The following is a 576,716-nucleotide window of genomic DNA, read 5'->3' on the forward strand; positions in this document are numbered from 1 at the left end:
ATGCAGTAACCTAAAAAAAGAAAATACAAATGCAAACCATAATGAGAACCACTACACACCCATTTGACAGGCAAAACTTAGAGAATCTGTCAAGAGTCAGAGTTCAGGCTGTGGGTGAGAGAGGAGATAGGAAAATCCACTTTCCAAAAAGCAACTATGAAATTGGACTCAATTATAAAAACAATCATGTTGGCACTCTAGAAATCAACCAAAGGCATACAACAATCTGAGAAGGATTTGTGCACAAAAAAACTGTATAAATTTAGATAAATTTTGGGAATCCGTGGCATTCTTCTCTAGGGACCCTCTTATCTGATTTCAGCTCCTGTGGCATGCAGCTTCTACCAGATCTTAATCTGGAAGCTTCTCTGCCAAGGTCAAGGGGCAGAACTTGTTCAATTTTGAGAAAAAGATAATGCCCATGCTTAGTGTCACTGTCAATGGAATTGAATTCTAACAGGCTGGTCAGTGCGAGATGGCCAATGACTTGGCTCTCCTAGTTTAAGTTTGTGGTTGGGGCAAATGTATGTCTAGCTGAGGCTGTTCACATTCAAGTGGAGATTTCAAGAGGACTCAGGCTAATGTCCCACTATTGGCCAATTCTGAGGCTGGTGGAAGTGGCAAAGGGGTTTGGTGGAAGGTATAATCAGAAGCAGATTGGAGAGTAATCTGAATTTTGCATGCAATCCCCTAACAATATACAGATCCACAAAAGATACTGTCTCAAGATGTTTGAGCACCTCTGACCATCTAGCTACACTGGCACAGAGATGACACCTCGCAAGCCAGACTTAAAAATTAAAACAGGAATTTTGAAAAACAAGTGAGCAGTGGCATCAGTGGCACCTCAGACATCACACACTTGCACAATAAAGGGGTGACAGATTAAGCCCAGGCAAGTTATTAAACAAAGACCACATAAAAATAAGTAAAAGAACAATAGCCTTCAGGAGAAAATATGAGAATACAGAGTGGCTACAAAATTCATCTAAAATGTTAAGTTTTCAAGAAAAATGATCACAAAATATGTAAATAAACAGAAAATTGAAACCTATACCCAGGAAAATACACATAAATGGAAACTGGATCCAAGGGTTCCTGTTATGGTTTAGAAGTGAGGTGTCCCCTCAAAAGCCTATGAGGGAAACAATGCAAGAGTTTAGGGATGAAATGATTGGGTTATAGAGTTTTTGTGCACAAATCCTTCTTATGGGGACCTTAATCCAATCAGTGAATTAATCCCCTGATAGAGATTAACTTGGTAGTAACTATAGGCAAGTAGTGTGTGGCTAGAGGTGGGTCATTGCAGGTGTGCATTTGGGGTATATCTTTTGTTCTTGGAAAATACAGTCATTCTGTATTTCTTGGTGGCCATGTCCTGACCTGCTTTGCTCTGCAACACATTTCCACCATGATATTCAGCCTTACCTGGAGCTCTGAGGAATGAAGCTGTCCTTCTATGGACTAACACTGAAACTGTGGGTTCCAAATAAAATTTTCCTCTTTGAAATTTTTCTTGTTGGGTCTTTTGGTAACAGCAATGAAAAAACTGATTAAAATAGTTCCCAATGGTTGGATTGAACAGACAGAAAATTCAAAGCATCTATTATAAATATGTATAACAAACTAGAGGAAGCCATGTTAAAGACATAAATGCAAGTAAGAGAACAATCAACAAATAAGACTCTCCATAAAAAGAGTCAAATAGTAATTCTAAAGTTGAGATGTGTAATAACTGAAGTGAAAATTATTTTACACAGACTCAAGAAAAGATTCTGGAGGGCAGAGGAAATAATCAGTGTAGTTAAAGATAAATAATTTTAGTAGAAATTGTGCAGCACAAACAGCAGAGAAAAAATAAGAAGAAAAATAAATGGAGCTTCAGAGAACTGTGATTAAGTCTATAAACATGTAATGGAAATTGAGACAAAGGAAGAACAAGAATAGCAAGGAAAAGGGGCAAACAAAATTTGAAGAAACATGGCCACAATTTTCCCAGAATTGATGAAAAAATATCAATATATAAATCCAAGAACTTTAAAAAACCTCAAGTAACATAAATCCAAAGAGAGCCACACCTAGATACTTCAGAATCCAACTGTCTAAAAACAAAAAGAAAATTGTAAAGGCAGCATACAAATGCACATTATATTCAGGGGAGCATCAATATAATTATTTATTTTCTTGTAAGACACAAGGGAGGTCAGGAGTCAGGGGAATGATATGTTCAAAATGTTGAAGGAACAAAAAACTATCTAGTAAGAATTTTATTTTTCATAGAAATATCCTCTGAAAATAAAGGTGAAATAAAGACATTTCCAGATAAACAAAGACTAAGATAATTCCATCACTGGAAAAAAAAAGATTAAGATAGTTTGCTAGCAGATCTGACTTATAAGAAATTCTAGGGACTTAAAGAAGTTCTTCAGGTGGTGAGGAAGTGACAAAAGGTAGTAACTTGAATTCATAGGGAACAATGAAGTGTGCCACAAATGTAGGCTATTATAAAAGACTTTATAATTATATTTTTCATATTCCTCTTATTTTTAAAGTGAAATAAGATTGTATAAAATAATAGTTATATTGTATTGCTGGGGTTAAAATATAGAGATCGATTTATAAGACAAAAATAGCACAGAGGAAGGGGGTCAAATGGGACCATACTGGAGCAAAGATCTTGTAGTAAGCCATAATTAAGTTAGTATTAATCAGACATAGATTATGGTAAAATAGGACTCATATTGTAACCCCTAGAGGAACCACTAACAAAACAATAAAGAGTGTAGTAAAAAAAATCAACAGAGAAATTAAAATGGCACGTTAAAAAATATTTAACACAAAAGAAGGCAAGCCAGTGAGGAACAACAAAGATAGGATTCATACAGAAAAATTCATGTCATATGTAATGAAACTATAATAGGAGTTTAATGTGAACAGTATAAATGCTCTAAACAAAACCCACAGATTGTCAGAATGGATTTTTTAAAAAACTGACATACTTTAGATTCAAAGACAAATAGGTTTAAAGTAAAAAGACCAGAAAAAATATACCATGCAAACAATTAAGAGAGCTGGAGTTGTATATTAATATCAGACAAAAAAGAGATTAATATTAGAAATATTATTAAAGAAAAAGATATTTCACAAAGATATATGAGTCAATGCATAAGGAAGATAAACTATACACAGAAATATACCTAAAAAGAGACTCAGAACATAAAATTTAACTACAGTTCTTGTTGATTTCAATACTCTCAATAATTGATTCCACTGCTAAACAGAAAAGGAATTATACAGAAGATTTGAATGACATTATGAACTAACTCAACTTAAATTATATAAATAGAATACTGCAGAATTTGTAGAATTGCAGAATATTCTTTTGAAACACATATGGAACATTTTCCAAGATAGACCATATGTTATGTCACAAACAAGTCTCAGTATATTGGAAAGAATTGAAATCATGCAATATATCTTCATTGATTATAACATAATAAGAAATCAACAAATGAAAGAAAACTTGGAAATGTCCATATTTGGAAATTAAAAACCACACTACAAATTAACCACATGTAACAGGAGAAATCACAAGGAAATTGGAAAATATTCTTTATTGAATAGAAATGAAAACATGGCATAACAAAACTTATGAAATGCAACTGAAGCAGTGCTTTGTAGGAGAATCATGACTTTAAATGCCCATATTAGAAAATATGTCAGCAAATATTAAAAATAGAATCTAGAAAAAAGATGAGTAAATGAATCCAAGCAAGCAAAAGGAAATAATAATGATTAGAGTGGAAATCACTGAAATTTAAAAAAAACAAAAATAATAGAGAAAAATCAATAAATATAAAAGTTGATCTTTGAAAAGACCAACAAAATTGACAAACCGTTAGCTAGGCTGAGTAACAAGAGAAAAGACCCACGTTATCCAAGTCAGAACTGAAAGAGAATACCACTATTGACCCTATAGAAATTAAAAGTGCTATAAGGGTGTGGGTTAGTTTCCTAGGACTGCTGGAACATAGAAAGAAAAAATTGGATGCCATAGAACAACAGAAAGTCACTTTCTCACAATTATGGAGGCTAGAAATCCAAAATCAAGTGGTGTCAGAGCCACACTGTCTCCAGTGGTCCTAAGAGAGAATCTTTTATTGCCTTTTCCAGCTTCTGGTGGTTGCTGGCAATCCTTGGCATTCCTTGGTTTATTGCAGCATAACTCTAAACTCTAATGTCTTCACAGGGCCTTCTCCACTGTGTGTGTGTGTGTGTGTGTGTGTGTGTGTGTATCTTCTCTATGCCTTCATATGTCCTTCTTATAAGACATCAGTTATTGGATTTAGTATGACCTCACCTGAATTAATTATATATGCAAAGCCCCTATTTCTGAATAAGTTCACATTCCAAGATTCTGGGTAGACACAAACATTTTGGAGACACTATTCAATCTAGTACAGGAAGTACTTTGTGTTGACAAATTAGACAACTTAGATGAAATGGACAAATTCTAGAAGGAAAGATTAATGAAACTGAGGAAGGAATAGGAAATCTGAATAGACCTATAACAAGTACAGAACATGAAATAGTAATTTAAATTTTTAAAAAATAAAACCCCGGGCTGGCGATGTGGCTCAAGCGGTAGCGCGCTCACCTGGCATGCGTGCAGCCTGGGTTCGATCCTCAGCACCACATACAAACAAAGATGTTGTGTCTGCCAAAAACTAAAATATAAATATTAAAAAATTCTCTCTCTCCAAAAAATAAAAATAAAAAAAATAAAACCCCACATCCATATAGTTTCACTGAAGTCCACCAAATATTAAAAGAAGAAAAAAAACATCAATCATTTGCAAACACTTTCAGAGATAAAGGTAAAGGGACCAATTCCTAACTTATTCTATGAGGGCAGTATTACTTGATACCAAAGTCAGAGAATATCTCAAAGAAAAGTATAAGCCAATATCTCTCATGAACATAGATGCAAATATCCTTAACAAAATATTGGTGTGGCAGGCATAATTCTAACATGATCCCCCAAGATCCTGGTCCTTGGTATACACACAACTTTAATCAGTTATTTAATTAAACACTAATCTAGGTATTGCTGTGAAGGGATTTTGCAGATGTGATTAGGGTCCTAAATCAGTTGACGGATAGGGAAATTATTCATATGGACTGACTTAATAACAAGGGTCCTTTAAAAGCAGAGTTCTCTGACTGATCTCCAAAGGGGAAGTCAGAGATTTGAAGACAAGGATTTGACATGCTGTTGCACTTGAAAATTGATAGAGCAGGGAATGCTAGCAGTCTCCTGGAGCTATAAGCAGACCCCAGATATTACCTAGCAAGGAAACAAGAGCCTCCATACCACACTGACAAGAAAGTCAATTCTCCCAACAAAAGCTTGTAAATAAACGTTTCTCCAGAGCTTCCAAATAAGATTCAGTCTGGCTGGCTTCATATCTGCCTTGTGACACCCTCAGCAGAGAACCCAGTCATGGCAGGCTTGACTTCTGATTTACAGAACTGTGAGTTAATAAATGGGTGTTGTTTTAAGTGGCTGAGTTTGTGGTAATTTGTTATGCAGCACTAGAAAACTAATACAATTAGCAAACCAAATTCAGCAACATATAAGAAGGATTATACAGCATGACACAAATGAGATTTATTCTAGTAATGCTAGATTGGTTTAACATCTGAAAATCAATTAATGTAATATACTATATTAATAGAATAATGGACAAAAACCACATGATCATGTCAAAAGAAGCAGAAAAAATTAACAAAAGTATGCACTCATTCACGATATGACAAACCAGCAATAGAAGGGAACTTTCTTTATGAAATATCCACAAATTCTCAAGTTTGGGAATGAGGTGCAGTGGCAAATCTGATACACTGCCAATAAGGATGTAAATTGGTAAAAACACTTTGGAAATCTAGTAGCTTGTCACTAATGGATAGAAGATTCTCATACTTCAGGATCCAGCAGTTCAACCACTAGGTATATACCCTTGAATATGTCTTATATATGTTCATAGCTACATTGTAACAGCTCAAAGCTGGAAAAAATGCAAATATTCATCAAGAGTAGAATGATTAAATCAGTAATGGTATCTTTATACAGTGGAATAGCTATAGAAATAGCATATTAAATTTACAAACACCAATTGCCGCAGTCTGGCTGGGCACAAAATCACGAGCCACCACACAGCTTGTAGATTCAAACAGCAACTCTTTATTCCCGAACTCACACCAGCCGTCTACAATCACGTTCTGGGGAAATCCACGTTCTCTTCCCAAATCCACCCCCACTGGGCTTCTGTCTCCCCAAAAAATACTGTCTGAATCCCGTGAGAACTCAAGGGGAACTCAGGCAGCAGGATACGCCCTATTCCCAGCAGGAATAACCTTAAACCTGGAACGCCCTAAACCCGGATCGTCCTAAACCGGGAACACCCTAAACCCGGAACACCCTAAACCCGGATCCGCCCTGGTCCTTGAGCAAGGTCACCTACATGCAATGTCACTGCAAAATGTCCTATTTCCACGAGTCCTTCCACTAAGCAACATGGGGTACGCTGGCAAGGAAATTGTCATACCTACTTGGCTAATGGCTCCCAGCAACCAATATAGATGTGTCTCACAAATACATTGAGTAAAATAAGTGATCAATGAATATATAAAAATGAGTTCATTTCTGTGAACTCTGGAAAGACTAAACCATATGATTTAAGGTTGCCTACAAAGGTAGTAAAATCAGAAGAAAAGCAAAAGATTTATTATACAAAATTTACAATAATGATCATCTCTGAGTAGAGAGGAAGAATATGATAAGGAGGAAACATGGCATGAAGGCACTTATAAATAACTGTTAATGCAATTCTGTGTGGTGGTTAATGGGTGTTCATGCTATCATTAATATTTAAATTGTGAATGTTTATATAATCTTCTCTATGCTTGATATATATCACTATTAAAACTTTAATAAAGAATCAAAAGTACAATTAGATGGTAGAATTAAAGGAACTTGTTGATAATTGCTGTAGTGTGTTAAAAAGAATAAAATAATCCAGGATAACTTTCAAGATCTTGGAGTAAGGTGGTTGCAGTGTAGATGAAGCCAAGTGGTTGGATTTGAGTGGTATTCAGTGGATAAAAATGGCAGGTGTTGGATTTGATATGGAGAGTTAATCCGTAGGAAGGAATCAAGAATTATATCTAGATTTCTGATTTTGAGAATAGGGTGGATAGATATGTCATTCATTGAAGTGGGGAATGATGTAAGAGGACAAGATTAGATGGAAAAGATCATAAATAAAGTGTTGGGCAAATGAAGGTGCCTGGAAGACACACAAATGGCAATGTGAAGTAGGCTGTTGGCTGCATAAGCCTGGAGCTCAGTGGGAAAGCCAAAATTACTTTTTACCAACATTTGAAAAGTATATCTAATATTATAGAATAAGTATCACATACCAGGCATTTCCTGCATGGCATCTCATTAATCTTTGACAATTCTGTGAGGTCAGTATTATCACCTCTCTTTCATCAAAAGGCTAAAGGAGGTTAAATAATCATTTCTGTTATGGTTTGGATATGAGGTGTCCTCCCAAAGCACCTGTTAATGGAGGAATATTCAGAGGTAAAATTATTGGATTGCAAGAGTTGTAATCAACTCACTCTATCCTAATTTGAATGGACTGACTGGGTTGTAACTGTACACAGGTGGGGTATGGCTTTAGGAGGTGGGTCCTGGGAGGTTCCCTGGAATGGTCTTCCCTGTGGCCCCGTCCTCTCTCTCTCACTCTCTGCTTCCTGGCCTCACCATAAGTTTAGCAGCTTTCCTCTGCTGGGCCTTTCTTCCATCATGTGCTGCCTCATCTTGGGCCCAGAGCAATGGAGTTGGCCCTCTATGGACTGAGACCTCTAAAACCATAAGCCCCAAATAAACTTTCCTCCTCTAAATTATTCTTGTCAGGTATTTTGATCATTGCAATGAAAAGCTAACCAAAGCAGTTCTGAAGTCACATAGCTGGAAAATAGTAGGGCTTGGAATAGAATCCCAAGATTCTTACTCTTGATCCCATGGTCTTTTGAAACCCTGGGGCAAAGAAGTTCAGTCACAGAATTCTGATGAGAACACATAGTGGTAATAACACACAGTATTCACATGGAAATGTTCCTTATTGTGTTTTTTTAAAAATTTGATATAAGCTTATCTTACTAGAATTCTAGCCTCTACTCTTCTTTGACATCATCCCAAATGCTGACCTCTCTGGTCATCCTATCGTAAGTCTCGTTTCTGGTCATTTTCAAACCACTATCTGCTTCCTTCACACCAAACTCACCCTAGACTTACTGCCTACCTCCCTTTCCACCAGCCTTTTACACAGTGCTTTCTGTAGTCCTCAAACTGAGTCCTGGATTTCTCCCAAGCCTTTTTGTGACCCTCTGAGTACTGCTCATTTTTTCTATGGCTTTGAACTTCTGGACTCAAATGTCAGGTTACAATGATACTTAATTTCAAGTGTCACTTCCCAGCAACTTTTTCCGTTTAAGATGCATGTCATGCAGATATACTATCTTCTAATCTTTCTTACCACTATTATTTTCTAACCCCCTGAAGAATTTGGTGAAACATTTGTCACCCAGATCACTATATTCTTGTCACCCAGATCACTATATTAATTTCCATACAAGTGCCATTTATTTTGATCATCCATCCAACTTCTGGCCTTTCTCTTTTGTACCCTTCTTTAACTCCCCCTCTGCTCTATCTCAGCCATTCATTCGCTCCTAAGACTATACCTTTGAACTTGTCACTGATATTGAATCCTCTGATGTTATCTATACACATTTTTTTACTCCTTCAAGCCTCTCACTCTCATATCCATTCCTTGATCTAATTGAAACCACTTCATTCTCCTCCTATTTATCATCTCTCTTTACCCACTCTGCAGCACAGACCCCCTAGCTCATAACACCAGCCCTTGTATCTTGTTTATTTTTACTTTGTTCTTTTTAGATATGCATGGCAGTACTGTATATTTTGACATATTATACACACATGGAGTATGACTTCTTCTAATTAGAACCCTCATCTTTTGAATGTACATGATGTGCAGATTCAGTGTAATGTATTCATATGTGAACATAGGAAAGGTATGTACTATCTTTCCTATTCCTATCTCCCTTCTTTCCCTTCATTCCTCTTTGTTTAACTCACTGAACTTCAATTCTTACCCTCCTCCCTTATTGTGTGTTAGCATCCACATATCAGAGAGAACATACAACCTTTGTTTTTTGGGGGGGATTGCTTTATTTAACTTAGCATGATACTCTCTAGATCCATCCATTTACCAGCAAATGTCATGAAGTCATTCTTTTTTATGGCTGAATAATATTCCAATTTTTTCATGTGTATCATATTTTCTTTTTTTTCCTGATGTGTGGATGCTAACCCACAACAAAGGAGGGTAGGAAGGAGAAGAATAGAAATCACATTTTCTTCATCCATTCATTTGTTGAAGGACACTTAGGTTAGTTCCATAGCCTAATTATTGTGAATGCAGCTGCTATGAACATTGATGAGGCTGTGTCACTGTTGTATGCTGATTTCAAGTCCTTTGGGTATAAGCTGAGGAGTGGGATAGCTGGGTCAAATGGTGGCTCCATTCCTAGGTTTTTGAGGAACCTCCATAATGCTTTTCTTTTATTCTTCTGCTTGCCTACCACATGAGATCCAAATATCCAAACAATCCTAACTTTCAACTTTTTTGCTACTTGCTGAGCAGCACTGCTGAAGAAAAATCACATATTTTTTCTGGTTAGGATCATTGCAAATTTATAGTTGCTAAAGTTAATGGGGCCCCAGTATTTATGCTGAGTGCTGCCAAACTATTCTACCTTTTGTCCTTTCTTATTCTGGTCAGGGGTACTCTTCTCAGACCCTTTATGTTGATCCCTCTGACCTTGATCTCAAGATAATCTTGATTTCTATACATAGTAAGTAGAAGCCATAAAGCAGGAATTTCTTCAATTCCTTGCTGCCAAACCTACTAAATCTATATAAGTCTACATGATTCAAACTTGCTTCCCTCGCATTATCAGAGAAGAGTTATCTGCTGTCCCTCACTTTTCTCTGGATCCCATCAGAGCCATCATTTTACCCTTTCCACCAGCAATCTCAGGAACCTTACCCAATCTCTTATCATTTTAACTCCTATGTATTGAATTATTCCCTCTATATTGGATAGTTATTTAATGAGTTCAGAGATAGTTTGTCTTAACTAACAAACAACCCAAACCAAAATCAACCCACTTGGTAACTCTGATTATCTCTTAACTCTTTACTCTGATAACTCTGATTATTTCTTAACTCTTCACTCCCTCCTATCTATATTCTTTGCTTTCCATCCAAGTTTCTCTAGAGAATGGTCTATGTTCACTTTCTCACCTCCCACTTTCTTTTTTAATCCTTCATAACTGGCCTTCTGTTCTCCCCGCCCCCATTCTCCACTACTCCTTTGAGTTTCAGCTCAGTGGGTCCATTGAATCCCTTTTTGTCAAACCCAATGGACTCTCTGCATTCCTACATGACCCCATCTGTTTTGGCAATTGTTAATGAAGATCAACCTTTTCTTGAAATTATGTATGCATTTCATTTCTGTGGTACATTCCCTTTTATTTCTCCTCCTTGCCTTTGATTATTTCTCAATATTGTTTGTAAGCTCTTTTTTTAAAAATAGTTTTTAGTTATTGATGGACCTTTATTTTATTTGCTTATTTATATGTGGTGCTAGGAATTGAACCAAGTGCCTCACAGTATGAGGCAAACACTCTACTGCTGAGCTACAACTCCAGCCCCTGCAATCTCTTTTTTAGTCCACCCCTTAAATATAGTTCTTCCCTAGAATTTCCCTAATTTTTTAATATTCCTGAACTCTCTGAGAGTAAGTTAATTCAACCCCTTAGCTTCAATTGCCATGTGATAGCCAAAGGTATCTAAATCCACATTTCTAACCCTAACCTCTTTGTGAGGGCTAGACCCACATATTCAACTACCTACCAGATTCTTCTCCCCAAACATAACATGTCCAAAATGAAAGTCATCACTTGAAGCCACCACCCCAACATTCTAGCTTTCCTATCTTTGTGAATGACATTTTATTAAGTGAAGTTGCTGAAGCCAAAATCTAGGTCTCATTTTATTGGTTTTTTTTTTCTCTCCTTTACTACCTAAATCTAACATGTAACCAATTTTTGGAAACTCTGCCTATTTGTCATCTGTTCTACCTATTGGACCTTTCCATCTCCACTGTTGCTGTCTTACTTCAGTTTTTGTGACCTCTCACCTTTACCACTACAACATTTCCCTAACTGGACTTCCTGCTTCCACTCTTGCATCCCTGAAATCCATCATGCTCAGAGTAGATAATGTGACTTTGTCCCTCCCCTGCTCACAACCTTTCAGGATGATGTCAATAATTTAATATGACCTGAAAGAACTTCCAAGATCTGGTGTCTGTCTCATTCATTAGATTCACTTCTTTTTAATGTAATTTTTAAATTTATATATGACAGTGGAATGCATTACAATTCTTATTACACATATAAAGCACAATTTTTCACATCTGTGGTTGTATACACAGTATGTTCACACCAATTTGTGTTTTCATACATGTACTTTGGATAATAATGATCATCACATTCCACCATCATTTCTAACCCCCTTCCCCCTCCCTTCCCCTCCCACCCCTCTGCCCTATCTAGAATTCATCTATTCCTCCCATGCTCCCCCTCCCTACCCCACTATGAATCAGCCTCCTTATATCAGAGAACACATTCAGCATATGGTTTTTTGGGATTGGCTAACTTCACTTAGCATTATCTTCTCTAACTCCATCCATTTACCTGCAAATGCCATGATTTTATTCTCTATTATTCCTGAGTAATATTCCATTGTGTATATATGCCACATTTTTATCCATTTATCTACTGAAGGGCATCTAGGTTGCCTCCACAGCTTAGCTATTGTGAATTGTCATTAGCTTCACTTCTTGCCATCTACTTCCCTCTCTAGAACAGTATGCTTCCACCAATGTGATGCCTTCCTCGCTTCCTCCAAGCAATCACAGCCATGCCTTCTCTTTTGCCCTCATTGCATATTACATGGATCTCCCATCTAGAAAGTAGCCTATTTTCTCCTAATTGTATTTTTTTTTCAAATCAGAGGTTTCCAAACTTGCAGCTTTCTGACCATGTCTGCTTTCAGAGATTTGTTTGGCCTGCATAGTGGGGTTTATTAGGTGAAAGACATAAGGTCTAAGCTCATGCTTCCTCTTGGTAACAGTTCTCCAGAGCTGAGGTGTAGTTGCCTCCTTTAGACTCTATTTGCATTCTTTAGCTCATTTAGTTTTGTCCCTCCTTGAAATTCATTTGCAGGTGGTTACCATGGCACACACCTGTAATCCCAGGAACTCAGGAGGCTGAGACAGGAGGATTGAAAGTTTAGGCCAGCCTAAGCAACTTAGTGAGACCCTGTCTCAAAATAATAAAAAAAAATATTAAAAAATGTACTGGGGATGTAGCTCATGATAAAGTGTCCTTGGATTAAATCTGTAGAACCTTCTACCCTCCAAAAAAAACCCTTTAATTTGCCTCACAAATTTGGACCTTCTGAACACTTGATCTTGCAGCTCCTCGTCTATATAGGTCCATCTTTTTAAAAATAAATTTAATTGTAGATGGACATAATAACTTTATTTTATTTATTTATTTTTATGTGATGCTGAAGATTGGATCCAGTGCCTCACATGTGCTAGGCAAGTGCTCAACCACTGAGCTACAACCCCAGCCACTTACAGGTCCATCTTAAACCTGCTGTTTTGGTCCCATTGATGACTATGATCTGCCTGAAGGCAGGGGCATGATTTGCTTTATATTGTATCCTGGTTCCAAGTCACCTCAGAATAGAGCAGACAGTAGATGTTTGTTGGATGAATGAATATTCTATCTGGAATACTGTGTTAAATTGGATTAGTGATCTTAATACTCCATTCATCCCTGTGTCTTTCCTTTTGCTGTGAGACTCTGCAATTCTTCCTACCCTTTGTCTTTGATCTTGATCATTGGACTTTCTTTTACCAATAATATGTTAGAAGATATAAGCAATGGCCTGTGTGATTGGGGTAGCCCTTGTGTACTTCTGCCATTGCATGAGAAGAAACTGCCTGGGTGGCCTGCTGGCCCAAGGAAGATAAGAGAAATGTAGAAAAGATCTGTATCCATACCTATAATTTGGAGGCAAGTGCAGCCAAGGCCAGCTGATCCCCAGATGACACTCAGACATATGAGTGAAAATAAATATTTGTTGTTTAAACCATAAGTTATAGGGTGGTTTGTCATATGGCAGTAGCTAAATAATACATAAGACCTATATTCTCCAGCTTTTAAAATGCTGTCCATTCTCAAGAGCTGCTCCCCTAATATACAGTTCTTTCATCATCCTCCAAATTATCATATTACCTTATTTAAAAATACAGTGTTAACATATAATTCATATACCAGCAATTTTCTCAATGGGTACAGGTCAACAGCTTTTAGTATATTCTTAGAGATGTGCATCCATCATCATGATTGATTTTAGAACATTTTTCACCCCTCAGTAAAAACTCTCACACCTTAAGCCTCACTTCCAAAACACCCCTCCCACCAGCAGTAGGCCCCACCAAATTTGTTGTTGAGGATTTACCTATTCTGGACATTCCATATGAATAGAATCATACATTATCGGCCTTTTGTATTTGTATTCTTTCACAAGGCCCATTCATATTGCACCACAGTCTCAGTTCTTCACTTTTTAAATTGTTAAATAATATCGTAAATATGAGTATTCCTTGTTTTATCTACATATTCATCAGTTTATGGACATTAGGGTTGTTTTCACTTTTGTTTATTATGAATAACATTCATGTACAAGTTTTTGCATGAATATATGTTTCAATTGTCTTGGGTGTATATTTGGGAGTAGAAATACTGAGTTATATGACAACTGTGATTCACTTATTTTTTGTACTAGCGATTGTACTCAGGGACATTTAATCACTGGGTACACCCCCAGTCCTTTTTATTTTTTTATTTATAGACAGGGTCTCACTAAGTTGCTCAGGACCTCACTAAGTTGCTGAGCCTGACTTTGAACTCACTCTCCTCCTGCCTCAGTCTCCTGAATCACTGCAATTGCAGGCGTGTGCCACTGTGCCCAGCTGTGACTTACTTTTTGAGGAAATGCCAGACTCTTCTCCATAGTGGATGTACCATTTTACATTCCCATTAATAGTGTTTGAGACTTTCAATTTCTCCACATTCTCACCAACATTAAAAAACTTTCCATGTTATTTCTATTTATTTATTAATATTATTTTATTTTATTATTATTATTTTTTTGAGATGAGTCTGGATTTGTTGCCCAGGATGGTCACCAACTCCTGAGTTCAAGTAAGCCTCCTACCTCAACCCTCCTGAGTAGCTGGGACTACAGGTATGAACAATGTGCCCAGCCTTCTCTCTCTCTCTCTCTCTCTCTCTCTCTGTATGCGTGTGTGTGTGTGTGTGTGTGTGTGTGTGTGTGTGAGAGAGAGAGAGAGAGAGAGAGAGACAGAGAGAGAGAGACAGAGAGAGATACTGGGGATTGAACTCAGGGAAAATTCTCTATCTATGAGCTACATCTCTACTCCTTTTTCATTTTTTACTTTAAGTCAGGGTCTTGTTAAGTTGCTGAGGCTGGCCTCAAACTGACGATCTTCCTGTCTCAGCAAACCATGTCACTGCGCTTACAAGTGTGCATCATCATTACCTATTTGCTTAGGGCCTTGCTAAATTGCTGAGGCTAGCTTTGAACTTGTGATCCTCCTGCCTCAGCCTCCTGTACCACTGGTATTACAGGCATGAGCTACTGTGCCCAGTGATGCTGAGCATCTTTTGATATGCTTGTTGGTCATTTGTATTCCTTATAGAAAAATGTCTGAGATTATTTCATAATTTTAAAAAAGTGGACTGTCTTTTCTTTTTTGTTTGAGTAGCACTGTATCTTTACCACTCATGTGGCACTTACTGTCTACTTTGGTGATACTTTTTTTCATGTGTGAATAACTTATTTCTCCAGTTACAGGGAACTCTTTGAGAGCAAAGACTGTCTCATGCATATTGTTTTCCCTACTGTGACTAGTAATCGGAACATTGTCACTACTCAAAGATACCATTTATTGAATCCTTGATATATGCCAGATGCAGTGCTAAACACTTTACATATATTGTTTCTTCATTTTATACACATGACTCTATGAAGTTGTTATGATTTCCACTGTATGGATTAGGAGATTGAGTCAGAGAGCAGTTTAGTCAACTACTGAAGTTCACATAGTAAGTGGCAAAGAGGGGATTCAAAGCCTGGTAGGTGTAACTCCTGCACGTATTCTTTTAACTGCTAAAGCTATTACTTAAATATGTAGTGTATGCATGTCTTCTATGCATATCATGGGCTAACAATGAATATTTTTCATTATTCGTCTATAAAATACAGATAGTTTCTGTCTTTATCTGATGATGTAAGTCCCGCTAAAGTGCTTAAAAATCCCCCATGTCCTAGAATATGAGATGTTTTTGTAATATTTGCTGAAGGGTTATGCAAGTGAGTGAACATATTTGGTGGTAAGTAATGCTGTCATCTTCATGTCAAATGACTTGTAATGCTATCTCCAAATATCATACTGGAAAAATTCCAATCTTTCCTGAGAAATATACTTTCCCTGGTACACTAGAATCTGGCTTTGAATTCTGCAAAAGCTAACCTCAATGCAGTTCTTCATGCCACCTTGCTGAAAAGAGCATAAGATTCTTCTAAAACAAATCTCAGTGACTTTTTCTCCTCACATATTAAGCCTCTATCAACAATATCCCTCCCATCTCCATTTCTCTGCCATTCTGCAGATGCAGCTTGGCCTACCTGACATCTAACGATGTTAATAGCCTCTCAGTTGCTAAGGGGGTTCTTTGGAATAAGTCAAGCTGTTGGAAGCTTTGTCTGGGCAAGGTGTATAGCTGACATCTAAAGGAACTATTCCCTGAGGCCGGGCGCTCATCCCAACAGAAAAGGAAGAGCTGCCAAGCCTGGAGGCTGTGTGCAATGACATGTTTTCAAAGCTTGGTGAATTTCGAATAGCAAAATCTGACCATGCATACAAAGAAAGGTGATTTAATATTCTGACTACTTCTCCCCCTCCTCTAATGCCATCTGCAGCAGAGACACAGTAGCCCTCCTCCTTTCTATTGAAACCAAGACTATTGTCTCACGAAAAGATCCTCATGTCTGCTTCCAGAATTCTGTGTGTTCCCTACCCAAGGCAAGCACAGGCAAAGAATGGAAGCAAGGTACAGACCACTTAGCAAGCATGTTTATATTCAGGAAGATGTGCAGAGATGGAAGAAGGCTGTAAGTGAATCTGCTAGGGGTAGATAAGCACTGCAGGTCACCAGCACCACATGTGACCTGCTTGCAATATAAGCCATGTGTTTTGTGCCGTAATTCTTGTTTAACAAGGCAATAAAGCAAGGGGTGGGAGTGGACGAAAAATGCCTCTCAGTGAATTTTGGTCACGTTGTCTGCCCTTTTCTTTTCTCTTCATAAATCCAGCATAACTGGTTAGTTGATTGGGACTTTTTAAAAATATTGTCTGGCTTATGTGCACACAGTGCCTAGGCTCTGTCTCATTATGCTTATGTTGGCACAAATTACTGCAAGTAAAGTGACAGAGTCTCATATGCAATGATTTGTGCTAACAAAGGGACACAGGGAAGGGAAAACGTTACAGGAAAGGGAAAGTGAAGCTAGGTATCTATACCTGCTGTCCATCTCATTAGACTAGTATAAACTTTGATGGCCGATTTTTAATATTACAACAAAATGTTTTCAAAAGATTTTCTTATGTTTAAAAGAAGTTCCTTGAATTGACAATCCTTTTTTTCACTTTTTAATTTTTTTTACACATACATGACATTAGAGTGTATATTGATATATTATACCTACATGGAGTATAACTTAGTCCAATTAGGATCCCATTCTTATGGTTGAACATGATGCAGAATTTCACTGGTTGTATATTCATATATAAACATAGGAAAGTTATGTCCAATTCCTTCTACTGTCCTTCCCATTCCAATCCCCACCCCTTCCCTTCATTCCCCTTTGTCTAATCCAGTGAACTTCTATCCCCTCCAGTGTGTGTTAGCATCCACATATCAGAGAGAATATTTGGCCTTTGATTTTTCGGATTGGTTTATTTCACTTAGCATGATGTTCTCCAGTTCCATCCATTTACCAGAAAATGCCATAATTTCATTCTTTATGACTAAATAATATTGAATAAGACAATCTTAAGTTCCTGTGTCAGGTTTGCTGCCAAATAGTTGTTTGGCCTTGGGTAAGTTACTTAAACTCTCTGTGCGTTCATTTCCTCATCTATAAATTGTAAGTCTGACTCCAAATACTAAACTCTTAACTACTAGCCACATTGCTTTATTGTACACTATGTATTGGGTATTGATTTTGTGGTTAACTAAGATACTATATGAAGAATGTTTGTCACATAGAAGGTATTAAAATATGCTTTTATTATTTGGGGGGAGGAAGTTGCCAATACCTGGTAAGAGTATATGAACTGCACTTAGTAAGTATAGGAGAAAGCAGTCTGAATGGAGGGCAAAACTTGGGGAGAGATGGGGAATCATTATAGTTATAAATTCCATGACCATTGACAAATTCATCTTTTACCACTGTACAACCTTGAGCTGGTGCCAATCTCCATTTTAGACCTATTTCCTCAATAGTAAAAGGGAGAAAATAATATCATCTCCATAGAATTGTCATGACACATAAATGTATAAAACACTGAGCACGGTGCTGATCAGAATAAATGCTTAATAGGTATTAGATACTGTTTTAAAAATTATTTGTCCATTTGAAATTCAATACCCCAAGTCATCAGCTAGGTGGACTCCAAGGTATTGAATGGTAGCACTTGGTGCTTATAAGGGTTCTGCAGAGTTCTATAAGTCTGGAGAGGGAGAGGCCAAACTGAAAGATTCATCTGCCCCAAGCTCATCTGCATCCACATTCTGCATGTTATATGGACATCACGATGCTTTTGATGAATCCTAAACCCAGGGCCCATGGTTGCCATGTTGGATAACATTTGTCAGGTCTGAGTCTATTTAAAGGCACTGTTGATTCATGAATACTGGCCACATGGTAAGCCTCCTGAATCACATGGCACCAAACCCAAGGCTTTGGTACACAGAAGCAGAGGCTTAACCATTTCTCTTGATCCACCAGACCAGCCATTTTGCTAAGAGTTCTAAATACCTTGGAGAATTTGATGAAAGCTAGGGCTGTCTTTCAAAGAGAATGCACATAAGCCCTAATTCCACTCCAACACACTGTTTAGTACACAATTTTGGGGAGTTCAAAGTCTTATGAAGTCTGCTATGGACCCCCTAGAGGATTCATGGACTGCTGGATAAAAATCTCTGGATTAGTGGAAAAGGACTTTTGCTTTGATTATGGGATATTTGACCATAGAGCCATTCACTCTTGGCCTCAGGACACAAGAACAGTACATTCATAGACTCAAATATTTTATTAATCATGCTTTGCCTTTCTTTTCTAGAAGCACATGAGGTTGCCTCAAAAAGGCATGGTTTCAAGAGTCAAAATGAAATGCCTTATTTACACAAAATGAATTTAGTAGATCCTGGTTTTAATTCTTGTATTTTGTTTTTAATCTGTGGTAACCTGGTATGGAACTGCCCAAGAGAGACCTGATCAAATTCTAGGAGACTGACTTACTGGAATATATTTTAATACCAACCTAGATATTGGAAGATAATTACCTGCCCCATTTCAATATGTACACCTCATTCTTCCCTAAAGAAAAACAAAAATCCTAAGGTAATAAAATGTGTTACAGATGTTTTAACATTTCTAGTAGTCTGGAACATAAATGGATCTCTGAAGAATACATTTTTTCTTCTAATTATTCAATCAGAATTTCAATGTGCCCTACTTGATGCAGCTGAATGGTGCAGTTGCCATACAGATGTTGATGCACAATCAAAAAATTCTTTTAAAATGCCAATGTTCCTATAACAGAATCATCATTCATTGAATAGGGAAGGAGGAGGAGCTGGTCCAAGAGAAATTCATCTAGTGATCAGAAGATAAACTGATTCTCAGGGGTCCACAATCCATTGGTCTTCAGAGTTTGGGGAAAACTTGCATCAGGATCACCCCTTATATGTAACATGTTAACATAATATGAACTATAACCAAATGATGTGCTAGTCTCATGTTTTGCTAGCCTCTGTATGTTTCTTCATGTGATCAGCAGTAAAGCCCTGAAAATGAAAAGGGATTAAGTGCAGATGGTTATTTGGAACCCCAAGGAAGGGGAAATCTTGGAAAACTGTGGTTCCTTCCATAATCACAACTATGGGAGAACATGGAGGAAACAGAAACTATGGAGAGGAAATGAGAGGAAGCTGAGGTTTTGTAGCCTACTGTAAAGAAAGGAGCATGGAGAGTGGCCTGGGACTAAGAGGCTCTTTTAGTCTTTCAATCAACCTGAACATAAAAATCATTCATAAAATTGTTCAGGAAAGAAGAACTCAAAATTATTCTGTTAGTATCCTTATCAAATACTGAATAATCCCATCTACAATTAGAAGTGAAGGTGCAATGATTTGGGAGGCTGAGGCAGGAGGGTTGTGAGTTCAAATCCAGCTTCATCAACTTACCAAGGCTCTAAGCATCTTGGTGAGACCATGCCCAAAATTTTTAAAAAAGGGCTGAGGATGTGGCTAAGTGTTTAAGGCTCAGTGTTCAAGCACCCCTGGGTTCAATGCCTAGTACAATAAGAAGAAGGAGGAGGAGGAAGAGGAGCAAGAGGAGGAGGAGAAAGAGGAGGAGGAGGAGGAGATGAAGAAGAAGAAGAAGAAGAAGAAGAAGAAGAAGAAGAAGAAGAAGAAGAAGAAGAAGAAGAAGAAGAAAAGAAGGTGATTTGATAGCTTTAAAATCTTAAAAATTCTCTGATCCCAAAACACTTACTGATGGCCCAAATATTTTAATTTTTAAAAGCACAGTTGAGCATAAAGTTAAGAGAAAGAAATATTCAACAGTCAGGGACCCTAAAGTAGTCTGAAGACTAAATGGAAACCAGCATGTGAGCTAAAGTGAAGATTTGCCTGGTATGGGGGCATATTAGTCTCAGTTCCAAGGGTGTGAGTTTACAGGACTTTATATAAGTATAGTGTATACGTCCATTGACTTACATGAGATGAGTTAGAATGATGAGTAGAATCAATATCCCTACATAAAACTAGAGCCTTCAAAGGGATACATTCTAGTAGCTCCTTGAAGAAATGGCTGAGTCCATGTCTGAGACAGGGCAAAAGAAATCAGATGAGCTTGGAATATTTTATGTTGCCTAGAAGAGATGAAGTGCTGAACGACGAAGGGGATAGGGCAAAAGGACATAAAAGAACTGACTTCTGCTGACCAATCTTAGGACAATTTTAGCTTTATTTATAAAGGGGAGAAGATACTGTTAGTTCCAAGGTCTGAGTGACCCCAACATAACCAACTGGTCAAATAATATTACTGATAATGGAATCCATAGAACAAACTGAAATGTGTCTTTAGATGTGGTGTAATGGGGAAAATACAAAGACTTGGAAGTAACTATTACAAATATGTTCAAAGAACCAACATAAACCTTACCTGTGGGAGTAAAGTACAATGGCAATGTGTTATCAAAGGAGTCTGGGGCTGTGTGGGGAGCATGATCTCAGGAGGGCTCTCTCCTTGGTCGTCTCTTTCCCAGTTTCTTTCTACCAGTTTCCTTATTACTACTAGTCTCTGGAACTACCAGCCTGTCTTAAATACTTGCCATCCAAATCTCTATTGTTTTAAAGAGAACTCCCTTAGGAATGAAATCCTCCCTGTTTTCTTTTAAAGAAAAAGATATTTTTAAAATTCTCTGACTATAAAACACTTATTGCTGGATAAAAAAATTCAGTTTTTAAATGCATTGTTGAGTATATAATTAAGAAAAAGAAATATCCTAGAGTTGGGGATTCAAAAGAGTTTGAGAATTGAACAGAAAGCATGTGAGCTAAACCAAAGGCTTTAAAAAAAAGTCCATTATCTTGGGCAGAGCTGAGGAGCTCTCAGTCCCTATGGCTTGCTGTTCACTCTGCAGAACTCCTGCACCACTGCACTAGAGCTGAGAGTGACATTCCTGTTTTACCAGTGGACACTGGGGAAGAAGGTAACCCCTGGTCTTCTCAGCTTGCTTGTTTCATAATAAAACCTTTATACTATGAGTGAGCTGGGTAGAGTCAATTGTATGCCAGTCTTCTGACCTGGCGTGACTCAAGTAGAGCCTTTGTCCTACCAGTGAGAGCCCAAATCTTCTCAGAATTGCCTGCTGGGAGTAGAGATTTTGCAACAGGGGGCTGGGAAGGATGAGGGACATCAGCAGCCTGCCCCTCCCAGAGTAAAACTGTAGTGCTAGACCAGGAGTCACGGGGAAAGGGAGTACCTGTTTTAATGTCCATTTCAGCCCAAAGTAGAGATTACATTGCACAGACCTATAAGGTCTGTGTGGCATGGGAACAGGTCCTGGCTCAGACACTACAGATTTTCACTATTCTTATTGAGATGTAGTATATTTTGAGGGGTAAATATGTCTTCATTTGTTCTATATACATAGGACAACTTACAGAGATTTTAAATATGTTTTTTAAAATAATTGCCAATAGTTAAATGGTTGTTTCACTGGAGGAAAGAGTTTATTGAATTCCTCATATCGCCATTCCAGAAGTCTTGCCTGTCTATGGGCCATTTCTTATGGACAAGGAAGAATGATTCAGAAGATCTCCAAGGGTGAAGCCAAGGGCTATGAAGAATCATACCCAGCAGGCAGGACTGGGTCCTACCAAATAGGTAGTGATAAATGCCTAGCTGGTTTTCAGAATTGCTATGGACTGCTGTTTCTTATTCCCACCTCTTGTGAATGGGAGTGTCTACTATAATAATCACATTTCTATCTTACCATTGCATATGGGGTATGTAGGAGAATATAACTAATTTATTTATTTCATGGGTCTTCAGATCTATAGGATTTGTATTCAAGAAACTTCCCTTGAGGATCTTCATCCCCACCAAGACCCGATTTAGTTGATAAAACTCTGGTCCTCAAATTTGAATCTTATGTCAACAATAACTAAACTATGGAACCAATGTAAGTGTCCTTCACCAGATAAATGGACAAAGAAAATGTGGTTTATATACACAATGGAATATTACTCAGCCTTAAAGAAGAATGAAATGATGGCATTTGCTGGTAAATGGATGGAGCCAGAGAATATCATGCTAAGTGAAATAAGCCAATCCCCCAAACCTAAAGGCTGAATATTTTCTCTGACATGTGAATGCTAATTCACAATAAATTTGGCGGGGGGGGGGGTGGCTAGGGAAGAATAGAATTACTTTGGATGAGGTAGAGAAAGTGAAAGGAGGGGAGGGATATGGAGGTAGGAAGGATAGCAGAATGAATCTGACATGATTACCCTATGTGCATATGACCAGTGTGATTCTACATCATGTACAATCAGAAGAAGGAGAAGTTATACTCCATTTATGTATGATGTGTCAAAATGCATTCTACTGTCATGTATAACTAATTAGAACAAATAAAATATAGGCTGAGATTTCTGGGAGCCTTGGAAAGGGGAAAATATATTTTGTATGTCTAAGAAATGTAAATAATTCTTGGTTAGAGGGGAAAATTTCATGTCACATCATCCATTGAATCTGGACTGAATTTAGTCACTTACCTGACTAATCGAATGCAGTAAATGTGATGCTTTAAGATTTTAGTCACAAGATAAGAAGAAGCATTGATTTACTCTCTGGGACTTCTTAGAATTCAATTGCTACACTGTGAGAAAGTCCAAGTAACTACATGAAGAGTGACACAGAGAGTAAGCAAGATCCCTAGCTGACAGCCAACACCAATGTTCCAGTAATGAGAATGACCCATTTTGAAAGAGGATACTCTTCTAGGAGACCCATCTAGGTGATGTTGTCTAGAACAGAGATGAGCCATCTCCACTCAAATTGCAGATTCATAAGCAAAGATAAATAATAGCATCTGTTGCAAGTCACTAAGTTTTAGGATGATTTGTCATACAGCATAAGTATCCATAACATTTCTTTTTTTTTAAAGAGAGAGAGAGAGAAAGAGAGAGAGAGAGAATTTTAATATATATATATATATATATATATATATATATATATATATATATATTTTTTTAGATTTCGGCGGACACAACATCTTTATTGTATGTGATGCTGAGGATCGAACCCAGGCTTCACGCATGCCAGGCGAGTGTGCTACCGCTTGAGCCACATCCCTTCCATAACATTTCTTAACCTAGAAATTCCACATCTACATGTGTACTTTAGATAAACTTGTACACATATGAATAAAAAGTGTAAATGAAGATGTTTATTGTATATATAGTATATGAAAGTGGAAAAATTGGAACAATATACTTTCAGGGAGTTACTGAATTAACTATGGCTTATTTGCAAGGTGGCTAAAATGAATGAGCTAGATCCATCTGTATCAATACATATAATCTAAAAAATAATTCTAAATAATAACAACAATTTTCAAGAAGATACATACTGTAGATTCCATTTATATACATTCAAAAATATACAAAACAATGTTATGTATTACTATGGACCTATATTTTTACAGTAAGTGTACAATAAATACCAAGCAGCTGATTAATAAACATAAACTTTAGGAAGATGATTGTCTTGCTGGGTGCAGTGGTGCACATCTGTAATCCCAGCAGCTTGGGAGGCTGAGGCAGGAGGATCACGAGTTCAAAGCCAGCCTTAGCAACAGCAAGGTGCTAAGCAACTCAGTGAGACCCTGTCTCTAAATAAAATACAAAATAGGGCTGGGGATGTGGCTGAGTGGTAGAGTGTCCCTGAGTTCAATCCTCAGTACATCCCTCCAAAATGGTTCTCTCTGGAGAGAGAGGAGGGGAGAAGGGACAGAAGTGGGCTTTATCTGTACTATTAATATTTTATTTCTTTTGTTCTTTCTTTTTTAGAGCTCAATGAGACAAAGTGTTCACATTTGTTTTATCTCAATGGTAGGCACAAATGTATCTGTTGTATTATTTTCTGTTCATACACTTGAATTATTCATATTTTATAATTTTTAATAGAAAAGAAAAAGAAATCTTGGATTTTCACTCATTAACCATGCAATATATTATCTTCACTTTTGGGGATATGTTCAACAATATAGATCTTAAAATCAACTTTACCGAAGTTTTATTTATATAGGATAAAATTCACCCTTTAAAATTGTACAGTTTGATAAGTTTTGCCAAATATATAAACTTATGACCCCCAAACCACAATCAAGGTATAGAATATTCCTATCACTCCAACAATTTCTTCATGTACTTTTTACAGGCAATTCCTCCACCCTTGGCCCCAGGTAATCATGTAACTCCTTTATGTTATTATAGATTATACAGATTGGTATGAATGGAATTCTATGCCAGGTTAACTTTTGTACCTGGCTTCTTTTTTCAGCATAAGGCTTTTGAGATTTACACATTACTAAGAGTATCAGTACTAGGTCCCTTTGTATTACTGCATAGCATTTCATGTATGGACACAATCTGATTTGTTTATTCACAAATCAGAATGCCTTTAGACATTTAGGTTATTTCCTTATTTGACCCACTTTGAATAAGGCTACCATGAACATTCATATGGTAGTCATTTGTGGACATAGATTTCCAATTCACTTGGGTAAATAGAGTAGAATTTCCGGACAGAACTCCAGTGTCAGGTATTTGATTGTGAATATCACTTTGTGTATGGTATGAGGTAAGGGTTAAGTTGATTTTAATATCATATGGATAGCCAATTGTTCTAGAATTTGACAAGACTGTGCTTGAAATATACTCTATTTTTATACTTCTTATTATGTGAAATAATAAGTTATCATTTAGTATCTGCATATAATTTGTCTTATGACCACCTTCCTATTTTCTTTCTAAAATTTCTATTCAAAATAATAGGAGATGTATAGGAAATTATCTAAATATGTAAGACTCTGCAATTTCATTCAGAGGGAGTGGGAGGGAGGGAGAGAGAAAAAGAAAGAAAGGGAGAGATATTTCTCATTTCTGTTTACCAATGAGCAATGGCATACAGTATCATCATAGTTACATAGCAACTAGTGACAAAATTAGTTTATATCCAAATCATCTAACTTTTCTCGCTTCAGTTAGCTCCTGCACATTTTAATGTGCTAGCTCGAGTTCCTTTTCCAGTTCTGTAATCTAAGCCTTCATCATTTCCTGCTGGGTGCACCGTAACCACCTTTCTCTTTTATATCTATCCTATCATATGCATTTTAGGACCTAAATTGGTCCTAAGCTCAGACCTTCACAGTATCCTGTTCCTCAGCCCCATTATGTACAGAATCTTCTGTCTGGCTCTCAAGGCCCTACTTTTTCTAACTAACTTTCTTCCTAATAGGGCAGTGTCCTCTGTTTTCCACACCTATCCTGTATTTGCCTCTGATCCCATGCTTTTCCTGCAAGCAGTCATGTTTATCTTACCCCACATGCTACCTCCTCTGCAAAGCCTTCAGTCAGGTCTCTAGCTTTATCACCATAGCTTTATTGTGAATTCCACTTGTGAGTGTTTTAGTGAACTTTTTCATTGCTGTGACAAAAAGACCTGACAGGAAGAATTTTAGAGGAAGAAAAGTTTATTTGGTCTCACAGTTTCAGAAATCTTATCCATAGATGGTCAATTCCATTACTCTGGGCTGGTAAAGGAGCCAGAACATCATGGTGGAAGAGTGTGGTGGAGGAAAGAAGCTCAGGACATGGCCACCAGGAATCAGAAAGAGTTTCACTCACCAAAGACAAAATATAAATCCCAAATGCATGCCCCAGGTGAAGCAACTACTCCAGCCACACCCTACCTGCTTACAGTTACTACTCAGTTAATCTCTATTATGGGATGAATGCACTGGTTAGGTTAAGACTCTCACAATCCAATCATTTGTCCTCTGAACTGTCTTGCATTGTCTCACACATCACCTCCAAACCATAACAACATGCTTCAGTCAGCCTCTCTATTTTCTTACATTGTTCACTATTATTGAATATGTACATCTTGCCTCCCCTATGTAAGAAAGAACTATACCTCATATTCTGCTATTTCCTACAATGCCAAGCACATACATGCTTTCCTAGCTTATTTTAGATTTTTTTTTACTCACTGATTAGAGTGAATGTTAATTTGAAGTAAAAAAAAAAAAAACAAAAACAAAAACAAACAAACAAAAAAACATGCCTTTTACTTTTCGAGTTGCCTTTCCATTTCAGCTCTTGGTGTTACTGCTTTTGTTCTGGAAGGAGGAAGGGCTTCTATAAAGGACCACTATGGCAACTCCAACCCAACCTCTTGATTCTGTCTGCTGATTTGGAGGTAGATGGCCAGCCAGTATTTTCTAATTGTAATTCCAGGCCAGAAGTGAACTAGGAAGTAAGAGACAGATGGCTAGAGTGAGTATTCTCTCAGATCCCAGAAGAAGGCAGGCTCCTCATTTAACCCTTGGTTGCCCTGGAAAAGACAAACAGCACTCTCTTGAGGGACCTGCAGTCACTGCTGTGTGCCAGCTTTAACAAAGGGGAAACTTAATTAGGGAAACATTGTTTAAAATTATCACTGTTAGTGCTGGGGTTTTGGCTCAGTGGTAGAGCACTTGCCTAGCATGTGTGAAGCACTGGATTCCATTCTCAGCACCACTTAAAGATAAATAAGTAAAAATAAAAAAGATAAATGAGAGAATATCACCACTTAAAAATTATTATCATTTAAGTGCACATAGGAAATACATGAAAAGTAGGCAAAGAAGCAACTGTTACTTCCCTTTTTTCTATCCCTATTTTTTAGTAAAAAATAGGTTGTTACCTGCACTCTCATCTCCCAGTTGAACTCTTGAGAACAATGCAGTCCAAGTGACTCCCAGATCCTCTCTATGGAGCTCAGCAAACAGTGGCATTTAGTTACTCACACCTGACCCTACACACCTTCACATGATCAATCTCCTTGGTCTTGTCTTTCCTTGTCCAGTGTGACTTCATCAGTGATTTAATCTGTTTCTTTCATTTCACGGAAGAACTGACCCTTTGGGCTCCCTCCTTGTTGGTAAGGAATGTGTGCTGTTTGGTGGCACAGCAGGTCTGCCTAGGGGACCATGAATCACATGCAATTTTCAATAATCATGATATCAAACTTTAAATGGCATTAAATTCAGGTTTTTGTGCATGTGGACTCTCACCCTGTGCAGAAAAAAAGACTGTAAATGCAATGCTTTCAAATCAATATAGCGATTAATATTTGACAGTCATCTACTTTGTTTTACTGTGTGGATTACTTCAGAAAAACCAGTTGAGAAAATAACAATACTTTATGAGCAATTTCAGATTTTCTAAACCTTTTGCAATCTTCTGCTTTAATTTGTTTTCCATTAGTACATGCTCAAGTGTACTGAACAGAAAGGGAGTGGGAGACTGAGAACATTCCAGCTCTGTAATTCTCTAATTCTGTGACCACTTGCAGGTGATTTTCTTTCTCTCTGCCTCAGTTTCCTCATTTGTAAAAAAAGAGGGGCTTGGAGTGGATGGTCTTGAAAGACTCGTCCAAATTATTTGATGTTCTGCATTGCAATCAAATATGCTATTTTGATGGATATTTTTTACAAATATTGGAATTTGTACCACTTGCATTAGCTGTTCTCACCTTTCTTTTGTCTCAATAATAAGCCTCAGAGGTGGGATTTCAAAATTAGAATTTTTTACAGGCTTCAGCCAAAATGATAGAGCCATCTCAGGAGTACTATTACAGCTAATATTCTTATCTGTAGATATCTAGAGAAGCAAATAACGTTTGAAGATCTTTTTGCTGTTTCTCTCTGGGTTCTTTATCCCAGGGTGTTTATATAACTAATGTGTCTTAGTGGTAAGGAAAAAGGAAAATGAACAAGTATTGAGTGAAGGAAAATAAAACTCCCTCCTTTTATCTTTGTCCCAGTCTGTAACTGTTTCCCAGCTAACCCACCTGTGTTTTACTGCTTAGGGAATTCGGCAAATATATATATATATATATATATATATATATATATATATATATATATATATATATATATGTAGGCACTTGTTCACTGCTAATAGGGGCTGCTAATAGCATTCCTGTCTCTTGTCAGAGCTGTCACAGTTGATTTCTTTTTTACATATCTGTGAGTTTTATAAAGTTTAACAGCTGAAAAATCAAGCTCATTAAGAAACTCCCTGAGTAGTTCAGAATGAGCTAATTTTCCAGGGTCAGTCTTGGGCACAGAATCCAGTGAACAGAAATATAGATATGGATCAAATCTGTATTTGGGGTAAAAATGGGAGTTCATAACCCACTTGAATCAAATGTATGAAAGATGATATGTCAAGAGCTTTGTAATGTTTTGAACAACCAATAAAAAAATATGAACTAGGAACTTTATTTTCACAACTTAAAGAGGAGGGAGAAAGTTGAGCAATAAATGAGATGCCCTGAATGATGGACTGTGTATTTCATTTGGCAAAGGCACTTGGTGATCTTTTTTATTATTTTTTAGGTGTAGATGGACACAACACAATGCTTTTATTTTTTATGTGGTGCTGAGAATCGAACCCAGGTCCTGCCCATGTTAGGCGAGCTCTCTACTGCTGAGCCACAATCCCAGCCCTTGATGATCTTATATATGTGCATAAAAACAGCTCAAGAATGGTGAGAAGTTTTGTTACTGGAGGTCCCAGGAGTTCTTAAAAAGAGGGACCTCGACTCAGGCAAGTAGGTCTTTGGTGTACTTAATGGAAAAGAGTTTCAGCATGCGCCAGTTAGAGACAGATTTATTTAGTGAAAGCACTCAATGCTCATTGAAGGGATTTTGTGGGTTATTTCAGGTAAGAGGCATTTTAGAGTGGGTAAGAAATATGCATTCAAGGGAGAATGTGGCCATCCTGAGAGTACAACAGAGAATGTTGACCATTGCTTGAGAATGAGACACTTTGGGAGTAAAGCAATAAATACACATTTATGTACACCTGTGGTGGTGTACATCTGTAATCTCAGTGACTTGGGAAGCTGAGGCAGGAGGATTGTAAGTTCAAAATCAGCCTTAACAATTTAGTAAGACCCTGTCTCAAAAAATAAAGAGCTGGGGATGTTGCCCAGTGGTTAAGCACTCCTGCATTCAATCCCTGATACCCTCCACAAAAAATACCTATTCCAAAGAGAATATGGGCTAACTCCAGAGGAAGAAACAGCAACCCCTTGGTATATAGGGTTAATATTTATAGAGGGATGGTTGCTAAGAGCTGAACTAGAGGTGGAGCCAGGGCAGAATTACACCATTTGCTGCCAGGTTTTTTTTTTTTTCCCAGTGGTTGCATATTGCCCTGATGTTACTTTTTGCAGATGAGGACATGAGTCAAGGGTGCACAGGGCACAGACCAAGCGTGCAGGCTAAGGACATGGGCTTGGTTGCTCAGGAGTACTTGTTTTGCATCTCAAAGTTTCATAGGTGTTTCATGCATTTCAATGGTTCATGGACACTTGTGAGACTCAGTCTGTCTTTTCTGTATCCCCAAATTCCTAGCTCAGTTTATATTTTAACTTGTTCATATTTGCAGGTAACTTGGCATTTTTGGCTCAGCTGTTCTTCATGAAGATTGGGCAAAGATTTTGGCAAGACAACCCTTAAAATAATTTTTTCCCCTACATTTCTTTCTGCTTCTTCTTAGTCTCTTTTGGAATTTTCTACTCACCTCTCCCATTTGTTAATCTTGGGATATTAGTCCTAAACATCATTTCTTCTCTAGCTACACCCACTTCTTTTGTGGTTTCATCCAGGATTTTGTCTTGAACTATCACTCTTGGTTCATTTCTGCTGCTATAACAAAATATCACTGTGATAAGCAATAGAAGTTCATTTGGCTCATGGTTCCAGAGACAGGTAAATCTAACAGCACTGGCATTCCATGGTGAGTCAGCACATGCACACATGAGAGAAAGGGAACTGAACTCTAGTTATAACTATCACACTCCTGTGATAATGACATTCATCCATTTATGAGGATGAAACCCTCATGACAATCACCTCTCCAAGGCCCCACCTCTTAAAACTGTCACAATGGCAATTATATTTCACTATGAGATTTGGAGGGGACATTCAAACTATACCAGTCATTTGTATATTAACAACTCTCAAACTTATATTTCTAGCATAGACCTCTCCTCTTAACGCTAGACTATCTAACTGCCTACTTCATGTTCGAATGGATTTATAATACATATCTCAAACTTAATATGTAAAAATCTGAATTCCCTCTGATATATGTTCATCCTATAGCCTTCTTCATCTCAAGCGGTGACATTCCACATTATCCTTTTAGTTGTTTGGGCTGAAAATCTTGAGTTGATCCCTGACTCCTCTCTTCCTTTTGTAATTCCCAATCTCATCAGGAAACACTACTGGTGCCAACTTCAAAATATATCCCGCATTTAACAATTTCATCTTCTGCTACTATTGTCCTGATGCTACCATCATCTTTTCCTTGGATTATTGCAATAGCATCCTCACTGGTGTTCCTGTTTCCTGATCTCCTCCTCAACAGTATTTATACTTAATGTAGCTTTCAGAGTGATTCTTTTAATGGGTAGGCTGGATCATATTACACAACACTCCACATCATCTTACTTTGAGTAATAGTCAAAGGTCTTCAGGTTGTGTAGGATCCAATATGATTTGTTCCCTCCCTCCATTTAACTCTATGACCTCATCTGTTAATATTGTCCCCTCACTACTCTATTCCAGTGACTCTCATTTATGTCCCTCCAACTTTCCCCACACATTCCTGTCCCAGAGCCTCTGTATTTGCTGTTTCTTCTGCAGGAGTGCAACTCCCTTAACAGCAGGTCTTATTCTCTCTTCTTTAGGTGTATTCTTTGCTGTAGTTTTACATAGCACTACCACAGTCTAAGCACACATACACAACTGCCATGATCTGAGTGAATATACTTCCTCCAATTAATATGTTGGAACTTAGTTTGGTTGCAGTGACACAAGAGTTGCTGGGGTAGAATGTTATGATTTAGATATGAGATGTTCCCTAAAGCTCATATATTAATGCAGTAATATTCAGAGGTGAAATGATTGGACTATAATAGCTATAACCTAATCAGTCCATCTTCGTTTGAATGAACTGACTGGGTAGTAACTGTAGATAGGTGGGATGTAGGTCACTGGGGGCATGCCCTGGAAGTGTGCAACTTCCCTGTGGCCCCTTTCCATATCATTCTCTGCCTTCTGGATGTCCTGAGAGGAGTAGCTTCCTTCTGCCATGCTTTTCCCTCATGATGTTCTGCCTCACATGAGGCCCAGAGAAATGAAGTTGGCTGTCTATGGACTAAGACCTTTGAAACTGTGATCCAAACTTTTACTTCTATAACTTGTTCTTGTCTGCTATTTTGGTCACAGTGATGGAAAATGTGACTAAAACAGAACCTAAGACCCAATGTGACAGTATTGAGAGTTGGAGACTTTAGGAGATTATTAAATCATTTAGTTTCCAACCTCATGAGTTGATTACCAACCTTATCAAAGAGCTTGAAAGAAAAAATTAGTCCCTTTTGCCCCTCCTTCTTCCTCCATGTAAGGATCCAGCATTTGAACCCTCTGGAAGATGCAGGGACAGAGTGCCATCTTGGAAGCAGAGATTGGGTCTTCATCAATATCAAACTGGCAGTTGGTCTTAGACTTTCAGTCTCCAGAACTGTGAGAAACAAAGTTCTGTTCTTTATAAATTACAAATCTCAGGTTATTTTGTTATAGGAACAGGAATGGACTAAGACAAATATATTTACATAAGAACATATATGTGTACTTCTACACGCAAATGTGCATTTATTTATTGTCTCCCTCCACTAGAATGCTAAATCCATAAAAAGTAGAAGTAGAAAATTTTTTCCTTTATCTGGCTTGTTCATTGTTGTATTCCCAGTGGCCAGAAGCACAGTAGGCACATAGTAGGTGCTGAATTTGTACACGTGGAATACATGAAGGCATCAGTCAAGTCTTGGTAACCAGTGTCTGGGAGCCAGGTCTCAATGAGACAGTAGAGAGAGGAAAGGTAATTATGACTTGTAGTAATGTAGAATCTGTGATTATGATGCTGAATCTTGGATGTCAACTTGCCTGGATTGAGACATGTCTAGAAAATTAAGAAAACACACTTCTGGGTGTGTTGGTGGGGGTATTTTCAGAGATGATTAACAGGTGGATTTGTGAACTGAGAGGGGAAGACCTGCTCTAAATGTGGGAAGAACCATCTGATGGGTGAGGGGCCCTGATGGGACAAAAAAAAAATGGAAGGAGGAAGCCCAACTAGATGCTCAAGTTCAATTCTTCTTGAGAGGGTACATTTTTGCCACTGCCATCATTCAGAGACATCAAGCTCCAGCTTCTTTAGCCTTTGAACATGGACTCATCACCAACTCTCCAGGGACTTTCAGATCTTTAGCCTCGGACTCGAGTGCATCATTGGTCACTCTTGCTCTGGTTCAAGAAGCTGCACTGAGCAGTTACTGGTTTTTCTAACTCTTCAGCTTGCAAGCAGCTACATGGGACTATCAAAGTCTTGATCATGTAAGCCAATCTAATAATTTTCTGTTTAGCTCGGATAATGGAGTTACAAAAGTAATATTTTTTGTTAGTCAATAAAATAAGTATAAAAAAATCTAAATTTTTTATAATGGAGCAGTTTGAAGTATAAACATTGTTATTCTGGTCAAGTAGCTTTGTACTAATAAGGGTATGGAATGATGGTATGTTGTGATGGTTAATTTTCTATATCAACTTGATTGGTCCATGTGGTGCCCATATATTTGGTTAAATGTGTCTGAATCATCTGTGATGGTGTTTCTAGATGAGATTAGCATTTAAATTGGTAGTCTGAGTGAAGCATATGGCCCTTCCCAATGTAGGTGGGTATGATCCAATCCAGTGAAGACCTAAATGGAACAAAAAGGTGGAGAAAGGGAGAATTAGCTTCTCTCTCTGCCTGACTGATTGAACTGGAACATTGATCTGCTGCATTCAGACTAGAACTTATACTATTGATTCTCTCAGTTTCATGCCTTTAGACTAAATGAGAACTACATTACTGGTTTTCCTGGCTCTCCAGGTTACCAACTGAAGATATTGTGGGACTTCTCAGCCATTATAATCATGTGAAGCAGTTTCTTTTTTATATCTATTTTTACCTGCCTGTGGGTTCTCTGGAGGACCCTGACTAATACACTTTATATTTATTCTTGCAATGGCTATGCAATCCCTAATTTCCCCAATACTCTTTAATATTCTTTCATAACCCAATGGGGAAAGTTATGGAAGAAATTACCAGGTATGGGAAACTAAGTTTAACTCTTGGTAGTTTTTATTATATATTTTCACTCCTGTTTATCTGAGAATAATGACACTTCAACCAGTGGCAAGCAGATTAAATTTATATTGCCTAATATTTCTTCTTTCTTTCAGCTCTACTGCATTTTATATTGGTAATCACCTTATCATGTTTGAAACATTCTCTCCCCCTTTCTTTTAGGACACACCTAGTTATACTTCTAGGGCCACTTCTTCATTTACTAGGAGGAATAAAGAGAGTGGAGGGAATAGCAGTTATTGTTTCAATTGACTGGCATGTTCCTTCTCAATCTTTTCCTGTGTCTCCTCCTCCATACTTGCTCAGCTACCTTGGTTTTTCCTGATCACTGCTCTGTAGTAAATTCACTTATCTGGTTCCTCCAAGAGTGTATATTCTGTTACATAACAATAGCCCCACAGCTATATAATGAGTTCCTCCCTCAGAGTTTCTGTATTTGAGATCAGAGAGTAGTTCAGTTATCCCCTACTCTGTAGATGGTTTTGTTAAAATATGTAGCTCCAGAGATTTTTTGACAGTAGTTAGAGGGAAGAATGAACTCATAATGTGGATAAGAATAGTGACAATTATCCCACTCCTTGGTATATATTCAAAGGACTTAAAATTAGCATACTACAGTGACACAGCCACATCAATGTTCACAGCAGCTCAATCCACAATAGCTAAGCTATGGAACCAACTGAGGTGCCCTTCAACAGATGAATGGATAAAGAAAATGTGGTACATGTATAAAATGGAGTATTACTCAGCCAAAAAGAAGAATGACTTTATGACATTTGCTAGTAAATGGATGGAGCTGGAGACTATCACGCAAAGTGAAATAAGCCAATCCCCCAAAAACAAAAGTCAAATGTCCTCTCTGATATGTGGATGGTAACACATAATAAGGGGGGAAAGGAAGAATAGAAGTTCATTGGATTAGACAAAGGGGAATGAAGGGAAGGGAGGGGTAATGGGAATAGGAAAGACAGAAGAATGAATTGCACCTAACTTTCGTATGTTCATATATGAATATACAACCAGTGAAATTCCACATCATGTTCAATCACAAGAATGGGATCTTAATCACAATAAGTTACACTCTGTGTAGGTATAACATGTCAAAATATATTCTGCTGTCATGTACATCTAAAAATAATAAACAAAATAAAATATTCTTTCTTTCCTGTTCACTTTACTTGGCATCCAGAATGCTATGCTCTCTTGGTTTTCAATGACTGCCTCTTTTCAATGTCATTTTCTGATATCCTTGGCTTTTTAATCTTGGAGTTCTCCTGGGTTGGACTCTTGTCATCCCCTTGGTGATCTCATTTTCTTTTATGACTTTAAATACCATGTAAGAGCTGATGATTCCCAATTGAATATTTGCAGCTTGATCCTCTTTTGTGACATTTAGATTCCTTTATTCAATTGCCTGTTTGATATTTCTACTTTAAAGAGAGACTAGGCATCTTGAACTCAACACATCCAAATCTGATTTTTCTCTGCAAATCTGCTCCTACTGAAGTCTTACCTATTTTAGTAAATCACACTTGTTCAGGCAAAGAAGCTTGATTTTTAATTCTACTCTTTCTCTTACATCCTATCTTCAATTCATTCACATCTTCAAAATACATCTAGAATCTTAGAATTTCTCATTACTTCCAAAGCTACTACCAAAGTCTAAAATCACCTTAATTTCTTACCTGGATTACTACAATAGCTTCCAAATAGTCTTCCTATTTTCTCCCTTACCACTCAAAATCTACTTTCTACTTAGCATCCAGAGTGACCTTTGAAAATGCTGTTATGTCATGTTGTTTCTCTGTCCAAAACCCTGAGATGGCTCTATTTTTGACACAGAATAAAATCCAGTGCTTATGGTGGCCTACATGGTCCTATAGGGTTTGGGCTTCTGTTACCTTTCTGATTTTGTTGTCTTCTACCATACCATTTTCTCCCTGTACTGCAGATATACTGTGTTCTTTGTTATTCCTTAAATATATTAGGTAATCTCTAGTTTCAGGGCTTTTGAACTTGCATTTCCCTCTGCCTAGAATACTTCTCTTCCGGATATCTACATAGCTCATTCCCTTATCTCTAAAAATATTTGCTCAAATGATATTTTCTCAGGTGTTCAGTTATCATCCTATTTAAAACTTGTCACTGCCCACCAATATTCCCTATCATCTTTACCCTCTTTATAATTTCCCTTAGCACTTAGTACTTTCTCATATACCATATAATTTACTTACTTTGTTTATTGTTAGTCTACATATGCTATGCACTGAATTGTGCTACCCATTCATTCATTAAAGTCTTAACCCTGATATCATGACATTTGGAGATGGGGCTTTTTGGAGGAAGTTATGGTGAAATGAGGTTTTAAGGTTATGATGGGATTAGTGCCCTTATAAGAAGAGGTACTAGAGAGCTTGTTTTCCTCTTTCTCCCTCTCTTTTCTTAATATTTATTTTTTAGCTGTAGATGGACACAATACCTTTTATTTATTTATTTTTATGTGGTGTTGAGGATCAAAGCCAGGGCTTTGCACGTGCTAGGCAATGCTCTACTGCTCTACTGCTCTCTCTCTCTCTTTATTCAATGTGTGGACACAATGAAAATGTGACTATCTGCAAGCCAGGAAGAGAACTCTCACCAGAGAACAAAATCATCTAACAACTTGGTCTTGGACTTCCCAGCCTCCAGAATTCTTAAGAAATAAATTTCTGTTGTTTAAACTACTCTGTTCATGGTATTTTGTTATGACAGCTCAAGCTGATTAAAACAATACTCTTCACTATATGATAAACTCAAGGATAAAAAGTTTTGTCCAATTGCTTACTGTTGTGTCATCAATGTTTAGAATACTAGCATGTAGTGATTTATAAATAAATATTTGCTAAGTGAAAGCATGAGTGAATGCATCAGATATGGCACCTGCAGAGAAAATGGCCTGTAAATGAGCATACTACAATGTAGAAAGTGGTTCCAGGGCTCAAAGAAGGGAGAGGTCACTTGGAATTCGGGAAGGAGTAGGGGTATCCAGGAAGGCTTACTGGAGGAGTTATTATTTGGTCTGAGCCTTTTAGAAAAGGCAGGATTTGTGGATGGATGGGAAAGTCAGGTTGTAGTAGGTTATGTGCAGGATAGAAGTGGAAAATAAGACTAGAAGGAAGTCTAGGACTAAATCATGAAGGTTCCTGAATGCCAAGTTCAAAAACTTTGTCCTTAGGTGTGTCTCAAGTGGAGTGGACATGAAGGTCATAGAATTGAAAATAAAAATCTGAGCTATCAGTCAATGATTTTTCTCTGATTTAACATTATTTGATGTTTTTACTAAATAAATTGTCTCAAAAATAAGAACTCTAAGTTCTCTAAGAATTTGATGCTATGATTGCTAATGCACCATAGAAAAGAAGCAAACAGGAAAAAGAGGGAGGGAATTTTGAATATGAAAACAGATACACCTCCAGGGAGAGCAGATAACTCTTTGGCCCAGAGGATGAAGATGAAAACCCCAAACTACAAGTTTAAACCTCTCTTACTGTGCAAAATGCTATTAGTGGGAATATGGAGTGATCATTGAAAGGTTATGACAGGTGTGGATGTCTATTTAAAAACAAGGGAAAGAATGTGAAACATTTTAGAAACATTTTCATTTAAAATGATTAGAATAAAATGATTGGTACTGGAAGTGTCATGTTTCAGTTACCTGGCAAACTCACTTATAAAACCTAGATGTCTTCTGATGAAGAAACAAGGCATAATTGTAATGTAATTACAATTGGCTTTACCAAGTGCTACACACATTGCTTTGTGTTTGCATGTGTATGGTGGTGGTTTAACAACCATTTTTTTATTTTATGAGGATGTAAAGACAATACACATTCAGTAGAAACTATACTTTAAAAAATTTGAATCTTAATCTTTTCCTGGGCTGGCAATATGTACTATGTTTCTTGATGTTGGACAGTGGCAGCCACAGCTCCCAGTGAGTCGTGCCATCAAGAGGGTCAACAACTGATTTCCTACAGTTTGCTGTGTTGCTAAGCTATGTGTTTGGTATATTTAATGGATTAGATGTAATTTGTTTTTGCATTTGTTTCTTGAACTAATTAAATGCATTTTTCATTTACAATACTTTCTATTAATGATGGGTTTTACTGGGAAGTAGAAATGTCTGAATTTATCTATCACCACCTGAAGTATAAACTTTGTCTTCCCAACCAAACAATACCCAATAATTTCACTTATAAACAGGGCCCTGCACTCTGCCAGGGTTTGCAGCCCACACTCTCCTTTGCAAATGAGTCAAAAGTGTGGGGGTGGCTTTGGTGAGCAATGAAAGAGAATCAGATGGGGGTGATCATTATGTAAACACTTTTGCCAGCTCAGAGGACCATGGAAACAAGGTCCATACCATGATGCAAGTTGGGGCGATGGAAGTATCGTTGAGGTAACACCATAATTGTCCACTGTTGGTCTTCCCACATGAAGATGCTCAGGGGCTTTATCTACGATAAATGAGGCATTAACAAGGTCCAACACACAGTGATAAGTTCCCCATTGAGTACTTTGCTCTTCGAGAATACTGGGTAAGTTGGGAACAATTGCATAAATTTAAGGGATTATCTTATTTAATTTTCTGTAATACAGTGTCATACATCAAGTTCTGTCTGGCTTTCTTACTGGCCACACAGAGGGGTTAAGGATTGTAGATTGGATGAATTATGCTTAATTTAGCCAATTCACCTATGGCTGCTGTTACCACTTGATGGCCACTGGGGACCTGATATTATTTGATGACAACAATTTAGCAGGAAGCAGGCAAAACAACAGGGTGTGTTTAGTATTCCCACTTAATATTGGCTTTCCAGCTGACACTTGTTTAATCTCCCAGAAATGCAAATGGAACTCTCCTACTGTAGTTTGTAAGCATTTTCCCACAAAATATCAACATATATTATATATTTAGGAATGGCCATGAGCACTGGGTAGAGGGTGGGTGGCAGGCATCCAAGCTGCAGAGTCAATGTTACAGATCAGGTTTTCAATATATTTGCCCACATATCCATCAATAGCAGTGACCTGCCTGAGAAGTTGTTAGGGTTACTATCTATCAGCGTACATTCAACTTCCATGTCTACCAATGCTGTTATTCTCTGAATAGTTTTTGAAGATTAATGTATTACTATGTCTATATATGGCCTCCCATTCAGAGACATGGCTTGGATCCCCAAACCTTGACCTCTTCCCTAGTTGTCCCACACCCAAGGGATCAAAGCCATGAGCTCTACTTTGATTACATTTCTTATTTATCTCTGTCTCATTTGGAGCAGGAGTCCATTCCTTTCTGATTGCCCCCTTTTTATTGCTTATTGATAGTTAATGGCTAAAACCTCTTGTCCTTTGGCAATTTCTTCGATAACTGTACCAAAGTAGCAACAGGTTGTTTATCTATTTTCCTTTCATCCATTCTTGCTGCTATTAAGTCCATCCACATCTGTTTTTTTTTAAATAACTTTTAAGCTTTTTAAAATTTCTACTTGTAGATGGACACAATACCTTTTTTCTTAAAGTGGTGCTGAGGATTAAATCCAGTGCCTTACACGTGCTAGGCAAGTGTTCTGCCACTGAGCCACAACCCTAGCCCTCCACATTTGTTTTCAGGAGACCTGAAAACCCTTCCAATTTGGGCTGGTTTTACAGGCTCCTGATTTTTTGCTACAATCTTTCTGTCTCCCCTAGATCTGCTGTTTGCTTGAAGGGCTCCCCTATGAATGGGGATAATACTAATACCAGGGCATCACAAACGGACTAAAGGGCTGTGTGTAACACTGCATCCCTCATCCTGGCAGTAAAAATCAGACTGACCTGTCCCAGGGAAGTCTGCACATAAATACTATGTTTCATTCCCAATTCCCACAAATTGCTTTGTAGATCTTCCATAGAGGTCCAGGTGCCTCTAGACATGGGAATATCTCCTGAATTTGGCCATGTATTGTGAGTGGCAAGAAGCAGCCAAGCTAGTAATGACCCTATGCCTTTTTTTTAATCTTTTATTGATTTTATTTTTTTAAAATACACAACAGCAGTGGAATGCATTATAACTACACTTTCATCAGCTGCTGACATAAAACAGGGTGAACAGTTACAAAAGTCATTTTAGGCAATTCTATACCATTCAACATGATCCCATCCGCTCCAGGGACCCACAAAAACTTGCTGGTACAGTTTCTTTTATTTTCTGCCTAAACTTGGATTCCAGTTCCACAAGCTATAGGGGCTCATGGTGGAATGTCAATCTTTCTCTGGAGTAGGGAGCAGATCTGAATCCTCCCCCTCAGGCTGCTTCTGCTGGACCTTTAACTTTTGGACCATTATCAATCTAGCTTCCACTAAATATTCATCTTCCACTTCAACTTCTGAGTCATTGGAACTAGTGGACTCCCTGAGTGGATCCCATGACTGAGGGTCCCAGTTTTCACTCATCACCATTCCCTAATATGGGCTTTGGGCCCAAAATGTCCTCTGAGTTTAGCATAAAGGTATGCCATGACCTGCAGATGTTCATCTTCAAGTTCATCCACAATGACAGCACATCTTTGCTGCAAACCTATGCAAAATGTGCACCTCTTTTTAATTTTAATGCTTCCTGTACTCCATGGAACTGAGCCTGGGTAGCTAAATCTTGGTCTATGGCTAACTTTAAGCACACAGAGGGGGTCATGCCACCACTGCAGGGGCATTCTATGTCTCCTTTAGCTTTCCCACAACAACTTTGGATCCCTTGCAGGTCGTTCCTATACTCACGTGGTGATCCCACCCTCCAATAGGGAAGCCACTTCCAACCACATGGAAGCTGTGGTCAGCCCAGGATTTCCCCTAGACTCCATGCCCTTTCCCAACTGCGGAGTCAACTCAACATGTCCCCCTTTGGGATCCTGTGGACTATGACAATAGTTCAACCCCAGTGCTGCAAAAGCCCCAAGAATACTATTTACAAATCCCAAAGAAAGAATTTAGAGGACTCAACTGAGAGGTTTGGAAATTTGTTACATATTCCTTGGCAACAGCAGGCTGGGACACAAGCAGAGGGAATACACAGGATAGGTCACAGGCCCACTGTGCAGATGCACTTCCTCTGGTGTTTTCTGAGTACATTCCTTTACTTTACAACCAGGGTCACTCTGTTTGGATCCTCTCCTAAAGACTAGAGATAAGTGAAGTGGCCAGATTCCCCTCTCCAATTCCTTTGTTATCACATTCTTTAGAGATCTTATCTCACTGCAAGCTTTCCTAGGCACTGATTAGTGTTTAACCCAATAGGTTCATCAGGATGTAACTCCATTGTAAGTTGAGAAGCATTTGTATTCTGTTAAACACATTGGATTCAGCATTCCATATTTTCCTTTCCTAGACTATATGGTTCTGGTTCAAAAGCATAGAACATGTCTCACTAATGTATTAAAACTCACCCACACCCTTGATTATTGGAGCACCTTTTCAAATTCTTTAAGGAAAAGTACCATGTCAGATCATATTTACAGCCTGGTTGGCTGCCAGAATGTCTTGCACAGAGTAAGCACTCAAACAACATGTGAATTGCAATATTGAATTTCATGTTTTGAGGTGCAATCACATGAAACACACCGTTTCGCAAGTGTGGGTACAAAATTTATTTTTTTTTTAGGAAAGGATAAGATAATGCCTTATGTTTTTTTCCTCTCTTTTACTGTATTTAAAATTTGTTGCCTTTTTATGATTCCGACCACACATTGGACAGATGTCTTCAGGGACTTCTCTCCAACAACTCCCATATCCCTTATCTGTGCCAGAGCTGATGGTGTGGAGACTAACATCTTGTGAATAGCATTTGGCACATTTTCTCTTAAATGCAGTACTTTATACTTGCTCACATTGAAGCTCATCTGTCACTTTTTCACACAGAAATACTTGTGGTAGCCTCCTGCCATTTATGCGTTGACTTAGAATTTCAAAATGTGCACAGAATCAGTATTTTGTTCATTTATAGATTTCATTGTTTAAAATATTTTTAAAAATAAACCTTTATGTAGAGCTTACCATGTGATGGGCACTTTTCTAAGTAATTTATAAATATTAGTGTATTTAATGAAATTAATCCCATTTAAAAATTTTGATAAGTGTGTTATTTCAATATAGTTGATTTCCTTTGTAATTCTTTGTCTTTTACTTAGTGCACTTAAAAATATTCCTGTGATAAGAGGTCCAGGCACCAAATATTGTTAAGAAGCCCTACTCTTTATTCTCTCAGCCATAGTACACAGGGGCTTGTCCTGAAGTGGGCTGGAGATTGGGAGGACTCAGGAATCCTGCATTCTTACCCTAGCTCCACCATCCACTTAGCAATGGAAACTAGGATATGGCTCTTCATCCTTTCGAGACTAGTTTTTCTTAGCTGCAATAATGCTGAGGGATCCATCTGCCCCTTTTGGCTCATAGGAGGTTGTGAAGATTGAATGACATAATGTGGTGTGTGTGCATTGGTTGCTTTGAAAACCCTTAAAGTACCATATAATGTAATTATTGAGGAATATTAATGAGTTAAGGTTTCAGAGGCCTGGTGTGCAGGGGATGATTAATTTTAGGGCACTTTAATATTCAAACACACTTGGAGCAAATGTAGTTGAGCAGAACACTCCTTAATATGTCCTGCATACTACTTTCCACCCAAGGCTGTATAACCTGGAGGGCTCACACCTATGTGTAATCAATTCCTTTTCTTTCCTTCTGTTGCCCCAGTAATTAATTGTTTCAGCATACCTTTGAGATCTTCCTTCCAGATAGGAAATGTAGGCAAGCTGAATACTTCAAAGTTTATTTTCAAATGGAAAGGCTGAGAAGATGTTATGGATCTAGGGATATGAGATGGAAGGTCCCTTTGGCCTCCTTCTTAATGGGGTGTGGTCTGTCCTGTGATGAGAGGGGGAAGAACTAGAAGGATACTGAAATTATATAAGAAGACAGCTGAAGGAAGTTTCTTACCTGTGTCAGGCTTGGGCCAGCATTATCTACCTCTGATAGAGCATTGGTACCCAAGGTTTTTTGAGCTAACTGGTCTCATTCTTCTTCTTCTTTTTTTAACCTTTGTTTAATTTTATGTGATGCTGAGGATTGAACCTAGGGCCTCACATGTGCGAGGTAAGCACTGTACCACTGAGCCACAACCGCAGTCCCTCATTTTTCTTTTATGTTATATATGGCCCCATGGGGGTTTCCCGTACTGTAAAGGGAGCTCTGCAGTCATTGATGCATTGTTGATATGACTATTACTTGAATATAAATTATAACTATTTATTGAGCACTTTTCCAGACATAGTACTGGGCACTGAACAAAATCTCATAAATGACTCTTTGGGCATAATATACATGGATTTCCTTAATATACATGAAGAAAAAAGGCTTGGAGAAGTGAAAGTGTTAGAAAGTGATCTGGGGCATTATGGTATAATAGAAATGACACAAACTAAAGCCAGACCAACTTGGATTCAACTTCTGGTCTTTGGCACATACTTGCTGTGCACCTTGGGAAAGAAATTTAACCTTTCTGAGCTTGTTTTCTCCTCTTATCCATCTCTCAAGCTTCCTAATATTTGTGTCCCTCCAATAGCACCTGGGACATGACTGTTGTTTAGCAGGCTTCCCATCAGCCTGCTATTTTGTTTGCCTTTGAATTTCTAGATCCATGACTTGCACCTATCAGGTATTCTATAATGGCACCTGAATGAACAATGTGGGGTTTACCAATTAGGTTGATATGAAGGTTAAATAAATCACCAGAGCAGTAGAACATTTTGAGCTTGCAATTGCAAGATTCAAATCTCATCCCTGCCTCTTAAAAACCTAAGTAAGTTACTTTACACTTCCAAGTCCCAGATAAAATAGAGGCTAACACTAAACTACTTTTCACATTGCAGTAAAAATGAATGAATAAATATCTATCTTTATGCATCACTCATCTATCATCTATGTCCTGGTTTGTGGTACTTGATACTCATGTTAAGTTTTATTATTAATAGTTTTTTATTATTTAGTACTTTAGTATTAATACTTCTATTATTATATGGAGTTAAGAATGCTATATAAGCACTCATTTACCAACATTTAATGAGCACCCACAATGCACCAGACTGAGAATGTGGCAGTGAATAGGACAAATGTGGACGATGAACTTATGGGACTTAAACTCTGGGGGCAGTGTTAGGGCACAGAGATTAATAGTTCAGGTCTCAAGAACAAGACATCATTACCACTTTATTCACTCAATTCATGGCTGTGCAACACTGAATATTTTTACACTGAGTTTTTGTGACTTTGGTTAAAGGGTAAAGGACTTAGGTTGGATGTGTTAAAAGCTACCCTCCTTTTTTGCAGTATTAGGGATTGAACCTAAGGGTGCTCTATCACTGAGTTACAGCCTGGGTCCTTTATTTAAATTTTCAGGCAGGGTCTTGTTAAGTTGCTGAGGCTGTCCTTGAACGTGCCACACCTTCCTTCCTCAGCCTCCTTAGTCACTGGGGTTGGCTATCCTCCTATCTTCTGGAAGCCAAGGGCCATCCATATTATTTTTGTATTCCCTAGTGCCTGGCAGAGTGTCTGTGACAGAGGAAATATTTGGAATACATTTGAACAGCTGAATTTCCTTTGTTGAGGACTAGTGACATGATGCAGCCCCACACTCCTAGGTGTTTAAAAACTGTGGGTAGAGGTCATGAACTTTGGCTGAATCATAATCATAATTTTGCTTCCTTGTTGAGAACTCACCATGCACCAGGGGAAATTTGCAGACACCATCTTGTTGAATTTTTACTACAACTCTATGAGGTAGGCACTAATTATCCTTAATTTTGTCTATAAGGAAATTGAAGCTCCCATTGTGTCCAAGTAGCTTGTGCAAAGACACATGGACAGGAGGTGACTTTGGACAGCATAACTATATACTAGGTACTCAGCAGATGGTAGCAGTTTGGGTAATAAATGAAGCTGGGTCTATCTGATGGCTCATTCTAGGCAGCTAAAAAATCTCAAGGGCTCACAAAGTTCTATTGAGTGAGTCAAAAGTTCTTGCACATGTATGTGGTCTTTTCAAATAGTACCATTTATTCTGTGTATGTGAAAACAAAACATTTTGGGGACTGAGTTTTTTTTAAAGTCTCTATATAAATTTGAATACACTTATGTGTCTAATTTTCTCTGAAAAATAACTTTTTTCATTCATATTGAAGGTATTTAAAAAGCAACTTGGTAATATTAAAAAATCAGAACTAGAGGTATCATGGGACTAGGAAGAGAGATGAAATAAACATTTTAAAAATAAAAGAAAGCTTCTATTCATTATTATCTGGAAAAACTCAACTACTCTGTCACAAAAATAACAAAAGAGCAATATTTAAAAATTATGGAGGAACAACAGAACAATAAATAGCACTGATAATTTTTAAGAAAAATAACTTCATTAATAGTTCTGTATGGTGAATGGAAAGGATTATGAGTGATGGTACGTGCTGCAATTATGCAATATAATGCAAATACACTTTACTCTTAAATATTGTAACAACTCTAGTATATTAGGGTTCTCCAGAGAAACGGAACTGATGGGATGAATAACACACACACACAAGGAATTGGCTCATGCAATTGTGGGTGCTTGCAAGTTTGAGATTTGTAGGGCTGTCTACCAGGCTATGAATTCTGGCAGGACTTGATGTTGTAGTTTTGAGTCTGATGATAGCCTGGAGGTAGAATTCTTTCCTGAGGGGGATTCAGTCTTTTCTCTTAAGGCCTTTGATTGATTAAAAAGGTGATTTACTCAAAATCTACTGGTTTAAATGTTCATCATCTCTAAAAAACACCTTCACACCACCACATACACTGGTGTGGAGTGGAGCAAATGGCTAAGCTGATGCAGAAAATAAACCATCCCAATTAGCACATTGAATCAGGCTGAAAGGAATACACCTGGCTTAGACTGGCAGGTGTAACAGAAACTACAGTTTGCAATATAAGTGAAGGAGAGTGAGGTATTCAGGCATGACAGCTGTTGCCTTACAGTTTAATAATTTTGCTTGACTTATTTAAATAAGAAAGAACTGATAAGTGGGAATTTTCCTATGATTTCATTGATATCATTAAAATAAGTCATTCTAGATGCCCTGAGCTGATGAATCAAAGCCTTCTGCAGCTTTGATGACAGAGATGCTTCAGTGAAGAAACTAGCATAAAAATAACCCTAGCTGCCTGCTGGGGCCACCGTGGGGTGCTTGAGCTGGAAGCCAACTTTCAGCATGAATGGGCTGCTGGGGGAATGCTATTTCTAGTTGTCAAGCAGGTTTAGCATCTTTTTCCAACATCCTGGCAACTGAACGGGAGAAACTGAGATCTACTAAAGGATCGCTTAGAAAGCAGGTCATTCAAAACAGAACACAGAAGATGTATAAAAACCAGAATATTTATCTTTTAAAAATACAACTTTGAACACTACTGGCAACTCATTTACAAAGGATTTTCGTGAAATACTTGGCATTGGCTTTGCTTATTCAGTGCATTCTCTTACCTTCAGTGGAGCTCAAGGGAGGGCATGCTTGTGTTATCCAAAGCACCAATATCACTATCACCACAAGAGGAAATAAATAAATGACCATGTCTGTCTCAGAACATTAACCCCAAGCCCCTTCCTTTGCTTTCCTTTTCTGCCAAACAAAACTTCCTGAATGGTCCACCTACATTCCACCATTGCAATCTGTTGATGAGCACCACAGACCTGGAGATGTCCCAGGCAATCAGCACTCCATGTGGAGCTGACACATTTGCAGGAAGCCTCATACAGCCTGGCCCATTATTTATTAGTTCATCACTATTAATACTCATATCAACTCTTTACAAACGTTCAGCATGAAGTAAATATAGTATTTACAGCAGTACACAGTTTGTAGTTCAACACACTGACAGCAGAAGAAAAGGGACCAACAGACTGCAAGAAGGCCAGAGGGCAAAGAATATTAAAATAAATCCCTTCTGCTAATGCTTGCGTGTGTGCGCATGCCCACGTGTGAGCACGTCTCAATTTATAGAAAACTAAACATGCCCTCCTTTGAAAGCAGACTATTTACAAGTGATTGTGAATAGCATGAACACATGCTAATCAAACTGGATACTTGCTTTCTGTGAATACATCTAGAATTATTTTTAAATTCTGAAATAAGACCTTTTATCTATTAGAGAAAATAACTTTGGAACATCTGTCAACTTTTGGTTCATAGTAATTCTGCAAAAAGCCACAAAACATGCTTTGTCATTTCAAAGGTGACCCTGGTCAGGCACCCTCTAGAAGACTCTGATGTGTCTACTGGGACTTGGAAAGACAATGGCAGTTACACAGAGTATCTAGTGCTTTTTTCATTCCTTTTACCAGTAGCAACATCAATGTGAAGAGAAGTCTGGAAACACAGATTACATACAAATCATCAAAACATTTCAGTTAATAGTGCTTAAAAAAATGCCAAGGTCTACAATAGTAGTACAGACACGGAAAACACACCAAATACTCTTTAGCCTCAGGACTTTTTCAATACAATTAATAAGAGAAGACAACTAATCGCCAGAAGGGGAAGGAAGTTACAGCACTTGAGGTTTGAGGCAATTTCATTTTAGGGCCTGTAGCTCGAGGTGCTGTTTCTAGGATCCTTATTTTAACTCAAAAGATATTCCAGGAATGAACTGACAAATTTAAATTAACTTCCACTTGAAAACCATCAAAAATACAAATCACTTTCTAAGCTTGTACAACACACATTTATTTTCAGGACCCCAAGTTGTTTGACAGAAATTCAGGTCAGTTTCAAGCCTTCAAAGCCACAGAATTTCCATCTCTTTTCCAGGCTGGCTCCAACTCCTGTCATTTCCTGCTTGAAGGTATGCTGGAGTCTACTCATGAGACATTCCACATCACTGGTGCAGATCTGTGGGACAGAGAGGATATTCTCTAATAAAAACCAATTTCACGCTCCCAGTATGTTTTTCCCCCCACTGTGGCCTACTTTAGAATGTGGGTGTGCATGTGTATATTGGGGTGGGAGGGTTAACTTCCTCTCCCTCCTTGTACATTTGTGCATGTTGGTAGAGAGGCTTTCAGGCAGCAGTGTTCCTCTGCTGTGACCACCAGACACAGTCCACTGAACTTGCTTGAAGAGAGCTGGTGTAGGTTGCGAGGAAAGGTTTGGGTATGTAGTCAGCTGAATGATGGCTGCTCTGTGCTGGTGACACTATGTGCAGCCCAAGTCTTTGGAAGAGAAGGGAAGCAGAAATGGCTGCCACCAGAGCAGAATTCTTCACTCATGCATTAGCTCATTAAGGAAAAGTAACAGGAATGGGGAATGCCTTGTGTTCTTAACTCTTCATATTTTCTCTCTCCCCACTTAACACACATGTGTATGTGTACACACACACACACATACTCATCAACACAAAAACTAACTTTTGACTCCTTCAGGCTTGTTTTAGGTGATCATCTTTGCATTAATAGCCACCTTCTTAGCTGTGAGCCTGGGCACCAGGGCTTGGCTGAAGAGCACCAAGAGATACTTGTAGCATCTACCATAACTGGAGCTGGAGGGAGGGAACCCTCCAATTCTCCTGTCATCACTGTAGGCTCTCATTGGGAGGTCCTTGACACTACACTGGCAGGAAGCTGCTAATGAGGATCTATGTCCGGGCTAGGAGTAAGTCATGCCTTCTTCCCAGTGCCAGGAGTAGATTGGATCTAGTTAAGTGAAAGAAGAACATTGCAGGGTATCATACAGAGTAGAATCCCATTTTGAGAAACATAAATAGATAATATTTATTGATAGATACATGTCATATAGGTATAGCATTTAAAATGGAAAAGGGTCAGAAATATATGCCAGACTATTAACCCTTGAAGGGCTGGGGTTAGCTCAGTGGTACAACACCTGCCTAACATGTACAAAGATTTGGGTTTGTTCCCTAGCATGGCAAAACAAAACAAAACAATCTATTAATCTTTGAGGGGTGGGATTGTAGGTAACTTTCCCTCTGCTCTACTGCTATTCTGCTTCTCCTTTTAAGAAAATGTTATGTATTATTTTGTGAGTTAAAAAAATAACCAGATAATTATTTTACTGATATGCAGTTCTATTTCCTATCATTACAACTGACTACATGGCTTTGGTAATCCCATCCCATGCTCCCCTTCACTACCCAATGGACTATTTAATTGTAGAATAGCATCAAGAGGGAAATGAGAGGAGAGTGCTAGCTAAAACTAAAACAAATGCCATCATGGAATATATATCACCACAGTTACAATATGGTTAGAACAATAAGATTCCCAAATGGGTCCATGTCTTTCTTAAGAGGACATATGCTTAAATGGCTTGACATTTTGGACATCAGAGTGTCAGGAATCTGCATTCAAATGTCACTTCCCAGGAGGCCTGGATCCTATGAAATAGTGAGTAAAATCCAGGAGCAGGTTTAACTGAACGCTGCTTCTGAAAAAAAATGTATCAATAGCTTTTTTAGTTTTAGTAGTTAAGAATCCCCTCTTGCCTCTAAGGGGTATCCCCGACTTCCTAGAAAATTAGCTTTTCCTCTTGCTCCAGAAGCTCTGTGAGCTCCTCAGAAGGATATCATCAAGGGAAGGAAATGGCCCCTAAGACCTGATGTGAACAGATATTCAGCTCATGGTTCCATCTTTTTTTTCTTTTGGTCCCTGCCTTGATTGTTTCACAGTAGGTAAGGACAGTGGTGATGGTGGAGGGGGAATTGGAATAAGACTTCCAAATTTGAAAGTTAACATTTGCTAAAGGCCAAAGGAATGGAACAAAAGTTGGATGGGTAAGAAAGCTAATAATGGCTAATTTTCTGATTAATTTGCAGCTTATATGTAAATTAAGAGAAGGAAGAAAAATTCTTCTAAGATGTATCTTGGAAGTAGTATACCAAACTCATTCAAGTCTGCTTGAGACTTCTGTGGATTTAGAACTGAAAAGTCTCAAGTCCCAGGAACAACCCACTTTAGTCCTAGGCAAACTGGGACAGATAGATGGTCATTCTGCTCTAAGGAGGAAGCTCTATACTGAATTACTGTGAGACAGAAAGTGTTGAAAAAGTTTAGAGCAGTAAGTAATGGCTATTTATGCTTGAGGAAAGTAAGGTCACCTGTTCACAGAGAACCCTACATCCCCTGGCACCTCCCTTTCAGGCCCCCACATACCTTATTATCAAGACGATGCAAGTAGGAACAGATGTATTCAATGCTTGCTCCAAATGGGTGAACATGAAGAAATGTGGAGATAATCCCTATAGAGACAATACCCCAGAGGTTACACCTGAGCACAGTATTCCTTAAGATTCCATGTGACAGAAAACTCTTATACACAATAACATGTACATATATACAACATCAGTATGCTGAGCTCTAATCCTAAATTTACATATATTTCACTCATTTAATATATATATATATATATATATATATATATATATATATTTGGTACCAGAGATTGAACCCAGGAGTATCAAAGCCCTGAGTACATCCCCAGTCCTTTTTATTTTTATTTTGAGACAGGGTCTTGCTAAATTGCTTAGGGCTTCACTAAGTTGCTGAGGCTGGCTTTGAACTTGCAATCCTCCTACCTCAGCCTCCTGAGTCACTGGGATTACAGGTGTGTGCCACTCTACCCAGCCTCATTTAATCTTTATAATAACCCCATGAGGTAGGTGATGCCACCCCCATTTCACAGATGAGGACATTGAGGCCACAGAGTTTACGCAACTTGCTCAAGATAACATGGCTGTTAAGTGACAGAGCTGGCATTTGAATTCAGACAGTCTTTCTTAATTACTACACACACTGCCTGTTACTATACTGAATCACATGTAGAAAATCTAGCATATGAAGAATCACTTCCATCATTTGTGATGGCTAAGGACTATTTGAATTCTAGAATTTTACAAAGATTTAGATAGATTGTGCTATGTTTTTGCAGTTCCTTTACATGGTCTTTAAATTAGACTTTGGCCTCTTAGGTGTAAGTAATGTCTTGCTATTGTGGCAATCATACACATCATCTATTTTGCCTGATTAACCTAGTGCTTCTTACAAGAGAATCTGCTGATTGTATCTGGGTTTTATTTTGCAAGTAGCTCTGTAAATCCAAACATTTCCTTTGTGGATGACTTAAGTGGTCATGAGCATTTTCTGCACAGAGCTCCATATCTCTTCATGCAGCAGAATTCTTTTATTTTTTATTTTTAGACAGGATCATGCTAAGTTGCTTAGGGCCTTGCTAAGCTGCTGGGGCTGGCTTTGAACTTGTGATCCTCCTGCCTCAGCCTCCTGAGTTGCTGGGATTACAGGCCTGTGCCACTGCACCTGGCCATGCAGCAGAATTCTTATAGCAGTTTAAAGGAATGCAAGTGATTTCTACTCTAACTCTAGATTGACTGGCAGCTGTCAAGTGCCTTGATTGTTCTGGCTTTCAGATTAATCATTCTAATCTCTATCTGGCAAAAAGTGGGGAAAAAAAGTTCAAAACCATACTATTTCTTCCTTAAATTATTTTGAATTCGCCTCCTTTCATAAAATCTTTGGCACATAAACAAGACCTAAAATTGGGTTTGCTACAAATTGCCAGGAAATAAAAGTGAAATTTGATTTGGTTTATAAACTACAATTTTCATGTTCTTTTAAGAGACTGATAAGGAATAGCACCAGTTTAAACTGTAGCTTAAAGTTCAGTCAGTTCTTTGTGAAAACTGCCCAAATATTGGATGACAAAGGGGTGGGCTGTGGGACTCTGGGAAAAACTGATGGTGGGGCTCAAAATTTGTTCAAAACAGATGATAATACTAACTAACATTACTTTATTCTTAAATGACTAGGTGAATTGAATTCCCAAACACTGATTTAGCTGAGAAACTTAAATTTTGAAGAAGACAGTTCATGTTCCAGGAAAGTCTAGATGTCATGGCCAGGAAAAACTCTCAAATGTCAAGAAATAATTCTATAGGTTTAAAAACACTAAGCAATTTTTGTGAGTCCATATCCCATGAAATAATTTAAAAAATAGATTCCTCTTTCTCTCTGTCAGCCCAAGACTATGTTCTTGGAAGAAAAAAAGAACAAGAAACACTTACTTTTAAGAATAGTTTTTCTAGGCTTCCTTCTACCCCAGCACTTCTCTGGAGTCTCCCTGTTTCCATGCCAATGTGTTAAAAATTTTGAGTTGGAAAATATTAAAAGTTGTCACTTTTTTGAAGATTCAACACCAGATCCCCCTATGCATCTTTATTAATATCTCAAAGTGCTGAGTCTGAGTATAATATCCATTACCAAAGGAGGTAGATATATCTTAAAAATATGAAGATGCCAATCAGTGTGGAAGATTTTTCGAGACTGGGGTGGGGCTACTGTTTGACCCAGCTTCTTAGAGGACAGCTGGGATTAACTATCCCTTCTTAAATGATTGAATATTTTAGAACCTCAATATGATACTGTTCTCCAAATGAAAAGTAAGTGAGCATTTGTGAATATACTGTAAGTGTAAAATGGTTTCCATTTACTGAGGGCTTACTATGGGCCAAGTCCTGTGCTAAGTGACTCAGGCTAATTATCATATTTAATAATCACAACTTACTTCTTCTTCTTCTTTTTTTTTTTGGTACCAGGCATTAAACCCAGAGGCACTTAACCACTGAGTCACATCCCCAGCACTTTTTGGAATTTCTGGAGAAACAGAGTGTCTTTTTGTATGCTAATGAATGACAGGTGGCTGGGGTCCTTTGAATAGCTTCAAAGTCAGGTTGGTTGCAAGTAAGACCAAAGTATGATTAGAGGGTTGGAACTTTCAGGACCTCCCCTCCCACCAGGCCCCCCATCATGCCTACACAATGAATCCACCATAGACACCTCAATATGGAGTTCAGAAAGCTTCCCAGTTAGTTACCACAAGATGCTGGGAGGGTGGAATGCCTAGAAAAGGTACAGGAGTTCCATATACTCTCTCCTAGTACCTTGCCATATGTATCTCTTAGGTTTGGCTGCTCCTGAGTTGCATCCTTTATGATAAACTGGTAATAGTAAGTAAAGCACTTTCCTAAGTTCAGTGAGTTGTCTTCCTGCCCCAGGGAACAGACTTTGTAGCCAGATCAGATAGAAATGTGGATAACAGTGCTGATTTGGATCTGGAGTGTCCCCCAAAGGCCTCTGTTATGAGCTTAGTTCCCAGCCCATGGCACTACTGGCAGGTAGTAGAAATTTGAAGAGGTGGGGCCTGGTGGGAGGTCTTCCAGTTACTGGGGCATGTCCTTGAAGGGAATATTGGTACCCCAGCCCCTTACTTTCTCTCTTTTTCATATCCTGCCCATGAGGTGAAGAGTTTGCCACATACTGTTGCCATGACGTACAGCCTCATATCAGGTTCAAAATCAATGAAGCCAACTAATCTGAAATTTCCAAAACAGTAAACCAAAATAAACACTTCTTCTTTTTAAGTTGGTTGTCTCAGGCATTTGTAACAGTTAAGAAAATCGAACACTTTCAGGGACCCAGTATTGGAGACTGGTATCTAAAGTCAGGGCTGATTTGTGGGACTGAGTCCTTAAATTGGTGGTAACTTTAGCTAGTTGGTGTCATAATTGAATAGAGTTGAACTGAATTGAATTAGAGGACACCCAGTTGGTGTTGGAGGGTTGGATAAGTACTGTTGGATGAGGTATCACATATTTGCTTTCAGGAAGTATAAAAACACCTTCTCAGTTGGAGTCAGAAGTGTCATAAGTAAAAATGTCCCAGCCTGTGCCTGGAAAACTTGAGAGGCAGACACTTGCTCCAGAGGCTCATCTGGCAAAGCTGTTTGCCCAGCAGCATCTGCACTAGACCCCTGAGTGGATATGAGAGGGCTTAGCTATCCTTGCATAGAGATTTAAAAAATCTACAAAGTGCTTCTCCAGCTGACCCCCCTCTTAGCATAATGCTCATACTGACACATTTGACATGGCTGTGCTACAAAGAGCTTGAAGAGGGTTGGGAGCCGCTATTATAATTTTTATGGAAATCTGTACTAGTTCTTACTCTATTGTCTCCAGGACTCTGGGTTCTTGCACTGTCATAAATGCTTGCCTTATTAATCGTAGGTAAACCCCACCCCACCTCCACTGGATTCTATGGATTGTACGTTGTGTGTTAGCTTCCTTACCCACTAGCAGTGCTTCCCGTTCAGATTTGACAGGACTGCTATTCATGGTCTTTTCAAGAGGGTAGTCACTTTCCTGGCTTGATGCACACAGTCTAGAAGCACAGCTTTCCTGTGGGAATAATGTAATTCCTGGGTAAGTTTACCGTCTTTGGCAATGCAGTTGGTTTCAATTAATTACTCAACACATAAAAATCTTAAGACAGGTCCATAAAAGCAATATTGGCCAATTTGGATGATAGAATGGGAGGGAAAACAGTATGAATTATAAAAGCATCAGAGATAATGCAAAACATCTTCACATGGCTTCAAACACAGAACAAATAGTTATCTTCAGCTTTTTTCTTGCTTTCAATATTCTTGATTCTACATAAGTAATCTGGGGAATGAGATTCAATATTTATTGTGTACTAACTAGATGCCAGGTACTATTAGATATGTATTATCTCCACTCTACAAATGAAGAAAGTAAGTCTGGAATAAATTAGGTAAACTGGCCAAGATCACATTGCTAGGAAGTGATAGAGCTAGCATTTCATTCATTCACAGTCATTCATTGTTAAGAGGAGCATTTTTTAAAAAAAGAAAATGGTACATTCCATCCATGAATGGAGATTTTGTAATGTAGACAATTCATACACAGGAAATCAACTGTTGGCTTTTGAGCTAAAAATGAGAGCCTCTATCTATTGACTAGTGATTCCTTCTCTTCTCTGTGATAAAGACATTATCATCTAGAATATTCCTAACTTGACAGTAAGAAATAGCAATAACCAAAAATACAGTCAGTGATCTTCTTTGTTGAAAAATTGTTCTGTCTCTGAGTATAGTAGGTAGGCTATATGAGATACACTTTAGTTGAAATCCATGGCTTCAGACCGTTCATGGATCTTTCTTTCCTTGGGTACTGAGAACAACTTTTCTGTAGTACGTATGTGAAGGAAAAGACTTGAGAAGAAGGAATAAAAGAAATTGTTTCAGTGTCACTGCTTCAGTCTTTTACTGTTGTAAAAGAAAATGCCGGGGAACTGCTCCTTGGGGGGCAAATGATGGCCGACTCAGATGCTTTGTCACTTCCTCCCTTCCACAAGCCCTCAGCAGGAACAAGATTCCTCTGTTTTCTTTAAAGATGTCTTCAAAGCTTCCTGGATGCTGTCTCTGAATGAAATGAATGGTCTATTGCAAGACATGTTGTTTTGTGGATTTACAGGCTTCCTGGCCACAGTCAGAGGGGAACTCTTTCTTGATGCCCTATTTAATCTTTGGCCTTTAGAATCCAATCCAAGAGGTAACAATTATGCCAAGTTTGATTTACACCCCTGGTTCACTTTTAAGCCACAGGCTTCACATCTATTTCTAACCCCTTTAAAACATTAAATGATCCAGTAAGCCATTTCTTAAGTGTAAGAATTTAATGAATGGAGGTTGATTTAAGATATTGAGATTTCCTGAGAAGTTTTAGCCATTTTGAATAGAACCATGGCCTTACTGAAGCCCAATTTCAATTTATTATAGCTGGTGTTTAAAATAATTAAAGGTATATTGAAGGAAATGCTTATTACCTTGAATTTTATCAGCAGATTCAAAGTGCTAATTCTATAGACATAAGTCTCATTGTTATATCGCAAAACACTGACAATGACTCACATTGTGGCTTACTGTCAAGAAATCCAAACAAAAACAACAAAAAAGATCCCACCTCACCAAAACTTATTGCTTTCCTTTCAACCTGAAATTACTTTTGCAGTCTAATGTGATGGTACTTTGCTTCCTAACCTAATTGTGTCAGGTTGAAATATTTGGCCACAAATCAGCTTCCCAGAGAAGATCAGTTTATAATGAACTGTCATGAATTTATTTAAAAGAAGCTTTTGCTTAAAATAACAGGAAAAACATATTCTGACTCACTGTTTTTTGATTATCACTTGAATCTCTTTCCATGTCCTCTTTAGCTGCCACTTCATGGGTATATTCAGTTTCTGAGGGGGAAACACTTATTCTTGGCACAATCCAGCAAGTTTCTTCTATGCCATCTGACCTATTGTGTTTTAAAATGACATTCTTTGCAAAGCAAAAAGCTGCTTGTACTCAAAATGTCAATCCTCAGGAGTGATTCTAAGCATAATGTCATTAGTTTAAACTTGGTTCTATCTATGGCTTCCTAGATACACACTCCAGTTCAAGCAGAAAGCAAAATCAAGCTATGTAGAAGCTCTGGGACAATTTAGAATCTCTGATAGTATGAGGAAAGTCCTGATAAGTAGAACAGCTTTGGCACTTTTCAATTAAATGCTTGATAAATGAATTTCTCTGGGATTGTGCTCATTTCTTTAATTGCACTCACAAAACTGGAAAGTGAGTTGGTTTTATGATGTGGAAGAATTAAAAGCATATTGCAAATGGCCTCCAGAAGAAAACACTTTCAATCATTTGCTTCAACTATACCAAGGTTGCCAGTTCCTGATGGCACTCTGGGGGACATCACTGTGCTGGTAAGCACACCAGGGGCCTGTACGCATTGCATCTTCCTGAGCTAAGCAGAGAAGATAAATAGCAGGAGCTCTTGAGGAATTATATCATTGTTGGTTTTGGATTCTTGGTCCAGCTCCTAGTCATTCTCTTCATTCTGAGACAATCTATCAGGCAAGTTTGGGTCAATGACCCTTCTTTTTCAGATAATAACTTCAGCTGAATATTCAAGCACAGAGGACATTGGAGAGGTATAACAAGGACACACCTATCAATAGACTTTATATACTTTGAATAGAGTGGGCACCTGACTCATGATAGTGATGCGCTAATCCATCCAGATGTCCTCAGTAGTGATTCTTACCACCGCTTGCAGGCTCTCACTTGATAAAGTCTCATTTTGCCTCCCATGATGCTATTATCCAGCTTTAGGAAACTGTGTCTCTTCATTCTTTTCCAAGGTTTCCTTTCCTTTTCTGTTGGCTATTAATTTAACTTGTAGCTGCTCATGATTATATTGGATGGACTCTATTCAAAGAAATGTCCATGTTCTAGTTGCACATGTGTTTTTTCCTTTACTAAAATGTCCAATTAAAGGTATTTTGTGTCATATGAACTCTCTCCATATTGCTATTTGTTTTACAGGAAGAAGCAGAGAAGAGATGTGCACACTGCTCTTCTCCAAAAGGGAAGACTGAGGAACTTGAGGGAGGGACTAATTTTTAGTCATTGTAAAATATACTATACAGAACCTTTAGAAATGGCAAGGACTCAGATCTAAGAGCAGAACTTTGATATAAGAATTATTCTGGAAAGGTACTTTTAATCCCCAACCAGCCAAATATTCCATATTGATTTCTATTGCAAACACTTACAGGGCATGTTCATTGTCACAGGAAAAGGTGGAAAGGGGCAAGGGAAGAGGTTCATTTAGGATTCTTTTACCTTTTCTTTAAGATTTTCCAACATTTTCTCCACCTGTAGCTTGTCATCTTTGATTTTTTCAAGTTCAGCTTCTTTCCTTTTGTATTCCTCTTGGACTTTGAGGAGATGCTACAACAAAGACCAAAGACAATCAAGTCTCTAATTAAAAAGCCACACTTCACTTAAAATTCCTGGATGAGCTCAGATATCAGATGGGGCTGGCCTCACATTCTTCCAGCAAACAGAACCTTTTTCCATTCAAACATTTGGAAAATGAAGATATATTTTTACTGTAAGTTATTTTATCTGGCTTATATGAATTTTTGTTGAACTTGGCCCTGAGAAACTAATTGATCTAGTCACTTAACTTCTTTTCCATTCTGGCCAGGGGTAAGGGTATGGTACAGTTAATATTGTCTGGGAAATAGCTTGATTGCTGCATAGATGTGGACTTAATGTTGTAAATCATACTTGCAAATAGCCATTTGCCTAAACAATTTCAATTTTTATGAAGAAAGTAGTAAAGAATCAAAATTTCACATATGCTCATTTCTATATTTCTAGGTAAATAGCTGGATTTATCATTATTAATAATTACAACAAATACTATTTATTGAGGTCCTAATATATGCTAAGCATTGGGCTAAGGGTTTCATTTGCATGAACTACTTTAAGCCTCACAATAACCCTATGACACTATTATCTTTGAGGCTTAGAGAAGTTAACTGTCTTCCCTAAGGCCTTTCAGATAGGAAGTGGCAGAACTAGATTTTAAACAGGCCATATCAACCCCAGAGTCCATGTTCTTAACCACAATACTATACTATACATCTTTTGAGACAAGTTGGGAGAAATTTGATAACTGATTAGAAGGCTATTTTCTGTATAAAAAGTAATCAAAGTGAGTGAAATTAATTTTTTTAGGAGATAGAGCCCTAAAATCTCACTGAAGTATTTGAAAGGATGAAATGAAAAAATTCATCACTTTCATTTTGCATTTAAGTGGCAAAACTGTTCTTATGTTCAATGGTTTCAAAATAAATATTAGAAGGAATAAACAACGGCAAAATGTTTCCAAAGTCTTACTTTTCAAAGGCTTGCAAAAGACCACTGGGAGGGTTAAAAATGCGGGGTACAATGTACACTGTCCAAGTTCTTTGAAGTCGAACACAGCAAACACATTTTTTTGTTAGAAAGATCTCTGATATAATTTTGTGTTCCAATTAAACTCCACGATGACATTAAAAGGAAGGTAAGCATTACTTCACTGATTTTGTTAATAGGAAAAGTGAAATATTAATGTGATATTACTTGTCATACAAGAAGATAATAATACAGGGCTGCTAGTGCCAGAAGAGACTCCCAGTTCATCAGTTGTAATTTCCAACTGGCAATTAGCTTTGCACTAGGTAATTCTGAGGCATAGAGTTTAAAAAATTATTGCACAATTTAAGTTGTAAGGAAAATGGTTGGTGGTCTGGCACAACAGAAGGAAAGAGTACCCTTACTCACAAGTGCTACTTCTTTACAACAGTAAATGCAGATGTTGATATCTTTTAAACTGTAGGCTCACTCTGGTCATAGTTACACCAAACTTCTGTATATTGAGCACTTGCTATATAATGTTGAATGTGAATGCAATTGGAGTTGGATGCAATTATTTATTTATGTGCAGGCAAGCTCATTCACATAAAAGACTGAAAACAAAATAAAATCACATAGAATGAATTATTATTATGCACCCATGGCACTGATACTTACAAACTCATAATGGCTCCACTTTCAACCAAATTAAGTATAGGATCCTTGCCATTTCTTCTAAAAGTATGTATTATATATCATTCCATCAACTAGATACAAATTCATTGGCCCTTTTTCATATCTAAATAATTGAGGTTCTTCATAATGATCCTGAGGTCCTCCTATCTAGATCCTGAAGTATTTCTGAAGCATCAAGAACAGATCAGATTCTGTTCAGTGTAGTTTTTTTTTATGTTTTAACTTTTTAAGTGATTTTTAAAAAAATAAATGACAGCAGAATGCACTACAATTCTTATTACACATATAGAGCACAACTTTTCAAATCTCTGGTTGTACATAAAGTATATTCACACCAATTTGTGTCTTCATACATGTAATTTGGATAATAATGTCCATCACATTCCACCATCCTTGGTAACCCCCTACCCTTCCCTTCCCCTCCCACCCCTCTGCCCTATCTAGAGTTCATCTATTTCTCTCATGCTCCCCCTCCCTAATGTAGTTTTAATGTTAAGCATTTCTCACTGAATGCTCTTGTTTTAAAACTGGTGATCCATTGCTATCTCTGTATTAACCAGAATATCTCATTAACACACAGCACATGTACTTCCTTCCTCAGCCATGCCAGAAACTACAACATCAACAAGAGGAAGAGGTTTGATATCCCATTTACTTGCAGGAAACCCTTTTACAAATGAGGAATTAATGCTATTGTTCCCCAAAGCACAGAAAACAAATATGCCTGTACCTGTTGCATTCCTTGTAGGGCTTGTTGCAGGAGTTTCAGTTGTTGCTCCTTGTTTGGATCATCTTCTCTGTGGGTTTTGCCTTGTTCTTGCTTGAGCAGTTCTACCTCATTCCGATAGGCATCAAGCTGCCAACGGAGGCTGTCATTTTCTTCTTTCAGGGCCTCTGCCTGTGATACTAAGGCTAAATGATTAATGGAAAATGTTAAAACATATCCAGATTACTTTCTGTGTTTAGTTGAATACATGAAAGGTTGATATTTTAAATGAATATGTATAAGTTATCTCATAGAAGAAAAAGGTGCCAAAAATGTATATTGGAGAAAAGATAGTTTTTTAACAAATGGTGCTGAGAAAACTGTAAATCCATATGCAGAAGAATGAAATTTAACTCTTATCTCTCACCCTACACAAAAGTCAACTCAATGTGGATCAAAGACCTGGAAATTAGACCTAAAGAACTAAAATCAGCAAACTATAATGATACAGGCATGCCAGTGTTTATAGCAACACAATTCACAAGAGCCAAGTTAGGGAACCAGCCCAGGTACTAATCAACAGGTAAGTAGATAAAAAAAAAATGTGCTATATGTACACCATGGAATTTTATTTAGTCACAAAGAGGAATGAAGTTATGGCATTTGTAAGAAAATGGATGGAAATGGATATTATCATGCTGAATGAGATAAGCCAGATTCAGAACATCAAGGATCAAATGTTGCTTCTCATATGTGGAAGTTAGATCAAAATAAGGTGAAAAGGAGGGGTGGGAATCTTGTGAAAATAGGAGGGAGATCAGTGGAGTAGGGGAAGGAGATAGAGGGAGAAGGAGGACAGATGGGAAAAAGGAGGGATGATAGAATAAAATTGACCAAATTATGCTACATACATATACAAATATACCACAGTGAATTTAACTTTTTTTAAAAATATTTTTTTTAGTTGTTGATGGACTTTTAGTTTATTTATTTGTATGTGGTGCTGAGAATCGAACCCAGTGCCTCATGCATGCTAGGCAAGTGTTCTACCACTGAGCCACAACCACAGCCCCACAGTGAATTTAACTTTCATGCATATCTATAAGAACCATTAAAAAAACTATAAATGAGTAAAAAGAAGACCAGTAGAATAGAGAAAGAAGAACAGGAGGGGGAGGAGGAAAGGGAGTGAAAGAAGAAATATGGACTACAGTGAGCAAATTATATTACATGCATATATGATTATGTCAAAGTGAAGCCCATTATATATAACTATAATGTACTGATAAAAACACTTATTTAAAAAGCCTCTTGAGGAGGAGGAGTTTAGGTCTAAATTGGCCAGGACTACAGAGATGGACACAAAATCCATACAGACCCATTTTTATAAGTGAGCCAGAATTCTAACACACAAGAGTCCTCATCATACTTCATATTCTCCACCCCCAAATATAACTAAAATATATTCCCAAGTAAGATACTTTTATTATCTTACTTGGTACTTTTATTTGAAATGCAAATAAAAGGTACTTTTATTTGAAATACAGCAAGTTATAAGAGCCTAGTAATAAGAAAGTATAGGACTAATTGCCTCAAACTGACAACTGCCTACACAATAATTTTGCTGAAAGATGTTTTTAAAGAATGCAGCATTGACTAGTCTTACAGAAGAAAAGTAAATGTATAAACTAAGACATTAAGATTTCTAGTTTCTGGTCTACCATGTGAGAAGCTTAAAAATTTCCACTTTGTCTTAACAGGAAATAAACAGCTGAATGAACTGAAAAATCAATAGCTCTTCTTATATCCTTCAGGGGAGTGAGGTCAAAGGGCAAACTGCTGGTCCCCAAATTGGAGTTACAGACAGGCGGACCTAGTGAATCATGACTTATAGAACCGGAAACTCATGAGCAGAAACCTCCATGGGAATCATTGTCAACTTAGCAAAACAAACTGTAATTGACAAATTGTTGGCGGCTCAGTGTGGACAGTCTGTGAGTTAAAAACTCTTGAGGGGTTGGGGGATACTTTTTTTGAAAGCTTTACCTTCAGGAACACTACCAGTTTTCACAGTGAGTGTCAGAGAAAAAAAAATCTCCTTTTGCTTCTGGCAAGGGAAAGGAAAAGAACCATTTTGAATTTTGAAATGCCAGAACATTCTGTTCTTATTTACATAACTTGCTCTTACACAAAACTATTTTTACCAGAGCCTAACCTGCTGGGGTTTTAAAAGAGCCTAACAAACCTGGTGGAAGGGAAATACTCAACTCCAGTTCCTTCCAGCCATTCTGCCCACCAACAGATCAGGGAAATAAAACTGATGAAGTCCATAGTCTGGGGATACAGACTCACCAAAAAATGGAGACTTGATCATAGAACTGGAGAATATTTCTCCTCCTCCCACACAAATGAAGGCCTATATGCTGGAGTTCCTTACACTCAGAATATCATGTCTGGATTTAACAAAAGATTAAAAGACATACTAAATGGAAAAAATATATTTGAGGATACAGAGAAATATCAGTACAGACTCAGATATAGAAAAGGAGCTGGTGTTATCAGTCTGGCAATTTAATAATTAAAAAAACCCTATGGTTAAAGGATCAGTAGAGGAAAGGGGCCAGGATATGGAAGATGGAGGGGGTGGGAAGTACTGGGGAGTCATATTGGCCAAATTATATTGTTACACGTATGCATGTATAAATATGCAACAACAAATCCCACCATTATGTACAACTGTAATGTACCAAAATAGAAAAACGTAGAAAGAGGAAAAAACCCTATGGTGAATATGCAAAGGGCTTTATTGGAAAAAGTAGATAGCATGCAAGAAAACGTGAATAGTACAAGCAGAGAGTTGGAAATTCTAAGAAAGAATATAAAAAATATTAGAGATCCAAAACTGTAATAGGAATGAAGAATGCCTTTGTTAGGTCAATAGTAGATTGAATATGGCTGAGGAAAGAATCTCTGAGCTTCAGGATATGATAATTAAAAACTTCTCCAAGACTAAAAACCTGTCTTTGTCCATTTGGGTTCTAGAAAAATATCATAAACTGGGTGGCTTATAAAACAACAAATTTACTTCTTATAGTTCTGTAAACTGGAAAGTACAAGATCAAAGTACTAGTAGTTTTCAGTGTCTGCTGAATGTCCAATTCCTGATTCATAGATGGTGCCATCTAGCAGTATCCTTGCATCATAAAGGGGCAAGGGCAGCTCTCTGGAGTCTCTTCTATAAAGGGGACTAATCCTATTTATGAATGCACCACATTTCCCCAAAGCCTCACTTCCCCCAATATTGTCACAATGGTGATTAGGTGTCAGCATGTGAATTTTGGGGGAACATAAATATGCATACCATAACAAAATCAGAGAGAAAAAAAGACTAAAGGAAAAATAACAGAATATCCAGGAAGTAGGGGACACCCACAGCAGCAGTAATCATGTATAATGGGAAAACCAGGAGAAGAAAGAAAGAAGCAATACTTAAAGCAATAATGGCTGGGAATTTTCTTAAATTAATGTCACATGCCAAACTACATATTGAGGAAGCTCAGTCAACACCAAGTAGGATAAATGCCCCCCCCCCCAAACTACACCTATGCATATCACACTTAGATTTTAGAAAATCAAAATAAAGAAAAAATCTCAAAAGAAGTCAGAGGAAAACAGCACCTTACCTATAGAAAAGTAAATATAAATATTATATCTGGCTTTTCAGCAAACAAGAAAACTGGAGTGAAGTATTTAAAGATTAAGAGAATAAACTCTAGCAAATTAGAATTCTGTACCTTATAAAATTGTTCTCCAAGAGTGAAATAAAAAGAAATGTTTTCTCAGAAAAGTAAAAACTAAAAGCAATTTGTTGCTATTAATCTGCCTTGCAAGAAATGCTAAAAGAAGTTTTCCAGAAAAGAGAAAAATGATATGTCATAAATTTAGATCTGCATAAAGAAAGGAAGAACATATAAATGAGTAAGTGAAGGTAAAATAAAACCTTTTATTTTTCTTATTCAAGTGATTAAGCATATAACTGTTCAGAATAACAGTAGCAAAAAAAATGTGTTCAACTATATACACTTATGTATATGTGAAATGAATGAAAGCAATAATACAAAGGATGGAAGAAAAGTATTAGGAATATTTTGTAATTGTAAGGAACTTGTACTACCCATGAAATGGTGTAGAGTTATTTGAAAGTGGCTTTGGATTACTTGTAAATGTACAGTGCAAAATTTTAGGGAAACTACTAAAAATTACATTAAAAAAGTAAAATTGATATGCTAAGAAAAAGAGAAAATAGAATAATGTAGTATCCTTCAATTAAAACCAGAAAAGGCAGAAAAAGTGTAGAAAACAAAATAGTAACAAAGACCAAGGGTGACCAAAAGAAAACAGCTGCAAACATGGTAGATGTTTATCCAAATATACATACCAGTAATCACTTTAAATGTCATTGCTCTAAACACACCAATAAAAGATAGATTGTCAGAGTGGATCAAAAATAATAACCAAGTATATGACTCATAACAAAACCACTTCGAATATAAGGAAATATGTAGATCCAAAGTAAAGAGAGAAAGGTATATCATTCGAACACTTTTAATTAAAAGAGAATTGAAATATCTATATTAATTTCAGACAGAGAAGACTTCAGAACAAGGAAATTAATGGATAAAGAGAGGCATTACATAATGCTAAAGGGGTCAGTACTCCAAGAAGATGTAACAACTCTTAATGTGTAAGAGGCTAACAAACAGAACATCGAATATGTGAGGCAACCACTGATAGAACTTCTAGGAGAAATAGATTAACCTCCTAACACCCTTCTGTCAAAAATGGACAGTTCTAGGAAGCAGAAAATCAGTAAGAACATTGTTGAACTCAACAATCCCATCAATCAACTAGATATAATTGACATCTATAGATTACTTCATCCAACAGCAGCAAATTACATATTTTCTAGCCCACATGGAAGTTTTTCTGAGAGACTACATATTAAGCCACAAAATATACCTTAACATCTTTTAAAAAAAGGAAATAATGCAATATATGTACTTAGACCATAGTGGAATTAAGCTAGCCATCAATAACAGAAAGATAGCTGGAGAATCCCCAACTATTTAGAGATTAAACACCCTACTTATAACAAATTGGTCAAAGAGAAATATGAAGGGATAGCTCAGTGGTAGAGCCCTTGCCCCTCACGTGTGGAACACTAGGTTTGATTCTCAGCACCACATAAAAATTAATAAAGGTATTGTGTCCATCCATAACTAAAAAAATACTAAAAAATAGAAATATCAAGAGAAATGAAAAAAAAATATTTGGAACTAAATGAAAATGAAAATACAACTTATCCAAATCCATAGAATGCAGCAAAAATGGTGCTTAGAGGGAAATTTGTAGCACTAAATGCATATATTAGAAATGAAGAAAGATCAAAATCAATTATGTGAACTTCTACCTTAGAAAACTAGATAAAAAGAACAAATTAATCAAATCAAATGTACTTCAGTAAGCAGAGAGTTTGGCAGTTTATTACAAAATCATATACATATGATTTTATATTTTTATCTTATAAAATCCAGCAATCATTCTTTTACACCAAATCCAGTATTTATCCAAATTAACTGAAAGAAAATGTCTGCACAAAAGTAAATATACATCTGTAAAAATGTATATTTACAGAATCTTTATTAATTGTCGAAATTTGATGCAACAAAGTTGCCCTCAGCAGATGAATAGATAAATCATGGTATATCCAATGTGATATTAGTCAGTACTAAAAAGAAATGAATCATCAAACCATGAAAATATATGAAGGAAACTTAAATATATAGTATTATTAAATGAATGCTGTCAATCTGCAAAGGCTACATATGATATGATGCCAACCATATGGTGATCTGGAAAAGACAACACTGGGGAGATAGTGAAAAGACAGTGGTTGTTAATGGTTAACATTAAGGGAAGGACGAATAGGCATAGCACAGAGGATTTTTAGAGCCATGAAACTATTCTGTATGACATAAGCATGTAGGATACATCCCATTATATATTGGACAAAACCCAGAGAAGGTACATCATCAAGAGTGAACCCTAATGTAAACTATGGATTTTGTATGCTTAATGATGTGTCAATGGACTTATTGAAACAAATGCACCATTCTGGTGGGAGAGGTTGATAGTGGGGGAAGACTTCCTTTTTTAGGGACAAGGATAACACTCTGCTTTCTACTCAATTTTTCTCTGAATCAAAAACTGCTCTAAAAATAGTTTGTTAATAAAGAAATAAAGACACATGGGGGAAACCTAGGTTAAATTTAATTATTTATGTGTTTGGGTACATTCTCTAAGGTCCAAAATTATAAACCTATTTCAAAATATTTAATTAGGAATTTTCATTAATTCAACAAACATTTATTGAGTGCCTTCTATATTCCAGGCTTATGACTATTTAAAAATTGTGATCCACTAATCTCTATTGTTTACATACTATATTAATGGAAATATTTGTAGTTTCTTTCTTCTCCATCTTTTTTTTATAGAAATGTGGGGTACTGAACCCAGGGCCTTGTTGCATGCTAGGCAAATACTCTTCTACTGAGCTATACCCTCAGCCCACTTTTTTGATTAATATCAGGAAAAAATCCCAGAAAAAGAGATATTATCAAGATGGATCAAAAGTTAAAACTGTATATTAAACTTATAAAGAAGTTAAAAGGCAATTTGACAAAGATGTGGATTTTCTCAGCTACCTATGCACAGGGACTCTGGGTTTAAAACAGGGAAAAAAGTAATAAGAAATCAAACCATTGAAATTTTAAGTTGTAAAAGGTATAAGACATATTTTCTTTTTTGACTTAATTTTAAAAAGTCTTTTTAGATGTATATGACAGTAGAGTGTATTTTGACATGTTATACACACACAGAGTATAACTTTTTCTAAGTAGGATCCCATTCTTGTGGTTGTACATGATGGGGAGTTACATTAGTCATGTATTCATATATGAACATAGGAAAATTATGTCCGCTTCATTCTAGTCTTTCCTATTCCCATCCCCCTTCCCTTCATTTCCCTTTGTCTAATCCAGTGAACCTCAGTTTTTCCCTCTCCACCCTCCCTTTCTGTGTGTTAGCATCCACATATCAGAGAGAACATGATAGTCTCTAGTTCCACCCATTTACCAGCAAATGCCATAATTTCATTCTGTTAGAAGTGTTTTCTAGGGCTGGGGTTGTGGCTCAGTGGTAGAGCACTTGCCTAGCATGTGTGAAGCACTGGGTTCGATCCTCAGCACCACATATAAATAAGTAAATAAATAAAATACAGGTGTTGTGTCCATCTACAACTTAAAAAATTTTTAATAAAAAGTGTTTTCTAGCTGGCCAATGGCTTAGGAGGCTGAGGCAAGAAGATTGTGAGTTCAAAGCCACCCTCAGCAAAAGCAAGGCCCTAAGCAACTCAATGAGACCCTGTCTCTAAATAAAATAAAAAATTGGGCTGGGGATGTGGCTCAGTGGTCGAGTGCCTCTGAGTTCAATCCCTGGTACCCCCCAAAAGTGTTTTCTTTCTTTAACCTTTGTTTCTTTGTTTATGTGGCACTGAGGATCAAATCCCGTGCCTCATACATGCTAGGCAAGTGTTCCACAACTGAGCTGCAACCTCAACCCCAAGAAATGTTTTCTAAAGGGATTTCAAATAAAGATTAATTATTCTCTATATAAGGAGGGGAAAGAAGTTGTGATATACAAAGGTGAAATATATAGAAGAGAACTGAATTCTGAGGGGAAAAACAAAACAAAACAAAACAAAATCCCAAACACCCTATTCCTAAGGGGAAGCTGCCTTTAGGAAGCACTGGGTTTAATTCAATGCCTTGAACCTAAGGGTTTTCCTAAAACTATTAGGTACTTATGTAGGTCTCTGTGATCAGATTGTCTATCCACAGCAGAGAGAGGCAATGTACTTGGAAAGGTTCTGCAGAGAACTATCTTTAAGTAATCTCAGTATCTGTGGGTGGCCATGCAATTATCCTGATATGGCAATTTTAAATCTCTCATTTTAATTTAAAAAAATTACAAAAGACCTTTGGTATGACACTTTCATTTTATGTTTGGGTTTGTTAAAGATTTTAATTCTTGGTGTAATTACACAGATTTTATGTCTTTGAAGAGAAAGCCAACAATACAAAGACTTGGATTCCCAGCACTCCAAATACTATCTATTCTTGCCTTCTCCCAACTTCTGGGATACTTTCCATCAGAAAGGCAGTATTTCTATCATAACACCAAAGGAAGATGCTACGAGTTATGGTGATTGTATATACAAAACTGTGTAGAAAAAAGGGCAACTATCTGCCAAATAAAGGCAGAAATATTTGCTTTGCTTGTTGAGTCAGTACCAAGGACAGCATCTTGATCTGAAGTCTGGCTGAATAGCATAAAGGTTTCTCTGCAAATCAAGTGAATCCTACAGATAGACAATTATTTACTTCTGCTTTGGTTTGCACGTTTGTCCTCTGGCAGTCCATATGGCTTAATACAAAATAGTTACATTTTGTTTTCTTCCTTTTGTTTCTTTTGTACTCCAGGTCAGTGATTATACTCATGTTCTACATGTCACAATAGATACATGGACAAGAAAAGGGCAGAGATTCAGAATGGGTTAGAGGCACTTTCTGTAGTTTAAATGCAAAACATTTTCCCTCTGAGAAAATGAGGAGAGATTGCTTCTGTCCTGCCTGGGGGAAAGGGCATGCAAGTGAGCAGCAATGCATACCTGTAGCCAAGTGGGAACAGATAATAATCTTCTCAGTTTGGACCTGTCACTAAGAAAAAGATTGTTATCACCTATAATGTTACTGAGGGGACCTTCCCTACAAAATGTATTTCCCACTCTCTGAAATGTAGGTTTTTGTCATTTTAATGAGGACACCAAGTCTTTCCTTTCAGATTTAATATTAATTGGGCCCATTTCTGAAGTTGCAGTTCTTTGTACATTGCCAGAACATTGAAAACTTCAATATTCCATTTTAATAACACGTTTGAGTATGTGAATCCATTGGTCCTGGTATTAAAGAGCATAGTACAGTGAATGTATTCATATCCTGCCATCATTAGTTCTCAGCTTCTCCTTTTTGACTATTTACTCTGTGAGAAAAAAACATTTCTCTTTATGCGGTTTGGTGCTTATTAGATCTGAAGGCTGCCAGTTCATCGTGGCAAAATGAAAGTATGAAGGCAGCTGTGAAAACCTCCTTCTAGAGAAGCTGCTAAGAGCAAAAGCCCAGACATGTTTCTGTACAACAAAAGATCAAAAAGGATTTTTTGTTATTAAAAAAAATTAATGCCTAGGTTTCTTCAGTAGTGTAAGAGAAACAACAAATAACAGAAGTAAAATCAGGGAGTCAGTTGATTTTACAAATTTTCATTATAGTAGATGCTAAAGATGTTTAAAAATTATAGAAGGAAAGAATGTGCAACATTCCTCTCAAGGTTCAGAAGAAAGTTTGAGCCTCAGCAATTCACAAACAGAAAAAGCCTAAAAGAACAAAGAGTAGGAAGAAAGAGAAGGATATGATATGAGTGCAATCCATTGGGACAGTTGCAAACTGGCTCAAGTAAAATCTCAAATGGATTCTCTGACCTCATAATGCCTTGCTTTCTTTGCCTCAATATGTCATTATCTCCACTACAATCAAGCTTCTGCCAGCATGGATGCACCTGAGACCTTGTTGTTTCCCCTCAGATCTCTACATTGCCCCCTCAAACACAGAATCTTCATATGTTAGTTATCCCAATCTCCTCAATCACCAGAAGACTCTGTTCTCTTTCCTTGTTGGAATCTTTAATCTCTTGAATTGGGAAACTTCACCCAGTCCACTAATTGCTTGCATATTCACATGATCTCACTCCTTCCTCCCTTCCTCCCCCCATCTCTTTTCCCTCCCCAGTTCTTTCTCATTTGTGTACCAGGGATTTAACCCAGGGGTGCTTAAGCACTGAGCCACATCCCCAGCCCAGTTTTTCTTTTGAAACAGGGCCTCGCTAAGTTGCTGAGGCTGATCCTGCTTTAGGCTTCTGAGCTGCTGGGATTACAGGTGTGTACCACTGTGCCCAGCCATTAATTGTTTTCTGGTTAAACAGATTCAACTTCAGACTCCCCAGAACCCAGCTTTACTTCAGCCTCCTGAAAATATTTTGCCAGGCTTACCATGCCAGTCCACAACATATGGATGCTGATTCAACACTCTCTGCTCCTTATCATAGGCCTCAGAGAACTCCCACAGGAAGTTATAGACTAAGCAAGCTAGATCAATACAGACTTGTTTTGTTCCATGCTGATGGGTCTCAACTCACATTGACTTCTCCCTTCCATACTTTCCACAGTCATTTACTCCAGATCTGTTCTTTTCTCTTCATGATCTAATTTCTGAATTATTTTTTTAATCAATGGATAACCAATCCCTTATGTTGTTCAGTTTCCCTATCTCTTATCTCAAAGAAGAAAGGTTATTCCCTTCATAAGCAAACTCCATCTGGATTTGGATCACTTTGCATTCTTCTCATCCAGGATTTCACTTCCATAATTACCTGTAAGTAGGCTTTCATTCTCCAGCATTTTCAGTTTTGCACTCTTCATGGTCTCCTTTCCATTTATCCAACAATAACACAACTTAACTTTAAATATGTTACCAATAAAGGATACATTGATATATTATAAACAGCAATGTATAATATAATTATGTCAATGTATCTTATATTTTCCAGTTTATTGGAGTATAAATTTTCAAAATAATTTCTAATAATTCTCTGTATTTCAGAAATGGCTATGATGATATCTTTTCTCTAATTTTGTCAATTTGGGTCTTTTTCATTTGGTTAGTTTGGCTAAGGGTCTATCAATCTTGCTTATCTTTTCAAGAACCAACTATATTGCATTGATCCTTTGTGTTGTTTACTTATTTTCAATTTCATCTTTGATCTAAATTATTTCCTGTCTTCTCCTAATTTTGGAATTAGTGTTTTTTTGTTTTTCTAAGGCCTTGATGTATAACATTAGATTATTTATTTGGGTTCTTTCTATTTTTATGTAGGCACTCAATACTATAACTTTCCTCTCAGAACTTCCTTCATGCTGTCCCAGAGATTTTGATATGTTGTATCTCTGTTTTCATTTGTTTCTAATAATTTTTCAATTTCTCTCCTGATTTCTTCTATGACCCATTCCTTATTTGAAAGTGTATTATTTAATCTCCAGGTGTTAAAATGGTTGCTATTTATCTTGTTATTGATTTCGAATTTCATTCCGTTATGATATGAAATAATACATGGAATTCTCTTCTTTTGCATTTGCTAAGACTTGCTTTGTATCCAAAAATATGGTCAATTTTACAGAAGGTTTCACATGTTTCTGAGAAGAAAGGAAATTAGATTCTTGATGGACAAAATATAGATATCTGTTAGGTTAATTTGATTAATGGAAAATTTTAGTTCTGAAGAGTGTTTGCTTAGTTTGTATCTAGACAACTTATCTATTGATGAGGGAGGTGTGTTGGAATCATCCAGTATTATTGTATCAGGATCTATTTGATTCTTTATATTGAGTATAGTTTTTTTTTTTTTTTTTAACCTACTTAGGTGCACTGACATTTGGGGCATAAATATTTACAATCATTTTTTCTTGTTGGATAATTCCCTTAACCAGTATAAAGTGACCTTCTTTGTCTCTTCTAATTAATATTGGCCTTAAGTCTAATTTGTTAGATATGAGAATAGCTATTCCTGCTTGCTTTTGGTGTCTATTTGCATGGAAAATCTTTTTCCATCCATCCTTTCATTTTCAGCCTGTGGATATCTTTGCCTGTAAGGTGAGTCTCTTATCAACAACATATGGTTGGGCCTTGTTTTTCAAAGTAATTTTCCCAATCTTTTTTTTTGATTGGAGAGTTTTAAGACTATTTACATTCAGTGTTATCATAGAGAGATAATAATTTTTAGGATTCATTTTGACATAATTATAAAAGCATAAAATATAATTTGCTCTAATTCAGTTCCCAGTACTTCCTTTTTCTTTTCCCTCCTCACTCTCCCCATTCCCTTCCCTCTATTTTACTAATATTTATATTTACTTATAGTTTTTAAAAATTATTTCCTTGTGGATACACATAAAGTTGAGATGCACTGTGGTATATTCATATATGTACACAGGAAAGTTAGGTCAGATTTATTCCACTGTTCTTCCCTTATTGCATCCCTCCTCCCTCCCTTTCAATTCCCTTCCTCTAGTCTATGATCTTTCTTCTATTTTGAAGAAATCCCCTCTTTTCTTTTCCTTCTTTTTTTCCCTTTTATTTTGTACTAGCATATGTGTATAAGAGAAAATATGAAATCTTTGACTTTCTGGGTCTGGCTTATTTCACTTAGCATGATGGCCACCAGTTTTATCCATTTACTGGCATATGCCATATTTTATTTATTTTTTCTTTACCTATTCATCTGTTGATGGGTAACTAGGTTGGTTCCATAGCTTGGATATTGTGAATTGTGCTGCTATAAACATTGATGCAGCTGCATTCCTCTAGAAAGCTGATTTCAGATCTTTTAGATATATGTTGAGGAGTGGGATAGCTGGGTCATAATGTGGGTGGTTCCATTCCCAGTTTTTTGAGAAATCTCCATACTGCTTTACAGAGTATTTGTACTAATTTGCAGTCCCGACAACAATGTATGAATATTCCTTCCCCCTTATATCCTCACCAACACTTATTATTATTTGTATTCTTGATATTTACTGTTATGACTGGAGTAAGATGAAATATCAATGTAGTTTAGATTTTTCAGTTCTCTGATTGCTAGAGATGTTAAAAATTTTTAAATAAATTTCCTGGACATTTGTATTTCTTCTTTTGAGAAGTGTATGTTCTGTTCTTTTGTCAATTTATTAATTAGGTTATTTGTATTTTGGATGTTAAGTTTTTTGAGTTCTTTATACATTCTGGATATTAATGCTCTATCTGAGGAGCAGGTGGCCAAGATATTCTCTCATTATGCAGGCTTTAGAGACATTCTTTATCTTAATATTTTGATTTTTTTTCTAATGTTTAATTCAGAATTGATACTCATTTAACTGACTTATTATTTTAGTGAGATTCATTCATTAACTGGCTTTGATATATATTTTTCATTTCTTTTTTGTGAAATATTTCATTGAGGATATTGTGTAGTGCTTGATAGTTACGAATTGTTGGTTTCTGCTTATCATGGAAAGTTTTTATTTCATCTTTGATTCTGAAGGATAGTTGTGCTAGATATAGCAATCTTTGTTGGTAGCTGTTATCTATTTTAGTATATATTATTCTAAGCCCTCAGGGTCTGTGCTGAGAAATTAGTAGACATTATAATTGGCTTACCTCTAAATGTGACCTGCCATGTTTCTCTAGCAACTTTTAAGGTTCTCTCCTTCTTCTAAAGGTTCTCTTCTTCTTCTAAAATGACTGATATAAGTCATTTTAATTGTAATGTGTCTTGGAGGGGATTTTTTTTGACCTTGTGTATTTCAGGTTCTAAATGCCTCTTGTATTTGGATTTCCACCTCATTCTTAAGGTTTGGAAAACCTTTCTAATATTATTTCATTGAAAATGCTATGCATTCTGTTAGTTTGTATTTCAGTGCCTTCCTCTACATCCAAGATTCTTGGATTTGGTCTCTTAATATTATTCTGAATTTCCTGGATATTCTGGTTATAATCTCTTAACATCTTTTGTTTATTGTTGACTCTGTTTTCAACATACATACTTTATTTTTGATAATCTGTTTTCTTCATTGTCTAATCTATTGGTGATGCTTTCAACTTGAATTTTTGATTTGATTTATTGTCTTTCACTTTCAGGATTTCTGTTTGGTTCTTTTTCAGATAATAATATTTCTGATATTCTATGCTAAGGTGGGGAGGTTTCTTATTGAGTCTTCATGATTTGGATTTCACTAGGATTTGGGACCTTTAGAAGATACACATCACTCCTTGGCTTTACCTCTAAGTTTCTCTGAGTATGGTGATAGAGATCATACCAGGCCACCTCTGATACAATTCTAAGAGGACCCCCTCTGATCTTTGGTGTGTTCAGGTTCTGACTAGCTTTCCGGTAGTAGGAATGAGATGAGACATTCTCTAATTGTTACTTAGCCACCAGGTTACTCCTTGTTAGGGGGTTCAGTCTTGTGTGCTCGCCTGAAGAAAAGCCCTGTGTGTCCAGTGCTGTCAAATCCAGTGTAGCTTCCTGCTGTATATTTCCAAGCATACAGGGTATGCCGGTCTAAGGTTGAGGTATTGGAGTCTGGTTGGTGTAGCATTGGGTGGCTTGTAGGGGAATGTAGGGCTGCTGTCCACTCTGGAAGCACACAGGTTGAAGACTAGTGAGCTTGAGTCTTGGCCTATTGGCTGGTGGCTGGTGTCTGTGTGGTGCTCCTCTGTAAGATCCTTTGTTTGGTATACTGCTGCTGGGAGCCATTAGGCAAGTAGGTATGACAATTTCCTTGCCAGCGTACCCCATGTTGCTTAGTGGAAGGACTCCTGGAAATAGGACATTTTGCAGTGACATTGCATGTAGGTGACCTTGCTCAAGGACCAAGGCGGATCCGAGTTTAGGGCGTTCCCGGTTTAGGACTATCCGGGTTTAGGGTGGTTCCAGGTTTAAGATTATTCCTGCTGGGAATAGGACGTATCCTGCTGCCTGAGTTCCCCTTGAGTTCTCACGGGATTCAGACAGTATTTTTTGGGAGACAGAAGCCCAGTGGAGGTGGATTTTGGCAGAGAACGTGGATTTCCCCAGAACGTGATTGTAGACGGCTGGTGTGAGTTCGGGAATAAAGAGTTGCTGTTTGAATCTACAAGCTGTGTGGTGGCTCGTGATTTTGTGCCCAGCCAGACTGTGGCATTTGTGCCCAGCCAGACTGCGGCATACTACTATTGTGAATGTACTGAGATTCTTTACTGGATGCTTCAGGCTATCCTCAGAAAATGCCTTCTGTGGGTGTGTGTCTGAATTAATTAATTGGCAACTCTGAGACTCACAGCTCTGGATCTAGAGGTTCTGGGGCATAGGAACTACTCCCCTGATTGCTATTTTTTTTTTTTTTTTTGCCAGCCAGTGTTAGATAGCCCAACGGTCAGAGTCTGCATGCTTGAAGGTTGCTACATATACTGGTTGTTTCTGTTGGTTGTGGGGTGCAGAGTGTAAGGCTCAGAACTGTCATTGACTGTTGTAAATCAGTGAGGCCCTACTCTCCTCCATAGGGACTTCTTTGTAGCTGCACTATCTAAGCATTTGGTGGTTGCATGCAACTGTGGGGCCTGTGGGTGCAGGCTCTCTGTGGGCAGTCTTGGTACAGAAGCCTCCATACTGCCTGCTGAAGATAACTATGGTTTACTCACCACTGTGATGGGGGTAGAGTGTCAAATGGCCTGACTTTTCCTGAGCTCCTGTGGAAATTGTGGGGAGTGCTGGTTAGCATGCCCCAGGAATGATTTCCTTTGGGGTCAGTTCCACCACATTTCCTTTGTCCAGGGTGAGATGGGGATTTTGGTAGCCTTCACCTAGCAGCAATCCCTCTACAAATCCCTTCTAGAGGGATTACTGGGAAAAAACAGTTTCAGAGATATTCTCCTGGCTTTATTTGTTACTATCTGTTGGTGGGGAAAATCTGTGCTGATTTAATTTCTTCTAGAGAAACTGGCTAGTTGTAGACTCCACAAAATGGCTACCGTGCATGGCAGATTTCTGCCTACAATTTCAGCTGAACTGTGTGATCTCCTTCACTGTCTTTGGTGCTACTGTCCTGTTTTAACTTGACATGATTTTCTTTCCAGCTGTTGTTAAGGAAGTAAGCTTGTGGGTTTTTTCTCTCCCTCTTTCTTTCTTACCCCTCCCCTGATACCACTCTAGTCAGGGTTCAGGGTCAAGGAATTCTTTCCTTATTTTCTGCTTCAGTATCTGTTTGCCACTGGGACTAAAATAACTGCCCAGAACAATTGTAGGGGAGGAGAAGTTTATTTGGGGGCTCATGGTTTCAGAGGTATCAGTCCATAGGCATCAGAGTCCATTCCTTGGGGCTTGAAGTGAGCCTGAACATAATGGAGGAAGAGCATAGCAGAGGGAAGCAGCTCACACGTGGTCAGGAAGGAGAGAGAGAGAGAGAGAGAGAGAGAGAGAGAGAGAGAGAGAGAGAGAAGAGAGAGAAGAGAGAAGAGAGAGAAGACAGAGGAGAGAGAGGAGAGAGAGGAGGAGAGAGGAGATATCTCCACTCACCAGATACAAATATATAACCCAAAGCTACACCCCCAATTCTCACCTCCTCCAGCCATACCCCACTTGTCTTCAGTTACCACTCAATTAATCCCATCAGGTGATTAATTCACTTAATGGGTTAAGGCTCTCATAACCCACTAATTTCTTCCCTGAACCTTCTTGCATTTTCTCACATATGAGCTTTTGGGGACACCTCACATCCAAACCATAACAGTAACCAAATTCCAAGTCCCTTCAAGTCTCAAGTTGTCCAACATTGAGTTTTAGGGTATTTACTCTTTCACCCACCTCTCTGGTCAGCTATTCTTTCACTGCTTCATTTCTGGGCTGTGGTAGGGCCAACAGTTGCTGCCTAGATCTGCTCTGCCATCTTCTAAACCCTCTAACTCCTATGATAACTATTCTTCTTCTACTTCCTCTCGCTGCAAAGTTCTATATTCACCTTTTTGATCTTCTTTCTTTCTCTTGCTGTTCATAATCATTTATTCATATTCTCAGAGCTTCAGTCAACATCTCAACACCACATTTTTCTATTCTTTCAACTTTCTTGAATTGTGACTTGAATACAAATCTTTCCCTTTTCCTAACCATTTTCTATCTGAGGCCTATGTCATTATATAGTACAAATCAGTCCCATCCATCAGTCCATTATGTCAGTTATACTGCTATGGATTGAATTGTGTCTCCTTCATAAAAAAGATATGTTGAAGCTCTAAGAATGTGATTTTATTTGGGAACAGGGTATTTACAGAGGTAATGAAGTTACAATAAAGTCATTAGGGTGGGTCCTGATCCAGTATGATTGGTGTTCTTACAGAAAAGAGAAATTTTGGTAGAGAAAGAGATGCACACAGGAAGAATGCCATGTGAACACAAAGGCAGAGATTGGGGTATTACATGTCAAAGAATGCCAAAGATTTCTGCAAATAATCAGAAGCTAGGGGAGAGACACAGAACAGATTCTTCCTCACAGCTCTCAGAAGGAACCAGCTCTGCTGATACCTTGATCTTGAACTTCTCACCTCCCAAACTGTGAGACAATAAATACCTGTTACTTAAATCTCCCAATTTGTGGTACTTATGGGAGATTTAGTGAATTAACATAAATCCCCCACTTTCCCAGACTAGAAAGCCTACTCATTCCAGGATCTTCCTTCTTTTTCATCATTTATATCCTAATCTCATGCCAAAGATTTTAGTACATTCCTATAAAAATGACTCCCAACATCTTTAACCTTATATTCTCCATTGCTTCCTTTAATTCTACCTTTTCCCCCAGTTCCTATTGCCATCATTCTGTCCCAAACTTCATCATTTCACATCTCAAATCCTATAAAACCTTATGGCTGGTCTTGCTTCATGTACAATTGTCTTCTAAAATGCACAATTCATTCACATTACTTTCATTGTGTTAGTGCTATGCTCAAGATGTGCATACAGTCTCATATTGCCTACTTTACTAAATCTAAACCTGTCATTCATGGTCCCCCAGAATTTGGGCCCTTATTGCCCACTCAATGTTTTATCCCTCTATACACATCACACTTATTTCTGCCTTTGAACCCTGCTCTATTACTCATCCCCCATATCAGATGCTTTCTTACTTTTGTTCCTTTTATCCAAACCTGTTTACTTTTAATTCTCTGATGGATTTTCACCGTCTGTGAATACACTGGTCCACAGTGATATTTCTTGCCCTTGTTGCATTGCAATCAGTACTTTTTAGTTTAGAACCAAGTGATTATTTCTATTTTCAGTAGATTTACACACATTTGCATCTATATTTCCACTAGTTTACAGGACATATTGTTTGATGGTCAAACTCTTAAAGAGAGAATAATGGGAGGTGGAGGATTGGGGAGGAAAAATGAGATCAGATACCAAGGGAAAAGAAAACTTTCACTAGAATAATGAAGGAGAATTAGTCCAAGTCAACATTTTCCAAATAAGCTTTCTGGACCATCAGCATTTAAATCATTTAGGATGCCTAATAAGATGCTGATTCCCAGACACCAATAAAGACCTACTGGATCAGACTCTGCAGCCCAGAAATCTAAAATTTCAAGGGTAATTCAAATGATTCTTACACATACCAATTCTGAGAACCATTAGTCTAATTGAAGAAAGCAGACGATACATGCTGAAAGGGAACAGCTGCTTTACTGAGTACATGTATTTTCCATCATAGCTAACAATAGAATAAAATAATTTCACAATATCGTGATTTGCTTTGGTGTGATTGTCCCCCTTTGCTTTGAGCACAACAGTTCTTTTTTCCATGGAAAAAGTATTTCAAGTACTGCATCACAAATATGGGCTAAGACAGTGTCTGGAAGAAGAGAAATGTTTGCAGCACTCCAAGGAAAGGTAACTGGTTTTACTTTTTTGGGAGAAGTAAAATACAATCAGGGATACACTATAGGGTCCCGGAATTCAAATTTGGTAGCATAGAGAGAGAAGACAACAATTCTGAGACATAGTTGCTTAAGCTTTTAATTGGAACCGAGTGATAGCTAAAACATGTACCTGATTTAGATAAAAATGGAGAATACTCTCACTAGCTCACATTGAGCAGGATTTCTGCAGTTGAGTACTATAGAAGTGAGATAACAGAATTAGATACGATCGAGGGGAAGAAAAATGCACAAAAGTCCTTGAATTAAAATGAATTGAAACCTTCTGGGAGAAAAGCTATTTGGTAAGCTCCATTAAGTCTATTGTAGATAGCTTTATTTGACAAAGCAGCATCCTGGCATGTGGAACAGGAAAGAAAATAGCTATAAGATGATCTGTCAGGGAGTTTCCAGTCTCTAAACGAATAAGATTCTGTGCAGTAGCCAATACAGCTTTTAACTCTAAAGAGATACAGAAGCAAAATGCAATTATATAACCCTAGTAAGTGCATTCAATCTGAATCTCCCACACACCCTCCCCTCCCCCAATAACTCCTCAAACACTGCAATTTATCAAGTGGATGTTCAAAATTATGGTTGCATTTATTTCACAGAAACACTGGATAAACACTGTATACAATATTGTAGATACTGAGGTGGAGATGATTCTATAAATTATAGATTAACCAGCTATAAAACATCCAAGTTATACACTTAAATAATTTGAATAGCTCAATTACCATTAAAGTCTTTTGTTTACTTTGACTATAAATTTATAGTATTTATTTGCAGTAATTACTTTGCTATCCTGAAATGCCAACTAACCACTGATTACAAAGAGTTTACTTAATACACATAGTAGTTTGAATGTTCAGGGATCCAGAAGATGGCAAAAACAGAGGAAATTCAGATTTAACATCAAATGAATACCTCTTTAAAATCATGACTTGCTGTTTTCCTTTCCTTAAGAGTTTCTATTCATGGAGTAAAAATTCTAAGACCACTCAAGTGGATATAGTGTTTCTGACTTCAATATACAAGTACTGGAACCAGAAAACTCATATTTGAATTATAATCAACCAATCTCTTTTCACTCTGCTCCCTCACACACATCAGGGGCAGTATAGCACTGTATATCCAATATCTACCAGAGTACTTGGCATTTAACAGTTATTAGATGAATGAACTCACTTAACCATCACAAATCCTGGTTATATCATTTTTATAATGTACAGATTATAATGTGGAAGCTGAGGGTCAGTGGGGGAGAAGTCCCTCTCAGGTCAAGAAGGACAGAACAGGGGCTAGAACTGAGGTTTCTAACTAGTGCATTTTCCGCTGTACCTTCTTATAATGTAACTCCTAAGATTGTCTGGAATGGTTTCCCTGAAAAGGCTGGTCTTCTGGCTGGTATTTTATATCTACCCATGATAATCTTCCATCCAAGATGGTTCATTATGAAATTGAAGAGCAGAGTATTATCCTATTTTTCAAAAAGTTTGCACAATGGATCCTACTGGGGACTCATACCATGGCTTCTGTCTCACAGTGAGGTCCTAACTATATTAGGTTAAAGCAAAAGCCTTTACCCAGACAACTGTGGACTTCTCTTTGCAGAAGATATGTAGATTGTCATAAGTTACAGATATTTCTCTTTAACTTATGGACCTTCTTTTAACTTTGTGGCTTTTTAAATACAAATATTTAATTTTTATGCAGATATACTTATTAAAAATTATTTATTATTTCTTTTTTGTAGCCTTCACCTCAAATTATAAAACCAACTTCTTCTTTTCATGATTTCTTTTGGTGTATGTATTTTGTTAACATTTAAATCTATATCTGTTATTAATTTCAGTGTAAAGTCAAAGTGATGTAGTATTAACACATGGGCTCTCTCATGCTTTCTATTTCAGAACATGTTATTAACAAATTAAAACCAAAATATAGAACACTGCTGCCTAAATACCTGGTTCTTCTTGGAAAAAAACCACTTTTATTTAGGCATTTCAATGGAAGATTGGGATAAATGAAAACCACAGAAAATCCTATAGACACAATGGTGATATTTAACTAAAGGCCCCATAAATTATTTCTATTTGATGTCCAGTCTTGTGGGTTGATGCCCGTATCTTACTTTGTGTTAAAGGTTTAAAAATATTGCCCCAAAAGATGTTTGCTAAATAAAACAAAACAAACATTTTTACCTGATTCTTCAGTTTCTTTGGTTTCTGTTGTTTCTTCTATTTCATCATCAGACATTTCCATTTCTTCTTCTCGCCTGATTCCCATTAATTCATCATTGTGAATGTTGCGGATTTCCTAAGGTTAAAAAGTATGCTTTTAAGGTAGGAAAGCCTTAATAATGTTGAGGAAATGAGTAGAGTTAAAAATAATATAAAGCAGCTTTTTTGGACATATTTTTAAAATCTCAGCATTCTTTAGGCAAAGGCAAAAGAGCATATTGGACAAAACAGTCTTATTAGAGAAAGCACACTTGGGTATACTGTGTCTTGCACTGAGCTTTCTTTGAAGACCCAGAGCTCTGACAGTCTATGATTCTTATTTCCCTCCCACATTAGAAATTGCTTTTGGACATGAAAGGCTCCTCATCTCTTACTCATGCAGATTTCTGGACTTTTTCTTAAGGTTTTGCCATTTTCACCTTCCCATGTTGGACACTTTAATTTTGCTGCTTGCCATCCTTTTCCCTCTCCTCTTACAGTTTTACTCGACAGAATTCTTAATTGAATTCTTGAAGCTTTAGAAGTTATGGTAAAAATGAGCTGTCAGGAGTAAACTCCTCCCAGACCAACCCTCTCATAGATAATAACTATAATCTTTGAACAAAAACACAAAACAAACCAAAACCTGTAACTCCTCGATGTCTTTGGAGAGTCAACAAAAGCAGCCATATTTTGAAGAGGAGCTGACACTTGGAGGAAGAGAATAGCATAGGATGAGTCTCAATTTTTAAAGGGCTTTTTAGTCTGAGAGCAGACCAGAGTTAGCTATTCACAGGGTGGCTATATTTGTAATAAACAACCCAGTATTTGTGGTCTAAATAACTCAAGGAGAGAGGTCATTGCAATGACAGGCACTAGAAAATGAGGAGGGTATTTCAAAAGGAGAAAATGAGAGAGAAAGAGAGGGAGAGAGGGAGGGAGGGAGGGAAGGAGGGGGAGGGAGAGAGAGAGAATGAGAATGAGAATGAATGAGAATATGCAAGATAGTGAGCACTTCAAATTGTGTATATGAGATCTGTTCAAATTTTTGCATGGCCTCTCATCCATGAGAGCACAGGAATTTTCCACACAGCATAGCTAAGATTAAAATCTCTGAAATGACGTTTTAAAAAAATACTTTTTATAATTGTAGATGGATACAATAACTTTATTTTATTTATCTATCTTTAAGTAGTGCTGAGGATCGAACCCAGGGCTTCACATGTGCTAGGCAAGCACACTATCACTGAGCTATAACCCCAGCCTTGAAATGATATTTAAGCTGCCACCCAAAAGACAGGATTTCCAGCTTGAATTGAAAAAAACAAATTCACCATTAAAACAAAACAAGATCAACAGTTTTAGAAGGACCTAACAAAATTTAGAATCTTTAAAACATAATATTCATACTTATTCAGGACAATGTCCAAAATACTTGATATATGAAGAACTATGATGAGATGGTCCATTTCCAAGAGGAAGGATAATCAGCAGAAACCAACTTTAAAATAATGCAGATGTGGTAATTAACAGACAAAGAATTGAATTAAACCAGCTATTATAACTATGTTCAATGATATAAAGGAAATATGCTCACAATGAATAAAAAGATAGGGAATCTTGGTAGAAGGTCAAAAACTTTAAAAATGAGTCAAAAGTTCTGGATCAAAGGTTCTCTTGTATGAAAATAAGAAAGCCAAGAGTGGTTTGTCTGGAAATTTAAAAAGTAAAAAAAAAAATCTTTTTCTGATATGTATTATATTTTCTGTATTTCTTTTATATAATTGAGTATAGATATAATAGCTGTTTTAATTCCTTATCTGCTGATTATCACATCTGGGTAATTCTAAAATTGAAAAAACACAATACCCAAAATAAAAATAATTGGATGAGCCTAAAAGTAGAATAGAGATGGCAGAATAAAGAGAGAACTTAAATATAGAATAATACATATGTGTTCAATTTGAAGAACATGAGAAAATATATACAGCTAAAAAGATAGATGTCCATAAAATATACAATTTTATAATATATACATATATATTAAAAATTTTAAATAACAGAAGCTGAGAGAATTGTCTGCTTGCACTGATTACTCAAAGGTCTAACCTACATGTAAATGAAATTCCAGAGAGAATTATTTGAAAATATGTGAAGAAATAATGGTTGATAGCTTCTCAAATCTGATGAAAGACACCAATCTACATATTCAAACAGATCAGTTAATTCCAAGTGGGATATGTGTGGAGAAAAGGATGTCTAGGAACAAGAGAAAAGAGAAATTCTTGAAAGCAGAGGAAAACACAACATTATATAGAGAGGAATAATTTCAATAATTTTCATTTCTTTCAGAAATGATAAAACCAAGAAGTCAGTGGAATATTATCTTTAAAGTTTAAATAAAAATATTCATTTGTTCAGAATTCTGTATGCAGAGAAAAAGATAAGTATATTTTTCAAACAAAAGTAAATGTAAGAATTCATCACCAAGAGACCTGTACTATAGAAAATGCTGAAGAAAGTTTTTCATGCTTTAGAGACAAGCTACCTGATATATATAAAGCTCTTCAGGAAGACATGAAGAACATTACAAATTATCAAGATCACACTGGAAAAGTCACATTAGAAAAAGTAAACATGGTAACTGTGCATTTTGGAGCAGCTCAAAATCATTTAAAGGCTACTTAATGCCTGTCAGAGGCCCCTTAGTTCTGAGTTGCAAATTCCTTGCCTAGATTGACCCCTACTAGGTTTCATACAGAAAGTATCCAAAGCTGTCTGGTAAAAATTGTCACCATTTGTGGGGATTATATATATCTAAAATGGATTTCCCAATAATTAACGCTGCAATTAGTCACTATTCCAATTAGTCACTATTCCACTATTCCATTATTTCTCCTTTTTTATTCCTCTTATCAAGAAAAAATAATGATTTCTATTTCAAGTTAAGTTTTCATTAAATAAGAGGCCCTTTAAAAGGTGAGCTATTCAGTATCATTGCAAAATTAAGAAGTAATAGATGGGGCTGGGATTGTGGCTCGGCGGTAGAGCTCTCGCCTAGCACAGGTGGGACCCGGGTTCGATCCTCAGCACCACATAAAAATAAAGGCATTGTGTTGTGTTCATCTATACCTAAAAAATAAATATTTTTTAAAAAGAAGTAGTAGAAAAATCAGATGGTAATATAGCATCTTCCGTGTACTGCAGGTGTATTATTTTAAATAGAATAAAATAATGACTAGCTTGAGAAAAATGAACTTTAAACATCTGTGTCATAAGAGAGATTTATTATGTCTTATTCCAACTCACCGCACAGAGAAAAATAAAGGAATTTCTTATTGCTGTGACTCATTGTATCTCAGGAGACTGAATTTCAGTTATCATCAGAGCTGTTACTGGAAAGGTGATTATAATGAGGTTTGACATTGGCAAATTACAGTATTGTACAACTTACTGCATGAGGAAAAGTTGTGGCTTTCTAGATGACTAACAAAAATGTACACCGTCAGAGGGTATAAACAGAGATCAACTCTCAATTCACACGTGTCACACAACCCTGGGAATGTTAGTGTTTCCCAGAAGGATTATGTTCCTTCTAGGGAAATATCCAAGGGCAGGAAAATATGAGAACTAAGACACTTCCTGTAGCTGCTCAGCATCCACAAAACATTTTTGTGCTTCTAGCTGACAAGAAACCATAATCTCTTCTTAGAAATATAAAAAGTTCAGTCACTACGTGATATGGCTTATCTAGATGTCTTTCACAACTTCAAAACTCCCTAGAAATATAACAGACTTAGGGGCAAATTTTACCTAAATGCTTCAAAATACTCTAGAAATAAGAATTACCATTTGATTTAGCAGACAATGAAATGAGGGTAAGAAAAAAAGGAAGTTTGCTCTAAGTTGTTCAGTTAAGTAAATTAGCAGAGCTCAGAGTCCTCTACCCACTAGACAACTGTTGAAAGCTATAAAGAAAGACTCATAACATTATTCTTCTATAAATAACCAATACTAAGTCACACAAATGGTATAAAAGCAAAGAGAACAGCAGAGATTATGGGGTACCATACTAAAGTGAAGTCATAGGAATCACTTAGTAAATGACTATACCTCCAAGAAAAATGAGTGAGATCGTAATTCTTTGAAAACCTTACCATTATAGCATTTTATAGTTGAGATATCCATTTTCTGCATTCTCTGGTTAGATAAGAAAAGCTCTACTTTGGGAAGCACACCCTAACCAATACCTTCAGAGTGAGGGGTTATAAGGTGGCATGTGTCTGGAAAAGGTGCTTTACCTAGATCAGACATAGGTATATAAAAGGAAAGGATTCTAAGCCACTGAAGTACAGACAGAAAAGGAAATTGCTACCTCTCAGTTTTTCTAGAGCTGAAACTAAAAGAGCACCAATGCCATGCAAAACCATTTTTGGGAATTTGCGTATGTAAATCTCTACCAGAAAACAACCAAGTCATGACACTAACAGTACATCAAATAAGGTAAGATGGCCCTTCTAAAGATTTTATGCTACTTTATTGCCCATTGTAGATATTTGCTATCATTCAGTTCAATAGTAAATTGTTAGTGATTTCTGAAATGGCACAATACTGTCTTTACATCTGTTCTAATAGTTACTTTTTCAGAAGCTTAGAAATTCCTACTGCTCCACAATGGACAATGAAATGTACTTTCAGATGGAATTAAATTGAAACCCAAGACAGAGGGAAGTGCCTGAAAAGAACTACTTTTTCACTAGCTGGTGTTTTTGATTTATTATAAAGTAAGCAAATTATAATTAATTACACATTAATTATCTAACAATAGTTTCACAAAAATTTATGTGGAATTAAATTCATCTTATTTATATTTTTTGATAGTAACATGATTACCAGAAAAATCAACATTCCTTATTAAATTTGTAACAAGATTCTACTTACCTGGATTTTCAACATTAACAGGAAACTTGGCAGGGAAAGGGTCATGAGGGAATGAAAAGGAGCAGAGGACAGGGAGATAGCTTTCTATACTTATATTAGCAATTTGATTCTGAGGTATCATTTAATATAATGAAGCAAAGCACAAACACAGGTACTTGATCAATGTCTATTGTATGATATATAATGAAAATACAAATTAGGATGATTCAAATTGGGTTATAATTTTTTTTTTTTTTTTTGTAGCTGAAAGCCAACAGCCAATGTTAGTGCAAATGTGTCCTAAAACGAGGGTATGTGGATGGTTGGAATGTCTGTCTGCAAACAGTTCTTCAGAGTTTGGAATGGTAGGCCTGCAAATCTAGAGAGAAAGTTATTTTATCAATCATAGTATTTCATCAGGCCCCTTTTCCTCTGGCCCAGTGGTATAAAATCTGATATTAGGGAGGATGCAAGGGACTATCTCTTCAGTTTCTCCTGCTGTGGCTCTAGTTTTTATATATCATCCAAGGTCTAGCCTTTGGTGTAGGGCATGCTTCAGAGACACAAAAATTTTTAATGATTCTGTAGAAAAAAAGAGTTTCAATGAAAGAGACAAATGCTAGTAGTCACTGTGGATACTAACTTTCAGTAAGGGGTGGGACTTCAGCCTTCTCTTACTACCCTTTACAACTGTATTTGCAGGAAACCCACACACATATAAATCAGGAAAGTAAAGACATATTAGCAAATTAGTTTGCCTGACATATGCTGCCAAAGTTAGTGCTTGAACTCCCCAAAGGTGGGGCCTTTTCCTTCTTGCTCCATACCCTGTCTCTGAGCAGAGTAAGGCAGTGTTGGCTGCTCGTAGAAGGATGACAATGAAACAAATAACAGATATTTTATGACATGAGGAGGTGACCAACTAACTTTTCCCCAAAGGCAACTGGTGAAAAGGTTAAGCACCAGAAATTTCTACCATGATGAAATGCCTGACACATAAGTTGGTTAATAGGGTGCATAGCTCTCAATTCTCTTCAGGCCCAGAGAAATGTCCATCTCACTGGCACAGCTATCTCTACTGTGAACCTCATTAAACTCAAGTATATTCCTACCACATAGGTAGACTTGATATATAACTAATAGATCCCTAACAAATAATATCCATGGGGAATATTTTATTACAATGCAGTTTACAAAAGGGTCATAGCCTGGAGGCCATTGCTCTAACCAGAGGCTCCCTTCCTTCTATAAAATGGCAACATTGTACTAGCAGGGCTTGCTTTAAAGGGTGCAGCTGGTCATATATCTTCTTCTAACCCTAGGAGGGATACAAATATATGTGTATTGAAGGGAAGGAGGAGACACTATAGATTGATTTAATCCCCAACCTGAAAGCCAAACTATTCTAACATCTAAAACTTTTTGAGGGCTGTTGTGATGCCATAGTAGAAGATTCCACTCCTATCTCATGTGACAGGTTGCAATCAAAATGCAGGTACACTATTGTATAAAATTACCTTTAAGCTATGTGTATAAAGTGCATATAAAGTATAAATGAATTTTCTATTTAGACTTAGGTCCCATCCACAGGAAATCTCATGTATTCAAAAATATCCCCAAATCTGAAAAAAACTCAAAATATGAAACACTTTGGCTCCACACTTTGGATAAGGGATACTTACCTTGTACTACTTTTCTACAATTGTTAAGACACTGAGCATTTTTTGTTCAACCTTTATTCTTCTGAACTAATGAGTTCAGATATTTGAAATTTAGTGTACAAAACTCCACTTCTCCTCTTGACCATTTTCATTCCTCTATTAGCTCCCAGAGGGCAAAGACTATTTCATCCTGTGTTACTTGTTACAATGCCTGAGACAGAGAAAGTACTCAGTAAACCTTTGAAGCCCAATGTTGAGTTTTGTTTGCAGAGGATCAACAACCTGAGTTAGCCCTGAAATTCTAAACTCACTTTTTGCTACAGTAGGACAGCTGTTTCCTTTTTTTGCTCCTAATTGTTTTTAATAAGTAAAGATGCTATTGGCTTTTTATGGCCCTACCCATTCATTGGACAGATGTCTTCAGGGATTTCTCTCTCAAATGACTCCCATATCCCTTTGCTGTGCCAGAACTGATGGCTGAGAGACTGTCATCAATTTATGAATGGAGTTTGGATCATGTTCTTCTAAATGTTCTTCATGGCTTTTGAACTGTTCCTACACAAATTGTCTCATATATTCTCATGAAGGACACAGTGAAGAGATCATTGCCTTCATTTTAAAGGTTAGGAATCAAAGGCTCACCTAGGTTAAATCACTTTGTACCAGAGCTCAGAGTGAGAATTTTTAGTTCACTTGCTTGTTATGTAATTTCATGTGAATCACTTAACATTTCTACATTTCAGTATTACATGTAAAACATGGATTCTATATCTACTCAGTATCCCTTATCAAGTTGTTAATAATTAGGTGAAATGCTATTTACATTTTCAAACTATTTACACATTTCTTAACTCATTTAATTTTGTAAGAGTGGTTTCATTATTTCCAATTTACAAATGGAGAAATAGAGACTGAGAAAGGCTGAATAACATGTTCAATATGCACAGCTACAAACATAGCAGAGCTGAGATTTGAACTCATGATTGACTTTAAGTCTAATACTCTTTCCACTATACCATTTCTAACATGAGCCTACGTAGGTGAAATAATCAATGTGAATGTGCCACATAAATGTAAGTATCAGGGGTAGGGGATGTAGCTCAGTGGTAGAGCACCTGCCTAGCATGAGCAAGGTCCTGAATTTCATTCCCAGCGCCACAAAAAGTAAATGTTTTATAAATGATATGTAATTGTTAAAAAATATGACTACCTGCATTGATAGATACAATGAAATTGTTACCAGACTGATAAAGAGTACCCAGAAATGAAGTTGCTGCATATATAGATTGAAATATATCAGGACTGGGTAAGGAAGCTGCCCACAGGAACAGAAGAATTCATGGCATATATAACACCATTTCCAAAGGTAGATCAGTGAAAACAAACTCCCATTTTTAAAAAATATTTATTTTTTGTAGTTGTAGTTGGACACAATAAATTTATTTTATTTATTTATATGTGGTGCTGAGGATGGAAACAAGGGCCTTGCATGTGTGAGGCAAGCACTCTACTGCTGAGCCATAACCCCAGCCCCTCCCTTCTTGTTTTTTTTTTTTAAGAGAGAGAGAGAGAGAGAGAGAGAGAGAGAGAGAGAGAGAGAGAATTTTTTAATTTTTTTTTTTTTTAGTTTTCGGTGGATACAACATCTTTATTTTATTTTTATGTGGTGCTGAGGATTGAACCCAGTACCCTGCGCATGCCAGGCGAGTGCATTACCACTTGAGCCACATCTCCAGCCCCCCATCTTGGTTTTTAATCTTGGAATTCAGAATAGCAACCTAATGACATCACGTATATTATAGTGTTAAGCTAAAACTGTTAATTGAGCATTAGCAGAGAGGTGTGACAACCTTAATCTGAAATGAAAATCCTCTGTTACCTTTAAATCTGCTACCTCTAAAGATGGCTAAACAGGTTTGATAAGAGAAGCTTAGAAATTTTCTTTTTTTCCAATGTAACACCAGTTAGCTTCTAGTCTCAATTGTCAAGACACTCCAATAAATGTTAAGACAGCCTTAATATTACTAACACTAGAAACACAGGTGTAATTATTGTTGTGCTCAAGAATAGCTAGTTTAGAGAATTAAACTTATAATTATCCCAGATACACTTTCACTACTAAGGTTTCCAGCCAGCAGAATGCATTCAAGACAACACACATACATTTATTCCCCTTTTGACAGCAGGTGTTCTGGACACTGTGACAGGCTATAGGATATGTCTTAGTCTTTCATTAGGGCCTTGTTGTGACCGTGGGAGCTTGGCACTATTTAATTCTGGCTAAATTCCAAATCAATAACTTGTTAAAGAAAGAAAGTATCCCCCTGAGGAGCTACCAGAGTAAAAAGTTACCAACCTCAGCTTGTTTGCACCAAACGCTGATGTTTTTACGCTGGGCTTTTGTGAAGTGGTCCCATGCCTTCTGTTTGGAGGCAGAATGGTAAACAGCCACTATCTGCTCAACTGCAGCATCAAATCAGCATTTGGATCAGGCCAGAGTATCATCCGGGGATGGCAAAAGACAGGAGGAGAGAAATAAAAGAGAAACATTAGGCTTTTTGTGTCTTTTTGTTATAACACTGTACTAGGCCATGGTTGAACTTGGAACAGGTTATGTGTGCTGGCTATGATTTTAAAGGGGACTCAAAGAAAGAGACATCAATATATAGAAAGAAAAAAAAAACAGAACCCCCAGGGTTTGAGATGAAATGATAGCTTAAGTTTTAATATAAACAGTGTGTATTTATTCAGACAAGAGAGGTAAGAGACACGGTAAACGTGCTTTAGTTTAGTACTTGTGTTTAGTTAGTATACTGACCTTACATACTGCAGAAACAAACTGTACCAGCAACTTCTACCACTGAGTTCTTTCATTAACTAGCCCTTTTAAATAATCTGGGATGCTTCACTTCAATAGAATTTTCCTTTCACTATTCTGAGGTATATTTAATCAGAATCATCAAATCAAAACCTAAGATGGACTGCCTATTTTAAGGATACCTAAACAGACTTGTTGACTGGAAAATGTAAGTTTTATGGAAGAAGACTGTGTAAGTGCAGTCCCAGAGAGTATTATTCAGGGTCTCTTAAAATGTTAAATGGAGAAATATGTACAAATATTCTAGGGCTTTATCTTAATCAGTTCAAGAGAGGGGAAGCTTAGATATGATATGAATGACAATTCTGGAGAAAGAAAAGCAGGACAAGAGCCCCTGATAGGCTGGGGTGTTCACTAAGAAAATCTGGAGGTACTGTTTTTTTATAGCCCAGTTTGCACTGTCATCTAGTGAGTTAAGGATTTATATTCCTATAATACTTGCTGCTCTCTTTTTCTACTTATTCTGAAGTCCTGAAGACATACATTTTCACTTCCTGGGTTTTATGCCCATATATACTTCCAAATACAAGTGGAAAATGGAACAATTCCTTAATCCCAATTATATACAAAGAAAGTGTAGCAAGTATAGGAAGAGTGGACCATAACTGTTTAAAACTCAAAGTATAAAACTGCACCCTTATTCTTAAGGTGAGTGTAGTTCCTTACTGAAAATTTATGAGTGTGTAATTTTGTAAGATAGTGAACAAAAAATGACTTGACAATTTATCTATTTTATCTCATTTAGGAAAACTTGAAAAGGTTTAAAGTGGTACTTCTTTTTAGAAAATGCCCATTTCAATGGCTTTTCACCCTGTCACAGTGTCTATCGTATTCAGAAAAGGCAGTGGAAGAGAAGAAACTAAATATAAAACACAGAAGTAGCAAATTTGTTTTTTATTCAATCACATCTTAGGAATTATAATTTTTATCATTAAAAGGCCATAAAAAGCTTATTAAAATAATGACAATGAGGCAAATATGAAGAAAAACAGTTTTAAAATGCTGACACATGACTACTATTCAGGAGACTGAGGGAAGAGGATCACAAGGAACTTAATAATAAAATTAAAATAAAACTTAAAATAAAACTCAAAATACAAATTTTTAAACAGGCTGGAGAGGCAGCTCAGTGGTAAAGGTCCCCTGAGTTCAATTCCCAAACCTCCCCCCAGAAAAACACTAATGCTATATCCTAATGTCAGCAATAAAATACCACCCCCTTCACTGAAGCTTGGTACTATTAAGTACAGAATGTGGTCTAAGTATCAGTATTTCTAAGGATCTGAAGTAGATACACCAGAGGAAATGAAAATAGAAGATGCTCACATGAATCCTGTGAAACTAGAGCTTTGGTGTTTGGCAATACAAAGAGAGCACGAGGTGGTGGAGGAAGATAGCCTTGCTCCTTAACACAGGATGATGGCTCTATAGGCCTGGGCTCCCATGAGAACAAGTGGTGACTAAGGGAAGCACCCTCTCACCCTTCCAGAAGAACTCTTAACTTCTACTCACATTGAATGAGAATTCCAGAAAGGGCCTGCTTGAACTTCTCCTTTGCTTCTTCCATATCTTTCTCATGGGCAGCTTTCTCATTCACCAGGCGGCGGACATGGCTGTTGGCTGACTGGATCATGGAGTAGAAGTTGTTGGCACTGCGGCGGTTCACCTCTCCTCGCTCTATCCAGGTGAGCAAGGTCTGCACAGCTTCTGAGAATTTGGAATCATCTGAAAAAAAGAGTTTATTTTTAGAATTATCAAATGCAACCTAATCTCCATTAAAATATTTTCCCAACATGCTGCCAAGGCGGTCATCATGGCTTTTTGGCAGTCATGGTTTAGTAAATTGCTGAGGATGAGGAGCTACACGCGCACACACATGTGCACTGCACATAAAGGGCAGGCAGGCAGAAAGGCAGAAATAACAAAAGCCTCCAAAAGTACTTAGATTGGCTGTAGGTTATTTCAGAAATATAATTGTTTGTTGTTTCCTTAACAAAATTTTTCTACACTGGGGTGTACCTCAGTAGCAGGGTGCATACATGCTTAAATCCTGGTTTGATTCCCAGCACCAAAAAAAACAAGACATTTTTCTGCACAGATATTATAATTTTCATGTACTGTAAATTGCCTAACTTTTCGGAGTGTGTGTGTGTGTGTGTGTGTGTGTGTGTGTGTGTACACACCTGCATGCTTGCATGAGAGATGAGGGGAATGAGAATGAGCTATGAGTTAGCAGTGAGGCAACTTCAGAATTCTCTAATCCTGTTTTAACAAGGAAAAATAAACATGAGTCCTGAGTTTAACTTCATGTTGACATTAACTTTACCCAGGATCCATGGAATTATAGTGTTGAAAGGGGCCTTAGGAAGGAGGTAAATGGGCAATTCTTTAGGTATAAACATATCTTTGACCTTTTATAACATCACTCCTGCATGTAATCCATAGCTCTAGGCCTTCCTCTCAGTCCCAGTCCCAGTCTATTTTGATGCAGTTCATTTTATTTCTGTATTTCTTCACATTCTTTTTCTCTTGCTGGAAGAATCCTCAAAGTAGATGTCTGCAGCTAGTTAGGAGTTATTCTCTGATGTTAAGACATTAGCTCAGATCTTCCAAAGCTTCTGGTTCAGCTCCCTGAAAGCCATTTATGCACTCTGCTATTACAGACTCCTGAGAGGGAAAGTCCATTAGCATCCCATTGAATCCCCATTCTAGGGCTTCACATCCCTCTCTGGCCAGAAACCCTTCTGTCAAGTGGAAGTATCTCTCACTGCAATTTGAACTTCTTGCCTCTTGCTCTTTTTTCATTGAAGGCATAAAATAGGAGGTCAGCCTTCTCTTTATACCAGCTTTTCATTTCATTACTTGGATACAGTCTTGATGTTGATGCTCAGTTTTTTGTTTCTCTTGAGGGCCACACTACCAGAAAATTCTTTTTTTTGTATGTTTGTTTTTCACTGAAACTGACTTGTTTGGTATCATGTGAATAGGCAAGTCTTGGAGCTGGCATCTTATCAATGCCTTCAGCCATCCCAATTTTTCAAAATGTACGATTATTTCTGTGTCTTTATTCTAGATTCTATATTTTCTGCTTTTTACTTTGCAAGAAGTTTAAATCAACCCAAAGAGAACTGATTTCTTAAAAGTGTGAGTCACTTAGAGTATGTCATGTAAACAAGTTTGGTGAGTGAGACCTATTTAGAGAGTGGAATTAGCAGGATCTTGCTGAGCTGAGAGCACAAGAAGGAAGCAAATTCATACCATTAGAGCTGGGTTGGAGTCACCAATAAGATCAGTGGGACATCAGCATTCATTCAATAAAATCAACTATACTCAGAAAATGAGAGACTGGTTTGACCTACTATGAAGAGAGCAGGCAGGTTGATTAATGTTAAATTAGCAAAATGGCTTTGAGAATCAAGCAAGAGGAACATGAATCAAAACTAAAGGAAAAGCAATCTGACTTAGCAATGTCTGGAAGTTTCCATAGCCTCTGTGTGAAATAAATTGGCCTTTTTAAGAGATTAAAAAAGTCTTCCTTTAGTAATTTGTGGCTAAGTCTTTGAGTAATCTAAGAAAAATGTACACTGTGACTACTTCCGTGCCTTCATTTTCTCATCTTTAAAATGAGGATTTTTACCAGGGTTTATTAGGGTCACATCAAATTATATCATGCTGATTCACTCATTCAATTTAGAATTCAAAGCTTACTTGCATCTACTATGAACGAGGGCATGTACAGGTTCCCAGTGATGAATCACACCTAATAGTCTCTGATGTGGAAAGTGGGAAAACCGTATTTCTTAGTCATCTAATGCCTACAGGGGAAAACACTATCCCTTGAGACAATGAAGAAGCAGAGACATAGGTGGCATGGACAAATTTCCTGGATCTTGAATTACTAGGTATAGCTCTCTATCAGCAAGGCTCCAACACAAGAAATGCTCAGAATCCACGTGTGGGATATTCAAAGGGTAACCACAAATAATACAATGATATTTATTTCAATTTCCTAAAGAAAAGAATTCTTTTAATCATGAAACTTGAATGCCTCTATACCTTTTAGTTTTTCAGCAACAATGCTGCATTCATGATCTGAATAGTGAACCACTGGGGGTGGGGATGGAGGGCGCAGTCTTTCTTCTTCCATCCGTCTCCGGTGGCGCTCCTCTCTAGCTAGCATGCGCTGTTTACACTCCCACTCATACAGGTCATCTCGAGCCTGTGCAAAATCAACGTGCAGCCGGCCTGTATCCTTTTTGTCAGTACTAGAACCCAGGCGAATTCGGTAACCTAAGTTTGAGTGGAAAGGGGAGAGAACAGCAGACTAGTAAGCACAAGTTCAGTGTTTCAGGTGTGGTTACAGCACTTCCAAGTGACCACAAAATCCCCAATTCTCTATTTCATGATTATATATGCTACCAAGGTGAATCACCAAAAGACAAATTGCAATGTCATCTCCAATAACTATTTACTATTCTGTTGGGTTAGTCCTGTTTTTATTTTTTAGTTATACATGGGCACAATATTTTTATTTTGTTTATTTTTAAATTTACTTTTATGTGGTGCTGAGGATCGAACCCATGGTCTCACACACGAGAGGCGAGAAAACTACAGACCAATATCTCTAATGAACCTAGATGCAAAAATCCTCAATAAAATTCTGGCGAATCGGATACAAAAACATATCAAAAAAATTGTGCACCATGACCAAGTAGGATTCATCCCTGGGATGCAAGGCTGGTTCAATATATGGAAATCAATAAATGTTATTCACCACATCAATAGACTTAAAAATAAGAACCAAATGATCATCTCGATAGATGCAGAAAAAGCATTCGACAAAGTACAGCATCCCTTTATGTTCAAAACTCTAGAAAAACTAGGGATAACAGGAATATACCTCAATATTGTAAAAGCAATCTATGCTAAGCCTCAGGCTAGCATCATTCTGAATGGAGAAAAATTGAAGGCATTCCCTCTAAAATCTGGAACAAGACAGGGATGCCCTCTCTCACCACTTCTGTTCAACATAGTTCTCGAAACACTGGCCAAAGCAATTAGACAGATGAAAGAAATTAAAGGCATAAAAATAGGACAAGAAGAACTTAAATTATCACTATTTGCAGATAACATGATTCTATACCTAGCAGACCCAAAAGGGTCTACAAAGAAACTATTAGAGCTAATAAATGAATTCAGCAAAGTGGCAGGATATAAAATCAACACGCATAAATCAAAGGCATTCCTGTATATCAGCGACAAATCCTCTGAAATGGAAATGAGGACAACCACTCCATTCACAATATCCTCAAAAAAAATAAAATACTTGGGAATCAACCTAACAAAAGAGGTGAAAGGCTTATACAATGAAAACTACAGAACCCTAAAGAGAGAAATAGAAGATCTTAGAAGATGGAAAAATATACCCTGTTCATGGATAGGAAGAACTAACATCATCAAAATAGCGATATTACCAAAAGTTCTCTATAGGTTTAATGCAATGCCAATCAAAATCCCAACCGCATTTCTTGTAGAAATAGATAAAGCAATTATGAAATTCATATGGAAAAATAAAAGACCCAGAATAGCAAAAACAACTCTAAGCAGGAAGTGTGAATCAGGCGGTATAGCGATACCAGACCTCAAACTATACTACAGAGCAATAGTAACAAAAACAGCATGGTACTGGTACCAAAACAGGCGGGTGGACCAATGGTACAGAACAGAGGACACAGAAACCAATCCACAAAACTACAACTATCTTATATTTGATAAAGGGGCTAAAAGCATGCAATGGAGGAAGGATAGCATCTTCAACAAATGGTGCTGGGAAAACTGGAAATCCATATGCAACAAAATGAAACTGAATCCCTTTCTCTCGCCATGCACAAAAGTTAATTCAAAATGGATCAAGGAGCTTGATATCAAATCAGAGACACGGCGTCTGATAGAAGAAAGAGTTGGCTACGATCTACATACTGTGGGGTCGGGCTCCAAATTCCTCAATAGGACACCCATAGCACAAGAGTTAATAACTAGAATCAAATGGGACTTACTCAAACTAAAAAGTTTTTTCTCAGCAAAAGAAACAATAAGAGAGGTAAATAGGGAGCCTACATCCTGGGAACAAATATTTACTCCTCACACTTCAGATAGAGCCCTAATATCCAGAGTATACAAAGAACTCAAAAAATTAAACAATAAGAAAACGAATAACCCAATCAACAAATGGGCCAAGGATCTGAACAGACACTTCTCAGAGGAGGACATACAATCAATCAATAAGTACATGAAAAAATGCTCACCATCTCTAGCAGTCAGAGAAATGCAAATCAAAACCACCCTAAGATACCATCTCACTCCAGTAAGATTGGCAGCCATTATGAAGTCAAACAACAACAAGTGCTGGCGAGGATGTGGGGAAAAGGGTACACTTGTACATTGCTGGTGGGACTGCAAATTGGTGCAGCCAATTTGGAAAGCAGTATGGAGATTTCTTGGAAAGCTGGGAATGGAACCACCATTTGACCCAGCTATTCCCCTTCTCGGTCTATTCCCTAAAGACCTAAAAAGAGCATGCTACAGGGACACTGCTACATCGATGTTCATAGCAGCACAATTCACAATAGCAAGACTGTGGAACCAACCTAGATGCCCTTCAATAGACGAATGGATAAAAAAAATGTGGCAGTTATACACAATGGAGTATTACTCTGCATTAAAAAATGACATTGTAGTTTAAATCTCTAGAAGTTTGGCTCTTTTGTGTTTCTACTTAATATTTTCAATATTTTCTCTAGCTGCTTGAACACATGATATCCAACTTTGATACTTGCTTTTACATTCTTAACTATTAGTTACATTATCTGTATCACTTCTGGTTCTGTTTCAGTTGGCTAACTTTTGTGGTTTGGGTCTTGCTTTTTGAGCACTGTTCAGCAGGATCAAAGCAATTTAGTCTACTGTTACTTTTTTCTCTATGATGGGGAGTAGAATATAACCCAGGTGACACATAATTTGGGATACTCAAAAAAAGTGGATACATTTGTAATAGTTGGTACATTTGTAAAAAGTGAGTGGTACAGAATTGGGATTAGAAAACCAGCATTTAGCTCCCTACCTCCAATTTTGTGCCAGCTACACCACCCAAGTCAAGTCTCTTAACAAATAGTGAAGAAAAATGTTAAGTACTTTTTAAGTCGTAGGAGCTGAAGTAGATGCTTTTGTGTGTGTATGTATGTATGTGTATATATATATGTGTGTGTGTATATACATGTGTATATGTATATATATTTACATGTATATATATGTGTGAACATATTAAGTAGAAACTATATATATATATATATATATATATATATATATATATATATATATATATATAATTTCATTTCATTCTCAGCACAAATTTTCAGGATAAACATTTTACCAAAGAGAAAACTGAGCATCAGAGAGGTTAAACAGCTTGCCCTTGACCAAACAACTAGCAAATGGCAGAACAAAAATTTGAATCCAGGACTACATACTACAAATATATTGGGCTTTCCTCTATTCTTCAGAATAATGCACAACATAGATTTTGGTTCCTTGATAAGATAGAGTAGTATGGGTTAAATATGCCCTTCTCTTTAAATAACTAAAATATGGACAAAATGTATGAAACAATGTTTTTTTTAAGAGACTGGACATTAGACAATGAAGGCAATGATTATTGAAAGACAAGAACCATATAAAATGATCCCTATGATTGTCCCAGGGGAACTCAGGACGAAAGAGCATGATGTTCTTCCAAAGGTGAGGGGGTTGAACTGGGATTCCAGGGAGACTATGGCAAATTGAGTTCCAAAGGCACAGTGCCAGAGGAAGAAATCTGTACAAAGCACTTCAGAGATTTGCAGAAGATCCTCCCTCATTATTTAGCTGAGCATTAATGTCTTCTATAAGAATAAGTGAAAATCACCTGAATCTTAGAGGTAACAATCTCTGGAGCTCACACAGGGATAGGATAAACTCCTTTCCCCCAGTTTGAGCAGAAAAACTCATACTTCACAGAGTACCAGGCAATCAGAAGGGTTGTCTCAATAATGGAGAAAAAATTAGCAGTAGACTAAACTGCTTTGATCCTGCTGAACAATGCTTAAAAAGTAAAACTCAAAGGACAAGTGTTCCCAAGTTACGTAAGCTTCATCTCAGAACAAAGCTCATGATTTTTAGAAGAATAAAAAGTATCTGTTGCCAAATAAAGTAAAATCCACAATAGCTGGTATCCAATGAAAATTATCCAGTGTGCAAATAAGCAAGAAACTATTGCCCATAATTAAGATTAAAAAAATCAGCCAACTGAAACAGAACCAGAAGTGATACAGATAATGTAACTAATAGTTAATAACGTAAAAGCAAGTATCAAAGTTGGATATCATATATTCAAGCAGCTAGAGAAAATATTGAACATATTAAGTAGAAACACAAAAGATATGAAAAAGAGCAAACTTCTAGAGATTTAATCTACAATGTCTACGTTGGAAAAAATCACTGAATAGGACTAATGGCAAATTAGATATTGCAAAAGAAAAAAAAAACCTTAAACATATAGCAATAAAAAAACCATCCAAAATGAAATACAAAGTGAAAATTATTTTGAAAAAGTGAATTGAATACCACTGAGCTGTGAGACAGCGTTAAAGGGCCAAATATATGCCTAACTACAGCCCTGATATTGAGGGGAGAGTGGAAGGAACAGAGATAATATTTGAAGAAATAAAGGGAGGAAAATAAATTTGATTACAACTCACAGATTGAACAAGTTTAATGGACTCAAGCACACGAAACATGAAGACAATTACACCAATGTATATCCTAACTGAATTGCTCAACATCACCAATAAAGAGAATATTTTAAAAGCAACCATAGATAAAAGACACATTATGTACAGAGAAAGAAATGTAAGGACAACATCATATTTATTGTTGGAAACAATGCAAGCAAGAAGCTATTGGAACAACATCTAGAGAGGGGTGAAGAAACCTGTCAACCTAGAAATAAATACGCAAAAAAGATCTTTCAAAAAAGGAAAATATTGTTTTTAAACACAAATGCTGAAAGAATTCATCAGGAGCAGACCTGCACTACAAAAAATGTTAAAGGAAATCCATGTGTAGAGAAAAATGATACCAAGGGGGAAATATGGATCTATACAAAGGAAGGAAGAGCATACATAATGTATGATTCCATTTATATGAATTTCTAGAAAATGCATACTAATCTGACAAGGAGCAGATAAGTGGTTGCCTGAGAAGGAAGTGGGGAGGGGTAGGAGGAAGAGATTGCATAAAGGAAGCTTTGGGGATGGCAGGTATATTCATCTTATGATGAATGATGATGGTGATGGTTTCACAGCTGTATATACATATATCAAATATTGTACAACTGTATTTTTGAACTATGTGAAGGTCATTGTATGTCAATTATTATACCTCAATATAGATGTTTTAAAGAATAATGCCCAGGAAAATAGCCATACATACATTGATGAAGAAGAATAAACACATTTCATAGGCAAACTTTTCTAGGTCCCTTTGTAGTTTGTAATGTACCCTTATACCTATGCATCTTACTTGATCATCTGAGTCATCAGAAGAATGGAGCTACAAATGATTACTTTGACAAATCACCTAGGACTGTGGAAAGAATCAAAAAGAGAGGATGAAATGAAAGTTCTATATAAACCATACTAAGATGCTATGATGCTATGGGTGGGTGTTCTCTGTACAGCTCCCAAAGATCCTTAAAATCCAATAATAAAGATCCTTTCTATATTCTTTTCAATGTTTTCTGGTCCATTTTCTATGGAATTTTTGTTTGCTTGTTTTTTTTGGGGGGTGGGGTGGGGAGAGGGGTACTGGGGATTGAACTCAGTGGCACTGACCAGGGAAGCACATTCCCAGTCCTATTTTGTATTTTATTTAGGGCCAGAGTCTCACTGAGTGGCTTAGTACCTCACCCTTGCTGTGGCTGGCTTTGAACTTGGGATCTTCCTGCCTCAGCCTCTAGAGCCACTGGGATTACAGAACAAGTGTGGTAGCCTGGGACAGGCTGACTGCTTGCTTGTTTTAATCACTTTCTTTTATAATGCAAGATATCATCCATCCCTTTTAGGAGATTTCTAGCATTTTTGAACTTCCAGGGAGCAGGTTCAAGTTTAAAGGGAAAAAATTAGTTATTTTCACAAAACTGATTGCTGTTTATTTCCTTTGGCAGCACTGAAAATGTTTTTAGGTGATGGTTTTTAACAGAGCTGATTTCAGTGATGTTTAGATAGGTGCTTTCTGAGCAGTATATTGCCTTTAATGTATAACTACTCAGCGCTTTTTGAGATCTTTACATTCTTATTAAAATACTCTACTGTAGAATACTGTAGAATGCAATAAAAAAGAATAAGATCATGGCATTTGCAGGGAAATAGATGGCATTAGAGAAGATTATACTAAATGAAGTTAGCCAATCCCCCCAAAACAAATGCTAAATGTTTTCTCTGATATAAGGGGGATGAATCAAAGTGGGGTAAGGAGGAAGAGCATGGGAGTAAGATTACCTCTAGATAGAGAATAGGGGTAGGAGAGAAGAGGAGGGAGAAGGGAAATAGCAAGGATGGTGGAAGGAGACAGTCATCATTATACAAAATACATGTATGAAGATGTGAATTTGGTGTCAACATACCTTATATACAGAGATATGATAAATTGTGGTATAATTGTAATGCAAAAAAAATTAAGAGAGCTCATGTAAAATGGCATAATTTTCCATGAACATACTTTATATACAGAATTACGAAAAATTGTGCTGTGAATGGATAATTATGAATGCAATGCATTCCACTATTGTCATGTATGTAAGAAATAAATAAAAAAATACTATGGCACATTCTGGGCTAGAATTTATGTAGTGTTGGTTGGGACACTATGTATGCAGGAAAACTTGGGAGTTGATGCTGAGAGATGGAGCAGATAATCATACTACATCTAAAGAGTCTAGAGTTATCTAATAGACATTTGGGAGCTACCCAAGAGCATTTCACGAGGAAGGTGGGAAGTAACGTGCATTTTCCATCTTTGAAAGCTACAGTGGGTAACATTAAGACTGTATTTTAGCTGCTACAGATGTAAATACTCTGATCTCCAATTTCTGCATTGTGCTCATAGGCACAGTCTTCACATCTGAACACCTACCAGATAGGTAAAGGGCTTTGTCCACCATGTATTCCTCAGCGAAGCGAATGTGACAGAAGTTCTTTTTGCTCTTCCGGATAGCAATGATCTCTCCACACTGTTCAAACACTTCCACAATGATCTGCTCAGTTCCATTTTCAGGCAGACCTCCCACAAATACAGTTTTACATCCTGGTGGTCTTTCTCGGGTTGCAGGAGGTGGGAGATCTAAGTGGAAGAGCAAAGCATTTGAAATTAAAGTGTTTGCCTGGGATATACCTCTTTAAAACTTAACATTTCTCAGAGATAGCTCTACTGTCCCCAACAAACTTTTGCCTAGGATTGCCAGAAGTATGTGGTCTCCACAATGCTCATCTCTCCCCCACAGAAAATTGATTGCATGACCCTGAAAGTAATTTTATTCAATGATTCTGTGACCATTATGTCTAGAGGAGAAATACACAGACCCATCCAGGGATCTGTTCCATCCAGAGCTGTTTAGTTTTGTTCATTACTTTTGCTGTGATAAGCCTGCTATGCCAATTCAGTCATTTTTATTAAGAAAATAGTGGAGGGAAATCCCACTCAGTTTAAATTCTTACTTTCAGGAGTTCTCCGAACCAAGGCCCCTGAGAAAGGGTTTAGATTACAGTTACTATATTCTGTTTATGCTTACTGAAAGAACTGTGTTATGGTTTGAATATAAGGTAAAATGATTGAAATGTGAAAGTTGTAACCTAGTCAGTTCACTGTAGGCAGGTGAGTTATGGCTGGAGGAGGTGGGTCACTGGGGGCATGTCCTAGAAGAGCTCATGTTCCCTGTAGTCCCTTCCCTTCTCTCTCTGCTTCCTGGCTGCCATGAGTGGAACAGCAGTCCTCCACTTTACCCTTTGACCATGATGTTCTGCTTCACCTTGGGCCCAAAGAATGAGCCGACCATAGACTGAACATCTGAAACCCTGACCCAAAATAAATTATTCTTCCTCTAAATTGTTCTTGACAGGTATTTTGGTCACAATGATGAGAAGTTGAATATAAATTGCTTCAGGATTGATTTGACAATGATGGGGTGAATATTCACAAATGTGTTTGTAACTGTTGGAATAATTTAATTACACCAATCAGTCAAGAATACAAACTATATATTCTTAGTGTGTGTGTGTGTGTGTGTGTGTGTATTTTTCTTAGTGTATGTATTCTTAGTGTGTGTGTGTGTGTGTGTGTGTGTGTGTGTGTGTGTATATCCTTCTTCCATTTCTTTGCTGGAGGAGTGAGGTCCAGATCCAATCCTGCAGCATTTAGAGGGAAGTATGAAAGACAGCAGAGAGAATAAGCTCATCTGGGAAATCATTAACTAAAGTGAGATAAATTTGGCCATGGAGAGTCATTAAAAACCTACTTAATGAGATGATTTTCCCTCTGCTTTAAAAAAACATGCTTTCTTCTCACTCATACATAAAGCCTGTGTTTCTGCCAGCTCCTTGTTAGTATTTATATGTATCAAAGCATTTTCTAAGCAAAATCCCATACTCATAGCCCAACAAAACAAAGCATGATGGTCATGGGTTTTCTAATGTTGGTTTTGTATCTTCAAGGATTTATTTTGTGTAATCCATTCTTTCCATTATTCCCTAACAACAATTCTGCCAGCTCAAGATTTGGAGAGCTCAACAACCAGTGATTAGAGTTTACATGCAAAAATAAATGAAGCTGGCTTATAGATTAGGTCAAGGACCCCACCTGACTCTTATCCAAGTAGGTAAGCAGTTGATTTGGGAGCTTTCTTGGGTATCAGCATCTCTAGCTTCCTCACTTTGTTATGGCTCTCTGTTTTACCAGTGTGATTAAGAAATCTTAGTTTCTACTGATGTCCTCTTTCTTTCTATAAAGGTGATAATGAAATTCAGGGAACTTATAAACTGTTAAGTTTTAAACATATATAATTTCAAGAGCTCATTTTGTTGTTGTTGTCTGTTTTCTATCTGCAAAAGTTTAGAGGGAATGAGAAAACAATCTAGTGAGAAAGAATCTGAAATGACTTAGTATGGTCACTATGTGAGGTTGTGTTTTTAGCCAAAAGGGGGACAATGAGGACCAGAATTGCTTGAGAGTTATGCTTTTGAATGTTAAAAGGGTTGGAAAGAATTCTAGCCACCATGGTTCTGGTTATCATTAGCTCTAGCAGCACAATAGAATCTACTTGGGAGTTAAACAATGCCTGTGCCCCACCCCAATGAGTTTGAATTAATTACTCCACGGTACATACTATGCATTAGGTTTTTTTTTTTTTTGTTGGTTTTTAAGCATTGCAGGCAGTTCTTTTATGTAACTAGGGTTGAAAACTCTGACTTAGTCTAAATTTCTAATATTATAGTGAAAAACCTTGGCTGAAGCAAGTTATGGTTCATTTAAGGGCACTACATTAGATAGAAAGGGAAAGAACATGAACTTAGAGCAGGTAAACTCATCATCTATATCTTCAGAAAATTACATAGACTCTGAAAAAAGTCTTTTTTATCTTTAAAATAGGGATACTATTCCCAAGAGTTATTGAAGGATAATTGAGATTACCCTATTTATATTGCATGTAGTATGATGCCTAGTATTTGAAAGATTCCAAATAAATAGTAGTCATTAAAATGTTACTATTTAGAATCATAGAACCCAGGTTTCCTAATTCTCAATCTGGGGCTAAGACCCTACACATGTCTGAAATATAGTGGTAGCTAAGACCTGGACTTCTACTCTCCCAGCCCCCTTGCTTTACTTAGACATTTACACAAGGTTTGGTTTGAACAGGAATCATTCATATGGAATTAATGGAAAGAGGAATCTATAGCTGTGAAGACACACATGGTTTTGACCATGTAATAAAATACAGCCACTGTATACATAGGTAAAGAAATTTCAAGAGCATCTGTGTAGTTAGAGATGTGTTTTCAATCCAAAGGCTTCAGAATAAAGTCCTGTTTTAGAATAAAAAGCCTTTTGATGTTTACTTTTAAAGGACTGGATGGCAAAGAATCCTTTGGTAAAGCAAAAATCATCTTTTTATTTTGTTTGAGTTTACTCCAATCTACCTTTCAATCCATTGAGAGACTCTAACAAAGTGTGGTTAGTGCTGTAGTTGTGTGCAACACTGAAAATGCAAAGGCTCCTTCCCCTGACTACATTTGTGGGTTTAAAACTTCTGTGATGAAGTTATCACCCTATTTAGATACTATGATTCTTCGGTGGTAACTGCTAAGTAAAGGGTCATAAAATCCACTATGAGTAATGTCAAGAATGCCAGGGATTTATTTATTTTCCTTGGCTAAATGTAGAAAGTCTCTTTGATAGCATTTGCTGAGTGTATGCCACCAAACATGGCAATGGCTGTACTATCTTCCTTAATGGATAGTACTTGTTCCTTAATTAACAGCTCAAAGCACTTTGTTGTCTGGGCTTGATTTTTCTAATCCCACTGAAATACCGTGATCTACCTCGGATGATAACCCCATTGGAAAGCAAATTCAGACTCCACTCATTCATCAAGTTAGGTGCTAAGCTTTGTAGCACCTCAATCACCACTCAGGATGGAGACCAAGAAAACGTCCATGTAAAAAGATTCAAGATAACTGAAGAGTATAAAAAACTAATCTCTGATAATGAAAAAACAGAAGCTTCTAGCAATTCTAATTATATCCAAGCAACCTCTCTGTGCAGCTGTGTTGGGGCAATCAGCATTAGGATCAGAGTCACTGCTGATCTCTGAGAAGTGAGCGAGGCACAGTATAGAGGATCTATAAACTATTTGCATCTTGCTTTTCAATGGAGCATCACAGATCACTCAGCTGGTTTGCTAGAATTTATATGATGCAAAGTATCTGAGTTGATTTTATTAGACAGCCCAATATTGAAGGCCCCCAAGATAATCAACAGGGGTCAGATGCATTTTAATGTAATCTAAACTGATTGAAAATAATCTGAAGGATTGTAAATTGTTATTAATGCTCAATTTACCCATTTTTCTCTAATTCTCTTTATAAAACTCAGCCCTGAGAGCCCAAATGGGATCTGCCTATTTTGATATGTTAAAATGAAAAATGAAACAAAATTATTTTTCTGGCTCTTGAGTGTTTTCCAATGTGCCTGGGCTAAGATAACAGATGATATTCCATCATTTATTCCCCATCCACTGTTATTTCTAGTAGACTCAAACTGTAACTTCTCCATAAAAATGTCTAGCAGCTGAAGTGAAAAATCTTGGCAAAATTGAGTTTTCTATAGAGATGGTGCTGTCATCCTGTCATACTGCAAAGAACTGCTAATTGGGAACTATCTCTGATACCCACCCTATGAAAAATAAAGTGTGTTCCAGAGAATTTGTTTTTACCATACCTCCAAATCCTGGGAATCAGAACAATGGGATACTTACTCACCATTTATCTTTTCAAGACTAGGCTGTTCTGCTCCTGTTGAATATGACCCACTGAATTTTTAGACCAGGTCTCATTTTACCTAGTTTGGATCAGAGAGGTCAAGCTACTTACCAAAAATTTTATGGTTATGCATTGGTGGAGAACCACACCTGTGTTACTTTAAAGTTTTAGCACTCGCTATCCTGCCTGTTCCAGTGAAGGTACAAAGCCAACCAAATTGCTCCTGCTTTTCCTAATACACATTGAAGGGGTTTGCCCAGGTACATAGTTATAATAGTGCTCCATTTTTAATGTGCATAATCATAATTTTAGAACTAGGTAAAGCCTTAGAGGTATCTAAGCTAATCTAACCCAATATCCTTGTTTTATCAATGAGGAAAATGAGACACAAGAGATTACATGACTGGTCAAGATACCATAGCTAATTAGGAGTAGAACATAATTCTCTTGATTTATAATCTTGTACTATACTGACATACCATTTTGGTACATTTGATGTAGATTCACCTAAAAAAGTCTAATAGGTAGAGTCTAAAGCTCTGAAGAGAAATGTAGACTGAAAATATAGATTTAGAAGTCATCACATGTAGTAGTAATCACCCCCCTACTTTCTTGGCTTGCTTTCTACTCTTTCTGTCACCATCCATTATCTATCCACTCATCCCTTCTGCTATCATTCACAAATACAGACACATAAAACAATTTAAGGACTAAGATGTGCCTATTGGATTTAGCATCATTTGAATGACAATGCACTAAAGTAATTCACCACAGATTTACTTTCAGTACCATCCATGCAGAAGTGTTCCAGGAGAGCATATACTTGGAGTTGGGCTGGATGGGAGTGTAAGGAGTATGAGGTCAGAAGCATTTGAACCTGACTAAAGGGTTGGTATGTGGCAAGTAGAATGATGGACTGAAGACAGTCACATGAAGCAGAAGAGTGAAAAGTTGTTTTTTTTCTTTTGGGGGTGGGGTACCAGGGATTGAACTCAGGGGCATCTAACCATTGAGCCACATCCCTAGCCCTATTTTGTATTTATTTAGAGACAGGGTCTCACTGAGTTGCTTAGTGCCTCGCTTTTGCTGAGGCTGGCTTTGAACTCGTGATTCTCCTGTCTCAGTCCCCTGAGCTGCTGGGATTACAGGTGTGCACCACTTCACCCAGATCAGTAAAAGGTTTTAAAGGTCAGGAAAGGGGACTATGAATCTGTGGACAATGAGCCCCAAGACAACTTTAAGGTTCTGTATGTGACTAGTATTTGGATGAAGTGTCACGTGGGACAAGGGGAAGGAATTGATGACAATGATACTTTTTAATAAGGCAACAAGACTTAGAAGCAGACTGGATGGTAAATAAAGAGACTGACAAAGTCTCTAAATCATAGGATCTTATTGGTAGGAGGAACTTCAGAGTCGGAAGCCATTGAGTGCAAGATACTATACCAGAGACAGGCAGGAATAAGTAGTTCAGTCATACCAATTCCCTGTTTTTGTCTCACCTTCACAAAGATCAGTTTTGGCACTGTTAACAAAATGGCACTTTTACCATGCATTCAAACAAAGAACTAAGGAAGGGCCTCAGTTTTCCCCTACACAATTAAACAGAGCCCCCTTTAAAAAAATCCAAACTCTAAAAAGCAAATAGAATACCAGTCTACTTTAAGCTTTGTCAGGAATGTTATTTTTGAATTTAGTTCCAAAGCCAGGTTCCTTCCCAGAAGCCACTCTTTTACTGGCACTAATTGCCCTGTCAGCATCCTTAGTATAAAGGATGAAGAACTAAAGAATTGAGTTGTGAGGATATTTCCCTCTCACTCTTCGGTGCTTCCAACTCAGAACTGAGAAGGCATGGCTGGGGATAGAGAAAGATAAAAAGTGTATTTGAGAGATTTCTGCCTATTTCTTTTACTAAAGACTATGAAGTTGTAGCCTCTTTAAGCTATATATTTTGACATTCATTGAAAGACTGCTTAATGATTGATCTGTGTAATATAAAAACAAGGCATGTGTATTATTCTTTGGCATTTTAGAATGAGAACATCCTTAAAGTCATCTATTGCACCCAACCAGGGCATCATAGGTTGTGAGCCCTCCTGTTAGCTTAGACTTGACTGAGGTAATGAAAGCTGAGTGCAAGACAATTATGTGATACATTAATGATTAAATCAGCAGAATTCTACCTTTTCATGAGCATGAGGTTTTAAAACTGGAAATTCCTAAATTCTTGGCTTTTAACATGAAAATGGTACTATTAAGGATGCGAAGCTTCCTCTATGCCAAACACAATACATTGGAAGAAAGAGAAGAAAAATCATTGCACATATATAGAAGAAGACAGTGGAACTAAGATTTTAAAAAGTAGTGCTTATTCACCTAGGTACTAAGCAAAAATCTAATTGAACTGGCAAGTAAGGCCTACAAGGGACATCTCATTCTCCATTCCTTAACTTTCCTTGTGACACACTAACTCTTCTCCTAATACAGTCCTCTGAGATGCAGGTCTCCTATATTTCTTATTGGTCTGGAAGGATGTGCATGTTGACAATCAATTTCCAAAATCAGAAAGCATTAAGATCATTTGTTCACTCACAAAAGTAGCCAGGAAGATCCATGCAACCAACCCTGACTGATTTTAAAACCTTCTCAGTTATAAGCAAATCATTCTAAGTAGAATCTGGGTCCTTATCAGGGCTTGATTTATGATTAACTGATTCCTATTTAAGGTAGGAGATGAAGTATTTGTCTGAGGTCCCACATAAAAGGTTTGTATTTATTTTTATAAGGCAATTTAATTTGATCTGTGGTTTAAACCCCTGAGCGAGTCCCTTGACAAACAGTGCTAGTGTTTGCATTATAGCAGCATCACTACAACTACGGACAAAGCATTAAGAGGCTTCAGTCATGTGCAGAAGAAGCTTCTAATCATTTAAAGTATATAAAACCTCAGTGTATCTGGAAAAATAATTCCAAGTCAATTAATATTGCTGGTACATTTTAACTGAAATATGGCCACCCTACCATTAGAGATATGTTAAGGTGAGTCTAAGGAGAAGCCTATTCTTTGAGGACAAGATAGATTTCTAGATCACTTCTACATGAACTATATTGCCCCAGATGGCAACAAGTAATCTTAGTCCAAACATTGGTCTTAGCCCTTCCAATAAGTTGAACTAGGGAGTGATATTGGACCAATTGTATTGCTATATTCTATGCATGTATGAATATGTAACAACAAATCCCATCATTATGTACAACTATAAAGCACCAATAAAAAAGTGGAAAAAATCAAATAAGTTGAATTGCACCTCACTGTGCATTGTAGCCCAGATGATGAATAGTAGTAGTTGGAGTGATGTGTGACTAGCTAGTAGCAATGGAAGATTCTTAGTGCCAAGTACATATTCTCATGTGCTTTAGGTAGGCTCAGACCACTCTCAATTTCTGCCACCACTGGCACACAGGTTAGTTATGAAACACAGAGACTACAAGTGATAGTGTAGATCAATTTGTGTCATGTGTTTCATTCTCTATGAATACACTTGAATTTCTTACCAAATGGCATTAGAAAAATGTTATATCACTTGTACTGCAACCAGCACACAAAAATATACCAAATAAAATTCAGCCTTGAATAGTCAGAGAAAATTTTCCTGCTTTCTGTTTTCTAGGTGAATCTTCTATATATACATCTATGAAGCCCTTGGGTAATCTTTTGAAAAAGAAGAAAGCTTTCTTATATACACTGATTTAAGTAGGAAAAAACAATAGTACTTGGGTTGGGAGGGAAGAGCGTGCAGCTTTTGCAGTGTATGATTTCTTTTACTACTGGCATATCTGGAGGAATTGGTGGAGGTACTATTCCCAAACCAGGCATCATTGGAGTTATTGGAGGAATTCCAGTCATCATTCCAAGAGCAGGATCAAAATCTAAAATAGGAGAGGAAAGAAAAAACAATAAGTAACACGAGGCAAGGTCAACTAGAGGAACATGGTTACCTCATAAGCTTCAAATCAAAAGTCTTTCTATGACAGAGGCAAAATATTTTTTAAAAAAACATATGCTTAGTATTCTCAATTCTCAAATATTATATTAAATTTGTGCATTTTCCTTTCAGGATAGGGCTGTTGTCTTCTTTAATCAGGGCTTCTTGAATTCTCTACATCTAATTTTGATACCCAACATCTTTTATAATGTGACTGCATCTTGTTTCCTGATCTTGCTTCTACTAGTTTCCAACACACAGCCTTGGCTCCATTATGGAAAGGTTTCTTGCTGTCTATTGTATATACGTTCTTTTTACAGTACAGTATTGTATTAAGAGCACAGTTTGGGGGATCAGACAGACTTGGGTTCTTGTTCTACCATTTTCCTAGCTGCAAAACAGGGTTCATACCTTCTACCTTACAGGGAGTTGTGAGGAGTAAATAAAATGATAAATGCAATGTGCTTAGCACAGTGCATAGCACAAAAGGCTGAATAAGAACTATCCTCTATGCCTTTGTCCATGTTGTTTTTCCTGCCTAGAATCAGTTGAGTCTACCAGAAGCCCTGCCTCCCATGCTTCAACTGCTGGCTTAAGTCTCCTTGAAGAGGCCTTTTCAGATAATTGTAGTTCATTCTTAACCCCAGGTCTAAAATCTGTTCTACAACTATTTCCAGTGTCTTATTTTACTTTACATTGTCTTTTATTTCATTCAGGGATGTCTCTAGCAAGTGTGAGGGTGAGCAGAGAAAAATATTTTTCTGTGGGGCTCATCAATGTATATAATTTGATTCACCTCACATCAGCATTGACAATATTCTGTTGGCACAGTTTCATGTGATACCATGAAAGAAATGCCATTTCATACAGCTGGAGTGATTTACTTGCCAGATATTCTCCTGGAACCAAGACTCTGGGTGGATTCTCTGATCATGAGTCCTGACGCTTCTTAGCATCTAGTTGACTCCATCTGTGCAGAAGAGGAGTGGAAAGTGCCCTAAAGGGGAGCCATGGGTAGAGGGATCCATAGGGGTCTAGATGGAGATTGGAGCTCCTCACTCAGATGACATTGCTATCCCTGGTCAGTACCAGACACTGAAGGGGAATTTAGAAAATTTCAAGAAAGGTGCTTCTTATGGCCAGAACAAAGGCAGGACATGTTCTGGACTTGGGCACCTGCCTTATTGGCATTGCTGCCTGGCCAGTGGCCAGCACTGCAGGGTGTGCTTGTTATATGTTGAGATAATCAAGGTAAGTCTTCCAAAGCATGGGGTCCCTTGAGGTATGGGCCTAGTGTGGGGCCTCACTTGCCTACATCTAAAGGCAGTACTGATTTCATTGTTTAACTTTGTTTCTATACAAAAATGTCATTTTCTTTGAGAGAAGGGAGTGCATTCTACTTCTTTGTTTTCCCACCTCCCACACTTGTCCTCACTATATAACCTTGCATAGTCTATGGCAAACAAATAAAGTATTGCATAAGCAGCTCTGGTAATACAGGGTTAGTTGCAGTAATAGTAGCAGGCTCTGCTCCTAATGATTTTACCATGCTCACAGCACAAGTCACAGGGGCAATACCTGTAAGGATGTCCTCAAGGTGACTCTGGAGACCTTGGGGGATCCTTAAGATACTGGAAGAGGTGAACCTAAAGAGCAGGAAGAACTAGTTCCCACAGAAGCAGCACTTCAGGTCTAACAGTCCTAGTAGAAGGGGTCCTGTGTCTGGGAGGATAGGCAAGTGGGTGGCATATGGGCATTCCTGACTGCAGTCAGTCCAATCAAGCTAAAACATCTCTCATCCTCACATGTCTGCCATCCTGAGAGATCAAGACCTTAGAAAAGTTTAGGAAGAAAAATTTATCTCCCAAAAGAAATTTTTATTTTCATGAAAACATTTACTTTTAGCCCTCATATGTCATCTCACCTAACATGCTTTCATGTGTATACATAACACACACACACACACACACTTCCTCTTCCTCCTTTAGCTCTCATAATTCTACTCCCTCCACAGAGTAGTTATGTGACCTTGAGGAAAATTTCTTAATATTTATGTTCTTCCATTTCTTTTTGGTAAAACTGGGGATAAACAATCACATTTAGCCCAAAAGGTGAAAAGAGAGTACAGATAAAGACCCTCAGCATGATAGTCCTGATTGGTGAGTTTCATTCCTTCCATTCACAATGTACAAAATGTTAGAAATTCACTGATTCAGACACTCATTCTCACATTCCACAAACATCTGTGATAGGCCTCTGTTATGGTTTGGATATGAAGTATCCCCCAAAGGCTCATGCATTGAAAACTTGATCCCCAAAGTAGCAATGTTCAGAGGTAGAGCTTTTGGGAAGTGATTGTATCCTCAGGGCTCTGACCTCATCAGTGGATTATTCCACTGAGGGATTAAAATGTGATGGCATCATGGAGAGTTGATGGTAACTATATGCAGGTAGGGCATGGTTGGAGGAAGAAGGTCCCTTGGGGCATGTCCTTGGGAACTATATCTTATCCCTGGCTCCTTTCTCCCTCCAGCCTGCTTCCCAGCTGCCATGAACTGAACAGCTCTCCTGCACCACACCCTTCCACCAGGCTATTCTGTCTCACCACAGGCCCAAAGCAATAGAGCCAGTCAACCATGAATTGAAACCTTTGAAACCGTGAGCTCAAATAAACTTTTCCTCCCTTAAATTGTTTGTCACAGGGACTAAATTGATCACGGGAACTAAAGCTGACTAACACAGCCTCCTATATGTCAGGCTCTATATTAGGGTTGGGGAAGATATGTAGGTTTTTGGAGAACATAAGACCCTGCTGTGCTATAGAATGCATTGGTTCAGAATGCCATTCACATCTTTGGAAAATCTGATTCCTTGTGCAGAAGATTTTGGAGAAATTGTTAACATTATCTTACCCATTTACAAACTGTTAATTTTCGTTGGGAAAAAGATAATATTAGATTGCGTGCCAACTAAACAATCCCATCTATTTTCCTCTTCCTACTGAAATGTTTGTCTTCCTTTTATTGTTCTGCCTGCCTCCTCATTGTTATTCATATAGTTCTGTCACTCACAACTCTACCTTACCACAGATTACAGAAACATCACTTCATTAAACAAGTTCTGCCACTTCGACTGAGAAGGAAATGCCTGTCTCCATGTACTATCTACTAATAAATGGAGACAAACAAAAAAACCCAAATATATAGGATAAATATAACTCTTCCTTGATGTACTCACCACTCTGCTGTTTGTTATGATTACATTAATATTTTATAAATTCATTTCAAAGAAAATGTATTCATGACATATGGCTAAAGCCAGAGTAGATGAACTCCCTTTCTTCCCTTTGTTCCATATGCCACAAATTCCATAGGCTCCACTACCCAGTAGGGTTTGTTACTGGGTTGTACATAACATTTCAAAGGCTCCTATCACATGGATTGCTTCTTTTGTTTGTATTTAACCACTAGGTACCAAAATGGACATGAATATTCAATGCCAATCAAATAAAAAAAAACTGAAATCATGAGCCTTTTTAAAAAATATTTTTAGTTGTAGATGGACACAATACCTTTATTTTATTAATTTATTTTTTATGTGGTACTGAGGATTGAACCAAGTATCTCACACATGCTGGACAAGTGCTCTACAACTGAGCTACAACCCCAGCTCATCATGGGCATTATATAAGTATTTCATAACCTGAAGAATAAGAGTCCAAATTAAAACACACTGGGTATACAACACAAATGAAATTCTCTCCCTTTTCTTGGCCCCTGGCCTGGCTTGAGGAGTATTGCCCAAAAGTCGGTACTATTGCCACTTATATTAGGAATTCAAACTTCTGAAGGAGATTGGAAAATATATAAAAGAGTTGTACAAAATGCCATGGTCTTCCTCCAAAGTCCTTTTCACAATAAATACCCTGTTCTGTTTTGCTCTTATTGTATCTTCTTTTAAACATTCTTTCCCACTGGCTTCTTGTCTTTTGGCCTGGCCATTGCTGGAGGAGTCATGGATTATTGGTTTGTGTTCCCTCTTCAGATTCATGTATTTCACAAAGTTCCAGCCTATTGGAAATGCTGCAGATGTCCTGTATTAGTTTGGCCAGCTATATCCTCAGAGTTACACTTTTACCTTGTGATTTTAAGTCATGTTTCAGTGTACTCTCAAGCCTACTTGCTACCTAGCAACTCATGCTTACTTAACCTGGCAATATTATCCTCCATTTCTGTACCTATCTGAGCCACAGAGTTGCAGTGGAGAAAAATGCCATTTCTGTGCTGCTATTCAGTCATCCAAATATCCATGTATATAATATTTTGATGCCAAGACCTGTGCAAGTTGTTGGGTTTGAAGAAATGAATAAGACAAAATTCTTGATTTCATATTCCAGTTTGGAAGTATCCAAGCAAAGATTTAAAATGCTTTATCATCAATTATTATCATCATGATAACTATTAGTAAATGTTTACAATGTGCTAGGCACTCTACTAATAATTTTATACAATCTAATTCCATTTGACCTGTGACTATGTACCCTTCACATTATAGATAGAGAAAATTGGGCCTTAGGGAGATTGGTTACTTTATCAAGTTAACACAGTCAGTAAGAGAACTAGGATTCAAATCCAGCTTGGTCTAACTTTAATGCTCTTAACCACTAATGCTGTTTCTCAATACAGTATGTAGTTCTCAGAGGGAATGCTTTCAATTTTCCTCCATTTAGAATGATGTTGGCCTGTGTTTAGCATATGTGGCTTTTACAATGTTGAGGTATGTTCCTATTATCCCTAGTTTATCTAGTGTTTTGAACATGAAGAGGTGTTGTATTTTGTTAAATACTCCACTTTTTTTCATTTTTGACCTGTTGTTTTTCTCCTGTAGCCTTTGAAATTCTATCCTTATTCTGTATGTTAGGCATTTTCATAATAATGTGCCTTGTGTGGGTCTATTGTAATTTTGTATATTTGGCATCCTGTAAGCCTCCTGTATTTGATTTTCTATTTCATTATTAAGGTTTGGGAAATTTTCTGATATTATTTCATTGACGATTGAACATCCCTTTGATTTGTATCTCCAAGCATTCATCTATCCTGATAAACCTTCATTTTGGTCTTTTCATATTAGCTCATATTCTTGGATGTTCTGTTCATTGTCTTTTAACATCTTTTCTCCATGGTCAACTTTATTTTCATGATTATATATTTTGTCTTCTTTGCCTGAAACTCTCTCTTCCAAATAGTTTAGTTTGCTGGTGATGATTTCCATGGAATTTTTAATTTGATTTATTGATTCCTCTATTTTGAATATTTCTGCTTAATTTTTTTTCAGAATCTCACTTTATTGAAGTGATCTTTCACTTCCTGCATTTTTTCTCTTATTTCACTCCTTACATCATAGTTTACCTCACAGATCAGTTTAATTATGAACTTTCTAAATTCCTTCTCTGACATTTCTTCCACTTTGGTATAGATAGATTCTCTTATTAAAGTATTCTGGTTTGTTCGAGGTGGTTTGTTCCCTTTCTTTTTCATGTTGTTTGTGTGTCTACCCATCTAATATGGACCTGAGGCAGTAGAGTTTCTATCCTGTGGACTTATAATGTTCTTGAAGGGTTCCAGTACCTCATAGTTTAGAGGGAGACAAATAATAACAACAACCAATGCAAACAATATACAGCATTAAACCAAACAGTTCCTGTTATGACATCTTCATGTTAATTGTCACAATAAAAAGAAATAATGTGGGCTGGGGTTGTAGCTCAGTTGGTAGAGTATTTGCCTAGCATGTGAGAGGCACTGGGCTCTCTCCTCAGCACCACATAAAAATAAGTAAATAAAATAAAGGTATTGTGTCCATCTACAACTAAAAATAGTTTTAAAAAGAAATAATGTGATCAGTTATTTCCCCCAGTAAAAACAGTAAATTTGCAAAGGGGTTTACAATTTTGAATGGTGAACAAGGAGAGAACAATAGAGATGTAGGATGTTATGATTATAAAAGAGGAGAGAAAAGAGAAGTTAAAAAAATTAAAGGAAGAGTAAAAGAGAGAACAGTAGAGTTCGGCTATTAGCAGAAGAAAAGAGAGAGAATCAAGGGGAACAGATAAGTGACAGAAAAAAATACGTATAAAATAAAAATTAAAAATAAATAAATAAATAAAAATAAAATACAAAACAAACCCCAAATATACTAATCAAACTTCCTAGCTCTCAAAATACTGATCCATGAAAAATAACTGCCCTCAAGAAATGCTAGAAATAAGAAACAAATCTTAATATGCAAACGTGTACATGAATCATTCAGCTCACAATTAAATAAAGAAAAGAAAAAAAAGTTCTCAATGAAAAGTTAAAGAATTATTTCATTGGAGTTCAAAGGAGTCGTGGCTTCCTTTCTTAGCAATGTTAGGTGAGTTTGCTGGAGTGTAAGGGGAAATCCTATAGGTGGAGCTCCTGGAGGTAGGGTTTATGCTTAGGTAGGCTCCAGGTTCTTCACTGAATGGCAATTGGTCTGAAGATTTTAAATCAACACACCTTCAGGGCCCAGCAGTTGCCAGTCCTCACTGGAGGACTGTACCCCACAAATCTCCCCTGGTTTCCACTCATGTAGCAGAGGAGTCAATCCTTTGTTTCCTCCATCACCTGAGGACCCTGCACTTATTGGTCTTTCTGGTTCTGTCTCCAAACTCAATCACTCCCACCCCCATTCTTTTGAATTCCTGGCCAGGTGCATTTCTCCCAGCTGGTCCTGTGAGCAGCCAGACTCAAGGGTGAGAGGGGAAGCCAGGTGGGTTCACTCGCCAAACTCAATCCCTCCTACCACAGACCTTTTGTATTCCCAGCCAGGTTTGTCTCTCCCAGCGGGTCCTGCAAGTAGTTTGGACTCAAGGGGGAGATGGGAGCTGGGTGGGTTTCCATGACCAGTATTCCCCTATGTAAACCCTTCTCTACATCTGATTTTCTCCTGGTCACTTATGTCATGAGGTGTGGGTTTTCAAGGCCTATATTTTGGGCCCAGCTCAGGTTTGTCAGGTTTGCTCCCCCAGCTCCCGCCCCGCACAGCATGGCTACAAAAATGGCTTCTTCCTTTGTCCGTGGGCAGCCAGGAGATATGCCGCTTCTTGCCTGCTTGAGGATATTTGCAGCACACTGTTCAGGTTATAGTCGGGCAGTGCCCAGACACACCAAAAAATCTTCTAAAAATGTGGGTTCCTTTAATTTCCTTATTCCTCCACTTCCCTGCCCTGTGGTGAGGGAACCACTGTTGCTGGTACTGGCACAGCAGCGGTGGAGCTAGGGATTTCTTCCTTATTTTATTATAACCAACTACCTGAGTCTCAGATATGCTTTCAATGTCCAATATTCCCAGTAAAGACCCTTTTTTATTCACCCACCTTGCTGAGAAGCTGCCCACTTTCTCAGTTTTGAGCCACGGAACAGCCAGGAAAGTGACTTCCTCTTTTCCTCCATCTTCCTAGTCTCCTCCCCCAGTCACTTTGAATCTGGATGGATTATAGACTTGCTTCGACTAATATAATATGGCAGAAAGGATGTTGTATCTTTTATCAGGTCCAAGACGTAAGAGAGATGCAATTTCCATTTCTTATCTCTGGGCATATGTGCTAGGAAAGCTTTGAGTTGCCATATAATTCATCTGATTAGCACGATGGACAGAACATGTGGAGAAGGCCTTAAAGGGAGGGATTCAGCTGAACCCAGTTTTCATCAGTCCTTAACAAGGTGCCCTGCATATGTGTGGAATCTTACAACCACTAGATCAACGTGCCACAATTGAGGTATCCCAATCAATACCATATGGAATAGAATAATTGCCCATTTGAATCTTCCCAAATTCCTCATCAAGTAAAGCTTGAAATATAATAAACAAATTGTGTTTTAAAATAGCTTGTTATACAGCAATAGATGAGGAGAAGAATATCCAGTATGGCTAAGGTGGGGTGTCACTGGTTAATATTTATTTATTTATTTATTTTTAGAGAGAGAGAGAATTTTTTTAATATTTATTTTTTAGTTTTCAGTGGACACAACATCTTTATTTTATTTATTTTTTTTATGTGGTGCCGAGGATTGAACCCAGCGTCCTGCACATGCCAGGCAAGCGTGCTACCGCTTGAACCACATCCCCAACCCAATAGTTATTTATTTTAAAGAACAGAAATAGAAAGACACTAAGCACTCAAACTAGATCAAATGTGATTTTTCTGGGATTACTGAAAAGGTACTTTGGGATCCTGTAGGGCCTCTGTATCACTGTCTTGAAAAACTGTCACTGTACTGTTGCTGTATGTAAGGGCTAGTTGGAACAATGTCAGGTAACTGATTCTGTGCTAGACAATGTTAGGTAACAATGTTAGGTAACTGACTCCGTACTAAGATTATAGTTGTCCACAAAACTCTAGAACCCTTAGAGGCTTCTCATCTTTGATGTCTGGCAAAGAGATTACATATGCCCATTTTATCGTTCAATCCTCGATATTTTCTGGCAGGCCAGTTCACACTGGTTTTTGTCCTGTAAAATACAACCTTCATTTTTATGGCAGGAGAGAGGGATGGCATCCATAATATTAGATACCCATTAAGTGACTACTTAAGCATTTCCAGCTTTTATACAAATCATTTACCTTAATCTCTGCAACAATCCTAAGGGATGGGCAATATTATTATTCCTTATTTTACAGATGAGATAATTGAAGCTCAAAGATTTAATATAATAAGGCCACATAGTATGTGGCTCTTAGTAACCATACTCCTAACCATTTGTTCCTCACAGAGTCTATGAGATTATAGGAAAACAAAAGATATTCTTGGTCAGATTAAGCTTAGTATTTACCTACTCATTTCTGGAGTGGGTCCGTAAATATTCCTGTCCAGGAAGCTACCTTAGAGGTGCTTATTTCTATATCTAGAATATTCTATTTAGATGTTTAATATATATATATTGCCACAGTGTGAGGTAATTTAGGGGCATCTTTTTAAAATCCAATGTCTCAAATTTGGGAAACACGAGAAGCTGGAATTGTGGCAAATATGGGATATGACTTCAACTATTTTCAGAACTGAACTCTGGTTCTAGATGTCTGGAAGACCCTTCAAACCCTCAGAAAGACTCTGCCTCTACTTAGCAATTTCTTCCCATCCAAGTCCCCCAGGATCCATAAGGAAGTTCTAACTTGTTAGTGTTCCAGAGACATGTGAGCCCAAGGATGTAGTTTGTACTCACAGCAAAACCACTGAAATTCAACCATAGATTATTCCAAAATAAGTATTCCAAATAGGATCTAATTATATATGCACAATTAAGCTATTTTATAGACAATTATGACTCCAATTCAGCTACACATTTCTGGGACATTATTGTTATTTCTTTAGAGTTCCTACAAAATTCATTGGAAAATTAAGAATCATGCCTGGATATTGAAAAATTTAATACATTACAGTCCTGACTAGCTATACAGATCCTTTTAGCGACTTTTCAGTCGCTAAATTGAGAACTGATCAAGGACAGTCTGGCCAAGCTGAAAAATGATTCTGGACTTACCACTAGCCTTCTTGGAAGCACATGTACCCAAAGTTTTGCACAATGTCTCTCAATTCTAACAACATCTCTCTGTCTTTCCTAGGAGATCATCTGAATACTTGTTTCAGTCCATCTGGAAAATTGAGGCAGGCTCTGGCTTATATATGATGACAAACAATCTATCAAACTGAGCTTGGGTGGATTATGGGCACAGTTTCAATTGACAAAGTATCTCCCCAAGATATCTTAACTTTGATCTCAAATTTCTGCCTATGAAACTTCATTCTTATTGTTATGGTTTAGATGTGAGGTGTCCCCCAAAGAGCTCATGTGTGACACAATACAAGAAGGTTTAGAGATGAAATGATTGCATTATGAAAGTCTTAACTTAATCAGTGATTAATCCCCTGATAGAAATTAATTGGGTGGTAACTATAGGCAGGTAGGTTATAGATGGAGGAGGTGGGTTGCTGAGGGCATAAGCTTTGAGGTTTATGTTTTGTCCCTGGTAAGTGAAGTAGTCTGTTTTGGCTTCCTGGTGGCCATGTCCTGGGCTGCTTTCTTCCAACACAACATGATATTCTCCTTCAGAGGGCCCACATCAATGGAGCCAGTTGTTTATGGACTGAGACCTCTGAAACCATGAGTGCCAAATAAACTTTTCCTCCTCTAAAATTGTTATTGTCAGGTCTTTTGATTACACTAATGAAATACCTACACAAAATATCTATAGTTCAAGGTTTTGCAAATACCTCACCCTTCTATAGCATCTTCCCCCTACTCCTTCCTATTCACATACTGTGTTCTTGCCTCAGAACATTTGATAGGGGATCATGTCCTCAACTCTTATCCAGGGATGTTGCAAACACCTTTTGTGGGGCACTAATTGAGGGTCTTTCCCATTATACATGTGGTTCCTAGATTCATGGATTTTAGAATTGAATAAAATAAAATTATATACATACAAATACTTATGAGTGCTAACCTCTTAATTTGCTAAGAAAAGATGTGTGGAAAAAAATAACAGTGGAACTAACCAATGTTCATTAAAGAACATTTTCAAATCCCAAATACAGGAAGTCTATAATCTCAGAATAAAGGGTAGGCCTTTCAATCACACAAATTTAGTTTCATGAAAAATTTACTATAGTTTTAGTTTTTACATTTTGCATCAGACTATGGAAAGTGATATTGACTAGTCCTGGGCTATTTTTAATGTTTGGACTTTTGAGATTACTCAATTATTTCACTTAGGGTGAATGCCCATATATGAAATTCCCTGTGAAAAATTTCTTTCAAACCTAGAATATCGGGCTGGGGATGTGGCTCAAGCGGTAGTGCGCTCGCCTGGCATGTGTGCGGCCGGGGTTCGATCCTCAGCACCACATACAAAGATGTTGTGTCCGCCGAAAACTAAAAAATAAATATTAAAAAAATTCCAAGGGTGGAGGGGAAATATTAATTAAAAAAAAAAAACCTAGAATATCACACACATCCATGTGATTATTAAGGGCCAAAGTTTCTCTTCCCACAAGGATTCACATTTTTTCTCCTCATGGAAAATGCAAATTTCATAACTTATCAGGTTTCCCCTTTTTATTTTGGCTGCTTGGTCATAGGTGCAGATCAACTTTAGAAACTGAGTGGGATCCTATGACCTACACATCTTAATTTAAATTAACTTCCTTACTTGGTCTTCACCTTCTATTCTTATTTATATTTTCCTAGATGTTGACTTATTTTATTTGTAGTTTTTCTTATAGCATAGCCTTTGTTTTAAACTGCTTCAAAGTCTTTGTGGAATGAGGTGCTATAGTTCAACTCAGTAGGTAACCATTGCTTCCATACTATCTACTCTTCCACACCTTCCAGTCATTGATGCCTAGACTATTCTTAGTTCTTTATCCCCACGATACTCCTATATGTCCCTGGACACTTAGTTCAAATGTTAATTCTTCTGTGAACCTCACTCTGAGCACCACCATTTACTTAACACTCCCTACTCTACCCTGGCTAAAATTATTTTGTGCAAGATTTTACTCTGATACTTGATACACTGAAGTATACTGGTATTTATTTTGTTGCCTCAGCACCTGAACTCTGAGCTTGAAGGCAAGGATTGAACCATACCCATTTTGGATCACCCTGACCTAGTCTGTCTATAATATATGCATATATATATAATATAATATACATATGTATGTACATATATATGTATATATAATATATATGGTAAATTATATATATATATATATGTATACATATATATTTGGTAAATAAAATATTTAAAAATATTTTAATGAGTGCCCCAGTATCTATTTATGTATATATATAAATTGAACCCAGGAGTGCTTAACCCCTGATGCACATCCCCAGCCCTTTTTATTTTGAAATGGGATGGAATCTCACTAAGTTACTTAGAACCTCACCAAGTTGCTGAAGCTGGCTTTGAACTTGTGATCCTCCTTCCTCAGCCTCCTGAGTCACTAGGATTACAGGTACATGCCACCGTGACTGGCTATATATATATATATATATATATATATATATATATATATATATATATATATTAATGAACAGATGCTTGGATGTAAGAACAAATGAACAAAACAGATGGGAGGCTTTAGAGCTATTGTCAGTCAGCAGGCAGCTCATACCTGAGAAAAGTTATTTTTTTTTTAAGGGAGAAAATATGGGTCAGTATGAGGGCAGGAATCATTGACTATTTTGTTCACTGCTTTCTCCCCAGGGGTCACCCAGTATCTTACACACAGCAGGCCTCAGGAAATATTTCTTTTATGAATAAATGAATAGACAGTTTCACTCAGACCTTTCCTAATAGTTTCCATGGGGAGTTTTTTTTTTTTTTAAATGTCTTTTTCTATCATTTAGTTAAGGCCTATCAGGTAGTTAAGGCCATGTAATCCTTATCTCAAAGATCCTCCAGCCATTGAGCTTCATGTATTCTTTTTATTTTAAAGAGAGAGAGAGAGAGAGAGAGAGAGAGAGAGAGAGAGAATTTTTAATATTTATTTTTTTAGTTTTTGGCAGACACAACATCTTTGTTTGTATGTGGTGCTGAGGATCGAACCCGGGCCGCATGCATGCCAGGCGAGCACGCTACCGCTTGAGCCACATCCCCAGCCGCAAGCTTCATGTATTCTTGTAAATGTTTTAAATAATATAAAATATTTCCACATGAAAACAGCTCCACAGCATTTACATGCGCAGACTGATAATGAGTACCACAATATCTATTTTTGTGTAACAGTCTGTTGTGGTTTGGATGTGAGGTGTCCTTCAAAAGCTCAAGGGAGATGATTGGGTTGTGAGAGCCTTAATCCAATCAGTGAATTAATCACCTGGTGGGATTGAGTGGTAATTGAAAGAAGGTGGGTTGTGGCTGGAGGAGGTGGGCCATTGGGAGACATGGCATTAGAGTATATATTTGTATCTGGCAAGTGGAGATCTCTCTCTTTCTCTGTTTCCTGTTCATCATGTGAGCTGCTTCCCTATGGCACACTCTTCTGCCATGTTGTTTAACTTTTCCTCCACCCCTGAGGAATGAAGCCATCTGTCAATGGACTGAGACCTCTAAAACTGTGAGCCTTCAAATAAACTTTTTCTCCTCTACAATTGTTTTGGATAGGTCTTTTTGTCTCGGCAGCAAAAAAAGCTGACTAAAACACAGTCCCTGGGAGAAAGGTGTAGGCATCAGCTTTTATGGGTGCTTGCTACCTGGTTTCCACTATGTTAACCATCTCCTGTTTATCCCCATGGCTCAGTTAATCTTGTGTAAGTATAGGAGTATTCATGGAATCTTGGGGAAGAATTGGATATCTTTGGGTGGGAACCCCTTACATAAGGAGTCCTGAGAGTACTGGTAGGATTCAAGCTTGTTTGGGGGAAATATTAATTTTATGTGGTATAAAGTTTTACATAGTATTGGTTTTTGTAAATTGTTCACCATGACAATGAACAGTACACGTTCTTCATGCCTCATCTTATTTAGCACTGAAAGTATACTTTTATCTGAAAGATAGTAAAGAAAATATAAACCGAAGTCCAGGCCTCCTCGAGGAGCTTGAAGAACTATGGCCTGTCATGAGATACATAACCTCATTCTTTTTCTCTGTTCTCATCAGAGTTGATCAGTTGAGTTCAGTTTTCTCCTTAACAAAGTCAATGCCCACATATGGGCAGGGTCTTGCTTTAGGAATAAGGTCCACGAGTCCATATTTTCTACTATCTCTTATTATAGTGCGATCATTATAGTGAGGACACCATGATGAGGGACTCTTCTCTTTTGAGACTTCACCAGCTCCACACTTGGTTGCTAAGGATATTTTAATTGAGGGGGAAATAAAGGAAGCATCAAGCAGTATCCAACAAATATTCCTTAGTGGGTTCATTTATTCAACAAATATCCCTTTGCGGGTTGGTTTCATCTGGGATGACTTGGGGCTGAAAAATGCTCTTTGACCAGAAGACCTGACTCTTGGGCGCTTTTTTTCATGTGAAAACTATAATTAGTCTTATTTGACCAGTTTGGCAAAACAAATACTCTTGCAGAAAAGATAGTTGCAAGAAGGGATCATTGCATCTATCATCACTGTGGATTAACTTCTTTGGATAACAGCTGTACAAAACACCATGTTAGGTGAAAGACAGCTCCATGCCAAACCCCAGAGTTGGCCTGTCTCTGCTCACTACTCAATGAATACAATAATTATGCCAGACATTGCCTTCATGACAAGCGTGTGTCCATGAGACTCAGCATCCATGACAGTATAGATTTGAGTTCTCTGGGGGGAAGTCAAGAAAGCTTATGCATCATTTGTTTTTCATCAATGCCAAAACCTTTTCTATTGTCACAGACAGGACAGATGAGACAGGAAAAAGAACAGTCTGCTGGCTCAGTAGGAAACTTCCCTAGTGGCAGAAAAGTAGCTTAATTACTAAGCCAATAGGTGACTTCAGAGAACAGCTCCACAAGGGTCATTTTCTGCCTTTTTGATTTTAAGGAATCCTCTGGGTTGAGAAAAGGATGAGGGAGGTTAATACATCATAAAGATGGCAGGAACCCTCTCCCCTAGACCTTGACAAATAGTGTAGGCAGCATTGAAATGTGGTGCCAACCTTCCATTTCTGAGGAAGTCCCCACCAGGTTCATAAGGAGCAGGCATCAGATGTATATGTTGTCTTTAACTGCCACTGTTCAGTGTTTCACCAGGGAAAAATTTCACTCCCAAATTCATTATCCTTCATTGCTATTTACAGTACAAATCTTACATATTTATATGTATTTCTGTGTATATACAGATACAAACACATATGCCCATATATGCATGAAACTTCCCAACATCAAATACTGAAAAAGAAAAAGGCTTGGAAGCCAGGCAGATTGAATCCAGAGTCTAAGATCTTGACCATTCTGTAAAACTTGCTCTTATAATAACACCCACTCATTCCAGATTGGCTCCATTAGTTACTTCAAATCTAAGGAGATCCATTGTCCAATCATTCTAGCCCTCAAAGAATCCCTGGTTGTTCATTTCTCTCATGGCTGGTCTAATGGAAAAGGATGCCGTCTAGCCAACTGCATAGCCCATGATAGGAATTAAAGATTGGTATGATAGTTTTTTTTTTTTTTTTTGCCTCTGCCACATACAGAATTTAGTCTCCTTTTTTTTTTTTTCTCTGCCTATTTATCACTCATATACCTTTTTTTTTTCCCTTCGGGTTTGGGGGTTTTATGCTTGTTTCCTGACATTCAATGTAATAGCATCTCTTAGTTTATTATTTATATTGTTGTTGCCTAGTCTACCTCATCTCCATTATAACCTATAATGATTTAAAATCTGGACTGGAAATGAGAAATTATTTGAGAGGGGGGTGTAGTAACTAACTAGATAGACAAATGGCAGAGAAAAGTGGCATGACTATATTTTTCAACATGAATATGCCTGTGAATCACTTGGAGATCCTGTGAAAATGCAGCTTCTGACCCAGTAGGTCTGGGCTGGGTCCTGACATTCTTGGGTTCTAAATAATTCCCAGATTATGCAGAACATACTATGAGTAACAGGACTCTAGAGTGGCCTGAGTGCTTTTAAATAGGATCACAACTAAATGGTTGTTGGGAGATTAATGTTTAGGCTGTTGAAAAAACTACCCTAGGCTCCCTGAGACGTCAGTTCCCTAATGTCTTCCCAATCTCTTTGTGATGGCTAATTAACTCTGACTGGCCAGGAAGCTTTTTTTGTGTGCCTAAACTAAACCCTTCACATGTTGGGAAATTTTTCTTCAGATTTCATATTCAGTGGAGATGGAGTTACTCCACCATGCCCATTCTCTTATTGGTCACTTTGTTTACATATATAGTTATAAACAAAGTCATTCAATGTTAAAAATAGTTTTTGGGCTGATATCTCTACAGTCTCCATGTGTCCTTTTTGGGAATCTAAGGTTTTGGAGATATTCAAGTTGGTTCTCTTTCCTTGTCTATGTTTTGACTCATCTAAGAAATCTACAAAAGTAGACATGCTTTGTAATTATTTGCCAAAATCATGTTGCTTTTTATTTTGGTGAGCTGTATTTAACATTTAAACATTTAGTCCAGTACCCTAGCCTACATCATATATGCCCCCAGTTTGCCCAAAAGACAATCAGGAGTGCACTAGTAACTACTGGTCACCCAGCCTATAAAGCTCATATTACAATAATGCACACTCTAGGCAGAATCTGGCAAATGTCAACTTCAAAATAAGTTATGTCATACTGTATATTTATTACCACATGGTCAATAAAAAGAAGGAACTTGTGAGATGATTAAAAATAACATACCAGGTAAAATTGGTTGTCCAGCAATTCCCAGTGGTGCCATTCCAAGATTATTCATTGCTGTGGCCCATGCAGTTGGATCAGACATAGGTAGCGTCATTGCAGTGGAATCTACATTCAGAGTTCTACTATTATCAGCTGAAAAGAAATGACATGCCAAATAATTTGTTGTGTTAAGGTTCTAGTATTTAGTTTATTTATCAATGCAAACTCTGACAAACTCTTTACAGAAATAGTCTGATAGGCAAGTGGGGGTTAAGGCCTCAATGCCTGAAAACAATATAGCTTAAACTGGCAGGAAGTCATGGAATTTGAAAGCATTTTACCAGATGGCATTGTAGTGTGTTTCCTTCCTGCTCTCCTTCCCTCCCTTCCTTCTCTCCTTTTATTATTATTTTTTAATCCAAGGGAACACACCACAGGAGTTTGAGAGGATTAAGAAGTTTCCTATTCTTCTCAGTCTACGAGCATATGATTACTGCAGCAACTTCCACCCAAACTACTCCTGTATGCAGAACAAGAAAAAGCATCACAGGGTTTCTGTAGTTGGTGATAAAATATGAATATTATACTACTGATGCAATTTTATATTTTTGAGGAAGTACTATTAAAAGAGCTGAGCAATCATCAGCAGACATCAAATTAGCCAAATGAGTATTTTGGAGGTCAGGGGAATACCAGTTAAAAGCAGACAGGAGATATGGCCCCTGCCCTCAAAGGTTATATAATCTAGTTGAAGAGACTGATGATGATGGTAATGAGGATGAACTATTAGCACTACTATCACCACCTCCACCCACTACTACCACTAATTACTGAACACTTGCTACAGGCCAGGTAAAGCACTTGGCATGCACTATTCTCATTTACCTATCAGGACAATCCTATGAGGTATAAGTATTTATTTCTTAAGTTAATAGAAGTTTTAAAAGATCACATATATTATCCAAGGTCATACAGGATGCAGAAGTTTTAGCCACTTTGCCTTACTATTTCCAATTAAATGATTAGAAAACAATGAAATACTCAAATGGTATAAATCAAATTATTGAAATTGAAGGAATAAATAACTACAATGGCCTGAATAGGTAGGAAATACTTAATGGAGAACAGGATTTGAAAGAATGGGACAGATTTCTAAAGAATATGTCTTTGAGTGATGGATAGTTATTAGATTGGTAAAGAAGAGGTGGGTAATATAAGAAGAGGGTTGACATAAGCATAGACATTGTTTTGCCAGCTCATGTATCTACTGCACAGTTGAGAGTGATATAGCCACAAATCATCTAGGCACAAAAGACATTTAATTTGGGAAATTTCCTTCTGACTACTTATAGTCACAGAAAAAAAAAAGAAACTTTCCATGGCTTTCCCCCAACTCTCAGCATGCACTTACACCAATTATACCCCAGAAGGCAACTCTGTTCTAATAGTAGCTTGCTAATGTCCATCACGTCCTTCCAACTTGGCAAAATCAAGGGATGATCCTTGGTCGGGTTATTTATAAATGTTCTATTTTGGTTACTGATTGGTCAGAACAAGCAAATGAAAATATCCAAAGATTATATTTCTGAAATATTAGTTTTTGACATTCTTCTCTGTTGCCTTTGTCTCCTCCCCAATAAACACCCCCCCACACACACACATCCCCCACAAAGAGTGACTGATGGTTGGGCTGGGGATGTGGCTCAAGCGGTAGCATGCTCGCCTGGCATGCGCGTGGCTCTGGGTTTGATCCTCAGCACCACATACAAATAAAGATATTGTGTCCACTGAAAACTAAAAAATAAATATTAAAAAAAATTCTCTCTCTCTCTCTCTAAAAAAAAAAAAAAGAGTGACTGATGGCCCTAAGCATTCATTACTGCAGTCAGAAGCCATATTTCAGGGCTGCTGATTTCTCCATCTGTAGGAACTGTAGTTTTCACACCCAATTTTCAGAGCTCTCTTAGGAGGGTATATCTTGAGGCTAGAAATAGCCTCCCTGTAAATATTATCAAGAAAATAAACATGGGGCATCAAATATCCTTTGGGTCAAGAGTTTACATAGTAACAATTAGGTTCATCTAGACTTCCAATCTCCAGCTAGAGCAGACAAGATTTTAGGGAATGTTATAACCAGAAGGGACCTTCAGAGATTATCAAGTTCAGACTTTGATTTTCTCTGGTGACTGGAGAATGACTCTGAGTAAGCAGGTAGGGTTAGAAGGACTGGGCCTCAATGCGATTTTTTTTTTTTTTCCTTTTTAGCAGCAGTAGCTTGGCTAATCATTGAATCTGCAGTCCTGGGAAATATGAGAAAATCAGGAATTCTTTTCAACACAGGATTTGAGATCAAAGAATGAGAATTTACAATGTGCCAACCTAGCCAAATTCTGGACTATTTTGCGGGTGGGGAAGGAGGAAGTGAAAATGATCTAGAATGTCAATTTTTAAAAAGAACAATACAGTATTACCATTTTCAAAATGCATATTAATTCCAAATGCCTGCTAAAATTCTAGTAAATACAGTCCCCTGCTTAGGCTTGCTTACATGTACAGATATAGAACATATGTAATTAACAGCATTATTTTGCCACAATGAATAAAGTTTTGAAATTGTTAAGAAGTGCTGCTTTAAAAAGCCCTTCTCACTGGGTGTAATGGTGCATGCCTATAATCCCAGCAGCTCAAGAGGCTGAAGCAGGAGGATCACAAGTTCAAAGCCAGCCCCAGCAATTTAGTGAGGCTCTAAGCAATTTAGTGAGATTCTTCCTTAAAATTAAAAATAAATAAATAAATAAATAAAGTGATGTAACTCAATGGTAAAGTACCTCTGGGATCAATCCCTAGTACACCACAAACAAACAAAACTAATAAAGGCCCTTTTTGTCTTCCTCCCTTCCCCCAACACCCATTTCTATATGTCAAATTATACTCATTTTTTCAAGGGTCATCTCAAATGCCACCTTGTCTATAAAGTCAACTCACTGGAATTATGGACTTAACTACTCTTCCCTATATATTCTCATAAAATTTTATCTATGAGTTGATTTTGATGAGGAGTTCAGAGATGAACAAAAGTCAGTTAGTGCTCTTGAAGAACTTGCAACATAGTGAGAGGCACAGGCATATAATCAACCAAATATAAATTGTTGTAATGAGCTCTATAATAAAACTATGAGTAAAGTGCTATGGGAACACAGAAAAGTAATTAAAGTTATAGGAAAGGGTTTGGGTATATATGTTTGGTGTTGGGGGTAGAGGAGATGAGGAATATCAGAGAAGCCTTTGCTGGGAAAGAATAATTTGAAATGAGTCCTTAAGGAGTGATACAATTTTCTTCAAGATAGTAAATGGAGGATTAGGTTAGAAGAGCATTCCAGGAAGCAAGAAGAACTGAGCATTCACTACTGACTACCTTGAATTATAGCTATTGGGTATACATCTCTCTTTCACTAGCTTATGGCTCCTTTAGGTCAGAACAGGGTTTGAGGCATTTTTGTTTTCCCAATTCCTAATTCAGTGTCAGGTTTAAAATAGATATCCAAGAGCCATTTGAATAAATGACTAACAAAAGTCAAGTTATATTAACTTTGGGCACAATAAGCAATTTTATGCAATGCTATTCGTTGATTATTTGCATGCCTGATCAGAATGATAAATTGTCTTTAAAAAATGGCACTGTTGCTAAGCTGACTCTCAGATGTCTAGGACAATTGAATCCATGCAGGAATTAGCTTAGAGTTACAACCAGGGATAGATACACCCCACTAATAATTTGGTTTGATCTTATTAGCTATAATCTTTTTCCCATATAGGCACACTCATACACATAAGCAAGCATGTAAAATTTTACTCTCAAAGAGAAATCCCATATGATCATCTCTGGGATTACTGGCATGCATCTGTAATCCGGATTTAATGTCCACACTAACAAAACATGCTATGCTAAATGTCTACTTAGAATCATCACTGAGTGGTATAATTGTTAAGTTCCGGCCTGATTCACTTTCCAGACTTGATATGGATATCTAGCAATTTCCTTAGGTGTTTTATCAAACTAGTCCCACATCACTAGAGAAAGAGATTTCTCATTTTCCCATGCACTACTTGTGGCAGCCAAGGATACTCTGAATGCAAGTGCTAGTGAATATCAAGTTGTCTTCAAATTGCCTTTACTAAGTCTGAAGAACACATCCTGCCATACTGGTTCTCCTACTCTGCTAATGTGACAACTCCTTAAGAGGTCAGAGGTTGCTGAGTGGTTGTGAATAAGTGCCTTCTAGCTAATTGGATTAAAGAAATAGCACTCTGGAATAAGAATGCATTAGTAACAAATTAAAAAAAACATTTGGAAATAATCATCTACTTAAACTTGGTATCACTCCATAACTATCAAATCAGTGATATCTGTTTATTTTTGTATTATTTATAAATCACTCATTAGTCAATTACTCTCAGAGTTATTTGAAATTGAAAACTACATACACACACACATTCTATGATACAATCATCTTGTAGTGGAGTTAATTATTACAAATGTTTCCTTTATTTCCTTTGAAACAAGGGGCAGGGTGTCATCTCCCCACCTATGTTCTTTTATTGATGAAAACTGTCCTCTATTTATTCTCCTACAATTCTCTTTCCTATGTCTAGGTTTACTTCTATTGATTTAGATGCTTGCTATAATTTTTTTACAAAAAGTTGAGGAGAGGATTTTGTCAACCTACATCCATTTAAAGTTAGTTATGAGTAGTAGGAAGCAATTCTACCTAGTTATCAAGGGCATCAGTTTAGGAATCAAATGGCCCTGGACCAGAGTTTATTACTTGGTAATTTAAATGTGCTCATTCTCTTCTTTTTTGTCTGCTTTCATTCTAGCCTTCCTTTCATATTTACTGTACATTCATTAGACATTTTCTATGTGTAGCTACTATTCCAGATATTGGGGATATTAAGATGAAGACTTATAGAGCTTACAGTCTAGAGAGGAAGAGAGATTCAAATACAAATGAACAATTTTAAAATAATTGCACATTGTAATGTGTTGTGAATAAGAACTGAGTTGGATCAAAAGAGTAGCAAGTTACGAATTTAGGAGAACAATAGCATTTGTCTTATAGGTCTGATGAAGACTAAATTAGATAGTGTGGATAAAGAATTTAACATGGTCTCTGGCTCATATTGAGCACTCAGTAATTTGTAATAACAACATAGTAATAGGTATAACAATGATAGTGAAGTGGTCCCAGTACTTGAGGAACTCAAAGTGTACTGATAGATGCAAGAATATACACAATTTATTAGAAAGTATTATGTTGATAATAAAACCAAGGCACAGAGTTGAAGTAATCATCTCAATTCCACCTAACAAATGGTAGAACAGAATATAAACCCAGGCAATTCTCATGCCAATTCTTAGAGTCTTATCCATCACACTAAACTCCCTTCCAAAGAGTTCCTTTATATTCTGCATTCTCCTAGCTCACTGGACAAGTTGCTACTAGTCCTTACTATTTTATATTTTTATCACCTCTCTCCATGGCTGTCTTTCCCTCTAGACTCTAGAATACCTTATTCTTTTTTTTTTTTTTTTGAGAGAGAGAGAGAGAGAGAGAGAGAGAATTTTTTTAATATTTATTTTTTAGTTTTTGGCGGACACAACATCTTTGTATGTGGTGCTGAGGATCGAACCCAGGCCGCACACATGCCAGGCAAGTATGCTACTGCTTGAGCCACATCCTCAGGCCTAGAATACCTTATTCTTCCTTGTTATTCCTAGTGCCTAATCACCATGTCTAATATAAATGTTCAATAAACTATTTTAAACAAATGAATGAAGAAATATGAGTGCATATAAGAGAGTGTGGCACATATATTCCTCTTCCCAGAAGCAGGTGTCAAGTTAGTCAAAACAGGATACTGCTCTCTTATTGGAGTAAGATAAAATCTCTTATGGAAGTTTCTTTTGAAGGCTGAATGCTAAATAAAAAATTTAAGTAAATAAAAAGGAAGAGAAAATGGTGAAAATTTGAGTCATTATAATCTGGTTATGCTGACAATATGAAAAATCAGATTTAAAAAAATACAAACTTCAAGAAAGATCAATCTGGGATGGGAAGACAATTTTCCTCACACAGAAATTCTTCATGTGTAAGAAGGGACTGACTGGAATTTCTTTGAAAATTTAAGATAATTAAATTTACTAAAATAAATGTACATATAGTAGCCATAACTGTCAGTTCCTTCAGGGCAAGGAACATAAACCTCATTTACTTTTGTATTTTCCACCATGCCTAGCTCAAAGTAGGTACCAATAAATGTGTTTTTAAATAATAGAACTCTGTAAGAACTCAGAAATTGCAAACAGTGGGGCTTACCTGCAGTGCCTATTTCATAGACCCATAGCCATATAAAACTCTCTGTGGTCCTGAACCATGGATTTAGCTGTCTAGTCATTTATACAGAAGGTAGATAGTATCCAAAGCTGTATGAGACACCAGACATCTGTAACATACCAGGACTTAGAATAAATGGTGAATAATGGTATTAATGATAGTAATCATGATAGACTAATAAGAGTTAACACGTATTGTTATGTGCCAAGAACTATTCTAGGCACTTTATGTACCTAGAATAGTTTAAAACTTACAACAACAATAATTTAAAACTTACAACAACTCTATGAATTAAGTACTCTCATTATCCCAATTTCACTGATGAATAGCAGGAAAAGAGGCCATACAGTGAGTATGCAGTAAAGCCAGGATGCAAACTCAGGCAGTGGGCTTCACATTCCTGTTTTTACCTACTATGCTAAACTAAACCAGACTCATAAAGTTATAGAATATTTGAGCTAGGATGTGTAATATAGCCTACCACTATAAAGATGGATACACTCCATGTCCTCTTTGGCAGTGGGTTTTAACTGGGGCTAAGTTTATGCCACCCACCCTGGGCAATATTGAGACATTTTTGGTTGGGGCAGGGAGTTGCTACTGATGTCTCATGGATAGAGGCAAGGGATGTTGCTAAACATTGTATGAAGGACAGGATGACCCCCTACTACAATTATGTGGCCTTAAATGTCTACAGTGCTGAGGTTAAGAAACCCTGCTCTACTACAGTTCTACTGTGTGTTTTTACCAGAGAGTGCCTCCAACATTTGGTCTCTTCTCAAACCCTTCCTACTCACCACTGATGTCTGTACAGTCAATCCCAATGTCCACAGTTTATGCTTTATTCTCTTACATTACTGTGCTAGTTAAGACTACTTTGATCACTCACCCCACCTGTGCAAAAGATCTATGAACATTTCTAGCATGGTTACTTTTATGCTTCACACCAAAGAAATGGTCCATGGGTGGGGATCCAGGTACTGTAGAAAGCTGATGGGGTGCCATTTACAGAGTGGTCTTAGAAATAGCACCAGGAACAACACCATGACAAAGGAAAGGGAGAGGAAGCTTAAAAAATGCTTGTATAACCCAGGAACTGTGGCATGCACCTGTAATCCTAGCTACTCAGGAGGCCAAGGCTGGAGGATCATTAGTTCAAGGCCAGCCTGGGCAAAACAGGGAGACTCTATCTCAAAAGAAAAAAATGAAAGAAAAAAATATAAAATACTTGCACAGAACACAGAAGAAAACCCTATTTATGGTTATATGACAAAGGACCTTACATATAGTAGACACTCAAAAAGTATTTACTATGAGATTATGGTTTAAGGACAGGATTGAATAGCATTGTGCTTTCTCTGGAGCCTGAGGCAGGAGGATCAAAAGTTCAAATACATAGCAACTTAGTGAGACCCTACCTCAAAAATAAAAAGGGCTGAGGATGTGGCTCAGTAGTTAAGTGTTCCTGGGTTCAAATCTCAGTAACAACAACAACAACAACAAAAAACTAAAACACAGTGTTTTTCTATTCTCTGGTTAAGGGAAAGAAAACAGAAGAATAAATCACATGCTGGGTCTGTATTAAGCCTAGGGCTCAAGGTTTTATCTTCTTGGTATTTATTGCTCATGAAGCAATATATTGTACATTTCAGGTGTTATTTTGAGTCCCTGTTCATTTTAGTTGAAAATTAACAATCCATCATTGTTTGTGAACAATGCACTGAAGCCCCAGGCACCCACTTTCTCTCCTATTGCAGATGTCAGCAGGGATGCCAAGACTAGTATCATGGTTATGTAGGGTAAGAGAACTGATGGGATTTTTGTAAGACAAGGCTCCTAGACAGCTAGAAATGCTGTTAGACAAGCAGGGGTTTTACCTCCTCATGAATGTTACCTAGAATGGATCAAAGAGCCACTCAAGGTGATCAGAATGTCACAAATTATTCTATCCTGAGAAAAGAAAGGGAAAGTAAAAGAAAAAACAGGACAGGGAGGGAAAGCAAAGGAGGACAAGGGAAGGGTTTTAATGCTAGTCTACATAGTAGATAATAATTCTCACATGAGTTGAGTGTGGTGGAATAATGGGTGGAAGACAGTAGCTTGATCCTCATAGGATAGAGGGTGTTTTCACAAATCAAACCCAGTCCTGGAAGAGTGTTCTAGTTTGTAAGCTGGACAGTCTTGCAGATAGCCACCTCCCTGCTGGAGTAGTTACAAGGATGTTCCAGGTTTTTAATTAGATTTGCAAGAATCTAGGGAGACAAGCCAGTCCTCCAGGTGGCAGTTGCATTGGGGGTGGGGTGGTGGTATAATGAGGAAGAGGCCACAGGTTTTGGCACATGCCTCTTCCAGAAATTCATAGCACATACTGTATATTTATGAAGGCAACTAGGTTTAATGGAAGGAATACAGACCGTGGAGCCAGATAGATCTAAAAAACAAATCATGTTTCTGTTACTTACCTGCTATGTAACTTTAGGAGAATTCTACAGACTGTTTATTTGCTTATAGATGATGACAGTGATACTTGTCTTTTAGGTACTAAGATAATGACAATGATGTTGATTCCTAACATTGATTAAATACTTATTATGAACCAAAATGTATTTTGAGACTTTACATGTATTATATAATCTAATTCTCACAATGTCTTAATGTAAGAGGTAATATTTATCATTATATCAATTGTACAGGTAAGTATGAAGAAGTCAGGAATTTGCCCAAATTGCCAAAGATATGAATAATTCCTGAATACAAATTCAGGAAGTATAGCTCTAGAGCCCACACTTTCAACCACAGGACCATATACCATATAGTAAACTATATTCTAAGAATGCTGAGTCCCGGTGTCTGACACAGAACAAGCACCTGATCATGATTTTAACTCCACTTCCTTTATTTCTGGTTAAGAAAGAAACCATTTGCCTGCCCTTTAGGGGTCTCCTCTCACATAAACCTCAGCTAGAGCCACAGGTCTCCCTTGTTATTTCAGGGTGGCTGGAATGGGCTGACAAACCTCAGGGACACTCCTCATCACTTCAAGGTTATTAGGTGAACATGAGCCAAAAAAATAATTTTTGAGCATGGATTCAGGGGTCATGGCACCCCATCAAGCTCCACTGCCAGAACCTTGGAGGGCTTCTTCAGACAGCAAAATTAGAGGCAGGCTCTCCTGGGCTTTTGTGGACTATAGTCCATCATTGCCAACCTCTCAGCTTCTCAGTCTTCTGCTATAACAGTGAACTAATGTCACCTGGTCTAGGGTGAATGGTTGACTGTAGCTCTCTAGGCTTTAGGATGGCATCATCACATTTATTCCATTTTTTTTCACCTAATACTTAGGTCAAGAATATAAAAAAAAAACACAAATGGTCCTCAAAAATGCTATCTACCCCAACTTCTTTATCATCTGCACCCATTGCTTCACAAGCCATTCATTTCTTTTTGCTGGCTTGGAAACACATTAATATTATTGCTGGGATCTCAGACATTGTAGCTATCAGTTTTAAACTAGAAATCTTAATATTGGAGAAATCAACTAATTGCACTTCAGGTACTGAGCACTCAGCAAGTTAATGGTGTGGCTACTGTTGTTGTTGGTGGTGTGGGTTGCTTAGGATGAGAGGGAAAAAAAGGAGCATAAACTCAGTAAGTTCCAGCTCTATGCTTTCTTGAGTTAAGTTGCATAAGTGGTGACTTGGCAATCCTGCTACTACGCTGTTGGAATTCTGGCAAGAACTCTTGGGGAAAAAAAAAACAAACAAACAGTCCTGGGGTTAATCCACAAGCCATTTTGCTTTAGCTCTTGTTACCAAACATTTTCCCAACATGTTTCATTCCACTTCCTTGCCACAGAAGATAGAGAGTGGAACAAAGATAAATATGGCACAAACAAGATCTGGAATTAGGAAGGCTAGTCTGAACTCTGGCTCTACCACTTACTTTCTATGCAGCAATCACTTACACCTATGTTTGTCAAAGTGCATTCCAACCCTGTACATCAGGATTGCCTGGGGTGCCTGTTAAATACACTGATTTCCATGGCCCACTGCTGAGGTTTTCATCTGGTAACATTGGGGAATCTGTCTGTTGAACAAGTACCCTAGATAACTCTCATGCCTGCTGCAAATTTGAGCAATGCAGAGCTTCAATTTCTTCATCTATAAATAAGAACAATATCTTCTTTTCCTAGGGTTGGGGTGAAAACAACATAGGTGGTTGATGTGTGCTAGCTGTTCCTGAATCTTTCAGCAAAGTTACTGCAGTGCTTCAAGGCATGTTCTGAATGTTAATTTAACAAACTTATTAATCCATGTACCATGTGGTGTTTCCAAGGTGGGAAATATACATTTCCTTGTCCTTTGTGGACCTCATAGACTCATGAGGGAGGCAGACATAAAAAAAAAAAAAAACACTACTGTATAGTTTGATAATGGCTAAACAGATATGAAGAAGGGTGAGGCAACTATTCTGTTAGGATAAGAGGTGATGATAAAGGAGAGAGGGGAGCATGGAGGAAGTGATATTAATCTGGAAGAGGTGACTATAGACTGAATTTTGAAAGATAAGCCAATTATCATGGTATTATGAATATTTTAAAAGTTATAAAATAATTTTGTATTTGTGCTAAGTCTTAAAACCTAGAATAGAAGTTGTTCTTGTTTGGGGGATGAGGTGTGACTGGAGAATATTTTCTATATTAGTTTCCTTGTCATATCTTTCTCCTAGAAGTAGAAAGCTGAACCTGGAGTCATTTTGGATTCTCCAGTTGGTTGGGCTCTGAGAGGATGGGTATTAGATTATATTGTTGACTTTCTCTGTAAGCTAGTAGCTACAAGGCCATAGTCTAAGTCAGGGGGTGGGACGCTGGCCATGATGAGTATAAACAAGTTAAGTGTTAAATCCTACTGATAATGGAAACTTGGCTTCAGAACTAGCAGCCTCAGCAGGGTCATCCTCAAATATTAAGGGTGAAGCTATATATACACATCCAGCCACCAGAGGCAGTGACTAATGGCCCTGGCCCCTTTTGTGCTGTTTTAGCTCTACAGGCAGCCTACCTGGAGTTTCTAAACTTTACTCTAATTTGGCAAATAATCAGAAAACATTAGCCTTTGCTATATAGAACTTCATATCCCATGTATTTCTGGTTTCAAAAATGATAAATGTTTTAAAACCACATTATACTCCCACCACTACCAGCATGCATTTGGCTATACTGAGCATAATCCATTCTCAGTACTTAATGTTGTATGACCCTGAATGAAGAAAACTGGGGGATGTAAAGTTGGTTGAGGTCACAGTCTTGGATTAGATTTGAGTTCTAATCTTGGCTTACCCACTCATTAGCTGTGTGAAGCTTGGGAAGTGACTTAATGTCTCTGGGCTTCATTTTCCAAATATGAAAAAATGAAGATAATAGTAGTACTTACGTGATAGGACTGCAATGAGGATTAAAGGAGAAAATACATGGGAAGGGTCTAATGCAGTGCTTAGCTCAGTAAGTGGTTATACAATACTAGTAATTATTATTAATGCATTAAAATTATGGGCATTACCTCTGCTATCTTATGAAAAATAGGTCACTGAGGGTGAGCAGGGAGGGGAGTGTTTTAATTTTTCAGGGGGAAATGACACAAAAATATCAGTATAGGAACCGGTCATTAATAATAGTGAGGAATGTATTTATAACATAAAAAAACAAGATGGCTTCTATTTAACAAGTTCTTTACCAAGAATGCTTCCATAAAGAACAGCAGGACTAATTTGTACCCCTCTCACCTGATGGATGCATTTTCTAAAAGTGGTACTGCTAATAAAATCCTCAAAAGACTTTCTCGTGTTACCTCCTCCTCCCTTGTATACCCCAAACCCACCAGACATACTGCTAAAACCCATTTGCTTTTTTCCTCCAAAAACTAGGGATGATACTTGTATCCATGCTCTTGCTCTCCTGATCTACTCATCTGGAGTGGAAGGAAGCCAGAACTACTAAGTGTCACATCTTGAATATCCACAACAAAGTTGAGAAGCAATGGGGTGGGCAGGAAAAGAAACTGTTCTTCACTGCTAGCTTTCCAACAAAACAAAGGAGATTATGGTGATGGCTGAGACCTCCATAATAGCTGGGCAGACAGAACCCACTGTATCATCCTACTCCAGGAATAATCTATATGCAAGTAAATTTGGTCATTAGTTTGTGATTCTGGAACAGTATTATGAATAGTGCCTTTCCTGGAAACTATCTTACATATGATGTATTTTGCCCATTTAATTTAATAGGTCTTCTGAATATTTTAATGCAGCAATAGTAGTCCAAATAGCAAAGACATGTGAGCTATTGACTTTTCTTTCTTTTATCCATTTCTTCTATAACTTAAATTTTCATCCTGAGTGAATCTCTAGGCCACTAGTGACATCACCTTTAATCCATTCATTAAAGAAAAATGGCATTAACATGGAGAGGCATAAGCTGTTAAAAAATAAAAGGCATCTAGGTTGGCAATGATCTCCAGAACAAACCTTATAGGGATCGGTAGAGCAAATTTGATTAGAAAATTATTACAAAGGGTGAATTCCCTGTAAATAATGAATTGGAAAGAAAATCAGGCTGGGAGTATTTGCTTATCCACTTATTTCCACATGGAAGAAAAGCTGTAATTCCTTACAGCCTGTGCTTACAGTGTGTCTAGATTGGACAAAAAGAAACCAACCAGTGATGAAAATAAATACACAAGCCCACCAGTTAACTGTATTCTCTGTCAGGTCCAACACCAAGGAAGCCATAAAGATAATAAGTCTTTGGATAACAACCCATAAATCCTTGGTTACAGTTCAAGCACTTAACTTCAAATTCCCAAATGACCATGCCATTGTTCTTATTGCTCACAGAAGCTAGAAGTTCACTGTCAAACAGAAGTGAGGTGAGGGGCAAGGCAGCTGAAGTACTCAAAGACTCTAGGAACATTATGATAAAGTGTGCTCTCTGCAAAAATCCCCACCTCTTGAGAAACTACCTGGTATGTCACTGGGAGATGTTGTCAGAACACACTGGCTAAGCTTTTTATCAAAGTGCACCCAGTTTTCAAGAGTGGTTTTCTTTCTTAAACATGAAAAGTGATTTCTGTATATCAAATCCTATTTTCCACTGACTCACACTGTCTTTATCTAATTTTTAAAATTAAATATTGAGTTGGTGCAAAGGGGAATTTAGAAGAGACAAGTGGAAAGTATAAAAGGCAATAATGTAATAAAAATTGTATACCAAACACAGTTTAAGAAACAGAATATAACCATTACCTTTAAAATCCATATGCCCCTCCCTCATCCCTTGAATGTCTGCTCAAGGACAACCACAATTCTGAATTTTTTGTTAATCATTCCTTGTTTATCTTCACACTTCTAGTACACATATTGATACTGTTTCTTCAGAGATGTTTGATCTTAATTTCTGCAGGATTCTTTAGTTGCTAAGAATTTTCAGTGCTGTTCTCCTTCTTTTTCTACCCTCTTGTTTACTTACCAACCTCCCCTTCCTGACTAGAAGAGTAGTTTGATTTAAAACAAACATAAATGCCAAAAATATATCGTGAATCCACATGTGAAAACAGTAATTCTTCTGTAACATGACTACTTTCCTTTTTTGTTGTTGTTGTTTGTTTGATTTTGTTTGGTACCAGGGATTGAACTCAGGGGCACTCGAACACTGAGCCACATCCCCAGCCCTATTTTGTATTTTATTTAGAGACACAGTCTCACTGAGTTGCTTAGGACTTCGCATTTGCTGAGGCTGGCTTTGAACTCTCAATCCTCCTTTCTCAGTCTCCTGAGCCACTGGGATTACAGGCATGCGCTGGGCTCCTTTTGTTTTTACAGTAAATCCCTGCATGGATCTTAATTTGTTTACCTGAAGATTCAGAAGTGATTTGGGGACATAGAGACAGCAGTGGGCTACAGAGCAGAATGACAGGGCTTTGAGTATTGCCAAACATGGCTATCTCAGAGGTTTGAAGTCAGAGACTGTTATTTACTGACTGTTAACCTTGGGCAGGTCACTTAATGTCTCTGAGCCTGGATTTCCTCATCATAAAAACACAGACAATGCTGGGGTTGTGGCTCAGTGGTAGAGTACTTGCCTGGCATGTGTGAGGCACTGAGTTTGATTCTCAGCACTTCATATAAATAAATAAAATAAAGTTCTATCAACAATGAAAAAATATTTTAAAAAAACCCATAGACAACAACAATACTGATATTTCAGGGTCGATGAGATGGTTAAAAGACACAAATTGTAAAAGTTTCGGAAAGCTGTAAAATACTATATAAATGTTAGTTGTTAATAGTGCTGCTGTACTGCTGCTATTGTTGATGACATAACATCAGTTCTATTAAAGTCAAGGTAAAAGGCTAAATGGTTATGAATTTTGTATGTCTGGAGCTAATCTATAGATTTATCCTGGCCAGTTTACTGGCAAAGCTGTCACAGCACAGACAAAATTCAAATTTCTTTTCCAACTCTGTATTTCTGGTTTATGTGAAAAGTCTCAACTTCAAACATCTTTCTCAAATCCCCCTGTAACCTACCCAATCTGCATGTGTGGGAATTGTCTTGGCTCTGGTGTCGTCAAAGCAGAAGACCAGGACAGAAGGTACTCACACATCACAGGCACGTAATATTTTCTTTTTGTAATCATTTCTCATAGGACTGTGCCGGCTGGTAACTCAAATAGAAATGAATGCAGGATGTGCACATCACCTGATCAGTTTGCGCCTGAGGAACCTTCTGAAGGTCCAGATTTTTGCCTGTGTGATATTAACATAATAATTTGCATGCCTTTTTGATTTTGTTTTTATAAAGGGTCTCTCCTTGAAGATCTATGAGAATGAGAGTAAGCAGTGGAAAGTCACATTTTCATTCTGCAAATGATATAATCAAATCTGTAAATGGGCAAAAACACACACAAGAGATGGTCCATAAAACTGCTGGCAATTTTTCCTCACAGCTGCCTCTGGTGTTGAAGGAAGAGTTTCAAACAACAGAGGGAAAATATTGATCATCTTTTTGACTATGGAGGTAGGCAACCCACCTGGGTGTCCCGGGTGAGAGTGATGGTTATATTCCCACACATTTTCCAGCCTTGAGGCTAGACAGCCACATGTCCATCTGCTGCTTTTTAAAAAATAGGGCTTAAGCACACAGCACAGGCTGTTTGACCTCCGAGGTTGTTCGACTCTTGCCCTCCGCCTAACAGCTGACGCCGGGGACAAGCAGGCCAGCCCACATGGCCTCTGCAGAGGCTAGCACAGGGGCTCCAGCCGTGGGGCAGCTGCAGCTATGGCAACAAATGCCCAAGAATGAGTTAACACCAGCCAAAGGGGTTAATGGGAGAGGCAAGGGCTTTTATACAAATGCATTAGGGAAAGAAATGTGATACAGCCAGAATAAGGTCCATTAATAAAGCTGAATGATAAAATCCACCACCATTCTTAAATTGGACTTGGCTTCTTAAACTGCTTTTTCAAATCAGTCTTCTGTGTTCTAGCTGTTCATTGAGAAACTAAGCTTCTTTTTAACAAAGAATAAAAACTAGGGGCTGGGGCTGTAGCTCAGTGGTAGAGTGCTTGCCTTCCACATGTGAGGCACTGGGTTTGATCCTTAGCACCACATAAAAATAAAGATATTGTGTCTATCTACAATTAAAAATTTTAAGAAAAGAATAAAACTATACTATAATATGCAGTATAAAAGGAGAAAATAGGCTAAGCAAAAGGGTCAAAATTAGACTTGCAAATAAAGGAAGGAAGAGAACAAAAGAGATGTGTGCAACTATGTTTGGAATATGTTCAAACAACTCGTTATTACTAACAATCACCACCTGACAATAAAATACCCCCCACATGTGGATTATAAACTGCATTATTATGATGCATTAGAATCAATATGAGTATTAATGATAATGGGTGGTTGGGTGCCTAAACATGGCCCCCAATTACTGCTGAGTGCCCTCTCCTTTTGTGGCCACAAAACAACTGTCATCAATATTCTCTCATAGAGAGTGTTTTCTTATCAGCATTGTGTCCTCAAAACATCCCTGGAAAGTAGATCGATATTGATGGGCTCTTCTGTGGAAAACAGAGAGGCATGGAGAGGTTAAGTGAAAATGAGTAGAGGTGGCATCACCACTGCATAACAAAATTTGGGTTACAAAGGGAGCCAAGGCAGAGGCAAAGGCCTGTGGGCTGCTCTTTCCAGGAGGGCACCATCTATGGAATGCAATGGGTCAGAGATTTCAGTCACCCTCTTAGCTATAGTGAAAAGCATGTATTTCTTAAGCAACTGCATTTGGAAATTCTGACTGTAACTCACAGCCCAGAAACACAGAATATATTTTTAATTCTTCAGAGTGTGGTTTAACCTCAGTGAAATTTTAAACGTTGGAAGAAAAAAAAAAAGTACATCTGTATTCAGAAACCAGTATAATCCATTTGGATAGCACTTCCTAGCCACAAATGAACTAACAGATACTCATTGAGCCTCTATAATTTTCCCCCCTTGTTGTTAGTGTCTGCGAGGAACAGGAGAGTAATAGAAGACTCTCAGAAGATTGAAGTTCACTCAGAGAGTGAATCATCAACTTGGGAGTGGAGGTAAACACATTCTCATACAAAATAAATACCAAACAATACTCCATAGAAGGTCTAAGTATAAAATGACAAGATCTGTTGTCCTTCTGTTTAGAGAAAAAGAATGAGAAAACTTGAATGGTGGAACGTGAACAAATTCCACATGTATATTACTAGTTAAATTTAAATTGACAAGTGCATTAGATATTCCCATCAATGGAAAATACACTCACAATGGGAGGGCCAAAGGACAAGAACAGGACAGAACATGAGGTAAAATTAGTGGGACAAATGGAGTTAAAGAGAACCAGGATGGAAGAGTTGCCATTATCAGGTTATGATCATGTCAGTTTTGAAACAAACTACACAGACAGGGCTTGCTTACCTGGGGACAGTGCTTCTACTTGGTTCTCATGTCCCTAGATACATTAAAGAGAGGAATTCTAATAACAGATTAAGTGCTCTGGAAAGCACATGGAAGTCAGATAGTCTGAGTTGTGTATTGAAGAAGGAGCCACATGTTTTAGCTATTAGACATGCAAAGTGGCCAAGCTGCTGGGTATGGTTGCACATGCCTGTATGGTGGCACATGCCTTCAATCCCCAGTACCACTAAAACAAAAGAAAACAAACCCGAAGTGGCCAACCTCTCCTTTTGTTTCAGAAATTAAGGTGTTTTAATTAATGTTCTTGTCAGATGGAATGGTATCCAACACATAGGGTAACTGAATTTTACTCTCAAAAGCATTTTGGATCAATTTTAGCGCCTTTGCTAGTGTTCACTGGTATCCCAGATGATGCCTTCTTGAGCCATTTAACCCTTCATTCTTTCCTTGACAGCCTCAGGCTGCACCCCTCATCTTTCCTTGTTTTGCAAACACTACTAGATGTAGGAGACTTGGGCAAGGGGTATGGAAAACTCAGCCACTGAACACACACATTGTTCTGCACACAGTGGGTCAGCAGTGTTATTGTCACAGGTCAAAGCTGAACTTTGCAATGAGCAACAGAACCATAGGGCTTCCCTAGATCTACATGTACATTTCTCATTGGGAATAATAAAATTCAGAATTGAAAGTTGATTGCATTTTCCTCTATAGAACATATTCTATGAAACAGAAAATTGACCGCTGTTATCTCTTTTAGGACATTTGGAAGAGACCACAATTATTCTCAAAGGAGCTGTAATGCTACAAAAAGTCTGTTTGTGACCCTGGCTCCTATAGCTTCAAGGTATTATAGCTTTGACAATAGCCTAGATGCTACTTTACAGCCTAAGAGGTCATCTTTGAAATTTTCTAGGATTATAAATGGCAAGTTATTATATAAATGTTAGTTGTAGAACTTGAATTGATGAGTATATTAGAAACATACATCAGGAGTGCATGAACTCACAACAGGGTTGGCCAAAGGAGGTGAGCTGGAAAGAGAGTCTGTGGTAAATTAGGAAGACAGATGAAGGTTAAAAGGAACCAGGATGGAGGTGTCTGCCATTATCTGAATCTGATTATATCTTTTTTGAGCCAAACTCCACTGATAGGTCTTGCTTCCCCAGGGGCAGCACTTCTCAGACAAGCAAGCTTAGAAGTCATTTGGGAAGAAATATTTCTTTACTCTGACAAGAGCAGCTAGGTGGAAAAGATGAGCAGACATTTGCTTTGGGAGCAAGAGGTGATGATCTTAATGTCCATCATCTCCTAGAGACGATGATGTATTATATATACACATGGAATCACTGCAGCTGCCTGCTATTTCTAGGGGGTCAGAGTACACAGCCTTTTATCTCCAAATGTCTAGTTTTCAATCTGACTATATCTTGAAATATGTTTTGAATACAGTTCAGACAGGGAGGTGTTGGTCAAGCATGCAATGACTAACCTTCAAGCACAACAGAATGCCAGGAGAGCAGTCTGACCTTTGCAGTAAAATTAATTTGATGCTTACAGTCTAACCTAGAGTCTATAGCCTTTATTCATGTGACAGACTCACAAGACAATTTAGCAGGGATTATTAAATTCCACTTAAGCTCATCAGAGGAGAGAATTGAGGTTGATGCATTTCAGGACACTGGTGAATTGGCCAAACTACATGGGGAAGGCAAGGGAGGAGACTTCTAGGAATAAAGTGTAAGGGACTAACTTGGTAAATAGTAGGCACTCAGTGAGAAAAGATTCAGTGAATGAGGCAAAAGTGTTAAGACAAATCTGCTGTCTGACAGGGAAGTCATTTGGCATGTACCAGAGATACCAGGATGAAAATGGAAGATGAGTGGATTGGGGATGGTACAAGACATGCCACATTTCTGTATTACCCTTCCTATTTCAGCTATTGGAAGTCTGGGACAGGAGATTACTAATTAGAAACAAAGAAGCCAGCAGGGCATGGTGGCACACACCTGTAATCCTAGCAACTAGGGAGCCTGAGGCAGGAGGATCACAGATTTGAGGTTAGCCTCATAAAACTTAGCAAGACCCTGTCTCAAAAAATAAGACAAGGGCTGGGGATATTTCTCAGTGGTAGAGAATCCCTGGGTTCAACCCCTAGTACTGGAAGAAAGAAAAAAAACAGAAAAGAAAGAGTGGGCAGTGTTCCATTGTGTATATATACACCACATTTTCTTTATCTCCTTTTAAAAAAAGAAAGAAGAGCAGCCAAATGGATACCAGTGGATCAGGAGGGATGCATATTCCCCAAGGTAGCAAAGATAACCTCAAAAGAATACTGCTGAATTTGCAGAAAGCCTCGGTAATAGTAGTACCCACTATAGCACTACCCAGGAGGAATCAGTGTTCCAGTCATCGCACTTCAGCAAGCGTATTATACACAAAGGCCTAAGACTGTTTGCAGTGGGAAATCCTGGTTGGTTTTATTTAGGCAATATAATAATATAGCTTTCTGAATCTGATACTCTTTATTTGAACATTCATTATAATGATTCATCTCGGCTGTTCTTTCTTTACCCATGATATTTGCATTCCATTAGCAAATATAATTCATAGAGGATGATAAGGGAATCAAAATTATCCAATTTGTTTCCATCATAGGAGCAGAAGAATTCCTGCAATGGTTTGCTTTGCATCATTCCACTTATTTCAATAAGTTTTTCTTAAATAGCAGGGTTTGTAATATTATTTATCATTGCAGAATCAGTATGCATTTAACATCACAGGGATAAACTAGTTTTGTCTAAGGAAACAACCCCCATATTTGTTTCCCAAGACATGAATATTTTATAATCTGGGGGTTTTCTCATGCCACACAAAGTATGCTGACTTCGTACCTCTCTAAGCACCAATGTAATTCTCTAAATGGCTATCAGATCTTAACTTGTATAAATATGCACTGGGTGTCTGCAATATTCTCCCTGGTAGACTGTCAAAACTCTGAGGGCAGGGATGGCACCTAACATAATGTTAAATCACTCCCCAGGATGTGGCATATCAAATGAATACACAGCAAGCTCTATCAATTTTTATCTCCTTCAATCTGCTGACATTGTCCTAAATGCCTGACAATAACTATGGATCACACTACCTTTGTTGTTGTTGTTGTTTTTAAGTAGAAATGCCTTCCCCAACTTTTATGAATTTTTTTTCTCAGGTTAATCTTGGTAATATTTTCCATATTAATTTCTTCTTTCACTATCTGAACAATAAACTCTACAAAGGAAGCGTCTGGTAAATTGGTTGATTTGGCCCACACACATAGCCACAAGTCATGTAGATAATATCAGGGGAAACAGAAATGATGTTCAAAATATTAAAACACCAGACTGGCATGGACAACCAAACAGAATTGGACACTGAACCTCAGCAAAGAAGCAGGGTCTGGGAGACCCACTAGCTATACCAGTGGTAAATCCATTATCACATCTGTGGGGCAGCCTGGGGAAAACTGGGGGGATCAGTTTGGCTTATGTGACATGTGATTATTTAGAAGGCTCTAAAAAGTGCCTACTTACCAACCAGTACATTCGTTTTCTCTGTTGATATGGCCACACAGTACATGCTGGATGAATATCAGCCTGGAGACTGGGGACCTACTTTTCACCTGAATATTCACTATAAGTAAGCTGATGCTCCTACCTATAGCTGTAATCTCCTTAAAAAATCTCTCTTAGGATTCAAATAAATCTTTGTGATCAAAGTTATTCCTTATATTAAATTCAAAGGCAAAAACTTTTCCCACAGAAATCCTTCTTATACTGTCTTCCCAAGGGATGAACTGCTAATCACTTCTTATTTGTTAAACATGTTTTTTTCTTTAAAGAAATTATTACTTAAAATTGCCTCCTACTTGGTTTTGAGCCTAAAAAGAAAAAAACAGATGCTGACATCTACAGCCCCTACCCAGTAGGGGTACCGAGGAAGCAAAGACTGAGCAGCTATACTTGTTGACTTCTGCTTGGGTGAAGAAAGCAAAAATTAAAATAAAATGGCAGAGTCAGAATAACAGGGAGCTCTCCCTGCAAACCATTAAAAGCAATGAAAATAAAAATGTCATGTTCCATGTCCTTTAAAAGTCTTTTGTTCACAATGATGCATACCTGTAATCCCAGTGACTCATGAGGCTGAGCAGAAGGATCGTAAGTTCAAAGTCAGCCTTAGCATTAGTGAGGCCCTAAGCATCTTAGCAAGACTTTGTCTAGAAAGAAAGAAAGGGAGGGAGGGAGGGAGAAAAAGAGAAAGGAATGAATGAAGGGTGGGCTGGGGATGTGGCTCTGTGGTTAAGTGCTCCTGGGTTCAATCCTTGGTACCAAAGAAAAAGATCATTTGTTATTCTGGTCTAATATCCAAGTCTCTGGGTGGTAAACCTACTCTGCCTCAAAAAGCAGTGGTTGCTTAGGTACCTTGTCACCTAACCCCAATCTGCACATGACAACTCACTGGGTCTGTGTTGCAATTAATTGTATGTAAATGCTTATCTGCTGGGAGACTGGTTGGCTTCCACCAACTTGATTGGGGTAACCTGTCTTTGCTATTTAGTGTTTATTTTATAGGTATACTAGTGAAATTACTCAGAAAGTTGTGTAGGATACATGGAAAGCTGGCAAGGCCAGTAATTCCTGTTTCTCCAGTGATGGCTGAAGCAAGCTTATTGTAAATAAATGCCACATGCAAAGTTTCTTAGGTATAGTCTGTGTAAAGGGTATATTGGAATGATAATTTCTGCCTGGAGGAAATGTCTAAGTAGCAATATCTGACATGAGGTTTCATCATATCCTAGTGCTGGCAAGTCAGATCTGAGATTCTCATTCAGTAATAACATAAAATGACCAAATAGGAATTCTCACAAGTGTACATTTTTTTTAGATGCTTAGAATCACTATGTACATCTTACTGTAAGCCTCACACAGGTTGCAAACTGGACAGACAAAAGAAGTTGGAGTACACATTAATGAAAAGTTTCAAATGGCAGGTCACATAGTAGCTCAGAGGCAGAGGGCCCACAAAAAGTCTTTGAGTTCCAAGGAAATATCTCAGAAACAATCTTTTTACCCGTTATCAACTGCAATATAAAAAGATCTCTAAAATAGCAATATCCTTTTCCTTCACAAAATTTCCTTGTAAAGCAGGGGATCCTTGGGTAGGGTCAATGTCTGTGGAATGCACTGAAAATAAGACTGGGAATGTCCATGACAGAGCTCTGACATGCATGCCCAGTAGAAAAGCCTGATTGGACAGTATAGGTTTCTCCAGTTCTCATGCCTCTCCTGCCTCCTGCTAAGCTGCATCAGCTTCAAACATGAAGGTTAATATGTCTTACCCAGAGATATCACTTATGCAATAGACGAACCAAATATTTATACATGAATATAAATGACTGTTTATAAAGCACCTGAAAGTATATTTTTTTTGGTGCCTGGGATTGAACTAAGGGGCACTTGACCACTGAGCCACATCCCCAGCCCTATTTTGTATTTTATTTAGAGACAGGGTCTCACTGAATTGCTTAGTGCCTTGCTTTTGCTGATGATGGCTTTAAACCTGAGATCCTCCTGCCTCAGCCTCTCAAGCCACTGGGATTATAGGTGTGTACCACTGTGCCCAGCACACCTGAAGTTTTACCAATAGAGTAGGAATTTGGATATTTTACTTGGTTTGCACCCTGCCAGAGGCATATCATGCTAACACTAGAAAAAAAAAATGCTCTTTTCTAAAAGATTTAGTCTCATTTTCCTTTTTCTCCCAGTCTCTCTCTAAAGACTGGAAGTAGAATAAGACTTTGGTTTTACAATGATTTAGAGGTCTGTGAGTTGGCTTTTTCTTCCCTTGGAATGGGCAAATCCCAATGGAGATTGTAGTCCTAACCAATAATATTAAAGCCCTTTCCCTAAACTCTGATTAGCATAAATTTGAACCAATAATATTGACCCAAATGCTATAAAACCCCCAGACCAGCACACTTAGGTGGCAAACCCTCTCATGTTCCTTCTCACCCTGCATGAGTTCTCTTTCTATTCATACTCAAATAAATCCTATTCTTACACTCACTCATCTCTGGATTTAATTCTTCAAACTCCCAAGACAAGAATCCAGAAAGAAGAAATTTGAAATAACCTGCTGGGCATAGCCCACCATTAAGTGCTACAACATGTCACTCAATGGTAGTAGAAAGAGTTTCCTTGGCTGCAGAGGCCTGCAGCTTACACATAACACCACCCATCAGAAAAAGTGGAGAAACTCCAGTTTCACTATACTGGGAAATAACTGCAGGCATATGGGGCGTGACTGGAGGAGGTGTTTCACTGGGGGTATGCCTCTGGGGGTTATAGTCTGTCTTCCTGGATCCTCCCTCTGGCTGCTTCCTGTATACCATGAGTTGAGAAGCTTTCCTCTTCCACACCCTTCTGCAATGATGTTCCAACTTGTCTCAGGCCCAGAGCAATGGAGTTGGCTGACCATGGACTGAGAACTCTGAAACTGTGAGCCCAAATAAAATTTTCCTCTGCTAAGTTGTTCTTGTCAGCTATTTTGGTCATAGTGATGAAAAATTGACTTAACACATAAGGGGTAACTGATTGCTATCCTCTCACTACCAAATTATAAGAGAATGAGAGATCACTCAGAACATGAGTTAGAGGTAGGAGATAACATTAGCAAGATAATTACTTTTACCTAAGGTCTATTTCCTGAGTTGAGTCAATATGCCAGTTATCAGTTTATTTTCTCTTAGCTCCAAATTCACCCTTTGCTGCCTGCTCTGTGATAAAACATCTGGACCACTTATATAATTTTCTTTTTGTCAGCTGGCATGGTATGAAGCTGTGCCAGTACAGGGTGCTAGAAAGACATTTCAGGACAAAAGGGTTTTTCTTCTTGGTTCCAGTGTGTGGGTATGCTCAGTGTACTTGTTTGGCAGGCTCCTGTAATGCAGGTACCCAGCTTTCCCAGTAGTCAATTCCAATGGCTCACATAGCTTCCCCAGTACCAGGTTCCTACAGTGCATGAAATTTTTCAGATATGCAGTTCTGTAGTACATGAAGATCAGCAATATCAGGCATCCCAAAGTTCCTCCCAGTATCCTCAGATCATTTTATACTAGAAAACCTAGGGTGACATAGCTCCCTGTAATTGGCTTTCCTTGGCACTATAGTGGGTGGATTTTCCAAAAGTTGCACAGGGCAGAATTTAGCAACTTCTGCTGTAATTTCTCTGCTATTAAGTGAGCCCTGACTGTGCCCTGTCCAACAAATCTGGATTTCAACCATGGGGAAGGGTTCTTCCTGGGTATTCTAGCTCAGCTGTAGGTAGAGTGGCTGCATCTTATGTCTGTTAGTCCTACATTCTTTGTAGTTCCCTTTGCTTCTTACTAGTCATACTCCTGAAAAAGTATACTTTTAAAACATTCTCTATTTGAATTACTGTGCAGTTTCTCTACTGATTTTTCCCAGACCAACAGAATTAATCCCTCTTCTCACATCTTGAAGTTCTGTAAGGTATTCCCAGGTAAACGGATGCTTCTCAGATGGGAGTGCCTTTTCCTAGAAACGAGGTGCAAAGAGCAAAGAGGAACTTACTCTTCAGGAGGCATCAGAGGACTTCTTTGTTATGGTTTTTGCAGTGCTAGGGATTGAACCCAGGGCCTTGACCATGCTAGACAAGTAGTCTGCCAGTGAACTTTCTTCCTAGTGTTTTTTTCTTTCTTAAGTTGAGACAGGGTGTCAGTTGCCCACACTGGCTTTGAACTTGTGATCCTTCTGCCTTAGCCTCCAAATAGTTGGAATTGCAGATTGTGTACCATCCTTCCTATATTCTGCCTTTGTTTTTAATATAAGAAAATAAAATTTTCCTCTGCTAAGTTGTTCTTGTCAGCTATTTTGGTCATAGTGATGAAAAACTGACTAACACATAAGGGGTAATTGATTGCTATCCTCTCACCACCAAATTATAAGGGAATGAGAGATTACTCAGAACATGAGTTAGAGGTAGGAGATAACATTAGCAAGATAGTTACTTTTACCTAAGGTCTATTACCTGAGTTGAACATGTGTGAACACTTGGGCACTGGAATTCTTGCAATGAGGAGGAAAGAACTTACTAGATATAAAGGCAATAGAGTTTGAGGATGGTCTGGGCCATCACATTCAAAATGCTCATGATCATTCCTAGTTCAAAAAGTACTTGAAGTTATACAGCCTGGGTATTCCAAGGGAGAAATGATTGTTTGTAGTGAAAAGCTCAGAATGGCCACTATCTTTTTAAAAATGACCAATAATGATTTCAAAATCCCTATGATTGCCAAAATAACTCTTCTTAAATCTCAAGCTCATGTTTCCTCCATTGCAAGAGATCAACTATTTTCCTTTTCCTCCATTTTGTATTACTATGGGCATATATACAGAAATTTTTAGAAAGCTTAAAAATTTCATCAGTTTTTGGGAAAAATATTTCTGAAATCTCAGATTAGAAGTTAGGTGTTTAGGATTTACACATCAGGATGTTTTTCAAGTACCATAAGGAAAATGTTGTGTTTTTTTTTTTTTTACCAGTCACTGAACACCATCATCATTTTATATTACTCACAGATTTGTACAGCTGAATTCTACTTGAATGAAATATTTTCCAAAACATTTGTCATTAATTAACCACTACCTTTCCACTGATCTGTTCTCGCTACATCTCCATCCTTCCACCCCAGACTATCTTTATACTACAATACTGTTCCCTCAAAGCTCAATGAATGCAAAATGGAAGGAAGTAGTTAAATAGCAGAGAATAAGGAAATGTAAATCTCAAGGTCTGATAATCAACTAAAATGCTTCTTATGCATGATACAAATTCATCTTTGGAGTATTTAGGAAGCATTGGCCCAGATCAAATTTAGACACACTAAAAGCTTCATAGCTAATCAGACAGCCTGTTCAATTGCTATGAAGTTTCTTATATACACCTCCCCTGTTTTAGAGGTCTTAGAGCAATAACAGCTGCATTTGGAGCCATAGAAACTCCAGTGAAAGGTGTTTAGACAGAGTGGCCTGTGATACCGATGTTCTTTTAGGGGATTCCAGCTATTCCTCTAGATCATCCAGGGCACCATGTGTTCATGTTTGAGTGAAGGTCCCAATCAACACAGGTGAAGGAGAGAAGTTTGAATGATTTTACATAATATTATTCTCCTGCTAGAGTTGGAGTTGGAGTTTCAGAAAATTAGTTCACTTATCATCTCTGCTTCCCTTCCTATGTTTGTTCCTTCCAATCTTGGCCCTGGCCCAAGTTCCTGGAAATTTTCACTAGCCTTCCCTTTGTTCTTCTGTCCCTCACATATATGTATGCATATACACACAGAGGGATCATATAACCAATAATGGAATGGGAAAGGAAGCATTGCTTTTTCATTGATGTGACCAAAATGTCTGACCAGAATAGCTTAGAGGAGAAAACGATTGTTTTGGTTCACAGTTTAGTGGTTTCAGTCAATGGTCAGCTGACTACATTGCTCTGGGCTTAAGATGAAGCACAACATCATGGTGGTATGGCATGGCAGAGGAATGCTTCTCAGCTCATGGCAGCCAGGAAGGAGAGGTGGTGGGGGAGGAAAGGGCCAAGGACAGATATAACCATGGCCATGCCCCCAGTGACCTACTTCCTCCAGTCATGCTTCTCCTGCCTATTACCGCTCAGTAGTTCAATCAGCTATCAAAAGATTTTTATTTTATTCATTTGCTGCATTAATTCACTGATGAGGTCAGAATGCTTCACTGCTTGAAAGTACTACCTCCTCTGAACCTTGCCGCAGGGAGAACATTCCAGATCCAAACCAAAATAGCTTCAGAGCAGTTTGATGGCTTATACTAGAGTAAGTGGTAGTAGTAGGTAGAATAGGTAATATGTTTAGAATAAGATATACTCCATTTTTGTATAAATATGTCAAAATATACTGTCATGTGTAACTAAAAAAGTACAAATTTTTTAAAATTTTAAATAGAATAGGTGACATGTACAGTAAACATGTACAGTTGCTACAGTAAACACTTCTTGCTAAAAAATCAGATGCTTAAGACTGGGGATTGATAAAAAATAGCGCATACTTGCCTTCGCTTTCAAAACAGGAATCATTTCTTTGTTGCTTCCATTATGATTGCCTATTAGAGTACTACTTTTTTTAAAAATATTTTTTAGTTGTTGATAGACCTTTATTTTTTATTTATTTATATGTGGTGCTAAGAATTGAACCCAGTGCCTCACACATGCCAGGCAAGTGCGCTTCTGCTGAGCCACAGCCTCAGACTTGGAGCACTAGTTTTTATCCAGAGTGGTTGTATGGTCTGGCATGAAGAACTGATGTTTACAGGATGAATAGCCTAGTATTTAAGATGGAATTTAGGATAAAAAAACCCTGGATTTGACATCCAGATTCACCACTATCCATGAACAAGGAACTTAACCTTTCTGAGTTAGTTTTTTTAAATCTTCAAAATGGTGATAATAATATGTGAATTACAGTATATTATGAAGAGAAACTAGAATAATAAATTTTCCAGCACACAGCAGAATCTGTATATGTAGTTATTACTTTTATTTCAAAAGTATTACTTCCTAAAACATACAAATTCATAATATCCTCTATTGTCTTATTCTCTTCTGTCAGTTTTGGAGGTATGAACAAAGGAACTGTTTCCAGGGGAGAAAAGATATGATTCATACAAATATTCCCAACTGATTCTTAACAAAGATGCAAAATCAATTCACTGGTTTTCCACAAGTGCTGCTGAGGCAACTGAACATCTGTCACAGGGTGAAGAGGTAGAAGAATGGGAGTTTCCTGGCCTAAGTTATATAACTTATACAAAAATTAATTCACAATGTAATATGGTATCCCTGATGAATATAGATGCAAAAATCCTCAACAAAATGCTAGGAAACTGAATCCAATGATTTATTTAAAGGGCCACAGACCATGATCTAGTGGGACATATCCCTGGGATGCAAGACTAGTTCAATATATACAAATCACTAACTGTGATACACCAACTTAACAAAGAATAAAAATCACATCTCAATAGATAACAGAAAAAGCATTTGACAAAAATTAACACCCTTTATATAAAAAAACTCAACAAACTAGGATTATAAAGAAAGGACCTCAACATATTAGCCATATACAACAAACCCAGAGCTAACATTGCATTAAATGGTGAAAAACTGAAATCTTTTCCTTTAAGGTCAGGAACAAGGCAAGGATTCCTATTCTCACCACTTCTATTTAACACAGTACTGAAAATCCCAGCCAGAGCAATTAGGAAAAAAAAAAAATCCAAAAAGCAAAGGAAGAATAGAAGTATCCCTGATTGCCAAGGACATGCCTTTGAATAAAGAAAACTCTAAAGACTTGATTATAAAAACTGTTAGAACTAATGAACAAACTTTATAAAGTTGCAAGATACTAAACCAAAATATAAAAATCGTTCATCATTAGCATATTAATTATCTAAAAGGGGAATTAGGAATAGAATTTCACTTACAATAGCACCAAAAGTGTTAAATATTTAAGAATAAACTTAACTAAGGAGGTGGGAAGCTATTATATAATGAAAACCAAAAATGTTGTTGAAAATAATTAAACAAATAAAATATGTTCCATGTTCACAGATTAGAAGACATAATATTGCTGAAGTGAAGTAATCTACAGACTCAGTACAATCCCTATCAAAATAGCAATGACATTTTTTTACAGAAATAGAAAACAATTCTACAATTCACAAGAAACCATAAAAGACCATGAATAGCCAAATAAATCTTTAGAAAAAAGGATAAAACTGTAGGCATTGTACTTCCTGATCTGAAAATGTATTACAAATGTATTAAAACGCTAAAGTAATCAGAGGCTGAGAGTAGTTCAGTGGTAGAACTTGTACATTCAGTGGTTGCCTTGTACATTGAGGCACTGGGTTTGATCCTCAGCACCACATGAAAATAAATGAACAAAATAAAGATATTGTGTCCATCTACAACTAAAAATATTTTTAAAAAGCTAAAGTAATCAAAAAAGTATTGTACTGGCATAAACACAGGTATGTAGACTAATAGAACAGAGTAGAGATCCCCAAAATAAATTCATGTACATACACATGGTCAACTGATTTCCAACAGGGTTAAAAAACTCATAATGAAAAAAAAACATAGTTTCTTAATATCTAGAGTTGTGAAAACTGGATATCCACATGCAAAAGAACAAAACTGGACTCTTACCCTAAATACAAAAATCAACTCAAAATGGATCAAAGTCTTAAATGCAAAACAAGAAACCATAAAACCCCCAGAAGAAAACATAGGGGAAAAGCTTCTTGATGGATTCATGTATATGATACCAAAAATATAAGCAGGAAAAGCAAATATAAATAAACAGTATTAAACTAAAAAAAAGTTCTCTACAGCAAAGGGAATAATCAACAGAATGAAAAATCAACCAATAGAATGGGAGAAAATATATGCAGACTATATAAGGGGTAAGAGATTAATGCCCAAGATATACAAAGAACTATTATAACTTAATAGCAACAGAACTAATGTCCTGGTTTTAAAAATGGACTGAGGAATAGACAAAGAAGGCACAAAAATGGCCAACAGGTGCATAAAAAATGCTTGATGTCTGTAATTATCAGGGAAATTTAAATCAAAATCACAATGAGAAATCACTATACCCCTATCAGAATGGGTAAAGTTTTTTTTAAGTGACAATACCAAAGGCTTATGAGAATACGGAGAAATCAAATCATTCATATATTGCTGGTGCAAATGTGAAATGATACTGTTACTCTGGAAAAGTTTGGCTGTTTTTTTAACAAGTTAAATATGAAAATTACCAAATTACCTGGCAATTGCACTTCTGAGCATTTATCCCAGAAAATTGAAGAAGACCTACCTTCATCCAAAATCCTCTACATAAGTATCTTTCTTCCTAATAACAACAACAAAAAACATACTGGGAAAAGTCCCAATGTTCTAAACAGGTGAATGACTAAACTATATAGCTCAGCCATACAATAAAATAGTACACAATCAACTACTGGTACACACAATTACCCAAATTAATCTCAAGAGAATTATGCTGAATGGAAAAAAATAATCCAGAAAGGGTACATACTGTATGACTCCACTTATATAACATTCTTGAAATGCCATAATTCTAGAAGAAGAGAATAGATTAGTAGTTAGTGGAAGGTGTGGGGGGCAACATGGGATCCTTGTGGAGATGAAACTATTCTTCACCTTGACTGCACTGATGTCAATATTCTAGTTGTGACATGTACTACACTTTTGCAAGATGTTTCTTGGTAAAGGGTGTGTAGGATCTCTCTGTATTATGTCTTCCAACTGCCTATGAATCTTCAAGTATTGCAAAATTAAAAAGTTTAATTAAAAAGAGGGGGAAAGTATGTGGATAGACAGAAGGAGCAAAGTAGAAATAGTTCCTGGTGTTTGCAATACAGTTTAGATATGTGTCTCTGATTATAGCAGGGTTTATGGCTTGGCAGGCTAATCCAGTGTGCTGCAGAGATCCCCTTGGTGTAGGAAAGCTAGGCAAAGTTTTCCTGCAGAGAAAGCACTTGCTCCTCTCACTGGGACATTAGTTATTGCTCTTACAAATTTGGAAACTGTGAGGTATATCACACAATTTTATGAAAGTTAGGAAGCTCTGTGTTAGAGACAGAACTAATAAAGTTCAGGCAAGTCCTCCAAACAGCTCTGTTACTGGAACCTGGGCTGCTACTGCCCTTAGAGATAATTTAAGCAAAGTGTATCGCAGGGGAAATAGGAGTATCCTTTTGCTTGGTCTCCAAAGAATAGAGTCATAGGAGAGCAGGGCATATGACAGCTTTGTGTCTGAATACAGCATGAAGAAGGAAAAGACAGGCTTGAGAATGGTACAGGAGAAAAACATTGAAGATCACAAGCTTCACAAGAAAAAAGCAGAAATTTCTGTGCCTTTCTATGTCTGGGTAATTGGGAATCAATTTACCTATCATGGATGCCATGCAATACTTCAGGCAGCTTGGAAGAAAAGTGTTGGGTAAAGATCAACTGAGTGTTGACATCTCATTTCTAAAGGCTAACCGTTCACACACCAATGATTGTGCAGAATATTAAAGACCAGGCTCCTTTTCCATCTGGATGATGGATCTATGGGGAGAATGCATTCATGCCACTGGCAAAGTATTTTCAAATAGACACAAGTCTTTCTTGTTGCTCTCTCTTATTCAGTGATGTCATTAAACATTGGATTAACACTGATTTTCAGGCTTCTACACACACTAATGCCCTGTTCAGCAGATCCACTGAAAACACTCAGGTGGTCTACTACAATCAGCATAGTTACCTGGAGTCAGGTGAATACCCAATTGTATCTGAATTAAGACAGTCTAATGTAAACTGAAAATCCCACTCAGGTAACGCCTGCTATAACAATCAGGATTTTACAGTTTCACAGGTGCAGTGCAAAGACATCTCCACCTTTGTGCCCATTTCCCATCTTCCCTAAAGCTCTAGGGGCAGACAGGAGAATTTTGGCCTTCCGAGCACATTTTGTGTTTATCCCACTTCCAGAGGGCATGGCACCTTCCTGCCATTCCCACCTTCTCTTCTGGTTGCTAGCTCTATTATCTCCATCAGAAATTTGATCCTGCTAGTAGCACTGTGGGATTTTTTTGTCTATTTTTTAAATAGAGGCTTCCAGTTTCCTTTGGGCCATTATATTCTCCTAAAACAGAGCTTTGCCATCAGTCATTAATATTTAATGTGACTAGAAGCTTTCACAAAAACCTATTGAGATGCACATGCAAAGCTGTTATTTAATGATCTCAGGTGGGTACACTAATTCAACCTACACACAAGGGAAGGTGACCTCCTGGTCCTTCTAGCTCTGTGTCTACATTAATATAACGGAAACCTCTTGCCATTTATGAAAATATTCTTTATCCATAGAAGACAGAGCTGTAGGATTTATTTTGGCATCATAAAAATAAATGATGATTTCTAAAAGACTGGACAAACAGAAGTATGAAAGTTGCATGTATGATGAATATCTATTATAGCATTTCTATAAGAAGAAATTAAACTAGAAATAGCTCATCTTTCCAATAGTATGGATTAATTAAATAATTTAAATTATATATTTATATAATGGAATACTTTGTAGCTAGTAGGAGTGATGATGTAGTTCTATGTTTAATGACATGGAAAGATGCCAAGATACATTAATAAGTGAAAAAAATCAAGCTATAAAATAGTATGTATAATATGACTCAATGGCTTTATAAATAGGTACACTAACAACAGTCAGAAAAAGTATACATTAAAATATTAATTAAGATTCTTTCTGGGTGTTGTGATTATGAATGATTTTTTGCATCTTCACTATCTAAATTTTTAATGAGCATATACAACAAATTTATTTTGTTAAAACATCTATGAGGTTAGCTATACAACTTGAAAATCACTTTTGCATGAAATTTTAATCTTAATCCAATTCTAGATTAATAACTGGAACTTGAATGGAAAAATATTTTTTTCCATTCAAGTTCCAGTTATTAATCTAGAATGGAGGCTGATAAACTTTTATGTAAAGAGCTGACAGAAAAAAAGAAAATGAAAACAAACAAACAAACCCTTTAAAAACACAAAACACAAAAAAAGAAAGAAGAAGAAAACACACATACACATAAGGGGCTTGCAGACTATAAGCATTTTAGGCTTTTTTGCCTATCTAGTCTTTGTCGTAACTATTCCGCTATGCTCTTTTAGTGCTAAAGCAGCCATAGACAATATGAAAACAATTGACATAGTTATGTTTTAATAAAAATTTATTTTTGAAAAAATGGGCAGTGGGCCAGACTTCATTCAGGGCCTGTAGTTTACTGGCCTCTGTTCTAGAGTGTTAAATAAAGGAGGCTGACATCCCAACCTTGAGGATTAAGCTGTTTTCCTTTCCTGTTCTGGCTTAATACAGGCAATATTACTAATTGCTGCTCTATAGAGTTGAGGCCAAGATGGCTTGGAGACATCACCAAATATCCCATCTTTTTGCTACTTGAGAATTTTCTTACTGCATACCGAGCCACACTTTATCTAGGGCTACACTGTCCAGCAATGTAAACCCTATCTCTGCCATAGATGAAGCTATGGTGACAGAAGCCACAGTGACTCAAAAGGGCTGAAGAATTCACAATTTAACCACTGAGTAACCTCAGAACCAGAAAGTCCCAAAGAATCAGTGCCTCCTGCAGCCCAATATATGAACACACTCCTTAAATCAGTTTTCTGAAGAGATGGGTAATTATAGTATGTATCCAGGGAAGCTTTTAAGGAGTCTTAAAACACTCAAAGTCAGCCTACTTTAGGAGGTTTTAAAAGCTTACATAGCTGAGGCAAAGTAGTTGGGAAAACAGTATATTAAATGTTCCTAGTCAAAGATAGCACCCCTGATTTCCAGAACAGCAGTGGAACTAGGTTGACTGGGAATTTACTTCACTCTTTTGCCTTAAGTTACAATCTATGGTGTAGTTTCTTAAAGTAGTTTACTTGATGTGTCCAATCTGTAAAATATATTTTCTACCCCATCTTTTCTCTTCAAAGTAGGGAGGGTTAAACTATGGCATGTGCATGTCAAGTGTGCTCATGTATACACACACACACACACACACACACACACACACACGCAAACTTCTGAAATACTTCCAAATTACATAGCTTCCAAATTACCCCAATCCTGCCATCTAAAATATTAAATCACATTTAATGTTCTGGCCACTCAAATCAGCCACCTATGAATAGAATGTATTAGGCCCAGGTTCCAGGGAACCAGATCCAACTACTCAGCATTCTGGGCTACAGCAGTACCAGATACCCTAAATTCCTAATGTGGGAAATTCTGAAACATAGCACTATATATTGGCTGATAGAATCTCACAATTGCAAGAACTTACAGACATCCCAGGGTATTTATGGAGCACCCTACAACAAGGGGCCATTCAGAAGAAAGAGGCATGGGTAGAAGGTGGGGCTAAGGGGGGCTTTTCTTTTGAAATGGAAGTGGCACAAAATCTTTAAGAGAACATGAAAGTATATTAAATGGTCAAAAGGGCTATGGAATGGAGTCATGGTGCTGGGTGAGGTAAGTATGATTTAAGGGCAAAAGAGAGGACCATACAGGGTACAGACATGCTGCTTACATTGTGTTTCTGTTTGATACAGGCAGGTTAAGTGACTTTGTTCAAAGTCCTAATCGGTTATCTTGAAATGTAAACTCACTTTTTCAACTTCTACTCTGATATTATATCCTACCCCGCCATCCAGCTGCTCATGAAGTTGGTGCTTGTTCATTTTCCCAAAGATTTAAACAACCTAGAAATATTGTATAGTTTGTAGGTGTGAAATGAATGCTTGACTCCTCTGTGAAAATGGCAGAAATTTTAAGGTGTGTGAATTGATTGCTCTAAGACCAAAAGTGCCAGAATCTGAATTAACGGGCTGGGACACTCCAGCTGTTCTCATCTAATGGATTAGAGAAAGTGTTTGAATTTCAGAGAATGACACTAAAATTGCTCTAGCTACTTAAAGCATTTCAAATCTGTAACATAAATGAACTGATGTAGAGGGAACCACAGTGAACAAGAAGTATGGAGACTTGGGGAAACTTGGCTTTGTCAGCTCTGCTACTAAATTTACTGTGTGATCTTGACTAAGTCATTTCCTCTCTCTGGATGTTAGTTTCCTCACCTGTGAGATGAAGAGGGGGACTCTAATCACTAAGGGACCTTTCACCTCTAACATTTTACAATTCTATAACTTCTAGTGGGTTCCCTCTCCTGACATTTATTTGCAAGGGCCCTTCTGCCATCCACACAATTTAAGTTTTTTGGCAAACCACAGATGGTCTTAAATAAAATCTCCCCCTTGAAGAGGGGAAAAGAACAGGATGTTTATGCTGAAATGGCTCATGTCAGGTATGACCTTTTTAATTCAGAACAGCTCTCTAGAGGTTCATTAACTTACCCCATGGGCAGCACAGCAAGCAAATACTACTACAAAAGGCTCCAACTGTGTAGCCAGAGAGTGCTGCCCTATTACCTAGTGAAAACAAAGTGGTTTCCTCTTTGTGCCTACATTGGTCAATTTTTAGATCAGGAACATATGATTCTGTCACTGAAGGAATCCTGGCCAACACATAGAAACCCTGTGCCAAGTCTAACACTTGCTTTGAGAGCTAAGCTGGAATCCCTTCCACAGGGAAGTGATGGAATTACTTTTAAATAATTGATAACAGTGGTTCTCTTTTCTAAATAATTAAAAATGCTTAGAAAATATAATAGTCATTAAAATAGTTCATTTTTGCATAGTACTTTACATTTTATAACACATGGCATTAAATGTATTTTCTCATTTATATTTTTCTAGTTTACTAAGATTAGAACAGATATTATTATCCCCATTTACCAGATAAAAAAACCAGGGCTCAGAAAAGTTAATAACATGTTTCAAATCTTAGGGTCTAAGTGGCTGACCTGAGAGTTGAAACCATCTGGACTGGTTCAGTCAATCACCAACACATTTTTCCAACTGTTCTGTTATATTTAATTATTAGATGTTGTTAGAAGTCCAAGTTAAAGATCAGAGATTTTAGTATTGGGTTTAGATAATACAAAGTAATTTTATAATCATTTGAAGACTTCTGACATGTTTAATTTCTCATAATGGAATTAATAGCTAGGAGGACTCTTTGAGAAAATACTGCACAATGAATCCAACTGATCATTATATAGTTACCAGACTAAAAGTTAATATTTACTGAATATGTATATAACTGTGCAAGTGTTATGAGGATATAAAAATATAAAACATGGTTCTTGACCTCAAAGAGATTCATAAATAATAAATACTGTAAAATGAAGTGCTAAATAGTGTAGTCACAACAATAAATAGTCTAGTGGCAAGAAAAAGAAAGAACTAAATGAGAGATGTATTTATGGAACAAGTGGAATTGAATTAAACATTCAAGGAATGGGTGAAATGAATTGGCAAAGTGGAGGAAGAGGATGATTCCAAATTAAAGGATGAACAAAGTGTGCTGAAAGAGAAGTGTGAGCCAAACCAAAGGATAAGCATAGCTGGATAGAGTGATGTACACATGTAGTCCCAGCAACTTGGGAGGCTGAAACAGGAGGATGACAAGTTCAAAGCCAACTTCAGCAACTTAGCGAGGTCCTAAGTAACTTCTAAGACCATGTCTCTAAATAAAAAATAAAAGGTCTGAATATGTGGCTCAATAGTTAAGCACCCCAGGGTTCAATCCCTGGTACCTCCCTCCCCCCAAATAAACAAACAGAAGGATAGTCATAGGATGAGATCACACATATGTAATGATACCGATGTGAATGGAGAAAAGTGGGAAGAGTGTCTGGTACAGCCACAATTAACCCTAAGTGTTCAGGCAGAAGGCTAACTTTCATGGCATTTCGTTCACTCAGGAATAAAATGGCACTAAAGGAAGGAGTAACAATAGTAAAGAACTTGGGCTCTAAAATCAGACAAATCTGAGTTTGAGTCTCAGGCTTAGCACTATATGATTTGGGTTAATTAACCTCTTGGGGCTTAGTTTCTCTTTAGTAAAATGAGGCTGCAATGAGGAGTCTTATGCTGTAATCCCACTAAATAGTGGGCAAAGTGCTGGCACATTGAAGTTATTAAATGGAACTGTAATAAAGGTGATCCAATGAATTATACATCATTTATATACCTTTGGCAAGTCTTTTAATATAAACACAAAAACTTTAAAAAATGTCCAACCACTTGTTTTACTCTTTTATTCTAAATTTGACTTAAAAAAATCCATGATGATCATAGTCATAGGGTCAGAGTGGAGGACAGTGATATATAGGAAAGAGAAAAGTTAAGGTCAGATCCCGAGGGACCTACCTTCATGGTCGGTCTGAAGAGAATTCCTGTGGGGATTACATGTGGTTTCTGATTACAGAAAAGGAACCACAGGAATCATCTCAAGGGTACTTAGCAAACTGCTGGCAAAAGTGTCTCAAGCCTGCAAATTGTTCATTCTTATCTCCATGTACTTGACACTTTGAGCTTCTCTTTTTCTCCCTCTAGGAGCATTTCTTAAAGGCATGGTACACTGGGCTCAAGTGCTCTCCCTTGTATACTTTCTGATGGATGGTAAATTCAGATTAGCATTTTGCCCTCAAGGCCCTGGGTATATAATCACATTCTATTAAGAGGTCAGTGTCATATAAGCAAAGGGTTAGATACACTAAAAAGAGTTTTCTGAGAAACTCCAGGGAAGTAAATCCCTGGCTTGACTAAAACAGGAGAAAATAACATGCACCAACAATGATAAGCAACAGAATCTCAGGACATAGCAACTGTTACCTGAGTCTAGAAGGTCATGAGTGTAGAGCACATTTTCAAAATAGGAGCTCAGGGACACAGCTGTAATTACTAACCAATGAGCCTCCCCTAAGTACCAGAAAAACAGATGGATACACTAATTAAAGGGGTGGGGTAGAGATAGAGAATAATGTAATATTTAAATGTAAGGAAGGCAAGAGAGACAAACTAGCTGATTTTGAATAAGAAAAGTTTTCTGTTAACTCTGTGCAGTTCTAAATATATCTAGAAACCTATTCCAAATCAAGTGTTATCTAGTAGCCTTCAAATATAATTTAACTTTGTCCAGGGTAGATGCAGTATTGCCTTTGTAGTAAAGAAAGCTTAGGAAGACACTCTTTATGACCACATGTACCATCATTCTGATGTCTTTTTACCTTTCTTTTTCAAAGGGAGGGGGAAACCTAGATTCCAAAAATGACAGCTTGCTGAGCTTGTTGGTTGTCACTATTTAAAGAATGGCTTTTTAAGCAAATGACATACAAGCACTTAGGCCAGTAAGTGCTGACCAGTGAAGCCAGTATAAGAACATGTATGGTTAAGTAAAGATAATTTTCTTTTGTTTCTTTGAAAGAGATACTAGAATGACAGCTTAATAACAAAGTTGTTTAATTACTTTATTAAAAAGAATGCAGATTAGATGATAACTTCATTGCCTAGATTCCTAACTGGTTGAAACACTGCTCAAAGTGTGATAATGAATGGATTGAAAAAAATTTGAAGAAAAGTCTCAAATAATTACTATAGAGTTCTCTACTTTCCCATGTTTTGCTTAATATTTTAATTTCCATGAATTTGGGGTGAAGGCATAACAATCTTGCTTATCCTAATGGTAGATAAAGCTAGAGAGTAAACTTATTAGAAGATAGAACTGAGTTTCAAAAATAAATGTTAACACCATTTATTATTTTCTAGGCACTAGCATACATAATCTGTCTAGTTGAAATCCTAAAGCCACAGGAAAGGGTTAAGAGAGGTTTTAAATAGTGTATCCAAAGCTAGTAAGAGGTATTACCAGGACTTAAACCTGTCTGCTATTAAAAAGTCTGTCTGCTTAAAGTCTGTCTGCTATTAAAGCTCATCCTCTTCCTAATGCATTAGTCATTGCTAGTCATTACATTGCCTTAGACTAAACTATGCTTTTTTCCTTTTATGTTTGTTCTAATTAGTTATACACAACAGGAGAATGCACTTTGACACATCATACATAAATGGAGTATAACTTCTCATTCTTCTGATTGCATATGATGTAGTGTTATATCAGTCATGTAATGATATATGCACATAGGATAATAGTGTCTGATTCATTCTACTATCCTTCCTCACCCCATACCACTCCCCTCCCTTCACTCCTCATTGTCTAATCCAAGGTACCTCTATTATTCCCTAGCCCCCCTCTTATTGTGAATTAGCATCTGCAGATCAGAGAAAACATTCTGCCTTTGGTTCTTTGGGATTGGCTTATTTTGCTTAGCATGATATTACCCAGCTTCATCCATTTACCAGAAAATGCCATAATTTCATTCTTCTTTAAGACTAAGTAATATTACATTGTGTATATATACCACATTTTCTTTGCCCACCAATCTGTTGAAGGGCACCTAAGTTGGTTTCATAGTTTAGCTATTATGAATTGAGCTGCTATGAACATTGATGAATCTCCAGGATATATATAAAGAACTCAAAAAACACCAAAAAAAAGCAAGTAACCCAATCAATAAATGGGCTAAGGACCCGAACAGACACTTCACAGAAGAAGAAATATGATCGATCAACAAATATATGAAAAAAATGTTCAACATCTCTAGCAATTAGAGAAATGCAAACAAAACTACACTGAGATTCCATCTCATTCCAGTCAGAATGGCAATTATGGAAAATACAAGCAACAAGAAATGTTGGTGAGGATGTAAGGGAAAGGTACACTTATACATTCCTGGTGGGACTGCAAATTGGTATAACTCCTCTGGAAAGCAGTATGGAGATTTCTCAGAAAACCTGGAATGGAAACACCATTTGACACAGTTATCCCATTCCTTAGTTTATACCCAAAGAATTTAAAATTAGCATACTACAGTGACACAGCTACATCAATGTTTATAGAATATGCTTTTGTCTGAAGATAGGACAGAACTATACAGAGGCTAGAGGCTCTAAAAAATAAGAAAGGATCAAACCACGTGCAACCAAGAGAATCAACTATGGCTTCCCTGCAGTGATGCTAAGGTGAAAACCAGCATGGACTAATAGACTGTTGAAAATATTCTGATAGAAGACAGTGGATGTTACTACTTTCTGGGTTAATTATAATATCTACCTTTATTTTTTTTATAAGGCTGAGTGGATGGAATCATTTACCCAAATCTATGAAAATGAAAAACAATATGGACAAAAGGGTATGTGACAATACAACAGAATGAAAGAACTATGACTTAACTGTAGCTTATGTTACAAAGACCTACATGGCTCGGTTTGCAACTTTAATATGAGCCAACAACATGAAGTGGCTCCTAGAAAAGCAGATATAACTCAAGCTGTATTAATAAAACCACTAAGTAGACTCTAAAGGTTGAGAACTAGCAGCCTCATTGTCTTCTACTTGGTATACTATATTCTGTTGTGATGGGCAGAAGCTAAAAGTAACATTGAACATCACTAGAGAGAAATGACTGGGGTGAAGTATTTGGAAACCATTTCCTATGAGGAACATTTTGAAGTAACCAAAATATTTAGCTTAGAGAGGGAAAAACTTGGGAGCACGGAAACTATATTTAAATATCTGAAAGACCATCATGTGTAAAAAAGATTATCTGATGTGGTTTTATTGCAAAGCTAGGACTCAGGAGGGCAGGTTAGGGTCCAATATAAGAAATAAATTCCTAATAATTAGAGTAGTCCACTAAGTGATAAGAATAATAGGTTACTATTATTCTTTCAAAGTGCCCAGCACTAGAGTCCACTATTCATATGCCATCTCATGGAATCCCCTTGAGAATTGCATAAGGCCCATGGAAATGGGAGTGGCTACATTATAAAGCAGTGATCTTGATATTACCGAGAGTAGTTAAACACAAGCTAGATGAATACCTATTAGGGATGTGTCACAAGACATTTTTCATTGAAGTGTGATGGAAGAGTTGAATTAGATGAGTCTGCAAGTCCTTGTCTGATACAATGCTCAGTGAATCTTTGGCTTTACTTGTTTTCAACTTTATAACATTAAACATTGTAGTTGATGATCCAAATATAACATTTTGAACTCTTTATGAGACTGTGTCTGTTGTACATATGAGCACAAAGGCATATGCATATTGTTTTGTTAATCATACACTTGCCAGGGTTTAAAAAAGAAAAGGATACCATCTGGCTATGTAAAAGTTTCAAATAATTTGGGATCCTAATAATACTCAATCTACTAATGAAGCTTAAGCAATAAAGTGAGAAAACTGCATATGTTGCATTTATGATGGGTAGGAATTGTAATATATATAACTTTATCAAAAATGCACACCATGAGAAAAATTCAGACAATGTAAATTTCACAAGTTTTTCACCTTATGGCAGAATCACAGGATGATTCCTATGCTCTTTGAGGAGCAGAGATATAATAATAATGTACAGATCCCTAACTAAACTTTGTGTCCATTCCTGTGCTACAAGATTGAAATCTATTTCCATATTTAATTCCTGCAACAACCTTACAAGGTTAGTATAAAGATATTTTTTCCACTTTACAATTGAGAAAACAGTCTCAAAGAGAAGTAACTAATCACACAGTTAAGTCATACGAGTGCTAGGATTCTTCATACTGTCTGCTATGCTAAATCAGGACCCTCTTTCTCTTCTTTCTTCTGTTAACAAAGTATTTTGAAAATGTAAAGTATAACAAAAATGGTAATGATTATCATTAGTAAACAACTATGACATTCAACATCAAGATTCATTTGATCCCTGCCTTGAGAAAAACTTACATTCTGACAGAAAACTTAGTTCTTTAGCATCTTGCGATCACAACAGAATACAGTGTCCACAGAATGAGAAAATGTGGCTGTTACTTCTCAGGTAAGAACATATTTGGAGGCTCCTGGCCTGTTATGTGGGCTTCACTTTAGGACCAGAAGAGTGTGCTTGAAGAAAAAGACCTAAAAACAGCATACTACAGTAACACAGCCACTTCAATGTTTATAGCAGCACAATTCACAATAGCTAAACTGTGGAACCAACCTAGATGCCTTTCAATAGACGAATGGATAAAGAAACTGTCGTATATATACACAATGAAATATTACTCAGCATTAAAAGAGAATAAAATCATGGCATTTGCAGGTAAACCGATGGAGTTGGAGAATGTCATGCTAAGTGAAGTTAGCCAATCCCAAAAAACCAAAGGCCAAATGTTCCCTCTGATAAGTGGATGCTGACCCATAATGGGGAGTGTATGAGGAGAATGGAGGAAATTTAGGCAAGGGGGAGGGAGAGAAGGGGAGGGGATATGGGGGTAGAAAAGATGATGGAATGAGATGCACATCATTACCGTAGGTATATGTATGACTGCACATGTCGTGCAATGTTATATTGTGTACAATGAGAGAAATGAAAAGTTGTGCTCCATTTGTGTACAATGAGTTGAAATGCATTCTGCTGTAATATATAACTAATTAGAATAAAATTTTAAAAAGAAGGTATGGAGAAAGTATCTAAACTGTCAAGATATGGGAGAACAAATAGTTTATGTGAATTCACAGATTGTTGGCTCACTATCTGCGGAAATATGCAATGGTGTTTATGAAGATCCAGAGGAAGAAGACCAAGTTCTCCCCATAGAGGAGTTCCTAGTCAGAGGGTTCCCTTATTGAAGGTTGAAAAGCAATGTGGTGATTTTCCTGACGAGTCTAAGATCTATTACAAAGGCAGTCATCTTTTTGAGGGAGCTTCATGTTCACCCTCCCACCTCCATTAGTATAAATGAGTAAAGTTTAAAGCACACATCTTCCATTTAAGTGGTTTTTAGTTAAGAATTAATGTAATCCCAGTGACTCAGGAGGCTGAGACAGGAGGATCACAAGTTTGAGACCAGCCTTAGCAATTTAGCGAAGCCCTGTCTCAAAGTAATAAAAAAAAAAAGTTAAAAAGGGCTGAGGATGTGTCTCAATAGTGAAGCACCCTTGGGTTAAGTCGAGGAGGAGGAGGAGGGGGAGGGGGAGGGGGGAGGAGGAGGAGGGGGAGGAGGGGGAGGGGGAGGAGGAGGAGGAGGAGGAGGAGGGCCAAAAGATGGCAATGAAGTACTAAATACTTCCAGGAAAGATTTTGTTGGGCAGCTTTGAATTTAAGTACTTGGTTAGACCCTGTTGTTTGTTCTCCATGGCCTGTGATGAATTATATAGCCTCTAAATCAGACCACAAATTCTCACTTTCCAGAAGGCATCCACAGTGCGAAGAGAAATTTCTACTGTGACAATTCAAACAATTGGTGAAAGGCCAGTGCATTTCCCAGCTTACACATTCCTTTTAAACTTCCCGTTAATGAGCGGCAATGGACTTGCCAGAAGACAGTGTACTCACTATTTTTCCCATTCAGATAGAATAGTCCAGGAACAATTACATAATGGTGAACTTGAGCCACATTTAATTCCTGACACAGCTACACTTCCCTAGTGGACTAATATGCAACTGCTCCATCGCCAACACAGGAGTCCTCATAAACTTACTGTCTTGTCTTTCCTTACATTGGGAGCTTAATTTTTGTCTTCTCTTATGCTTTTAGGTAAGTTGTCCTCCTGGTTTGAGTTACCAATGGTAGTAGTGCAACAGTTGGAAACCAATTCTTCCAGAGGCCAGATTTCTTCCTATCTTAATTAGAACTGCTTTTTTTTTTGTAACAGGGATTGAACTCAGGGGCACCTGAACACTGAGCCACATCCCCAGTCCCATTTTATATTTTATTTTTTTTTATTCTTGTTTGTTTCTTATTTTTCTTTATACAAATGAGCTGATTAGAATTTGCACATATCAGCCCTCTTATTCCTGTTCTGACTTCAAGGTCTTTGACGACTGTCCATTTACACTGTCCCCTATCCCTGCTTAATAGCTTCTTCTTATTTTTTCCATTTTTTTATATATGACAATGGAATGCATTACAATTCTTACTACACATATACAGCACAATGTTTCATATCTCTGATTTTATACAAAGTACATTCACACCAATTCGTTTCTTCATACATTTACTTTGGATAATAAAGACCATCACATTCCACCATCATTTCTAATCCCATGCCCCTTCCCTTCCCCTCTAACCCCTCTGCCCTATCTACAGTTCATCTATTCCTCTCATGCTCCCTCTCTCTATCCCACTATGAATCAGCCTCCTTATATCAAAGAAAACATTCGGCATTTGATATTTTGGGAATGGCTAACTTCACTTAGCATTATCTTCTCTAACTCCATCCATTTACCTGCAAATGCCATGATTTTATTCTCTTTTATTGCTGAGTAATATTCCATTGTGTATATATGCCACATTTTTTAATCCATTAATCTATTGAAGGGCATCTAAGTTGGTTCCATAGTTTAGCTATTGTGAATTGTGCTGCTATAAACATTGAAGTGGCTGTGTCCCTGTAGTATGCTGATTTTTAAGTCCTTTGGGCTTAGACCGAGGAGAGAAATAGCTGGATCACATGGTGGTTCCATTCCCAATTTTCCAAGAAATCTCCATACTGCTTTCCATATTGGCAGCACCAATTTGCAGTCCCACCAGCAGCGTATGAGTGTACCTTTTCCCCCACATCCTCGCCAACACTTATTGTTGTTTGTCTTCATAATAGCTGCCATTCTGACTGGAGTGAGATGAAAGCTTAGAATAGTATTGATTTGCATTTCTCTAATTGCTACTGATGATGAACATTTTTCCATATATTTGTTGATTGATTGTATATCCTCTTCTGAGAAGTGTCTGTTCAGGTCCTTGGCCCATTTGTTGATTGGGTTATTTGTTTTTTGTTTGTTTGTTTGTTTGGTGCTTAGCTTTTTGAGTTCTTTATACCCTAGAAATTAGTGCTCTATCTGATGTGTGAGGGGTAAAGATTTGCTCCCAAGATGTAGGCTCTCTATTTACCTCACAGATTTTTTCTTTTGCTGAGAGGAAACTTTTTTAGTTTGATTCCATCCCATTTATTGATTCTTGGTTTTAATTCTTGCGCTAGAGGAGTCTTATTCCAGGAAGTTGGGACCTAATCCCACATGATGAAGATTAGGGCTTGCTTTTTCTTCTACTAGATGCAGGGTCTCTGGTTTTATTCCTAAATCCTTGATCCATTTTGAGTTGAGTTTTGTGAATGATGAGAGAGAGACATTTAATTTCATTTTGTTGCATATGGATTTCCAGTTTCCCCAGCACCATTTGTTGAAGAGGCTATCTTTTTTCCAATGCATGTTTTTGGCACCTTTGTCTAATATAAGGTAATTGTAATTTTGTTTGTTAGTCTCTGTGTCCTCTATTCTGTACCATTGGTCTACCAGTCTTTTTTGGTGCCAATACCATGCTGGTTTTGATACTACTGCTCTGTAGTATAATTTAAGGTCTGGTATAGTGGTACCACCTGCTACATTCTTCCTGTTAAGGATTGCTTTAGCTATTCTGAGTCTCTTATTTTTCCAGATGAATTTCATGATTGCTTTTTCTATTTATATGAAGAACGCCATTGGGATTTTGATCATAATTGCATTAAATCTGTGTAGTGCTTTTGATAATATGGTCATTTTGATAATATTAATTCTGTCTATCCAAGAACAAGGTAGATCTTTCCATCTTCTAAGGTCTTCTTTGACTTCTTCTTTAGGGTTCTTTAATTTTCATTACATAGATTTTTCACCTCTTTCATTAAGTTGATTCCCAAGTATTTTTTTTGAGGCTATTGTAAATGGGGTAGTTTTCTTCATTTCCCTTTCTGAGGATTTACCACTGATATACAGAAATGCCTTTGATTTATAGGTGTTGATTTTAGTTGCTGCTACTTTGCTGAAATAATTTACTAGTTCTAGAAGTTTTCTGGTGGTGTTTTTTTTTTTTTTTTTTTTTTTGGTCTTCTAGGTATAGAATCATATATCATCAGCAAATAGTGCCAATATGAGTTCTTCATTTCCTATGCATATCCCTTTAATTTCTTTTGTCTAATTGCTCTGTCCAGTGTTTCAAGGACTATGTTAAATAGAAGAGGTGAAAGAGGGCATCCCTGTCTTGTTCCAGTTTTTAGAGGGAATGCCTTCAATTTTTCTCTATTTAGAATGATGTTGGCTTGGGGCTTAGCATAGATAGCCTTTATGATGTTGAGATATGTTCCTGTTATTCCTAGTTTTTCTAGTGTTTGGAACATAAAGGGGTGCTGTATTTTGTCAAATGCTTTTTCTGCGTCTATTGAGACAATCCATATGATTCTTTAAGTCTATTGATGTGATGGATTACATTTATCGATTTTCGTATTTTGAAACAACCTTGCATCCCTAGAATGAATCCCACTTGATCGTGGTGTACAATCTTTTTGATATGTTTTTTATATGATTTTCCAGAATTTTATTGAGAATTTTTGTATCTATGTTCATTAGAGATATTGGTCTGAAGTTTTCTTTTTTTGATGTGTCTTTGCCTGGTTTTGGAATCAGAGTGATATTGGCCTCATAGAATGAGTTTGGAAGTGCTCCTTCCTTTTCTATTTCCTGAAATAAATTGAAGAGTATTGGTATTGGTTCTTCTTTAAAGGTCTTGTAGAACTCGTCTGTGTATGCATCCAGTCCTGGGCTTTTCTTGGTTAGTAGACTTTTGATGGCATCTGCTATTTCATAACTTGAAATTGATCTGTTTAAATTGTGTATATCATCTTGATTCAATTTGGGCAAATTATATGACTCTAGAAATCTGTCAGTGTCTTCGATTTTTTCTATTTTATTGGAGTACAAATTTTCAAAGTAATTTCTAATTATCTTCTGTATTTCTGTAGTGTCTATTGTGATATCTCCTTTTTCATCACATAAGTTAGTGATTTGAGTTTTCTCTCTCTGTTAGCTTGGCTAAGGGTCTGTCAGTTTTATTTATTTTTTCAAAGAACCAACTTTTTGTTCTGTCAATTTTTTTTCAATTGTTTCTTTTGTTTCAATTTCATTGATTTCAGCTCTGATTTTAATTATTTCCTGTCTTCTGCTGCTTTTGGTATTGATTTGTTCTTCTTTTTCTAGGGCTTTGAGGTATAATGTTAAGTCATTTATTTGTTGACTTTTTCTTCTTTTAAGGAATGAACTCCATGCAATGAACTTTCCTCTTAGACCTGCTTTCATAGTGTCCCAGATATTTCAGTATGTTGTATCTGTGTTCTCATTCACCTCTAAAATTTTTTTAATCTTCTCCTTGATGTCTTCTGTAACCCATTGTTCATTCAGTACCATACTATTTAGTCTCCAGGTGTTGGAGTTAATTTTCTTTCTTATTTTATCATTGATTTCTAATTTTACTCCATTATGATCTGATAGAATGCAGGATAGTATCTCTATTTTTTAATATTTGCTAAGAGTTGCCTTCTGGCATAGTATATGGTCTATTTTAGAGAAGAATCCATGTGCTGCTGAGAAGAAAGTGTATTCTCTTGTTGAAGGATGAAATATTCTATATATGTCAGTTAAGTCTAAGTTATGGATTGTATTATTGAGTTCTATACTTTCTTTGTTCAACTTTTGTTTGGAAGATCTATCTAGTAATGAAAGAGGTGTGTTAAAGTCACCCAAAATTATTGTGTTGTGGTCTGTTTGACTCTTGAACTTGAGAAGAGTTTGTTTGATGAACACAGCTGCTCTGTTGTTTGGGGCATATATATTTATAATTGTTAAGTCATGTTGGTGTATGGTTCCCTTGAGCATTATGTAGTGTCCTTCTTTATCTTTTTTGGTTGACTTTAGTTTGAAGTCTACTTTATTTGATATGAGGATGGAAACCCTGCTTGCTTCCACGTGAGTGATATGATTTTTCCCAACCTTTCACCTTCAGTCTGTGGATGTCTTTTTCTATGAGATGAGTCTCTTGGAGGCAGCATATTGTTGGGTCTTTTTTTTTTTTTTTAATCCAATCTGCTAGTCTATGTCTTTTAATTGGTGAGTTTAGGCCATTAACATTCAGGGTTATTATTGAGACATGATTTGTATTCCCAGCCATTTTTGTTTATTTTTGGTATTTAACATGACTTGGTTTCTCCTCTGATTAGATTTTTTTTTAGTGTAATCCCTCCCTCTGCTGATTTTGATCATTGTTTTTCATTTCCTCTTGTTGGAATATTTTGCTGCGGATATTCTGTAGTGCAGGCTTTCTAGTTGTAAATTCTTTTAACTTTTGTTTAATCATGGAAGGTTTTTATTTCATCATCAAATCTAAAGCTTAGTTTTGCTGGATATAAGATTCTTGGTTGGCATCCATTTTCTTTCAGAGCTTGGTATATGTTGTTCCACGATCTCCTGGTTTTGAGGATCTGGGTTGAAAAATCTGCTGATACGAATTGGTCTCCCCCTATATATGATCTGATTCCTCTCTCTTGCAGCTTTTAAGATTCTGTCCTTATTCTGTATGCTAGGCATTTTCATTATAATGTGCCTTGGTATAGATATGTTGTAATTTTGTACTTTGGTGTCCTGTAAGCCTCTTGTATTTGATTTTCCAACTTGTTCTTCATGCTTGGGAAATTTTCTGATATTATCTCATTGAAGAGATTTGTGCATTCCTTTGGTTTGAAACTCTATGCCTTCCGCTATCTCAATAACTCTTATATTTGGTCTTTTGATGTTGTCCCATAATTCTTGGATGTTCTGTTCATGGTTTCTAACTTTCTTCACTCTGTGATAAACTTTATTTTCCAGATTGTATACTTTGTCTTCATTATCTGATGTTCTTTCTTCCAAGTGATCTAGTCTGTTGGTTATGCTTTCTATTGAGTTTTTTATTTGATTTATTGTATCCTTCATTTCAAGGAATTCTGACTGTTTTTTTTTTTTTCAGAGTCTCTCTCTCTCTCTTGAAGTAGTCTTTTGCTACCTGTATTTGCTCTCTTATCTCATTGTTGGAGTGATCAATTTTTGCCTGTATTTGCTCATTTAGGTCATTCTTTAATTCACAGATCATTTTAATTATGAACCTTCTAAACTACTTCTCTGACATTTCATCAACTTCACTGTCCATGGGTTCTCTTATTATAGTATCCTGGTTTGTTTGGGACACTTTCCTCCCTTGTTTTTTCATGTTGCCTATGTGTCTTCCTTTCTTGCACTGTGGATCTGAGATATTACAGTTTCTTCCCTATATTCTTGTAGTAACTGTGCAGATTATCTGTATCTCAGCTTGATGTTGGGCTTCCAGAACTTCTGGTGTCCCTCAATGAATGCTACCGCATCCTGGATCTGGGTCCTGCACAAGTTGGAGTGGGTGGATCTGGGCATCTGGTCTTGACCTCCCGCAGTAGTCTGCAAGTTGGAAGGGGTGGTCCTGCACAAGAGGCTAGGCTCTGGCAGGTATTCACCCCGCTTGGGGAGTGGTGGACTGGGGCCCCTGTGATCCTGGCTCCATGCAGGCCAATGTGGGTGGTTCTGGGCCACCAGGCTTGACTTCCTGCAGTAGTCTGCTCCATTTTATATTTTAGTTAGAAACAGGGTTTCACTGAGTTACTTAGCGCCTCACTGTTGCCTTACTGGCTTTGAACTCATGATCCTCCTGTCTCAGCTTCCCGAACCACTAGGATTACAGGTGTGCACCACTAAACACGGCTTGCTTTTAAAATATTCTTTCTGTCATGTCCAACTTGATATGGACCTGGGATCTCTACTTCCTTCCAACAAGTATTTCCCACTTCCAAAACTGCCTACCACAAGAGAAAGCTCAAACACTCAAGCTAGTTTCTAGGCACAAAGCAATACCATTTCCAATTAGCTTATAAAGAATGTGGAAGGAATCAGTATCCTTAAATCAGAGAAAACATTTGGCATTTGTTTTTTTGGGGGGATTGGCTAACTTCACTTAGCATTATATTCTCCAACTCCATCAATTTACCTGCAAATGCCATTATTTTATTCTCTTTTAATGTTGAATAATATTCCATTGTGTATAAATACCACATTTTCTTTATCCATTTATCTATTGAAGAGCATCTAGGTTGCCTCCATACTTTAGTTATTGTGAATTGTGCTGCTATAAACATTGATGTGGCTGTGTCCCTGTAGTATGCTGTTCATAATGTGGTTGGGGGGAGTCATGGGCAGATTAGATGAATTGTAGATAGGGCAAAGGGGAGGGAGGGGAAGGAAGGGGGTATAGGGGTAGGAAAGACAGTGGAATGAGATGGACATCATTACCCTAAGTACATGTAATAAGACATGAATGATATGACTCTACTTTGTGTACAACCAGAGATACGGAAAATTGTGCTCTTTATAAATATGTGTAATAAGAATTGTAATGCATTCTTCTGTCATATTTAACAAATTCAAATTTAAAAAAAAGGAATATGGAAGGTAGAACAGGGTCTGTCTCATCAAAGGAGGATGGGGAAGATGATTACATTTGGGTCCATTATCTATATCCTCAAAGCAAGTTGGATGGTTGTGTCTATGGGGACAGCCACTGACAGCTAGAACCAGGACTCCAATGAGGATCTTCTGCTGTCCTTATCACAATAGGACAGCCATGTGCAAGTCAGGGATGAATAAACATCTGGAGGCCAGGAGGCCAGTTAAGAGGCTATTAGACTATGAAATGGGCTGTGACAGTGAAAATATAAAAGGAAGTTTACTTATGCTTATCTCTCACTCTTAAATATTAACTGAATATGAAGAAGGAGACTGGAATATGAAGTTGATCCAAGTTTTATGATGGCAGCTTTCATCATAAAACCCATTTTTTTAAAGTTTTAGTGAAGGACAATTTGAGGCATTTTTCTTATATAGGGAAGCTAGGGGATTGAGTTATGAAAAATATGTGTGAATCACAACTTAACCAAGTACTCTAAAAGAAGCACTTATAAGTTCCACAAGGTCTAAGAATGTGCTTTCCTAGAAGACAGGAGACAAATCTACCAAGCTTCTATTTTTTATATACTTAAGACAGAAATTAGCACTTAGCAGAAAGTCAGAATTCCTCTAAACCTATTTATATAGGCAATGGCCTTTCAAATGAAAAAGACTGAACTATAAAAGAAATTGGGATCAATTATTCAGCTTAAGACCCTTTCAGTACCAAGAGTTTCAACTTATTTTCAGACTTTAATTCCCCAGTTCAACTTTGTAATAGCTCATGCAGTTAAAAGGAGCCCAAGTGCCTCCTGGTTTTAGCAGAGTATCGATCACTATCTCCCTGAATTGACTTTGGAGTTTCAGCCCTCAGGTGACTCTGGATCCTGTGTACAGATGACCTGTTTTAAGACACAAAGCAGCTCTGAGCTGTAGGCTGTGCCCCCCCCCCCCCCCCCCCCCCCGCTGCAAGCAGGGATTTTCAAAGAGCTTCTTCACTGAGCAAGCTCTTTGTGCATTGCAATTAGGTTCAACCAGCAAACAATTTCCCATCCTATATATCTTCCAATAATAAAGATTTGCAGCAATGTGTACCAGACTTGCAGCATTACTCAGATCTACCAAGTTCCCAATTTGGGGGAAGTGACTCTGATTTTGTTTTCAGTCTTCAGTAACTTTGGACAGATGTATTTATTCAACATGTGGAGGCCTGTGAGCAATTCAGATTCTAGCTCAGACTGTAGCCACCATTTAAGAAGGCCTGCAGACAATAACAAAGATTAGCAGCAAATGTGGAGTGATGTGGTTAGAGGAAAATGCTCATTAGGCTCTTGTTTCTCCCAAAGTTGTGAAATTTCAAAATAATAACAACAAAGGGCACAGAAGGTTGGTGCTGCAGAGGCAGAATACATATTAAGTGGATTGCTACACATTCAGTACATCCTGTTTTCAAAGAGAACTGGACCAGGAATCAAGAGGCCATAACTCTACCAAGGCACATTTTTTGAGCTAATTAGAACTAACACAATGAACATCTATTATGTGCCAGAAACTGTGGGAAGCACATTATTCCTTATTTACATTGTCTGATTTATTTCTTCACAACTATCTATAAGTTCCATGATCTTCACCATTTTACAGGAAACATAAGGAAGTTAGACATCTGCCTAATGTAACACAGGTTACACATAATCCAGGTTAGTTTTGGGGAAGGGTTAGATACTGGGGATTGAACTCAGGGGTGCTCTACCGCTGAGCTGCATTCCCAATGATTTTTATTTTTATTATTTTTTTTATTTTGAGACAGGGTCTCGCCAAGTTGCTGAGGCTAGCCTCTAATTTTTCATCCTCCTGCCTCAGCTTCCCAAGTAGCTGGGATTCTTGGCATGCATCACCACATTTGGCTCTAGGTTAGTTCATTTTTGTGTGTGTGGGGGGTACTGGGGATTGAACTCAGAGGCACTCAACCACTGAGCCACATCCCCAGCCCTATTTTGTATTTTTATTTAGAGACAGGGTCTCACTGAGTTGCTTAGCACCTCGCTTTTGCTGAGGCTGGCTCTGAACTCATGATCCTCCTGCCTCAGCCTCTGGAGCTACTGGGATTACAGGTGTGCACCACCATGCCCAGCCTCTAGGTTAGTTCCTAAGTTGTCTACACTAAACTCCCTACTCATTAGTTTACATAATTTATTCAATGAGTTGTCTTTCTCCCTTAGTCTCTTCACTTATTGGCAGGACTTTGGGACTGGAGAATCTTATAATCCTCTTAATTCTAAAAATCCAGTCATTTCAGAAAGAATGAGTGCATAAAAGCTATCTTTTCTCCAGGCAAGGGTGGATACAATTTCAGTAGACACTCTTCTAATTTGGATCTTATATAATATGTCATCTGAGTTTTTCTTCTGTGACTATTAGGTGTTTGATGCCCTGGAATATGAACTTCCCTATTCATCTGTCTGTAAGCAGAGCTACTTCCACAAAGCAGGTTAGGAAACTATCCAAAAAATCAGGCCACTGTTACTCCCTGCATCTCACTCTAGCAAAGTATAAGCAGTGTAGATTCAGTCTCATTTTTAATTTTTATTTATTTATTTTTGTTGTACTGGGGATTGAACTCAGGGGCACTTTACCACCCAGCTACATCCCCAGTTTTTTTTTCACATTTTGATTCAGGGTCTCACTAAGTTTCTGAGGCTGGCTTCAAACTTGTGATCCTGCTGCCTCAGCCTTGAGTGGCAGTCTCATTCTCCAGTTCCCTGAGGACAAGTAACAAATGTCCCATGCTTCTAGGTGGGAGGTTGAGCCTGGTTCCCAGCATTTAACTAACTTTCCATAGCTTCCTAACTTTTAGTCAGGGCTGGCCTGCCTAAAATCACCTTAGAGTCTGGTGCAACAAAAGGCTGCCTATGGAGTCCACCTTCTTATTTATTTGTGTATTTTTTACTGTTGGTGGCAGCAAATATCAGATGCCAGTAATAATTTTCAAAAAGCCTGAAGTCCCCTGAAGATATTTAAGGTGAAATGCCTTCAGGAATAAGAGAAGTTTCCCCTAGATTTTTAGTTTTTTAAAAAATGAAAATAATGTTAAACTCCTTGGCAAGGCAGCTGAATATTAAATAGAAACATCTTAGAGAAACTTGCCTGAGAGCTATATGAATTCCAAACTATGAAAACAAGATACTCAGTAGAAAACTGTATGAGAGAAAAACGATAAGTTTGCTTTATCAAAGAAACAAAGCATTTTTCTCCAGGGAGGAAGGAAGCATGATGGGAAATCCACAAACAATGGGCTTCTGAAAGATTCCATGTGTTTGCTTAAAAACAAAACAACAACATCCCAAATCCTACAGATTGACATAGGACAAAGGTTCATAGTATTGACATGAGACAAGTACTCTCCTACCTAATAGCACATGGGCCCTGGGATATTTCCAATAGGCTAACTTTCAGACTCAGTACCTTTCCTAATATGATTTACATGATTTGAACCTTTTTTCCCCCCAGATACCACCTTCCCCTAAATCTCTGCCATGATTCAGGCCCAGGGCTAAAATTCTCCCCTACTATCATTCATCTAAGACTCAACAAGGAAAGCACCTCTAGTGGCAGTAGTGAGGAGAAGGGGACTGAGGGATGGGAGAACACTTTTCCATTTATTTTGTTATTTGTTTGTCTGCAATTTTGTCAGTCTGTCTCTACTTCAGCATGTCTGATTCTCTTTTTTTTTCTGGTTTCTCTGTCAGTCTCCTAGTCTGTCCACCACTGTCTCTTTCCCGGTCTCTGTTCTTGTGTTTTGACTTCTCTCTGTCTACCTTCTTACTTCTTGTCTCTGTACCACCCTCCCTGATTTTGTCTTTGTTGATCTGACTTTGCCTGTTATTCTGTCAGTCCCTATAATGTGTACCTATTTTCCTTCCTTTTCCCCTCTCTTTCTCTCCCTCCCTCTGGCTGTCTGCCCCCAATCCCCACTCACTACCACTAGCGGTCTATATCTCTCTTTGTCTCTCTGAGTGCATGTCTCTTTCTAGTTTGTCTGTCTCTGACCAATGGCCTCTGACTGTCTCTATTTATTTTTTTCTGTTTGGATACTCTGTGTTTAATTGTCTGTCTGATTCTCTGTCTGTCTGTCTTTTGGTCAGCCGGCCTGGTGCTCTATGTCTGCCTTTCTCCTAGTTTCTCTGTCTCTCTGTCTCTCTTTCTGTTTGTTTCTCTGTCTTCGATTCTCTGTCAGTACTTTCCCTGTTTTGTTTTTCTGTCATTCTGTCTATGTGTGTCTCTTTTTGTTTCTCTATCTTTGGGCTACCTGTTTATCTGTGCTCTGGATATCAGTTCAATCTGTGTGTCCATCTCTCCTGCAGCCTGTCTCTGTCTGCTTGTTTCTCTGGATGTCTGCCTATTTTTACATCGATCTTTATGTCTGCCTCTTTAATCTAGCTAAACCTCTCTATAAATTTGTTCTTTCCCTCTCTTTTTCCCTCTGTATCTGTTTGATGGTCTCTCTGCCTCTTTCTGTTGTCTTGTTCTCCTTTAGCCTCTATTTGTTGCTCTCCTTGTCTCTGTGTGGTCTCTGTGATTCCCTCAGTTGCAGTTTCTTGTCTTTTAATCTATCACACGGTGTCTCTGCAAGACTGTCAGTCTCCCCTTGGACTATTGTTCTCTTTCCAATAGTCTGCTTGTCTCTCCGCTTCGTGGTCTATTGAATTCTTTTTGTCAGTCGGCCTTCCTGTTCCTCTCTGTTGTAATTTCTTTCTCTCTGTCTGTGTATATATTTGTTTCTGCCATCCCATACTCTGTTTACCTCACCACATTAGTCCCTCTCTGCATTCTTGTTTGTGTCAACCTGTTCTGTCTCCCTGTCTGCCCATTTGCCTGCCTCTCCTCTGTCTTTTTGTGCTTGTGTATCCATCTCTTCCTCCCACCCCCACTTTGGTACTGGGGATTAAATGGGAGCTTTTTAAAAAATATATATATATATATATTCATATTTTAGTTGTGGTTGGACACAATACCTTTATTTATTTATTTATTTTTATCTAGTGTTGAGGATCAAATCCAGAGCCTCACACATACTAGGTGAGCTCTCTACTGCTGAGTCAAAACCCCAGCCCCTTGAATGGGAGCTTTTTATTTTTGATTTTGAGATAGGGTCTCACTAAGTTGTAAAGGCTGGCTTCAAACTTGGGACCCTCTTGCTTTGGCCTCCCAAGTCCCTAGGAATTACAGGTGTGTGCCACCACAATCAGCTATCCATCTCCCTTGGTATGTTTCTATCTTTTTTTTATTCCTCTGTTGATCTTGGCCTTTATCCCTCTGTGCTTTCCTGTTTTTTTTTTTTTCCCATCTGTATGCTTCTGTCTCTCATAGGTCTATCCTTCCCTTTCTGCACATCCATGTCTTTATCTATCCTATTCCTATCTCTATATCTACTTGTCGATATCTCTTTGGCCATCTGTCTGTGTGTCTCTAGTTCCACTTTGAAAATGCTATAAAGACTGATGTGAATAGCACTAGTCTTTTATAAAACCTGAACTATAAATCTCTTCTCAACTTGTGCCTGTTAAACACATGTATCACAAAGAATGGAGTTACAGTTCTTGGCTTGCAAAAATGCATGGATTATACTGATTTCTGAAATATAAATCTAATCTGTCAATTTAAAAGACAGGTATACACTAACTATAATATCTTTCAAAAGCTATTAGTTATTTGTCCATTGGTTAAAAATTAAACAAAACCTAAGCATGTAGTGTAAACCTTCTATTGGGCTTATATCTTAAGGAAGCTTCCAAAAGTAAAGAAGGTTGAAAAACTCTTCTAATGGGGTATGAATTAAGGGACAGAACATATAGAATACAGACCTTGAACAGATTGTCCTTGAAAGTTACATATTCAGTAAAATACAGAGTAATCCAGAATTCTGAAGACTGAATTATATGAGCTCAATCATTTTATTTCAGCCTGACAATCTAGTTTGGTGTCTTATGCTCCAAGCCCTCAATAATAAGCATAGTACCATTATGGATCAATGTCATTAAATCTCTGCATCTCAGTTTCCAGGCTCATAAAATGGGGCTTATCAAAATAAATAAACTTAGAGGGTTGTTATGAGGATTAAATGAGATATCCATGTAAATCTCTTAGAACAGAACTGGTATAGTGGGAGCTTAAAAATGTTAGCTATTATTATAGTTGTATGCTGCAAAATGATGCTTTGGTCAATGATAGACTGCATGTAAAATAGTGGTTTCATAAGAATATATTTCAAGTGACTTGATAGCCATCTTAGTTTGTATAAGAACACTCTATGATATTCACACAATGGAAAAACAGCCAAAGTACACACTATTGCGAATAGTTAAAGTTTACATGACTGTATTTCTTTTGTGGTTATTATTGCAATTGTTATCATTTTTTTATATAAACACCTAAACAGCCCTAGTGTGAGAGTCAGGAGAGAGCTATGTGACTTTGGGCAAGTATGTTCTCTATGCAGTTTTGTTTTGCCTTCCTTCCTTCCTTTCTTCCATCCTTTCTTCCTGTTCTGGGATTGAACCCAGGAGTGTTCTACCACTGAGCTACATCCCAGGCCTATTTTTTCTCTACATTTTTTACTGGTACATTATAATTGTACATAATGGTGGGATTTCTTGTTACATATTAGTACATGCACAAAATATAACAATATAATTTGGCCAATATGATTCCCCAACACTTCCTCCTTCCATCCCTCCTCCCACTCCCTGTTCCCTTTCCTCTACTCTACTGATTTGTCTTTACTTTTCATGAGACTCCACACATATACCTTTCTTTTTCTTTTTCCTTTCTAGCTTCCACTTATGAGAGAAAACATATGAACCATGACTTTCTGGGTTTATCTTATTTTGCTTAACATAATGGTCTCAAGTTCCATCTATTTTCCTGCAAATGACATAATTACATTTTTTCCCAATGACTGAATAAAATTCCACTGTGCATATATACCACATTTTCTTTTCCATTCATCCATTGGTAGATACCTAGGCTGGTTCCATAATTTGGCTATTTTTAATTGTGCCCCAAGCCTTTTTTTATTTCTTATTTTGAGACAGGGTCTCTCTAAATTTCCAAAGCTGGCTTCACACTTGTAATCCTTCTGCCTCACCCTCCTGAATTGCTGCTATTATAGACCTGTGTGCCCGAGCCTGCTCTCTCTGCAGTTTTCTTATTTACAAAATTAAGATATACCTCTAAAATTTTTATAGTTCTATGATTTTAAAATTATGTGTGTATTTGCTGTCTAAAAACATGGCTTAGATCAGAGTCCATGATGTATTTTTCTATCCCCCAAAGTTTGTCAAACTTGAAAGTTACAAAGGAAGGAAAAAAAGTCACAAGGACAAATTTCTGATTTGCAAACATTTCTAATGACAACCTGACATGTGAAAACCACTGTTTTCTCACAGACTTTTATATCTAGATTGCTTATATTTCTCATATCTCTTATAGGAAATGATATACCTCTTATAGGAGATGTATCTCATATTTCTTATAGGAGTTCAACAATAACAACAAATCCCAAAAATTTAGGAACAGCTTTCATTCTAATACTATCTTTCTTCAATGCTGCCCATCTACAACAGTTGGGGTAGGTGATATTTCCACAAAGAGATGTGGACTTGGATCCATGATTAACTGTATACTTTTGTTGTTTTTTTTTTGTTTTGTTTTGTTTTTTTAGAGAGAGAGAGAGAGAATTGAGAATTTTTTAATATTTATTTTTTAGTTTTCGGCGGACACAACATCTTTGTTTGTATGTGGTGCTGAGGATCGAACCTGGGCCGCACGCATGCCAGGCAAGCGCGCTACCACTTGAGCCACATCCCCAGCCCAAACTGTATACTTTTTAAGAAATGTACCTTGCTTCTGAATACTACTGTCTATGAATAGTATATTTTACTTTGAATGCTCTTTGTGGCTAAACCATTTCCCTATGAGGAACTCTTCAATATTGTTTGTTCAACATTGATGTCCTCTTCAAAGCTGCTTCTTTTGTGCTGCTTCTGAGGGAGAACTGAGAATATATTTCTGATAATTCTGGGTTACTAACTGGACTGTTGGCAAGTTTATTAATACTTTCTACAGACTGAATAGATTGCATGCTTAAAGCTGTGTTCAATAAATACAGTCTCTTGGCACATTCTGCCCATTTTCTGGATGGATAAGCTGGAAGTGGGGCTTATGGAGAGAAATGAAAAATATTAATCAGCAAATTGACCTTGGGCATGGGAAAACAACCTATGGCATAAAATTCTAACTTATTAGCTAAGCGAGGCAATTGGCAATAGTTGCCTCTGAAAAAATATGAAAACTGTGCAAGCACAAAGCATATTTATTTGGGCAAAAGCCATTACTTAAAAATGTCTTGGCATAATGTATTCTTCACTGTGGTAAATGAATTTTCACCTTTGGAGGCACAATTCTACATAATTTTTCAGAATATTTTCTATGACAAAAAAGCACACAATTTCCATACATACATTGTACAAAAACTCTCAAATCTTAATTACTTGCTCTCCTATTTTCTTAATCTTCAATATTTTCCTTAGAATAAGGACATCAAATTCCCTGTGGGGATGTGGCAATATTCATCTATCACTAACAGTTTTCTTGTTCCTGTTCCCTTATACATTTATGAACCCCATCCTACAGACATGCAGCATGTATTCTGTTCAAACTGTGTAGGTGACAGAAAAGGTTATACAGCTAAGGAATATTGGCCTTGAGGGGAAGATCCACAGAATTTACACAGTGTAGCTCCAAGAAACATTCTGCTTAGTGCCTGCACTTTTACATTCTCTGCAAAATGTTGTGACAGGCATCAGCAGAAAAAATAACCCTTTCTCACTTGCCGCAGTCTGGCTGGGCACAATTCAGGAGCCACTTGTCAAAAGAAACAAACTTTATTTTTAGAACCACACACCGCACCACACAGCTCCTCAGGAAAAACCCTCAGAGCCCAACTGCCACCACATGCTTCTCACAAGCCTCTCAACCTCCCCTTCTCCTCCTGCTCTTGAGGCCGATTGGCTGGGTCGCATGGGCGGAGCCAAAAAAGTCCCCCAAAGAGCAGCTCCGTAGTCTGAAAGGGAGGGGAAACAGCCCAATGAGCATCACCGCAGAGGAGCCAATCAGCTAGAAGTTGCTGGGGCCGCTGTGAGCCAATCATCAGCTGGCAGCTGGAAGTTTGCTGGCAGCTGGAAGTTTGCTGGGGCCCCTTCAGCTGTGGCTCTCAACTCTCACTGAATTTTTTGTCTTTCACTTGGGATGGCCAGAGAGGAAAGGTGTATGATGGTAAAGATATTGGCAATTCAAAAGTGGCCACGCCCAATTCCTGTTGTTTCAATTCCTTTACTACTGTTTTTCAGAATGGAGATTTGGTTGAACTTTAATGTCCTGAGTTTTGGGGTAATCATTGATCTTATTTTTTTCTTTTTGACAAAATTTTTAATTAGAGATAATTTTGGTTCACTTGCATATATAAGAAATGAAGAGATATTATGTGTCCTTTACCCATTTCCCTGCTGCCTCCATGGTAACATCTTACAAAACTATACTACAAGAAAGTGACATTGATATAGTCAAAACACAGAACATTTCCATCATTACCAGGATCCTTCATATTGCTCTCTTATAGGCATTCCCACTTTCCTCTCCCACTTACTCCCCTCTTAAACCCTGGCAATCACCAGTCTGTGTTCCCTTTTAATTTTGTCATTTCAAGAATATAAATTAAACCATAGAACATATAAACCTTTCATGCATGGCTTTTTAAATTCTCTCAGCATAATTCTCTGGAGATTCATCCAAATTGCTGTAATGTATTAATACTTTGCTCTTCTTTATTGCTAATCAGGATTTCAAGCTACAGATATACCACAATTTAACCATTCAGCTACTTGAAGGACATAAGAGCTGTTTGTAGTTTTGGGCTATAAAATAAAAGTGCTATAAATTTACATACATGTTTTTCCATATGTGTAAGTCTTCAATTCATTGAGTTCAATGCCCATGAGTACAACTGCTGTGTCATATGGTAGTTGCATGTTTAGTTTTCAAACAGTCAAAATTTTCCCCAGTGGCTGTACCATTTTTATTTTTCTTGTTGTATTTTTATCCAGGATAAAGTGGGGCACTAAATTTGAAATATTGGGAGAATATAGGTAAAACACTACATGAGAAGCCATGAACTTCTACTCCCGTGCTTCAAACTTGGTTTCTTTGTAGAAATACAGTTGATAAAACCTCTATTTTTTATGTGAGGAAAAAGGCACACTCATACATTGCTGGTGGGAATGCAAATTGGTGCAGCTAATATGGAAAGCAGTATGGAGATTCCACAGAAAACTGGAAATGGAACCACCATTTGATCCAGCTATTTTCTCCTCAGTCTATACCCAAAAGACTTAAAAACAGCATATTACAGGGACACAGCCACATCAATGTTTATAGCAGCATAATTCACAATAGCTAAACTTGGGAACCAACTTAGATGCCCTTCAGTAGATGAATGGATTAAAAAATGTGGCATATATATACAATGGAATATTACTCAGCAATAAAAGAGAATAAAACCATGGCATTTGCAGGTAAATGGATGGAGTTGCAGAAGATAATGCTAAGTGAAGTTAGCTAATCCCAAAAAAACCAAATGATGAATGTTTTCTTTGATAAAACCTCTATTTATCAACCTGCCTGCTCTTCTTCTTCTGTGCTTGGCTATGCGGCCCTTTAAAATCCCCCGTGGCTCCCCCTGCAGCAGCAGCACAGCCCTGGCAACAACACTCTGCCCAGAGCTGTCCTGGAGCCTCCCTTTAACTAATTCACTGCCTTTGCCTCCATGGCCAGCTATGACAGTTGCCCTACCCCTAGCTAAATCCCAGTTAATTGAGTGTTTGGGACAAGCTGTGGAGGAGGGGGAATCTCATAACTTACCTGCCTGTCTGATTAAGATAAATTCTGCTAACCAACCAAAATATGAACAGTTACCTTTTGCAATATTTCAAGAGTTACAACCTTTAAATGAAAGGGGAAATACAAGGTTTGACTCTACTATCATTGGAGCATATTTATCAGTTACTGTAAGTAGACCTAAAATAACTCTTTGTTTAAATGAGCAGTCGGTTAGAGGGTTATCAGACACAAATACTAATATTATGGTAATAAATACTTTTAAGTATGGCTTTATGCATGGCCTCAAGAGCCCACCCTGGTCTGGGGCAAAGGAAACTAAAATAAACAAGTGTCCAAAAGCTCCCTGTGGCTACCATGCTCTATCCTTTCCAATCCACAACAAATCATTAGTTATATTCAACCATACATGGAAATTGTTACAAGATTTACAAGATTTAAAACAAAAAGAAAAAATAACTCTCTACAAAACATGTAAACTACAACACCACACTTTAAGAGAATTATCTTATAAAAGAAAAGTAAAAATGGTTACAACATTTTTACTTACCTTTTAACTTCTGCTGGATCTCTAGCTTTCCTAGCCTTATATTTAAAATATAAATTACAAGATCTACAAGATTTACTAATGAAAAAACAACTAAGACAAAAGGAAAAAAAAGTGTCTCTTTTAAATTCAAACTGCTTGGCTGACTGTCTTATCTGTGTTCAGATGGCTTTCTTGACCAGTTCCTCCCTAATGTTACAGCACAGAAAGGCAAATTAGAAACATTTTAAATGTACAAGCTTTCTTTTTTGAAAAGTTTTTTTCTTAAAAATTTCACCGGCTTCCAAGTGGCTCTTATCTGAGCTAAAAGTACACTCTGACCTGATTTTTAAAAAGTTAATATTACTGGGATGTAAGTTTTTAAATATTCTATATAAGCTGATGTATTTTTCTGATCAGTCTTGTTTTATCTAACTATAAAGGTTTTTACATTCTGTCTTTATCCAAAGGCCAATTTCTCCAGAGTTAACTCTCAAATACATTCAAAAATTTCTTTTACTAAATCCTTAGGAGGATATAAATATGGTTACATTGGGAATGAGTCTAATAAGTATAAAGGACAAAAATGCTGGCTAACCTGAAACTCTTAATTTCTATACCTGGCATTTCCAATTGTACAGGCCTGCCTTATATTTATATATCATGTATTTGATATCAAAATTGACAAATGAGCACTCATAAATAAAAATTTAAATAAAAATGGATCCAAATAACTTAATCCAAATAAGTAATCAAATAAAAATATAAAAGTCTTTAAGGTTCTAACTTATGGGTCTTTCTAGGTGACCAAACAATAATGTCTTAATTTCTAAAAATTATCTAAAACATAATATCCATTACTTCTAAAATTTTTCTTCAACAAAGCAGGGATGATTAATACTATTAATCAGGTTTTACTTATGTTTTTATGTTACAATTAAAATCAGTAAATTATATTTAACATAAATGGGATTAATCTTCATAAGTATAGTTTCTTAAATATATAAATTAAAAATTATAGCTAATGCCAAACTGATCTCTCATTTTTTCCAGTTGTTAAAGAAATAGGATGCTGTCTCCTTTCTTTATTTAACTCCTTCTTTAAAACATGCTCTACAAAAAATTAAGAAGGATTATCAACAATAATGGTAGATCAACTTCCAATATTTAATATGTCATTGCCATTGATAGTTTTTGTTAAATTGATAGTTTTTGTTATGCTTTTAAAACAGTAGTTACTATTGTAACCAAAAATTATATATATGTTAAAATAATTATATTGTCCTCATTTTTCAGGCTATGATATTTTGCCTTTTACTATTATGTATGCTCAATTAATTACTAATGATCATACTGAAATTTTATCCTTAACAGACATGGACATTCATGTCTTATACCTTTCTTATGGAAAAACTTTATATCTCCAATATTTATAGTTCTTCCTCTAGTATCAAGTTGTATTAACAAATTTTTTAGCACCAATTGATTTTCACATGCCTCATGATAGACAATTCTCTTTGTTTTATCTATACATTTCCCTTTTTCCTTAATTTCTACCATTCCTCTTATATATGGATTAAAGGTGTATACAAATAGAGGTAAACAAAATAAGTAATATCTGTTCTTATTAATGATAAATGAACTATTATACCTACCTCAAATCTCTCCACAGCAAGCTGAGTTAACTACCATTGTCCTGACATTAAAACTATTTTATACTACTTTAAACATTATTATAAATTCTTAATATATAATTAAACTTGTTCCTCATACTTTTATAACTGAGTTATACCCTCATTTGGATTCCAATTTACTATATCATTTTTAACCCTTTAAACTCTCTTAGAGCATCACCCATCTCCTATATTCCTTGCTCATATATGCAGCCATACCAGAATTCCCGGACCTTTGACAGAGGGTAACACACAGATAAAGCTGTGAAATCCCTTTGTCCTTTATTTTCAGATGCTGTGAAATCCCATGGATTTTTTTCATCAAAATACTCGATCGTTAATAAAGATGTTTTCTATCTCTTCACAATAGGCTTGTGCTATAGTTAACAACTGTTCTCACTGTGTACCCTTTCAGGCCCCTATGTAAAAATCTGCAAATTCACAAGGCCTATGTTCTAATGCACTTTGGCAAACATTTCTCTACTTTTCATCCTTACTCCTTTCTTCATGTTTTTATTGATACTCATTCTAAGTTCATTTGGGCTAGTGCCCAAAGGTCTAACAAGGTATCTACTTATATTTCTCCTTTATTACATTGTTTTGCTACCATAGGCAAACCTATACATTTAAAACAGAAATGCCCCTACATATGCATCTCATGCTTTTGCACAATTTTTTAATCAATAAAATATAATTTTAAATTATAAAATTTTTCATAATCCTACTGGACAGGCTTTGGTTAAACGAGCACATTATACTCTTAAAACTTGCCTCAAAAGGGGGGGGGGGATCTAGCCTCTCTCATATTAATAATGCTTTAAATAGTTCAATTTACAGTTTATGCACTCAACATACAATACAAAGCTTATACTCACAATTGGTCATCTGCTTTGGATAGACATTTTATTCCCAAACAGCCTTTACCAAAAATTTATGTAAAATATCGGTTTCCACCAAACCCAGGATGATAAGACTCTATACTTCTGATCACATGGGGAAAAGGATAGACTGCTATGCTTATATCAACAGGTCCAGTTTGGATTCCAGCTTGATGCATGAGACCTATCAATTATGAATGGACATCAGGAATTTCACAACCTGATTCCCAAGTTTTGTTTGATTGTGGATGAGGAGAATCCCACCAAACAAAAGGACAATGATCACTCTCCTCAAAAGAGAAGATACACTGAAAGAGGATCCCAAGCTACTATACTTCCGGTGACTTGGGGAGATACAAAATCATAAACAGCATCAGCTCAACAGCTGTTGACTCAAATGGGGTTAAAATGTACTCCAGAAAACTTAGTTACTGATTTGATTGCTAAACTCACAAAAAATCTGTAAATGCTTTGGTCTTAACAATAATGTTGTTCTGCTGTTGTACTCCAGCTATGATACAGTCAGATTCCTTAACTTCTAAAACCCATTATAATATCTGGGTTTGCTTGGCTAAAATTGTTATATACCTACAAAAATGTCTCATGGTACCCACTGTTGTCTTAACAAGCTAACTGTGTTCTTACCATTCCTACAAGGTTTAATAGGCCACCATCCTGCATTCAAAAAAAGGGCTATTACCCTTGATAAAAACTGTGATGATTCAGTGAGCCTTCTCTTTAAGGCAAAATTTGACGCTTTGACATTTTCCTTAGTGGGTATCCCTGGATTAGCTGTCAGGGCTTATAAAACCATTATAAAACTGAACTGTGTTATGGTCAATAATATTAATCATATTTCTATGACAATTAATATGCTTAATGAAGAGCAAAAACAACATTGTCAAACCATACTTGACAATCAGACTACAATTGATTATTTGTTATTATTACATCATAAAGGATGTCAGGAGTTTAATAATATGTGTTGTTTTAACTTAAGTGATAACAGTAACTCTATTACAAAGGAGTTAGATTACTTTAATGATATCATTGATAAGGTCCGACAAGATGATGGAGGTTTAGACTTATTGGATTGGCTAACTTTGTGGTTACTCAACTTTACTTGGATCAAACAATCATTCATAGGTGGATGTTTACTAATACTGGGATTGTTATGTTATGCTTGCTGTTGTCAATGTCTACCCTATTTTTGCTTCCACCAGCATTAAGAAGGAAACAAATATTATTCATCTGAAAGGCCTTAAAAAACAATAAAGGGGAGCTGTAGGGGTTCTGTGTTGGGATTGGGGTTCCTGATGACTTCATGGCTGTGGCATGCTTGGTGCCTGGGAAAGTTTCTGTGCAAAGGCATAGGATGCCGAGTTGCTATGGTAATGCCCTCCATGCTAGAGTCTTATCAGCTTCGACCTTAATCTTAGGCACATAGCTCCTGGGAATAAAGGAACTTGATTGCTTCATAACTACAATGTTTCACCAAGCTCCTGTGCTCCTGGAGCTGCCCACCTAATAGTAGCTTCAAACAACAGACCTTCTTGAGAACTGCACAAAGCTCCTAACATTGCATATTGTAACTATGAAATGTAACTGCAGAATAAGCAACTTTACTGATACTCTAAACAATAATGTGGTTATGGTACAAATGACCTAATGTAACCTATTGTAAATAAACGTGGCCACTTGGACAAAGAGCCACTCTGCCACCTTCCCTGCCCCTGCACCTTGTCTGTCTCCTCTTTATTATTATTCTTTACAGAAATCTACCTTGCCCATTTGGTTGAGAATGGGTGGAATGGCTTTTCCTATAGTGTTTGTCTGGGGTAGAAAGCTTATGTATTTTCTTCAAATTTTTCATCTTACTAGGCTGCTCTTTCCTAGTCCTTTGGCTAAAGAGATGAGACTTTTGTTAAGACTTATATTGACTTCTCTAGATTACCAGTTTTTTCAGCTCCATGTGTGAGACAGATGAGGCAAAAAGAAAGCTGAAGGAACTCACTGGTATATTGTTCTTCATATTCTGAGGTTTCTTAACAGTCCACCTCTTCTGCATCTTTAGTCTATTTATTAACATCTAGAGGTTTTAGCTGTACTTAATGGGAATAATAAGTAAAAGCACATCTGCTCCATCCTTCTGGAAGTACAAGGTGTCCTATTTATTTTAAGTTTTAAGATCCACATGACTGAAGGGTCAAATATAGTCATCTATGTATATGATTTCATCTTTTCCTAGTCCTTCAGCTCTCTTTTTCATGTTATGCACTGAACCCCAATACCAAACACACACATACACACACACACACACACACACACACACACACGTTAGATAACTATGTCCAAGTCATTTTCCCCCATAATATTAATTTTTTTCTCCTAAAAAGTATAGTTCATTTTTTTTTATTCCTTTATTTATTTATTTTTATGTGGTGCTAAGGATTGAACCCAGTCCCTCACATGGTTAGGCAAGTGCTCTCCCACTGAGCTACAACCCCAGCCCATAGTTCAGCATTTTTGAAGGTGATAATAGAGGAATATTTGTGGCAAGGAATGAAGTTACTAGATGAGGTCTAATACATAATCACATCAAACAGATTTAGAGATCCAGAATAGGAGCACAAGACTTACAGTAACTTTCTCCTCATCTTACATTTCAATAGCAGAGTGCACTAGTTCAGTGGCATCTGGCACTGTTAGATGAATATATTATTATTGATTTCAGTATCAAAGTCATAGTACGCAAAAGACAAAGCTTTTGATATTGGTCACATTCTAAAAGTACATATATATGGTATTTTCATAACTGAGAAAAACATAATGAAAAAGTTTTAATAGACTTATAAAGGGTTAAAAACTCAGAAACTATTACATTTTTAACTCAGTTCTTTCATTCACTGGGGTTACCTCAAGCAAATTAATTTTCTCATAATCATTAATTCTCAGGCAAAATAGGAAGATAATGATTGCTCAACAGAAGGAAAAATGAGAAGGAGTAGGAGGAAAAAGAAATGTTATCAATGACAACTGCCATTTACCCAACCTCATTTTATTACAAAAGCACTGGACTAAGCACTTTATTATGCATGTATTTATTTTATGGTCTCAGGTACATAAAATAGTATTCATCATAAAAAATAATCACTTAGTTCATGATACACTCTCAACAATGCCCCCCCCCAGTTATTTATTTTTAATAATATAATAGACACCAGAAAACCCACAACCCCAAACAAAAGCTAAGATTTTGACAGTAATCTACATCAAATTATAAGGGTCCCTATACCTCCATTCTACATCCCTCCCTGAGTCAAGATAAACATCATCCTGAATCCTTGCTCATATCCCCTTGCTTTTCTTTTTATATAGTTTTGACACACTTACATGTAATCTCAAACTTACACATATTTATTTTTAACTTTATAAAGATATAACATGTTCTATGCAATTTTAGGACTACTTTTAATCTAATATTATGTTGTTAAGATTAATCCGCATTCTTGTGTGTGGCTATAGTTCATTTGTTCTGAATGCTGTAAAATATCCTACTATCTGAATATGCATATTTCATTAATCCATTATTAATGCTGATGGGAATTTAGGTTGCTTCCAGATATTTGTGGTGTGAACTGAGTTGCTATAAACACACATGCCCATACCCCCTGTTATACATGAATAAAAGGTTCTCTGAGGATTTATATAGTATAATTTTTGGTCATAGGGTATATGAAATGTTCAACTTTCAGAGATAATGTCAAAATATGTTCTAAAGTGCTTCCTGCAATTTCTATGTTTTTCTACCAGTAACATAAAAATCATTAGGGTCCTGATTTCTAGTCTATTACATTTTGAAGAATTTTATATGTCTAACACTTGCCTTTCCAGAACCACAAAATACATAAATTATTTTAATGACTGTCTCCTCAATTCTATCAAGGATAGTATTTAGCTAACACCATTCTACATACATAGGAGATTAAGATAATTCTTTATATACAATGGATGCCTTTGGGTATTAGCATTTTTTTCTTTTCAGGAACCCCAATTGAGAAAGGCTGCCTGGTGTTATTACTTTTTATTTTCTGTCAACCAATTGGGAATAAAATGATATCTTATTATAATTTGCTTTGCATCTTCCTAGTTAATAATAATATTTAATCTGTCTTCACAAGTTAATTGGCCACATGTATTTGCAATTCTATGAAATGTCTTCATGTATTTTGTCCATTTTTGTATGGGATTATCTATGATTTCTTAATTTTTGGAGCTACTTCATGTATTCTTGATATTTAGCCCTTTGTAAGTTGTGTTTTGTATTTTCTCTTAGGTTATATTTTATCTTTTCTCATTATTTAGGAATATTTTGATGAATAAAGATTTAAATTTTAATTTAGCTAAGTTTATTAATGTTTTATTTATAAACAAGTCTTGTGCCTTAATTCATCTTTACCATTCCAAGGATAGTAAAACATTCACTGGTATTTTCCATTAAAAATGTTAATATATTTTTTTTAATTTATACTTGGTATGGCTTAAATATTCCATCTACAACTTGTGTTAAAATATAATTAACATTTTAACAATATTGAAAGGTAAGACCTTCAAGACATGATTAGATCATGAGGGAACGCCCTCATGAATGCATTAACACTGTTATCTTGGTGGTAGGTTAGTTAGTGAGAGTAGGCTCCTGATAAAAAGGGCCAGTTCAGCTTAATTACTTCTCTCTCTCTGTCTCTTTCCTGCTCTGCCAGAGGATGATGCAGTAAGAATACCCTCACCAGATGCAGCCCCTCAATCTTGGACTTCCCAGCTTCCAGAACTGTGAGCCAAATAAACTTCAATTGTTTATCACTTACCCAGCCTATAATATTCTGTTATAACAAAAGAAAATGGACTAAAACAATACACTAAGTTGGTCTTGTATATAATGTGAAATAGGATTTTTTTCATATGGATAACGATCTTTCCAGCTTCAATGATTAAATAGTCTATACATTCCCCAATGGTCTTACATGCTACTTCTATCATATCAGAGCTCCATACTTGCAAGGATCTACTTGGGCACTGTATTATATTTTAAAAAATTTTATATTCATTATTTCATGTAGTCTTCACAATAAGCAACTAACATTGATTATTTCATGTAATCTACAAAATCATCTTATGAGGTAGGTGCTATTTTCTCCACTTTACAAATGTAGGAAATTAAGGCTTAGAGAGGCTAGATACTTATTTTCGGGTCACAGACTAATTTATTCCAGTTCCAAGTCCAAGATTCCAGAGCCCAACCTTTAAAGCAATAATCAGCACTGGCTCTTACCTTACTACCTCATAAGGATGTTGTGAAAGTCATTGAATATCACATGCAGTAAACTCTACATTTAGCTCTGTACCAACAACTGGGTAATTTGAGGTAGGGTCAGGAGTAATATTGTGAAGACAAGGTCTCTTCTCAAATGTCACCTACTCAAATGTAGGCTTGGGCTTTTCCTAATCACCCTTCATAAACTTTAGCTCTTGTTTATATTATATATCCTTAATCTGCTTTATTATTTTTTAGGTGACTAAATACCTGAACTTTTGTATCTAATTGTTTGTGTATTTATTTACTTTTATGGTGCTGGGATTGAACCCAGGACCTTGTGCATGTGAGGTAAGCACTGCACCAACTGAACTATATCCCCAGCCCTGTTTATTTATTATATGACTCATTTACAAGGCAGGGACAGACATTGTTTTATTTATTGCTGTATATCTATAACCTAGAACAGTGCTTGGCACAGAGTCAGCATGTTATAGGTATTTGTAGAATGAATGAATGCATAAATGAATGAATGAACTTAAAAGATAAGACCTTGTCATTGGAGAATAGACAATCTAAGGGAATATGTTGAGTTCAAGAAAAGAAATTCTATGAAGATAAGGTAAATGTTTCATTCATTCAGTAAATTTCCAGGGCACTTACTATACATGAAGCACTAATGTAAGAAATACATGCGTAAGAAATAAAAAGATGAAAAATACATGGTCCTTGCCTTTGTTAATTTATAAGCTAGTAGAAAATACATGTATATAAAAATTTCAGTAATAGAGGACAAGAAATAGTAAGTGCTATAAGAAGAAAAACTGTAAGTATGAAGGAGAATTTAATTCCGACTGGGAGATCTGGGAAAGTTTAATGGTGGATGTGGCCATGTTGGAGTTGGGACTTGGTAATATTTTCCTTCAAACAGGATAAAAATTGTGGAAGTAGAATGCATATTTATTTAGCTAAATTACTACTTGTAGATCTTGGCATAAAGTACCCCGAGCTGTGGGAAACCATTTTCATTTGAGGGAGCAAATTATATTTTGCCTGGTTAAGAGAAGAAGGATATGATGGGTAGAGGGAATGGATTAAAAGCACAGGGTGTTTTCTGGCAAGATGTCGAGTATTGCTGTAACAAGGCATAAGGGAATATACCTGGTAGGAGACATTGTTGGCTGGGATTTGAAAACAAGGGTTCGGGCTATTTGAAATTTTTAGGGGACTATGCGTGAGTGCAGGCAGGCATGTCATTGCACTCAGTCATTTTTTTTCCTTCTTTCTCACTTGCTATCTTACTTCCTTTCTTATTTCTTTTTCCCATAGCAAAGCACAATGAAAAAGAAGAGAGGACAAGAAGTCCAGATATGGGATTAAGTCATAGTTCTTCCATTACACTCCTAATATTGGGAAACTTAGTTCAAGTAAAGCTGGGGGAACAGTTTTCTAAAATTACACTCATGCCCTTTTCCTTAGAAATATTTTTTAGGCTGGTCCAATAAAAATACCTGCTTCTAGCCACCCCCACCCTCACAAGAATCACTGCTGTGGTCCCAAATAGATACAAATGTGAAAGCATCCCTCTGGCATGTGGTTTGAAAATTGAACTACATGATCTCTAAGTGCCCCATTCTTTTCCACCACCACACTCCACTTCCAACTACCATGCTAAATGTTCTGATTCTTTTCTTATTCCCAACTAACAGTGGGCCTCTTTTGGGAATGCTTGGCCCTTCTGGTGGTGCTCAGGGCAACAGAATCTTCCTCTGGAAGAAAACCAAGTATAAATGTCCAAAGAAATTTGAAAGACTTGAGCACCTGCTCCACAAGGAAAGGGATAGAATTACTGGTTTGCTGCTAACTTGCAAAAATAACTCCAGGGCTTGTTGGGAAGTAAAGGCAGCCTGATCCTCTCAAAGAACATTTGTGAGAAATAGTGTGAATATGTGTGTTGTAGGGAGGTAAGGGTGCAGAGAGTTGGAACTCTAAATTATAAAGCTATTATTGAAGGTCTGATTTTTTTAGAACTTCCCTACTAGTTCTATACCTCAAATACAGCTAGGATGGGAGTGAGAAGGTAGGATGGGGGTGGGGACGTGAAGACAATTGGTTCAATGACCTTGGTAATTTTTAAAAGCTGACCCACTCTTAAGAAAGTTTTAAATTGTACCTAAATGAAAATGTACCCTCAGCAAGAAACTCTATGGAGCCTAATTATTGGGGCAAATGTTTATTGAATTAATTTTAGAAATACAATAACAATACTCCCTGTTTCATAATCTAGGGAAAGCATTTTCATCTCAAGCCATGTTCAGTCTGCAACAGGAAGCCAATTATCACCCTGGAACATTTCTCAGTGAAAAATGTGTCATTCCTTAGGACACTTAAGGATTAAGCAGGATTAAGCTCCTATCTTATAGTTTTCTCTTATTTTTACCATCTAAATACCCATCAATCCAAAAAAAGATTATTTTAATTTTCATATCCTAAAGGTGTTACTAACACTTGGACAATGGAAACTTCAGAGAAGGACAAGGTTTCTTTTTTGCTTATGTGAATGCTCACATCAGTTTTTCCTGAAAGCACTACAGTAACAGAGTTCCTAAGAGAAAAATAGAGGAAATAGGGACTGGTACTTATTAAATGAAGGTAAGTCCAGTTTTATTATTTTAATATAAACTCAGAAAATCTAAATTAAAACTAACAACTGTGGTCCATTTAGAATTTCTAGGTGTTTTTCATCAGTGGAAGGGGAAAGCTTCTATTTATCAGATATAGGAATCTTTTAGACTGGAACAAGGTCTTATTCATCTCTCACTTTCTGCTGGAAATTAACATATTCATCTGCCTTTCCATCTAACATCACCCAAGACAGAGTGGGTATAAAAAAATGTTGGCCAAATAAACATATAAGCATGTTATTTGCTTCCAACCCTCTACTGCTGAGAATACTTCAAACTAGTTGCATAACTAGGCTAAATATTATCCTGATGGGTTTTTTAAAAATTGATTAGCAAAGTTTTTATTTCTTAGATGTGACCATTTGTTCATTATCATGTATTAACCGTATGAAATTTTTAGAGTCTTAAAGAATATAGGTAGAAATTTAAAAGATTTTTCATGTGCCAAGAGAAGAAGTTCCAGTTCTCTTTATAAACATCAGACAGAACTTTTCCAAACCTCATTCTGTGTAACCAAATACTTTCAAGTGGTAACCAAACATTCCAAAGTGCCTAAGTTGTCCAAGTTTCATAGCAGAAAACAGCTGGGGACATGATGGTAGAATGACCAGAGTTTTACACCATGTTCATATTCCCTTTAGCACATATCAAATTCCACATCCATATGACAGGTGTGTCCTGCTACCCTATTTTTCTCTCAAAGAGCACCTGGAGCCTGCCTGGTAAACAGATAAAGAGCTTCACCATAAACCTCTATAGGTAGGGTGATTATATTTTCTGATTTTACAATAAAGAAACAATGATTTGACATCTGCACTTGTAGTTTTAGGGTCAACAGGACAGAACATGTGGCATAGAGGCTATTTTCAAAAATCTAGAAAATGTGATTTTCCATACATAAAGGAAAGACAAAGAAATATACAAGAGGAAAGTAACTTTATAAAATAAACAACCTGATATGAAAGAATACAGCATAAACAATGACAAAATACATGAGAAAACAATGGAAACACATTTAGCAGAAAAAACATTGATTTCTGTGACAAAAAGAGTCTGACAAATATATAATTAAAAAAATAGAAAAATGGGCAAAAGATATCACAGATGAATTATAAAAGAAACACAAAAGACTAGTAAACACTTGAAAAACATGCTTAAATTTACTATTCATCAGAGAGATGCAAATGAAGCAATAAGTAGCAGTCATTTCTAACCTGTCACATTGGCAAAAATTCAAGGATTCATATTACTTTCTACCAGCAAGAAGACAGGGAATGATCAGGGTTGGGAGTGTGACTTGGTGAGAGGCCTTTGTGTAGGTCATCATGGTATTAGTAGTCATCAAAATGTACTAATCAGTCCCTTAACCCTTCAACCCTGCAATCTTACTTTTTGGATTCTATCTAGAGTCATACCAGTTCACAAGTACAAAGAATCATGCTCACTGAAGTCCCCAGTAGTAAATTTCTCAATGTCTGACATGGCCTACTAGTCAGTCATTAAAAAGAGGAAGACCAGTAGAGTAAAGGAAGGGGACTGGGGGAAAAGAGGGAAAGGAGGAGCACTGGGGAATTAAATGGAGCAAATTATGTTATATTCATGTAGGAATACATTTCAGTGAACCCCACTATTATGCATAACTATAATGCACCAATGAAAACGTAGAAAATAAAGAATCCAGAATTTCAAAATAAAGTTAAAAAAAGAGAAAGATACAGTCAGGTTACAAGTTATCTTTGTGGGGAAATTACTGAAAAGATCACAGGCATCTTCTGGGGAGACATAAATGATCTGTACCTTGTTTCAGATGCTGATTATGTGAGTATGCTGTTTATGAGGATTCACTTGTGTATGCTTATGATTTGTGTATTTTTATATATTTCAATTAAGAACACTTAAAAACAAAACAAACAATGGAAATAGATTTGAGAGACCCCATCCTTTAATGGAAAGAGGACTGTATTGGGAAGGAGTTCTGAGTTCCCCTTCCTTTTTGCCCAAATTAGCATGTTACCTTGGGCAAATCACTTGGGCTGAATCACAGTCAACTTACCTATAAATGTGGAGATAATTATATTCTGCTCAAAAATAGATAACTGGGCTAGATGATTTTAATGTCTTTTTCATTTCTACATTTTATAGCTCTTTAAGCCCTAATAGTCCATTAAGATTCTTCTATCTATCCCCCTTTCTCCATCCCTACTCCCACATACTGATTCAGACTCATATTTCGCTTGCCTGGGCCATTTCCAAAGTCTTGTCTCTCCAATTTTTGGTTTTGCCCCTTTACAAGTAAACACTTAGATTAGAGTATCTTCTGAAAGGACAGCTTAGATCATATCACTGCCTTCCTCAGAAACTTAAAAAAGCACTGAGGCATAGTACAATGTGCATAGGACTTGTCATCTAAAAACCTGAATTTAAAGAACTTACTGCTCAGTTAATCTTCAGTGAGCTATACTATAATATACTATACTATAATATAGTATAGTTACTATACTATATTATTTAGAAAATAATAACAAGAAAAATATCCATGTTTATACAGATTCAATTTTCCAAAATATTTTTGATCAGCAGTTGATTGAATATGAGATTGTATAACTGAGGATACAGAGGGTTGACTGTACGAATAGAACCTTCTTCATAGATTTATGGTAAACAGACTTTTACCTATTGGTGTGTCAAGTCCTAAACCACACCTAATGTCATCATCTAGGGACCCAGGAAGAAGGGAACTACTTGACTCACTCCAATCAAGGAAGAAAACACTTCTGAACAGTCTGAGCTGTAACACAAAGCTTTCCAATCAACTGACTGGCTGTTTGACTGGATGACAAAGAGTGAATGACATCTTCCTCTCTATAAGCTATGCTACAGAGAGTGGCACCCTATAGCAAAGGATGACAGTCTTAATTGATGGCAAGCCCCAGCCTCAAAGATCTGTAGTCCTCTGTGCACACACCTAATGTGTAAAAGCCGCTTAACAGAGACCTGGCACAAAATCAAGAGAAGCTAAAATCTTGTGGTTACCCTGCTGAGATAATTTAGGATGCATTAGTCAATGTTTCTCAGACTGTTCATCCTAGATCAGGGTAATTACGGAGGGGAATAAAAAAAGGTCAGATTAGAAAATAGCTTGGAGCAGAACCACTATATTTGTATGAGATGATATTTAAATCAGCATCTGAAAACAGTAATGCAGTTATGACTTGTTGCATGCTCAGACTTTATGCCAAATTCTGATACAAACTCACTCTTAGCATGAGTCTTAGCAAGAAAGCCTGGTCCCTATGGATGGTCACACAAGTCTCTTAAAATCTCTCTTAAGGCCATTGTGGTGGGGAAGTCCATCACATTACAAGACTAACATGATGTACAGGAACTGATTTGGGGGAAAGAAGGCACATTCTCAATTTGATCTCTCCTCTTTCCAATGAACAGAACCAAGCATCTTCAAAAATTTTACCTCTTATCCTCCAAGCTTCCTTGATTGACCAGAGGAAGGCAGATGGCTTCTTTAAGCTCACCTTAATCTGATGTAAATTTCCATGAAAATGCCTCTGTTCTTCAATCCAACTTGTACTTGCACTCTACCTGGCACAGTGCCCAGCACATAATAGCCACTCAATAAATATTTGCTCTTATTTACTGAATATTCACTGTAAGTAGTCACTCTTTCATAGCACTCAGCATAATTGCAAATAATTAATTATTTGTGTAATTATTTGCTTATTGACTCTCTTTCTCATTAGACTGTGTCACTAGAACAGGGTCAGTGTCTGTCTCATTCATAGCTTATTGTGGTAGCTTAAAGCCTACCACAATGCCTCACATTTATTAAGAGTAAATAAATATTAATTGAGCAAAAGAATATCATGCACTTAGCACTATTTATTCATTCTCTCACTGAATACTGAAATAGCCCCATATACTGGGTCGTGTTATCTCTATTTTATTAGTAAGGAAACTAAGGCTGTAAGGACCGCAATAACTCATCTAAGGTCAATGCCAGGATTCTGAATATATATTAACAACTGTTACTCTGTTAACTCTGCCTCCCTCTTTTAAATCCTTTTCTACTACTTATTAATTGTAGCCTGGAAAAGCTTCCTGTTTTCTAAGCCTTGGTTTTCTTTAACTGTTTAAGCAAAGGAGAGAATGGTATCTATATTATAGATTTGTTGTGAAGTTTGCTTGAGTTCATATATGTAAAACACTCAGTCATAGTGGTTGGCATACAATCAATATTTAATAAAAGCTACTGCTACTGTTACTGTTGCTATTGAATCAAATATGAAGAAGAAAGTGACTGCAATGTGGGAATGCCACCTGCTGAACCCAGTCCCCCTCAAAATTAGTACACTTACTTTGTGTACTCTCATCATCCCTCACCACATTTCATAGAACAGCTTGCATGTGAAAGTTGATTTTACTTAAAAATCAAATGAAGAATATGCAAAATATTTTGAAATTCATTCTATTACACAAGAAAATGCTGAATGTGGTTCAATGTGAAGTACTCTAACCTACATAGAATGAATTTAATAGCTCACATTATTGATGAAATTGAAAATTGGAAAAAAAAAATCCAAGACAGTCCCCTTGCTCATGACACAAGGATTTTCATCATCATGGATTTTTCTTTCAACAGATAATAAATGGATAACAGGAAATAGAGCAAAGAAAGAAAAAAATGCAAATAAAGTGGTCTCTTTGTTCTGTGTTGAGATAAATAGAGAGGTCAACATTTACACAACCACTTAATTGCCATCTTTTGGTCCACTGCATCATTCTCTCTTCTGTCACTTCAGTTCTTAACAGAAAACTCAAAACATACCCTGTTATAGAATACTATACAGCAGTTAAAATTCTGAACAACAGTGCACGAGGTAGATCTTGTTATCCTAGGCATACACTAGGTGTACTGGTTCTCAAGGCTGGCTGCATATTGGAATCTGCTAGGGTGCTCTTAAAACCACTGACACCTGCACCCCCCACCTCCATTCCTATTTAATTGATTTTCAGCATTAATTTTGGAGCTACCCTACCTGGGTTTCCATCTCACCTCCTAAACTTACTATTGGGCTAAATTACTGAACTTCTATGTGATCCAGTTTCCTTATCTGTAAAGTGTGGATAACAATTATATTTACCTCATAGGGTTGTGAGGGAAATCAAATAAGTTAACACATTTGAAAAACAACAGTGTCTAGCCCACAGTAAGCATTCCATAAATATTAGATATTACAATTGGTAGTAAAAATCACATTTTTACTGTTATACTTTGGAGGAGAAATGAAAACTTGTAGAATTTGCAATCAGATGTGTATGACCATGCTGAAAAGGCAACAGAGGTATTCCATGTTTGAAATTCATAAAAATCTCTTCACTATGAGGTGTGTCTCGAGACTACAGTAGATAACATAAGATTCATTCCATCTGGAATTTGTCTCAATTTTATTATATTTTTAACTTTCATTCACTTATTTTTATTGGTTCTTTTTAGTTATACATGGCAGTATTTTTAACAAAAAAATTTTAACACATATACTAGCACAACCAATTTATTTGTCCTAACAATAATGAAATATCATTGCCAGTTTCCCCTTGTCTAAAAATATCCTAAGGATAGGACTTTGAAAAATCAAAAGTCATATTAATCTTAAAAGAAACAGCAATTTTGAGGGTTGTGGGGGTTCTTGCCTCACTTGTCATCATTCCATGGAGAAGAGGAAACTTGCATTCAGCTTGTGAGGTGGGACAGAGAGCACTATGAAAAATTCTCTGGGCTTTGACTCCAACCACATTTGCTCTTTGTCATTGGAGAGAAATGACTTTTCAGATTGGTAAGATTAGAATGAATAGCCCTTCATGTGCTCTTTCATGTCCTAACCTATGTATTCTGGCTCTCAGGTCTGAATGCCCTAGAGCTAAGATGACTCTCTTTCTCTTATAAAGCAAGCAGGCTCATCTAGCTCTGAATTTCTAGCTTCTACTAAAGTGTGACACAGGCCATCACTCTATGACAGTGGCAGGGTAAATGGTGTGCTCTTCAGACTTAATCTTCCCCATGGATGGGATCAAGGTACAGATTTGGAGCTGGCCTTAGGTTCCAAGTCATATTCTTCAAACCTGTTTTATGACTAATAAGGATGATATCATATTTTGTTCCTCATGGGTTTTTGTATTTTTTTCTCAGCTTCATTTATAACTGGAAGGAGAAAATTCGTAATGATTACTTCAGGCTTTCGACCCTAACAAGCAGCAGCAATAACCATAAAAGTATTACCTGATAGTTTTGAAAATGCTCTCCCTATTAAATGTACATGGACATTGAGGTTTAGAAATGACTTCCGTGATTTACCCAAGGTCAAAAGACTAATAAGTGGCAAATCCAGTACTAAAACCAGTCTTGAGTATACTTTTTACTACAGTCTTGAGTATGCTCCTTTCTCTTATCAAGGCCAACAAGGCCCTTACAAGCCCTGAGGACAAGAATGAATTCCCTTAACTTTATTAAGCTAACAGAGAAAAACAACCTCTCAAATCAAAGGGTCCTCTTACTCTAAAATTGAGTTTTCCCATTCGAGTCTCTCCAACAATCAAGAAATTGAAAGAGATCTTCTAGATAAAATTACACAACCAAGTTTAAATCACAGGCAGAACATAATTATAAAAGTTTTCCTATTTGGATGGAGTGGCCCTAAATGTGGGCTGGGATGGGAGGCACCAACTCTCCCCTACCAAGTAAGCAGGGATCACCTAGAATTTCTTCTGTGATTTGCTCAGCTGCCTGAGTTCAGCTCTATAGAAGCAATTCCCTCACAGGTATTTCCCAATCTCAAACTCCTTTCCTTTTTGAAGCTCAATGGGCTTCCTTCTGTGTAGCAGCCAAAACAGATATGGAGCCTTCTATACCACTGGGTTAAATTACTACAAAATCATGTAATATTATTAGCATGGGGGGAAGTAAACACTTGTAGGTTATAGATAAATAACCTACAGTTATTTTTCCAGTAAAAATGAATCAATTATATGCCATGGTCTTAACCAGTTTGAAATTATTATATAGGTCTGGGAATAACTAATTTCCACTCTGCCATGGATTAGCCACATGATTTAGACAAGTTTCTTTCCTGGGTCTCAGTTTCTTTGTGTGTAAAAGGATGGAGTTAGACAAAGTTGTGTCCAATTCTAAAATATATGAGTTAACCGCTGCCAAAAGTCTCTATATTACCAACATATAACCTCTGCCAAAAGTCTCTATGTTACCAACATTTAACCTCTGCCAAAAGTCTCTATATTACCAACATGACTTTAAACGTTATGTCTGTTAAAAGAACTCCTAAAGACTTTAATACAATGAAGTCACAAAATCATTCCAAAACTATCCCAACAATTGGGGCAACTTAAGAGAGATGTATTTGCATTTTCCCACTCTGCCTCTTTCCTGCCACTCTCAGTTTCCCCTCCAGATAGTCCTTGAAGATGAAAAATTTCACACTGAGTTTCTATCAGACCAAAGAAAGAAAAAAGTCTGCTTACTTTTTTGGTCCTCTAGTTATCAAGATAATGGTTTTATTTCTTGAAACTGTAATCAGATAAAAATGTCCAAGAGACTAAAGAAACTGAGTAGGGCTATTAGTCTACTCTTTTTCTTATCTTAATTCCATCTGAAGGAACAATAGGCTCTTCTTGCCTTTGGCAATATAATAATTCAGCTGACATGCTAGAAATACCACACATCAAGATATAAAATGGTGGCATTTTCTCCCTTTAAAAACAATCAATGCTTTCATTTGTGAACTTCAAAGTACATATGAAATAAAAGTCTCAGCCCTGTGAGTCTGAGGTAAATCAAAGAGCTTTAAGAGTCATAGAAAAGTTTCCTGGTTCATTACCCTTCTTCTAGATAAGAAAGGAAACAAAAATACTCCCAGGCAGATGAGTACTCATCTCATTTTATAGTTGTCTTCGAAGTGAGCTTAAACAACTTTCCTGGTGATCCATTCCAATATAGTTCTTCCTTATGTCTAACCAAAGCTATTCTTACTGCCGTTGTGCAGGCCAACTTCCCCTTATTAATCTAGCCTTGACATTGTAGGAACTGTCACTGTCTTTATATTATCAAGTCTTGTTGTGCCTTCAAGAAATTCTAAAGGAAATATTGAGCACGGTGTTAGAAGGCCTATGATAAAGATTAGACCTTTATCTGAAGGTCCTTAACATAGCATTTCCGGTGATGCTAGTCCACCTTGGTCAATGTTACTCATCCTCTATGGCTATTAGTACTTCATCTGAAAAATGCAATGAACATGAATATAAGAGAAAAGAATCACCATGCCAATGGAAATTATTGAATCTAAGAGTCTTTCTGGAGATCTTAAACTCTTGAAATTCAATCATTATTGCAAATACAAAATGGTTAATTATCTCTTTTCATACTGACCTCTCCTTTATTGACAATACAACTTAGTATTGGACATCAGGAATTTAAGTGCAAACATCTTGCAACGTAGGCCTACAGAAACAAGACAATGGAAGTTGAACTAAATCCACATCTGGGTATTTACTTGGGTACCAAAAGCATTCCTAGCACTCCTCCCAGAAAGATGACATTTTCTTTGAATACTGGTGTATCAGCTGTTGCTTAAAACAACCCATTCAATTTTAGTCACCATCCAGTTGGACTTGTTGACTCAAGATTCTTGCACTTTCATGGTTTGCATCTCTGTTTCTGCAAAGCCAGGTGGCTCTCAAACGAAGAGGCAATTGGCATCTTTGGGAAAGGAACCTGGCATTGTGATATTACATGGGTTTAACAATCTTCTATTCTTTTGCCATAGACTGCCACATAAATAAGTGAATTCACTTCCATTTTAGGCAATTTGTACATCTGTGACATTGCCAAGGAAATGTTTCCATTGATAAAACTTGAAATTTGAGAACAAACATATTCTGAATAATTCTGAGCTTACCTTAAGATAAAAGCCACAAGGCATCCAGATTCTTAAAGTAAGAGTCTGAAGTCAGATATGGTAGTTATATTTAATGCTGATTACTGATCTTCAAAGACACTTGAGGAAGAATACCCAAACTTCCTTATCAGTTACCCTTTGGCATTTAGGAAATTTTACCTGGTAATGAGGCAAGGATTTCATTAGGGCCAGGCGTTATTTTTACAATATTTGCTTTGTGGCTGTTCTCAGGGTGTAAAGTCAAAAATGTCTGAGTTTGAACTTTTGGGACAAGTGAGCCTATCAGTTGATCAACAACAGAAACCAAGTGCTCAGTTTTATGCACAGCTCCACCCTGGGAGTGATAAGAAAATCATAGAGACTATAAGGACAAAGGGAAATTATTTAAATAAACATGTAATAAACTAACAAATATTTTCTGAGTATCTATTGTTTCCAAAATACTTTATCCCTGTTAAAAGACATGAATTAGGGGGCCCTTTCCAAAAATTGTCTGATGACTGAGTTAAAAGTGTAAGATATGCATAAACCAATATGAATAAACAATAGTTCAAAGTGGTCCATAAGTGGTATCAAGTGATTCATATGAATATAATCACCAAGGGATTTCAGAGGTACAAGAGAACACTTCTAATTAGGATGATCCAGAAGCCTTCTTGGAAAAAGTAGGACAGTACAAGGTACTGTCAGTCAAACAAGATTTTGATGGGTGAAATAAAAGGGAGAACATGCGAGAAAAGAGAATGAATGCTGTGAGCAAGGAACTGAGGTAGGTAAGCACAGTGACTCTGGAGAAAGGTAGATGATTAGCTTGGCTAAAATAGATTTGTTTTGGGGAGTAGCAGAAAAGAAAACTAAAAAGAAGGAACTATGGCATCTCAGAGTTCGAAGGGATTCCTAGAAACTATCACACCGAAGCTATGCTGATCTTGTTCTAACCTATTTATTTCTAAAAAACCAGTTTTCACTAGTCTGCCACTGGTGTTTAACATACACTTTATTAATGGGTCTACACCTAATATCAACAGACAGAGGAACTGTGTCATAGTACCTAGAAACAGTTTTTAGACTTGCAGACCTGGCTAAAGCACTCACTAGATGTTTAACCTTGGGTAAGTTTACTTAACCTTCATTTCTTCATCTATAAATATGTATAATAAAACATTCAAAGTGGAGGGAGTAAAAAAGAAAGAATGATTGTATATCCTCTTCTGAGAAGTGTCTGTTCAGGTCCTTGGCCCATTTATTGATTGGGTTATTTGGGGTTTCTGTGTTTTGTTTCATGCTTAGCTTTTTGAGTTCTTTATATACCCTAGAGATTAGTGCTCTATCTGATGTGTGAGGGCTAAAGATTTGCTTCCAAGATGTAGGCTCTCTATTCACCTCACAGATTGGTTCTTTTGCTGAGAAGAAACTTATTAGTTTGAATCCATTCCATTTATTGATATTGGTTTTAATTTTTGTGCTATAGGAGTCTTATTAAGGAAGTTGGGGCCTAATCCCACATGATGAAGATCAGGGCCTACTTTTTCTTCTATTAGATACAGAGTCTCTGGTTTAATTCCTCAGTCCTTGATACACTTTGAGTTTTGTGCATGGTGAGAGATAGAGGTTTAATTTCATTTTGTTGCATATGGATTTCCAGTTTTCCCAGAACCGTTCATTGAAGAGGCTATCTTTTCTCCAATGCATGTTTTTGGCACCTTTGTCTAATATAAGATAATTGTAATTATGTGTTGTCCTCTATTCTGTGCCACTGGTCTACCAGTCTGTTTTGGTGCCAATACCATGCTGTTTTTGTTACTATTGCTCTGTGGTATAGTTTAAAGTCTAATAGTGATGCCACCTGCTTCACTTTTCCTGCTAAGGATTGCTTTAGCTATTCTGGGTTTCCAGGCAGAATGGTAGCTATTAACGCATACAAACAACAATTAAGTATAGGCGAGGATGTGGGGAAAAAGGTACATTCATACATTGCTGGTGGGACTGCAAATTGGTGCAGCCAATATGGAAAGCAATATGGAGATTTCTTGGAAAACTGGGAATGGAACCACCACTTGACCCAGCTGTCCCTCTCCTCGGTCTATACCCAAAGTACTTAAAAACAGCATATTACAGGGACACAACCACATCAATGTTTATAGCAGCACAATTCACAATAGCTAAACTGTGGAACCAACCTAGACGCCCTTCAGTAAATGAATAGATTAAAAAAATGTGGCATATATACACAATGGAATATTACTCAGCAATAAAAGAGAATAAAATCATGGCATTTGCAGGTAAATGGATGGAGTTGGAAAAGATAATGCTAAATGAAGTTAGCCAATCCCAAAAAACCAAATGCCGAATATTTTCTCTGATATAAGGAGACTGATTTATAGTGGGGTAGGGAATGGGAGCATGAGAGGATTAGATGAACTCTAGATAGGGCATAGGTGTGAGAGGGAAAGGGAGGGGCCAGCAGGTTAGTAAGGATGGTAGAATGTGATGGACATCATTATCCAAAGTACATGTATGAAGACACAAATTGGTGTGAAAATACTTTATATACAAACAGAGATATGAAAAACCGTGCTGTATATGTGTAATAAAAAAAAGAATTGTAATGCATTCTGCTATCATTTATTTTTAAAAAATCGATTAAAAATTTAAAAAAAATAAAAAGAAAGAATGAATGAAGAAGACAAAAAAGGAAGAAGAACCTGTATAATATATTGTCCAAGAAGGTTAAAGTAGAGAGAATTCAAGGAAGGGGAGATAGCAGTATCAAATGAAAAAGGGGTGAAGGTGTTTGAGAATTGCCAAAAGATCACTGACTTTGACAATGTGGAGGTGTCTTAGCCCATTTTATGTTGCAATAACAAAATCCCTGAGACTGGGTACTTCATAAGGAAAATAATTTTACTGGGTTCATGACTCTGGTATATGGAAAGTCCAAAGAGCATGGCACCTCTATCTGTCTGCATCACAACATGACAAAGAAATGCAAAGCAAATAAGTCACATGCAGAATGGGCATGTGTACAAACAAGGAAGCTGTAATAATCACAAAACCACCGCAGTCTAGTACAATTTAGCATAGAGGTAAAAGGCCTATATTCCTTTGGAAAACTGTAATAGAGTATTAAAGTATAGGGGCCAGGCTTGCTGTTTTATAACAAGCTGCTCTCCTGGGAACAATTCAATCCTGCAAAACCCAACCCACTTAGAGAAACCAGCATTAATCCATTCATGACCTAATTACCTTCGTCTAGGCCTCATCTCTTAAAGGTTTAATCACCTCAACATAGCAATACTGGGGACCCACACTGCCAACACATAAACCTTTGAGGGACAAACCATATCCTAATCATACCAGAAGTCAATAGTGACCTTTAAGAAGTCAGTTTTAGTACAAAAGGAAAGCAGCAACTTGTGGGAAAAGGGCAACACAGGAGAGATGGGGAAAGAAGGACAAAAGGCTTTGTAGTGAGCATCTGAAACTACAATTCATTTGCAGCTTCACTTCATTTGTAGTGAAGGAGAGGGAATGGGAAAATTTTGACTTGATATGGTTAGAGGTTCAAGTGATGCAATGGCTGTACATGTATCTCAGTTTAGAGCTGCAATGGCTTCTAACTCCTATAAACACTTCCAACTCTACTTTTCCTCTTTGCCATGATTAGGAAATGGTGAAGGAAGAGAGAAGTTCCTATTCACAAAGCATCTTCCTTCTTCCCTTTGTCTAACACTGCAGAGGAAGAATATGATAGTATAAAGCCATTTCCCATTTACAATTTCACAAGATTGCCAGTTGAACAATTACAACAAACTCCGTGTATATTAAAACCTCATTAATTTGGACTACACGCATTTGGAATTTGTAGTAATTTAACCTGGGCTGGAGTTACCTTTGTACCATTTACAAAGAAAGGGTTAACTAAGTAAATAGTGTGAACAAGATTTTAAGGGAGATAATTTAGCCTGCCAGGGGCTTATTTCACCTATTTTAAACAACAGACTGTTTTTTAAAGAACTTCAGTATATTCACTATTTGAATGCAAATTGATTCTACTAATTATAGATCAGTGTAATCTGCTGTTAAAAAACCTATATCTGCAATAGTTAACTTTGCTCTTACCAAGTATGCTCATTAGAAACAAATTGACAATTCTTTAAAGTTAATTCATAATTTAGATTAATGCATACCCCTTTTCCCTACCCCCATGAATTAACTATAATTTAGGGGGTTTTACCCTGAATTAGCACATCATTTATGAATACAGTGGAAAAATTAATAAGTGATCAGAAAGACTTGAAGCAGCCAAAATAGGTGTTTTAAAGTTGATGTACTAAAGCACATGCACTCTATCCATGACAGGTTCTACTGACAGCTGATTTAGCTCTTGCTTAACATACTAATATAACACATCAACTGGGAAATCTGGGTGGGTGTTTTTAAGTTCATAACTAATTTGAAGAAGGAAAAGGGCTGCTATATGAAGGGACACTGAAAGCAATAATAAGTGACAGCAAACTGCAGAAAGGAAATAGGACTTATATAAAATGTAGCTATAGTAATCACAAAACCACCACAGTCTAGCACAATTTAGCATAGAGGTAAAAGGCCTATATTCCTTTGGAAAACTGTAATAGAGTATTAAAGTATAGTGCAATAACTAATGGCTGCAATTATGCCCCTAAATGATCAAATAAATTTAAATTATGTTGAATCTATGCCTTAAAAAGCAGATAAGTTTACACATGCGCGCATACATGCACACGTACATGCACACACTCTCATACACACAATTCGTACCTGTAATGACTAACCTAAAAAATGTGAAACATGTTGATGTTTCAAAAGAGAGGTTCATAATATTATCATATAATGATTATGATAGCAAAATAATAGCAATATTTATTAAGTAGTTACTCTGTACAGATAGCAAGCTAAGTACTTTACCCTACAAGATTTCAAATAATTCTAATAATACAAAAAGGTAGGTTTTATTATCACTTCTACTTTACAGTTGAAGAAGTGAAATTCAGAGAGGTTAAGCAACTGACTGCAGGCCACAGAGAAAGACAGAGCCAGGGTTATAACAGGCCAGTTCCTTGGTTGTCCATTATGCCTTTCCACACTCCAGAAAATACAGCTCCGTTCTTGAGGGCACCATACAGTTAATATTTTACTGCATTTTTATTTTCCAAATTCAATCTTAACAAATGTATTGATTTATAAGCAGAAATATGTATAATCTAAGAAACAGATATAATATTATATTTATAAACATGCTTCATTGCTCAAGATAAAAGTGAAGGCAATAGTTAAAAAAACAAAACAAAAAACCGTATTGAACACATCTATTATATTAGGTCCATTCCAAAATCTCAGATCAGTCTTTGTGCACTGGGAACTCTATTTGCAAATGAATAACCAAGCAACAAAAAGAAGAAATGTAAAAATATCAAGTAACCAGTCAATGTCTGGTTCTCCTATTGTTTCTCATTCCTTTTGGGGAAATTTAAGATGAAAATAGGCCAATGGGACTTGAAGGATGGAGGAAAGATTAAGGGGAGACTAAAAATTCAGTTGGCTATTATAGAGGATTTAGGAAAATCTGTTTGCCAGCTGTTCTAAAAGAATTGTAAGGACATAAAAGACATATGGGCATGGTATGTATTGGGAGGAAGAGAGGCGGAGGTGTGGTGATACAAATATATGCAGCTAACTGTGTTAGAAGTTAAGTGAGATAGCCTGCCACATGTACATACAAAGACAAATGTACAGTGAAACAGGCACTCCTGTAATTCCTTCTACCTAAACCAATGATCTTTATTCATCTCCTCTTATCTCAAGTCTACCCATTCTTCAAGGATCAGCTAAAAATGTCACTTCTGCCCTGAAGCATTCTATAATCCCTAAAGCTAAATCAAATTCTCCCTAATTTCTGCTCCCATAGGTTTTAATCCCCTTAAGCACATTGATACAGCACTACTGATGATACTCTCATTGTTAGAGTTATTCATAACTGCTCTCCCCTCCCATCTATTCCCTCATGAGGGGAGTGGTTCTTCCTCATTTCTGAAGCTCCTCCAAGTTCTGGCACAATCCCTACCACATACTAGGCTCTAGGAAAATGTTGATTCAATAGCACTGACTTAAGACAGTGCATTATCACCTAGCTTACCTGAAGGAGTATTTGTTCTCTTTCTTTTCTTGCTTGATTCCCCTCCATTCTCAATGAGGCCTTCTGTGACCAGAGGGCCACTGGCACTACCAAACTGCAGGGGCTCGTTGTTGTTGGCAGGGTCAAAGGGCAGCTGGTTCAATCCTAAAGAAGAAAAAGAAAGCCAAAGTCCAGACTCCATTAAGGACTGGGATCATCTCCAGATTTTATTCTATGAGCCAGTAGTGACCTTTTAGGTCTCAAGATCCTAGGAGTTAAGAGTGAATTCCTCAGATAGATGCCCTGTGGAATTTTTATAGATCTTATTGACAAGTACATAATTAAAATATAGGATAGCAGCTCTGTTACTTGTTAGATCCCTCCTGTTTCTGTGAGAACCTAATATTTCTGTCCACGAGCTAGCAAATATTTTCTATTTCCTCCCTTAAAAAGTAGCATCAGCCAGGCATGGTGACACATGAATATAGTCCAGCTACTAGGGAAACTGAGGAAGGAGAATCACTCAAGTCCAGGAGTTCAAGGCCAGCCTGGGCATAATCAGACTCTGTCTCAAATAGAAAAAAAGATAGGCCCTTCTTTAAATGTACCTATAGCTGGACCAGCTCTTCCTTTGATAAAGCTTGGCTTTGTATTTTTTGGATTATCTCCTGACATTTTTTCATTATTTCATTACAAGTTTTGTTGAAGTGATACAGAAATAATTATTATAATGTCCTGATGTCAAAGTCACTGCTGATGATATCATGGAGGTTTCTTAAAAAGTAAACCATAAATCCATGGCAATGGCAATATGAGAAAAGAAAACAAAAAGACATTGTCACAGAGGGGTTACTCAGTCACTGTATTGATATGAAGTTATGACCCAGGTTTGGGGGGTTTTAATCTCATTTTCTTCAAATGCTATCAGAAGCATTGTCAATTTACTAGCTACTGCTATGCCATATAAGATGACAAAAGGCATTTTCTACTCTCTAACCCTTATATGCTTCAGTCAGGGGTGATCAGAGATACTTTCTTAATCCTCTGGCAGCAGCACCTAGAGTTACAAGTGTTTCAATTAAAACTTCTTGAAATATGGAATCAAAAGATTTGTTAAATACCAAAGTAAAGACATCTCTTCTTAGCCTTTTATCCACTAGTTCTCTAATCCTATCAAAAGGGGAATCAGGTTAGCCTGATAGAGTTCATTCTTCAATTTCCATTTTTTCTATGGCCTATAGCTTTACACTTCTTCAGATAAAGTTGCAAAATATCAATAAAAAGCTTGGAATCCAGACAGCTACAGGTCAATAAAATTTCAATAAAATGAATACAAGTTTTAACAAAATGAATTCCCATTATTGTTTATAATAAAGACTGTCCCCTTGTTAATGTTTTCAGCCTACATAGAAAGTACTATTTCTTTAGCAATCAGATTCCACTTGAAACACCTCCATTAAATGGCCTTTGGGATTTGTCAAACATCTTTCCTTTACATCATGTGAGTAACTAAGTGAAAGGATAAAACTTGCTTCTATATCTTAAGTCAACTATTCAGTACATCATATCCATGTCCTATTAAAATATCTAGCATGGCTGGGTGTGGTGGCACACACCTGTAATCCTAGTGGCTCAGGAGACTGAGGCAGGAGGATCACAAGTTCAAAGCCAGCCTCAGCAACTTAGTGAGGACCTAAGTAACTTAGCAAGACCCTCTCTCAAAATAAAAAATAAAAGGGCAAGGGTGTGGTTCAGTGGTTAAGTGGCTCTGGGTTCAATCGGTGAATCACCCCCCAAAAGAAAATCTCTACTATGACTAGAACTATAAAAATATGTATATTAGAAAATATTGAAGTCACAACCAAGATTATTTTCAAAATCTACATTTTATATCATTTAAAAATGAAGATTTTTCTTGCACCTGAGTAGTCCAAAGTCAAATATGATAAGTATATTATTCCAAAACTTTCCTTGGCATTTCTTTTTGCAGTATCATACTGATCAAAATAAGTTCTATGGAAAACAGAATGGTATAGTGGAAAGAGTGTGCTAGATTGGGGTTCAAATCATGGTTACCCTTCCTACTAGATAGCTTTCGGCAATTCATGTAGTCTCAAACCTAGTTTTCTAATATAAAATGGGGAGACATAAGACTACACAAGGTTATTGCAAAGATTAACAAACATAGTTATGATAATTATATAATTCTAAATGAATTAAAATAAATTAAATGAATTAAAATAAACGATAAGCTTATAGGTTCTTCTAAGGAGAAGCTCTCTCCCTTCACCTCACTCCTCCCACAACTATATTCCTTATGCCTAGCACCATATCCAACATATAGTAAATGTTGAATTAATTAATTAATCCTCAATAAGTGGGAGTAGGTGACACATCATATTAACCCATGTAATTAGAGTAAAGACTTGGCAGCTGATCATCAAGAATTAATGCCACAACTGAAAATTTCTGATGCTGATTATAGCAACATTACTTAAAACAGATTTTCAATGCATCTCTCTCATTTGAGTACTATACAGCAAAATTGGGGAAATCCTGATTAAAAGGAATGCTCAAGGATCAGGAGGTTCTGATTAATGTTTTTTAATCATAAAAGTCTTTCTTATTTTGTCTTGCATTTGATAATTCACAGAATAATATATCAGTCCCCTTCCATGTCCTATTAAGTAGATGACTGAGGATCTTACAGAGTTTCAGAGCAGTACCTAAGTCATAGGACTTGGTAAAAGTATTAAATGAGATCATATATGAGATCATATAGGTAGAATATTCTATACCACATCTGGCACACAGTATATGTTCAATAAACACATAAATGTATATTTTTTATAAATGTATATTTTAATCGTGTCTGGGGTGTGGCCCTGATCTCCAATTCCTGCTTTCACCCAGACTGCCACTGCTTCCATTTTCCTTTGGGATGAACAGATGAATCGTCCAGGGTGGGCCTGGGTGCTGAAGCTAAATGGACATGGTAGGCTCAATAAATATTAACTGCTACTGTTATAATACTGAATTTCCATTTTAAATCTCTCACATTGTTGATATATAATGTAAAGAGATAAATCTGAATTTTCCCTGATCCAAGGATATTGCCTGATTTTCCCACTGAACTTTTTCATTGCTATTTGTATCTTTTTGAAAAAGTTTAAGGAGTCCAGGAAAAAAAAAATCTGGTGAACTAAATTGTTCTTACCCTTTATTTTGTCCCAGATGATATCTTGGGGTATTTGGGTATTTTATTCCTCATGTTAATTTACAGATCCTTTTGACACTGAATAAGACTGAGATTCCAAGTACATTCTGTGTCTTCTTCACCTCATATATAATCCAGATATGTGAAAATCCTGATAATTTGGTATAATATTTTAGGCCTTATTTTTTCTAGGGAAAGATCTCATATCAAGAAGAAAGAGACATCTCACTCAGTAACCTGATTCACTGAAAACAAATCCACATTTTATATTATCCAGAACCCAATATAGTATCTAAAGATTTATAGTTCAAGAGCAAAGGCTATAGAAATAGCCAAATCCTATGATACCAGAAAATCCTAGCTACTTTTATTGTATTGTTTCATTCTCCCCCCTAAGACAACAACCTACTTACAGGATCTTTCTGTACTGTATATATGTGATGCATGCTAAATGTTATTTAAAATAAGATAGCTCCATTAAAATTATTTAGATCCTAAAAAGAAAACTACCACTTTAATTCCAAGAATTCTTGCTGGAAAAATTTCAATGATGACATAAACATAAAAGTATTACCAATTACCATACTGTAATTCTCACCCAAATGATATAGTTTAATCTTTAATCTCTTATGGAAGCAATTCCTGGCATTTTCTACTAGAAATGATGAAATGGAAAGTATTATTAGGAAGAACTTTTGAGGTCATCTAGTTCATGCTCAGCAATACAGAAATCTTGTCTACCTGATTCCTGAGAGGCTTGGGGCACTTTTTTGCCTGGGGTCCATTCCTTGCTAGGCTCCTAGGCATTCAGCTGGCTTTCCTTTTAAAAACTACTACCCACATGATTTGGGGGATTCCTTTTATTTCCCCCAAACTGCTTATAATCCCTAGAATGAGTACATGAGATATTTAACTTTTTAAGCATTCTACTGATAGTGGCTGCAAGAAAAACAAATGAAGAAGTGAAAGACACCTAACAGAATAAAGTCAGAAAATTTCTAGTCTTAAAGCATTTCTCATAGTCCTTGCCCTTTTATTCTTTTTTTTTTTTAATATTCTTTTTTAGTTCTCGGCAGACACAATATCTTTGTTTGTATGTGGTGCTGAAGATCGAACCCGGGCCGCACGCATGCCAGGCGAGCGCACTACCGCTTGAGCCACATCCCTAGCCCCAGCCCTTTTATTCTTAAGGATAAACTTAATAAAACTTGTAGCTTATTCAGTTTTCCCCCTACATCTCATCTTCTTATCCTCCAAGTTTACAAAATTTACAGGTTATTCACAATAAAGTCCAAATTGATAAAATAAAAACAAATAGATCAAAAAATATTAGTGTCATAGATTTCTGCTATTTCTGTACCTTACAGTTACAACCAAACAAATCTATATGGTAATATATTCTTGTCTAAAACCAATGTGACTACTATAGACAACTGAACAGCTGTTATTTCATGTCATGTCAAAATACAAATTATGTGCTGGGTGTATGGTGCACGCCTGTAATCACAAGAGCTCTAGGAGGATTGCGAGTTCAAAGTCAGCCTCAGCAAAAAGCAAAGCACCAAGCAACTCAGCAAGACCCTGTCTCTAAATAAAATACAAAATAGGGCTGGGGATGTGGCTCAGTGGTCAAGTGCCCCTGAGTTCAATCCCTGGTACCCACCCCCCAAATACCTATTATGTGACTTCACAGCACACAGAATGCCTCTTTAGAAAGTATGCATACCAGGGAAGTGTAGTGGAAGGATTCTTGGAGAATGACATTTCTCATCCAATGTAAGTGGGGAAGTTAAACACCTCAGAAAGAAATCAAGGAGTTCACACGCAATGATGTCTACCATACAAATGCAAATGATTCGTGGGCTTTGAGGAAAGCACTGAATAATTTTCTTGATTCTTGTGAAAGAAGATCAATGATCTTTTTATGCCCAGTGGCTGTAATAGTTACTGTCACAATTCACTCTACTGAGCTTTCCACTATCAGGTCAAATTAATACCAACCTTCAAGATACAATCTAACACTTTTAATGACTGCCTCAGGTTATAGGACCAAAATGTAACCCCATGGATCCATGTCATTTCTTATTTGCAGCTGTGGCCCATAGAATATATAACCTTAGGAAAAAGAAACACAACTCCATTCTGGATTAGTTCCCATTAAAAGAAAATGGTTAAAGTCCTGAGAAATCTGATAAATTAAATCAAAGGTAGCAATGTCCACATAGAAATTCATGTTAAAAAATAAACGTTTTTGGTAATTTGAATATTCTAGTTAGTTTGTCTTTATAACAAGTATCTGCAACTTCAATCTTATTTTCCAAGTGAATTTAGTTTAAAATAAGATATGGGATTCATGGTGGTGGTGATCTCCAAATTAGTTTTTAAATTAAAAACTTTTGGGAAATACCAAGTTGGCCTAATGGACATGCTGACAGATGCTTTTATAGAATTTACCCATGTGAGAAACAAAAGGTCTGGTGGTACCTTTTTAGAATATAGTATTCAGCCTTAACTAGATCCAATTGTAGCCATTTCAATTATAGACCTTTCCTTTGCCCACCCCAATTTTGAAATTGGCCAATTGTGTAGACTATACCCCTGAGCTCCTCCATTCAGGGTGAAGGGCAGTGCTACATTAGGAATATAAACAGGCAGACTGCCCACCTAGGCTGCTTGCTAACCAGGTTCCCATACACACCCTTCTGGCAGAAGTAAAGTTTGCCTTGACCACCCACTTTGAACACATTTGATTTCTTGGGGGCACCTGGGTATTTCTAACTCCCATCTCTGGGATCTTATCTTCACTTCATTCATCCTCCTGCTTTTATCAGTCAAGGCCTGAAAACCATGGCCTCTGGATTTACAGCTCTTACCACCCAGCAGTTCTACTTGCTATTTTTGAAGAAATATTCACACTGTTCATAAGAATTGAATTGAACTATCATCCTTTAGCCAAGGGGTTGGCAGCCCAAACAACTGAACATTTCTCAGTACCAGATCTTAACTGATAACAAACAAATGAAGACTATTGTATCAATTTCATGAATCCAATATTCCATATAACTGGTTTAGCTAAAGCAAGGGGAACTGTAAATGATTAATTGGTGAATGAAGATAATGGGGAAGAGATAAGAAAGGAAAGGACAAATGTTCTCTTCCACTAAGGGGCTTGCTTGAATGGTGGTAGACATAAGAATAGTAGCAAATCCAGTGCTGAGGCTTCACGAATGGAAGACTGAGAGGTCAGGGCTACCAGCAATCAAGCACAAGGTTGGGGATGGAGCTCAGCAGGGCACTTACCTAGCATGTGTGAGGCCCTGGGCTACATCCCCAGCTCCACATTTAAAAAGAAAGAAAGATAAGAAAAGACAAAAAGAAAATGAGAGAGTGAGATAAAACCCTGGCACATGGCAAATGGCCCCAGAATCACAAAATAGGAGAAAAGACAGGCTGTACAAAACTTCTTATTAGAACATGCCAAGTTTGGGGGCACTGGTTTATCCAAAATAAATAAATGAATGAACAAACAAGCAAAAAAAAATTGTCAAGGCAAAATTTACATTTAAGACACCTTTTTCAAGGTATGATACAGGTGATAGGCAAATTTTCATTAGCAGTGACCCTTCAGCAATTTCCAGTGATTCTCTTAACTACTTGGTGAAATGAGTCCCTCATAAAAAAGTTCCATCCATTTCAAGCCTTGTGTTCCATTATGTCCCAGCTTGTACTCTACCTAGCACTTTCCAAACTTTTTTAATGTGCATATATATTCCCTGGGGATTTGTTAAACTATAGATTCAGATTCAGTAAGTTGGAAGTCTGATTTTCTAACAAGTTCCCAAATGATGCTGTTCCATCTTGTGTGGGGATCACACTTTGGGACTATCTAGCATTCATAAATCTCTCCAATACTTTCCAACCTCCACACTTTGGTGCACACTGCCCCTCCCTCTACCTACTTTTTGATTCACAACATTTAAAATATTATCCTTCCTTTAGGGATTATCTCAGAGGCTATTTCATTTATGGTTGTGCTTTTTCTTATTTACCTATACTTAACCCAATACATACATGCAATGGAGTAAGGTGAACTATTTTGGCTGTATAGAATACATATTGTGTGCACATTATCTATCTATCTATCTATCTATCTATCTATCTATCTATCTATCTATCTATTTTTGGTACTGGGGATTGAACTCAGAGGGGCTTTTCCACTGAGCCACATCCCCAGCACCCCCACACCTTTTTTGAGACAAGGTTTTGGTAAGTTGCTTAGGGCCTTGATAAATTGCCGAGGCTGATTCTGAACTTGTGATCCTCCTGCCTCAGCCTCCTGAGGCACTGGGATTACAGATGTGCACCACAGTGCCCAGCTATTGTGTTTTATAGTTATTCTTCCCACTTTCTAAAAAGGAATGGGAAGTTTACAGCATTGAAGTAAAATTTCCAAGGCCACATGGCTAGTAAGCAGTAGAAAAAAGAACTTTGGCTTTCTTAAAAAATGTCCAAAACACTTTTCTGACTGTCTTTAGATTTTAATCTGTACTTTTCCAGTGCCTTCTAGAGTGTATGTCTTGTGTTATAATTGAATATTTTATCTTATGCCCCATTCCCTCCTGACTTACCCCACCATTATTAAGTTGTAAACTCTTTGAAGACAGGCTTTATACCATCATTTCTTTTTTAAAATATTCTTTTAGTTGTAGTTGGATACAATACCTTTATTATTTATTTATTATTTAAAAAATTTTTGTGTGGTGCTGAGAATTGAACCCGGTGCCTTGCACATGCTAGTAAGTGCTCTATCGCTGAGCCACAACCCTAGCCCCTATACCATCATTTCTTAAGTCTTCCTACCCTAAGATGCTTGGTGCGGTGTCTTGCACAACAAAATAAGCATTCCAGAAATCTATACTGAACAGAACTCAGCTACAATTTTGGGTACAGTTTTCCACCCCAGACACTAACTGACATGTTGTTGAGGTAGTCATAAACAGAAGAAGGAAGTAAGATTCCTGGGTTCCTTCAGCTTTCCTTCTCCAACCTGAGATTCCTGAAGACTCACTGGGGAGTGATGACATAGTAACATATATTCTCCCCTAACCGCGTGTTATGATTTGGATCTGGAATGTCCCCCAAAGGCTTATATGCTAACGGCTTTATCACCATCCTATGGCATTATTAGAAGGTGGTAGAATCTTCAGGATGTGGTGCTTAGTGGAAGGAAATTAGGTCACTGGGGGCATGCCCTTGAAGTGCATATTAAGACCCTGGCCGTATCTTCTCTTTCTGCTTCCTGGCCACTGTGAAGTGAGCAACTTTGCTCCACCATGCATTCTCTACTATGATGTTCTGCCTCACCACATGCCCAAAGCAATGGGGACAAGTAACCATAGACAAAAACCTTTGGAATGAGCGAAAATAAATCTTCCCCCTTTTATTATTTCAGGTATTATGTCATAGTGATGGAAAGCTGACTAACATAACTTGTCTCTATAAAACTTCATTTTCCCTTTCTGGAAAACAAAGCAGTCTTTCCATTGACTAACAAGCTTATATGAGAAAACATTACAAAAGAGATCCCATATATGGATCTTTCCTTAACAGTTTTATGTGCAACAGTTTAGAGATCCTGCTTTACAAACGATAGTCAAGAAAAGACAATTTCTAACAGGTATTTTCTAAAACAGTAACTATGAGCCATGTGTAGCTATTCAAATATAAGCTTAAATTAATTAAAATGAAATAAAATAGCCACCTGTGGCTACTGGTTACCATACTGGAGAGGAAAGATATAGAGCATTTAAATTATTACAGAAAGTTGAGCTGCTCAAATTACAGGCATGTACCACCATGCCTGGATATCACAGAAAGTTTTACTGGACAGTGTTGCTCTACAGTCAGACTGGAATTAAACCCACATCTGCCACTTATACGATATGCCACTTACTAAGTATGAGACTTATATGTGTATAAAACAAGCCATTTGATCTCTCTAAGACTGTTTCTGCATTATAAATTGGGAATGATTACACCTCACCCTTACAGGAATGTGAGAAAAATAAAATGAGGGAATGTATACTTAAGGTCTTGCACATCTCAAACCCTAAACAAGTGTCAGTATTATAAACCAATCAGGGATTTATATAAATTTGCCTCAAAAATAGGAGAGGAACTTATTTGAATAGTGTGGCTCCTAAGGGCCCCAGAGTGTATCCTATTTATGACTTAGAAGATGTTAGCTTTGCATTCCTCTTCTAACCTACCTTTTCTGTCAGATAATACATAGCTATTAAGGTGAATCATTAATAAATAATACTTGGAATAGGCAGTGATTGCAACCTAAACATAGGTTTAAGATAGGAGATCATATTTGTCACCACCTTGAACTTTCAAACGTAAAAGAACCACATTTTCTCCCTTCAACTGGAAGCCTCCTCCCAAAGCTTTAATGAGAACTAATTTCAAAGCTGGGTACTGTACCACTGGAACATTGCTAGCAGTGGGATGGAAAAGGACCATTTCTCTAAATCCATGTGTTCCTATGCTCAGAATGTTCCCTGTGTTTTTCCTGTGGGGCTGACATCTCCCAGCCTTGGTAAAGGTAAATTATTTGAGAAAAGTCTGAATTAAATCTGTTAAGGTATTTGAGTTCTGTGAGTTGGAAAGCAAAATACATATTTCCAACTTCAAGAAGAATGCTTCAAGACTCTTTTCCTCTGTAAGGCTTGGGAAAAACAGCAAAATCATATTACTCAATGAAAACAAGGTTCAAAAATGTTGATTCAATAGAACAGTTCAAAATGACAGATGGTAGAGGGGTGATCTATCATTTTCCTTAGGATAAAGTCTGGCAGTCTTCAGAGGAATTGTGCAGAGAAATCCTTATTTTGCTGAATTTATCTCTGGGAATGGTTACAACAACCATTGTTCTCTCCAAATCTTTGGAGGTGGGGGCTTAAAAAGATGGCGATTCATCAGTACCTGTTCGGAGCTGGCTCTAGGCCATGCTGCAATTGCTGTTGACCAATTTTCCACCTGAGTGACAGGAAAAGAGCAAGTTCCTACCACAGTGACCGTTAGGTTATCTGTTTAATACTTGCCTGAGAATGTGCCCAGAGGTACTATGTTATGGGTGTCTATGTCTCAATAAAATAAATAATTGCAGATTTCAGAGCCTAAGGACAGAGAGTTGTTCTGGTATTGAAATTGGAGTCTATCTTGTCAGATCTGCAATGAGGTCTTCCCTGCAGGCTGATTGATTTCATAAAGCTAGGCAATTATCAAAAGCAAGCACAGTTCTCTCTGTAGAAAGCACTCCAATGGTTTTCAAAACTAACTTTCAGCCGGATCTGGTCAGGAGCCCAGGCTGAGCCAGATCTTTTCAGTAGGAACAGTTACAACATAAAGAGAACACTAATTTCCCCTAATAGAGTCTTAAGATGGGAGTAAATAAGTGGTAAACAAGGTTCAGCAAAATAATCCACATGGCATAAAAATTCAAAATTGAAAGTTGCTGTTAGATAAATCTGCATTTCATTGCAAAATGCTTTGAAGGGGACAGTGAGTACTGAAACTCTTTTGGTCTTGTGAGAGTTTTATTAATTAATGCTAGAAAGATATCAGTATCCTGTAAGACTGATGAACTGCATGAATAACATCTGTATATTTGCTTTTCCCAAAATGTACACACTAATTTCACCAGATTTCCTTTCTTCAACTATTCAGCCTTTATTAACTATTTATCCAATCACTGTGCTACAATTTTAATTACCTTCTAATTAACCAATGATGAGTTTGTGATTTAGCATTCCCTAAAGATAGAACTACATAAATACAGTAAATCTTCATTTACATGTTCAACATTTTTATCTGCTCTCCTCCCCCCACCCCATTAATTTTGCCATACTGTATCATTAATGCTCTGGAGTTATGCTTTCTGTATTCCTAATCTTTGATCCCCATTTATATTAGTCAAGAATGTATGATAAACAGCTCTTCCTGTTGACTGTGAAATTAAACCCACAGGAGAAAATAGAGATTCCTGTAATACACTAATGCATCTTTATAGATCCATACCTCCCCTATAAAAATTCCACCTCGGGAGTTCCAACATAGGGTGTTGATAAGTAATTAACTCCTTTAGAGAAGACCCTGCCAGAGCCAAAGTCAAACCGACTACTAAGAAAGCAAAAATCTGCTTCTTGAAAATACAGTGTCACTATAAAGGAAAAAGTCTACATAAAACAACTAGTCTGTGTTTGAAAAACAAGTCTTACTGTTTCTGTTGTATAAAAAGAATAAGTAGGATCTTAATTTTGCTCCAGGCTGGAGTTTAATTCAGGTATTCAATATATATTGGAATGAATGAGCCAATGAATTAATATTGACTGGTAGTCAGTCTCTCCTTATTCATCCAATTCATTCACACAATTCTGTGTGCCTGCCAGTATGCTAGGCCTAACGATTTTAGTTAGGATTTGCTAAAACTGTTTCTTTCTTCAAGAAGGTGATACTACGCTACTGGTGTGACTCTGCACCATGTACAGCCAGAGAAATGAGAAGTTGTGCTCCATTTGTGCACAATGTGTCAAAATGCATTCTACTGTCATGTATAACTAATTAGAACAAAATTTTTAAAAATAATTAAACAGGACCAAATAATATTTAAAAAAAGATCACAATCAGAAAAGAAGGCATATATATATATATATATATAAATAAAAATAAATAAAATCTGGCCCAAATAATGGTATCCATGTCACCTTCTGCCATTTACTCCAAGTAATCTTTGTTAATTCATATCAAACTTCTCAAAATTCCTTAAATATGTTATTGTGCTCTCATGTCCCTATGTTCCTGTACAACACATTCCCCCTACTAGAAATATCATTCTCCACCTGAAGATCTTTTACTTATCTTTCAAAACCCTGCTCAGAGGCATCCTCTTCGGTGAAGATGTCCTTCCCTAAACTTCAAAGGCTCTGTCCACAAGAGTCCACAGGACCTATTTTATCAGAGCATTTATTGTAGGATCTAAGAGTTCATTCTGGATGTTTTTGGATGTGTGTATTCTATGTAAGTTGTTGTCACAACTGATCTATGCCTTAGAAAGGTCACTCCAATGACAAGATGAAGGATGTACTATGAGTGACAAGGCACCAGAAGCAGAGACAGTTTAGGAGAAAACTGCAGTGGTACAATAGAGAGACAACAGGAATATGAACTCAAGAATGGCAGTAGAAAGGAAAGAAAAATGGATTTCAGAGATATTCATGAAAGAGAATCAGCTGGAATTAGATTCTGATTAGATCTGAGAGTTGAGGGGAAGAGATGAGCCCAAATTGAATCCATTTTAAAACTCTTAAACCACAGTCCTGAAAAGACTGCAAGGTTTATGGGCTTCAGTATGAGAAAAGGACTAATGCACTGGAGTCATATTCATACAGCTATGCTAAAAAGTAAACCACTTCCAACCTCTATTTACCATGACATAAAGGCTGCCAGAGAACACCAGCAAATGGCTTACACTTGACCTTTACTATGTATTCTTAACAAAGCCTGTCAAAAGATAAAAAATTTATCCTGAAAAAAAGCACAATACTTGAAGAGGCAGGAAAACATATTATTGGGCTAAGGAGGGGGAAAATGTTTTAATAATAGGTCTCAGACTTGGTTTATTTTGTCTTCAGCATTCACTGACAAAAGCGTTTTTGAAGGTCAGGAATACTTAATAGATTCCTTCATCCTTCTCCCTTCTCTTCCCTCACAAACAACTCCTCAAAATGGTCTCATTAGAAAATCTTGCATTTTAATAGCAGTTGTCTTTTTGTTATTATAGTATGTTGGATTAAGCTGACAATTCTCCTTTTAACTATACTCAAAGAAAGCTTGGAAAAATTAATGCTATGTTGTTTTTCTCCCTGCCAAAGAATATAGCAATGTAATTGTCTCCTGGAGAAGAAGCACTCTAATCATCTTTAACTTTAAAGTAAATTCATTTCAGGAAGATGCTCTAAAACAATAGACAGAGCAGATCAAGACTCCCAGGAAACTACAAAGTGATGGACTGAGTTGAAGAGAATGCCATAGTCGAATTCAAGTCCATGAACATTTCAACTTAAGAATGTCTTTGCAACAAAATAGCACTGTATGCAAGTTAGAATCATGTTACATTGTGGGAGGTAGGACTTAAACATTACATAGATTCATAACATCTAAGAGTTTTAGGACCTCACAGGCAGCAAGAGTAAACCCACCTATTTCAATTAAACCATACAGGAAGCTGTTGTACCAGGCAAGGTCAGAATGTAAAAGCACTGTAATTTTCCCAAAGTGTCCTTGGGAATTTGAGGACAGAAAAGATCTAAACATCCTCTTAATCCAACTAGGATCTTGGAATGCTTCTCAAAAGCATTTTGTTACTCTATTTTGGAAGATAATGCCCACTTCCTTTCCCTCCTTAATCAAAACCATTTCCATATTCCATGTGGTTGTTCCATTATTATCATTTTTAAAAAAATATTTTTAATTGTCAATTGCCGCAGTCCGGCTGCAGCAAAATAGCCGGGGGGTGACGAACAACTTGTGTACATTTATACAGCAGGAGTGGGAGCCGTTTATTGTAGGACAGGAGCAGTATATATACATTCCACACAGCTTATCTAATTAACATAAACTCGATACAGCAGTCAACCAATAAGGAATCTCCACACTTAATGGCTCGCTGGTGTTACTTCACAAACCACTCCCTCTGGCGAAATGCCAGGCGCCATCCAGACTTGTTTACAGACTCTAACATTTGCCAGGCGCCATCCTGACTTGTTTACAGACTCTAACAGTCAATTGATCTTTTATTTATTTATATGCAGTGCTGCGGATAGAATCCAAGGTCTCACACATGTCAGCAAGCATTCTACCATTGAGCCACAACTCCAGCCTCCATTATTATTTTTTAGAGTCCCACTCATTAAGCTTGGACAAATATTAAGACTGGTAAATTTAAAGACTTAGAATTTCCTGAATATTGGGCACTAAACTGGGATGGTAGGGAAAGAAGGATATGGAATCACAATACACTAAGGCTCTGAAAACCTGACCATGCAGCCTAGCCTTCCAGGCAAATGTGATTCATGAGCATATAGCTGCAGCATAAGAAACTAATTCTATTAAGTATGCTTCCTTTGAGCTTCTAGAAAGTAACTGTTTTCTTTGACACACATGCAGTCCAAATTGTGTTTTTCTACAAAGTAGAAAGAGGCAAAAGTAGCTCCCTTGTTCTTTGATTTTTATGTGTTATTTTTTTTTTCTTTGGTGGTGCTGGGGCTCAAACCTAGGGCCTCATAAATGTTAGGCAAGAACTCCACCACTGAGCTATAGCCCCATCCCTGTTCTTCTGATTTTTACCAGCTATTTCCCTGTCTCAACCAAATCTCTCAGCTCATAGATTTGTTAGCAGAATCAGTAGAGGAGATTGAAATATAAGGCACTGTGTTTCATTCCTGGCTACATATTAAAATCACCTTACTAGGGATTGAACCCAAAGGCACTTTACCACTCAGCTACATTCCCAGCCTTTATATTTAGAGACAGGGTCTCACTAAGTTGCTTAGGGCCTCACTAAGTTGCTGAGGCTAGCTTTTAATTTGCAATTCTCCTGCCTAAGCTTCCTGAGTCACTGAAATTATATGACCCCATATGCGGTGCAGCTGGGGAACTATTAAAGACTACCAATATCTGGGCTCCACCCCCAGAAATTCTGACTTGATTGGTCATGGTTGGGCCACCAGGAAATTCTAACATTCAGCCAGGAGTGAGAACAACCATTGTAAGTGGTTTTCTTACTTAAGGCCAAGCAAAGGAGTAAAAACTACCCAAAGTGGTTTTTTTTTTTTTTTTTTTTTTTTTTTTTTTTTTTTAGTTAAAACAAGATAACACTTAAAAGGTAAGTTCATTTTCAGAAAACCCACAATGTGCAGGGAACTATACTGGTTGTGTGGCATAAATATGTTAGATTTAAATTTATCTAGTTTATGATACTTTTAGGATTTCTCTGGAAAAAGCAAAATGAACTGAAGTCTCAGAGAAAATTAGACAAATTATAATTACATGAGTAAGTTCCCTGCTCCCAGGACAACTAGATAAAATACTTCAGAAATATTATGTCTGTTTTCTTATTCATCTCCAGAGAAATATTCCAAACTTGCCTTTGGGGACTAACCTTGAATCTTGCAACCCATTGGACACCAGGCCAATCACTTCTTTCCTTAAGACAATAAGTCATTTACTTCACTGAATTCAAAGTCGTGAAAAATCTTGGGAAGCACTGAATCTAAACTGTAACTACATTTGATAAAAATCACACTGAAATGTGGTTTGCCTATTGTTACATGTTGCCTCAGTGACTCCACTGAACTTTAGAAAAGATCTGGTAAAATGTAAAAAGTGCAAAAGAAGAAGTTTAAAATAGTGGAAGAATACACCATAAAGACATAGGCTTTACTCTTCCATCAACTCACTTGGTAACATTGGATGAGTAATTTTTGATGGGTTTCCGCATCTGAAAAATGAAGCTTAAAACATGTGATCTCCCAGCTCTGAGCTTAAGAGGGGGTGGGGGAAACAGATGGAAGACATCAATAGAAACCTGAAATAAAACTTAGTAATAGGGGTAGAAAAGGAGAGAGAAAGGAACACTGGAAGGATGCCTTCCTAGTACCACCTACGCAAAACATATTTAGCAGTCAGTAAATGATTTAATAGAAATACAGTTAAGGCAGCATGAAAATAAAATCAAAAGCATTTCTAATATTGCTTCAAAAAAGACCTTCTTAAGAATTTTCCTAATTATAAACCAGAATTTGTAAAGAAGTGCAGAATTTTTTTTCAATAAATTATGTTTAAATACCAATATATCTTCTAAGTAACTTGCTATCAATCAATTTCATTTAGTGCATAATTGTTGTGAAACTCAGAATAGGAGTCTAATGCTGAAATGTTAAAAGCATGTCAATCATGGTAGGAATACATTACCCTAATTGACCAAAGCTTTACTCACATACGAGACATTTCAAGATGCAGTGATGTAATGACAAAAATACCTGTTTCCCTGTGCCAAAGTCATAGGGACTGCTATTAAAGCCAAGCATGGTATTTATGTACACACAAGAGTAGGCAACAATTACAATCTAGAGATATTTTAGATTTAATCTTTTTATTTATTAGTATTGTTATATAGCAATGAGCATTCAGGAAAAAAAACTAATCAGTGTGCATTATGCACCAATCAGACAAAATACTCCTAATCCTCTGTCATTCTTTTTCCTTGGCCCCTGGGTACTCATTAAAGGTTAATTTATTTAAATCTCTCAAACATTTGTTTCAATCTACTTTAATAAACTAATGAATCTTTGGAACTTTGCCTAATCAGCTTATGTTTCTTATTTTAATACATCTACAAAATGTCTTTTTTTTAAAAGCTCATTCTTAATAGTTGTCTTCCTCTTGGAGAAAGAATTGTGCTTCAGTGACAACCTGATTTGAGCATTTGATGACACATTCACAATCTCAATAAGCATGCAGAGAATGGCTGTGGCTTGCCTATTGCTCTTAAACATAGTTACATTTTAAAGGATAGAACTGATTTGTGTTTAGAAGGATAATAATCCTCCAAATTGAAATGGTCATTTTATAGTTTAGTAAGAGTGACAATTATATTAAAGCAAAGCTTCTAATAATTCTGGTGCTTGTCAAACACTATGAGGGCCTATCAGTGAAACAACTCTATTCTAGTCATTATAAACCTGAGCAATGCATAATACATGCCATTTGCATTGACAAATATAAGTGATGTGTGGGGGGGGATCTTCAAATGAGTAGTATAATTTAAATAGAATCTAAAACTGTCCCTTACAATCTACCCAACTGCCATGCTCAATACATTTTGCCTAAAGGTAACTTTGAAGAATGTTTTACATAACATGTTTTACATATTGTTAAGTTGAATGTTCTTATGTAGTGGCCGAAATTCAGGGATTGCCTGCCACCTTCTATACCAGAATGTCAGACACTAAACTCTTGAAGCACTACCAAATTATTCCTAATTCCTGCTCTAACAATATCTGGCATTATTATAGACTATTACAGCTTACCAAGTGCTTTTACAACAGCCCTATGGTAGGGGAAGGGATTAATGTTATTAGTTTGTAGATAAGAAAACTGCAGCTCAGAGGAGCTTCAGTGTGGTTTCCCCAAGGTTGTAATGTGTGGAGGAGATGGAATCCAGATCTTCTGGCTAAAAATCTTCCCTTGAGTACCATGTTGCCTCACCTGAGAGGTTGTATTGGGATAACTGTTTACTAATGCATGATTCACCACTGATGAAAGACAAAGTGTAAACATTACCCCCCAGATATTTTGGTAGGAAATAGATCAAACTGATTAAAATATGACCAATTATTCAACATAACTTATAACTTCATAATATAGTAATGAGTTGGAGTGAAATTTCCCATAATAATGATGGAATCTTTAAGTTTTGTTTTCATTTCCCAAGGAAATTAATAAAAAAAATCCATCTATTCTGCACCCTTGATCTGAATTTCAGGTATTAAATCTCAGGCATTTAAATGGAAGTAAGTTACATGGCTAAATATTTTCAAGTTGTCACCTCTGCTTTTCTAAATAGTAACTCAAAGGAAGTACTTTTCAAAGGTCATTGTTCATTCATTCTGTATCTGTACAGCCATTCACTCATCATCCTATCATTCAAATGACATTTATGCAATGCTTACCTTGAGGCAAACAACAAGACAGATGTGGAGTCTGCCTGAAGCTCCCACTGCTGCCTTATTTCCTTAGACTAAGAACGTCTTGAAGACAGGGAATCCTATCATTCTGCACACAATAGAGCCAATTCTATTTGCAGAAAATCACTTCCATACTTGTCTGACAGTGAGATTTCTGGCTCCCCCTGCCGCCCACATGCCCCTCCAGACATATGGGAGCTAGGGGAAGAAATAGCAGAGTCTGCTTATCAAGTCTGACCTTTGGATAATGACTACAGTTCTCCCATCTGAGCTTGCTGCTGTTCTGCCTTGTGGTCAACAAAATGATTTGGCTCAAAATGGCAATATATCTGTTGCTGCTTCCCAGATACCCTCTAGCAAGCTATGTTACTTTTTAAAAAATGGTTGCTTCTGCCCTTCAGCATAGAGGTGAACTGTATCACCAAATGTATTGTCTTGTCTTGTCTGATTCCGTAAGAAGTTGGGCCCTACAGACAAGATAGAGATACATATGAAGCAGCTGCAAAAGAAGGAACACTCAATAGATGCTTGATTCTATTTAACAACAACAATAACTTATAGAGATTGCTATTATCTAGAGATTTAGAGATTGCTATTATCTTTTTGACTCTTCTTTACACCCACCTCATAGCTACCTTATGAGGTGACCAGTGAAGGCATGATTATACAGTTAAAATATAGAATTCTAAAGGTCAGATTAGCTAAAGTGACTTTTTAAAAGTTCCACAACAAATCAGTGGCAAAATTTGGTCTTCCAATTACTGATCCAGAAACAAGGCCATTCCATTAGGACTCTTAGTCAACAGAAGAGTTGCATTTTTAGGAATTATCAGGAATCGTGACGAATTAATTTATTGCCTCAGTTTGTACTATTGCCAAGTTAATTACTTAGAAATGATTTCTTAGAAACAAGAAGCAAGGAAACCATCATGGTAAGCATACATTTAGGAATAAAAGACGTCTTTCAAGAGACAGCCTGGATTACAATCCTTCCAGACTGTACATCAATTAAGTCCAATAAGGTAGAATTTAAACAAACAAAAACAATAGTACAGATATTTTGCTGTATTGGAATTCTTTTCACTTTTGAAGAATGGACTGAGTCATGTTATGTATATTTTTTATTCACAAATGATGAAGGCATGATTTATGTCACATATGGGGCATTTATGTGGTATCTAGATTCCCTCAAAAATATGAAAATAAACCCATCATGCATATTTGGGACAAAATGTTTATTTGCTGGGTCCTATATAATATTGTAAAGAGTCAAAAATTTATTTTAAATAAGCAAGTCTTCTAACTTTTATTTTAATTTATCATTTAATTCTATAAAATAGACTTTCCAAAAATGTTTTAAAATGCTTTATTAAACATAATTATATGCTTTTGTCTTCCTAATCCTTTTCTTCTTGAAAATTACCTGGGCTCTGAATCTTCTCTGACTCTGAAATCTTTCTTTCTTACTATTAGTAAACTATAAGCTATATCACACATATACATTTTATTAAGATAAATGTCATCTTTACTGTTTCCTGGACCACCTCAAAGGATAGTGTTTTGTGACCCAAGTCAACTTACCTATAGTGAAACCTTTTACTTTTCAAAAACATGTTTTATAACATAATTAGTTCTGTACTTCATAAATATCCCAAAATTTTGAAGGAAAATGAAATTAATATAAACTTCTTATTTTGGGCCACAGTTTCTGTCTCCTTCCCCACCAGAGCACAAATAGGTTAGCAAAATTGGCTGGTAAAGTGTCATTTTTCTAGTCCTTTCTTGCCTACCCTCTAGTAAAAGAATTAATGAGCAGTAAAGTTACCAAAAGTCAGACATAAGAATAGAGAATAAAGAACTCCAAGGGTTTATATGACCCACAAACCTGATATATATTGTGAACTCCACAGACACTCAGTAATACATGTTTGATCACCTCTCCCTGGTTATCAACTCATTCTCTTTCAATCACTCCTTATTTTTACTTCCTTAGAGACATGAAACTAACATAGAGCAAATAGAGTTGTATTTCCTTTATATGGCGAGCAACATCAATGGCAAAACCTGAAAGAAAAGTTTTATTCTGTGATGACAATAATTATTCCTGCTTGTACCTGAAAAGCATGAGAAGGAAACCAAATCAGATATGTTTATCCCAAGTCTTTACTGGGGATAATTTATCAGAGGCAAGTAATTAATAATTTGCTATACATCAACTGCAGTGGTATGCTCAACTGGTAGGGTTCACACAGACACATTGGCAGGTGATTCCTTTTATCAGACATGGCAAGTCTTAGCATGTATCATTTAAATAAAGGATACCATGGAACAGTGAAAGAACCAGCAAAACTCTTACTGAGTTTGGTTGATAATCAACCTTTACCAAGGAAATTTTTACAAGTTGCAACTTGTCACACCAGCAGCCTATAGAAAGCTCTTATTTCATTTAAACCCTTCTACTTTTAAAGAACACCACCACTGTTAATACTACCAAGCGTGACTGAAAGGGAACTGCTACCTGACTTGCACAAAAAAAGATCTTCCACATGACAAATTAAAAAAGACTTAACATCATGTAAGTAATTAAAAACAAAAGAGTAAGGACTGTATAACTGCATAAGTATTTCTATAAATTCTTGTGCAAAAGAAGAACAATGAGTGGGCTACAGAATACCAAAATACTAACAATGCATCAGAAGGATTTTTAAAAAGTCTTCCAAAATCAGTGAGGATAAAAATTACACTAAAATGTAATAGAGCCTGAGTTCTACTTCTAGAATTACCACCAACTCAATAAGAGGCTTTGGGCAAATCACTCCATCAGATTTCACGATCATAATTTTTACTCTAAAATATCCTAATGGGGTCCACAGACTTAGAGGACCCCATTAACTAAACTCCTTCACATGAAGTCCAAAATAAAAACTACCAACACTAAATAGTACAACACAGTTTACAAAGGTTATTTCATATAATTTCATATTTACAAAAGTATTTCTCATCAGTTCATGTTTAATTTTTATAACTCTTAGAGTTGGGATAGGTGTTTTTATCACTGGCTTTTAAAAATGATAAACTTGAGGATTAAAGAATTTGTCCCGTATAACTCAATAGGTGTTTAACCTTGTCTTATGACACCAAATTCAATGTTCTACCACCTAGCACAGGGACTGAAACATAAGGATACACTAGTCCCCCCTTATTCATGTGGGATAAGTTCCAAATCCCTATCTGAAGCCACTGAACCTTATATATACTATATTTTTCCAATATATGCATATCTATGATACAGTTTAATTTATAAATTAAAAACACAATAACAATTAGCAACAATAACAATAAAAAAGATTGATTAAAACAATATACTGTAGTAAAATTGACAACAACACAACTCTTATAACTTGGGGCCATTGTTAAATAAGGGTCACTGGAACACAAGCACTATGATACCAGAACAGTTGATCTGACAGCCAAGATGACTACTGAGTGGCTAAAGGGAAGACAGCATATATATCATGGAAGCACTCATCAAATGGATGGTTCATATCCTGGGTGAGAATGAGCTATTGAATTCTTCTCTGAACTTCCTAGAAAATTGGACTACTGTAGGGAAAAATCTAGGACTTTGAAGTCAAACTGTCATGATAATCCTGCCCTGCCACTTGCTGACTGTGCAGGTTTGGGCAAGATAATTAACTCCCTGAACATTAATTTATTTGTCTGTAAATAGTGATATTATCTATATGCACTTGAAGTCTCTACCATCTTAATGAATTGTAGAAGGTATACATCTTCATTTTGTATGTTGCTTCTCACTTTATAGCTTTTATGGTACTTAAAAGAGATAATCCAAATAAAGCAATCAACAGAGGATCTGATAATATAGTAAAACAGTAAAATATGAGATACATTTTACTCATTCTTCCTTACTTGTAGTTGCCTTAGGAACCTGAACTAACATAGATGGAGTGAACTCTGGATGACTCTCCTTTCAATTAACAATATATTTAGTGAGCAATTTCTATATGCAAGGTTCTGGAAATACAAAAGTAAACAAAACAGACAACCCTCATAGAGCTCACTCTAACAACAGACACAGAAAAAAAAAAAAACAAATTAAGTAAAAAATATAAAGTATGTAAGTAATAAAGTGCTTTTTCCAAATATGGAAAGTATATTAGATTAGATCCATTAGCAAAAGCTGTGACCTACGCATTTTCTAGAAAATATTTGGGACCCTTGTCTTCTTTGTTTTTTCCCCACATTTTTATTGATGCATGATAACTGTACATAATAATGGATTTGTTGTTATGTATTCATACATGCACACAATATAACAATATAATCTGGCCACTATCACTCACCTCAATTGTTTTTTAAAGAGATAAGAAAACAAAACCCTAATAATTCATTGTATAACTCTTATTATTCTTGGGATATAAAAGTGAATGACACAGGCTATGAGTAGATGAACTGTGTCTGTGAATGGAAAATGTTTTTGGTACAGGAATAGCAGGTTCTAAACTTTAGCCCTGAAACTAGAATTTTTAAAAATTTCTTTTTGTCCAGTACTGAGGAATTAAATCTAAGTGTTCTTACCACTGAGCTATATCCCCATCCCTTTTTCAAAATTTATTTTGAGACAGGGTCTTGCTAAATTGCCCAGGTTGACCTTGACCTTGTGATCCTCCTGCCTTAATCTCCCAAGTCTCTGGGATTACAGGTGTTGCCACCACACCTGGTTGAAACTAAAACTAAAACACAAAAGCACTACAAATTAGGTATAAAGGAGAAAATGTACAACTTTGGAAAGAAATTGCAAAGTTTGTAAATCTGCAAACATTTAAGAAATCTGCTACTCATTATAGAAGGAATGGTAATTCCTAATCTATAGCTAGTATAATTTGAATGAGATACAAGTAGCAAAGCAAGACTAAAAAAGCATTTTAAGAATAACCCTCTATTGTAATTTGATATAACCCTCTATCTTAATTTGTATTCTCCAAGTTCTTGCAGTCTCTATCACCTTATTGTGACTATAGAATGTATACATCTTCGTTTTGCATATTGCTTTTCATGTCACAGAACTAGAGACTTAACTACTAATATTATATCTCCTAGCATACTGTAGAGTCCTCATTTATGGCAGGCTCCTAATTTCCCTTGTAAAGGATATAAATATCGGTAGGTTTTTAGTTATTTTAATTAGCTAAGGCTGGTAAATACTTTACTCAAAGATCACTGGTCTGGAACTAAATTCCTGTTATGTTCCATAAGACTAACAAAAAATGGTGATAAAAGTGACAGAAGGAGCCAATGACAATGTTCATGGCAATTTTTAAAAGTTTATTAACAGAAACATATTGCTTTAGTTACCTGAAGATATGAGAAAATTACAATTCGTTTCATTTTTGTTGGTAGCTGCACTAGCTATTCCATTACAGAGGAGGAGTTGATTTATGTGCAGCTGTTGAAAACACAATGAACCAGTCACCACAATTTTAACAAGTGTTGATACTGGCATACCCACTTCAGATAGCATCTATAACGCTGTCATGAAAAAAGTTTAGAGTACACTACCTAAAGTAACAATGCTAGTTCCCCATTTGCCAGGACTGGTGTCACTGCTACAGTACTGGGTTCTACTGGGGTGACAATGACAATTCATTCTTTCATAAGTATTTTAAGCAAGGCCAAGGCATATGTCCAAGATTACCATTTTTCATTCTTCCAAAAGCAAGGGTTATATACTATTTGGACTGAGATAAAACACAGTTTGTTTTATCACCACAATTAAGTCACACCTTAGATTTGTATAGCTTATCTCATCATGTATTAAAGTAGAAGAATTTACAAGGAAGATCATGGTTACTGTCAGGAAAGGAATATATTTTTGTTGTAAGTTAGAGAGTTAGAATTAAAACCCCACCCCAAGAAGGTTACAGAATGTATGTTTTGTGTGTTCGTATGTCTGAAGAACAGATATAAATAAGTAGATATGATGTGTGATAAGCATTTTTGATAAATCACTAAAACAATTGAGTGATATAACTGGAAGTAGGGAGAGCTAGGCAAGATGGGGGAATAGAACTTTCTAGCATTCATTTCCCCCACAGAAACATCAATTTGAACAACTACCTACATAAAAAATATCTTCACAAGAGCTAAAAAATCCAGGTGAGAGATTATTACAGCAGGCTATAGCACAGAAATAAGAAAAGACACATTAAAGAGAATAGGAAAGACAGATTTACATTACCCACAACACTCTTCCCAGGCAACACAGAGGGAAAGGGAAGGAGAGGGACATAAGTGCTGAACTTTGCCTTGGATCCCAACATCAAGCCTGCCCCAATAAAATTCATCACTGGGCAGGAACCCATAGGCCCATCCCAACAACAGGCTGGCCATTGCTACCCTAGTCATCAAACAAGCACCTCTGGATACAGGAGCTAGATCTGCCCTGTGAGAGGCCAGCCCCTGCAGCTCCAGGATCCAGGCCCATCCCATGTTTCAGACCATCCCAGAGCCAGGTTGGCTCTCACAGCCCAGGCTTCAGGCCTGACCCAAGGCTAAGTTGGCACTTCAGGTATCAAGTACCAGGCCACTACCCATTGACATAGGTTTCAGCCACACCCTCTAGCCTAGCCTCTGCAGCCCAACACTTTAGCAGACCCAGGGTATAAACCTATTGAATCAGACTAAAGTGTAGGCCCATCCCAGTAGACATTAGAGCTGGACCAGCCCCCATAGACCCAGTCATACCTCAATTTCAGGCCAGCTTCCATGGAATTAGGTGCCAGGATTGACCCTGTGGACCTAAGCACAAGGCCTTCTCTAGTACATGGATGTATTGACTGAGTATAGAACCAGATTAGGCCTATGGATCCAGACTTCAGGTTGGGCTCCATGAATACAGGCTTTAGGCCTGCTCTCATGGACTGTACACTTAATCCACAACCCCCCCAGTGGATCCAGACCCTAGGCCCAGCCCCATGGACCCCAAATTCAGGCCCACCCACCTTCTGACCCAAGCACCAGACCACACTTCCTAAGGTCTCCAACAGCAAGTTCACCTGTAAACCTCTCAAGATAATCTGCCACATATCTCTAGATCAGCTGAACTGGTGAGAGACTTTCTCAGACAGAGCCAGTTTGCAAAGACTGGAATAAGTTCCTACTTCTTCATATGTGCAAACATCAATACACGGCCACAAGGATCAAGAAAAATCAGAAACTTGAGAAATATGACTTCACTGAAGAAAGAAAGAGCTAAGGAAAGATGTAAATATTCAGCTATATGAAGAATAAAGGTATCCAATTCAATTCAATTCAATTCAAACAAGACTACAAAACATAAAGTTCTAATAACTGACCCTAAAGAAATACAGAAGTATGATCTGCCTGACAAAGAATTCCAGATAATTTCTTTTAAAAGCTTACAAAATGTCAAGAAAATACAGAGAAACAATTCACTTATATCAGGAAAACAATGATTAAAAGGAGAAATTGAGAGATTTAACAGAGATATAAGTTATATTTAAAAAGATAATTTCTGGAACTGAAAAGTACAATAAATGAATGTAAAAAAGCAAGAATGTCAAAAGCAGGATTCATTGAGCAGAAGAAAGAATCTGAATTCAAAGACAGGTTATTTAAAGATATACAATCAGAAGGAAAAGAGAATGAAAAGGAATTAAGAAAGGTTAAGAGATTCATGAGGCAGCATCAAAAGAGAAAATACTCAAGTTATAAGATTTAAATAGGAGAAGAGAGATAAAGGGGTAGTAAGATAATTTAAAGAAATAATAGCAAAAAGTCCAAATACAGGAAAATATATAAAAATTCAGGGACAGGATCATCAAAGGTCTCCAATTAAATTTGATTCAAACAAGACTGAAACAACATATATTAAAATCAAACTACCAAAAAGAAAGAAGGGCTGGGATTGTGGCTCAGTGGTACAGCGCTCGCCTAGCATGCTCCGGGACCCTGGGTTCGATGTATAGGGTCCAATTATAACTAAAAATAAATAAACCAATATTATTTTTAAAAAAAAAGAAGAAAAGGATAAGCTGGGTATGGTGGTTCAGGCCTGTAATCCCAATGGCTCAGGAGGCTGAGGCAGGAGGACTTCAAGTTCAAAGCCAGCAATGTAGCATGGTCCTGAACAACCTTGAGACCCTGTCTCTAAATAAAATACAAAAATGGGCTGGAAATGTGGCTCTGTAGTTAAGCACCACTGGGTTCAATCCCAGTACAAAAAAAAAAAAAATACAAGTAGGAGTCTAAAAGCAGGAAGAGAAAAGAAACAAATAACATATAAATGAGTTTCAATGAGGCTGCAAACAGATTTATCATCAGAAACCTTATGGGCGAGAGTGGGATGGTATATCCAGAATGCTGAAGGAAAACAAACAAACAAACAAAAACTTTTCCAACAAAGAATACTTTACACAGCAAAGCTGTCCTTCAGAAATGAGAGCAATAAAGACTTTCCAAGAAAAACAAGTTTACAGAGTTCATAACCTCCAGATCTGTCTTATGGGAAATGCTGAAGAGAGCTTCTCAAACTAAAAGAAAGGGACACTAATTAATAACACACACCAAAAAATGGGAGTATAAAGCTCATGGTCAAAATAACTGCACAAACTCAGAATATTATATTTGGTGTGGGGGGGTGGAGGTGGTACCAGGGATTGAACTCAGGGGCACTCAACCACTAAGCCACTTCCCCAGCACTATTTTGTATTTTATTTAGAGACAGGATCTCACTGTGTTGCTTAGTGCCTCACTGTTGCTGAGGCTGGCTTTGAACTCATGATCCTCCTATCTCAGCCTCCTGAGCCGCTGGAATTACAGGCATGTGCCACCGTGCCTGGCCCAAGCTCAGAATATTCTAATACTGCAATGCTGAGATTTAAATCACCTTTGCCTTCACTTTGAAGGTTAAAGAAAAACCTATTAAAAGTAACAATACCTACAATAACTTTTAAGGTATACACAACAGAAAAAGATCTAAATTATGACATCAAAAATATAAAATGGCTCTAGCTGCCATCTTCTTGTGAATGCTTTTGTGCGCCTAATCTCAGCTGGTCTGCCTGAGACCCCCTGAACACCAACCCTAGTTCCCCATATGGCTCCATTTCTGCTCCAACAGGATGAAAGAAACTATCATGAACCATGAACCAAGAAAAACTCTCCAAACTGCAGGCACAAGTGCATATTGGTAGAGTTCTCCTTAAAGAAGTTAGGGGTAAACTATCTCTGGTATTGAAAAGGTGAATATGTTTACAAACGAAGGAATAGTGATCCACTTTAATAACCCTAAAGTTCAGGCATCTCTGGCAGCAAATACTTTCACCATTACAGGTCATGCTGAGACAGAGCAACTGACAGAAATGCTACCAAGCATTTTAAACCAGGTTGGTGCAGACAAATAGTTTAAGGAGACTGGCTGAAGCTCTGCCCAAACAATCTGTGGATGGAAAAGCACCATCTTCTTGTGAATGCTTTTCAGCATTGCAGTATTTAGGTTTTATTATGTTCTATTCACTAGGTCAATTCAAGTTCTTGTCCATATCTCATGAGAGGCTGGGCTTTTCCAAATCAGCAACCACAGTCCAAAGGTGGCCCACATGTGTGAGTTTATTGTGTCACTGTAAACAGGAAACCTTGTCTCCTCCTGACCACAGGCCCAAAAGGTTATAAAAGAAAGGTAACTTATCTCCAATGTGAGACCACATCCTGAAACTTAGGAGCCTCACCTAGGCATCTTTATTTATTTATTGGATGGTGCTAGGGAGGGAACTCAGGGCCTCATGCATGCGAAGCCAGCACTCTACCCAAGCCACATCCCCAGCCCACCATGGTGTTTTGGGGTTTTTTAAGATACTTTTTTAGTTCTCATTTTATCTCTTTCTTATGTGGTGCTGAGGATTGAACCCAGCACCTCCCACGTGCTAGGCGAGGGCGCTCTACACTCTACTGCTGAGCCACGACCCCAGCTCCCACTGTGGTGTTTTTTAAAGACTAAATGTGATACCCCAGAAGGAATTTCTATGTTACAAAATCTTCATTCTTGCACATTTCATATATATAAAAATGTTACCCAGTGTTTCAATTACGTGTCTACAGTTATATCACAACTGTGGGTCAGGCAGAAGGATCCTGCTGGCTGGAATCTGACTCTTATTTCCCAGTGATCAGGGCTATCCAGCCTGGTGCTGCCATACAGGGGTCAGCATCAGATGACACCCAGACCAGCCACCACTCAGATGACCTTCTTTGATCTTCAATTGTGACCATATAGCACCTTGTATTTAACAATAAAAACTCATACTACTTCCCTAGCATAAAAAATAAAAAACACATACTACTTGAAAGTACCTGAGAAGAGAATAAGCAATTATTCCATTTTATGTCGTTCCCAGGTTTTAAAATATGCAATATCCTGTACTTTATCATCTAAGATTCAGAAGTAAAAACATTATAAAAATACACCTATCTTTTTCTGGGGTGGGTACAGGGATTGAACTCAAGGGTACTTGGCCACTGAGCCACATCCCCAGCCCAATTTTGTGTTTTATTTAGAATCAGAGTCTCACTGAGTTGTTTAACACACCATTGCCAAGGCTGGCTTTGAACTCGTGATCCTCTTGCCTCAGCCTCCCAAGCTGCTAGGATTACAGGCATGCACCACCACACCCGGCAAAATACACCTATCTTTAAGAAGGCACTTAAGCATTTTGCTTCCTCTGTAATCAGGCTCTGCACACCCGCACAGCCCAGAGAACCTGCCTAACCTGCCGAGCTGCACATTACTCACATGTGAAGTGTAAGAGGCAAATGTAACATGATGGGGCTGGGGAAACCTGGTAGTGGCGTGTCTGGAGGACATGGTACAAGGAGCTGGCAGGCTCACCAAGCAGACGGTGGGAATTTCACGGCCAGGGCCAGACCCAAGGGACCCTAGGTCCTGGTCTGCTTACAGGGCCTCAGTGCACCTCCACCCTTATGATGACAGTCCAGCCCAGGACAAGAGTAGCCAGTCTGCAGGGCCACATCCTCCTCGCCAATACCATCTGCACCTGCAGGTGCCACCGACGTTAACTAAAAATACTACCAGCCAGTAAATGCTCTCTGTGCAAAGAAAAAGCAGAGCAAGATGACTTTGGCATGTGAAAACCTGATGCTCCCAAATGTAACAGGGTCCCTGGGGCCCTTGGTCACAGCACTGGTTCGGGAGGCCGGACCATGGGTCGACAATGACCCTCCACCTCACGCTCAGCTGTTTGCAGGCACTTCCATGAAGATTAGTAACTGTGCATGTGAAGGATTCTAAAAGCTCACATTCAACTGCAGGGAACAGCTGAACTGCCATCATGCCGCACACAGGACAGATTAGTGTCTTTTCAACAGTCAACTCTTAGAAACTTCTAGATCCCAAGTTCACAGGTGCAAATATGCAGAACCCTGAAGAGGTCTTTAAAGTGTTTCTGAAGGGCAAGGTCCAGGTGTGGGTAAGCGCTCAGTGGAAATCTAGCCGGGACTGCACGGTCTTGCAGCCCTTGTCTGAATAGATTTTCTCATCTTTGGGGAAAAACGTCATTTCCTCTGCCACCCTGGTGAATATGTCTTCATCTACAGCAGCACCAAAGGACCGCATCTCTGCCCTCACACACATCTTCATGTGTCTGTACTCCAAGAGCAGGAAGGGGATGAAGTAGTCGATAAGGTTTCTGTCTATTAGCCCACTGCGCCACAGGCCACTGTGTTTATTGTTAAAGACTCCGACAGACAGCACAGGTTCCAGGTCCTTCAGCTGGATGTCTTCCCTCTTTCTTCCTGCCCTCCAGAAGTTCAGAGCCATCTTAGTTATGAGGTCCCCACCTGCATTGCTGAGAAAGATGAAGATGGCTTTGCAGTAGAATACCCCATCCACCTGCTCGTAGTAGTCTAGCAAGGGCTTGATGGCATCGATGATCCCGGGGTGCAACTTATGCATCTTCTCAAATATGAAAACCAAGCTGGCACAGGCACTCACATTTCCATGAATCCACTTCTGTAGCTGCTACTGGTACAGTTTAATCTTCTGCTCATGGGGGAAGTGCAGAGTTGATACAAACAGGTGGACAAAGTTGCTCTTCAGGCCTTTTGGGTGAAGATTTTCAGCCACAACTTAACTGACAAAATTCTTGCCTGTGCCAGCCTGGCCGTGCAAGGACAGGGTCAGTGATTTCTTGGGACTTCTGTTTTCTTGAAGCCTGTCAGTGCCTTGAGAATCACTTCCGTGGCCAGATGCTGTCCAAACAGCTTCTGTTCCAAATCCAACTTGAGGGTCGAGGCGATGAGCGGCTCCTCGTAGCTGCAGCACTTGCCGAAGCAGCAGTACAGGTCCTTGTAGGAGAGGTAGCCCGTGAAGGCCAACACGGCCCCGATGGCCAGTCCCACGCTGAGGGGCTCCAACACTGACACCGCATGGGCAGACAGCAGCAGCCGCAGTGCCACAGCGCCACAGTGCCCCAAAGCCACCCTGCCAGTCGCATCACCAGTCTGGAGCCTCAGCAGCCACACTGGGCCCAGACAGCCCTTGTGGAGAATTTTGATGAGGCATATAAGAATGAGGGAAACTAAACTGATTAACTTCTGAAGAGGACAAAGTTAAAGAAATTATTGGGAGCTGCTATTTTATATTATGACTGCTTTTTAAAATTGTTTTGTTTATGAACCTGATAAAAATCTAGATCTCTAATATTTTTAAGCCAAAGCCCCTTGGACATTTTTCAATTTTTGCTTATACACAATTTATTCTTTGAAGCTAATTAAGCTGAAGAAGCCTGGGAATAAAGTTTGAAGCAAAGGTTAATAAAGTTCTTTGCCTAGTTAAAAAAAACATAAAATATAGAAGTAGAATAAATGTATAGTTCTTGTATGTGATCAGAGTTAAGTTTTTATCATCTTAAAATAGCCTGTTGTAACCAGAAGATGTAAGCCTCATGGTAGTCACAAAGCAAAAGCCTAAAGTTGAATTTTAAAAAGATAAAATATTGTTCTAAGCATTTTGGTAGAACAGAATGGCAACTGCTATGCAGAGGCTAACAAGTACATATAACAGATAACCATATAGCAGAAACAGGAAACAAACAACAGGTAACAGTAATCCCCATTTAGGCTCAGTGCAGTAAAAGGCCCTAGGCTGTCTGAGCTAAAAGTGCCTAGGTTGTTGACAAACTTGTAACCATATAAGAAATGTAGAATGCATCCTCCAGTAGAATTGTACCAACGCCCTTGCCTTGATGTACCTAAAACTTGCTTATGTATAAAAGTAAAAGCACTATTGTGCTTGGGGCTCAGAATTTAGGAATTAGCCCTCTGGGCTGTGCCACCACTAATAAAGTGTTGCTTCCAGTTCACACTGTCTGGACCCTGATTTCCTGCTACATTATATAACTAAACAAAATCACCCAATCACAAAGAAAAACAGCAAGAGAGGAGGAAAAGAATAAAGTGTCTACAAAACAACCAGAAAACAACAAGATGGCAATAGTAAATCCTTACATATCAATAATTAATTTGAATAGAAATGGATTAATTTTGCCAATGAAAAAACATATGGTTGCTGAGTGTATTAACAAAAAAGCAAGAACCAATGATATGCTGCCTACAAGAGACTCACTTCACCTGTAAGGACATACATAGACTGAAAGTGAGGGATGGAAGAAGATGTTTCATGCAAATGGAAACCAATATAGACCAGGAGTTGTTATATCTGAAAAACTAAACTAAGTCAAACACTGTATAGGGGAGAAAAAGAAGTTATTTATATAATGATAAAGGGTTAAATTCATCAAGAGGATGTAGTAATTATAAATATGTATGTACTCCCAACTGGAACACCTAGAAATGTAAAGCACATATTAACAGATCTGAAGAGAGAGATCAATATAATACTACAGAAGTAGGGGTCTTCAATACCCAACTTTCAGCAATAGACAAATCATTCAGATAGAAAACCAACAAGAAAACATTGGAATAAAACTATGTATTACAACATATGAACCTAATGAACATTTACAGAACATTCTATCATTCTTCTCAAGTGTACATGGAATATTATACAGGATAGATCATACATTAGAAAACAAAATAAGTCTTGATAAATTGAGGAAGACTGAAATCATATTAAGTATCTTTTCTGAGACAGTGGCATGAAACTAGAAATCAATTAACAGGTCACATTTCAGAAAACTCACACATAAATGGAAATTAAACAGCATGCTTTTGAACTACCAATGGGTCAAAGAAGAAACTGAAAGGGAAATTTTTAAAATCTTGAAACAAAATAATAGATACAGAACCTATCAAAACTTACAGGTTGCGGCAAAAGCAGTTCTAAGAGGGAAGTTTATAGGAATAAAATGCCCACAGGAAAATAAAAGAAAAATCTCAAATGAATAATCTAGGGATTATAGGCATGTGCCACTAAGCCCAGCTCATGACAAAAAAAATCTTAATAAATTAGGTATGGAAGAAATGTACCTCAATATAATCAAGGTCATATATGACCACCCCACAGCAAATATCATACATAATGGTAAAAAGTTGAAAGTTTTCCTCTATAATTAGCAAAGACAAGGATGCCTATTCTTACAGCTTCTATTCAACAAAGTACTGGAAATATTATCCAGAGCAAGCAGATAAGAGAAAAAAATCAAGAGGCATCAAAACTGAAAAGGAAGAAATTAAACTGTTCTTGTTTACAAATAAAATGACCTTGTATAATAAAAACTCTAAAAATTCCACCAAAACCTTTTTGAACTAATAACAAATGTAATAATGTTGAAGTATACAAAATCAAAATTTAAAAATCAGTAGTATCAAGATTTCATCTCACTCTAGTGAGAATGGCAATTATCAAGAACACAAATAATACAAGTGCTGACAAGAATGTGGGGAAAAGGTACATTGGTACATTGTTGGTGGGACTGCAAATTACAGTCACTTTGGAAAGCACTTTGGAAAGCAGTATGAAGATTCCTCAAAGAACTAGATATAATCTAAAAATAAAAAGAAGACTAGGTATGGAACCACCATAAGACCCAGCTATTACACTCCTTGGTATTTGTCCTAAAGAACTAAAATCAGCATACTATAGCAATGTACCCAACCTCAATATTTATAGCAGCACAATTCACAATGGCCAAATTATGGAATCAACTCAGATGCCCATCAGTAGATGAATGGATTAAGAAAATATGGTATATATACACACTGAAGTTTTACTTAGCCATAAAGAAGAATGAAATTATGACATTTGCTGGCAAATGAATGGTATGGAGACTATCATGCTAAGTGAAATAAGCCAGTCTCAGAAAACCAACAGTTGGATGTGCTCTCTAATATGTGGAAGCTAGAGAGAAATAAGAAAAAGAAGGAGTAGAGGTTTAGATATCATAAAGATACAGGGAAAACCAGTAGCGTAGAAAAAAAGGGGGATTAAAAGGAGGAGAGGAGGATTGGGAAAGGGGAGGAAATGGGGAATGAATTTTTAAAAATGATGCTGTCATATAAATATAAAGAAACTTCACCTTTATGTATAAGTAGAAAGAATCAATCAAAAATAAGTAGATAACTGCAAAGAAGATCAGTATACTAAAGCAAGGAGAATGGGGAAGGGAAGAGGAAACGAAAAAGGGAGAAAATGAACTGAAATCAAATCCTATGCATGTATAATTTGTTGGGATGAACCCAACTACCATGTATGATAATAATGCTCTAATGAAAAATTCAGGAGTGTTTAATGGTAATAATAAACTAGTAGTTAATAAAGAACTATCCAAATAAGAAATTAAGAAAATAATCCCATTTCCTATTCTTAACCAAAACTATAATACTCAGGAGTACATTGACTCAAGGAAACAAAAAATCCCTGTACACTAAAAACTATGAAACACAGATGAAAGAAGACGCAAATAAGTGTAAAGATAACCCACACTCACAGATTGGAAGAATTAATATTGTTAAAATGTCCATAATATTCAATGAAATCTACAAAACAATACAATCTCTATAAAAATTCATCTGACATTTTCCCCAGATATAGAAAAAACAATCCTAAACTTTGTATGGAACCAAAGAAGATCTTAAATAGCCAAAGCAATCTTGATCAAAAAGAAAAAAGCTAGAGGCATTCATATTGGGATAGTGAGAAGGAGCATGAAAGGAATAGATGAACTCTAGATACGGCAGAGGAATTAGAGGGGAAGGGAGGGAGCATGGGGTAATTAATGATGGTGGAATGTGATGGTCATTATTATCCAAAGTACAGGTATGAAGACACAAATTGGTGTGAATATACTATGTATACAACCAGAGATATGAAAAATCGTGCTCTATATATGTAATAAGAAATGTAATGCATTCTGCTGTCATATATAAATAAAAAATTAACGAATAAAAAATATTTTTAGTTGTAGATAGACACAACACATTCATTCATTCATTTGGTGCTGAGTTTCTAACCCAGTGTCACATATGCTAGGCAAGCACTCTGGCACTGAACTACAACTCCAGCCCTAAAATTGAGAAAATTCTAAATGAAAGGTTGAAATCATAACAATATCTCTGGGGCTGAAGATGCAGCTCAGTGGAAGAGCACTTGTCTACTATGGTGCCCTATATTCGATTCCCAGTACCACATATACATACAAAAAGAATACATCTAAGTCATTCTTTATTTCTCATATCATGGAACTTTAAAAGATGGAATGGGCCTTAGAGACCATATAACACCATTTCCTCATTTTACATATAAAAAACTGAAGACAGGTGAAATGACTTACCTGAGTCATGCAGATACTAACAAAGGAAGTAACACTTAGATTTCCTAGGAAACTACTTCTTTCTAAATTAAAGAAATTTTCTGAATTATTTACTTCATTTATTTTATTGTGGTAAAGATACACATAATACAAAGTCTCTTACCTTAAATTTTAATGTAAAACACAGTATTGTTAACTACATGTACATCTTGAATAACATTAGTTTTTCTTTAATGGTCTATCAAAGTTACATTTTTAAAAATAATTTTTAGTTGTAGATGGACACAATACCTTTATTTTATATTTATTTTTATGTGGTACTGAGGATCAAACCAGTGCCTCATACATACTAGGTGAGCACTCTACTACTGAGACATAACCCCAGCCTCTGAAGTTACATTTTTTTGGAGGGGTACCAGGGATTGAACTCAGGGCACTCAATCACTGAGCTACATCCCCAGCCCTATTTTGTATTTTATTTAGAGACAGGGTCTCACTGAATTGCTTAACGCCTTGCTTTTGCTGAGGCTGGCTTTGAACTCATGATCCTCCTGTCTCATCCCCCAAGTCACTGAGATTACAGGCGTGTGCCACCACACCTGGCCTGAAGTTACATTTTTACTAATTGCAACTACTCTGCATTTGTAAATAACTTCCCAAGTTTATTTTATGTGAAGTCATATCAATGTAATCTGGTGTCCATTGCTTCATTTTAGTTTAATGAGAAGGATTCTAGGTTGTATGGGAATGACACTCTCCTATACAGTTTTATATTTAAAGAAGAAAGAACTTGATAAATTTTGTTCAATTAATATTAAAGGCTTCTGTTCAACAAAGATAACATCAAGTAAAGACAAGACACAGACTGAGACAATACTTAGAAAGCATAAGAGATTCGTATCCAGGATAGATAATCTCTCAAATCAATAAGGAAAAGACTAACAACCATAAAGAACAATGGGCAAATGATATGAATAGACAATTAATAAAAAAGGAAACTGCTATGTCCAGTAAACACATGGAAAGATATTAAACCTCACTAAGAGACAGGAAAATGCACATTAAAACATAGTGAGACATTATTTCTTTGGCAAAATGTTTAAGTCTGACAATACTGAGGGCTACAGGATGTGATGAAACAGGAACCCTCACACAGCACTTGTTGGGAATATGAAGTAGTACAATGACTTTGGAGAGCAATTTGGTAAAGTTGAAAACACACATTCTCTGCAACCCAGTTTACCACTTTAAGGTGAAAAACATCACACATATCACAAGGAGACAGGTAAAAATAACACCCACTGGAGTATATTTTGTAATAGTGAAAAGTGAGAAACAACCTAAAAAGCCCATCAACAGGAAATGGATATATACAATTGAGAAACAGCCACTCATCAAATGAAATATTTTACCCTTGTTAAAATGAATAGTTTGCATACCAAAATGGATAAATATAAAAATATAACGTTGAATGATAAACTCAAGTTGCTTAATAATATATACACTGTGATACAAATTTTATAAACATTAAAACTATTCTCAACATTTTTTCTAAATGCATATATGTTTACAAAAATATGGATGGGAAAGGTTCACATCAACTTCACAATTGCAGTTCCTCCAGGAAGGGAGAGAAATGTGATCAAGAAGGACCACAAAGTAAATTTCAACAAATCAACCATATCTATATTCTTAACAGATTGCAAACATTGGTTAATGTTTGATAAATATGTGTAGGAAGTATAACTTTATACCATCTTCTTCTCTATATATTTGGAATTTTAAAATAATACAATGTTTTATGAAAGAATAGAGAAGTATATTTTCTTTACAACTATCAATAGACATATTTGAAAACTAAAGTTAACCACAGGCATTATGTCAATGCTCAACTTTGTTTTGTCAGCTATCAGCTTTTATAGTGCAAACTTTGGGGCTTTAATACCCCCTCTTTTCAAAAAAAGCTTCCACAGAAAGTAAAGCATATGTAATTACACATTACACAATTGTGCCACATATAGTTGAGTGCACACCAGGAACACATGTTAAACCATTTTCTTCGACTTATAAGTGACATCATGTGCAGATATTAGCTCAGTATTCAAGCCAGTGAGATAATTTACCAAGGCCCTTTGTGAATTATACACAATTTTTTCTACTTTTCAGGTGAAATTTGCTTGCTTGGATTGGGTCCAAACATTAACCTGGAGGGTAAACTGTTTTAGGTTAAGGAAAACACAAGAGAGTAAATTGATGTTTGCATGTGATAGAAAAATTCTTTAAATTCAACAGGAAATATATTCAAACTTATAATTGAAAGACCTTAGTAGCCAGAGCTTAGTGAGGAAGAAAATCCTAGTGAGGAAAATCCTAGAAAGTTTGGGAAGGAAATGATCTCAACTAATTTTAGAAAGTGATTTACATGGTCTTAAAATGGTTTATAAATAAATGGTCACTACCCGAATCACATAGACCAGTGGTTTCTGAATGTATGTTAAATACCATGTAATTATACATGCTTACTGGGGCTTATATAGATAAAATAGCCTGTGTATTGATAGAGACAACTCTCTACTAATAGGCAAATTAATCCAGCCAAACTGCAGAAACTCATTTAAAGCACTTAAATTCTTGTTAAATGCAAATATGGAATTATCTGCAATTATGCTAACCAAAATAAAAAACACTCAGAATCATAAGAATGCCATAAGAAAACATTCAGGACTAAGAACTTGACTTTTTAGAAGTAAGAAAAGTATCAAAGAACAAAACCAGTTCATGCTGGTACCGAGTTTCATTCACACAGTGTATCAAGGCACAGAGCCAATAATCTATAAGGGTTGAAAAGCCATGAAGTTCCTTCAAATTTAGGCACAGGCACAGTTACCTGTAACTAATTGGTTTCTAAATGTAGAAAGATCCACACACCAAAGTACTGCACAGTTTTGCAGTGATTCTGTCCCCTATGAATACTCTTCCTCATACCTCTTTGCTAGGTTACATTTACTCATTCTTTAAGACATGGCATGAATATCACTTTCATGGGAAACCTTTCCACCTTCTCTATCCTACTCATCTCAGGTTCTGCACACCTGTTAAATATTTTATTATACTCTGACAACCCCCCCCCCACTTGAACTTTATTTTAATTGTTTTTTTTCCCTTATTCAACTATAAGCTTAAGAGCCAAGAATTAGTCTTGTATTGATTATTAGTTTTTCCCCAGCATAGTACAGGACCTGGTAGACAGCAGCAACCCAATAAATACCTGTTGGCTATATTAATGAATGAATGGATTGATTTAATGCCAGGTAAGTACAAGTATATTAATGTCAGTCAAATGCAACTATTTTTAAAGGCATTGAGAAAAAAGAATATAGATAATATGATGTTTTGTGTGTGCATGTCTCTATAAGTTAGATGATGATGGTAGAATGTATTATGCATGTGTCGATGGGGGCAGACAAAGGGTTTTCTTCTTAAAAACTCAAATACTTGTATACCTAAAGTCCAGAGGAGTAATAATTCCCATATTTATGTATTTATGCTCAAACTGCTTCCATCCATGTTTCATTTATTCTTACAACCTCCAGGCAAAATAGATAAGGGAAGATATCATCATTGTTATTTTTCTGAAGGGGAAATGGATTGAGGAGTGAAGTGAATCTGCCCAACTGCAAATGGTATCCCAATATCCGAGTTGATGCTCCAGCTGCTAGAACAGTGTATCTTGGTAAGATCACAATTACTATCACAGTCTTTTCAGAGAAAGAAAAACAGATAAGAGCAAATATCTGAGACAAAAAGAAAGCCCATAAATTCATATGACTAATCTACTTTGCAGCCTCTAGTAAAGGTAATGTGGCTTCTGGGTTCAAAGTATTTACTTAACTAGCATATGGAAGGGGAAATTAGGGCTGGAATGAATGTGTATTTTTCTATTTGCATTGATAAAATTTTGCATTAACATTAGTAATTCAGTGAACTAGAAGAAATTAACAGGCTAATAAGATGAAATTCATTTAACAAGACTGACCAAGATTTCAGCTAGAGTAATCAAATCTAATATTTTTCTGAAATGCAATCAATAAAAAAACACTTGTGGTATAATTTATTTGTAATTAATACTACATGGAAAGTAACATTAGGATAAAAATATCTGATTATTTGGGCTTTTTTCAGCCTTATATGATGAAGTTTAATTAACTGATAAAAGAATTTAATTGAGGGGTTCTCTCCCATATTTCTTTTTTTCTTAAAAAAAAATCAAGGAATGAGGTTGTAGCTCAGTGGTAGAGTACTTGCCTAGCATGTATGAGACACTGGGCTCACTCCTCAGCACCACATAAAAAATATACCTCATAAATAAATAAAATAAAGGTATTGTGCCAAATAAATAAATAAATACACACAGCCAGTAAGGTGTTTTCAAACCCAGAAAGAAAAATAGGTGCAGCTCCCAAAGCAGTTCTGAGGGTCCTTATGAATGATATTTTATTACATTTTCAGCCTCACATGATACCTTTTCAATGAAGAGTTCAAGGACCTCACAGAAATGGCCACTGATCTGGAGCCTGATAAGCAGGACTCTGTGGGCGGTATCATTGTCCAGAAGTTTCTGAAAGGTATTGGTGACCTTCCTAGATTAATTGTTGATCAGGCATACTGTTATCTTGGGCTCTGCCCAAACTATTCTCCATCATATTCATCCAAACTATAAAGGAAGATTTCAATGCTAAAAGAAATCTCTAGTGTTTGTTATAACAATGATGTTTATACCCCTTCATTTAGTCCTTCTATCTATCAAAATTTCCACTATACTGACTGATCCTGCTCTTTCTTTCAAGTCTTTCTCTCTGATGGGCTACATGTTCCTCCTCTGTGTTCCAAGAAAATAATAAGCAGTAAGGGTAAATGTCACCTTTTCCTTAATAACTGATGTAAGAAGTTGAATATTAAGTCAGGGTACTCAGGGTTTAAACTAAGGTTCACCTTACACCAAAATCTTTTTTCTATGCCACACTGCTACCCTGAAGCAAACTGAGATACTCTAAGTATGATGTCAGATAATATGCATGCCTGTAAGCAGAATTAATTTTAAACTTTAAGACCTTTAATGGTCAAAGGGATGATGAAGAACTTGGAGTAATAATAATGGTTAACTTTTATTTAGGGCATGGTACAAATCAGCACTAAGCTAAGAGCTTCACATGCATTGAATCATTTAATCCATATAATAACCATACTAAGGTATGTGCTATTATTATGCTCATGATAAAGATGAAGAAACTCTGATACTGAAATGTGAAATGACTTACTCAAGGTCAGGCAGCTGGGAAGTCGAATAGAAATAGAATTCAAATCCAAGCAGTCTGGTTCCAGAGACTCCACACTTAAGCAAAACACTATATAATATGAAATTCATTGGGATGAGAAATTTTCCCAAGAGAGAAAAAAATAACCATAGATTTTTAGGGCTGAAAAGAACCTTAAAGATTTAGTCCAACTTTCTAATCTTCCCAATGAGGAAAATGAGGCAGAGCAAGTTTAATCAGCTTGGCTAAGGCCACATGGATTACAAGTTGCTATGCCTGCATTACAGTCCAGGTCTTCTGACTCCTACTCAAGTGTCTGTTCCATGATATAATATTATGTTGTCCCTGATGCACTCATATGGCAAAATAAGAGGTAAATTCAGTTAAATTACCTTTCCTGAGCTTGCACCTAAGCTACTGAAATTGGCTGGAGGAAATCCACATAGCCCAGCAGATAGATGGGCTTCACTTTCATGTAAAGTATTCATGATGACAAGCCTCGACTGAGCATTCATCTCTGCCCATCAATGCCCAGCTACTTCTGCATTAAATTTGCTTTCCCAGTCTTCAAAGTGATTGTATCTCCATTGTGGTCCTCAATCCTCCTACATCTTCCCCAAATCTATTTCTACTTCCTGCTTTTAGCTGATGCTCTTGCCTCATACTTTATGGAGAAAACAAAAGCCTTCAGAAGAAGGAGCTCTTTCATCTTCCCATAAACAAATCTACAAACTAACTCATTCTCTGTGTTCTCTCTCTTCTGTCAGAGTGAGTGTCCTTGAATCCCACCCCTTCTTGCTATTCAAACTTGCTCCTACAGTTGTCTTATATTTTCTGTGTCATCATTTCCCCTTTCTACTGGAAGTCAGACTCAGCTTCTATTCTTTCAACCCATATATTCCAACCATCTGCAAATCCTGTCTTCTGATTCTAACTCCAAAATACATCTTAAATCTGTCCATTTCTCTTCATCTTTGCAAATATAAATTGCAATGTTTTCTTAAGCTAGACTCCATTAAAAAATGAACAGCTTTGTAATTGGCTGTGTATTTCCATTCTTGCTCACCTTTAATTCGTTCTCCACAGAGCAGCCAAAGAAGTCTTTACAATGAAAAACAATTCATATCAATTCCAATTAGATTAAAACTAATAAAGTTCAAACTTTTCAGGGTCTATAAGCCCTCTATGATGTGATCCCAATTTACCCCCTCAATGACATCTCATACTATGTTACTTTTCATTCCACTATGGTGGCCTTTGCTCTATTCCTGAAATGCATGCAGTCTTTTTATTTATTTATTTATTTTTGCCCTAGAGACCTGTGCTTCTGTTCCCTGGGCTCTTTGCATGATCATCAGGTCTCAGCCTGAAATTCATTTTCTCAGAGAAACCATCTTTCCATGACATCTAAATAGTTCCTTACTATTTTTCTCATCTATAGCCATCCTAGCACTTCCTATAACCAGTAAGTATTTCATGTGTTTATATTCTTGTCTGTCTCAAAGCCCAATGAGGGCTGGGACCTTTGTATATTTTTATTGCTGTTTTTCACACATATGTAGCAGAGCATCTAGAGAGTTTTTGTTTTGTTTGGGCGGGGTGCTGTTTTGTTCGTTTTGTTCTGTGATACTAAGGACTGAATCCAGGGATGCTCTACCACTAAACTACATCCACAGTCCTCTTTAAAGTTTTATTTTGAGACAGGGTCTTATTAAGTCACCACTCAGTAGACTTTTGCTGAATTAGAAAATGGGATTCCTTAATTTTGTTGATTAACACCTGGGACGATGGTCAAGTGGACAGAAACATAGTCCCTAGAATAAATTTTAAAAGGAATGAATTACTTCATTATGTATAACTAATATAATGTACTTTTAAAAGCATATAAAAAACAAAAAATGGGGCTGGGGTTGTGGCTCAGTGATAGAGCGCTTGTCTAGAATGTGTGAAGCAATGGGTTCGATTCTTTGCACCACATAAAAATAAATAAAGATCTACGAACAACTAATACAATTTCTTAAAAAAACAAAAAATGAATTAATCAATTAGTGCCAGTCAACTATAAGGCTAAAAATATTCACCTGAAGAGCTGTTCTTCAGACTCTCTAAAATCACCAACACATTGCTACCTAATAAAAATAGTCTAAAAGTGGGGGGGCGGATAATTCTGATTTCCTTAGGAAAAAAATCTGGTTTCATAATTGCTAATTTTGTCAAATTATAATCAGCTGGTTCTGATCTCCTTTTATAGTGATCTCTTTCTGAACAATAAAAAAAGATAACCTGCAAAGTTGGCCCAGATGATGGACAGGACATTGAGGGTGATAACCATTTAAAGCTCTTTGTCAGATATGCTCCCTCTCACTATACACAGTTGAATAGAAAGAAGGAGATACATTTTACTTGGTTATTTTTACCTCAAGCCATTTATTCCTCTGCTAAGTAGTTTATTGATTCTTCAACATCAATTTAGAACTGGAGTTTACAGCACTCCCATCAGAAACTTTATAGTGTTCAAAATAAATGACTTGCCCAAACAATACCATGTCAGTTGTTGAAGAGGTAGCTAAGGAAAACAAATGCACCGAAAGGTAGAAACTATAGATATTCCCTTATATACACGCTTGGGGAGTGACCTTTCTAAGAACAAAACGCAAAAATAAAACAGAAAAAAATCTATAACAAGAAGAATTCAGTAGTATGGGAGTCTGAAAAGAAAAATGTTATAATTCACTATAGCCTACTACCTCCCACTAATGTTCCATAACAGTTATTTTAGACAGGAAGCACAAGGTTGCCAAATGTTCTTGTTCTACATTTCCTGTACTAGTTTCACATCCCACACATCTAGCCCTAGTATTAAAAATATTGTCTGTGATATTTTACTTCCTGGCATCTAGAGCAGGATCCTCCCAGGCTTGCCTATAAACCTTTCAGGACTCAAATTCCAACTTTCATCCTGTAGAAAGCATATTCACCTTCACATACACCCATCCCCTTTTAGCAAAATGTTACTTATGCCCAAATATTTTGGGATTGGGCGTGAGGAAGTCTTGAATTACAAGCCCAAGAAAGACATACATGTTTTAGTAATGTCATCTCAGGTGTAAGGATTCATATACAATGGCACATACATACAACACTGAATTTCTTTTTCACCCTATGAGGAAAACAGGTGCAAAACTTGCTTAAGCCTTAGCTTTGCACATTTAAAATAACTACTTTACATGTTGATTTGGAGTTGTAACTCATCTGAAATACTTAGGAGATTTCCCAAAGTGCACAGGAATTTGGAAACATGAAATTGCAATTACTTTCCATTTCTTTTCTCTAGTTTCTCCATAATTTCTCTTCCTGATATAGCTAGCTTTTTAAGGGAACTATGAAAAGTGGCTCCATACAATAAGTAGTCTTTCAAACCCCATGATCAAATAGGATCAATCATCAATAAATATTTACTGAGAGCCTACTAGGTGCAAGGCATTGTTTTAAGAGCTAGAGTAAGAAGCCCAGAGATGGTTTCACAGGTTCAAATGAGCTTAAGAGAGTAACAAGGAGAGAAGAGTTTTTGATGTCTAAGGCTGTTCCTTTTTTGTTTTTAATCATAAAATGGAACAGCAACTGCCATAGGCTGTAAGCAGGTGATGTCAAAAAGTGATTCTCTTCTTCAGGACTACCTGACTTTAGCTTTCCTCCTTTCTAATTCCAGCATAATGCATCTCAGGATCTAGGAAAAGGATATCTGAAAAATGAAGTCAACTTTGCTGCTGAGTAACTGAGACAAATAGAATATTCTCCACAGATAGTCCTCTGAACCATCCTTGCCCTGAGCCCAGGTCTCCATTGTTGCTTGATTCAGCATCTTGGGTTTAAGTTCCTTCTTTACTTTTTTCTCTTCATTACTCTAAAGCAGCACATAGAGGCAGTTCAAGTAAACATTGACTTAATTTTGGAAGGAAGAAGTAAATTTTGACACAGATCATTCATTCATTCATTCAACAAGTGTTTATTCACTTACTACTATGAGCCACAGATTGCTCTTGGTGCTGGGATTTATCACTGAACACAATAAGCCCTGTTCTCCTGGAGCTTACATTTTTAATGGGATGAGTAATAGAAAATTTTCCTGAGATGAGTAACAGAAAATTTTCCAATAACCACATGGTCTATTATGGGTTGAAGTGACTAAACACACCCTTTCTTATTCCTCCATTCTCTAGCTTCTACCCTAGAGCCCAACATTTGGGTCCCTGTCTTCTTGCTGCTTTTAAAATTTCTATAATCCACTTCCACTCCTAGACCTAACCTTGATGCTTTCTCTCTTTTAGCTGACTTCACTTCCTTCTGTGTGCTCAGGCACACCCCATTAGTTGTAATTAACTATAATAAATGGAGCTGTCTTACAATGGTACCCCATATCTCTCAGATCCCAGTGACAGCAATTTAACCCAAATCCTGAGGGCACTGGGCTTCTGGTTTTACACATCTCTTATTAGCCTTTTCTCAACCTCTTAGTTGAGCTTCCAACTCCATTTAAAATCCCCTTTTTCCTTAACTCCTCTTCAACTTTTACTTACTGTTGACTATAACTCTTTGTTCCCTGATAAGGGGAATAATTGGGAATATGAAAGAACAGGGTCCAATTTAAAGAAATATATTTGCTTTATGTATATATATTGTCAAAGATGATTGGAAAAAGAAAACTTCTGGGACCAGGTACCATGTCTTTATAAGACTCTGATCTTATATGTATATCTTTGCTTCCTATGGAATTTCTGTAAGCTGTTCTTTAAAATAACTGTGCTGTGAACTTCTGGGTTCTTATAGGGTCATAACATTCTGAAACTACAGGACAAACAGGAAAATCTAAAACAGTGATTACTTGGTATCAAATAAAATGATATAAGAAATTAGGAGTATTTTTCACATCCTCCAATTTTTCTACCTCATATGAAATAGAATATAAGTTGAAAATATTTCAGGCCAAAAAAATAATTTTATGAAAAAGATAAGCACCTAGAAACATAGGCTTATAATAAAAGTGTCTCCTTCACCTTAAAGCAACACTAATGTAATTCAATAAAGTTTATAAAACCATGCCTACCAATCAAAATATAGAAAAGACAATTTCCTGTTTGTAGAAATAGATGTGATATTGAACAGAACAAAATCAGACTGCAATTAGCTTAGAAAAAAAACTGATATACTAGACTCAGCTTAGCTAAAACATTGTTGCTGCTTTTCAACACTAGTTTAATAAAATTAAGATTTCCAAGATAATGCTCATCCTGGAGAGGGGACATAAATGAGTTATAAAGAAAAAAACCTTAAATAGTGAAAATAGCTGAGTGCTTACTATGTGAAAGGCATTTTGCAAAGTGCTCTCTGTACATTTTTTTACTTTATTCCCACCACAATTTAAACAGGTGGGTATGTACTCGTCTCAGTTTTTTAGGTAAGAAAACTGAGGCTCAGAGATAAAGTTTGTGTAAAATCATACAAATAATAAGAGGAAGAATTCAGATCCAGGTCTGCCATAACCTCTGTGAGGATTATATTGGCACCCATAGAAGATATAAGAAATACATTGCTAATAATATATATTCATATGTAATATATATGCATATCTATGTTAGATAAATTCTAAATAAAGTACACAAAAAGAACCCTGACATGGGAGAATAAAACAATTGATTGGGAGTCCTGAGACCTGAATTCTTATCTAGGCTCTGATGCTAGCCAGTTGTATGACTTTACTTGAGTCATTTTATACCTCTGGGCTTCAGTCTGTCTATATATTAAACAATAATATCATGCTAAAGCTTTCATATCATCCCATTTAGGTCTATCATTTGATTTCTCTACTAAATTAAATTATATCTCATGAATTACCATGAATTTTTTTTGTCTTTGGGGATAACTTACACCAAAAGCAACTCAAGGAATAAATTTTGCTAAAGAATATACCCTTGACACAAAAGATCTACTAGAAAGAGGGAACTTTCTTGTGATAGCAAATGGAGCTGCCAGCATAGACTTTGAACTCTCCTTCACCAGCAGCCAAAGAGAAACTTCAGTTAATCTCCAGTAAAAATGACAGTCTGCAAGTATTTTGGGCCTCCAGGTTGAGACTAAGTAGGCAAGAACTAAATGGAGAGAAAGCCATTTTACAGGGTCACTGCTAAGTCCAGAATCATGGGATTTCTAAAGAAAGTGTTTATGGGTGACTAAATCAAAGGCCTCAGTTAGGTCAATAAAAATGGTTCTAATAATATAAGCCTCATACATCATGTCTGAAATATCACTGGTACTTTAAGTAATGGTGAATTGAGAGAAAGGCTTTCTGTGAAACATAAATAGACCAGTGTTAGAGAATTCCCTTCTTTAGGAACTGAGCATCACAGAAAAACTTTACATAGCCGAGGCAAGACACATGGAATCACGATCAGTATAGCAGACCCTGACTTTTGATCCTATGTATAGTGCATGATGCCAAACTGATCAGCGAGCCTCCAGAAAAAATATGCACATTCAAATCCTCATAGGGCCTTCTACAGAGGTTCCATGAGTTCAACGAGCAACTGATTCAAGAATATTAAACTCTATGCTCATATTTCACCAAAGCAGTTCTTGATTAGTGTCTTATTGTCCCATTGCCTTCCTAGGTGACTACCTGCTGTCATCTTTGACACAGGAAGTAATGAGAAGCCACACTCCAAGCTGCCTTTCCAATATTTTCAAGAGCCACTGAGCAAAGGTTAATGTCTTCTCACTTTTGCCACTGACAGTGATGGAATTCCTAGAGAGTTCATTTTTCTCCAGAAATAGTTTAACTTAGAAAGGTAGTCAAAGAAAGTTAGAGAAAGGCTGAAGGCGGGAGAGAAAGGATGAGCTATTTAGATATCTGTGGGTTATTTTCCTCATGACAGGGCAATTTGTTTTTAAATTAAATGAACCCTTTATGCTCTAGGTGAGTATGCTATATGAATCCACAGACGGCTTTTGTAATTGACCAATATTAGAAATATGAATGAATATTAAGTGACATTATCATAATACTAGAAAGGAAAGAACCATATGGCAGATTAAATGCAAGGAATTATACAGATAAAATGAAAGAGTTGGAATTTGAAAGTGGGTTCTAAATTCATTTGATTTATAAATTATTGCAATTAGAAAAGAGAACCCTGGAGGCTAATCAATTTTCATTAATGGATTTCTTTTGACCTTGTCTGGTGGTTTTTATATTTGTTCTCACAATAGGTCTTTGGAATGGCTTCTCTCCACTTGGTGAATCAGTGTATTAATTTATATTTCTTCTGGATCAACATCTCATCTACAGAGTAACAGAAGTGAATTCAGTCTACTATGAGCTCTGAGTACCCAACTAAATCCATGAAGAGACCAGAAAGGATGAATGTGCTCACTAACCAGTAGACATGCCTGAGATGTAATTTTAGGGTTGAACTGGTCTTTGAGGTTACATTACTTTTAACCTTGATGCCATAGAAGAAATCCCTTCCACAGCATTCCTAATGGTAACATCTAGGTGTTACTTAAATACATTCAGGGATAGAAAAGGCCCTGCATCAGAAAGACAACCATTCCACTGCCAGACAAGTTGGATAAAAAGATGCCCCCTTGTGCAAGGCTAAAATTTTCATTCCTAATGGCTACCCGGTTTCATATCCATGCTCCCTTACTTAAATAATCTTCAACAGATCACTTATTCTCTCTGTGCTCCACATTCCTTATATGTAAAATGGAAATAATAGTATACACCTGATAAGATTGTAGGAATTAAACATGGTAATACAAATCAAGTGCTTAGCACAGTTCCTGGTACAAAGTAAGTGTCTAATGTCAGCTCTTGTTTTTATTGCTAATAACACTGCTATTTTTACAACTGCTATTATCACAACTAAGGATACTCTTCAGAGAGCCTCATCTCAATTCTCAATCATCTTCGTAGCAGTTTTTCATATATTTAAAGACTGCTACTCAAAGCATGATCTTTAGAGCTGTGCATTCTATCTCTTCTCCTTAACTATATATCATGCAAGTTAATTGATACCTTCAAACTATATACCTTGAAGGAAGATAATACCTATCACTTAGGATGGCTGTGAAGATGAAATAATATGTGAAGTGCTTGAAAATAGTACATACTTGAAATATGTCAGTAACTATTCCTATATTTTCTCTTTTCTAGAAACTAAAAGCCCTAATTTCAAACGTTTCTTTGTATGATTTTCTAGTCCCTAAGCATCTTTGTTTTAGTTTGTCAAGTGTATTTCTTAAGAAGTAGTTCCCAGGATGAAAAGCATTATTCCAGGGGTGGTCTAAGTATGCTATGTAAACTATTCTTTAATCTTGGGAAGATGAAGCTCAACTAAAGGTATATGCTAGCAAGGCAGGGGTTAGGTATATTCTTTTTATCATTATGATTTTTTCTTGTTGATTTCCTTTTTTCCTGGCCCACAGGCTAATGAGTGATCAATTTCATCAAAACTTCAAATTACTTATTGAATCAGAGCAGTTGCACTGTCCAGTTCTTGAAATGCTTTCCTAGGATTCTGCTTTCTCAGCAGGTTGTGATACAAACATAACACAGTCAATCTAAACCCTTCCATATATATTGAGGGGCATTATTACCAAAGTGTCTCTTCTAATCCATTTTATGTGGTTGCTTTCCAAAGCAACTTATTGAATTAAAAAGATACTTTGAAAGTATAAGGCCAGAGTTGGTTTCCATCTTTCCAATTTTCTGTATGCAGTATAGAATACTAAAAAGATCACTAGTGAGACAAACATCTTGAGGTCACGCCATATCTACAGCACTAACTTAGTATATGACCCTGGATCAGTCATTTAAGCTATTTAGATCATATAGTTCACTAATCCATGAAATGACAGAGTTTGTATAAATTTTAATATCTCTTCTGTAGTCTTAAAGTTAATTAAAGAATTACTTTTGTCCACATCATAATTGCCATTTTAATCAGTTATTGCTGAGGAATAGCCCAAGCAACAATTGGGAGTTTTAATCAATTTTTGTAAGTTAGAGAACTGTAACAGTTGAATATTTCCCCCTCCTAGCCTCTTGCTTATGTAATTTTAAAGCAGCTAATTAAATTGTGTTTTACCAAGATTATCATTATATATCCAAGCTGAAGGAAAGAGGTCAACATTTACAATTGAGGTGCAATACAGAGGGCTACATTGAACAAGACCATTTATAATGTACTAACCATAGGAAATGGCTTGGAACCTGACCTTCAGTAGGCACTCTGTTTCTCTAGTAATATGTGGTAAGAAAGTCTGAGAATATGTATCACCCATGACTTTGTGTCAGAAATCAAACCATAAGCATGCTTAAAATGTGTGTTATTAATTTAAATCTTAAGGTAATGGTCAAAACTACTGCAAGTTATAACTTTTTGCCTCTAGAGCATACAAGCTATTGGCTTATAAGGTTTTCAATGTATAGGCTGACCTTTAGAATGGGTTGTATTAACTTTTTTCACTCCTATAAGAAAACAGGCTCTGAAACTCTTGATTTGCTCATATGAAACCTACAGATAACACTGCCCAACGAAAGTCTTAAGAATTAACATTGCTGGTTATAATTATTATTATAAAATTCCCCCTAAAACATAAATAAAGCCTGTGTCTTTTGGCTTCTAACCTGAGAAATATCACACTGAGTCATGGGCTATGAATTCTAGTATTTGGACACTGACAGAGGCATCACAGGACTAGAGTATGGTCCCTTCCCTATATAAGCTTGCTCTTGAATGTTAAGATTGTTTAGTAAAACACACACACCAACATGTAGGATGGGAGTTCCTAGACTATTCTGCAGAGTATATTCTATTTGCTATCATCTATTTCTCCAAGACAGAAAAAGGAGCAAATATGGAAACAAAGAGTCTCCATTTCTCTAAATTTTGGCATTCTGTTAGATTCATGCAGTGGCTGAACTACTGAAGCCCAAAATAGTAGGGTGTGGAAAACCTTGGCAGAGCACAGCATCATTTATACTGATGTTTCTAAAGGTCAGAAGAATTTAGGCCCAAGTTTACTCCCCATACCAAATTTACTCCAATACGACAAAAGATTGACAAAAGATAAGCTCTCTTCCTCCATTTCCATGATGACATATGTTGTGTCCCAAATAATCTGTTCCATAGATGGAGAGGAAGAAACAGCAGCATCTCCAAAGTCTTGTGTTTTTATACTGCTTTCCCCTGGTGGGATTCTTACTGTTGTCCTTGAACTGTAACTAAGAAGCCACTACACAGCAGATGGTAAGAAAGGAGAACCTAAAGTTTAAATTAACAACCATCACCAACTAACATTAAGCCTCCCTCTGAAACAACAGGAACTGTGAAATCTAAATCTACAATTTCCTTGAAGGTCAACAAAGCAGGCCCTTCTTAGGGAAGACAAAGTTTACTGCCTTTCATGGCATAAATATACCAAGCAAGACTGCATCAAGCAAAAGATAATAGTGCATCACTAATTCAGTAATTGTCATAGGACTCTTTCCTTCTCCTCAATTAAACAGTTAACGGGGAGCTGGGATTCACACAAAGAAAAAAAATTCACTCCCCCTCCCCTCTTTCCCAATTTGATTTATGCATAGCCCCTTGAGATGCAAGTTAATGTCTTCATAGACCAAAAGCCCCAGCTGTTTTGGAAAACCTATGACAAAGCTTAACTAAGGTTCACACATGCAAACATAAAGCCCCCATAATTACTAAGCTGGCTATTACAAAGCTGGCTCCTCAATCAAGGGTCTAAAACCAGCCTTACTGCCTATCTCATTCCCAGCCAGGCTGCCCTGACAACACCTACAGTGCTAATTTAATACTGCCTGAGGCATTGTGGATTCTGGGTAGATAGACACCTTAAGCAAAGCTGAGGAGCAGGTACAGAACTGTAGGGATTTAAAACCACAATTCATCATTTATTAATATCAGACAGAAGCACTGGAAATCTGTGAAACCCCATTTCTTAAGGAGCTGATTTCTTTGGTTTGGTTATTCTTTGTGATAAGAAATCAGGAAATGAGATGATTCATTCAGAGAAAATACTACAGGTAACTATTAACACCCTCAATCCAATCTTAAATTGACAAAAGATAAGCTCCTTCCCCCAATTTTGCTCGCTTGGAAGCAGGTGGCTTGCACTTGCTATTCCCTATTCCTCCCCTCTCATCTATGCTTTAATCATTGCATTTTGGATTCTGTCCACAGTATTTTACTGAAACAACCCTTGCAAAGGTCACTGACACTTTCTTGATAAAGCCAACAATCACTTTTCCAGCTCCCACCCTCTACCACTAAACCCTGCAGATTATTCCTGCTTTCTTCAAACTCTCTCCCCGCTTGCTTTCTTTGACAGTCCCTAACTCTTTGGTTTCTCTTTCTCATTTTCCCTCATGGGCTTCACCTCTTACCCATTTCTTAAATGCCAGTGCTTCCCAGTGTTCCATCTTTATCCTCTTTATTCTTATTCTACCTCCAGGGGTTCTTAATCTCAGGGTTTCTTAATCCTAAGGGTTCCTGGATATGTTTCAAAAGGTCTGTTAGCCTTCCTAAAACTGTACAGAGAATTATGTGTGTAAATTTTATAAGGAGAGAGTCTGTAATTGTCAGATTCCAAAGGAGTATAAAACAAAATAAGGTCTAGTGGCAACTGATTCTCAGATTGGTTCTGGGAGATTCCACAACTTCATATCATCTCTATATTAATACTGATAGCTCCCAGATCTATATCTCTAATCTAGACTGTTCTCACTGTAAGCATCCCATGGATATGTTTACTCAACAGTCTCTTGCTTCATCCCATTTCTCCATGTCTTCTTCAGCATTCTTCACAATTTCCTATCTCAAATGTTAACCCTAGCTGTATACATGGGCACGTGTTTGTAATCCCAGTGACTTGGGAGGCTGAGGCAGATAGGTCACATGTTCAAAGCCAGCCTCAGCAATTTAGTGAGGCCCTGTGCAACTTAGCAAGACCCTTTTTTCAAAGTAAAATAAAAAGGGCTGAGAATGTGGCTCAATGGTTAAATATCCCTGGGTTCAATCCCCAGTACCAAAAGAGGGAAAAAAGTTAAATGAAAACCCTTTTCCTCATCCTGACCACCATCATCTCAGTCCATATGGATTATTGTGACAGCTTCCTCATGAGTTTTTCTGCCTCCAACCAACTCTCCAGTTGCAGACAGAGTGATCCATATAAAAGGCAAGTGTATTCAATGTCATTCCCCAACTTAAAAACTCTTCAGTGACTTATTTATTGTTCTTAGACCACAGAACTTAACTCCCTGGCATGGCAAGTAAGGACTTTATGATCTGGACCCTGCTTATCTCTGTCATCCGACTCACATGCTATAGCTCCACAACCCCTTAACAAACCCTCAACTCTTAACTACTCTAATACACTAGCCCTACTAAACATTTTCTGTTCTTGCCTCAGAAATTTGCATATAATTTAACATTCCATCAGCCTGGAATACCTTATTCCACCTATGCCCTGATAATCTCTGCCAGGAAGCTATCTCTAGCCACATAAAGCTGAGCTAGAGGATGCCTCTTGTATGTTCTGATAGCATCTCACATGTGCTATGGAAACATATCATTCCGTATTGTGATTTACTTATTTCTCTGCTTCTCTGTTTGCTACCAGAGTTTGGTGAATAAACTATAAGCTCCTTGAGGCCAGGGACCATATGGTTCCCTTAGAACCTAACACAGTATCTGGCACATCCCATGGTTAAAAATATATGTTGACACTGAGCACAGTGGCACATGCATGCAATCCAGGAAACTTGGGAGCCCGAGGCAGGAGGATCATAAGTTCAAAGACAGCCTCAGAACCCTAACCCTAAACCTCAGAAACTTAGTGAGGTCCTAAGCAACTTAGCGAGGTCCTAAGCAGTTTAGCTAGACCCTGTCACAAAATAAAAAGTAAACAGGGCTGGGGATGTGGCTCAGTGGTTAAGCAACCCTGGGTCCAATCCCTGGTATGAAAAAATAAATAAATAAACACATGTTGACTAATTGAATGAATTAATGGGCAGATAGAGATTGTAGAACTTTGACCCTATACTCATCCTACAATCTTTGCCTTTTTTTTGGTGTAGAAAACAAACAAAAAAATAGATTCCAGGGGCTGGGGTTATAACTCAGTGGTAGAGTGCTTGTGTTGCACACGTAAGGCACTGGGTTCGATCCTCAGCACCACATAAAAATAAATAAAGATAATTCTGTCCATCTTTAAAAAAAATAGAATCCAGTGAATTCAGCTGACTGGGACAATAACTTTCTAGGCTTTGCTTTCCTCATTTTTTTTTTTTTTGAGGTGGTTTTATTTTTTTTTATTTTTATTTTTATTTTTTTTTAAATTTTTTATTGTGGGTTGTTCAAAACATTACAAATTTCTTGACATATCATATTCCACACTTTGATTCAAGTGGGTTATGAACTCCCACCTTCACCCCATACACAGATTGCAGAATCACATCAGTTACACATCCATTGAAATTTCTCTGTTTTGTTTCTGTATGGCTTGGGAATAAAGTAATTTGCTGCTTTCTTGACATTTCTAATTCTCCTCCTCTAAAACTCACTTCAGGCCCACAACATCTTTTCCTACCCACATTTCCTGCCATGCTAACCACACTGTGATGATCTCATTTAGACATCTGGAGATTGGTTGGGTAACTGTCAAGACATTATATGTATATATGCATATGTGTGAAAAATAAGGATGGGGGTAGGGGAGAAGTCATACTGAGCAATCATCTTTCCCTTCTTATTTCTATCTTTGTAAAGAATTAAGTTGAGGTTCAAATTTAACAATGTTAAATTGCTATATGATAACAGAATTCCTGAAATAGTGTAAGGATATTCAGAACAGGAAAACAAAACAAAACAAAAAAAACATGTAAGAAGAAAGTTAGAGAGAACTAAGTAGATTTATGTTATTTTAAAGAGGCTGAATCTGAATAACCTGACTTAGTTTGGTGGAATAGGGCTTGTTAAAAGTTGAAAACAAAGGGATATCTCCTTAAAAAGAGATGAAACCTGAACTTCCCTGATTAAGTGAAGTAGAAGAACCATGGTTACAGAACGATTTGAAGTTAATGCAAAGCTATGAAAACATGTAACAATAACCAGCACTAAGAATATAATAATGCAAGGACCAATTATCTACTGGTCCCTAGGGGAGGAACCAGATGGCCTAAAAGACCAATTCTCATCTCTTAATTTCTTTGATTGATAAGGGAGGATATGCTTCCATTTAGTTCTCATAAGCAGTGACCCCTTTTCTCCTTTGTGGACAAAGTTGATGTACTACCACTTTTGCTTCCAGATATTACACTCATATTTAATGATATGTGTGCTTGGTAATGTATGCATTCAAAAACTTTTGCTGACAAAAATGGCCCTGCATTCATCTCTTTGTCTTTCAGTTGCTGCACACAAATGCAGCAGGGAAGTGGGGAATTTAAATGCACAGCAGGCAGCTGATGTATTTCTCCATAAACTAGTCTACATATTATGGCGAGGAGAAGCAAAGAAAGCCTCAGACACATTCTTCCCCATAAAGAGGCACATGAAGCCAAGGGACAACATAGCAAGGAGGAAAATGAAAGGCTAAAATGAGATTACTAGTGCATATCCTTTGTAAAACAAATCAAAAGAGCCATTATCCTTGCCAACATTGAAGATGGGTTAAACTCTTACAGTGCAAAGAAGAGAGGGTCTGCTTTCCATTTTAAACAAAACGAACAGTATTTTCAACATGGTTAGATAGATGTCATTTCACTTCAAAAGTGATTACACTTCAATAGTGAATAAAGTTAGCACATCATGTAAAAGGTTAAGAGGCAAAATAAAAATATTTAGAAAAAATAGCAACATGAAGAAAAAAAAAAACCTTAACAATGCGTGTTGGTCTCAGATGTCACTGTATAAATACAAATTCCTCTAATATCTCACATATAAATATATAAATATATAATTACATTCTGACACATAATATATGATAGCCAAACCAAGATCAAAGGTCAGGAAAGTACACCCAAGTCACTGGTCAATTGAAAGAAAAAAAAGCACACAAGAGACTATGGGTGGTAAGACTGAGAAACCAGGGTTAATTAAGGGGGCATTCCTTGAAATTAAAAACTATGTGCAAATAGAGTATATGTGGGCCCTACTTTATCCAATCTATAAACCAGAGAAGTTAGGAGTGGTTATTTGTATTACAGAAGAATTCCACATGGCAACTTTTTAAAATGAAAAGCTAACATTGTACTTTTAAGATAGATTTGTTTCTGCAAATGTGGAATTTTTATATTCAGTTTCTTAAAAATACATTTGTTTTGTATTAAGTGAGGCATCCCTGTACCACAAAACTTTATGTGGACTTCCTTTAGATTTTTCTTTTATAAATTTAAATTTTGGCATACTGGTCCTCTTTAAAGCTTAGAATGTTTATACTGTGGAGGAGCAGGGAGAAAGGGAAAAATCTATACTTCAATACCAAGAAGCTGTGACTATGGCTAACAAGTCTCCATTTGAGAAAGTAGAATTTTAACACAGAAGTGAATGAGAAAATATTCTTGAAACATTTTTAAGGCCAAGGCCAAATGCAGGAGACTGCAACAAATGAGAGGTACAAAGATCCTCAGAAATCTCCCCAAAAGTTTGGACTGTACTGTCTATATTTAGAAAGAAGTATTTTTTACATGTGTGTTAAACATGATCCTCTGGGGTTAGCTCAGCGTGAGGTAAACACTGCAGTCTAGTTTAATGGAAGATAAAGTTTTTTTACACTATATCTAAGTATTGGTCTGATATACTTAAGATCTATGAATAAATAAATACAAATAGGATTGGTTTGAGGAAGCCCTGAATCTACCCTTGGTTGTCTACGTATATTAACATACAAGCATGAGTTTTATTTGTGTCTATTGCTAATGGCTTTGATCTATATATGTTTTTAGTGCCCAGTCCAGTGGCACATCCTTGTAATCCCAGCAACTCCTGAGGCTGAGGCAGGAGGATGGCAAGGTTGAGGCCAGCCTGGCAACTAAGCAAGACCCTGTCTCACAATAAAAAATAAAAAAAGACCGAGGCTGTGGTAAAATGCCCCTGGGTTCAATCCTGAGTACAAAAAAAATATTTACAGTTTGTAAAAAAATATTATTCTATTATATAGAGCAGCTAGGTAGTAATTCCCTTTATGACAGATGTTGCCTTGAATTAAATTATTAAAATAAACACTAGTCAAGTTGATACATTGGTGGGCTCGTATCTATTAAGTAACTTCTAAGGAAAAGAGGCCAAAAGACAGAATCCATAGAAGAATTGGGACTAAAATCCAAACAGTTGTCTATTCTTCTGTTTATCTAGGTACATATCTAAAAAAAGAATCTATTTACATCAACATATAAAATTTTGGTATATTAATAGAAAAAGTTTGAACCAGCTATTCTGAAATTAATACCTTAATTTCTAAGATGATAATAGTCAATAAATGTTTGGGGATGGGGTTGTAGTGCAGCGGTAGGGCATTTGCCTTGTAAGCATGAGGTACTGGGTTCAATCCCTAGAACCACATAAAATAATAAACAAAAATATATTTTGTCCATCTACAACTAGATAAATTCAAAAAAAGTTTGTTGACTATGATACATGGAAACTATTGTCTTATATAATTTTTGAAGATGCTATTGTACTAAAGAGGGAAGTCCCTCTAAGTAAATTCTAGTTCTAGCATGATTCTAGGCTAGCAAATCAGTTTTCAGTCGGAGGAACCACTAAGTTTCTACCTTAGTCATAGTCTCATACCCTCAAATTATCTAATAGTGCCAGTTTTAAATCTCTATAAAAATTGAATATTCAACCTCTATCTGAAAAAAAAATGATGAAACTGGTCTGGGTTTTTCTAAACCTCTAGGCTTTAAAAATAACTACAAGAATTAGAATTATATGTAGTTTTCTAGAAGATAATAAGAATAAAAAAGCCATTATTTTATTTATGTCTTCAAAGATGTACACCTGAAAAGATTTAATTATAAACTCTCAATACATAATATAAAAATCCATACCATGGAGATACACTATTCTAAGAAGATATACACTATAACAAAGTCATCCCCAAGGGGCAACGGGGGAGTGACAAGAAAAACTATGAAGTAGCCTTAAATTATTGCCAATGTAGCATGAATTCTTAAAGTGGAGGCCCTATTTTTATGAAATGGAAATTGAAGTTGCACCTTTGAATTCTAAACATTTTTATAATACATTTCTCTATTACTATGGTGTTAATAAGAAGGAGATAACAGGATCCCAAAGCAAGAATATACTAAAAAACAAACAAAACCCAATTCTCTCTGGCTACAAAGCCAATTTGCTCACTCCCATTCCACTGGCAGCAACATTAGCAACAATGGCTGATGGCAGCTGCCCCTTCCTAATGCAGAACATTCTGGCTAACTTGTCCAAGAAGATCTGTTTACAAGATGTAAAAAACTGCAATCCTAAATGATCTCCCCTTTAGGAAAGTTCAAAATCCTTATCAGAAATACTATAAAACCCAGACTAGAGAAGATATCCACCTGCAAAATAGAGTTGGCAGGCAACAAAGAAGGCAAAGGAAGGGGAATCAACTATACCCACAAAACTAAGGAAGCTACGATAGCAACAGTGAAATGCATTTATTAAAAATGAAACTTGCACTTGTAGAGATGCAGTGAGGAGAGTAAATCAAATGATGGCTCAATTACACTTTTAAAACAACCAAAAAACTCAAACTGAACTCTCAAAAACACTATTAGTACAACTCACATTTTTCAGTATTTTATTCTCTTAATTTTTAAAATTTTTTGGTAGTGCTAGGGATTAGAACTTAGGGCCTTGTGTATAGGAGGCAAGTGTCTTAATCATTATGATAGACAACTGTTAAATGTTACATAATTAAACATATAAGATTTAAAATCCTTGTCAGTAATACTATAAAATCTGGATTAGCAAATCATAAAAGTAGTAACTAGGGTTAGAACTGCATATATATACTAGAGTTTCTCCATCCAATCTATCCTAAGAACTATAATCAGGAAACAAGGGCAACATAGATGTTTGAAGGAATGATGGTGGTGGAAACTATGAGAACTAAATAAAAGGATTAGAATTCATTAATCTGGGGTCTGGGGTAGTGGCTCAGTGGTAGAGCACTTGCCTGGCATGTGTGAGGCACTGGGTTCAATCCTCAGCACCACATAAAAATAAATAAATAAAATAAAGGTGCATTGAAAATTATTTTTTTAAATAATGCTTTAATCTGTAAAGATATATCAGTCAATCAAGGATAACCACCATGAGCCTAACTACAATGAAACACTTAACAATGTGACAGTCATTTTGTTAAGTGCAGAAATATTGAACTATGTCCAAGGACAAATGAAGTGTTGTCAAAGTGAATTTTAACATTGTTACAATTATACCATCTGTGTGTCAGGCATTGTGCTGATCATGCAATAATTAGAAACTAGTAAACAGTAGAACATCATGGAAAGAATCCCAGATTGTAAATGAGAAGATTTAGGTTTCAGTACTAAGAGTATTATGAATTATACGTGTAACCTTGGACAAATCACCCAACATTTTCAGGCTTATCTGAAAGAAAAGATAGAGATATTGGACCAAGCAGGGGTTTCAGTTTTTTTTTTAAAGCAGCAAACACTTTCTTGAAATTGTCTCTTATGGGAATGCCCTACACATAAAAGAGTTGAAAGTGGAAATCTTATGTTTGAACCACAGTGAATGTAATAAAAGTCCCATGCCCCCTCTGCTACGCCTTCCCTACTCCCTGAAGTGCCTCAAAGTTATATAAAATGGGAAGATGGTTTGAAAATCTATGTGAAAGACAATCATTAAGGTCCTTTCTATATCTTATATCATATGACTAACTCTGAAACTTTCTTTACCCACATTTTTAAAAGGCTTTGTTCAATTCAGGTCAATAAGTATTTGTTGAATATTTAGCATCATAGAAAACACAAGATATCATATCCATCTCAGAGGAGCTTGCCATCTTGTTGGGGGAAACTAAATAATATGGAGATGCTCTTTAAAGAAAGGAAAATTTCAAGGAGCAGGACATCATCAAGGGTCTACTGAAATAGAAGGTCAGCTTCTATATATTTTTGTGGCTCTATCATCAGGGCCTGGGCAGTAGATACTCAAATAAATACTGAATAAATAAATGAATGACCTATTACTCATGCTCACTGAAATTCAGTCAAAAGTTAAAAAGCTTGGGGCTAGGGTTGTAGTTCAATGATAGAGTGTTTGCCTAGTATGTGTGAGGCACTGGCTTTGATCCTCAACACTGCATATGAATAAATAAATAAAATAAGGGTCCACTGACAACTAAAAATATTTTTAAAAAGGTGAAGAGCTTAAAGTACTTTCCACATATTATAGAATCCTTTTTTTCTGATATGAACAGGGTTACAAGAAAAGCAACCAAATTTCTGCATTATTTATTCTACTATGTATGAAGTACAATTACTTATAAATCATGCTATCTTATTAGAATAAAATCAAAGCAAAAAGTATACCCCCCATTATGTTAGCCCACTTCTTGATTCAGCAGAGCAAATATAGCCCAAATTCTCCCCATTTGAAATACAATTTTGAATATTTCTTTGGCAAAACATCTTTCTTTCACTGAACTTGTATATAAGGAGGGTAGTCTTATGCTGCAAGTAAGCAAGGTCTCCAAAATAGGTAAATCAAATTACAAACAAGGGTTTATTTTTCTCTTCCCTCTCATCTCCATTAGTAGTGGGAAGAACACAGGGAGGTCAAGAAGAAAGCAGCTGTTTTTCTTTTGTCCCAAGTTTAAATTCTGTCCAGTAAAGATATGCTTTGTCTCTCTGGACTCAAAGTCAGCCAGCAGGCACTTAAGTAAAATGAAGACAACTGCACCAATGGCAGAACATTTGATGGAGAGCTTATTGGAGACAGATCATTTGAGTAAAAGCTTTGCCTGTTCAAGGAACAATATAATTTCTGGAGGAAATCTGTCTGGGAAGGGTCAGGTGGCTCTATAGTTTTATGGCTTAAGTGATATCAGTCATCCAGAACAAGTGTTATACATAACTAATGTTCTAAAATCTGAATTGTGCTTCCCTAGAAGGATATTACATTGGAAAAGACATTAAGGTAAATTTAAATTCCAGTTTTGTTTTAGCATAGTGCTAATATATTGTTATGGTATACTTATACTAGTCCTATTTAGAATAAGCCTCATAAATATGCATATTTTATAAACATCCAGGGAGAGTATAAATAGTTTTCTTTTTTCAATCTATACTCCCTCAGACACCTTAAGGAAAAGGATGTATCCTTTTACCTGCTGTGATGAGTGTGCCAGTCTATGTGGGACTCCATAGGTATCTAAAACAAAAGTCATATTGAGGGGAAAAATAAGGCAAGGGTGCTGACTGCACAGAATAGATAATATCACTACCTTTTTCTATTCATTTTAATTGCTCTCCTATAAAATCTGAACGTAATTCTTCATTTGGTAGACATGCATTTGGAGTGGATCCAGTTACTCCAGGGACCATATGAGTTTTAATGTACCTGGGGCAGTTGGCCAAACTGTCAATTGCTTCTATCATCTAAGAAAAATGTGGAAATTTCTGGTCAAGAGTCTCAATTTTTGAATTTACCATTGCTCATCAGAAGGCTTCAATTACCATCTTTCAAAAGACCTTGCCCAACCCAAAAGCATTTAATGTTGGAATTCTTTAGAGCAGTTACCCAAAATTTTCTAGTCTTTCCTATTTAACCAAATCCCTTGTGAAGTATTTATTCATTCAATCAGCCAAAATGGTTATTTAGAACCATGAGGATATTCAAAGTAATTATGATCAAGCTGAAGATCACCTACTGAAAGTTAACAAAATTATTCAAGGGATGAAAGAAGGCACAGAGGGGACATGATTAAAATATAATATTTCAATGACCATTATGAACATACATGAGGCCAATGCACCCAAATCTAAGACAATATCTTAAAAATGGTAAATTAAAATAATAAAAAGTATATCTGATTTTCTAAGAAAAGATAGAATAGTTGCCTTTCTTTCTATTTTACCCACTAAATGCACTAAAAACCTGGACATTATATGAAAACCAAACATAAAAGATTCTCAAAGGTGAAAAAAAGTAGACTCAACAGGACTTCAAGACCCACAGAATGGCAAATTAGTGAGTTCCTTGGGTATTCTTTCACTTAATATATCTCAGATTGGATATTGCAGAAGCCAGCTACTGAGAAATGCCAATGAGCACCAGACAACAAAATACTTTTCTTCTTACTACAGTCAGAATGGCAATTAACAATAAATATTGGCAAGAATGAGGGGAACAGGGTACCATCATGCATTGTTGGTAGGACTACTACTCTAGAAAACACTAAGGAGCTCCCTCAAAACAAACTAGGAATGGAACCACCATTTGACCCAGCTATCCCAATCATTATACATCCAAAGGATTGAGAATCAGCATACTGCAGTGATGTAGCCACGTCAAGGTTTAAAGAGGCACAATTCACAATAGCTAAGTTATGAAGCCAACCTAGGTGCTCTTCACCAGATGAATGGATAAAGAAAATGTGGTGTATATATACACAATGGAGTATTACTCAGCTATAAAGAAGAATGAATTTATTACATTTGTCAGCAAATGGATGGATCTGGAGACCATCTTGCTAAGTGAAATAAGACAGTACTCAAAAGCCAAAGGTTGAATATTTTCTCTGATATGTGGAAGCTAATCCAAAATAAAGGGGAATGGGAGAATAGAAATTCAGTAGATTAGACAAAGGGAAATGAAGGGAAGGAAGGGGGAGAGGAAAAGGAAAGATAGTGGAATGAATCTGATATAATTTTCTTATGTACATGTATGAATATACCACAGTGAATACCATCATTGTGTATATCCAGAAGAAGGGGGTCCTAATTAAAATAAGATATATTCCATGCTTGTATGATTATATCAAAATGGATTCTACTGTCATAAAAAAGAACCAATAAAAAAGTCAGTTTTCTGTAGCTAAAGGACCCAGAAGGGACAGCCTAGCAAGGTAGAAAACTTTTCGACAATAGCTATACTAGTCTAGTCAACAACACAGGAAAAAATGAAAGCCCTATCCTGTCCTCAGAAAGCAAACACTAAGTGGGGAACCTAGATTTCCACTGTCTCCAGACTCCAATGATGTATCCCAACTAACATAATGGAGTAATGTGTCATAAAGGCCAAGTGGCCTGCTGAACCTTTCATCCCCAACCAGTAATGCCAGTGGAAGCTGCATGGTAAGCAGAAATCAGGTACCCCTCTTTTTACGAGCCAGGGTATTGTTAGCAAAAGCTTACAGGGGATTTCAACTTCCGCTCCCAACCACTAAAAATGAGGTGTCTCTCCTTCCTCAGAGTGTTGATGGAGACTGAGTGAAGAACCTGGATTTCTACTTCCACATGGCACTAAAATTTAGTGAACAACACTTCTGCCAGTATGATCCCAGAAAAAACCCATTAGAACAAACCATTTAAATAAGATCTAGCTTCATGATGTAAAACTAGAAATGTCAATAATTCAATGTTTATTTTTTAAATTTATTTTATTGGTACATTATAATTATACATAATAGTGGGATTCATTATGCCATAATCATACATGTACATAACACAAATTTGATCATTCTTCTTCCCTAGTGCCTTCCTTTTCCCTTCTCTTCTCCTTGCCCCAATCAACCTGCTGGACTCTACTGCTCTCCTTTCTACTATTGTTATTTTAATTAATGCGTTATCATTATATGTAAGCAGAATTCATTGCAGTATATTTGCACATGGTAATAGATAATTTGGTATATTTCATTCCCCAGTTATTTCCTCTTGCCCTCACCATCTCCTTCCCTACATCTCCTTCCCTCTTGATCCCCTTCCTCTACTCTATTGGTCTCCATTCTATTTTCATGAGATTCCTACCCACTTTTTTATTACTTTCTCTTCCTCCTCTTCTTCTTCTCCTCCCCCTCCCCCTTCTCCTCCCCCTACCCCCTCCTCCTCCCCCCCTCCCCCTCCCCCCTCCTCCTTTCTCTCTATCTCTATCTCTATCTCTCTCAAAACATTCAACCCTTGACTTTCCAGATCTGGCTTATTTCAGTTAGCACATTCTCCAGTTCCATCCATTTACCAGCAAATGACATAAGTTCATCCTTCTTTATGGCTAAGTAGAACTCCACTGTGTATATCTATCATATTCTCATTATCTGTTCATCTGCTGAAAGACACCCAGGCTGGTTCCATAACTTGGTTATTGTGAATTGTGTTGCTATAAATATTGGTATGCATGCATCACTATAGTATGCTAACTTTAGTTTTTTTGGATAAACACCAAGAATGGGATAGCTGGGTTATATCATGGTTTCATTCCTATCCTTTTGAGGAATCTCCATACTGCTTTCCAAACTGGCTGTACTAATTTGAAGTCCCACCAAAAATGTATCAGTGCTTCTCCTTCTCCACATCTTCATCAGCATTTAGTGCTATTTGTATCTCTGATGATTACCACTCTGAATGGAATGAGATGAAATCTTAGTGTAGCTTTGATTTGGATTTCCCTGTCAGCTAAGAATGATGAACAGTTTTTCATATATTTGTTGTCCATCTGTACTTCTTTTGAGAAATGTCTGCATCATTTGCCCATTGATTGTGATTGGGTTATTTGTTTTTCTTATGTTAAGTTATTTGAATTATTTATAAATTTTGAATATTAATCCACTGTCAGAAGAGTAGCTGGCAAAGATCTTCTCCCATTCTGTAGGCTCTCTCTTCACATTCTGAATCGTTTCCTTTGCTGTGCAGAAGCTTTTTAATTTGGTGCCATCCCACCTGTTGATTCTTGGTTTTATTTCTTAAGCTTTAGGGGTTTTATTAAGGAAGTTGGTGCCTGTGCCTCTATGTTGGATTATTAAGCTTATGTTTTCTTCAACCAGTTTCAAAGTTTTTGGTGTAATTCCTAGTTCTTTGATCGATTTTAAGTTGATTTTTGTGCAGAGTGAGAGATAGGGATCTAGTTCTATTCTGCCACATGTGGATATCTATGTGAATAAAAAAAATAAAACCTAAAACAAAAAATAAAGACAACATAAATGCTGCCCAGAGTACATAGGAACTGGCCTCTCATATTGTTGGTGGGAATGTCAAATGGCTCAGCCACTCTACAAAGTGGTTTGTTAGTTTCATAAAAAAAATGTATGGGATGCTTTATTCACTATCAATATTACACACAGCATTGTTTTTGTTCAAGGAAGCAATTTCTCAGTAAATGAAGAGTAGTAATGAGCCCATGTACATGGAATTCACTAGTCTTGCCATGTTTCCCATTATCCTGAAGCAGCAGTCTTGCTACTATGATGTAATGGCTTTTTGAAAATTGAGCTACAATATTAAGTTAGGTGTCAACATGTTCCAGAGGCAATGACATCCAGATTTGCTATTTCTCCAAACAGTCAGGTTTCATAGATCCAGGAATAATTATTGGTGAAAATAGGAATAGCTTTGTTTACTATTATTTCTAGTGATCCACAATCAAGTTTTTGTTCCCTGCCCCTATGACTTTGGGCTATGTTGGTCTATAGGTCTTAGTTCAAAACAGACTAAGATCGTTTTCCCAGAAATATTCTTCATGATAGACTCCATTCATGTTCATAAAATATGTGTTAACAAATCTGAAACTCTTTAAATAACATAAATCATGTTCTTTCACATGATAGAATTTAACTAGAAATCAATAACAAAAATAAAACTTCAAAATATAAATATTCCAGGATCCAAAATGGCAGGCTAGAGGGAGGCTGCACTCTGTGTCACTCCATGACTTGGAATTCAAGTAGTGGGGAATACTGTTTCTCTGCGAGTTATTAGAGGATCTCTGACAGCTGTTCCCGCACAGGTTTCCAGGCTTCAGCATCAGTGCAGGACTTACAACCACTCGCCCATGCAGGACCTTTAGTGGCCATGCCCAAGCAGAACCACTAGCATCAGCATCAGCACAGGACTCCTGGCTGCCCACCTGCACAGGAATCCTAGCCACCATTCCCATGTACAACACCCAGCCACTGCCCATATGCAGGAACTCCAGCCACCACTCCCATGTGGACCCCGTCTATAAACGTGGAGCTCCCCTGGTCGCCTCCATCTTAGGACACTGCAACCAGTGCCATAGTCCCCTACACTCAATATCCTACACCTAGGAACACCTCACAGGGTCTAGAGACAGCCAACAGCCACAACACTGTTCACCACAGAGCTGCATCTCTGAACACATCACCCAATGCCATTGCCTGTCCCCACTCGACCCGACACTCCATCACTGAAAGCAGTTGGCTCCATCTTGGGACACCTTTGTTGCCATCTTTAGTAGGGGCCACGCCAAGCTTGGGATACCGGCTAGGGCTTAGAAGCAATATCAAGGTTTCTTTAGTCCCCAACTACCCACCTTCCTGGCAGCCCCTAACCAAGCACAGTGCTTGCAGCTATGCAGCCAGTCCACAGCTTGAAAAATCTGGTCCTGAACTGCCCAACACAAAACAGCTCTCCACAACAGGTGTGCAGCCCCCAGAGTGCAGCCCACAAGACCTCTAGAGAGAAAGGTCCCTGATTGGGAAGTAGAAATGGAGGGGTGAGTGAGATACAGTTTAGAGACTAAATTAGAGACCAGGAATTGTGAGGTCTATAGGTGATATAAGGAGATAAGACCAGGCGCCCACATTACATGAGTGGGCCCCAAAGGAGAACCTTGGGGTGCAGTCTCCCATCAGGCAAGTGCTATTCCCCACCTTTAGGAGCTATGCCCTCAAGACCAAGCCTCCCACCCTAATAACCTTCACCATCCTGAGGGTGGAGATACCAGGAAACAACAGACGGGTTACCCCACTTATTGGATGAGAAGGAAAACAGGAAAGATACTGATCTCAAAAAAAAAAATCATGTATCTTCCTTCAAGTTTTTTTTTTTTCTCTATTTTCTCTCTCATCTCCCACACTGACATCCCCAACATTCATGAAATTAAGTTACTGAGGACTGGGATGTTTGAATAGTTTACAACACAACTGTAGTAAACTATTGTGTTGTACATTCTTTTATCTCCTATTTTTACTACCCTGCATTCTATCATATCATAATGGAATGAAACTTGAAATCAATGGTAAAATAAAAAATAGATGCTACTTCCAACCCCTGGAAACTAAATAGTATGCTATTGAATGAAAAAATGGATTGCAGAAGACATCAAAGAGGAGATTAAAAAATTCTTAGAAGATAATGTGACACTGATAGACCATATCGAAATCTCTGGGACACTACGAAGGCAGTACTAAGAGGAAAGTTCATTGCATGGAGTTAATTTCTTTTTTTTCAAATATTTAAAGTTTTATGTGGACACAATATCTTTATTTTACATTTATGAGGTGCTGAGGATCAAACCCAGTGCCTCATGCATGCAAAGTGAGCACTCTACCACTGAGCCATAACCCCAGTCCCTGGAGTTAATTTCTTAAAAGAAGAAAAAGTCAACAAATAAATGACCTAACATTACATCTCAAAGCCCTAGAAAAAGAAGAACAAATGAACACCAAAAGGAGTAGAAGAAGGAAAAGAATTAAAATCAGAGCTGAAATCAATGAAATTGACATAAAAGAAACAATTAAAAAATTTGACAAGGGAACTGTGACCACCCACAGAACAGGCCCAGCGGCCTGCTGAGGGGCAGAGCCGCCCCCACCCCCCCGCGCCTGCAAGGTAGGCGGAACTGTGACCACCGACGGAAAAGGCCCAGTGGCCCGCGGAGGGGCAGAGCTGCCAACAACGCCTGCAAGGTAGGCGGGCCTGCGACCCACCGGCAGAACAGGCGCAGCGGCCTGCTGAGAGGCAGAGCCGCCCCCTCCGCCCGCGCCTGCAAGGTAGACGGAACTGTGACCACCCACAGAACAGGCCCAGCGGCCTGCTGAGGGGCAGAGCCGCCCCCCCCCCGCGCCTGCAAGGTAGGTGGAACTGTGACCACCAACGGAAAAGGCCCAGTGGCCCGCGGAGGGGCAGAACGGCCAACACGCCTGCAAGGTAGGCGGGCCTGCGACGCACCTGCAGAACAGGTGCAGCAGCCTACTGAGGGGCAGAGCCGCCCTCCGCCCCCGCGCCTGCAAGGTAGGTGGAACTGTGACCACCGACGGAAAAGGCCCAGTGGTCCGCGGAGGGGCAGAGCTGCCAACCACGCCTGCAAGGTAGGCGGGCCTGCGACCCACCGACAGAACAGGCGCAGTGGCCTGCTGAGGTGCAGAGCCGCCCCCTCCCCCCCTGCAAGGTAGGCGGACCTGTGACCCACCGGCAGAACAGGCCCAGCATTCCGCGGAGGGGCAGAGCTGCCCCACGCACCTGCAAGGTAGGCGGACCTGCAACCACCAACAGAACAGGCCAGACCTGCAACCGACAGAACAGGCCCAGCGGCCTGCGGAAGAGTAGAGCCGGCCCCCCCCCCCGCACCTGCAAGGTAGGCGGACCTGCGACCCACCGGCAGAACAGGCCAGCGGCCTGCAGAGGGGCAGTGCCGCTGCCCGCGCCTGCAAAGTAGGCAGAACCGCAACCACCGACAGAACAAGCCTAGCGGCCCGCAGAGGGGCAGAGCCGCCGCCCGCGCCTGCAAGGTACGCAGACCTGCTACCGACCGGCAGAACAGGCCCAGCGGACTGCCGGCGTGGTAGGCACATCGCCCCAATTGGAGGAGGGGCAGAGCCGCCGCCCGCACCTGCGAGGGAGACTTTACAACTATACAAGAGCAATATAAATATATAGGGGGAAAATTCAATAGCACAACAGTTTCACCAAGCAGAAAGAAACGCGAACAGTATGAAGAGACAAGGAAAGAAAGGACCACAAGCAATGCAGGTCAACTCAACGTTAGAAGAGGTAATAGCTGCAGCAGATGGAATGTCAGATAAAGAATTCAGGATATACATGCTTCAGATGATCTGGAGTCTCAAGGAAGACATCAGACAGCAAAATCAGACAATGAAAGATCACTTCAACAATGAATTACATAAACAAATCCAAGAAGCAAAAGATCAACTATACAGGGAGATAAAGGTTATAAAAAACAAACAAACAGAAATCCTAGAAATGCAGGAAGCAATAAACCAACTTAAAAACTCAATTGAGAATACTACCAGCAAAGTAGAACACTTAGAAGATAGAACATCAGACAATGAAGACAAAGTATTTCAACTTGAAAAGAACATAGACAGCTCAGCAAGACTGTTAAGAAACCATGAGCAGAACATCCAAGAAATATGGGATAACATCAAGAGACCAAATTTAAGAGTCATTGGGATACAGGAAGGGATAGTTTCAAACCACAGGAATGAGCAATTTATTCAATGAAATAATACGAGAAAACTTCCCAGACTTGAAGAATAAGACAGAATCCCAAATCCTAGAAGCCTACAGGACGCTGAATGTGCAAAATCATAAGAGACCCATACCTAGACACATTATAATGAAGATGCCCAACATACAGAATAAGGAGAGAATTTTAAAAGCTACAAGAGAAAGGAAGCAGATTACATTTAGGGGTAAGCCAATCAGGATAACAGCTGATCTTTCAACACAGACTCTGAAAGCTAGAAGATCCTGGAATAACATATTTCAAACACTGAAAGAAAATGGGTTCCAACCAAGAATTGTGTATCCAGCGAAATTAAGCTTCAGGATGGAAGATGAAATTAAAACCTTCCACGATAAACAAAAGTTAAAAGAATTTGCAGCTAGAAAACCATCTCTTCAAAACATCCTTGGCAAAACATTACAGGAAGAGGAAATGGAAAATAACAATGAAAACCAACAGTGGGAGGTAGGACAGTAAAGGGGGGGAAATAATCAAAGAGGAAAACAAACCATGTTTAGTAACAGAAATAAACAAATATGGCTGGAAGAACAACCCATATCTCAATAATAACCCTAAATGTTAATGGCTTAAACTCACCAATTAAGAGACACAGGCCAGTAGAATGGATCACAAAACAAGACCCAACAATATGCTGCCTACAGGAGACGCATTTGATAGGAAAAGACATACATAGGCTGAAGGTGAAAGGTTGGGAAAAATCATATCACTCATATGGACTTCGGAAACAAGCAGGATTGTCCATACTCATATCAAATAAAATAGATTTCAAGCCAAAGTTAATAAAAAGGGATAAATAGGGACACTACATACTGCTGAAGGGAACCATACACCAACAAGACATAACAATCATAAATATATATGCCCCAAACAATGTTACAGCTATGTTCATCAAACAAACTCTTCTCAAGTTCAAGAGTCTAATAGACCACCATACAATAATCATGGGAGACTTCAACACACCTCTCTCACCACTGGACAGATCTTCCAAACAAAAGTTGAATAAGGAAACTATAGAACTCAATAACACAATTAATAACCTAGACTTAATTGACATATATAGAATATACTACCCAACATCAAGCAGTTACACTTTTTTCTCAGCAGCACATGGATCCTTCTCAAAAATAGATCATATATTATGTCACAGGGCAACTCTTAGACAATATAAAGGAGTAGAGATAATACCATGCATCTTATCTGATCATAATGGAATGAAACTGAAAATCAACGATAAAAGAAGGAAGGAAAAATCATGCATCACTTGGAGAATGAACAATAGGTTACTGAATGATCAATGGGTTATAGAAGACATCAAGGAAGAAATTAAAAAATTCTTAGAGATAAATGAAAACACAGACACAACATATCGGAATCTATGGGACACATAGAAAGCAGTTCTAAGAGGAAAATTCATTGCTTGGAGTTCATTCCTTAAAAAAAGGAAAAACCAACAAATAAATGTCATACTTCATCTCAAAATCCTAGAAAAAGAAGAGCAAAACAACAGCAAAAGAAGTAGAAGGCAGCACTTGTTGTTGTTTGACTTCATAATGGCTGCCAATCTAACTGGAGTGAGATGGTATCTTAGGGTGGTTTTGATTTGCATTTCTCTGACTGCTAGAGATGGTGAGCATTTTTTCATGTACTTGTTGATTGACTGTATGTCCTCCTCTGAGAAGTGTCTGTTCAGGTCCTTGGCCCATTTGTTGATTGGGTTGTTTGTTCTCTTATTGTCTAATTTTTTGAGCTCTTTGTATACTCTGGATATTAGGGCTCTATCTGAGGTGTGAGGAGTAAAGATTTGTTCCCAGGATGTAGGCTCTCTATTTACCTCTCTTATTGTATCTTTTGCTGAGAAAAAACTTTTTAATTTGAGTAAGTCCCATTTGTTGATTCTAGTTATTAACTTTTGTGCTATGGGTGTCCTATTGAGGAATTTGGAGCCCGACCCCACCGACTGTAGATCGTAGCCAACTTTCTCTTCTATCAGACGGCGCGTCTCTGATTTGATACCAAGCTCCTTGATCCATTTTGAATTAACTTTTGTGCATGGCGAGAGAAAGGGATTCAGTTTCATTTTGTTGCATATGGATTTCCAGTTTTCCCAGCACCATTTGTTGAAGATGCTATCAAAATCATAGAATTTACAGGGAAATGGATGGCATTAGAGCAGATTATGCTAAGTGAAGCTAGCCAATCCCTAAAAAACAAATGTCTAATGTCTTCTTTGATATAAGGAGAGTAGCTAAGAACAGAGTAGGGTCGAAGAGCATGAGAAGAAGATTAACATTAAACAGGGATGAGAGGTGGGAGGGAAAGGGAGAGAGAAGGGAAAATGCATGGAAATGGAAGGAGACCCTCAGAGGTATACAAAAGTACATACAAGAGGAAGTGAGGGGAAGGGGAAAAATAATACAAGGGGGACAAACGAATGTCAGTAAAGGGGGCAGAGAGAGAAGAGGGGAGGGGAGGGGAGGGGAGGGGAGGGGGGATAGTAGAGGATAGGAAAGACAGCAGAATACAACAGACACTAGTATGGCAATATGTAAATCAATGGATGTGTAACTGACGTGATTCTGCAATCTGTATATGGGGTAAAAATGGGAGCTCATAACCCACTTGAATCAAATTGTGAAATATGATATATCAAGAACTATGTAATGTTTTGAACAGCCAACAATAAAAAATTATAAAAAAAAAAAAAAAAAAAAGAAGTAGAAGGCAAGAAATAATTAAAATCAGAGCTGAAATTAACGAAATCAAAACAAAAGAAATAATTGAAAAAATTGACAAAACTAAAAGTTGGTTCTTTGAAAAAATAAATAAAATCGACAGACCCTTAGCCATGCTAACGAAGAGAAGAAGAGAGAGAATTCAAATTACTAGCATACGGGATGAAAAAGGCAATATCACAACAGACACTTCAGAAATACAGAAGATAATTAGAAATTATTTTGAATCCTTATACTCCAATAAATTAGAAGATAGTGAAGGCATCGATAAATTTCTTAAGTCATATGATCTGCCCAGATTGAGTCAGGAGGATATAGACAACCTAAACAGACCAATATCAATTGAGGAAATAGAAGAAACCATCAAAAGACTACCAACTAAGAAAAGCCCAGGACCGGATGGGTATACAGCAGAGTTTTACAAAACCTTTAAAGAGGAACTAATACCAATACTTTTCAAGCTACTTCGGGAAATAGAAAAAGAGGGAGAACTTCCAAATTCATTCTACGAGGCCAACATCACCTGATTCCTAAACCAGACAAAGACACGTCAAAGAAAGAAAACTACAGACCAATATCTCTAATGAACCTAGATGCAAAAATCCTCAATAAAATTCTGGCGAATCGGATACAAAAACATATCAAAAAAATTGTGCACCATGATCAAGTAGAATTCATCCCTGGGATGCAAGGCTGGTTCAATATACGGAAATCAATAAATGTTATTCACCATATCAATAGACTTAAAAATAAGAACCATATGATCATCTCGATAGATGCGGAAAAAGCATTCGACAAAGTACAGCATCCCTTTATGTTCAAAACTCTAGAAAAACTAGGGATAACAGGAACATACCTCAATATTGTAAAAGCAATCTATGCTAAGCCTCAGGCTAGCATCATTCTGAATGGAGAAAAACTGAAGGCATTCCCTCTAAAATCTGGAACAAGACAGGGATGCCCTCTCTCACAACTTCTGTTCAACATAGTTCTCGAAACACTGGCCAGAGCAATTAGACAGACGAAAGAAATTAAAGGCACAAAAATAGGAAAAGAAGAACTTAAATTATCACTATTTGCAGGTGACATGATTCTATACCTAGCAGACCCAAAAGGGTCTACAAAGAAACTATTAGAGCTAATAAATGAATTCAGCAAAGTGGCAGGCTATAAAATCAACACGCATAAATCAAAGGCATTCCTGTATATCAGCAACAAATCCTCTGAAATGGAAATGAGGACAACCACTCCATTCACAATATCCTCAAAAAAAAATAAAATACTTGGGAATCAACCTAACAAAAGAGGTGAAAGACTTATACAATGAAAACTACAGAACCCTAAAGAGAGAAATAGAAGAAGATCTTAGAAGATGGAAAAATATACCCTGTTCATGGATAGGCAGAACTAACATCATCAAAATGGCGATATTACCAAACGTTCTCTATAGGTTTAATGCAATGCCAATCAAAATCCCAACGGCATTTCTTGTAGAAATAGAGAAAGCAATCATGAAATTCATATGGAAAAATAAAAGACCCAGAATAGCAAAAACAATGCTAAGCAGGAAGTGTGAACCAGGCGGTATAGCGATACCAGACTTCAAACTATACTACAGAGCAATAGTAACAAAAACAGCATGGTACTGGTACCAAAACAGGCGGGTGGACCAATGGTACAGAATAGAGGACACAGAAACCAATCCACAAAACTACAACTATCTTATATTTGATAAAGGAGCTAAAAGCATGCAATGGAGGAAGGATAGCATGTTCAACAAATGGTGCTGGGAAAACTGGAAATCCATATGCAACAAAATGAAACTGAATCCCTTTCTCTCGCCATGCACAAAAGTTAACTCAAAATGGATCACGGAGCTCGATATCAAATCAGAGACACGGCGTCTGATAGAAGAAAAAGTTGGCTACGATCTACATACTGTGGGGTCGGGCTCCAAATTCCTCAATAGGACACCCATAGCACAAAAGGTAATAACTAGAATCAACAAATGGGACTTACTCAAACTAAAAAGTTTTTTCTGAGCAAGAGAAACAATAAGAGAGGTAAATAGGGAGCCTACATCCTGGGAACAAATATTTACTCCTCACACTTCAGATAGAGCCCTAATATCCAGAGAATACAAAGAACTCAAAAAATTAAACAATAAGAAAACAAATAACCCAATCAACAAATGGGCCAAGGACCTGAACAGACACTTCTCAGAGGGGGACATACAATCAATCAACAAGTACATGAAAAAATGCTCACCATCTCTAGCAGTCAGAGAAATGCAAATCAAAACCACCCTAAGATACCATCTCACTCCAGTAAGATTGGCAGCCATTATGAAGTCAAACAACAACAAGTGCTGGCAAGGATGTGGGGAAAAGGGTACACTTGTACATTGCTGGTGGGACTTCAAATTGGTGCGGCCAATTTGGAAAGCAGTATGGAGATTCCTTGGAAAGCTGGGAATGGAACCACCATTTGACCCAGCTATTGCCCTTCTAGGACTATTCCCTGAAAACCTTAAAAGAGCGTACTACAGGGATACCGCCACATCGATGTTCATAGCAGCACAATTCACAATAGCTAGACTGTGGAACCAACCCAGATGCCCTTCAATAGATGAATGGATAAAAAAAAAAATGTGGCATTTATACACAATGGAGTATTACGCAGCACTAAAAATGACAAAATCATGGAATTTGCAGGGAAATGGATGGCATTAGAGCAGATTATGCTAAGTGAAGCTAGCCAATCCCTAAAAAACAAATGCCAAATTCTTCTTTGATCTAATGAGAGAAACTAAGAACAGAGCAGGAAGGAAGAGCAGGAGGAAAAGTTTAACATTAAACAGAGACATGAGGTGGGAGGGAAAGGGAGAGAAAAGGGAAATTGCATGGAAATGGAAGGAGACCATCATTGTTATACAAAATTACATATAAGAGGTTGTGAGGGGAAAGGGAAAAATACAAGGGAGAGAATTAAATTACAGCAGATGGGGTAGAGAGAGAAGATGGGAGGGGAGGGGAGGGGGGGATAGTAGAGGATAGGAAAGGTAGCAGAATACAACAGTACTAAAATGGTATTATGTAAAAATGTGGATGTGTAACGGATGTGATTCTGCAATCTGTATTTGGGGTAAAAATGGGAGTTCATAACCCACTTGAATCTAATGTATGAAATATGATATGTCAAGAGCTTTGTAATGTTTTGAACAACCAATAAAAAAAAAAGAAAGTCTCAATTCCTAGTGTGCCTCACTGTATTTTGGAGGCAACACATTAAAAAAAAAATGTGGTATATATACACAATAGAATATTACTCAGCATTAAAAAAGAATAAAATCATGGCATTTGCAGGTAAATGGATGGAGTTGGAAAATATTATGCTAAGTGAAGTAAGCCAATTCTATGAAAACAAATGCCAAATATTTTCTCTGATATGTGGATGCTGATCCATAATGGGAATGGGCGGGAAGCATGGGAGGAATGTAGGAACTTTAGACAAGGCAAAGGGGAGGGAGGGGAAGGGAGGGAGTATAGGGGTAGGAAAGATGGTGGAATGAGATGGACATCATTACCCTAAGTACATGTATGAAGATATGAATGGTGTGACTCTACTTTTTATACAACCAGAGACATGAAAAATTGTGTTCTATATGTGTACTATGAATTGAAATGCATTCTGCTGTCATGTAGAACAAATTAGAATAAATAAATAATTTTTTAAAAGCACATAAAATATCAAAAATACTTCAAAATGAGTAAACATGGGCATATAAAAATTTGTGAGATAAGTGAAGCAGTTCTTGGAGTGGAATACATAGTATTAAGTGCTTACAAATTTATAGCAGACTTTTTCATGATACAAACAAAAAATTGGAAACAAAACAAATATATATTGACTGGGAAATGGATAAGCTAACTGTAGTTAATTCATCCAGTGGAATGATACTCAAAAACAAAAAGGAACACAATACCATGTGTTAATAAAAAAGTAAAAATGCTGAGGGGAAGAAACCAGAAATAGTGTGTGATCCTGTTTATGTTAAGTTCAATAATAAACAATTAATTGGGGTGACAGAAGTCAGAATAGTGGTTGTGTGTTATGTAGGTTGAAGATTGACTGGAAAGAGTTATATGGGAATTTTCTGGTGGGATAAAAATGTTTTATGTCTTCAGTATGGTGTAGATTACAAGGGTGCATTCATTTGTTAAAAGTCATCAAATTGTATGGTTAAGATTTGTGCATATTATTATGTAAATTATTCACCATGTGATTTTTCTCAAAATTTAGAAAGTATTTCCTAGGACATTATTCACAATACCCATGAAATAAAAGCAAATTAAATGTCCATATAGAGATGCATGGATAAAGAAAATGTGGCATGTAGACATTCATTTATACATATATGCATGTATGTTTGTCTTCACATATAAAAGATACAGGTGTGTATCTGTATACTCAAATGAAATATTGTTCAGGCTTAAAAATATGGAAATCCTGCCATTTGCAACAGCATGCATGGACCTAGAAAACATCATGCTAAGTGAAATCAAACAGACACATATGGACAAATACTCCATAATACCATTATATGAGGAATTGAAAGTAGTCAAATTCATAGAATCAGAGAGTAGAATGGTGGTTTCCGGGGGATGGGGGAGGGCAAAAAGGGAGGTATTAGTCAATGGGTACAAATTTAGTTATACAAGATAAAGAAGTCCTTTACTGTACAGTGTAGTACCTATAGGTAACAGTACCATATTTTACGCTTAAAATTTTTCTAAGAGATAGATCTTATGTTAAGATTTCTTAAACATATACACAAAAAATTAAGAAATAAAAGAGCAGAAGGAAAATTTTTGAGGAGACAAGTTTATGACATAGATTAAGATGATGGTTCCACGGTGTATACAAGTACTTCTCTTCAAATTCATCAAGTTTTATGCATTAATTATGTCCAGTCTTCTATATATAAAAATGCTTAATTTGAAAAAGAAAGTATTTCTTCAAATAGCAAAATATAATTTAAAAACTCTTTTGTCAGGGCTAGGGATATAGCTCAGTTGGTAGAGTGCTTACCTTGCATGCACAAGGCCCTGGGTACAACAAAACAAAACAACTTTTTGTGGCAAATATAGATTTTTTTACCATTTCAGATGAGCAAATTTAAATATATTTTTGATAAAATCATAGACAATATATTCATCATGGACTACTGAAAGAAATTAGTTTTTTTCTGCCCAGAGATAATTCTACCTATTTAAGATTATTAGGGAGGCATAAAATGATTTCCTCAATAAGCCTTCACAGTAAAAAGAATACTGGATTGTCTGGATAACAGGTATGCCTCATCATGGGCATTTTTATATTTCCATCCATGAAAAAAAAGCCAATTAGTGGAAAAATCTAATTTTATGCATTTAGCTTATGACAAGTGAGTACTGAATACCCTTTAAAAGGTCCAGAATGGCAAATGACCCCAGAGGTACAAACATGAGTCTCCCCTCAAGAACTTATTTTATGTGGGAAAGATATCCCCTGGAGGTCAATAAAGTAACCTAACATATTCCACTTGTGAAGAATGGCTGTATTACACTAACTCAGATGTATATTGATTACACTGGGGGAGATGGTATCCCAATGCTATCAAACCCATAGCATATTTTTATTCTTCATGCTGCTCCTGTATCTGAGATGCAGATAAGTTATTCTGTCCCATAACTAGTTATACTAGAATTTTAAATTGAAGAATTGGAAACAATTCAAAGTCAAAGAGAAAAATTTATAACACTTTAAACTGAAACTGACATATCCAGAACAAGGAGAAAAGTGACCATTCATTTGTTCATTCATTCATTATACATTTACTAAGTACCTACTATGTGTCAGACCCTTTGCTAGGTACCAAACATTTATGGAACGTTTGAATGATCCTTCAAGAAATAAAAGCCCAAAATGGTAGAAAGAGGTAATTAGAAAACAATATAGTCAGAGTAACAATTAACATATGCACAAGGTAAACTGAAGTACAGAGGAAAGACCAAGGAAGGCTTTCTGAATGAGACAGTACCTACTGAGTGTGGAAGGATGAGTACGAGTTGGCCAGGTAATATGAAATGTATAGGGGGCATTCAGGAACAATGGTCTGCATAAGCAAAAGGAGAGGTGTGGAAGAGAAAAAGCAGCAGAGTATGCATAAACAACAAATAAATTAAGCATTTTGAGCAAAAGAGTGACAGGATCCAATTTGGGTTTTAAACAGAAGAGTCTGACAGTGTGGGGGATGCAAAATAGGAATTAGAAGGGAGGCAAGAAAACCAGTTAAGAGATTATTATGGTTTAGACAGTAATAAAAGTGGTGCTGAACTAGGGATTAGGCACTGACAATAGAGAGGACGGAGCAATTATGATCAATAGCCAATGTACAAATTTCAAGATATCACACTCTCTTGATGTTTCCCCTATTAATTACTAGCCATTTTGATTTCTGGTTCCTCCTCTTCTCCACAACTTTTAAAAATTATATTGACCCAGGGTTTAGTTCTTGAATCTGTCCCCTGTCTTCATTTCCTTGGCTTTGAATTATTATGCATATGTTGAAGATACCCAAATGTATAGCTTTATTTCAGATTTTTCCTCTTCACTCTAGACTCATATAGCCACCTACTTGCCTGACATTTCACTTAGATTTCTAGTAAGGATCTCAAACCAAGATATAAAAAAACTGAACTTCTGCATGCCAAACTTATTCCACCTGCAGTCTTTCCCATCTCAGTAAATGTCACTCCCCTCCTCAGGCAAAAACAAAAACAAAAAAACGAACCTTGGATTAATCTTTGACTTCTCCATTTCATACTCGCTATCCAATCTATCAGTACATCCTGTTTGTTTTACCTTCACACTATATCCTTAATCTATCTACTTCTCACCACCAAACACGATTTCCATCTTTCTCTCAACCACCATCATCTCTTGCCTGGATCACTATAGTGGTTTCCCAGCTTCCACCTTGCCTGTACCTCTTATAAACTCTTCTCAAGATAGCTGCAGCTTTTGCACAGCAAAGGAAACAATCAACAAAATGAAAAGGCAGCCTCTGGAATGGGATAAAACATGTGCAAACTATAATCTGATAAAGAGTTTTCATCCAAAATATGTAAGTAACTCCTGCAAATCAATAACAAGAAAAAAATTAAAAATGGGCTAAGTGCCTGAATTGGTATTACTTCAAAGGACACATAATATCTAGTAAGTATATAAAAGGTACTCCACTTCACTGATCATGATGGAAATGCAAATCAAAACTATAGGATATTACCTCAGGCCTACTAGAACAGTTATTATAAAAATACATTAAAAACATTAATGTGAGAATGTGAGGAAAAGGGAACTCTTATATACTGTTAATGAGAATGTAAATTGGTGAAACCACTATGGAAAACAATATGGATGTGCTCCCCAAATTAATAGCATATCTACCATATGATCTAGCAGTTTTACTCTGGGTATATATCCAGAAGAACTGAAATTAGGATCCTGAAGTGATATCTTCATTCTCATGTTCACTGTGGTATTATTTCTAATAGTTAAGACACAGAGGCAAATAAAATTCTTTATATGGATGAATAGGTAAAGAAAATATGACAAATATAAAATATTTTCAGCCTTAAAAAGAAGGAAATCCTGCCATTTGTGACAATAGGGGTAAACATGGAAAACATCATGCCAAGTGGAATAAGACAGAAATAGAAGGACAGATACTATATGAAATCACTTATATGATGATTCCAAAGTAGTCAAACCCATAGAAACAAAGAATAGAATGGTGGTTGCCAAGAGCTGGATGAAGGGCAAAAAAGGGAGGCATTAGTCAAAGTATACCAATTTTTGCTTATGAGAGATGGAGAAATCCTAGAGATCTTCTATATAGCATAGTGCCTACACAGTAACAACACCATATGGTAAACTTAAGTATGTACTTAAGGCCAGGCATGGTGGCACATACCTGTAATCCCAGTACCCAGGGAGGAAGAGGCAGGAAGATCACAAGTTTGAGCCAGCCTGGGCAAAACAGATCTTAAGTTAGTTAGTTGTTCTAATCACACACACACACAAATAACACTAAATAAGAGAGAATGAGAAGACTTTTGGAGACAATGGATAGTTTATAGCATAGACTAACATGATGATTTCATGTATATACTTACATCCAAACTTACCAAGTTCTATACATTAAATACATATGGAATTTTTTAATAGATGGATACAATATCTTTATTTTATTTGTTAATTTTTATATGGTGCTGAGGATCGAACCCAGTGCCTCACCTGTGTGAGGCAACAACCCCAGGCCCCATATGGCTTTTTGTATGTCAACCATATATCAAATAAATGGGTTTGAACAACAGATAGTAGGCAGCATGATTTTTTAAAGCCATATTATTTCACTCTTCTATTCAAAATCCTTCATAGACTCCTCAATTCAATCATAGTAAAGTCAGAGTCCCTATCATGGCCTTGTGGCCCTGCAAAATCTGCCTTCTCCCTCAATTATATTTTTCTGAATGAATCCCCCAGTATTCCCCTTGCTCATTCTGCTTTAGTCACACTAGCTCCTTGAATAATCCAGCCATTCTCTCAACTGTACTTGTTGTTTGCACTGCTTGAATGCCCTTCCTCCAGATAGCCATTATCTTCCAAATTTCTCCAAATAATTGCTTTAATGTCCCTTCTCAATGAGGTTACCCCAAGCACCCTAGTTAAAAATCTCAACCTGTACCCCACCAATGCTCCCAATCCCTCTAAACTTATTTCTTTGGTATCACTATATCACTAAGACAAACACACACAATCATTTACACCTTCCCACTTAACAGTATACAAAATCACTTAAGCCTATGAGAAAGGGAGAGAGAGAGAGAGAGAGAGTAGTATTTGGTCTTTTCTATAATCTAAGCAACAGGGCAGAGATTTTTTGGTCTTTATACTCAGATGTATTTCTAGAAACCCCAAACAGTGCCTAGAACATAGTAAGCACACAATTATCTGATGAATAAAAAAATAAGTATGAAATAAATCCTATGAGAGGCGAGAAAATAGGGAGCAGCCACATTAGTTAAACCTGAGAGGAAAAGGAATTTGGGAACTGCCTATTTGAAAAGAATATCTAAGAGAGGGCCAATCACAGCTTTTCTCTTATTCTAATCAAATCCTGAGCTACAGAGTATATATAAAAGTGGCTTATGGCTGCAAAGCAATTATCTACATTTCATGGCAGGATACAAAAGAGTAAGCCTCCTACTGAACTGTATATATAGCACTTCCCTACTCCATAGCCTCCAAGCTCAGATACCTTGAAAACACACACACACACACACACACACACACACACACAATTTGGTATTGACTCTAATAAAGTTTGGGTTAAAATGAAGTTTCAGGATGATCTAGAAATTTTGAATATTTTCTTATTGCTCTTAAAACAAATAACCAAAACTTATACTTCAAATGCCTGATCTGAACATGGATAAAAGGGACCTGAAAGATCAACTAATCCAAACTCTTTCTTTTTCACTTATTATTTTCCTTTGTGAGAATAAAGTTGTCTGTATTCCAAATAAGGAATGACTATTTCAGAAGTGTATCTCTTTTGAAATGAATCTACACAAATACACTCCTTTTAATATTATACATATTTTCTCTTTCCTCAGTTTCAAATAGGCATCTCATTTTATGATTAATAAAGCACTTTTTTTCTGTTACCTTAATCCTTTCTCTCTGTAGAGAAGGACAGGGTTATATCTTTTATTTGGAGTAAATGGGATATGGTTTATGAATCTAAATGAATACCTATAATTTCTGGATTTAGAACAACCTAGACCTCACAAAATTAATTTAGTTAAAAATTGGATTTAAAGATCTGCTGCAAGACAGCATTGTTCTGCTTCCTACTAAATTACCATTCTATCATCAAAAATGTGTATTTTTATAATTTCAGTTATTAAACTAAAATGTAATATAAGAAAAGGTAATCAGAAGAAATATGAACTATGAGGAAGCCTATAATACCATTTCAAAAATTTAATTTCTTTCTGATTTAGTCTCTTTTCTATCTCTGTCTTTAAATATGTACTAAAAACAACATACATGGGCTATATTTAACTGCAATTTGTATCTTATTTCATATTAAATTACATTAATTGAATAATAGCATTGAAATTTAAATGAAGTTGTTGTTTATGTTGAATATATTTTGCTATTTGGGTGGTTGTATAATTGTAGTAGTAAATTGAAGATAAATTTTATCCATTCCCATTAATCTCTTTTTCTGATTTGGCTTTTCAGTTTCTTATCAGACTGTTTTAGTAAATACAAGATAACTTTTAAAACTATATATAAGGCTAGGGGTGTTGCTCAGTGGTAGAATACCTGCCTAGCATGTATGAGGGACTGGTTCAATCCTCAGCACCATAAAAGGAAAACAAAACAAAACAAAAATAGTCTATATGTATTTAAGTTTCAGGAATTTTTCTAAATTCTTTTGTAGAGGAAAAGCTAACTTTTCATACTTCAGGAAATAGGATATGTAACTGGTTTCACTACTACAACATTCAGTTCTGTGTTTTCCCTCCCTCTACAACTTCAGCTGTGTGTTTTGAAGGTAACATATGTATCAATAAATATGTGATAGGGTGCTTCTAAGATGGCCCTCAATGATCCCACCTCCTGGTATTAACAAACCTTCGTATGTGTTCAGATTTATTGATTTGTTTCAGTGTGATGAAATGTCATTCCTGAGATAAGTTACAAAATGACTCTGGCTTATGTCTTGGTCTGTTTCATTCTTCATTAGATTAGTGTCTCTGGGATTGCCACATGTGACAAGGGACTGAGATCTGCCAAGAAGCACATAAGTGAGCTTGAAAGTGGATCGCCCCATCCAGTCAATTCTTTAGACAAGACCACAGTCTTAGCTGACAGTTTAGCTGCAGTCTCATGAGAAATCTTGAGCCAGAGGCATCCAGCTAAAATATTTTAGATTCCTAACCTACAGAAACTGTGAGATAATTTTTACTGTTTTAACATGCTAACTTTTGAGACAATTTGGTACAGGGCAGTTGATAACTAATACAAAATTCTAGTTCAAAACATACTCATTGTCATATAATTCATTTATGAGGTAATCCATAAATATCAGATAACTTATCTCCTCTGATAAAAAATCACCTATTTTTCTCATATTCATAATGATTTATACCAAAACAGAAACAAACTGCTTTAACCATCAATTTGGACATAGGCTGTTCAACTCATTAATTCACTGGACTTCTGAAAGACTGACAACTAAAATATATAAGCCAATACCAAAATTAGTTCAAACTAAAATCAAATTTCTTAATGTATCTGATTAGAACTGTTTAAATTCTAAGGCAGATATTCATTTTTAATGCAGGATAATGTTTCCCAAGACACCACAAGCAAAAGAGTATATCCTACTCAGATGAAGAGCACATCCTAAAAAGACTGAAAGGTAAGACAACCAGCTGTGTTTTGGTCTGTAGAGTTATGCAAATAGACATAACATCATTTACCTTTCTCTGGTTGCCTCATATATGAGTCAGCAGGGCTAAATGATTCACCCTCAATCTTCACGTCCATCTTAATAACACTGTACTTGTTTCCAATAATAGTGCCTCCTAAGTAAATGGAATCAAAATATCTAGTCAAGGTTATATCTGAAGATGTTACTCATTAGTTATTTTTCTTAAATGTGTTTATATGGTCTACAGAAACTTTAGCACATTTATTTATTTATTTATTTATTCATCTCCTACTATGTGCCAGGTACAATTCTAGGCACATAGGAAACTTTATGGAGTTACATATAGAGATCACTTTAAGAGAGCTTTCAGGGAGCTTACATCATACGTTAAAACTTCTATTCTGTGTAGAATCTGATACAACTCATTCATATCTCCCTAAAACTGTCTTCCATTGGCTTCTTCAATATGATATCATTCTGTTCTCCTAATAGGATTTAATTGTTTCCTGAGCATTCCTCTCAGTCTCCTTCTATTAAATCCATAGCTGGGCCTGTGATATAGCTCAATGGTAGAGTGTCTAATTATGTGTGAGGCACTGGGTTCTATCCACAATATTTGGCCTCTGAGTCTTTACTCATGTTGGTCATCATTCTTGCTAAGCTTGGAAAACATCCTGTCCTTTCTGTTGTTTTACCAAATCCTACATATGCTCAAGTCACTCTTTCCAAAAAAAACCCTTTCCACTTTAGTCCACACTCTTCTTTTACTTAACTTTAGTGACTACTGTTTAGGTCTAATTATATTTTTCCATATTCTGGTTTTTCATTGTCTCAATTCCTTATAGAATCTCAGGCTATTTAACAGTAATACAAGTTTTACCATTTGTTTTACCCCAACACTTTTTTTCAATACTTACAAAAGCAGTTCAAAAATGTTTTTATATTAGCACCATTTCATACTTTTAAACTATTGAAGATCACCAAAAGCCTTTGTTTTTTGTAGGTTATTAATACTCTGTTAAAAATTGTAACTATGAACCTATCTCAAAATACAAATTTTAAAATATTTATTTACTCATTTAAAGTATAATAATAAGTCCAATATATGTTAATATAAATAATGTTTATGAACTTTATTTTCAAAAACAAAATAAAATTGGTAAGAATGACAGTATTGTGCAAATTTTCAAATATTTTCATAGAAGACAGTTTAATGGAAGACAGCTGGATTCTTTTTTTTTTAATTGCAGATGGACACAATACTGTTATTTATTTATTTTTATGTGGTGCTGAGGATTGAACCCAGTGCCTCACACATGCAAGACAAGCACTCTACCACTAAGCTACAACCCCAGCCCAAGACAGCTGGATTTTTATGTCTGCTTCTGCTTTCAATCTGATATAATAAGTTCTTTGATTGAAGTATATGAAGAAAATCCAGCCTCATGTAAATATGTAGTTGGAAAATGGAAGAATATCTGAATCATCTATTCAGATCATTGTGGCTATTCTTCTTTGATATTACACTAAAGTTTAACATTGGTAGTTTCTTTTAGTGCAATGAGGAATCTGAATCCATAATAATGAGTTTTCTAGGCTCTATTATATTAAAATCATTGGTCAGTCTTATACTTTAAATAGATTTATTCCCAGGCATGATTTCACATCATCATGCATTGATCATTTGACAAGTATTGGTTCACTAAGTTATACAGATCTTCCAAATGGTGACACATTTCATTATATAGTATTTTAAAAATAATACCACTTAATATTATCACTCTCATCAGAAAACTCTGTAACAACTAGGGAGCTTTCAAGCTCATGGTGGCAGATAAAAGAGTCCCAAAATTCTAATTTGTACATGAAAGCTCATATTTATCATGGCGAAAAATACTGTCTGTTGTTTAACTTAAAATGACAGGCTCACTTTATTTTTGAGATAATGGCTGCCAAATACTCAGTGACACAGAAAAAAACTTTGTTTGTCAGTTATTCTTTAGAGTAAAAATTTGGAGGTCTATGTAAAAAGCTGCTAGTTTGGTTTGCAACTCAATCATGTAAGTGCTTTACTTTGAGACACCATCATACCTCAGTATGCATTAGAAATGCTTTATGTATACTTCCCATTTTGATGCACAGAATATAAAACTATAACAAGGGTCAAAACTTAATAAGATCAATATTTACTGTCTTATGAAGAACATTTCTAAGTGAAAATGACTGTTTTCTTAAGTGAGAGTGTGTGGTGATAAAGAATATAATCATTAACTAGTATACTACCTTGATTTCTGCCAAGGTATCAGCAGAATTTTATCCATGATTGCTTTTGCACCGCTAGTGAAATATCAACTCAGTGAAAAAGGCAAATAACATCTTAGAATTACTGTGAAATTGTTTTGACCTCCTAGACTCCCTGGAAGACTCTTAGGGAGCCCCAAGGACCTATATGTTGAGAACCACTAATATACACTATATTTGAAAGTCTTTCTTCCTTTAGCATTACTTCTGGGCATATTACTGGTTTCTCATTGAGCTCAAACTTCTTCATTCAGCATTGTAATTATATTCTGAATGGTATCATCACATAAATGATTTTAGCTACCACCTATCAACTAATGAATCCCCCAATCTATATCTCTAATGCAGATCTACATTTCTGACTGATATCTTAGAGGTATCTCCAATTTAACATATTCTAAACATAATACATCTTTGCTCCCAAATATGTTCATATTCTTGAGTTCCCAGTCTAGGCTGTTGGCACATCTGTTGGTCTGGTTATCCAATCTAGAAATCTAAGGGTCATCCTTAACTCTTCTCCATCACTCACAAAAAGGCCAACCAGGCAACATCAATTTGGAGTGTAATACAGGAGGGAGGTGCAGAGTCAAGTCAAACTGGAGAATGCATGCTCCATCTAAGGGTGTTCAAATTTAAACACTGTGTGGATCAAATAAAACACACTTGTTGGTTGCCAGTCTGTGATATCTGATAACTACGAATTTCTTGAATTTGTACCTGTCTTTCTATTTCTACTGTCATTCTACTAATTTAGGTTCTCTATCATCATTTACATGAACTATTGTGAGTAGCCTTATAACTGATATTTCTGGCTCTACTTTTCACAAATTTTTCTCCCTTCCCTCCCCATCCAGATTTATCTTTCAGAAAGCAGAGTGGTCTTTCTAAAATGCAAGTCTGGTCACACATTTGAAATTCCAACATAAAGCTTCATAGAGATCCCAACCACCTATAAGAAAAAAAAAACACACATTCCTTAGCACAGTGTAAATCTATATTCAGGTTCCTCATACACAAATATTACTTTAACTTAACATTTCTCACTTTTCTAGCCACATACCAAACCATAGCTATCAAAATCATAATAAAAGCTAAAACATATTAATTAGTTCTCATGTTTCAGACACTGTTCTAAATTGCATATATTAACTCATTTGATCTTCATAACCATAGAAGATAGGTATCATTACTAAGTCAATTTATAGACAAGGAAACTGAGACACAAAGTTAAATTGATTCTTTAGGAGTTCATCAAGTTTTTCATGTTGTTTCAGATTCTGTGTCTTTGCATACACTGTTCCCTCTGACTGAAATTTTTTGTTCTCTTTCCTAATGAATTTATACCATCCTTCAAGACTCAGGTCAAATATCATCTCTTCTCTGGTTATCACTTTCCCCAGGTAAAGCTAGGGATTCCTTCCCATCTTTGGAGCACAAAGTGTATATAATTACTTACCAGAAATAAACAACTACCTTACACCTAGTACAGCAGAACAGTGGCTTACCAGTAGCAAGTAAGCATTGCTATAAGCAATATACTACATGAAGAGCTACAAGTTACATTTTTACGAAAGAACCAGAGGACAAAGTAAGGCTGGTCTTATACCTGCTCTTCCTTTCCAACCCCACTCTGCTAAAATCATTACCACAAACCCATGGCAGACAGCCCTTTAGAAGTGATCTGAGCAGAAGTCTTAACTTCCACATGCATGGCAGCCCCTACCTGAGGCTTTAAAATGACTCAAACCTACTTCATAGTCCCCCAATAAGATGATGTCTGTTTGGATAATTGGAACTGTGAAAGTCAATAAGAAAAGTTTAAAAACAGTTATGACAAGCCACTCTGAAATGAAGAAGAGACTGTAAGTCACTGATTACTATGATTTTTACAGAGAAAGCTATATAGTCTTTCCTAAATTGAGCATTAAGGTATAAAAGCTCCTTATTCTCTAACACATTTAAAGTTTGAACACATATAATCCAGCATCTTCCACTAGGCAGGGATTTAATGAACATTTTGTGAGAACATCTGTTTGTTATTTATCTTTGTCTCATTTTACACATCAGCAAATCCCTTTTTACCACCAGAACAGAATAAAAATCACCATTTCATTATACAGTGTTCATAATTTTAAACTTCATATGGGGGGGAAGAGAAGCCATCGTCAGCACTGTACTCTATCTGACGTTATAAGGAAGAAGTACAGGGTGACAAAGTGCAGAGGGGAAATGATTAAATATATAAATCCCTTTAACACACACTCTGCCAATGGCTAGTGTGTTTTATTGTTCCCGTAACCACTAAAAATTAAAAGCAGCTCTATCTTTCTAGAAGGGCATTCTTACTATGCTCTCTTGAGACTATGTCAAAACAAAAATAAAGATGGCTATATCTAAATGAACTTTTTTATCTCTGCTATATTCCACAGAGAGAATTTTAACAACAACAACAACAACAACAAAACTATTGGGCTTCTAGAGCTTTGAAATCTGAGAGACAAGAAAGAGAGAGTACTGCTATATTTTTTCAATGCTCCTATTGCATGAAGCTACCAGATGGCATTTCTATATGTTCCTGGTAGTCATTATGAGGAGGTGCCAGCAACAAGACCACCAGAAATGGCCAATACCATGGAGTAAGGCTAGCACAAATCAGAGAAGGAATGCTGCCAACTTGGGCAGAGTGACTAAATCCATTTCTGTAAATACATCTGTCATAGCATCCACTTGCAAATGCTGTATGTTTTAAGACAGAGAACAACAGTGAATAAGATCCCAATTACAATAGTAGTTATTGTTGATTTATCCCTAGATGCAAATATATTGTTCTATATGCCATGAAGAATACTAAAGTAGGGAATAAGAAAGGCACCATTCTTGCCTTCAAGAACATCTAATCATTACCTCCCAGCATTAATTTATAGTACACATTCATCACTAGTCTTGTATAAGGGGAACAGGTTTAGCACCTATAAACTCACTAACAAATAGGGGGATATAGAATACCCAATAGAACACTGGATTAGGTGGTTTAAACAATAAATGCTATCGCAGTCCAGAGAATGTGGAAATAATGTGGGCTATCAGAATAAGGAAGACAACCTCTGATGTATAGGATTTGAGTTGCCTAAGTTGGACAGGATTTGGAAAGTTGAAGAAGGAAGATGAAGAATCAAATTAATCTGTATCATGTGCCTTTATGCTATCCAAACACTTGAGTTCTTTACCACAAAAGTGTGTCTCTTCCCATAATAACATCAAACAAGTAAAGGAGGAGATAAGGAGATGTGCACACCTCCCTTATGCCTTCCCTTCTACACCACTCAGGAAGAGAAACCTCATATAGGAATTGATCTGGATGTTTAAGTAATTGGTGGTAAAATAAGATGGAGGCTTAAACTCCCCATGAGACATTTGTATCTCAAAAACGGATCAACCAATACAGAATCTCTAATTAGTATAATTATGTGGAAGCTATAATTATTTTTTAAACTGAGGGAGGCCTCTCAGACCATTTCTTTTCTTTTCTTTATCTGTTTCAGACAATAGTGTTCCCTAACCATATAATCTACTAAAGCTTATGAAATACAGGATTACATGCCCTTTCCTCGTATTTGAACTTCTTTACCTCATTTAGATCCTCACAATTGATGGATATTGCAAATCTTAAACACTGGAAACCATCTGAGAAGTTGTCCTAAGAAAGTTTCTATTTTCTTTAGCATTGTTTATGGGTTGTTTATTTTGTAAAACAAAAGCATTTATTAAGATACAGGAAATCGGTGCTGAGGTTGTGGCTCAATAGTAGAGTGCTTGCTTAGCACTTGTGAGACAAGGTTCAATCCTCAGCACCACATAAAAAATAAATAAAAAATAAAGGTGTTGTGTCCATCCATAACTAAGAAAAAATTTTTAAAGATACAGGAAGTCATTGAAGGTTGGTAAAAATTAAAATTCCTATGGATGATATAGTAGACATTTTTATTTATCTTGGTGATTTTCAACCAGACTGGTATTATACTCACTGAAGATCATATCAGAATCTTTAAGAAATCTTTTTCAAACAAGGTCTCCTTAACCTCTGATATGCTCATATTTCTCCAAGGTGGCATATTCCCTTTTACTTGATTTTAGTATCAATCTAGACTTAATACTTACAAACTTTAACCCATCTCTGAATGGTACATTATCATGCTAATGGGAGCAATGAAGGAAGAAAAGAAAGGAAAGAAGGCAAGTAGAATTTTTAAAGAGAGAGGCAATTATACAACATCAGCTATATGATCAAGCTTTAAAAGTCTGATTGAATGTTTTTCTTTCTAAAGGACTGTTTTTCTATTCTTCGTATTTTGACTAACAAGTATGAGATGTTTGTCAGCATGTGGCAAACACTCTTTTCCATCTGTAAATCAGAAACATGTGACCTGGCACTGAGGTATGAAGGGTGAAGGAATTAAAAAGGTTCTGTAGAACAACTGACTCCTTGATTGCGAAGGGTGGGGAAAAAGGGCAAAGGCCAATAAATCAGCAACTCAAGGTTGGCAGCACAGTCTATCACAACAGTGCAGTGGGTGGTGGGCAGAGTAAAGATCACGTGGAGGAGCAGCTTAACAACCCAGGAACAAATGCAGAAACTAATGTCAAACAAGGGAACAAAGCACAGAGAAAAGAAAGTAGAAAAATAAAAGATAAAGCACATTTTATGTAGGCAGACTAAATTCATGTGTAACTCTGAAATCTCAATAAGCTCAGCTGAAAGGATAAAATATCACAAGGTTTGTTTGTAACACTTGTTTCCATTATAAAAATTAGCACTGTTAGGGTTCAAAAGCAAAATCAAAAGACATGGAAACAACATATACACATTATAATTGTGCACATACATGCATATGTACATATCTGTGCTCAAGACCTAAAACAGAAATGCATACACACACATGTGCATGTGTGCACATGTGAATGCATACTTATTCCAGGATAGGAATGAGTAAAAGGAAATCAACTCTGACTTAACTAATTTTATCTTTCAACCTTGTTCTTGGTTTCTCTACTTAGGCATAATCCCAACAAAATATGACAGGTGTGTGGGTTACATGAAATGAGTACATTATTTTGGTTGTCCTTTAATACATATTTACACCATGGGGATTTGGGCTACTTAGGAAACAAAAAAGTGGTTGTAAAAGGTATAGGCTTTAGTTCTGAAGTGGTTTTACTGTTAACTAAGGTTATAGGAAAACTGTACAGAATGATCCCTCATGAAATCCCATGTGTGAAGCTTTTTAAAAATTAGTCTATATAGATTCATTGCAAGCCATTTCAAAACCCAAGCTTTTTCTTGCATTAATTGACACTTTCATTCTAAAATTCATATACAAGTGCTGAGACCCAGGATAACCAAAACAATCTTGACAAAGAAGTTGAAGGATTCTTATTTCCTAATTTCAAAAATTACCATAAAGCTACAATAATCAAAACAGTGTGGTACTGGCATTAGGTGAGGCATATAAATCAGTGGAAAGTAACTGAGTGCTACATATAAAAATTTAGTGGAGTTCAAGCAAAATTGTGGCTGAGTAAGATCCTCCAGTGACCTTTCCTCACAGAAACAAATTATCTGTGCAAGAGGTAAGGAAATCAGGTGAGTGACCATAGTGCCTACATTTTGTATAACATAATGAAAAGATGCACTGAAGAAGGCAGGAAAGAAAATTGCCCATGTCATCCCTGTCCCAACTCTAAGCAGCACAGTGCAAGGAGAGATGCCTCCCACGTTGGGGAAGGAGAAAGAATTAAGCCCAATACCAGGACTGCCACAGTGAAACCCAGTGCTCGGCACAGACCCACAACCCCTACCACGAGATCCCTACCTGTGGACTGAGTCTCTGAAACTGCATCAGGCCAGGTAGAAAACTGCATCAGGTCATCACCACCCCACTTCCAACCTTGAATAACAGAGAAAGGAGCAGGACTCCATTCACTGGGGAGCAGGGCACCAAAGCTAGCTTAGGGCTTTGTCTCAGAGCCCAATGGCAGGTCTGCCATGGTGAAACCAAGTGTCCAGTAGAAACTGAAGGCCCCCTATCCAGGCCAGAGCTCACAGATGGAGCCTCCAGACCAGCTTTGGCATCAAAGACATGTGTTGCAGGGGAACAGACCCAAGTTTCAGGTAATTCAGTTCCAGGCTTGGAGTGGGTTTAGTGAATACCAGCCCTCCTACCAATACTATATAGGCACCTGTGGCTTTGAGACTCATTTTACCACCAGCCTTGGTGGCCAAGGTACTGTCTCTACCACCCATTCCTAATCTTGGGTAACAGAGCTATCATCAGGCCAATGGTCACAGATGGGGCTCTAGAATTGCCTCAGAACAAGACAGACACCTGTGCCTCAATGGAATAGACTCAGATTTCAGGCTATATCACTGCCATGTATACAATGGGACTCAGAATACCCCTGAGATTTTTTTAAGACCTTGAAGCTATGTGACTCAGGCATGGCCCAGCTTAGCATGAACACAAGTGACCACAGGACTGCCTTCACTGACATTACCCCAACCTCAGGCAGCAAGTGTGGTGCAAGACCCCATTCACTGTGGATATGATAGGGTAGTAAAAACAAAACTTTGCCTTGCATCTTAGAGCTTGGCTGGTGACATCTAACATCAATCAGATCCTCATGGTCCCCATCTTCAGGCCAGCATATGGAAGAAGCCTCTGGAATAGTTCCAGTAACCAGAGGAAGACACCTGGCCCCAGTTTATTGGGCTTTTATTCCAGTTAGTTATCACCTAAGGCAGATAGTAGTAGGCTTAGGTAATGAGCCTACCTCACCAAAAGGAAGCCCATAGAAGTGTGGACCTTGGTTCTAGCATACTATTGTGCCGGTCTTGGTGGGCCATGGGCTCAGGGTATGACATAGTTTGGCCATAGGTGTGATGTAGAAGCCTAGAGATGGTCTATGCAGGGTGACTCTGCCTAGAGTCAGGCAGAATTCTGTAGTTTCTGACTTCAAGCCAGAATTCTGGACTCAATGTAAAAGATACAGAGAAGATTATCAAGGCTGCAAAAGAAAAGAAACAATTAACAAATAGAGGTGTCCTAATTTACTTGACGGGTGACTTCTCAGCAGAAATCTTACAGTCCAGGAGAGAGTAACATGAGATTTTCATAGTATTGAATGAATGAAACCATTAACCAAAAATTTTGTGCCCAACAAAGCTATCCTTTAGAAATGAAGGAGGGATAGTCTTTCCAAGACAAACAAATGCTGAGATAATATATTTCTACCAGAACTGTTCTACAAGAAATGCTAAAGGAAGTTCTTCAAATTGAAATAGAGACATTAATGAGTTAGCAGAAAACATTGGAAGGTATAAAACTTACTGGTAACAGTAATTATACAAACAAATTCAGAATGCTGTAATGTTGTTAACATAGTAAATAAATCATTCATATCTTTAGTATGACTAAAAATAACTTCAAAATAATAACTATATTAATAAAGTAAGCAATAGGCAATACAGAAAGATACAAAATGGAATATCAAAAATTCAAAATGTGGGGTGGAATAGAACATAACTGAAGAATTTTCTTATGAGTGTATTTTCTCTTGTTTTTTTGTCCATTTGTTTCTGTTCTTATGATTATGTTAAGCTGTTATCATTTCAAAATAGCTTGTTACAATCAAAAGATATTTTTGTAAGCCTCATGATAATCATAATACAGAAATATATCATAGACAAACCAAAAATGATAAGCAATGAATCAAAACATACTGGAGAAATTCACTTATCTACCAAGGAAGACTATACGAGAGAAAGAAAGAAAGAACAACAAAACTAGAAAACAAGTTACATAATGACTGAAGTAAGACCTTACCTATCAATAATTACCTTGAATATAAATGGATTAATTTCTCCCATTAAAAGAATAAGTGCATGGATGATAAAAAGACCCAACTATATGTTGTTTATAAGAAACTTATTTTACCTCTAAGGACACACATAGACTGAAAGTGAAGGGATGGAATATGATATTCCATGCAAATAGAAGCCGAAAGAAAGTAGGAATAGCTATACTAATATTAGAAAAAAAATAGACTTTAAATCAAAAGCAGTAAAAACAGACAAGTACTGCCATTATATAATCATATAGGAGTCAATTCAGCAGAAGGAAAACAATTCTAAGTACATATGCACCCAATATCAGAGGACCCAAATATATAAAGCAAGTATTAATAGACCTAAAGGAAGAGAGAATCTCAAATATGACTTTGGGACTTTAACACCTCACTTTTACCAATGAACAGATCATTCAGGCAGAAAATCAACAAGGAAACATTGAGTTAAATAACACCCTAGATTGAATGGACCTAACAGATCTTTATAGAACATTTCATTCAACAGCTACCAAATGAACAGTTCTTCTCATCAGCACATAGAACATTTTATGAGGTATATCACATGATTGGCCACAAAACAAATCTCAACATTTTTTTAAAAAAATAAAATCATGATGACTATCTTTTCTGACCACGATATAATAAAGCCAGGAAAAAACTAAAAATTGACAGGAAAAAACTAAAAATTCAATAGCAAAGAGACCTTCAAATAACCTGATTAAACACGGACAATAGACCTGAATAGATATTTCTCACAAGAAGGCATACAAATGGCCAACAAGTACATGAAAAAAAAATGTTCAACATCACTAATCATCAGGGGAATCCAAATCCAAATCACAATGAAATATCACCTCACTCTTAGTAAGAAATGCTAATATCAAAAAGACTAAAGACAACAAGTGCTGGCAAATATGTCGAGAAAAGGGAACACTTTGCACACTGTTGGTGGAAATGTAAATTAGTACAGCCATTATGGAAAAGAGTATGGAGGTTCCTCCAAATATTAAAAACAGATCTACCATATGATCTAGCAATCTCACTACTGGGGATTTATTCAAAGGAAATAGAATCAGGATACTGAAGAGATATCTGTACTTCCCTGTTTGTTGCAGCAGTATTTACAAGAACCAAGAAATGGAAAATATGCAAGTGTTCATCAACTGATCAATGGATAAAGAAAAGGTGGTACATGTAGACAATGGAATACTATTCAGCCAGAAGAAGAATTAAATCCTGTCATTTTCAGCAACATAAATGAAACTGGAGATCATTATGCTATGTGAAGTAAGTCAGGTACAAAAAGAAAAAAAATGTAGCACGATATTTCTCATATGTAGAATCTAAAAAAGGTAACATGGTAGTGGTTAAAAGTAAAACAGTGGTTACTAGAGTCTGTGGATGTAAGTGTGGGGAGGCATGGGGAAAGGATGATAAATGGGTACTAAGTTACAGTTAGATATGAACAAAAAGCTCTAGAGTAATATTGCACAGGATGATAACTATAGATAACAATTATGTACTGTACACTTTAAAAAGCCACAAGAAAAAAAATTAAAATTTTTTCAACATAAAGAAATGAAAATGTTTGAAGAGATGCATGTTTACCTTTATGTAAGTAATATTATGTATAACTTTATATAATATTACTGAATATTATATGGTACCCCATTAATATGTACAACTCTATATTTTATCAGTTAAAATAAAAAGCAAATAAATAAAATAAACACTTTTAATATTCATTTATTTTTAAAAAGATGTCAAGGGAATGAAATGGAGAAAATTAGTCTTTTCAATAAATGGCGCTGGAACAACTGGATATCCACATGAATAACAAAGTTGGACCCTCTACCTCACATTATACAAAACAATTAACTAAGAATGTATTACAGACCTATATGTAAGAGTCCAAAATTTAAAACACTTGCAAGAAAACAAAAAAGTAAATTTCCTGACCTTGAGTCAGGCAGTGTTTTCTTATAGATGATACTAAAATGTATGCAACAAAGGAAAAAAACAGAAAACATGGCTTCATAAAAATTAGAAATGTTAGTGGTGCAAATGATGCCATCATAAAAGTAAAAAAAACAGACTACAAAATGATAGAAAATATTTGTAAAACCACAATTTTATATTCATTAGGACAGCTAAAATAAATAGACAATAAGAAGTATTGACAAGATTGTGGAGAAACTGCAACCCTTATTCATTGCTAATGGGATTATAAAATTGGGCAGGCACTTAGGAAAACAATTTTGTTGCCTCATCAAAAAGTTGAACAGAGATACCATATGACTCATGTATATACATGTCCCACAGAAACTTAGACATGAATGCTCATAGCACCATTATTCCCAAAAGCCAAAAAGTGAAAATAGCCCAAATACCCATCAACTGATGAACAAATAAGAGTGGCATATCCAAACAACAAAATATTATAATCCATAAAAGGAATGAAATACTGACTCATGCTACAATATGGATGAAACTTGAAATCATTAAGCAAAAAAGGAGAAACAGCCACATATTTCACAAATCTACTCATAGAATGCCTAAAAACAGGCAAATTTATAGAAAGATAGTAGATCAGTGGTTGCCTAGTATTCTGGAGACAGGGGGCTATAGAAGATTGGGAGGTGATGGCAAAGGGGATTAGGATTTATTTATTTGAGGAATGATGAAAATGCTATAAATTGAATTTTTAGTGATGGTTATACAACCCTGTGTATATACTAAAAATCATTGAGTTACATGCTTAAAATGGGTGAATTGTTTGCTATGTAAATAATACCCCAATAAAATTTTTGGTAAAAAATACCGTTATTCAGTGAGCACATGATGATTGTTTTCCAACATTTGAGGGGCTACTAAATGGAAGCAGGATGGAATTGCTTGGTGTAGCCCCCAGGGGTAAGCAGAATCAAGACCATCAGAATATATAACCATAGAGGACTCAATTCATGTTGTAGTTTTTATGCATGGTACTGTGCCTAAGGCTGAAGGGAGACACATTTTGGCTTATTTATATAAATGTTCAATAACTGGAGCTATTAAAAAATCAAGTGTCCCATAGTACAGTTGAGAGTGCCTAATTATTGGAAGTATTCAGGTATAAATTGGATTGATCACTTGAAGATTAAGTGGAAGGGTTCATGTAACAGACTGTGTACATATACGGTAGAGGGGGACACATGACTCAATAACAAGTTTTCTTAAAACCATACGGTTTTATTAAATGGCATATTTTACAAAGTTCTTCTGAACTTTCATCTATAAACCTTCTTTTTCTCATTGGTAATCATTTCCTCATTAGCCAGGAATGAATGAGTACTTACATATTCCCATTAGAGTAGTAGTCCCAATTGTGATTTCCTATGAAATAATAAAGCTTGATGCTGAGATTTAGGTCATTTCTAATATTTATCTGGTGTCTCTGGCTCAATCATTTAGCAATAGGACCATTTAGTGGATTATTTTTATTTAGTCTGCAGCTTTACAGGTAGCACTTCATAAATGTTAATAAGAACAATATCCTACATTATATTTAATACTAATAAGCATTAAGTTAATTAGTTACAAATCATTCTGGATTTTTTTCTGTTCTCTCTTTCCACCCTCCTCTGTCTTTTCATCAGACATGGAATATATAGGCTGCTCATTTTTACAAGTTGCTCCCAACACTCCAGAATGAACCATTTGGCTGAAGGTTTCAAATATTTTGGCATAAGTCCACAAATGCCATAAGAAATTGGCACTCCATTCTGCAATGCTTTTCTGTCAATAACTTTAACATGGATCATAAAGGGAAATAAGTTGGCAGTTTGTCTATTATGATCTAGATTTAAAACCTCATGGGCTAGCAGTCTCTACTCCACTTTATACTTTTAAACTACTGGAAAGTACTCTATACTGAAAAAAGGGAAGTTCAGTTACTATGAGAAAAGCTGCTTATCTATCATCTGTTTCACAATAGCAAGGGAAAGTTTAATATCCTGGGAAGGGCAGCTTACCAATAGTGCCCTGGGGATCAGAAATAGCTAAACAGCTTCAAGTATCTCCCTGAATGGATTGGTAAAGTCCATAAAACATGCATAGTAGGTGAAAGCTGAGAAGTCCTGACTTACTAATCCTGATTCACTGACCTCTTAGGCATACACAAAAACCCTGCATCAAAAGCCACAAATGGAAAACATCTGCAGTGAAATTGTACTCATTGTCCAGTTAGTACACCAGAGCCTTACTATAAATCCCAACCTCAGGGTTCATGTCTTGGAACTGTGTTCTAATGTTCCAACATAGCCCTTCTGTTACTTCCAGTAATAAATCTCTGTGGAGAAGGTCCAAGAAGGGCATTGCCTTAGATCATATTCCATGTTAGAGTGAGGTTCTTCTCTTCAGTTTGTGCTTTATCTGGCCTTGATGTGAGGACAGCCAAAGAAATGTTCTGGAGAGTTTACTGTTGGTTGGGGGTTATTTTTATTTTAAATAGCTGCAAATATTTTTATTGATTTTATTTTAGTTAATATACATAAAACATAAAAGCTGTACATATTAATGGATTACCTACCATATAATATTTGATACACATATACACTGTGCAATATTCAAATCAGGTTAAATATTTATCTCCTCAAACATTTCTCATGTCTTTGTGATGAAAACTTTCAAAATCCTTTCTTCTAGCTTTTTAAATGTGCAGTATAAATATTATCTATATTCCCCTACTGTGCAATAGTACCCCAGAAAGCATATTCTGTCTATGAATCAATTCTGGTATCTTACTGACTTGAGAGTTTTGTTTCTTGATTTTTGTTTGCAGTCATAGGGATTAAACCCAGGTCCTCACATATGCTAGCAAGTGCTCTACCACTGAGCTACAGCCCCCATCCCTTGCTGTAAATATTTGACAGAACAATTATGTCTTTTTCACTTCAATTCCTTCAGACCATTTCTTCCCAGACCATTTATTCCCCTTCTTGTTAAAAGCCTCACAAAGCCCGTGGGTAGGGCACTCAGGGAACACTACTTGAGGAGGAAGAGCTACTACTGGAATCCCAGGCTCATTTCTCCAATGGTCATATTTCTGCCTGTGCTTATCCCTTTTTCTGCCAGATTGTGCTCTTTATTACTCACACCACTCAAAATAGCCGTGAGCGCCAATATTCACGAACTACTCAAGCTGTATTTATTGTATTTACTTTGTGTCCCACCCTCATAAACCACTCTCCCCAGATCCCTTAAGCATTTCAATTGCTCTTTTCCATTTCAAGCATCTCAATTCCAGAGAACAGAAACTTGAGCATGGTCTTATTACCAATTAAAAAGGGATTCTCACTACTTTGCTCTTAGAAGTTATTTGTCCATATCTATGTCAGTTACTCAAAACCATATTGGCTTTTTAAATGGTATATCATATTGCACACTCTAAATATAGTTTACTATCCCATCACCTGTAGATTTATAAAAGCATGAATCAAATGACTTTTAATGATGATCTATTTATTTTAATATATTGGTTTCATACTTATAACCAAGAAAAAATGTAATATGCCACCCAAGAAAAACTTTTCCAGAATAGTCTGCCTTACTTACATGAGGATTACGTTATTTTTATTCAATATGATTGTCACAATTATTTTTATGTTCATCAACTTCTTTATAACACATTGAGGTGAATTCAGGTTAAACAACTTCCACTGAATAAGCTGGGCAGATTTCCATAATTCAGCTGAGTACATAAAGGCTGTGGTTCTTTGCAGTTTCTGTCCCACCTCCAAACCCAAGGGCAGGGTTTGGGAAAATGCCAACCATGTTTGGCAGCAAGGGTCAGCAGTCTAGGGCAGGGAACAGGAGTGGCAATGAGCAGACGTATAAAGAATCTAAAGAAGGCATTATTTACAATGTTTTAGAAGCTCTAATTGAGCACATCACAATTCCTTTTCAGTAGACAGTTAACGCAGAAAATGTTTTCTTTATATTCTCCAACTTTCACTAATCTGGGATTTTTGCAAGGGAACACCATAGTACTGAAAACTTCTAATCCTACTTTTTCCCTTTGTGTTCTCTCTCTCTCTTTCTTTCTCACCGTGCCCCCCCCCCCACACACACACACACAAACAGGGCTAGGAATAGAGACAACCATTGACAATTATACATATAAGTATAAAAGAAAAATAAGAATGTAGGCTTCGGAGTGTTTAGAGACAGAGCTATAAATCAGTTAGTGATATAAACAGCCTTGAGTAAGAAGCATAACTAACATTTGTTGAGAGTGCTGATTGAAGAATAAATGAAATAATTTATGTAAAGATACTTGCATCATCCTATAGTAGGCCTTGAAAGCACATTTCCCTTCTCTTTTATTCTGATGTAAATTATGAAGAGTCCCGATCAGAGTGAATATTTTCATTGAAAGTAGAAAGGTCTGGATTTCTAAATAAAGAAAAAATACCACTGAAAAATGTAGATGTAGTCTGAGGAAAGGAAGAAGCAAAATTTTTTAAATTTCCTTTAGATCCAAAGGGTTTTGTCTTTACACATTTCTCAAAACCGTAGCTGAGGTACTATCTATTTAGTCCTCAAAACAAAAGAACCTATTTGTAGAGTGTTGCAGGGTGGCCCTGAGTGGCCCGCTTTGAACACTTCAAGGCAGTTCAGGGAGGCTGAATATGACAATGGATTCTGGAAGCTAGTATGAATGGTATAAAAAGGGGGGGGGCAGTCTGCTGTCCATTGAAAACAGCAGAGCTAAAGAAAGTGAAGAATGCAGAGGGAGATAAGGGAATTTCAGGATATGCTAAAAAATTGTAGCAATTGAAAATAATACAAAGAACTGGGATCTAAGCAACAGAGAGGCAGGTCAAGCAGGCATAATTATTTACCATATAATTTCTGTAGACAGTAATACCCAAGTACATTGCTCTACATGTGTTACTTTTTCCCAATACTATAGATTTTGATGCTAGGTTCTTTTTAAGGTCCCCAGGAAAAAACTAATACATGTGAACTCCATGTAGTAATAAAACACAGGACTAGATTTATGTCTCTTTATATTGAGACTACATTATATTTCTGATTCAAATTCTTCCAAAGTTTTAATGGTATTTTAAATAATGAAATAATCTTGAAAGGGGTACACTACTAGTACAGGGAAGACCTGTCAGAGTGAGAAATGGAAGCTGAAAAGTAGTAAGTCATGTGTAGCTAAAGGACTGAACAAACTAAAAGAAAACAATTAAAGGGACTTCAAGAGCCAAAATGTATAAAAAAGTGTCTATGACCTGAACATTGGAGCTAGGTGCTCTTTCTTCTGATTAACTCAACTTTCTTATCTAGCTTAGAAATCAAGGCTTAACAGCCATCTCTCAAAGGCAAGCCAATATGATGAGAAAAATAGTACTGATGAGAAATGCAGAGTTTAGATCTCATTTAAATTTAATTGAGATCATAATTTGTTAAATCACTTCTGAGAATAACTCACTTTAGGCCATGTTTAAAATTTAAACTATCCTTAAGAAATGCAAATCCTTATAAGTCAAAGGAAAAAACATTCCAGTTTGATTGCCCATCAATACATCAATACCATCATCACTGTGGCCATCTAGACCCCTAAGAAAATTACTACTTCTGGATAACCAGACTTAATTTTCTTTTCTTTTCTTTTTCTTTTTTGCACTGGGGATTGAATCCAGGACACTTAACCACTGAGCACATCCCAGTCCTTTTTTAATTTTGAGACATGGTCTCATTAAGTTGCTTAGAGCCTCACTAAATTGCTAAGGTTGGCCTGGAACTTGATATCCTCTGCCTCAGCCTCCCAAGCCACTGGGATTATAGGTATATGCTACCATGCCCACCCTAACCAGATTTTCTTGAGCTGCACTCCCAATGTGACTGTTTAAATTTCAATTAAATTAAACGTAAGTAAAATTAAAAATTCAGTTCCTTGGTTGTAGTAGCCACATTTCAATCCTCAATAGCCACATGTGGTTACTGGCTACTGTGATGTACAGTGGAGATACAGAATATTTCATCATTGCAAAAAGTTCTATTGGACAGCATTGGGTTGGACATCATATAAGACCTAGACTTTCAGTGCCAAAAAATTCAAATCATCTCAACAATATTTTTTCTACAATGTAATTAACATCAAATCCATAGAAAATACTAAGTTACAAGTAGACAGGAGTAAGAAATCTGGTGTGCTACATAATACAGTGACTAAAGATAACAATTATGTACAATATATCTAAAAATATCTGGAAGAAAGTATTTAGAACATTTTCACCATAAAGAAATGATAAATGTTTAAGGGGATAGATGTTTTGGCTGATTTGAACATTTTACAGTATATGCATGTGTTGAAACATCACATGGTACCCCATTAATATGTACAGTTTATATTTTATATTAAAATAAATTTAAATTAAAAAGTATCACATAACTTAAAACCATGAAATAAAAATAAAATTTCTAATTATCATTTTATGTATACAGATTAATTTTCTTGAATGATTAAGTATTAATATATGTACATAGGCAAGTCTGTCTCTCTCTCTACAAAAGTGAAAGGTTATTCCACAAAGACAAAAGAAGGAGCTTTGAAGGTATAATCAAACCATGCAAGGATGAGTATAGAGGAAAAAAATCAAGAAGAAACAGAAACAACTCGTTTTAACCAATATCCTAAAATATCTACATAAAACAGAAGCAATGTACCCATTCAACTTCTAGAACTCTTGGGCTATGGTACAGCTCTGAACCTGGAGCTAGCAGAAGAGGAGAAAGACCTCTTTGTTGGTATAGCTGCACCTAATATTTATGTGAGAGGTAACTATGTGCAAGATACTAGGCTTTGCTCTAAGAGATGAATAAAATATGGTTAATGACCAAGAATTGAGCCTACTGGGGGATGACAGACAATAAGTACTATGATACAGTAGCAGATGTGATTTGAACTGAACCTTAAGGGTCAAGTGGCGCTTAGAGACGTGCAAGAATAACAATATAAATATTTGAGAACAGCACAGAGAAATGTACAGAGCTTAAAAATTTGGGGTGTACCCAGTGACTCAGAAGTGGTCTAGCTACTAAATAAATAGGGTATACATTGCATGGTATAGTGAAAGATCAGGGTGTAAAGGCTTTCTGGGTGGCTGGGATGAGACCATGGATGATTGTGAATGCCGGGCATTCACATATTACACAGTGGTTAAGAGCATGGGCTCTAGGGACAAGTTTTTGGAGATCAAACCTTGATTCTGGTACCTATTAACAATGTTACCTGGTAGGCAGTTTACTTAAAGTCTGGGTCTCAATTTTTCTAAGCTTTAAATGGAAATAATACTACCTACCTAATGGGAGTCCTGGAAAGTTGATGAGTTCATATACATAAGGTATTTACAACATGGCCCTGCACAAAAAAACAAAATCCTTTAGAAAATTTCTGAGGAGAGGAGTGACAGGATAAAATCTGCATTTAGGAAAAATCCTGTAACAGCTATGCATAAAATGGAGTGGGGCGAGAGTAGATGCTGGGAAGATGTGTTATGATTGGTCATTTGGCTGCATAGAAGAAAAATTACATTCCGGTTGGCAATGTTTCTTGTTGCAAAAGGCTGAGAATCAAGATAGAAGCAACAGAACATGAAAGATTTTTAAAACAAAGCCAAAAATCTAAAGAAAGAACATTAGTAGTGGCAGTGTTTTAGAAACTGCTGGGGATGCAATGATCTTCTATGACTCTGTGAACAGAGTACCAATGAGGAGAGGAGGGTCAGAGAGAACGGAAAAAATCTTTAACAGTCTGGTGAGGAGACAACATTGTGGTGGCACAAGTCTTCCAAAGTCATGGACAATGGTATATCTGCTATGCATGGCACAGTTTGGGCAAACACCTTCAATGAAGTGCTCTAAAAGACACACCACATATTACACAGTGGTTAAGAGCATGGGCTCTGAGGACAAGTTTTTGGAGATCAAACCTTGATTCTGGTACCTATTAACAATGTTACCTGGTAGGCAGTTTACTTAAAGTCTGGGTCTCAATTTTTCTAAGCTTTAAATGGAAATAATACTACCTACTTAATGAGAGTCCTGGAAAGTTTTTGAGTTCATATACATAAGGTGTTTACAATATGGCCCTGCATAGAATAAGCATTCAAAAAATGTTATTATTATGTATATGTATGGGAGGGGGGACACTAACTGTGTTATGCTTAATAACCCTTGAATGTATCACTGCTATGTTTACAGGATGTCAATCATTATAGTTTAGCAGCCCAAGAGGCATCTGCAGTATAAATGTCCTGCATAGATAGCATCCCTTGATTATTATTCATAATGAATACATTAAGTCCTTTTTTGGAAAAGGTATAAATTAAGTAGTTAAATTTATAAATATTCGTAGTGATCTCCTTAAGCTAGTGCAAGCAGGCTCCAGCACACCATTGGCTAGTGTATACTAACCCTTATACTCCCATCCATAAGACCTGCCCTTCATGCCTCTAAAATACACTTACAAGTGTATAAAGAGGAAAATCCACCAGACAATTCAACTTCACTTCCCCAAACAACCAGACACAGAAATCTACCCCTCTCTAATTTATCCTGGCCTCAAACAGTTCAGGGGAAAAGTGATTATTTTGCAAATGATAGCTTTTTTTCCTTCACCAATAAGAAAATGTCAATTTCTTTAAAAGCCCCTATAAGCTCCTTTTTTTCATTTAAATTCAGAGTGCTTGTTCCCAGGAAAAGCATTGGCACGTTAGGGTGTTAGCCAGAGCTTCCAACTGCACAGAAAATTCTATCTGAAACCAACTTTAATATGGAGCTTCCAATCACATGCCTAGTTTTCCTAGTTCTCCCTTCTCTAATACTGACCTATTCCCCACAATTCCCTCCTGTATTTTTTTAAGTGTCAAAGATCATTTAAGTTTAAAGAACAATGAAAGGGCTTTCTATTGCCCTCTTCTCCTTTTATCAGAAGGGAATAATATGTCCTGCTTTACTTTAAGATGCACTGAAGTATAAAAATACCATCTGATAATAAAGATAAATTCTCATTATGAGGTATACAAGACAATATATACCCATCACCATCTTTACCATCTTCCTAAAAGTCTCATGAACAGCTTATAATAATATTTGCCCTATCTCTGGCTCATTTTATTGATAACATTCTCAGATATTGTCAAATGCTGTAGAAGAGTTATCCTTCTTTAAAATTCCATTTTTCCTAAGAGGTTTTACAAAAATTTTTTCTAGAGACCTAGTAGGAGTTACTCAAATACCTGGGTTCATTTGCAGAATTGATAGTGCAGCTTTAAATAACAGTCCCTTTTTCAGTAGGACAGAAAGTAAAAATTTTCCTTAAAAGTAATGGATTTAAAAGTGAGAAACCATTGAGAATTTAAAAAGATGGAAAGGCTGACGAGAGAGAGAAAAAGAAACAAAGAGGAAAAAAGGAGTGAAACTGAATTAGCTATATTTTTCCTTTGATCTGGACAAAATATTCTAATTTTAAAAACAGTGCTTGACACTCATGGCCAGAATATTTTAAAATATACACATATTTATGAAAACAATCTTATAAGATCACTGAGCAGAATACTGAAATCAATTAGCTTTTTTAGAAGGAAAATATTTCACATTACCTTTTGTATTAGACAACATTTTCTTTCCCCAAAACTTCAAATTTCTATTTTTATTCATATTGATGTATACATTAATCAAAATACTAGTGTATCTTAAGTATCTATAAAAATTAATGTGGAAGGCACTTAAAATAAATGTTGGATTAAAATAGTTCTGAAAACAATCCCTACAGTTCTATCAAATAATATATTTTTTTAGTAAATAACTCAATTTAGTCTTCTTGAATAGTAACGTAAGTCAAATTTACCCTGGTCTCATCATTTGAGAGACAGTGTCGTGTAAGAAAGTAAAAACTACAGATTTTTAATCAGATACTATAACCTATGAATTCAGTCTTGTCACTTATTAGATGTGAGACATCAGGCCAGTTACTTATCCTCTGAATCTCAGTTTTCTTATTTATAAGATGAGATCATATCACTACTGTTGTCACCCGGATTGTTATAAGGACAAACTAAGACAGTCTATGTTAAATCACTGTATAAATGATTCACATAACATTCACTGTGATTCAATAACCAACAATTATATTGTAATTATAATTTTAGTAGGGTAAAACCATTAAGAAATTAAATATGTATTCACTATTGACACACAAATAAAATTCAGTCACAAAAGTCACCTATTTGGGTTTCATGTTATTCATTAGGTCACCTTGGGATTGAGAGATGGCAAGGAGATAATGTCATCAAGTATTTTAACATAATCATTTTTATTATTATAGAGAAGTTTTTCACAGTAATTTAGTAGCATAACAAAATCCAGTATTTTTCACTGCCAGAAACTTAAACCAGTAACATCAGTCCATGAGAAACCTCTATTTATTGAACAAAACAATATTTTCCATAAGAAATATCTATTTAATTTTGTAGTGGAAAAAAATAAGAAAGTCTGTGGTTTTAACCAGATGAGAAAAACCTCAACAACTTCTCACAATCAAACATACAGAGATGGCTCTTCCAGAGTCAAGCATGCATTAGAGTATAGGGAAGACATCCAGCAAGCACAACTTTCCAACACTTAGCAAAGCAAACCAACTGATACCCAAAGAAGAAACCAAAGCTATAAATTCAAATAAACGGGCTGCAGGGAGACTACACAAACCTGCTGTTGCTTTAATTGCAGACAATTCAATTCAGCAGCTGTTGGTCCAGGCACTAAGGTTCACTGTATGCTCTTCAACGTAACCTTGAAATATTGTCACTCACTCACTTCTCCACATCATCTGTATGCTGTCCAATTAATGAGGAGTGAAATCAACTGTCAAACCACACATCAAAACAGAACATGATCTTTTAGCTCTTTAGCACAGGAACACAATATTTTAAGGATAATAAAGCAAGAATGGAGATGAAAGTCCTTGACAATAAATGATATTCGAACATATCAAAACATGTGTTTGGAGAAACTAAGCTTCTGTTCCATTCTGTTTGCAAGAAAGTGAAACTTTCTCAGAGTTTTTCATTTTCAAGGGTCCTTTCTTTCCATTTAACTGCTGTATAAGAAGCTTTTCGAAAAATGTTCACAAATATCTGATCAGAGTCTTTAAGTTTTTTATTATTATGGACCAGTATTTTTCTGACAGCCTACAAGAATACTTAAGGGACACTTCTGATCTAATGATATTTTATAATACAGATGGTTTGAGGCTGGCATTTTTAGCCTTGCTGTTTCCAACACTTTTCCTCTAGCAGGAGAATAAACAAACAATAATATATAATGTTCATCAACCTGAATTTAATAATGAAATGAAAATAAATAAAATTTACCAAACAGATGTGCTCTGGAATGCTTCCTATTTGAAGTTTTCTCACTCTTATCCATATGACAAATCTACACAACCAATTAATAAAAATAGGAGTTAAAAAACTCAAGAGAAGCACAATAAACTAAGTGTTTAAATTTTGCTTTTTGCTTCCAAAGCACTGTGTCTTCTGTGCAAACACTCTAAGCTGTATCACATACTACCAGTTGCAGACCTAAGACTTGAGAAATTCAATACAACAAAACAGCAGAGAAGCGTGCACAATTTAGGGATCGGGACTAACAATTTAACGGAAAACCCAGCTTTTACCCAGCAATCTGCTACTAACATTATAGCTAGGGGCAGGCATATTTTATGCAGCTATTTTGTTTAGCTCATTAGAATCCTATTTGTCCTTCAGTACAGTTGAACTGCAAGGAAAAAAACAAGAGAGAAATGCACTTTGAAACAAAAGGGAAATTTCAGATAAAATGAAACATACTATACCTGTATATTGTACCAGGAACATTGTGACACTCTTCGGGGAACAGTTTCACGTTGTATCCTACTGTGAGTTATTCTCTCTTTACCCTCTTCTCTCCACAAAAAGAAAAGCCAAAGCACCCCAAGTCCCCACTACACACTATCCCTAACCCACCTCCCCATTGAGGAAAAAAAAAGCCACAATTCAGCTCAGATCCGATGCTTCTGTTTAGCTCAGCTCCAGCCGAGCAACTGAGCTCTAGCAACGGAGCATAGGGAGGTGGATTCTGATGCCAGTAGCACTTCCATCCACTTCACTTACACAAAAGCAGGCAGTGGAAAATCCAGGAGCCTTGAAGACAAGGGCTGGAACTGGCTTTTATGAATTGCTATTACTGCATGTGTCACCATCCATCTCCAATGACGGACACTTATAGGCTGAATTGGGAGTGGAGGGGGTGGGGTAGAGGAGGTTGGAGAGCAGGTGGAGAAGCAATTAGCAGTATGTTCATCGGAGAATTCGTTCGGGATTTCATACATCAGTGCCTAAAGAAACAGCATGCAGTTGACAAATCAGAACTTTACAATTTGCATGCCTTAGAAGAAATCTTAGCTCGCAGCTCTAAACAAAATAAAGCTTGCCCACTCTTACAGGGCACAGAAAGTCGCCCCTCCAATTTCTCTTTCCTCTGGCTACCCTTGTTCCTGGGAAATCAACATTCAGAATGAATATTTGCTAATTTTCCCTAAAGAATTGTATTTAAAAGGCTGGAAGCAAAGGAAGTATAAAGAAATTAAATTCTATTGAACATGACATCTCTTAACAAAAAAGCAAGAAGCTAATTATTTTAAGCTAACTTTTCATCCCTAGTCCCATTCCCCAGGTGCAGCTTTCACACCTATAATCAGTGGATCACACAACTTTCCTGCATATATTTAACACTGAAAAAAAATGTATGGCTACCTAAAAATAGTTCAGTTAAAGTCAAGGTAAAAAGCCAAGTGCTCGGGATGAAGGATCCACTTGTTAGTTATAAGAAGTCACTTTACCTGTAAGTGCTTCAGTTTTACTCATCTGCTAAATGGAAGCACATTTTCAGACATATTTTAAAATTAATCATGAGTAGGAACAAAAAGCAGATAGTTTCTTAGGGAGGGAACACGACACAATCGAAGGAGCATTGGGAGTGGGTATCAGGAAACCTGAGTTCAGGTTACAGTTTTATATCTTTCTAGCTGTATGATCCTGGATGAGTCACTTAACTTCTCTGAGCCTAAGTTCCCTTATTTATAAATTGAAGATAATACTACTTATCTTGATTGCTTCATGGGATTATTGTGAAAGTTAATGAGATAATGGATATGACAAGACTTTTGTCAGTTATAAAGGGATATACAGTTGTATGGTATTATTATTACTACACAGAAAACAAGTTCTGCTTAAATGATTGAAGTGAGGCACTTCTATCACATAAGGCAAATAAAAAGAAAGGGCCAATATAATTTCATTAAACATTGCTTCACTCTTCAAATTTTGAAATTAAAAAGAACCAGTTTGTTTTTAAAATTCCACAAAAGGGGAATTTTTAAAAAATTTAAAATGTGACATATAATAAGCATCTTAAAGAGACTGGAGCCCTCTAATTCTATCTTTCATTTCTGGAAGTTGGTCCATTTTTCTTTATATGTTCTGGTATTACACCTCATCTAGGATGCAAACTATGGGTCAAGCACCTCCTTTTGTTAAATCTTTCTATTTACCTGGTACATCTTCTCTGTCCAGTGTGTGAGAAAGGATTTAATTGATTAGCTAAATCTAAATCCACAAGGTAAAAATCCAAAGTCATGCTTTATGAGACTCCAAGCTGCCTTGATACTATATATACAGTGACCAGCTGGCTTAAGCTGGGACACAATTTTAGCACACGAAGTCCTGGGGTGGCCACACCTGGGGCACTAAATGATCCAGGCAATGTTTGAAGACCTTTGGTTCAGCCAAATCCCACAAGTCCTGATTTCCATCTGTATGATGGTTACCCAAGTGTGTGTCTATCCACATGGACCAAATCTGAAGCAATCAAAAAAATTGTGGGGGCTATAACAGAAATATCAGATGTCAGCTCCTCTTGGCCCCCTCCAGTGCCATCTGTGTCCTCAAGCAAGTGCTTAGCTCAATTCTTGCAAGAAGAAAGAAAACTTTTTTTTTCTAATTGCCCTTTTGAGTATCATTGCCACTACTGAAAATGCCATTAAAATATATATCCAAAATCTATATTAAATCAATGGAGAAAATGGATTCTGTGAATCACAAAGCATTAAGTGACTGGTAGCTAAGACCAAATGAGCCAATAAAATGGGGAAGAGAAGAAGGAGCTAGGAGGAAAGAAGTGAAGAGAGGTGAAGAGAGCAGAGAAGAGAGGAAGGAGAGGGAAGAATAAAGAGAATGAATCTAAAGTGAGAACTAACTTTCTAATCAGAAATACTTGCTAGGTTCATCCCAAATCTCACCTCCTCTTAGAAAGATAGTAGGAATAGCCCTTTTACTACCACAGCTGCAACTCTAGCTTTCTATCTGTTTACATAAACAGTTAAGAATTCGAAAAGGTACTGGCAGCCCTAGCATCAGAACTTGCTATCCTGTGGCATGCAGAAAGCCAAGCAGGCAGGATACAGTTCTTCAGAGGCCTCATCACTACAACTCTCTACCACAGCTTCACCTGTGGCATTATGGGCCACTAAGAAAGGTGTTAGCCTAATTTCAGGTTTTGCAAGGGGGCCTACCCTAGACTTTCACAGTGGTAAAAGAAGAAACAAAGGCTGTATTGCAGGATTATGCTGCTCTGCCTTTGAGAATTACAACTAACTCCACAAATTTAAGTTTAAAATTGACATTCCCCAAATTCTTCAGAAGGTCCAAAGTAAAGGGAAAAGGACAGGGAAGACAATTTTAGTTAGTTTCTTTCCCATAGTCAAAATATTAGGCTCATATCAAGAAAATGACTGACAGAGTCCCAAAATGCAATGAGGTGGAGGCAGCAGTTTCAACCCAGATTGGCAAGAATAGAAATGAAAGCATCAGAGCATCCTGATAAATACACAAACATAAACACCAAAAACTGTTGCAATGTTTCTTTATCCTGATGTCAGGTTCCATAATGTAAGCACTAATGGTTTCCTAAACCACCCAAGCTCCTCCACAAAGCTGTCACCAAGCATGACTGATCTTTTCAAATGAATTCCTGTCATTAGCCACCTTGAATTCTGAGTATTTTTGTCAAAAACAAAAATCCCAAAGAAAGATTTCAAAGAACCAAGAATTTGAACCAAACCATGAACCTAAACAGGGAGAAACAACACTAATTTGCTAAACCTCAAACAAAAAAGAAATGTTAACAGTTTGAATGCAATAAAAAAACTAGTGAAATGATTTGAACCAGAACAAAGCTTCATATTTTCTGAATCAATCAAACTTGTACCAATCCCTGAGAGTCCAAACAGTTCCAGCTCTTGTGAAGAGCACACTTCAAGGCTTGGTTTCACTTGCTTGAGAACCCATAGATGAACCAAAGAATGAACACTGGAAAAGGAGTCAGGAGAATTGAGCTCTACTAATTTTTTTCACTGTTTGAAATTGTTCAAGTCACTTCTCTCATTGACTCAGCTTGCTTGCCTTGAAATGCTGGGATGGGTTTGCCAATACCCAAATCTAATAGTCCATGCCAATTGTAAAATTTAGTCTAGTGCCAAAATAGATAATCACAATTTGGCCCTAATTTCCAGGAAGCAGAGAAATGGACCACCTGAATCCTCCTAGGGTTCATGTTTCTAGCTTATTTTGAAATATGGTTCACATGAGAGTTGGCCACTGTTCTTGTTCAGCCTTGGGAATAATCAACCCTCAAAAAAATGTTTCAGGAACAGTTCATTTTCCTCAAGTGAAAGCTACAGGTAAGAAGTCTGGTCCCCACAAAAAAAGAAGAAAAGAATGAGAGTGATCTAGAATATGCTGAACATCTATTGCATGCCAGGTGTGGTATGGGATTTTACATAAAAATATTTTTAAATTGTAGGTAGACACATTATATTTATTTATTTGTTTGTTTATTTATTTATTTTTATGTGGTGCTGAGTATCAAACCCAGTGCCTCACATGTGCTAGGCAAGCACTGAGCTACAGCCCACATACAGCCCCAGCCCCACATTAACTGTTTTAACGGGTCCCCACCATACAGCTATATGCTATATTTTATAAGCAAAAAAACTTAGGCTAACTGATGTTAAATGACTGTGACAGTCACTTGACTGGTTAGTGATGGAACTAGAACTGGGATTTGAACTCAAACAATCTGAATCCATTACTATGCCAACATTCTAATGATTAAAGACATATTTATTTCTTGATTCAGTGATCCAAATTGGACTTGCTTAGTGAATATGTCACATTCTGAGTTCCCTACAGTGAAAGTAGACTTCCTTGCATTTATACTTGGTTGGCTTTTTTTTTAATGTCATCTGACAGTGTTGTACAATGGTTATAGCTACCAGGCTCTGGAGTTAGACAGACTTGAATTTTCTGAATTCTGGCTTATGGAAAAGACCATACCAAGGCTCAAATTTTCTTATCTGGCAAGTGGAGAATGAACACTACATTATCAGGTTATTGGAAAGTATCAATGATGTGATAGCAACTAGCATACTACTCAGCACAAAACCAGTGTTCAATAATGCAGATTAAAGCTATCCTTGTATTTATAAGCAACACAACAAAAAAAAAAAAGATTATAAGGAAACTAGTATTCATCGAACTCAAGTGCTCTTTGGCTGTAACATGGAGTTTGAAAGAGATTTTCAGTAGCCTACCTACACCCTCCAAAGTCAAACTATATCTTATGGTTGAATTGCATATTCATGAAGCAACATGAATAATTAATTAGTGGTACCTAAGAGGTAACAAGGAGAGTTGTCATGTGCTCTGCTAAGCAGCAATTGTCCCTAGTTTCTGGGAACCTCTCCTTATAAAGAGAGGGCTGGGAAGTAGGAGATAGAAGTACTGAATATCTGAGGCATCCTTCTTCCCCTGGTGTTTCAAGCCCTGGCTTCACTTCCTCCCATGTGCCTGTGGCCTTCTCACTTACTCCTTTTTTCTCCTCTTCCTCCAGTTTATTCTGGTTTTATTGTGTTTCTTTCCTGGCTTTTTAGCTCTGTGTCTGCTCATCAGCATCAACTGGTATGTATGAAACATATGCCTGGTGCTACACAAGGTGAGATGGAGGCCTTTCAAAATTTTTGATAAAAGAACATGTTCCATGGTCAAAAAGATTTCAGACACAAACAGAGACCAGAGTTCTGGCAACACAGCCAGTGCATGTATGACTGAATGATTTGGTTGATTCAGAAGACAAAATAGTTTGTTCATCTAGTTAATAATATGCAGAATTCAGAAAGTATTGGCATTGAAACTCAATTTGAAATGCATAAGATAGATAAATGGATAGATTGGTCATAAAAAACAAGTATAATGTTAATTATAAAATATAAATGATGAGCATCTGTGTGTTCACTATAGTTTTTCAACTTTTCTGTCTATATATTTGAAAATTTCATAATAAAAGGTTAAAAAAGGAGAGGGGGTAAAGGATATGGCTTATTGAAATGCAAAGGCTTCAGAACAAAATAATCATATTTATATAGAGAACCATAAGGCAAACAGGGAAAAATAGTAAAAACTGGTGAATCTGAGTGAATGGTACATAAGACTTCTTATGTGATTCTTGCAACTTTCTGAAAGTTAGTTTGTTTCTAGACATGGGGGTGCACACCTGTAATCCCAGTGACTCGGGAGACTGAGGCAGCAAGATCACAAATTCAAAGCCAGCCTCAGCAACTTAGTGAGGCCCTAAGAAACTTAATGAGACCCTGCCACAAAATAAAAAATAAAAAGAGATGGAGATGTGGCTCAGTGGTTAAGTATCCCTGGGTTAAATCCCTAGTACCAAAAAAAAAAAAATGTTGAAAAATTAGCCCTTTCACATAATGTCTCAATAAACATTTTTAGTACAAAGGGTATTAAGTCAATAATAGTAGGTATGTTGGAAATAAGGGTGGGGGACAATGATAATCAACCCTTGGTGCCTTGGGTGTCCTGCTATATGCTAGGTACTTGGGAGAACCCAAAGAGGTAAAATACATAGCTCCTGCCCTTAGTAAGCTCACAGGGTAGGTGAGGGAATGCCAACCAATATCTCAAAGAGTAAATGGCTGGACCAGAATTCTAAGAGAGAAGTATAAATATTGGAAAGGTAGGTTAGAGCCAGATTGCAGAGAATGCCAGGCTGAAGAGTTTGAATAATAGGAAGCCATTTATAGTGTCTGAGTCAGAGAAAGAGAATAATCTAAAACTGATTGGCCAGATAGTACAACTTGGGCATAGATACCTTCAACATGTATTTGTTTTATATTTATACACTTCTAGCCCTTATACTTACTTCCCATATCTGGACATGAACAATGGGGATTTTCAACATTCTGGATGCTATCTATTTTTCAAATACTTCCTGACATTTCTTCAGCCTCTCTCTCTTTCTCTCCTTTGGCCCCCACAGAGAGCTGACCAGTGCCTGCCTTGGCCCTGTTGACTCAGCAAGCAATAACTATAATGTTTCTGCAATGAAGCTATTGCTCTGAAACTGATTTCCTTCATGATAATCAAATCCCAATTAGTGCTGGGATCACTGATTTGAATTGGAAAAAATGAATATTCAGCTAAGTAGCATGTAAAGGAATACAGGAAGTTATGGCCTCTGTGCAGAAGGAAACAATTATTCAAAGTGACCTCTGTATATTAAAAGAGAACCTAACAAAAATGGCATTGTTGAACAATGGCAAGTGATTAGGATAAAACCTCTCAAAGACTACCAAATTAAAAAGTGGACTTACTCTGTATCCTGTATCCCCCCTCCATAAAGCCCATCCTCCAATACAATCATGTTATTCCCCTCTTTCAAACCATGTGCTGGGTCACCCCTACCAATAGGACAATAGCCATGTTTCTTAGCATGTTTCTTCCTTTTCTAACTGGCCATGGGACATCTTTCCAGATTCATATCCTTCTTCCCACATTCCCAGTGCCTCACATACAGTATCTTACCTTATTTTAAACTATTTTTTCATGTGACTTTCTTGTATGTTAATGGTCCCTCTGCTGGGAATCCTTGCCTATCACCATTCTGTCTACCTAGAGTTTAGGCAATGCCCACTCATTCTTTATGATTCAGCACAATTAGTCTGGTCTGTAAGTTTCCCACTCCAGCAGTAATCCCCTCCACCATATCCACAGGGCACCTGGTCCATACATCTCTATTTCAGCCCTTTTCACATTAGAATATGATAACTGGCTTGAGTGTCCACCTATCCCCCTCACTAGAAATATGAGCTCCTTAAGAATAGGCAGGGATTACATCTAATTCCTTACTATATCCTCAGTGCTTAGCATAAGGTCTGGTCCTATGTATGTACTCAATATCTACTGAATGGATGAGTTTGAACATTAAATGTCCCTTGATTTCAAACTCAGTGTCTCCTGAAATGTGAAAATTAGAATCTTATGTGACTTACCAAAATAATCATAGTGAAGTATGTTGGAGGACCCAGCTGTAGAAGAAATGATAGGAGAACAAGTCATGGGGCCTTACCACATACAGTTTCTATCCCAGGAAATTCTCACTGGCAGTTGTTGCTAATAAAAAGAGCAGCTGGAGAAAGGGCCCTTACTGGGGATTTCCCCATCTTTATCTTTCACAGGTCACCACTGAAGCAATGCTGTTTATATAACGTTCTCCATACAGTGTTTCAACCCTTTTGAATTTCAGCCAAACTTTCATTTGATTTGAACCATCCCTGTAAATGGGTAGTCACTGAATGTTTTCCAATTCTTATTTTCATTTATGATTTTTATGCCAAGAAATAATATTTTTAAAAGACCACTGAAAAACAGAGCACCAAAAAAGAAAAGGGAGGCAAAGCTGATAACAAATAAAAATATCTCCTTTTTCCTTCTAGATTGTCAATCTGTTTCATCATACCTCCCAGCTTACAATGCTTTATACTACATTATTAGTAAAGGCAAAAAAAAAAGGAAAATTAAGACTTCAGCAAAACATTATACTTTGCAGGCAAGAAATAGAGGAAGTAACACTGAGGACTGGAATATAAATGTTTAGACATATGATCAGTAGCCACTTCTGAAAAGTAAACATCAGGGCTGTTTTAAACAAATAACAAAAAGCAATTAGTCCTTTCTATACATTAAACTGAGGTGTATGTTGAATTAAAAAAAAAAAAAACATAGTCTGTCTTGATCTTCAAAAATGTCAAACTGGTAAACACTTCACTTTTTTGTACATATAAATCTAAAAGCCAAGCCAAGCTTGAGGAAGATTTAAGAGACATAAAATTTGTCTGAGGTGTCTGCCAAATCTCTGCAGCAGAGACAGAAACCCTGGAAAAATTGACACAGTCATAACTCTCACAATATCACCACCAGGTTTGTACAGAGCTAGATGCACAGAAAGTCACTGTTCCTTCTCTCATATTGTTTGTAAACAGAGAAGTAGATCATTTGCTTATCAGTTATCTGGTGGATCATTTTTGCCTAGATGTCCCATAAAGGAAAGAGATAGGGAAGAGGGGAAGATGGATACATTCCCATTGGCACACAGCCCAATTTTCAGCTGAGTAAATTTTTACTTAGATGTTGGGTCTGCTTGTTAAAATCTTCTTTCTTTCATTTAATCTTGAATGTTCATTCGTGTGTGTATGTATATGTGTGTGTGAGTGTGTGTGTGTGTGTGTGTGTGTGTTTTCTCTTTCTCTGGCATTAAAAGGAGGTATTTTTGAATATCTAGTGTATATTTTTACATAGTAAGCCTACAATAATTTATAGAATGATTTGAAACCCTAATTACGATTTCTATATTCCAATCATTTGTTCATGGAACAGGAGAACCACAGATTCTTTTAGGGTATTTAAAAGGGATAATTTCTTAAGAAATAATATCAGTTTATTCAGATGATTCACGCTTAGAACTTCTGTCCTTTAGAGATCATTTAATTTTATAATTAAAACGGATACTATCTGTGAGGAAAATGAAGGAAAGATCACACTTTAGGGTCCTAAGTGACAATATGATCACTGATACACTTCTGTAGAGAAAATATGATATCCTACATTCATTCAATTGTATGCCATTATGGTAATCCACTACATATGTGTAAGATCACTTAACAATGCAAGAATATAGTGCACACATGGGCTGTATTCTGTAAATAGGATTAACTGTGGAATTCAACCAAGGTCTTCCCTGGGGATAGATTGCTGAAAAATACATCTACATGACATTTTAAAAAATAAATTAACCAATGACATCAGCTCCCATGAGACACATTGTTTCCTGTACATTCAATTCTATCACAGTTTTCTGTAGCTCTCTGTTGACATCCCCATCCCAGCACAGAATCTCAAAACCAAAAGAAAAACAGAGCAATTGGAGCTAGTCCATCTCTCTTGCATGAAGTGTTACATACACAAAGGAATGATTTTTGTACATTAGCACAATGTGATCCATAACATGGTAAGATTGTGTCAGTCTGAGGCTGTTCTTGTTATATTGTGGTCACATATAACTTACCCAAGGGAATGTACAAAGTCTGTATTCATGCTGACAAAGACCAGCAGGGATTGTAGGAAAATGAAGATTGCTGAGGTACAGCAGGGACTTTGATTTTTTTCTTTAAACAATGCTCTTTATTATGATAACTTTTCTTAGTTTTACTTATTGAAATCAGTCTTCCTCATTTGTAAAATAGGAATAACTATTATATGTATTTAATATTTTTATTCTGAGGAGTAAATTAAATACCAGTAGGTTGCCTGGCACACAAATGTTAACTCATATAATTCACATCAGCATTTGGCTAACATGAACTAAATACCTGTTATGTGTTTGGCACTGGCATCAGATCCCAAGATAAATTGTAGGAGGAAAAACTGATGCTGGATAGGAAAGCAGGGAGCTCATTTTCAAAGGTTTTATAAGCCAGTTTAAGAAGTTTGGATATTATCCTAAGGACAATGGGCAGCCGTGAACTATTTTATTTAGAGGCCACATAAGTTCAGATTTGTGATTTATAAAAATCATTTTGTCAGTATTGGTGGAAAATGGATTAGAAGGGAGGCAGGCTGGAGCCAATGGTAAACCAAGCTAGATGTGATGCCTACATATGACCTACATTAAGGCAATGGAAATAGGGGTAGACACAGGGGAAAAAATCGATAATTTTAAAAAAATAACAAATATTGGGGCTGGGGATGTGGCTCAAGCAGTAGCGCGCTTGCCTGGCATGCATGCGGCCCAGGTTCGATCCTCAACACCACATACAAAAAAACAAAGATGTTGTGTCTGCTGAAAACTAAAAAATAAATATTAAAATTCTTTTTCTTTCTCTCTCTCTCTCTTAAAAAAATAATAACAAATATATAATTGTAAAAGATTAGACAATTAAAATATGCAAAAGGTAAAAATAGAAGTCATACATAATCTTACCTTTTATAACAAACCCTTATTAATATTTTTATGTGTACTCAACACTTCAGGAATTTTTTCTGTGTATACACAGATGTGTGTGGTGTGTGTGGGATATGTGCCTATTGAAACTGGAATCTACCACTCTGTACTGACAGTTTTATGACCTGAATTTTGTCTTAACATATTATAAACAAATTTCCATATCATTAAATATACTTTAGTAATATGAACTTACATAGCTACTTAAAAATTCATTCTATAGATGAACCACAATTGGTTTCATTCTAACCCCTAGTATTGGACATTTAAGATGTTCTTTTTTTTTCTTCTTTTGTTTTTGCCATTATTATAAACAACTCTGGGTTAGGCATGCTGGGAGCAAAATTTTTGGAAACATTGTGATTATTTCTTCAAAACAGAGCCCTAGAAATTGAATGGTAGGTTATTTCTGATAATTTGACAAATTGCTCTCCAGAAGGGCTTTATCAAATTCTGTTCCACTAGCAGTGTCTCTGACTAGGAGGAGATGGATTTGAGAGTGATTCCTAGAATGGAATCTTGGGTAGAGAGGAGGAGTGTTTCCTGGCAAAGTATTGGGGCAAGAACAACATGAACTTGTCAAAAGGAGCAAAGCAATGGGCAGACCTAACAAGTGTAAATTGTGGGAAAAAATGTAAGATAACCAAGGAAGAGTGGGAAAAAATAAGAAAATTAACTAATGAAATCACGGACATTTTATTTACTACTTTATTCAGCAAGAGTACTAAATGTAGCTAACAAGTAATCTTGTCATGATATTTGGTTCTCTGTGCTACCAAGGGCCTGAATTATATTCATGTGACTACATTGGTCCATTCTTTACATCCAATAATCACTGCCTCTCTTCTAATGCATTTTCCACCAATACTAACAAAATGATTTTTATAAATCACAAATCTGAACTTATGTGGCCTCTAAATAAAATAGTTCACGGTTGCCCATTGTCCTTATCTACTATATGCCAAATGCTGTTTCTGGATACTACATGTATGGAGATGAATGAAACCTGGTCCCTGCCCTCAAGGAGCTCACAGTCTAGTGGAAGAGACAGAAACATCCATACAAACAGACACAGTATGGTGCAAGCTGGAATAGAGGTAAGTGTAGGGTCCTGTGGAAACCAGAAGCCTAATCTTGCTTTGTGTGTGCATTCACATGAGTGTGGTGAGGGGTAACATATCATATTCATATTCTTTATCAGTGTCTTGAATACATGATCCACTGCTCTCAAGAATACTCAATAAGACAGGAAGAATGATTATGTATAATCAAAATCAACTCTTAAACAGTGAAAATAGCCTCCACTGTTACATCAATGCACATATAAACATAGCATGTTTTGGTAATATTATGCTTATTGTAGAATATAAAAGATAACAGACAAGTGGTGCATTTGGACTTCTAAAACAAATTCTGTTGACACCCATATGATACTATTCACATCTATCAAGTCCTACTAATGCTGTCTCCTAAATGTTTCTCAAATCTGTTTCTGTTCTCATGTGCCACTACTCTCAGATCCTTTTCATCTCTATAGAACAGATCACCCACCTCCTAAAATGGTCATGTCTCCCTCCAGGCATCCTTCCTACTGACATCATCCAAATAGGAAAATATGATCATGGAACCCCTCTTCCAAAACACTTTCATGTTTTTTTGGTTGCCTATGTATAAACAGTATTTATCACATTTTGACTATTTGAATATAACTTTGTGATTTTTACCATATTCACATAATTATTGACTTAACATTTATCTTTAAAGCACCTTAAGATTGTTTAATTTTGTTTTTATTAAATCAGATCCTAACTAACCTTCATTATATTTATCTTTTAAAAGGTACATTTAAATATAAAACTAATAAAATTTAAAATGTTTGTAAAAATATAATGTAACCACCACTTGCAGATGCACACATTTGGTGAGCCGCTGGGCCTAGGGGGTCATACCCAAACTTCTTAGCATTGCATCTGATTCTTCACAAATCAGCCCTGATGTATCTTTCCAGATTCTTCTACCATTATACCTTGCTTCTCCCAGACAATCTTCATCCAGCCATGCTGAATTTCTCAATGTTTAACAAATACGTCCTACTCTTATACAGCCACATATTGACCCCTAAGAATTGTGGGCACCTATCTCCCCAACTAGACCCAGAGAGAGCTCATACTTTGTACTTTGTAGTACCTCCAACAATTTGTTTGGGTAGAGGTCATGGAGGTGATCTAATCACCCAGGTCATTTTTTTTTCAAAGGCTAAAACAAGGGGCTGGAGTTGTAGCTCAGCAGTGGAGCGCTTGCCTTTTACATGTGAGGCACTGTGTTCGATTCCCAACACCACATATAAATAAGCAAATAAAGGTCCATCAACAACTAAAATAATACTTAAATAAATAAATAAAAGCTAAAATAAAATAAAACCCAAAATGCTGTCCAGGCCTAAATCGCTCAGAGGCATGACATATTTTATAAAGAGAACCATCTAATTCAGAACTAGCCATACTCACTATAGTTTTGGCAGACACAATTAGCTATGGTTGCAATAGTAGTTAAGCTAATTTGATTTTGGCAGCTACTTTACAGCAGATACATTCTGACAGAAATTCAAAGTGAATCATTTGGATTTCTGCCAGGATGATCAACTATACTTCATAATAATCTCTCTACTACAAATGGAAATTCAAGAAGAAGAAGAGGAGGAGGAGGAGGAGGAGGAGGAGGAGGAGGAGGAGGAGGAGGAGGTAGAGGAAGAAGAGGAAGAGGAAGAAGAAGAGGAAGAGGAGGAGGAGGAGGAGGAGGAGGAGGCAGAGCAAACCATGGTGGAAAGAGCATTGACTTTAGAGTCAGAAATCTGTACACTACAATCCCAACTAGCTCCTTATATTCTATGTGACATTGACTAAGTATTTGTTTACTCTCTCTGCATTTTAGTTTTTCTTCTAGGAAAAAAAAACTGGAATAGTACACACATTGTAAGACACTTAAGATAATGTAACAAGTACTTATGATGATGCCTGGGACATTATATGGGTTCAATAAATAGCAGTCATTATTGTCACCCAATGAGAAGAATACATTGCAGGTAATCTGCTGAAGAAGGAAAGCAAATGTATGTCTTAAGAAAATAAATTTATGTCACCCGGCTTTCAAATTGAGAACTACAGATTGTAGCTCAGAATAGCCACCAACAAAATGTCTCTAAGACAAGCTTCTTCTTAGATTTAAATTAAACTCACACCTGGAACATACCACCACACTTCTTTGTGTTCTTCAAGAATTGATTTCAAATCAGGTTCCCCTAGGATGAAAAGAAAAATCACCCAATCTTAGTTTTTTTGTCTTTAATTTTATTTGATACAGAATAATATCCAAACTATGTGGATTCTTCAAAGTGCCATGTTATTATGATCCCAAGTTTTTCAACACTATTTCCCAATATATTCCTGCTGACACCTCTTACTTCAATCTGGCAAGCCCACCTGTCACACAAAGACCCCTCTTCTATCCCTTTTTCTTAAACTCCAACCCCAGTAGCAGGAAGCATTTTCTCTCTCCTCTGCTCATTTCAAATCCCCTTTTCTCCTTTGAAGCCCAAATTAAAATTAACCTCCTTCAAAAAGCCTACCAAGATTGTTCTGAAAGACAGTTGAGTTTCAAGGTTTCAGCATTTCCTGGGTTAGGCTTCAACTCCCATAAATTAACCCCACAACCCCTATCAGTATGTCCTTTCACTAGCCCCTCAGCACTTTTTGCGTTTGTAACAATACAATAATGAATACAGTCTGTTTCACACAGTCACTCTATTCTGAAGTTTGTGTGCCCCTAAATGTTCATCAACATTAGTGCTATCAGTCTTTGCTGGAAATCTCTAAACCCCTGGGGTTTTTAAATGGGTCTAATTTGCCTTTCACTCTCCCCGGAATACTGCACTGAACATTCAACACACTATTTCTTTAAAGCAAGATTCCTTCCGACGTCAGTTCCCTGTCCCTTCTGGATACTGAAGGGAAACCCTTTCCACTCCAAAGTCCTGGTTAGGGAAGGGGTGGGTGGCTGGAAGGGTCGGTAAAGACATGGCGATCTTTTTTTAATCCCACCACTGAGGTAGAAAGAGAAATTTGACCAAAAGTCACGTCCCGGGCATGGCAAAGAATTTCCACACCCCCAGAGAAAATGGGGAATGTTTGCATTGGGAGGGGTGGATGCCCGAACTTGAACTGCAATTCAGGCAAGCGGTCACTCAACTCCTATAAGCAGTACGAAAGAGTCTAGACGCCGCCTAGGGAAGACCCTGTCACGAACCCTAACTTTGGTCCTCTTGAGAGGCAAAAACCAGGGTGGCGGGGTGGGAGCGGGACCCGGACCGCTTTGTGATGAACAAAGAAAACAGGCAAGTTGGAGGAAAGAGCGCGGGTGCGCTCCCGAGACTTGAGGTTACTGATCCTCACCCCCTCCTCCCGGTGCCGACACCCCCTCCCCTGCAGAGGCGGAGCTGGGCGGAGTTAGGCACTGAAGACACGGGCCCCGGAAGCACCCTCCTTTTAGGCCCCTTCAGTCCCACAGTCCCCAGCCACAGCCATCGGGCTTTCTGCCTCTCTGACCTCCAGCTCCCCGGCTACCGAAGCGCTACTCCTTAAACAGCCGCGGAAAATCGAGCGTGCGCGGCAGGTCCAGGGCTCGAGTGCCCTCACCGCGCCCCACGCAGTAAAAGTGTCTTCTCCACTCCGCGTCTCGCGCTAGCCCGCCTAGGCCCCGCGCTCCGGCCCAAGTCTGTACTCTCACCTACACAGCGGCCGTTGGGCCACCTCCTATTGGTTATTGGTCACCAGGGAAGCCTGGGGACCAAGCCCTTGTCCTCATGGGAATTGTAGTTTGAGGTCGCTGGAGGCTGTTCTTCCTGGGAGGGGCGGGGATCCAATACTGGCATTGGCGGAAAGACGCAAGTATAAAAGGATTGTGGGAGATCGAGTCGAGACCCACTTTTTCCGTGTACCCACAATTCCTAGCACCTCCCCGCTTCCACTTGTCTTTGGAGTTCAGACCTAGGAGGGTATTATGGGTGTTGTAGTTTGGAGTGCACTGTACTAACAATTTCTGTCTTAAAGTATGAGGTTCTACTTGCGGGGGCAGACAAAGGCTCTAGATTTATTTTAATGCTCTTAAGCTATTAGCATTTGGGGAAAAGCACTTTAATATAGTTTTGACATTCTTGTTGAATTTTGAGTGTTTTTTTTAATATTTTTTTTCAGTTTTAGTTGGACACAGTACTTTTGTTTTTATTTATTTATTTATTTATATGTAGTGCTGAGGATTGAACCCAGGGCCTTATACGTGCTAGGCGAGTGCTCCCCCGCTGAGCCACAACCCCAGCCCCGAATTTTCAGTGTTTAAAAAAAAATTATTTATGCTCTGATAAGCTTAGAATTTTAACTGAGAGGAAGATATGGTCCTTTAAAATGGTCAGAGTTTGATCTGTGTGAACCACCTGCATTAGAATCACTTTAAATGCTTGGAAAATTGTATATTTGTTACTAATTAATAACCATGCTTTCCTTTTAGAAACAGTGTCAGAATTCTGACATGGAAATATAATCTAGGCCAGCCCAGAAAAAAGCTCGTTTAACTTTAAAAATCTAGATACATTATGTTAAGGTGAAGACCCAGGCACCTCATACAGCAGTGCAGTATAATAGTTTAGAACAGATAAACATTACACTTAAATAATAACAAATTTGATATGTCTTTAAGAAACTATTTTTGAGTAAAAATATGTCATCAGAGTTGGATTAAGAATAGGTAGGAATGCTAAACACTTTCAAGTGATTTAAAGGTTGAGGAAAATGGTTGTTTATTAAGGCTAATTTCATGGTAACTTTTAACTTTTTTATTGGAGACAAATTCGTGTAGCTTGATGAATCATTACAGCTCAATTACTGTAACTTCCCTGGTAAGAACAACTTTTTATTTATAAATGGGATGAAGGAAAAGAAAGAGGAATTGAATTTTTCTAAGGTAAATCACCTATGGTTTCAGAAACAGAAGTGAAGGAGAAAGAGGATTTAATAGATTCAACCATTTATTCAACAAACTACATTGTGCAAGGTTTTGAGCTGGGCATTATTGCTACAACATTGGGGGGAAAGTCCCTGCTCTCAAATAACTCACAATGTGTGGGGAGGGGGATAGAAGAGTATAAAATGGGCAAGGTGCTCAAAAGATATCTACATAGGTAGATACCTATGTAGATTCCACTTCTGAAAGAGGCCATGCCTGAAAATAGACTTCAATAACCAGTATGATATTTTGTCATATATGAGAAAAAGAAGTCAATCATTATCTATGAAGAGCACATAAAAGACATAAGGGCATGAGAGAGTGCAACAAACAAACAAAAAATTCCATATTGCAGAAACTAGATCAAGCAGGGATAGAGGGTCATGTCAACAAATTCAAACTTTAACTAAAAAGTGCTAGAGGACCATCAATGGATTCAAAGTGTTTTAAGCAAAAGAATGTCAGGTGGAGTTAGAAGATATGTGAAGGAAAGGAAAGGAAGGAGTCCATAATGACTCGCAAGTTCTGACTTGGAAGACTAAATATATGGTAGTGCCATTCACTGAGATACTGAACCCAGAAAGAACAGTATATTTTCTGAAGGATGGGAAGAAATCAGTTTTGGACATTTAAAATTTGAAGAGTTGGTGAAACTTGGGTGGAGATGCCTAACAGGATGCTGAGAAATATGGGTTTGAAGCTCAGAAGAGAGGCCTTAGTTGGAACTAAATATTTAGGAGACATCAGTATATAGATGGCAATTAAATAAGTAAAAATGTATTAAATTTCACTTAGAGAATATTTAGAAAAAACATTTTTTTTGCAGTGCTAGGGGTCAAACCTAAGGCCTTATACATGTTAGGCAAGCATTCTACCACTGAGCTATACCCCCAACCCAAGAAAAATATGTTTTAAAAGACAAAGATTAGGGCTGGGGATGTGGCTCAAGCGGTAGCGCACTCGCCTGGCATGCGTGTGGCCCGGGTTCGATCCTCAGCACCACATACAAACAAAGATGTTCTGTCTGCCGAAAAGTAAAAAACAAATATTAAAATTCTCTCTCTCTCTCTCTCTCTCTCTCTCTCTCTCTCTCTCTCTCTCAAAAATAAAAAAGAGAAAGATTAAATCTAAAACCCTAGACAATAACAATATTCAAGTAGCTGGTAATGGTAGATTGCCTTCAAAGGTACTGAGAAGGAATGCCCAGATAGACGAACCAAGAGAAAACAAAGTGAAATTATTAGAGTATAGAACAGAGTGGCTAAGTAGCAGAAGAACAGAAGAATAATAAGGAAGCATTCATTCATGCATTCAACAGGTGTTTAATATTCCTATAATATAACAGGCATGATTCTAGATGCTGAAAATAGAAATGTGAGAAACAAACACAACCAACCCTCACAACCTTCCCTTTGGAGGTTCTATTCTAATAGGGAGAAACCATCAACAAGCAAGGTAAGTAATTAAAATACATAGCTATGACAACTAATATTTCTGAATAGCTTATTGGAATATGTGTGTGCATACATACAAAGGTAATATTTGATTCATTATTGTATATTAAGGTGAATTTGTGAAATAGTGGCCCAGGATAAACCATTTTGGCTGGATTTAGAGATCTTATTAACAGATCAATTTTTGTAAGAATCACCCATATAAGATTTTTTGTTTTGGTTCTCTTTAGTCATATATGTCAATAGGATTCATTTGACATAATTATAAAGCTTGGAATATAATTTGTTCTAATTCAGTCCCCAGTACTTCCCCTTTCCTCTTCCCTCCCCCCTGTTCCCTTCCTTCTCCTCTACTGATCTTTCTGCTATTTACAAGACACTAATTTTAAACAACTATAAGTAAATAGATCAAGTTTTGAGCTCTCTCCAAAGCCAGTGTGGTGCTCAGGTCATGGCTAGGGTTCAGGTTTATAATGTGGGATGTGTTTGGCTTCATTCTTTACTCAGATTAAGGCTTAGTCAGTCTGTAGCTATCTTTAGAGGCCAGAGTAGATCCATGGTTGCTGACCCATTAAACCGAGTTTAGGACTTAGCCCCATATCATGTTAGGCCCCAGAATTATAGCTATGGTTCAATGTGTAGCATGGACCAGAGTGTATTTCTGATCACTGTTAAATTCATGCTAAGACTGCTAATTAGTGCAGAGTAGCCTAGATTATACCTCATCCTGAAGTCAATGTGCAAAATTTGAGCTCAAATTTTATCCAGTATTAGGATTTTGTTTTCATGTAGAAAAAGGTCTCATTCTAAGATCTGTGTTAGGGCTCAGTCTGTGGACTGACCTTAGCAGACTATAGCTGAGATTAGGGTTTGAATTTAGTTTTTGTTCAATGTTGGAATCACTTTTAATTCTAGACATGGGATTCAATGAAGCTAGAATAGTGACTTTGCCCAAAGTTAGTGTTCATGCTGGTTTTCCTGCCTAGGGAAAGTCTATGTAAGAATATGAACAGAATTTACATTTAGAATTTCATCAGGTTAAGTTTTAATTAGTTTCTGATTAGAGTTTATTATTGGTCCAATAATTAAGTCTGTAGGCAATGCTCTGGTACTGTCAGTGTTGGGTATTCAGTCTGTTGCCATATTAGGACAGTACCTATGATATGCCTGTATTATCAGCTTTGTGTTACTACAGTGAAATTTCTGAGGCAACTAACTTAATAAAAAGAAATGGCTTGTTTACCTCACAGTTTTGAAAGTTCAAGCCCAAGAGCAGACAGACCCGTTGGTTAGGGCCTCTGGCAAGGCACCAGATACCAATGTTGGTAGTGATTGTTAAAGTGAGTAATTCCATCTTAAGTTAGGAAGCACACAGTGAGAGGCTGGGCAGGGTTTCACAATCTCTTTTAAGGGCATGCACCTAATGACCTAAAGATCCCCCCCAAGGCCCCACTTCTAAAAGGTCCACAGTACCTCCCAGTACTGCCACTTTTGGTACCAATGGTGCTGGGGATTGAATCCAGGGCCTTGTACATGCAAGGCACTCTACCAACTGAGCTATATCCCCAGCCCTACATATGGACCTTTGAGAGACACATATATTTTTCCAAACCATAAGACTTCCCTAGAGCTTTGTATCAGACTACAGTTAGTAGTTCCTTTATGGACAACATTAGGGTATAGTTTGTCGCCAGGATTTCAATATAAATATAAACAGAATTGGGGATACTTATTTGATCAAGCAAGCTCAAGGTGTGATTTATGATTTTAGCCAGTGTCAAAATTCTGTCTTTAGGTGATATCAGGAATAATCTATGGAGCTAAGTTAAAGTGGCCAGTGTTGATCCTCATCCTGTTGCCAGAGTAGGGCTTGTCAGTATGACCTGTATTAGTATGTCAGTTTGGGGATTTTCAGAGTTGAGTGTGGAGGTAGTGGTCCCTCTTAGAACTGTGTAGAATTTGTGTTTACTTAGTGATGGAGGTGATAATATCTGATTCAACTTTTACCAGAGTTTGAGGGTTAACTAGGCTAAGGCTTTCTATGAAGAAAGATTTAGAATTGAGTATCAACATGTTTTTTAGATTGTTGATATTACATGTTCGTCTATGGATAGGGTTCAGTAAGAATGAAAAATACACAGTATCCAGCTGAAGCTCAAGTTTAAAAGCTTGCACTATAATCAGAGTTTGGGTATCAGGCTGATGCCAGGTTTTAGGTTCAGGGTGTTTATGTCCTCTTGTCAGTCTGGGACTTAGGCTTTGGCTAGTGCAGCAGTAATTCTGGTATAAGTAGTACAGTTCAGTCTGTGCTAATTGTTAGTGATCACACTGTGCCCAGTTTCATGGGTATATCTATCCTCAGTTTGTAGCCAGACTGATTGCTTAACCTCAAGCTAGTGCTAGGACTCAGTGTAAGAGCATGAATACAGTGAACTTTATGAACTTAAGACCATGTCTGACAAATGTTAATACTCACTGTTGGCCTGTTGTTGAGTCTAATAATGTGAGGATGGTTTTGATTCATGTGATTTGATTTCCTGGTAGTGTTAGTAATCATTATTTAGCCAGGTTTAGAACTCAGTCTTTAGGTCTCAGACTGTGAGTAGGGTTTATAATCTTCATCCCTGGTCATTGCTCAGAATGTGGCCAGAAACAGGGCTCAGATCTTGGTCATGGTAAGTTCAGTGTTTGTTTGGGGTTAGTGAAAGCCATTGCTATGTTTCAGACTAAAAATATGAGAAGTATGTGTTTTGTCTTGGCCTGATTTGTCCTTAAATCATGTTTAAGGTTTAGGCTCAGTCCTTGACCAGTGCTAGTGAGCAGTTTAGTTTCTGGTATTAAGAATTGGTCTGTGGCCAGGGTTAAGGTTAAAGCTGTGATTGGAGTTGGGATCCAGCCTGGAACTAGCATTTATCCAGGAATGGGGTTCAGTCTGTCTCAAAGATTCAGGATCAGTCTTTAGCTATTTGAGAGGATCAGATTTTTTTCAAGTTAAAAGCTCAAGTTGGAGGGTAGGTTTATATGATAAGTCTGTGATGAGAGTTAGGGGTTTATTCTGTTGCCACAGTTCAAGATGCAGTCTGTAACTAGTTAGAGGCTGTAAGGCCTATGAGTCAAATCAATATCCAGTAATGGGACTCAATCTACCCCAGGTTCAGTGTATTATTCCATGGTCAGATTTATGAGCCCCTCTCTGGCCAGATTTAAACTTGGTCTTTGAATAAGGTTAGATATCAGTGTATAGCCATGTTCAGGATTCTAAGGGTAGGATTGGGGTAGATGCTGTGGCCAGAATATGTCCCCAAGTTTTGTTGAAGATTTGGTTTCACTTCTTGGCCATGATTAAGGCACAGTCTTTGGCCAAGTTTGAAGGTTGGTCTCTGTACATGTTTTCGTCTCTTTATGAGGCCAAGTTTAGTAGTCATTCTGTTGCCAATGTTAGGGTCATTTTCTGGTTAGTGCTAAGTCTGTGGAAATTGTAGCTGGGTAAGTTTCCAAGATCAGATCTCAGGCTGTGACTGAGTTAGAGTCTCATTCTGTGCTCAGAGTTGGAGCTCAGTATCTATGCTGAGCTCTCATTTTGTAGTGAGTGGAAGATGTTATGTGTCACAATTTGTAGTTTGGGCTAGAGGCTCAGCCTTAGGACAGGTTTAGGGTCTATGTCTGATGTTATATTAGATACTCATATGGATTAAAGATTTACTTAGGGGGCTATAGTTAGGGTAAAATAGGAAATCAGAGTTAAAAACTTAGTCTGGGACTAGTCATAGGTTCTTACTATTGGGCCTGAATTAGACAATCAGTATGTGACTAGGCCTAGGGACTCTATTAATTTATTCAGGGTTAAGACTTTGGAGTGTGGTCAGAAAGAGGCTTAGCTTATTGGTAGAATTAAAGTCTCCATTGGTGGCAAGGTTAGGGGATTGATCTGAAATTAGGGTTAAGTCTCCAAGTCCATAGTTAGGAGTTCAGCCTTCATCTTGGATTAGTGTATGGTTGGTGGACAAGGTTAAACACAGGACATGTATTCAGGTATTCATTGTTGGCAGTGTCATCTATGACCATGCTTAGGAGACTTGCTGCTCAGCCTGTGCTGATAGTGGATTGTTAATCATATTTCAGTAAAGTTGTCATAAAACCATATTTTTACACATGATATAGTAGGTATGGTGCAGGGAAGCAACCATGGAGTGAAGCTGATTCCTGAGTGAGGACCAGCAATGTCCTTGGTGTCTCAGAGAAGTATGCTTAGGAGGGTAGGACAAGCATATGCAATTGAGGAAAAAGGAAAGAACTGGTAACTAGGGAGCTGATACTCCAGGGAAGTGGATATATACTTCTTAAAGGATAGAAATTCTTACTAGTTGGATGGGTATAGGGTAAGTTGGAAAATTTTGCAATATATGGAAAATTCCATTTGTTAAACTCTTCTCTGGTTCTTTGTGCCAGTAATGGAATTTCCTGAGCATCCTTTCTAAGCTATTCCCTAACTTTCCCCATACTACACAGATAAATAAATAAATTAATTAATTATAATTTATACCTGTGGAATGCAGCTGTGCATGTTTATTTTCACTTACATTCTCCCACTGAAGTTTTATGACAATCCTATCTGATAAGTGTTATTATTCCCATTATATAGATGAGGAAACCAGTTAAGCTAATAAAGAGAGTTGAAAGAATTACACAGCTAGTAAATGCAGAACCATCTTTCAAATCCAGTTTCATCTGATTTCAATCTCCTCTGCTCTTTGCATGATACCACTTGGACTGTATTGTACATGTGAGATTTACATCTCACTTTCACCCCTTGATGTTATTGACTTTCTTTCATTTAATTCTCACAACTCTGAAAAGTTGTTCAAATTTTTGTCTCCTTTTTACAGTTGAGAAAAAAAAATTGTAGAGGTTGTCATTTTCTCAATTTCACACAGCTAATAAGTAGCAGAGCTGAGATTAGAACTTAAATACATCCAATTCTCAGGTGAGGGCTTTCTTTTTAGTTTATCATTCTGTTTCAGAATACTTCAGCCTACAGGAGAACATTTTGGTCTTTGGTACAGACTAATGTAGGAAAGGATATAATGATAGGAATATATTCAGTTTCCTTCTTCCATTTCCAGTGATTTGGACCTATTAGATATTGAGCATCTATGCCCAAAAGGGGTGTACCATAATCTCCATAAGGGTATGTATAGTTGGGAGGGTATCCCCTTCATGAGAATCACTGAGTGTAAAATGAGTGTTACTGATGGTATGTTGTATGTATGAAGAGTATAGGGCAGAAAAAATTAGAAGAGACCACTGAGGTAGGCTCCCATACTTTTGTCCATGCATACAGACTACCCTTGTCAACAGTATTTTCAGGAAAATGTATAGCTAATTTTTCATTATTTTTAAAGTTTGCTCTTGGCTTTGTTTATCTATACTACATCAAGCATTTATGTTTTCCCCCAGAGAATTTATATAGTGTGGTTAAAAGGAATTCTGTTTCTGATTTCAGTATGGCTAAATAAGCTCTGCTGGACCTGTAGGACTCCATTAAGCAACCCAGAATAATCATAAATGAGAGCCCAAACAGATAAAGAGGGAGGAGGAGAAGAAATGAATCTGAAGAAATAACAGTAAAAAAAAAAAAAACAAAAACCAGGATTAAAAACATGAATCAACACATCTAAGAACTTAACAAACTCAAATAGAATAAATTCAAAAGAAAACCACTTTCTGATTCTGTGATTGACATATAACCTTTGGCTATAGTATAGTATGAAAACCTTGAACTTGAACTTGAACTCAGTACATTGAAACAGCAAATGAGAGCTGGCATTCCAGTTTTTTACTTCCTGATAGTACTCATGGCAACATTTGACCCTGATGTATGCAGTGTTGCTATCCCAACATCATGTTCTCTGCATTTGTAGTAAGTATAACTTTGCCTTAAGTGATCCACAGTCCTATACTTAAAATGATTTTCACTTTGGGGGCATGGAGGACATGTCTAATATCTGGTTGAAAATATGTGAAGAATGGGCATCCAACCCATAACCAGGGAGCCTTTGGCATGGTTTCATTTGTTGGTCTCAACTTTCTTTTCTCTCATCATCCTTGAGCTACCAAACCATGGGTCATGAACTACAGATCCAATAATATCTGAAGAACAAAATTTTTCATAAATTTTTCTAAAAATCTCATTAGGTAATAAAATTTTACCTGAACCAATATGAGACTGTAATCATACAAAACCCTTAGGGTTGGATCTCTTCTAAAATTAGGAATTTGGAAGATTTTAGAAAGTTAATATGCTGTATGCATGGTATATTATATAATCCCCATGATAGGCATTCCAAGCACATTAGTATTTCTATAGTAAAATGAATAGTTGCATATATATCTTTTCGTCCTTGTTGTCTCATTCTGATGGCACTTTCCTCACTTTATTCCACACCTGGCAACATTGGTCAAGCCCAGGGAATGAGAAAATGGAATGCTTTTGCAGTAAAATTGCATATTATAAAATGCATAATAATTAGTTAAATTAGTATGATAGGGAAAGGAGTCCTAAGAAAAATATTTAGATTCAGATCGAAAACCATATTCTCCCATACTGTCAAACTCTCTTAGGATCCATTTGTGATCTAGCTGGAAACAGGGTCAAAATGCTAAACTCAAAATCTGATAACTGCTTCTACTGTGACTACTACTAATATACTAACATCAAGTACAATTTACCAGGTTCTAGTCCCAGGGCTTAGAATCCAAGCTCTTTCAATATGTTGACTCATTTAATCTTCATAATCTTATGAAATGAGTACTATTATTATTATCATCCCAATTTTACAGATGAGAAAACTGAAGCAAGAGTGATTTATTAACTTGTTTAAATTCACATAGCCAAGAATTAGCCAAACCAAGGATCTTTTATACCTGTGCCTCCCTTGCACCTTCACCTTCTTTTGAAATTGGCTTATGGCATAATCGAATGGACAGACTTGGAGTCAGTAAGGGGAGGAGGAAAGGCAGTAAGTCTGGGCAGCCAGCCACTTTCCTCTGCTAGGATCCAGTGAGGCCAATATATTTTCATACCCATTTTTCCTATGGAGGCAGGAATGTGAAATTCCTTATGCATATTTTTCTCTTTTTTATTGGTGTGTCATAATTATACATTATGCAAATTTCTTGATGTGATGATTTGGCTGGAAAAGCAGACACTATGTAAATGTTTCCTTGTTGATCTCTAAGGACCACTCTAAGGCAAAATATTATGTTGATGTGTAGGTATGTATTTATGGGTATTTATCTACATATATGATTCTGTGTAAGTTAGCATGTGTGTGTTAAATATAGTACACTGGCTCTCAAACTTTATTCTAATCTGAAATACCTGAATAAAATCATAAGCATTCTTGGGCTCCACTGTCAGAGATTTTTATTCTGTTTTGATGGGGTGGGACAGAGCAGCTTGTAATTCAAATCTTGGGTGATTCTGATGCAGATGGTTTATGCAGATCACATTGTAAAAAGTAATGGGAATCATGCCTTAGAGTGGTTTTTGGAGGCAGGCTGCTAGTGAGTGGTTTAATTCTAAGCTCAGGCAGGTCAACTAGCCTTTATTAACCTCTGTTTGTTTATTCATTGGTGAAAATGAATAATAATAGTATCTGCCTAGTAAGGTTGCTGTGAGGATTAAATGGCATATTGATTAAAAGCATGTCTCATTTGATAGGCCAGACCCATCATCAGTGACCAATGAATAGGAACTCTTATTTTTTCCTGTAGCATTATTTATGTTATTAGTTACTATATTGGGAGGAATCTATGACCTGATCTCTACCCTCTAGTGCTTACAGTTGAGGGAAGAATACAGAAGCACATGATGAAACTAGAGAACATTAAACACGTTAACTTTGGGGATGCTGACTTTAAGGGTGAGTTGTAAATTGGAATGTGGAAACTGAAGTGACTGAGGGCCAAGAGAGAGGGTTGGCCACTTAAATTACTGTATCTGGAGGGTATGATTTTGATCATGAACTGCTCATATTAAAATTGTAGTGTGATTATAATGATATAAACTGAAGATAGCACTTTCAGAGGGAGCTTCTTGGAGAAGTTAGACACTGAGCAGGATCTCAGTGAATATGGAGGGCTTGAATAGGTGGAGAGAGGGCAAATAAGACATTCCAGGTGAAGCAAACAGCCTTGGATCCAGACAGAGACAGGACTGGAGAGCACACAGAGGGGGCACCAGTCACATTGTATTTCCAGTGTTATACACAAGAGGGCGCTATTCACATAGACCATAAGGTTAATGGCAGCCTCTACTTGCAACCAGAATGGTGCTAGGCACATGCCCTGACTGCTTGCTTGTAAATAGTGAAGAGGCAAGGAGGCTCCAACTCCTGGGGACCTCCAAGGTCTGGTCATTTAGACTATAGGCTATAAGTTCATTCCTTGAGAAGAATTTAAAAGAGACTGGAAAACTAAAAAGTGGTTGCGACAGCAGAAGTGAAGGGAAGAGAAGGTTTGGAAGTACTCAGCCTGATTCAAGATTGCAGGGAAGCCTGTCATCCACAGACATTTTCACAATCTGGTCCAAAGCTAGTACTGGGGACAGTGGGGCCTATGTTCCAGGAAAACTTGAGGAAGGGTACTGTTCCTTAGCCTTCTACCATATAAAATGCTATGTACATAGAGAGAAAAGCTAACCAAGTAGATCCCTGCCCTCATGGGACCTGGAGTGTTTTGGGAGAAATAAACATGCTAGCATTGCAACTGCAAGCAGGTCCAGCCCCTTGCTGGATGGAAGTTTTTGTTTTGTTCTATAAAATGATGGTTTACCCTTAAAATGTTTTAAATTGACATTTCTCATCCTCCTAGAAATAAACAACCACCAGGTCATGGAAACCAATGCATGATGACATAACATGGTGGAGCAGGGCCACAGTCATTTGGTCCAGGAGCTACTGAAGGTTATAATGGCTAGAGCTACTGGGAGAAAGCAGGAGAGTAATGGGATAGGAGAGAAGGCCTTAGCTCTCTTCTTTATTTTCTCTCTATATTTTTTTTAGTTGTAGGTGGACACAATACATTTTTATTTTATTTATGTGGTGCTGAGGATCAAACCCAGGGCCTCACACATGTGAGATGAGCACTCTACTGTTGAGCCCCAGCCCCCTTAGCTCTCTTCTTGATGCTAAAAGTGGATCACTCTGGTACCTCCCTTGTGCCAGCAGGCTATCTCATGTTGCCTCTTTGAGACACCTCTCTACCTGTCATCACCAGCCTCCTTGCTGCTCATCAATTTTAGCTGAAAGTGGGAGTTTATCAACAAGAACATCATAGAAGAGGATGTCACAGCTCCTGTGGTGTGCCAGAAGGAATTCAGTAGTAGCAACCTGGAAGTGAATCAGAATCAACAAAGGATTAAGTATCCTTAAACACCCATCTGGAGAGCCTCAGTGTGACCAAAGACAGCTAATAATAAGATAATTGTAGTGCTACTAAAATATAAATTAAAGGTAACACTGGATACATGCCAGGTGCTGTTATAAGTGCTTTACAATGAGTAACTTTTTAATTCTTTATAATTGCCTTATGTGATAATAACTATTATTTCCCTCATTTTCCAGTTGCAGAAACTGAAGCATATTTAGCATCCTCTATCCACCCCTTTTCCTCAGAATTCTCTCCCTCTTCCTGGTATGCCTTGTCTGTGGATATTTTATTTCAATAATGTTCTCATGTATAAGAAAAATTCTCAAATTCTAGAATTTTGAGGATTCCAGAATCAAGGCACCTTGCAAATCTAGCCAACCCAGCCAACTAGTCTTCCATTCTTCCCCTCTCAGCCTCACAAATATGTCCTCAGTGGGACATTTTCCAGGAAGTAACTAGTGAGTGGTTTGGGGGAAACATGGAGAGAGGAACAGACACTAGTATGGCAGTATGTATAAACGTGGCTGTATAATCAATGTAATCCTGCAATCTGTACACGTGGGAATAATAAGAATTCATACCCCATTTGAAACAAATGTATGATATATGATATGTCAAGATCAATGTAATGTTTTGAGCAACTAATAAATTTCTGATGTTTAAAAAAAATAAGTGCAGGAAAAGTGAATTAATAGTATTTAGAGAGTCTTTTTAAAGCACATGTAAGGGATACTTTGTCTTAAAAGAAGGGGGTCTTGGGCTGGGGTTGTGGCTCAGTGGTAGAGCACTTGCCTCACATGTGTGAGGCACTGGGTTCAATTCTCAGCACCACATATAAATCAATAAATAAATATCCATCAGCAACTAAAAAAATATTTTTAAAAAGAAAAAAGAAAAGAAAGGGGTCTCAACTCCAGGCTGGGAAGGAAGAGTGAGGGAAGCTAAAAGATTATGAATGAAAATTATGGGCAGGGCTGCAACCTGACTTATAGACTAAGATGGCCAATGCATGTGTGATTTGGGGCAGGCCTTAAACCAAACCCCAAACCTGTCCTCCCATAAGAAAGTCTATGGTCCTCCACAAGCCCCCTTCAGAATCCAAATGCCTCTGGGAAGTTTCAGCTCAGAGCTCTTGGGCTTGTTGCGTTCTCTGGTGCCACCTAATGGACAATGTAGGTAATGAGCTGGGCTAAAGGAAATTGGGTGGTTAAGTTTTGAGGGGCAAAGGGGAAATGAAGCTGGACCAAGGGGTAGTATTGTAATGGGCAGGCACTGAGCGGGCCATAGGGTACCATAAGGACAACTGGATGCCTTGTGAGCTTGGTAGATATGAATACGGAGTCAAATCATAAAGAATGTTAGAGATAATATACATAAAGTCCCGAGTCCACAGGACCAACTCCATCATCAAATGGTACTATTTACTATTCACCACCTTTCGCAGCATCCCCAACTTGCAGACAAGTTAGGGTCAGAAATGTTAAGTAATTTATAGAACTAGTTAGTATCAGAGACAGTGTTCAAACTTTTAATCATCGTGCCATAAATTATAGCAGCTGTTCATTGTATCAATGATAATTCCATGTGATATTAGAGGTGTCAAGGAGCCTGAACTACTTTGAGTCAGGTAGGCTCTGGTGCCAGTGGAAGAAAAGGAAAGTAAAAGTGTCACATGTGCCATCACCTTCACCATCTCTGCCTGCAAAAATGGCACCATGAAACAAAAGCTGATCCAGAGTTCACCCACCCATTTCCTCAGCCAGTAAGCACATTTTAGGCATCAGACTATCAAGAGCTTTGTAGGAGATAAAGACATCGCCCAGCAGGAGTCTTGGTATGCTAGTGTTACTTGTTTCTCCCACCCAACACATTCCAGGTCTTCTAATGTCCTTAGGTATCAGGGTGTGTGTTGGATGAGCTTTAGAAAACACTGCTCCATTGGGAACAAAAGACCAAGAGCAAATGCCAATTCAAATCGATTTCCAAGCATGTATGAGTTTGTCAGGATGGACCCAACTACTATGTATAACTATAAAGCTCTAATAAACATTAATAATTTAAAAAAGCAAATACCACCTATGCTGATGGAGGAATTAGGGAATATCTTGATAAAACAGAAGAAGAAAAGGGAATCAGCAAGCATCAACATCTACTTTATATTAGGCACTGTGCTAAGTACAGAATTGTACAGAATACTCCCAGTTTGTGTAAGTCAAGTGCTTGAACTATTCCCATTTAAGAATGACCCAGTGGGGCTCGGGTTGTAGCTAAGTGGAGGAGTGCTTGCTTAGCATGTGTGAGGCACTGGGTTCGATTCTCAGCACCACATATAAATAATTTTTTTTAAAAACGTCCATTGACAACTAAAAAAAAATGTATGAAAAAATGACCCAGCAACTTGGGAGGCTGAGGCAGGAGGATCACGAGTTCAAAGCCAGCCTCAGCAACTTAGCAAGACCCTAAGCAAATTAGTGAGTATCTGCCTCTAAATAAAATATTAAAAAGTGCTGGGGATGTGGCTTGATGGTTAAGCACCTCTGGGTTCAATCCCCAGTACAGAAAAAAAAAAAAAAAAGAGGATAACTGAGGATCAGAGAGGTCAGGCAATTTATCTAGAGTTATATGGCTAATCAATCAGTACAGTACCTCTTTGTGACCACAAAATCTGTGCTAGAATCAGAGTGTTTTTTTGTCTTTTTGATATGGAAAATTTTACACAAATGAAATATAGCAATAATAGTATAATGAAATCCCTTTTATCTATCATCAAATTTCAATTATTAGTAGTACAGTATCAATCGTATCTCATTTGCCCTCTCATCTACTCTCTGCCACCAAACTGAATAATTTTAAGTAAATTCCATATATCATTTCATTTTATCCACAACATTTCCAGGATGCATTTCTAAATAACAGACCATGAATACAGTAATGCTACTACACCTGCAAAACCAATACTAATTATTTCATATGATTAAATATACATATTGTGTTAAAATTTCTCCTATTGTCTCATGCATTTTCTCATTTCCTTGATTATTGAGATGTAATTTATATATGGAAAAAATGTTCCAATCTCATGTATATACGTTGACAAATTTTTGCATGAGTATACATCTGTATAACCAAAGTATATTACAACATGATTGTACCTAATTTATACTCACACCCATAATATATGAGAGTTTAAGTTGTTTCATATTCATGGTGACATTTAGTATCATAAGTACTTTAACTTTTAGCCATTCTGATTGGTGGGGGAGAGGTAGGGTAGATGCATCTGTTTGTACCTTTGCATTTCTTTGGTGAATAACGATGTTGAGAGCATCTTTTTGTAGGCCCATTTTGTGTTTCCATTATTTGAAAAAAAAAATCTCTATTAATCTTTTCCTCACTGATATGTAGGAGTTCTTTACATATGCTGGATATGTATCAGATTATATACATATCTTCTTCCAGTCTGTAGCTAGCCCTTTTGCTCTTTGTTTTTTAATGAAATTTGTTCTTTAATACATAAAAATTGTACATATCAATTGGATGACATGGTGTTTATATACATACACACAAACACATACACACATTGTATAATGTTTAATTCAGGTTAAATATTTTTATCTCCTCATTTCTTCATGGTGAAAATATTCAAAAACCTTTCTAGTAGGTTTTTGAAATATACAATATATTATTGTTACCTGTAGTCAACCTACTGTGAAATAGTATCCCAGATCTTCTTGCTCCCAACCAACTCTAACTCAATATTCATTGATCAGCCTTTTCCCATCTCCTCAGGTCTCCCCAGCCACTGGTAACCACCACTCTACTCTTAGCTTCTATAATATCAACTGTTTTAGATTCTACTTATGAGTGAGATCATGTGGTATCTGTACTTCTGTGCCTAGCTGCATCTTTTATTTTTTTCCATATTAGGGGTTGAACCCAGGGTGCTTAACCACTGAGCACATCCCCAACCCTTTTTAATATTTTATTTAGAGACACGATCTCACCCAGTTGTTTAGGGCCTGGCTAAGTTGCTGAGACTGGCTTTAAATTTGCAATCCTCCTGCCTCAGCCTCCCAAGCTGCTTTGATTAGGGTGCCTAGCTTTGTTTACTTAACACAGTGTTCTCCAGTTTTATCTATTTTGTTGTTATTATTTTTATCTTACCTTTAAAAATATTTTTAGTTGTAGATGGACACAATATCTTTATTTTATTTATTTATTTATATGTGGTGCTGAGGATTGAACCCAGCTCCTCACACATGCTAGGCAAGTGCTGTACCACTGAGCCACAGCCTCAGTCCCTTATCTTACCTTTTGATTACAAATATTCTTAGCTTTAATGAAATTTAACTTATCCTTCCTTTTTTTAAAGTTGTAAAGTCATTTATGCTATTTAATGAGAGTTTTTACTAGTTTTATATCTTATAAATCAATTATATTTATAATCTAGTCTTTACATTTAAGGAACAGGGTATTTTTGGCTTTTTTTAAAATTTTGATTTGTTATATATGACAACAGGATGCATTAAAATGCATATTACACATATAGAGCACAATTTCGCATATCTCTGGTTGTACACAAAGTAGAGTCACATCATTCATGTCTTCATACATGTACTTAGGTTAATGATGACCATCTCATTTCACCGTCTTTCCTACCCCCATGCCCCCTCCATTCCCTTCCCTCCCATTTTCCCCTTTACCCTATGTAGTGTTCATCTAATCCTCCCATGCCACCCGCCCCCACTACATTATGAATCAGCATCCTTAAGTCAGAGAAAGCAATTGGCATTTGGTTTTTGGGGATCGGCTAGTTTCATTTAGCTTTATGTTCTCCAGCTTCATCCATTTACCTGCAAATGCCATGATTTTATTCTCTTTTAATGCTGAATAATATTCCATTTTTTTTTTTTTTTTTTGTGTGTGTGTGTGTGTGTGTGTGTGTATCACATTTTCTTTATCCATTCATCTACTGAAAGGCATCTAGGTTGGTTTCACAGTTGATTGCTGTTTTTGTTCTATTTAAGAAAGTGTTGTTTCTCTGAATGTAATGAAAATACTCTTCTTCATTTTCTATGAATCAATTAATATTTGTGAATAATGTAAGGTAGAGGTCAAGATTAATTTTTTACATATGGATATTCACTTTTCACCACTTATTAGTAGTGTTGCCTCTGTCATAAAGCAAGTTACTATGTGCATAGATTTTTTTTTCATAGCTCTCTCTTCTGTTCCACTTGTCTATTCTCTCTAGTGTCACCAATATCACCCTGTTTACATAGTTATTGGAGCTTTATAGTAGTTGTTTCTGTGTGGTAGTATAGCTTCCCCAGCTCAGGGGTGGTGTTGGAGATGGTAATTGTTCCTCTCCTCCATCTCCTATGACTTCATTCTTCTTCCCTCCTTTTCTTCTCTCTCCTTTAAGTTTTCTGAGCTATTCTAAACTTCTTTGAATTTTCACATTCTTTTTTTCATATTCATTTTTAAAATTAGCTTACTGATTCCTATAATGCTGCTAGAATTTTGAAGAGCATAAATCAACATGGAAAGAATTGCCTTATTTGCAATATTGATTCTTCTCATACATGAACCTGGCTTATTACATTTATTTAGTTCTTTCTGGGCATGGTGGTGCATGCCTGCAGTCCCAGAAACTTGGGAGGCTAAGGCAGGAGGATCACAAGTTTGAGGCCAGCTTGGGTAATTTGGTGATACTGTGTCTCAAAATGAAAAGTAATAAAAAGGGCTGGGGAAGTAGCTCAGTGGTAGAGTGCCCTGGGTTCAGTCCACATACTAAAAAACAAACAAACAAAAAACAAATAAGTCTTCTTTTGTTTCTCTTGTCAGTATTTTGTAGTTTTCACCATACAAATCTTATAAAATATTTTGTAAAGTTTATCTCTAGATGTTTTCTATATTTAGATAGAAACTATTGAAAAGGGAGAATATTTTCTTAATATCATTTTCCATTTTTGCTACTATACAGAAATACAACTGACATTTGTATATTGACCTTTTATACAGTGACTTTGTTATATTTACTTATTAGTTTTAGTAGCCATTTTTTATGAAAAGAAATTTTCTAGGAGCATATAATGTTGTCTGCAAATAAAGTTTTAATTTCTTTGCTTTATTTTGAAATCCTTTTATTTCATTTTTGTTGCCTTTGTGTGTGTGTGTGTGTAATAGTAGTAGTAGTAGTAGTAGTAGTAGTAGTAGTAGTGGGAATTAAATCCAAGGGTGCTTTACCATTGAGCTACATCCACAGCCTTTCTTATTTTTTATTTTGAGGCAGGGTCTTGTTAAGTTGCTGAGGTTAGACTAGAATTTGTGATCCTCCTGCTTCAGCCTCCTAAGATGCTGGGATTACAGGTGTGTGCCACTGCACCTGGCTTGTCACCTAACTGTACTAAGATTTCTGGTATGATATTGAATAAAAGGGCTGGGGGTGGGGCCCAGTGGTAGAGTACTTGCCTAACATGCACAAGGCCCCAAGTTCAATCCCCAGAACTGAAAAAAAGAAAGTGATGAGAGTGGACATCTTTGCTCATAAAGGAGAATGGTCTACTGTATTCTTATTAGTATCTTTGTCTGATTTTTGAATCAGGATAATGCTGACTTTATAAAATAAGCTGGGAAATGTTACTTCTCTGTTTTTTAAATTTTATTTTTAGTTGTAGACGGACACAATACCTTTATTTTGTATGTTTCTACATTTATGTGATGCTCAGGATTGAATCCAGTGCCTCACACATGCTAGGCAAGCACTCTACAACTGAGCCACAACCCTGGCCCCAACTTCTCTGTTTTTTTTTTTTTAAATATATTTATCTTTTAGTAGTAGCTGGACACAATACCTTTATTTTATTTATTTATTTTTATGTGGTGCTGAGGATCGAACCCAGGGCCTCACACGTGCTAGGTGAGCACTTCACTGCTGAGCCACAACCCCAGCCCTTCTATGCTTTTTGAAAGAATATATTTTATCCAGTATATCACAATGAACTCAACTATTATGTATAATTATAATGCATACATTAAAAGTTGAAGAAAGAAATTAACCTTAAAAAAGAATATATTTCCTTGGAAGCCTGATAGAATTAATCTATTAAACCATCTGTCCTGGAATTTTCTTTGTGGGAAATATTTTAATGCCAAAATCACTTTATTTAATAGAGAAGACTATCCATATTTTCCATTTCTTTTAATGTCATATTGATGAATACTGTTTTGCAAAGAATTTTCCCATTTTTATCTAAACTATATTTGTTGATCTAGTTTTCCATAATTTTTCTACTATATTATGTCTGTAAAATCTGTAGATATTTCTTCCTTTTATTCTTATTATTAATAATTTATGTCATTTTTATCTTCCTGTCTTGCTATGGATTTATTAATTTCTTTCCAAAAAAACCAAATTCTTACTTTTAAGTTATTTTTTCTTTTACATATTGACTTACATTGCAATGATTTTTCTTCTTGTTATCATTTCTTTTCTCCTGTTTTCTTCAGATTGACTTGTTTTACTTGTGTTTTGAGCTGGAAGATTAAATTATTGATATTCAACCCTTTACATTTTAATACATGCATTTAAAAGTATTATCTTCCTATTGAAAACTGACTCAGCTGAATTCTGTTTTGATAGTTTGCCAGTTCAAACCAGTTCAAAATGTTTTCAGAATGTCACTGTAATTTTCTGGACCATGGGTTATTTATAAGGTATTGCTTAATTTCCAAACATTTGAGAAGATGGATCATTTATCTGTTATTGGTTACTAGTTTATTTCTATTTTGGTACCAGAATCTCTCCAATATTATTTCAATCTTCAAAAATCAGTTGAAACATATTTCAACACTAAACATATGGTCTCTTTTGGGAAATGTTCTGTGGGCACTTGAATCGAGGGTGTTTTCACAATTTTTGCAAATGTTGTTCTATATATATGTCAATTAGGTCAATTCATTCACTTTTACATAATCATTGAATTTTTCTCTGCATTTCATGTTACTTTGAGAAATGTGTTAAATCTCCAACTACAGTTGTAGATTTATCTATGTCAACTTTAAATTACATAGATTTCTGTTACATAATTTGAAGACGTGAAATTGCATGCACAAAATTTATGATTTTTATATCTCTCTTTAGGTTTATGTCTATACAAATTAAAGATTTTTGTCTTCCTTTGAACTTGCTTGTTGAATTGGCCCTTTGCCATTATGAAATACCCTTCTTATTTATACTTTGAATCATAATAAAGCTACATCAGTTTTCTTTTAGTTAGTGCTTATATGGCATATATCTTTTCCCACCATTTACTTTTGATTTCCCTCTACAATTTATTTAAAAGCAATTTGTCTCTTTTAGAGAGGTGGGTTTCCTAAATATAATCAGAAAAAGCTTTGCCTTTTTTTTTACTAAAGTATTCCATTTGCATTTTTAAATGTCTTACTGAAGTATAATATACATATAATAAAAGTGCACAAACTTCAAATGTATAGCTTAATGAATTTTAATACATGCAAACATCCTGTTACCACCACTAGACTAAGAAATTGCATGTTTTCAGCATCTATCACCTCACTGTGCTCCCTTGCAATCAGTTATCCCTATAGAAAATCACTATTCCAGAAGTTCAGTAGATTAGACAAAGGGGAATAGAGGGAAGAGAGAGAGGATGGGAAAAGGAAAGACAGAGTAATGAATCTGACATAACTTTTGTAGGTACATATATGAATACACCACAGTTAATCCCACCATTGTGCACATCCATAAGAATTGGGGTCTAATTAGAATAAGATATATTCCATGCTTATATGATTATGTCAAAATGGATTCTACTGTCATATATAACTAAAAAGAACCAATAAATAGAAAAAAAGAAAAATCACTATTCTGACTCCTATCACCACAAATTAAAGTTATGCTTATTTTTAAAGTAAGGCTCAGAGAATTACACAGTGCATACCCTTTGGTTCTGCTGCTTTCACTCAATATATTTCAGTGATAGTCATCTCCATTGTCAAATACACTAGTCATCTATTTTTATTCCTATGTAATAGTAGTTTTATGAATATAGCATTTATCACATCTACTGTTAATTGGTTAATGGAATTTTTGTTATTACCTCTTTGACACTATTATGAGTATAGCAACTGATATCATTCTTGTACATATTTTTTAAACACATGTGTTCATTTCTCTTGGAATAGAATTACTGCATCATAGCATAGACATGGGTTTTCAATGTTTTCTGCCAAGTGGTTTTCTAGAGTTGTTGAAATAATAAGTTTCACTCATACCAATAATACATAGAAGTTTCAGTTGCTCTACTTCCATGCTTATGCTTGCTATTATCACTGTTTTCATTTTAGTCATTTAGTTACAATTAGTTTGTGAGATTAATTTATAGTTACCTGATGAATGTTGATGCTGAGCACCTTTTTATATGCCCTACTGACCATTTGGTTATCCTTTTTGTACATTATAAATATGTTTTTAACATTTTTATTAATGCTTTATAATTGTACACAATAGTGCACTTCCTTGTTGCAAATGTGTACATGCACACAACAAACTTTAATCTATTTCATTTTTACAATGAGTAAAATACTTGAACAGGCATTTCTCAAAAAAGATAACAAAAAAATTGATTGAATTATGTTATATGCAGCATGGGTACATAATGTAAGTTATCAAGCTCTGATGATTTCACTGGAGAATTACCCCAACTAGTTAAAGAAAAATAACAATTCTATACAAGCTGTTCCAGAAAATAAAAGAGGAAAGAATACTTCTTTTCATGAAGCTACCATTTCTCTGATAACAAAACCAAAGTCTATACAAAAAGGAAAATTATAGGCAAATATCTCTCATGAATATACACACAAAAATCTTCACTATTTTAGCAAATAGAATGTATTAATATATTTCAAAAATTACATATCATGAACAAATGGACTTTTTCCCATAGCTAAAAGGCCAGTTCAATATTTAAATATTAATGTAATCCAGTATATTAATAGGTTAACAAAGAAAAAAAATCATATCATAATATGAGTCAGTACATAAAAAGCATTTGACAAACTTCAGCATTCATTCATGAAAAAAAAAACCTCTCAGAAAAATAGGAATTTCCTCATCTTCATAAAGAATATTTACAAAAAAACCACACAGCTAATATTATATAAGAAAACGTTCATCATTAGCTACTAGTGAAGTGCATATTGAAACTACAATATATCACTAGACACATATTAAAACGACTAAAATTAAAAACGATACCCAATGTTGTCATGCACAAAAACTGAATCTTCCATACATTACTGCTGGTAATGTACAGTCTTTCTGGGAAATAGTTACTTTCCCTTCATGTCCAGAACAGGACACAGCTATTGCCTACTTCAATGTGAAAAAAATATTAATTTATTAGGTTAAAAAACTTGTATTACTTTAAAAAATGTGTATGGTGTTAATGTTATCCAATTGAATGTATTTTTCCAAATCAATAAAAACTTGACATTAACAAAAAAAAATAACTAACCATATACATGCCATATAACCAGTAATCATATTTCTGAGCTTGTATTCCAAAGAAAATAAACCTATTTCCACACAAAAACACATACATGAATATTCATAACAGCTTGATAGCCCAAAACTAGAAAGAACCCAGATATCCTTCAAAGAGTGAATCATTGAGCTTGGAGTGTAACTCAGTGGTAGAGCATTTGCCTAGCATGTGAGAGGCTCTGGGATGAATCCCCAACACTGCAAAGAAAAAAAGGAAAAAAAAAAACAATGAATGAATCATTAAATGTTATACATACAAACAATAAACAGGAACGAAGTATTGATATACACAATAACCTGTATGACTCTTCAGAGAATTACACTAAGTGAAAAAGTCAATCTCAAAAAATTTTAAGCTACCTGATTCCATTCAAATAACATTTTGTCAGCAGCAGCTCAGGAGGCTAAAGCAGGAGGATCTCAAGTTCAAAGTCGGCCTCAGCAACTTAGCAAGGCCTATCTCAAAATAAAAAATAAAAAATATTTTTTGTAACAGGGATTGAAACCAGGAGCACTTAACCACTGAGCTGGAGATGTAGCTTAAGTGCTCCTAGTTTCAATCCCTGTTACAAAAAGTAATTTTTTAAAAATGACATTCTTGACATGACAGAATTATAAAGATTGTGAAAAGATTAGCAATTGGCAGCAATTAAAGGGGGAGAAGCAGGGAAAGAAAGTGGAGGTGAAAATAAAACTCAACATGAATGATCATGGTGATAGAAATGTTTTGTATTTTGACTATATGTATATCAATGCCTAATTCTGGTATTTTTAAAATGTTTTTTCAGCATGTTGCCATAGGGGAAAATTGGGTAAAAGATACACAGATTATTTCTTTATCATCTTTTACAAATGCATATAAGTCTAAAATTATCCACAACAAAAATTTAACTAAAGTTAAGATGATGGAACAAAAGGAAGAAATCTCATAAGTCTGCCACTTCTGGGGAAGAGGGACAAACAGTAAAGGGAGAACCCTTCAGAGACTTAATGATGAAGGGAAGAAGCATGGATGAGGGGGAAATAGAATCCTGCAGAGAAGACAAAAACAATGACAAAATCAGATATCACATTATAACCACCAACGACTTCACTGTCATCAGCACCACCAAAAATAACTCACTTTGTTACACCATAATAAGGGGAATTCTTGAATCAAGAAACCTACTTAGCCTCTACATCCTAATGCAACTGTTATTGCTGTCTAGGAAAATATTTAAAAATGAACAAAAAGTGGATGTCAATATTTGCACAAAAGTACTGTGAACCAAATCAGAAAATTGGAATCAAAACATTTCAAAGATGCATTTTTTTCTCTCCAAATTAAGCACAGGGCAAAAGAAATTATAATGCATCACAACATAGTATAAATACTTTAAATTAGTAATTTATAACTCATGCTAGAAGTAGACATAAAAACAGAAAAAAATGTGAATTGAGAGTCAATTGAATTCAGGAAAATAACTGAAGACAAACTCATTATAGAAATGAAGACTAAAGGGACAACTCAAAGCAATAAGCTTGGCCAGGTGCAGTGGTGCATGCCTGTAATCCCAGAGGTTCTGGAGGCTGAGGCAGGAGGATCGCAAGTTCAAAGCCAATCTCAGCAACTTAGTGAGACTCTGTCTCAAAATAAAAAATGAAAAGGGCTAGAGATGTTGTGGGTAAGCACTGCTGGGTTCAATCCCCAGTACTAAATAAATGAGACTAAACTATAATTGATGATTGAAATACAGCTTGGCTAGATGTAAAATCCTTGGCTCACACTCTTACTTCCTTGAGTCTCTTGAAAATGCTTCTCCATCTTTGTCTTGCTTTCTGTGTTGCTGTAGAGTAGTGTGATGCTAAATTGATTTTCATTCTTATAAGTTAATTCACCTCTTTGCCAAAATAATCCCTGAGGATTATTTCTTGATCTGTAAAGTGTAATAGTTGGTACTGGGACTTTTCTTGATGCTAACCCTTCTAAGTCATCTTTCCCAGGTACATGGGAGGCTGTATCAATATGAAAATCTGGCTCTTCTTTTATTTCTGGACAGTTTTTTTTTCTTTTAGTTATACATTTAAATATGAGCACTGTTTGTTGCATAGGGAATACATGCATATAAAAGGATGCCAAATAAAGCTTAAAACACATAGTGAAATGTTAAATAAGGACAAGGAGAGTAAAGATATTATAAAAGTCAATAGTATAAAGGTAACCACTGGAACAAAATTACAAACCTGCCTAAATACCATGACAAGAGGCCATGAAGATACAGTAAATATAACATAATAAGCAGAGCGTGACTGCTGTTGTAATGTGTCCACTTGGCTAGGCTACAGTCCCCAGTTATTCTATTGAACGCTAATCTAAGTGCTGCTACCAAAAGATCTTTTGGATGCAATTAAAGCCCCTACTCCATTGATTTCAAGTAAGGGAGTTTCTCATCGATAATCTGAATAGGACTGACTAAATCAATTAGGAAGCCTTAAAAGCAAGGATGAGGTCTCTCCAAGAAAGAAGAAATTTGCCTCTGAAAAACTTCAGTCTGTACATGCAGAGTTGGAACCTGCTGTTGATTTTCCCCTCGCAACTTCTTTCCCTACATTCCAGGCTTGATTAACAGCTCCAACAATTGCATAAACCAATTCTTATAACAGATCTCTAGACACACACACACACACACACACACACACACACACACCACTTGTTCTACTTCTCTGTTTTAACCTGGCTGATACAGTAAATATAAAATAAAATAGTATTGCAGGGTGGAAATTGAATATATCAGTCATATCAATAAATACGAATAGGTTTACTTCACTATTTTTTAAAAAAATGATGCAGGAAAAACACAAGATGAGCCTGAGGCATCTGGTTGTACCAGAAAGTGAGGAAGTGTTTAAACAGTTGGGCATGTCAAAGAGACAAAGGAGCCAATCTGAAAGACATTTCAATGGCTGAAGGTGGAAAAACAAAATAAACAATAAAATAAATAATATAGGAGTACGTTATAATCCAAAGTACAAAATAAAGTCCTTACTTTGTCCTTACTGGTATAAATAAATGACTGAGTAAATAAATGAATGGGAGAATAGAGACAAAGCTTCTTCTTTTTTCTTCCTACATTTTTATTAGTGCATTATACTTATACATACTAATGGAATTTATTGTTTTTATATTCGTATATGCACATAACATACAATATAACAATATAATTTGGCCAGTATTTATCCCCAGCACTTTCCATCTCTCTCCACACCTCCCAGTCCCTTCCCTGTACTGAACTCCTTTTTTATACCTTTATTTTATTTACTCATATTTATGTGGTGCTGAGGATCAAACCCAGGGCCTCGTACATGCTAGGTGAGCACTCTACCTCTGAGCCACGATCCCAGCCCCCTACTGATCTCCTTTTGTTTTTTTGGTTTTTAAAAAAATTTTATTATTAGTTGTTCAAACCATTACAAAGCTCTTGACATATCATATTTCATACATTTGATTCAAGTGGGTTATGGACTCCCATTTTTACCCCGTATACAGATTGCAGAATCACATCGAATTGCACAAGATCTGCCCCATCTTTCTTTTTCTTTTCCTCCCCAGCTTCAGCATATGAGGGAAAAGATATGACATTTAACTTGAGTTTGACTTATTTTTCTTAACATAATGGTCTCTAATGCCATCCATTTTCATGCAAATGCCACAATTTCATTTTTCTTTATGGTTTAATAAAGCTCCATTGTGTATATATACCATATTTTCTTTATCCATTCATTCATTGATGGACACTTAGGCTGGTTCCATAGTTTGGCTATTTGAATTGCGCTATTGTAAACGTGAGTATGTACATATCACTGTAGTAGGATGACTTTAATTTCTTAGGATAAATACCGAGGAATGGTATAGCTGGGTAATATGGTGGTTCCATGCCTGATCTTTTGAGGAACCTCCATACTGATTTCCATAGCACTTGTATTAATTTACAATCCCACCAACAGTATAAAAGCATTCTTTTTTCTCCACATCCTCTCCAGCATTTATTATTGTTCATATTCTTTTTTTCTTATAACAGCATATTAGTCATATTATTTTTTAATTTATTTTTAAATTTTAATTTGTTATATATGACAGCAAAATGCATTATAATTCATATTACACCTATAAGCACAATTTTCATATCTCTGGTTGTACACAAAGTAGAATCACGCCATTTGTGTCTTCATACATGTACTTAGGGTAATGATGTCCATTTCATTCCACTGTCTTTCCTACTCCTATGCCCCCTTATTGATATTCTTGATGACTGTCATTCTAACTGATGTGAGATAAAATCTCAGTGTACTTTTGATTTCAATTTTCCTAATTGCTAATGATGCTGAATGTTTTTTCATAAATTTGCTGGCCATTTGTATTTATTGTTTTGAGAAGGAGACAAAGCTTCATTACAAAAGAATTCCACATAAATACAGACTCTGTCCTCCAAGAGGTGGAACTTTGTTATCACCATCACCTCTACCCCTTTGAGTGTGACTTGTTTCTACGTGGGGGAAAATCAACTTTACAGTGGAGAAGGCTTCTTACATGCCCTCCCAAAACATTACAACCAACAGTAAGATCCCTTATGTCCAGCCCCCCCACATGCTTCAAGTCCCTTTGACTTCCCCTTCTGCTACTTGCTGGAGAAAAATGTGTGCATTTAAAAGCACTTATGTGATTTTATAAGGTTCACTGGAATAATACTCATATTTTAAGATGAACTGTGCCATATAACAATCACAACAGTGATATCTTATCATATATGTCTATTCAGGTACCAGGAATTAGGGCATTGACATTTTAGGGGCTATTTTTAGAATTATATTTGACACACAATTGTATAAATATACATTTTAAAGTTAAACTCACACTTATAGAAAAGTGGTTTATATGAAGAGACATCTTTATAGAAAAATTGCTCTGCAAGAATCATCAGTCATGGGCTGGGGATGTGGCTCAAGAGGTAACGAGGTCGCCTCGTGTGCACGCGGCGGTGGGTTCGATCCTCAGCAGCACATAAAAATAAAAGATGTTGTGTCCACGAAAACTGAAAAATAAATATTCAAAAATTCTCTCTCTCTCTTTAAAAAAAAGAATCATTAGTCATAGGTTTAATAGAATTTATATTTCAAAACAATATATGAAAAATTTATTCCAATGTTATTACACCTTAGAAATTCATGTTGCTTTCATTATATCAGTTGAGAATGAGCTTACCAAAAATATAAATTTTGAGTGCCCAATAAATGATTTTTCAGAAGAGTGAGCCAAAATTTTACAATCAATCAAAATATGACATTAATAAAATAATGTTTGGGCTGGGTTTGCAGCTCAGGGGTAGAGCAGTTGCCTAGCACAGGTGAGGCACTGGGTTTGATCCTCAGCACCACATACAAATAAATAAAATAAGGTTAAATTCTTTAAAATAATATTTATTGTATTATACAAAATTTTACATGATTTTGTAAAAAAACTGTAAAGTTTGTAAATTTATGTTGTTATTCATAGATCATTATTATCTCTATGACATGTTAAATATAATAAAATATTTTAAGAGAAAAATACTGATATTTTAGTAACCTTAACAGTATATTTTTCTAACTTTTTGAACAGTAGCCCCGCATTTCATTTGCAGTATGTTCTATAAATTATCTATGAAGCTTTGACCTGACAAGAATATTATCAGAAAAGCAAATCACAAGCCAATATTCCCCATAAACATAGACACAAACATCTTTAATAAAACACTAATAACTTCAATTGGGCAATATATAAAAGGCATAATACGTTATGAACATATTTATTTCAAGAATCAAAGTTCTATTTAACATTCCAACATTTATCAACTTAATTCATAATGTTGACAGAATAAAGATAAAAATGTGATAATCACAACAAAGGCAGAAAAATATAATAAAGTTCAATATCAATTCAGAATGAAAAAAATCTCAGCAAATTGGGGAATCTCTTAAACTTGAAAAGAGGGTCTTGAAAAAAAACAACATAATACTTATTGCTGATATATAAAGAAAATTAACAAAAAGCACAAAGACTAAAAAGAAAGGTGATTTAATTATTTTTATTGACATCCAAAATGATTGTTTACATATAAATCATAAGAAAACTTCAAAAAATAATTATGTTATAAGTTAAAAGATCAATACATAAAAATCAACTGGATTTCCATACATAGCAACAAATAATGGGACTATGTGATGTAAAAATTTACAGAAGCATCAAAAACATAAGATAACATTCTTAATGAATATGTAGGTTCTCTACTGTGAATACTGAAAACATTAAACACTTAAATACTAAGGAGTATATCATGTTTATTGCTTAGAAGAGTCAATATTTTAAGATTTGAATTTTCCACAAATTGATTTTTACTTTCAACAGAATTCTGATCAAAATTCCAGCTGGCTTTTTTTTTTTGGTAGAAACTGACAAGATACTTCTAAAATTTGTATAGCAATATATCTTGGTGAGATGAGCCAAAATAATCATGAAAAAATTAAAGTAGACATATTTAAACTATTTACTTTCAATATCAAAAAGAAAGCTGCAATATTTAAAACAATATGGTATTTACATAAAAAACAGACCAAAGGAATAAAATGGAGTCAAGGCACAGACCAACTCACATATTATCTTTTGATTTTTGACAAAGGCACCAACATAATGGAATAGCTAAATACTGATATTTTTTTAAATGAGCCTTGATTTATATGTCTTATGCCATATATGTACATTAACTTAAAATGGATCTTAAACTTACATATGAAAATGAAAATTTTAAAACTCTTAGAAGAAGCCCTAGAAAGAGTCTCGGTAAATATTTCTTAAATAAAATGCATAAAGTATTAATTATAACAGAGAAAAGTGATGCTTACATTTATAAAATTAAAAATGTCCACTGCATTAGGTGCAGTGATTCATGTATAATTCCAATGACTTGGGAGGCTGAGGCAGGAGGATCACAAGTTCCAGGCCAGGCTGGGTAGCTTAGTGAGACCCTGTCTCAAAATAAAAAACAAAAAATGGCTGGGGATGTAGCTCAGTGGTAGAGCACTCCTGGATTCAATCTCCAGTACCACACACACACACACACACGCACACACACACACACACAATACCCTTAAAAAAATGAAAAGACAAGCCAGTGTACTGGAAAATACATTTGCAAAATGTCACAGTTTAGATATGAAGTGTTCCCCAAAAGCTCATATATGAGACAGTATAAGAAAGTTCAAAGGTGAAATGATTGGGTTATCAGAGTCTAAACCTAATCAGTACATTAATGAACAGATAGGGATTAACTGGGTGGTAACTGTAGGCATGTAGGATATGGCTGGAGGAGGTGGGTCACTGGGGGCCTGCCTTGGAGTATGTATTTTGTTCATGGTGAGTGGAGTCTGTTTCCTAATTGCCATGTCCAGTGCTGCTTTCCTCTGTTATACCCTTCTAGCATTATATTCTGCCTCACCTTGTGCCCATAGCAATTGAGTTAGCCATCTATGGACTGAGGCTTCTGAAACCATTATCCCCATATATCCACATCAGCAAAACAGCTAACTAAAACAAAAAATATGTAACAGACAAATGGTTCACATCCAGAACATGCAAAGGACTCTTACAAATATTAAAAATAAGCAACCCAATAAAAATGGACTTAACATTTTGACATTTCACAGTAGAGTATCTACCAGTGGCCCATAAAGATGCTCAACCAGGTGCTGGGGTTATGGCTCAGCAGTAGAGCACTCGCCTAGCATGTGTGAGGCGCTGGGTTTGATCCTCAGCACCATATAAAAATAAAAAAAAAATAAAGGTATTGTGTCCAACTAAAATATTTTTTTAAAAAGATGCTCAACAACATTAATCATTGAGTTAAAACCATAATGATACACTACTGCATGTGCCAAACATTTTAAACAAGCATGCTCATTGAAGATTTGTTCATAATAACTAAACATTGGTAACAATTTAAATGTCCATCAAAAATAGAACACAAAGACAGTAGAATGAATTGGACATAACTCTATTTTGCTCATATGTGAGTACATGGCCAGTGTAACTCCACATTATGTACAGCCCCAAGAATGGGATCCTAATTAAAGTAAGTTATACTCCATGTAGATATAATATGTCAAAATATACTCTACTGCCATGTATATCTAAAAAGAACAAATAAATTTTAGAAAGAAGGAAAAAAGTAGAATGCACAAGTGAACTATGATATATACACATAATTGAATAATACTGAGAATCCTAGTTGCTTCTGGCTAGAAGTGGGTGATAAATATACAAGGGCATGGGGAAATTTTCTAAGGTGACTACAATATTTTATGTCTTTGTAAGGGGTTTGATGATACAGGTATCTACTTATTAAAACTCATCAAACTGTACACTTAAGATCTATTTGAAAAAAAAAAAGATCTATTCATTCTAAGCAGTGTGTGGTAGTGCATACCTGTAATCCCAGCAACTCCAGAGGTTGAGGTAGGAGGATCATAAGTTCAAGGCCATCCTGAACAACACTGTGAGACACTCAGCAACTTAGGAAGTTCCTGTCTCAAATAAAAAAAATATAAAGAACTGTGGATGTAGCTCAGTGGTAGAGCACCCCTGGGTTCAGTCCCCAATACTTAAAAAAATCTATTCATTTTAGTATCTGTAACTATATCTAAAGGAAATTCACATTAAATTTATGGTATTCTGTTAAAATCAGGGCTTACAGGAAATTGTATAGTTGAATGTACATATGTATTATATACACATATATGTTAGAGAAGAAAAAAAAATCAATAATCTACATTACTAAGAAGACAGACAAAGAACTGATATATCCCCTAACAAGATTAATGAAGCAAATAAAAAAGAAAAATATTTGCCATTTTTGTGAATAAAAGGAGATACTCACTACACATTCTACAGATATTAAAATTATAATATGAATGTAGTACAATGAACTTAATACCAATAATTGAAAATTTCTATGAATATTCAAATTCCTTGAAAAACATAATTTACCAAAATCAATACTACAAAATTGAAAATGTGAAGAGGTTTATTGTTTATTAATGAAATACAAAAATATTATTAAAAAATTTATCACCAGAAAAAATGCCACTCCAGATGACAATACTGCTGAATTATTCCAAATGTTCAAGAGGAAATACAACACACGTTTTTCCTGAGAAAAACAAAATGTGATAGACTTACCAACTTGTTTTATAAGGCCAGCATAAAATTTTACCAAAATATAACAAAAGTATTTGAAGAAAGGCCATTTTCATGCCAATGTCTATTGCAGATATAAATGCACAAATCCTAAAATTTTCAGCAAGTCAAATCCAACAGTGTATAGAATACTATACTATAAATATATAGGATAATTTATTACAATAGAGCAATACTTCAGTATTCATGAATTCAATGTTAAAGGCAATGTTATAAACCATAACTACTATAAATAATGAGAATTGACATCAGTATCTACAATTACAATCTATAAGTGTCATTATATTATCCATTCAATCTTGCCTCTCTTTATATCTCTGAGTCATCACCAATATATCATATAGTTGCCTTAAATATTTCATATACATACATACATATATATCTGTACATATATATACATATATACATATATATAGAGAGAGAGACAAAATTATATCAGGCATTTAATTTTTCCTCCATGGGTAACAAATAAAACATAAAAACTTAAGAAAAATATATTTACCCATATTTTTGCTTTTGTGTTCTTCTTTCCTTCCTGATGTTCCAGGATCTTTTCTTTTTTCATTTCCTTTCTTTTCAGAGAACTTCTTTAAGCCATTGTTTAAAACCATAGTTTCAAGTATCACGATGGGCATTACAGAAATACAGAGGATAATTGGAAACTATTTTGAAAATTTGTACTCCAATAAAATAGAAAATATCGAAGATATCAACAAATTTCTAGAGTCTTATGATTTGCCCAAACTGAATCAGGATGATATACACAAGTTAAACAAATCAATTTCAAGCAATGAAATAGAAGATGCCATTCAAGCCTACCAACCAAGAAAAGTCCAGGACCAGATAAATTCACAGCTGACTTCTACAAGACCTTCAAAGAAGAACTAACATCAATAGTCCTCAAATTATTTCATGAAATAGAAAAAGAGTGAACACTTCCAAATTCATTCTGTGAGGCCAATATCACCCTGATTCCAAAAACGAGACAAAGACACATCAAGGAAAGAAAACTGCAGATCAATATCTAATTAACACAGATGCAAAAATTCTCAATAAAATTCTGCTTGGTGAGCTTGCCCTAATTAGGTTCCCAGAGGGGAATTCTAATACCAGTGCAGAGAAATAGGAATCAGCCAACAGATGGTTTCAGGATAGTTCTGTGATGCTAAATTCTCTTGACTTTTCTTCATCTGAGCACATTTTGCTTTATTCTTCAATCTTACAGGATGTTTTTGTGATATAAAGAGATGACAGTTCTTTTGTTTCAGCCATTGAAAAGTGTACCATTTTCTTCTGGTCTCCATGGATGGATGGAAGTCCATGCATGGTTTGTGCTGACACTGCAGGAGGGTGGGGTGGGATCACTACTGTCTAGTGGGGATGTAAACCTTGGTCTTCTTTCATAAACTGTGGTGGTTGATGTTGCTATACTTCATTATAATCTGATAAGAGTGGAGGCAGAAGCCAGGATTTTGGGTGAAGTTAGCTGGAGTACAGTGATTATTGCTTAAACATTTCCAGTCTTGCTAGGCTGTTGTTTCCTGGCTCGTTGAATATAGAGAGCACATTTTCATTGGGGTATTTTTTATTTGTGTCTATTGGCCTTTCCAAGTTGCCAATTTCTTCAGCTGTAACGCTGGAATATATGAGGCAAAAAGAAAATGTAGGGAACTCACCATACTTTCATTCTGAGTAGCTTGTTCCCTAGCCAGTCTGACTTCTCTCCACTTTTTTTGGAGTATTCAATTTTTGTTCATATGTACTGTTGAAGACTTTTAATTTGTCCCAGGAAATCTTAATGTTTTTCCTTTAGATTTCTTAGTGGTTGGTGCTTTGATCTGCTACATCTGAGACATATTCTCAATATGTTTCCTACATTTAGTCATATTTTATTTTTCGTTTGGTAATTCTATCTAGGTTTTCCCATCCCTAAATCCCCACACTTGTCTTTTATGTCCACTCTATAGTTTATCTCCAACTCTCCCCTCAAGCTTAGATTCCAATGCGAGGTCTACTGGATATGAGTGTTTGCCTATATTTGTATTTTATTTTAGCAAGATGGATAGAGATATTCATATTTAAGTAACAACTATTATTCTTCATGTAATAGAAACTTTTTATATCACTTGTAATGTAATTTCTCCTTTTTTCTTGCAATTTGTTTTAGGAAAAGTAGACCTATTTGTGTATATTTCATTCATTCATTTTATCCATTGAGTTCCAATGTTTTCCTGTTTCTTCTGATGACCATTATGTAATTTCATTCATTCATATTCCTGTGTTCTCTGAATTACCTGTGAAATAAAATCCAGTTTAGTCAGAATCTAAACTGGATTCAGATTTTATTTGGGTAAGTATACAACATATATGGTTCTGTGTAGTTCTTATTGCACCATTGTAGGAAGCACATAATTTCTATTTGTGTTCTCTCTCTCTCTCTCTCTCTCTCTCTCTCTCTCTCACACACACACACACACACACACACACACACACACACACACAATAAATGGGAATATATAATGTATACAATTTGATGTTTTGATAAATGTATTCATTGTGTAGTGATCAACACAATCAAGATAGTTTACATACACATCACCTGACACAGTTACCTTTTTTAACTTTTTTTCTTTTTAGTTGTAGATGGACACAATACCTTTATTTTATTTATTTATTTATTTTTAAAAATTTTTATATGGTGCTGGACATTGAACCCAGTGCCTCACACATGCTAAGCAAGTGCTCTGCCACTGAGCCACAATCCTGGCCCCCACAGTTAACTTTTTCATGATAAGAATACTTAAGAATTACTGTATTAGGACTGGGGATGTGGCTCAAGCGGTAACACGCTCACCTGGCATGTGTGGGGCGCTGGGTTCGATCCTCAGCACCATATAAAATAAAATAAAGATGTGTGTCCACCGAAAACTGAAAAATAAATATTAAAAAGTTCTCTCTCTTCTTCTTCTCTCTCTCTCTCTCTCTTTAAAAAAAAGATACACTGTATTATACAATTTCAAGTGGAAAATACATTACTTGTTACCTATAGTTACCATGCTATACATTAGGTCTTCAGGAATTATTCACCTTGCACACAGTGAAAGTTTGTAAATTTTGAATAACATGACCCTGGTCACTAAAACCCTAAGCAACCCTATTCTACTCAGTGTTTTTACGAGTTCAACTATTTTAGATTCCATGTACAAGTAATATCATGCAATGTTTGTCCTTCTGTATCTGGCTTATTTCACTTAGCATAATGTCATTCAGGTTCATTCAAATGGCAGAATTTCCTTATTTTTAAGATAAATAACATTCCATTGCCTATATATACCATATTTTCTTTGTGTATTCATCAGCTGGTATACATTGAGGTTGTTTTCATATCTTGACTAACGTGAATAATGCTGCAATGAAAATAGAAGTACAGCTATCTTTTTGACATATGATATCATTCCTTTTTGATATATGATTTCATTCCTTTTGGATATGCTATATGCCCAGAAGAGGGATTGCTGGATCATAACATAGTTCTATTTTCATTTTTTTGAAGTACCTCCTTATTATTTTCCAAAATGGCTATACCAACTTACATCAGCATCAGAAGTGTACAAGGGTTCCTTTTTCTCTGTATCCTTTTTGTCTTTTTTGACAATAGTCATTATAACAGGTGTGAGGTGGCACTGTAGTTTTGATTTGCATTTCCCTGATGATTAGTGATATTGATAGCCTTTTCATATATCTGTTGGTCATTTGTGTTTTTTTTTAAATTGTGGTTTTTTTTAAAAGAAATGTCTATTGAAATACTTCATTCATTTAAAAATTGTATTATTGGGGCTGGGGCTGTGGCTCAAGCGGTAGCATGCTCGCCTGGCACGCACGGGGTGCTGGGTTCAATCCTCAGCACCACATAAAAAATAAAAATAAAGATGTTGTGTCCACCAAAAACTAAAAAATAAATATTTAAAAATTTGTTTGGGGTTTTGTCTTTTTTATATGTTAAGTTGTAGGAGTTTCTTATATATTATTTTGTCTGGATTTAGAATAATAGATTTTGGCTCCCTAGCATCCTCCAAAGGTGACAAAAATAAATTTTTTTGTTTGCTTTGCTTCTTTGACCTTGAAGATTTTTTTTGTTAGAGTACTGGGGATTAAACCAAGGGGTGCTCTACCAATGAACAGTACTTTCACCCCCTTTTATCTTTTATTTATCCTCTTGCCTCAGCCTCCTGAGTTGCTAGGATTACACTGTGTACCATTAATTCTTGCTTAAATTTTTAAATTCTTTTAATTTTTAACTTATTCATAAAATAAAAATGTGTATATTACTGCAGTAATAGGCATTATATATTCAATACATGTATACATTGTGTAATGTTTAGAATGGGTTAATATATTTATCTCCTTAAACACTTACCTTTTTTTATGGTGAAAGATTTTTTATCTTCTTGAACCAGAGAAGGTGTTCACAAACCCTGAGATCAAGACCATAGCTTCAGATGATTGAGAACCAGAACCAAGGTTTGGGTACATAGTTGGGTGGGAAAGTAACAGCCACCTCATTAATTGCCTGGATCAATAGAGAAGCGGACAGGAAAAAAATGCAGCTATGATACATGCAAAATATATGTGCTATAGCCAATCTTGAACTAGGTTTAGACATATTTTACCTTCATAAGATGTCATAAATGTATCTGAGAGGGCAGTTGGCCTTAGCAGACAAAGACTTCATAGCAACTGTTATAAACATGCTCAAAGAACTGAAGGAAATTACATATAAAGAATTAAAAGAAGGTATAGTAGGGCTGGGGTTGTGGCTCAGTGGTAGAGTGCTCGCCTAGCATGCATGAGGCGCTTAGTTCGATCCTCAGCACCACAAAAATGTAAAATAAAGATATTGTGTCCACATAAAACTAAAAAATAAATATTAAAAAAGGTATAGTAACAATTTCTCATCAAATAGAGGATGTCAGTAAAGAGATTATAAAAAATAACAAAGTAGAAATTCCAGAGTTTAAAATTACAAACACTGAAATGAAAAATTCAATAAAGGGCTCAACAGTGGATTTGAACCAGCAGAAGAATCAGTGAACTTGAAGACGGTCAATCAAGATAACCTACTGTGATAAATAGAAAAAAAAAGAAATTAAAAATCAGCAGAGCCATAAAGTATAACACCATATGCTTAGGAGAAAGGGGCATAAATAATATTCCAATAGCTAACAGCTGAACATTTCCTAATTTTTTTTTTTTTTTGAGAAAGGGTCTCATTAAATTTCTTTCAGCCTCGCAAATGTACTGAGGCTGGCTTTGAACTTGTGATCCTCCTGCCTCAGCCTTTCTAACAGCTGGGATTACAGGCATGCACCACCATGCCCAGCAACACTTCCCAAATTTGACAAAACCATTATTCATCCTACAAGCTTAAGAAGCCCTTCCTAGTTTTATTCTCCAAATGAAATGAGCCTCAGGAATCTGTGGAATACCATCTATTGTACCACCATATATGCATGGTGGCCCTCCTAAAATTCCAATAAAGAGAAAGGGGCAGAAAGAATAATTCCAACAGTAAACAGGTGAACACTCCCTAAGTTTGACCAAAAAAAAATTATTCACCCTACAAACTGAAGAAGACCTTCTCTAGTTTCCTTCTCCACATGCCTTCAAGGAGGAAATCCCTCCTCTCACCTGCCTGAGATTGGGCAACCTTTGGGCCTAGAGACCAGAGGAAGTATAGTATTGGGCAGGCTGGAGAGAATGTCAGCTATGTAGAGTTGAGCAGGTTGGACTTTGCACAGGGGCATAAGGCCAAGGGAGTTCAACGGGGCATTGTGGAAGGCTGCAATGGGCCCCAGCACCAGCCATGGGGAGGCAGGTTGATAGGCAGGCAGGCTCTGGCTATCAAAAGTTTGTCATCACCTAAGCCTATCCCCTCTGCCTCTTATAATTTGCTGACATCACAAGGTTTGAGCTTTGAAGCCACAATGCAGAAAGCAGTTTTCTCCTTCATTCTCATGTCATCAACAGTGACAGCTATGCTCCTCACAACTGAAAATAGCTCTTGTCTCCATCCAGCCCTTTCCATGCTTCGTTTCTCCAGACTGAGCAACCTTCCCACCCTCCATGTAACTAATTGGCTTACAGAGCTTACTGCCTCACCAGGGGCCTAGGAAACTGAGCTCTTGCCTTCAGCTTTCATTGCTTTTCCAGGCATGGCAGAGCAGCAGTAGGTGGCATCTATGTCCCAAAGTATTCTAATTCTATCCCCCTCTGGTCCTGTCCAGGAATGACAGATGTTATGGGAGTACTGTGAGTTTGATGCTTCAAAACCAACATGTTGAACATTCCTGTATACATTTCATACAGAGGGCACATCCGTTTTGCTTGGTGAGCTTGCCCTAATTGGGTTCCCAGAGGGGAATTCTAATACCAGTGCAGAGAAATAGGAATCAGCCAACAGATGGGGTGAGAAACATGATGGAGAGAGTGGCAGCCAGGGCCACATCTCCTGGAATCTGTATCAACCATAAGACCGACAGGCTGGATCTGGAGGAAGCAACCAAGCTCCCAGTGGAAAGATGAGTTCAAGTGGCAGAATGAAGTCCCTTTTCACAATATTTACACAGCAAGTTTCTGCCCCCTTAGGGATACCTTTGCAGAATATAAAAGCAGCCACTTTGCATCTATTCTGTTTGTTTCAGGGAATGAGAGGTTATTTCACTCCCAATTTCCTTGCATGGCACATGAACTCAAGTCCTGAGGCTCCAACTTCACCCTAAACACCCCAGCCCCCAATCATCTGCAGCTTGTAGGTTGCAGACTCCTTCTTACAAGTAGTCTGTGAATTCACACACCTACATGTTCCATACTTTTATAACTGGGTAGCAAACTTTTTGTGGCCCTTCTTGGAGAACCTTCTTTGAAATCTCAGTTCTTAAGGTTTTTTTCCCCTCTTTTCTCTACTTACAATTATTCCTTTGATGATCTCACCCAGTCCCCAAGTTTTACTATCTAAATCTCTTCCCCCCGCCTTACTGCCAAACCCTCTCCTGCAGCCTTCTCCATCTTAAAACTTTGATGTCATCCTTGGCATTTCTCTTTTTCTCCCTCCCTGCTTAAATCTGTCTGCAAATTCTGTTAGTCCTGTCTTCAAAATACTATATATTCAGAATCCAACTATTTCTCTCTACTTCTACTGCTATAATCATAACTCTTCTGCTTCCACTTTTGCCCTTTAAAGTTTCTTTAACTCAACAGCCAAATGATGCTTTATTCTAATTGACAGTTTTTGTTGTTCTGGAGATTGAACCCAGGGGCCCTTAACCTGAGCCATATCCCCAGCCGTTTTTATATTTTTGTTTTCAGACAGGGTCTTGCTAAGTTGCTGAGGCTGGCTTTGAACTTGCCATTCTCATGCCTCAACCTCCCAAGCTGCTGGGATTACAGGTGTGCGCCACCACCATGCTTGGCTCCAACTGACATTTTTTTTTTTATTGAGATAGTTGGAAACTTACATGCAATTGTCCAAAATAATTCAGAGACACATAGACACTTTGCTTGCTCCCTGAAATGTTTCTGGTTCCATTGTCATTTGGGGGAATAAAAAAAATCCTTCCACTCCACAGAAACTTGGGAGAAAGATTGGCAAAGAAAATAGGTTTACTCAAAGCTGGCTTTGAGAAAGAAGATAGAAACCTTTTCTGTCTCAAATCTTCATCTTCTGAGACTAAGGGACTCAGAAAGCTTTTGTAAGAGGAGGCACAGTGGGACCAAAGGCAGGAAATATATATCAGTATATTTAGTTAGGCTGTGATTAGCCAGAGAACATGTCAGTTTTAATTTCCTTGGCCTTTGTCCTTAGCATGAGGAAGTAAGGCAGTTATCAGGAAGTGGTTTTAATTTCAATGGGGGGTCTGTTTCAGTAACATTTTGCAAAACTGTACTAAATTATCACAACCAGAATATTGACATATAATTCCTTAATTTGATTCTGATTTCCTCAGTTTTACTTATACTTGTGTGTGTATTCCTTTATATACAATTTTATCATTTGTGTAGGTTCATAAATCCAACACCACTACCAAGATACAGAACATTGCCATAAGGATTCTTTGTGTTGCCCCTTTATAGCCACATCCACAATCGTCCTTCCCTATCCCCTAGTCCCATCCATAAATCCTAGCAACCACTATCCTGCTCTCCACTTCTAAATGCTTCCATTTCAAAAATAGTATATAAGTAGAACTATACAGCATGTAACACTTTGTGATTAGCCTTTTGGCCGGTGGGTAGATACTGAGGATTGAACCCAGGGATACATAACCACTGAGCCACATCCCCTGAGCTTTTTTATGTTTTATTTTGAGACAGGGTCTTGCTAAGTTGCTTAGAACCTCACTAAGTTGCTGAGGCTGGCCTCCAACTTTCGATCTTCCTGCTTTAGCCTCCGGAGCCTCTGGGATTACAGGGGTGTGTGCCACCACACCCAGCTGTGATTGGCCTTTATAAAAAACAACTCAGGGGCTGGGGTTGTGGTTCAGTGGTAGAGTGCTCACTAGAATGTGCGAGGCCCTAGGTTCGAACCTCCGCACCACATAAAAATAAATGAAATAGGGGTATTGTGTCCAATTACAACAAAAAATTAAATATTAAAGAAACTCAGCATAATTCTTCAAGTTGTAGTGTTTATCATTCCTTTTATTGCTAATATTCCTTGGCATATTAACTTGATAAGGCTGCCATCACCAAGTACCCCAAACTAGGTGGCTTAAACAACAGGATTTTATTGCCTCAGAGTACTGGAGGCTAGACATCAAAAATCAAGGTGCTAGTTCTCTCTGAAACTCTGCTGGGGTTGAACCCTTCCTTTTCTCTTCTTAGTTTTTGGTGGTGGCTGGCAATCTGTGATTTGCAACTGCCATCAGACCCCTCCCCTCAGGCATCATTACAAAGCCATCATTGCATCATCTTTCCTCTGTGTGTAAAGGTCTCTGTATTCAAATTCCCCCTTTTTATTTTATTAAGGGGAAGAGGGCAAGGGGATTTCTGGGGGAGGAGAGAATTTGAGCGAGCTTAAGTATCTAGGTGGTGTAACTCTGCAGCATGACCAGGGGGCTGTAGGTCAGAGTACTCTAAAGTGTAACTGTGGCCTGGGGTCTTTATAAATCTACAGTTTATCTTATCTCTTATCTCTGGCTAGCAGATATTAGGGGAAGTTTTGTAGGGTATACAAAGCAGGCAGATTCTTTTTTTTTTTCCCCATATTTTATTGGTGCATTATAATTACACAAGGCAGGTTCTTAATGGTTAAAAATTCTCTTATCTTTGGTATACCTAAAACCATAGCCAGGTGTGGTGGTACATGCCTGTAATCTCAGTGGCTCCAGGGCAGAGGCAGGAGGAGTGAAGATTCAAAGCCAGCCTCAGCCACTTAGCAAGGGACTAAGCAACTTGGCAAAATCCTGCCTCAAAATAAAAAATTATTAAAAATTTTTCTAAAATGAGATGGGGATGTAGTTCAGTGGTATGATCCCCAATACTGAAAAAAATTAGTTTTATATTTAACCCTGGCCCACCTTGAATTTTCAAAATAAAATATGAGGTTTAGTTTGAGGCTTTTTTTTTTTTTTTTGTCCTGTGATTTTTCCAATGGCTCTGGCATCATTCGTTCAAAGTTTATCCTTCTTCCATTGAAGTATTTTGGTAACTTTGTCCGAAATCAGTTAAAGTGGGTCTATTTCTGGGTTCTCTAATTTAGTTCTGTTGATTTATGTGTCTGTCCCTCTGTCAATACCATGTAGTCTTGATTACTGTAGCTATAGGGTGACCTTTAATCTTGAGTACAATAATTCTTCCCAGTGTGTTTTTCTTTGTCAAGATTATTTTAGTTACTGTAGGACCTGCTCCTTTCCATATAAGTTTTAGAAAAAGCTTATCTGTGTTTACAAAAAAACATGGCAGATTATTTTTATAGGAATTGCATTAAACCTATAAATCATGTTGGGGGCGAATTGACATTTTTATTATGTTGAATCTTCTAATCCTTAAGCACAGTAAGTCTCTTCAATTATTTAGTCCTTTTTAAAAAATTCTTTCATCGAATTCTGTTATTTTCAGTACATAGATTCCAAGAAATTTTTGTTAGGTGAATATGTAACTCATTTTCTTTGGAGAAATTGCAAATAGTATTATGTATTTAATTTCAATTTCTGCATATTCATTGTTAGTATACAAAAATGAAATTGATGTTTATGTGTTAATATTGTATCTGTATACCTTACTAAACTATGTATTAGTTCTAAGAATTTTAAAAACAGATGCCCTTGGATTTATTACCTAGACCATCATGTCATCTGGAAACAGGGAAAATAGGGACAGTTTTATTTTTTCTTTTTCATTCTGTGGGTCTTTTGCTTGCCTTAATTCAGTGCCACAACTTCCAGTACTGTTGAGTAAGAGTGGGGAGAGTACAAATCCTTTCCCTGTTCTTAATTTTAAAGGGAAGCATTCCATCATTCACCATCAAGTATTATGTTACCTCTAGGGGTTTTTAAAAATAAATTCTCTTTATAAAGTGCTCATGTCATATCAAGAGACATAATATATTCAGGGATTAGAAGAAAACATGTATTTGAACAATTAATGTAGTATTGTTATATAACATATTTATCTAGTTCTTCCCCAAATGATCTGTAAGTTAACTACCTTCTATTCCTCTTTTGCTAACAGATTTCAGATTTCATCATGAATGTATTTTATTTGCTCAAATTATTTTTCCTCATTAATTATTATAATCATAATTTTTCTTTTTAGACTAATGATTTGGAGAGTCATGCGATTCAATTTTCAAATTTTGAACTAGTCTTGCATACCTGAAATAAATCCAACTTGTTACTGGCATATAATTTCTTTTCTTTAACATTGCTTAATTTGGTTTGATAATACTTTGTTGAGGATTTTGGTATCTAAGTTCATCATAAATATTGCTCTGTAATTTTCCTTCTTTGTTCTTGTCTGCCTGGTTTCTGGCCTGAGGGTAATAATAGGTCTCATATAATGAATTTGGAGGGATCCTTTCCTCTTCTATTTTTTAAAGAGATTTTTCTGAAAATCAGTGTTAATTCTTCCTAAAGTGTTTGGTAGAATTTTTTCTGGGAGGTTTTTGGCTATAAATTTCATTTCTTTGATTATTGAAAGGTTACTTATCATCCTGGTTGTGTTTGGATAGTTTGTGTTTTTTCAGTGATTGCTCCACTTTATCTAAGTTGTCAAATTTATGTATACAGAGTTCTTTGTAGTATTATCCTTTTTCTTTTGATGTTTGCAGGGTCTATAGTGATATCCATTGTTTTGTTCCTGATATACGTAATTCATGTCTTCTCTTTTTCTTTCCATCTTGCTAATGGGTTATCAATTTTATTGGTCTTTCAAAGAATCAGCTTTTTGTTACATTGATTTTATCTATTGTTTTCTTATAATCACTTTCACTGATTTCTGGTCTTGTGTTTATTGTTTACTTCTCTCTCATTACTTTGATGTTATTTTGTTCTCTTATTTCCTGAGGTAGGAATTTAGATTACTAATTTGAGACATTTTCTCATTTCTTTTCTCTCTCTCTCCCCACCACACCCCCCCCCCTCAGACTCAGGATTACACCAAGGAGCACTTTAGCACCACTGAGCCAAACCTTCAGCTCTGCCCCTCCACCCTTTTTTTGAGACAGGGTCTCCTAAGTCACTGAGGCTGTTTTTTGTTGTTGTTGTTGTTGTTTTGTTTTGTACTAAGAACCGAACCCAGGGGCACTTAAGCACTGAGCCACATCCCCAGCCCTTTTCATTTTTTTTATTTAGAGACAGTCTCACTAAGTTACTTAGGGCCTTGCTAAGATGCTGAGGCTGGTCTTGAACTTGCCATCCTCCTGTCTCAGTGTTCCAAGTCACTGGGATTACAAGCATGTGCCATTATGTAGGGTCTTATTTTAATACAACCATTTAGTGTTGTAAATTTTCTATACAGCACTGCTTTAACCCCAAATTTTGGTAGGGGATGTTTTTATTTTCATTTAATTCAAGATTTTTTTTAATTTCCCCTTAGACTTCTTCTTTGACCCTTTGGTTATTTATAAGAATGTTGTTTAATTTCCAAATGTTTGGATATTTACCTGATTTCTTTCTTTTTGAGGGCAGGGTTCTTTTTTACATATATTTTTACTTGTTCTTTTTAGTTGTACATGACAGTAGAGTGGTTTTTTTTATATTTTTTAAGTTGTAGTTGGACACAATACCTTTATTTATTTATTTATTTATTTATTATGTGGTGCTGAGGATCCAACCCAGCACCTCGTATGGGCTAGGCAAGTACTCTACTGCTGAGCCATAACCCCGGCCCCCAATATGTATGTATTTTGGCATATTATACCTACATGGAGTATAGCTTATTCTAATTAGGATCCCATTCTTTTTTTTTTTTTAGGATCCCATTCTTGTGTGGAGTTCACAGGTGGTGTATTCATATATGAACATAGGAAAGTTAGCTCCACTTCATTCTACTACCTTTCCTATTCTCTTCTTCTCTCCCTTCCCTTCATTCCCCTTTATGTAATCCAGTGAACTTCTATTACCACCACCCCATTATTGTGTATTAGCATTCACATATTGGAGAGAACATTCAGCCTTTGGTATTTTGGGATTGACTTATTTCACCTAGGATGATAGTCTCTAGTTCCATTCATTTACTGGAAAATGCCATAATTTCATTCTTCTTTATGGCTGAGTAACATTCCATTTTATATATATATCACATGTCTTTATCCATTCATCTGTTGAAGGGTACCTAGGTTAGTTCCATAGCTTAGCTATTGTGAATTAAGCTGCTATAAATATTGATGTGGCTGCATCACTGTAGTATGCTGATTTTAAGTCCTTTGGATATATACCACGAAGTAAGATGACTGGGCCAAATGGTGGTTCCATTCCTAGTTTTCTGAGGAATCTCCCTACTGCTTTCCAGAGGGTTCACACCAATTTGCAGTCCCACCAGCAATGTATGAGTGTCCTTTCCCCCCACATCCTTGCTAACATTTATTCTTGTTTGTATTCTTGATAATTGCCATTCTGAATAGAGTGAGATGGAATTTCAGTGTGGTTTTAATTTGCATTTCTCTAATTGCTAGTGATGTTAAGCATTATTTCATATTTTTTGACCGATCATATTTCTGTTGTGACATGTCTGTTCAGTTCCTTTGCCCATTTATTGATTGGATTACTTGTGGGTTTTGGTGTTAAGTTTTTTGAGTTCTTGGTATATCTGAGAAATTAATGCTCTGTCTGAGGTGCATGTGGTAAAGATTTTCTCACATTCTGTAGGCTCTGTCTTCACATTCTTGATTGTTTCCTTTGCTGTGAAGAAGCTTTTTAGTTTGATGCCATCCCATTAATTGATTCTTGATTTTACTTCTTGCTCCTAGGAGTCTTGTTAAGGAACTTGGTTCCTAAAATGACATGATGGAGATTTGGGCCTACTTTTTCTTCTGGTAGGTGCAGGGTCTCTATTCTAATGCCTAGGTCCTTGATCCACTTTGAGGCAAGTTCTGTGTAGGGTTCAATTTCATTCTACTACATATGGATTTCCAGTTTTCCCAGCACCATTTGTTGAAGAGGTTATCTTTTCTCCAAAGTATGTTTATGGTGCCTTGGTCTAGTATCTTGTGGGTTTGTCACATCTATTTTGGTGACAATATCATGACATTTTTGTTACTATTGCTCTGTAGTATTATTTAAGGTGGGGTATTGTGGTGCCTCCTGCTTCACTTTTCTTGCTAAGGATTGGTTTGGCTATTCTGGGTCTCTTATTTTTCCAAATGAATTTCATGACTGACTTTTCTAGTTCTATAAAGAATGACATTGGAATTTTAATAGGAATTGCATTAAATCCGTATAGCACTTTTGGTAGTATGGGCGTTTTGACAGTATTAATTCTGCCTATCCAAGAACCCAGGAGAGCTTTCCATCTTCTAAGGTCTTAAATTTCTTTCTTTAGGATTCTTAGTTCTCATTGTAGGAGTCTTTCACCTCTTTAGTTGGATTGAGTCCCGAGTGTCTTATTTCATTTTTTTGAGGGCATCGTGAATGGGGTAGTTTACTTAATTTCTCTTTCAGTTGATTCATCATGGGTGTATTGGAACACAATTGATTTATGGTGTTAATTTTATATCTTGCTGCTTTTCTGAATTCGTCTGTGAGTTTTAGAAGTTTTCTGGTGGAGATTTGTTTTTTTGGTTTTCTAAACATAGAATCATTTCTTTTTATCAGAATCTCTAAGTCTTTATTAAAGTGATCTTTCACTTCCTGTATTTTCTCTCTGATTTAACTACTTACATCATCCTTTTCCTCCCAGATCATTGTAAGTATGAACTTCTAAACTCCTTCTCTGACATTTCCTCCACTGTGGTGTCAATGGATTCTGTAATTGAAGTATTTTTAGTTTGCGGGGGGGTGACTTTTCTCTTGCTTTTTCATGTTGTTTGTGTGCTATCCATGTAACAGTATGGATCTGAGGCAGTAGAGTTTCTATGCTGGGGACTTATAGTGTCCCTGAAGGTTTCCAGTACCTCACTATTTAGGGGAGACAAATAATCACAACAAATGCAAACAATATATAGCATTAAACCAAACAGTTCCTGCCATGACATCTACAATGTTAATTGTCACAATAAACAGAAATGATGAAATCAGTTATTGCCCACAGTAAAACCAGTAAGTTTGCAAAAGGGTTTACAATTTCAAATGGTGGACAGGGAGAGAACAGAAGTGATGTAGGATGTGATGATTATGGAGGAAGAGAGAAGACAGAAGTAAAAAATTAAAGTAAGAGTGAAAGAACAAGAGATTGGCTGTTAGCAGAAAAAGAGAATCAAGTGAAACAGATAAGTGAGAGGAAAATATATATAATATAATTTTTTTAAAAAATTAAAAATAAAAGAATTTAAAAAAACTGAAATATACAAATCAAACATCCTCATAATACTGATCCATGAAACATAACTGGCTTCAAAAATGCTAGAAATGATCCTTATGAAGTAAGCAAAAGTACTAGTTTGACCTTAAGTACATATTTAGCTTTTAAATAAACATGTACTTAAAATTTTATGACCTACTTAAAAAATAGTGATGATAAGTAACTTTTGGAGGATTGGGCAGGTAAGGTCTATGGATATTACAAAACCAGTTGCTTCCTCTAGAATTCACTAAGAACACAACAAAACAGACTGATGAGGGTTCTTTCCACAACTCTGACAGTATATCATCTTTCTGGTTAAAATGCTTGTCATTTTTATAAACTACAGTTTGCCAAATTGGAATCATGGGAATAAAATTTTGGAGTTGAAGAGAAAAAAATGCTAGAAATGAGAAAAAACAAATATGAATATGTATAAGTGTCCATGGCCCATTCAGGTCACAATTAAACAGAGAGAAGAAAAAACAAAAAAAAATTAAAGTGTAAAATAAAAAAGATATTGATGAAAAGTTAAAGAATAGTTTCTGTTGGAGCTCAGAAGATTCTAAGCTTCCCTTCTCAGCAACGTTAGGTGGGGTGGGTTGGCATGTAATGCTTGCTCCACCCTCAAGGTGAGTTTGCTAAAGTGGAAGAGAAGATCCCATAGGTGGAACCCTTGTAGGCAGCATAGGGGTTTTGGTTGAATGGGAATTGGTCTGAAGATTTTAAATTGGCACACCTCTAGAGCCCAGCAGTTGCCAGTCCACACTGGAAGTCTGTACCTCAAGGATCTCCCCTGTATTCCACTTGTGCAGTGGAGGAGCCAATTCCTAGTCCCCTCTGTTACCTATGGACCCCATGATCTCTCAGGTTCAGTCTCTACACTGAATCTCTCCTGCACCTGTCCTTTTAGCTGGTCCTGCAAGTGGACAAATTGGAAGGGAAGGCTGGGAGCAAGGTGAGTTTCTATGACTAGTATTCCCCCATGTAAACCCCTTTCCACATTTGATGGTCTCCTGGTTGTTTAGGCATTCTCTGTGTCATGCAGTGTGGGTTTGCCAGGCCTATATTTTGGGCATAACAAGTTTACCAGGAATTGCTTCCCTCAGCTGCCAGCCCCTGCACTGTGGCTGCAAAATGATTTCTTCCTCTGCTGCATGGGCAGCTGGAAGAGATGTGGCTTCTTCACTGCACAAGGATATTGTACAGCACACCTTCTTGTTTAGTCAGGTAGTGTCTTTGATATCTGTTCTCTCCATACTCAGGCATGCCTTGGGCCTCCTAAAAATGCAGGTTCCTTTAATTCCCTTATCCCTCCATTTTGCTCATGGAGGGATCGCTCTCGCTGATGCCTTCAGCAGCAGCAGTGGTGGTGGTTGTGGGATTTCTTCCTTATTTTATTATATCCAACATCCTGGGTCCCCAAAGTGCTTTGAATGTCCAGTATTAATTCCCAGGAACCCCCCACCTTGTTTTTGACCCACCTTGCTGAGAAGCTGCCTATCTGCTTTCTTGGTTTCACACCAAAGAGCAGCCAAAAAAGCAACCTTCTCTATTCCATCAAGTTGAAACCCTCTCCAGCCTTGGATTCTGATCCTCTGCAATCCTGGAGGCAGGGCTGGACCTGACAGGCCCTGTTGTGCCTTCCAGAATAGTGCATCCTAGGCTGGCCAGCTCACTCTCATGTTCCTCCACTCCAGGCCTTCTCCTGTTTTCTTTCTGTTACTGATTTCTGCTTTGAGTCTCTTTGTCAGTGGACACTCTGTGTGATTTTAATCCTTTTAAATCCATTGAGTCTTGTTTTATGTGCCAGAATATGATCTGTCTTGGCAAATGTCCCACAGGATCTTGAAAAGAGTATGTATTCTGCTGTTATTGGGTGGAATACTCTGCACATGCCAATTAGATCCCATTAGTTGATTGTGTTTTTCAGATCTTCTATATACTTGATTATGATTTTTTTGGTTTAGTAATTGTATCAGTTTTTGAGAAAGCAGTGTGAAATCTTCAGATACAATAATAGATTTGTAGGGGTTTTTTTGTTTGTTTGTTTGTTTGTTTGTTTTGGTACCAAGGATTGAACCAAGGGGCACTCAACCTCTGAGCCTCATCCCTAGCCCTTTTTTGTATTTTATTTAGAGACAGGGTCTCACTGAGTTGCTTAGGGCCTCACTAAGTTGCTAAGGCTGGCTCTGAATTTGGAATCCTCCTGCCTCAACCTCTCAAGCTGCTAGGATTACATGAGTGCACCACTGCATCCACCAAGATTTGTGTATTTTTTTTCTTTAGCTCTTCCATTTTTGTTTACTATATTTTGAGGTTCTATGTTTTGGTGCGTATGGGGTGAGTTTTTTAAATCTTAAGTTAGATCATGTTTTCCTCTGCCACAAAACTTACAATGGTTTCCAATTTCATTCAGAACAACAGAGATTGTATGGTCAGCAAAGTTAAAAGTATTTACTATCTGAGACCCAGTAGCAAAGCCCTGAGAATGATCTATTGCTGCCCAACAAATGGCCCCAAAAGTTTGCAGCTACAAACAACAATTCAATCTTATCTGTAATGATTGTAATAGACTGGGTAGGCTCAGCTGGGATGTTCTTCAGTTTCTCTCACGCAGTTACAGTCATATTACAGCTGGCTCACTTACATGGCAGGCAGTTGATGCTGGATTTTGGCTGGTAGCTCAGAAGGGGTTGTTAACTGAAGAACCTACAGGTGGCCTATCTTTTAGTCTGGACTTCTCCCAGCATGGCAGCTTGGCTCCTAGAGGGAGCATTTTAAGTGTAGTAAGTAGATACTGCCAATTTTCTTAATGCCTAGGCTTGGGATTGGTGTAATGAAACTTGTACTCTTTTTCAGTTGGTCAAAGCATTCACAGGCTAGTTCAGGTTCAAGGAGACTTAAGAAAACTGTACCCAGCATAGGGGAAGGGTAACAACATACATGGAAAGAAAGACATTATTAATTAGTGTGTTAAAGACAAATTATCATCATGGAAAAACAATATGAAGTGATTGAGGAGCAGAGTGTAGCTAGTTTTCTCTAGAAAGGACTTTCAGGTAACTGAAGCCAATTGTGTTTTCCACCCATTCCCATTTTATAGGTAATTATATTGAGGCTGAGAACATTTGGGTGAAGTTACCAAAGGTTATTGTCCTTCTCACAGTGTTTGCAAGGACCCTATTCAGTTTCCCAGAGATATGTGATGAACCTCAAAGGAAAGAGGGGTCTAGGGCCAAGGAGCTAGTATGAGGGAGCTGGTGGATTCTGAGGTCTCTGAGCAAGGACTCTCCTTTCTTGAAGCCTTTCCTTACATCATAGGGCTTTCTCAGGTGCCTTAGATACTATGTAAATATCTTGGCCTTACAGTTGCCCCAGATCCCTGCCACCATGCCTTGTAGGCTTCTGAGGCCTTTTTCATACCTAGATTCTGCACTCTAAATGAACTCTGAATACCTTGACTCTACAATTTATTTCATTTGTGGCCCTGAGATGCTTAATAGAGATGCTATAAATACAGTAGATAGCAAAAATTATGGGGCTATGCAAATCCTACCTAATTTCCCAGAACAGCCTGTGCAGGTGGAATTCTGTGCTCTGGTCCCTGAAAATATACCAGCCTCGTTTTTTAATTGCATCCATACTGAGTGATATACATATACACCAGGCATTCATCCATTCTCTCTCCTCTCTTCCTATGTCTATCATTAACTGATTTCCCCATGTATTTTCAGGAGGTTGGGCACAACAGTGATCTCTGTCTCCTAAGTCAGTTGTGTATAAATAGATGTTTTGAGAGTAGGCAAGAAACGTATACCCCCACTGAATAACTCTTAAGAGCTATTGCTGATCTTGTCCTATTCACTGTTTACAACCAAAAAGTTTCTCTGTAAAGTTCCATGCATATTCTGTTCCATTGCCCCAACCTCCCACCACCAATTTGATAAGTACTACAAGTCTAACATCTTTCCTTGCTTTAGCTCCTCCAAGCATGTGAGAGCCATGACAAAACATTGGAGAATGTTTGCCAACTCCTGAGTTTGGGAAGTCTTATCTGGGCTTTGTGAGAGGAGGGAAGGGGAGGGGAGTGGGAGCTCTGGGATGCCACTCAATTGCAAGGCAGCTAATATTCTTGGGAGAATGACTGGCCCCCTCAGGTCATTTGCAGAGCGGGATGATTATGATTAAATACAACTCACTGGTCTACAAGTGGCCCTGAGCAGACGGGATCCAGCAGAACATTGAATGTCACGAAGCAGCCCCAGGGTAGTGGACGTCAACAGCTCTGTTCGATTAATCCTTGGAAACAGTCAGAATTAATGGGGAGCTTGTTGAAAGTTGATCGACACCTTTTAAAAGGCGAAATCTTTTTCTGTTCCCATTAAATGTTGTTAAGGCCATTAGGAGAAATTGGAATAAAGAAATATGACCTTTCATGTGGTAGATTCAGAGGCTGAGAAGGTGGACAAGATGGAAATATACTGGCAGCTTATAATAAGCACCTGGGTGAGAAGTGATAACTAAAGATTGAAAATTGACAAATGGGTCAAACTAGCAAAGACCAAGACAGAGGGAAGGATGGAGTGCTGTTTGCATGCAGAGGTGATGAGGAAAAAAAATTAAAGCATCAATAATCCAGCAGGGTTGCCCACACTGAGGGCCAGATATGGATTACACAGAAGGTGATTGTTGGGGCAGACCCAAAATGGCTATAGTCAAGCTCCCTCACAGAGACTTCTGGCAGGCTATGTTATGTTTATAGTGCATAGCCAAGGCTGAGAACCAGCTATGTTACGGTTGGTCTAGACCAGAAACACTCTAATTTAGCATATATACTCAGAGTCATAAACATTAACTTGTGAGCATCTACCCCCTTACGTAACCTGTTGACTGTGTGCCTTCTTTGTTTGACCTAAATATGAAAAGGGCCTATGGAAAAGACTTGAGGGCTAATAGAGGCAAAAATGAGGACTAAAATGGAACTGGCTGGGAGCTGAAGCTAAAGCTGGAGGCTGGATGCAGTGGCCACTACGAAATAAAGCATGTCTACTATCCTAAATGCATATGGCATCTCCTTCCACCTGCTGAACCCCAAATCTGTTTCCTGGGTCAGAGTCCATGCATGACAGTGACTAAAATTTGCCAGGTGGGGGTAGGGTGGGGATATTTTGATGCAAGATGAAGACATCACTTTCTAGCTATTGAGAGGAGTAAATGGCCTACTCTTCCCCAGAGTTAGGGTACCAAAGAGAAACACTCCAGAATAGAAGTCAGGAGGTCTGAGACATCTGTTTATTCAGTTACAAAGTAACTGAATGACTCCAACCCTTCCCATCCCACATTGATTGTATCCTTCCAAATGACTAACATGAAATTTCTTTGAAAGCTATAAAACTACACAAATGTAAGAAATTATCATCATGATCATCCAACTGAATCAAGTTCAAAAGACTATTGCCATAAGGAAGCATGTGAGCTTTTAATTATTTCCTCTGTTGGAGGTGAACATGTTTGCAGATAACCTTGAATAGCAAGTGCCCAAATGATTTATGTTGGGCTTCAGAGACACAATCTATCATGTTTTGATGGAAGGAGGTGGAGGGATGTAGAATATGCATCCGTGTGAAGAACTTGACTTTTGCCATTTCCCCTGACCTTTTGGTTTGGCTCAGATCATGAAGCCCTGTCAGTGGAAAGAAGTAGATCACCAGGAAGTAGTGATTAAATGACCAGGAGCACTGTCTGCTGCAGAGACATTCTAGAATCTCCAAGCCAGGAGTGGTACTTAAGAGTTGGTGGGCCTGTAATCCCAGCTTCTCCAGAGACTGAGGCAGGAGGATTGTGAGTTCAAAGCCAGCCTCAGCAAAAGCAAGGTGCTAAGCAATGCAGTGAGAATCTGTCTCTAAATAAAATACAAAATGGAGGCATTCATTCACTTCAGAGCTTGTTCATGGAACCACCACACAGTACTGCTGTATAAATATATAAATAAACCTGAGGCTCTGGGAAGGAAAGAAATATGACTTGCCTAAGGCTACCCAACTAGTTAGTGGTCCTACATAACATTTATTCTTAGAATGGATCAGCATGTTAATTGATCAGTACAGGCAGCTGTTCATGATTGAAAACTCCTTTTTGCATTTTCTCCTTTCTAAGCATCACATTCACCCCCATTCTCCTGACATTTGTGTGGGTGCTTCCTAAACCATCCTCCTGATGCTGGGACAAATGGATAATCACATTCAAAGAAATGAAGTTGGTTTGCAGGTAAATGGATGGCATTGGAGAAGATAATGCTAAGTGAAGTTAGCCAATCCCCCCCCCCAAAAAAAAAAAAACAAATGCCGAATGTTTTCTCTGATATAAGGAGGCTGACTCACAGTGTGGTAGGGAGGGGGAGCACGGGAGGAATAGATGAATTCTAGATAGGGCAGAGGGATGGGAGGGGAAAGGAGGGAACAGGGGATTATTAAGAATGGTTGAATGTGATAGACATCATTATCCAAAGTACATGTATGAAGACACGAATTGGTGTCAACATACTTTATATACAACCAGAGATATGAAAAAAATGTGCTATATATGTGCAATAAAATTGTAATGCATTCTGCTGTCATTTATTTTAAAAACCAAAAAAAGCAAAAAATGAAGTTGGATCTTGCTGTTTAAATGTGTCCTCTGAAAAGCATGTCCTCTGAAAACATATTCCCAACGCAACAGTGCTAGAAGGTGGAACTTAACAGGAGGTGGTTAGGTCATGAACACTTAAAAAACGGATTAATGCTAATTATGGAAGGGCTTTAGGCTGTGAGTTTTATCTCTTGCTCTTTCACCCTCTTTTGTATTCTTGCCTTCTGCCACGATATAACAGCATAAAGATCCTAGCCCCATGGTAGTCCCTTGATCTTAGACTCCTGAGACTCCAGAATTATGAATAAATAAATGTCTGTTCTTTATTAATTACCTGGGCTGTGGCATTCTGTTACAGTGGCACAAAACAGACTAAACCTATACTGTATACAAAATTAAGTCAAGATAAATCAAACACTTAAATTTAACAGCTAAAAAAATTTAAAAGCTCTTAGAATAAAACATAAATGTAATCATCATTCCTTTGAATGAGATAATCCAGTTGCCCCAACACCTTGTTGAATGACTACATTTTCCTATGACTTGTCAGCTCCCTTGTCAAGTTTTGCAAACTCTCTCTGGATACCTTGAAGTAGACTCCCATTGAAATAAAGGTGAAGAAACTTCCTGATGCTTTTCTGCATCCCATTCTTCCTCATGCTGAAGATGGATGCCAAGGATATTAAGGCTGACATATTCTCTGACTAAGCACAGCCTAGCTAAATCTACAAATGTATATCACCCGCGTTTTGTTTCTTTAACTTGTAACCGCTAGCTGCTTCTGTAGGATTCATGAAGGAAGTAGTTACTTCTCCCTGGTTTGATAAAACTGCATAAAAATTCCTTTTTCTATTTTCCATTGTTTGTTTACTTTCTTCCCTCCTTTATTTCTTCCTTGCTTTTATTATTTTTTATTTTTATTTTTTGGTACTAGCGATCGAATCCAGGCCCTGTACCGCTAAGTTGCATCCCCCAGCCCTTTCTACTTTTCATTTTGAGGTAGGTGTCCCTAATTAGCTGAGGCTGGCTTCATAACTGAAAACGTCTTGCCGCAGTCTCCTGATCGCTTATATAAAGGCATGCACCATGAAGCTGGGTTGGGATTCCTCACTTCTTGGTGGACAGGCTGTGAAGTTCAGCCAGCAAAGATGTCGACAGGCTCCTTGGCTTGGCTGCTGCTAGCAGCTTGTCTCAGACTGCCAATTTTTGTGGGATTCTTAATACTGATCATGGCTTGCCAACACTGGAGGAGTGAAACAGTTAAAAAGCATCCCCGTAACTACAAAACTTAATTTTGTTTCACAACTATCTTTTCATTCTCCTTAACCACTGTTGACTGCCCTTTGCTGCATTTGTTAGGATGGAAAATTATTTTTTAGGAGTCTGTAGACCCAAACTTTTGTTGCTCTCTAATCTTGCTGGCAGTACACATTGACCCTCGTTTTCCATTTCCTGTTGACTGGACTTTTTAGGCAATTTGGGGTTTCTTTGAAACCAATTTGTAGTTCTTTCTTCAACTGTTTGTTTGATGAGAAATTTTGAACTTGTCTTTTGACAAGGGTTGTTGCAAATTTCTTTGAAAGAGACCATAAGAGTAGAGACCTAGGACGTTTGTTTGAAAGACTTCTGTTAGGAAGACGGAAAGCACTAATTCCGTCTCTGAGCTCCTTAGAGACATTGTGATTATAGCAAGGCTTGTACATCTGAAAGCGCACCCTTGTTGTTGGAGTCCTAGGCTGGAATCGTGATTCTGGGGATCCAACAAATTGGATCCAGACGCTCACCCCGAAAGCCAAACTGAAAGGATAATGGTGGAAAACCATGAATGGAACACTAATTGGCGTAACTATATCAAGAGGATGGGAACTGTGTCCTTAGCCCTGTCTTCAAGGGACTGACATTGACTTTGAGGTTTTACAGAAATAGGAATAAGAGCAAGGATTGGGGTTTTGCATAGCTAGAGGATTTTCATAGCTGCCAAAGTAGGTGGTCTTGATCAGGTGGGGTTCATCATTATCTCAGAATTAGTCAAGTGGACCTAGTGTGGTGGTGCATACCTATCATCCCAGCAACTCCAGAGCCTGAGGCAGGAGGATCATGAGTTCAAAGCCAGCCTCCCCAAAAGTGAGGCACTAAGCAACCCAGTGAGACCCTGTCTCTAAATAAAATACAAAATAGGGCTGGGGATGTGGCTCAGTGGTTAAGCACCCCAGGGTTCAATCCCTGATACTTAAAAAAAAAATTGGTCAGGTGGGGCCTTGCCTAGGATAAGTTGCTATTCTATTGCTTGAGGTCAGCTTTGACCCATCACAAGATGTTTATGGATCAGACATTGTTCTGGAATTCAAGGTGACTCTGCAAAGGAAAGGGATACAAAATGGAATCAGGGATGCCAAGTCTTTAATCTTGCTTTTAGCCACCTATTGGACATTTGCAATAAAAGCAAGGACTCTTAAGTCCTTCTTATTCATTTAACTTGACAGTTGGCTTAACAAGCTAAACTGGTGTGGCTACAGCAATAGATTTATCTGCCTAAAATAGGGCATTCTACCACCCTCACTATGATCTGTCATCACGATGTGCCTCTGGTACTGGTCTGGTATCAGAGGATGCGGAATGGGTTTTTGTTCTCTGGTGCTGACAATTAAACACCTGGGAAATGCCAAGGCCAGCATAGAGAGCAAGTTTTAAGAAAATTGGAGACGGAGTTTTCCAGAAAGGAGAGGGCCTTGGAGCCAAAAGCCCATGGGAATGGGTGCAATTTGCTTTCTTATAGACCCCAGAACCAACACCCTTTAGTCATTTTTTTCTCTTTCCTCCTCATATGTGTGACTGGGAGCAAGAACTTGGAGGTTGTTAGCAACTTAGAGTGCTGATGAGTATAATTGCAGAGGTTAACTGATAATAACCCATTGTTCTCATTGATAACTAGCCTTCACTCTTGACCCCCATCATTCATCATTCATTACCTACACTGCCTGACCTTTGCCCCTGCCTCAATTTGTTGAGGAATGTGAAATATCCTGTTCACTTAGGCCAGGCAGGGCTGCAGGTGAATTGTTTTATGGCAAAGAAAGCATTTGGGGGTCAGCACAGTGGGCCCATTTTACAGAATTATTCTCTTAACCTCATATTCCCACCATTCACATCTATCCATCCCCTAACACCTCTATCAAAGTAAAAAAAAAAAAAATTGAGGCAGGGCACAGGTGGATGCCTGTAACCTGATGACTGGGGAGGATGAGGCAGGAAAATCCCAATTTCAAAGTCACCCTCAGCAATTTAGCGAGGCCCTATGTAGCTTTGTGAGCTCCTCTCTCAAATGAAAAGGGGCTGGGAATGTAGCTCAGTGGTAATGTGCCACTAGCTTCCATTCCTAGTACCAAAATAGAAATGTATCTATGATCACTTCTATTTGAGCTCTTGTTTTTCCCTTCCATCTGGAGAATTCACTTTTTGATTCTGCTTGCTTAAATTATACTTTGTTTTGTCTAATTAAAAGCTTATGGGCATGGTGGCACACACCTGTAATCCCATTGGCTCAGGAAGCTGAGGCAGGAGGATCATGAGATCAAAGCCAGCTCAGCAACTCAGTGAGACCCTGACTCTAAATAAAATACAAAATAGGGCTGGGATATGGCTCAGTGAGTGAGTGCCCCTGAGTTCAAATCCTGGTAACCCCCCCACAAAAAAAGCTTATGTTTAAAAAAAAAACTTGATTTTCTCTACCTGAGGTTTTACTTTCTCTAAGTTTTCAGTTTGCAGATCTGAGTCTTTGAAACTTGAATTTTCTACCTAGCCTCAACTGGGTTTTAACTTTGGAAGTGCAAATTTGATTTAGGAACTACTTAGTGTAATATCAGACCAATTATTTGACTTTTTAAAACTAGTAAGTGGTAAATCTATGCTTCAAAATTTTCTTGTGCCTATATGCCTATATGATCACATATATGTATGTATGTATGGGTGTATATATATATATATATATATATATATATGGGGGGCGTGGTACCAAATTGATAAGACGAGCACATAATTTAAAAACTAGCTAAAAAATGCCTTTTGAGTCACATAACTTTAGCCCACCTATATCAAATAGGTTAATTTCAATTTGATAGGAATAAGGATGTCTTTAAAATGTAACACATCTTTCTGGCTTGCTAACCAATTGGGATATGTGTCTTTAGATATTTAAGATATGATGTTCAGTATTTTCTATGTACAGCAACTTTTAGGTTTTATTGCAAAGAAATGAATTAAAATGTTAACTACACCTATTTTCAATTGGTAATCTAAAAATAGCTGTTAAATGAATCTCGTGCTATGTCTATCAAAAGCCTAGTTTGCTTCAATTAAATGTTGTAGAACCTTTTTCACTAAAAGGATTTTGGCAGTAAATGTAGATCTTTTTCTAATGTCATACCTGAATTTTACTTTAGAATTCATATTTTAAATCTTTTAGAATTTAACCTTTATATTTTTATGTGGTGCAGGATCAAACTCGGTACCTTACCTGTCCTAGGCAATAGCTCTACCACTGAGGTACAACCCCAGCCCAAATACTTATTTTTTTTTTCCATTTGTAATTATATAAAGACATAGGCTAGTGAGTTTACCAAAAACTGAATGAAGATTGTATGGTTGTAGGTTTTTTCTTTCTGATTTTCGTTAGGTTCTCGATTGCTTAAAAGAAAATTGGGTCCTATAAGAGTTAGGGTTTATTCAAATCTTGTTCTACATTTTCCTTTTGGTTTATAAGGTTTATAACTGGTTAAATGAACTGTATTCTTACAATAATGTTTTATCGTCACAAATAACTCTAAAAGTTTACAATCTGGGAGTCTAGATATAATTCCGTAAATTATGATTAACATACTGTAGAAGTAACTAAATTGCTAAGCTGCTAACCTCCCTATACAGTAATAATACCTTATACTAGAATTCTAGTGTTAGATAATGTGAGCCATGTCTCTGTAGTTAATAAAAGGCAATCCTACTTTATTCATACTCCATCTAAGGACAAATTTAAGTTTAAAGATTTTGCTATAAGATATGATTGGCTATTTTAAAAAAGGTTTTCTCAGTTGTACTGTTTGCACTGTGACTTACCTTACAAAAAACATTTAGATATATATGTATATACATATTTAAGTTTTATTCTTCAATTTCCTCAGTGTTCTATAATTTTTATTATAGAGGTCACTGTTCTTGGTTATATTTCTTCCTTTGTTTGAGGTTATTATGAATGGAATTTTTAAATTCTTAGCAGATTCATTGCTGGAGTATAGGAAAGCTATTGATGTATATACATTGATCTTGTATCCTGCCATTTTGCTGAATTTTTATCAGTTCTAAAGTCTTCAGGTAGAGTTTTGGGACCTTCTACTTATAGGATCATGCCACCAACTAAAAAGTAATTTGACTTCATAATTGTATCCTTGCTCTGGCCGGAGTTTCAAGGATTATATTGAATAGAAGTGGCAAGAGTGGACATCCTTGTCTAGTTCCTAATTTTAGATGAAATTAGATCTTGTTTTTCTAGGACTTTGAGGTATAACATTATTTACCTTGGATCTTTTTTTAAATGTACACAGTGATATAAACTTTCCTCCTAGAACTCCTTCATTATATGTATGTTCTTACTTGTTGTAATGACATTCATTTTTGTAGATTGTGTTCAAGATTTTTGTGGTTCTATGGAATGTACTTAAATTCTAATATGTTCTGGAGTGTGGTATCAAACTTACTAATCAGGTGGTGATTAACTTTGATTTGCATAAGTTTCTAGCTGACAAGCATTTTTTTTTAAATGCAGATCTGATAGGAATGCTTTGCTTTGCTCTTATTGTTTTATATTTTATGACCTAAGAGTTAATCTTTCTAAAGTCTTATTGCTTAAAATTGGCTAAAAAGATGTTCTGATTCTGACTCAAACTGTCTTTCTTCCCCTCCTACATGGGACCAATCAGATCAAAGATAGGGACAAAGCTCCCACAGCGTGGGACCAAAATGCTTGGCAAATAATCAGTAATGCCTTCAGAGAAAGTCATTTTGAGACAAAAGAGAAAATCACATGGAGTCATTTGTCAAACCCCACCAAAAATAAACAGCAGCGACGTTATAGAAAGAGTTCTTAGGTAAACCAACACTAAAGTCCTTCTGCTAGGCAGAGCTATTAAAAATTGCAAACTTTGCCTCCTTCAGAAATAAGCATCTTACTCCTTAGGCCCAAGTTCCTTGATTGGATCCAGCAATAAACTGCCAACCAGATGACATAGTGCCCCCAATTCCTACAAGATTGAAAGATGAATTCAACAGGGGGATTTTTGAAACAGACCCCGTTTGGAATTCAACTTTCCAATAACTGCTTTTTCTCTATCTGGTATTTCTCAGGCTCAGGACAGATGCAAAGGACGTTAAGACTGACACATTCTCTGGCTAAGCACAGCCTAGCTAAATCTACATATGTATATTACCTGGCTTTTGTTTCTATAAATTATAACCACTTTCTTTTTCCATCATTTGCCTGTTTTGTGGGTGGGCAGGTGAATCCATCCAGCAGGATCCAGGGAGGCTTCCTGGCTTAGCTGCTTGTGAAAATCTCATTCTCCAGATTATTAGATAGTTTTGTTACTCTATTGTTTGCCTCAGGTGTTACCTACCAGTCTCACAAAGTGGCAACGATAACCAATTGCCTGGAATTCTTTTTGACAAATGCCCCTAGGTGAAAGACCTTTCTCACTGGAATAGCACTGAGTCAGGTTAAATGCAAACAACCTTGCAAATGAACTCATCTGGGAAACACCAGGCATGTGAAATAATGACAATTTTCTGGAAATGATTCTTGGGTGGAGCTCCAGTCCCTTTCTGTTTCTGGTGTTTGCTATGTAAATGTAGGCTATGATTTTTCAAAACTACTCATGTTCCCTAGTATAGAGAATTAGACTCTGGTAAGTTAAAGCACCACAAATGTCACTATTCTTAATGAGACTCCATCATTTTTAATGAATAAATGCACCCCAGATTGACAGAAGCCCTTGGTTAATTTCTAGAGTTTTGAAATATGTCAGGCTTGGCTGGGGAAGGGAGAAGGAGGAAGTCACTCATGGTTCAAGAGCCCCAAATTCTCAGTGTTCTTATCAAGATTCAGTAGATTTTATTAAATATTTTTCACTTGTTGTCTTGCCTCAGGACATGTTTGAGAGACTTTAAATGGTTGCTTTTTAATTTTTTTAAAATTTTTTTTTTTACTTTTTTTTAAATGGTTGCTTTTTAAAAACTTTTACCATGGAGTGGGAGTGTAGCTCAGTAGAGTGTTTGCCTAGCATGCACAAGGCCAAGGGTTCTATCCTCTATCCTTAAACTTTTTCCATTAATGCTAGTTTTACTTAGAAGTGATTATCTTCTTTCTCACAGACTATGTTATTCTATAACAGGAGAAGGATTATGAATTCCAGGAAGACACCTTTTTGCCATTATACCTATAATAACATCCCTGCACCATGTGCCCAAATAGATATTAAATTCTTAGAGGAGAAGGAGTGGATTTAATACAACTATGATATCCAGCACACTGAATAGGTCCAAAGAATTTATTCAAATAATGAATGCAGAAATAGATAGGTATCTTACATTTGAAAATGACTCCCACAGTGAAGCACAACCTTCATTCCTTAAGTCTGGACTGTGTAGTCACTAACTTCCAAAGAATATAAAAGGGTGAAAAAGAGTAACTTCACAGAGTAAAAACTTGATAAACAGTATCTCGAGCCTGTTGATCAAGGTTAACATCAATAGTGCTAAATTATTTTAATATTATTTACTCCTGATATTTGTTGCCTGGGGTCTTGCTGCCCAAAACACATTATCTTAATTTAATCATGTGAGAAACACCAGATGACTATCAGTTGGACTCTTCTACAAAATACCTTACCAGCAACTCCTCAAAACTTTCAAAGTCATCAAAAACAAAAGTTCTGAGAAACCATCATAACCAGGAAGAATCTAAGAAGATGTCATGGCTCCTTGTGATGTGGGAGCCTGGGTGAAATCAGGACAGAAAAGGACATTAGGTAAAAACTAAGGAAATACAAATCATGGAATGTAGTATAAACTATGATAAACTATTAGTAACAGCAAATTGGTCGTTGTGGCTGTGTGAATTCCCCAGTTTTTACTTAAAATGGTTCTAAAATTTAAAATGTCTTTAAAAAAAAAAGACCTCTACTACAAGAAAGTAGAGGTTGATCTGAGTGGAATGAAACTCAGTTGGACTGAGATTGTTTTTCTTGGTTGCTTGTGGGATGGTGCCAGTGCATTCTCAGAGGAAAAGCTAGCTAGGATAGAATAAGAACTTTATTTTTTGCCTAGTTTCTTTTCTGTGAATCTTTTCTAAGGAAAAAAAAAACCCATATGAATGCAGAGATGTCTATACAAGTATACTTATTGCACAATGATTTTTAAGAGTCAAATCAATGGATGTGTAACTGATGTGATTCTGCAATCTGTGTATGGGGTGAAGGTGGGAGTTCATAACCCACTTGAATCAAAGTGTGGAATATGATATGTCAAGAAATTTGTAATGTTTTGAACAACCAACAATAAAAAATAAATAAAAAAAAAGAGTCAAATTCTGCAACATCCTACATGTCCACACTGGGGCAGTACCTCACTACATTTGTTCTATAGCATGTCAGTCCAATGAGATGCTTTGCAGATAAAAACAGAAAATGCTGCATACCATATTCCCTTGGAGAGTCCAATTAAACATTGGTATAAGGCTGAGATCAGTCGTGGTAAAAACAAATGCAGATTCTGTTAGAATTATGGTTTGCAAAGTCATTTGACCATGAATAGCTTTTCTTATACTATTGCATTTTTTAACCAAATATTATAAATATTGTCATACTTTTGGGAACTGCTGCACCAGGGTTTGAGTTATATAGATTGTGGCTTGTGTTTCTATTGCCATATTACATAGCAATTAGTAAGATCATGCTTTTGAGAATACTTAATGATTTGGGAAAACCATAATTTTAGCTAAGGTAAATAAGACACATTTGTATATACAATATAATCTGAATTATTTCCTATATGAAAAAAAATTACACGGTTAATAGTGATCATCTCTGGATTGTGGTGCTATAAATGATTTTAAATGTCTTTATGGTCTTCTAATTAATAATTCACAAAGAAAACATATAGTCTAGTCAGAAATAGCATTCTGTAAATCAAATGTTTGCCCCCGTCATGCATTCTAAATTCATTTTTTCTCAATCTGACATTTTCCAAAAAAAAATTCTAATATTTTTATTTATTTAAACCCAGAGAAGAGAATGGTAGAAAGTCCTAGATGGGCTTGATTCAACTGGTGGAACATTGCTGTCTTCTAGCCAGCAAGGAAGCAGCTGCAGTGACCTAAAAGAACAGGCTGCTCTTACTTTGGCTAATGATGGATTCAGGGATCTGAGGTAGCATTTTCTGCTGGTGTGCAGCAATAATTCCTGTGCCTTCCCAGAAGGCTGGAAGGGTTGGATCTGCCGGCTTCCAGTGCCCTCCTGTGTAGAAACTCTGGTGCTTAGTCATTGCCAATGTCTGGCAATGGAGCTGATCACTAGCATATGCACAGTAGGAATTACTGAATAAATGACCTAAAATGCATTTTCTGGTGATCAGTTTTATTACATCATACATTCAGGAAATATGTAATGTTATTTGACATCATCTGTACAGAATAGAATATGGCCAGGGTGAAAATCATAATACTAGGGAAAGAGGGAAGCTTGGTCCTATCCCAACTTTGCTATAAATTCTTGGTGTAATTTTGGGTGATTGATTCCCCTCAGTGGGCCTTTGTTTCCCCATATATAAAATGAATTGTTGAAATTATGCTATTCCATGTATGTATGTACCACAAGAGACCTCACTTTTATATAGAACTAGAATGCACTAATTAAAATCATAATAGAAGGGGGATCAGTAGAGCAAGTGGATCAGGGGAGGAAGACGGGGAGAAAAAGGGAAGGTAGGGAGAATGAGATTGATCAAATTATATTATGTGCATGTACAAATATAGCACAATGAATCCCTTTATTACATATAATTCACCAAGAAAACAAATAAAAGCAATTGGTTGGTCTATAAAATTGATCCCTTGTTATAAAACTTTTACATGGACCTGAGATTCCTACATGATCAGGCATCTGTCTCCTTTTTTCTTTTTTTAAAACCCTCAACTCTTACTACTTTCCATCCCCTTAGTCTATTCCAACCATACTTCAGAATCTTTGTACTACCTTTTCCCTCTGCCTGGAAGACTGTCTCCCAAGATCTGGCTGCTTTGTACTTGGGTCTGTCATCTTAAATGTCATCACCTTATAAAGGCCTTTTTCTGACCATCTTATGCAACAACACCTTCTGCACCTTCTCCCCATTCTTTCCTACCACTGTTTCATTTCCTTACTTTATATTTGTCTTCTTTATTTTATTCTTGGATTTTTATTTGTCTTCCCCCACTAGACTCTGAGCCCACAAAAACTGAAAAATTTTGTTCATTTCTGAATCTCTTGTGATGACAACAAAGCCTGGCACACAGTAGATAATAAGATAGAGATTTGTGGAATGAGTGAAGAAGCTCCCATTTTACTTATTAACAAACGCCACTATAGCATTCATTCAGGGGCAGCCTCTGCTCTAAGTGCTTTATCAAGTTTAACTCCTTCAATTCTCATAACATCCCTATGGAGATAGGCATATTCTCATATTAAAGACAAGAAAACTGAGTCAAAAAGTTAACTTGCCCAAGCTTATGCTGTGGTTTATATGGATTATTGCTTCTAATAGTACTAACGACACTAGAAAGAGTAGATACCATTTTTACCACATTTTATTAACAAGGAAATGAAAACTCCGAAGTTATGCAACTGTGGCACACTGGGCACATTGCTTAAGAGGCAAAGGACCTGGAAACCAGAGTGTTTGGCTCCAGAACCCTAATCACTCATGACTGGATGGTTGTGGCTGTCTCATAACTACCCTACCTACCTGACCTTCCTATACAAAGGTTTGAAGGCCAAAGATGACAGGTACTGGGTCTGTGGAAGTCATTGCAGGTAGAGCCATATTGGGGTGAGAGGGAATTTGGAAAGAAGCTATGGTTGAGGGGGAAGGAGCCCTTTTGCCTGGCCCACCAGAAATTCATGCAGGAATAGGTTGGGCCCCTCTCTAAAGCTGGCTATATTCCTGCCTCCCATTGAGGTAGTTCCTTTAAGGGGCCAGGCAAAAGGGACATTGATAGGGCCAAAGAAGCCTGAGGCCCTGGAAGAAGGACTGAGCCACCCCCAAACTTTCCCTGCTCCAGAGACAACTATGGCCACCCTCATGTTTTGTGTTCATTTGGGTAAACATCATACAAGCCTAGGAAAGGTACTAAAGAAATCTAGAGGTACAGCTTCAGTGACTGCACAAATAGTCCCACCTGGGCACACTGAATTAACAACATTGGACCACTCAGACTGATTATTATTCCAGATATACCAGATAACTTTATCCACCAAGCAGACCCTGGACTGGCCTGGACAGTCAAATACTGGTGAACCCACATAAGCTATGTATTCTAGACAATAGATTTCTTGTCTGTTTACATAGAACATTTTCCCTTTTCTTCTGCTATTGTGCAATGGACCACCACATGGCACAGCTCCAGAGGATGCCATTCATGTCATAATATTTGTAAATGGTGCCTAAGCTTCTGCAATTTTACTTGCGTCTTTCTGTGGATTCATTTTTACTTATAGTGCTCAGTCACACTGGTAATGCCCTTCACCCCATGAGTTTCTTCATCTCATCTGGGAAAAATCTATGGGTCCAGCTATGATCACTGGAAACCTCCAGGGTTCCACTTGCTGTTTGCTAGCAAGATGAAACACTCATGTGTGTTCACTAATGTTTTAGGTTAAATGATGAGTTTTTCATGGATCTCTTCAGTCAAAATGTGTGCTAATAAGTATCTGGTGAACATGAGGAAAACAAGCTTTTCAATTTATAAATTTTGATACTGAAAGATGGCAGATATGAGACCATGATCTTTTACCATTTTTCTTTTTCAATTTAAAAATTTAGTGCATTGTAATTATACATAATAGTGGGACTCACTGTTAAATCTTTGGCCAGATTATTTTGTGTTCATGTACAATTTTACTTTTTTCTAGTACTTCCTCTTCACCATTTTCTTATTAAAAAAAATAATTATGGAATTTCTCTATAATGTGTAACATTAAATACATTTTATCTATTTGAAAATAAGTACATAATGTGTTGCTGAGCCCACCCCAGGTGCAGATATTTTTATGTGGTGCTGTAGATTAGAACCCAGGGCCTTAGTGTATACTAGGCAAGCACTCTATCCCCAGCCCATAGGTGCAGATCTTTAGAAAGTACTTATGGCTTCCCAAACCTATCTTTTGTCACCAGTAGACTGCTCTCAGGAGTCTGATCACTCCAAAGTTTGATCATTAGGCTCACTAGGGATTGTAATTGAACAGAATAAGATTGTTAATTGTGTTTACAGTGAAATGTCTGAATAAGTAAATGGAACCCTTTAACATTTGATTAATAACTATTAAGATCTACTGAAATGGGATGTTATGCTGGGTACAGCTGGTTATGACTTACAACACCGCAGGCCTGCCATGTACCAGGTATTATGCAAGAATGTCTTATACACATTATTAATTTATTCAGTGCCCCTGAAAAGAAGGAATGGTATCCATTTACAGATGAGAAATATAAGAATCAGAGAAAGGAAGTGATTTGCCTAAGATTTGATAGTTATGTGGTTGATCCAGGAGTTAAATTTCAGGTGCATGGTAATTTTGTAACCTTAAAGACCATATAAACCCAGATTATTATGTAGTGATAGAATAGATACTAATTTTTTTTTTTTTTTTTGAGACGGGGACCTGCTATGTTGCTCTGGTTGGCCCTGAACTCCTGGGAGTGGTCTTCCTAAATCTTTAATCTTCTGACTTAGAGATGTGAGGAGAGAAGGGAGTCCAACACTAGTCCTTAACATCAGGAAACACTAGGGCATCAAGAACTTACTGTGAAAGAGGGGATGGGCATGGGGATACAGCACTGGGCCAGTGTAGTTGACTCCTGAAGCATGACAGGCCATCTTGACATTTCTGCAAGTTGTTTATCAGCAGCTTGAAAGAGAGCCTGGGAGCATCAGTGTGGTATACTAAGGCTTGGTGCTTTTGTTGGGCACAACTGGCCTGGGCTTTGGTTACTTTTTCCTTCACATTTCTCTCCTATGCCTTTTATGGTTGTAATATAAAATATTGTGGCACAATGTAAAGAACATGAACTCTGAAGAGACAGCTCTAGGTCCCAGTCCTAGCTCTGATGCCTCCATATTCATGGGCAATTTCTGTCAATCTCCCCCAAGTAGCTATGTAACCCTTTTTTTCCAACCTCCCTGGACCTCTATTACGTGCCTTCCCAGAAGGCTGGAAGGGTTGGATCTGCCGGCTTCCAGTGCCCTCCTGTGTAGAAACTCTGGTGCTTAGTCATTGCCAATGTCTGGCAATGGAGCTGATCACTAGAATATGCACAGTAGGAATTACTGAATAATGGGGCTGTGGTTGTGGCTCAGCGGTAGAGTGCTTGCCTAGCACGAGCAAAGCCCTGAGTTCAATCCTCAGCACCACATAAAAATAAATAAAGGTATTATGTCCAACTACAACTAAAAAAAATATTTTAAAAATATCCCCCAAGATACCAACATCCATGGATATTCAAGTTCCTAATATAAAATGGTATATTGCATATAACCTATATGACCCCCCATATAGTTTAAATTATCTCTAATTATATACAATGTGTAATACAATGTAATTACTATATAAGTAGTTGTTATACTACATTGTTTGGGGAACAATTACAAGAAATAAGTTCATGTTTAAAACACTTTTTTAAAAAGTTTCAATCTAGGACTACTTGTATTCAAGGATGTGGAGGGCTGAATCATGCCCAGGTCTAGGTGGCACAGCCATGAAACAGGATGAAGACAAAATGAGAATTCTGACTCAAACCCAGACAGCAATCCCTAACCAGAAAAAAGAAGGGTTCCACTTAAAGTCTGCAAAAATATACAAAAGGCTACTTTTTATCCCTCCTGCCCTATCTCATACCTATACAACATTCTCATTCTATTGATAATAGCAATTTTAATCACTGCAAAAAAGATACAAAATTTTAGTTATGATTCATTAAATCCCCAGCATTTATTAAATATGATGACTACAGTTAACACTGTGCTATATACTTGAAATTTGCTAAGAGCAGATTTTAAATGTTCTCAGCACACAAATTTATGTGAGGTGATGGAAGTGTTAACCAACTTGGTTGTATTAATTTCACAAAATATATATCAAATAAACACATTGTGTAATTAATTTATATAATGGAATTTTATTTGTCAATTACACCCCAACAGAACTAGTGGGGGGAAAGAGCACTGACTCTGGGATCAGGTAAATCTCAGTTAAAATCCTGGCTGGGCTACTCATGTGTGTGATTCTGGGAAAGTTGTTGAGCCTCTGAGTCCCAAGTGGCTTACTAGTTAATGGAAATAATTCTAACCTCTATCTCATTTTACCATTATTAAGCACCTAACTGAATAACAGGCACTGTGCTAGGAACTAGGAATACTATGTTAAGAGAGATTAGCATGAATGGTCACACCATAAATGTAAACCTGCCAATTTTCAAAGCGGTGACAGAGGCACATTGTATTATGAGACAGTATCTGACCTAGACACAGAAGTAAAATTAACAGGACTTAGTTAGTGATGGATTGAACTTGGAAGATAAGGTAGAGGAATGAGTCAGGAACTAATCTTTGCTTTCATTCTGGAAACAGGTGTCATTCATCAAGGCCAGTAGCAATGAAAGAGGTTTGGAAAATAGCTATAACTGGTGGGCGATATGTAATACGTAGTGATTGAAAGGTCCTACTAGGTGTTAGGAACACAGACATATTTTGTCTCATTCCAATCAATCACAATGGCAGCTTTATTAGGGGAATTACTATTCTCATTTTCCAAGAGTAGAAATAGAGTCAGAGGATTGAAGTGACTTGCCTTGGATCTTACAGCTAGTTAGTGGCAGATCTGGGATTAACTTTCATTCTGTAGCCCAAGCACGTGCTTTTTCCACTACTTCACCCTGTGAGGCCCAGAAAAGCCTGCAGGGGAAGAGAAGGTAGGCTGGCCAAGGGCAAGGACTCTGAGAAGGCAGAAAGGGAGGTAGGAATAGAAGGGCGGGGGGAGAGCAGAGAAGGAAAGAATTGTGGCAAAGGCAAAAGGGATTCTCTCCAGTGACTTGATTAAGATTTATTATTTGGAGACAGGTTGAGCAGTCCAAACTGAAGTTCACATTTCATAACCCTCCTTCTACCAAATTTTGGCCCTGCCCCTGACTGAGGTGGTGGTAGGAAGGGGGACAAATGAAGAAGCCCTTTATGAAGTGGCCCAAGGCCCAGGGCTAAATTTGAAATTAGCATGGGGATTTCAGTCAGAGGAGTCAAGTTTCCAGGGAGGGATAGAAAGCTGACCCTTCCTGGCTAGCACTTTGGCCCCAACCTTCCTGTCACCTGCTCCATGCTCCTGGCGTTCTAGGAAGCAATGACAGTCACTCTCTTGGCTTATGCTTTTTCATGCCATCAGAAAGTAGTCTTGTTTGGCTCTGTGGGGTAAGGAATAGAGGTGCTGGGGCTGAAAAAGGACTGGGGAACGTGTTTAGGCAGATGGGTTGGTGTCTGCCCTCGTCCCCCAGTGCTTTCTTGGCTTCCTTAAATCAACGCTCTCCTTGCCCATGCTTCTCACTTAGCCCTGATCTAGACTCTGTCCTTTTGAATCCACTTGAGCTCAAAATCGGGGGGATCTCCAATAAAACACCATTGTCTCTACCTCATCACAACTAGGAATCTATTAATCCAGAGTTTCTTCTGATAACCTTTGGGGGTATGGAATATTCCTTGAAGGTAGACAGTTTTCAGATTCTTAAAACTGAGATTTTAAAAATTGTTTGTATTATATATCAAAACATGCTGTATATATACCTATATAGTAAAATGGTCACTATAGTCAAGCAAACTAACATTTGTTTTGTGCTAAGAGCATCTAAAACCTACTCTTAACACATGTTCAGTATACAAAATTATTTTTTGTTATTGGGGATTAAACACAGGGGTAGTTGACCAGTGAGCTAAGTCTCCAGGCCTTTATTTTGAAATGGAGGGTCTCTTAAGTTGCCAATGCTGCCTTTGAACTTGTGATCCTCCTGCCTCAGCCTCCCAAGTACCTAGGATTACAGGTGTGTGCTACTGCACCCAGCTAAAACAATATTAACTCTTTAATAAAGAATTTTTGTAGTTGTAGATGGACAGAATGCCTTTATTTTATGTGGTGCTGAGGATCAAACCTAGTGCCTCACACATGCTAGGCAAGCGCTGTACCACTGAGCTACATCCCCAGTCCTAGACTTCTTTTTCAACTAGTTGTATGTTGCATCTCTAGCAATATTATGTTTCGTGCATAACTTCAACTTTATACCCTTTGACCTAAATCTTCTTACCCCTACCTTAGCTCTGTCAATCACCATTCTACTCTCTGCTTCAAAAAAAAATTCCAGACATAAGGGAGATCATATAATATTTTTCTTTCTGTCTGATTTATTTCACTTAGCATAATGCCCTCCAGTTTCATCCATATTGCAAATGACATGACTCTTTTTTAAGGCTGAATAATATTCCTCTGTGGAATATAATTCTCTCTCTCTCTCTCTCTCTTACACACACACATTTCATCTCACAACTTATCCATCCTTCAACAGACTCTTGGGTCTTTTCATACCTTGCCTATTGGGAATAATGCTGCAATGAACATAGCAGGGTAGATAACTTATGAGGTGCTGATTTAATTTCCTTTAGGTGTATATACCCAAAAGAGGGATTGATGTGGATCATATAATAATTCTATTTTTAATTTTTTTTAGGAATTTCTGTATTTTCCATAATGGCTACACAATTAAAATTGTTCCAATTAATTGGCCTATTCTATATCATCCATCTGGATGGCACTTTATACCAAAGGGCAATCATAGGATTTCTGGGCCCTGCTTTCATGTATTAGTAAAAAAAAAATCCATAATGGCAATGGTTTAAACATGGTTTCATTCTGTACCACATCAAAGAAGTTACGACATAGGATATGCAGGTTTGGTGTGATAGCTCCTTGAATTGTTGGGGACCCTAATTCCTAGTTCTCTGCTGTGTCTTCCTTTAGGTATAGGCTTCATCCTCACGGTCCATGTTGAGTGTTGTGGCTTCAGCTAATATTTGCTCATTCTAAGCAATGAGATGGGAGAAAGGGCAAAGACAGGCCAACCCCCTCCCCTTTTAAAAGATCTTCAAAAAATCCTAAATAACACTTCCCCTTAGATCTCATAGCCTGAACCTGGTGTGGCGATGAGGAAGGCTATGGAATATCGCTTTTAGTTGGGGACATTAAAGGAGGAAAGGGGGTGCATAGTGGGATAGATAACTAGCAATCTCTGCCACATTTTGTGTAAAAGAACTCATTAGCTTCACAATGTTCAGCTTGCATTGTCAAGGACTAATGAGAAAAGAACAGAGGAGGACTTAATACATAAATGATGGCTTAGTCCCAGTGAAGGCCAAATGATGTCCCTGAGGGCTGTAAGAATGACAGTTTAACAGTAGATCTGATGGGGGAAAAAAGTGGTGTGAGTGAGTCATCGCCTGGCTCACAGTAATACAGCATGACGAACTCCCAAGAACCTGCATCCCAGTCGGCTCCACAGTCACGATCTGAACAGCAATTTAATTTTAGAAAAACAACATCATCCACCTTGTTAAAATAACTGTTGTTCATTTGATTTTTATTGGTTTTGTGGTTTTGTTTACACTTCATTTGGAAGTTTGTTTCAGCTTTATAATTGTATAGCAGCCACCAGCATAAGGAGTTTGCAGTTTATTTTCTTTACATAGCTTAACAATGTAATGAAAATGAGTCAATAATTGGGATGGATATATGCGTGTGTACATAGACATGTATATAAAGTTTCTCTGAAAGTGGCTGCTCAACTGGGAAATGCTTCCTAAAACCACTGGGATCTGTGGGAGTTAGAACCCCAAACCAAAGCTTCGGGCTTCAAATTCAGGGTTCTTTTCACACCACCACCCCAGTGCCGTTGAGGGGGAGTAGGACTGTGCTGCAGAACAGGTGTGGCACCTAAACATAGCATATGATCAGAGGAGTCTAACATTGGAAGTGCTCAGAAGGGTCACGTGGCATGCCGCCTGACTGAAGCTTGAGCCTCTATAAGCCAAGTGCCTGGGTCAGAGGGTGAAGATGAGGTCGGCAGTTTGGGTTACATAATGGAACATTTGTGGTGTGGAGAGGTTGATTCAAACATTGTGTCCCTGACAACCAAGAGTCCTTGGGGGTAATTTCTAAGTATGTTCATGTGAACATCTGACAAGTAGAAAGGATTCTGATGACAAATGTATGGAAATATATTCCCTCACTTGTCCCTAGTAACCTCTTCCCAACCCCCCCAACCATCTGCCATAGCCCCCATGGCCTATGTTGATGTATGCCCGTCCAGGTTCTTTTTACTGTATTGTAATCTAGAGGGCACCCTGTTTATAATGGGGGTAGAGGGGCTGTGACAGATGGTAGGGGCCTCTTTTGAAGCCAGGGAGTTGAGGTGGAGGGTTGTTTCCAAAGGACATGCTTGGGGCAATTTATAGATAAAGGAAAGAAAAGTTCCTTTTATGACAGCAACACAACTTCCTCATCCCCAGCCACTGCCATTCCCCACCCCAGAACATTTTCTTTGTTTCCAACTGTTGGGAGGGAATTCCATAGGGCTCTAGAAATCCTGAGAAACTTCATCAGGGTAAAGGAGAATCAGTGGAAGTAAGAGCAGGGGCAGGGGCAGAGGGACATAAAACAAAACAGACTGTGAAAGGCAGAGAAAGTTATTTATGGAGATGTGTGTGCATATGTATGTATTTACTTAGATGCAGAGACAGAGGAAGACATTTGTTGACAGATGGAGAAATGCCAAACCAAACAAAGAAAAAGTAAAAGGAAAGAAAAAAATTAGAGAAAAATAGGTGATGAAAAAAGTAAAGACAATGAAATTTACAGAAAAGTTGACTACATGGCAAGGAGGGGCTTCTGGGCCTCTGTGTTGCCTTGAGCAGTAGAAGAGGTAATGAAAAGAGGTAATGCTCTCAGCACAGTCTCTGTGCTGTGCCTCCTGCATGGAAGGAACTTGCCACTCTGATCCTGTCTTTAGGACTCTTCCAATCCAAATAGATCTGTTGATGGGGCGCAACATTTATAGGAATCAGGACAGTAAAGATTTGTCACAAGCCACAGTATATAAGGTAGATGGAAGAGCTCAGGAAGGGACCAAAGTTACCTTCAGGACATGATAGTGGGAAACAGTCCCAAGACAAGAACAGGCAATATGTGTCATGGAGAGTCCATATTGTGCCTAACCCAAGAGGGTTTTCTGAAAAAAGGTAATTTGTAGAGCTGTGGGAAATGAGGCCATTGGAATGGGCCAACAGACACACAAAATCCACTCTGGAAAAATTTGCAGTGAAGATTGGTTACCTCAGATTCCTCCAGCCTCTTGCCTACTCCAACTTGCCCATACTCAGTTGTTGGCCTTACTTCACTCAGAGAACATGGAAGCTACCAGATGGTACATCATCCTCATTGCCTCTTTATTCATACACATCTGTATCTCCTTTTTCTTAATTTGGCAGTTATAATTATACATAATGTAACAACAAATCCCACTATTATTTGTACATGCACATAACGCAATTTGCTCAATTTCAAGAGTATAACGTAATGTTATGGTAGATATTATACACTGCAGAATGATTAATTATTTATAATATGGAGATGACCTAAGTGACCATTGGTAAGATGAATGGATATGGAAAGTGTATTACCCATACACAATGGAATACTATTCAGCCTTTAAAAAGGAAACTGTTATTTAGGACAACATGAGTCAATCTAAGTGAAATAATCCAGGCACAGAAAGACAAAAATCACATGCTTTCTTAAACATGGAATCTAAAAAAGAAGCCAAATGCCTAAAAACAGAAAGCTGGTTTACAGGGGCAAAGGGAGATATATGTCAAAGGGTACAAGCTTGTAGTTAGATGGAAGGAGTGAGTTCTAGGTCTATTGTACATCATGGTCACTATAATTAATAATATATTTCATATTTCAAGATTATAAAAAATTAAATGTTCTCACCATAAAGAAAGGTATATGAGATGAGAATGTTAATGAACCTGACCTAATAATCATATATCTCCTTTTATTACCCTTTTCCCTCTAGGGTACTCACTGCCTTCTTTCCATTCTCTATCACCACATGCTAAAAATTCTAGACTTAGAAAGGATAGTCACTCAGAATAGCATATTAACATGTACTATACAATTTCCATCTCCCAGAAATCCTCTGAGGTGGGCATATGCAGTTTAAAGCTGAAGAAACAAGATTAGAGGTTAGGCAACTTGCCTAAGATCATACAGCAAAGCTGAAGTTCAAATTTAGAAGTCTCTGGCCACTTGGGCCATTCTCCTTCCACTGTGCCATACAGGATCTCAGATACAATGAAAAAATACTTATCAAAAAACTTTTGCCTGTTTGGTTCCACCTGAGCCAGAGTGAGGGGATGGCACAGTACAGCTCTGAGGAAAGGATTTTGTGGGAATGAGATTGAAAATGCCAGATTTGTATGACTTGGCTGAGTCACTGGGTGTGAGGATGAGCAATAAAAATTAATAGCGCAAAGACAATTTAAAAACCTCTGCTCACGTAAAGAGAAATATTACATGTTCTCACTCCCTCTAGTAATTGTGTAAATGATGAGCTTGGCAGGTGTAGGATACCTGGACCTTCCTAGCTCACGATCTGTTCCAATCCTCCCACCAGAGCCCAGGGCATCTGCAGGTACAGTTGAAATGGAAGTTTTTAGACCTGTTCATCTTTCTTCTGGGTCCTTCTGTTCTTAGTGACTGTTCTAGCTCTATACCCACCAATCAGCTGCCAGTCACCCAGTCTTTGCTCAAGTTAGTCCTAGTTGGGGTGTGGCACTGTCGATGAGAGGCTTTGGGGTCAAGAGGATTGTTAGCTGCCGCCTCCTTGATCCATCATCTGATGATGGAGCTGTCAGCTTAATAAGTACCAGGCATCAGGTTATTTTAATATATATGATCGTAATGTGATCTCATTTATCCTCAGTGAAATCTTCAGAGGTATATGATTGCTATTTGAGAAATGATGAAACAGAGGCTCAGAAGCTAAGTAACTTGGCCAAGTTCACAGAGCAAATATGGCAGAGCTCAAATTTGAACCAAGAACTCTGGCTCCAAAAACCACACAGCGATTTCCTTATGCTGCCTCCCTATAAACATTAGCAATGATGACAAAATGGAATGGAAAAGCATGTTATTTTTGTCCCATCACCGAAGAGTATATGAGGACCCTTAGTTATATGTCCCATGAGACTCTAACCTATGGTCACTTCCTCCCTAATGACAACATTATGTATACTGCAACTGTGTTTCTTCTAGAAAGCTAGCCTTGGAATACCAAATTGGTATTCAAACTCTGGCCTCTAATTTCATTTCAAATGCCTAGGTTAGCCCAGTCTTCCACACTGGGAGCCCTGACGTGACTCAGTGGGTATTGTGTCATCAATCTGGGCTGTGATCACAGGTTTTGCACATTGCACAACATTTTCCTTTGTGAACATCCTTCTATGTTTTCAACATAAGAACATTCTCAGGGTCTTTTCCATTCCTTCTCATACTATTTCTGTATACTTGTAGGTTAAAAATAATGCCCAATAGGAATTGAGCTCTTACTCTGTGCTATACAATGTAATTGCTTTATATGGATGATCTTTTACTCCCCCACAAGCCTATGAGGTACATACTATTATTAATTCTGTTGTACAGATGACGTAATAGAGGTCCAGGGAGGTTGGGGAAAAAAAAGTTACACAGCTACTGAAGTGGTAAATCTGGGATTTGCCCCTTGGCCTGTGTGATTCCAGATCTGGGGTTCTTATCTACTCCTTAGGAAAGAATTTCTGGAACAGCTAAGTGAGCATTTTTAATGGAGAGATTTATCTTGCAACTGTCCAATTACAAAGATGGGGAAATTGATACTGTGCAACATTCAGTGATGAACTTAAATCAGTTTGAGAGAGTTGAACCCTGACTTGACTTCCATAGTTCTGCTCCAGTCCTCAAATATCATGAGTTCTGACTTATTTATTTTCCTGGTGTCTAGTGCATAGTAGGGGTTCAGCCAATATGGCTTTCACTTGAAAAAATATTTCTATCTTTCATCTGGTGTGGCTTCAGCTTCCTCTAAGTGCCAGGCTGTGCCATGTTCAGGGTCAGCACCAACCTGCCTCTATCAAAATGGAATATAGATGAGGGTCTGAGCCATCTGTGCTGTTCTGTTTGATTTAAGGTCATCTGTGGCTCCGCTGTCCAGATTTCACCACCAGCATTTCATACATTCATTTCCTGCAGTTCTGCTTCCTACAGAAGTAAACACTTGGAGGGACAGCACATTAATGAGGAGCCAAGACTACCGCTACAAAAATAAAAACTCAAAATAGACTCATATTAATAAAAAATAGCACCTAATAGGTACTGAGGGTTTTCTGCATGCTAGGCACCATTCTAAGGCATTTATATACATGAATTTTTTAAATCTTCACAATAATCAAATGAGATAGATGCCAATATTGTTCCTGCTTTACAGATGAGGAAATGTATTCAGAGGGACTAGCTATACAGTCAAAAAGTGAAAGAACTAAGATTTTATTCCACATTTTATTGGTGCATTAGTTGTACATATGGTGGGATTTGTTGTTACATATCTGTACATGCAGACAATATAACAATATAATTTGGCAGAACTAGGATTTTAAATCCAAATACTCTGATATTAACCAATAATGCTAAACTACTTACATTCACTACTACTGGACTTGCTGTTGGATGGGCTATGGGGATTGAGCCAGAAGGAGAAGCAATACAAACTAAGGATGGGGATTGTGTTTGAAGCTATTCATGAAAATAATTGTAAGAAAACTAGTTTGGAATGCAGGGTGGCTATGATTTTGGCTTTTGGATGTACCGAGTTTGAGGTATCTTTGAGATCTCCAATTGGAGATGCCAACAAGACAGGTGAATATGTGGCTCAGAACTCCAAAGAGATTTGGAATTCTTCATCTTATAGATAAAAATAACTAACATTTATTCAGCACTCAGTACCTGCCAGCACTGTCCTAAGAGACTTATGTGGATTAAGGATTATGACTTAATTCTAATGCAGCCTTATAAGTTGGTGCTTTATCCTGATTTTTGAAGATGAAGAAACTGAGGTTCTGAGAGATTAAATGATTTGGTCATACAGCTGGTAAATTTCAGAGGTGGGATTCAAACATAGACAGTTGGAATTATCTGAGGTCAGTTTCCTCAATTGCAAAATGAAAAGAATGGTCTACATTATGCAGAATGGTTGTCATATATATCAAAACCCTGACACATAGTAGGAATTCCATTAATTGGAGCTATTACCATTAGTAGTATCTAATATTATTAAGGACTTACTGATTACTATACAACAATATATGATTATTGTAACAGGTGGAACTGGGAAATTCCCTGACCATGCTTTCCCTAATTTGTTTTCTCAGTTTCCCTAAGAAATGGAGACTGTTCTCTTGATTTCTTTCCTCAAATCTCTTCATCATTGGTTTTAAAGCACATTAGATGCCCCAGATCCTTGTCTTCAGTTCGGTTCATTTTTAAGGCCCTTTCCCGAGCACTCATAATTCTGTCCTTTTATCTAGTCCTTCTGGGACTAGGACTAACACACACCCTGGTTCTAACTACGCATTCAGAATCCAGAAGGAAAAACGTATCTTTAAAATCCTTTATTTACTTGCTAATACCTCTCTACCCACAAGGCGGCGCTACCTCACATAGAATCCTTACGTTTTTTGCTGCAGCGATCCATCAAAACTGAGACCGAGGCAGGATATGAGACCGCAAACAGACCCCCAAATTTATCTTAAGACCAAACTCCTCACATTGGCTGTAGCCTGAAATTTGTACCCTGGCTTTGAGATGAGACTTATTCTGAGGGAAGTATAGTGGTTAAAGTATTGCTGAATACACTGGTTAAAGAATAAATTGTAGATTCAATCTGCTTAGATCCTTATTCTGTCACTTATTAGCTGTGTGCCCTCCGATCCTCAGATTTTTCACTAGAAAGAAGGGATACTATTAGCAACTACCTGAGGATTCAGAGGAACAAACTAATGGGTCAGTGTTTAAAGAGTTTCACACAGTGCCTGGCACCTGGTACATGCTCAATAAATGTTTGCTATTTCTGAGTCCACATCTTGGCCACCAGCTGAATCAAGTCACACACTGAACTCCAGATTCCAGATACTGTCTCTCAACTGGCCATCTCTCAGTGCACCATCCTGGGAACGATATTGGAGGATGATCCCTTGAGCGTGCATTTCCACTAGTGGTGACCAAGTTTGGGGATCTTTGCCTGTCCTCCCCAAAGTACCTAACCCAGCCAGGCACCTGTTATGTGCACCCTTTTGTATTCAGGCTAAGGCTTCAGGTCAGTGTGCTAATTTTGGATTTCTGCTCTCCTGCTGGACGTGGCCTTGAAGGCAGGCTTAGATTACATGTTCCTACCCTGGAAAGCAACCCCTACCCAAACAGGTACATGTGCACTACGCACGTGCACACACACACACAGTCTCACACACACATGCACACATACACATGTACATACATACACACACACACACACACACACACACACAGAAGCTACTTCCACTCAAATCCAGGAGCAAATCCCTGCCCAGTAGGGAGGGAGTGAAGGTAACTGAGCTGTGCAAGACAGCTGGGCAGCTGGCTCAGCCCCTGCCAGGCACTTTTCCTAGTAAGGGCATCCTTTGGGCGACAATATCCAATTGAAGAGACAGCCCATAGGAAACTTCATGACTGTTTCTTTTAGCCCTGCTAGCAATGTCACCAGTACCCTTTTGGGGGATGTATTTAGAGACCTGCTAGTACTCACTGACCGGGTCAGCCAGCAGCTGGTGCCTGCCTGCCTGCCTCCTTCCCCCTCCCTCTCTCCTCCCATCCCAATGGGTGTTATCTGTACCCACAGAGAAGTGATTTTTTTAGTACCCCAAACCTTGATCACCCCAAGTGCTATTTTGGGCATAGGCATGCCTAGCTGTGAGATTTTCAGTCTGAGATTCATGTTTTGGGGCTCCAGAAGGTACAGTGACAGTCAAAGAGTTGTGGAAGAGAGAATAAAGAATATGCATTATTTGTAATTAATTTTTGGAATTGTTGGTAAGCCTTAACCTTGCATGTTCTGATACCTCCATACTATCTCAGTTGTTTCCCTGAGGGGTTGGATGAATTCTAGCTTCCCTAGCTGGAAGAATGTGTGGATGGGTGTGGGGATTCCACCATAGGCTTCTCTTAGGTGTGATTTCAGAACACCCATGCATTCATTTCATAAATATTTACTGAGTCCCTATAATGTACCAAACACTTATCAGTCTAAGATACACAGTTAAGAAAAGGAAGAGAAATAAAAAAAAAAAAATACTGTGTGGAGCTCAGGATTAAATGGGACTAAAATACAGTACCTGCATGTACCATTCTGAGTGCTTTACCATCTATTTAACCTTCAAAACCTCATGATATATGGAATATTAATATCCCCATTAAATGAGGAAACTAAGGCTCAGAGGTTTAATGAATATAGTAAACTGAATAGCATTTCCCCAAATCCATGTCCACCTAGCACCTCAGAATGTGACCTTATTTATAAATTAATCTTTGCAGATGTAAACCCAGGCAGATTTCTTATCAAGATCCTTAATTACAATGGGCCCCCAAGTCTAGTGACTGATGTCCTTATAGGAAGAGAGGAGGACAGAGACAGAAAAAGGTGATGTGAAAACGGGGGACCAGATTGAAGTTATGTCTATGCAAGAAGGAGCACCAAGGCCTGCAGGCAATTATGAGAATCTGAGTCTCCTTCCATCAATTCATTAGCCATTTCCTTCTTGGGCTTATTAATGAACATACTTAAAAGCACTTTTTCCAGCTGCAAGTCCTCAGGGGCCCTCCCCACAATGCCTTTCTCCTTGCCAGGAACTGTTGGACAATTCATACCCTGAACCCTTTCTTGTGTGCAAGTTTGAAATTCATAAATAGGAATGTATTCTCCAGGGTTGAAGAGGAATCCCTGGGCCTATGGTGAGTATGAGGGTGTATATGCTTGTGAGAGAAGGGGAAGGAGAAGGAGCCTGAGAGAAACAGGAATGAAGAGAACAAAAGGGAAAGATAGTTAAAATTTTTCTATGATAGGGTTTTTTCCCAGACCTTTAAAGTCAATTACAAATAATGCATATTTATTCTCTCATCCACAACTCTTTCACTGTCACTCTACCCTCTGGAGTCCCCAAACATGAATCTCAGACTCAAAAAATCTCATAACTGGAAGGGACCTTAAAGACAATCTAGTCCAAATTTGTAATTATAAAGATGAGAAAATTGAGGCTCAGTGGTGACCAGGCTGCTATTCATCTGGGGTCACCATAGGCATTACTCCACCATCCTGCCTGGTGGAGATCCCCTAACCACATTCTCTATCTGGGTGTTAGAGGTTGTAGATGGAGCAAAGGGAACAGTCTCAGGAGCCTGATTATTTAGGTTTGAATCTAACCTCTAGAAGTCAACATTATTTTCCTGGGCCTGGGTTAACACATCACCAGAAACTGCATGGTTTAAAACAACAAATTTATTCTCTCAAGCTCATGAGGCCAAGAAGTTTGAAGTTGAGGCAACTGTAGAGTTGACACTTTCTGGAGGCTCCAAGGGAGAAGCACCTCTCCTTCCCTGTCTCACAAGCATATGCATCCCCACACCCATATATAGGCCCAGGGACTCCTCTCCAACTCTGGAGAATGTTCCTACTTAAGAATTTCAAACTGGTACAGAAGAAAAGGGTCACAGTATGAATGTCCAGGAGTTCCTGGCAAGGAGAAAAGCATTGTGGGGAGGGGTAGAGAGGACCCTGGAGACTTGGGGCTGGAAACAATGTCATTAAGTATGTTCATTAATGAGCCCAAGAAGGAAATGACTAATAAATTGATGGAAGGAGGCTGATGGCACCAAACCACTTGGTTAATTAAAACCACAGAGGTCTTAGAGTAACTCTGAAAAGCCCCTGAGAATGAAAGTGGTCGATAGGAGGCAAATAAGGAATAAAACCAAGAAAGACCATTCAGGGGGCAATCGTTGAAGGACTGTCTTTTGCATGGAAAACTATCAAAGATGGGGAAAAAGGAAATGGGCCAAAACACTGCAATTCTAAAAAATCTTCCCTGACATCTTCTGAGTACTGATAAACCCCCAACATTGCATGCTTCTTTTTAAATGGTGTGATTCCTGACCATAGCTGTTTTCTTAGTAGCACTGAAAATGGGTATGGACTTGGCTCCTCTCATTTCCTCTAGACCTATGGCACCTCATGAAAGTCTCTAGGCATTCGTCAAGTGGAGGGCATGTGAGGGTCTTCTGTTAACAGCCTAGAGGCCTAGAGCCTCCCAGACTTCACCTTTCCTCAGATTGGCTCCTAGAAGATGTTTTCAGTGGAATCATAGGAAATGACTTTGGAATTGCCACAGCCCAAATTTATATTCTAGGTGGCCATTTGAGGAAAAATGATAGGTACCTCACAACTTGTATTCAGGACCTCTGCAGTAGAAACTATTCTTAAGGCTTTATCTCTTGGCAGAGTGGTAAAGAGCATGCTAGAAATCAGGAATTAGACTAGACATGGTATGTTAACCAACCTTAGTTTCCTCATCTATATGATGGAAGTAATGATAGTGTCTACCTCAAGGAGTTATTTTAAGGATGAGCTTAGCAAAGATAATGTACCATTCTTGGCATATAGAAAATAGCAGCCTTTGTAATTTCCACCTATAGTATATTTCACATACCTCAAGCTTCCTATAACTTCCTCACCTACTGTCCTTACCTCAGTTAATGGCATCGTCATTTACCCAGTTTCTTGAACTATAAACTTCAGAGTCATCCTCAGTCCCCCTACTTTCCTTAAACCCCCACATTCAACTAATCATTGAAATCTAGTTCCTCTTCTCCATCCCTGTGGCCCCACATTTTTTTCTCCCTTAGTACAGACCCTCATCATTTTTCAGATTAATACGTAGCCTCTTAACTAGTTTCTAAGTCTGCCTCTCCCTTCTGTAGCCCCTTCTCCACAGTGTGCCCAGATCAACTTTCTAAATATGGATCTGATCAGGGCACTGTGCCCCAGCTTCAAACTTTTGTCCAAGACTTTTCATTTCGCTTAAGGTCGGATCTACTCTTTTTGGCCTGCAAGGAAATTCACCTTGCTTTTCCTATCCTACTTCACTTCTCACATGCTGGGGGCCTTGTTGAGTAACTTCCCCAAGCAGGCCATGCTATTTCACTTCCCTATGCCTTTGCACATGCTGTTTGTGTTCTCTAATCTTATGTCAAAATCCAGGCTCAAATGTACTCCCCTTTAGGAAGATCTCCCTGTCTCTCTCCAGAAGACACTTTGGTATCTTATACTCCCACAGCACTTATCAAGGACTCATGTACATCAATTGTTCCCTATACATTGTTTAAGGATATGTCTACTTATCTCAGTGGTCTGAATGCTCCCCATCCCCCTGCAGGATTCTGAAGAGGCCTCCATAAGTCCAAGAAATAGAATCAAGGTACCCAGTGGTAGCCTGACTGGATCCTGGACATTCCTTTCTCTATTTCTCCAATGACTTTTTAAAAAAAAAAAAAAAAACCTGTCATGGTCCCCCAGGGAACTTAAACATAGAAAAGCCAGGTGACATGAACTAATGTTGAACAAGCTGGTGTTACTGGATAAGATCTTCTCATAATAAGCCCCGATGAGCTTTGTCTTTAAGATAAATGACCTGCTGCTGATGGCTGTGCAATTACCAGATCTTCTAATTGAATGTGGAGACCCCTGCTTTGGGGAACCAACTACTCAGGCCTTTCCTGTCCAGCTTCTAACTTAGCATATGTTCTCTCTGGTCTCTACTCAAATTCAATAGATAGGTGTTGAGTGTCTACCATTTGCTAGCATTGTGCAAGGTATTTTAGAAACATAACCTCATTTAGTCATCATAACAATTCTATCAAGTGAACATTATCTCCATTTGAAATGTTAAGGAAGCTCGTGGCTCCAGAGCTGAAAGGACTTGCTCAATCTTACTTGGCTAATAAAAACAGCAGGTAGGGCTGTGGATGTGGCTCAAGCGGTAGCGTGCTCGCCTGGCATGCGTGTGGCCCGGGTTCGATCCTCAGCACCACATACAAACAAAGATGTTGTGTCCGCCGAAAACTAAAAAATAAATATTAAAAAAATTCTCTCTCTCTCTCTCTCTCTCTCTGTCTTTAAAAAAAAAACAGCAGGTAGCTCTTAGTGATTTCTTACTATGTCCTGGCACTGAGTACACTACTCTATGGATGTGCTTTTATGTTGCCATCTCCATTTTATAGTTGGGGGACTTGGGACTTAGAGTTGATGATTTAACCAATACCTCATTAGGAAGTAGTAGAGCTGGGACTGAATCCATGTCTGTCTTTATGTCCAGTAATAGTCCAATCACTCCAGTCTCTTGGTCCCTCATCAGACCAGAGTTCTTCAGGTAGGAAATCTGTCTCCCAGGGCAAGAGAGACACTATGGTGCTTATCAGAAGGCACATACCAGAGAATGAAAGCCAGGATGTTCCAGTCCATAATTAAAGGTGAGGTACCAATGTGAAGGCAGTCCTAGGGAGAGCCTGCACATAGGCCTACCTCTTCCCTGAGATACTCATCTTTTATTCTTAGACTTCTGGGTGGAAGCTACTTTTCTGAGAATGAAATGGGTTTCCTTCCCCCCATACGCCCCATGCTGGGGATTGAATCCAGGACCTCACACATAGTAGCCAAGTGCTCTACTACTGAGCTATATCCCTAGCCCTATGAAGTGGCTTTTCAATAAAGAAACATATTCCCATTGTTCTGAGAAACAACTGCTGCTGAAAGTGAGCAGCGATAGGAGCTGGAACTGCAGCTGCTTGCTTTTCCATAGGGTCCTCTTTGGGGAGGCGCATGGATGACAAAGCTGAAACATTTGCTGAGCATCCTGTCTGGAAGCTGCTAGCTTTGCTCTGTGGTCCTGGACGTCAGTCTTCCCATAAAGACAATAAAAGGATAGACCAGAACCCTGTTAGGTTCTTCTAGTTTGAACCTCCTATAGTTCTAGGTCCTCCAAAAGCTAATAGATTAGCTGCTAACCTGTTGAATACTGTGAATTTTCTGGGATGGCTTCCAGGCCAGTGTCAGCAGGGCCAGGCAACCAGCTTTGGACACAGCACCAAGTTGGGTACTTCATCATCTTCCTGACAGACTCTTAAAGTAAGTGGACTGATGGAGTGTACAGGAAAATGATGACACTGGCAAACTCTGATCGTTTACTACCCCCGCCACCACCACCCAGAACCACAGCCAAATGAAATGGCTTTTGGAACAAAACTGGCTCAATCCATTAAGGAGATGAGTTCTATTAATTGGGAAGAAACTTTCAAAAGCAGATAGGTCAGCGACTAAGGTCCATAGCTAAGCAGAACACTGTAGGGAGAACAAATAGGGATATTCTCCAAGCTGGGTGGAGGAAGATGAAGAGCAAGAGGCAGTAGAACCACAATGGTTAAGCACCAACCTGGCAGATGTCATTAGCATCAGTTGGGGCTACCCTTTTCCATGCCTCACCCTGCCACTTCAAATTCCCTCAGATATTCCTTCTTTTATTTCCACATGCCAACCCACTCCCCATTACTTTCTGAATTTGTCCACTGTTTATATTATACCATCTATTATTTTAGATGTTGTGGAACGTTTCTACAACCATAGAAGGCTCTCGTATTCTTCCGAATCAATACCCTCCTAAGAGGTAACCACTAGTCCAGAATCATCTGGAGGTCCTCTTTGGGGAGGGCTTTTAAAGTTCAGATGACTAGGCTCTGCTTTCATATTCTGACTCAATAGATATGGGTGAGGCCCAAGATGTTGGATTTGTACCAAGTTCTCAGGTGAATGTACTAGTTTGACTTCTATCAGCGTTGATTGGCTTTGCTTGTTCTTCAATGGAATCTTTTGTACATGCCTTCTTTTATTCATCCTTATATCTATAAAGCTGATTCATGTTGAGTTTCCCAGTACATCTTTATATTTTTTTGGTTTACTTTTAGCATTCCATTTTATGAATGACATCTTATATATTGTTTATTTCAGTTCTATTTGACTATTGTGAATATCACTGTTATAAACTTTACACTTTTTTGATGTATCACTCATAAAGAATTGCTGAATCACAGATGTGTATATATACATGTATCTATGTGTGTATATATACACATGTATGTGTATATGTATTTTTTTCATTAGATTCTGCCAAACAATTTTCAAAAGTGATTGGGGCTATTTGTAACTCTACCAGAAGAGTATGAGAGTTCTACTGGCTCCTTTTCCTTGCTAACACTTGTACTGGTGTCCATTTTTTAAACAATTGGCCACTGTGTGTGTGCTGGTATAGTGGTATCTTATTGTAGTTTTAGTTTGCATTTTAATTTAGATTCCATGTATTAAACTGTTAGGCATTCCTACCTCTGCTAACAATGGGCTCTCAAATGATTGTCAAATGATATGGACACTGTGTTTACCAGTTTAAATGGTATGGTGGAGCATTAGATGGTGAAGGGATGAACAAAAGCTCAAGGGAAATATAAGTTTCTTTTCTTTTTTGGTTCACAATTCTCTTATGCAGATAAGGCAGTTCTCTCCTTGGAGTGAAACAGGGACATGAAATTTGGTCTTGAGCTTGGGAATATCAAGACTGTTAATCAAATGCTGAATATTTTCTCTGATATAAGCAGGCTGACTCATAGTGGGGTAGGGAGGGGGAGCATATGAGGAATAGATGAATTCTAGATAGGGCAGAGGGGTGGGAGGGAAAGGGAGGGGGCAGGGGATTATCAGGGATGGTGGAATGTGATAGACCTCATTATCCAAAGTACATGTTTGAAGACACGAACATGTATGAGGAGCACTGAGGGAAGAAAAGGTTAAGGGTGACACAAACTGGTATCAACATACTTTATATACAGAGGTATGAAAATTGTGCTGTATAAGTGAAATAAAAATTGTAATGCATTCTGCTGTCATTTTTATTTTTTTAAAAAATCAATTTAAAAAGACTTAATATCTGTCCAAGATGGAAATTAACTTGGTGTGTTAGAGGTACATAAGAAAGTTAATATGGTTAAAGTGTAAGAGAAAATTGTCCTAAAAATAAATTTGAACCATGTTTTTGAGGGTCTTATAGGCCACAGGGACAAACTTGGTTTTTATTCTAAGCACAAGATAATCCAATAAAGGGTTTTAGATAGGAGAGTGACAGTAGGATTTATGTTTTAAAAATATCACTTTGGTTAATAGATAGAGCAGTGGTTCTCATCCTTGGCTGCATATTGAATTCACCTGGGAAACTTTAAATAAAATACCAATTTCTGAGTCTCATCTCCTTGGATTCTGATGCAGCTGGCTTGGAATACAGCCTGGCCATTAGGAGTGAAGACAAAACTGTACAGACTTAACGCATATTTTGAATGTGGAATATACTGAGTTTGAAGACTTTCTATGGGCAGAGAAAGTAAAAGATGTGACCCACCTCAGAACTTAGGGTAGATGGTGGCGTTCACAGAAATAAGGAGCACTGAGGGAATAATAGGTTAAGGGTGGCACTTTAAGCTTAGTTGTGGATATGCTGAGTTTAAGATAAACAGCTATTCATGGCAGCAGACAGAACTCTATAATGTATTGGATACGGTAATGGGCAAGAGAGAAAGAGCCTTGTGGGATTTCCTCCTCTCAAGTCCCATATTTCAGCTTTTCCATGTCTCTTATCTTGATCATTTCCACTTTTCTGGTTTGGATCCCATTACTGCTCTCTGGGTTGTAAAAGACTAATCAGTTAAACTTCTTCCTGCAAATGTGTTAGCTCACCGTTTCATGCCCCATTCTGATGCCTTTACCTAGCTAAAATACATCAGATGGGCCCTCAAATAATAGCTCTTCTGGTAGGAAGTTCAACCCTCTGGGGAAAAATCGAGAGAAGCTATTCTAAAAAAAATTCCCTCAAACCAGGCACACTGGGACACACCTATAATCCCAGTAACTTGATAGGCTGAGAAGGGAAGATAGCAAGTTCAAGGCCCTAAGCAACTTAATGAGAACTTGTCTCAAAATAAACAAAGGGCTGGGGAAGTAGGGGTAAAACACCCCTGGATTTAATCTCCAGTACCTAATAAATAAATAAAATAGAACTTGTCCCCTTCAATTTCAGTGAGGAGATGGCCTGATCAAGACAAAATGAGGCAAAGTCTGAGTCCATTTGGGAAAATTCAAGTCCTGAGCTGGGAGTTTCCTATTCATTGTTTCACTTAAGATCTCAAAGCTCTCTGCTTGATAATTTTTTTATAAAGTTAAACTAAGGCTCAGGTGAAGCAATTCATTCAGACTCTTCCACAAGTAGTCAGATGCAAAATCTGGAAGCATGTTTCCCCTGAGTGCTTAGGGAATTTTATTCATTCATCCATTCACTCACTCATCCATTCACTCATTCATTCATTCACTCATTCATTCAAATCATGCACTAGAGTATATGTCTGAGTCCAAGGTATCCTACTAGGGCCCTTCTGAGAATCATCAAAGGAGTAAAGAGTTCTTAGATAGCAACTAGACTGGCTGGTGGACTGGACTAAAGTCCCCATGTGTGAGCACTCTCTTGAGTCCTCTCTAATGGTAATATGCCATCACTCCTGCCCCAGAAACAGATCTAAAGTGCAGAAAGAGTAAGTAAAGAGCAAAAAGACTCATTCTAAAGGTAGGGGAAACAATTGGCATAAGCCTCTACTGTCCTGGATGCTCCATCACCTCCAGTCTGGAGTTAAGGCTTTCTAGTAGCACCTCAAGTCCCCAATCTACCCTCACATTCTAGTGAAATAAAGAGGCAAGAAAGGTGGTATATTCTTGGTGGAGGAGGGGTCCCAAAAAAACATATCTAGGAAGGAGGCAGCTTTTTAAGTGAATTAGTGGAGGGGGGAGAGCAGAAAAAATCCTGAGGCTATGGCAGAGAACTCTGCCTAGTCATATCCCACCCAACATTCATTCCCTGTGCCAGCTAGCCACACAGCCCTCAGCTCAGGGCTGGAAAAAAAGACATAGGACAGGGCTCCTTAATGAGAACATTTGGGAACCCAAGAAAGGTTAATGATCTGCAGCCTTGACCATTCGTCAGCTGCCCAGCCAGAGACAGTAAACACGGTTACTCATCTAATTAGCAGGAAAGGCTGGGCAGGGGCTGAAGACGGTGCCTTGGGGATTACAAAGTGTCCACCCACTTAGGGCTGCCGAGAGAGGCTACCAGAGGGCACAGGCCCTGTTTCTAGGAGGCAGCTGGAGGTGGGGGGGGGTCCTTCCCAGCTGGGCCTCTGCAGCTCTCACGGCAGTCTTTGGTGAAGATGTGGAAAGGCATGGACAACTATTGAGGGCCTTCTCCGCTGCAGGCATTATGCTGGTCATTTCTACATGTCATCTTATTGTCCTCCCAACATTGTAAGGTTCTTATACTTGTTGAGCATCTGGTATATGTCACTGTATGTATAATATTTTAATCCTTCCAAGAGTCTTGGGAAATAGTTGACATTTTCCCCATTTCAAGGGAGAGAAAAATTGAGGTTTAAAGGGTGTAATTGTTTTATCTGCTGATTTATTCAATAAACATATATTGCTATTGCATGCCCACGCTGTGCCAGGCACTGAAGATACAAAGGTAAAGAGATATATACTTTGCCCTCCCTGGAGCCTACTGTCTAATAGGGGAGAGAATACTAACCAAGAGCTCATACACGTAGTAAGCAGTAAGACCAGGATTTGGATCTAGTGTAGGGGAAAACTGTAAGAAGGACAGTGAAAGGCAGGATGTGACGAGTGCTATAGGAATCAGCCCTTGCTTATGACCAGTCTAGTCTCCTGAAGGCTAGGCCCTGGGGCAAATGATGTGTGATATACTGGGAGGAGTAGGGGTCCAGGAGACCTTTCTAGGCACATGTGCTCACTGGACTCTGGGGCCTCTTTTCCTTTTCAGCTGCCATGAATAATCCTAGCTCCAAATAGGAGGTATGGGGTTAAGAATAGCTTTGTGATTGCTGAATAATCAATGGGGTGGGCAAGGTAGGGGGAATGGAAATTCTTTGAGCACATAGCATGTGCTTAAGTCCTTGGAGGAGGTGCCTAGGAGCAATTAAAGACCCTGTTTTTTTTTTTTTCCAGGAAGGCCTTTAATCTAGGTTGGAAAGGAAACTTGTTTTTGTGGAAGGATTAAGGAAGATAGCCAGTTAAAGAGCTGAATAGGGCAGTTCTGGCCAGTGGGTTCAGAATCCTGGGACTCTTTGAGGACTTTTTGAGGAGGAGGGAGAGACAGACATCCACTGAGAGGCTCTCTCTCTCTCTCTCTCTCTCTCTCTCTCTCTGCTCTGTGTGTGTGTGTGTGTGTGTGTGTGTGTGTGTGTGTATGTGTGTGTGTGAGACCAATCACTAAAAAGTGACAGGAGAGGGAAGAGACAGTTATGGCAAAAGAAAGGGGAAAAGGAGAAAGCAAGAAATAAAGAAAGTAAAGACAAAGTGAGAGAACAGAGTAACAGAATGTGACCAAAGTGAGAAGGGAGTGAGGGGGGAAAGAGGGAGACTTTGGCCTATTGCTGGACAGGAGGGTGGTGGGATCACCCCTTACCCACTTGATGCCCTACAGATCACTAGAATTGGGCTTTGAATGGCTGCTGCATCATAAAATGATTTCTGATTGCAGTGACAATGGACACAGCCTTCTGGGCAAGTAAGGGTGTGGACGTGTGTGTGTGTGTGTGTGTGTGTGTGTGTGTGTTTGTGTGTGTACATGCATTTGTATCTGGAGTTGACAGAAACCCCTACATGGACGCATCTTCTCCACACTCACTGTACCCCAACCCTGATGGCCAAGCTTCCTGCAAAGTTGAATGCAATCCAACTTGTAAAGGGAATCTTCATTTTCCACTAATGACATTCTCGCCCCATTTAGGAAAGGTTTCCACTGGGAAATGAATTCCAGTAATTTGAACCATAAGAAAATGTTGTCCCCAAACTAGGAATATCAGAAGACCCAAGTTCCCATTTGGCCAAATCAGGATTTAGCCACTTATTAGCTCTGTGACCTTGAGCTGTTTCATCAACTTCTCTGGGTCTGTTTTCTCCCCAACGATGAAGTGGTTGTACTTAGTTCTTGGCCACTTTCCCACTGGAGCACGTGCAAGAAACAGGTGTAGCCTGGGCCCCCAAGGAAATCTATCCTGATGACCTTTAATTTGAAGGGGTGAGGGTAGGGAAGGGGATCAACAGATCAGATCAGAAGGCAGTGTGGAATGAGGCAGGGGTATAAATAAAGTAATGCCTAAATAAGTCGACTGAAATGGAATTGGTCCTTGGAAACTCAGCCCTTGGTCTGGCACTATTGGCTTGGTTGGCTCAAGGGAGGGGCCTTCCACTCTCACCTCTTGGCTCCTGTTTGTCTCCCATCCAGTTTCCATTGCCCTTCCACTTCACTGCTTAGTTGGGCTGATATAACTGATACAACCCACCTTGTAGTTGCAGAAATGCCTCCACACCTCCATTTTTCATTTCTGGTGAAAATTTCAGTTCAGTGCAATGGAGTACACCAGGGCTACAGACCTCATGAAATGTCAGAAAGGATTAGTGGATGTTGTCAACTGTGTGGTGGTGGGAGGGGAGACAGTGAAATGCATGATATTGAGGTTCCCCAGGACAGCTAAGTAACATGGTCACTTTTCCCAAGGCACCCTTAACTGGTTATGAGTAAGGGGAATACCCTCTGTACCCCCAACCCTGATGGCCTAGACCTGCTTTTTCCATTGTGACTGCATTGTTACAATAGCCTCTTCCTTGGCCTCTTTGTCTCCAGCTTCTTGCTCTGTTCTGATTACCACCTTTCACCTTTCTTTCTGTACACCAACACTGATGATGTATCTCCTCTACTTGATTGAGATATGTGAGAAAAGGTGTTCAGCTGTCTCATTAATTGTTTTATTTTGCCAAGCACCATGTTCTTTATAAAGGAGGCACTCAATAAATGCGTGACAGATGAATTCATGAATGAATCAATACCATGGGTCAGTCACTGCACTCATGATTATAAGGGAAATCCTCCCATTGCCTTCTACAGTCCATTGTTACCCCTATCAATGAACTTTTCCCAGTGTGTAACCCTTTTTTTTTTTTTTTAGACTGGGAATATCATAAGGACAGGGACCACGTCAGTCAGATTTACTTTCCCTGACATACCTGTACTGTGTTGAGTAAATGCACAGATCAGTCTTTCACTAGGGCTATATTTTCCCTCTGTACACTTAGCAGTTACTCATTGGGCATTACTCATTGTAGCAGTTACTACACAAAAGGTGTTGTTCTAGGCATTGGAAACTTATCAATGGTAAGTTTGCTTTGGTTTAGCTTATTATGCTCTAGTGGGGGAGGGAAGTCAATTAATCAATGGACATATACAAGCAAATAGTGGCATCCCAGGAAGAAAAAGAAGGGGAGAAGTGTAGAGAATGTTGGAGTGGATTCCTGTTTGAGCTGAAGACTTCAGGGGGGGACCTCTCATGAGGTGACGTATGAGCAAGACAGCACTGTGAGTGAGACTTTCCCTCTATGTGGAATGAAGAGTGCAAAGACACTGATGTAGGAATGTTCTAGGCAAACTTCAGAAATAGGAGGCTAATGTGACTAAGGTACAGTAAGCAAGGAGATTGGGAGGAGACAAGATCAGAGCGAGACAGGAGACAGTCTGTATAGGGTTTTGAAGGTCATAGAAGAGGATTGAGAAGAGATCATTCTAAGTGAAATCAAGAGCCTAGAAAAGGCTTTTAAGCAGGCAAGTGACAACAATTGATTTATGTTTTTAATAGATCTGTGAACCCTGGTGAAGAAAGGCCTAGAGGCAAGAGTAGGAGAGAGAACCCAGATCGAAAGCTAGTGTAACAGGCCAGGTGACAAATGATGGTATGGTCCACAGTGTTAATGGTGGAAGTGTGGGGTGAGGGGAGATAGTTGAATCAGGATACACTTTAAATACAGAGCTAAAAGACCTGTGCATAGTTTGGATCTAGGGTAGGAGAGAAATATCTAGAGGAAATCTATGTATGATCTTGAATTTTATGCAATTCAAGTCCCCCCTGCTGTTTTGTTATGCCTTAGTTTAAAGCTACCTCCTGTGAGAAACCATTCCTGACATTCTTCTACCTTTCCACCATGGAAATCAATATGTCCTCCTGGATGTCCATATCACTGTGCAGTTCTTTTTTTTATTATTATTTTTTAGTTGTAGTTGGACACAATACCTTTATTTTACTTAATTATCTTTATGTGGTGCTGAGGATCAAACCCAGGGCCTCATAGGTGCTAGGCGAGTGCTCTACCACTGAGCCACAACCCCAGCCCCTTACTATACAGTTCTATAAGGCTGACAACAGCAATTCCTCCTTTTGATGGAACAGAGCTACCTGTATACCTCTACCTCCCCTACTATAGTCCTTAGAGCTCCTCAAGGACTCTGACATAGTCATCTTTGCAGTCTTCACCAGACCCAGTACGTTTACCCCTCAAACATCAGATAGAGCTTTAATCTCTAGAGTATACAAAGAACTCAAAAAGTTAAACAACAACAACAACAAAAACCAAATAACCCAATCAACAAATGGGCCAAGGACCTGAACAGACACTTCTCAGAAGAGGATATACAATCAATCAACACATACACGAAAAAATGCTCACCATCTCTAGCAATCAGAGAAATGCAAATTAAAACTACTCTAAGATACCATCTCACTCCAATAAGAATGGCAGCCATTATGAAGTCAAACAACAATAAATGCTGGTGAGGATGTGGGGAAAAAGGTACATTCTTACATTGCTGGTGGGACTGCAAACTGGTGCAGCCAATTTGGAAAGCAATATGGAGAAACCTTGGAAAACTGGGAATGGAACCACCATTTGACCCAGCTATTCCTCTTCTCAGACTATACCCAAAAGATCTAAAAAGAGCATACTACAGGGACACAGCCACATCAATGTTTATAGCAGCACAACTCACAATAGCTAGACTGTGGAACCAACCTAGATGCCCTTCAATAGATGAATGGATAAAAAATGTGGCATTTATACACAATGGAATATTACTCAGCACTAAAAAATAACAAGATCATGGCATTTGCAGGGAAATGGATGGCATTAGAGCAGATTATGCTAAGTGAAGTTAGCCAATCCCTAAAAGACAAATGCTGAATGTTTTCTTTGATATAAGGGGGATGACTCAAAATGGGGTAGGGAGGAAGATCATGGGAAGATTACCTCTAGATAGGGAAGACAGGTGGGAGAGAAAGGGAGGGAGAAGGGGAAATTGCACGGAAGATGGAAGGAGACCCTCATCGTTATACAGAATACATGTATGATGTGCGGAGGAAAAAAAAGAAAAAAAAAGTGTGTCACATTTGATTGGGTAGAGATAAGTGATGGGAGGAGAGGGGAGAGGAAGGGGGAATGGAAGGGCAGCAGAATAAAATAGACACTAGTATTACTGTATGTATATACGTGACTGCATGACCAATGTGATTCTGCAACATGTACACTCAGAAAAATGAGAAATTATATCCCATCTGATTCAAATGTATGATATGTCAAGATCATTGTACTGTCATGTGTAACTAATTAAAACAAATAAATAAATAAATAAAAATAGATAACCAACAAATACTGGTGAAATTGAATAATTTAATCAAATGGTGAGTTGAATGGTTTAACCAAAAAGAATCTGTTTATCACTTCCGATGCATGGTAGCAAAACCTCCCAATCATTAGAAGGTAAATAGAAGAATTATTTCAACATCACCAGCTTTTAATTACTACAATCCACTTGATGGATACCTCTGCTTGAATTATTGACATCTCAGAATGAAAATGTGGTTCCCTTGATTAAAATGAAGCTCATGTGCTGAGTGAGGGGTGTGGAGAGTGCTGGAGGGTAGGATACTAAATGAATCCTCTAAGTTCAGGTTCAGCTGGAGAAGCTGGGGTTCAGCAGCAGAGCTCTTGCCTCGCACGCATGAAGCACTGGGTTTGATCCTCAGCACCACATAAAAACAAACAAATCAAATAAAGGCATTCTGTCAATTTACAGCTACAAAAAAAAAATTTAAAGTGAAAAAGATCTAGAGGAGGACCAAGGGGTTACTTATAAAAATGGCAGAAGTGAGAGGCAGGGACTTGGGTGGCATGAGAGCTACAACTTATGAACCTGGGTTCAAGTTTCACATCTACCATTTGCTACTTACAAAACTCTGAACATGTCATTTATTTTAATTATTTCATTTACTTTTAATGGAAATACACTTTATATACACAAAAGTACCTAAGTATAAAGTACACAACTGAATGAGTTTTTACAGATGCTCATACCCACATGCCTATCTGCTAGATAAGAATGTCAAGCACTTCCAGCAACCTAGAAGCCTCCCTCATGCCCCTTCCCAATCACTATTCCTTGGAAAGGTAGACACCATTATAACCTCACTTACCATGGAACAGTTTTCCCTGTGTTTGATCTTCACAAAAATGAAATTATACAGAACATTCTTTTGTGCCTTGTTTTCTGAGCAAGTCATTTGAACTTGCTAACCTTCAGTTTTGTCTAACAGCAATACCAATAACACTTAGAGAAGCATCAAGATTTATGAAGATGGTTAAAAAAATGTTTACGATAGTTTCAGGGGACAAAGGTCACTGAATACATATAAGTCCTTCTTTCTAAGTTTTAGACTTGTGGTAGGCACTATTGGGGTACAAATGAAGAATAAGAGGCAGTTCACACCTTTAAGAAAATAATCCAGTTAGGGAGACAAGGACAGAAAATGCCTGGTAAATGGTAAGGGACAGTATCAATATAAGATATCCTTAATATAACAAATATATCAATTACTAATCCCATTGCTGAGTGGAGACGGGCAATCCAGTGAAGTGGTTCATAGGTTTGGGAGTCTTTGGACTTTGGTTCTAACTCTAGTTTCCCCACTTGCCATCAGCACAACCTTGAAGATGTTACAGAATGTCTTTGAGTTTCTTTGTATGTAAAATGGGAATAATACTATTATCTATCTCATGGAATTGCTGAGATTGATGTAACAACACATGTACAGTGCCTGGTATAGGACCTGGAACATTGTATGCAATAGAACAACAGTATTTGTGGAGGTTTTTTTTTTTTTTTTTTTTTCTTTGTTTTGAGATACCAGTATTCATAAAGATCCAGAGGTACTTATCAACCAGAATTAGCTAAGTGGCTTGTAAAACTTCACCTATTCCACCTGGATAGCATGATATTCACATATTCTAGAATATCCAAGATAACTATTAAAGATCAAGGAACTACTTCTTCACTCACCACTCTACCTTTTTCTAATACATGACAATCTTCAGCTAAGGACTTTGCCTCTGCAGTCCCCCAAACTTGCTCTTTACTTGTCCATAAGTCTTAACAACATCTAGCGACTCTGGCCCCTAGCTGGGATCCTGTGCAGGAGCTATGGTGGGCTGGCCCCAGTCCAGTAGTGGGGGCCTCAATTGTCACTAGAGTATAAAAAATCTTTTAAAAATATTTTAGAGCAGTTTGAGGTTTACAGCAAGATTGAATATACACTTATTTCCCATATACCCCATTCCCACACATGCACAGCCCCTCCCTTAACATTTCTCACAAGAGATACATTTGTTAACACCTACCCACATTGGGGCTGGTGTTGTAGCTCAGTGGTAGAGTGCTCGCTTAGCACATGTGAGGCCCTGGGTTCGATCCTCAGCACCACATAAAAATAAACAAAAATTATTGTGTCCAAATACAACTAAAAAAATTTTTTTTAATTGAACCTACATTGACACAATGTTATCATCCAAATCCCACAGTTTACATTAGGTTTCACTCTTGGTGTTGTATATTCATGGGTTTGGACAAATGTCTGATGTCAGGTTTCCACCATTATAGCATCATCCAAAGAATTTTCACTGTCCTAAGAATGATACATTCCACCTTCCCCTCAACCCCTGGTAATAACAGATACTTCTACTATATCCATAACTTTATCCAAGGAATACAATTTTCATAAGCATTTCGAAGCCAATATTTGGAAATGAAAATTCTTTAAATACAGTTCAGCAACAGTGTTTTGAGAAAACATTTTCCAAATGGTTTTATGCATTCTGTTTCCCACTGTTCAAAACAAAACGTTTTTTTTAAAAAAAAACTTGAAAATCAACATGTCTTAAATATTTTTCAAACCAAAACAAATGTCTCAAAAGCTTTTTGCAGATATGATGATTAGTGAGATGATTCAGCTCCAAAGAATATTTTCTCGAGTGGTGTTCTGATAATTGTATTTTCAGGACTTGATTTAACTACATTATTTTCTCAAAACCATATTTATTTTCTAACTTCAGACTCAGCCAAGAGACCAAAAAATTGAAACCTTAAAACTCCAACATAAAACATTTGTTGAATAAATGAATCATCTTTTCATTTTTATCTTGGCTGCCAGGAGACTCAGAGCTGTTATGTAGAGGTAACTTTTTAGCCTTGGTTCTCCATTTTTCTACATAGTTTTCCTATCAATCTTTTGGTTTTGTGTATCTGCTGTCTTTTTTTCCTATTTTGTTCATTATAGATATGCATAATATTGGTTCATTTTGGCATATAATTTGCTTCAATTCAGTCCCTAGTACTTCTCCTTTCAGAGCTCTGAAAGGAGAAGTACTAGGGATTGAATTGAATGAAATGTTGATGCCTTAGTCATTTCTGGTTGTCATATTTAAATACCAGAGACTGGGTGGCTTAAACGACAGACATTTTCTAATAGTTCTGGAGGTGAAAAGTCCAAGATCAGGGTGCCAGCATGTTTGAGTTCTTGCAGATTAAATTCTTACTGTGTCCCTACAAACCCATGCATACAGAGTAGTGAGCACATGTTCAGGTATCTCTTCTGATAAGAGTACTAATTTCATCATGAAGGCTCCACCCTCATGACCTCATCTAACCCTAGTTATTACACAAAGGCCCTTCCCCAACTCTTCAACTATCACATTGTGGGTAGGGCTTCAACATAGGAATTTGGGACTTGGACCAAACATTTGGTCCATAAAAATCACACCTATACCAATATGAACACATATTTTAAAACACATAATGTTGAGTGAAAAAATAATAGTTTCATAGTGTAATAAGATTTATGCAAAAATGTTATAATTTTAAGATCACCCATGTAACTAAATATAGTAGTGATGGATCAAAAGGGTGTTTAGTAAATCAGAATGAATATTGGAACAGAAGGAAAATGGAATTGAAGATGGAGAGTGAAGACAAAATAGTTAATTAAAATAAAAAGGAGAGCCCTTCAATGAAGACTATGTGCTATAAATCAAGTAATATAATTAAGTTAGATATAAATCTTAAGGTCAAAATAACAAATATAAACTTAAAGGGTCTATTGCTACTTTAATACTAGCTCTGATAAATATGAAAGAACATTCTAGTCTTTACAATAAAAAAGTCTTCAATGGTTTTTAGTCTATAGATAAAGAAAATTTCTGTGCCTACCCCAGGATCATATGAATGGTATGCAGGTAGTCAAGATGACATCAGTGTAAATGAGAGGTTGCATTATAACAACCGAGCCTTATTTTCAGAATGAGAATGGTATCTAAAGTGATAATATAATTTTTTTTCCTACCGCAATGGTGGAAAGTTGTGTATAGCCAGGAAAGTGAGCTCTGGAGAACAGTATCTCAAATTCAGTTCAAGAGCATCTACTCCAAAAGACAGATAAGTGATATACAACGTGAATGCTACTGTCAAGCATACAGAGTAGGAGTAGAGGTAAAAGGAAGGGGGCACAGTTGAAAAATGAGTTATCCAGGGCAAGATAAAATTATCCCTAAAAGGGGATCAGGATGGAGAAAAAGTTCTGTGTAAGAAAAATAAAGAGTAGAGGTTGTGCTAATTGGAGAGAAGACTAGGATTGTTTGGGAAGTTAAGTGTTAGGTTCCTAATTGGAAAAGTCTCTTAAAGTGTTAAGTATTTCCACTCTTGCTCTTCCACGCCTAAGTACACATCAGGCTGAGAGAAATGACTGTGATGACTTCACTCAACACACGTAAACACTACCTCATGTACTGTTACTATTCCCCCTTGCCTTATGCGTGTAACAATAGAAAGTAGTTCAAAAATTGATGGGGATAAGGCAGTCCCTGTAAAAGATGATTTGCCCAGCTCACTGGGTTCCAGTTTAGTTGGAGAGATAATGAAACTGACTAAGTGTGCAGGGCATGCCAGGAAAGTTCCAGAATCAAATTGTGAGTGGCTATGCTAGTTAACTGACTTTAATACTAAGCACATCCTTTGCCTATTGACTGTTACTGATAAGAGGAATAATGTTTGTCCTAAGGGCATGATATGGAGCCAAGATTTGTTTTAAGAATTATGGAGTACCCTCTGTATGCCTAGGATTGTGTTTAAAATATTTTAATACTGATTCTCAAAGAATTCAATGTTCTAGATGATCATACCGGAACATGATATTGTTGCTTTGAAGTCAGTCAACATAGTATGTGCCATCCTTTTAGGGGCTAGGGCTATGAGTAACAAGTACAGTGAAGAAGGGAATAGAGGTCTATAGAGACCTTACCACATGTTAGGCCCTATGACTGAATTAGGGTTTTTTCACTGGGATTCTGGAAAGTTGGTTCTTGGAAGAACAGAGAAGAAATTTTGCCTAGAACTGAGGGATGTATTGACTGTCACTTTTCTGAATGTTTGCTGTTTGCAGAAACAAAATTTTGCCTTGTAGCTAGCTCCAGAGGAAAAAACCCTAGCCCATGGAAGGGACTTTTCAAAGGGATAACATTACTTAATAGGAGAAATAAATCAAAAGTAGAATAACAGTCACTGCTTCAATTTACTGATCACTTACTATGTGCCAGGCTTTATGTTAAGCACTTTAAATCCATTATCTTAATTTGTTCTCAGAGATGTAATGAGCTAAGTGTTCAAACCAACTCTTCCAAAAACTGACATAAGAGAAAAACAAAATTGGCTGCACTGAAAAAAGTTGCCCCTACAGTTTAATCAAATTAAAATGAATCTTTTCAGTAACAGTATTTTTTTCTACGAGATATGAGGACACAAAGTTCATTCAAGGCATAGGGTACTCTGTTACACTGTCTGCTACGCTTGTGGTTCTCATTTTCTGAACTCTTTTGGTCACTTCCCCTTACTCTAAGGACCGACTCACAGGTTTCCTTGACACTCCAAGTCCTGTTCTCCTGCTTGGTGACACAGAAGACCCATCTCATACACTCTAGCTTCAGACCTCTCTGCCCTTTAACGTCTCAGCACGTCAGCCAACCCCAGTCCTTGGCCTCACTGGGCATGGCTTCACCTCTGAAAGACTCAACTCCCAACATCCCACTGAGACCCATGTCTTCCAGCAATGGCTGAGTCCCACATCATCTGCTCTTTGACCTCAATGAGGGGTCCTGTGCCCCAAGCCTTCCTTTGCGTGTCACTTCTTTCCTTGTGCCACCAGCATCTTGAGGCCCATTAATTTAGTATTGACTACACCATCATCCCCCTGTGCCCCAAATGCCATATATGCACTGTTGAGTCCCCACTGGAGGACTCTCCAAACATCTGGTTGCTCCAATCCCAATAAGGACCACTGTGGTAGAAAGGGTACCGATGTTTAGAGTGCTGCTCCTAACAGTCAGAATTTCCAACTTCAGCGGAGCCCTCAGGCCAATGAGCAATCCATCCCCACCATGTTTCTCTGTTATCTCCTTCTCCTTTGCATTTGGGTTCCAAGTTTCTTCATCGCTCCTCTCAAGTAATGCCCCCCTTCACTCTACCTTCTCACAACTCTACAAATAACTCTTTAGCTTCACCAGCTCTCAATTCATATTTCTTTCATAGTCTCAGAAGACCTAGCCCTCATCCTCTAGTCTTTCAATCCTTATTTTGCACCCCCTTCCCTCCTCCTCCTCCTCCTCCATCATCTCACCTAGGACCTTCTTTATACTATCATCTGTTCTTGACTGCATTTTTATTTTTCCTTCCCTATTCATTCCCTTACCTCAGATTATTCATATGTTCAACTGTCCCTCTTTTTTTGTAAGAAATATTTTCTTGACACATTTGCCTTCATCTATTAAAATGCTCTCCAACCTTTATTTTAAGTCACTGGTCTATACTCAAATTTCTGCTCCTTCATCTTATTCTCTTCTAAGCCCAGTGTGATCTTGCTTCCAATCATACCACTATTACTGCATCTTCAACGTGAGTACTCTTTAGTCCTGATCTCTTTAGCTTTACTGAGGCATTGCAATCAATTTAAACATGTTTTAAAAATATATTTTAATGAATTTTGATACATATGTATATACCCATAAAGCCTCAAACAAGATAATGTGCATCTATCACCAAAAGTTTCAGGGTGTCCATTTTGTATACTAAACATCTCCCACCTGTCTCTAGGCAACCATTGATCTGTTTTTGTCAGAACAGGTTAATTTGCATTTTCAAGAATTTTATATAAATGGATTCAGACAATAAGTACTCATTTTGTCTAGCTTATTTCACCCACTTATACTGTGCATTTCACTATATGAATATGCCACAATTTATCCATTCACCTGTTGATGAACGTTTGGGTTGATTAAAGTTTGGGGCTATCTTTTACAAAGGAGTGATAAATATTTGTGGATCAAATATATAGACACATACTTTTGTTTCTTTGGGGTAGATACCTAGGAGAGAAATGAGAGGGTTGTAAGGTGGGTTATATGCTTAATAGTTTAAGAAATTGCCAGTTTACCAAAGTGGATATACCATTTTATATTCCCACAAGAAATGAAAGTTCCAGTTCTGCATCCTCACTGACATTGGTATGGTCAGTCCTTTGCATTTTTAGACATCCTAATTGGTATACAGTGATCTCACTGTGGTTTTGATTTGCATTTATTTAATGACTAATGATGCTGATCATCTCTTCATGTGCACTTTGCCACAGTTCTCTTTTGTAAAGTGTCTGCTCTAATCTTGTCATTTCTTATTGTCTTAAATTGTATGAATCTTCTTATACTCTAGATACAAGTTCTTATCACATATGTGACTTGCAAATATTTTCTCCCAGTCTGTGGCTTATCTTTACATTAGGAACAATGTTTTGTAGGAGAGAAGTTTTTAATTTCAATGAAGTTCAATTATTGATTTTTTCTTTTCTACTTCATACTTACTGTATCCTACTTAGAAAAGCTTTGCCAGATGTAGGGCCACTTAAAGTTTCTATTATGTGTTTTCCACAAATTTTATATTTTCAGATCTTTTAAGTCTTTGATCCATCTTAAGTTAAATTTTCTATATAATGTGAGATATGGGCTGAGGTTGTTTTTATGCATATGGTATTCCATAGTTTCTGTACTTTGAAAAAGATTTACTCCTTGAATTGCCTTGGCATTTTGGACAAATCAACTGACTCTATAGGTATGGCTCTATTTTGGACTTTTTAGTCTTTTGCATTAATACATAAGTCTGGGTATATATATATATATATATATATATATATATATATATATATATATATATATATATATATATACCAACACTTTACTGTCTTTATTATTCCTTTGTAATAAATCGTAGGCTGTGGATGTATCTCCATGATAGAGGTTAGCCTAAAATGCATAAGGGTCTGGGTTCAATTACCAGCAAAGCAAAATAAAAATATATATATATATATAAATCTTAAAACCAGGTAGTTGGGGTTGTTGTTGTTGTTCTTTATTATAGTGGTTTTGATACATGCAAGGCTTTTGAATTCCCTTGTAAATTTGAGTCAACTTGTCAGTGTTTACCAAGAAGCCTTCTGAGATTTTCAATGGGATTGTCATAAATTTATAGACTTGGAGTGAATTGATATCTTAATATTGAGCCTTCTGATTCATAAACATGATATATATCCACTTACTTGGGTCTTTTAAAATTTCTTTCAGCAATGTTGTGTGCGTGTCTTCTGCATCTTTCATCAAATTTATTCCTAAGTATTTTATATTTGAAGCTATTGGAAATACTAGTTTTAAAATTTCAATTTCCTTTTGTTGCTAGGATCCAACAATTGATTTTTGAATATTGACCTTGTGTCCTGCAACTTTGCTAAACTCACTTATTACTTCCAATAGTTCATTTTCCAAGTCACTTATGATTTTCTACAGAGATGTTCCTGTACTCAGGGAATATAATACTTTGTTTCTAATCTGTCTTATTTATTTTTCATACCTCATTGCATTGATTATGGTTTCCAGGAAAATTGTAAGTAGAGGGGATGAGAGTTGTTGACAGCCTTGCCTTATTCCTAATCTCGAGGGAAAAACAGTCTTTCAAAACTCGGCATGATATTAGTTGTTGGTTTTTCATATATGCCTTTTACCCGTTTTGCAGAGGTTTTTTTTTTTTTAACAGCAATGTATTTTTAATTTTGGGGAATATATTTTTTCTACATATACTAAGATAAACATATAGGATTTGATTTTTGTTAATGTGGTGAAATTTATTTTCAAATAGCAATCCAACTTTGCAGTTCTATAATAAATTCCACTTATGATCTAATATCTTTTAAGTGTATTGCTGGACTTGATTTGCTGAATTTACTCAGAATTTTCTTGTATATGTCTAAGGGATTCTGATATATAGTCTCCTTTACGTGGAATGATTTTGGCTGGTTTTGGTATTAAGGTAATGCTGGCTAATAGAATTGTAAAGTGTTCCTTCAGCTTTTGTATTTCTGGGAATGTTTGTATAAAACTGGCATTCTTGAAAAGTCATCCAGGCCTAGAATTTTCTTTGTGGAGTTTTAAACTAAAAATTTAATGTCTTAAATAGATATTGGGCATATTAAATTATGTCATCTTGGGTGAGCTCTTGTAGTTATGGTCTTTTTAAAATTTTATTTATTTATATATGACAGCAGAATGCATTACAATTCTTATTACATATATAGAGCACAATTTTTCATATCTCTGGTTGTGTACAAAGTATATTCACACTGTTTTGTGTCTTCATACCTATACTTTGGATAGTAATGATCATCACATTCCACCATCATTAATAACCTCATGCCCCCTCCCTACCCCTCCAACCCCTCTGCCCTATCTAGAGTTCGACCATTCCTCTCATGTTCCCGCTCCCAATCCCACTATGAATCAGCCTTCTTTATTGCTTTCATCTGATTTGAATTTATTGGCCCCAAATTATTTAAATATATTATCCTTTATTACCTGCAGAATCTCATTCCTGATATCAGTAAATTGTATCTTTGTTTCCTGATAAGTCTGGTCAGAAATTTATTAATTTTATTGATCTACTTAAATAACCAAGTTTTGGTTTCATTGATTTTTGTCTATTTCCCTGTTTTACATTTCATTTTTTTGCCTTATAATTTTCTTTCTTGTTCTTGCTTTGGGCTTAATTTGCTTTTTACTTTATGGTTTATTAAGATGGAAATTTAGAACACTGATGAGACCTTTCTTTTTAATATAGTCTTTCATGGTATAAATTACCCTTTAAGCACTACATTAGCAGCAATGTACAAAATTTGATATCTGGCATTACCATTTTCATTCAGTTCAAAATATTTTCAATTTATTGTCTGACTTATTTTGACCCATGAGTTTTATAGATATACTTTTAAAAATATTTTGGACCTTTTCAGATTTCTTATTTCTAATTCAATTCTTTTTTGGTTAGAGAATATATTAATAAGACTTTAATATTTTAAAAATTATTCAAGTGACTCAGGAGGCAGAGGTAGGAGGATCACAAGTTTGAGGCCAGCCTGGGCAACTTAGTGAGGCCCTGTCTCAAAATTAAAAATAAAAAGGGCTGGGGGGTTTTAGCTCAGTAGTAGAGCACCCCTGGGTTCAATCCCTGGTACCAAAAATTATTCAAGCTTGTTTTATGAGACACAATATGGTCTACCATGACAAATGTTCTTATGTACTAGAAAAATATGTATTAAAAATAAAAACTTAGCAAGACCCTAGGCAACTTGGTGAGACCCTGTGTCAAAACTTTTAAAAAGGCATGGAACATTCTGAAAATGGCATCTAGGTCAATTTCATTGAAAGTGCTATTCTAGTCTTGTCTAATCTCCCTGACTTTCTACTTGTTCTATCTGCTACTGAGAGAAGGGTATTGAAATCTCCAAGTGTAATTTTGGAGTTGTCTAATCTGTTTTTACTGTATTTTTGAAGCTGTTATTAGATGCATAATATATAATACTACTTTATATTTATGATGACTCAACCCTCTTTTTTTTGAGAGAGAGAGAGAGAGAGAGAGAGAGTGTTTATTTATTTATTTTTTAGTTTTTGGCGGACACAACATCTTTGTTTGTATGTGGTGCTGAGGATCAAACCCGGGTTGCACGCATGCCAGGCGAGCGCACTACTGCTTGAGCCACATCCCCAGCCCAACCCTCTTAATCTTATCAGTCTGAAATCTACTTCGTATAGCTAATCTAGAGTTCCTATATGTAGTGTTGGTGCAGTTAAGTTTTTCTTTCAGTGCTTTCAAAGGTAATTTTTTTCTGATATATTCTGATTTATATTGTTTCCAAAGAGGAATATGATGGCATTCTTACATTTGTTTCTTTGTGTGTAATGTGTCTCCCACCACCCCCCCACCTCTTGTACTGGTGGCTCTTCAAAATTTATTGTCTTTATCATCAATTTTAAGTAATTGGATTATGATGAGCTTTGTCTTTTTTGTATGAGTTTTTGGTGCTTTGAATTTGTTGAGATTCTTGAAGTTGTGTGTTCATATTTTTATCTCACTTGGAAAATATTCAGCCATTATTTCTTTCAATATTTTTGTCTTTTGTCTTTGAGGACTCTAAATACACGTCCATTAGGCTGATTAAAATTGTCTCACAGTTCACTAACACTATGTTAATATTTTTCATTTTCTTTTGTGTTTCATTCTCAATAGTTTTTGATACTGTCTTAAAATCCAGAATCCTTTTCCTGAAAGTTCCTCTTTCTCCATTTACTCTTTATACACTTTTTTTCCCTCCAGGAATCTTTTTGGTCTCATTCTGCACAAATTACTTCCAGAGCTTTAGTTACCATTTCTATTTGGGTCACTACTAAAAACTGTTATATTCAGCACAGACCAGTCAGTATTCCAGTGTTTATGACTCTATTTGACATCTTTTCTTGATTAAACCAAAGTCACTATAGCTCGTACAGAAAGTATTGTCTCCTCCTGTGTTTTATCACAACAAATAGCAACAGAAAACAATCAGTTACCAAAGCATAAAACATGGTTCTCATTCAAGACCTTTCCTATTCTCCAACACCAACATCTATTTGATGACTACCTTCTGTCAGTTTTATCTCTTTAACATTGCTCAGGTGGTTCTGCTTTTCTCTATTAAAACAGTGGGGGCTCAAGCTCTGGGTCTTTCTCATCTATATTATTACAACAGTCTCCCTGCCTTTATAAATCTGATCATGTCATTTTTCAATTTCCCCATGTCACTTTTCAATTTCCCTATTGCCAAAAAGATACAGTTGAAACTTCTTCAGACAGGATACAAAAATTCCCATGATTCTTTGTGCTTCACTAATGTAAGTTTTAATTGTTCCTCTATGTGCATATTCCTTGATGGACTGTTGGCTGCTCCTTGAAGAAGCCATGTTTCATACTTCTGTCTTTGCTTAACATTTTCCCTCTGCCTAAACTATCCTTTTTCCTTTATGTACAAAAAATTTCTATTTACCCTTTCTGTCCAGCTCAAGGGTTCATTTTTCTGTGAAACAGCTTCTGAGCCACCTGGGGTAACAACCACTTTTGAGCCACCAAAGTACATGGTGCTTCTGTTATATCATCTATTACATTTTATTGCAAATATTTGTTCATGTTAGTCTTCTCTACTATACTTTGAACTTCTTGAAGGTGTAATTATTTTAGTCATCTCTGTATTCCTTGGTTTTCATCACACTGCTTAACCTATGAAAAATGCTTAATAAATGCTTATTGGTATATAGTTAATTTTGCATAGGTATAAAATTGGTAGCTTGTGGCAGGTGCAGTGATCCCAGCAACTCGGGAAGCAGGAGGATCACAATTTTAGGCCATCCTCAGCAACTTAGCAAGACCCTAAGCAACTTACCAAGAACATGTCTCAAATTAAAAAATAAAAAGTGCTGGGGATGTAGCTCAGTGGTAAAGAACCCCTGGGTTCAGTTCCCATTACTAAAAAAAAAAAAGGTAGCAGGTGTGGTAGGATTCACTCAGATTTTATGAATTCAAATTCTTATTTCATTTGTGATACTATCAAGGTAAAATACTGACTTTTATTTTTTTAGTTGTAGATGGGCTACAATACCTTTATTTTATTTATTCATTTTATATGGTGCTGAGGATCAAACCCAGTGCCTCACACATGCAAGGCAAGGGCTTTGTCACTCAGTTACAACCCCAGCCCCACTGATTTCTTGAATCTTTGAGTTTTCTCTTTCTGTCCAGTTTTTCTTCCTGTGGTTTGAAGTATGATACTCTTCCAAAATATATTTTAACTTTATTTATGTGGTGCTGAGGATCAAACCCACTGCCTCACGCATGCTAGGCAAGGGCTCTACCACTGAGCTACAGTCCCTGGAGTATAATACTTTTTTAACCTTTTTTTTTAGTTGTATGTGGACACAATAGCTTTCTGTGGTTCTGAGGACTGAACCCAGTGCCTCACACGTGCAGGGAGAGTGTTCTACCTCTGACCACAACCCCAGCCCCTGGAATATGATACTTTTAAATCCACAAATCTATAGAAGATATGGAAGTTTGGAGTAACCAACGATAGTTACAGCAATACCCCATGCTATTCTATAGTGCCACTCCCCCATTAAGAGGTAATCTATTTTTCTACCTCTTTGAATCTGGGTAGAACCTATGACTGATTTGGCCAAGAAAATATAATAGAAGTGGTGATATGACAGTTCTTGGAATAGATCTTAACTGGCCAGGCAATTTCCACTTTTTATTTATTGATAGTCAACCAACACATGACTAACCTGAGACCACCAATGCATAAGAAGCTCAAGTGATGTGGGAAGGTCCTGCAACATTTCACATTGAGAGAAAAGCCAAGGTCCTGGACCTTGAAGTAACAAACTTGTAGGTGAAGAAGCTAAAATGAAAGTGGAACCAGGTGTTCTGGCACATGCCTGTACTCCTAGCAACGCAGGAAGCATAGGGAGGAGAATTGCAAGTTCAAGCCCTGCCTCAGCAACTTAGTAAAAACCTGTCTCAAAAATTAAAAAAAGGACTGAGTATATATCTCAGTCATAGAATGTCCCTGGGTTCAATCCCTGGTACCAAATAAATCTTAAAAATAATAATAAATGAAAGTGAAATGTCCAGCCTCAGCTCTCCAGCCGACTTCACATGAATTGGAAAAACTATCAGTCAAGCCCTTTCCAAACTCCTGATGCATGAAATTGTGAATAAAATAAAATTGTTGCTCAGGGCCACTAAAATTTTGAATGGTTTGTTACACAGCAATAGATAACCAAAATGGAGGAGAGGGGAACATGACTAACATGTTTATCATTATGGACAGTTTAGAGCAAAATCTTTTCCCCTAAGCCCCAAAATACTAAGAGAAGGAAGTATATCTAGAGGTTGGAAAGAAAGATAAGGGTATTAAGAAGGCTTCTTATTTGTCCTTATCAGGAAATAAATATATAGAGCTCAATATCCCTTGAAATGGTGGAGACAAAATATAAATGACTTCTAAACAGAAAAGAAAGGATTATGTTTCAATAGTACTGGTGACGAAGAAGCAAGGAAAGACAGCAGGTTTTTTTCTGAAGGCAGAAAGAGTATCCCTCAAAGTCATGACAGACTAGAATAATGGGTTAACTATAAAAGATAGAATTTAGCAGGCATTAATGAAAAGTGATGTAATGGAGTCCAACCTGGATTAGTATAAAAATAGAGTGACCAGTGAGAAAATAATTTAGGTACCAATAACTGCTCAGAGATAATAACTTCTTACACCACATTATTAGAAGTGGAAAATTCCAAATGAAGGAGGCTGATCATACTTTTTTACTCAGAAAATACCTAGAAGATTGTTTTGATTCTGTGAGCACTTTGGAAGAAATTGAGGACACAAAGTCATGTCATATGGAGGAACTGTTGACCTTCAGGTCCCTATCAATCTGGAAAGTCTTGGGAATTATATTTAGCTGAATTCTTAAAATTCTGAAGGTCTCACAATTCCTCAATACCTATCCCAGCCTGGATCCACTGTAGTGCTCTTCTTCCAGCCTAACTGCATAAGGCTCTGACAAGATCTGGTAAGGCAGAGTTCAGAGGGAGAATTGCTTCTGGGCTTTCTCTGGGTAAGATTTGATTAAGGCAGGCTTTCCCGTAAGGTAGAATGTGGTGGGTCTTATTTAGATGGCCCTGCTATCTCACAAACAGGAAGGATTTCCAGTTTCTCAGTAGAAAGAGCCAGCAGGCCCAGGGTCAAGGTCAGTTGGACATGACTTCACCAGAGTTTTGCCCCTGTGTGCTTTGCTTTGTGATGTATGACTCATCATAATTAAATTTTGAGCTAGATTAACTATAATTCCTGCACTTATTAGGCGATCAGGGTTTAAAGTCCTTGTAAAAGAGGATGAGCTGTTCATTGTGATAATGCAATTAACTATCCAACAGAGCTAATATTTTATTTTAGGGAAGAGTAATTTTTGATTAATGATGCATTTTATTTCCCAAATCCCTGCAGCAGTGGGTCACATCTTTGGTAACGAAGCCAAAGAAAAAGGGTAAAATTTAAAAATTGAGAGTGTTTGGAAATGAATTAGTATTGACTCTCCAGAGTTGGCTGCTTCCTTAGAGCCCACTCCCAAGCCCTGAAATACTGTTCCTTTGGGTACTCATGTACCTCAGGAGTCTCTGTAGCAGTGTTTACTTGGAAGACATTTCTGGAAGCACTGATCTCCTTTGCCCCTTTTTTTTTACTTAAATAATAGGAAATGTAAGCATTTCTGAGGTTCTGTACCTATGAGATCCTATTGAGTTCCAATATTTCCTGTGTAAGATCTATGCAAAGAGGGGACTGGCTGGGAGAGATAAAGAAATGCTTCCTGGAAAAAGTGATATTTGAGAGAAGTACTGACAAAGGGCTTACATGAGAATTGTAAGAATTGTGACAAATGTTTTGAGGTCAAATAAATTGGGTAATTGGGAAATCCAGATGAGATAGCAATGGAAATGAAAAGAAGCAGACATATTCGGCCAATACTAAAGAAGTAGAAATCTCAAGACTTGCTGGTTCATTGGGCATTTTCAGGACAATGATTGGGGAGAACTGTAAAATTCCAGGTGCCTAATTTGAGCAATAAGGTGTAGCATGTAAATTAGGTTGGAAAACATGTTTTGTCAAGATAATTTCTTCAGGAATGGTGATACAGTTTGATGTTGCATAGATAACTCCAACTCACAAATTAGAGATGTCTAATAGGCAACTGGCTGTGTGAATCTGGGAAGAGAGGAGATAGATTTCGAGGTAACTAGCACAGTAGTTGCAAACATGTGTGGAGCATATTGCCCAGTAATGTCAAGTAAATTAGACTATGAGAAGAAGACTGAGAACTTAACTCTGGGGAACACTAAGTCCAAATGTTTGAGCTAAGGAGAAACCAGGAAAGACACTAAGCAGAAACAGACTCAGTGGCTTTAACTATGGGGAATTGGGCACCATAGAAGCAAGAAGGCAGAGAAGACACCGTGAAAAAGGTGAATTGGTATTCTCAACAAGCAGAATTAATGGGAGAGGGGCTGAGGAAAGCACTATAGGTTTAAAGTTTAGCACAAGTAAAGATGAACAGGGAAAGATGCAAAAGCAAAAATTTCTGTGAATGAAATGTCTTCTGAAAGCAGTTAGCCACTATTACCCACCCTGCTAAGGTTTTTCAGCATGGCTTACCCCTTTTTTGAAACCCTATAGTCATCACCTTCTTTTCCTTGGCCTCTGGCGGAGCATCCATCCTTCAAGCCTTCTCTGAAGCCTTCTGTGGGCAGTCACTGCTGCTGACCTCTGAGTAGGATGGAAGCTGTGGCTGGGCCTTGCAGTATTCAGAGTTTACCACAACATAGCCCTAAACATATATTCTCATTTTTCCTTCCTTAGATCCAATTCTAGCTCCATTGAAATAGAATTATCCCCTGATTCCCATCTAATTTGTCTGGTGTCTTACCCCTGTGTCTGCATCATACTGCCCTTTTCCTGGCAACCCCCAACCCCCATCCATTTCCTATTTCTTTAAATTGTACTTTTCATTGTAGGTGAGTCTCGTACAACACAAACTCATCCTTCATACTCCAAACAGACCTGAATCTTCCCTCTAGACTACTATAGCATTTTGATCCCTCATGGTATAAATCCTACTTTGAAATGTAGTTGAAGTAAGCCATGGCTGTTTGCAATTTCTCCCTTTAGACTCTGGATTACTTGAGGACCTAAGCCATGTCCTGTCCTTTCTTGTATCTTAGCCACTAGCACTAAGCACAGTACCTGACACATACATAAAGTTCAATAAACACTTCCACAGAGTGAATGGATAAAGAAATAAAATTATTTGTTGAAGACCCCAGTGCCAATCTCAGAATGTTCCCATCTCTGGCCCCCAGGACCCAAATGGAACCTTATAGTAAGTCATGTGTCTCATTTCCAGTGACAAAAGGGGTTGCTATATATTGTGCCAATTTTTGCAATGGTTGGGTAAACAGTTACTGATTTTTCTTTACATTTCTCCACATCCCAGTGTAAGTTAAAGCTATGGTAAAGGGAAAGAGTTTGGTTTGGATATGCTTTAGAATTGGGTTCAAATCACAGTATTGCCTGTTACCTACATTCTGTGAATCTAGGACAGGTCACTTGCCCTCTCTGTTCCCTGTTAATAGGACTGTCCATCCCTGTCCTGCCTTCTCCCAGTATGGTGTGAGGCCCCAGAAGGATGGCATATATAGGTTCTTTGCAAAAATCGATTCTGGATATAGGTGAGGGATTAGCATTAATGAGGCAATTAGTTAGCTTGGAATAGGGACATCTGGATCTTGTCCTGGTTGGACAATTTTTTTTTCCAGTTCTCTGGTTGAACCCAGGGCTCTGCACATGCCAGCCAAGTGCTTGATCACTGAGCTATATTCCCAGATTTTCTATTTTCATTAAGTTTTGAGTTGGAGCCTTGCTGAATTGCTGAGGCTGGCCTCAAACTTGAAATCCTCATGCCTCAGCTTCCCAAGTTGCTAGGATTATAGGTGCACATCACCAAAATTGGATTCAGGTTGGTTTTTAATCACTATGCTAGCTGCTGCATAGCCCTGGTGCATGACTTTGAGTTATGTAGATAGACTTGTTAATGACACAACAATGTGTAGGTGGAAGAGCTCAGATGTGGTGACGAGGCCAATGTAGCTAGATTGGCTTGTAATAAGCAGAAAACTCTCAAGTTAGTAATGAGATCATTAGGGAAATATTGCAGGGAAATGGAAAAGCAAATTGAGCCAAAGTATGCATTTTTTAAAGCAGTTTAGGAAAGGAGTGCACGTGTCTGAAGGAGGAGCAGGGCCTTTAATAGCAACAATTCTTCTCACTTCCATAACAACTCTTGACAACTTGCAAGCCCTTCTCATAGCCACCATCTCTGAGGTGAGAACAGTGTCTCCACTTTCCCGGATAACCTTCATCTAGAGAAATCCTAAACTTTCTTCTCCCCTCCTCTCCTCTGCACTCAACCTTAGGACCTGGGGTAGGTCATAGAAAGTGAGTCTCAGAAAGTGAAGCAACTTTTACAGGGAGTAGATCTGCCACTTGAACTTTAAGCCAATGCCATATTTTAATACTTATCTACCTTCCTATATATAAAAGAAGTAATGTCCATTGTAGGACATTTGAGGGCAGGGGAGAACCTAGACAAGTATAGAACATAATTTACCCATAATCCAATCTTCTAGAGATAGCTGTCAATGTTGGATCCATATTTCCTTCCAGCTTTTTTCTATGCAATTTGACCTGCTTTTGATTCAACTAAATATAAAATTGTGTAATCCAGAATACCTTCCACTGCGTCATGATCTGTGTAAGTTCCTTTTCTACCACTAGGCAAAGCCACTTCCAAATCCTTGTAGCCTTCAAATCTCCCCTCTATCAAATAGGATAGGTAGTTGTGGCCTCTTGGAGTTGTGGTAAGAATACTCAGACTCCAATGGTAATGTTTTTTTTTTTTTTTTTTGAAATCTCAGCATGAGATTTGCACAGAGGGTCTCAAATGCAGGACTTGCGATTGAATAGTGAGGCAACTCTGGCTCCTTCTCTAGTAAGGTTCCCTGTCCACTCATTGGAGGCAAGCATTTCCAGTATCTGTTTTACTACTAGGAGAGATCCTAGTAGTAAGAATTCAAATCCACATGGAAGGAACTCCCTAGAAATCTGCACCTACTATGGGTTTCTACTTTCAGTGGTGGCAAAGTTCTTCATTGTGGGAGGGAGAATAGTATGATGGCTGCTGGTGGCTTAGAATGCTGGGAACCCCATGTTAATGCTTCATGAAATATTGAAGAAAAGAAGGTTATGACCATTAGGGAGCTTGAGGAGAGAAAAGGAGAAGAGTGCTTCTCTCACCTTTGGTCTATCTACAACTGTAGTTATGAAAAGGTGAATGAGTCATTACCATAGCAAAGATTAATCCCATAACACACAACAACATTTCTCAACATGGTCTTTGAACTCTCTACATCAGAAGCACTTTAGTTGAGGCTTCAGAATCTGCATTTGCATCCCAGGTGATGTAGATGCACACCAAAATTTGATCTCCAACACTCCAGTTCCATATCCCATGAAAAAAATGCCACAATTAAGGAAGCTTTGAACACACTGCCTATGTACTACTCATGAGAGATTCATAATGTATATTAAGTATTAAAGTCTAAACAATACTTCAATAAGGAAACAATTTATGTCCACTAATAAAGCATTAAATTTATGATTCAGATACAATAAATCTCTATGCCGCATTTTAAAATGAAGTAGATCTCAAAGTACTGAGAGGCAGTGTGGAGTAGTTGTTAAGAGCATTAGGCTCTGGAATCCATATTCCTGAACTCAAATCCAACTTTTGTCACTGAATAACTGATCTTGGGAAAGTTCTCTGAACTTGTTTTTTTTTTTTTTTTTTTCTACAATGGGGATAATAATAGTACCTATTTAGTGGAGTTATCGTGGGTTGTAAACAAGTGATAACATGAAATACTTTTAAGAATCGTGCTTGGTGCATGGAAAACACTCAATAATTAGCTCTTATAATCACTGAAATGGAAAAATGCCCATAATATTTTGTTAAATAAAAAGCAAGGCAAAAAAGGCCAGAAAACACAAATGAAAGCATGATTATATATGTTAAGAAATCATGGAGGTCTGGGGGGCTGGGGATATAGCTCAGTTGGTAGAGTGCTTGTCTCACAAGCACAAGGCCCTGGGTTCAATCCCCAGCACCAAAAAAAAAAAAAAAAAAAAAAGAAAGAAAGAAATCATGGAGGTCTGGAGCTGTGACTTAATGATGGTGCTTGCCTAGCATGTCCGAGACCCTGGGTTCCATCCCTGGCACCATTTTTTTAATTGTATTAATAATATTTCCATACAAAAATGGGTGTGGAAGTCTACTCACTACTCTTTACTCTTTTAGTTGCCCATGGACCTTTATTGATATGCAGCTCAGTTGTGCTAGGCAAGTACTCTACCACTGAGCCACAACCTCAGCCCTCACTACTCTTTTAATAGGATTTAGGGTTAGGGGTTGGAAGTAATACTGCCAATTTTTGCCTTACATACTTTGTTGAGCTTTTTGATTCACTTTCCCCCCAGCTTTATCAAGGTGTAATTGAAAAATAAAAATTGTATGCATTTACAGTGTAGAATGTGATTTAATATATATGTATACATTGTGAAATGATTAAACCAAGCTAATTAACATATCCATCTCCTCACATATTTACTTTTTGTATCTGTGTTGAATATTTAAGATCTCTTAGCAATTTTCAAGTACATATTAACTATGGTCATGCTGTACAACTGATCTCTAGAACTCTTCTCCAAAAAATTTTTGTACCCTTTGAACATCTACCTGTTCTCTCCTCCTACTTCTTTTTAAATTTTTTTTAAGAAAACACATCTAAGGGTCTAGGGTTGTGGCTCAGTGGTGGAGCACCACTAGCACGTGCAAGGTGCTGGATTCAATCCTCAGTATCACATAAAAATAAATAAAAGAAAGGTATTGTGTCCAACTACAAGTAAAAAAAAAAGAAAAAGAAAAAGAGAACACATCTAAGAACAAGACTCTTCCCTGGAATTGTACCCCAACATGGTCTGGACAATGAGGAATAATTGAGTGGGAGCATGGTTTATTCTCTCTAGTTTCTGGGGAGTCACATTTTATCTGTTTAGTTTTATTATTATTATTATTCTGCTAGTTGCACCATTCTTCTGACTCATCGAGCTGTCTGCCTGCTGACCCCTCTACTTTCTGTATCCTGACGGCAGCTCTGTATATAAACCTGTGTTTGTTCATGTGAATTTCGGATTCCCAGTGTTGGTTATTGCATTTCACAGAGGTCAGCCCATGTTCCAGCCTACTGAGATTGTTTTGGATCCTAGCTCTCACATCCAATTTGTCAGCTGGACCCTCTAGCTTCCCAGCATCCTCTCTCTTGGGGAGTATGCCATCTGTCTTGATTTCCACAGGAGTTGTAGGATAAGAATGGTGACTTGGCTGGGACTGATGTAGAAGCTTATGACCTGTCACTGGAGACTCTGATACATGTGAACAGCAGTTACCTGCTAGCTCTGGAGTCCCACCTGCAGTCTGTATTTCTTTACTTGATCTACAAAGGGCTCATGGGACCCTAAGTCGAAAGGTTTTGTAAAATCCAGATGCATCCTGTCTACAACATTCTCCTGATCTACAAGCCTTGTAACCTTATCAGAAGAGTAAATTAAGTTAGTTCTGCCATGACTTGTTTTCCTAAAGGCCCTACTTAGTGTTATTACTAAAAGAGATTTGATTTGAGCCCAATTGTGGTTTCAATTTAGACATATTTACTGTATTTCCCTACCTGCTCAGTGTCCCTCCGTGTCCCCGCAAGGCCTGCCTGGTGGCTGGAGGTAATTGGATATATAAATTCATGCAAAAGGACTAATGGAAAACAAGGGCTTGTATGTACTGTTTGTAAGGTAGAAACAAAGAATTGCCCCAAATGTAGAAATATCAACATGTATGTGTAAATTTTAAAAAATATTTATTTTTTAGTTGTAAATGGATACAATACCTTTATTTTGTTTACTTATTTTTATGTGGTGCCGAGAATCAAACACAGAGCCTCGTATGTGCTAGGTGAGCGTGCTACCGCTGAGCCACAGCCCTGTATGTATGAATTTTGAATTCCTAGTGCTTGACATTGCATCTCAGTAGAGGGAGGGCATATTTTTGGTCAGAGGAAGACTTTTGATGCTCTTCTAAAAGAAGAAGATTGTTTATCATTGTACTTGTGGCTTGAGCAAAGTAATGAAGAACTGTACTAGTTTCTTTGGGCTGTTCTAACAAATTACCCCAAACTTTGTGGCTTCACACAATAGAAATTTGTGGAGGCCAGAAGTTCCATCTCAGTTTCACTGGGCCAAGTTCAAGTCCAGCAGGGCTGACCTCTTTTCAGAGGTCTAGGGGAAGATATGTTCTTTGCCTCATTCAGCTTCTGATGGTGGCTGGCACTCCTTGGCTTGTGACTGTGGCACTCCAACCTCTGCCTCCATGATCACATTACCTTTTCCTGTTCTGTTACCTTCCTCTGGCTCACTCTTATAAAGACACTTGCGATTGCACTTAGTGCCTAGCTAGAGAAGTCAAGATAATCTCTCCATTTTAAAAATCCTAATCACATCTGCAAAGTTCTACAGAAAGTAATGTTTACAAATTTTAGGAATTAAAACATGGATTTTGGGGGAGGGGTGTTATTTTGCCTATCGCAAGGACTATTGCCAGTGCCAGATGCATTATCCTGTCACGCTCTCCTTACCACTTTGCTTTGTCTATGTATGAAATGGCATAGAGAAAAGCAAAGTCTTGGAAGATGCCACTAGCTGCCTCTCTTCTGGCCCCTACTAATGTGTCCAATCAGATTCACATGTATATCCCAGATCCTGACCATACATATCCTGTTGGGAAACACTGCAGTACAATCGACTCCTGAAATTCATCTTTGCCAGTTTTCACTTATTTGGGTAGCTTTCGACCTCCACAGCATAATTGCTGACGCAGGTTGAAACTTTAACGGGGTGTGTGTGTGTGTTCGGGTGAGAGATTGATTGGCTCACCAATAACATTTGTCTCTTGAGCTGGCAGTGAGCGCAGAGGAGCCATTTATGCAATCTAATTATTACGTCAATTGGGGGATGGAGTAATGTTTCCCAGATGCCATTTGGCACCTGGAGAGCTGCAAATCAGCACTATCATATAAGAAACATTAATATAGAACATTGATTGGATTCATTGATTCCCACCCCTCCCCCTCACCCCTTTGGTTTCTTATTTTGGTTTGGAGGGAAATGCAAAAGCTTTACTTTACCTCTCCATGCTACCATATTCGGACAGGGGCTCAGATTGATTAAATGTCTTTTGCAATTAAATGTACTTAAGGAATCATGTGCATTTCTGAATTGCTCTCCCTTTTCCTGACCTTGGATCATTCAAAATATTCGTGGCCAGCAAGACAGATCTGAGCTTCAAAGGAACCTGAAACAGGCAGGAAGGAAAATCAATGGGCACAGATTCTATTGCAATCCCTGCATCCTGAGTCTGAAATAGGTGCCCTGAGTTTTTTCACTAGATCCTTCGTGCTCATCATTCAAAGGTTCCTTAGTGTTCAAGCACTGTAAGCCGCCAAAGGAGGCTTATTTTTAATTATTCTTTTTATCAGTAACTATGTAATCTCTTGATTAGCCTCAACTGAACACAGGGTCTTATAGCCTGAGGAAAGAGGATGTTAGGATTATTGAAAGTTTTATTATATCCTCTTTCCTAATTATTCCCCTTCCACAAATACTTCTCCTCACTGTAGGCAGATCTCTGCAATTTGTTTATGAAATGACAAAACCTTTCATCCCACAAATGGAGACAAAGCTTAAAACATATCTCAACCCAGGGAGAAGGACACATATTTACCCTTACACTAGGGACTAAATGAATGCTACTACAGTTATAGAACCCTTTCCTGATCTAATAGCCTATCTAACACCCAGTCCAATCTCCTTATTTTAAGGAGAAGGGAACTGAAAATTGTACAAGGTCTTCCAGCAACTTTGTAAAAACAAAATTCTTTTCTGAAAGAATTTTAATAAGGGAGTACCTTAAGAGCACTGAAGTTAAACATTTGTGACCAGGTTTACCAAGGGTTGGTTCAGGTGTATTACAAAGCTGACTATTATAGCAAGTCACTCACTAAAGGAGTTAAAGTTAGACTATCATCAATGCCCAAAACGTGCCCTTCCCTTGGCTCTTCCCTAGAGAAATTCACCAAAATTCCATGTCTCTTATTCTGCTCTGTCCCCTCAGCATCTAACATAGCACCTGCCTCATAGAAAGCACTCAGTAAGTGTTTGATGAATGACCACATCTCTCCAGAAATAGGCTTTTCACTGAATCCTCCAGGCACACTCTCCGCCTTGTGTGTACATTTATTGTTTGGATGGCTTCCCAGGTCAGGGGCTTTGCCCTTGAGTGTGTTAGTGGTCAGAGACCAAAGTGAAGGATACAGTCCTCTCAAAGTTGAACCCATAATCTTGGCTTTCATTAAAGCTCATGAGGAGCTAGTCAAACTATATTGTCTGTGATATTAGAAGCAAAGATCATGGGATCAATTCTTTGGAGTCTAGAGTCACCAATTTTATCTGTGTATCCTGAACATCCTAAAGAAGGGAATGCAGATTCCTCAACTGGAAGCTGGCACACCTTCCCCAATAAACTTCTCCCAATCTTTTGGGAGAAATCTTTTTGGCTGTGGTTGGAGCTACAGGACAAAAGTAAACAGGGTATTGTAGGATTTAGGTCAAGCCACTTGGGGACATACGGCTCATAGGTCAGACTTCCATTTCTTCCTTCCTGTCAGGATCTGCCCTCAGCTTCACAGTGCCCACGCTTACCAAATCTCTACCTGCTTATTCTCTGCCTTTCCTGGCTTGCCTGTTCTCCCCAGCATGCCTGTCTCTCCTTGGGCTGCCTCAATTAGTTCCCACTGCTTATGCCGTTTGTGTTCATGGCAAAAGTTTTCAGTCAGGTATGACAATGGGAAGACAGTGCAACCCTTGAGGCAGGCTACCCATCAGCCTCAGATGAAAACAAGGTGCAGCAGCCAAGCACACTCCTGTTGGCTGATGGCTAAGCATTGGCTGAGAGTTGATGCCTTCAGTTGGCCTGAACCAATGAAAAGGAGCCAAAGATAGTCTCTCTAGCCATTTAAGAGATTTCCACCTATGATTGGCCCCAGGGTACTTCACTTCAGGGTTCTCTCATTGGCTTGGAACAGCATGCTGGCAACCAGGTCACCCTGTAGTGAGTAGGCACCTACGTAGGCATGCAGTTGGGCACAGCCTGCTGCTGGGCACTCAGGGGAGAGGCAGATAGAGGAGGAGGTATCAAGATCCTCCCTCTGCCTAACTGGTGACATCTTGGGGACACACCCACTTCTCCTTTCTGTGCCTCTCCCCTTGGGCTGGGCCTGCTCGCTCTCCTGGTCCCATTCCCCAAAGGACTTCGATTCCCAGGTATGGTGGTGACTGGCAACACAGGGTAAGATGTAGCCTTTTCTCAGAGTTGTTTGCATTGGTCATAGGGGATTCCTGAAATCTGAAAGGCTGTGATGGTCCAAAGAAATCATGGATTCATAGAATTTTGGTGCCAAAAGGGAACTCTGATACAGTTCCCATTTTGTGGATGAGGAAGAAAATTGAGGTGAACTCGGACAGGTAATGGAATTTGGTCAAAGTCATACAGCTAGTTAGTGGCAGGACTCCTGACCACAAGCAAGGGCATTTCTGATGAATCACCAATGAGTTGTGAACTGTAGTATTTCATGAGTACCTTTCTATCATTCTTCAAACTAGAGGTTTTCTGCCCCTGGGAAATTCCTAGTCCCACTGGGAGATCTTCAGAGCACAAATGCATCTTAATTAACTTTCCCATCAAGTTTTTAGCTGTGTCTTCAGTAGATGAAGAGGAAAGCTGCCATGGGCTTTCTCTCATTGTTTACTCTTCTTGTGATTACCAGCCTACAGTAGTGAACTGACTGTGGCCAAGGCTCTGGAGTCATATAACCAGCTATCTAGCTAGGAAGTTGTTCAACTGAGGAATCTGGCCACTAGCATCATAATGTTTGAGCCATCGCTGTTTGAGATGCAGCAAAGAAGCAAGCCAATTACTAAATGGCAAAAGGTCTGAGCCTAAGCTATTGTCACATTAATATGAGTGTTTCATTTTTCACCGATTTATCCTCCAAATCCCTTTTTTAGGTTAGAGACTTGGGTTTATTTGTTCATATGTAAGATGAGCCTCAGGAGAGTCCTGAAATCCTGGCCATGGATAGCTCTGTATCACCAACAACAATACAAAAAAGGATAAAGGGATTTCAATGGCTCAATCCAGCTTCCCTTCATTGCTTCTGTTTCCTTGATGCTTCTGTTTTCCTCTTCTCCTTTTCTTATCCTTTAAAGGCCAGTGTAAGTCCTTTCTCCAGGAGCCTTTCCTTACTGGTGCCGCCCACATCCATCTCTCCCTCCTTTGGATTCCCACTGTCCTTCCAGCCTATCTCCTCAATGACACTTAACTTATTCCATTCTAGATTTCTCACTATTGGCTTGATGTATCAGTCTCATCTTCTCATCCAGACTGTAAGTTCCATAAGGTCAGAGTACACATTTTCTACTTGCTAAGTGTGCCCCACAACACCTGGTGGATGCTCAAATCAAACTAGAATCATAGCTTTTGTAATGTTTCCAATATACTTGAGTGTAACTCAAGATAAACTCCATGATCACAACTTTATAAAGAGATGGAAAATAAAAGCAGGCAAACAGGAAGGAAATGCACTCCAAGTGTGCAAGAGGTGGGATGATTGAGTTTCAGTGTTCATATATTTACTTGAATTCCCAAGCTTTCGACAAGAAGCATGCATTTCTTATGAAAAATGAGCTGTATTTAAAAAAGGAGTCATGGATTCATGGGTGCTGAAAAGTAGAGGAGGAAGAGAGGGTAGATAACTCACATAAGTCCTGTTTCATTATTTTAAGGTTGTAAAGCCTGGGGTGCTGTTCTGGGAGATGCCAAGCTGGCTAATCAGTCTCCACCCTCTAGAAGGAAATGGCCCAGTGTCCTGGACACATTGAGGTTGAGCCTCCTAACATCTCTGGAAATCCTCCTGCTCCACTGGGTCTCCCCTCTAGGCAGTAAACTCAGAAGTGGCTGCGTGGTTTTCTCCTTAGTTTTCCCATGGCTTCAACTCGTGCTGTAGCCCCTTGCTAGTCTCTTCTGGCATTTCCTGCCTTGATTCTGTAACATCCCAGCATTAAGAATAGTACCCTTACCCACCAAGTGGATGGAAGTTAAAAATACCCAGCTCTACCCTTAACTAGTAATATAAATTTACTGTACTCTGAGTACTTACTGGGAAGGGGATCTCAAACTGCCACTTGATACCTTTGCAAAGACTAGTGAAGAGCAATACTATTGAAGGAGGACCACCTGAAAGTGATACATGCAGCTCATCCATTCCTTTCACACTGAGCTCAACAACAGAATAACCCCCAGGCACCTGCTGTACCCAGCTTTTCCTCCTAGTCAGGTGTAACTCATCTGCAGCCAGGAGAAAGACTGGCTGTATTATGCAAAAGAGGTTGCCAACTAACTCAGAGCAGACCTATGTGGTAGATTTTTCTAATAGTGTTCCTTTGGCTAGCAGTGGAAGCTAATGTATCCATATTTGGTATTCTTCCTTAAAGCTATAAAGACTCTTAAATGCATATTTGTCACTTATTTGGGAGGATAAACACATGCTATATATGCATCCATACTTTGATCCTTTCATCCATCCACCAAACCATCCTTAGGACTGTACTACAGATCATCAATTTCTTATGTTCACTGCCCAAACTACAAAGCTTTAAAAACTACAAAGCTCTAAAACTTGATACTAAACTTGTTTAACTTACATTAATTTAGTGTGAATATTCTTAGATTTCATTGCAGAAATATTAGTGTGCTTGATTATAAGGAACTATAAGAGACTACCTGCTAAAGGCATTGTGTGGTATAGGTAAACGTACATGGTTATTTTAAATCCCCACAATTCAGAACTTTGAAACATATCTGGCCCCAAAGGTTTGGGATAAGGCACTTCAGACCTGAAGATCTGGGAGTTGGGTGGCAACGGATACCCTACCTGAGTTAGCCAGGAGCACAGGAAGCCTTAGTGAAGGGAGGGATTGTTGAGGTTCCAGCCAAGAAAACCCAGTTGGGTCAGCCAGCCACTGGTCCAAAGGACATGAATAAGGCTGCAAAAAGAAAAAATAGACTTAGGAGAAAGACAGAACAAAAATGGATCAAGAATAGTTTAAGAATAAGGGAAAGGAGAAAGGGCCTAGATTGGAGTCAGACTCTATTCCTGACTACTATCAGTTAGCTGACAGCTGTTAAATACAAGTTTGAGTCAGGCTGATTTAAAGATGGAATATTGTGGCAGACAGAAAAAAAATGAGACACAATCTCTGCCCCCTCTTTGCCTAAAGTGTAGAATCCCATTAGCCAGGAGCAGAGTTCTCTGAGGATAGTCGGTCTGAGACAAAGGTTTCTTTGGTTTTGTTTTTTGTACTTTTGTATTTTAAAGTTTTTAAACTGCAAAACCATAAATGTATAGCTTATTCAATGAAACACCTGAGTTAACCATTACCCAGTTAAAATAGAATACTATAAGCACCCCTATGTCCACCTTGTGCCCCCTTCCTTAATCATAACTTCTTTCTTCCCTCTTAAGAGGTAAAACTATTCTGATTCTTATAAAAATCACTTTCTTGCTTTTATTTATATTTGTACATCTTAGCATGCAACCCAAAACACCATGGTTTTGCCAGGTACTGACTATATAAAATCACTCAGTGTGTACTCTTTGGTTTCTGGCTTCTTTCATTCAACATTGTGTTTGTGAGATCCATGCGTGTTACATGTTGCATGAAGGTAAGGTTATAAAATTGTTTGTTGCTGTATAATATTCCGTTTCATGAAAATGCCACTATTTTCTGCTGTAGATGGGCATCGAACCCATTTCTAGTTGGGCCTATTGAGACTACAATTACTTTGGACAGTTTCTTTTTGGGCATACATTTGTCTGCATTTTTTAGTAGTAGAATCATTGAGTCATAGATTCTGCATATGTTCCATTTTGGTAGATGCTGCCAGTTTTCCAAAGTGTGTACCAATTTACACCCTTCTATTATGCCAAATCCTTATCAACACTAAGTATTGTCAGATTTCAAATTTTTACTTATTCTGGTGGGTGTGTAGTGGTATCACACTGTGGCTTAATGTGTAATTCTGTAGTGACTAATGAAGTTGAACATGTTTCTATATATTGGTTTTTTGTATATACTCTCTTGTACAATTTTTAAGTCTTTTGTCCATTTTTCCCTATCAGATTGCCCTTTTCTTCATTTGTAAGAGTTCTTCATAGATTCTAGATGCAAGCTCTGTTACTAGTGCTACAAATAAATTCTCCACCATTATTGCTTCCCATTTTTTCTTTTTTTCTTTTTTGTGGTGCTAGGGATTGAACTTAAGGCCCTGTGCATGCAAGGCAAACACTCTACCCACTGAGCTACCCAGCCCAATATTGCTTCCCATTTAATACAGAGTTTCATTTTCATCCCCTAGCTTTCATCAGGCTTCCCAGTTCCAAATGATCCCCATTTTGGTGAGGCTTTAGAAAGCTCACTGAACCTGTGAGGTACCTTATTAAGGCTACAGGGTTGTCCCCTCCACTTTCCCTTCCTTTCTCCCTCTCTCCTTCCCACTGATTTTCCCCAATCTCTTTTGCCCTTTCTTCAAATTTTGCCCTTTGGGGGCTTCTTATTATTCCCAGGATAGATAGAAACAACATTCATCCAGCCATGGTGCCAAGACTAGATTTGCCATGTGCTACTAATAGGTCAAAAGATCTTCACTATGCAAATAAAGAGAACTACGTGATTGTCACATTAAGGATGAGGAATTGGAAACTCAGAGAAATTAAGGGACTTTCCCAAAATCATCATGCAAGTCAGTGGCCAAGGTAGGACTATATCTCAGGCCTCTTGTATGCATGCCCCAGTATTTTCCATCTATGGTGCTAAGAAAGACTAGGGTTCACAGCTGCACGTTGACTGGAGTGTTTTTTTTTTTTTTTCTGTCTGAAAATAAGTGCTGTCTGTGTCTGTGTAACAACGTAATCGTAATCGGTAGAGACTATGGCTCATGTCTGTCTGGACCCAGGTTGAGAGATCACATCACCTCTGCTACTTTCCCATCTCCTGGCTGTCAAAGCCTGAAGGACAACAAATGGCTTGAGTAATGAGATGAGTTAAGATAGTGTCTCCCACGCTGAATTATGTGCCAGTTCCAGGACTACAGGATTCTGCCACAATCCATTTACACAAGAAATTAAATTGAAGATCGCAATGTAATATTCATATATTAAATCCTGGCGGACAATCAAAGTAATTAAGGCCAAATGCTCTGAATCATCCTGTGGCATCACGAACATTCTATTGCTGGGTTTTTAGAAGGACTTATTTCTACAACCAATTATCTTGGAAATCATTAAGGCTCCTTTGGAATGCGAATAATTTGAAAGCCAACACGGGTACCCAGTGCTACTAAAACCCCTTTGCCCCCATGAAAGAATAATTCTGTTTGAGTGGGGTATTGGGTGGATAAGAAAAGTCTGATTTCAAGAAACTGGAATTAGGGATAGGGACCATCCTCTTGCCCCAAGTTTTTTGAAATGAGTACGTATGTTTCATCCTAAATTAAAGCAGTTAAACTGAAGCAGGCTACTGGGCTAATCCTGACTGCAGACTGATCTGCTTTGTTTAGTTCTGTAGCTTTTACAAATACATTCTTTTTTAAAATAAAGAACTTTGGGAATTGCACTGGATCTGCGTAGCCATACAGTGATGAATAGGGTCAACCTTCAGATATCCCCCGCCATGCCCTACCATGAGTCATCTCATCTCTTAAAGCTCCTCAACCACCCTTATCTTTTAGTCCCAGTTCTTCTTGTCTTGCCTTTGTTACAGCACTCATTGTAAAGTCCTCAAGTTATTTGTTTGGTCCCCCTTCTGGAGTGGAAACCCTTTAAGGACAGGCATTACCTGTGAATCTTTCCAGTATCTTCACACCTGGCCCAGTGCATGTGTCAGAAAATGTGTTTGTGATTGAATGTATGAAAGAATAAAAATAAGTGAAGAGAACAAATTCACCAACTTGCACAAATACATCTCTGCTTGGGAAAGACAGGGTTAATGTCATGGCAGCATCAAGGAGAGAATTAATCTTCCCTTTTCCAGTAAATACCTTAATTCTCTCCAAAAAAACAAACCAATGCTCTCAAACCATCACCAACAAATGAAACTCTCATCACAAATGTGTAATTAATACTTTTTTTGTTTATCTTTTAAGTTAACTTGTACTTCTTGGAGTTGTACTTAGGGGAAAAAAATCGAGTCATTTTACCTGAACTAATTGCAAGATTTCTATGCATCTTGAATACTGCATACAAAAAAAGGTCTCTGATTCATCTGTTTTGCCAGAGGGAATAATTAAAAGTATGCATATATAGTAATATTCCTACCAAATTATTTCTTCTCATAAATATTTATCCATAGGCCTAAGTTTGTTGATGCCAAGCAGCATCAATATTATTTGGCTTTACCTTGTACACTACACCCCCCACTGTAACACAATTCTGACTTCACGGATGAGGTATTTGAGAGGTGAGAGTTAACCATCTTGTTCATGTCTGTATCCCTAGCTCTATCACTGAGCCTGGTACAGAGAAATTTATTCATTCTACAAAGAGTGCTATCAGGAAGATGGAAGCTCTAAGGGATGTTACTCATCAAAGTAGAGCTGCGCAATTCTAGCTCTATTCACTTGGGTTCTATTGATGATCAGCTGGCCACAGCATTTTTGAGTTTTAGGCCAAACTGACCTATGCACTGAAGACTATGCCCTTTTAAAAGGCAGTTGTCCCGGTAAATGGATGGAGGTGGAAAATATCATGCCAAGTGAAATAAGCCAATCCCCCAAAATCAGAGACCGAATGTTTTCTTATATGCCAGTGCTAATTCACAATAAGTGTGGGGGGGGCACTAGGGAAGGACAGTGTTACCTTAGATTAGGTTGAGGGGAGTGAGGGGAGGGGAAGGGATGTGGGAATAGAAAGGATAGTAAAAGAAACAGACAGTATTACCTTATGTATATATGACTGCACAACCAATGTAATTCTACATGTACATTCAGAAAAATGAGAACTCATACCCCATGTATATATGATATATCAAAGTGCATAAATGCATTCTACTGTTATGTGTAACTTATTAAAACAACTTAAAAAATTAAAAATATAAGGCAGTTGTCTCACTCCTCCACGTACCCAGCCAGAGGGGAGTGCAGTCTGTGTGTTGGCCCAAGCCAGATGGACACACCAACAACCATCTGTGGCTTTCCTGGGAAGGCCTCTTGAGCCTGCATGTTTCACATCATAAGTCTACCAGTCAGTGTTGGAAACTGTGCCAAGAAATATTGATACTGCACATAATCAATAAACTAGGGCCACAGCTAAATATTTATTGGGGCAGACAGTGACGCCATATTTACCCAGGAAATTCAATCAAGTTCTGTCCAATTACTGTGGGTTTGGATTTGAACGAATTAGCTCTTAGTCATAGAATCCCAGAATGTCAGAGCTTCAAGGACCCTTAGAATAGAATTCATCTGGCCCTGAATAACCCTGAGCTTTTCAAACTTTAACAAAAAATCTTGTTTATCTAGGGAAATCTTATGGCACTCTTCCCATTCAAGTGGGGGTTGCAGGTCACATGGCTTAGCCTCTGTCTGCCTCAAACTGCAGAGGAGAAAAGGAAAGTCTAGTGAAGCGAAGAAGTACCATAATGCAATGGGAAAGAGTTCTAGACTTGGAATAGGAGTTGAAAGGCTCCAACTCTTTCTTAGCCATGTGGGTTTTACCATTTATACTTGAAGAGGCCTTTGGAATACAGTAATCTAAACTGGTAGGGGATGTCTCTTTCCCCAAAGGCGTGACAGTAACTAACAGACTTATTAGGAGTGAATTTATTTAAATAAGACACACTGACAACCATTACAAAGCCCAGATGAAAATTCTGAGGACAGGAGACATGGGGAGGTAAATGCCTTTTATAAGGATACCTCATGGAGGCAAAGAGGAGAAATGAAGCTGAGGCTGAATCTTCTCCTCCCATCCTGGCTGCTACACCTGTATTTGTCTTTTCCTGAGCATTTGTCCTCTTCTGTATCAGTGTATCTAGTTCCTTGTTAGTTTCTGCCTGTGCCCATCCTTGTGTTTAGGTTGGCTCTGATACCTGACTGTTGTGGGTCTGTCTTGCCCCACCTGTGTATCCAGGTGTGCCACTTTTTCATATGCCTGTTGGCCTAGAACGTTTGTGTCGGGCTCACTTAGTGTACATGCACACGTGTATTCTTGTATATGCTTAGATTTCTGTATCTATGGTCTGTTTTAGTAGTGGCTATCTCTACCTTTCTGTTGCTTCACTGTACAAGAATGTACAAGTAAGAGTGGAAGGGAGGGAGCCTTTGGAGTGAGGGAAGACACCAAGTAACTGTGAACATTCTTTTTTTTCCCCCTCATTCATTACTTGTACATTTTTTTAAACTTTTTCTGTCTTTTTTCCCCCTCTGACTAGAGACTATTCTATAAAAAAGAATGACTATTCTATTTTTTTCTCTGATCATTCTTAAGGCCAGCCCTGAGGCATCACAATGAAATCATGGGTGCCCACAGCCAAAGGAAAAAGACACAAATAGGGGAAAGATGTTTCTTGTCTTCCTAAAGGCCTCAGTTTCTTTCCCCATGTTTCTCAAATTACTCCATTTATTCTTTGTCATCTTCCCAGTACCATCCCTTTTCCCTTCGCTATGTCTCTTTTTGGAGGTTCTATTTTTCTATTACTATCTTTTAATTCTGGTTCTTCATTTCTCCCCCTTTCTCTTCCTCTATTGCCATTTATTTTTCTTCTAGATTTATCTTGCCCCATATAATTTCCTTTTTTTTGTCTCTTTAAAAATGTTTTTGGGGGTCTGTTTTTTATTTTTCCCTCTTTCTCCCTTTACTCTTAGGTCCTTTTTCTGAATTTCTCTATTTTTCTTACACATTGGGACTCTTTTCTGTGGTTATTTTCCTCTCCTTTCCTTGTTTCTATTTTATCTCCAGCTTCCTCTATTCCTTTCTGTTGCTCATTCTTCTCATCCTCTCAGATGCTCCTTGAATATGAATCTGTCCCCCTCTTCTGGGCTTTATTCTTCCCAAACATGTGTCAAGCATCAGAAGAGGGCAGGAGTTACCTTTCCTGCCCTGGGCTGGGGTGGGGGTGAATAGGTTCATTATCTGTTCTCTCACTCACAGGTGGGTGGGATTGTTGCTGCTCCCTGGAACCTAATCAGCACATCCCTGTTACCTGCCTCCAGGACCCCATCTGCAGAGTCACACTGCAACTCTAGCCACTGCTTACATTCCCTGCACGTCCCTTGCAGAGTGATGAGCCCCCAGGTGCGGTGGGAGAATTCATCAGCCGCACGACAGGGCTAACGATTTACTCCTGAGAAATAATCCATATCCGGATAATGGATCACCCCTGACTCCCCGAGACCATTTGTCTTGGCACTTAAATGGCACCAGAATCCAGGGACAGAGCCAGGACTCTATCCCAGGTTCATTGGTAGGTGTAGAGACTGGAATAATAATGTTAAGGATTATGATAAGGAACCCTGTGCATTTGCATGGTGCTTTTAAACTCTATAAATTTGGAGGAGATTAACCTTCTTCAGCTCATCTCTCTTGAATCTCACACACTATAGACCCTGCCTGCAGATTCAGAAGCAGGGGACTTTAAGTGAATCCCTGGAATCATCTATCCTGTTACTGGCAGAAATGGGAGGAAAACACTTTTCTGACTTCCTGGGATTCTTTCCTCTGAATACTACATGGCCTTCCAGTCTCTGGGACTCACTGATTGTATCTGGGAAATAGAAGCTGACATTTAAGAGATGGCATACTGGAGGGGTTTATAGACAGGGTTTGAGTCCTGGCTTTGCATTAGCTAGCGCTGTGGCCTTGAGTAGGTTGCTTGCTCGCTCAGAACCTCAACTTCCTTCTCTATAAAATGGGGATCTTAATAACCCTTCCTCTTAGGACTATTATGAGGATGAAGAGAGATTATGCATGCAAAGTGCTTATTATAGTGCCTGGCTCATAGTAAAAGCTCCATGAGTGTTAGATATGATTATTACTACTGCCTGTCTCTTTGCAGGATGCTAAGCGAACTCATACAAATGCATGAGAAAATTGGTCTGGAGGAGGGGAAGAGATAATTGATGAGCTAGCTTCTACAGAAGTGTCCCTAAGGCCACTGATGGGGGAAGGGATGAGGAGGGGTGAATTCTGATGGCTGGAGGAGCTAAGGATTTTGTTTGGGCTGGAAGGTCCTGCTGGCCCTGGAAGCAGGCAAAGGGAAGGAGGGAGATTGAGGATCTGCATTTAGACTTCAAACATGTTTTATTGCTCAGCAGAATCAACTGCCAGCCTTAAATTCCAGCCTGCTGGAATTTCCCCTTCTCAGGGTCTCCGCTATCTGTTTCCCCGTGGGGGGGGGGGCGGTGTTCTTCCCCCAAAGCTGGGCAGAGTACTGTTTCCTCTGGGAATACTGAAGCCAAAAAGGTTTTGCTGAAGGCCAGCACAAACTAAAAATAATGAAATCGTGTGCAGGAGCCTTTTGCGTAAATGGAAGTTCACTGTACAAATATAAGAGTGATTATTAATATTCCCAATAATAACAGGAACAATCAATCTTTAGAGCTCATTCTATGTAGTGTAGCTGCTAGAGGTTGACACATCATCTCAGATGGTGAGAAACATCCCCAGGGTCCATCTGCATGCAGAATTTCTGCCCACAGTCTTCTCCCCCTTTACTGGGACCTCACCCTCCCAGAGTCACACACATAATTTAGCCTTCAGTGAAATGATTCTGACGCTATTCAGGTTCCCTGGAGAATGGATGCTATGCGGAGGCGGGGAGTGTGGGCTCCTGACTTCAAGCTGCAGGAAGGCGAGGAATTGATACATCTCCTAAGCACTAAAGGCTCAACTCCTTTGGAGATGTGAAGGGCTTTGTCAAAGTCTGATTGTTTATTAATTCTCTCAACTGAAGAGAGCCCCATGGTTATCAATTGACAAGTATTTAGTGAGAACTATCTTGGGGGGGATCTAAAGAGGTTTGCCAGAGCTGATAATGCGGTTGAGCAGACAGACCACAGACATATAAAGATTACTGACAATGCAAAGCAGCCTCTTCAACAAAGATGCAAGCAGCTGGAGCAAAGTAGGAAAATAGTCAGGAGTCTTGACGTCACTGGGTGTTTCTGAGCCTTAGTTTCTCTAGCCTCTTGGAAAGGCATCCTAGTATGACTGAAAGAGCATTAACTTTGGAGTCAGACCAACCTGACTGAAAATTTTCAATTATTTCTCAAACTAAGGGTCCTTGAACAAGTTACTTAACTCCTATGAGGTGCAACCACATTATGTATAGATTGGGGTAGGATAATAGCCCCTACCTCATAGGGTTATGTTGAGGATTAAATGAAAGTACACATGGAAAGTGCTCAGCATAATGGCTGGCACATGGTAAGCACTCAATAATCAGTTCCTATTATAATATGCAAGCAGAAAGGCAGAGAATGTTTGGAAATAGAGGTTGTATTTTCCTTTTCAGCTCTTCATATGCCTGACATTAAATTTCATAAGAATGCAAACCTAAAAAAACCTTATATGTAAACAATAATTATAATATCACTCTATAATACCTTTTTATATGCCTCCCCTGTATTGCTCGCTTGATTTGGTATGATCAAATTTACAGAACAATGAAATAGCAGAGGTGGTAAATTATATACTCCTTGTGATCTTGGACTCCTCTCTGAGCTTCAGTTTTCCCATCTGTAGAATGTGGCTAAGAACACCTACTTCACAGTGCTTTTGTGAAAATTAAATTAAAATGTGTATAAAGCACTTGGCTCAGAATAGGCAGAAAACAAATGTCAGCTCTATTCCACTGCTTTCATGTATAAAAATGGGAATAAGAAAGAATCAACTTCAGAGGGTTATTATGAGAAGGCAGTCAGGTAAAAATATAGGAAATACTTGGAAACTGTAAAACCCCAATACGTCTTCATAGAACATTTGTTATGTTTCGGGCACTGTGCAACTAACAAATGTTAGTCAATTAGGTAAACACTAATTGTCTATTATGGGCAGAACACTATTTTATGTACTGAGTGATCTGGAGAGATAAGGGCCATCAAAGTGGATGAGCCCCCTTCCGTATAAGAGCAGAGCATTAAGAGATACTCCCATTTATTGTACCAAAGAAGATGACAGAGTTGGAAGTAGAAATCAGAGGTAAGAACACTGCTATAGTACAGTGTCTTCAGAGCCAAGGAATGAGTCTCAGTAGAGATTCATAACATGGAATTCTGCCAAGAAGGCAAATCATATTAGGACAGATGTGTCCCCTTGGATTAGGCCTTCAAAAGAACGTTGGTAACTGCAGAGGAGTCAAGGGTGCATGTGTGTGTGGAGGGGAAGAAGTCATCTTACTGTGGACAGAGGGTGGAGAATCTGGGGGAAAGGGGGGAGAACACATCTAGACTACTGTTTGGAAGCACTCAGGCCTAAGGCTGGATGATAGAAGGGAACTCAGGGACAGGAGAGGGTTGTTCTACAGGAGCATTTTCACGTCTCTGGAGTGTGGGAAAGAAGTCCATAGGGAAAGTAGAAAATAAGTAAGCAGGTGTGAGAGGACTGTTGAACAGGCAGAATTCTGAGTTGGGACCTGGGGTTCAGCTAAGAAGGATTTTCAGGCAATGAGCAGAAAGGGATCATGGTGTAGCAAATGCTGCCAAGTGGCCAAGAGGACTGAGAACTGACAGGGAGCCATTGCATCTAGAATTAGAAAGCTATGCAGGCCTTCAATAGCTAGTGTAGGGTGGTAAGAAGTAAAATGGTGAGTGAATGACAGAGACCACATGTTAAGTTTTGCAGATCCTGTAGCAGGTAAAACAAGGCCAGAGAAAGATGGTGCTTTATGGGGAGGGCTGGCATGTATATAGGGAGAGGGAAGGAGTCCATGGAGGGGAGAGGCTGAAAATGTAAGTGTGAGAGGTTCCTTAGTGGCTGAGGTGGCAGCAGCAGGAGTCAAGCTTCAGAACATTAGTGACAAGGGCAAGCCCCAGAGAGGGTCTTTTTTCCTTTGGGGTAGAAGAGAAGGAAAAAAAATGAAACCAGAGGGCCCAAGATTCTGCATTTGGTTTTTGAACCTGGTCTTGGGCACTAATCACTACTCCTGAGCCCATACCTTACAGGGGCTCTCACTATCACTAAATCTGAGAGACAGTCTTTGAGGATAGAAAGTGTGTGATCTGAAGGATAAGTTGGTGGCTCTTTTTTTCCCAGGGAGCATGGAGACACCTATATCCCAGTTCCAAGGTACTAAGCCCCAGAGCCTCACCCAGCGTGGATAGACTATAGTCCACATACCTAAGTCCCATGGGCTGTTCTTCCCTCTCAAAGAAATTGCCACCCCATAGCACACCTTAAATGTTCAGGTACCATTAGGCATGGGTGAACACCTGTAATCCCAGCAATTTGGGAGGCTGAGACAGAAGGATTTCAAGTTCAAGGCCAGCCTCAGTGACTTAGACCGTAAGCAACTTCTAGACTGTCTCAAAATTTTTTTTTTAAAAAAAGGGCTGGGGATGTGGCTGAGTGGTAAAAACACCCTTGGGTTCAGTCCCTGGGACCCAAACAACAACAAAAATAGTGTCTGTATTCACTTAGAGACTTGTTATTTTCCTGTTATTTGTTAAGGCACTGTGGGCCCAGAGTCCTGTTATCTGGCCAAACATTTCCTCCATTTAGAGCAAGAGAAAAGATTTTCTGAATATAACCTGATCTCTAGCTATCTGACATGTACAAACAGTCTGCTGGACGTATCCCATGGCCTTCCTACTACTCATTCTAGCCCCAGCTACGGCTCTTCTTCTCCAGCATAGGTACTCTCTGGTCCTAGGCCAATTCATCTCTGATGGCAACTCTCTACTTTGCCCCTAAGCTTCTAGTCTGGCAAGTTTCCTGGAATCTGGAGGGTAGAACAGAAGGGCAATTATAAACTCTGGGTTCTTGAAAGTAGGAGAGGGGGCTGGGCCCCAAAACTCAGGAGGGGTGCTTGGTTAGGTGCCAGACCCAAAGAAACTCAGAAGATAGTCAATGCCTTAGGTTAGTTCTGAAGTCCACATACTAGCCTCAATGGTGCCTCGGATGTAGGAACACAGAAAATAGCAATAACTCACTATCTAGGGGAAACCAGGACTCTGCATCTCTGTTTAAGACTTGGGTTATCTTAGGATTGTGTTATAGTGGAGAAAGATTTATTTGCATTGACAAATGGCAATTAACAGAAAAGATGATTAAAAGTGAAGAAGCTACAGGCTCAGAAATGTCAGTGTTGGCAGGCAAGAGAATTCCTTCATGGCTTTCTCTTTTTCCTCTCCTCCCTCCTCTTTTTCTTCCCTCTGCCTTTTGAGCTTCTCCCTTCCTCTTCTCTGTTGTCCTCCTGCTTGTTCCATCCACTCCCACCCACAGCTACTGATGTGATTTCTCATGATCTACAGTCAAATGCCATTAATCCCGACAGGCTCACGAGGGTCCAGCTCAGCTGTCCCATGAACCAATCCTGTAAGGAGACAGACCAGGGAAAGGGAAGCAGCAGGCAGACAGCCCCCCCACCCTTCCCCTGGGGCGGGGTGGGGGGAGGTAATGGCAGCTAAACCAATGAACCAGAGTGGCTGCCCCTAAAGTAATCAATAAATCACTTGGGGTCCAAGAGAGGTAGAAAACTCCCTAGCAAACAGTGCTTAGGACATTTTTTCCATGACCTTCTCTGCCTTCAATGTCCATGGCGCACCAGCCGCATGGGCCAGGACTGACAGCTCTCAAGGTGCCGCTCCCAGATTCCGCCTTGGCCGTCTCAGTTTCAGAGGGAGGTCATTCATTCCAATGGGATGTGACAGGTGCCATCTTCAGGCGCCTGGCTCTGCTCCCAGCGGCAGGGACTGTCGCTGACTGCAAATACCCCAAGTGTTATGATCGTCTGAAGAGAGAGCCCTGGGGTAGGCAGATGACCTTTCAAGATTTAAGGAACTCAAGGTGAGATGAGAGTGTGATGTAATGGACCGAACCCTGGACTAGGAGGCTGGACACCTGCCTTCTAGTCCCATTTCAGCCACTAACTTGCTAGGCGATGTTGGGTAAGTCATTTTGCCTTTCTGGATCTCGGCATCCCCACTGTGATATAAGGAGGTTGGGCTAAATTATCTGTAATGACACTTCCAACCCTGATAAGCAAATTCAGGAAAAACAATTATTTTTGAAAAACTTCCCACTCTGATCAAAATTTGTTTGGATTGCTTCTCTAGGGTTCCAAATTAGTTGCGTTGCCTTGTCACCAAATCCTTCACCTTAACCTCTCACTCAGTACATGTGATCATTTCCCAGCACCCAAGTTCCAGCTAAGGTACCAAGACCTGGTAGATCTAGCCTCCCCCTCCTGCTGAGCTGTTACTTCTGTGCTGGGGCTGGGCCACTCTGATGCAGTCCTGAAGTGGGAGGTGATATACCATTGGCACCCAGATTTGAAATTAGGTGGATAGGATGGCTGCCTTGGGTGAGATTTCCCTCAACTTTGTATTTTCAAACTTTTTAAGTTGAAAGAATGATACAATAAATCATTGTATAGAATATTAAAAAGTTGATCTCGTAGAAATTGAGAATAGATCTGTGGTTACCAGACTGGGTAGCATGGGGTGGGGAGAAAGAAATGGGGGCGGTTGATCCATGAGTAATGTTAGTTAAAATGGAGCAAGAGGGGCTGGGGCTGGGGCTCAGCAGTAGAGCACTCACCTAGCATGTGCGAGGTGCTGAGTTCGATCCTCAGTACCACATAAAAATAAATAAAATAAAGGTATTGTGTCCAACTACAACTAAAAATTCTTTTTTAAAAATGGATCAAGAAGTTCTGGTGTACTATTGCAAAATGGTGATTATAGATAAGAAGGTACTGTTTGAAAAAGGTGGACAAGATGATTTTTAATGCCTTTGCTGTAAGGAAATCATAAATGTTCAAGGAAATATATATCTAAGGTGATTTAAACATTACACAATATATACATGTACCAAAACATCACATGGTACCCATGAAAATATACACTTCTTATGTATCAGTTACAAGTAAGTTTAAAATACTTGTGCATACCCTCATTAACAATTTGCTACATTTATGTTCTTTGTCCTTTTTTTCTCCCCACCCCTCAACTTGGAAGCATTTGCAGATATGATTCTTTACTCCTAAATGCTTCAGAATGCATCTCCTAAATAAAAAATATTAGCTGGGAAGATCCTCAGGCTTTCTAAGGTCTTTGGAATTCTCAAGGGAAAAGTCTTCAGTCTCTGGGACTGGAGGTATATAAGATATAAAGAGTCAGGAAGAATATAAGTCTAAAAACCAGATTTCATCCTGGACAGGTAAAGTAGGAGAGGGAAATGAGCACAAGAGAAGGAAGCACAGTGGTTCAAGTACAGGGTTTAAAAAAAAATCGGTGACTTGGGCAAGTCACTTCCCTTGCTTGAACTTCAGTTTCTTCTTTTATAAAAGAAGAGTCAAGTTAATCTGTTGTGCCAACTTCCCAAAGCTGAACTGAGGTTCAGATGTGAAAATAGATATGAGAGCACTTTGGGAGTTGCCACACTTAAATGTATAAGGACAACTGATTGCAGAGATGACCTTCAGAGCCAGCAAAAGTTCAGGAGAAATGCTTCTCTGGCCCCACGCCTGGAGATCTCTGGTAACATGTAGAAGTGGATGGTCCTCCTGTTTCTCCCCCCAAACACCTGTTACTGGAAGCCACAGAATTTTCATCTAGAATGGAAGTATCAGACCATGTATCTCTCACAGATTTCCAAAGGTATAAACACACACTGAATTCTTTGTAGCTCTTTTCTCAGATAACACATTTTTATCTTATTGATTATAGCACAAAAGATCACCTCCCCACCTTTTCTTTCTGACATTTTTTCTGTGCCCCCTTAGTTCCTACTATTCTCCCCACCCTGCCTGTTGAGACTTGTAGAGTTGGAAAATTCTCTCATCCTGCCTCCCCCCTAGCTCAAAGAACAAAATGCTTTACAAAATTAAGTGAGCATTTGGGATTTTTAACTTGATTTTATCTTTTCATTCAACCAGAGGGGTATGTGTGTGGGAGATGCACTTGTCAACTAAAAGCAATTTCTCTGCCTCCTTGGGGACTGAAGCGTAATCGTAGCTCTGTCTTTCTGATGTCAGGATGAAACTTGCATTTTCCTGAGTGGTGTCAGCACACTGACAGACAGCTCATGGGATCTAGTGAAGAGTACTGGAAAAAAACGGGCAGTGGGTGGGGGAGAGATCTGGAGGCTGGTCTCAGCTCATCTCTCCTCCCCTGGGTGATTTTTGGACTAGTCACTTTCTTTGCCTCACTTTTTTAACTTGAAAAATGGGAATAATTCCCACCATGTATAACTCACAAAGACTGTGTGAGGACTTTGTCAGCTTTGATAGGGAAATGATTGGAAGTAATAGAGCTATGGAAGTGGTATATGCTAGGAGTGCTGCTAAATAGCTGGAAAGGAGCTTTGTTTTGTAGAATTCCACTCAAGAAGTGTGGAAACTGAGGCCCTTCTGATGTTCAAAGAGGGGCCACAAAGGTCCCCCATGATGTTACTAATGGGCTCACCATAGCCCAGGTAAATTCTTCCCAAAGACAAGGAGGCAGAGTTATGAGATCCTGGAGCTGAGAGTACCCTTTAGTGAGTACCTGTGGTCCCTGTGCACGCCATGTGGACCTTTTGATAGGACTTCGCAAAAGGAGGTATTGGGAGGCAGAGTTGCTAATCTGCCAATTACCTCTGTGGGTGCAGTGGTAGGGGACTTTGTTATGTCCTTCCTGAAAATAGACCTTCATGAAAACCTGTAAAGGGAGATGGTCGGGAGACTGAGATCTCCATTTCACAGAGGATCGGGCTGGGAAGCAGATATGCTCACATTCACTCAGCCTGTCAGCCAGCATGTCCAGGCTTACTCTTGCTATTCCAACTTGAAATATTCTGCTGTTTCTACTGTGTTTCAACTGTCTCTTGCCTGATTCAAGGAGCACAAATAGGATGTTCAAAGGAAATCGCCTGACAAGTGCCCTATAGACATATATACAAGGATTCTTAGAAAATCCAGGTGGATGATGTTTATAGAGAACACTCATTTTGAATATACCTAGACTCTATCAGGAGTTAGGTTTCAAGGTTTGGTCCAATTTTCTATACCACACATTTACCTGCTTCCCTAAAGAATTTACAGTGGACCTAAAGTGATCAGTTCCCCAGATGGTTGCCCCAGTGTTTCTTGTAGCTAAAGTGCAATGAGAAGAGATGGTGGTGGAGGGATTGCAGAATGGTACTTCTTTCCTTTATATTAGTTTCTCTAACTTTTTATTAAGAGCCTCCATGAGGAGCTTGTAAAAGTGCTGTTTTCTGGTCCTCATGCTCAAATTATTATTCAGTAGGGCTGAAATGGGAGCAGGGAATGTGCATTGTTATGGCACACCCCAAGGGATTGTGATGCATCTGATCTAATGAACCATGCCTTGGGAAACTGATGGATGGCAAGGTTTAAAGACCCTTGAGTCTTAGAGTTCCATTTAATTAGTAATAGTTGGCCTTGGTGCCAAGAACTGTTGGCTTCAAGAAAAGCAAAGGAAAGTTTGATGGCTTTCCTTTAAAGATAACAAGTCCCCAATTGACTTCATCATTGTGGCTAAAGACCTCACAACAGACAAACTATGAGCAGGGTGCTTGGCTCTTAAGGGTCTCCTATTGTAGTTCTATTTAAGAGGCAGCCAGATGTTAAGCTTTTGGCTTTGGACTGTGAGGAAGAGGACAAAAATGCCTAATGTGCCCCTTGTCAGCACATGCATTGGGATGAGAGGTTGCAGGTCTAGGCTAGTGGGCTTCTGGCTGCAAAGGACCCCTGTATCCTTGAAATGGAAGTGTAACCAGTTAGGTACCCCTGCACAGGAAATGCGTTCTTCATTTCAATTACAGATTTCCTTAACTTTTTTGAGTCATCAAATCTAGACCAAGTGCTCTGTGCCACTAAAACCCCAACCTACAGGCTGCAGTCATTTCCCTATATAACCTACTCCTTTGTTCAAAGAGACAAAGTTATAGATTGTTTTCTATAAGTAGTATTTTCTAACTCTAGAAAATGTTTATTAAAGAAAAATTGAAAAATACTAAAATATGAAAATAATGAAACAGTTAAAATTGCTTATAATTGCATTGCCTAAATACAATCATGATTAAGATTCTGGTGTGCTTCCTTTTTAGCCTTTTTTTCCCTACGTATAGGCGTATTATTTATTTCAACTCTCTGTATTACAGTGTGCATACATTTTGCATCCTGACTTTTTTCATTTAAAAGTAACATAAGTGTGTTTTCAGATTATCATATAAACTTCCAAATTATATATTTAAAAATAATTGCATAATAATTCATTCAGTGAGTCAACATTATTTGCATAGCTCAATATCTGGTACCTAGAGGACATTTGATAAATATTTGTTGAAGAAATTAATGAATTGATGGATGAATGCATTCCCCTGTTGGGTGACATTTAAAGGTTTTCAAAGGGAACTTAATACTAAGTAATTTAGTGGCAGAGTAGTCAGGTCAAAGAAAAGGGAGAAGGGAGAACTGATAACTTGGTTACTCTATTTTGAAATGTTGTTGTTATTTCAGTACTAGGGATTGAACCCAAGGTGCTCTATCAATAAGCTATATCCCCAACCCTTTTTATTTTGAGACAGGGTCTCACTGACTTGCCCAGGCTGATCCCAAACTTGCTATCCTCCTGACTCAGCCTCCTGAGTAGCTGGGATTATAGGTGTGTGCCACTAGCCTGGCTTCTTTTTAGAATTCTGATCACTGTATTTCCCTTTTTTCCCCCAGAATAGTAGATGCTTTGGTTTACTGAAGCGTTTTCATAACTATTAATATCTCCATTTTACAGATGAGGAATCGAGCCTTAGAAAGGTTACAGGACTCTCCCAGGATTACCTAGTTAGTTCATCGCACAAAATTGGGCACCCAATCATGACTTGTAAGCATCCTCAATTTTGTTCCTTTACTCATATCACATCTCTTGAGGAAAAGGCAACAAAGAATAGGTAGCAGGTAGAGCTATTTTGGAGGCAGAGAAACTTCAGTTACCAAGGACCCTGGGCTTGTTCTTGGCAAACAGGTACCCATTGTGCCAAAAGGGAGTAAAAAACAAGCTCATGTACTTGGGGAGAAAAAAAGGAACCCATTAAGGCCATTACAAAAGCCGGGGCTAGATAAACTCAGAGGACGAGGTAAGGCTGAGCTTTCAATATCCAGAGCCTGAAGCTGGACATTTCTAGATGTCAGACTTGTTTGGCTTGGATGGCTGGGTATTTGTACAGCAGAAATTGGTAAAAGCAGGTCTGGTGAATGTTTGTTGTCTTTGATTGCTTTTAGAAAACAGGGGAAATTTGAAATGATTTAGAAATTGGTACAAAGGCAGAGGGGTACCATGTTTCCCAGAAAGGGAGAAAAATGAGTGGAAGCCCTTTAAGCTCTGACTATAGCTCTACTTTGCTAAGAATTACATGGCAAAGTACAGACGATTCTTTTCCATTTTATGCACCCCTTTTGCCATGTTAATGCTAATATCAGTGGTTAGCAAAGCAAATGTAATAACTGTTCTCCCCAAAGGACCAGTGATTGCAGTTTCCACTCCTCAGGCCAGCAATCTAGCTGTTGGGAGAAGATTTTATATATTTCTTTCTACCTCCTCACTAGCATTTTGATCGACAGAGCCCCATTTTCCCAGTAGAGAAAAACAAGACACAGTCACGACTGAACAGCTGCCAACTAGAGAATTGGGGGAGAAATTAATTTGGACCCCTGGGCTTGAAGAGAAAAAGGAATTTTCCTTTAGAAGCCCTTCCTATCCAATATGGTCCATCTCTGGTGGATACTTTCTACCCCAGGATATGGGGAACAGGGCCATCACCAGAGACACAGACTCTGAACCTGTTGCGGCATGTACCCCCCCCCCATATAAATTTAAAATTTAAAAATATGATACCATAAAAGAATTATAAGGAAATCCAACACAGTACCACCCCCCACTGAAATATCAAATTCTTTCTAAAAATAAATGTTGGTGCCCCTCCTATTCTAGTGTTTGGAGCAAAAGCATAGGCCGTGGAATCCCCCCTTGCAAGTGGGGGAACCCCACATTAATACATGCTTAATACTGTGTTCTTCTATCTCAGCTGGGGATCAATCTCCTCAAAACTAAAAGTTTTCAGGAAGGAGAGCATCTCCCTCTTGCCCAAGGTAGTCCTTGGGCAGGGGCAGTAAATTACTCTCAAAATTGGGGCTCGTTGCCTGCCCCACCCAAAAAATCATTTTCTTCTACTGACATCCTTGGTCTTCTAGAACGGAGCAGTGCCTTAAAATCAGACTTAGTGCTACTCAGAGCTGAGGTGATGCCTCTTCTAAGGTGGAGTTGGGGGTGGGATGGGAATGTTCCCAAGGACAGAAGCAGTGCCTCCCCTTCAGATAGGGGTTCCTGGGAAAGGCACCAATTCTGCTTAGATTAGGCCTCCTGAGGGCGGAGATGGCGTGTTCCGTGAAACATGGGGGTTCCTAAGGCTAGGATACTGTCTCGCCCTCAAATCTGAGGCTCCCTGGGACAGGGGCACCACCTTGCCCTCAAATTGTATCTTGTGCGGACAGGCCTGCTTATATGCGTTCGATTGAGGGTGCCTGGCGGGGCAGGAACCTTCCCTCCCTCTCAGATTTGGGGCTCACCAGGGCTGAGACGGCGTTTCCCCTCAGACTCTGGGCTCCCTGGGGTAAGCGCAGGGTCCCGCCCTCAGAGTCAGAGCTTCTTGGGACAGGAGCTGTATCTTGGCCTCCCTGCGCGTGGGGGAAGGGGCTGAGGGACCAGCGGCCCTCCCCTCCGGCGGAAGGGGGGGCTCCCCTGAGGCCCTGCCCCCTTGGTGACATGCTCGAGGTGTCCGGTGACCAAGACACTCAGAGCTGGGTGCAGGGTGCGGCCCAGGGCGTGGTCACCGGGGGCTACTTAGAGCCTGTGCGGGGCAGCGGAGGTTAGCTGCGAGGCTGCCGGGCACTGAGAGCGGGTCATGGCGTGGATACTGGATTGCCTGTTCGCATCGGCCTTTGAGCCCCGCCCCCGCCGTGGTGAGTGGGGCCCACCGAGTCGGGGGGCTGGGGTGCTCGGCTGGGGGCGGCCGGGGGCTGCAGCCCCGGCTGGGCGCCCTGGGGCTTGGCTCCCTGCCCCTTTGCCTCCCTTCCCGCTGGCTTTTAGCTAATTGTTCCTGGCCGGAGGGACTGCCCCGTCGAGGACCCGCATAAATCACCAGCTTTGCCGGGAACCAAGAGCAATCGTGCTAATGGCTCCGAGGGATGAGGGGCGAGTGCGGGGGCGGAGTCGCTGGCTCAGCCATCTGTGGGGACAGCCAGATCCTTGGGGCCAAAATCGCAGGAGCGAGGTTTGGCAACTCAAGGGCTCTAAGGGCCCAAGGATGAGTGTCCCTGAAAGGATCCTGAATAAGCAGGCTGAGGTTCCCTTTGCCTCGAAGTTTATTCCCCTGTTCTAATCTCCACCACAGAATATCGGCCTGGGCCCCATAGAGTCGTCGAATGCAACCCCTCCATTTAAGAGGTGATGACATTGAAGCCCAGAGATGGGAAAGTCCTATCCAAGGTCACCCAAGGATTTGGCAGCAAATCTGGGACGGCTTAGGTTCTGCTCACAACCCCAAACTGCCCAATGGCAGAGGCTTGGGGGTCTTTAGTCTGGGTCTTTCCTTGGGTCCTTGAGATAAGTACTTGGTTCTATCCCGTGCAATTGAGGACATAGTGTGCAAAGATCACAGCAGAAGTGTAAGTATACGGGTCCCATTTCACTTTTTTCCTGAAACTGCTTCTATAAAGCAGATCTTTGAAACATTCTTTCCCCCCCCCCAAAGTGTCAGGGGACTGATGTTTTCTTTAAGAGATTCCCTAGGACCCCCACCCACATTGTCCTTCACTCCTCCTTGATAGGCCCCACCCCCTCCACTTCACCACCTGCCCTTACAGCCACCTGTTTTTCCGTAGTCTCCACCTCCAAAATCTATATTGGTGAGAGTGCGTCATTGGTCACCGGCCATAGACCAAACCTGATGTTGTCTCTTCTTTCCTCTGCCCCCTCACAGGCAGGGGAGGGGAGGCGGAGAGAGGGACCTCAGCAACTTAATTCGGTAGAGACCAAATTTTCCTTCTTGCCAGCCCTACTACCCCGCTGAGAACCAACCCATGACGTCGGACCTGCTAAGAGACTGCAGCATGCTTAGTTCGAGTACAGTCTCTGGCAGACCACAAGTTCTCTGAAAAGGAAAGAGATCTGTATACATGATTTAATTTTTTCTTTTGTATTTTTCTTAAATTTGTAATCCTGATGAGTTGGGGGGGGAATGGGGGGATGAAATGCCTTTTAAGGCCTTAGGGTTCAAACACCCCACCCTTGGAAAGGAGGTAAGGGAACCGTTCCAACTCTGCATGGCTTACAAGGTTGTAACTGCAATGAGATCAAGGGCATGAAGGCTGCTTTATGAAAAACACCATGGCAGGGAGTCAGTAGCTCATAAGGAAGCCCAGTCCCATATAAAATCAAAATGTCTATTAAACTGAACCCAGATCTATCTGGGGAGCTTCCACCTTCTGGCCCTAGCACTGACCTTCAAGATTCTCCTTCCTAGGGAAGGTTACCAGCCCTCTCTATTCCCCCACCCTCTGCTCACCCAGTCTTATCCAGTCCAACTCTCCCTAGTTCCTTCATCTGTTTAACATGTGACATGACTACAAGGCCCCTACCCACATCTAGCTGTTTTTCTTTGAACATGCTCCAAGTTATAAATGCCCAATGACCTGGCCAAAAGAGGATTTCCAGCTGTGCCCCTATAAATATAGTCCTGGACGACTGACTTTCCCTCTTTTGGAAACTCATGCCACACCCAAGGTATTTACCATACATAGCCATAAATACATCCATACATACATATCCCACACCCATGTGTGCCCACACACAAAGCCATAAACAAACATGCATCTACTTCACATTCATCACATACTTTCCATGTACAACACAACACCTATCTCACATGCATGAACCACTTGCAAAAGCCACATACATGCCCCACAGTTTCCCAAAGACTTGATGTTGGAATTACTTTTCAGCTAAAGCTACTTTTTAAAAATAAAGTACACCCAAGTTCTTCTCAGTCTCCATTCTGTATTTAGTTAGTGTTTGAACCCAAGTGCAAGACCTTATATTTGTTGCTGCATTTGCAGTCTAGTGAGATCTGCTCCCCCACTGCCCCCCACCTCATACTCCTGCAGCACACCACTGCCTACGCGCCAACTTTATTACTCATATCAGTAGCAGCTAATATATGTAAAAGTACTGCCTGAATGCTGGGCCCTTAGGTTCAGTCCTTTACATGTATAATCTCACTTAAGTCACATAACATCACTTTGAAATAAGTCCTTAATCTTTGAGCACAAATTTTGACCAGGTAATAGCCCACTTCAATAGTGCACTTCTCCAGAAAGACGCTATGCAATGCTAAAGATAACTTTGTTAGTAACTATTGATATTCTGTGGGGCTATCATTGCCCTTGGTGCTTCTCTTCAAATGCCTTTCAGAAATCCTCAGGAGTCAGAGATGCGGGGGAGTAGCTAATCATCGATTGCACAGAATGGTGAAGGCATTCTAAATGTTCTTTCGACCCCATTCCCCTTGCCCAGGAGCTCTATGATGGCAATGGGCAACCATATGAAGGCATTTGGGAGAGACACCAAAGTCTCAGAGGAATAGGGGCCCAGAAAGGCCTTCTTTCCCAGGGAAAGGGATAGCATGATTGACCCACTTGAAATTCTCTCCCTAGTTTATTCTTGGCATTGCATTTGGCCTCAAACAATTGGACTTCTGTAAAGCGGCCAAAACTCTAAAGCTGAAGGGACCCTGGGGCCCACTTTACATACAAATTTGATCTTTTCTTGGAGATGAGACCCAATCGATTTGCTGAGGCCAGGCCTGGTTGAGCTGCTGCGGGGTCATTTTCCAGAGCTAGGACAAGATTGCCAATGAGACACCCCACTCCCCTGGTCGGGGGATCGGACAGGGACCTCCATTCACCAATGGCAGGACTTCTCAAAGTTCCTTTGTGAATTAGTGGTTTGCACCTCAAGACATTTCTCCATAGGAAAACATTATGCTCCAGAGCTTAGACTGCCAGGTTAGGCCACACTTTCCCACCAAGAGGATAAAATCTGGAATCTGAGTGATGAAAACTGGCAGAAAATAATCCTTTTGCAAATGTACCTCATGCTCCAGCAGTGGAGCTGACATTCATCAAGCTTAAATATCAAATGACGGAAAGCACATTGAGCATTGATAGAGCAGGACACTGGGTCCCGGAGGGTGATATGGCAATGGTGAAAGCAACATCATTCCTTTGTTTTCCCACTTACCTACTAAGACAACCTAAATGTCCAACAATAGTGGAATGGTTAAATGAACTTTATGACATATTCACTTGTTATATGCCATTTTTATGGTGGCATACCATCTGTGAAGAACACGACATGGAAAAATGGTATGAGTGTAACTGTCAAACTTGGACTTTTGAAAAACTGGAAGAAAATTCAGCAAGGAGGTAAAATTAGACCTTTTATTAAAGTGGTGACATAGTAATTGTTTTTTTTTTCTGTTTTCTCAAATCTGTATGAAGTTTGTTCTTAAATTATTAAGTTTTCTAAAAATATTTTAAAATTTTATCACCTATGATATGCAGTTAATCTATACATGGATCTAGAATCCCACTATACATAGTTTAAGGATTTTTTTTCTTCATGTTTTAGTTTAAATACAATGACTACATCAGGCTAGCCAAACATGATCATGAGGTATTCCCTAATGCTGAGTAGAAAGAGGGACAGCTGGTTTCAATCCCAGTCCTGTTCTTGTACTATTGCTGTGAGCAATTACTTGACCTGTTTTAAAGTGATATAATAATGTTTACATTGCTGGTTTATAAATTAATAGTTGTTGTTGTTGTTATAGATGCCATTATATTAAATGCCTTCTGTGACAGTTATCAAAAGCCATTTCTTCACATATTTACTATTTCTGAATACCAGTCACTTTATATAAACCACCTAATTTTATTTTCATAACAACTCTAAGGTGTTATCTGTTTTAAAGACACAAACTCAGAAGTTCAGTAACTTGTTCCCTGTCACAAAGCAGCTGAGCAACTAATGTAATCCCTTTTTGTCTGACTTCAAAATTTGAGATTAAAAGATAACAGATAATGTTTACAAAGCTCCTAGCACTATGCCAACCTATGGCAGATACATTTACTAGGAGGTTAATATGCCATTGGTGATACCTTGCCCAGGGTCTAAGTTCCGCTCTTTGATCTGTTTGATTATCTGTATATTACTTTCTGTGAAAAAGTGCACATTTCAACTGGGAGATGCAATCCTAGCTGTGTCCTCATAGCTGGGGCTGAGTCACTAGGAAATGATTTCTGTTGCCTTCTGGCAGTATCATCTATTCTCACATGTATCAGCAGAAGTAGGTAGATAGAATGTTTGAGTCTTGGCAGCTACTGTCACGTCTCAGATATACCTCTTAAGAAACCATGAGGTGTCCTTGGGGTGGGCACCCAATATTTGGTAGCCAGTTGGTCCCTGCTTATGAAGGAAACCCATTAAGTGGAGTGGGCATATCCTAAAGCCCTGCTCCAAATATTCCCTGGATGATGTGGCTGACCCTTCATTGTTACCCCATCATTTGCCCTCTCTAAGTGGAGGCTGCAGGACATTCTTTGCAGCCGACAGGGTAACAGCTGGAGAATTTTTTTTTTAGATTCCTAAATCCTAAAGACTAATAGATTATTTGGAAGAGAGGAGTCTAGGGTCAATGAGGGAGGTTAGCATGCAGGACAAATAAGAGGGGTGAAGGAGAGGGAGTTGAAGTCATCCTCCAGAGACTGGGAACATCAAAGAATGGCCTTTCAGAGCTTTTGCTTCCAGAAATTTCCATACTCTTCTACTCTGTAGTCTCTCCCCCCCACCCCGGGATTATAGTCACTCCCCCTATGGCTACTTAACCTCCCCCCCCACTCCCCGCCACTCCTGGCTCAAATGCAGTTTTAGCTTGTAATGACTTGCTTTTGTCTCTAGAGGGAAGCAAAAGCATCAGGGAGGAAGGGACATGGGTCGGGGTCTTCTCAAACTTCAGTGGTTTTGACAAAGGGTAGATTTTTTTTTTCTCTTTAGGTGGAAAGAAATAAGAACTTAGCAGATGTATTTTAGGTGCTGTATAGCATTGCTCAGAACTGCAGCATTCTCTTTACCTCCCAACCTTGGTGGCTACTAGAAATTGGCTTTAGGAGCCCTTAATTTCTAGGGTAGAGGTGAGGAGGGAAAAAAAAAAAAAAAAAACAGGTCATAGAGAAAAGAAATAGTCACCCTCTTTTCTTGAGCATAATGGCACATATTTAGGAGGCAGGATTGAGGCTGGATCTGCAGTTGGATAGGTAGAAGAGTGGACACTGAGCAAAAAGTTTCAGACTTTTCCATACAGAGTATTACATTGGAAACCTTGTTCTCATTAATGCTGCCAGGAGAAACTGCAGAGTGAGAATTGGACTTAAGATTCAATTCTTCCGGGGCTGCATTAGGCTGATCAAAACATCATCCTAAAAGGGCTATTTCAAGAGTGTTAGACAAACCAGTAATGAGGAAAATTACCAGCTTAGTCAGTCACCTCCACTCCTTGAGAATCCTGGTTAAGACACGCTGGACTACATGAGAAGAAAAAAAACTAACCTTTTTTTCATATTTACTAATACATGTTAGGTATTCATCTGGCACTTTCCATGGTTTTCCTACTTCAGACATCTGGGAAATTCTAAAGTAGGCATTAAATATCTCCATTTTTACATTTGAAAACTGGCTCAGAGAGGCAAAGTAACCTTCTCAAGATCACCCAGCAAGTGATTGAGCTGGGATGCCAACTCAAGACTGTCTCACTCCAAAGCATATGGTCTTTCTCAGCCCACATGAAAAAAGGTAGAAGCTGATTTTCCAGGGCTTTATTCTCATGGGGAAAGCAAGATCTGTCTCCAGAAATTCACATTTTCGTGTTCTGCCCCATAGATTCTTGTTTTTTCAGGATGCAAGCAAGCAAATCTCTATTTGAGTAATTGGGAGTTATTAAAGCATATTCCACCTTTACAATTCTCCATATAATCCTTGTGTTACAGGGACATTTCTAAACCCCAAAGAGGGAGAGACTTGTGGCAATATTAAGTTCCAAGGAATGAGAGTGTGTGTGTTGGGAATGAGAGGAGAGGCCTCACCTGAGTGCCATGAAGAGGTGGAAGTGAAGCTAGTGTATTCAGAGGAGAGTAAGGTGGTATCAGACTAGCCTGACACCAGATTCTGGGTGATACCAAAGTTTTCATGAACTACTTGTAGAGATGTAAGTGTGATGAAAGCAAAGATTTCAGGTAGTCTGTGCCCTGCACATTTTAGACTGGCTTCTCTAGCCCTTTTATGTCCCCCAAAGACGACTTTTTGGCTACATAATATGGTAAGCAATGCTTTTCCTGCCCACCCAGGATGAGGTGCTGACCCAGGCCCAGCTGCAGGGAGAGATTTATGGATTTTCCAACTGCTTTTCATCTCTACGCTAGGCTCATTTGTGCCAGTTGAAAGGGCACAATAATAACAGTGGCAATGTAAACCGTGCTTCTCACTTTCCCCCCTGAAAAGTGGCAAAGTGACTCACTATCGTTGAACTGTCTGTCCCTCTCTTCACCCCCTGACTTGTTTGCAGCAGCCTAGGCTGGTTCCCTGGGAGCTGAATGGGGAGCCAGGCATTCCAGAAATCCTTCAGCTGTGACTGGGCTGATACCATGGCCCCCATAAATGTGTTCCCCCAAATGTAATATGTTTTAATTTGAATATCTCAGATGAGACTGCTTAGAAGGCGCTGGAGCCTCATGAGTCTCATTAGGCAAGCACAGTGCCCCCCCCCTCAGTGATGAATAATACAAAATGGGGCCCATTCAGTCATCTTTTCTGAGGGGGACGCTGCTTGTTTTTCGATGTGCAGTCTGATATAGAGAGGACTGGTCTGTTTGAAATTCACTGCATACCAACTTCTGATGAGGAAGCTGTAACAATGGGTCTGGGGGAGCTATAAAATCCTTTCCTCCCTTCATCCCAAGCCCTCACCTCCATTCTCCTCCATATCCAATTCTACCATCCTGTGGTCAGAAAATGGCCATTCTCGGCTCTTTCTTTCAGCACCAGCCTAAGGAGAGCTCCCAGAACTGGAGATGAGGAAGGTGCTTCAGTGCCTAGAGTAACTAAAGATTCTGAGGTGCCACAAAGCAGGTAATTAGGTGGTGAAGGTATCAGCTGTCTGGGAGATAGAGAAAGTAATTATGCTGAGTTCTCCTGGTACTGTCAGTAAACTCAAAAGAAAGACCCTGGGAAATCACACTATTTGATAGAGACTTCAATGTCTAGCAAGGATCAGAGGACTCTTAGTGAGGCTGCCTGGTACAGAAGAAAGGTGTAGGGATCATGGCAGACTGGAGTTCAAATACCAGTTTTACCTCCTATGATCTGTGTGACCTTGGGGAAGTTACTCAACTACTCTGAGTCTGATGTGTGAAGTGTAAAACATTGATAATTATAGCTCCATTTACCTCACAGCCTCATTGTGAGAATTCAAGGAGATAATGCCTGGTACACAGTAAGTGCTTAGTAAATGGAAACATAATGATTACTATTAATATATACCAGGCATTCTCCATAGCAGCTCAGAAATAAGTGGAGGGTCAAATAATTGCAGTTACGTATGATCATGTCATAAGAAGCATGAAGCCTGTAATTGTGCTGGCCCAAAGAGGGAGCCCTCAACTGGGGAGGGAGAGGGTACAGAGAAACAAAGTTTTGTGACTTTTGAGTTAGGTCTTTAAAAAAAAAAAATGGGAATTTGTCATGAGGGAAAGGGCTTCCAGGCAACTGGATCTGCCCCACACAAGGTCAAGGAGGTGTGAAACATCCAGGCCTTGAACAAATAGTTGTGTTCAGCTTGGCAAAAACTGGGATCTCCTGGTGGGGTGGTAGTGAGATGGGGGTCAGTGACCAACAATATTTCCAGCTTACACCCACCAGCCCCTGCACCACGCGCACGCTAGGCACCCTACCTGGCCAAATCTCCTGCGGAGCACTCCTCTTCTTTTCTTTAAGCAGCCAGGTAAGTTCACACCCCGCCCCATCGGAACTTGCAACTTGCGGGGCACAGCGAAGGTAAGGGCGGGCAGACTTCCATTGATGAGATCAGGCCAGCTGTCACCCCTGCTCGGGTCGCGGCCCCTATCTCCTTCTTGGTCCCAGTCAGGTGCAATGTCCCCCACACCCAGCCCCCCCAACCACATGCAGGATCACTTGGGTTCTTTTGGACAACTCCATGCTTTCAGACGCTGCACCCATACATTCGTGTGACTCCCTCCAAGGCACACATCTTCAGCCCTCCATGCAAGCACATATGCTCGCCACATGCATCCGCACCACACACCTGAAACTATCAATTAAAAGGCACACAGAATCCTCACATACACAAACCTTTGAACACATACACACCTTAAATAGACGTAAAGAGATACCTTGCTCACGGACGTACACACTGCACAAAAAACACCACCTGTAAATCCACCTTGACACACAGCATTTAAGGCTAAGCACACACCCAATATACATATGCACACAAGCTTAAGCTAGTACACACTCACCACAGCATGATCACAAACCCTGAAACACACATTGAACACACCCACACCCAGACCGCACCCTCAGTCACACTGATTATAATCAGGCAGAAACATACAACCTACAAGCGTGCATGCACAAGCACATGCTTCATACCAGAGCTCGAACCAAATGCATACCACACCAAACACTTGGGCTAAAACATGCACCGCATACACACCCCATATACACCCGTCCACACACTGAACACACAGACGTACCGCACCCGAGCGCGCACACACGCGTACATGCATACATACATACACACACAGCCCGCCCCCGCCTTCTCTCTGGGCGGAAGAGAAGGGGGCGAGGAGTGGAGGCGGGGAAGAAAGGAGGGAGGATGGGCGGGCAAGGCGGAGCGGGCACAGATGCTCTTTTCCCTTTGACCTGGGTTGTTGGCCCTTTGTTCCCCATTCCCATGCAAAGGGAGTAAGTTGGGTCCAGGTAGGGTCCTGTTGGAGCCCAGGAAAAGCGGAAGGGGAAGGTCCCGGGAATCTGCCGGCAGGCGCTGCAGGGACCCTGACTCAGATTACAGTCGACCCTGCCGGAGGCTCCTCCTCCCTGCACCCTCCCTTCTGCCCCCTCCCCCCCACCCCATCACTGCCTTGACCTTTGCCCGCTCCCCAGGGGATGTGCTTCTTCATCCTCCCCACTCCAGAGAGCGGGAGATTATTAAGGGGTGTAGGTGTTTATTGGTTTCAAGAAGTAAGGAGTTCTGCACACAAGCGCTTTGCGAAACCTGTTCTAGCTTGAAGACTTCCCTTAATGGAGAGCTCACTATATTGCATAGCAACACGTTTTCCGTGTAAAAGGCAATAGCTATTAGAAATCAAGGACTCCTGCTTTGGACACATAGTAGGGCTTTGTAAATGCTCCTCCCTCCCTCTTACGTCACCAAATCTGGCAGGGCTATCTGAAACCTAGTACCGGATGGCTCTAGGGCAGTTGGTGAGCTTTTTTCTTAGCCCCCTAGACCTGCGCGGAGCTGAAGCCTCTGATCAGGAGCCACCGGCGGCAGGGGGCGGCAGAGTGGTCGGCAGAGTGATCTTTGCACCTCTGGCGGCAGAACTGAGGGTCCCTCCCACCGTAAACGGGCTACAAGGGGTCACTCCAGAATTTGTCCTTTCTGTGTAGATGAATGGACAGCAGAGGAAGGAATATGGGGGAAGAGGAGCGCTTCCCCTCCCATTGCTTGGAGACGCGTAGTATAAAGTGCTGTGCAGAGTGCCCAGGCTTGGGAGTTAGAGGTTCGAATCCTACTCTGCCATTTTTAGCTGGCTTAGGGCACGGGGTATTTTTGAGGTTTGTAGAGGTGACATATTAGAAGTACTTATCCCAATTAACACACACAAATGGCCAATCCCTCCCCCTCTCCGAAATCCTCATCAAAAAGACAAAGATGTAAGAGTTGGGGTGAGGAAGGAGATTAGAGGCTGGTGGAGTGATTTGGCTGCCAATCAAAACCCCCTTCCTGTGCATACTTTCGTCATTTACCAAGGTGCTCTTAATATTTGTAAACTTGCAATGAACACTCATTGGGTGCCAGGGATCTCTCATGTTACTTTACGTCCTGCCAGTACCCAGCACAGTGCCAGACACACCACTCTCTAATGCAGCACAGGGATGTCCTGAGTGAAATCCCTTGTAAACACTGAAACTTAAGGGTTATGTATAAAATTATAAGAAACCTGGAGGGGGAACTCCAGTAGTGGCACCCTGGGCACTAGGAGGATGAAAGGCAATGGCTTTGGACCTGAGACCATTCCACTCCTCCTCAAAGCCCTCCATCTCTAAGCCTGCCTGGAAGGGCATTTATTTTTCACTGCGGCAGAGGCTTCTGCAGTCAATTAAGAAGAAAGCTTCTTTCCTGGAGGGCAGGGGCCCTGGCCAGCTAGAGGGTGAGTCACCACCTCAGAGTTGGGCAGCAGAGATGGCGCTAAAGTGGCAATGAATCAGTCCAAGATGACATGGAGAGATTACCTGAGTGATGATAAGGGGAAGGAGGCAGAAGCCTGAGCCTTAGTCCCTTGAGACTGAGACCAAGTGGTAGTGTCCTATTCATATGCATGGAGTCTGTACCTAATCTACCTCCCTACTTCCACCTCCACCAAGTCCCTAAGGATAGCACCGGTGGCCCTCTGAGAGGATAAAGTAGAGCTGAAGACACCACTCCAGTAGTGGAGGGTGTTTGGGAGAAGAGTTCCAATCCTGACTCTACTACTTTGTGACCCTGGGCAAACTCCTCCTTTGTTGGGTTCAGTGGCAAGTGCTCAGTACTTTACCTATGTTATTTGACACACTCTTCTCCACAGCACTACGGGAGTGAGCATTTATTCCCCTATTTTACAGATGAGAAAACTGAACTGATGCGTGGCATTATTCTGTGTTCTACCTCTGTAATGTATCATGCTGTCTTTGTCTATGTCACCAAGGCAATCCCTGTAATCCAAGTGAACACCTGTCAGTCCTCTTCCTAAATTAACTCCCTGGACACTCAGGTTCAAATCGTACCTCCCAGCTGCTCCCAACACCAATATGTTGCTGGCTACCTGGGTGAATTTCTTTTTTCTTTTTTTTTTTTTGTAATTGTAGATGGACAGAATGCCTTTATTTATTTTTATGTGGTGCTAAGGATTGAAACCAATACCTCACACATGCTAGGCAAGCACTTTGCCGCTGAGCTACAGCCCCAGCCCTGAATTTTTCTATCATCTCCTGTGATATACCCACCTCTGGAACTCAATCTTTCCCTGGCATATCAGTCTAAAAATCCACCTTAAATATGAAGCATCACCAGAAAGGTGCACCCCAATAGCAGCCTCTTACCCAACTTGGGAAGAACTGGCTGCAGGATGCTGCAGTGAGGAAGGGGAGTAGAGCTGCCAGGGCCAGAAGGAAGGGTACAGAAAAATCTAATGAGAAGAAGAGAGAAAGGGAAGATGCCAGAGACAAAAATTGGACCAGCCTCAAACTGCTGCTCCCTCCCTTTCTCCCCCTCTCCTTTTCTGGTACTCTAAAATGTATAAAGGGGCAGCATCCAGCCCATTTCCAACAGGAGGAGAAGGAGAGATCCTCTCCTTCAATTGAAGGAGAAACCATCCTGATTCAAATTACACTCCTGTGTGGGGTAAGACTGATTTCATTGGGGGTGGGGGTGGGGGTGGGTAAAGGCATCCTGGTGATGGTGGTGAGTGAGTGGTACTTAAATCCCAAACAGCGACACCAAGGCTACTACCAGAGCTGGAAACTCTCTCTAAAGAAGATAAGAAGGAGCTGGGGTTGTCTCTCAGAGGTAGCACTCACCTAGCATGTGTGATGAGGCACTGGGTTTGATCCTCAGCACCACATAAAAATAAAATAGATATTGAGTCCACCTATAACTAAAAAATAAATATTTAAAAAAGAAGAGAAACTTGCCACTGTGCTTCTGGATCGCATTTCCAAGCTAAGCCCTTCTGAGCCACATCTCTGAGTCTTTGGGGAAGTTCATGTTTTCCTGGGCCTCCACAGGAGCTATGTATGCCTCCCACCAGAGGCTGCCCTCAGTCCTCTCCCTTTTCTTCCTTCTTCCCTTTTGGCTGGGGTCACCTATATAGTCTGACACTCTCTACTTGCCTCTCTTCTCTATCCTTACCCCTTTGACAACGCATGACACCTTTGCCCCCTTTACTTGGTTTAAGAGATGAGGAAAGTCACTTGGGAGGGGGAGTAACTGTGTGTGCAAACTTTCCCTTGCATTTTTAACCCTGTATTGCCCTTGTTGCATCAGATGAGAATATTTATCTCTTGCAAATAATGTGCTTTTGCTCAATTGGTGATTTGTACATATGATAGGTGGGCTGCAGGTTAGAAGGAAGATTTTTGGAAGAGGTTTTTAAAGGATGGTTTTCTGACTTCCCTGGGTGTCTAGATAGGCACAGAACACAGAAAATGAAAAAGGAAGATGCTAGTGTGGGGGAGTGGAAGTTGGAGGAAGTTACTGAGATTCTTGCCATTCAGGTGGATGGAGGACTCTGAAGTCAACTACTGTTTGCTCTTGCTGCCCATTGAACTTTGAACAAAATGACCTTTTTGTCTGAATTTGTAAGAGCATAAGTCCTGGTCAAGAATGGGAGACAAGGAGCAGGGAAAGAGAGGCAAGTCCAGTGGTTGTGTACAAAGGGTCAACAAAAGATGCTCCTTGCTCTCGAATGACACGACTCAGGAAGGAAAGGAAGCAATGTGGTATAACAAAACGTGTGCTGAGGTGGGGTCCAGGAGATCTGGGCCTAACTAGCTCTTGTTTTGGGGTAAATTTGTTATGCATCAGAACCTCAACCTCTATCTTTCCTTCACCTGTAACTTGAGATCTTGTGCATGAGTAGGGGAGGGGTAATTCAGAGGAGCACGCTGAAGGGACCCTCGGGCTGAATCTTGAAGCAGTGATTGTTTTTAAATAAGGGGAGAAGTAGTGAGAGTAGCCCTGGGAATTCAGCAAACAGGTATGCGTAAGGCACTGAGCTGGCTTCTGTGGAGAAAATTGCTATGAATCAGCCCCTACCCCACGGCGGAAAGCTTTACAGGGAGTGGGGGAATCTGCGCGCGGCAGAGCCAAGCGCTCACAGCGCCTGCAGCTCGTCTCAGGACTAGCTGCGGCGGCCGCGTCGCTGGACCGACTAGCAGGTCACCCAGACTCATTCCCTGGCCGGACCAGGACAGTCGTCAAGAGGTAGTGCAGGGGCCGGGCACTGAGTGCCGCCCACCGTGGGACGAGTGAGGGGGCGGCGAGGGTCCGAGGCGAGGGAGGGAGAGGTGGCCTGAGTGAGGAACATCTTGCCCCCAGGCTTTCGCGTCAAGGGTTCAAACTTTGAGTTTGCCGGAAGGATTTAATTGCTGGTATTCTCTGGGCAAGCCGTGAGAGTAGATTTTTTCGCGCCGCGGGGGTTTTGTTTAACTTTGCAAATTCTGCGCTGCTCCTTTGAGCTACATTGGGGCACGACACGTGCAGTGCAACCCAACCCATTCTGAAGGCCGTGCTCTTGTGTAGTGGCAACCAGAGGCCCAAGACACACACACATCCCCCCCCCCCCCCCGCCCACTGGCTGAGGGTGAAGCGTCTGGAGCATCCCCCTCCCCTAATCTCTAGCTCTAGGTCAAGGGCCTGAGTTGGACTGTCTTTAAGGCAGAAGAAGGGGCTAAGGGCTCAGATCCCACCCCCCTCTGGCCCTCTAGGTTTGGAAGAGTGTGTGTGGTGGTGGGGTGCTCTTTTGAACTTCAGATAGCAATGGCATGGCCCTGTGTCCTGGAGTTCGCTAAGTCTCTTAGAATAATCAAGGACTCTGCAGACGTGAAGGTTGCGTCTTTATAGTGCTGTTAGATAAACAGGATAATAATAAATTGTGTTTCGGGCTTGAAGATGCTCACTGACTTGCCCAAGGCCACCCAGCTGCTTAATAACTGAGCAGGCTTCCTAACTCCTGGGCTTTTTTCACTCCACCATAGTCAAGACATTGGTCTAATTTTGAAGGAGGATGGGTAGATGGGTAGATATTGGTATTTTAGAAACATGGTTACTTGAGTGTAGTTTTAAAAATTATTCTTATCATGAAAACTGCAGTGAAAAACATCTCCCACAGTTCCAATTCCCTATGATAGACACTCAGGATTTTGAAAAAGAAAACTGGCAGAAAATTGGATGCTCATTGGTAAAGATATAAAGGCAAAGAGAAGTGAGTAGGGTGGGGGGTGCAGAAAAAGATGGAGGGAAAGTTTCCAGGCACAGGTTTTGAGATCTTCTTTACTCTGAAGTTTTCTTTGACATGGCTCTGTCTAGATGGTTTGGGGGAGTGTCCCCATTGGGCTGTTCTTTCTCAAGCCCACTCTGTAGGAAGTCACAGTTGGGATCTGGAGTGGCAAATGGTTGATGACCTACCCTTTAATTCAGTCTCCTTTCCCCTTTTCCCCTCTCTTTTGTGAATACATTAAGAGAGGGAGGGGAGGGAGTGTGTGTGTGTGTGTGTGTGTATTTACATACATATGTGAGGGTATGAATATGCAAGCATGTAGATGGGTGTCTGAGTGGGAGTGTGTAAGTGTCTGAAAGGGAGCAAGTCTCAGAGGCTTTGAAGGGAGGAAGCAGGGAGTTGAGAAGGTGGGAAGAATGAATTGGAATTTACTGAGTGCATACTGAAAAACCTACAGTTGAGGAAGGGTCTGTCAGTGCTAGTGGGCATGAGGAAATAGTCATTTCTTTATATTTCTTAAAGGGACAAAACAGGAAATACATTTAAATTACTTCAGAAAAGGATGATATTAGACCCATGGGCCTTTCTTGATAGTCCCTCAGACACTTGACATTTATGTGACCTTCCACCAGGCAGTAAGATCCCAAGGGCAGGAACTGGGGCTTTCCACTCTGGGTGGCTGTCCCCTCCCCTCCACCACCCCTAACACTTTAGCTTGAAAATGCTACAGAGGAAGACAAATGTGGGGATTAATTTCCTTTTGTGGGCCAGAAAGGGTTTTTCCCTACATTTCATAGGCTAGGCTAATTCCCCTAGATCCTGCATTTATCTACTTTGCATCTGTGATCATAAAAGACCCAGAGAAGAAATTGTTCATCCTATCCCCCTCAGTGGTTGAGTACCCATTTTTGCCTTCTCAGGATGGCTAGTGACATTCTATAGCAAGAGCACTGGATACATAATTCCATAAAGATAATAGAACTTTTGTTCAGGTTTCCTCTCTAATTTGACTTCCAAGTATTTGGGGCGGGGGCAGTTCCTCACCTTAGGTACAACACAGTACCCCTTGGAGAATTCTTTCATTCTAATCGTCTTTTATTTAGTCTTCAACATAGCCCCACATAGCAGGTATCACAATTCTTATTTTTTAAGGTCATGAATTTGAGTCTCTGAAAAGTGAGATAATGTACTCCAGGTCACATAGTTGAGTGTGTGAACTTTCATGTGATGTGTTGAGGCTGGGACTTGAATTCAGGTCCAAGTCCATATCTCTGGAGCTTTCTAGGAGACTATGCTGTCAAAATTGGGGTGAGTTGGGGTGAGAGCGTTAAATTAGTATATAATGTTTTTCACATACACACGCACACACACACATACATGTCTTCCCCTCTCTCACAAGGTATGTCACAGAACAGCATATATAAGACCTCAAAAATGTAGTTATTTCCTTAGGAAGGAAGGTAGTCTTATACCTTCTCAGTTCCAGGCAGCAGATGTTAGTGATGAATATTAAGAAATTTCATAGTTTGGGAAGGGCAAGACCTGGCCCAGGAATAGCAGATCATGTTCCTCCATTGCATTTTATGCAACTTTAACTAAGTCGTAACACCACCAGAATCCTAGTTTGTTTTTATCTGTAAAAGGGGGAAAATAATCGCCAACCTCCCTCCTTTCCAGGGGTTGTTGTGAGCATGATGTGGCATGATTCATTTACTCATGAATCATGAATAGCTGTTTCAATTATCAGACCTTTATGTTCTCTCAAACCCTCAGAATTGATAATCCTATGATTCACCCAGTGAACACTTAGTGAACACCTACTGTGTGCTTGGGTCTGGACATAAAGGACATATAGAAAGCTTTTTGAAAAATGAAAAAGCATAAGGCAAATTAGGCATTAAAATTTTTACCTCCCACCAATAGAACATCTTATTTTTTCTTCTTCCACCACAATTTAATAGAAGCAATAACCAAAAGGTGGGGGGGGGGGTGATATACATGACACAGCTTGTGATGTCAGCACTATTATGCACCCTGACACATTCTGCAGATAATAGAATATCTACATCTTGTTGTATTTGATAGCACGTTTCCTTGTTTAAATTATCCTTTGTGATGTTTATAGCATAAAGATTGCCTTTCACCATCCTGAGCTTGAGTTGTTTGTTTAGTCAATAAAATTTAAAAAGGGCATCCCACATTCTATAGAATGACGACTGTACTTATTTTACAAAGATGTTGTAATTTGTGGTGGCTGCCTGCCTTCAGATATGACCTCCCCTGGCTTTATGGAATTAGCTTTGATTATGTGTACATTCTTTTCATTTCATTATTTAGCAATGCAGAATCTTGCAGCTATGCAGAGCAGAGGTGGATAGGGCAGAAGAAAATGCCTTGAGACTGAGGAGAACTGGGTTCTTGTCCAGGCTCTGTTGTCCAATTGCTTTATAGCCTTTGGAAAAACAATCCCTGTTGTCTTTGAGCCTCAGTTTTTTGGACTGTGGAATGGAAGTATTACACTATGTGATGGCTGTTTCCTTCTATCTGAACCAATTTAATATTCTGAGTAATTCCTGAAACTTTTTTGTAGCCAAGGCTTTTTACCTGTAGTTTATGAGCTTCTGCTGTGGCATGATGGGCTAACACCACGTATTAAACACTGTCCCCAAATTTAATTGTCTTGGGGCATTACCACCTCCATGGATAGAATGAGTCATTCTGTTCCCCGCATCTGCAGCTTTTGCTGAAATGAAGGTTATGGGATAACAACTTAAAGGCTAACTCGTTAATGTTCAGGGATGAATGAGGTCATGTATCAGCAGACCAAATTGGTGCCCAAATGTTTTCATCCACAGACCTGGATCTCTCTCATGCTATGATATATTAATGGGGATGTCTTTATCCATTTCACTGCCTGTAGACATTTGAATATTGTAGATGCAGTACCTTTTGGGCACCCAGCCCTGTGCAGTATCAATTTCTCAAACAACTCCAAAGGTCTTTCAATGGCCAGAAGCAAAATCCTGAGGAAGCCATAAAGTGCCTAATTGATAGGAATTCAAACCACAGCGTCAGTGCAGACCCTGCTTTTTTCTTCTAGGTGTTTACTAGTTGGTGAGCATGTACCAGACCTAACCATTGGATGGAGGCAGTGAAGTAAAGGAGTCTTCCACATGGTGAAGACTGTGGATTTATGCCTAGTTGAGAGCATTTCCGTCCTCACAATGTTGAAGTGGATGACCTTTCTAATGTTAATTTGTTTCTCCATCTGTGCTGTGCATTTTGGGAGGACATGAGAAACAGGCTTGATGCCACCCAAGGGTGTTTCCCCTTTTTTGTATTGCTGGAGACTTGATTTGGGTGCCTTGTTGCTCTGTTCAAATTCTCTAGCTTGCTATCAGCCAATTTCTTTGCTCTTTTACTGATATAAATGAAACTGTCTTTTGTTGTTGACAATGTAAAACTAGATAGCTTGAAAGAAAAATAAATTCTGGGACATATAGGCTTAATCTGAATAATAATTGAAATATCAAACTAACTAGTTTTCTTTTTTCCTATGCTGGGGAGTGAACCCAGGGCTGGCCTCATGGCTACTAGGCAAACTGTCTACCACTAAACTATATCCCCAGCCCAGTTTTTTCTAAATTTTATAAGATTTGAAAAAATATTTGACCCTGATGCAATTGAAGAGTGAAGATCTATTCCCAATAGTCTCCCCAGCTAGCTTTACCTATGTTAATAAGTAATTCAAATTTAGAAAATATTGAACAAAGTAGGCTTCAATGCATTGATTAAACATTCTAATCATATTAATAATTCCTTTTAAAGCCTGATGTGTTCTGGTAAACTAGAACTTTGCCCTCTGCAAAGAACCTTCAAAGTCAACATGTCTATTAAAAACTAATGCTACATATCACATTATTCATACATTCAACTCACACATCCACAAAGATGGGTTTTATGCCATTTCCTTATTTTATGGACTAGGCCAAAGAGGCCCAGAGAATTCAACTGACTTTCCTACAGTCACACAGCAAGCAATGATAAAGCTTGGCTTTGAACTCTGTTCTCTTTGGCTCTATCTCCAATGCCCAGTGCAGATATTTGTCTAAAATGATTTTTGCAGATGTCTTGAATTCTAAATTGAAACTGAGCTGATTTGCTTTCCTATTCCTCCTTGAGCATCTTTTGATCTCATGGTCACTTCAGGCTAGTGCCATGGTACACTAAAGGGGGAAGGAGAAGACACTTTGAAGCAAGAGAGGTCTCTTAGCACTTTGGTTCTTATGGGGAGCCTTCCTTTATGTCCAGTTTGGAATTTCAGGCCTGAGGACATGTAAAATATTACATTTTCAAGAAACTGTTTTGTGTCTGTCCACAGTGCTGAAGCCTGCCTTCTTACCCCCTCCCCAGCCCACCTATCTGCTTCTTGTTTGGGCATTCTCCTAGTTCTGTTTCTGTCTTTTGTACTACTGGTGCTTGAGAGGGTTGAAGGTAAGCAAGACAGTGTCAATTTTGCTGGCAAAACTGCAGCATATTACTGTTCTTAAGTTTAGCCCTATATGTTCAAGCAGGGAGGCAATGACAAACGGTTTATTCTAAGGCCTTTGATTTCCTTCGGAATTGTAAGCATCTAGGCTGACTCATCTCTCAAAGGCTTTCTCTCTCTCCTTTTTGGGCTGGTGTTGATTTGAGGTTTCACTGTTTGTTCTTACCTTATTTTCTGGGGAGGGGAGGGATTAATTTACATCCTGGTTTTTAAGGCAAGAACCAGCTCTGCTCTTTGGGTGATCAGATCTGGTAAGCCTCCACAAGAAGAAACTCCAAGACAGGTACAGAAATGACTGGATTGGGGGTAAGGGGAGAGGGGGGTGATGTTATAAAAAAAATTAAGCAGAGCTACATTATGTGTCAGCATGAGACCCTCGACTAAAGGGCTCTGGACTTGTTATTGTTAATGGGAGATTTATAGAGGTTTAGTCTGGGACTGGTTAGCTGTATGTGCCTTTCGTTAAAATGGTCACTTTGTGGTTTCAGTCTGGTAGTTGGCCTTGGGTGTTCACTTTGGGTCCAGGGGATGGTGCTTTGCAGTTGAAGGAGCTTTAAAATTAATGCTAGGGGTTTTCTTTTTAGCTTAGTTCCAAAGCCATAGGAAGATCCTCCATCCTTTCTCATATTGCACCTCAGTTATCTGGCAGGCTTGTCTGATATCTTTGATTTCGGCAATTAAAGAAGGCAAAGAGAATTTTGGAAATAAAATTCAAGCTGGAATGTCTTTTGGGGGGGAAACAGGAGTTTTTTTTTAAGATGATTATTGTATGATATCTCTTACCTACCTCATATCTGTCAAAGCCATATTACCTGATCTTTGAAATTTAAGCCCCTCTCCAAATTTTACATAGAAAAATATCATAAAACTCCAGGGGAAAGGAAAGCTTGGAAAAGTGGTATGTTGAGTATTTTTTTCTTTTTCTTTCTTTTTTATTGTTAAAAGGTTTAATTCCCTATATCACATTATTTTTTTTCTTTTAAGAATCGGCATCTACACATGCACCCAAATCATAAACTTGGGAGATATCTTAAATTCTTTCCATTACATTTTTTCCCCAAGTCCTGGCACTTCTACTCAGTGACACTGACTTGTATCAGCAACCCTTGTCTTCTTGCTGATCTAACTGCTTCAGGCTTTCAACCCAGATCAGGTTATTTCATGGCTCTCTGATTTTTTTTTTCCATGGTACAACTCAGACTGGCACCCTATGGTAGTTCCCTGTTGGCTTCAGGAGAAAGTCCAACTGCTGAACATGGCTTACAGGGCTAGTCACGATCTCATCCCTGCCCATCCAGATTTATCTCCTTCCAGTGCCTTCATACTGCTTTGAGATGAAAACCCCTCTCCCATTTCTTTGCCTTTGTACAAGCTGTTCTCTCTGGACACTCTCCCCCTTGCTGTATCCAGGCAAAGTTGGATGTTTTCTCCTTTCTCCTCTCACAGTACTTTGTTTACATCTTGGCTGACTGACTTATCACAAGGTTTTGTAAATTGTTGCTAACCTGTGTATCTCCTTCACTGCACTGTTAAATCTTTTATGAGAAGAGTAGTATTATCTTGCTCAACCTTTTAATCTGTAGTGTCTGGCTCAAAGTGGGCAATTAATAGATTTCTTTTCTTAGTGAATGAATGAAAAAATAAATGGGTAACAGAGAATATGCAGGAAAGGATGCTGTGGGGTACAGGGAGATCTCCACTGGGGAATGCTATGCAACCTGGGAGCAATATGATAGTGGGGACCTTGGAGAAAGGCCATATAAAACAGGTTTCCCATTATACTAAAATGAACTTCACTCTGATCACCAATGTTGTATAGGAAGTCTGACTGGAAATGGTCTGGAAATGTTTGTTTTGGTAGATGTTGATTTTTTTCTCATGAAAAATAATATAATCAAGTTGCCCAAACTTCAGTAAATAGAGAAAAGACAAAGTCAAACAAATTATTACCACTTAATACACAGCTTATTATTTGGGTACATTTTTGTCTTTAATTTTTATGCATTTTTCCTTCACATAGTTGTAATCATAATTGCAATTCTGTATTTTTTATTTGTTGAAAGGCTCTTTGTAAACATTTTATGATTGCATAATTTTTATACTATAGTCATTATGTAATTTGTATAACTAATCTCATTGCTGGGGTAGCTTTTTCCCTTAAGTTTTTACTATTATGGCTCATATACATATGGATTTTCCTGTCTGTAGGAAGATATCATTAGAATAGATTCCTAGAAGGGGAATTATTCGGTCAAAGAGACTGGGGACAATTTTTGGTTCCAGACCCATGTGTCCAGTTTGTTTTCTGGAATAATTTTTGTATAAATTTACAGAATTTACATTACTCCCAGCTTAAATGAAAGCCTTCTTTTTGCCCAATCCAGACAGCACTGAGTTTATCATGAAAAAATTAAAACTAGACCATCAATGTTCTAATTAATAGAAAATACTAATTTTTGTCTCAAAACTGCTTTCTAAAGAAAATTGTGAGGTGGTTTCTTTCTCTTTTTTTCTAATTAGTTTTTTTTTTCTTTTCTGGACTATCTGTTCAGAGCTTTTTTTTTTAAGTTGCTTTTTTTTTTTTTTAAATAAGCAACCAGAGGCAGCCCTGCTTGAGGGTGAAGCCGCCTCCCAGTTTTCCCTCCCCATTTACCCCCCCCCCCCCCCCCACCATAGTTCCCTCCACCAGGTCCAGTGACAATTGGATGATGCAGCCTTGATAATCATTCGATTCCAGAATGGGTGGCTGCATTCCTTTTCTGAAGGCAGCAAGGACACGCTGCCCCAGAATCATGCCCACTTTGCTCTTTTTGTCCGCCTTCATTTTTTTAGTGAGCGTCCTGGGAGGAGCCCCAGGACACATTCCCGACAGAAGGATGAAGATGGTGTCAATACACAGCCTCTCTGAGCTGGAGCGTCTGAAGCTGCAAGAGACTGCTTACCACGAACTCGTGGCCAGGCATTTCCTCTCTGAATTCCGACCTGACCGAGGTGAGCTGTACCCCGGAGTGTGGCATCCTCGCCTTTGGGCGAGTGGACCCCCGGGGCCAAAGGGACAGATTTGAGGTCCGGAGGGTCGGGAAGGGTAGCGCCTCTTCTAATTCCCTGGCGCCTGAGGAAGTGGGAGTTGTTGCAAGCTGTCTATTGAATTGCAAAAGAGGTAAAGATTAGTTGAGTTGGGTGGAAGTGGGGGGGGGGGGTTGAAGGGTGGTAAAAACGAATGTCAGAGACTGAGTAGAAGTGAGCTCAGGTGAAGAGACGCACGCGCCAGGTGTGTTTCCAGAATTGGGCAGAGCGACTGAGGTGCAGAAGGATACACGGAGAGAGGACTGGGACAGAGACACCGCGTTTGAGAGACAGTGAGAGACACGCACCAAACCAGGCGAAAGAGTGGGAGGGCGGTTCGGGGGGAGGTGGCAGCAGAAGCTGCTGTGTGAGCGCTTCCCACCTCAGCTGGCTACAGTCGGGACGCTGCACAGGACAGGGTTCGAGCTTGCTCAGGGGTGGGGGGGATCTCCGGGGTACCGGCGCAAATTTGGCCACCGAGTAGGGGAGGTTGCGCGGTTGCGCTGCGGAGGGGCGCTTTAGCAGCATTGGAAAGTGCAGGGGGCGGCGGGGGTCTCTAGGTGCGCGCTGAGGGCGCAGTCCGAACTGGGTGAAGCGGAGGGCTAGGAGACCTCGCCGGTAGCCGCAGCTGTGGGATTTGGAGCTAGGGACAGCCAGGTGTCGCCGCTTCTCCTGGCACCGCGCTAGGAGCCGACGGCAACCTGGGTGCTAGAGTGCGTCGCAGTAACTTGGCGACCCTCACTCTCAGAGGCGCTGCGGGTGGAGCCCCTCCCCTCGCCTGTTGCATGATTCAGGCGCCTGAGCGCCCCTGAATTTTATATTTAAGTGTTGTGTCGAGAGACTGCCGTTGCGTAGCAAGATGCGCCTTAGGTTATCTGGTTTGATTAAATCTTCGGAGTTTTTGTATGTGTAAGATAAGACTGGTCCTGTTGTCTGGCAGGGAAACTGAGGCTGGGAGAAATCAAAACATTTATCGCGGGCTGGAATGAGCTCCCCCTCCCCCTTTCCCTGCTCCCTGCTGCGGATTAATGTATGGCCATGCTTGAGTAACTTATCTGAGCCCTATTTGTATGTAAGTGTGCGTTTCTTTTCTTTTTCTCTTCTTGTAGCTCTACCCACTGACCGTCCCAACACCTTGGAGAAGTGGTTTTTGATTCTGAGAGGACAAGAGAGGGGTGAGGGGCTTCTGTATTTTCTTTGAGAGAAATAGGGTGCTGCACCCCTCCCCCCATAGTGTGCCCCTGGCTGCTAGAGACTGGGCGGGGCCCACTGCCGCCCAAGTCACTCCCCCTCCCTCCCAGAAACCCCTCAGAAGGTGATATCGGGAAATGGCTCAAAGCTGAGGCACAAGGGGCGGTCCTCCTAGACCAGCCTAATTAGGCCTTTGGGTGGATGAGCCCCAGACTGCTCAGCCTGAGATCGCCCTTCTTGTTTCTAGGTGGTCACCCCCTGGCAGGAAGGATCTTAAGCCCCTTCTGGGTAGTTGAGTGGGGATGAGTTGAGTGTTGAATACTTTTGTGTAAATACTGCTGGGTCTTTTTGGCTAGCTCCCCAGGGAGGGGCACTGCAGTGTGGAAGGGGTGGGGTTGACTGCTGGAGGTTCTTGGGGGAGGGTGGCTGTCCCTGCAGTTCCTCCCCATATAAGTGCTGCGGGGCTTTGAGGTTTCTCATTCTTTCTCTCTCTGACTCCCCAGACGTCTCTCTCAAGACATTTGGCATTCGCCTGGAAGAGGTACTGGTGAACGAGCTCACCCGCCGCAAGCATCAAGAACTGACAGCCACGATGCAGATAGAAGAAGCCACCACCGGTCAGGCTGCGGGCCGTCGTCGTCGGGGAAACGTGGTGCAAAGGATGTTTGGCCGCATCAGGCGCTTTTTCAGTCGCAGGCGGAATGAGCCCACCCTGCCCCGGGAGTTCACTCGCCGTGGGCGTAGAGTGAGTTAAACTACCAGGTTTCGGACAGGGGCCATTCCTGAGGTGTGCAGTGATGTGGGACAAGAGGGTCAAGGCTTCTATCCTCATGGGGGGGGGGCTAGACAGGTAAAGGAAACATTCTGAAAGGGTGTACTTGGCTTGCTACAGAGAATCTCTCCTGTTTTGAATGTCACATGCAGTACTCGTGTCTAAATCTAGACCTTGTTCTCCCCCATTTTAATATTGTCTGGATTTCTCCACAGGGTGCAGTGTCTGTGGATAGTCTGGCTGAGCTGGAGGACGGGGCTCTGCTGCTGCAGACCCTGCAACTTTCAAGGGTTTCATTTCCTATTGGCCAGCGACTTCTTGGATCCAAAAGGAAGATGAGCCTCAATCCGATTGCCAAACAAATCCCCCAGGTTGTTGAGGCTTGCTGCAAATTCATTGAGGAACATGGTAAGGGAGCTGCAAATGGTTAAATTACAAAAGGAAGCAATTAAAGAGAAAGAGGATGTTATAGAAATACAGAAAAAAAGAGATCATGGGATCAAGGGCTTGGATAAAATTGCCCTGGCACTTGTAGAGGTTAGGATGCAGCTCTTAAGGAAGGAGAAGGGAAACACCATGGGGAAAGGGGTCAGATTTTTAGGATCATCTGCTTTCTTTCTTTCAGGCTTAAAGGCAGTGGGGATTTTCACCATTGAGTATTCACCATTGAGAGTGCGTAAGGTAAATTGACTATGTTTACACGTTTGGTTCTTGGTCAAGTAAAAGAAGATGGAAGTGGGGGCTCGCCTATAGACATGATGGTAGTTTCATGACTGTGGAAATAAGGTCTTCTTTCTAGTCCCCAACATACAATATTATGCTAGCTACCTCCCCTGAAGCCTGGGACTTCCTGAAGGAATGAGGGAGCCTGTAGTGAGCAGGACAAACCATGTCTCTTCTCCCTTGTAGCTCCGTGAAGCATTTGATCAAGGTCTGGATGTAGTGCTGGATGACAATCAGAATGTGCATGATATTGCTGCACTCCTCAAGGAGTTTTTCCGTGACATGAAGGACTCTCTGCTGCCAGATGATCTGTACATGTCCTTTCTTCTGACTGCAAGTAAGTCTTCTGCCCTCCCTTGTTGGGGCAAGGGAAGGAAATGTCAGAGGTCTAGTGACCCCCGAGGACCTAAGTCCAAAAGAACATCAAAAGATGAAAAACACCTCTCTAGGATATAATATGCATATTATTTGTCAATTAAAAATAAAAATCTTCCCAAACCGTCTCCAAGTTACTTTGTCTCTTTATAAATCTGTTACTTGGGAATTTCTCTAGTTTCTTAAAACTGTGTGTGCCCTCTCAGGGTAAAGAACCACCCAGATTCTGTAGAGGTCTGGTTTTCATGGTGGGAACACTTATTACCCTTAGGGTTCCTGAACTCAAATCTTTGTACACAAGTAAAGGCAAGTTATTTAGGTAGTTTCTGCATAGCCATCAGCAATTTGGAGTAGCTCATCTCCCTTGGTATTGGGTTGCTGCCAAGGCCAGCCCCCTAAGCTGGTCCCTCTTTTCCTTTTTTCAGCTCTGAAGCCCCAGGATCAGCTTTCTGCCCTGCAGTTGCTTGTTTATCTGATGCCACCTTGCCACAGTGATACTTTGGAGCGCTTGCTGAAGGCATTGCATAAAATTACTGAGCACTGCGAGGACTCCATTGGACTTGATGGACAGCTGGTAAAAAGATCAGGGAAAGGGTGGTGAGATCTGTAGTAGGGGACATGTGCGCAAGTGTATGAGAAAATATAGTGGTAAAAAGAAAGTGAAACAAATAAAAAGAGGTGTATATCCATTTGTACAACTTCTAATACTATCTCAAGGTCAGTCACTTTCTGCATTCCTGTACCTAGGTTCCTGGCAACCGCATGACCTCCACCAATTTGGCTCTCGTGTTTGGATCTGCTCTCCTGAAGAAGGGAAAGTTTGGCAAGAGGGAGTCCCGGAAGACAAAACTGGGAATTGACCACTATGTTGCTTCTGTCAATGTGGTCCGTGCCATGATTGATAACTGGGACGTTCTTTTTCAGGTAGGTGCAAATTTTGGATATTCTTATTTCACACAGTCCTCTTTTGTTCACCAAGCAAGGGAGAATTGTATGTGGTTACCAAAGCAGGCAGATAAAGTTCCCAGTCTAGAATTTCCTTCCAAATTAGACGGTCATGAGGTTGTCTTTCAATCCTGGTACCCGATGGAGACATAAATGAAAAGGTGCTGAGCAATAAAGACTAATATTGCTAATTTTACTCTCAGGTGCCGCCTCATATTCAGAGACAGGTTGCCAAGCGTGTGTGGAAGTCCAGTCCTGAAGCTCTTGATTTTATCCGTCGCAGGAATCTGAGAAGGATTCAGTGAGTTTTTTTTTTTTTTTCAATTTAGCCTAAAGGACATTATTCTATGGGGGCTTCCAACTCCAGATGATCTTTATGTTAGTTAATGCAAGTACAAAATAACTTGTTCAACATTCCTTTCCATTCAGGAGTGCACGCATCAAGATGGAAGAAGACGCTTTACTTTCTGATCCAGTGGAAACCTCTGCTGAAGCCCGTGCTGCTGTCCTTGGTCAAAGCAAGCCCTTTGATGAAGGTCAGTTCCCTTCAAGAGGTCAGGCCCTTCCTGAAGGTCAGTTCCCTGCAGGGGGTCAGGGCTTTCCTCAGGATCAGGGCCTTCCTCAGGGTCAAACCCTTGCTCAGGGTCAGGCCCCTGCTGAGGACCATGCCCTTCCTGAAGATGAGTACTCTGAGGAAGATTTGTCAGTCAATGAACAGCTAGCAATTGAATATTTCAATCAAGTAGTCTTTGGGAACAATCAAGGTTTTATGCTCCCAAATGACCTTGAAATTGAAGGTTCATACCTTGACGACATACCAGAGCTTGATGAAGAAGATTATGATGGTGATGATGATGATGATGGTGACGACAACGACAACGATGATGATGATGGTGATAATGATGACGATGACACCTTGAATTTTGGTAATCTTCCTTCTCTTGCGGATATTCTAGGACCAGGTGAAGAAATTCCAGAACTCATTGAGATCCCAGACTTTGAAGAAATACCTAACTTTGATCCAGTTCCAGAACCCGAAGGACCCTCACATGTGCAAGTAATCTTGAACCCTCTAGGAAATCTGAATCCCAATCTTGAACAAGGACCAAATTTTGAAAACCACCACAATTTTGGCCTGGCAGAAGTTTCCCATCTTAACATAATCCAGAACAGTGAAGAAATCCCGGAAGCTGGTGAAATTCCAGGTAATGAGGAAGCCCCAGACAATGCAGATGTCTCAGATAAGGATGAAACCACAGATTATGATGACCCTAGTCTTGAAGAAATGCCAGCTATTGATGAAGCCCCATGTGTTGAAAAATTCCCAGAGGTCAATGGGATTTCAAACCCTGAAGAATTTGATGTTGAAGAGGTCCCAGCTTTTGCTGGCCTCCCAAATGATGAAGAAATCTCAAGGTATGAAGAAGCTGCGGAATCTGAAGACCCCACCCCTGAAGAGGTCCAGGCTATCCATGTGATCACAGCCCTTGAAAATACCATCGATTTTGATGAAATTCAAGATCTGGAAGAATCCTCAGATGTGGAGGAATGTTCAGGGGACAAAGAAGACTCTGACATTGATGGAAAGAAATACTCTGAAGAAAACCCCATTCTTGAAGGTTACCTTCCAGTTCTCAGTGTGGTTCCAGAACCTGAGAATGCCCAAATTCAAAATGAAACCCCAGATTGTCAGGAAGACCAGGCTTTTGAAGGTGATGAAATTGACACTGTGACTCCAGAAACTGAAGATGTCTCCATTTCCAGTTCAATTCCAGACCCTCTGCCATCCGTGGCTGTCAATCTGGAAGAAGTCATGAATGTGGATGAAGTCCCAATGCCTAAAGATGTCAACCCTAAAGAAGTTCAGAATCCAAAGGCAATTCCGATTGGTAAAGAAGACTCAGATGTTGCATCTGCTGTAGATACCACTGTCCTTAAAAATGAGTCTCAGCCTAGCCCTGAGTCATTTAAGAGTAACATCTATTTTGTGTCCTTTATGCAGTGCTTTAAGTTTCCGGTTCCAGCTTTGATACTCATTTGCTTGGTAAAATTAGTGAACCTTCTTTTTATGTGGTGGTGGTTATTAGGTCACCGTCTTCCCCCTGTACCTGGTGGTGTCATTAATTTGCTCTGAGCTTGGTCTCTATTCTGTTCCCTAACCTATCTTTCCAGTTTCCACAGTGGTGAGAGCTTTAGAAACTTCTGTGCTGTTAGCTTCAGTTTACTGACTCCTGAAATGGGGATAATCATTCCTGCCCTGTCTTTTCTCATATTGTATTTAAAACCCAAAATTAGATCCGCGGGCCTTGGGTGCTATCTGATGTCTAGGAGTAACATTGTTACTATTTTCCAGGTTCCTCTGAGGAGCCAGCCGTGCCTCCCGGCACTGCCCGTTCCCATGACGATGAGGAAGGAGCGGGTAATCCCCCCATTCCGGAGCAAGACCGCCCATTGCTCCGTGTGCCCCGGGAGAAGGAGGCCAAATCTGGCATCGGCTACTTCTTTCCTTAGGTGTTTTTCCTCCTTTAAGGTGCCGGACAGGGGAAAAGGGTGGGGGTAGACCTGGGATGTCACAGGAAACATGAAGGAGAATCTTTGAGATAGATCTGAGAGGAGTTCCACCTGATGCTCGGGTCAGGATAGGAATTCCCAATACACTGCCAGCCCCTTCACTGGGGATGCTTGGTCTCCTCAGCTGGTAAAAGCAGAGATGTTTCTGTGTCATGCCCAGGCTCCCTGGTGCTACCTTGCCTTTCTCTTTTACCCTTGGTCTTGGCTTTCTCACACTGCAGCCCTCCTTTAATTGATGTTACATTTGTGGTAAACACCTGTCCCAGAGAAGCTCACAAATCTCGAGGTGCTTTCCCTCCCCCGCAGGGGATTGCATGTTTTTCCTTACTTTCCGCCCCTCCTCCCGAGAGCTCTATTGGAAAGGCCCTCAAGAGGCATGCTAGAACGTTAGGTCAGCCTACTGACAGCTGACAATTAATGCTAAATCATGTCACACCAACTCATAGCCGTGTCCCCGCAGCAACTCCGCCGCCTCAGGATCCCCAAACTCCCCCCAAATTATTGAGACCGATGGCTCGTCAAAAAGCCACTCCTAAATTCTGTGCAGTTTTGCTCAGGTCACACCAACAGGGAAACCTCAAGTGTAAGCCTGACTAGCTTTTCTGGGGTCAAAAATTAGAGGAAAAATTAGACTTTAGTACCTGGATCTGTTTTAAAGACGGCTGGTGTTCACACCATGTTGTCAGCAAAACGGGCTAGTTTAGGTTCGGACACATAGTTCCAAGTAGTTCAAGTCACCTGATTACAAATGTTCTTATCTATCGTCTCTGTAGTTCCTCTATGCAGGACGGTACAAATTTGCGGGACATGCTCTGGTAACACACAGATATGGGTTATGTATGACATCCAAATTACAGCTGATACTAATGGGTAACAACTGCTGAGGTCCATAGAGTGAAGAATGTATTGTATTGAGGGATAGAAACTGATCATACAATGGATAACAACCACAGAGCTCGAAGATTTGTGATTGTTAAAACTTCTCTGGCATTTAATCATTAATAAACATTTGTGTTGTGACAGCGTATATTCCTGCCTTACTGTGGTCTTTTTCCTTTTAATTTTGGGGGGTGAGTGAATAGGGAAGCTGTGACTATACAGCTGAAGGAGGAAAGAGGAAAAGGGATGATGAGATAAAGGGGAAAGGTGAAATAAAAATGGGGTGGGATGGGATAAAGGGCTGGGATGATGAGGAACAAAGGAGGGATGACAGGATAAAAGTGGGGGGTCCTAAATTTAAAGGGGTGGCAGGATAAAGGGAAGGGGCAATATGCAACAAAGGACATGACATGGGATAAAGGGGAGGGGTCACAAAGATATTCATGGGATAAATGGGAGGTATAATAGGGAATTGTGGAATAAACAGTGTGGCTGGGTGCAGAGGCAGGTTGGCAAGGCCCTAAGTAACTCCGTGAGACCCTGTCAACATAAAAAGGGCTGGGGATATGGCTCAGTGGTTAAGCACACCTGGATTCAATCCCCTGTACCAAAATAAAATAAAAAAGAGGGTGTGTGTGGCAGGATAAAGAAGGGATGATTTGGGTTAAGGGTAGAGATAATGGGGAATAAAGAGGAGAGGGTGTCATGGGATAAATGGAAAAGTAACATGGGATAAAGAAAGGAAGGACATGGGATAAAAGGAAGGTATACCGTAGAAAAAGGATGATTTCAGAGAGGGTGGTGTGGAATGAAGAGGAGGGGGTGATAGGGGATAAAGGAGAGGGGTTGTGGGGAAAAACAAGGATCAGATAAAGGGGATGGATGGTGTAGAATAAAGAGAAGGGATGACATAATGAAAGGGGTGAAGTGAAATAAAGGGGTGAGACATGGGGTAAAGGGGAGGGATAATGTGGAATAAATAGGGTGACATGGAACAAGATGGTGACAGGATGGGGAGATAATGTGAATAAAATAGGTGTGGCATGGGATGAAAGGGAGGGGTCATGTGAAGTATAAGGAGGGGATGATGGCAAACTGGTGGGGGGGGTAATGTAGAATGAGGAGGGGTTGGTATGTGATAAAGGGAAGGAGTGATGTGAAATACAGAGGCAGGGATGATGGGGTAAAGGAAAGTGGTGGGATTACATGGGATATAGGAGAGGGGGTAGCATGGGATAAAGGGGAGGGATAATGTAAAATTGAGTGGGGGCTTGGATTGTGGCTCAGTGGTAGAGTGCTTGCCTCACACTTGTGAGGCACTGGGTTCGATTCTCAGCACCACATAAAGATAAAGGTATGACATTCATCTAAAAAAATGGAATAGAATACAGGGGAGGGATCAGGTAAATCAAAGAGGAGTGGATGACATGGGATAAAGGGGAGGGGTAATGCAGAAGAAACAAGTGTGTTGCCTGGTATAAAGAAAGGGGTTGCATGGGAGAAAGGGGGGGAATGGTACAAAACAAAGAGGAGGGCATGACAAAGGGGAGGGGTAGCATGGGATTAGGGGGTGGGATAATGTGGAATAAAGACGAGGTGGCATGGCACAAAAGCAAGGATCACGTGGAAAAAAGATAACTTGGGGTAAAGGGGAGGGATAATGTGGAATAAACAAGAAAGAGGATAACAGAATACAGGGACGGGGTCATGAGTATCAAAGAGGAAGGGATAATATGGGATAAAGAGTAGGTGATGTGGAATAAAGAGGGGTATCATGAGAGAAAGGGAAGTGGTGATGTGGAATATGGAGTAGAGGATGATAGAGGGTGGGGGGTGACTTATGAAAATATAGAGAGGGTGAAGGGGAGGGGGTAACTTCTGGAAAAGGCGAGGAATGATGTAAAATAAATGGAGGGAGCATGGGATAAAGGAGTGGGGATATGGAATACAGAGGAGGAGATGACATGGGGTAAAGAGGAGGGGTAACCTGGAAAGAAGGAAATGGAGTGATGTGGTATGTGGTGAGTGGGAAAGGTAGAAAAGGGTGATGTGAAAAAAGGGAAGGGGTGAGATGTAATACAGGGGATGGAGTGATGTGGAGTTGAAATCAGGAAGTGATGTGGAGGAAAGGTGGGGAGATATGGAATAAAGTAGAAGGATTAATGGGAAATAAATGGAATAAAGGGACAAGGACCCTAACTAAATGAAGAGGACGAAAGTGATGAAGTAGAGTAAATGTTTTAAGGCTAGATGAGGGAGAGGTAAGGTAAGGAAGGATGCCTAAAAATGGTCTCTAAACCAGGTGGGGTATTGCATGCCTGTAATCCCAGCAGCTGGGGAGGCTAAGGCAGGCTGGGGAGGCTAAGGAAGGGGAATCACAAATTCAAGGCCAGCCTCACAGCCTAGGTAACTTATCAAGGCCCTTAGCAACTCAGCACAACCCTGTCTCAAAATAAAATATAAAAAGTGCTGGGGATGTGGCTCAATGTTTCAGTGCTCCTGAGTTCAATCCCTGATACAAAAAAAAAAAAATACCCCTTCTAAGTGGAAGGGAGTATAATAAAGGGGGGACCACTAGATGTTCTCAACTGATAAAGTTCTCCTGAATAGGTGCAAAAGGAAAGCCTAGAAACATCCAGGGACATATGACATATGAGGGTAAGAGGAATAACTTACTACTGTTTGATTGATGAGACCTCCAAACTTTCTTGAAAGTTTATGGCATCATGACAGACTTGAAATTTTCCCATGTCAAGGACAGGGCCCCCGAAAGTATTATGATGTATGTCATTTATTTTTATACAGTTTGGTCTAACATATTTCCTTGCATAGAGCTTTATAAACAGCAGACATGTACCATTGGGCTCCTATAATAATAATCTTGTAATAATTATAATGATAGTTAGCACATATTATTTCAAAGTGGCAGTGTATTAAAAGCTTTACATGCATCATTTAATTTAATATTCACAATAACTCTATGAGATACATGCTACTGTCATCTTCATTATATTCTTGAGGAAAATGATACAGAGAGGTTAAATAACCTGCACAAATCATACAGCTGGTTAGTGGAAAAATAGCCAGTATTCAAAGCTGGATTGTTTAAATATTAGATTATACTGGCTCATGCATCTTGACATTCTGCTTTTGACACAAACATGCATTGTGATGTGTCCAGTCATTTATTTTGGATTGGGGTTTACACTTTCAACAAGTGAACTTCACTTTTCTTCCATATAGGTTCTTGCTTTCCAGATAGGAGAGCCTAATGTTAGACAAAAATTGTGATATTTCAGTCAGATACTAAAAGTTTTATCTGGGTCTTACAGATATTAGAGCCAAAAGAAAATGTAGTTTATCCAGTTCCACTTTGTTGTTTTATGGTTGTTGTACTAAGGCTCAGACTTGGAAATAATTTACCCAAGACGAGATCTAAGGATATGATTCAGACAGTTGTCCTGACTGCAATTCCAGGATTTTGTGGGGGGTGAAAACACTAAAATAAACCAGGCCTGGTGTGCATGACTATAATCCTGATACCTTGGGAGGTTGGCCCACGAGTTCAAAGCCAGCTTCAGCAACTTGTCGAGGTCCTAAGCAACTCAGTGAGACCCTGTCTCTAAACAAAATATAAAAAATGCGCTGGGGATACTTCTCAGTGATTAAACACACATGGGTTCAGTCCCCGGTACAAAAAAAAAAGTAGAAAACCGAAGCTTAGTTGTTGAAAGTGCAAACTCCAATCCCAATGACTGGGGAAATCACAACACATGTTTGCGTCAAAGAATTTACCTGTGCTTTTTTCACTCAACTAAAAACCAAGAAATGAACAGTAAAGCAAAGTATTTCAAAACATTCCATTCACTTTCTGGCCTTCTCTGAAACAAAAACTTTTCCCAATCTTATGTTCCTTCCTAGTAAACTAAGGAATTGAGGCTAAGATTGTGCATAGATATGAGCATTATTATCCCCATACTTTAAGGACTTGACACTCCAAGTCCTGTTCTCCTGCTTGGTGACACAGAAGACCCATCTCATACACTCTAGCTTCAGACCTCTCTGCCCTTTAATGTCTCAGCACGTCAGCCAACCCCAGTCCTTGGCCTCACTGGGCATGGCTTCACCTCTGAAAGACTCAACTCCCAACATCCCACTGAGACCCATGTCTTCCAGCAATGGCTGAGTCCCACATCATCTGCTCTTTGACCTCAATGAGGGGTCCTGTGCCCCAAGCCTTCCTTTGCGTGTCACTTCTTTCCTTGTGCCACCAGCATCTTGAGGCCCATTGATTTAGTATTGACTACACCATCATCCCCCTGTGCCCCAAATGCCATATATGCACTGTTGAGTCCCCACTGGAGGACTCTCCAAACATCTGGTTGCTCCAATCCCAATAAGGACCACTGTGGTAGAAAGGGTACCGATGTTTAGAGTGCTGCTCCTAACAGTCAGAATTTCCAACTTCAGCGGGGCCCTCAGGCCAATGAGCAATCCATCCCCACCATGTTTCTCTGTCATCTCCTTCTCCTTTGCATTTGGGTTCCAAGTTTCTTTTTCTTTCTTTCTTTCTTTGTCTTTCTCTCTTTGTTTTGTACCAGGGATTGAACCCTTGGATGCTTAACTACTGAGCCACATCCTCAGCCTTTTTTATATTTTATTTTGAGATGGAGTCTCACTGAGTTGCTTAGGACCTCGGTAAATTGCTGAGGCTGGCTTTGAACTTGCCATCCTCCTGTCTCAGCCTCCTGAGCAGCTGGGATACAGACATGTCCAGTTTTTATTTCAAATTCAAATTGTTCATTGCCTCTATATAGGAAAGTAGTTTTGACTTTTGTATGTTGACCTTGCATTCTGTATATTTGCTATACTTGCTTTTTTTCCCAAGGGGTATATATTGTTTAAGATCTTTTAGAATTTTCTACATAGACATTTGTGGCACCAGTGAATAAAGGTAATTTTATTTCATTTTTATGTATTTCCTTATCTTATGCTACTGCACTAGACAGGATTTCAAGTACACTTCTATAAGTGGTGATAGGGACATTCTTGCCTTTTCCCTTTTTTTGAGGGGAAATTATCTAGTTTATTTGTATTAAATATGTTAGCTATAGTTTTTCCTTTGTCATATTCTTTATCAAGTTGAGGGAATTCCCCCTCTATCCCTAGTTTAAGGAGAGTTTTATCATGAGTGAATGTTGTATTTTTGTCAAATGCTTTTTTCTGCACCTATTGATATGATAATATGATTTTCTTCTTTAGCCTGTGTTGTGATGAATTACATTAATCGTTTTTCAAATGTTGAACCAGCCATGCTTACCTGGAATTAATCCCACTTGGTCATGGTGTATAATTCTTTTTACACATTATTATATTTGATTTATAAATATTTTGTTGAGGATTTTTGAATCTATTTTTATGGAAGATTTTTTTCTGTTGTTTTTCTTCTAATATTTTCATCTGGCTTTGATATGAGGATAATACTGGTCTCATAAAATGAACTAGTATATGTTTCTTCTGGTGCATTTTTCTGGGAAAAGATGAAGTGATATTATTTATTCCTTAAATGTTTGGCAGAATGCATCAATAAAACTATGTAAGAATGGTTTATCCTTTTTAGAAGATTTAAATTATTAATTTGATTTGTTTAATACATACAGTGGTTTTCAGGCTATTTATACTCAGGTTTTCTACTTTTGTGTTAGTTTTGGTAGACTTTTTCAAGGAATTAGTCTATTTTATCTAAGTTATAAAATATGTGAGCATATAATTGTATTTAGTATTTCCTTATTCTAATTTTAATGTATATTGAATAAGGGATAATGTATTCTTTTTCATTTTTAATATTGGAAATTTGTGTATATACTCTTTTATTCTAGGTAACTCTGGTTATTGATTTATAATTTTTTTTTGTGATACTGGGGATTGAACCCACAGATGCTTAACAACTGAGCTACAGTCCCAACACTTTTATTTAATTTTGAGATATGGTCTTGCTAAACTGCTTAGGGCCTCACTATCTTTGTCTTTTAAAAAGGATTTCTTATACACACTATGTAGTTGGGTCTGTTTTTATTCACTGTGTCTTTTAATTGATACATTCAGACCATTCACATTAAGATTGATTATTGTTATATTTAGATTAATTTTAATTGTGCTTGTATTTTCTTTTAGGGGATGGGTACTGGGGATTGAACATAGGGGCTTTACCATTGAGGTACATCTCTAGCACTTTTTATTTTGACATGGCATCTCATTAAGTTGCTTAGAGCCTTGCTAAGTTGCTGAGGCTGGTCTTGAACTTTTGATCCTCTTGCCTCAGCCTCCCTAGTTGCTGGGATTGTAGGCATGCATTGCCATGCCTAGCCATTCTGTCTTTAAAAATGTGAATTTGAGTTTCTGACCTATATAATTCTTCATCTACCTCAATAAAAATTTTAATATTTCTTGCAGGAGGATGCTGCTAGTATGAATTCCCTCTCAAGTTTTTCCTTCTTTCCCTTTTGAAGGATAATTTTACTGCATATGAATTTTAGATTGGTGGGTTTTCTTCTTTCAACACATTAAATATTTCATTTCACTCACTGTTGAGAGCCACAGCCGAAGGGGCCCCAGCAAACTTCCAGCTGCCAGCAATCCAGCTGCCGGCTGATGATTGGCTCACAGCGGCCCCAGCAACATCTAGCTGATTGGCTCCTCGGCCCCAGCAACATCTAGCTGATTGGCTCCTCTGCGGTGATGCTCATTGGACTGTTTCCCTGCCCTTTCAGACCACGGAGCTGCTCATTGGGGGACTTTTTGGCTCTGCCCACGTGACCCAGCCAATCGGCCTCAAGAGCAGGAGGATTGTGGGAGGTGAAAAGGAGCTTGTGGGGGGAGAGACAGGCGTGTGGTAAGCCGGTGGTGGCAGTTGAGGCTCTGAGGATTTTTCCTGAGAGGCTGTTTTGTTTGGCGTGTTTGGTTCTAAAAATAAAGTTAGTTTCTTTTGACAAGTGGCTTCTGATTGTGCCCAGCCAGACTGCGGCATTTGGTGGCTCGCACGGGGAGCGACTGAGGGTAAGTGAAACTGCTCGCCCCTGAGGGCAGGGCAAGAGGATGGGTAGCCATTTTAAGATTCTTCTTTTTTTTTTTTTTTTTTTTTTTTAACCTGGAATATTTTCATCTATGTCTTTTTTATATGTGCACAATGTTCCATCAATTTTCATTGCTGTCTATTCTCTTAAAATGGTTAATTTTGTATCAACTTGATTGTACTATGGGATAGACTAACCATTACTTCTGGGTAAGTCTGTGAGTCTATTTCCAGATGAGATTAGCATTAACGTGTGGATTAAGTCCAGAATATTGTCCTTCTCTGAATGGACAGACATTATCCAATCCATCAAGAGCTCAGAAAGAACAAAAAGGTGAAGGAAGGGAAAATTGTCCCTTTTTTCTTCCTGACTGTCTACTTGACTTGGATATCCATATTCTCCTGCCTCTGGACTAGATTTACGCCACTGGCTCCTCTTGTTTTCAGGCCTTTAAACTACTGGCTTTCCTGGGTCTCCAGTTACAGATTGCAGATTGTAGAACTTCTTGGTCTCCATAATCACACTGAACCAATTCCTTATAATAAATTTTCTTTGATCATCCAAAATATCCTCATTTTTAGCCAACTTCAGTTGTTCTCCGAATAACTCTGACTAAAACAATATTTTGTGTATCTATGCCACAAAGGTCAGCTCTATGAAGCAGGCAATGTATTTCAAACAAACAGCAAACAATAAGCATCTATTAATTTAGTGTAAAAGCCTTTCTCTCACTGGAGCAATTTTTTTTGTTTTCTTACTTTTACATAAACCAGGCTCATCATCAGGTACTAGCTGATATTGATCCTTCTAACAGTCTTTAATGGTGGAAAGATTAGACAGATACAATATGTGAGGTAGCAACTAAAGGTAGAAAAACACTCAAATATGATCCTACTACCACATATATATTGTGATATACTAATTTTCATTCCCTATACTCTCTTTATTCTTTTTCAAAACATTCCATGTGCATATGACATTTGTCTGTTCAGTAAGAATGTAGAGTAAGGTTTATAAGAAGCTTCCAAATATAATCTGTGTTTTATCACTAATAATCTTTTTTTTTTTTTTTAATTTTTTATTGTTGGCTGTTCAAAACATTACATAGTTCTTGATATATCATATTTCACAATTTGATTCAAGTGGGTTATGAGCTCCCATTTTTACCCCATATACAGATTGCAGAATCACGTCAGTTACACATCCATTGATTTACATATTGCCATACTAGTGTCTGTTGTATTCTGCTGTCTTTCCTATCCTCTACTATCCCCCCTCCCCTCCCCTCCCCTCCCCTCCCCTCTTCTCTCTCTGCCCCCTTTACTGACATTCGTTTGTCCCCCTTGTATTATTTTTCCCCTTCCCCTCACTTCCTCTTGTATGTACTTTTGTATACCTCTGAGGGTCTCCTTCCATTTCCATGCATTTTCCCTTCTCTCTCCCTTTCCCTCCCACCTCTCATCCCTGTTTAATGTTAATCTTCTTCTCATGCTCTTCGACCCTACTCTGTTCTTAGCTACTCTCCTTATATCAAAGAAGACATTAGACATTTGTTTTTTAGGGATTGGCTAGCTTCACTTAGCATAATCTGCTCTAATGCCATCCATTTCCCTGTAAATTCTATGATTTTGTCATTTTTTAATGCAGAGTAATACTCCATTGTGTATAAATGCCACATTTTTTTTATCCATTCATCCATTGAAGGGCATCTAGGTTGGTTCCACAGTCTAGCTATTGTGAATTGTGCTGCTATGAACATCGATGTAGCAGTGTCCCTGTAGCATGCTCTTTTTAGGTCTTTAGGGAATAGACCGAGAAGGGGAATAGCTGGGTCAAATGGTGGCTCCATTCCCAGCTTTCCAAGAAATCTCCATACTGCTTTCCAAATTGGCTGCACCAATTTGCAGTCCCACCAGCAATGTACAAGTGTACCCTTTTCCCCACATCCTCGCCAGCACTTGTTGTTGTTTGACTTCATAATGGCTGCCAATCTAACTGGAGTGAGATGGTATCTTAGGGTGGTTTTGATTTGCATTTCTCTGACTGCTAGAGATGGTGAGCATTTTTTCATGTACTTGTTGATTGACTGTATGTCCTCCTCTGAGAAGTGTCTGTTCAGGTCCTTGGCCCATTTGTTGATTGGGTTGTTTGTTCTCTTATTGTCTAATTTTTTGAGCTCTTTGTATACTCTGGATATTAGGGCTCTATCTGAGGTGTGAGGAGTAAAGATTTGTTCCCAGGATGTAGGCTCTCTATTTACCTCTCTTATTGTATCTTTTGCTGAGAAAAAACTTTTTAGTTTGAGTAAGTCCCATTTGTTGATTCTAGTTATTAACTTTTGTGCTATGGGTGTCCTATTGAGGAATTTGGAGCCCGACCCCACAGTATGTAGATCGTAGCCAACTTTCTCTTCTATCAGACGGCGCGTCTCTGATTTGATATCAAGCTCCTTGATCCATTTTGAATTAACTTTTGTGCATGGCGAGAGAAAGGGATTCAGTTTCATTTTGTTGCATATGGATTTCCAGTTTTCCCAGCACCATTTGTTGAAGATGCTATCCTTCCTCCATTGCATGCTTTTAGACCCTTTATCAAATATAAGATAGTTGTAGTTTTGTGGATTGGTTTCTGTGTCCTCTATTCTGTACCATTGGTCCACCCGCCTGTTTTGGTACCAGTACCATGCTGTTTTTGTTACTATTGCTCTGTAATATAGTTTGAAGTCTGGTATCGCTATACCGCCTGATTCACACTTCCTGCTTAGCATTGTTTTTGCTATTCTGGGTCTTTTATTTTTCCATATGAATTTCATGATTGCTTTCTCTATTTCTACAAGAAATGCCGTTGGGATTTTGATTGGCATTGCATTAAACCTATAGAGAACTTTTGGTAATATCGCCATTTTGATGATGTTAGTTCTGCCTATCCATGAACAGGGTATATTTTTCCATCTTCTAAGATCTTCTTCTATTTCTCTCTTTAGGGTTCTGTAGTTTTCATTGTATAAGTCTTTCACCTCTTTTGTTAGGTTGATTCCCAAGTATTTTATTTTTTTTGAGGATATTGTGAATGGAGTGGTTGTCCTCATTTCCATTTCAGAGGATTTGTCGCTGATATACAGGAATGCCTTTGATTTATGCGTGTTGATTTTATATCCTGCCACTTTGCTGAATTCATTTATTAGCTCTAATAGTTTCTTTGTAGACCCTTTTGGGTCTGCTAGGTATAGAATCATGTCATCTGCAAATAGTGATAATTTAAGTTCTTCTTTTCCAATTTTGATGCCTTTAATTTCTTTCGTCTGTCTAATTGCTCTGGCCAGTGTTTCGAGAACTATGTTGAACAGAAGTGGTGAGAGAGGGCATCCCTGTCTTGTTCCAGATTTTAGAGGGAATGCCTTCAATTTTTCTCCATTCAGAATGATGCTAGCCTGAGGCTTAGCATAGATTGCTTTTACAATATTGAGGTATGTTCCTGTTATCCCTAGTTTTTCTAGAGTTTTGAACATAAAGGGATGCTGTACTTTGTCGAATGCTTTTTCCGCATCTATCGAGATGATCATATGGTTCTTATTTTTAAGTCTATTGATGTGGTGAATAACATTTATTGATTTCCTTATATTGAACCAGCCTTGCATCCCAGGGATGAATCCTACTTGATCATGGTGCACAATTTTTTTGATGTGCCTTTGTATCCGAGTGGCCAGAATTTTATTGAGGATTTTTGCATCTAGGTTCATTAGAGATATTGGTCTGTAGTTTTCTTTCTTTGAAGTGTCTTTGTCTGGTTTAGGTATCAGGGTGATGTTGGCCTCGTAGAATGAATTTGGAAGTTCTCCCTCTTTTTCTATTTCCCGAAGTAGCTTGAAAAGTATTGGTATTAGTTCCTCTTTAAAGGTTTTGTAAAACTCTGCTGTATACCCATCCGGTCCTGGGCTTTTCTTAGTTGGTAGTCTTTTGATGGTTTCTTCTATTTCCTCAATTGATATTGGTCTGTTTAGGTTGTCTATATCCTCCTGACTCAATCTGGGCAGATCATATGACTTAAGAAATTTATCTATGCCTTCACTATCTTCTAATTTATTGGAGTATAAGGATTCAAAATAATTTTTGATTATCTTCTGTATTTCTGAAGTGTCTGTTGTGATATTGCCTCTTTCATCCCGTATGTTAGTGATTTGAGTTCTCTCTCTTCTTCTCTTCGCTAGCATGGCTAAGGGTCTGTCGATTTTGTTTATTTTTTCAAAGAACCAACTTTTAGTTTTGTCAATTTTTTCAATTGTTTCTTTTGTTTCGATTTCATTGATTTCAGCTCTGATTTTAATTATTTCTTGCCTTCTACTTCTTTTGCTGTTGTTTTGCTCTTCTTTTTCTAGGATTTTGAGATGAAGTATGAGATCATTTATTTGTTGGTTTTTTCTTTTTTTAAGGAATGAACTCCAAGCAATGAATTTTCCTCTTAGAACTGCTTTCAATGTGTCCCATAGATTCCGATATGTTGTGTCTGTGTTTTCATTAATCTCTAAGAATTTTTTAATTTCCTCCTTGATGTCTTCTATAACCCATTGATCATTCAGTAACCTATTGTTCATTCTCCAAGTGATATATTCTTTTTCCTTCCTTCTTTTATCGTTGATTTTCAGTTCCATTCCATTATGATCAGATAGGATGCATGGTATTATCTCTACTCCTTTGTATTGTCTAAGAGTTTCCCTGTGACATAATATATGATCTATTTTTGAGAAGGATCCATGTGCTGCTGAGAAAAAAGTGTAACTGTTTGATGTTGGGTGGTATATTCTATATATGTCAATTAAATCTAGGTTATTAATTGTGTTATTGAGTTCTATAGTTTCCTTATTCAACTTTTGTTTGGAAGATCTGTCCAGTGGTGAGAGAGGTGTGTTGAAGTCTCCCATGATTATTGTATGGTGGTCTATTAGACTCTTGAACTTGAGAAGAGTTTGTTTGATGAACATAGCTGCACCATTGTTTGGGGCATATATATTTATGATTGTTATGTCTTGTTGGTGTATGGTTCCCTTGAGCAGTATGTAGTGTCCCTCTTTATCCCTTTTGATTAACTTTGGCTTAAAATCTATTTTATTTGATATGAGTATGGATACTCCTGCTTGTTTCCGAAGTCCATATGAGTGATATGATTTTTCCCAACCTTTCACCTTCAGCCTATGTATGTCTTTTCCTATCAAATGCGTCTCCTGTAGGCAGCATATTGTTGGGTCTTGTTTTGTGATCCATTCTACTAGCCTGTGTCTCTTAATTGGTGAGTTTAAGCCATTAACATTTAGGGTTATTATTGAGATATGGGTTGTTCTTCCAGCCATATTTGTTTATTTATGTTACTAAACATGGTTTGTTTTCCACTTTGATTATTTTCCCCCCTTTAGTGTCCTACCTCCCACTGTTGGTTTTCATTGTTATTTTCCATTTCCTCTTCCTGTAATGTTTTGCCAAGGATGTTTTGAAGAGATGGTTTTCTAGCTGCAAATTCTTTTAACTTTTGTTTATCGTGGAAGGTTTTAATTTCATCTTCCATCCTGAAGCTTAATTTCGCTGGAAACACAATTCTTGGTTGGAACCCATTTTCTTTCAGTGTTTGAAATATGTTATTCCAGGATCTTCTAGCTTTCAGAGTCTGTGTTGAAAGATCAGCTGTTATCCTGATTGGCTTACCCCTAAATGTGATCTGCTTCCTTTCTCTTGTAGCTTTTAAAATTCTCTCCTTGTTCTGTATGTTGGGCATCTTCATTATAATGTGTCTAGGTGTGGGTCTCTTATGATTTTGCACATTCGGCGTCCTGTAGGCTTCTAGGATTTGGGGTTCTGTCTCATTCTTCAAATCTGGGAAGTTTTCTCGAATTATTTCATTGAATAGATTGCTCATTCCTTTGGTTTGAAACTCTGTTCCTTCCTGTATCCCAATGACTCTTAAATTTGGTCTCTTGATGTTATCCCATATTTCTTGGATGTTCTGCTCATGGTTTCTTAACAGTCTTGCTGAGCTCTCTATGTTCTTTTCAAGTTGATATACTTTATCTTCATTGTCTGATGTTCTGTCTTCTAAGTGTTCTACTCTGCTGGTAGTATTCTCAATTGAGTTTTTAAGTTGGCTTATTGCTTCCTGCATTTCTAGGATTTCTGTTTGTTTGTTTTTTATAACCTCTATTTCCCTGTATAGTTGATCTTTTGCTTCTTGGATTTGTTTATGTAATTCATTGTTGAAGTGATCTTTCATTGTCTGATTTTGCTGTCTGATGTCTTCCTTGAGACTCCAGATCATCTGAAGCATGTATATCCTGAATTCTTTATCTGACATTCCATCAGCTGCAGCTATTACCTCTTCTAAAGTTGAGTTGACCTGCAATGCTTGTGGTCCTTTCTTTCCTTGTCTCTTCATACTGTTCGCGTTCCTTTCTTCTTGGTGAAACTGTTGTGCTATTGAATTTTCCCCCTATATATTTATATTGGTCTTGTATAGTTGCAAAGTCTCCCTCGCAGGCACGGGCGGCGGCTCTGCCCCTCCGCCAATTGGGGCAATGTGCCTACCACGCCGGCAGGCCGCTGGGCCTGCTCTGCCAGTCGGTAGCAGGTCCGCCGTCCTTGCAGGCGCGGGCGGCGGCTCTGTTCCTCTGCGGGCCGCTAGGCTTGTTCTGTCGGTGGTCGCAGTTCTGCCTACTTTGCAGGCGCAGGCAGCGGCACTGCCCCTCTGCAGGTCTCTGGGGCTGTACTGCCAGTGGGTCGCAGGTCCGCCTACTTTGCAGGCGTGTGGGGGGGGGGCGGCTCTACCCTTCCTCAGGCCACTGGGCCTGTTCTGTCTCTCGGTTGCAGGTCTGACCTGTTCTGATGGTGGTCTCAGTTCCGACTACCTTGCAGGCGCGGGGGGGAGGGGGCGGCTCTGCCTCCCAGCAGGCCGCTGCTCCTCTTCTGCCGGTGGGTCGCAGGCCCGCCTACCTTGCAGGAGTGATTGGAAGCTCTGTCCCGCCGCGGGCCACTGGGCCTTTTCTGTCGGTGGTCACCCTTCCCCTACCTGGCAGGCGAGGGGGGTGGGGGGCGGCTCTGCCCCTCAGCAGGCCGCTGGGCCTGCTCTGTGTTTGGTCCCAGTTCCCTCTACTATGCCGGCGCAGGGGGAGGGGGCGGCTCAGCCTCTCAGCAGGCGGCTGCTCCTCTTCTGCCAGTGGGTCGCAGGCCCGCCTACCTTGCAGGAGTGATTGGAAGCTCTGTCCCGCCCTGGGCCACTGGGCCTTTTCTGTTGGTGGTCACCCTTCCCCTACCTGGCAGGCGAGGGGGGTGGGGGGCGGCTCTGCCCCTCAGCAGGCCGCTGGGCCTGCTCTGTCTTCGGTCCCAGTTCCCTCTACTATGCCGGCGCAGGGGGAGGGGGCGGCTCAACCTCTCAGCAGGCGACTGCTCCTCTTCTGCCGGTGGGTCGCAGGCCCGCCTACCTTGCAGGAGTGATTGGAAGCTCTGTCCCGCCCTGGGCCACTGGGCCTTTTCTGTCGGTGGTCACCCTTCCCCTACCTGGCAGGCGAGGGGGGTGGGGGGCGGCTCTGCCCCTCAGCAGGCCGCTGGGCCTGCTCTGTCTTCGGTCCCAGTTCCCTCTACTATGCCGGCGCAGGGGGAGGGGGCGGCTCAGCCTCTCAGCAGGCGACTGCTCCTCTTCTGCCGGTGGGTCGCAGGCCCGCCTACCTTGCAGGAGTGATTGGAAGCTCTGTCCCGCCCTGGGCCACTGGGCCTTTTCTGTTGGTGGTCACCCTTCCCCTACCTGGCAGGCGAGGGGGGTGGGGGGCGGCTCTGCCCCTCAGCAGGCCCAAGATTCTTCTTTTGTTATTTTGTTTCACTTTTGTTTTAAGTTGCCTGTCCCTGGAGATGTGTAAGATGGAAGAAAAACCGCTCACATCTGAGGAACAGATAGGGAGAAAGGACGGATGGACATTTCAGGAGGCTATTATAATGATTTTGTGTTGTTTCAATTTTGTTTCACTCTGTTTCAGTTTTGTTAGGCGTCATCTTGTTGGGTTGTATTATAGTAGAAATACGGGATCAGAAATTAGTAAAAAACAAACTGAAAGAGTGTTAAGTAAATTGTTAGAGGAAGGAGGCATCCCAGTAAAATCAATAGCAGTCAGGGCATACGTTGATACAATACAAAAATGTAGCCCATGGCTTTTTAAGGAGGAGTTGTTAAATATATCACAATGGAACCATCATGGTGAAGATTTAAAAAGAATAGAAAAGAAAAGCCCGGGGACTCTGCCAGTTGGCACATTGCCATTGTGGACGTTCATATCTTGTTTGCTTAGTCCAAAGCCTTCAGTTCAGACAATGGTAGAGGAAGGAGAAGACATATTGATTCAAGTAAAAGAGAAGGTCTCTCAAGTTAGTCAGACAGAGGAAAAGATTCAAGTAAAAGAGAAGGCCTCTCAAGCTAGTCAGACAGAGAAAGAAAGTGTAAAACAGAAAAAGCCATCAGGGGGAAAGTTACAACAGGAGACTGCTACTAACACCTTTCTATCACCAGAGGACGTAAGTGTCCAACTAACAAGGCCACCTCCATATGCTGGGAGGTCCCCAACCCTCGCAGTTGATAGTTGGGATCCTGAGACAAGATCTCAAATATTAACATGCACTGTATTTGAGGCAGGAGGGCAGCGATTTTACCAAGTTTTAAATTTCAAAACAGTGAAGCAGCTAAAAGAGGCTGTAACAACCTATGGTCCTCAAGCACCCTTCACTGTAAGCATGGTCGAATCCATTAACAACTTGAACATGACGCCAGCAGATTGGGCTAATATGTGTAAAGCTGTGCTAAATGGAGGACAATACCTGTTATGGAAGGTTGCCAATGAGGAATTTTGCAAGGAGACGGCTAGGCGAAATGCAGCAGCTGGTTATCCTCAGAGAAATCTAGATATGTTGTTAGGAAAGGGACCTTATGAGGATCAGCAGCAACAAATTGCATATGATCCTGGCGTATACGCACAAATTGCTGCAGATGCAATTAAGGCATGGAAGACTTTACAAGGACATGGAGGTTTACAAGGTCAATTATCTAAGGTAATACAAGGAGCTAATGAACCTTATGCTGAATTTGTAGATAGGCTTATTCAAACAGCTACCAGAGTTTTTGGGAATACAGAACAAGCAATGCCATTACTAAAACACCTGGCTTATGAGCAAGCGAATCGTTGGTGCAGAGATATCATTAGACCATGGAAACATGAAGATTTAAACACATATATTAAATTATGTAGAGACATTAATGAACAAGAGCAAGTCGTGGCAGCTGCAGTAAAACAGGCTTTAGATGCCAGAGACATTAATGAACAAGGGCAAATTGTGGCAGCTGCAGTAAATCAGGCTTTAGATGCCAGGCCAAGAACATGCTACAATTGTGAACAAACAGGACATTTTAAAAGGAATTGCCCCATTGGAGGAGGGTTTAACAAAACTAGGTATCAAAGGAGTAGAATACCAGGTATTTGCCCACGATGCCGTAGAGGGAGACATTGGGCTAATGAATGCCGTTCTCAAACCACCATAGAGGGTACTCCATTATCAAAAAACGAACAAGGACCAGGTGTTTATCCACGATATCGTGGAGAAAGGCATCGGGCTCCATTGCCAAAAAATGGACAGGGGGGCCCAATGCTCCGGGGCCCAAAACCACAAATATACGGAGCACTGGAGGAACCCAGCAACCCCATCAGGGTAGTGCCCAGGACACATTGTCCATCAGATCCCTCATCAGACAAACCAGAGGGAGCGCAGGGTTGGACATCTGCGCCTCCGCCAGAGCAGTACTAACTCCAGAGATGGGAGTTCAAATCATTCCCACAGGGGTGAAAGGACCTCTTCCCAAAGGAACAGTAGGCTTATTATTGGGACGCAGCTCTTCTACTCTAAAAGGACTTATGATAAGTCCTGGGGTAATTGATCCCGATTATGAAGGTGAAATAAAAATTATAGCCAGTTCTCCAAAGGGTATATCAGTAATTTCACCAGGAGATAGAATAGCACAGTTACTAATAATACCCAGCCTACATGATAAATTTTCCAGTCGTACTGTAGAAAGAGGTTCCAAGGGATTAGGCTCCACAGGTGTAGATTGGGCTATGCTTTCTTTAAATTTAGATTCTCGCCCCATGCTAAAACTAAATATTCAAGGACATGAATTTAATGGGCTACTGGATACAGGTGCAGACCTTAGCATCATCTCTCGTCAAGAATGGCCAAAACATTGGCCATTACAACAAGCCACTCAAACGCTTCGAGGCCTAGGAGTGGCGACTAATCCCCATAGAAGTGCAATGGTATTAGATTGGAAGGATCCTGAAGGATGTGAAGGAACTATACAGCCATATGTATTGGATCATCTTCCCGTAAATTTATGGGGACGAGATGTCCTAGATCAATTAGGTTTGACATTAACAAATAACATCAACCAAAATGCACCCACTATTATGATTAGACAAGGTTTTAGGAAAGGAAAAAGATTAGAAAAACAAGAACAAGGTATAGCAGCACCAATACAAATAGATCAAGGAACAGAAAGACATGGGTTGGATTTTCAGAAAGGGCCACTGAGACAATAAAAATTACTTGGAAATCAGAAAGACCAGTATGGGTTCCTCAGTGGCCCCTGACTAAAGAAAAGATACAAGCAGCCCATGACCTGGTCAAACAACAATTAGCGGAAGGACATATACAACCTTCTGTATCTCCCCATAATACTCCCATTTTTGTCATCAAAAAGAAATCTGGTAAATGGAGATTATTGCAAGATTTAAGAGCCATTAATAATGAGATGGTTATTATGGGACCTGCTCAATCAGGGATTCCTCAGTTGTCTGCTTTGCCAAAAACCTGGTATGTTTTAGTTATAGATATTAAAGATTGTTTTTTTTCAATTCCAATTCATCCTGAGGATAGTCCACGTTTTGCATTTACTATCCCTGCACTGAATCATGAAGGTCCTGATCAGAGATATGAATGGAAAGTACTCCCTCAAGGGATGGCTAACAGCCCAACTATGTGTCAAATTTATGTTAACAAAGCAATCCAGCCACTTAGAAATCAAAATCCTGAACTACAAATATTTCACTATATGGATGATGTATTATTAGCACACAAAGATAAAAACACATTGCTAGAATGTTATGCCACACTTACAAACTTATTAAAAAATTATAATCTAGAGATAGCAATAGATAAAGTACAATTAAATTTTCCAATCAATTATTTAGGAGTTCTATTATCCTCAACCATGGTCCGTCCACCAAAAATTCAAATACGAGTAGATCAACTCAAATCACTTAATGACTTTCAAAAGTTATTAGGAGACATAAATTGGATAAGGCCTTATTTAGGTATACCAACAGGAGAGTTGGGACCTTTATTTGATATCCTAAAAGGTCCATCAGATCCAAATTCACCCCGAATGTTAACGCCTGAAGCAAGAAAGGCATTAAAAATCATTGAAACATATATGGAAAATATGCATTTGGATAGAATTGATATAAGTTTGCCTTTATTATTTATTGTACTACCAACAAAAATATTCCTACAGGAGTATTTTGGCAAGAAGGTCCATTATTATGGATACATTTATCATATTCTCCTAACACTATTCTTACTAGGTATCCTGAGGCTGTAGGACAATTAATACTCAAAGGAATAAAAGCAGCAAAGGGAGTGTTTGGAATTTCTCCCAATAAAATTATTACTCCATATACTATGAATCAAATTGATGAGTTAGCTAATGAGTTAAATACTTGGGCAATAATCATGTGCAAATCTAGTGTTTCATTTGATAACCACTTACCATCTAATCCTTTATTGTCTTTTTGGTCATTGCATCCTGTAATTTTTCCAAAAATGACAAGAAAAACACCTATCATGAATGCTCCAAATATATTCACTGATGGGTCAAATAATGGTACAGCAGCAGTAGTTACCCCTGATCAAACTTTTACATTTTTAGTACCCAAACAATCAGCTCAAAAGGTAGAGCTTAATGCAGTTTTACAAGCTTTTGTGATGTTTAAAGATTCTGTATTTAATTTATTTTCTGATAGTCAGTATGTAGTTAATGCTATAGTATCTCTTGAAGATGCTGGTAGGATTTCCCCTTCTTCTACTGTTTTCTCTTTGCTTTCCACTATACAAAGTCTAATCTGGGACAGAAAAGATCCATTCTTTATAGGACATATCAGGGCACATACAGGATTGCCTGGAGCCCTTAGTTTGGGCAATGATTTAGCAGATAAAACTACACATGACATACATATTTTCTCTACACTAGAAGAAGCTATAAATTTTCATAAAAAGTTCCATGTCAATGCTAATACTTTACAAAAGCGTTTTAAAATAACTAAGGAACAAGCTAGACAAATAATAAAACAATGTCAAAATTGTGTGACCTTTTTACCACAAGTTAATCTTGGAGTCAATCCTAGAGGATTGATACCTAACCATATTTGGCAGATGGACGTCACACACTTGCCAGAATTTGGAAAATTAAAATATTTGCATGTTACAGTTGATACTTCTTCTGGATTTTTGATGGGCTCCCTTCATGCCGGAGAAAAAACTAAAGATGTTATAGCTCACTGCTTACAAAATTTTGCCACTGTGGGTGTTCCAAAACAGTTAAAAACAGATAATGCCCCTGGTTATACTTCTACCTCTTTTAAACAATTTTGCTCAACATTTGGCATTACTCATATAACAGGAATCCCATACAATCCACAGGGACAAGGCATAGTTGAAAGAGCTCATCAAACTATTAAAATGTACTTATTAAAGCAAAAAGAAGGAATTGGGAAGGGGTGTATATTCCCCAAAGATAAACTTAAAATAACCCTTTTTACTCTAAACTTTTTAAATTTGGATTCAACAGGACTTAGTGCTGTGGAAAGGCATATGTGTCCAAAAAATGTGCATAAGCCCAATGTACTTTGGAAGGATATTCTAACAGGACAATGGAAAGGTCCTGACCCAGTAATTGTCTGGAGTCGGGGGTCTGTTTGTGTGTTTCCACAGGGAGAACAGCAGCCGATTTTGATTCCAGAGAGATTAACCAAGGTCCTGACCCAGTGATTGTCTGGAGTCGGGGGTCTGTTTATGTGTTTCCACATGGAGAACAGCAGCCGATTTGGATTCCAGAAAGATTAACTAAAGCGATTTCTACAGACCAAAAAGAAGATGATTTGGCTCAAATCCATAACAACTGATATCCAAAACTCCAGTTTGGCTATTCTTACATCTGCAACAGAACCAGGATGCTTTTTTCAATATCTATTTTATTATTGCCCTTTGCCATATCATGAAGTTCTATTTTGTTTTTTGAGCTCTTACAGACCTAGGTTAATGTTTTGCTGATCAGTTCTATTTTTTGACTATAGAGTTTTTAAACATTGCAATGGAGATTTCACCTGTAAAAAGTTATAAGGCCTTTACTATAATGTTATGTGTTGTATGTATTATATTATGTGTGCACACTTGTGTTTTGTGTTATATGTTTGAATGTACGTATGTCCATATATCATATATGATGAGCGCTCATGATAAAATGGATCCAAATATTTTTTTTTCACGTGATTTATATGGTTTAATTTAAATTGGGTAAACAACTGTTGAGGATTGTTTTAATATGTAAACAAAAAAGAAGGTTAACAGATCTGTTTGTTTACTTTCACCTTTCCTTTTCATTATATTTAATAATTCTCTTAAAGATAATGTAAATTGTTAAGAAAATTGTTTTCTTTTAGTGCCTTCTGTAATGTTACATAATTTTTTCTTTAGCCATTATTGCCAGAATTCCTATCTTCATCCCAGTGCCGGTGAAGACAATGTAAATTGTTAAGAAAATTGTTACATAATTTTTTCATTAGCCATTATTGCTAGAATTCCTATCTCCATCCCAGTGCTGGTGAAGTCAAAGATAAAACCAATCTACAGCTTCTACAATAGCCATCACTGAACTGCTTGCAGAACTTGCCTGGACACATTGTGAGCTCACCTGTATGCATTGTGAACTATCTGTTGGTGCAGCGACTTGTGGTAGTGTTGGGGTATTTTTGCTGATGATGTCACCGGTGGTACAATTTTTCAAAGCAGCCCTCAATTGGCTTAATGTCATGGCATTTTGCATCCTCCTCTACTAGTGATGGTCTAAAATTTGGGGGCCAACAGAGGTGAGGCAAAGAACCTCACCCCCCCACTGGTGCAAAGGCCTATCCACAAGTATAGCTGTATGCTGGACCGGTAGTCAGTGACGGGTATGATCCAATTGCAGTGGTACCAACCTAAGACAGGAGGCTGACGCCTAGAGGTCAGTTCATCCGATGACGGGTAAGGACCATATGTTGAATTGGACTGCCTAACAGACACGGTCCCTAAGCCACATGCTTGTTGTTTAAACAGAGAGGGGGAGATGTTGAGAGCCACAGCCGAAGGGGCCCCAGCAAACTTCCAGCTGCCAGCAATCCAGCTGCCGGCTGATGATTGGCTCACAGCGGCCCCAGCAACATCTAGCTGATTGGCTCCTCTGCGGTGATGCTCATTGGACTGTTTCCCTGCCCTTTCAGACCACGGAGCTGCTCATTGGGGGACTTTTTGGCTCTGCCCACGTGACCCAGCCAATCGGCCTCAAGAGCAGGAGGATTGTGGGAGGTGAAAAGAAGCTTGTGGGGGGAGAGACAGGCGTGTGGTAAGCCGGTGGTGGCAGTTGAGGCTCTGAGGATTTTTCCTGAGAGGCTGTTTTGTTTGGCGTGTTTGGTTCTAAAAATAAAGTTAGTTTCTTTTGACAAGTGGCTTCTGATTGTGCCCAGCCAGACTGCGGCAACTCACTTCTAGCATGGCTCCTGGTAAGAAATCCATTGTAATGCTTATTCTTATTCTTCCATAGGCAAATTATTTTCCTTCTGGCTTCTTTCATGATTTCCTCTTTACTTTGGTTTTTGCAGCTTGAATATAATAAGCCTAAGTATGATATTTTGGCTTTTTAATGGCTTGTGTTCTGTGAACTTCCTGGATCTGTAGCTTGGTGTCTAGCATTGATTTTGGAAAGCTATTTATTACTATTATTTCAAATATTTCTTCTCCATTCTCTCTTTCATCTCCTTCTGGTAATCCATTTACATGTATTACACCATACGAAAATTTCTTGTAGTTCTTGGGTATTGTTTTCTTTTTCCATTTTTTTCTCTTTCAGTTTAAGTTGGGGAAATTTCTATTGACATATATTTAAGGTCATTTATTCTTTCCTTGATTTTACTGAGTCTACTAATGAGCCATTACAAACATTCTTCATTTGTGCTTTAGTATTTTTTTATTGCTAGCATTAAAAAAATCTTACTTAGAATTCCCATTTCTCTGATTACATACTCATCTATTGCATGTTATCTACTTTTTCATTAAACACCTTAATATAGTTATTTAAAAATTTCTCTCTGATAATTCCCAAATCTATATTATATTTAAGTTTTGTTCTCATCCTTATATCATCTGTTCAGACTTTGATATTTCTGGCTTTTCAGTGTGCTTAGTAATTTTTGTTAAAAGCTGAACATGTTGAATCTGGTATTAGGGTAAAATGTAAATAAGCCTCTGGTTTGAGGGTGTTTGTTTATCTGGCCAGGAATTGGGTTGTATTTAATTTTTTTTTTCTGTAATTATAGGTACATTGGGCTTCAAATTTTTCCAGTGTTCTTGTTTTTTGTCTCCCCAATAGATATTGTGCTTCCCTAAGCGGAAAGACCTACAAGATACAGGCTATTCACCAATATTATGAAGGAGCCCTGTTGGTGTGGTGTGAAAGCATAGAGCAGTGGGCTATTTTGTAATCTGATTAAGACTATCTTTTAATGGGCCTATTCCTCTGACCTTTGACCTTTACAAGTGTTTCTCTAGTGAGAGCTTTTTCTCTTCTGTCCCTTACTCTGTTCCTTGGCTGTCATGTTTCCATTCTACTTCCTTAAGATCCTGACTGATGTTGAATATTTTTCCCTGATGTGAGATGGGAAGGCTAGAGGGAGCTGGAGTGCACATGAGTTCTCTTCCCTCAGCCAGTATAAAGTTTCAGAATTAGGTTATGGCAAAGGGAAACCCTGCAAAAATTAGCCTGGATATTTTTCTATTTTATTTTGATTTTTTTTGTTATTAGGGATTTAACCCAGGTGAAGGCTACCATGGACTCACATTCCCCAGTCTGTTTGTTTGTTTGTTTGTTTGTTTGTGTGTGTGTGTAGTACTGGACAGTGAACCCAGTGCCTGTGCTTGCAAGACAAGCACTCTACCAACTGGGCTATACCCCCAGCCCTCCCCAGTCTTCTTTAAAAAAAAAATTTAGACAGAGTCTCACTAAGTTGCTTATGGTCTCACTAAATTACTGAGGCTAGTCTCTAACTTGCAATCCTCCTTTCTGAGCCTCCTGAGCTGCTGGGATTAGCCTTAATTATTGAAACAACTCTAGATATATTTGAGAGTGGTTACTCTTTCTACTCTCCCTTCAGAGCCATAAGAGAATTTTCCTTGGATCTTATGTTCTCATCATGAGAACCTGGTGGGGCTCCTGGAGGGCGTGCAAACAAAAGTGTGGGGGCCTTTCTAAGCCTGTGGGTCTTATAATTTTCTCACTCATATTAGTTCACTTCAGCTTTCAGTATTTTTTCAAAATGACCACTTAAATGTTCTACCACATTATGGCTCATTAGCTTCTACCATACTAAAACCGACTTCAGTTGTTGGATATTTTTTAATGTGGCTGCCTCTCCAACTTAAGGGATGACACTTATTAGCCTTGCAACCTTGATTTTCTCATGAGTCCAAGATAAGTTGTTGGGTTTTAGGTTGTCCAGCTTTTTAATGTGGTAATGACAAGAGTGATAACTTCCAAGCTCTTTGTGTGGAGCCAAAACCAGATTTCTGGTATTGAACTTTTAATGTCAGTTTCTACATGTTCATTGTTAGTATCTAACAATGGATTGGGTTTTGTGTGTTGATCTTGTATTCTGTGACTTTGATGAGCTTCCTTATTCTAAAAGGTTAATTTTTTTTTTGTAGATTACTTAGGATTTTCCACATAGACAATCATGTCAACTGTAAAGAGTGACAGTTTTACATCTTCCTTTCCACTTAGTATGCATTTTATTTTTTTCTTATCTAAATGCACTGACTGGATTTTCCAACACTATGCTGAATAAAAGTGCAGAGAGAAGACATCCTTGCATTTCCCCAAATCTTTGAGGGTAAGGCATTCAGTCTTTTGCCATTAATGATTATGTTAAGTGTAGGTCTTTTGTGAATGCTTTTTTATTTAGTTGAGGTTGTGTCTCTCTTAAGGTTGTGCTGAGAGTCTTTATCACAAAAGGATATTGGATTTTGTCAAATGCTTTTTACTACATCTATTGATATAATTATATGATTTTTTTCTTTTAGACTATTGATATGATGAATTATTTTGTTTGATTTATGTAATTGAGCCTGCTAACATCTGGAATAAATTCTATGTGCTCATGGTATTTAAGTGATTTTTTTTACACTGATGTATTCACCATGCAAATTTTCCTTTTTAAGAATTTTTGTGCCTAGATAAATGATCTATAATTGATGTGTAGGGTTTTGTTCATACTGTTTTTTAAACTCATATTTTGGTACCAAGATAATATTGGTCTCACAAAATAAGTGGAGAATTTTTAACTCTTCCTGTGTTTTCTGGAAGAGATTTTGTAGAGCTGATCCTAATTCTTCTTTATATATTCGGTAGAATTCTTCAATGAAATCATCTACGACTACAGATTTCGTTTTTGAGGAACATCTAAAATTACAAATTTAATTTATTTAATGATTATAAAACTATGCATATTACTTATTTCATTTTGGTTGAGTTTGGGGTTTTCAAGGAATAGGTCCATTTCTTCTCTGTTTTAAAATTCTATGGGCATGAATTTGTTCTTAGTTTTAACTTATTATCCTGTGAAATTCTGCAGTGTCTATAGCAATATAGTCTGTTTCATTACTGATATTTAGTAATATATATCTTTTCTCTTTTTCTGGTTGTCAGTCTTGCTGGAGATTTATCAATTTTATTGCTCTTTTCAAAGAACCAGCTTTTTGTTTTATTGATATTTTTCTCTCTATTCAATTCCTGTTTGCAATTGCATTTGTTTCTGCTAGTATCTTTATTATTTCCTCCTCTCTGCTTGCATTTGGTTTATTTTCCTCTGCTTCTTCTAGTTTCTTTGGGTATATAGAAACTTGGGTTACTGATTTTCTTTCTTTTTTTTTTTTTCTTTTGGTACCAGGAACTGAATTCAGGGGCACTGAACCACTGAGCTACGTCCCCAGCCCAATTTTGTCCTTCCTGTCTCAGCCTCCCGAACCTCAAGGATTACAGATGTGTGCCACTGCGCTGGCCTGATTTTCTCTTTTCTAATGGACACATTTGGTGCTATGTATTTTCATTTTAGCACTGCTTTAATAGGGCAACAGAGTTTTGATATGCTATATTTTCTTTTTCATCCAGTTTGATAACATTTTTTTTTATTTCCTTTCAGATATTCTCATTGACCCATGGTTTGTTTAGAAGGTTGGTTTAGTTTCCAAGTGTTTTGAGATTTTTCTTTTTTAAATTAAAAAATAATTGTTCTACTTACTTATACCTGACAGTAGAATGCATTTTTTAAAATTACTTTTTAGTTAAACATGGGCACAATATCTTTATTTTGTTTATTTATTTTTATGTGGTGCTGAGGATTGAACCCAGTGCCTCACGTGTGTGAGGCAAGCGCTCTACCACTGAGCCATAATCCTAGCCCCTAGAATGCATTTTGACACACTGTACATAAATGGAGTACAACTTCTCATTCCTCTAGCTGAACATCGTGCAGAGTCACACCAGTAGTATAATCATATATGTAGGGTAATAGTGTTGTCTCATTCCACTGACTTTCCCATCTACAGCTCTACCTCTCCCCTCATTCCCCTCTGTATAACCCAAAGCTTCTTTATTCTTCCTACTCCCCACATCATGGATCAGCATCTGCTTACCAGAGATAACATTTTGTCTTTGGTTTTTTTGGGTTTGGCTTATTTCAATTAGCATGATATTCTCCAGCTTCATCCATTTACCTGCAAATGTCTTAATTTCTTTTTTTTTAAGGCTGAGTGATATTCCGTTGTGTATATGTACCACATTTTCTTTATTTATCTATTGAAGGGCTTGGGTTATTTGTTTTTCTTTTTTTTTTTTTGCATAGTTTTTTAAAGAATATTTTTTAGTTGTAGATGGACACAAAACCTTTATTTATTCATTTATTTATTGATTTTTATGTGGTGCTGAGGATCAAACCCAGTGTCTCACACCTGCAGGCAAGTGCTCTACCACTGAGCCACAACCCCAGCCCCAGGCCTAAAGATTTTGAGTTCTTTATACATCCTGGAGATAATGCTGTATCTGAGGTATGTGTGGTAAGATTTTCTCCCATTCTGTAGGCTCTCTCTTCATGTTATTGATTGTTTCCTTTGCTGAGAAAAAGCTTTTCAGTTTGATTCCATCCCATTTATTGATTCTTGATTTTACTTCTTGCCTTTTAGGAGTCTTGTTAAGGAAGTCAGTTCCTAAGCTGACATGTGAAGATTTTGGGCCTGCTTTTTCTTCCGTTAGACACAGGGTCTCTGTTCTAGTGGCTAAGTATTTGATGTACTTTGAGTTGATTTTTGTGCATGGTAAGACATAGAGGTTTAATTTTATTTTGCTGCATAAGGATTTCCAGTTTTCACAGCACCATTTATTGAATATCTTTCCTCCAATGTATGTGTTTAGCAACTTCGTCTAGTTGTTTTGAGATTTTTCTGTGATCTTTCAAATATTGATTTGCAGTGCCTTCTGGCTCACCTGTTGTAGGTGACACACATTTAGTCCAGAGGAATAATAAGCCAATGTGGGCTAACTTCTGTTTCTAAACTCATAGGAAACGGTAGGCCTGGGTCACCTTTCTCAGTTCCATGAGGGATCACTGTGTCATGTCACTGTGGGGTCCCAAACCAATGCACCTTTTTCGAACTTTTGGAGTTCTCCTTTATTCATCTCTTATTTGCAGGGATTATAGTTGTACTTAGTGTGGAGGAGTTTGGAAAGAAAAGTCTATGTGATCTTGTCCTGAGCAGAAGTCTTGTTTTGTTTTTTTTTTAAGCATGACTAAGATATAATTTCCATGTTGTACAATTTATCATTTACAGTATATAATCAATTTTTGTCCACTCACAGATTAATGCAACTATCACCATAATTTAAATTAATATCATCATCACTTCAAAAATAAATCATTTACCTTTTAGCAGTTATCCTCTATCTCTTCTATCCTCCAAATCCAGGCTCCTATCAAATCACTTTCTGTTTCTATAGATTTGCCCATTCTGGGTAGTTTAAGCAGAATCAATGTGTGACCTTTAGTAACTGACTTATTTCTTATAACATAATATTTTCAAGATTCATGCTGTACCAGAGTTTCATTCCTTTTTAATGCTAAATGATATTTTAGCATTGAAATATGGCTATGCCATGAGAAATTTGCATTTACCTAGTAAATAATGATGTTAGGCATTTTTTTTTTTTGCATTCTTCTGTACTCTTTGGTCATGTATCTGCACAAATATTTTGCCCATTTTGTGAGATTTTTAATAGAGTGCTGATAGCTCTTTATACAATCTGAATAATTTTTTCCAGAGTGTGTACTTGACTTTTATTCTATTAATTATGTCCTTTGAAGAGTAGAATTTTTTTAATTTTAATGAAATCCAGTTTATCATTTAAAAAATTTTATAGATTTTTTTTTGTGTGTGTGTCATTTCTAAGAAATCTTTGTCTCAAGATCACAAGGCCTGTGACTTACAGTTGATGTCAGAGTGAGGAGAAAGGATTATGGTAGACAATTTAAGTAAAGCCTCACTCTCAGAGTTGTGCAAGTCTCTCAGAGTAAGGGCATTCTTAAATTTTATACCCTAGACTCCCCTATTTTCTGCTGTTTTATCTTAGAAATTTTTATAGTTTCATTTAGCCAATCATTAGTTGAGTTGATGACCAAATGGGTTGTTTCTACTTTTTTCTATTATAAATATTGTTGCTATGGACACTCATGTATAATATTTTTTGAAACTTGGAATTGAACCCAGGGATACTTAATGACTAATCCACATACCCAGCCCTTTTTATTTTTTATTTTGAGACAGGGTCTTGCTACGTTGCTTAGGGCCTTGCTAAATTGCTGAGGCTGGATTTGAACGTGGGATCCTCCTGCTTCAGCCTCCTGAGCTGCTGGGATTATAGGTGTGTGCTACCACACCTGGCTCATGTACAGATTTTTTTGTATGGAGTTTTTTTTCATTTATTTTAAGTTGTAAACCCCAACTATGGAACTACTGAATCATATAGTATGGCTATGTTAACTTTTTGAGAAACTGCCACTTTTTCCACATTAGATTCCCACCAGTAATGTATGAGATTTTAAGTTTATTTTCCTATCTTTTGAATATATATATATATATATATATATATATATATATATATACTAATCAACATTATGGAATTGTAAGTTATATAGAATAAAATGAACCCATTTTACTTGTCTAGTTTAATAGCATAAATCAACCAATTCATTTAAACACTACCTTTAGAGAGTTTCTATCATCTTGAAAAGTTTCCTCATGTTCCTTTACAGTGAATACCCTCCTACCTCCAGTTAGCTGCTGGTCTGCTTTCTATTATTATAGATTCATTTTTCCTCTTCCTGAATTTCTTACAAATTGAATGGAATGGTATATACTTTTTTGTATGAGTGTGACTACTTTTCAGCTTACTACATTTAACATTCATCCTTTTAGGTTGAGTGTATCAACATTTTGTTCCTTCTTATTGCTGAGTGATATTTTATCATACAAATATACCAAAATTTGTGTATTTATCCGTTGGTTGATTTTTTAGTTGTCTTCAGTTTTTGGTTATTATGAATAAAGCTCCTATAAATATTCATGTACATGTCTTTTGTGGTCATTGATTTTCATTTATCTAGGGTAAATTCTTAGTAAATATATTGCTGGCTTGTATGATAAATAGTGTGACTGACCATCCTGGTTTGCCTGGGATTGTCCTAGTTTAAGCACTAAAAGTTTCATGGTCCAGGAAACCTAAGAAAACTGGGAAAATTGGTCACAGTTATAAGTGTATTTTGGCTTTGTAAGAGACTATTAAACTATTTTCTGAAACAGTGACACCCTTTGGCATTTCAATGAGGAAGACATGAAAGTTGCAGTTATTCTACATCCTGGAAGACACAGTCCTGACAGGTTTTCGTTTGCTTGTTTTTGTTTTGTTTGTTTCAAAGTAATTCTGGATGGTCTTCAGTGGTATGTCATTGCAGTTTTAATTTCCATTTTATTGAGGACTAATGCTTTTGTACATCTCTGTTTATTAGTAATTTGCATATTTCTTTTGTGAAATGTTTATTCAAGTGTTTTACCCATTTTTAAAAATTGGGTTTTTCTAATCCTTGGTAGGAATATTTATGTGTTCTTAACAGAAGTCTTTTGTCAGGTATATGCATGGTACATATTTTCTTTCTATTTAGTCTTTCCTTTTATTAATGATATTTTCCAGAGAACAAGATTTTTAATTTAAATAAATATTTCTTTTTTATTTTATAGTTAGTCTATTTTTTTCTTATCTAAGACTACTTTCTTATCTTGAAATTAAATATATATACTCTGTTCTAGCTGTTTTATAGTTTTAACATTCATATATATAGTTAACTTTGTGTAGTATGTTAGTTAAGGCCTAATGGTCACTGATTTTCAATGGATATCTTGTTCCAGCACCATTTGATGAATATACTATTTCCTTCATTGACTGTCCTTAAAGTTTTGATAAAAGTCAGTAGGCCAGATGTGTGCAGGAGCTCAACCCTTTAATACCAACAACTCAGGAGGATGGCAAGTTTGAGGCTAGCCTCCACAACTTAGTAAGATACTGTTTCAAAATAAAAAAAATGAAAGGGGTTGGGGAGATGGCTCAATGCTCTAACACCCTTGGGTTCAATTCTCAGTATCAAAAACAAAACAAAAAACAAACAAACAAACAACAAAAAAAAGTCACTTGGCATGTACATGAATCTATTTTTATCTTTATTTTCTTCCATTTATCTATATTTCTATGACCAAACCAATATAATCTCTTGCTGACTTTAGCTTTGAAATTATGCTTTGTATATTCTCCAGCATTGCTCTTCTTTTAAAATATTGTTTGGATATTTTAAATTCTCTTCTCTATAACTTTGAGGAAGTATCAACTTTAATAGCAAATAGGCTAGCATTTAGATTGGAGTTTCATTAAATATAGATTAATTTGCTGATATCATTCAACTGACAAACAATATTCAGTCTTTCAGTCTATAAACATGGCATCTCTCTCCAACAATTCCAGTCTTCTATATTTTCAATCAGCAATATTTTGATTTTTCAGCATTTATAGGCTTTTCATACATTGGGATAAACTTATCCCTATTATCATATTTTTTGACAGTATTGAAATTATTTTTAAAAAATTTGTACTGGAAATTGAACCCAGGGATGCTTGACCACTGAGCCACATCACCAGCCTTTTAAAAATATTTTATTTAGAAACAGGGTCTCACTGAGTTGTTTAGAACCTTGCTAAGTTGCAGAGGCTGGCTTTGAACTCATGTTCCTCCTGCCTCAGCCTCCTCAGACACTGGGATTACAGGCATGTACCACTGCACCTAGATCCCAGCCTTTTTTAAAACAAATTTGAGACGGGGCCTCACTTAGTTGCTGAGGCTGGACTCAAGCATGCCATCTTCCTGCTCAGCCAGCAGTCATTGAGATTACAGGCGTGTCCCACCATGCTTTGTTGGAAATATTTTTTGAATTTTATTTTTTTGTTGTACATTGCTAATATATAGAAACTCATTTTATCTTTGAATATTGACATTGTATCCTGTGGCTTATGTAAACTTTATTTGTTCTTCTAATGTTTTAAAGTTTTCATATGATTATCTGTAAAATAATGTATATTTCCTCTAAATAAGTGATTTTCTTCTTTATTTATAATATATATTACTTTTAATAAGTATATCTTATTATCTTACTGCACTAGATAGGAACTCTAAGAAAATTATACATGGAAGTAGTAAAATCAGACATTATTGACTCATTTCCAATTTTTGGAAGAAAGAGTCCAGCATTTACCATTAAATATGATGTAAGCTATCAGTTTTTCTTAGATTTCCTGCCTTAGGTTGAAGAAAATCCCATCTGTTCTTGGTTTCCTGAAATTTTTAAAAATTATGAATATCATATTTTTTACATGATATTTTTTCTGTATTTGTTGAGACAGTAGTTATTTCCTTTATTATATAAATATGGTCAGTTGTACCAATTAGTTTTCCAAATTTTAAACCAAACTTATATATTCAAAATAAATCCCATTTTTTTCATGATGTGTCATTCTTTTACATATTTTTTTACTGAATTTGCTGATATGTTGAAGATTCTTTTGAATATGTGTATAAGAAATATTGGTGGATATTTTTATTTTTAATAATATTTTTGTCTGGTATTTGTTCAGGATAATTTGACTTCTTAAGAGAATTGAGAAGTGTTCTTCCAATTTCTATTTCCTGAAAGAATTTGAGTAAACTTGATATTATTCCTTCTTTTAATTTTTGAGAGAATAAACAAAGACATGAGGGCCTGTAGTTTTCTTTAGGAGAGGATATTAATTACAAATTCAATTTTCTAAATCAATGCAGACCTTATGATCTTTTTACTTTTGTATTATTTAAAAAACTGTATCTTTCAACAGTTTTTCCAAACTCATCTCAATTGTCAAATTTACTAGAGCAGAATCATTTTTTTAAAATATTTACTTTTTAGCTTTAGGTTAACACAATATCTTTATTTTATTTATATGTGGTGCTGAGGATGGAACCCAGTGCCTCACGCATGCTAGGCGAGCACTCTACCACTGAGCCACAACCCCAGCCCTAGAGCAGAATCATTCTTAATATCCTACTACTATCCTCCTTATAATGCCTGTGTGTTCTGTAGTTATATTCCTTCATTTAGTCCTGACATTTGCATTTTACATTTGATGTTTTTATTAACTAGTCTTATAAGCATTTTAATCAATTTTATCAATATTTTCAAAGAAACAACTTTTGTAGTTCCTTTGTTGATTTTTATTAGTTGTTTATTTTCTACTTAATTGAATTCTAATGTTATTTTTATTATTTCCTTCTTCCTACTCACTTTGGGCTTAAATTATTCTTTTTATCTTAGCCTTTTAGGTTAGGAAACAAGATAATCAATTCTAAATGTTTTTCCAACGTAATCACTAAAGCAATTTATTTCTCCCTAAGATGTTCTTAAGTATAGCCCACAAATTTTGATATGTCATAATTTTATTATCATTTAACTCAAAACACTTTCTAATTTTTCTTATGATTTAGTTTTTTGAATTGAGACACTGAAAAATGTGTTATTTTCCAAATATTTAGAGATTTTTCTGGATATCATTCTGTAATGGATTTCTAATTCCCTCATGATTAAATAACATACTGTTTATGATTTTCATACTTAGAAATTTGTTGAGGCCTTTTAAATATTGTTCATTTTGTGGTCTATATTGGGGAACATTTCATGAAGGTTTGAAAAGAATCTATATTCTATTCAAGTACAGTTCTAGGGTACAATGTTCTCTGAATCTCAATTAGAATAAGTTGGTTGATTATGGTTGTTCAAATCTTCCATAACATTACTGATTTTCTGTCTACTTGTTCTATCAATTACTGAGAGTACTGTTGAAATCTCCAAATGTGTTTTAGATCTATTTTTCTTTTTAGTTCTTTAATTATTGCTTCACAAAGCCCTGTTACTGACTACATGCATATTTAGTTACCTTTACCCTTTGTATGACTGTTTTCATTTGTCTACATTTATTAATAGAGTCACTCCAGGGTTCTTATGTTTATTTGTGTTAACTTCTTTCATCTTTTTTACCTTTAACCTATGTGTTCATATTTGAAGGCTAATTTTTGTAGACAGTATAAAATTAGAATGTTATTTTTATTCAGGCTGATAAGGTCTGGCTTTTAATTGATGTGTTCTGTCCACTTACATTTAATGCAGTTATTAATATGGCCAAGGTTAGTATCTTTCTCTTTGTTTTCTCTCTTCCCATATTTTTGTATTGCCTTTCCTTGTTTTTCACCTTCTTTTAGATGAATTTAATATCTTCTACTATTGAACTTGATCACCACTATTGGCTTATTAGCTCTAACTTTTGAAAAGTACTTTTAAGTGGTGGTCTAGGATTTAGAGTAGACATTCTTAATTTAGCACAACCTTCTTCAAATAATATTTTACCATTCTATATGTAATGTAAAGGATTTAAACAATGCATTACTCATGAACAAATATGTAACACCAAATGCCATCTTTACATGCAACTGTAATGCACCAATAAAAATAAGGAAAAAACCCAATGTATTACTATTCTCCTTTCTGGTCTTTTACTACTATTGTCATATAGTATATTTCTATATATGTGATATACTTGGAAAGATGCTATTACTAATTTCAAATTAAACAGGAAATAATCCTCATAAAAATAAACAAGAGGAAGGTCTTTTTTGCATACTCCCATATTTACCATTCCCAGTGTGCTTCATTTCTTTATGTAGATTTTAGTTTCATAGTGGAATTACATTCATTCAGTCAAATGAACTTCATTTGTTGTTTGCTGTAGTGCAGATGTGCTGATGATAACTGTTCTCACATTTGTTTTGTGTGAAAATGTCTTTATTTTGTCTTCATCATCAAATGATATTTTCACTGGATATTGAATTCTGTTTTGAGTGTGTTATTTTCTCTTGGTACTTTATTCCATTCCTGGCTTCCATTGTTAATTATATTTCAAAAGCCATTTCTTTTTTTCCCTGATGGATATATTATATTTTTCCATAACTGAATTTAGAATTTCCTCTTTATCATTACTGTTCAGCAATTTGATTATTATTTATCTTGGTTTGGTTTTCGTTTGTGTCCATTGAGTTTTGTTTTGTTTTCATACTGAGGATTGAATCCAGGGGCACTTAATCATTGAGATACATTCTCAGCTCTTTATTTTTATTTACAAGCTCTCATTAAGTTGTTGAGGCTGGCCTCCAACTTGTGATCCTCCTGCCTCAGCCTCCATAGCCACCATGTCTGGCTTCCACTGAGTTTTAATGGATTTATATTTTCAATAGATTTGGAATACTTTGAATCATTATTTATTCAAATATTTTTTTCTGCCCCACTCTTCCTTTTGTGGGCTCAAATTTTACATAAGATTCGGAAAGTCACTGAGGTCTTGTTCTTAGCCTTTCCTTGAGAATCACTTTACTGCATTCTTTTTTCTTTGAAATCACAATTTACCACTGACTGTTGTCCTTTAAAGAATTGTTTCATATATTTTATGTTGTTTTCTACATTTTTATAGTGGGAGGACAGGTATCACATTTTCTTTTCTTTTCTTCTACTGGTGTCTTAATGAGCAGAAATATTTCATGTGATCAAGTCCAATATGCCATCCCATTAATTCTATTGTTACTCCTTTCTGTCTTCTGTCTATAAAATCTTTTCAAACTCAATATGTATGAAGTTATTTTCTTATACTTTCTTCCATAAGCATTATAGTTTGAAAACTTTCCACATTTAGGTCTGTGCTTCATCGTAAATTAATTTTTTATTTGGTGTGAGATAGAGGTAATGTTTGATTTATTTTTCTATGCAGATATCCAGCATCATTTGTTGAAAACTTTCCTTTCTTCACTGAATTGCCTTTATGCCATTTTAGAAAAGCAATAGCTTTTATATGTGTGGGTTTGTTTATGTGCTTTCTCTTCTGTTTTGTTGATGTAAGTGTTTATTCTGAATCCTGTACCACATTGTCTTGTTTTCTATAATTTTATTTTGAGACTTAAAATGTGGTAGATGGAATCCTCCAACTGTGTTTTTTTCTTTTTTCTTTCTTTTTTAAAAATATAACTCTTTCTTGGCTATTTGGTTCCTTTTACTTTTCCATATAAATTTTAAATTAGTTTGTCATTCTCTGCAATAAAACCTGACGGGATTTTTATTGTAATTATATTATCTCTATGGGTCAATTTGGATAGAGTTAAAATCTTGATATTGAGACATAGAGTTGACGACAAGGGTGTGCCTTTCTTTAATTTCTCAAAATAATGTCTTATAATTTTAAGTGTAGAGGTCTTGATATTTTTCTTTAAAGTTATTCCTAATTATTATATCATTTTGTCTCATTACACATGACATTTTAAAATCCTTTTCCTAGTTTTTGAAAAAATTGGTTTTATGGCTCATATATGGAAATGTAATTGGTTTTTGCATATTAATCTTGTGTCATACACCCTTTAAATTTACTTAATAATTCTAGGGCTGTTTTGTAGCTTTTTTTGGTAGATTCCTTGGGATTTTCTTTATATACACTCATCCATGAATCATCTATGAATAATGACACTATTTCCCCCTCTACTTTAGAATTTTGACTAAATTTTTTCTTGCCTATTGATCTAGTTAAGAATTCAGGTACATTAGGGAATACAAGAAGAAAATTGTTTTCATTGTGTTTCTCTTAAACTTAGTTAAGAAAGTAGTGAAGAGCCTTGGGGGTGTGTTCAATGGTTAGAGCTCTTGCTTGGCATACATGAGGCCCTGGGTTAGAGTCTCAGTGCTGAAAAAAAAAGCAGTGAAGACATCACCATTAAGGTGATGTTAATTGTAGGTTTCCCCCCATTTTTACTGGTTCTTTTAAATTAAATATAACATTACGATTCATTTTGACATAATTCTAGACACATGGAATATAATTGGCTCTCAGTCCCCAATTCTTCCCCTCTCCCTCTTCCTGTTCCCTTCCTTCTACTCAACTGTAGGTTTTTGATAGATAACTTTTATCACATTCACATTGAGGAAGTTCCTTTCAATTTACTAGTTTTTTTGAGATTTTTACAATGAATAGATTTTGAATTCTGTCAAATGCTTTTTTTTGCACTTAATGCATTTTTCATTTTTCCTTTTAATATGCTAAATTGAATTGAAACTGACATTGATACAGTTCACCAATTTTATTCAGATTTCTTCAGTATTAATTGTACTCATGTGTGTGTGGTGTTCTACAAAATGTTATTGTGTGTGTAGGTTCATGTATGTACTATGAGAGTCAAGATACATATAAGTTTCATCACCATAAGGACAGCTCCTCAAAGAGCCATGGCTGTCTCCCTCCCGCTGTAATACCTTTGTCCCTAATCCCTAGCAACCATTAATTTGTTCATCATTTCAAAAAGTTTTATAAATGGAATCATATTTCTGTAAATTATTGGATTGATAGCACATAAGTATTGATAGTCTTGTGTTTTTCTTGCTGAGTATATTACATCATTTTCAACTGTTCACCTGTTGATGAACATCTGGGTTGTTTCCAGTTTGGGGCTATTATGAATGAAACTCTTCTGGTGGTTTTCAGCAGATGTATGTTTTTAATTCTCTGAGTTAAGTGCCCAGAAATGTAGAACTGCTGGGTCATACAGTAGTTGTATGTTAAGTAAGTTTTCTAAGAAACTGCCAGATTTCTCAGAATAGCTATCAGGAGTTGAATTGTAGCCCCCTAAGTACATGTATTGATATCCTTGCCCCCTACTACCTCAGAATATGATCTAACTTAGAGATAGGGTCATTATAGTGAAAATCAAGTTAAAATATGTGATTAGGGTGGGACCTAATCCAACATGACTGGTGTTCTTATGGAAAGGGGATTTTAAAAAATTTATTAAATAATTACATGATTATATCACATTTTGGCATACAATCTGCTCTATAATCTGTATTTACCTTTTATTTATAGGCATTTGTATTCCCCCTCCTCCTCCTCCTCCTCCTCCTCTTCCTCCTTCTTTTTGGTACAGGGGATTGAACTCAGGGGCACTCCACCACTGAACCACATCCCCAGCCCTATATTTTGTATTTTATTTAGAGACAGGGTCTCACTGAGTTGCTTAGCACCTTGCTTTTGCTGACGCTGGCTTTGAACTCTCAATCCTCCTGCCTCAGCCTCCTGAGCCACAGGGACTACAGGTGTGCGCCACCATGCCTGGCTGTATTTTTTCTTTTTTTTTTATTTTATTATTTTTTAAATTTTTTATTGTTGGTTGTTCAAAACATTACACATTTCTTGATATATCATATTTCACACTTTGATTCAAGTGGGTTATGAACTCCCATTTTTACCCCATATACAGATTGCAGAATTACATCAGTTACACATCCATTGATTTACATATTGCCATACTAGTGTCTGTTGTGTTCTGCTGCCTTTCCTATCCTCTACTATCCCCCCTCCCTTCCCCTCCCCTCCCCTCCCCTCTTCTCTCTCTGCCCCCTCTACTGTCATTCATTTCTCCCCCTTGTATTATTTATCCCTTTCCCCTCACTTCCTCTTGTATGTACTTTTGTATAACCCTGAGGGTCTCCTTCCATTTCCATGCAATTTCCCTTCTCTCTCCCTTTCCCTCCCACCTCTCATCCCTGTTTAATGTTAATTTTCTTCTCCTGCTCTTCGTCCCTACTCTGTTCTTAGTTACTCTCCTTATATCAAAGAAGACATTTGGCATTTGTTTTTTAGGGATTGGCTAGCTTCACTTAGCATAATCTGCTCTAATGCCATCCATTTCCCTGCAAATTCTATGATTTTGTCATTTTTTAATGCAGAGTAATACTCCATTGTGTATAAATGCCACATTTTTTTTATCCATTCGTCTATTGAAGGGCATCTAGGTTGGTTCCACAGTCTTGCTATTGTGAATTGTGCTGCTATGAGCATCGATGTAGCAGTGTCCCTGTAGCATGCTCTTTTTAGGTCTTTAGGGAATAGACCGAGAAGGGGAATAGCTGGGTCAAATGGTGGCTCCATTCCCAGCTTTCCAAGAAATCTCCATACTGCTTTCCAAATTGGCTGCACCAATTTGCAGTCCCACCAGCAATGTACAAGTGTACCCTTTTCCCCACATCCTCGCCAGCACTTGTTGTTGTTTGACTTCATAATGGCTGCCAATCTAACTGGAGTGAGATGGTATCTTAGGGTGGTTTTGATTTGCATTTCTCTGACAGCTAGCGATGGTGAGCATTTTTTCATGTACTTGTTGATTGACTGTATGTCCTCCTCTGAGAAGTGTCTGTTCAGGTCCTTGGCCCATTTGTTGATTGGGTTGTTTGTTTTCTTATTGTCTAATTTTTTGAGTTCTTTGTATACTCTGGATATTAGGGCTCTATCTGAAGTGTGAGGAGTAAAGATTTGTTCCCAGGGTGTAGGCTCCCTATTTACCTCTCTTATTGTTTCTTTTGCTCAGAAAAAACTTTTTAGTTTGAGTAAGTCCCATTTGTTGATTCTAGTTATTAACTTTTGTGCTATGGGTGTCCTATTGAGGAATTTGGAGCCCGACCCCACCGTATGTAGATCGTAGCCAACTTTTTCTTCTATCAGACGGCGTGTCTCTGATTTGATATCAAGCTCCTTGATCCATTTTGAATTAACTTTTGTGCATGGCGAGAGAAAGGGATTCAGTTTCATTTTGTTGCATATGGATTTCCAGTTTTCCCAGCACCATTTGTTGAAGATGCTATCCTTCCTCCATTGCATGCTTTTAGCCCCTTTATCAAATATAAGATAGTTGTAGTTTTGTGGATTGGTTTCTGTGTCCTCTATTGATTGGTTTCTGTGTCCTCTATTCTGTACCATTGGTCCACCCACCTGTTTTGGTACCAGTACCATGCTGTTTTTGTTACTATTGCTCTGTAGTATAGTTTGAAGTCTGGTATCGCTATACCGCCTGATTCACACTTCCTGCTTAGCATTGTATTTGCTATTCTGGGTCTTTTATTTTTCCATATGAATTTCATGATTGCTTTCTCTATTTCTACAAGAAATGCCGTTGGGATTTTGATTGGCATTGCATTAAACCTATAGAGAACTTTTGGTAATATCGCCATTTTGATGATGTTAGTTCTGCCTATCCATGAACAGGGTATATTTTTCCATCTTCTAAGATCTTCTTCTATTTCTCTCTTTAGGGTTCTGTAGTTTTCATTGTATAAGTCTTTCACCTCTTTTGTTAGGTTGATTCCCAAGTATTTTATTTTTTTTGAAGATATTGTGAATGGAGTGGTTGTCCTCATTTCCATTTCAGAGGATTTGTCGCTGATATACAGGAATGCCTTTGATTTATGCGTGTTGATTTTATATCCTGCCACTTTGCTGAATTCATTTATTAGCTCTAATAGTTTCTTTGTAGACCCTTTTGGGTCTGCTAGGTATAGAATCATGTCAACTGCAAATAGTGATAATTTAAGTTTTTCTTTCCCTATTTTTATGCCTTTAATTTCTTTCATCTGTCTAATTGCTCTGGCCAGTGTTTCGAGAACTATGTTGAACAGAAGTGGAGAGAGAGGGCATCCCTGTCTTGTTCCAGATTTTAGAGGGAATGCCTTCAATTTTTCTCCATTCAGAATGATGCTAGCCTGAGGCTTAGCATAAATTGCTTTTACAATATTGAGGTATGTTCCTGTTATCCCTAGTTTTTCTAGAGTTTTGAACATAAAGGGATGCTGTACTTTGTCGAATGCTTTTTCTGCATCTATCAAGATGATCATATGGTTCTTATTTTTAAGTCTATTGATGTGGTGAATAACATTTATTGATTTCCGTATATTGAACCAGCCTTGCATCCCAGGGATGAATCCTACTTGATCATGGTGCACAATTTTTTTGATATGTTTTTGTATCCGATTCGCCAGAATTTTATTGAGGATTTTTGCATCTAGGTTCATTAGAGATATTGGTCTGTAGTTTTCTTTCTTTGAAGTGTCTTTGTCTGGTTTAGGAATCAGGGTGATGTTGGCCTCGTAGAATGAATTTGGAAGTTCTCCCTCTTTTTCTATTTCCTGAAGTAGCTTGAAAAGTATTGGTATTAGTTCCTCTTTAAAGGTTTTGTAAAACTCTGCTGTATACCCATCCGGTCCTGGGCTTTTCTTAGTTGGTAGTCTTTTGATGGTTTCTTCTATTTCCTCAATTGATATTGGTCTGTTTAGGTTGTCTATATCCTCCTGACTCAATCTGGGCAGATCATATGACTTAAGAAATTTATCTATGCCTTCACTATCTTCTAATTTATTGGAGTATAAGGATTCAAAATAATTTTTGATTATCTTCTGTATTTCTGAAGTGTCTGTTGTGATATTGCCTTTTTCATCCCGTATGCTAGTAATTTGAGTTCTCTCTCTTCTTCTCTTCGCTAGCATGGCTAAGGGTCTGTCGATTTTGTTTATTTTTTCAAAGAACCAACTTTTAGTTTTGTCAATTTTTTCAATTGTTTCTTTTGTTTCGATTTCATTAATTTCAGCTCTGATTTTAATTATTTCTTGCCTTCTACTTCTTTTGCTATTGTTTTGCTCTTCTTTTTCTAGGATTTTGAGATGAAGTATGAGATCATTTATTTGTTGATTTTTTTCTTTTTTTAAGGAATGAACTCCAAGCAATGAATTTTCCTCTTAGAACTGCTTTCAATGTGTCCCATAGATTCCAATATGTTGTGTCTGTGTTTTCATTTATCTGTAAGAATTTTTTAATTTCCTCCTTGATGTCTTCTATAACCCATTGAGCATTCAGTAACCTATTGTTCATTCTCCAAGTGATGTATGCTTTTTCCTTCCTTCTTTTATCGTTGATTTTCAGTTTCATTCCATTATGATCAGATAAGATGCATGGTATTATCTCTACTCCTTTATATTGTCTAAGAGTTGCCCTGTGACATAATATATGATCTATTTTTGAGAAGGATCCATGCGCTGCTGAGAAAAAAGTGTAACTGCTTGATGTTGGGTGGTATATTCTATATATGTCAATTAAGTCTAGGTTATTAATTGTGTTATTGAGTTCTATAGTTTCCTTATTCAACTTTTGTTTGGAAGATCTGTCCAGTGGCGAGAGAGGTGTGTTGAAGTCTCCCATGATTATTGTATGGTGGTCTATTAGACTCTTGAACTTGAGAAGAGTTTGATGAACATAGCTGCACCATTGTTAGGGGCATATATATTTATGATTGTTATGTCTTGTTGGTGTATGGTTCCCTTAAGCAGTATGTAGTGTCCCTCTTTATCCCTTTTGATTAACTTTGGCTTGAAATCTATTTTATTTGATATGAGTATGGACACTCCTGCTTGTTTCCGAAGTCCATATGAGTGATATGATTTTTCCCAACCTTTCACCTTCAGCCTATGTATGTCTTTTCCTATCAAATGCGTCTCCTGTAGGCAGCATATTGTTGGGTCTTGTTTTGTGATCCATTCTACTAGCCTGTGTCTCTTAATTGGTGAGTTTAAGCCATTAACATTTAGGGTTATTATTGAGATATGGGTTGTTCTTCCAGCCATATTTGTTTATTTCTGTTACTAAACATGGTTTGTTTTCCTCTTTGATTATTTCCCCCCCCCTTTACTGTCCTACCTCCCACTGTTGGTTTTCATTGTTATTTTCCATTTCCTCTTCCTGTAATGTTTTGCCGAGGATGTTTTGAAGAGATGGTTTTCTAGCTGCAAATTCTTTAAACTTTTGTTTATCATGGAAGGTTTTAATTTCATCTTCCATCCTGAAGCTTAATTTCGCTGGATACACAATTCTTTGTTGGAACCCATTTTCTTTCAGTGTTTGAAATATGTTATTCCAGGATCTTCTAGCTTTCAGAGTCTGTGTTGAAAGATCAGCTGTTATCCTGATTGGCTTACCCCTAAATGTAATCTGCTTCCTGTCTCTTCTAGCTTTTAAAATTCTCTCCTTATTCTGTATGTTGGGCATCTTCATTATAATGTGTCTAGGTGTGGATCTCTTATGATTTTGCACATTCGGCGTCCTGTAGGCTTCTAGGATTTGGGATTCTGTCTCATTCTTCAAGTCTGGGAAGTTTTCTCGTATTATTTCAGTGAATAAATTGCTCATTCCTTTGGTTTGGAGTTCTGTACCTTCCTGTATCCCAATGACTCTTAAGTTTGGTCTCTTAATGTTATCCCATATTTCTTGGATGTTCTGCTCATGGTTTCTTAACAGTCTTGCTGAGCTGTCTATGTTCTTTTCAAGTTGAAATACTTTGTCTTCATTGTCTGATGTTCTATCTTCTAAGTGTTCTACTCTGCTGGTAGTATTCTCCATTGAGTTTTTAAGTTGGTTTATTGCTTCCTGCATTTCTAGGATTTCTGTTTGTTTGTTTTTTATAACCTCTATCTCCCTGTAAAGTTGATCCTTTGCTTCCTGGATTTGTTTGTGTAATTCATTGTCGAAGTGATCTTTCATTGTCTGATTTTGCTGTCTAATGTCTTCCTTGATACTCCAGATCATCTGAAGCATGTATATCCTGAATTCTTTATCTGACATTCCATCTGTTGCAGCTGTTACCTCTTCTAAAGTTGAGTTGACCTGCATTGCTTGTGGTCCTTTCTTTCCTTGTCTTTTCATACTGCTTGCGTTTCTTTCTCCTTGGTGAAACTGTTGTGTTTTTGAAATGTTTTTTTCTCCTATATATTTATACTGCTCTTGTATAGTTGAAAAGTCTCCCTTGCAGGGTCGGGTGGCGGTCTGCCTACCTTGCAGGCGCGGGCGGCGGCTCTGCTCTCTCCTTACTCCAATTGGGGTGTCGTGACTACCACGCCGGCAGGTCACTGGGCCTGTTCCGGGCGCGGGCGGCGGCTCTGTTCTGCCCCTACTCCAATTGGGGTGACGAGTGTACCATGCCGGCAGGCCACCGGGCCTGATCCGCTGGTCGGTTTCAGGTCTGCCCACCTTTCGGGCACGGGTGGCAGCTCTGCTCTGCCCCTACTCCAAATGGGGTGACGTGTCTGTCGCACCGGCAGGCCACTGGGCCTGTCCCGCTGGTCGGTCGCAGGTCTGCCCACCTTTCGGGCACGGGTGGCAGCTCTGCTCTGCCCCTACTCCAGTTGGGGTGACGTGTGTACCACGCTGGCAGGCCGCTGGGCCTGACCCGCCAGTCTGTCGCAGGTCTGCTTACCTTGCAGGCGCGGGTGGCGGCTCCGCTCCGCCCCCTCTCCAATTGGGGTCACATGATCACCACGCTGGCGAGCCGCTGGGCCTGCTCCGGGCGCGGGCGGCGGCCCGGCTCCTCCCCTCTGGCTCGACGACAAATCGAGAGAGACTCGGGTGTCTGTGCCTCACCCTCCGTACCAGGAGAACAACTGTTTCTGTCGCCGCTGGTATTGATGAAGTTCTCTCCTCCGCCGCTTTCTGATGACATCAGATCTCTGCCATGTTGGTATCCTATGCGAATGGCAGCATTTCGTTCCCTTTGCCGGGTAACCAAAGCAACGGGTGACTCCTGACCGGCCCTCAGCAGGACCTGGACCGAGAAGCAGTTTCCGCGGGCTCCTTAGCCCTGGGCCAGAGCAGTTCCGGGAGCCGGAACTCGGCTGCTCCGTGCTCGGTGTATGCTCTGATAAGAGCAGGCTCCAAGAAGCACTCAGGCACTGAGCCTGAGTAATCTGTCTGCAAGCCGCAGGCGAATGGCAGCCTGAAATTACCTGTTCTATGGCTGAATGAGCTGCGGTCAGTCAAAAACAGGGATGGTGACGTCAGCTCTCCAAGATGGTGGCCGCTGGCCTCCTCTGTGGTCTGACCGGTGTGGAGAACTGAAATGGACCACTTCCTTCCCCCGTCTTGAACCCAGAATTCAGCACTGAGTACGGTGCTTGCTCGGCTGGCAGAAACTGCAGCGCTGTATCCCTGCGCCACTATCTCCTCCTCGTTTCCCAGCGCGCGCTGCAGACTCTAGCTGCGGGGCGATTTTCTGAATTAGCAGTGTTAACCTCCGTGCGACAAATCTCTTGAGTTTGAGTCCCCGTAGCCGATCCTCGTGCGATGGAAATCCTTCCTCCAGGTTCCGGAGCACCCCACTAGTGCTGGAAATTCCTAACAAGATAGCCTTTAGCCGTCATGACTTGTCATACTCCCACACAGTGACGCGGCACACGGGGGCAATGCACTCCCCTCGCCGCCATCTTCCCTCAACCACTGTATTTTTTATTCAAAAAAAAAAACTTGTTCTAATTAATTATACATGACAGTAGAATGTAAAAAGGGGATATTTGGACATAGGGACACATGTGGGAGAAGATGATATGAAGACACACATGTAAAAAAAATAAAAAGAAAAAAATACAAATGCCTATAAACAAAAGGTAAATACAAATTTAAGAGCAGATTATACTCCAAAATGTGATATAATCGTTGACCATCTACACACCAAGGAGAGAGGCATAGAATAGATTTTTTCCCTGACAGCCCTCAGAAGGAAGCAAGCCCTCAGAAGGAAGCAAGTTTGTTTTCTTACAAATTTCTCATTGGGTTTTTAGAAATGCTTTAAAAGTTCTTTGCATGTTCTAGGGGTTAGTCCTTTGTCAGATAGGTGGTTTGCAGATATTTTCTCCAAATCTAATATCTTATATTTCACTTTCTTCAACTGGGCTTTCGCAGAACAGTAGTTTTTAATTTTAATGATGTCTAATTTATTAATTTATGAATCATATTTTTGGAATTAAATCTTAGAATCCATTCCCTAGTCTTAGATCTTTCAGTTTATGCCCATGTTTTTCCCCAAATGTTTTTCAGTTCTGTGCTTTATATTTAAATTAGTGTTTGAGTTATTTTTTGTGTGTGTGAGATGTGTTTTCAGTTGAGGTCGAGTGCATGTATGTCTCTGTGTGTTTTTTCCAATTGCACCAACACTATTTCCTGGAAGAGACATCCTAGTTTCATAGAATTGCTTTTGTATCTTTGTCTAAAATTGACTGAACATGTTTCTATGTGTCTATTTTTGAGTTTTCCATTCTGTTTCATTAATCTAGAAAAAAATAACAAATCCAACAAGCTACCTGCAGGAGATATACTTTAGATTAAAAGATACAAAGAGGTTGAAGTAAAATGATGGAAAATAGCATACCTATAAATACCAACCATATGAACTGGAGCAATGATATTAATATCAGAATTTAAATATATTTAATTTTTAAGCAGTACTGGGGATTAAACCCAGGGATGCTCTCCTACTGAGCTACAATCCTAGCCCTGCTATTTTCTATTTGGAGACAAGGTCTTGCTACATTGCTGAGGCTGGCCTTGAACTTGTGATCTTCCTACCTCAGCCCCTGAATTGCTAGTATTATAGGCATGTGCTCCTGTGCCTGACTTTAAATATATTTTAAAACAATAAGGAGAAACATTTTATAAATAATAAAAGAGTAAATTCATCAGGAAGATATAGCAATTATATACATATAATTGCTCCCAAAAATAGATGAAGCAAAACCAGATGAGCCAAAGAGGCAAATAGATAGTTGACAATACAGTAATAGTGGGAGACTTCAGTGCCCCACTTTCAATTATGGATTGACCAGTTAGACCTAAGAGACATCTATACAACATCCCATCAACAATTGCAGATGTACATTTTTTCTTTAATTCACATGAAACATTTTCTAATATAGGCCATATGCTAGCAATGAAGCACAACTATAAGTTTAAAATTATTGAAACCATACAAAATAGAATCTATGATCAAAATGGAGTGAAATTAGAAATCTGGAACTGAATTAAATTTAGTAAATTCTTAAATATGCACTTCTAGCTGGCCTACCCTATGGGGATCCAGAAGCTACCAGCCTTTTCTTAATTGGTCAGCACCAGAATTTGAATTGTTCTCAACAATGCCTTAGACTTGTAATTCCCTACATATTTTCAAAATAAAACTGTGTGGTGGAGTTCTGAGTTCCTATGTCTTGCCTTTTACCCTATGCAGAATTTCTATGCTACTGCAAGGAAGCAGGGAATAAGGACAACAGCATGCTTCTCCTTGACTAACAAGACAACTCTAGGACAGAGTTCTGGGTGTGAAGGTGCCCCTGGTCTTTTATACTTGGTCCTCTTATTGTGTAATCTCTGCCCTTCTAGTGATCTGGGCTAAGTGAGTCCAAGGTGGAATACACCATGACTACTATGCCTAGGGTAGACCTTTCACTCCACAAGCATCGGGTTGGGGAAAGAAGACCAGTCCTCTGTAACTGCCAAGAAGAGAACTTCTGCAATATGGAAATAGGGATGATGAGTGATGTTGTTAGTCTGCCTCTTCCAGGGAAAACTCTGACCCTATATTGGGAGATATATGGTGAGATAGCCCATCTCCTTAGCTACAGATGACTGGAACAGATATTTCATCATAATGAGTTGATAGTAGTTAGGATATAAAACACATCAAGGCTTGAATTCCACAAATTGTATTGTTCTTAACAAGATTTAGATTATTTTCAGGATTGCATATTTATCTATTTGCTTTAGACTCTTGGGACAATTCCAGATACTTTAAGTGCTTTTTTTCCCCTAAAAAAATAATTTCCAGTAGTTAAATGGTTGTTTTGCTGGGGAGAATGTCGACTGCATTCACAAATTACCGTTCAATTTTTTTCCCCTTCAGGATATTCACTTGACCTAGAACTACTTATTGAACAAATAATTCTCTCTCCAAAGTAATGCAGCGCCTTCTTATAATAAATTAGATGACAGTATATGTGAGTTTGATTCTGGACTCTAGATTTTGTTCCATTAATTAATTTTCTTATCCTTTTGCCAATACTACATCCTTTTAATTAGTATATCCTTATGATAGAAATTCTTATCTAATAATGAATTCCTCCTGTTTTCTCTGCTTTTACAAAATACCTATTATTTTTTACCCTTTGGATTACTTTATAAATTTTAGAATCACCTAGTGAATTCCCCAACAGAGTACTGAGGTTTTTATTGGGATTGCGTTGAATCTATATTGATTATGGAAGATTTTGCATCCTTTTCTTTGGAGATTTTACATCTTACCAATATTTAATGTCCTGATCCATAATAGGGTCTTCCCTCCATCTATTTATATTTTTAAATATTTTTTCTCAAAATGTGATAATTTCAGTATAAAAATCTTTCATATTTGTCATTAGAGCATTTGTTCAATTTCTTATACAGTTGTTAATGTCTATCAACCAGGGTTTCAATAATATGCATAATGTATATTCTATCATCATCCATCCATCCATTGATTTTGGTGAGCACGATGTGAGGGCTCAGCAGGTCTGAAAACCATAGGCAGGCTGAAAGTCTGGAGCACCAGCTGAAGTTGCAGACTACAGGCTAAATAACTTTTTCTTCAGGGAAAACTATTCTGCTCTAAAAGCTTTTTATCTGACTCAATTAGGACCACTCATGTTATCTAGGATGAAGATCCATATATCTGTCATGTTCTCCTTTACTTAAGGTTAACTAATGGTAGATGGTTAACTAATATAGATGTTTACCACATCTACAAAATATATCTATTTACAGCAACATCTAGGTTAGTGTTTGATCGAATAATTAGAGACTACAGCCTAGCCAAGTAGACACATAGAAAGAGTATCACAATGTCATTAAATATTTTTTTCAATTCAAATTTTTGTCACTGAAATAAAATTGATTTTTATATCTTGACTTGTTAAATCCACTTATAATAGTTTGGCCATAATTTTCTTGAATTCATTACATACTCAGGCTTATTATCTGCAAATAATAATTTTATTTCAAACTTTCTAATCCTCATGCCTTTAATTTCCTTTTCTTCTTTTATTGCACTGTTTGGACTTACAGCATAAATTTGATTAAAAGTGGTAATAGAAGTAATCTTTTTTATAACTAGGCATGGTAAAATATGTCATTTTCACCATTGAATATGATGTTTGCTAAATTTTTTTGTAATTAATTTTCTTAGAATGAGCAAGTGCCCTTCAATTTACAAAGTTGATTTTTTATCATGAATAGGTTTGAAATTTTTCAAATGCCATTTCTGCTTCTATTGAGATGTTCATGTGACTCTTTAGTTTTACTAATATGGTGACTTACATTGAACAATTCAAAAATTATAATTGAATAATAAACCACCCGTGGATACCTGGAATGAATATCACCTAATTGTGATATATTCTATCATTTTGATTATTAATAGATTTGAAATGTTATGTTATTAATAAAGATCTTTTTGCATCTAGGTTCATGAGAGAAATTTGTCTATCGTTTTTGTTTCCTGAAATGTTCTTGTCAGAGTTTGGAATCAAAGTTATGTTGGCTTCTGAAAATAAATGAGGTGTTTTTCTTCTTATTTAATTTCTTTTTTTTCTTCTTATATAATCCCATGTATGAATTTTGTTACTTTTTTCTCAAATGCTGATGCTGATTCTGAGTTTTTCTTTAAGGGAGTTTTTTTTTTTTTTTTTGTAGATGGACACAATAACTTTGTTTTATTTATTTATTAATTTTTTATACAGTGCTGAAGATCGAACCCAGTGTTTCATGCATGCAAGGCAAGCGCTCAACCACTGAGCTACAACCCCAGCCCAAAGGAGGTTATTTTTAAGTAAATTTCTTTATAGATACTAGACTGTTCAGAATCCCTATATATTATTCCTTTCTTATAGGATTCTAAGGCTAAATCGTATTCTTTGTTATTTTTCTAACTTCTTAAAATGTATAAATTTAACCCATTAATTACCAAGTTTTCAATTCTGTGAATATTTCAAAATAATTGACACAGATGCATTTAGGACTTTTTTATTTTTATTTTTGGTGGTGCTGGGAATTGACCCCAGGGCCTGTGCATGTGAGGCAAACACTCAACCAATTGAGCCAAATCCCCAGCCCAACAGATGCATTTAAATAGGTTGGAAACCATAATCTAGAGTTTATATATCCTTGATGTTTATTTCATATATATGATATATTTCAAATGCTTTAATAATTCACTTAATATTTTATCAAAATAATAGAATGCTGAAAACATAATAATTGTTTCAAAGTTACCATAAGTGGTATATTTGTTGCTCAAATTTTATAGTAAATTAATTAATTTATTTTGGTACCAGGGATTAAACCCAGGGGTGCTTAACCACTGAGCCATATCCCCAGCCTTATTTTTTTTGTATTTTATTTAGAGATAGGATATCACTGAGTTGCTTAGGACCATGATAATTTGCTAAGACTGGCTTTGAACTCTTGATCCTCCTGCCTCAGCCTCCTAAGCCACTAGGATTACAGGTGTGCAATACTGAGCACACTATATATTTTTATAGGTGTTCTACATCTGAATGATGGGACAAAATGAGTTTTAATTACTGATTTTCAGTCTTTCCCCAGTTCTAAATATGAGAATTTATAACTATAAATTTCCTTCTAATATCTACTAAAGATGCATGCCATAAATTTTGCTAAACTCATTATTAGCTTTTCATTTTAGAAATGTTTTCTGCCTTTACTTGTGATTCTTTCCTTGGTCCATTGGCTATTTAATAATATATTCTATCATTTCCAAGAAATTCTTAAATTTCTATTAATTAGTTGTTGTTGGATTCCAGACTATTTCCACAGAATCAAAAAAATGCTCTGAATGATTTCAATCTTCATAAACTTGAGGCTTTTTTTGTTGCCAAGCATGTGATAGATTTTGTTAAATGTTTCCTATTTACTTTATAAGAGAATTAATCCTGCTATTGTTGTATGTAGAGTTCTATACATTATTATTAGATTGTGTTGTTTCATTATGTTGATCAAGTTTTCTTTGACTTTACTTATGTGTGTGCACATACATGCATCTGTGTGTCAGTGTTTTATTCATTTCTTTTTTCTCTAGGGTTTTTGGCAGGAATAATTGTCCATCCCATTAGGAAGTAGAAGTCCTTCAATTCCCTGCAATCAAATACTATGTATACATAGTCAACTCTTAAATATATCTCCAGTTCAGAACTTTCATCTAAATCCAGGCTTATGTACGTGTGTCCACTAAACATCTACACATCTCTCAGACACTTCACATTTATGTTAAAAATTAAAATCCTTATCTTCCACTCAACTCCCCCCATAGTCTTCCCATCTTACTGAAAGAAATGCTATAATTTAAGTTTTTATGGAAAATAATGAGGACATCATCATTAGACTCCATTCTTGATGTTCTACTGCCTATCCAGAAAGTCACTAAGTCTTTAGATTTTACCTTTTTGACATCACTCTGATCCATCTCTGCTCCAGCGCCACTGATATGCCCCATTGTCTTCTGTTTGAACCCTTTCAGAAGCTTTTAATTGGCCTTCCTGTGTTCAATCTTACTTTCTCTTATTTGCCCTCCGTGTACCTGCCAGGGTTATCTTTATAAATCATAAATCTGGCTTATTACTCCTCTGCTTAACATCCTTAAATTGCTTCTTATTACCTGCAAAATACATTTCAAGCATCTAAGCTTTGAAGTAATGTTCTCCTTTTTTTTCCCCTGAAGCATCTTCTTGTATTCCATCTCACCCTTTTGTCCACTTTGAAAACGTTTTCCATTTTGCAAGAATGAGTTCAAGCTTCAAGTTCTTTGCCCACCCTTAACTAAAATGGAATGTTTCCACCATTATTCCCTTACTTTGTGAATATGGCTTTCTTCCAAGTAGCTGCTAACAAATTATTTTACTTAATTTTTGAATGTCCGTGACACCCACTCACACCTAGACTTTGAACAAGTCAACACCATGAACTCTGATTAATTCATCTTTGTAGAATTCAGTACCAAACTTTGCAGATACTTAATACACAATAAATGTTGGTTCATTGAGTAAACAGAAGTTTTTACAAACCACATACAGTTTGTTATATTTTCACTCCTTTAGGTTAGAAATCTTATACACGTTAACAATCGATCTATTAATCTGATCATCTCCTATATTTGATCAGAAACAACCTTATTTTGTGAATAGCTGTGTTCTGTCTGTGAAGGCCTGACTGCTGCAGGCTATGTCTGGTATTTCAGTTAATCAATTAAGCTACCATAGGAATAAGTGAAAGGATAAATGACTTAGACAGAATCTTCAATGTGACATCCCTCATAAGAACTACTTGTTCGTTTTTACAATGTAGCAAGGCAGAGAAACTAATAACAGACACATGGGGTGATCCTGAGAATAGCTGCATTTAGAAATCCTACAGGGTAAACTCATCATCTTCCCATAAGCTGTTCCCTTTTTGCATTCTTTGTCGTGGTGACTGGCATCACAATTCCAGCAGTTGCAAAGTCAAACACCTTGGGGTCATTTAAAAACTTCCCCCTTTCCTGCCCTTTATACCCCCAAATGTCACTATGCTTTATTGATCTTTCTCCAAAATATATCTAAAATCTGGGCATTTTTTTCTGCTACCATCCTAATTCAAAATACCATCACCTTAAAGCATCATGTAGTATTTATTATACATTTCATTTTTGTGTGTGTGTTTCACCAATGGACTATGCTCCCTGAGGGCAATATATATTTCTGATGCTCTATCCCTTTGGAAAAAATGTTACCATCAAATATGAGATTGGTCCTTATAGTTACTATATTACTTTTTCCTAAGTAACATATTTGCATTTTGACTGGAGCCTTCCACAGATAAAGCTTTAGGACAGTGTTTCCCAAGAGTGGCCTGGAGAACACTAATCAGATATTCCAGGACAAATAACTGGGAAAGCTTCAAACTTTATCTCATTGGATAATTATAGCACCCATTTATTATATTAAAGGTTTTGGAACATATTTTAATAAAACAGGTAAATTCTATATAGCCCAACATTTTTCACTTATTTGTTCAGAGAATCTCCTTTTCTGTGGTACTGGGAATTAAACCTGGGAGTACTCCACCACTGAGGGACATCTCCAGCCATTATTATTTTTATCTTGAGATAGAGTCTTGCTAAGTTGCCAAGGCTGGCCTTGAATTTGTGATCCTTTTACCCTGAGGTCACTGGGATTACAGGCATGTGCCACCGTGTCTGGGGATAACTTCCATGAAATATCCATTAGAATCTTACTGGATGACACATTTTGGACACAGTTTATAAAATGACTCATATGACCAAATTTAGACACCAACTGCCCAATGTAGGAAAGGTCTAAAGGACAAGAAAGGTTTGGGGTTAATCCTTCCATCATCTTGGAAAGTTAAAGATGTCTCTCAAATCACTGCAACAACTCCATAATAACTTGGTATGGCTATGCCATCCAAGGACCAACTCCATGATCTGCCTTCTGGTCTGTCCAGTACTGTTTCATTTCAGTATCTGCATACCTTTAGTGACTACACAACAGCAGTGTAGCCTTGGGGATGTCTAGTGATCTGTCTTATTTCTTTTTCCCCACCAAAAAAAAAAAAAATGAAATCTTTTTAAAATTGCTTGTCTTGCTGTTGCTCATTAGTTCTTTTCATTTATTCCCTGGATAGAAAGGGAAACTCTTGAGTTGCACCATGTAATTGTCTTTCTGTGAAGGAAACTTGCATTCCCTTGGGAAGAGCATTTCTTACCATCATAAGAGGGCTCTGGTCTGGTTCCCTTATGAATAAGTGTGTGTGTGTGTGTGTGTGTGTGTGTGTGTGAGAGAGAGAGAGAGAGAGAGGGGGGGGGGTAGCTGAAGCCTTTATTTCTTAGTAGGGCACATAAGACCCTTCATGATATGGCTCCAGTCTGGTCTCTTCATCTAATTTTACCCAGATTCCCATTATAAAGGCTGTGCTCAGAGATGAGACTCAAGTGAAATGTCTATAGCATGATTCTCAGACCAAATACCTCTTTAAATTTTTCTTCCCTAGATGCTTCACTCAGTTTGCCCTAGTCACCACCTGCCTGTATGAAGCCACACACGACAGGCCCTGTTTTCCTAAATACGTGGCATACCTTTATATCTCTGTACCTTTATAACATTTCCTTTATATTCACCACTCTCTCCTTTTCTGTTGCCATTAAAGACAATTTATAATTTTTTAAACTTATGTTTGCTTATTTTAGTCATGCTGAGTAAAGTATAAGACCCAAGGGAGCAGGGGTCATGTCCATGTTGTTCACTGCTGTATCTAGCAACTAGGAGAAAAGGAAGGATGAAATCAATTCAACTTAAAAGCCAGTTTCTCCATGGAAACTTGCCTGACTCTTCTGTCCCTCTAAAAATTCATTTGCTTTGGCTCATACAAGACTCCATGAATATCACTTACTTACAGCTTTATCATACTGCATATTTATTTGAAGCATCTCTCCTCAACTGTATATGTATTTTCTTAAATAAACTTTTTGTTAGAACAGTTTCAGATTACAGAATCATTACAAAGATTGTATGGTGTTTCCATATATCCCATACCAGTTCCCTTGTCGTTAGCATCTGCCATCAGCATGGTGCATTTTTCACAATTAATGAGTCAATATCAATACATTATTATTAAACAAAATCCACATTTTATTCAAATTTCCAGTTGTCCCTTAATGTTATTTTTCTGTTCCATGATATCTGAGATGCTACATTACTTTCAGTTGATATATCTCTTTGGGTTTCTCTGGTTTTTAATAGTTTTCCAGGCTTGTCTTTCTTATGAGGAACCTGACAGTTTTGAGGTTTTTGATCAGGTATTTTGTAGAATGTAGTTCAGTTGTTTTTTGTTTGCTTTTATTTTCATAATTATGCTCAGTAAATATGTTTTTGACAGGAAAATCTCAGAAGTTCAGTGCCATTCTTACCACATCATATCAAAGGTATACTATCAATATATGTTTACCTTGATCACATCGCTTGAGGTAATGTTTGTCAGGTTTCTCCAATGTGAAGTTTTTTTTTTTTTTTTTGGTACTGGGAACTAAACCCAAGGGTTATTAACCTCTGAGCAACACCCCCTCCCCTTTTTATATTTTATTGAGAGACAAGCTCTTGCTAAGTTGCTGAGGCTAGATTTGAACTTGCAATCCTCTTGCCTCAGCCTCAAGAGCTCCTGATATTACAGGTGTTCACCACCAAGCCCAGTGAAGTTATTCTTTATTTTAAATCTCTCTTTCCATATTCAGCCCTTATTTAATTGTGGATCATTTGCATAATTTATTTGAAATTCTTCTGTATCTGATTTTTGTCTATTTTCCCCATCTATTTATTTATTAAATAATTTATATCAGCATGGCCTTACATATATTTATTCCACACTTTAATTTACAATCATATTTTATTTATTTTGTTGCTCAAGTTGTTTCAGCTTTGGTCACTGAGAGCTATTCCAGTTGGTACCTGCATTTCTGTACATAATACCATTTATTTAAGCACTTTCTTATTTCTGGCACTATAAGATACTCCAAGTTCATCTTGTGTAATTTCTACTCTAGTGCTTGAATCAGCCATTTCTCTTAGGAGCTCTGGTTTCTGTTGTTGGAGAATGGTATTAGAAACCGAGGTCTGGGTATCAGGTGTGCTTCTTGCTCACATCATTTCTTCTTGGTCCTTTCAGCAGACAGAGCAAGAAGATATCTGTGTGAATTAATTCATCCATGTGAATTAACATATCTATAGACATTTTATGTATAACTATGTGAATCAATATTAAGCTAAATGAAAGTTCTTTATGGCATCTCTTATTCTAATCTTCACCACCTGGATTATTCTAACCTCCTTCCCTTGCTTAATTGCAAATTACCATTCCCATAATGAGAAACCTGGTTCCCACCATTTGCTATCCATTTACTTAATTTTTCAATTCTAGTATACCTGTATAGCAGTATCGGAATTGTTAACTCATGGTCCCACAGGAACTAATTTTATTTTATTTTACTTTATTCTGGATTTGAACCAAGAGGATTGAACCCAGAGGAACTTAACCACTGAGATATACTCTCAGCCCCTTTTTATTTTTTATTTTGAGACAGGGTCTTGCTAAGTTCCTGAGTGCTGAGGCTAGCCTTGAACTTGCCATCCTCCTGTCTCAGTCTCCTGAGCCTCTGGGATTACAGGCATGGAACACTGCACCCTGCTAGGAACTAATTTTATTACTACTGCAGAATGCTTCTGTAGCGTGTTTTGTTTTGTTTTGTCTTTTTTTTTTTTTTTTTTTTGCCTTTGGTTCCTCCATTCATTTCCAAAGCTACTCAGGTAAGCACCTTTCTCCCATCCTTTTCAGTGAGATTGTTTAATATACTTGTAATACATTTAGATCATTTTGTTATCCTCCATTTCATCCTGGATTCCCTGGCCTCCTAATTATTTTAAAAATTTAATACATTAAGGTTTATTCTTTGTATTGTGGAGTTTGATAGGTTTTGACAATGCCTGTAGTCACCATCACAATATCATATTGGATAATGTCATGTCCTAACTTTTCCCCTGTGCTTTGCCTTTTCAACTCTCCTTTCTTCAAGATTCTGGAAACTTCATCTTTTCACTATCTCTGCAGTTTTGCCTTTACCAGAAAGTCACTCACATAGGTGGATTCACATGATAAGTAGCCTTTTCAGAATTGCATCTTTCACTTAGCACCATGCATTTCATACTTATCACATCTTTTTGTGGCTTTATAGCCTTTTTAAAACTACTGAATTATAGTCTTTTGTGGATATACTACAGTTCTTTTTATTCATCCACCTATTGAAGGACATCTTCGTTGCTTCCAATTTTGGACGATTATGAATAAAGCAGCTGTAAACATTCACATGCAGGTTTTTGTGTGGATATAGCTTCTAGGATCAGTTAGGAAAATACACAGAAGCATGATTGCTGGATCATAAGGTGAGATTTTGTTTAGCTTTGTAAGAAACTGCCAAGCTCTCTTCCAAAGAGGCTGTACCATTTTTCATTCTCACCTGCAATGAATGAGAGTTCTGGAACTGGTTACTTGCCAGCAGTTGGTATTGGAAAATTTTTGGATTCTGGCCGATCTAATACATGTGTAGTGGTATCTCACCGGAATTTGCAAAACTCTGATGACAAGCATAATAGAATCTTCTATGCTTATTTGTTATCTATGTGTCTTCTTTGGTGAGGTGTTTGCTCAGCTCTTTCGCATATTTCCCCTGCTATATTTAAATAAAAATATTTTAATGAAATCTTACATACACATAGATATGCACCCCAAAGGCATAAATGCTATTAATCAAACTTTCATAAAGTAAACATACTCAAGTAATAAACATCAAGATCAAGAAAAAGAACATTATTCACAACCTACTAACTCCCTTTATGCATCCTTACATTGATTTCCCCTTAACAATCTAACAGAATGATTTAGTATTCCCTACTTTTTTTTCCCCTTTGGTTGTTGATATTGGGGATTGAACCCAGTAGTGCTCTACCAATGAGGGATATCCCAACCCTTTTTAATTTTATTTTGACATAAGGTCCCATTAACTTGCTGAGGTTGGACTCAAATTTGTGATCCTCTTGCCTCAGCCTTCCAAATTGTTTGGGTTACAGGTGCTGAGCCCCCATGCCCAGCCAGGTTTCCCTACTTTTTAACTTTATTATGAATGGGATTATGTAATATGCACATTCTTCTCTTTTTTATGTCTTCCATTGAACATTATGTTTTAGCTTGTTCATTCTCATTATTATATGGTATTTTATGCAAATTTATTGATCAGTTTTTCTGTAGATGTATGTGTGGTTTGAAGCTATTATAAAGAGTATTACCATGAATATTCTTGTACATGTGTTTGGGTGAACATATGTGCATATTTCTATTTGGCATATGCCTACCATGGAATTGCTAGGTTATATGGCAGGCATAAATGCAGCTTTAATGGGTACTGTTGAGTGGTTTTTCAAAATAGTTTTGTCAATTTTCCCAATGGCTCAGGAGGCTGAGGCAGGAGGATTGCAAGTTCAAAGCCAGCCTCAGCAATTTAGCAAGGCCATGAGCAACTTACTGAGACCCTAGCTAAAAAAAAAAAAAAAAAAAAAAAAAAACATAATAAAGGACTGGGGATGTAGCTCAGTGGTGAAGCACTCCTGGGTTCAATCTCTGGTAACAAACAAATAAATAAATAAATTTCCACTGCAAAAAGTGTAAAAGAGTTCAGTTTATACACATCCTTCACAACATTTTGGTATGGTTAGATTTTTCCATTTTGGCAATTTGATAAGTGTTTGTTCATTACAGCTTTAATTTTCATCTTTCTGATGACTAATGAAGTTGCACGTCTTTTATGTGTTTATTGAATACTTACATGTACTCTATTGTGCAGGGTCGTTTGCTTATTTTTCTATTTGATGGTCTTTTCCTTATCAGTTAGTACTTCATATGCTTTCAATGTAATTCTTTTGTTGAATATGTATATTGCAATTACTTTCATCAATCTATGGATTGCCTTTTTACTTTCTTAATAACATGAAAACAAAATTACATATTTTTTGCAAAACAAAATTAAATTTAATGGTCTTAAATGCAAAAGTAAAAACAAATTAAAAACCACACACAACAGAAAATTAATAGAACAGAAAACCAAAATGTCAAGGTAGCTATGAAGAGAACTTTGAAGTTTTGTCTCTAAAACTGAAAATAAAAAAAGACTACAAATCAAAAGGTTTTTGTTAATAGGTGACTGGAAAAAATTAAGCATCTTTGCATGAATGGAAGTTCTTAATTTTAATAGAACCTAATTTACTAAATTTTTCATTTATGGCTAGCAGGATTTATGTCCTAGTTAAGAAATATTTTCTGCCAACCACAAGGTCTGAAATATTCCCTAATGTTTTCTCCTATCAGCTATATTATTTGACCTTTTATATATTAGAAATGGGTTAATATTCATTTTTAATAGATGGATAGTCAATAGACACAGCGACATGTATTGAAAAGACTGTCCTTTCTCCACTATATTGCAGCATCACATTGTCATAATAAGATGACCTTATGAATATGGGTCTATTTCTAGACTCTCTATTCTCTTCCACTGGTGCATTAGTCAATCTTGGCACACTATCTTAGTTATTATATCTTTATAAGAGGCCTTGACATATAGTAGTGTAACTCTTTTAGCTTCTTCAAATAGATTTTGTGCTCCTGAGTGTAGGTCTGTATTTTATTTTTCTCTCTTTTTCAGTCCATAACTCAGGATCTGGCATAGATTAAGCTCTCAGTAAATAACATACCCTTCTTTTACCACCAAACTTTGGTAGTAATTTATTTATACTACTTTTATTTCCTTACTACCCATCTCTTTCTAGACTCTGACAACCAACTTACATTTCCATGCCAATAAAACACTCTTTTCCCAAATCACGATTTGTATCAGTTAATGTTGGTGCTTCAAACAGATCTCTTCAGATTTCTTTTGTGTCTCTTCTGATTTTGGTGTTCTTTTTGTTCCAGAATTGGGTTCTTTTATTTCTTTTGCAGGTTACTGTCCTTGGACTCAGAACCCATTTTCTCCCATGCATTAAGAGCCAGAGTGTGTGTGTGTGACTGGGAATGTGTGTACTTCTTAGACCCTAACAATCATTAATAAGTGAATGAATATGAAAGTCCTAACTCTTTCACCTTAGACCAGGACAACTCTGGGACATGATATACTCCAATTTTTCCCTGTGAAGCGCTGGGGTTGTGGCTCAGTGTCAGAGCATTTGCCAAGCATGTGTGAGGCACTGGGCTCAATTCTTAGCATCACATATCAATAAATAAAATAAAATTCTATTGACAATTAAAAACATTTAAAAAGTTAACCTGTGGAATTGGACCAAAGTTACCTTTGGAAAACTTTGTCTGTTATCATGCCCTCACTTACCTTCTGCCTCATACTTCTCTTGCTCCCCCAATTTTCTGTCATCTTCTTTGGAGGTATCTACCTTAATAAATAATGTACATGCTGACACTTGTCCCAGGGCATGCTTCTGATGAATTTGCCTACAACATTTGTGACCAAAAGTGATTCAAGGAAGTAAACTTTTAACATTACAATTCTGGAAATATATCACTTATCATCTAGAGTGTAACAGTGGCTTCTTGTTGCCTTATAATCACTAAAGCTTTAACCAATAGGTAATTGAGATAAATTTATAAGAAGAAGAGGATACATTGCCTCATGTGATACACCTAGCATTTTGAGAAATATCAGAGAAATAGACTTAGAACTGGTGGTTTCTGAGACATATTGATACATTGAAGGGATACATATCTTGAGAATACTTCATAGAGGAGAGTGGAACATGATGCTGAGTAAGAGAAAGTTTTTTTTTTCAACATGTGTGCACTCTATCATGACTCAATATTTAATATATCTTGTAAGGAACCTGTAACCAAGCCTAATTTGAGACAGTGGAACAACTCTTGGAAATTTGTAGGGAAATGTGGACCACATTAAATGACAGGAGATACTTGGATTATTTTGTCAGAGTGTTAAGAAAGTGATCAAAAAGCTCTAAGAAATGGGTGTGTTAGAATACATTTATTTTATATAACCTGAGAACCCTCTAGATGACTGTGTTCTATGGAAAGACCAAGAGTATATTCCTTTCACTAAGTTTAAAAGACATATATTAGTGAAAGATGGTTCCAAAATATTTGAGAAGATCAGAAGTAGATGCTCTCTATTCTGGTAGGCTGGGGCTGAGTGGAGAGGATACAGTTCAGGAATTGAACTCCCTAGTATCAGAGCAAGCGACAACACTGCAGAAGAGCAGAGGTCAGGTGGCTGCATACAACTATTTGAGACAAAGTTAATATGATTACTGTAATGTTCAACAAAATCTAAATGGCAACCAGGGGGTTGAAAAAGAAAGCTTTCTCTTACCCAGCTTCATGTTACACTCTCCTCTATGAAGTATCCTCAAGGTATACTTGTCAAAATCCTGTCGATAATGGAATCTATGGAGACATTGTATTCCTAGAGGTAACAAACATAGTAGGCCAATAAGGGTATTGCTTGAGACCTATAATTAAAAAATCAGACGTTTTGTTCTGTTTCCATATCTGAGCCATTTCTCAGTCTCAGAAGTCATTGAGAGGAAGTCAGGATGAGTAACCTTGAAGAAGGACCTTGCAAAGCACTAGTAAGCTTATGTAATAATGATTTTATTTATCCTTTCCCCAGGATCTATTGACATGTATCACTATAAGTGTATACTGGGAAAAGGGGAACAGCCCATACCTTTTGAGTGTTGTTGGATGCAGAGATTGAGCAGACACTTATATTAAGGAACCCAAGTCACAATAATACCCTCTCTCAATTAGAATAGGTACTTCTGGAATTCTTGATTTACCTTACCAAGTAGTTCCAATATGTTCACAGACACTCTCAGAGGGAGTTTCTAATTGCTTGAACACAGGGACATACTTAGCATGAGGAAGAAATCTGACATTGATTCCTGGACCCCTGGATTAGAGTTCTTATAAAAGAGAAGCACACGTGAACAATCCTTGAAATCCTTGAAAGTGCTCCCTCTTCCAGGGCAAGATAGTAAATTGAAAATAATATCATATCCTAAGTGGAAAGGTAGAAATTAGTCATACTCTCAAAGATTTAAAGGCAGCAGCGATGATAATCCAGATCATGTCCCCATTGACCCTGAAAAAATCAGATATTCCATGGCATATGACTCTAAAAAGAGGTAGTGGCAAGTAATCTGGATTCACAAGCTTCAAGGGATAGAAAATAAGCATTGTAAAAATACCAACTTGTCATATTGGTGAAATTTTTAAGGATCTTGTCATCTGTGCCATATCAATAAGTTCCCTCTGCATGTTATTACACTTTAATCCTGCTACTATTGAGAAAGTAGCACAGCACTTGTAAAGTCTTTTTGGATTTTGATGACTATATATACTGCAATTGAGAATACTGACATAACCTATTTATGAGATAACTTTGAAATCTTCTATATATTTTGGGGGGGTTAATTATATTTTCAAATAAGTTTTATTTTATTTTTAATGGACATAATAATGGGGTACAGTGTAATGTTTCAATATGTGTACACTGTGCAATAATGATCAAATCAGAGCAAATAGTGTATCCATCACTTCCAACATTTATCACTTCTTTGTAGAGAGAACATTCAAAATAAATATTTTTATTTATCTTTTTGTTGTTGTTGTTACTGAGGATTCAACCCAGGGGCATTCTACCTCTGAGCTATGTCCCTGGCTCTATTTATTTATTTATTTATTTTTTAATTTTGAGGCAGGGTCTCACCAGAAGCTGGCCTTGAATTTGTGATCCTCCTGCCTCAATTTCCAAGTAGCTGGGATTACAGGTGTGTTCCATTGCATCCAGCTCTTATACCTATCTTAAAATAAACAATACATTATTTTTAAATATAATTATCCTACTGTGCAACAGAACACCAGAAATACTTATTCATATCTAACTGTAACTTTGTAACTATTAACTACCTCTCCCCATTTCTTATCTGCCACCCACCCCTTATCAGTTTGGGTGACCACAATTCTATTCTCTACTTCTATGCATTTAAATAAGATCATGCAGTATTTGTCCTTCTGTATTTAGCTTATTTCACTTAATGTCATGTCCTCCAGGTCTATCCATGTTGTACCAAATGACAGTATTTTCTTGTTTCTTACAGCTGAATAGTATTCTACTGTGTATAGGTACTTCATTTTTAATCCATTCATCTGTTGATGGACACTTAGGTTGATTCCATATCTTGGCTATTGATAAGAGTGCTGCAATGAACATGGAAACACAGATATCTCTTTGGCATTCTGATTTCATTTCCTTTGGATATGTGTCCAGAAGTGAGATTGCTGGGTTATATAGTGGTTTTATTTTTATTTTTTTGAGGAACTGTTATACAATTGTTCATAATGACTGCACTAAGTTACATTCCCACCAGCAACATGTGTTTCCTTTTCTCAACACACTTCTTCACAAGCACTTTTTACCCTTTGTTGTTTTCACAGCAGCTTGCCTGCCTGACTGCCTTTCTTCCTTCCTTGTTTCCTGCCTTCTTCTTTCTTTTTTCTTTACAGTTCCAGGGATCAATCCCAGGGCTTCATGCCTCTTAGGCAAGCACTCTGCCTCTCAGCTACACTCCCCAGCCTGATAGTAGTAACCTTTATAGCTGAGGTGAGATGATATTGCATTATGATTTTGATTTGTTTTCCCTTGATGATTAATGATATTGTACATTTTTCATGTACTTCTTGGCCATTTGCATGTCTTCTTTTGAGTAATGACTATGAAGGTTATTTCTTCATTTTAAAATTGAATTATTTGAGTTTGTTTCTTTTTGCTACTGAGTAGTTTGAGTTCCTTGTATATTTTGGATATAAATCTTCCAGTTTTAAGTCAGGCTAAAAGCAAGAAAGGTCACTGAAGAATGTCCAGGCTACAGTACAAGTGGCACTGCTGTTTGAGATAAATGACTTGGCAGATTCCATGCATACAGAGATACTTGTGATAGATACAGAAGCCATATGGAGTCTCTAGTGAACTTCAATAGAAGAGTTGAAGCACAAATCCCAGGGTATGGAAACAAGTCCATACTGTACATAGCAGAAAAATATATTTCATTAAAAAAGGAAACTCCAGGAGGGATGGGGAAATGTTGATAGATAGGTAGTAAATTACAGTTAGATAGGAAGAAGTTCTAATGTGCTATTGCACAATAGGATGACTGTAAATAACTATAATGTACTATACATTTAAAAAACCTGAAAGAAAACATTTTAAGTCTTTTATTGGTTCTTTTTAGTTATACATGACAGTAGAATCTATTTTGATATAACTATACAAGCATGGAATACATCTTGTTCTAATTCGGTCCCCTAGTACCTGTCTTTCCCCTCCCCTCTTCCCAGTCCCTGCTCCCTTTCATCTACTGATCTTTCTGCCATACCCATAGTTACTATTATTAATTTTTTAAAAAAATTAAAATTTATTTTAATTAGTTATACATGACAGTAAAATGTACTTTGATACATCATACATAAGTAGAGTATAATTTCTCATTCTTCTGGTTGTACATGATGTAAAATCCCACCAGTTATATATATGTACATAGGCAATTTTTAATGAATTTCTTGGGGATGTACAGGATGGTGAGTTATCAGAAACAAATGATAAGTTGGGTGCAGCAGCATACATGTGCAACTTGGGAGGCTGAGGCAGGAGGATCACAAGTTCAAAGCCAGCCTCTGCAATATAGCAAGGCCCTAAGCAACTTAGTGAGACCCTGCTCAAAATAAAATATAAGAAATGGTTGAGGATGTGGCTCAGTGGTTAAATGCCCCTGGGTTCAATCCCGAGTACAATAAATAAATAAGTAAATAAATAAATAAATAAATGTTAAGGAGATAGATGTTTCCTCTGATTTAAACATACACAATGCGTACATGTACTGAAACATTAATATGTACATTTTTGTGTTTTCATGCATTAGTCAATAATAAATTTAACTTTATGTAAAAAATAACACCTGTTCTTAGATAACCAGGATGATAATATTTTAATAAAATATGAGCTAAGATTTCTCAAAGTAAAGAACAGAGTAATATTTTCTTATAGGAAAAAAATTCTCTTAAAGCATCAACTAATCCTGTAGTCCTCTTCAGTTTTCCAATAAGCATTCAATTAGGGCCTAATTACTAATTGAGAGAGTTTGGTCTAGTGGAAAGAGCTTGATTTGGAAACTTGTAATTATAATGACCTATAAAAAATGGAAGTGCATGTTTAATGAAAAGTTAAATATCAATTTTCTATTTATATACAAAATATAAATAATATGAATATATGAGCAATGTAAACTTATACAATTTTTTTACATTTACCATCTAACATGGAGATCACACTGACCATGTGAAAATTTGACAACAAAATTCTGCAAAAGAAGTCAGCATCTGTTGCAAAAGTTAGTCATTAAACAACACTACCAGAGTTGATAATGCAACTTACATATAGATGCAGAAAGTGCATGACTTTTAATTTAGATCAAATAGCCATATTCTATATTAATTTTGCTCATTTTCATTTCAAGTCATCTTTTGTATATGAGAGAAAAAGAAACAATAGTGCTGAAACAGATTAACTGCAATAGTTAAACGATGCAGTACATAGCAGAATATTGAGTGCTTTTTATTGTTTTTTTATCCACTTTATAAAAGAAATCTCTCCTGAAAACTTTTCCTTTCACTGAAGATTAAATATCTGAAAATTCTGTAAATGTAATTATAAATTCAGTTAAAAAGATACACATTGAAGGTAAAAAATTTTTTGTGATGCTAATGAGTATAACTTTTGGTGGAACAAGTACCACAGAAAAACAATGTTCTTACTATGTAAAAAATATAGGTGCAGAAATGTACTTGTAATTTGTTATGAAATATAGATAATTCCTAAATACATAAAAAGCTGTCATGTTCTACCAATGCAAATAGAATCTACAATTGTCAAAAGTATCCCCCACACACACACCACATATATTCAAAGGGTAATTGAACTTCAAAATATTTGTTATATAGTTGATGATGTTGAATAAAAAAGAAAATAAAAAAAGAAACTCCAGATATCCTATTATTACTGGTAGAGAATAATTGTCCATAGGAAATCAATCAGTTATGCAACCAGAGTATCCCTCATGAACTGGGTTCTGTCAGACCTACCAGGTCATAAGATTGGTTGGAGACAGCAGCAATTCATAGTATGACAGAAGTAGTAAATTTAAAATTAGAGTTGAGTACATCCAGAGAACATGAACAAGGGTTACACAAACCAGTGATCCAGTCCCTATTGTTGGAATAAGGCCTGTCTCTCTCTCTTTCTCACTTCACACCTATGTCCTCATGGAACATCTTCTATGACCAGTAGACAGAAAAGGAAAAAAAAAAACTCACAAGTTCAAGGCCAGCCTAAGCAACTTAGTGAGGCCTTAAGCAACTTAGTAAGACCCTGTATCTATCTATCATCTATCTATCTATCTATCTATCTATCTATCTATCTATCTATCTATCTATCAGCTGGAGAGCACTGAGGTTGTGGCTCAGTGGTAGAGTGACTGTATAGCACATATGAGGCCCTGGGTTTGATTGTCAGTACCACATAAAGATTTAAAAAAAAGTTTTGTGTCCATCTGCAATATATTCATATATATAGATATAGATACACACACACACACACACACACATACAAGTGCCAAGAAATCCCAGGTACCAAGAAAAAGAAAAAAGAAGAAAAGGAAAGGAAAGGAAAAAACTTTTGTCTGGTTCAAGTGTTGCTATGAGCCAAAAATGGAGGGCAGCTCTAGTATCGTCCCATTCAGAGGTAACTCTGAAATACAGTATTTCAGGGAGAATCCATCAAGGATGCAGAGCTGGTCAGTCATTCATTTTGGGTGAAGCCACACATGTCTTGAAGTAGATATATATGGACTTCTGGTCAGTGCTCAATAGTTTGGCTGGTGAAGATGTTGGGAGAAGCAGGATTGGAAGATCAAGGACAAACAAGAGGCACATGGATGGACCAATAGGACTGAGCACAAAGCATGAGATCTTCATTTGTAATAATGCTCATGAAAAAGCAACCACTGAATAAGAAGCATTAAATAATAGGTCACCAGGACAACTTGTTCAGTAGATGTCAGTCACTGTGAGTTTGTCATACCAGCTCTTTCTTAATACACATATGAATGGAATAATCATGATACCAGAGATAAAGGCCATGTATTGGATCAACAATATAGGCTCCCTCTTATCAAGACTGGTTAACTACTATCACCTCATATTTTGAGTAAATATCTTTCTGATCTTTTAGTATCAGAGAGCAATGCTAAACCTGAAATATGGTATTGTTCCTTAGAGAGACAAACTAGCCACTTGATAGCAAGTTAATTACATCCTGTCCTAGAAGGGGCAATGATTTATCATAAGTGGAATTTACTTGTGTTTGGGATATGGATTTGCTTTTTCTGCTTGCAGTGCTTCAGACAATTATAATATCTATGTTTCTAAGAAATTCTGATTTACTAGCATGAGGTTCTATATAATGTTGTCTTGCATTAATGGATTCACTTTATGGAAAAGGGACATTACAATGGGTACATAACCGTAGGATCTACAGATTCTACAATATGCCACATTATCAGAAACTATCAACTTAGTAGAGTACTGGCATGATCTCTTGAAAGCATAGATGAACAGATAAGACAACATGGAGATGATTCCTAAGATTGGGGGCTTTGTTCTTAAATGGACCAACTATGTCTTAAACCAACAGTCATTATATGATATCCTATCTCCAATAGGTAAAACACACAGATCAGGGGAAAGTGTATGGTATAGAAGTGACCTCAGTCATCATCATTCCCAATGACTCACTTGAAAACTTTAAGTTCTGTCTCTAGATGTCCCGGTTGCTGGAAGGTGGATGCTTCCACTAGGGGACACTGTAAGATTCCTACTAAAAGCAATAGCTGCCTCCTGGTAACTTTAAGTTTTTTATACCATGGGGGCAGCAGGTAAGGAAAGAAAATAAAATATGGGCAAGTATAACTGACTTTGATCATCAAGAGAAGGTAGGGTTGGTGATCCTAGATCCATTTTTAACTGTGAACAGACAATGGTCTTGGGAGAAAGGAGCTAGAGAACAGAGAGGTCAACCATCTTTCTGCCATATTGGGCCTCCCAGAGATCTTGAGCTTCTCAGAAATGATTTTACCTCCACAGCAATGCTCTTCAAATGTGGCAAGAATGGAAGTATCCCCAAGGCGATCCAGGTCTTTACACCACCTCCAGAAGACATCAGCATGAGGCATTTCTATAACAAAGCCTGATGATTGGCTTTACTTTCAGGAAAAAAAAAATGTACTCATTAACTGTGGGCCAAAAGGGAATATAGCAGTAGGCATCTGAATGTTAGGAAATAGTGTCATAGGTGGAATTGAAACACTTATCCAAAAGTTAAATTGAAGGAATTATTCAGTCCTGGCTGAAAGGGTACTTCTGGAGTTTGTGAGAATTTGAGTCCAACAACCAGAAGTGGCATCAGCTTGCTATATTATAGGGCTTGTCCAGACACCTATTGGGAAATTGGGTTCTTCTTTTGGTATATTTCTGCTTTTATGCCCTATAACATGGTATCAAGTATTCCTCACATTGTCCCATATTCATTATAACTTCTTCATTCACTGAGTGCTTATAGTGTGACAGGCCCTGTGCCAAGTTCAAACAGTGGTGGAATTGGGGAAGTAAAGCTGGGGGTTTAGGGTAAGGCACAAGGTTGTAAAGTCAGGTTACCTTCTCTTGAAGAGCTTGAGATCTAGAAGAGCAGACAAGTTGCTGATCACAAACTCATGAAAGGTAATAAAGAAGCCTCAAAACAGTATTGTGGGGCTCCAAGGGAAGAAGTTGCTCAGGTGCCTGGAAGTCAGGGAAAGTTTCACACAAAAGAAGAAACTTAAGTGAAGATTTGATTAATACATTTTTTAAGGATGGGAAGTGGGTAGGTCATTCTGGACAGAAGGAAAAAAAGACAAAAAGTTACCAATTATGGATATATTTTGTGGAATGATAAGTGATCCTTGTAAGAATAAACAATTGTCTTGGCTGTTCTCTATATAAGGGCCAAGAGGTCACATAGAGGTTGGTCCTCAGCCAAGTTAGACGTTCTAGTGAGGAGCTTTGTCCAGCTAGAGAAAGGTTCTTATTCTACAAGTTATTTTTCTTTTATCAGAGGACTCATTCTGTTCATTATTGCCTTTTGTCTTGGAGCTATCCCAGGGAACTATGGGCAATGTCACTTCCTCAAGATATTTTCAGCCCAAAGCAAATGCTGGTGGCAGATTTTTCATGTGAATCTCTGCCAGGACCTAGGGTTGATGGCCTTTGCTTTTTGTTAGAAATCTTCAGACATTCTGGAGAAGGAAGAACAGGTAATGTCCTTTTTGGGGTCCCCTAGTAGTTTTTGGAGAAAAGGGTACCAAAGAAATTCAGAATAGCTCAGATGAGCTAAGGGTAGGGTGGGTAGAGAAGCAGTTGATAGCTAACTCAAAGAAAAATAATTCCATGCATGACCCATAAATGCATTTATTATTTAATTAGACTCAACCAGAAATACCTATTTCTTCCTCCCCTTAAGTACACACACATATACCTCACAACTCTTTTTCCAGGAAAGAAAAGGAAAAGGAAGCAAAATTAGAAGATCATGCTCTAACACCCAATATCCTTCAGCTATAAGTCTGAAAATGAGCCCTAATAGGAATGTAGAACTTACTTCCTGCCTTCCCACACCAATTCTACTTTCCTTGGATTTTTACCAGGTTCTAAGTTTTGGATATGATTTAAGTATGTCTGCTAAAGGTTTATGCATTTGAGTCTTGGTTCCCAGTATGGTGATGTTAAAAGTGATTGGATCTTTAAAAGGTGGAGTCTAGAGGAAGGTAATTGGGGGCCTTAACTTCAGAAGGAAAAAAGTAGTTCTCCTGGGACCCTGAGGTAGTTCTTCCAAGAGTGCATTGTTATAAAAAAGGAAAACTGGTCCCTCTTCATCTCTCTCTGGCTTCCTGTCCCACCATGTGATCTCTTCCTCTCAAATATACAATGATGATGCTCTCTGCCACAATGTGATGTGCAGCCAAGGGGACTCTCAACAGAGGCCGAATCAATGGAGTTGCCTGATTTTGGATTTTCAGCCTCCAAACTATGAGCTAAATGAGCCACTTTTCTTTATACATTACTTTTCTTCAGGTGGTTTTTTTTGGGGGGGGGGGAGGGGTAGCAGGGATTGAACTCAAGGGCACCTAATCACTGAGCCACATCCCCAACCCTTTTTTGTATTTTATTTAGAGACAGGTCTCACTGAGTTGCTTAGGGCCTCACTAAGTTGCTGAGGCTGGCTTTGAATTCATGATTCTCCTACCTCAGCCTCCCAAGCCAGTGGGTTTACAGGTGTGCACCATTGCACCCAGACAGGTGTTTTGTTTTATCAACAGAAAACAGATAAATGTATCTGTTATGCCCCAGCAATACTGGCATGGCTGCCAGATATCAAAGCCTGTCATACCCACAATAACCACTGGTCCCATCCCAGATGTCACAATTTGTTATTGGTCTTTTACAACTAGTATCCCAACTTGGAGGCAAGGTGACTCTGTGCCTCCTATGTCTGTGTAGAGGCCTTTCAGTACTCCCTATCTTAACTTCTGTGACCTTCATAAACTTACTTATCCGTTGGAATTACCTCTCTTCATCTCTAAAACAGTAATGATATTAACAGTATTTTAGAGGGTTGTTTCTAAGGATTCAATGTGATGTTTTGGGTAATGCACCCAACACAATGCCTGGCGTAAAGTACAAGCCCACTATATTATTGTTTAATGTCTATTCACACAGATGCACTTTAGTCACATAGTTAATAAAAGAATGAAGAGGGACTTGGATCAATGTTTTTGACCTGGTCAAATTTATTAGTTTTTGGATCTTTCCACATATCTTGGAAGAGAACTTTGGGTTCTTTTCACCTTAATTTTTGAGTATTGTGTAATGCACCAGGGTTCAGCATTGGAGATACCAACACAAATAATATATTATTACTTACTTTGAGTAATTATAGTCTCATGGGGAATATTGGTAACCAAACAGATCATTGCAATGCATGGAGATAGTGCTCTTCAGGAGGGTGCAAACCTCTGTGGAAGCAGAAACCAGAGGCAATTGGTTCAAAGTGTAGATAAAAGGAAGAATTACTACATGGGAAATCATGTGAGGTAAGTCTTGACAGATGAGTGGGAGTTGGTCTTGTAAAAGAGAAGAGTGTGAATGTGTGACTGGGAGAAGTTGTGGATAGGGGTTCAG

General features: G+C 37.8%; 2 protein-coding genes and 1 pseudogene across 7 annotated transcripts; 1 reads left to right on the forward strand and 2 right to left on the reverse strand.

Annotated features, from left to right (window-relative positions):
• Positions 1-47,512: 47,512 nt before the first annotated feature.
• On the reverse strand, positions 47,513-336,350 carry Enox2 (ecto-NOX disulfide-thiol exchanger 2). 5 transcript variants are annotated; one of them, XM_071606302.1, is made up of 15 exons: positions 336,326-336,350; positions 334,782-334,841; positions 213,842-213,985; positions 126,234-126,368; positions 109,633-109,788; positions 101,459-101,665; positions 94,289-94,522; positions 91,745-91,957; positions 89,711-89,817; positions 80,756-80,870; positions 59,863-60,044; positions 57,375-57,482; positions 53,964-54,072; positions 49,979-50,064; positions 47,513-47,702 (listed from the first exon to the last, which is right to left on the reverse strand). In XM_071606302.1, exons 4-15 carry the CDS (start codon positions 126,328-126,330, stop codon positions 47,571-47,573), a joined length of 1,746 nt encoding a protein of 581 aa, XP_071462403.1. In that variant the 5' UTR covers positions 126,331-126,368; positions 213,842-213,985; positions 334,782-334,841; positions 336,326-336,350; the 3' UTR covers positions 47,513-47,570. The 5 variants fall into 5 exon arrangements, with proteins under 5 accessions (XP_071462403.1, XP_071462402.1, XP_027795857.1 ...); XM_071606301.1 differs by lacking the exon at positions 336,326-336,350 and adding an exon at positions 336,145-336,319 and having other exon boundaries at positions 334,793-334,841; XM_027940056.2 differs by lacking the exon at positions 336,326-336,350 and adding an exon at positions 336,145-336,166.
• Positions 243,381-244,398, reverse strand: LOC114096522 (torsin-1B pseudogene; annotated as a pseudogene).
• Positions 336,351-477,264: 140,914 nt separating the features above from the next.
• Arhgap36 (Rho GTPase activating protein 36) lies at positions 477,265-505,881 on the forward strand. 2 transcript variants are annotated; one of them, XM_027940051.3, is made up of 12 exons: positions 477,265-477,322; positions 499,131-499,289; positions 500,474-500,539; positions 501,059-501,300; positions 501,543-501,735; positions 501,953-502,008; positions 502,237-502,387; positions 502,851-502,999; positions 503,173-503,349; positions 503,574-503,671; positions 503,800-503,906; positions 505,724-505,881. In XM_027940051.3, exons 1-12 carry the CDS (start codon positions 477,265-477,267, stop codon positions 505,879-505,881), a joined length of 1,614 nt encoding a protein of 537 aa, XP_027795852.1. The 2 variants fall into 2 exon arrangements, with proteins under 2 accessions (XP_027795852.1, XP_027795853.2); XM_027940052.2 differs by lacking the exon at positions 477,265-477,322 and having other exon boundaries at positions 499,037-499,289.
• Positions 505,882-576,716: the final 70,835 nt, after the last annotated feature.

Source organism: Marmota flaviventris, chromosome X (genome assembly GCF_047511675.1).
Source record: "Marmota flaviventris isolate mMarFla1 chromosome X, mMarFla1.hap1, whole genome shotgun sequence".
NCBI classification, from domain to species: domain Eukaryota; kingdom Metazoa; phylum Chordata; class Mammalia; order Rodentia; family Sciuridae; genus Marmota; species Marmota flaviventris.

Bases quoted from the DNA above. Each gene is read 5' to 3' on its own strand.
- Enox2 (XM_071606302.1), bottom strand. From the start codon at position 126,330: ATGACGCTACCTATGTCTGATCCAACTGCATGGGCCACAGCAATGAAT. The intron at 101,666-109,632 runs GTACTATTGTTT...TCTTCCACTTAG, and splicing joins GCTCTTCCCTCCCAACCCAA to ATCTCCCACCTCCTGCAACC. The intron at 89,818-91,744 runs GTGAGTAGAAGT...TTGATGCTGCAG, and splicing joins TTCTGGAATTCTCATTCAAT to TTGAGCAGATAGTGGCTGTT.
- Arhgap36 (XM_027940052.2), top strand. From the start codon at position 499,037: ATGGGTGGCTGCATTCCTTTTCTGAAGGCAGCAAGGACACGCTGCCCC. The intron at 499,290-500,473 runs GTGAGCTGTACC...CTCTTCTTGTAG, and splicing joins TGAATTCCGACCTGACCGAG to CTCTACCCACTGACCGTCCC. The intron at 502,388-502,850 runs GTAAGTCTTCTG...TCCTTTTTTCAG, and splicing joins GTCCTTTCTTCTGACTGCAA to CTCTGAAGCCCCAGGATCAG.